Raw genomic sequence first — 568,187 nt, 5'->3', positions numbered from 1 at the left:
GAGCCACTCGAGTGCTTTCCTCGTGGGCGGGGACATTACTTGTCGGAGCATCGCGGGCCTTTAATAAAGCCTGGTTTCGTGTATTGGTGACTGGGCCTCAGTTCTCTGGCCTTGGAGCCCAGGGCAGAGGGATTCAGAGGAAGGATGTCTGTGTCTGCCTCCTCGTGCTGTGGCTACACTCGCCCTGTCTCTCTCTCTCTCTCTCTCTCTGTCTCTCTCTCGGCCAGGGCCGGATTGAGGGGTGCAGAAAGTAGGGAGGTGTCTTGCAATGTGTCTCTTAAGCTCAAAGCATCTGTTAATGGCGTTCTTAAAATGGCAGAAACACACATGTCACTGACAAAGGCTGGAGGGGACAGAAAGGAAGCATCTTTCAGCAGCGGGGTGGGGGCTGCCCTGGGGGCGTGGGCAGGGGAGGGGAGGGCTGGCTGCACCACTGAGGAAGGGGGCCACCCACCCCCAAGGCCCAGGCCCTCTGGGGAGCCTGCTGTGGGCAGAACGTGCACGTCCTGGCAGTTGGGGAGCAGAACACAGGCCCCTTCCTCCCCCTCCGCCTTTCCTTCCCTTTTCCATCTCTTCGTTTTCCTGGAAAGCCTGGGCTGCAGAGAAAAGGGCACGGCAGCATCTCAGGAGCACTGAGGCCTGCTCCGAGGCCCACAGAGAGTCTGGATCCCCGGGTCTGCGGCCGTAGGGTGGGAACCTCTAGTTCTGCCAGCTTTAAACCCACATCCGTGTGCCTGGGCTCATAGCACGCGGAAAGGCTGGAAGAGAGCGCCTGGTGGCTTCCTTGCTGGACCCCAGATCCTGTTCTCAGATGCACAGGACCTCCCTTTCCTCTCGTGAACAGCTTCCACGGCTGCTAGCGCATGTGTGGACTCGCATGCGCACACACACACACACACACACTCAGAGTCCAAGAGACTGAACTGGGCGTCCTCTCATTTGCTCCAAGCCACACCTTTCTTGCTTTTCTGGCTTCAGTCACTTGGTGAACTGCTGTGACCACCTCCAACGGCTACTGTCCAGGTCCTCCAGCTGGGGGACTGCCCTGGCCTGCCCAACCGGGGGCCCACCTTGGCGGAGGACAGGGCGGGCCTGGGCTGGTGAATCCATACCCACACCCCCCTCCAGAAACCCCCCGGGGAGCCGTGAGGCATCATCATGGCACGTGCTGAGCGTGACTGTCTCTTCTTCCCCCGCCGGCTCCCTCCCCTGCGCCAACCTGGCAGCCTCGGCCCAGGCCCGCCCTGCCCCGTCCGGGGACGCAGGTGCGGGGCGGGCGCCGGTCCTCCGTGCGCCCGACTGCCGCTCTGCCCTCCCGAAGTCGGCTTCGCGCTCCAGAGCGGCTGGAGCTGCCGAGGCCAGGACAGAGGCATGTGATCCTACAAGAGGTATTTTTAGCTTTCTCATTAACCGAGTGCTTTCAAATTAGCCTTCTATTAACCTCAAAGGAAAATGAAAGTGTGTTTTTTTTTTCCCCTTCCCAGAGAAAGTCTCCTGCAGAAGAGAAAGCTTTCCATGATTCACGTTTCCTGCGCCTCGAAGCCCTAATGAAGTTGGAGTCTCTAATATCTAACTTGATGGAATAATTGGTCCATGGGCTTTCCTGTAATGGAGAGGCAGAGGCTGGCAAGCAGGGAAGCGGTCTTTCCGTTCTCCTCAAACAGCCTTTTTTTCCGTCTCCCCTTTCCTCCACCAGGGATCCTCCCCACCACTGCCCCCCCCCCCCCCGCCCCCGCCCCTGTTACTCAGGAAAAATCCACGCGATCTGCTTTCCCTTCCGGTCTCGTCCGGGGTGTCCTTGCCTGCGTTGCCCTGCTGATCCCAGACTCACACTTAGCCGTGGCTTCTCTCTGAAGCACAGTCTGGTCCTCGAGCCTTGTGACCAGGGTCACAGAGGAGGCCCCTTGACTTTGGCGGTGTCCCTCAAAGTGTACTTATCGCTCTGCACCCAGAGTTCGAGGAGAGGGGAATAGATAGCCTTGCAATTTCCCAGCACGGTCAGGGAGCAAGGCCAATGAGGCTAATCCAATTTCCACTCTCTGCCCCAAAGGCAGGAGGAATCTGCCCAGGCCAGGGTTCCCCGCCAGCAGGTCGATGTCTCAGGACTGCGAAGGTGGCCCTGCTGAGGGTGGGGAGGGGACGTGGGGCCCAGCCACTTGGGGGATCCGAAGAGCCTGCTGCTGGGAGTGGGTATCAGCCAACAGACACGAGGAAGCTGCCCAACCGTGCATGCTCCCAGGTAACCAGAAGAAATGGCAGGGCTGCTTCCAAAGGGCTCAGGCCAGAGTCTGGATCATTCGTCCATCAGTCCAGCCTGTTGGTGACCCTAGGACTTGACACCTGACTGCCCCCTTCCTTTCCTGGCCCCTTTACCCGTCCCCGTAGGTCCTCACCTCTGACTGCCTCTCCACATCCCATCTCTGTCTCCTCCGTCTCTCCCTTCGTTCATGGGTCTGTGCCTTCTAGAACTATCCTGCTGGAGAAGGGCTCTGGGCTTCTCAACTGGAGGCGCCTCGGGGAGACGATCTGCTTCTCAGTGGCGTTTTGCTCCATATGTGAGCAGCCGCCAGCCAACGGGACCAGAGTGGCCGACCAAGAACTTTCTGTGTTGAGTGTGGGGCGCTGCTTGGTGCTGCAGAAGCCCACGTCACAAGGAGAGACTCCTCCCTGGGGACATCTGCTCAGCCTCCCTTGCAAAGAGTCCGCCCTCCCCCCAAGTGGCTCACCTACGCTGTTCTAGATGCGGCCGGGTGACTGGACGCCTGAGAAAAGACAGTAGACCCTGGTTTAAGTGACCGGAAAGAAGATCACAGAGACGCATCCTCACCGAGGACCACCATATCTGCAGCTCCCGCCTGGCACATCCCACGGCCTCCTAGCTGTCCCCATCTGCAGGGCCCTGGCCCTTCAAAATTGAAATGTCAGAAAGCAAACTCACTGCTCCGCTGTCAGACTGCTTCCTTCTTATTTCCTACCGGGTTAATGGGATCACCATCGGCCCCGTCACCCAAGCCAGAAACGTACGAGTCATTGTCAACTCCTCTACACCTGCCAGTCACCGAGTCCCATCAGCTCCCCTCTGCTGGGCCCTTCTGCCCTACACCCCAGCAGAGTGCAGCCACTCGGGGCTCAGGGCATCGCCGTGGTCCCTCGGCTGGTCCTCCTGACACGAACCTCATCTCTGAGTCTGTTTCCCTCTCTGCAGCCAGAGGGCTTGCTTGAAAATGTGCTGCCTTAAATACAAATCAAAGCCACACTGAGATACCACCTCACACCGGTCAGAGCGGCTAAAATGAACGAATCAGGAGACTATAGATGCTGGCGAGGATGTGGAGAAACGGGAACCCTCTTGCGCTGTTGGTGGGAATGCAAAGTGGTGCAGCCGCTCCGGAAAACAGTGTGGAGGCTCCTCAGAAAATGAAAAATAGACCTACCCTATGACCCAGCAATAGCACTGCTAGGAATTTACCCAAGGGATACAGGAGTGCTGATGCATAGGGGCACTTGTACCCCAATGTTTATAGCAGCGCTTTCAACCATAGCCACATTATGGAAAGAGCCTAAATGTCCATCAACTGATGAATGGATAAAGAAATTGTGGTTTATATACACAATGGAGTACTACGTGGCAATGAGAAAGAATGCAATCTTGCCATTTGCAGCAACGTGGATGGAGCTGGAAGGTATTATGATGAGTGAAATAAATCAGTCAGAGAAAGACAGATATCATATGTTCTCACTCATATGTGGAACTTGAGAAACTTAACAGAAAACCATGGGGGAGGGGGAGGGAGAAAATAGTTACACACAGAGAAGGAGGGAGGCACAGCATAAGAGACTCTTAAATACAGAGAACAAACTGAGGGTTGATGGGGAGCAGGGGAGAGGGGAAAATGGGTGATGGGCATTGAGGAGGGCACCTGTCGGGATGAGCGCCGGGTGTCGTATGGAAACCAATTTGACGATAAATTATCTTAAAAAATAAAAATAAATAAATAAAATGTGCCCCCTTGCTAACCCCTGTCAGTAGTGGCTCCTGGTGACCTTCCACTAAAGCCCATGTTCCCTGGACGACTCGCCACATTCCCGGGAGTGGAACCTGCCCGTTGATTCAGCACCATCCCGAGCCACCCTCCCCCTGCAAACCCACCCCCGGCCAGGCCCAACCAGCTGCATTTCCCTGAACGTTCCTAGGCCACTTGTCACCTTTGGGCTGTCCACACAGTGTTGCCTCTGACTGGAACGCCCTTTCCTCCTTGGCTAGCCAGCGAACTCCTATTCACTCCACAAACCCCCTTCAAACACACCCTCTTCTGGGAAGCTCTGACAGCTGGGCATTTCTTCACAAGGTCTGACTGCCACCGGATCTGCCCCCGATTTCGCTGTTGGCTACACTAAGGCTCTGCGGATACGTAGGCTAGGGAACAGCGCTGCCTGGGGCTTTTCCACCCGGAGGGCCAGTGATGACAGTCGTTAGTTTCAGTCAAGGTTCTGTCATCCTCCCCAGCTTTGCAGACACAGCCAGACAGGCTCGTGTCTTCCTTGGCCCGCGTTATTCTCACCCTCCTTTTACCCTCCTGCCTTCTTTCTCCTCGTGGCATCTTCTTAGGGGGATGAAGCCCTGTGTATGACGCTGCTCTCGGAGTCTGAGTTTGCCTTTCTAAACTCCAGCCTCCCGTGGTCCCTTCCCCCACTGCTGTTTCCTATTCCTCCTCCTCCTCCTCTCCCTCCTCCACTCCCTCCTCTCCCTCCTCCTCTCCCTCCTCTCCCTCCTCCCCTTCCTCCTACCTCTTTCTCCTCCCCTCCTTCCCTTCTTCCTCCCCATCCTTCTCCTGCCCTTCCTCCCTTTCCTCCACCTTCCTCCCTCTCTCTCCTCCTCCCCTTCCTCCTCCCCTTCCTTCCCCTCTTCTCCTCCCATCCTCTTCCCCTCCATCCTCTCCCTCCTCCCCTCTCTCCTCCCCTTCCTCCTTCCTCTTTCTCCTCCCCTCCTCCCCTTCTTCCTCCCCATCCTTCCCCTGCCCATCCTCCCTTTTCTCTGCCTTCCTCCCTCTCTCTCCTCCTCCCCTCTCTCCTCCCATCCTCCTCCCCCCTCCTCCCCCCTCTTCCCCTCCATCCTCTCCCTCCTCCCCCCTCCTCTCCCTCCTTCCCTCCATCCCCTCCCTCCTCCCCTTCCTTCCCATCTTCCTTCTCCTCCCATCTTCCTCCCCCCTTCCCTCCATCGTCTCCCTCCTCCCCTTTCTCCTCCTCTTCTTCCTCTCCCTCCTCCCCTTCTTCCTCCCCATCCTCCCTTTCCTCCACCTTCCTCCCTCTCTCCTCCTCCCCACCCTCCCCCCCTTCCTTCCCATCTTCCTCCTCCTCCCATCCTCCTTCCTTTCCTCCTCTCCATCCTTCTCCTCCCCATCCTCTCCTCCTTCCTCCCTTTCTCTCCCCTTCCTCTCCTTCACTTTGGTGACAGTGACATTTCCCTTGCGTCCTCCTGGCCTGCAGACCCCTGTGCCCCCAGCCGCAGCCCTCCAGCCCTCATTAACACTTCCACCAGAGCTGGGGGAGGGAAGGAAGAGAGTGGAAACCCTGTTATACTCTTTAGCAATTCAGGCCAGAGGTTTGGAGGGGAGGCTAGGCCCACTGGGTATCAGAGCTGCGTGGATTTTCCATTTCCCGTCTGCCTGTTGGACCCCTGCCCTTGCCTCACTCCTTCACCAGCTATCTGTGTTAGTCCGCTGGGGCAGGCCGCAGCACGGGTGAGGCTCATTTGGAAAAAGCTTCAGACGTAAAAATCTAGTCTTAAAGTCAGGTAGGGGGTAATTAGTCACATCTCAAAAGAAGTCTTATGTTTCAAAAGGCTCTGCAGCAGGGAGCCTGTAATTAGCTGGCTTCCCTGGAGTATTGACATCAGAGAGGGACAGTTCGGCCAAGTTGCACTCCTGTGTGTGCCTGGCCCCCAACCAGCCTATTTTCCTTCCTTTGAGTTAAAGACTTTTCCTCCCTCCCTGTCTTCCTTCTTTCCTTCCTTCCTTCCTTCCTAATTAATTTATTATCATGCTTCTTTACTGAGGTAGGCAAGGAGCATGGGTTGATGGTCCTTTCACAGATGTAGAAAACCCAGGTCACAACTGCACAGCCTGAGCACAGAGAAGACAGGACCTAAGGAGAAGCCAAACTGGTCGTTCTGTCCAACAGGTGCAAACCCTTTCTTCCTTAGTAAGAGAGTCCCTGTTATATCGAGGGAGGTCATGAAACCAGCTAAAAACCCTGTAGAGAGAGGGAGACACAGAATCTGAAACAGGCTCCAGGCTCTGAGCGGTCAGCACAGAGCCCAACGCGGGGCTCGAACTCATGAACTGCGAGATTATGACCTGGGCCGAAGTTGGACGCTCAACCGACTGAGCCATCCAGTCGCCCTGTGAGCGATTATGTTTAGTGGGACTTGTAGGCAGATGGCTCAAGGGAACCTGGCTTAGCTGGAGGACCTTCCTCCTGCCTAGAAGCTCCAGCAGCCATGTGGGGCTAAAAGGGAGCCTTTAAATGGAAGCTCTGCAAGGGGCTGGCGAAAACAGAGGGCATCTGAGTTCCAGTCACCGTGGAGTTGCCTTACCAGCCCCAGATCACTTACCTCTGCCTTGCTTTTAGGTAAGGGAAGAAAGAAACTGCCATCTTGGTTAAGCCACCGTTAGCTTGGATTTTGTGTTACGTGCGGTTGAGCCTAATCCTGGCTAATATATTAATTTTCATGACTCAGCTTCAGGACTACATCACCCCCACAGCCCGGAGGTAGATGAGAGAGCATTGGTTTGCCCACTGTCTGTGTTTACACCCAAATTATAACTTTCCCTAAATCTCTTGTCTTTCACCCACTGCCCCACATTTTCCTTGTGGACTCATGGGTGTGGGTAATCTGCATAACATCAAGGGAGGACTCTTTGAAAAGGGGGACCCAAGTCTTTTCTGGGACAATCAGCTGTAAGCATCTTGCTGGGAAGTGCCTTGAGGAGGGAAGGACCTCTACCCTTTTGAGGTCGACTCTCCCCCTGTGGCCACGCCCACTCCACCAGGTTCCACCCCCTTCCCCCTCTTTACTCCCTGACTTTTCCAGGTACTGCTCTTTGCTTAGCAGACGAATACCCAGACTGGACCGAGCCACCTGGCTCTCTCACTGGGTGTGCAGGACTGGGCTCAGGCTCTGTGCCTTTTAGCCTGTGCAGATCCCATTTCCTGCTCCCTCCCTTCCCCGCAACATGGTTTCAGTATACCCCTTAGCATTTCTGAACATCTTTGCCCACCATGAAAGAAATGAGTTGGATTGATCTCTGAGACTCCTCCTAGTTATCAATTGCCAAGATGGAATGAGGTCGGACCCAGAACGCCTACGTGCTACCTGGTAGCTTTTAGCTGGGACTTTGACCTGCCTGCTACCCGACCCCCCACCCCCAGGGACCCCCCATCGGTTCAGCAGCTGCGGGGAGGCAGGTAGGTCAGTGGTCTCTCCCTAACCTGAAAAGTGTCTCGTTGACTGACGGCCAGGTGACCCCTTTCTTGGGAGCCTGAAAGGAAGAGGCAGAAGGTGCTTAGCCAGCTGGCCACATTTCTGAAGCTATCAAGGCAGGAAGACCATGGAAGAGTGGGTTTTTACACTTAAGACATCTTCCAGAGCCCTTTTGCTGGCAAATGGTGTTAACAGGCCTCTGAGGGGCCCTGGAAAGGAGGGCTTAAATGCCAAACTTGTTAGAAAGAGCCACATTAGCAGAGATGGTGGTGACGTTGTGGCTTTGAGCACAGGGTTGGGCTGTGCACTTCCTGATTTCCTGGCCTTCCTGGATGGATTTCTCAGCATGTTCCAGCATCGATGTTTGTGGGCTTGTCTTGCCGTCTGGGCCCCGATGATGTAGCTTGTGGTTTTTAATCTACTGGTCCTTCTCAAACGATCCGGGAGCTCCCTCTCTTGTTCTGCCACCGGTTCCCTTCAGCACGTGATAATTTTTGCCGCTCACAGGTGGGTGGGTTATAGCCCTTCCGCTCCTGGGGCAGCGAAACACTGGCTGGGAAATTGTCCTTGTGTTCCCATCATGGGGCATTAACATAACATAAGCAGTGACCAAGTCCCGGGCCCCGGATGTCACTCAGTGGCCTGATTGGTAGGAAATGTCTGATCTTAGTTCAAAGTTGCAGGGGAGCATGTCGGGCCCGAGCCCAGGTTCTACCCTGACCCTCAGATCATGTCCTCGCCCATCTCCTTAGGATGCCACCTGCTATTTCTTTCCTATGATTGATACTTTCCCTAGTCCCCAAAAATTCCTACTGTCTCCCTTGGAATTTGACTGTCTCTCTTGGAAATGCCTTTTTGTTGTGTCTCAGAGCTCTTCAGAGTAAAGGATTTTATTTTTTTCCTTTATGAAATCGCACAGCTGGAAGGGACCCTGAAGGTAATCTGCTGCAACCACCCTCCTTTCGCAAGGGGGAAAGCTGAGGCTCAGAGAAGGATGAGCTGGCCCAAATTTGCACAGCTTGTTCATAGAAGAGCTGGAGCTGGATGCTTAGGTCTCAACCCCCAGGGCTCCGGCTCCAGGCCTGCCTGGAGGGACCAGGAGGGGTGGGGGGGGGGGACTACCTTCTTCACCAATACTTCTGGGGCTCTAATCAGATCATATTGTTTCAAATCACTAGCACTGTCCGGCTCTACATTCTCTGCCCTTCCATCTAAGAACTTTCTTTTCCATGCCTGACCTTTAAGGTTTCATCCTGTTGAGACGTTTTTCCATGGGGTCTTGGGCTAGGATTGGGTACTTGCCAGCTGCGGGCCCCGGGCACTTGTGATTATGTCATGTGATGGGCAGACCAGCTGGAGAGGCTCTGAGTGAACCCACCACTTAGCTGGATGGCTCTTGGGAAGGACAGGGACAGAGGAGAGACTGGTCTGGGAACTGGGTTGGGTCAGGACCATCTGCATGCAGAAGCTGTTTTCCCAGGCTGCTCCCTATGGTTCCTGACACCTCTGGGCTGGGGCAGAGGGACTCCAGCAGAAACAAAATGAGTGGTTCATATAGGACTCCGAGTGGCATTGGGAATGTAGTGTGCTAGTCCTGTGCTCATAGGAATAATGTGTGGACCCAAGGGATGTCGTGGTGGGGGGTGGGTGGGGATGGCAAAAAGATGTCTGTTTCTAAGCACAGGGCGCAAGGCAGGACCCCAGCACCACTGTGACATTCCTTGGCAACACCATCGTCTGGATGGGCATCTAATGCTATTAATTAGGGTCTTGGTTGCCACCGTGGGCATGAATGCTGGGGGTGATGCTCACAACTTTCCAAAGTCAAATGCAAGGACCCAGAAGATGACGCAATCACCTCCAAGCTGAGAGACAAAAAACCACCACCCCGAAGCGGATAGCCCAGGCTCACCCTCAAATCCAGCTCTCTCTCTCTCTTTTTTTTTTTTAAAGAGAAAGGAGAGTAATTAGTCTTTCTTGAGTTCTTTCAACACAATGACAAAAAAAAAAAAAAAAAAAAGAAATTCTAGAAAAGAAATCTCCGGTTGTAGAGTGGCAAAGAACAGCCGCATTGTTTGTCCCTTTCAATACACTACAACTAATAATAACAACAAAGAATACGACTGACTTAGAAATTCTTTGTGGTCCTTTAATATCACGGCAAAATGAGCCTGGGAAAACTGACGGGGAGGTTGCAGGCACCCGTGTGTGGGGAAGCACGCCTGCACACCTATTGTATACGCCCAAGAGCCCCGTGGTGTCTTGGCAATAGCAAAGACAAAACGCACACGCACTTGAAACCAGCTTGATGGAAATTGCCAGAGGCATGGAGAACAATGGCTCGCTACCTGGGCGCCCAGACCGTGCCTTGTCGCTGCTTCTGAAGTGGAAATACCATACTAATGAAGCCACGACTCGAAATGTCTTCTCCGTCTGCGAGGTCGGAGCAGATACTCGTCAGTGGCATACCTGTGAACCTGGGGTTCAGAGGCCACCTGTCTGGGAGCCCGGGCCTGCCGCGGATGGAGACTTGGAGTTGGGATATGGAGATACTTGTTCCGTAGACTGACGGATGGGCTGTGGCCGGAGGGCCGCAAGGTGTACGCACAGATGGAGGGTGAGGGGAGGTGAGGGCTCAGGAAAGAAGAAAGCTCTCAGGGATACAGGAAAATCAGACAAGTGGGGATGGGGACAGCAATACAGAATGGTCGCAAACCTGAAGGAGATGATAAGGCAGGACACTGGGACACTGGGAGGGTGAGGACAAAGAAGCTGAATGGAGGCCAGCTAACGGAGGCCTGGGATGGGGTGGGTGGGTGGGGGTGGGGGGAGCTCTCTCTTAGGGGTGTCTCCAGGCTGGGAAGAGTCTGCCGCAGAGGCCACTGGGGCCAGATTAGGAAGGAACAATCCCTCTCTTCTGGAACTATGGGGCCGCTTGTGTCCAAGGAGGATAATGAGGTGTGTTTGCGGCGATGGTGGCAGAGACAGGAAGTTCGGTTGGTAGGCATCCGTGTGACACACGCAGTAGGCGCTCAATAAAGGCCCGTAGAAATTTATGAATACATTGCGGTCTACGCAAAAGTACCAGTTTTGTGCTAGTAGCTGTCACGTAACAGCAGCTATTCCAGAGAGTTACGACGGTGATAAAATCAACCGGGGCTGCCGGGGCTCTGAGGTTTGGGGTGTACGTGGCGAGGAGGAAATGCACCCGACCAGAGAGAACCTCAGTGGCGAAGGAGCCGAACGTCAAGATGAACAGCAGGAAAGGAAATAGGTGAGGAAGAAGCAGTTCCTTAAAAGAAGCATCCTTTAGGGCTGGAAAACATGGCAGGCTGGCTTCCTGGAAAATAGCTCTCCAGGCAAACGCAAAACAGAGGCGTTCTGGCACGCAGGTCACTTCTTGCCCTGCCGTGTTGTGGCCTTGGACCAGCAAGGTGGACCGGAGGGAGGCTTTTGTGCCACCTTGATGCCTTGCAAGTGTGGCTAACATTCATTGAGCTCTTAATATGCACCAGCTGAGGGCCAAATGTGTGTATCCCTCCAGAAGGCATACGCTGAAACTCTCACCCCCAGTGTGATGGTACTTGGAGGTGGGGCCTTTGAGAGGCAATTAAGTTTAGATGAGGTCATGAGGGTGGCGTGTCATAACGGGATTAGTGTTCTGACAACCAAGGGAAGAGACCAGAACCTCCTCTTTCTGCCAGGGAAGGAGAGAGCGAGAAGGAGGCCATCTACAAGCTGGGAAGACAGCTCTCGCCGGAACTTGACTTTGCTAGCACCCTGACCTTGGACTCCCAGACTCCAGAACTGTGAGAAGTACACGTCTGACATTTGAGCCCCAGGTCTGTGAGTGACCTGAGCTGACATGCGCTAAGTGCTTTATACGAAGTAGTTCTAATCCTTATGTGTGTAGGATATAGGTACCATTAATAATAGCCATTTTACAGATGAGACAACAGAGGCACAGAGAGTCCATGAGCTAAGCTGTGTGGAGCCAAGAACTGAACACAGGGAGACTGGGCCCTTCCCCAGAGCTGCCTCTTCAAGTGGGTGCATGGGTGCTGTGGCTCCATTCCGTAGATACAAAGGCCATTGGAACTTAGCCCATGATGCTGCGGTCACCTCCATGTCTGATGCTGGAAGGCGTGATGCAAGAGTGTGTGAGCTGTGGGGACATAATCACGGGGGTTCAGACTCCAGGTCTGCGTCTTATGACCTGTGCCACCTCAATGTCCTCACCTGTGTAATTCCTGTGATGCAGGTTAGAGAAAATGTATACACGGAGCGTTTTGTGTGCTGTGTGATGCATGGTGAGTTTTCTATGAAAAGCCTCGGCTCAGTCAATACTGGTTCAAGTTCTAAGCAATGCCACCTGATAGAATCAACCCGTTCCTGTAGCCTGAGCACCTGCTTTTACTTGCCTTGGTTTCAGATGCTTGGAATACCCTTGGAGCTAATACTTGGTATGCCTCTTAACAACCCCTGTGGTAGATTTCTCCCTGCTCGCCTGACACAACCCCGTGATTAACCTCAAATGGACATTAAGCTTTTGATTCTTAAGTCACTGGCTGAACCAACTGGGTGTCTGCCTTCCAGGTGGAGGAAGACCCACCAGCGGTGGCTGGGAGGAAGAGAAGCGTCATGTAGGCAGGGCATGTCCAAGCAGCTTGGTTTCTGGGGTGTAAATGGCAAAGTGGGATCTGGAGAGGGAAACAGGGCCCTTGCAACCCACCTTAAGGAGCTTGAATGTGATCCTGCAGGTGATGGAGACTGTTGAGGGTGTTGTATAGGAAGGCAACCAGGTCACATTATGGAGGTCATTTTAGTAACGATGGAGCATGGAATGGGGGACAGCAAGACTGGAGGCCACAGGTTGTTCGGAAGCTATAGTCAGGGCCCTATGATGTCTGGCCCTTTTCTACGTCCAGGGCTCATCTTCTGCCTCTCTGCCTCCAGCTCCCTCTGGTCCTGTCTCACTTTCCCCTTGCCATTCATCAAACTCTTTAAGGGACTCTGGCCCACAGACATCTGCCCTTGCTGCCACCTCTATGTGACACTTCCCCTCAGGTGGCTGCACGGCCTTCAGGTCTCCGCTCAGACGCCATCTTACTCGGAAAGGCTTTCCCAAGCACTCCGCAAGAAATGAAACCCTGACCTCATCATTCTGTATCCTCTGGCCTAACTTCCTTATTTTCTTCCTTAGCATTTATTGCTACATGACATATTTATTCATTCATTCATCATTTGTGTCATCCCCGCTGAAATGTAAGCCACCCGAGGCTTTTCTCTCCTGTCTTCCCAGAGCTAGACACTCAAATATGCATTGAATGAATGAATGCATGAATCGGGGTGATAACGTTCCACGGAGCTGGCAACAGCCTGACCCACAATGAGCAGAAAGGTAGTTCAGGACATGATTCCACTCTGCACACTTACGCTCGGTAAACATTTGATTTTTAGTTCCAAGCACTGAACACTAGTCCCTTTAAAGGGGGAGGGTAGCCCATCATCAGAAATAACCACCCCCCCCCCAGGAGTTTTTTGGCAGGTAGTTTGTAGAGACAGCCCTGCACAGATAGTCGTGGAGCAACTTGACTCTTGTGATCACAGACCAAGGGTTCTTTGTCAGTTTGTGCTTTGTTCCTTCCTGCGATGACATTGTTCTTGAGTAGTGAGTAATTGGAGCCTCAGGGCCACCTTGCGTTGTGTGGATAAGCACAGCTCTGACACACAAGGTGAAGTGCCAGTGTAAGAAACAGAACATTGCAATGTGCTAGCACAGACCAAGAAGTCAATAACTCCTTGACATTCTGGGAAGCAAATGCTCACTGGTAGACACAACACCATGGAAGACCTTTTCTCTGTGGGCACTAAAGTGGTTTAACAATGGTTGCTTTTAATGGAAAATATGCTTGAAAGGAACGAATAGCCCCAGGAAAGCTAGAAGCTTCTGTCCAATTTTGGGGGCAACGCAAGGCAGGTTTTCAGGAATTTCATCTAAAGAATGGTAAATACCAGCAGCCTTGACACGACAGTCAAAGGTGTGACATTGGAAATGATGATGTCATAGTTTTCCTGTCTCCTGTAAACACTAGATGATTCAAAGGGACTTATTCCTTAGATGATCCCATAAATTGGAGGACTTCACTGAAATATCCCACACCAGGAATCCTAGAAAGCAGAGTTCCCATGAAATTGTAGGGAATTGAAGAAGCCCTCAGAGATGCCATGCTTAGGGTCTCCAGGTAACTTACAAGCATTTAGAGAATGATTACTCATGATTAGCTGCGGGTAAATTTGGGGAAGCTCTCATTTCTGGTACGACCTTTTCCTCAACTGGAATCTCAAGTGGCTGATTGCAGATACCTCAAGTGCACTATAAATAGATCTAAAGGAGGGGGGGTGGGAAACAGAATTCTTGAAAGTCTTCTCTTATCAGCATTATGGTAGGTACTTTTCATGCTTTAGGGTTTAACTTTCATAGCAGCCCTACAAGATAGATAACATTATCCCAGTTTTACAGATGAGAAACTGTGGCTTAGAGAGGTTAACAAAATTTCCCAAGGCCATACAGAAAAAAAAAAAAGCCCAGGTTTTGAGCTCATGCTTTCCCAACTATGCAGTATGACTTCTCAACACCCACATGTACATCTGCTGTCAATTTATTACTGGACTGTTCAGCTTCTGTAGGAGTATAACCTATAGGTATATGTAGGTGGCTAGAGAGGAATTTTTTTTTAAGTGGATGATAATAATAATGCTGATTAGGTGTTCAAGCACTATCATTTCTTTTATTAGAGGAAAAAAAATAAATTTTCTTTTTAGTTTCCAAAAGGATTGAAGGAAAGATTGGGTCCTGATGGGATTGTGCTGGTTTCCTCTTAGTGCACATTCTTTGGAGAACACTGAGAACTCTAACACTGAGGTATTGATCACTTTAGACTCTGATGGCCAATAGTATGAGACTAGCCTTCCAGTTTCCTCCATGCAACAAAGAATGGAAACTTCTCCTGAGGCCATACACCCCAACGTTAATAGTCTTTAGCAGCACAAACTGGGTGAATGTTATGTTGTCAATAAAAAATGCATCATGGCAGCTTCTGGATTAAGGCAATAGGGTAGTAACTTGGTCACAGTAACCCTTCCATAAACAATAGTTATGAAACCTATACAAAATATAAAAAAGCACAGAAGAGCCTTCAGAGGGGACTCTACCCTTGAAAGATTAACTGCATGAGTGATTTTTATGCGTTTGAGGCTTTTTGCCTGGAACTCCCAAATCTGTACATAAATTATAGTGTCAGGAAGCCACAGATGTACTGGTCTGAGGTGCCAGAGGAGAGAGTTCAGGGCTGGACGAAAGCCCCACACTTAAGGGGGGAGTCCTCGAAGGAAGGGTATCACAGAGAAAGTGAGCCCCTAAATCTATATTTAAGATCTCCCCACATTCTTGGTCCATCTAAGATATATATATATATATATATATATATATATATATGTATGTATATATATATATATATACACACACACATATATATATACATACATATATATATGTATATATATATTCAGGGAATACTCAGTGGGGCCCAGAGAACAAAGAATAGCAGCTGGAACTTGAAGGAACCGAGTGGCAATTTCAGTTGCTACTGTGATCAACTTTGGAGACTGAGTCTAGTCAACTTAATTGCTTGCTAGAATAAAATGACAGAGAACAAAATGGACCCCAAAGATGACAATGCATCATTCAAAGTGTCCGGCGTCCAATCAGAAAATCACTAGACAGGCAAAGAAAGAAGAAAATGTTACTCATACTCACACACATTAAAAAAAAACAATAATCAATAGAAACTGACCACAAGATGATCCAGACATGCAGTTAGTACAAAGCACCTGTTATTAATATGTTCAAGGACTTAAAGGACAATATATACATTATGAAAGACAGACAATCTCTACACAGATATAATTAACCTGCACTTAACATTGAAAACCTTCGTAGCTGGTGTGAGGGAGACCAGAGACAGGAGGGTTATTGTGTAGGAAGACATTCACTATCACTAACGGAATCACTGCTATCTATTGGCTCAATGAAATCTTTTTCTTTTCATGCAACTTTAACAAGGAACCTCTCCAATGACACTTGCTTTTGCCTCCTTTGGAGGATTTTGTGGAAATGTGACATTGCATTGCAGTAAACAGATTCATCGCTTGTACTCCTACAGCTTTATTCATGTGGTGCTTTTCTACAAAGCTTTGTACTGTTTCCCACATTTTACACATCTTCCTAATCTCATTTGAAGTGAGAGATTCCTCGCCTTTTTCTCCTCCTCCTCTGCAGATGAGATCTCCTCCATAACCTGTGGCTGTTGCTCGTGATGCAGATCCATCGGTTCATCAATGGTCAGCTCCTGGCCATGTTCCTCCACCAGCTCCTGAATGTCATCCTTGTTCACCCCCAGCCCCATGGTCTTCCCCAAGGACACAATTTCATCAACAACTGGTGGCTCCTGTTCATGAGTGAGCCCCTCTAAGTCATGTCCAAGAACACAATCAGGCCACAGTTTTCTCTAAGCAGAATTGAGGGTTCTCTTGGTGACCCCATCCCAGGCTTTATCAATGATGTTGGGGGAGTTCATGATGTGGAAATGATTTTTCCAAAACTCTCGGAGAATACGGTTTGTTCCTTTGGTCACCTTGAAGCATCGCTGAAATAGTGCTTTGGTATAAAGCTTTTTAAAGTTTGAAATGACCTTCTGATCCATAGGCTGGAGGATTGGAGTGGTGTTGGAAGGAAGGAACTTGCCCTTAATGAACTTGAATTCCTCCAGTAAGTCGTCCTCAAAGCCTGGAGGATGAGCTGGAGCATTATCCATAACCAGCAGGGCTTTGAGCTGCAGATTCTTTCCAAAAAGGTATTTCTTCACTGCAGGACCAAAGGCCTCGTTGATCCACTCAGCGAACAAGATACAAGTGACCCAATCCTTGCTGTTGGACCTTCACATGACATTCAACTGGCTCTTCTGCACCTTGCATTTCTTGAAGGCTCGTGGGTTCTCAGAATGATACATGAGCAGGGGCTTGACTTTGGAATCCCTGCTTGCATTAGCACAAAACAAGAGGGTGAGATGGCCTTTCATGGGCTTGTGACAGAGCACTGCATTCTCTTCTTCTGTAATGTAGGTCCTCTTTGGCATCTTTTCCAAAAAAGCCCATCTCATCACAGTTAAAAAACTTGCTCTGGCAGGTAACACTCAGAAACCATGAGCTTCTGGAACTCAGTAGCAAATGCCTCAGCTGCCTTAGCATTGGAACTCACAGCCTCTTCTTGTCTCACAATATTACGGATGCCACGTCTCTTAAAATCATCAAATCATCCACTGCTTGCCTTGAAGCCATCTTTGTTTTCTGTTGACGTACTCGGCAGTTCATTTACAAAGTTGGTGTACAGGGCCTTTGCCTTCTCGCAGATAAAGTTCTTGGTCATGGTATCACCTGCTAGTTGTTTCTTATTTATCCAAACCAGAAGCAACTTTTCTACATCTTCCAGAACATGTGGACATTACTTTGATTCCTTCTGCTGCATCTAGCCCCCTTCTTTCTTCTTTAATATTGTGCAAATGGTCGACATAGACTTCTTATAAAATCTTGCAATTTCAGCCACTCCAAACCTTGTTCATACTTCTTGATGATTGCCTTCTTAACTTTCACAATAATCATCTCTTTCTTCTTGCCTTCCTTTTCAACTTTTTTTCTGAAGGGGTCCATTGCATATGCTCACACAGATGTTGACTGCAGTACAGTATTAATAAACTCTTGTCATATACTGTATTTAGCTGGCAATAAGGCAGAGGAAAAGGGTCTCTATCTGCAGGCAGCTTGACGTAGAATGAAGCAAAGCATTCCTAAGCTCATTCTTGGATGGAGAAGCAAAGGACTGTCCATAGGTACTTCGAAGTGACAAAAAATCACTAGTGCCAGCTGTAGGTACCTTCCAATGTTCTGAAAAATCACTGATTTCTGCCAAACAGTCTGCGACCGAGCATGGGAGATGATCACCCACAATCCCGCAGCATGAGAGAAAGACAGAGAGAGAGAGAGAGAGAGAGAGAGAGAAGAACCATTGGCTCAGTTGTGATTCATGTGATGTTCGGTGTCACATACTACTCATATTGCAAGATATAGCTTGCTTATAAAGTTAAAATTTATTAGAAATATTTGCTCATTTTGTGGAACACTCACAGAACAAGCTACTTGCAATCCAAGGTTTTACTGTATATGGGTAAAATATAAGAGAATATATACACACACACACACACACACACACACATACACTCTCTTTTTTTAATGTTTATTTATTTTTTGAGAAAGAGAGAGACCGAGTGTGAGTGGGGGAGGGGCAGAGAGAGAGAGGGAGACACAGAATCTGAAGCAGGTTCCAGGCTCCGAGCTGTCAGCACAGAGCCCGATGCAGGGCTCGAACTCATAGGCTGTGAAATCAGGACCTGAGCCAAAGTCAGACGCTTAACTAACTGCTACCCAGGCGCCCCTCTATATACTCTCTTAATTAAAGAAATACATATATCTGTTGAAATCAAAACTTATACTACCACATTGTGGGTATAATTTTTAAATATAGGCAGAAAGAATACATATGGTGCATATATCACAAAGGATAGAGAGGCAGGAAACAGCACTATCCAGTCGCAAAGTTTCCGTCATTGATGTGACGTGGTAAAATATTCGCTCTAAGCACACTGTGATGAGTCAGAAAGTGTGTATTATAGAAGATACCATGGAAAAGCCAACACTGGAATCAAAACAGAATACTGAAATGTACTAACACAAAAGAAGGCAAGCAGGAAGGATAAGAAGAAGAAAGCAGATGAGATTGATAGAAAGCAAACAGTAAACAGGCAGATTAAATCCAATCATATTGGTAACTTTACTAAAGTGAAATAGACTAGGTACTCCTAAAAAGCACACATTGCTAGGCTGGACAAAAAGGTAAGACCCATGATGCATTTGCAAGAGATGGCTTAAAAACATTTTTTTAATGTTTATTTTTGAGAGAGAGACAGACAGAACGTGAGCAGGGGAGGGGCAGAGAGAGAGAGAGAGGGAGACACAGAATCAGAAGCAGCGTTCCGAGCTGTCAGCACAGAGCCCGGAGCGGGGCTCGAAGTCACGAACTGTGAGATCACGATCTGAGCAGAAGTCGCACACTTAGCCGACTGAGCCACCCAGGCACCCCTGCAAGAGATAGGTTTTAAATGTGAGGACATAACTAGGTGAGGAGGAAAACAGTGGGGAATGAGATACTGTGCAAACGTTAACATGAGGGAAAGCTGGAGTGACCATGTTCATATCCGACACATCAGGCTGTCCGATAAAGGAGTATCACTGGAGATAAGCGGGACAGTTCAAAATGTTAAAAGGGCCCAGACATAAGGAAGACACCACAACTTGAAATATGGATGAATCTAGAAAGAAGGGCTCCAAAATCACATTGCAAACGCTGTCAGAGCTTACGGGAGAACGAGATAAATCCACAATCACAGTTGGAGATTTTAGCACCCTGGCCTCACTGCTTGATAGAACAATTAATTAAAAATAAATCCGTAAGAAAATAAGATATTGGAAAGAATATCAATTACCTTGCCCTAATGATATTTATAGAGCTCTGGGCAGAACAACTGCAGAATACATTCTTTCCCAACGTACATAAAACAGTTGAAAGACATATGGGAGGCCATAAACCAACTCTCAATCATTTTGAAAGACTGGAATATTACAGAATATATTCTCTGGCACAATGGAATTAAATTAGAAGTTAAGCACAATAAAAAAAAAAAAAAGAAAAGAGCCAGCATATTTGGAAATTAAAACAACTCTTCTAAAGAACCCAAAGAACCTTTGGGTTACAACAACACAAAGAAAATTAGAAACGATTTCAAGCTGAAAGATGATGGAAATACAACGTTATCGAAAGTTGTGAAATGCAACTAAATCAACGTTTATAGAAAATGGTGTCGCTGTGAGTGGTTATATTATAAAGGGAGAAAATTTTAAAATAAATGTCCTGAGTTTCCACACGAGGCAGGTGGAAAAAGACAGGCAAACTAGACCCACAGTGAGTATGAGGGAGGCAGAAACCACAGAAGGAGAAAATAGGCAAAAAATAAACAAAGTCAAAAGGTGGTCCATTGAAAAGAAAAATTGTGAAGGCTCTAGGAAGACTTACAAAGAAAAAAAAGAAAGAAAAGAGAGTAAGAGACAAGTTGCCGGAATCAGGAACGAAAAAGGGGTGGTCACTATCGTGCGAACAGCCGTGTAAGGGCTAATACGGGCTACTGTAAGCACCTTTATTCTAACCTATTTGACCAATTAGATGAAATGGACCAATCCCTTGAAAAACACGATAGAATGCAAGCTGACACAAGGTGAGATAAGACATCTGAGTTTCCAAGAAATTGAATTTGTTATCAAAAACCTTCACACGAGGGAACGCCAGGCCCGGATGATTTCACTGACTAATTCTATCAAATACCAATCCCAACCGCATGTACTTGTTTTCTTTATGAAGAGGAGAAGCTGATAAATGTGTTGGTCATAATAGAGGGAGAACAAAATTGTTGCAAGTCATTTCATGAGGCCAGAATCGCCCTGCTACCAAAACTTGACAAAGATAGTTCAGGAAAAGAACAATACAGGCCAATGTTCCTCCTGAACGTGGATGCAAAAATCCTTCGCGAAATATTAGCCAATGGAACCGAGAAATAAATAAAAAGACTAATACATCATAACTAAGGGGGAGTTTATTCCAGGAATGGGAGACTGGTTTAACATTCAAAAATTAGTTCATGGTAATGCACCAAATTAGCAGAATATAGGAGAGTCAGAAAAGGCACTTGATACCAAAAAAGCATTTGAAACAGTTTAATGCCATTTATAACTTTTTTCTTTTTAAAAAAAATTTTTTTAACATTTATTTATTTTCAAGAGACAGACTGAGAGCAGGGGAGGGGCAGAGAGCGAGGGAGACACAGAATCTGAAGCAGGCTCTGGGCTCCGAGCTGTCAGCACAGAGCCCGCCGCGGGGCTCGAACCCACCAACAGTGAGATCATGACTTGAGCCGAAGTCGGATGCTCAACAGACTGAGCCACCCAGGAGCCTCAATGCCATTTATAATTTTAAGCTTAAGCATGTATATTTGAAAGTAGCCCAGATCTTGGCTACCTACCTACGTGAGGTAATGGATATTAAGCAGACTTATTGTAGTGATTGGTTCACAATATACACGTGTCAAATCATTGTATTGTACACATGAGACCCTACACAATGTTCTATGTCAGTTATAGCTCAGTAAAACTGGGGGGAAATCTAAAACTCTCAGCAAATAAGACTGGAAGGGAACTTCCTCCGTATGATGAAAGGCATGATGGAAAACTAGAGCTAACCTCATACTTAATAAGGGGGGAACCAAGGGTATCTGCTCTTACTACTTCTATTTCACAACGTACCGGAAATTATGGCCAAGGCAATAAGGCAAGAAAAAGAAACAAAAGGCGTCTGGTTCGAAAGGAAGAAGCAAACACTTTTTATTTGGAGATAACGTGCTTGTTTCTGTAGAAAATCCTAAGGATTAACCACAGAACTACAAGAACTACTAAGTGAGTTTGGCAGGATTGCAGTCTACCATGTCACTGTACAAAAATTAATTGTGATTTTATATATTAGCAAAAAAAAGGTAATTAGAAAATTACCTTGAAAATGTTCACTTACAATATCTTTAAATATGCAAACCACTTGGGAATTTTATTAGTCTGCGCGGGAGACCGTAACAAAATACCATAGACTGAGTGGCTTAAACAACACACATCGTTTGTCCTTGTTCTGGAGGCTGAAAGTCTGAGATCAGGCAGCCAGAAGGTTGGGTTCTGGTGGGAGCTCTCTTACTGCCTTGCAAATGGCCACTCTCTTGATGGGCCCTCACAAGGCCTTTCCTTGGTGCAAGTGGTTGGAGAGACAGAGGGAGAGAGATCTCTTTTTCTTCTAATAAGGCAAATCCTACCCTTTCGACTTCATTTAACCTTAAATACCCACTAAAAGCCCTATTTCCAGCTGTAATTACATTGGGGGGTTAGAGCGTCAGCACTGAAAGTTTAGGGGGACCTAATTCAGTCGATAGCAGAGCTAAACACCTAAAAATCTGCAAGACCCCTACACATAAAACTATAATATACCGCTAAGAGAAATGACAGAGTCTATACTCATCATCATAATTTCTGCAATGTGTTTTTGTCATTTCTGTAATAAATAAAAGGAAAGATATACCATATTCAAGGGTTGGATGAGTCAATACTGTCAAGACATAAATTCTCTGCAAATTAGAGTCTCAATCCAATCTCAATCAAAATTCCCCCAGACTTTTTTTTTTTTACAAATAGAAACTGATAACATGCTTCTCAAACTCATATGGAAAAACAAAGGACCAGAAACATCCAACCAATCTTGAAAAAGCTAGAAAATTTATACTTCCTAAATTCAAGACAAACTATAAAGTAATCAAAATAGTGCAGTATTACCATAATAACAGACTAATTGGTCAATGAAATAGAATAGTGAGGCCAGAAATAGACTCACACTTCCATGAGCAATTGATTTTTGACAAGGGCACCAAAATATTTCAGTGGGGAAAGGAAAATCTTTTGAATCAAGGCTGTTGGAACAACGTGATATCCAGATGGGGAAAAAAGGACCTCAACTCTTACCTCAAACAATATGCAGAAATTAATATAATGAATGTAGAACCCAAAAGCTAGCATGAAATAGCTTTTGGGGGGGGGGGATGAGAGTATTTTTGCCACCTAGGGTGGTAAAGATTTTTTAGATAGGACACGGAACATGATAACCATAAAAGAGAGAAATGAGAAAATTAGCCTTTCCCAAAACTCAGAGCTTCTCCTTGTCAAAAGATATCATTCATGAAACTGAAAGCAAGCCAGAAACTGGGGAGGAAATATTCACGAAACACGCATCTGACTAAGGACTTGTGTTTAGGGTTTACAATGAATGTCTACAACTCGGTGCTGAAAAGACAAACAACTCAATCCAAAATGATCAAAAGATATGGAACTACTTTATAAAGAAAGACTTATGAGTAGCCAATAAGCACATAGAAAAGGGCTCAACATTTTATTAGTCATCAGGTAAACGCAAATTTAAACCACAATGAAGTCTTTTACACACCCACGAACCGGTGACACGTGTAACAGCGTGGAAGAATCTCACCGAAGTGATGCAGGTAGAAAGAATCCAGGCACAAAAGAGTGCATCCCATGTGGTTTTATTTATATGGATCTCTGGTGAAAAAAATCAGGCCAGTGGTTGCCTGATGGGGTGGAGATATTGACTGGGAAGAGACACTACAGATCATTCTAGTCCTATATTGTAATGAGGGGTTGGTTTGCTGGGGTTCAGACCATGTTACCCTGAAATCTGGCACCTTGGCACATTCAACGCTTTACCCTTAAGGGATTTTGTAAATGGCAGAATCAAGAAGGTCGCTGTGACCTTCCCCACCCCTCCCTTCTTCCCTGAAATTCTTATCACCGGAGATCGGAATCTGGGGCCAAGCACGGCAAATTTGTTCGTGCAAACAAACCTTGCCAAACTAACCCTTCTTTTTTTATTCTTTTTCCTTTTTCCTTTTTTTTTTTTTTTTTTAACTAACCCTATTTTTCTAATTACTTCTTACCCACTTACTACCCCCGGTGCAAACCCTTTGGTCTTGTCCATTCTTCACTAATTTATTGGTTCTATTTTTTTGGTCTAAAACGTGTAAAAGCTTTCTGCTCCGGTCACTTCTTTGGATCTTCCTTTCCTTGTGAAGGCTCCTATGGACATGTAAAAATGGGATAAAACGTGTAGACTTTCCTCCTGTTAATCTGTCCCTGCCAGTTTAATTTTCAGACCCAGCCAGGGACTCTAAGAAGGTCAAGGAAAACTTTTTCCTCCCCTACAAGTTATATGAATGTATCCATTTGTCAAAAAACGTAGAGTGAAGCTTTGTGCATTTCAATGCATTTAAGTTTTATCTAAAAAAAAAAAAACCCTGCAAAAAAAAGAAATCAACAGGAGGGATGCCACGCGGAAGGAGGCATCGCTAAAAGAAACATGCAGGACGCTGATAATTGCCGGAGCCCCATGATGGGTCCACGGGGGCTCATTACCCCATTCTGTTCATTTGTATAGATTTGTCATCTTTTGTGATAAAAACCGGGAGTGGAAAAAAATGCATGGGGGGGGGTGGGGTATTGCATCTTTGGCTCCGGGCCCTCTGGAAATGATCAGAGAAGGCGCCTCCCGGAACGAAGGCACAATCCCGCCAGAGTCGGTGCTCCCTGCGCCCTCTTGGCCGTCTGTATACGCCCGCCAGGAATGTAATATCTGGAGGCATCTTGCCAAGAACTGTCTGAAAATGGCACACCCCTGAGCTTTGCTGTCATGCGCAGAGTCAGGACGCGTCCGGACAAGGGATGTGAGCCTCTGACAGATTTCAAGATCTTCCTGACAGTTTCTACTGATACTTCCTCAAGGTGACCTGGCTTCTGCAGACCTGGTCTCTCCCTCCGTCTCAGGGCTGAGACAGCCGGGCTGGGAGCTGGTCCCTTCTCATCTGTGGGCCCTGTTCTCAAGGGCTCCTGACAGATCGGAGCGGGTCACAGTAAAGCAGCCCCTTCTCTTGCTGCGACACAGGCTTGCACAGTTTTCTTCCCTGGGAGCTTCTCTTGCACTATTCATTACAGGTGTCAATTTCGGTTCTAGCAAGAGCCACTGTTGGAAAGTTTGTCTCATTTCCTTCCATGAGAGGGTGACCCCCACAGGAGCCTGCTCAGAGATTCTAGAACGCCTGCAGCCGCACAGCTCAGCAGTGGAAGCAGTGCCTTCCCCTGGGACCAGGCTGGTGAGGAATGTTCTGTGCATGCTCCCACCCAGCTGATCAAAGGGCAAGATCTCAGTGAGGCTGGGAGCCAGCCTACTGTTCCAAGGGTTTGTCCTCCCTCCCCACCTCTGCCCCTGCCCCCCTTCCCTGACCCACTGTCTGGGACTCCCTGCATACTTGGCTTTCTTGCCTGTCTTCTTAGCTTGCAAGGAGATGAAATTAAAGAATTCCAGCACATTCACTCTTCACCCCGCCCCCAGAGAAGATGCTTGTTTTTTGTTAACTTGAAAAAGAGAAAGAAAAAAAAAAACCACTTTAAAATATACATACAAATTAAGGATTGAAAGCTCACATTTCCTTCCCCCCACCTCCTCCCTGAAAATAATTTAGTGCTTCCTGTGTTGTTGTTGTTGTTGTTGTTGTTGTTGTTTTCTCCTTGTACACTGCTTGGATCATCGTGGGGGCAAATCAAGCGAGAAACCCCAGGAAATCGTTGGGAGACATGAAGTTCAGTAAGGCTCCCCTGTCCCCCACCAGCACCTCCGTGAATCACAGGGAGCACCCACCCCGAGGTGGGGGTCTGTGGTGCTGGAGAGGGCATTTATCGAGCTTACTGTTGTCACAGGATTCTTATCCACATCATCAGGGAAGATAGCAGGAGGAAGCTGGCAAGGGGTGAGAGGCCACCAGGCAGACTGTCCTTTATTGAGGCAAACTGCTCCTTTAATTCCTGTGACAGAGTAATACAGTCTCCCAGGCTGCGACCTTTTCTCGGGCCGTTATAGAAGTCAAATTTGCTTCCGTCAGGAGACATTGTTAGCAGGCTTCATCATAAACACCACACGTAAGGTGACCCCGCCAAGTGCCAAATGGGAAAGAACGGGCTAAACCCGCTGGTGTCCACGGCACACAAGCCAGAGGAACCCAAGCAGGTGGCGGGGTCTGCCGGGGTGCGGACCCGCGGCTCCCCAGAGCGCCCCGCCCTGAGAGGGACAGCCGAGGGGGACCTGGGCTACCCGGTGGGGTTGAATGACCAGGTGATGCACTAGGTGCTCACCTGTCTGGACAAGCTGCTGGGACCCCCTGATCGCCCTGCATGGCTGCAAGGTGCACCTCAGGCTCCTTTTGGCCACAGGTTTGGCAGAGCTCAGAGAATTCTTGAGCTGGGCAGTTATCTGGGACTTCAGGGTCTCCAGGAAAGAGGCCTGGTTGGACGGGTCTGAGGTCACAGAGCCAGCCAGTGACTGAATTGTCCTTGAACCTTCTGTCCCCTAATCCCGTCTCTGTGCTAAATCCAGTGCATCAAAGATGCTTGGGAGGGGGAGGGGGAGAAGAGGCAGCCACTTATTCTAGGGAGGCCGTTTTGGGAGTCCAAACCCTGAAGTTCCAGGCAAAACCTCAAGGAACCTTCTCTTCGCAGGAGAACATTCCCTGTGCTCCCAGAGGCAGCCTTGGGTGGGGCCGTCCCTGGAGGCCAAGGCCTGTAGGGGGCACTGTTGGTTCAGTTGCTGCTTCGATGCGAGGTGAGGGGGGGGGGGTGGCTGGTACCGGACAACGGAGGTGGGACAACCCAGAGTGGCCCAAGTCGGCGGCGGGACTGTTCCCACTACAGCTCCGCCCCTGGTCCCCCCCCACCCCGCCCCCCGACCCCCGGGGACCCCGTGCAGGGCAGTTTCTTCCCGGCCTTCATCGTCTTTATCACCGTCGACTATTACTAGGCACTGGCTTCCCGGCAGGCATGAGGCCAAGCATTTGACGTGGTTCCTGTCGTTCAGTCCTCATGGCAACCAGTGACGTCAGTGCTAACGGCCCCCTGTTTTACAGATCCGGAAACATAAGGGAAGGACATTGCGACCCTTCAGGGTCTGTCCAGACTCCCACCCTGGACGATTCTGTGCCGCCCTGCTGACTTGCTTTCGAGTGTGAGAAAGCGGGGCAAAGCCTGTGCCCCTCCCAAGGGCACATCCGGGTAACTAGGGCGTCGTAGCTCGCTGGGTCACTGTCTCGATAGACACATTTGGAGATTTCTGTCAATTTCTGGGAACTTGGAGATCTCTCTTCTGGAAAACGTCTGCACATGCCTTCTTCTCTTTGCTTCTAGAAACAGGAGTAAGAGGCCCCAGGGCGTGTCCGCCAAGGCCCAGTCTGCAGGGCGATGGCAATTCTGTGACAGTGGAGGGCCCCGAATGAGGTCCGTGGGGTGGGACCCCTTCAGCAGCGATATCATCTTCCCGGGAAGGGGGGCTCCCCAGGACGACAGTCCGACATTCCCCTCGGATCTGAAAAGGAACAGCGCTTGAACACTTTCCCATAAGGGGGAAGAAACTGTAGCTACAGGCTGTGTTCTTCGGGCTCTTAGAGAAGAGCTGTTACCTGCCCGACCCCAGAAGGACACCAGCCGGAAGCTATGATCCAACAAGTGCCATGGTGCCAGAGCTCCTGGGGGTGGGGGCGGGTGTCACGGCCCTGGGGCAGCTTCGCGATGGCATGAGGAACACAGCTGTCCCTGCTCAGGAGGACCGTGGCCTCATGGGAGGTGATGGTGATGGGATCACACATCCTCCCGCGCCCGTCAGAGCGAAATGGCTAAAACCATACAGGAAAAGTACTCCCGCTGAATTCATTACGTACCGAGAAAATGCCCCATAAAGAGGAGATCAGAGCGGAAAGGAAATATTCCAGAAAGTGTCTTAGGAACGAGTGTTAAGCCAGATTTTAAAGGTCACTTCTTTCCACCCACTTACCCGTCCTGACCGATGCCTCAGACCTGTGCTAACTGAGGTCCAGGGAAAGTGATGCAAACTGATTCGTTCATCTATGTATTCGTACCACAACCCAAAGGTGAGGGTTTGATGAGTGTTTGCAGTGACCCGGGTCGGGGGTGGGGGGGTTCCAGGACAGGGGGCTTGGTCCACAGAGCCTCTGAGGCAGGAGGGATGTGGATTGTGGGCGAACAATTAAGGACACTGGAGTTCTTTTCTCCACTTCTTCAAAACAGAATGATCCGGTGGTTTTAACGAGACCGATTTGAAGTTCTGGATTGCAAGACGGTGGGCACTCTGACATCTTACCCGGGCTGGCTCGGGGCTACTCATGTGAAAAATATTTGTGAAGGGGCGCCTGGGTGGCTCAGTCAGAGGAGCATCCAGCTTCGGCTCAGGTCACCATCTCCCGGTTCGTGGGTTCAAGCCCCGCGTCAGGCTCCGTGCGGATGGCTCGGAGCCTGGAGCCTGCTTTGGATTCTGTCTCCCTCTCTGCCCCTCCCCCCCCATCTCTCTCTCTCTCTCTCTCTCTCTCTCTCAAAAGTAAATAAACATCAAAAAAAAAAGATTCATGAAGAACCTCTGTGTGTCCTGCTTGCACTGTGCCAGGTGAGTCGAGAAGTGAGAGAGAGGCGAAGACGGACAGGGAGACAGTACATGTGCGTCCTCACCACTGTCACCGTGGGGCTCACGGGCTTTAGAGCCCGCCTGCCTGACCCGAGCGCTTCCTTTCCAGTGACGTGCCTGTGTGGCTGGGGACGTGCCGATGAGCCTCTGTCTCCCAGTGTGTGTGTGTGTGTGTGTGTGTGTGTGTGTGTGTGTGTACGTGCCCGTGTGAGCACATGTAGGCAGGAGGGGACTTTCTTGGGAATGGACGAATGGGGACAGGCCGGGCCTGTGGCCCATGTTTGAAAGGCCGTCAGGGAGCTGAGTTGTGGGGGGGCCTGGCTGGTCGGAAAGTCACGTCGGGAGCACCCGAGGTCAGCTGAAGAAGTGTGGCCGGGGACCCGCAGGAGGAGGGTGTTGGCAGTGCAGAACCAGGAACAGAGAGCCCACCTGTGTCCCCAGGGCGGGGGAGGGGCAGGGGCGTCACTGCAGTGGCAGCCCCGAGGTGGGTTCCTTTGTGGGGGAAGTCCAGGCGGCTCCGGGAGGCACTGGGAGACACCCCGGGGGGACGGCGGCCTGCCTGGGTCGCCTCCACAGACGTGAAGGGCTTGTGTCGGGGAGTGGCCGGGCCGCCCAGAGCCGAGCACCACGCAGGTGAGGACCGGGGCCGCGGGGCTGTTCACCCCGAGCCTGGGCACCTGTGGGGTCTTGAGCAGGCAGGGCGGGGCCAGCCCCTTGACGAGGGCCGGGAGGGAGGTGGCCGTGCCCGGGTCCCCAGCCCAGCTGCTCCTGGCCCAGCACTTTTCTTCCAGGCTCTTTGCTTCCGTACCCGCAGATTATTCATCCGGGAGAGGGGGACTTTTCACCGCGCTTTGTTTTCTTAGAGAGCAGCTGCTCTCAACCGCAGGGGGGGGGGGGGGGTTGTCACTCGGGCGTGGCCTTCTCTTTGCTGTTTTCCCAGCGGACCCCTCCGGCCCCCCACCTCGAAGCTATCTCGTGGGCTGATCCACACTGGTAATCCTGGGTTCTGGCTTCCAAGCCGTTGCCATGGGGACCTCGGGACTCGCATTCTGAGGATGGATTCGGTGGGGATGGGCGTGAGCAGAGGGGGGGAGGCGGAAGTCTCCGGGTCCCTGACGGGGGTGGGGGGTGACCAGGAGGAAGTGGAAGGGGGCGTAGTGGATTCCCGGGCTGCTCTGGTGAAGCAGCGCCAACTGGGGCCGGGGGGGCGGGGCGCCTAAAATAACTGAAGCTGATGGTCTCCCAAAGCTGGGCGTCGGCCGGGGGGGGGGGCTCCCCCTGGAGGCCTTGAGGGCGAGTCTGGTCCAGGCCTCTCTCCTGGCTTCTGGCGGCTGCTGGCAACCCTGCTGTCCCTTGGCTTGGAGACGCCGCCCTCCAGTCTCTGCCTCCGTCTTCGCAGGGCCTCCCCCACCTCCGTGTGTCTCTGCGGGTCGCTGTCTGCCCCTGTTCTGCCTTCTTGTGAGGACACCCTTCACGGGATCTGGGGCCACCCTTAATCCAGGCAGATCTCAGCTCCAGATCTTTGCCTAATGCAGAGTCCCCTTTTCCAAATAAGCCGCCTTCATGGGTTCCGGAGTGGGGGGGGCGTTAGGACTGGGACACGCCTTTCTGGAGGTCACCGTTCGACTCACTAGAGCGGGAAGCTCATACAGGAAGGCAGCTTTGCTGGGACCTGATGTGCCAGCGTCTGAACATTCGGGTTTGGTGGGTGGTTTTTTTGGAAGTTTGCCTCTTGGCACCAGGAGATCAACCTGTTCCTCTCCCTGCCCACCTACCTTCTCTCTCCCTCTGTCTCTTTCTGCCTCTCCCTCCCTCTCCCTCTCTCCCTCTCTGTCTGTCTCTCTCTGTCCCTGTCTCTGTCTCTCTTTCTGTCTCTCTCCCTCTCTGTCTCTGTCTTTTTCTCCCTCTGTCTCTCTCTCCCTCCCTTTGTTGCTCTGTCTCTGTCTCTATGTCTCTCCCTCTCTCTCCCTCTCTCTCTGTCTCTGTCTTTCCCTCCCTCTGTCTCTCTCTCCTTCCCTTTGTTGCTCTGTCTCTGTCTCTATGTCTCTCCCTCTCTCTCCCTCTCTCTCTGTCTCTGTCTTTCCCTCCCTCTGTCTCTCTCTCCTTCCCTTTGTTGCTCTGTCTCTGTCTCTCTCCCTCTCTCTGTGTCTCTGTCTTTTCCTCCCTCTGTCTCTCTCTCCCTCCCTCTCCCTCTCTCCTCTCTCTGTCTCTCTGTCTCTGTCTCTCTCTCTCTCGGCCACACAGTGACGTATTTAAGGGCACAAAGTGCAACCAGACTGGCTGAGTTAGCACCCTGGCTTCGCCACTCACTGCCCACGAGAGTCAAGCAAGTGACCGAACTTTGCCATGCCTCAGTTTCCCCAGGTGTAAAGCAGGGATGATAATGATTTCCTTCCTCCAGGGCTGTTGTGAGCGACCCGGAGCTTCACGTTCAGGAGGCCCTAGGGTCAGCGCTCAGCCGGCGGCAGATCACACACGTCGGTTGTGTTATTACCGCTGCTACTAAGGTCCTGACTTGCCTTGGCCTGAATCCTCTCACTGACAGAAGCATCCTCCTCTGCGCACTGCCCCCCACGGGGGAGGGGACTGTATTCAGCAGGCTTCCCTCTGGGGTGCCCCGCGTGGGGAGCGGGTGGGGTGAGCCTGACCCGCAGCCCCTGGGATCTGGGCCTCCCGCGGAGTTACAGGCAGCTTTCTGTGTTTATCAACCCCCAATGTTCTCAGAGAAAAACTTCCTTGCTCAGAGAAAAACTTCCTTGCTCGTCGGCAAAGGGGGAAAAACAAAGGACAAGCCGCTGAGGTTTCTTCTAAGTTAATTTTTTGACTCCAAAGTTAAAGAATTTTTTTTTTAATTTTATGTATTTATGTACTTATTTATTTTTAAATTTACATCCAAGATAGCATATAGTGCAGTAATGATTTCAGGAGTAGATTCCAGTGGCTCACCCCCTCCGTATAACACCTGGTGCTCATCCCAACAAGTGCCCTCCTTAATGCCCCTTGCCCATTTGGCCCACTCCCCCCACCCCCCACCCCCAACCTCTCCAGCAACCCTCAGTTTGTTCTCTGTATTTAAGAGTCCCTTATGTTTTGTCCTCCTCCTTATTTTTATATTATAGTTAAATTTTTTTTAACATTTATTTATTTTTGAGAGACAGAGCATGAGTGGGAGAGGGGCAGAGAGAGAGAGAGAGAGAGAGAGAGAGAGGGAGACACAGAATCCGAAGCAGGCTCCAGGCTCCGAGCTGTCAGCACAGAACCCGACGAAGGGCTCGAACTCACAAACAGCGAGATCATGACCTGAGCCGAAGTCGGATGCTTAACTGACTGAGCCACCCAGGCGCCCCTCGTTAAAAAATTCTTTTAAAGGACTTTTATTTGAAGCTTCTGGCCTTCCTTCATTTCTGCTGTCAAGCCTGTTTGCCCTTCGTTGATACCATAGAGACGACAGAGACTTGTTTGTTTGTGTGTTAGGGTCCTTACCTGGTGGAATAGAAAGTCGAAATCTTATGTCAGCCCCAGATTTTTGGAAATTTCCCTCATCGATGGAGTCTCAAAGCCCGGGAATCACCGCTTACAGAACATTTTCAGACACATAATCTTTCTCCAGCTTCCCATTTCACACATAACGGCACTGAGCTTCTGGGAGGTTTTGCACCTTGGCTGAGGCCACAAAGGAAAATGGTGGGATTAGGACCTCCCTGTGTCACTGGACCACGATGACTGAAATGGCACTTCTTTTTAAAAAAAGTTTTTAAGTGTGTATTTAGAGAGGGAGAGGAAGAGCACACAGAGGGTGGGACAGAGAGACAGGAGAGAGAGAGAATCCCCAACGCGGGGTTCGACCCCACAAACTGCGAGATCATGACCTGAGCCGAAATTGAGAGTCGGATGCTTAACCCACTGAGCCACCCAGGCGCCCCAGCCTGGCGCTTCTTGTTGGCTATCTAGCCTGTCCAACAAGTCTGGAACCTCGCTTCCTCCAGGAAACCCTCTCGGCTTACACCAACCTACCTTGTGTCCAGGGGCCTCTCGAACGTAGGGGTCCTGCCTGCGCTCAACTAGCTGACGAGCGTCACTCTGTGATGCAACCCAGTGTTCATGTTCTCTGGGTGACAAGCTCTCTCCCCCGGTAGGAACTGCCTGATTCTCCCTTGGGCCCCACCTGGCCAGCCCTCGCACCCTTTACTTTCAGGGCAGCAATCCGTCTAAAGTGGGCTTGTCTTATTCTCCTCCTGGGGGTTCAGTGGGTTCCCCTTCTCCCGGCACCCTCTGGACTGGTGGTGCCGTGGCTGGCTTCCCATCTTACAGATGAGAAGACGGAGCTCCTAGACTCTAGGTCCTAGCCCAGGGTTCGGTCACTCTTGTGTCTGGAGGTCTGGCGCGTTCTGTAAGGAGGGAGAGTTGGTGGAGAAGGAGGGTAAGGACTGTCGAGGGGGTGAAGCGGGTCACAACTTAGAACAGTGTGGCCAGAGAGTCTGTGGGTTTCCTCTTTCCAACCGAAGCACTCAGAAGATTCTAGAAGATGTATCATCCCCTACCTCCTCCCCCAGCCTGGGACCGTCAGTGATCCTTGCTCTGATGGAGAAGCCACCTATCACTGGCAGCCTGGGCTCGGAGCATCCTACCCAGAAGGCTAAGCCTCCAACCCCCCGGCGTCACCCAGTCCCTGCGGAGGGGGTGAAAGCTTGGGTGTCGGCAGTCAACACTTCCAGCAACTGGGGTGGGAGTGTCGGCCCCCGGGGAAAGGTGGGCGGCTCGCTGCAGCACCCAGCGCAGGGGAGGATGCACAGAAAGTCCTGGCGGAGTGCCCGGCCCGCGAAGGATGCTTAGCAAACGGTGACTGCTTGTATTCTGAACGGGGGTGGTCTCTTCTGCTTGTAATAGTTCCTTTCCTTGGCTTCCAGGACCCCACGGGCTCTGCCTTGCCTCCCGCCTCCCTGTCACCCAACATCCCTCCCCCCCCTTAAATGCAGGTGCGCCTCCGGGCTTAGTCCTTGGCCCACACATCTCTCCAGCCACACACGCTCTCATCCATCTCATGCCTTTAAATACCATTTATAAGCTGAAGACTCTTAAAATTTTATCTCCAGCTTGGACCTCACGTTGAACTCTAGACTCATATATCCAACTGCCTACTCGCTATCTCCGCTTCCACATCTAATAGGCTGTGGGGGGCTGTGAGAACGTTCCAGTCACCCCTCTGGTTGTGGGAGCACCGTGGCTGACATCCTCTGGGCCCCGCACCGTGGTACCCCCGGGGCCGCGCGTCCCATGGGCTCCTCCCAGCCGGGGCCTGAGCCTGGTGGGGAGGAAGAGAGAGGGTATGGTGCAGGCCTGTCCCTGTGGGATGTGGGCATCCCTGGTGGGACGTTTTGGCTCAAGGGCCCCCCCACCCTCACCTCGCCACTGGTCTGGTGAGAACATTCTCATAACCGTGCTGTGGCTGGAGGGCCTTCCTCCCCAGGCTTTCTTCCTTCCCTGTCGCCTTTCAAAAGTGCCAGGCCTGTGTCTCAGGCTGAGGGCCCTCCTTGTCCCTTATCCCTCACTGGCGTTTCTGCAAGCCTTGCGCTCGGCCAGTCCTGTCCTGGAGTCCGTCCCCGGGAGGACCAAAACTCACGGCGTAGCATCTGAAATTTCGCACGTTCCGAGCTGAATCAACCAGCTCCCCCTTCGCCGCCAAAAACCCACTTGTCCCCCGGTCTTCAAACTTCATCTCAATCAATGGCAATTCTATCTTTCCACTTTCTCGGGTCCAAAACCGCTGCCACCTTTGAGGCTCTTGTCTTTTCTCCCTTGTCCTGTCCAGCACCAGACCCCGCGGGCGCCCCGCTTCAGAGCCTGTCTGGCGGGACCGTGCCCTTGCTCTCTCCCCTGCACCGGCCCACCCAGACTGTCCCAGAGCCCTCCTTCCCCGGCCCCCTGCTTCTCTCCCTCCCCTCCTCCACCTACACACTCCCAGATTGTCTCATCTCCCTCCTGGGTCTTCACTCAGCCCGGCCCCAGCCACACACCCTGTTCTCCTGCCCGTGCAAACGGTGACACGTATTTTAATTTTTCAATTTGTTTCTTGATCTGATTACTGCCATTAGAGTGGAAGCTCCATGGAGGCAACATGGGGTCCTTTCCCCCTCTTTGCCAGGTCCCCACGGTGCTTGGAGCATAGCAGGTGCTCGGTAAATACTTGGCGAGGGAACGAAGCGTCAACTCACCAAAGCACCCGACCCATAACAGTATTTGGTAACTACTGGCTTTCTAAAATTTGGTTTGCTTTTATTTCGTAGAATTCAAGAAATTGTAGAGCAGAGGGGCAGCTGGGTGGCTCAGTGGGTTAAGCGTCCAACTTTGGCTCAGGTCGTGATCTCTTGGTTGGTGAGTTCGCGCCCCGCGTGGGGTTCTGAGCCGTCAGAGCCTGGAGCCTGTCGGATTCTGTGTCTCCCTCTCTCTCTCTGCCCCTCCCCCACTCGCGTTCTGTCTCTCTCAAAAATAAATAAACATTAAAAAAATACCAAAACAACCTATAATCCCACACGTTGCATACCTCCCTTTGACATTTTAAAAAAGATAAAAACAATATATGCGGATAGTTAGAAAACCCTATTTGGTGTCAAAAGGCATAGAATAAAAAGAGGCTTCCTCCTAGACCTCCCGCACCACTCCCGGCAACCCCACAAAGTTGTTGTTTCCTTGGGCTGAGAAGGGTCCGGTCCACCGGGGGCAAGCGTGTCCAGGGAAGGGGCCAGAGACCCTGGGAAGCAGTCGGAGCAGCTGGGAGCCAGGTTATGGGGGGTTGTTTGTTTAAACCTTGCCCCTCCCCCCCCCAGGACAGTTATAAACAGGATTCTATGACATTGACATTTTATAACCTTGTTGCTCTGTTCACAGCCCTTCAAGGGATCCTAGTTGGACTCGGGAGAAAACCCACACTGGCAACAGTGATCTCTAAGATCTGCAAAGTCTACCTCTCCAACCCCTCTCTCTTGGTCCCTCACTACACACCAGCCACACCGTGGACTTTCCTGCCTCAGGGCCTTGGCACATGCTATTCTCTTTGCCTGGAAAGTCTTCTTTCTCCCCATCCTGTGCCAGCTGCCATTAACCCTCCCGCCTCAGCTGACATCAGCCGTTCTCATGCTTAAGGAAGTGTCAGACTCACCTGGAGAGCTTCAGTAGTTAGGCCTTGTCCCCAGTGTTTCTGATTCAGCCGTTCTGGGGTGGCCCGAGAATTTGCTTTCAAACAAGTTCCTTGCCGCTGCTGTTGCTGCTGTGGGGACCCTACTTTGAGAACCACTGGATTAAATTACGCTTTTTTTTTTTAAGATGCTGACTCCCACAGATCCTCCTCCCCCACCTTTCTAAATTAAGTCTTTCTTGTAGCACCCTCTGGTTTCTCTTCATCCCACTTATCACAAATTTTTAATTATACATTTATGTGTGTTTAATGAAGGTCTTCTAATAGAGATTGCACTGGAGTGAGGATTTGGGTTTCACTCGTCCATTCTTTCTCATATTAAAACAACCACAAAGACCAGATATCGTACAAAGTTAGTCTCTCTGGCCTCCAGGAGGGAGGAAATGAATATTTATTGCACCGTAATAGAGACTTTCAGGATAATAGGGACCCACAGTGACCACCATTCATTGAGCACCTACTCTGTGCCAGCTGACGCACTGCGGAAGGATTTATGATTGGTTTTGTTAATTTCTACACCCCCCCCCCCATGATAATGCTTAATAAATAAATGAATTGCGGAGTGAAAATTTACAAGGGCCCAGAATGGAGCATTTTCTCCTTTCCTGGAGGGTAGGGAGATGTTCATCCTGGGACTGATTTTACAGTCTTTTCTCCGATCTGGGAGTCTCTGGGAGGGCTTAGGAGGCTGGAATCCCTTAGGATCTCAAACCTGGTCCCACTTCTCCAGAAAGAGTGACAAGGCCCCTGGGAGCTGAGCCTCTCCTGCGGAAGCAGCAGGTGAGACAGGGACGCCTTCCCTCCACTGCCTTTCATACAACAAAATAATAATAAGGAAAGGTGGGGGAAAGCCATAGGCTGGTTTATTTCCATTAAATGCAAAGCGGGAAATAACAAGATCAAAGCAAGGCCAAAAAGAAGGAGACAGAAAAATAAAAGGAGGGGGACCCAGAGGCAGGGAGGGAGGAGGTAGAGAGAGAAAATGCAGGAGGGAGTATCCACCCTGGAAATTGGCTCTCCCCTTCCTAGGTGTCCACGGGCTACCTGCCAAATCAATTGATTACATCTGTAGGCAGAGTTGCCTTTTTATTTCACACCAATTTCCACGGGCAGCGGAAGATAAAAATGGAAGAGACGGAGTGAATAGGAAAAGATGATTGAATGTTGGCGCGAGAGGAAGGTGCTGGGAAGGAGGTGACCGGACGCTCAGCTGCAAGAGATTGCCGGAGAGGGCGGTCTGAGCCATGGGGGTCTCCCCGTCCCCCATTCTGTTCTTTTCTTTCTCTTGTTCCATAGTTTTTGAAAACAACAGGTGTGCCCCAGGTCCCAAGGAGGCACTGCCCCGCTTCCTGGCTCCACGACCCCACGACCCCACGGCAGATTCTCTCCCTGACCCCCAAATGGAGGGACTACCTGAAATGGACCCAGTCTCTTCTGTTCCTGGAGCCCCAGTCTCCCCACTGAGGGTACAGTGATAATCACTCACTTGGCCGTGATGCTGGAGAGCCCTAGCCGGTGAGAAGTTTGAGATGCGCTTTGCAAAAGAAAGCCCTGTAAGCAGGCTTCGCGATCTGAGCAAATAAAGATCAAATACTGCCAGATGTAAAAGGAATGGCCCCTGATTAGAGGCTGGCCGGGGCTTCTGGGGGCTTGGCTCAGTGCTGTTCCCCTGGAAAGGTCCTTCACCCAGCTGGACATCTGAGCTGTGTCTTCAAAGGCCAGGTGGCCGGTGGTGGGGGGCCATGTCCCAGAAACCTTTTGTGTTGAGGCTACTCTCTGGGAGTGTTGGGGAGTGGAGCCCAGTCAGAAAACCCTCCAAATCCCAACACACTGTTCCCCACGGGACCATGGGTGAAGGGGGAGCCAGGAAACCACCCCTCCTGGCTTTCTTTTCTCCCATCCCAAATCCACTGGGTACACAGGTTTGTGTGCAACACGGCTCAGGAAGGGCAAAGCAGGGAGCCACCGCCACTCTCCTGTCCCCACTTACTTGCCCTGCCAGACCTGGCATATCAGCATGGCAGGCAGTGTCTTGGGATGCTGAGGACCGTGTGTCCTTGACAGAGAAGGTTGCATAAGGGAGGAGGCACTGAGAAGTGTGTTGTCCATCCAGGGGTCAGTAGTTTCTCTGGACCAGGGGCTCAGTGTCCCTGGGGGCCCTTTACAATCAAGACACAGAACGCCAGTGCTGAAAAGGTCCTTATCAATGGATCCGTCCAACATCCCTGGGTTGCAGATGAGAAAAAGAAGGCCTAGAAAGGGACATGTCACAAGGTGTGTGTGGAGACGGTTAGAGGCAGAGAGGAGGCTAGACTCTGAGTTTGCTGACTCCTGTTCTGGGGCTTTCCCTGTGCCTGTTTGGAAGGGGAGGAGCTATGCAAGGGCCATAACTTTCAAAGAGGCCAGTCTAGTGCGGAGGCCCATATTCACTGGCCACGGTGAGCTTGGCTTCTAGGACAAGAGGGGAAAATGACAATTACCTTTGCCTCATAAACTCAGAGTATAATGTGCCTGGGAGAAGAGCTGGGAGTTTTGTGAAACACAGATGAAGTTATGGCCCACGTTTCCTCCTTTTTATTTTTTTAATGTTTATTTATTTTGAGAGGTGGGGGGGTGGTGGTGGAGATTGGCAATGAGTGGGGGAGGGGCAGAGAGAGAGAGAGAGAGAGGGAGAAAGGGAGGGACAGAGAGTCCCAAGCAGGCTCCCCACTGTTTGCACAGAGCCCGACCCGGGGCTCAAACCCACGAATGGTGAGATCATGACCTGAGCCAAAACCAAGAGTCAGACGTTTAACCAACTGAGCCACCCAGACGCCCTCCGTGTTTCCTCCTCACGCCCTTCTGTGCCCGGTGCTCACGGATCTGCTGTAAGAGGCACACACATAGGTTGTCACTCACCGTGCTGGCCCGTCAGCTCCCTGCGGCCATAGCCCACCCACCCCGGGAGTGCGGAAGGCGGGGATGGGGTCTGCTTAACCCCGGCACAGTGCTTAATGTGAGCCCCCTACACAGGAGGTTCCCGGGAAGAGGGTCCCGTGGCAGGAAGCCAGGCAAGTGTGTCAGGGGCCATCTCACACCCATGTGATGACGCGTCTCCCAAACATCCTTGGATGTTCCATTTTCCCCTTGTGCTCTTTCAAAGCCCCTGGGACAATGTGTATCCCTGGGGTGGGGGAATGGATCAGGGGGTCATATCTTTTCATCTGATGTTTTGGGGCAGAGGCTAGTCCCCAGCAGAGAACCAGACACAGGGAAGGAAATCGGGGTAGCAGTTTTACACCCATGAATGGGCCAGTGTTACTGACTATGGTGGGGGGCCCCCCCCTCCCTCTTCAGCCCACCCTCTTTGGCCCCCCAAGTCAAGAGGAGGTGCTGGGAGTTAAATCCCTAAGCAGGGCTTTCAACCTTGAGCCCTCTTGTGTTTTGCCGCCTCTTGGAGGCCCCTAGACATGGATCCCCCGGTTGCCCACAGTGGTAACCTGCTCACTCATTAACACCCCCTTAATTAGCTTTCCTCCCTTCCCTCTTGCCTCTCCGCTCTCTCCTGTGCTTCCTGGAACCACCCCCCAAATCAACTACTTGCACTCCAATCCTTGCCCGTATGTCTGCTTTTAGAACTCAAGCAAAGACACCAAGATACCAGGCTTCTGAGCTCTGGCTGTCCTGGCCACATGACATTAGGCCATGCCCCATAACTTCTGAGAGCCTCTGTTTTCAAATTTGTAAGATGAGGGGTTAATGCTCTACGGTTCTTTGCGAGTCTGTTTCTTAATCATTAAAAAATTAAAGTCATTCAGGATGGCCACAGGGCAGGAACGTAGGCTTGTGAGCTCTATATCTGGATTGCAAGATTAAATATCAATACAGCATTGTACAGAAGCAGGTGTTCAACTGGGTGACACATTCTAACTAAAGCTGGGAATCAGAGAAAGGGAAGATGTAGTCAGGGGAAGCTTCCTGGGAGAAGGGGGTTTTGAGATGGGCCATAAGTGGGGTAATCTAGGTAGGTTGGGGCCCACAGCGGGGAAGCGGAACACAGAGAGAGGCCTCTAGAGCCTATGTTTGTGTCCCCGTAAAAATCCATATGTTGAAGCCCTCACCCCCACTATGATGAAGTATTTGGAGGTGGGCCTTTGAAGTATTCGGAGGTAGTTAGGTTTAGATGGTCATGAGGGTGCGGTCCCCATGATGGGATTGGTCCCCTTCTGAGAGGAGACAGCAAGAAGGCAAGTCAAGAGGAGAGCCCTCACCAGCACCTGAGTCTGCCGGCACCTTGATCTTGGACTTCCCAGCCTCCAGAGCAGTGACAGATGAATATCTGTGGTTTAAGCCCCCATTGGTGGTATTTTGTTACAGCAGCGTGAGCTGACTAATACACGTGTAATGGAGCTTTCTCAATCCTGGGCGAACAGCACTGGACCACGGGCTATTACACACATTGTTATCTGGTAGGTGTTGGGGTGGTACAGATATTTCTTCTTTATTTAGAATTTTTTTAATGTTTATTTATTTTTGAGAGAGAGAGAGAGAGAGAGAGAGAGAGAGAGCACGAGTGGGGGAGGAGCAGGGAGAGAGGGAGACACAGAATCCGAAGTAGGCTCCAGCCTCCAGCTGTCAGCGCAGAGCCCAATGCAGGGCTCGAACGCAAGAACTGGGAGATCATGACCTGAGCCCCAGTCGGACGCCCCACCGACTGAACCACCCAGCCGCCCCTGGTTGTTTCTTTTTTAATGATCAATTATCCATAAGTTTTTGGAAAGTCAGGCCTTTGGAACACATGGATAATTTAGCTAAAAAGACACTACTCATCCATTTCCTTTCCCATCTCATCGTGTCCTATCTTGTCCCTCCTGTGTATGAAGGGACATCTGCCATGTGAGGGGACCCTGGAGACCAGTCCCTTCAGCACAGCCAGCTGGCATAGGCTCTTGTCATAAGAACCTCAGAACGAGGAGCTCTTGGACCTAAAAACATGGATGGGCTAAGAGGCTCCGATGATGGAAACAATTCAGACAGTCCTGTTTCTAGAAGGAATAGAAGATGCAATTTTCGGTCTCTCTGGCCTGAGCCAGGACTGTTTAGGTAAACTGCTCTCCCTCGCTTTACGGGCTGGGGGGTCAGTCCTACCAGTTCAGTGGTGGCCACCTGGGACACATGACTCTTTTGCCAACCTTAAGTTGGGCTGTCTTCAGTGTGTTTTGATGGTGGCCTCCCAGCCACTTTGACAGGCAGTCAACAGAGCCACCAAGAAGGGCACAGGTCCCGTAGCCAAGCGGTCTGGTTAAAATCCGCATGCTGCCTTCCAGCTGTGTGACCTGGGAAGGCTTCTTAACAGCTCTGTGCCTCTGCTCCCCGACCTGAGCGACGGGGCTGAGAAGAGCAGCTGTCTCTTGGGGTTGCAGTGGTGACAGAGGGGCTGTGTGTGTGTGTGTGTGTGTGTGTGTGTGTGATGGGCTGAGGCTAGCACCTGATTCTTGGGGAGCGCAAACAGTTGTTAGCCCTTACTACGACCACCAGCCGTCTATTTTTTTAAATTTTTACTTAATTTATTGTTTTTATTTTTTTATTTTTTAATTTTTTTTCAATATATGAAGTTTATTGTCAAATTGGTTTCCCTTAATTTATTGTTTTAATTTACATCCAAGTTAGTTAGCATATAGTGCAGCACCGATTTCAGGAGTAGATTCCTTAATGCCCCTTATCCATTCAGCCCCTCCCCCCTTCCACACCCCGCCTAGCAACCTTCTGTTTGTTCTCCATATTTAATTTATTTTATTTTATTTTTCCAACGTTTATTTATTTTTGGGACAGAGAGAGACAGAGCATGAACAGGGGAGGGGCAGAGAGAGAGGGAGACACAGAATCGGAAACAGGCTCCAGGCTCTGAGCCATCAGCCCAGAGCCCGACGCGGGGCTCGAACTCACGGACCGCGAGATCGTGACCTGGCTGAAGTCGGACGCTTAACCGACTGCGCCACCCAGGCGCCCCTGTTCTCCATATTTAAGAGTCTCTTATGTTTTTGTCCCCTTCCCTGTTTTTATATTAGTTTTGCTTAAAAACATGGAAGCTTCACGAATTTGTGTGTCACCCTTGTGCAGGGGCCGCGCGAATCTTCTCCGTGTTGTTCCAATGTTAGTATATGTGCTGTCGAAGCGAGCACACCAGCCACCTCTTCTTATAGGAAAGGGGGGATCTGGCATTCAGGATGGGACGCCCCAGGGCGTGGGCTCTGGGGGAGCTTTCAGACTCGGAGTGAGGGGTCAAGGCCGACTGCCTGAGGACAGGTGCAGCCCACTCTGGCAGTGCACCTTCTAGAAGACATAGCAGAAAGAGCAGAAGTGAGATTGGTGGCTAAGTCTGAACCGCTGTCCTGACCGCCCGCCCCCCCCCCCCCCCCCCCCCCCCGCCGCCATCGGCCAGCTGTGGCCTCTCCCCGCTGGGCTGGGTCCCTGTCTTACACTCAGGTCTAGAGTAGGACCTGGCTGGGCAGGTGCTACATGATTTTGCAGCCCTAATGGGCCCAGGGAAGGTTTAGCGGTTGCCGTCCAGGCAGCCCTCCCCTCTCTCTCTCCTTCCCTCCTTCTCTGCGTGTGCTCCCACAGAGGAGGCCGAGCTGGGAGGTCTAATACTGCCTGGTTAATGGCTTATAGATCGTTGGCGCATCAGGGCCGATGGAAGTGCCTGTTAAGCTTGGCATTGAGGGCCTGAGTCAAATGGCCCGAGACAGATTTATGGCTATCTTCCAGGCCACGCTGGGAAAGTGCTCCCCGACAGGACTCCAGACTCCCACGCACCGGGAAAACCCAGGACAATGGAGGGAGCCTTCCAGGGAGGGCACCCCCCCCAGTGCTGCTGCGGAGGCCCACAGCCTCGCCTGGGGTGTCAGCACCCCTCAGGACTCAGGATGGAATTGCCTGAGGAGGAACTGAGGTCTCAGCAAAGGACAGATGTCCTCGTTCGCCTAGAAACAAGTCCAGGAAGACTGACTAATTAGCACTAATTTGGAAAAAGGCCAGCCTGATCTAGTAACGAATAATAAATTCTGAATTATGTTTTAAAACAGGGTTTTACCACTCTGAATAAGCTGCAAGAGACCCGCGTAGAAAGCACCCAGTGTGTGTGTGTGTGTGTGTGTGTGTGTGCGCATGAGAGAGAGAGAAGAGAGAGAGAGAGAGACCTTATTCTTGTCCTGAAGGAATTCACAATGTTTGCGAATGGGTGATATACAATTGTATTACTTGGTATTTAGTAAAATTAAATTACCAAAACAGTGGAGAGAAGGTTCTTGGGGACCTACTAGAACGAACAGATGAATGATGTGTAATAGCCCACCCTGTTTGTGTGCAAACTGGCACTTTTGCTGGGCTTGTGTGCAGCTTTCCTGTGGGTTAAACGCCTCCCGCACACTATGCTTCACACCTTCCTCCGCCATCGCATCTCCTAACCTGAGCGGCGAATTTCCAGCCTGCCACGGCTGCTCAGGTGGGCCACAGATCTGCTTGTCCATCAGGGGGACAGAGCACATATGGGACTCTTGGATGAATGCGTTTGGGGCCCTGGAGTGAAAACCCCGTCCTCGCCCTGGGAGGCTGGGCTTTCCCAACTTGGAGAAAATTGCTAAAGGCTCAGGGACAGGTTCGCTGTCTTATACGGTTTTCAGAGCTGGGGTCCTCCCTTCTCTTGGGCCCTTTAAGAACCTCCCGGCATTCACCTCCAAGGAGGAGGTTTGGCATTTCCATCTCCTTGGCTGGCAAATTGTAAATTTGGATATGAGCAGAAAATATAGTGACATCAAGGTTATGCGGTCCCGAGCTGACAAGATGGATAGCCCTCAGCAACCCGGCGTTTCTCTGTCTCCTTTTGGTTTCTTCTCTCTCCACTTCTCTTTCTTTTAACCTTTTTTTAAAAAAAAAACATTTTTAGAGACTTTAATAACTGTGGAAGGATGCTGTAAGGCGGGCAGGGAAATCGATCATTTTTATTCGGTTGTGCGCGATAAAATGTAAGTTTGGGCAATAAATCTTCTTACCTGGAGGGGAAAGGACAGCATGCCTGGCCGTTAACACAACTCCCATTTTGAAGATTTTAATGAATGAATGAAACCCAGGTCTGAGTAATTGGTAACAATGGCTCCCACCTCCCTGGTGGGGACTCTGGGTTCTAGACTCAAGCTCTGCCTGGGGATGGGGCTTCACTTTTTCCTCCAATTCAGGCACCTGCTGGCTCCCAGTGTCCCCTCCCTCTGCTGGTATTGACCATCCTATCATTTCTAATCAATGACTCATCAGATACATATAAAGCATCCTCTGTGTGCGAGACACCATGCTTGGTATCAAGGAAGGTACAAATGAGTATGTCAGAGTCCTGGGCAAATTGTCCCCAAGAAAGACCATCACTAGGATCTGGGCGGTGTCTGGGGTGGGGGAGGGGTGGTGAGTGATGGCTTGGCAGATGCTGGAGGGGGGGCATTTGGTGACTCAGAGAAGACTGCTGGGGATGAAGGGAATTAGAATCCTTGTGCTTTCTCGGAGGTCTTGGGTAGTTCCTTGGGGTCTGGTTTGAAGCCAAAATCTGGCCCTTAGTAATGGGAAGTTGTGGGGGCAGAGGGAAGTCTCTGGTTTTCCAGCCTAAGTCATCCTCTGCTCTCACCCTTTCCAGAGACGTTAAGAATTTTTGGTGGGCTCTTTCCCCCACCGACTTGCTAGATGCTTCTCCACAGTGCTGGTCACCGTCCCCTGGGAGCATGACGGTGGATGGAGGCAAGGGTCTTGGTATTGGCTATGGGACACAATTTCGGGGGCCAGACATGTTAAACACATTCTGTTGGTCTTTTCTTCCAGCATCCTAAACAGAAAGGCATGGATGCTGCCTCAGTCAGCTCCAGCTGCCGTAACAAGATACCAGGGGCTTAAACCACAGCTCCAGAGACCGGGAAAGTCTAACATCGAGATGCCGGTATATTCGGTTCCTGGTGAAGGCTTGCCCCCTGGCTTTCCGACACCTGCCTTCTTGCTGTGTCCTCACATGGCAGAGAGAGAGAAAGGTCTCTCATCTCTCCTCCTCTTCGCATAAGGACGCCCATCACGAGGACCCCACCCTCAGGACTATCTAAACCTAATTACCTCCCCAAGGCTCACCTCCAAATACCATCACACTGGAGGGTTAGGGCTTCAACATCTGAATGGGGGACGATGCACCCACATTAAGCCCACAAAGATGCTGTGGTGTTAGGCTCTAGTTTCTGCTTTCTTCGTGGGTAGATCAGCAGGTGGGAGTCTAGAAAGTGTGAGGTGTTGTGTATGGAAAGGACAGGGAGAGACCTCTGTTGCCAGGTGGGGAATGTCTACCCCCTGCTCCTGCCCCACCGAGCCCGAGGCCAGAGCTCAGAAGGGTTTAGGGAACGCTACCCCTGCACCCATAACCCAGGGCACCTAACTCAAGCCCTCAGCTCTCCATCAGCTACCCTCCTCTCTGGACCCTTCCTAGCAAGGGCACCTCCAGGCCTGTCTTTCTCCCTGTGGCTCACCAGTGCTCTGGACTTGACCAACAACAAGTGCCTTCAACATCCTGGGTGCACACGTGGCTCTGTAAACAAAGACAGGGCATCCAATTACTCTGGAAACAACCTGTTTCTGTCTGCGGATCAGACTAGCGCTGTTCGCCTTGGGCATCACTACTGATGGATGTGAACTTTCCCCTTCAAGCCCCGCCATGACTCATGATGTGTGAGTGGGGAAGCCTTTCTTCCCCCAGGACCTGTGTGCACATAATCCCACTTAACCCTCTACGTGGTTGGTCTCACGACTCCTGTTCTGAAGGTGAGGAAACTGGGGCTGGAAGAGGTGAGTATTTACCCACATCTCCCAACTTATAAGCGGAGGAGCCAGAATTTGAGGTCCGGTCATCTATTCCAAGAGCCTGAGCCCTTCCTAGTACATCAAGGTGGTTGCTGTGTGGGGAATCCGCTTTGGCTGGCCCCCCATCCTCCCCAATCCAGAACTGCACTCAGAGAGCAAACATGAGAGAATAGAAATGGCTGCTCTTGATTACATTTATGTGGGACTGAGGGCAGCATCCAGCTAGGCCTGAAGTTGGATTGGTGGGTCTGTCCGACATCTTGAAAAAAAAATGGCGGCTGATTAAACTCTTCAAATTGACTCTCGCTTTTAAAGATTCTGCATCATATACAAGTCAGGGGCATTAGGGCTGGAGTGTAACACATGGATATTTTGGTGGCTGGGAAATTTCCCGGTGGAAACAAAGTGAATACCCATTGCTAGAGATTCAGGTGAATAAATTATAGTACATTTACACACTATTGCAAAACTATTCACTGAAGCTACACCAGAGCATTTACAACTTCCCAGGGCCATTGCTGAGTAAGAAAAGTGAGACACAAGAAACTGAATACCATATAATTCAGTAAAACAAACAACTACAAAAGCCCACCTGTACCCTTATTATAAGTATATCTATGTGTGTGTGCATGAAAAATTATATACATATACGCATGTATGCACAGGTTAGTGTACATGATTTTAAAGAAAAATGTGGTGGGGCGCCTGGGTGGCTCAGTCGGTTAAGTGGCCGACTTCGGCTCAGGTCATGATCTCGCGGTCCATGAGTTCAAGCCCCGCGTTGGGCTCTGTGCTTACAGCTCAGAGCCTGGAGCTTGTTTCAGATTCTGTGTCTCCCTCTCTCTGACCCTCCCCCATTCATGCTCTGTCTCTCTCTGTCTCAAAAATAAATAAACATTAAAAAAAAAAGAAAAAAGAAAAATGTGGAAGGACCCCTCCTGGGATATTAGCACGGATCTCCCCATGGTTATGTAGATAAAGAAGAGAGAGATGGAAAGGAAAATGGAGCTAACAAGGCAAAGGAAAATAAGAGTACACACACACACACACACACACACATGCATATGACATTATTTATGGATTTACATTATTTATGCATTATTATGCATTCATATAAATAAGTGCAGGAAAACTTTTCAAAGTGTTTTTCCTAGAGCAACTGGGCTGTTACCCTCAGATCTGGGTGAATAAAGGAGAGAAGACAGGACCTAGGGGGACGCAGGGCACTGGGCTGAGGCTGTGAGACAGAGAAGGCCAGGTCACAGGCTCTCCGTGCCCTCCTCCAACCTAAAGGGAGGGCTTGTTTCCTTCTTGGCTTTGACTCCGGCAGAAGGAACTGTGTGATTTGGGGTCTTCCCGAGCTGCCGCCTCAGAGGCTCCACCTGGCTCAGGGCTGAGCTGAACAGAAGGAGGGGGAAATACACTCTTTTCACTCTTGCTAGCGCTGGGGAAACCATAACATTATCATTCAAACGGGCCCCATTTGGAGAGCCAAGGGAGAGCTATTAAGGATTATATCAACAGGTACAAACCAGGCTTGTCCCTGGCGAACCTGGAGACAAGACCACATGAGCCACAACACTTAAGTGGGGGAGGTGGCGGGGGGGGGGGTCTACATATTAAATTCCATCATCTTCTCCGAGCAATGTGTTCACATATCTAGTGTCCCTGGAGTCTGGGAAAATGGAAACTACTCTTAATTATGGTACCGCTCCGGGGAGAGGGGAGCTCTTGGCCTCAAGGTCATAAACACATGATGAGGCCAAGGGGGACTTATGGCTGCTACAGGCCCTGCTTGACCCCAAACGTCAAAGCCCTGGGCTGAGCCTGTCTGGGATATCTGCCCGTGGCCTCCATGTGATTGGTCTGGCCTTCAGAAGATGGAAATAATCACCAAGTTTTGCTGCTAGGGCAATTCGAACCTGATGTGTCCAGCCTCACGAGCTTGGAATATAAAATAAGTATATGCCGGGGCTCCTGGGTGGCTCAGTCGGTTAAGCTTCTGACTTCGGCTCAGGTCGTGATCTCTCACTGCTCGTGGGTTCAAGCCCCGTATCGGGCTCTGTGCTGACAGCTTGGAGCCTGGAGCCTGCTTCGGATTCTGTGTCTCCCTCTCTCTCTCCCTGTCCCCTGCTCACACTCTGTCTCTCTCTCTCTCAAAAATAAATAAACGTTAAGATTTTTTTTAAGTATATGCCTAATATCCAAGTTCAGTGACCAATGTTCCATCCAGTCATCTCAAGAAGGTTTTATTCCTCTCCCAGTGTCCTTACTTAATTCAGGGCACCCACATAGAAACTGCAGATTGGACCAGGGGAGGGAGAAATGGAAGGGAGGTGAGAAATTATATTTTCTGAAACCGTCTACTAATCTGAAACACCATGATTTAGGGCTACACGCTGCACTTTCCTTGGCTATGGGAGGAAGGCTATTTTAAATGGCATAGAGAATCAGACTAACACAAAAGGAAGCAGAGTACAGAGGTCGAATTGAGGGAAAGACCCTGATGATTCTGTTCAAACCCTTAGATCAAGCCATGCCTGAAGCCCACTCCTCAGTGCTGCAGACAGAATAATCACTCCCTAAATTGCTCATGTCCTCATCCTGAAAACCGGTGAATATGTTATCTTACATGGCAAAAGGGACATTACAGATATGATTAGGTTCGGGATCTTGAGATGGGAAAATCATCCTGGCTTCCCCGGGTGGGCTCGGTCTAATCACAAGGGGTCTTTATAAAAGGGAGGCAGGAGGGTCAGAGTCCGAGAAGGAGAGGTGATGACAGAAACAGAACTTAAACTGACGCCATTGCTGGAAAGGGGCCATGAGCCAAGGAATTCGGGCATGTTCTCTGGAAGTTAAAACAGGCAGGGAATGACTTCTTTCCCGGAGCTTCCAGAAGGAACGGAGCCTGGCTGGCATCTTGATTTGAACCACATAAACTCACTTTCAGACTTCTGAGCTACCTCCAGAACTGTGAGACAACACATTTGCGTTGTTTTAAGCCACTAAAACGAGGCAGTTTGTTACAGCAGCGATAGAAAACAAACATACCCAGCTTCCTGATCGCTGGGGCCACGTTAGCTTGTGTTAGAGTTGGTTTTCTGTCATTGGGAACCAAAGGATCTAGACTAGCCCACCAGCTGCAGGGAGACTGGCACCCCTGTCTAGGGTAGCCCCATCACGCACTTGCTTCCGGGTCCGGCACCAGAAACTGGAGCCGTGGAAGGCGCACGGGGCAGTGCCGTCTCACTGCCTCCTTCCACTAATGAAGAATCCCAGCAAGGCCCGGGTAGGTCGAATGACTTCCCTGGGGCCGCAGATGAGTTTTCTACCATTCACAGGCTCTGGATCTGGAGTCCACGGACGGGCTGCAGTGGTTGGCGTCCCTGGGAAATCCCAGACAAGGACGTGGGAGCACGAGAGCATGTGCATGGGGGTGGGGAGTGTGGGGGTATTTGTCCCTTGGGGCTCCCTGGGGGTCCAGAACCCTGTGTCCCTGGGACTGCCTTTGCAGAGGACGCTGTTGGGGGGTGGGCAGCTTTGACCTGTGCCTGTGCCCCTGGGCTCTACATCCATCGCCCCACACCTTCCCGATGTCCCTTCACCGCCTCACATTTCTCAGTGGAGGAGCCTGGGGCTGCTGGTGAGACCCATCTCCCGGGATGACGCCGGGCAGACACCATCCAGCCGCCCAGATCTGATTGTTTTGACGGCTTTGCCAAATTACAAAGCGAAGGCCCCATTTGGTGATGAGAAAAGCAATATTGTGGCAGGGACGTCTCATTTCTTTGAAAATCAGCGGTAAGTGAATTTGCATCCACTTAGTAGTAAATATGTCTGGCTGGCCCCCTCTCCAGCTATTGCGAGGGATTTAGATGCGCGCGGGTCTGCCTTATTATTTTATGATGGAGAGCAGGGGGAGACGGAGAAGGGCGGAGACAGCCGGGGAGGGAGAGAAAGATTAAGAGCCGTTTCTTGGGGAGGAAAAATTGAGGATGGGAAGTTTCCGCATGTTTTGCGAGGTTTCTTAGCTTGTGGCTGGGGCGCCAGGGAATCAAGGTGGGCAAATCATTTCGGGAAAGGGACTAGGCCTCTTTGGTCCCGTGCGTTATGATTTAGAAGGCTCCGAGGAACCCTTGCCATGCCATGCCCTCTAAAACCCTCTTTAAAATTCAGCAGGGAAGGACCAGAGAAAAGATATACAGGCCTTCGTAGAGAGCAGGGGAGCGGGAGACGTCTGCCAGGACGCCGCGGAGGAGAGGGTTCCATGCAAATCTGTTTAAATCCCAGGTTGGTAGCTGCTGGGAAGACGGACGCTTTATCCTTTTTAAGGATAAAGTGGACACTATCTTTTTCTGATTGGAGAGAAGCCAGTAACTGAATGTTTTATGATCTCTGCATAGGAACGCCCTGGTTGACTCTTCCCTTTTCACTTCTGCTGCCAGGATGGAGCCTGCGGGGGAAGAAAGGAGAGCGAGATCGCCTCCACAGCAGGATATGGAAGAGGGCCATCGGCATGTGATTCCCTAAGCGGGAGCCGCTGACTCTATCCGAAACGGAGCCGCCGGGGAGAATCGAGACCAAACGTCTTACCTCGGCCTTCAAGGCCCCCTTGATTTGATTCCCAGCTTCTCACTCAAATGAAAGCCCAGAAAATCCCAAGAGAGTCTTCTTTCTTCACCTCTGTTTCTTTATCAGTGGAAGTTCTTCGCTGCTTCTTCCCTCTAGGTTCACTGTCAGGCTCAGGTTTATTCTTTCCATACAACACCGGAACAGTCTGCTACATGGACAACGGTTCCATGTCTCACCGTGTGACACAAGAGACGCAAGTTGGCTTGCTCAGCAGGGACAGGACTCGGGGAGGCCAGGGAGGTGTCTTCCTAAAGTTTATACCTGAGTTGTCTCACTTGCCCCCGGTTCCCCAGCCCTGTCACCCAAGGTCGACCAAGGTCATACAACTAGAAAAGGACCATGCCGGGAATCAAACCCGGGGGGTCTGGCTCTTATCCACTCCGCCATACTGCCTCTCTAATAATCACACATAGTCATTACTTTTTAACTAATAATCACCAGATGCTTACAAGGCACCTAAATGTGTAAGGCACTGTGTTACTTTATTTGACGTTCATCCTCTCTGGTCGGCCTCACAACGTTATAAGCCAAGCGTTATTATTAACTCCATTTTGCAGATGAAAAAAATGAGGCACAGAATGGCTGAGTGACTTACCCACGGTCACACAGCCAATAAGTAGAAGTAAAGGCCATTAACTTCATGCCCATCCAACTCCAGACTTGCCTGCAAAGGGGTTCAGGACGCGCCTCCCCCAAATATGCCACTTTGGCGTAGTGATTATCTTGAGTCAAAGGCACTTGAGAAGCGGCAGATTCAGGAAGGGCTCTCTCACCTTCCTCCTTCTACCTAAAAGCAGGTCCTAACATTTCCCGTGAGAAAGGAGTCCTCCCTGCCTCAGGAAGCGAACACTCTCATTACCAGAAACCAGGGTCAGTGCTGATTATGGGCCAAAATAGCCTGGATTTTCCATTCGTTCTGTAGCTCTTAGTCACTGTCCCACAGTTTACTGCCTCTAGCCCAGACCCCTTTGCCTTTGTTTAAAATGATACACGCTTTTGGTCTAATGGCTTCTTCGGGTCTTCACTTTCCTTCTGGAAGCTTCCATGTCGACGCAAAAATAGGAAAGACTTTTGTAAGCTTGTGTCCTGCTGATCTCTCTTATGTCGATGGAATTCGTAGGCCAGCTGCAGAACCGAAGGGGACAGTGGAGAGTTTTCCTCCCTTACACGTTCTTAGCCCCTCGACAGCTTGGTTCCAGGTCCTCAGCCCCAAATTCACTGACTGCTGCTCTCCATTGAGCACGGTCCTGGGTGCTCAGGATCCTGGTCCCCGTCCTCAGAGAATTCGGAGTCCAGTGGGATGACAGATGTGGAAACGGACAACTACAAATGGGGTCTCTCAGCTCTGAGCTTTCTGGTGTCTCGCCTGTAGACAGCGTGGAGCAGGTGCCCGTCTGTTTCAGACACGACACATTGTTGCTCGGATCGGAGATGGTTGCCCAGCTCAGTTACTTGAAGGCATCGGGACCTGGGTGGGCAGACACGAGGCAGAATCTCCCCCCCGCCCCCCGCTTGAGTGACAGCAGCAAAGGCAAGGCGTTCTCAGCAGCCAGCCAGCCAGCTGCGCGGGCCCCCACGGCGCTCACCTGGTGGCTGCTCCAGGCTTGTTTACTGTCGCGTTTATTGAATCTTGACTAGTCTGGAAATAATTGCATTAATATTATTGACACTAATAGTACACCCGGATGTATTTATGTCTTGCTTCTCCCCGAGCAAGATTCGATTCATCATCGCTCTTGCACGAGTGGTCAGAGGCAAGCAGGAGTGCTAGGTGGAGGGGGAGTTCTCAGTGGCGTGGAGGTGAGAAAACACCTGCAGGAACCACACCTGTCCAGGAGACAGACGGCTTGGAGCCAGAGGCTCAGGGCCCCAGGCCAGACACCCAGAGGCTCACGAATTAAAACCGTCCTGCTCTGGGGGCACCTGGGTGGCTCAGTCGGTTAAGAGTCCCCCATTGGCTCAGGTCGTGATCTCACAGTTTGTGAGTTCAAGCCCCGCATCGGGCTCTATGCTGACAGCTCGGAGCCTAGAAACTGCTTTGGAATCTGTGTCTCCCCCTCTCTCTGCCCCTCCCCTGCTCGCACTCTGTCTCTCTCTTGAAAATAAATACACATTAGAAAAAAACCAGACTGCCCTGCTTTGGCTCCCACAGCTGGCTGGTGGGGCATTCCTTTGAATGTGGGAGAGGGAAAGTTTGATAGGATTTTTGGAGAAGGAAGGTGGGTGTCCCCAGAGCTCTTCTGAAACTGAGCTTCCCCACCGTCCACAGCCAACCACTCTGACCCTTGTGAACGCATCGATGGGGCTGCAGTGCCGGGCAGTTTCCTGTCTGCACTGATTCTGCGGGTTCTGTCCGCTCGTCCACTTGTGCGTAGCTGAGAATCTCAGCTGGAAAGAGGAAGCTCGTGCCTGAGGTCTCCTGTTTGTGTCCAATATTGTATGACTTGCAAATCAAGGTGTGTGTGTGTGTGTGTGTGTGTGTGTGTGTGTTGTTTCAGAGGTACGAGTAAACCTCGACTCTCAAAATCTAGACTTTTTATAATTCACTGGGTTTATTTTACTAGCCACTTGGGATTTTAACACAAAAAGGCTTCCTGCTACTTTTTTTAATTCAAAAGAGTACATAAAATGTATATATGCAGTTTAAGGAATAATAATAAAATAAAAGCGCCCATATATTCACCATTCAGCCGGAGAAATAGAGCCCTGCCAGGACCCCAGAAACCCCCTGAGTATTTATCCCCCATCACATGCCTCCCCCTCCCTGCCAGCCCTACCCTCACTTTCGTGGTAATCATTTCCTTACTGGCCTTTTTTTTCCCTCATTCTTTTTCTTTTCTCCAAAGTTTTACCCGGCACGTATGCACTCCCAAACAATATGTTATTTAGCTCTGCGTGATTTTGAACCTCATATAATGGGATCATGCTGCATATTTTCTTCTGCACCTGGCTTTTTCTGCTTAATATTGTTGTGTTCTCTCCTGTTGTGTGTGAGCAGTAATTTATTTATTTTCACTTTAAAAAAAAAAGTTTAAATTAAAAAAAAATTTTTTTAGTTTATTTTTAGAGAGAGATAGAGAGTGGGGGAAGGGCAGAGAGGGAGAGAGAGGAAGAGAGTCCCAAGCAGAATCCGAACCGGCAGAGCAGAGTCCGGTTCGGGACTCAAGCTCACAAACCGTGAGATCATGACCTGAGCTGAAACCAAGAGTCAGACGCTTAACCGACTGAGCCACCCAGGCGCCTCTAGTTATTTTCACTTCTAAGTAGGGTTCTGGTGTGTGGCTACACTGTAATACGCAGCAATTTATTTGCCCAAACTAATGTTGCTGGAATTTGGGGATTTGGGCTTCAGGAAAGTCGCTCTGAATATCCACTCAAGCTGTTTGCCACTCTGAGGGTGGTTCTCAGCACGACAGGATTGACATCTCCCGGGAACTTGTTAAAAATGCAGAATGTCATTTCTAGGGACCTTTCCTAGCCCTGCAGAATCAGCATCTGCATCGTAAGAAAATCGTATCCGCATTAAAGTTTGGGAGGCACTGCACTAGATGCGTAGTTTACAGCTAGGAGTGGAGTTGTCGAGGGCCAGGGCAAGCACCTACTCCACTTTATGAAGACCTGGCAAGCTGTTTTCCAACACGATCGTGCCGGTGCCTGTCTCCTGCAGTGGGGTGTGGTGAACATTCTGTTTTCCACATCGTCGTTGCTTTTGGTATTGACTTTTTTTTTTAAGTTTGTTTATTTTTGAGAGAGAGAGAGTGCAAGAGTGCGTGCATGCATGTGAGCGGGGGAGGGGCAGAGAGAGAGGGAGACAGAGAATCCCCAGCAGGCTCCACGATGTCAACGCGGAGCCCGACGTGGGGCTCGAACTCGCGAGTTGTGAGATCATGACCTGCGCCAAAACCAAGAGTCGGACGCTAAACTGACTGAGCCACCCCCGCGTCCCTGGTATTGACTTTTAATCTTTGCCAATCTGGTAGGTGCCAGATGGTGTCTTGGTGTGTTTTTCCTTTTCCTTTTCCTGATTTCCAACATATCCTAGATGATGCCATGGCTCTGGCTCCGAGGACCGCGCTTAGAGTAGCAACCAAGATTCTCGCCTTTTCATGTGTTTATGGACCCTCATGCTTTCTTTTGTAGCCAATGCCCGATGTTTCGGTCCATTATGCTGTGGGGTTGGTTGCCTTTTTCTAATCGATTCATAGGAGATATTCTGTTTAAGACTGTCACAGAGTGGTTCAGGTGTGAGAGCCATGCCAGGGTTGCACACACCGTTTCCTCTTCCCGGCAGATTTCCCAGCCTCCTCTGGGGTCAGATCGGGACCATGGGACTGAGTTCCAATTACAGGAATGATAGTCTTGTTAGTTTGCCAGGGCTGCCCCGACAAAATACCACACACCGGGGCTCTTGAACAACAGAAATTAATTTTCTCACTGTTCTGTTGGCTTGAAGTCCAAAATCATGATGATGGCAGGTTTAATTTCTTCTGAGGCCTCTCGCTTTGGTTTGCACATGGCTTCTCTTTAGTTGTGTCTTCGCAGGGTCCTTCCTGGTCTGTGTGAGTCTGTGTCCTAAACTCTTCTTCTTATAAGGACAAGGATATTGAATAAAGACACACCCTGTGACTTCATTTCACCTTAATTACCTCTTAAAAGGCTCTGTCTCCGGGGCACTTGGCTGGCTCAGTCTGTTGAGCATCCGACTTCGGCTCAGGTCATGATCTCACAGCTCGTGAGTGTGAGCCTCACGTTGGGCTCTGTGCTAACAACTCAGAGCCTGGAGCCTGCTTCGGATTCTGTGTCTCCCTCTCTCTCTGCCCCTAACCTATTCACATTCTGTCTCTATCTCTCTCAAAAATAATAAATAAAACATTAAAAAAAAAATAAAGGCTCTGTCTCCAAATACGGTCACAATATGAGGGACTGGGGTTAGGAGTTCACCATGTGAATTCTGGGGGACGACACTACTCAGCATGTGACAATGGTCTAAGTCTTAGAATCACCCTACATGGTTTTCCAGCCCTTTCTTCCCCTATTGTGGCAACTTGGGAAACCACTTGTTCTGGGTGGGTGTCGCCCCAAGAGGGAAGAAGCAGCCCAGCCCCCTGAGTGACTGCTTGGAATAGAGCTGTCTGTCCCTCGGCTAAGACACTGCAGTGAACCAAACCTTCCCTGTGCAAGACCACTGAGATCGGGGGATCTGTCACTGCAAACCCGTATCCTCTCTCCTGACGAACGCAGGTTTGGAGCGAGACTAGACTGAGTTTTCTTGCGGATATTGTCCTTGCCTAGTCTTGGAATTGAGGTGACGCTAGCCTTTTAAAACAATCTGGGCATGTTTCCTCTTTTTCTATTATCTGGAAGAGTGGTTCCTAAAACATTTGGTAGAAATTGCTGATAAATCATTTGGGCCTGGTTTTTCTTTTCTGGGAAGATTTTTAACTAATGATTCAATTTCTCTAAAGGTCATTAGACTCTCCACGGTTTTTCTGCTGGTTCTTTGGTGGGGTGTATTTCTTTTTAAAGAATGCATCCATTTTGTCTAAACTTTAAAATGTATCACAAAGTTTCCATAATAAACTCTTTTTTTTCCCCCGCTTGTTCAATCATTACAGCCTGTGCAGTTATGACCTCTATCTAATTCTTTTTTGTTTTTAATGTTTATTTATATTTGAGAGAGAGAGTGCAAGCAGGGGAGAGTCAGAGAGAGGGGGAGACAGAAGATTCGAAGCAGGCTCTGTGCAGACAGTGGAGAGCCCAACACGGGGCTTGAACTCGTGAGCTGTGAGATCGTAACTTGAGCCGAAGTTGGACATTCAACCCACTGAACCACCCAGGTATTCCCTTTCTGTTTCTTAATATTGTTTATTTTTTCATTCTCCCTCCCCACCATCTTCTTATTTTCTTCTGATTCAGCATGCAAGGGAATTGGCTTTTTAGAAAGCTTTTTTTTTTCCCCCAAAGAACCAACCTTTGGCTTTGATTATTCTTTCTGCTGCACTTTGGTGTGTGCCTTTTACTTTGCTCGTAACTTTAATATTTTATTCTTCTGCTTTCATTGGCTTTCTTCTGTTATTCTTTTGAATTCTTAATGTTTTTATTTATTTTTGAAGGAGAGAGAGACAGAGCATGAGCGGGGGAGGAGCAGAGAAAGAGGGAGACACAGAATCTGAAGCAGGCTCCAGGCTCTGAGCCATCAGCACGGAGCCCGATGCAGGTCTCAAACCCACAAACTATGAGATCATGACCTGAGCCGAAGCTGGACACTTAACCGTCTGAGCCACCCAGACACCTCCAGGTCTATGGACTTTTAGTGGATGTGTTTTTGTTATTAAATTTCGTACATGAATGCATTAGGTACAAGGAATACAGGATTCTTAGGATTTGTTGAGGCAGCTCTATGGTCTAGAACATATTTTTGTACTTATTCCATGAATGCTTTAAAATAAATGTGCTTCCTCCTACGTTGGGCGCATCATTCCATGTACCATCAGGAGAACTTTCTTATTTGCACTGTTCAAATTTTCTATTATTCTTGGTAATTTTTTGTCAGCATGATCAGTCACTGGGATGGATGTATGAAAAATCTCTTACCATGTGAATTTTTAAACTTCCTTTTGTGGTTTTTGTCATGTTTTGCTTTATATATCTTGAACTTTGTTTTGATGCATAACAGTTTAGAATCGTGTCTTCTTGACGAGTTGAAACTTTTATCATTATGTACGAAGTCTCTTTATTTTTAGCTATGTTTTTGCCCCTAAGTCTATTTTAACCCAATATGGAGATAGCTTCACTGGCATTCTTTTGTTTAGTATTTTCTTGGTCTATCATCTTCCTTTTTTTTTTTTTTTACTTTAACTTTTATGTTGACTTTCTATTTTCATGTTTTTTCTCCATCTCCTCTAAATCACACTTAGATTTTTATTTTATCTATCATCTATCTATCTATATCTATTTTCAGTTGAGAGAGAGAGAGAATGGGAGCAGTGGACAGGCAGACAGGGGCGGGACAGAGAGAGAGAGAGAGAGAGAGAGAAGAGAGAGAATCCCAAATAAGTTTCATGCTCAGCATGGAGCCTGACTTGGGGCTTGATTCCATGACCCTGGGATCATAACCTGAGCTTAAACTGAGATCGGGACACTCAGCCAACTGGGCTACCCAGTCACCCCATAGATTTTTAAAATTTAGTTTGATAATCTTGATCTTTTAACTGGAAAATCTAATTCATTCTCATTTATTATGATTGACATACTTGGATTGATTTCTACCTTTTCTTGCATGCTTTTTATTTGTCTGGATTTCTATTTGTTTCTCTCCCCCACCCCCTTTCTTTAGGATGACTTTTAAAATTTATATTAATAATAATAATAATAATAATCTATTATTATTATTTTTATTTTAGTTATAATAATTTATTATTATTAATAATAATTTATTTATAATAATAATAATAATTATATTATTATTATTATTATTAATTATTCCATTTTCCCATCTACTTGCCTGGGAATCATATGCTCTATGCCTATCTTATTTACTGATTTCTGTAGCTATTTTACATGCATACTTGGCTTAATAAAGTTTAGAATTAATTGATACATTTCCATACCTCTTGGCTATACTAACTCCTTTGATTTTCCATATAAAATTGAAAATAAGCTTGTCAGCTTCTATAAAGAAGTCTGTTGGGAATTTGATTATGGTTGTGGCAAATCTACAGATCAATTTGGGGAACTGTTGACATCTTGATGATATGACTACAGGATACTCTCCATTTGTGTAAGTCTTCTTTGATTTCTCTCATCTGTGCTTTGTAGTATTCAGCATATAAATCTTGCACCTGTATTTTATTGTTTCCATCAATATTATAAATGACACCTTAAAACTTAAGAGAAAATTCCATTCCCATTTGTTCATTACTAGTACCTAAAAATAGGATTGATTTTGATCTAACGGCTTATATCCTGTGTCCTTTCTGAACTAACTTATTAGAATTTGTTGAATTAGAATTAGAATTAGAATTATTTAGAATAGAATAGAATTGGAATTAGAATTCTAATTAGAATTAGAATTTGTTGTAGCTTTTATAGATTCCTGGGGTGTATATATGTAGTCAACCATGTCATCTGTGAATACAGACAGATTTATTTATTTTCCAATTAGTATGCCTTTTGTTTCATTTCTTGCTTATTTTACCCATAAGGACTTCTGACAGATGAGCAGTGAAAGTGGATGCCACCTGATGTTAAGTGGAAATCATTCAGCCTTTTAAAATTAGGTATGATATTAGCTGCAGGTTTTTCACAAATAAATCTTATCATGTTGAAGAAGTTTCTTTTTTCCCTCACTTGTTAAGAGCTTGGTTTTTAACATATTAGGACCCTATGTTACATTTAGCCAAATTATTTTTCTACATCTTTTGGGATGATCATATGATTTTTCTCCTTTAATCTGCTGCTACAGTGAATTACACTGATTCATTAATGTTGAACTAAGCTAGAATTCCTGTGATAAATCCCAACTTGGTTATGATATTATCATTTTTATATATTCCTATATTTATTTTGCTAATATTTTGTTAAGGATTTTTTTTCATCTTTGTTTATGAGGGATATTGGCCTATAATCTTTATTTTATTTTACTTTTTTTTCCCTTGTAATGTGTTTGGTTTTAGTAAAGCCTAATATTGGTCTCATCTAATGAGTTGAGAATGTCCACTTCTATTCTCTTTTCTGGAAATGTTTATGTAGAACTAGCATTATTCCTTCATTAAATATTTGAAGGACTTGTGACGGGGTGCATGTAGTCATCTGAACATGGAATTTTCCTTGTGGGAGGGTTTTTAACTCTGCAATTTTAACTATGAATTTAATTTCATTAATAGATATAGGACTATTGAGGTTATCTATTGCCTTTTGAGTGACCTTTGATACTTAGTATCTTTCAAGAAACGTGTCCATTTAATCTAAGTTACTGAATGTATTGTCATAAAGTTGTAATATTTCCTTATTATCTTTTTAGTAGCTGTAAGCTCTGTAGTGATGTCTCTTATTTATTTCCCACCATTGGTAATTTGTGCCTTCTTTTTTTCTTTATCAGTCTGACTAGAGGTTTCTCAATTTATTGATCTTTACTGAGAACCAACTTTTTATTTCACTAATTTTTATCTCTTGTTTTTCTTTTTCCATATTATTGATTTCTGCTTTTTATTGTGTCTTCCCTTCTGATTTCTTTGGGTTTATATTTTTTTGTAGCTTTTTAAAGTCAAAATTTAGATAATTGATCTGAGACTTTCTTCTTTTCTCATACATGCATATAGTGCTATTAATTTCCCATAAGGCACTGTTTTAGCTGCATTCTACAAATTTTAATATGTTGTGTTTTTGTTTTTATGTAGTTAAAAAATATTTTCTAACTTCTTTTGCAAATTTTCTTTGACCCATTAGAAGTGTGTTGTTTAATTTCAATTATTTGTTGATCATCCAAATATCTTTATTACTAATTTCTACTTTTAATCAGTTGTAGAGAATATACTTTGTATACTTTCAATTCTTTCTAATGTGTTTTGTTTCCCAGAATGTAATTTATCCCATGGAATGTTCGACATGTGCTTGAAAAGAACATGTCATGGGTTGTTGTTGGTTGGAGTTGTTGCTCTAGATATTGTTTACAGCATATTGGTTGATAATATTGTTCGTGTTTTCTATAACCTTACTAACTTTTTGTTTACTAGTTCTATCAATTATGGAGAGAAGAGTGTTAAAGTTCCAATTACATTTGTGGATGTATTAATTTCTTTTCAGCTATAACAGTTACTGTATGTATTGCATTTTGAAGCTCAGTTGTTAGGTGTTTACCCTTTAAGATATAAGTCTTCTTGATGAATTGATCCTTAACCATTGTGCAACATCTCTCTCTCTCTCTTTTTAAGAGTATAGGTGATATTTTATTTTATTTTATTTTATTTTATTTTATGTTTTGTTTTTTTTAGTTTTTATTTTATTTAATTAAAAATGTTTGTTTATGTATGTGTGTATGTATGTATGTATTTTTGAGAGAGAGAGAGAGAGATACCATGAGCAGGGGAAGGGCAGAGAGAGAAAGAGAGAGAGATAGCGACAGAAAGAATCCCAAGGAGGCTCTGTGCTGTCAGTGCAGAACCTGACATGGAACTCAATCCCATGAACATGAGATCATGACCTGAGCCGAAATCAAGAGTTGGATGTCCAACAAACTGAGCCACCCAGGCACCCCTAAATTTTTATTTTAATGTAACACCTCTTTGTCTTTGGTAATATTTCCTGCTCTGAACTCACTTTTGCTACTTTTAATAGAGCCACTCCAATTTCCTTTGATTAATGTTTGTATGGTTTCCGTGAGTATATTTTTTCCATCATTTTACTTTAAATCAAATCATAGCAATCATTAAATGTAAATAATTAAAATGAAAAGAATTAAAATGTATTTTAAAGAAAGAGATAAATTGAATTTTAAAAGAGCTAGACTCAATTATATGTCATCCATAAGAAATGCACTTTTAATAGAAAGACATAAATAGGTTAATTTAAGGAGTATCTACTATGTACCGGATGCTTGCCCGGGCTTTAGGAATACGGTGGAGATTCTACACAAACGAGATCCACACTGGAGCTAATGGGACTTACCTTCCTGTGACCTCTGACTTAGGTAATCACCTTTGTAAATGTACTAAAAATTTCCCTATGCTTAATATGTTCTGTGTTACCCTATGGGGACTGTACTGTCTTATGCTTGCTTGATAAACGAGGGGCACTGAAGTGTAAGAAGGTTAGAAAATTGTCTAGGGTCACACAATAATTGGAGGAGCCAAAATGCCAGGAAGTATGTTTTTAGTCATTATCAGGTATTTGTTGGTGGGAAACATTTTGTGGAGCGATCTAACTCATTTTGTCTTACAAACAGTATTTCATTGGCCTAGACTAGTGTCTTATGGGGCAGCTGGATTTGCTGCCATGCTTCTCAGAGGTGCTCATTAGCATTTGACAATCTGGGGACACCAACATTGATGCGTAACAATGGTGCGAGGAACCGAGAATAAACAGCCACTAGGTTTGGCTTCAGAGACGTGTGACTATAGTAGCAAATTCTGATCATTTGCCAAGACCTAAAAATCCACCCCCTCCCATAAACCTCTTATTTTAGAACAGCTTTAATTTTACAGAATCATTGCAATAATAGGGGCGCCTGGGTGACTCAGTCGGTTAAGAGTCCAACTTCGGCTCAGGTCATGATCTCACGGTTCATGAGTTCAAGCCCCGCATCAGGCTCTGTGCTGACAGCTCGAGGCCTGGAGCCTGTTTCAGATTCTGTGTCTCCCTCTCTCTCTGCCCCTCCCCTGCTCGTGCTCTCTCTCTGTCTCTCAAAAATAAATAAATGTTAAAAACATTTTTAAATAAAACAGAATTATTGCAGTAATACAACAGAGAGTTGTTGTATACCCCATGCTCAATTTCTCCATGACTAACATGACTATGGTATGTTTCTCATAATTAATAAGTTAATTTTAATACATTATTCCTGACTAAAGTCCGTATGTGACTCAGATTTCTGAGTGTTTCCTTAATGTCCTTTTTTTTTTTTTTTTTTTTTTTTGCCCTGTTCCAGGATACCATGTGACACTTGGTAGTCTTGTCTCCTTGGGCTCCTCTTGGTTGTAACTCGGACTTGTTTTTGGTGCCCTTGATAGTTTTGAGGGGCGCTGGTCAGTTATTCTGTAGAATGTTCCTCACTGGAATTTGATGTTTTTCTCATGATTCGAGTGGAGTAAGATGTTTTGGGCAGGAAGACCACAGAGGTAAAGTATCATCCTCATCATATCATATCAAGGGTATCTACAGGTAGTGTTGAGTTTCTCTAGTGTAAAGTCACTCTTTTCTTTCTCCCTTCCCATTCTGTCCCGTCCTCTTTGGGAGAAATTCACTATGTGCAGGTCATTTCAGGCATGGGGAGTTATTCTCTTCTCCTTTGGGGTGGCGTAGCTATATAGATTGCTTAGAATTCTATACTATGGGAGGTTTGTCCTTTCTCTCTACTTAGTTACACTCTGCAGGCAGACCAGCAACAAAGCAAAAACTGTCCCCTATCTCTCCTCGCCCTCTCCCATCTCCTGGTGACTCTTAGTTCTGACAGTCCATGTTTCTTGAGGATTCAGCTGGACCCAGAAAAGCACAGACTGATGAAGTCTCCCTGTTGCTGTCATTCCCGCAGGGGTCCCCTGTGATACCTTCAGTGAGTTTGGGGAGTCACATTTCTGGTCATCAAATCAATGGTAGACAGGTAGGGTGCTGATGAGCAGAGTAGGTGGGCTGGGGAACAAGCCAACACCTCAATGTTGAAGTGACAAAACAGACTTGAAAGGGTGGGCAAGTCGTGATGTGCGGTGTCAGCTACCTTCCCAGGATGGGGAGTCTGATTAACTGGAGGACCTTTTGTTCAGCTGAGCACCAAACAGAATGGGTTGAGGTAAGCAAATGCGAGAGCAGAGGCTGGAGCGGGGATGAATCCCTCATTCTGTAGGAAGTGAGAAAATGGAAATTCCCAGGGGGGGGTGAATATCTGGGATACCTGGAGAGCAGCGACAGTGGGGCCGGGTGCTGAACGGGGAGGAGGGGCTGAGAGATGGAATTTGGAGAATTGTGTAATGTGGATGCTTTAGTGGTGGTAGGGTCGTCAGTGTAACCCTTCATGTCCGCTCCCCAGGGAAGTCTGGATTGCTCACTGAAGTTGGGTGGGGTGTAGGGGGGACTTGAAGACATGCCACGTTCTGTGTTCAGTGAAGATGCGGAAACAAACAGCACATGCGGACCTGGCGGTCTCAGAGAATGGGCAATCGGCTGCTATTTGGGTTGTAGGAACGGTAACAATGCCTAAGCTGCAGAGTCTTACACAGTCCTATTCACTGTGACAATTACCCTCCTGTGATTCTAAGTCAATCCTTTGGGGAAAGCAGAAAGGTGATACACATAGGGAGACTGAGGCACAGGGAAGCTGCTGACTGCCCAAGGTCACTGTTGGCTGCACTGTAGGGAGAGCTTGACATGCTGACCACCTCCTCCCCCCACTCAGTGTCCCTTTCCTGTCTCTACATCACATCTATCCACCTTTCATTAGCCCCTCTGAAAGAGCCCGTTGTTTAATTGCACAAGGAACAGCAACATCAAAGTTGGAAAATTCCTTTGAGTCCAGGGCTCTAAAAAACATGTCCAACAAACCAATCCACTTAAAATGCAAATTCCACTGACACTAATAAGCAATATATATACACATGCATTTACACATGCAAATGAGCAGAATGGGGGGGGGCAGGACTTTCCTCCACGGCAGCGGCACATGATTATGTTCAAGACACCCCATCAAAGTGAAGCTGGGAGGCCATGTCCCCCACGTCCTCCCTAGGCTCGAGCCTTCCGAGATGCTCAGGGGCTGCGGGTGGCACACATGGTCCTTCGGAAGCCAGAGCGTTATCCAAGTTCAAGGCTCTATTAAGCTGTGTGAGGTGGGTGAAGTCACAATGCCTCTCTGAGCCTCCGTTGCTGTCCTGTTGGTTTCGATCTCCCTCAACCTTCAGGTCCGGGGGATCTCCCATGGGCATCACTGCAGCCCATGCCGACCTCACCCTCACCTGAACTCAGAGCCCATGCAAGCGTTCAGTCATCCTAGACTCGTGTCTAACACTGAACCCACACTTGCCAAAATGGACCCTCCCCAAAAGATCTCTATGTTCCCTTTGCGTTATGCCTTACCTTCAAAGTGTTGGGGTTCCCGGGGCGCCTGGGTGGCTCAGTCCATTAAACATCAACTCTCGGTTTCAGCCCAGGTCATGATCTCACAGTTTCAGGGTTTGAGCCCCATGTCAGGCTCTGCACTGACCCTGCTTGGAACTCTCTCTCTCTCTCTCTCTCTCTCTCTCTCCCCCACCCCCCGCCGCTTACGACCACTCAGTCTCTCTTAAAATAAGGAAAGAAACTTAAAAAATTATTTTAAAAGTGTTGGGGTTCCCAGGAGGCAGGTGGTACTTGGGGGTTTTCCCCGTGGTGCCTTCAGCCAGGCGTGGAGGTTAAAAAAAATAGCCTCCCATAGAAGGTGAGGGACCCTGATGACACTCAGGTGCGACAGGTTTTCAGCCAGCAGCAACAAGAGATGAGCTTTTCCACACACTTAAATTTTCAATAGCGATGTCCCCATTCTCCATCGAAACACTTTTTGGGCATGTGGAGTGGAAATAATTTCTTTCTGAATTATCTTACATATTCGGCCGCCTTCCTAAATGATGCTGGGCTCTAGGGGTCTTCATGACAAACATCACTTATTAGAGGTCTGTGTGACAATGTAGATGGATCCTTGTGGGGCCCACGGGAGCTCACAGCTCCCTCGCCCCTTACTCTCAATGCTTTTGTAACCCAAGCTTCCCTGGAGCTTTTGGGGACTGGGGAGGAAGCAAGGCACCCAAATCACACATTATCATTTCATTTGGAGGGAAAAGAGTGTGTGTATAAAAATTGCCAGGACTACATACACCAACATCTTGGAAATTATCTCTTGATGGTAATTCATGGACCTCTGGGTATATCAATAGTGTTCTACCACGTGCACTTAAAAAAACGTTGATTTATGTTTGAGAGAGAGAGAGAGAGAGAGAGCGCTTGAGTAGGGTAGGGGCAGAGAGAGAGAGAGGGAGACACAGAATCCAAAGCAGGTTCCAGGCTCAGATCTGTCAGTGCAGAGCCCCACGCGGGGCGTGAACCCACAAAACGTGAGATCACGACCTGAGCTCAAGTCGAACGCCCAGACGCCCCTCCCACATGCATTTTAATGTTTGCATAGTATTTCCTCATGTGGATGTTCCAAAGGGCTGAACTACTACTCTATTAGCTGCTTTCCAGTTATTTCTCTGCTATAAGTAACGCTCCGATAAACCTCCTTGCACACACATCCCTGTGCACACTTAATCAGGGAAATTTCTGGAAGTAGAACGGCTGGCTGGGAGGGCACGCTCCTGTAAGTTGTTTATACCTGGTTTCCGGTTGCCCTCCAGCACTACTGCCCGGACTTCCCCTCCCCCAGGCTCCAGTTTCTGTAAACTAAGCTGGCAGGTGTCTGGCCCCAAGCTCCGGGCTCCCAGGCTGGTGGGAGAGGCGCTGCACCCCCAGCCGCTGCGGCTCTGTTTCTCGGCTCCCCTTCCCGTGGGCTCAGTTGTGCACACGCAACCGACTCCCAATAAATACTTGCGGCTTATTGAATGAGAGCTCCGTCTCCCCAGCCCCGGGCCACCCCCTGGCATTGCCGGTGCGAGCCTGTCCTCCCCCTCCGGCACAGGCAGGTAATAGATGGCCACGAGCCCGCCCCAGCCTCCCTCTCCGGAGGGTGATGAGGGGCAGGACAAATGCGAAGTGAGTGGCAATATTTCCTGAGAGCAGGTGCGGCGGAATCTATCACTGGGCACCGGAGTCCCCGCAGACCAGGGGAGGTGTGTCTGTGGGAGAGCACCTGGGGCGGGACCAGGGGTCAGGGCCAGGAGCCGGGGGCGGGGGCACCCGGGCGTGGGGGGCAGACTCCGGTGGGTCCCTCTCTCTGAGCAGGAAGTAGCCTTGCAGGCCCCTGGAGTGAAATAAAAAATAGAAGTTTCTGCACAGTCGGTTCCTGGTGGCTCAACACCCTCACTAGACAGGGGTGGGGGGATGCGGGAGACAGAAAGAGGAGAGAGGAAGTGGGGGGGGCAGACAGAGGTTGTCTGATAAATGCCTAGGACACTCCAAATTCACTGCTGGACACTCAAACCTTTTGGGGGTTCTCACAGGTATGTTAACACCTCCCTCCTCTCTACCTTCTCCCCAAACCTTTCCACCCTCAGGCTCGCCCTGGGGCCCCAGATGAGGTAGGAAGCCTGGCTAATGACCAATGGCTAATCTCCAACTAATCACAGCTGGAGATGCCCCCTCCTTCCCCCCCCCCCCCCACTTTATTTTGTGGTTACTGTTCCAGCAACAGAAAGACTGGACTTCTTTATCCCCAGGCTGAGCCCGCTGCGGACAAGCCTGTAATCACCAGTGACCTGCTCAGACCTTGCACTCCCCGCAGCCAGGTTCCAAGGTCATTCGGACCAGGTGCCTCCACTCATCTCTGACTGCTGAAGGTCCTGAGCTGGTCTCTGTGGAAGATCGATTGTGTTAATGGCTCTCCGAGGGGCGTGTATCCAGACCCTTTGGTAGTGACCTTCCACACTCCCCAAGAATCTCAATTCAGACAGGTGGCTTGCTTGGCCAATGAGACAGAAGCAACCTTGACTCAAGCCGAGCTTGGAGAAGTGCGTGCGCGTTGCCACCAGGCACCTGCATTTCCATAATGAGAACACACCCGGGCTAGTTTTTCCAGAAGGGATGTGAGAGTTACGTGAAAGAGAGCCACGCTGTTCATAGCCCAGGTCCTTCTGGAACAGCCCGCCACCGGTCAACCCAGATCACAGCTGCATGAACAAGCTTATCCAAGATCAGCCGAAACCAGCCCAGTTGTCCTTGCAGACTCTTAAGAAATAACAAATGGTCATCATGTGAGCCACTAAGATTCGGGAATGCTCGGTCCCCCGCAGTAGCTGACTGATAAAGCTCCTTTACCCGCACATCAAAGCCATTCCAGAGATCAGCCTGAAGGAAGTCAGGCTGGGCTCTAGAAGATGGAGAACCTTGGGAGGCTCATGCTGTATCTCCAATGCCCAAGTTCACAGGGAGGGGGGCGCTGGAGTTGCTTAACGATGAGCCAAGAAATCAAACGTGGACGCTGAGAGTTACTAGGATCCTCTTAGACTCCATTTCGGTTGGTTTTCATCAAATCTCAGAAGTAACACATGCGCATTAGAAAGGTAACAAACAAAAGTATATGAAGTTAAATGTCCCACTCTACAGTACCACCTGCTCTCTTCTCTCCCCTGTCTGTCGTCACCCTGATTTCATCCCCTGAAGGGAACCATTGCTAACAATTTGATGTGTATCCTTCCAGATAGTTTTCGATGCACACACACACACACACACACACACAAATATAGACAGAGTTCCTTGACAAAAAGGGAGTAACAGTAAAATATTGTTCTGTGACCCCATTATTTTACTTAACGGACCACCAACAAGTCTAGCTCATTGTTTTTAAAAGATGTATAGTATTTCACGGCACGGACGTTCTGTAATTTGCCACATCCCTGTAGACATCTAGATGGGTTCAAATTTTCTTACTGTAACTGAAACATATATATAATATCCTCATGCCTATATGGTGCTACTTCTATGGGATATATACCTAAAAGTGGAGCTGCCCGGTCAAATTTTTTTTTTTTACATCTATTTATTTTTGAGAGACAGAGTGAGACAGAGCGTGAGTTGGAGGAGGGGCAGAGAGAGAGAAGGAGACACAGGCTCCAGGCTCTGAACTATGAGCACAGGAGCCCGATGCGGGGCTCAGACTCGTGAACCGTGAGATCATGGCCTGAGCCGAAGTCGGACACTTAACCAACTGAGCCACCCAGGCTGCTTGGCCAAGTTTTAATACATATGTCAACTGCCTTTCAAAAAGAGTGGATGGTATAAGAACGTCTGTCCTTCCACACCCTCACTGACTGGCTAATATCAATCTCATAAGCTCTTTGCCAGTCTGACGGGGAAAAAAAAACCAATACCTAGTTTTAAATTATTTTTATTATGGGTGAGATTGAAATAGTTTTAAATATGTATTAGCACTTTGCATGCCAGTTTTGGTGAACTGTTTCTGTGATTTGACTATTTTCTCTGTCAGCTCATGATTGTTTTCTTATTGGATATGGCAGGTCTTTATATATTATGGCTATGAACTTTTTATTGTATACATCCCCAATTTTTCTAAATTCATCATGTTGCTGCCTCTTAGACAACCCCATTAAACAATCCCTGAACTGTGGGTCTTAGTTCATTCTCCAGGTATTTGGTCTCTATTAAAATATTATGGTAGGAGGGGCACCTGGGTGGCTCAGTCGGGTAAGGGAACCAATCTTGATTTCGGCTCAGGTCGTGATCTCACGGTTTGTGAGTTTGAGCCCCGCATGGGGCTCCATGCTGACAGCACAGAACCTGCTTGGGATTCTTTCTCTCCCTCTCTCTCTGCCCCTCCCCTGTTAGTGCACATTCTCTCTTTCTCTCAAAATAAATCAATAAAACTTAACAAAGATTTAAATATTGTGGTAGGAATATCTAGAGAAAGAGAGTATGAGAACCTCCTCTTCCAGCTTATTCACACCTGATGGCACCACTAGGGGATTTAAATCCTTCTTGGGGATTGGCTTTGGTGATGTTAGGGGTTATTATGCTTTTTTAAAAAAAAACTTTTTTAATGTTTTATTTATTTTTGACAGAGAGAAGGAGAGAGAGAGAGAGAGAGAGAGAGAGCCCAATGCGGGGCTCAAACTCAGGAACCGCGAGATCATGACCTGAGCCAAGGTCGGACACTCAACCGACTGAGCCATCCAGGTGCCCCAGGGGTTATTATGCTTTTGATATCTTATCCCATGACCTCCCAACCCATGTTGAAGTTCACCTGCAGCTGTGGTGGGCAGTTCCTGCATATGCTGCTGGCCTCCTACCTCAAAGGCCACGGCAGCTCTCTGCTTTTCTGCCTGCCATCTTTCCCTGGTCCCTCGGGATCTTGTACAATCTGTGGCACTCAGGCACAGCGCAGTCTGGAAGTGTCCAGGGATCGCATGCCCTGGGGGTAAGCTTCAACCACTGGGGGACAAGAGTCAGGACAAATGCTTCAGCTTCTCCATCACTTGGGGGGACAGTCCCAGGGGTGTTCTCCACAGTTCCGCAGCAGGCTTCCAGCGGGGCGGAGAGAAGGTTGCTATACTAGCGTTCTCCAGAGAAACAGAACCAGTGGAACAAGAGAGAGATTTATTATAAGGAACTGGCTCACACGATCATGGAGGCAGGCAAGTTCCAAGATCTGCAGTTGGCAGGCCAACGGTGTGGTTCCAGTCTGAAAGCTAGCAGGCTTGAGACTCGGGAAGAGCCAACGTTTCAGAAGGAGGCAGGAAAAGACCAATGTCTCGGCTCAAGGCAGTCAGGAAGCACAAGGTCCTCTGACTCAGCTTTCTTGTGTCGAGGCCACCAGTGGATCGGATGAGGCCCACCTACGTCAAGGAGGACCATCGGCTTGGCCCAGTCTACACTTCGGATGCTAGTCTTGTCCAAGAACACCCCCGGAATAGTGTCTGACACAATGTCTGGCCCCCGTGTCACGAAAGTAACCATCACACTCGCCCCCTGTGGCATCTCTTTATCGATTTCTCTCTCCTCCTTGTCTTGTCTCCTTCACACACTGTTTCTTGCTCCACCCTCTGCTCCCAAGCCGCCTGCTCCCAAGTCCTTGTCTCAGGGTCTTCTTGAGGAGGCCCACCCATCGGACAAGAGAGGAAAGCAAAGCCATGAGCAGGCTTCACGTGACTTGGTGGTACTTTTGCACACCTCTGACAAGAGGCCGACTCTTCTCAAGTCCCGGGGTTAGAGCTGGAGCGGGAGCAGCCTTTTTGCCTCCAGATGAGCCACCCTTGAGCTGGGGACACAAGCCCGTGGATAAGAGACGAAAATCAAGCGTGCTGTGGCCCCACTTTCTGTTATCCTGCAGCCGGCCGGGAAAGAGAGCAGGGGGCCCCCTGCCACATGGCTCAGGGCTGCAATTTCTCAAACCCCCCACAGGCCTCAGGCCTGCTGCCCTCGGAGCTGGGGAGGGATTGTGGGTGGTGAGGACTGGGGGGAGCCCCCCCTCAGGTAGGGAAGAAAACTGCCTTCTACCCTCTCAGCCGCCAAGACTGGGTCCAATTTTTTGTTTATTTGAGAGAGACAGAGACAAAGAGAGAGAGAGAGAGAGCACGCAGTACTTGAGTGGGGGAAGGGACAGAGAGAGAGAAAGAGAGAGAGAATCCCAAGCAGGTTCTGCACTGGCAGCACAGAGCCAGGCGTGGGGCCCGATCCCATGAACCGCGAGATCATGACCTGAGCCCAAATCAAGAACCTGAGGCTCAACTGACTGAGCCACTCAGGTGCCCCTTATATGTCTTTTTAAACAAAGGCTGATAAATGATGGGGATGTGACAATACCCAGGGGCCTGGGCTAAGGTACGGGACCTCGTGGGACAGTGACTAGGAAGTATCTGAGAGAAACGGATGGGAATGGGTTTTTTTTAGGTCTGTTTGGGCAGGTGGGCTCTGTCTCCTGGTCTCCGGTGATAAGAGTGCTCTTTTCCTGGTGCAGGGAGGGCTCCTTTCTCATGGGAAATGGTAGGATCTGCTTTTAGGTAGGAGGGAGGTCAGAGAACCCTTCCTGAATCTGCTGTTTCTTAACTGCCCTTGGCTCGAAATAATCACTACGCCAAAGTGGCATATTTTGAGATGCCATGTCCTAAACCCCATCACAGGCATTGTGCTGACAGAAGAGACCCCAGAAAGCCAGATCCTTTCTTGGCACCAGCAGGGGCCCCAGAGAGAGGCAGTCCTTTCCTAAGAGGACCAACCGGGTAGCCCTGGCCCTAAATGAGTAGCCAGAATGGCAGAGGCTAGCATCACTGACACATCCTCGGCCCAGGGTTCTTCAGGTGAAAATTACCCCCCGCCCCCATCCATCCCAAGCAGATGCTACAAGCCTTTCGCACATTACACTGCTAGGAGGGCGCTGGTCCCGGAAGCCAGACTTGTCCGTTATCATCCTGTGGCATCCAGGGCTGGACCACCAGCCCTAGGGGCCTGAACCGCCTCCTGTGTGGCCTGGGGACAGCAATGTCTCCTTTCCAAATGGCATCTGTTTAGGAAGCCCTGGCCCCAGCAGGGGTTTCTTGCAGGAACTTTGTTCCGAGACCTGAGCCGTGGGTCACAGTCATGTAGGGTATCCAGCTCCTGGGCAACATTGCCCACGACTCCCCAGGGGTGGTGGGATCTTTGTGGCCTAAGGTGCTTCTTCCCCGGGCCACCAGGCTGTAACCAGTCTGTGTTCTTTCCTCTCATTCGCCCTCCTTTCCACAAGGCTCCCTTCCAGGCCCACAACCCCATTGCCAGGCTGCTTAGGACACACCAACTTCCCTCCACTTTTTGATTCAAAGCAAGTCCACGTTTCTTGGTTGATCAGCCCATTGAGCTGTTTTCCCAAGACAGAAGAAGGAGTAAAAGACTCCTAATGTTGCCAGCGTTTAAAATAACTGCTCTGGTCAGTTCGCTATCCTCGCGAAGCACAGAGCGAGCCCTGGCCGCCGCAGGAGCGTTCAGTAAGGTGAGGGGGTTGGGTAGGGCAGGAATGGCCGAATGGGGGCGTGGGGTGCTGGCAAGTAAGGCCCTGACCCCAGCCATGGGAGACCTGGGGGACGGGGAACAGCCGGAGGAAATGCAGCATGGGGAGCGTGGGGTGCTCGACCGACAGACAAAGGGCTTCTGGGAGGTGGGCAGGAGTGGTGGGTGGATTGCTGGAGTCTAGCTCTTTCTTTTGTTTCCTGGGGGGAATCCAGCCAGCTTGAGAGAATCTCCTCTCATCCTAGCCAGGAAACAGACCTCTCTGAAGCCAAAGGCAGAACTTGGGGATGATTGCTCACCTGCCTGGAGCAAAGCAGGCAGCCCCTTTGGCATAAGGAGGAGGAGGAGGTGGCCTGGATGGCCTCGGGCAAGTCGGCTTCCTTCTCCTGTCCTCCTAGCTGGCCTGGAGCTCCCCGGCTGTGCACCCGGACTCTAGGCAGGCAGAAGAGGAAGCAGAGCTGGGAACCACCCTGGAGAGAAGCCAGCACCCAGCAGGGAAGAAGCTTCCATGCCTAACTGCAGGCCACAGGGCGGGGTCAGAAGGGAGGGACAGGCAGGGAGGGCGGAGCACACAGGGGCCCGGGAATCTACCTCCTCTTTAATGAGGAAGTAATTCAGTGAGCCGGGATTTCCCATTCGGCAGCTTTTATTAAATGCTGGAGCTGCTGGCACTGTGTTAGGGACCAGGGACCTGGAGGGAACCAGTGGGGAGGGCAGGGGGAACCGAGCGGGAGAGAGGCAAGGTGTTAAGCAGATTAAAGGGGGCGTGGGGGAGATGAGAAAAATAAAGAAAAGAGAAAAAAGCAAAACGGAGCAGCAGAGAAGGAAATCAAGCACAAAGAGGTCCAGATGAGGCGAAGGCGGGGGGCTGCATTTCCGCCTGGAGCCTCTATTGTGTTCCCCTCGGCCTAATCAGGAGCTAATACAATCCAGGCCTCGTGTGAAAGGCCGCCAGTCAGGCCTTCCCCAGCCCTATCACACAATAGCCTCACCGAAATAAATAATAACACCGGCAGCTTTGCAGACTCTCAGAGGAGGGGTCAAAGTCAGGTGCGTGGCTGTGCCCACTGAGGCACAGCTGGGGCTGCCAGAGGCCCAGGGGCACCTGCTCTGGGCTGAGGGGCAGGTAGGGGGTTGCTGTAATAGAACAAAACAAAACAAAACAAAACAAAACAAAAGCCACATTCATTGTGCAGTGTTAAATACTTTTGTCTGTGTCAATGCGCAGTGACCCTATTAAGGTATTCTTATCCCTATTTTCTGGATGAGGAAACTGAGTCTCAGAAATGTTAATTCAGGGGTTAGTAAACGATGCCTTGTGGGCCAAATCTGGCCCGCTTCCTGTGTGCGTATATAAAGTTTTATTAGAACACAGACACACCCGTTCATTTGCCTGTTGTCTAGGGCGGCTTTTGAGCTACATGGGCAAGTTGAGTAGTGGTGACAGAGACTGTGTGGCTAAAATGTTTATTCTCCAGCCCTTTGCAGAACGTGTTGGTGACCCCAAGGCTAAATGGCCTGTTCAAAGTTACAGAACCGGAAAGAGACCGAGCTGACATTTCAATCTAGCTTTGTTCCCGAAGCTCTGCAGCGAAGGGGGGGGCCTTAAAAGACCCCAAATTGAGAATAGGTGGTGTGGCATAGGGAGCCAGTTTGGTGGGGGAGGGAGGAAGGTAGAACCGGCCAGTCTGTTCCAGCTCGGCATTGGGACAGGGGCAGAGGACCCTGACAATTGGGGGTCTGCAGGGAAGTGTGGTTCTTTAAAACCCATTCGGCAACAACCACACCTGCCAGGACCAGCCTTTCTTGGCCTGAGAAAGACCAATCAAGATCTCAGCTTCTGCCGTACCCACCCCTGGAGCCTGGAGAGGGTCCAGCAAGCCCTGGGCCAGCCTGGCAAGGTGGCACTGACCCAGGCCCGCGGGCTTCCCTTTGTCCTTGTCTGTCCGCTTTTAGGCCAGTCGGGGTCCTCTGGACTGGATTTTGCCTGGCTGTGTAATTAATGCTCAGCTGAAGCAGGTGGTCGGTCGTGCGCGACCAAGGATAGACAGCGGAATGCCCAACGCCCGGCCTTGGATGACGGGCAGGCCTCTCGGTCTATGTCACTGCTCCGGCCGTTGGTGATCACATCACAGGAGCTCGAACCCCAAGAAAGGCAACGAGTCCATCTGGAAAACTGTGGGCAGAGACACCCTCAGTAGAGGGCACTTGCCTGAAACACACGGCCCGGAAAAAGGGAAGGGAGTGCAGGTGATCAGCCCAGAAAACATCCGAACGTGTCGGGATAGTCTGGTCGGCCTGTTCTGCACACGACTGCTGCCGATGGCAGCAGATGCTGTGACTAATTGTAAACTGTAATGCTCGTCACCATGTCCTTCATTCAGGAAACGCTGACGGAGCACCTGCCGTGTCCAGATGCTGTTTTAGGCTCACAGGCTCTGAAACTCATCTTTCAGAGAAGGAGACCAAAACCCCTCCCCAGTCCACTTAATTGGTGCAAGACCTGCTTTCAAGATGCAGAAATAGTACGAAGAACCAGGCAGGGAAGGGGCTAGAGTCGAGACCTCGAGTAAAGCAAGGTGGTGAGTCATGTGGAAACATAAGGAAAAGTGTCTCCGTCAGAGGGAACAGCCAATGCAGAGGCCCGAGATGGGAAAGAGCTTGGTGTGACTGAGGAACGGAGGAAGGTCTGTGTGCTGGGGCAGAGTCAGCCCTCTGGGGAGCAGCGGGGGGACAGGTATAGAGAGGGCAGCAGGTACAGGTCACGTGGGCATCAAGGCCACGGGGAGGACTTTGGCTGTCATTGAGTAGGGGGCGCGCGCTAGAGGAGGGAAAGGGATCTGTAGAGCGGAGGCCAGCCTGGAGGAGGTTTCCTCCGAGGAGGAGTGGAGAGATTAGGTAGTGGCCAGAGGGGGCAGGAACCTGGGAATGCTTTTCTTTTTAGAGATGGAGCTTTTAGGGCTTGTGTGCATGCCGGTGGAAGTGACCCAGGAGAGGGAGAGGGTGACAGTGCCGGACAGGGGGATGGGTATAACAGCAGGCCCTGCGTGGCAAGAAGAACAGGGGACACAGGGGACAAAACACAGGCTCCTACGACTTACCTACATGTCCTGTTTGCATCCCCACTGGGGAGGTGACCACACACCCAGGTTTTTCTGGAGTGATTCTTAGTTAGGCCTACTTCCTGGTATCATTAAAAATAAGTCTCCCGGGGTGCCTGGGCGGCTCAGTCGGTTAAGCATCCGACTTCGGCTCAGGTCACGATCTCGCGGTTTGTGAGTTCGAGCCCCGCGTCGGGCTCTGTGCTGACAGCTCGGAGCCTGGAGTCTGCTTCGGATTCTGTGTCTCCTTCTCTCTCTCTGCCCCTCCCCGACTTGTGCTCTGTCTCTGTATGTCTCTCAAAAAAAAAAAATAAATAAATGTAAAAATAACTCTCCCGTGGGTCCCAATTTGGACAGTAACTTAAGTGGTCATTCTACCTACGAGGGAGGTACTATTTTTACCCCCACTTCACAGATAAGGACACTGAGGCTGAAGGAGGTGAAGCCACAGGCCAAAGGTTGAATAGCCAGTGCATAAAACAGGGGCTGTGACTCCAAGCCCCTGAGGCCTGAACCCCAGTGGGTGAACGCTTGATTCTGAGCACAAGAGCAGATATTAAGAAGCTGAAGCCTCTCATATGTCCATTCACAAGAAATGATGAGGCTAATAGTGAGGCTTGGGGTGAGGGTATTAGAATCTCCCCTCAAATCATACCTGGCAGAAGGCCAGTCTGCCTTTCCAGGGCAAGAGCCATGGAACATGTGATTCGGTTACAAAGAAAGTGCTCCATGTTTCCCCCCAGGGGACAAGCCCCATGCCGAGTTCCGAGCACACCATTGTGTCTTTCTTCTAAATGGTGCTACCACACATTTACGTTCCTTACAATGCATTGTTTCATTTCCATGTTTTTGAACTTAATACGAATGCAATCGTAGCGAACATTTATGCAGGCTGACTATGTTCACACACAGCCCTGATGAGGTTGGCATCATAATTATGCCCATTTTCCAGCTGCAGGCACTGAGACACAGGAAGTGTAATGAACAGGACCGAGGTTCCACAGAGAGTAGGCGGCAGAGCCGGGATTCGAACCCGAGCAGGCTCCATGTCTGCCCTTGTTACTATGATATGGCGTGAGGTCATGCTGGAGATGTTTCTATGTCTGTCGGTGCCTGTGGCCGCCCTCCATTCATTGGCGTACCGCAGGGCGCAAGCCTGAGGGTTGGGACACGGGGTGAAGTGCGCGCCAATGGCTTTTTGAGGCAGGCGCTCTGGATGCCTGCCCACCACTGGTGATTCCCTCTCCCCACCTCCACCGGTCACCCCATTCTTACTGGCAGGGTCTCCTTTTCTGCAAGTGCTTCCTGCCCTCGCCCGAAGCCCCGGGTATGAATGGTGATGGATTAAATTTGAGTCCCTTCTCCAGTGCGCGGCCAGGGCATGCACACGAGGGGACGTGGGCTAGGCGGTTCCGGGAGAGGTTTTCCTCAGAAGGGGTCCTGCAGAGAAACCTGGCAACACCACTATGCCCAGCGATCCGGGCTCACGTGAGTCATGTGAAATCAGGTCCCCCTGATAAGATGTGATGGGAAGGTTGTCCCACGTTCGTGATCTTCTTTCCCCCCAAGAACCCGCAACTCCAGTCCAACCGTGAGAAAAACACCAGACACGAGAACTGCAGTACGTTCTACAAAATATCTGACCAGCGCTGCTCACGACCATCGGGGTGTCAGAATCAAGGAAAGATGGGGAAGCTGTCACAGACCCGAGGAGACGGAGGACACCTGATGACTGAGTGCAATGAGGTATCCCACCCGGGGCCCTGGACCAGAAAAATTTGGGAGACCCGAATAAAATCCACAGTTTGCTGCATAATAGGGGGGACTGGGTAGGGATTATAAGGGAACTATCTGCTCTATCCTGCCACTTTTCAGCAAATCTAAATTTATGCTAAACTGAAATTTTTATTTTATTTTATTTTATTTTTAGAGAGGGAGAGAAAAAAACACCTGAGCAGGGGAGAGGGGCAGAGAGAGAGAGAGAAAGAGAGAATTTTTCTTTTTAGAAAGAGATAGTGGGAGGGGCAGAGAGAGAGAGAGAGAGAGAGAATCCGAAGCAGACCCATCACTGTCAGCACACAGCCCAACGCAGGGCTCAAACTCATGAACTGCAAAATCATGACCTGAGCTGAAGCCAAGAGTTGGTGCTTAGCCAACTGAGCCACCCAGGAGCTCCAGAGAGAGAGAGAGGGAGAGAGAGAGAGAATCTTAAGCAGGCTCCACACTCAGCTTGATCCTACTACCCTGGGATCATGACCTGAGCCAAAATCAAGAGTCAGACGCTCAACAGACTGGGCCACCCAGGTGCCCCCAAAAAATTAAAAAAAAAAGCAGTGGTGAAAAAGAAACTGTGCCCAGAAAGAGGCACCTCCTCGTTGCAAGACCGTCTCTTGCGCGATAGGGCAACAGGCCATCTTGACACCAGGAAGCGTGACATCAGTCACCCGCTAAGAACAACAGGACGGGAGAGAAGACAGCACTTGAGTGTCTGAGAGTATTGTGAAGCCTTTGAATTATCCAGCTTTGCAACCTCCCCTGCCCCCTACCTTTTGTTGATGTGAGATCATAAATCCTTCCTATTAAAGTACTTTGGAGGCTGAGTTCTTAGTTTTCTTTTTCTCTTCTATTCTTTTGTGGGTTTTTTTTTCTGTTACTTGCAGCTGAAAGCATCCTACCCCGGCCACTCCAAAGCCCTGACTTGTCCCCCCTGGACCAACGTGTTACTTGTCACCTGCCTGTGCCGCCCCCAACTTTGGTCACAGGTTGTGCAGCCCAGGGCCCAGGCACCCTCGTGCCTGTCAGTCCTGTGTGGGGCTCCAGCTTAATTAATTGTGTGTCAAGCCCAAGTGCCAGTGGGATCCCGGTGGGGCCTGGGAAATGATTGTGTTGGAGCGAAACAAAAGGGAGCTGCTTGCCTGTGACAGCTGATATTAAAATGACGACGACTCACATCGTACCCAGAGTCAGTGCCTTATATTCCTAATAAATAATGGGTTACTGCGGGTTAAGTGTCTGTTGCCGCATTCCAATTGTTGATATTTAATTAGCTCTAAAGTTAAAGTGTTCTTTTATGGCCACACTGCTAGGACTGCTTTATCCCTAATTGATTGAGATTAAAGTGTCTCCCAAAGATCCTGCGTCCCTTTGTCAGCCCGAGTGTGAGAGGATTTTAATGAAAACGTTTGACATTTCGAAGTGTGACATAAATATCTTTAAACTAAGCAAAAGATGCTGGTGTTGTTATATTTCACAATCACGGTGCTGATGGGTGAGGAAATATTATTTAATAGGGATGAGGTTTTATGAGGGGGATAGTGGCTAAGGGTGATTAGGGTTGGTTGGCAGGGATCAGCCTTCTGTTATTGGGGACACATTGGCTTGGGGTTGTTTTCCAGGTTTGGGACCTACGGAAGGTAGGCTCCAGGAGTAGAGCTTCCTCAGGGCCCAGCTGCTTGTCTGGAGAGCAAAGATGGGGGAAGGATTGTAGTAGGAAGAGGGCTGGCTTTGGGGCCCAATGGGGGTTCAAATCCAACTCTGTCACTTACAACTGGAATGACCTCTGAGTTAGTTGGTCCTCTGAATTTCATTTTCCTTCTTTTTTAAAGTTTATTTATTTTGAGAGGGAGAGAGAGAGAGAGCATGCATGCATGTGAATGGGGGAGGGAGAGGGGAAAGGGGGAGACAGAGGATCCCAAGCAGGTTCTGTGCTGTCAGTGCAGAGCCCGATGTGGGGCTCAAACCCATGAAGTGTGAGATCATGACCTGAGCTGAAATCAAGAGTCAGACACTCAACTGACTGAGCCACCCGGGCGCCCCTGAATTTAAATTTCCTAATGCTCCAATAGGGATAATGGCACCTACTTCTCAGTACCGTCATGAGAATATGTTGAGGTCATGTTGGCAAAAGAATGGAGCCCAGGCTGTAGCAGCTGCCCCCCAGATGGCAGCTATTATTAGCTCCTTATGTAAACTTCTGAATTCATGTTTGAAGATGACTTTACTAATCATCTATGAGTAAGGCAGAGTGAGGTTCTCACTAGTTAAGCCTGCTGCTCACCAACTCCAGACCTCTCTGCCTTTGTGACATTTTGGAAAGCTGTAAGGGACCCTCATCCTGGCTCAGCAGACAGTCTGAGCCACTTCTGCGCCACCTTCTACTGAAGCATCTTGAGCTTCCAGCTCTCCTCTCTGACTTCGATCCAGCCCAAATCTCAAACACAAATGCACGTGCCTTTTGATTGCAACTGACTGCCTTGCATTCATTACCTTGTGCTGGGTAACAAATTACCACACACTGTAGTGGTTTAGACAACACACACTTATTAGCTCACAGTCTGTGTATCAGGGACCTGGGCGTGGCCTAGTCAGGTCCTCTGTTTCAAGGTCTCTGACAAACTGAAATCAAGGTGTTGGCCAGGGCTGCAGTCTCATCTGCAGGCTCAACTGGGGAAAGAGCCATCTCCAAGCTTATGCGACTACAGATTGGGAATTGAAAACTTAACCTCAACCTCAACCTCAGTAGCACCACAGTATAAACAAGGAGATAACTAAGGGATAACTAAGCCCACAACATATTGCACTCTGCCTCCCCTCAACCTCTGACTTCAACCCTGTATCCTGATTTCAGCTCTCCCTTCAGACTGTCTAGTCCTGCAAGAATCTGAATGACCAAATCCATGTGGTGAGGATTTTTAAAACCAGGTGAGTGGTGAAGTCTGATTCTATTCCCTCAGAAGGACTCTTAAAGACTTAATTCCACTCCTAACTATGGCTGGGGCCATCTGTACAGTGGTGCCATGTCCCTTGGGAGTCCATTCCACCCAGAGTCGTCCCTGGAAATTTGGAAGTTTCTTCCTTAATAGAATCAAACCTGTCTCCTTGTTGCATTCACCAGTGAGTCTCTTTGCACCACTTTAAGTACCCTTGTGATAGTCTAAGAGCCATTTGTCCAATATTCTGCCCCTGGCCTATTCCACGCACAGTAGAGTGGCACTAACTGACTCCTTGTGGTCAGATGGAACCATGTGACCAATGAGTTGGGTCACTTCTGGGTTGAGTATTCAATGGTTAACCTGAGACTCGCTATGGCTTTCTTTTCCCTCTGCCATGTTGCTCAGCAAATTTCCTGGCAGTGGCTGTTCCATCAGCCTGGATTCCAGGACAAGGATAATGACAATGCAGGGGCAGATCCCCTAGGGAAATACAGCAGGAATTAGAAATAGACTTCGAATATTTGCATGACTAAGATTTTAGAGTTGCTTGTTATGGGAAACTCACCTATTCTGTCCCAAGTAGTGTACCCCCCCTTCTCAGTACCACCCTTTAGTTTTATGTCCCAGCCACTGAGGGAAGGGCAAGTGGGATAAACACTAGGGAAATTGGGATGTTTCCTTGCAAGTCTACAGATGTTTGCTCCACTGGCAGTTCGTCGGCTGCACATGCACAGCATGAAGGCTGTAGGAAGCCAGAGTAACAAGCTGTAAACCTGTATAATCCCATATCCTACTGGAGGTGGCATGAAACCTACTGAGATCCTCACCACCAAGAACATAACCTCCTGGAGACTGTACACACTGCAGATCTGACTCGGGCCCCACACAGGTATTGGGTCTGCTTCACGGCTACACATTGGCTCTCCTTCAGCATGCCTGGATTTTTAGGGAGAGAAATCCTGTACCTTTGCACATCATGCTGTTCTCTGCGCACGCTGGGCTCGGCACATTCGTTGAGTGGAAACCATCCTTGGCTCTGGTGCAAGGGGGCTGGTTGGAAGGAACATTTGTGTGCCCCTACTCTGGTTAGTCTTCCTCTCCATAGCTTTGTCTATGGACAAAGAGAGGCTGAGAGAGGATACTGGGCCGGAGAGAATACAAAAGGTATTATTTTCTGGAGCTTTGACGATCTGCTCAAATAAATCACTCAGCTCCTGAAGTTCAAACACACTTAGGAAAAATAGCAGATGCCTATTAAGTTTGACAATGAGCTTGGGGAATAGAAAGCTAATCAGAAGCATGGTTCTGACAGCAGTGATCTGGTCCTGCCTTCCTGAGGATATCCACTGATGCCCATTTGCCACAGCACACACACTCATGCGCACACACCGCCAGGTCTCACGTGGCAACGGGCATTCACAACCTCGTTCACTTCTTTACATCTCTGTGCCGTCACCTTGAGGGAATGAGAGAACAAAGACACGCAGGTTCATATCCCAGGGGAGAGGCCCAGGCGGGAACATTGGAGATACCAATCCTCAGAGGCGTCTGCATGGCCACAAGCAATTTAAAAAAGTAAATGGGGGTCAAACTCTATCAGGGGAAGCCAGTGACAGAATATCCACAGCCCAGGACATAAATTGTGCTCAGACTCTCGCTTCTAGAATTCTTTCTTCCCTCTTATCCTATCATGCAGGATTTCCATCTTCTCTCCAATCCAAACTCCTGCATCCATGCCTGGCCCGCAGACAACCTCGCCTGTTGCGTTCACTTTAGATGGCTTGGTTCCAAGGCGGAACAATCTTCCCAGTGCAACTTGGAAAAATCTCCAAGGTACAGGAGCCAATGTAGACGCGTTCAGGCCCTTACAGAAGAGGGAGGGAACCTTGTCTGGTCACCCCCCATTCACAGGTCCCTTCTGCCAACAATTCATCACTACCCACAAAGGCATCCGCGCTCTACAAACCGCATACCTCTGAGATTTGCCCAACTGCACCTAGGCCTGTGGTGATCACAACAGGATAAACCATTCTAACTCCAGAGCAAACTCATATGACTGAGTCTGCCCTAAACCAGCACAGAGATTACCCCTAAAAGAGTCTCTTCCTGGACTTGGGTGGCTGTGCTTCGGAGAGAATGAGGGGAGCCCTCCAGCCTGGAGAGACCATTCAGCCATGAGCACGGATGGTAGCTGGAGGGAAGGCTTTTGACTCTGTTGGTGTATTCCTGCCGAGGTCTGTTTTATGTTCTGACTGTCCATAATGGGATTTAATTGTAATGATTTGGTATTGAATTCCTCTTAACAATCAGGGAGAATGGGTCCTGACTGTTTGTAAATGTGTTTGCAAGTAGTAGAATGATTCACCGTGTGTGTGTGTGTGTGTGTGTGTGTGTGTGTGTGTGCAACTCTGCTCTTGGCGTGCCAAAAGCTAGAGTAACAGGATGCTGGGCCGAGGGGAGGAGGTGGGACCAGACCTTGGTCTTCTAGGCTGTGATGGGTGGGTGTGGGAGGCTGCCCCAAGGCCTTCCCTCTGGCGGCTTGTGGTAGGGCTGGGTTGTGTGGGTGACATGTGATCAATCATATGTGCTCATGTAGGTTCCAACTTGGGCCATGATGGTCTAGAATAACAAATATCATCAATATTTATGTGATATATTGGATAGTGATAAATATTGGAAATATATTACCACTGCTCTCAGCATTTTATGTATATGATGTAATCCTCACAGTTATCCCGTGAGCTAGAGAATACTCTTATGCCCCAATAAGAGAGCTAATGCTAAATCACTTCCTGAGATTACACAGGCACAAAATAGAAAGGCTGGGATTTAAATCTAGGCCATCTGGGGTGCCTGGGTGGTTCAGATGGTTAAGCGTCCAACTTCAGCTCAGGTCATGATCTCATGGTTCATGAGTTTGAGCCCCACATCAGGCTCTGTGCTGACAGCTCAGAGCCTGGAGCCTGCTTCCTCCTATTCTGTGTCTCCCTGTCTCTCTGCCCCTCCCTTGTTCACACACACACACACAACACACACACACACACTCTCTCTCTCTCTCTCTCAAAAATAAATAAACATTAAAAAAATTAAAAATATTTTAATCTAAGCCATCTGGCTCCAGAGTTCATGGCTAAATTACAATGCTGTATTGCTAACTATAAAGTTCAGTATGACCCTGGTATTGATCAGGGGTTAGTGATCTCTTACTGTGTAACAAATCACCCCAGAACATAGAAGTTTGAGAAAATATACACTTATGATCTCAGAGTGTCTGGGGTCAGGGATCTGTGTGTGCCTTAGTTGGACCCTCCGCTCTGGGGTCTCAATCCAGGTATTAGCTACGGATGAGATCCCGTGATGGATAAAGTCCCACCATAAATAAGGTCCCATGGATGAGTCTTGACTAGGAAAGGACTCATCTCCAACTTCACTTCTGTGGCTGTTGGCTAGCTTCCAATCCTTGATGGTTGTTGGACTGAGTGTTTTAGTTCTTAGGTGGCTGCTAGCTAGATGTTGCCCTCCAATTCTCGTTACCCAAAGAAATCTGGCAAGGGAGAAGGTCAACTAGCGAGGCAGAAGTCATAATCTTTTAAAACTAATTTCAGAAGTGACATCCCATCACCTTTGCCATATTGTGGTCAGAACAAGACACCAGGCCAGCCCATACTCAAGAAGAGGAGATACCAGGAAATGAAGGATCGTCTTAGACGGTCCTACAGTCAGCCCGCCATAGAGGAGCAGAGGTTAGTCAGGTCCACTGCCCACAACCCACGTCTCGGATTAGGTAAACATTCTGCAAAGCTTAGGAGGTACAGCTTTCTTGTCAATGTGTAGAGCAGTTTGCTTCTATTCCCGAAGCAGCTCCTGGAGAGGGCCACCTCCTGGTAAGTTTCTTCCCTGTCCCTTTCTGTAGGAATAAAAATGAGTAGACAGAATCCTATTTCTGAAAATGGTGCTAAATGCTGCTATGCAGTCATCAGTTTAAAACAATTTCCCACCAGCAATGTCTGTCCCTAACTTTTCATCTACCTCTCATTGTTGAGAGATTGATCCATTTGTTAATGCAGACATTTATTGAGCATTTACTATGTAATTGGCCCAGTGCATACTAGCAAAGGCCTAGAGACAAAACACACAGTCCCTGTCTTTAAAGAGCTCAAGTGCTAACATCCGGGCAGAACATCTTCAGATGCAGCACAGCTCGAGGAGGAGAAGGCTAAGCAGAAGCCTTTTCGATTATAACCAGATGACATGAGTTATAATAGAGGTTAGTGCAGGATGCCCTGGGAATCCAGACAAGAGTGAGCTCATCCAGGCTTAGAGGGGGCGGTGCTTATGGGACTTATTTTCCGGGGGAGGTGATGTTTGAGCTGGATAGGGAAGGGTGATGAGGAATTGAGGAGGTGGTGGGAGAAAAGGAAGGAATCCCCAGACCCAAAAACACAGCCTGTGCAAACGTCTGGAGTCTTGAGAGAGCTCAGCATTTGCTGAGAATTAGAAGTCATCTGGTAGGGTGTAAGCCCGTGTTATAGGGTGAGGATGCCACAGACGGCCGAGGGCATGTCTCAGGGACCGCTGTAAACAATTCCGCAGAGGTTGGGGGTCCTCAAGACTGCCCTCAAGTTCAACGATTTCCTAGAAGGATTTGCGGAACTCAACAAAATGGTCATACTCGTGGTCTGCTTTATTATGGCAAAAAGACACAGGTTAAAATCAGCACTGGGAAGAGGTATGTGGGTCAGGGCCAGGAGAGGCCAGGTGTGGGGTTTCCAGGTCTCCTCTCCCAGGGGAGTCCTATAGACAGCATTTCCTTCTCCCAGCCGTGATATGGGAGTATTGCCAATCAGTATGCTACCCAGAGCCTTGGTGTCCAGAGATTTTGTTGGAGCTCAGTCGTATGGCATTGGGTGGCTGCCTGAGTGGTTGACCTCAGTTCCCAGCCCCTCAGAAGTCAAGCTGATAACCATGTGGCTCAAGACTTCCCCAGCCAGGACCTCTGTAAGTCATATTGAAGCCTGGACTATCTGGCTGTCTCAAGACCCATTCTTATCAGGGAGGACATTTTAAGAGCTTGGAAGTGGACTCCAGGGGCGCCTGGGTGGCTCAGCTGGTTAAGCGACCAACTTCGGCTCAGGTCATGATCTCACAGTCTGTGGGTTCAAGCCCCGTGTCGGGGTCTGTGTTGACAGCTCAGAGCCTGGAGCCTACTTCAGATTCTGTGTCTCCCTCTCTCTTTGCCCCTCCACCCCCTTGAAAATCAATAAACGTTAAAAAAAAAAAAAAGAAGTAGACCCTCAGGAGCTGAGGGAAAAGGCCAATCCAAAGGCAAGGTTAATCTTTTACTACACAAATATAGACTAGGTTCCTGACCTCAAGAAGTATGCATCTTAGTGTAGATGACAGATACACACACACACACACACACACAGAGCTACCAACACCACCACCACCACCAGTAATTAACCAACAATATAGCTACAGGTGGTCATAAGCGCTGTGAGAGAAAGAGCCTGGGATATCTCAGGGTGCCGAGACGGATGAGCAGAGATGTCACGAATGGGGTGGAGAAGAGGTGAAGTCACTGAAGAGGTGACTTTTGAGTTAAGACCTAAAGAATGAGAATAAACGACCATGTACGGTGGGAGCAGGAGTCGAGGCGTTCCAGGAGCTAAAATGGCAGGCACAAAGGTGTAGAAGGCTTGGTGTGGTCAAGGGACAGAGAGGAAACTCATGCGCCTGGAAATATTCAGCCGGAGGGAGAGGGGCGTGTGACAGAGCTAGACGGGATCATGGTGCATGAACTTTGCAGGTCACTGTAAAGGGTTGGAAATTTATCCTAAGAGCAATGAATGTGAAGCCATGAGTCCAGGCAGCTGATTGCATTTGATTTCCAACTCCAGGGAAAGGGCGGAGAGCAGGAAACACACAGAGCATCTAAAAAGAAACTCATACAAAACCAGTTATCATGCAGGAATGCACCCTGGGGAGAGGGTCTCTTAGAAAACCAGCTCAGAACACGCTCTGGGGAGAAAGGAAAAGTGATAGATGAGAAGCAGAGAGACTCTCCCGAAGGCAAGAGAAAGAATCTAAGACCCTCATCTCTTGGCAGAACTGGAAAGCACTCTGGGTGTCTGGTGGCTGCTGTGTGGCCTGTGATGGCAGGTGGAGGGGCAGAATCTGCGTGACAATCCAGGGACGCTTTCCTGTCGTCAGGAATCCCAAGAGAAGCTCATTGCGCTCTGTGCAAAGTTGGAAGCCTGGCGTGGAAGTCAGCGTGTGCGTGCATGTGTGCGCGTGCGGGTATGGGCGGGAGGTGGGGGGGATCTCATTTCTTGAACCTATCTCTGTGCAGGTGTCTTGGCAAGACCTGCATGCGTGACCTCCCCAGGGAGGACAGAAGAGGAGGCAGAGAACCTTCTTCTGGGAACAAAGGTACCACCTGCTGGGTCTCCATGAATGCACCCAGGGAAGAAGGGACTGCAATGGCCTCAGCCTTTTCAGGGGACCCCCACACTCTCCAGGAAAGTAACAGAGGCAGCTTAGAGGGTGGTGATGACCCTCGTGCCTCACGGACGCTCCCACCAGCTCAGGGCATGTCCGCGTCTTATAGCCAAGATGTCCTGGAAGGCCAGACCCCCCTCTCTACTCCATCTTCACTGTTACCTGGTCTTGGAGGAAGACCATTCTGGTTCCTTCTTCCTTCAGGGGCCCAAGATAGATCTGTGGCTGGTCATGATGGGGGGAGACAAATAAAGCAGGGTAATGAGATCACGGCATTGGGAGGCCAGGACAGAACACTTCAGGCGTCTGCCTCAATGTCACTCCATCAGAGGGTCCTCTCCGACCCCCCTATACAAAATAGAGCAGCCCCCCGCTGCCCCTTCCCCATTCAGGCTTCCAGGCCGCGCCTCAGATTTCTGCCCGACTCTGTGTCACGGGAGGCTGACCAAGGAGACGGCATCACCCGGGCCCCCCTGCCCTCTGACTTCCTGTTGGGCTTGGCCAGTGGAAGTCTCTGGGAGGTGGGAGGTCCCTCCTTAGTGGATGGCAGGTTGGCTGAGGTCCTGCTGGCTTTCAAGCTCTGACTCTCTCCAGGTTTGGAACCTGCTCTTCCCTTGCTCCTTCCGGCCCGGGAGCGGAGCCAGCTGGCTTCCCACTCCGGCTGGTCCGGGTGACAGACCCTCCCTGATTGCTTCCTCTTGACCCTGCCCGCCTCTTCTCCCCTGTATGAAATCTTCCCTGTGATGCCAGTTGAAGACCCATCGCTTCCTGCCTCATTCCTGACTCATGCCTCCTCCCCCCCCCCCCATGATCTTTATCCTCCCCCCTCCTGCTTTACTCCGCTTTACTCCGCTTCGAAACCCTTACAGTGCCTTACGCTGCACTGTATATACGTATCGGTCTGTTTCTACGGTCTTTTTTCCTCACTACCACGCAGGCTGTGTGAGGGTGAGAGCTCTGCTTTGTTCGCTCCGAATCCCTGGTGCCCAGGACACAGCAGGCACCAGCTGGACGTCTGTCGAGTGACTCCCTGACGGTGAAACACCCACCTCCTTCTGTCATCCTTCTGACCCACTGGCCTCTGGGGCGCTTCTGTAGAGAGCTGAGGTTGGCTGTGGGGTGAGGTGCTCGGGAACCCAGGCCCCGGGGCGGGCGGGGGGTGGGGGGACGGTGGGAAACTCAGACGACACCGGAGGCAGGGAGGGTGGGAGCTCGTGGGGAGGAGGGGTGTGAGGCCTCTCTGTCCGGGCCACACTCACGCTGGGAAATAAAACGCTTTCACCTTTATTAGCACTGATAAGAATAATAGTCCATTCTCCAGGCTTTTAAATCTCACTCCATCATCATTTTCCAAGCAAAGCTGCTGAGCAGAGCGGGAACCACAGGCCTGAGGAGGTTAAATCATCCTCAGTGGCTGGGGCGCCCGCCAACACAAGACCCTAGGGAGAGCGGAAGTCTTCCCGGGTCACCTTAGAGACCACCCGCAGGGAGGGGAAGATTCTTGAAGGCAAGGGCTGGACCAGTGCTCTTCAGACACTGCGTCTCTGTCCCCAGCTTGACCCAGCCCCCCAAAATACTAAGAATTCCAGGGGTGAAGCCCACCGGTTGTAGGCCCAGACGGCCTGGGTTCAAATCCTGGCTCTGCCCTTATTAGCGGTGCAACCTGGGCAAGTTATTCGAGCTCTCTGGCCCTCTGTTTCCTCACTTATTATTGTTTTTTAAACATTTATTTTTTGAGAGAGAGGGAGCACGCGTGCAAGCAGGGGAGGGGCAGAGAGAGAGGGAAACACAGAATCCCAAGCAGGCTCCAGGCTCTGAGCTGTCGGCCTAGAGCCTGAAGCGAGGCTCAAACTCACGAACCGTGAGATGCTCAACTCACGAACCGGATGCTCAACCGACTGAGCCACCCGGGTGCCCCTGTTTCCTCACTTCTAAACTGGAAGAGATAGTAATGGGAGGTAATCATGAGACCATTGTGGTGTTTAAGTGAGTTAACACAGGGAAAGTACTCAGACCATCGTCAGGCACATGGTAAGTGCCCGCTCCTTTGGTGGCTATTATGATTATTAATCGGAAACTTACTCGATGTCAAGTGTAACCCAGGCAGGATGTCATCATCCCTGACGAGTAGATGAGGACACTGATGCTTGGTGAGTTTAATCACCTGTATCCAAGGTCACACGTGCCTTGTTGAGGGGAGAGCGGTGATTTAAGAGAAGAGGAGGGCTTCCTGGGGGCTGCACCTGGTACCTTTCCCGTGCTGCTCCCCAAGATGAGTCACAGGCTACAAATTCGGGCTGGGGCTCAGTCAAGCTGTCAGAATGCAGCTGAAGCCCTGGGGAGGCAGAGGACGAGTGGGGCTGGGGATCCACGAGGCAGGGGACCCTGCTTCTGGGAACCACACGTCCCTATGTCCTCTCCATCAGTAGGGAGCATCCCCACCTCCCTGAGATTTAAGTCCCCTTGGGAAGGTCTTGTCTCTTCCGGGATGACAAAATGGGGTAACTCGGGGGACAGAAGCAGATGCCAACAGGCTGGAGAAGGACGGGGGGGTGGTGGTGGTGAGGAAGGCGGCAGGGAGCACGCACCATGGAGGGCAGATACTCAGGGACACACATCCGCTCACCGCGGACAGCACTATTCATATTGACCTATCTTATTTTCAGAAGGGAATTGACCTTGGCTTTTAACAACTTATGTAGGACAGAGAGGTCTCCGGAAATCTTTTCACATGGTAGACAGCCTGGGGCCCCCGTGTTTGTGAGCGCGTAACTGCGAGGCTTCTACCCTCCCCCAAGCGCCAAGGTCAGTGGCAAAGCCTCCAGCCTCAGCGGGGACCTTCAGGCCCACGGTGGGGGCCGGAGGGCGGGATGACGGGGTCCGCTCTTGCTTTTGACAAACCGATCTGCCTCAGACCTTCTGGCTGGGGAGGGAACGGATGTCACCCAGGACAGGCGAGATTTGGAGATTTGGAGGCGGGTTAGGAAAACGGAGGCTTCTCCCAAGTGAGACAGCCAGGAGGGCACTGGGAAGGACAAGTCCCCAAGATAGGATTCCACCAGACAATTCTGCAAACCAGCCTGGACTCCTCTCTCCAGAAGAGTGGCCCTGGAGGAACCATCTGCCCCTTCCAGAAGAGCCAGTTGCTAAAAATGTCAAGACTATTTACTCACAGAGCAGGTGACAAGAATGCCTCTCTCCAGTAATTAAACAGGAGGGCGCACGATGTAGAGCTAAGGTCCCCGTGTCTCAGGGGCAGAGTGACCTGAGCAGTGCAGATGGGAGTCATCGTGGGGCCCTCGTGGGCCCCCTCCCCCCGGTGGCCACCATGGGGGGTGGGCTCGAGGCCTGGGGAGAGGAGAAGCCCCCGTGAGCCCCCGGGAGTGACGTGTGTGCTGTTGCGTCCTCTGCATAGAGAGGCAAGTGCCATGGCTCTTAATAAAGGAAGGGAGGTGAGAGTTATTACCCGTCGCGTGAACCCAAGATGAAATTTAGCAGCCCGAGGTGGGCCTTCACCGCTGATAAAGATCCGTCTCCCTGCCAGCTTCAAGTGCTGCTTTAAAAGCTAATGTATAATTTAAATGTGCAGTTTGGGAATGGGCTTCCACGGGACGGCAGCTGAGACTCCACGGTGCCTAGAAGGCCCTGGCGGAGGGTCTGGACGGCAGAGGGACTGGCGGAGAGTCTGGAGGGGTGCAGGCTCTCTGAGAGCAGGTGACCAACGTGGGGAGGGCGTCAGCTGCTTTTCTGCCAGACAGGGAGCCGGAGTGTTCGGGGCAGAGCTTCCCTGCGAAACCCCGAGCTTTCCAGGAGCAGTTGGGTGAGGTGACTTCCCTGGCCTCTGGGCAGGTCTGGCCATGGGACAGAATGCCAGGGGTGTCCCCTGGAAGGAGTGCTCCCCGGAGGAAGCGCTCCCCAGTGGGAGTGCTCCCCTGGAAGGAGGCTGCAGGTTAGCAGGGGGTGGACCTTGTGAAAAGAACTTCAGGCAGAGACGGGCCCTCCCCACACCTCTCATGGGCCGAATAAGGTCCTCCCTCCAAATTCATGTCCCCCTGGAACCTCGGAATGTGTCCTTAGTTTGGAAATAGGGTCTCCACAGGTTAACTAGTGAAGATGAGGTCGCGCTGGATTGGGGGGACCCGACATCCAACGACCGGTGTCCTTGTAAGGAGAGGAGAGAGTGCAGAAAGACACGGGGCGAGAAGGCCATGTGCGCGCAGGGGCCAAGGGTGGGGTGATGCGCCTCCAAGGCAAAGAAAGCCAGGGACTGCCAGCAGCCCCCACAAGCCGGAGAGGCACGGACCGCCGCCTCCGTCAGGGCCTCTAGAAGGAGCCAGCTGTGCCAATACCTTGATTTCAGCCTTCCGGCTTCCAGAACTGTGAGAGAATCAATCTCTGGTGTCTTAAGCCCCCCGGTTTGTGGTACTTGGTTGCAGCAGCCGTGGGAAGTTGACGGACCCCCACATGCTCAAGTCCTGGAGGACTGGCCTGTGACGGTCCGCTGTTATCCAAAATGCCCTAAGGGTGTTCTGGGCACCTGGGCCCAGCCCTGGACGTCTGTATGGCTTTTTGCCCCTTGCTGGATTCTTTCCCAACCTCCCATAGCTGCGTGGACCAGGCAGGACCCGTGTCCCAAATCCTATTTTGCAGATGGGGAAATAAAGGTGCAGGGGGCTAGGGCCCAGCTCTGGCTTTCTGTGCCGCCCTTGGCGACAGGTGGAATGAGGAATGGGTCGGGTGCGTCCCTCACTCTGCCTGGATCACGCTGGCCGGCCCCAAGAGCGGCGTGGAGGTCCCGGGGCTCTCCCCTCATCCTCACTGGCACCCGGCTAATGTCCCCGTCTCTCCTGCATGATAGGGACCGAGCTCCCCTTCCCCCTCCCTTACCGCCACCCTCAGCTGCCCAGATGGGAAGCCTCACTCACCTTTGCCTCCCAGACACCAGCTCACGGACCCAGGCCCGACCTGAGGACAGAGATCTGCTGGCGGCCTGTGGGAGGGCTCCTCGGTGGCGGCCGAGGGGCCCTTGGCTTGTCGCTGGCCGTGCAGGCAGCACGGGCACCCCGTAAGCACATCGATAATCATAAAAGGAGGTAAAGTTTATTGTCTGGGCCGTTCCGGGTGCTGGCAGAAAAAAACAATGTATGAATTGCAACGATGGAAGATTTACTGCACCTGTCAGCTCAGATAGAGGGGTTGGCTGGAATTATTGTAGCCCGGAAGAATTGTGTTTTAGGATCTGCCCCAGGTATTAATTTGTGGCGGGCTTATCCTGTCAGGAACATACAATGCTCATGGTGTCGAGAAGTAATACTCTAAAGGGCCTGAGCGCCAATTGGTTGGGAGCTGGGCGTCGGAGCCCTGGAGGCAGCTGATCCCCTTAGCAGGGTTTTCCAATAAGTTCCAGATGAAAAGCACAAGGCCGCTGAGTAATCATCTTTGGAGACTCTCAAACTAGATTTGTCCCCGTCTGTTGCGCGAGCTCGTGGATCATCTTCCTCCCTGATGCCCAGAGCAAGGCCTTCTCTGCTGCTCACTCATCGGGCCCGGGGCAGGCTGCAGGCTCCCAGCTGATGGCCCCGACTCCCGAGTCCCGTGTCCGCAGGGTCCCTCAAGACCCCAAGCCCCGCCGCCCTCTGTCCACGGGTTCAAAGGGAAGGGTGGAGACTTCAGGGAGGCCCCTGCTGCCTGCAGACTATTGAGGAAAGGGCGTTCTATGACCCCCGGCTGCCCACCCCCATCCCAGGCACCTCTTTTCTTGCAGCCTGGGGATCAACTCGGTCCTGCCCGAGAGCCGGTCACCCCGATCCTTCTACCCTTCTCTTTGGTCTCGGGGCGTCCCCGTGCAGTCTGAGTTTTGCCAAATGCCACATCCCCACACGGGAAACGGTTCAGAGGAGGAGATGGCTGGCGCTCTCCTCTTTCAGGCTTGTCTCTTACTGTGCCCTGAAGGCCTTCGCGGCCTTGTGAAATGCTTCACCCCCTTCCTCTGGTCCAGGCCCCTCCTGGAGCCGGAGCGGGGCAGCGTGGGGAGGAGGCGGATGAAGAGACGGGACCTTGGCAGGGGCCACCGGTGCCCACCTGCCCCCCAGCGAGGCCACAGCAGCAAGCGGGAGCCGGCTGGAGTGGGGACAGGCAACCCCAGGAAGGACCGCGCCGGACGGAAGGAGTTAACATCGTGCCGGCTATTGGGGTGACGGAGGGGCTGGCTCAGATGACATCTGGGGTGTCACAAACCATCGGAAGACCCAGGCGGCGCCAGGCCGTCGGCACTCCGGGCTGACGAGGAGGACGCCCAGGGAGAAGTTCTGTGGTGTGGTGCGGAGTCCGAGCCGAGTCCTGCCGGGCTGGGGACAGCTCCAATCCAGGGATGGCTGGACTTGCTCCTGTGCATCAGCAGTATCTCTGGAGGTCAGGCTCTTCCTCTTTCCCTTTGTTTCAGGGAGTTTCTCTCCTCCATCAGGGCAGGGTGCCAGGCGAGCCCTGCTGAGCACATGGCAGTGGGGCATCAGAGGGGAGAAGTAGGTCTTTCCCTCGAAGGGCTTGCCTGGGGCTCACCAGCTCCAGACCGGTGCTCCAAGGGCTTGGAAAGGTAGCCTGAGCAGCCCGGCCTGGGTTCTAGACCCGAAACGGCCCAGCATGGTGGAGGCTTTCTCCCTGCCTGAGGCCGGCATCCACCGGGGTCAGCGCGGGGAGAGCGGCTGGGGCTGGAACTCTGCCCTTGAGTCCTTCTTGGGATGCCCAGTGGACACTCGCCATCCAGAAGCTGCGGCTGGAATGCGACTGGATCAGCGTCCCCGGGCTGGAGGCACCATCCAGGATTCCTTGTGGAGGGGAGAGGAGGAAGGGTCAGTTGGCTTCTTGATGAAGCGAGGGCCACTTTTTATTTGAAGTTTATGTACTTATTTTTGAGAGCGAGAGAGCACCAGCAGGGGAGGAGCAGAGGGAGAGGGGGAGAGAGAGAATCCTAAGCAGGCTCCACACTCAGCACAGAGCCCGATGCAGGACTCGACCTCACGAACTGTGAGATCATGACCCGAGCCGATATCAAGAGTCGGATGCTTAACCAACTGAGCCACCCAGACGCGCCACGAGGGCCACTTTTGAATGGTGACGTCAGCCGTGGTGGAGGATGAGAAGTCTCACTGAGTCACTGGCGGCCTAAACTGCCATGAATGGCCAGCCCCTCACCCTCTCGGGGGCAGAGAAGCCTCCTGCTCCGCCAACAGGCCCGTGGCAGGCTCCACTTTTTAGGTGGCTTCCTGAAAGCCCCAATCCCTGGTGCTGCCCGGGGAGGGTTAGGGGGTGGGGTGCAGACAGGAAGGGGCAGAAAGAGCTGGAAGAGGGAGAGGAGAACAGACCGGTTCCACCCTTGCCCTTGACTGAGGTCAGAGGAGGTGGTTCTGGCCTGGGTATAAATCTGTCTTCTTTTGGTTTAGAGCAAAAAGTAAAGGGTACATGGGGTGCAGATGTCCTCATGGCCAAGAGCAATTTAAAAGTGAAAGAACAATTTTCTCACATTGATCAGACATATCACAGGTGTGTTTTTCTCCACCCCCCCAACCCCTCCTCCCCCACCTTTAGACTCAGGGAGAAGGAATGTGTTTCCAGGGCCCTGAACTGTGGCTTCAAGGCTGCACCCAAGGTGCCCTTGGTCTCTGGAGACCTCTGACCTCCAGGGAGTGGGGAAAGGGTGGGTAGGGGAGGCAAACATCTATCTCCAGAAATCCAGTGGGTGGGTTTTGTCAGTTGGGTCCGTGGGCTCCAGGCCCGGACTTGCTCACCTCCTCAGCAGGACCTCTGCTCGGTTTGGGGAGTGACGCCTGGTCACGACCTTGGCCCCATCACTGAGCCTAGGACCGGTTGAGTGACGGACCCACGCGTCCAGGAGAGGGAGTTCAAAATCTCAGCTTTATCCCCACAAAATCTGGATTGGCACGGGGGCGGGGAGGCTCACAGTGGGCTTCCACAGGCTCCCGGCCGAATTGCTAATACCCCCCAAATGGCAAGCCGCACTGGTCTGGAGGAGGAAACGGCTGCCCAGAGGCTCCTTGCAGAGGTGCACAGATCAGACGGCAAACTTCCCATGGATCAGAAGGAGCGAGTGAGGCTGAAGGGCCAGAGCTGGTCATTCCTAGTTGGATCATCTTCCCCAACAGCCTGACGGACACTGAGAAGGAGCAAGTGAGGGGGCAGGAGAGGTGGGAAGGGCTCACCTCCAATATTCTCGCGAGGGCATTGGCGAGCGGGTGGGAGGTCTGTTCAGGACACTGCCTTGCGTTGGGCTCACCACACTCTAAATGCCACCATGAACCACCCCCACCACTTTTCCAAATTGTCCCCTGGAGACATTGTCTCAGCCTGAACTGAGAGCCACTGAGTCACGGAGACCTACACAAGGGGAAGGCCCACCCCTTCCCATCAGTTTCAGGTGAGACCCTGGTTGGTAAGCCCCCACCCCACCCCCTTAGGGTAACTTGCCAGAGAAGAGGCGGGTCTGGCCCAGGGCGTGAGGCAGGAGAGAGTGGGTCTGAGAGGCTCAGATGACAGAGGGGAGGGAGGAGACTAAGGAGGTGGCCCTCGGGTGCAGGGTGAGGTGAACTGGGGACTTCGGAACCCAGAGTGAGGCATTAGCACAGGCTGCAGAAAGCACTAGGAGTCCGGAATGAAAGGTGAGGCTTGCTTAAGCTGCAGGTGAGACACGAAGGGTTCTTTCCACTCTATGCAAGAGCCACGTTTCCCCCTTGGCTTCCAAACACCCCAAAATGAGCCCTCGGTGGCATTCTCGGGGCTCCCTCGCTGCTTATTCCCCACTGCTGAGAAGGACCTTCCGCTCCTGTCAACCCCTGTGCTCTGCCCTGGAGGTAGGGCTGTGGCGCAGTGTCTCCCTGAATCCCCTGGGGCTGGCCGTCCTGGGGGGCCACTCAGTGTCCTGCACAGAGGAGAAATCCAGCGGTCTTCAGATGCAAGAATGAATGAAGGAGGAGATGACTTAGACCTCTCGTTGCCCCGCCTCCCTTCCTCCCTCCTCTCCAGTCCACCTCTGACTTCTACGGCTTCTGCAGAGGCAGGTCCCTTTCCATCCCAATCCCGGGTCTCTCTGGCTTGGTTTCTGCTGGAAACAGCTGCCTCAGTGGCCATCCCCCCGCCCATGAACCACCCTCCTGGCCTCCATCCACCCCCAGGAATGCTGATGGCTTCATATTTACTTCCTCTTGCCTTTCCTCTTGGCCCTGCCCCTCATCGAATCTGTTCTGGAACAAATTATCCAGCTTCCCCGTGACCCTCGTTTTCCGGTCTGAAATCCCCATCTCCTAAACAAGCTCCTCTTGGATCTCGACAACCCTCCCTCCCGCCTCTCGCCCAGCCCTTTGGCTACCTCGCCCTTTGGCTGCATGGCCCCTTCTTAGGGGGCTCGCCGCACACGTCCGTCCGTCTCATTAAAACCGTCCCCACCTCTCCGGGAAGTCCCCACCATCCTCCAGCACCACAATTAACTTGTTTCAGAGGCTCCCTATTTATACATAAATGCAAATGCGGGCCCTGCCTGGGGAGATCCTCTCATCTAGAATTATTTTGGTGGGGCGAGGGAGGTACTTTTGTCACAGTAGGGTCTGGAGAGGAGTTCAGTATCTCATAGGAGTTCGTATTCTCGCGTAGAATGAGATTGCGCAACTTGGTAAGGGGAAACAACGTGGGTGGGAGTGAGCTGCCCGTGGCTGGCTGTATTCAAGTATTGAGTGGCCTCTGAGAGGCCTTTGAGAGTTCATAGGGGTGCATAAAGAGTAATTAAAGGTCCGAAATCTTTGGGCAGAAGGGGAGAAGCCAATCCAAGTGCCCACTGCGGAAGGGGTTGGGGGGCTGGGGGCCACGAAGAGGGTTCGTACGGCTTCCGTGCGCTTTTTTTCAATCCCTCCCCCTCCCACGAGAAGACACAGGACAGCCCCCCACTCAGTGCGCGGCACACAGTGGTCTGTTTTTAAATAAATGAATTGGATTAGATTGCCCAGGCACTGTTTCTGCCCCCACTGCATTTTGCAGGGATGGCCCCACTAATAGCTTCCATTCCGTGGGCTCTTCTTCCATGCTGACCTTGACGCTCCCCGCCCAGAACCTGGGAGGACCTCTGCGGCTGCCTTGACCCACAGAGTAGATGGTAGTGACACCGAGTGACTAGACTATTAAAAAATGCCAAGGCCCTTCCCCCTTGATCTCCTGCAGACTCTTGCTCTCGGAATAGCTGCCATGTGGTTTGGAAACCCAAACCCGCCCGTGCAGAGAGACCCCCACGAAGGCGTGCTGGCGGACAGCCCGGCTCGCTAAAATCCCAGCCGGCAGCCGGTACCAACGACCAGACTTGCGAGCGAAGACGCCTCCAGATGATTCCAGCCTCACGCTTTTGTGTTGCCCTCCGCCCGCTGGTCCTCCCAGCTGAAACCCCAGACATCGGAGAACAGAGACAAGTTCCCGCTGTGGCCCGTCCAGGTTCTTGACTCACAGAAATCCTGAGACATAACAGAGCGGGGATCGTACTAAGCCACTAAGTTTTGAGGTGACTTCTATCCAGTAACAGACCATTGCAACGATCCACAGCCAATATGGAGCCCTTTGCTGGCCTCCCTTCTGTCTGGCTTACCCGTCACTGCCTCTGGCGAGAGTACAGCCTCCCCTGACTGTGAGTGGTTGCCAGGGTAACTGGGTCCCCTGCACAAGGTGTGGGAGTAGACTTTTCAAGGAAGTGCCTGTAGCTGCTTTTCTTCGAACACTTGTGTTTTCAAAGCTTGACCATCGCAAAAAAAATCTAAAGCTCTTCCTTCTGGTTCTTATTCTAGCACCAACTCTTACTATTTTAGACACATTTGTTGTAGACTGAACCCCACCCCACCCCCCGCCCCCGCCAAATTCAGTTTGAAACTCAACCCCCAAAGTGATGGCAGTCGGAGGTGGGACCGTTGGGATGTGATCAGGTCATGAGGGCAGAGCCTCCGTGCATGCGGCTAGTGCCCCTTGTTATAACAAGGACCTCAGAGAGCTCCTTCCCCCTTCTGCCAAGTGAGGACACAGCCAGAAGACGATGTCTATGAATCAGGAAGTGGTTCTTACCAGACACGGAGTCTGACAGAGCCTTGATCTTGGACTTCCCGTGTCCAGAACTGTGAGAAATCAATGGCTATTGTTTTGTCTTGTATTTTGTTAGAGCAGCTGGAGCTGACCAAGGCAGCATCCTTGGTCTTCCCCTCTGCATAAGAAGCAGGTTGGAAAAAGGGGAACTCTCAGGTCTCCCTTCACTCCAGGTTCTAGAAGTTGATTTGTTGACCCTACTTTTTGAGGAGGCTCTGAAGCTGACCGAGGGCTTCAGTGTTTGGTACAGGGACGGGGAGAGGCCAGCGATTCCAGGGAGCAAAGGAATTTCTCCCTCCTTCATCCAATTATTGAACATTAATGTGCCAGGTCCTGGATCTAAGTAATTAATAACCCTCTGAGCACATTGGCTTTCTTTATTATTTCCTTGTCTCTGCGGAGGGTCATTTGCAGATGATTAATCTAAATCATTATTTAGATTCTGTCTAATCATGTTTTCAGACCAGCATTGATAACCACAGCTGTCTGGTCTGTCTGAGAGGTGATCATCTTCCATGGAAGGGGCCTGCCTCGCTGATGTTCACCCTCCCAAGGGGAAGGGGGACTCCCCAGAGTCAGGACACTTGAGTTGATTATGGCCTCAGTTTCCCCATGTATAAAATTTCCCACAAGGGACCCCGAAGCCAGGTTGGTTAAAGGACATTGGTCTCATGCTTGCTTCCCAGTTGTGTGACTTGGGAAACTCCTGCCCTCTCTGAAATTCCAGCTCTTTGGAAAGTACTGTCCCTTCCTCCAGAAAAACTTCTGCCTTTGTATTTCCATGCTCCTCGATCCCAACCTGGCCAGCTCCGATACATCCCTCAGGCCTCAGCTTCCATTGCACTTCCTCCAAGAAGCCTGCCCTGAATCCCTCCCTGTCTGCTGCTCCCAAGGCTGGTAAAGCAGCCCACCCACGGGCTCATGTGCGGAAGGTACTGGGCCTGTCAGAGCCGCAGAACACACGTCTCCATCCCCGCTGGAGTAGAGATGCCCTCAAGAGCAGAGACCAAGTGCACTGTGCTTCTCGATCTGTTCCCAGCCCCGAGCACAGCTCCTGGCCCATAACAAGTGCTCAATCAATATTCACTGAACAAATGAGTAGAGAGAACGCCAACGCCCCTGTCTGCTTCTCGTGATCTGGTAGCATGACAGAGGAACAGGCTACTCCAAAGAACAGGATACCAGGTGAAGACTTATCGTTGCCAGCATCTAAAGGCAACTCGGATCTCACCCAGAGCTGCAAACTCTGAGCAACTTGGATGGAAGTGCCACTCCCTGGCAGGGCCAGCAGGGTTCAAGGGCGATATCAAGGCTCCTCACTGGTGTGGAAAGTCTTCCCCGGCAAGATGGGAGGGAGAATTCTCCGTCCCTCCCTCCCAGCTCTGCCTTTCCACTTCCTCAAGGTGAAGGGCGCCCAGGACCTGGGGGCCGGGGGAGGAAGGGGGCTGAGTTCTACAGGGGACACAACACTGGGTCCGGGGACAGGTCAGGGGTTCTGTCTCCCATCTGGGGCTGCGAGCCAAAAGATGGTTGTGAGTCGCTTTTTAGGGATAGGGGAGAAAAAAGTGATCTGTGGGTGGGGAAGGGAAGGCTGAGGGGAGAGGTGGACGTCCCAAGCACCGTCAACCCTGGGCTGGCTTCCAGCAGCTTCTAGAGCACCGGGGAGGCTGGGCAAAGCACTCGGAGTCATCTCGAAGAGACCTTGAAGTCCTTTTCCGCAAGAACCAAGCTGCCCTTCCCCGCCCCAGACGAGGCCGCAACTCTATAAACTCTTTCCAAGTAAAACCCCAGGGTATAATCGGGTGTGGAAGGCAGAATCCAGTGTGGGTATTACGCTGTGAAAACCCCTAACTGCCTGGCCTGGCAAATGAATTAGCTTGTTAAACAAAATACATACATCTGCATACATTTGCATACATGAATAAGATCAGCTCAGACCCTGCCCAGGCCCAACTTCTCCCAGGGGGAGGAGGAAGAGGAGGAGAAAAGAGGAGGATGGGGGGGGGGGCGGCTGGGAAAAAGAGGGAAAAAGGCTGTACCTTAAAGAGCCCATGCCTTTGCATGCTTTACTTATAGATTAAATACAAAAAGCGTCTCCCTGCTGCATTAAAAACTACCCATCAAGGCTGAGGACTCGAAGGAGCAGTAAAATCAATCTTGCTGCATAAAGACAACAGCAAGCAATTGGCATGACATTTTAAGTAAATGCTACAGCCATTTGTAAATGTTCATTTTCCGGGAGACCCCATCTATTATATGACAGCTATTTTCTTAGCATCCCAGTGTGAATTCAGTCGGTTTACAGATAAGCCCGTTGAGGAGAGTGGATATCAAGATGTAAAGTGCTATAATACGGACGATTTGTTACCGCCGCACCAAGTCGCTCTGTCATCACGTATCTGCCTCTTACAGGGGTTGGGATCCACTTGGCTATTTTTGCAGGTTGGCCTTAGGAAGCCAGGGGGTCTGAAGTTGGTGGAGAAGAAGCAGGTGAGGACAGAGGAGGCACAGTGGCCCTGAGGGAAATCACGGACGAAGATGGGAGGGGACTTGATACGGTCCTCGGGGCACAGACTTGCCCTCTCCGGATGCTTCTCCCCCAGAGAGGCCCAGGTGGGAGACACAGTTCCCCACTCTGAGCCCCGTAGTCCGCAAGGTCCCAGTTCCCAGAGGGGAGGGTCCGCCCAAGGCCAGGAACATTCACTACGGGGCCGACCGTCGCTGCTTCCCCGGGCACGTAGCAAAGATTGGCCCCTTAGACTGGGCTCCAGAGAGAACCCCCTTCCCTGGGGTTTCAGCCCCAGCTCCCCGCACCTCCAAGCAGAGGCGGCCCATCAGGGCTGGGGATATCCTAGCAGCTGCTCCGGAACTGCCCAGGTTGAAATATGGCCCGAGAGAAACTGAGGTTCCCCTGGCGTCATAACTCACTGCTTACTCTGACAAGCCAGACGCTTCCAGGGAGGAAATAAATGACCTCCTCGGTGAGCCTGGAGTTGCGCTGAAGAGGTGCCCAGGGGGGCGGATGACAGATCCCGCCAGGCTCCCCCCGCGGGCTGGTGGATGCGAAGGTCCCCTGGCCCTCAGGTGGTGAGGAAAGCAGTGCCTGGAAATCCAGGCCCAGTTTCGGAAAGGGCGGGGCCACGAGGCTGGTCGTTGAGGGCGCAAACCTCAGGGGACTAGTCCCCGGGCAAGTCCCCTCCCTGATGTCACAGGCTCTTGTGCTTCCGGCTGCTTCTCTCCAGCTACTCGTCTGCTCGTTCACTCCCCAAACACTTGGGGGCCGAGGCACTCCTGACCCTCCTTGGGCTTTACCGTGAGCGCAGGGCGGCCTGTTAAACTTTAAGGGCACAACCTGTATCCCCTGTGCCTCCTGATGTCTGGCAAACAGTGGGACGCAAAGAGCTGTTGAACCAGCGAATGAACAAAGAAGCAAATGAACGAATGCCTGCATGTATGTATTCCTCCGATATGGGTCCCCAGGTGGCTGGGGCCGCAGCAGGGCCTCCCCTTGGGGCAGGAAGATCCTGCCTCTCACTGTGGTGGGTTTGGACCCAACTATAGATACATCTCAAGGTTTTTTTAAATTTTAATTTAGTTTTTGAGAAGAGAGAGACAGAGTGTGAATGAAGGGAGGGGCAGAGAGAGAGGGAGACACAGAATCCAAAGCAGGCTCCAGGCTCGGAGCTGTCAGCATAGAGCTTGACTCGGGGCTCAAACTCACAAACCGGGAGATCATGACCTGAGCCAAAGTCAGATGCTCAACCGACTGACTGCCCAGGCACCCCCCCCCCCCCACTCCTTTGTTTTGGAAGTGAGGCCACTTGATGTAAAAAAGTCCTTCTAGCAATTAGCTCCTGTGACTCCAGCAGAGATAAGAGGCCAAGCAGGATCTGGAGGGAAGTTTGCACCCTTTAGGTTAGGGGGGGGGGGGGCGGCATCTGAAGGGGGCCGTGGCTGGCCCAAGGTCCGTCCTCAGTGATGGTGGCTGTCATTTTCATCCCTCAGGATCCAGACAAGGAAAACAGCCACCACGGAGTTGTGAGTCTCTCCAGAAATTCTCTTCTGGACTCCGATCGGGCTTCCGGATGCAGCTGGCTCAGAACTGCCCTTTCCCAGGCCCATTCACCCCAGCTCCCAGCGAGAGAAAAAGGTCCACCGGGCCTTGTCAGAGGAAACTCCCTGAGAGGTCCCACGTCCTGAAGGCAGGGGATGCCAGTCTTCTGAGCCACCTTGGCTGTGATGTTCTGAGCCCAGCCCTGGGGCTTCTGGGGCGCTCATTCTTCATGGAGGCTTCATTTTTGTGGGAGGGGGAGGGTGTCAGAGGCAGGTGACACGGAGCCGCAGTGGTCCCTGGCAGAAGGAGTGAGCCGTGTGGCGTCAGGCGGTTGCTCCGAGTCACGCACGTTTGTGTCCCTGGTGCGCTGTGTCTGAGCCGGGAAGCGTTTGGAGTTCATGGAGAAGCATCTAGGTGCAAAACTCAGTTCTTCTTCTAAGATAAATAGACGAGCAATTGCCAGCCGAGGCGCCACAGAGAGTACTTAGCTTAATCAAGGAGTGTCATCCCCAAGGTAATTTAGAGGCTCCTTTCATCACGTCGCTTTCACCCCCTCCGTGTCACCGCTGCTAATAGTTCGTGTTAAGGCAGAAAGTTGCCAAACAAACTTTGAGCCACGTCCTCATGTCCACCCAGCCAGGGGTTGACATCCAGGGAGGCCCAGGGACTGATGAATCGGAAAGGCCACCAGCTGCCGCCACACCAGTTAGCCTCAGCCAAACATCAGATGGAGCAGGGGTGGGGTGGGGTGGGGTGGGAGGAGGCCCTTTCTTCCCTGGGGCTGCAAGTCCTTACCAACTGTGAATTCCCTTTTTTACAACAAGCCTGGGAGGGGGAACTCAAGTGGCATCCCTCTCGCCCTTTCATACCTGGGCAAACTGAGGTAGGAGAGAGTAACAGTCATCCAACCTATGTTATGGACGACGATGGGTTTTGAAGAAGCTGCATTGGAGTCCCTTAGGGGCTGCGGGGCCTTCTGCAAATTTCCCGATCTCTCCGGCCCCTCTGTTCTCACTGCTAGAAAACGGGCCCGGTGACCCCTACCTCACTGGGCAGGAGAAGAGCAAATGAGCATCCTTGTGGCCGGGACAGAACAGACGTTTAAAAAATGGGAGCCAGTGGTGTTAGCAAGATGGCGGAGTAGGAAGCCCTCCTTCCCCGTGAGCACACCGATTCGGCAACGATTCACAAGTTCCCCCATTGTAAGAAGTGGGAGCCGGCTACAGAAAAAGTGGGGTGGCTTACATCAAGTCACGCCGTAGGTCAGAGTTGGGGGACGAGGTCCGAAAGCCCAGTCTCAGCTCTTACCGTTTCCATAGCAACAGATCTCAACCTGGTGACGAGTCCGCTTGATTTTGTGACATCCTGGAGTATATAAAATTATCTGAAGGCCATCACAAAATAATCAAATCGCACGCTCTCCTGTGCTCTCTCTTGGTGGGGATGTCACAAAGATTTGACAAGAATGACAAGATGTCAGTTTGGTTCCTAAGGAGTCACACATCCAGGTTTAGCCTGTTGAGATGATTTTTGCCTTAACTCTGACACGGGAGAAGTTCGAGTCTGATTCAATTGTTTGCGCCTTTCTCATTAACCCTCCGATGGCCGACTCCACTTGCCCCGGACCCTCTGTCTCCAAAAGCCACGGGTGTTCCCCCACCCCAGCTCCAGTCCATTGCTTCACCCTCAGAAGCTCTCTCCTGCCCCCCACCCCCCACCCCCCACCCCCCGTCCACCAGACCTGGACAGAGGCTTCTCAAACTTTGATGCTTGGAAGAATCACCTGGGAAGCTTGAGGAAGTGTGGGCTCGGATTCAGCAGGTCTTGGGGGAAGCTTAGGATTCTGCATCTCTAATGGGCTCTTGGAGGCTCTTGATGGATGGCTCTTTGAGTCCGACGCATTAGCACTGATTCTCCCACTCTGGAGGGCATCGGACTCACCTGGAAGATTTGTCTGAACGGGTCCCTGGACCCACCCCCACGGGGTCTGGTTCTGTTGGTCTAGGGTGGGGGGGGGGGCTCTGAGACTCTGCAGACCTATCGGGTTCCCAAGGTGATGCTGTTACTGATGGTCCAGGGAACCACACTTCGAGAAGCACTGCGCTCACGGCTGGATGTGGCCGGGCGACGCAGACAGTCCCCCCATCCCAGCTCCCAGGCCTTCCCGCGCGCTTCCCTCCGCTCTCCCTGCACGAGGCTTCCTCTGCGAGACCCCCTTCTGTCGCAAGGCGGAACCATCCCCTCACCCCTGCACGGAGTGCGTACACAGAGCTAGAAGGAGAGAGACTAATTTTGCAAAATCTGCACAAAAATTGGCTGAATTTATGTTTCCCCTGCAAGAGAAATGCTGTCGAGTGGAAATAAAATGCAGGATTCCTGGGCACTTCTATTACCTCTTCATGTCACCGGCAGTGACTGATGGCCAAAAGTAAGATTGCAAACGGAATCGCTTTCGCTTTGCCCAGAACAAACTCCAGCCGGAGCCGGAGCCTCCTGCAAATCTGTGCTTCTCCTAAGCGTCACCGACAGCCGCCGCCGGGAGAGGAGCCAACTTGGAGGAGAGAGCGTTCACCCGGCCCAGGCCCCGGGGGCCCGTCCTTCACCTCAAAGCAGGGGCCCCTGCAGGAGAAAGGGAATCCAGTTTGATTTAATACAGTTCATTTTTCTTCCTTGTTTTAATCACGGAGTAATAAGAAGAATAAACTTGCCTTTATATAGTGTCTTTTGTTGCCAGTGTATCACCAAGCACTTTACAGATTTAATAATAGAGTTTCAGAAATAAATAATGGGAAATAATAATAGGAAGGATAAATAACATATTTATGGAATTGTACTGTGGTTTATGGCGGTAAACAACTCCTCAGACAGCCAGCAGCCGGAAATTAAGAGGTTTGGAAAGGAGGAGGGGTAAAGAAAAGAGAGATGCTTTCAGGTATGATGTGAGCCGAGCCGGGGGTCCGGGGGCCCAGAGAGAAGGGAGGGGAGGGGGCTGCCAAGGGGGGGGGGTCCTGGGAGGGGGCTCTCTTGCCATGCAGGGCTGGGAGGGCTGGGAGGGCTGGGAGGGCTGGGAGGGCAGCATCATAAGGAGTATGTGCGTGGAGGAGGGTGGAGGGTAAGGTGTGTGATGCCAATTAGAGATCGGCCCCGTGCAGGGAGGGGGATGAAATAAGAGGAGACAGAGTTAGAAACTGTGCCAAAGTGGCCAGGCCTTTAGACCCCACCTGGCTCTGTCATGATGCAAGGATGTCCCCGAAGGCTTTGGCCTCAGGCTAGGCAGCTGGACACACTTCCGGCTCCAGACCTTCCTTGGGGGACCTGGCGGTACATTATCTCGTCCGCCACGGCCACAGCCTGGATCGAGGCCCTGGAAAAGAGGAGAAGGTGGTGTGGACATTTCTCTCACCACGTTGACTATCCCTCCCTGGGCTTCCAACTGGTGCCAGGCTGGAGGGACCAGCGGGTTAGAGGTATAAGGGCAGGCAGGGGACAGGAAGAAGGGACAGGCACCCGCTCCTGCTACCAGGCCCGGGAACAATGATCAGAATTTGCTTCCTGCTTTTGTCCCGCTTGTTGATGGTTCTAAGATTAGAGCGTTAATCCATGAAAATATCAGCAGGCTGAGTCTCCTGCCTGTTTTTTGCCTGGCAAGACTCTAGAAGCTTTGCATATATTGTCTTTTTTGTAGCTGGGGAAATGGCAGTGCGGAGGCTGCACAGCTTGGCCGGGGACAGTGGGCAAGGGGTGGCCAGGTCAGGGCCCCTTCCCGGCCCCACTGAAGTCCGTTCCTTCCGCAGACCACAGTTATCGTCAAAGCCAAGATGAAGCCACTGTCAAGTGCTCAGGGGCCATAAGTGTAGCGGTGGCCTCCCGGGACCTGTTTCTAGAGGTCGCAGACCTCCTTGAGATGCCAGTCTCAATCTGGATGAAGGGTCAGGCTCAGCAGCTGGTGCCTCCGGGGACCCAGGACGGGAGACAAAAGCTGCTGAGGACAGGTTGGTCCTGAGGCCCGGGCTGGCTCTCGGGTGCTGTGCTCCCCACGCAGGGGGGCTGCGTCAGCCGTGTGCCCTGCTTCGGCACCAGCCTCTGCCCGCCAGGTGGCCACCTGGCATTGTCCTGGCCCCTTGGAAGCTCCCACTGGGGTGCTTTATGTTCCCCTCAGAAAATTCTGGACTCACACAGGCTTATAAACAAGAGGTGCTCACCTGGCTGGCGCCTCACATGGGCTTTAAATTCATTAGTCCTCTTCATTGTCTCGTAGGAGGCCGATCGGTAACTCAGAGTGCCTGTCTGTCTCCGCAGAGCGTCTCCAGGGTCTGGAGGCTGAGCGGCTGTAACTCTGGGCCCGGCTTGGGGGGCAGGAGGGCAGGAGTTTGGTGCTGGGCGCCTCCCTTTCCAGGCCCCAGCCACCACCGATTCATCCGACGCGTGTTTCCTGAGCACCCACTGTGAGCCAGGCACCGTCCCGAGCCCTCTGGGTGTAGCCGCAAACCAGCTGGGCAGCACTGCCCTCTCTGGTAATCCTAGAACTGACTCTATATTTATAATCGTGCCAAGAGGGGCAAGGCTCTGGGTAGATGCCTGCTCCGTGGACATTTATAGAACCTCAGGGACCCCATCTGCCAAATGGAGGGCATCTCGTGTGCGGTGGCTCGGCAGCTGTCGGCCCTACCCAGGAGCACAGCAGGCTGTGCAGCCCAGTCCCCAACTCTTGCCTTCAAGCACTGCGATCTGACTGTTGTCATGGAGGCATTTGTCACCATGTCCTCCTGTCGGGGCGCTGGCAGGTTGTGCCGGGATCTCCCGCTGGGAGTATTGGAATCCAAAACTGATTTACATGTTACTGTGTTTGAGGAGCAGGGCCTCCTTCACGGCCTCCATCCTGGCCGGTGGGGGCTTCCTGCCGGGGACCAAGGCCAACCACCTTGGGACTCCCGGATGTCCGCTCCTGGGGCTTGGGGGGGCTCATCAGTTAGCCAGACCCCCTGCAGGACAGGGCCTGGGTACAAATCAAAGAGTCTTTAACCTGCAGAAGCCTAAGTGCAAATAGAAGAGAAAGCTGGGTTGATAGAGCAGCGGATGGCAAGTGTGTGCCCAGTCGCTGCTCTGTGCAGGGACCAGTGTCACAGAGCCAGAGGGAGCTGGCCAGGTCCCCATGCCCATCCCCGGGCCAGATGGGTCTCCATGTTGAGCCTACTTTCTGTTAACAAGCCCAGATGGCATCATCAACATGGGCTCCAGAGCCCCACAGATGTGGCTCCAACCCAACGTCACCGCCCGTGTGAGTTTGGGGCAAGGTCCTGAGCCTGTCTCTATTTCCTCATCTGTAGAATGGGGCTAATCAAAGCAATGGTGATTTTGGAAGATTTGCAAAGTTGAGGAGTAATCTTCGAGGCTCGAGGTGAACCCTAGGGGCACCGATCTTTCACCCACCTTCCCCTCTGAGCTTCCGGACCCAAATGGGGATCCGAGTGGCCGGCTTATTAGTGGAGGTCAAAGACTAAAGCAGAGCAGCGAACTCCGGCCCCCGGGCTAAATCCAGCCACGCTGCTGTTTTTGTAAATAAAGTTTTGTTGAAATGCCCCCATGCTCATTCGTTTACATACTACCTGTGGTTGCTTTTGCCTAGAGTTGGGTTATTGGAACAGAGATTCTTTGCGGGCACAGAGCCAAAGATATTTACTCTCTGCAGCTTAGCAAGAAGCATTTGCAGACCTCTGCTCCAAAACCCAGGGGTCCTGAAAACGCTGGGCTGAAGCATGCTCCAAGGGTCAAAGTTGGGATTTCCTACTCAGAGTCCAGAACTTTGTCCAGAGGAGACCTTGACTGGCCAAGCAGAGTCTCTGCCCACTTGGCAGAGTCGTTCGTGGGTGTGATGGACAGCTGGCACCAGGAGGTACAGAGTGGTGGCCCCCAGGCTGGCGTAGGGAAGCCGGCCCCTGCTCCCACCTCAAGCGTATTGACTGGGCTCAGACAGGAAGCCAAGCGAGGGTCTGCCCTTCTCATCGGGCTCTTGGTGGGCCGTGCCAGGGAAGAGAAGGACTCCGTGCCCTTATCAGGGACACGGCCCAGCTGATGTCAGGTTTCTTCCAATCAGATCTAGCCTCTCCTCCTTTGGGAGGAGCGAAGAGTCTTGCCCCAACAGACGGAAGTGCCCCGGAAGGTTCTCATCTTTAGAACAAGCAGGAAACTTAACAGTTGGCTAAGAAGGCCCCACGTGCCTGAGACAGTGCAAATGTTCGAGAATGGCAGTTTTTATTTCTATTAACTATCATAATTACAAACCCGAATGTCTACCTGCTGCTTCTCTTTACTGGTCCTAAGACAACCTTCTGCCAATTTAGAATAAAACTACTTTCTTTTCAACGGGACAATGTTTAAAAATCTCTGAAGCCCCTTGCCTCGAGTCACCAAGAGGTCAAGTGGCAGCTCGGTCCAGCTGGGTTCCAGCAGTGTCCACGGTGTGAAGTTACCTCCCCACAAATGATATGCTTCATTGTCTCAGAGCTGGACAGAGGACACTGTTGAAATGGATACATACCTCTAAAGAATATATAGGAATCCCAGGAGCCACAATCTTTCATTAGAGCAACATATTCACAGAACTTTCTGGATACTGTTGAAACTTACCACCCCCAGAAGAGAGGGAGTTCTCGGTGGGTCCTCCCCGAATTGGGTAAGGTGAGAAGCAAATTCAAGTAGGTATCGGAGGTTTCATTAGGCTGATGCCTCTTTCTGGCTGCGATGATACAGTTCCTCGCCCAACTTACAGGAGCCACTTACCTCCGTGTGAAATGGAAACATACCCCCGACCCATGGGATTACAGGGTGACCTCCGTAAACGTGGTCCCGGCCCCCTGGCCACGCGTGGCGGGGCCCAGGGCCCGTGTCTCGCTGTGCAGACCCACGCCTGTCCCCAGTGCGGTCCTTGTATTGCTCCATGTACACCTTTGATAAATGGCTGTACTTTTATATTCTAATTGGTAACAGAAACAACACCTCAGACGCCCAGGAGAAGCCCCAAGTCCCAGCTCAAACGGGAGATGAAAGGGTTTCCGATGAGAGGGAAAGACTCTTAGAGGGAAAGAAAGTGAGGGACGCAGGTGGGAGAATTCTCAGACCGGGGACAAGCTTGTTCTTGAAGGTGGGGGAGCGGGCTTCCCGGGCCCAGAAAGCGGACAAGAACAGCGGCATCGGTGGGGGGCAGGTGAAGGGCAGGGGGTGCAGGGGGTTGGAAGCAGGGACAATTCGCAAGTGGGAAGTCAGCACGCTTGTGTGTCCAAGGAGAAGACTGAGATGTGGCCAGACTCCGTTTCGGCCAGCCCCGCGGGTCTGCAAGTAAAACTTCCCGTAAGCCGGACCAAACTGGCCCAGACGTGCTCTGCACCTGCCAGCTCCTCTGGGTTCCTTAGCTCCTCTGACACCTCCCGTCGCTGGTCCCCAGCCCCCCACCCTTCCAGGAAAGCAGAGCTCATGCCAGGACCGAGAGCAGACAGAGCAGTATCTATCATTGTCGCAGTCCTACAGACGGCCGTAGAATGTGTCCCGGTCCCCAGGTCTTCATCCAAGTCAGTGCTGGCACCGCCTGTCCAACAGGCTTCCAGGCGGTCTGCAGGCATGAGAACCACTTTGGGGGCCGAAGGCCACAGGGAGCAGCAGCAGGTGGTCTTTGGAATCAGCCCAGGGTTCAAGTCTCACGTGTGCTTACTTACCGGCTCTGTGACCTTGAGCACGTTCCTTAACTCCTCTGAGACGCAGTTCCTTCATCTGTCACATGGGGATAATATAAGATCAGGGGACGGCTGAGAGAATCCAGTGACGTAAGCCAAGCATGTTTGGGAAATACCAAACACCCAATACATAAGAGGGTTTAAGTTATTGCTGAGACTAGATCGCTATGAAAGCCTTATTAGGAAGATCAGCCAGAAAGGAGGAGCGTGGTCTCCAGTTCCGCCACCCCACGCGCTGGGAGGTGACCCCGAAGACAGGGAGCCTGCTCCCCCTGTCGCCACGATATCAGGGAGGGACGGAGACCGGCAGCAGGCCCGAGGCAGACGGCACAGACCAGCCTCACCCTCCACTGGCCTGCTGGCCACCACGGGCCTGTCCCAGAAAGATGTCTGGTCCAGAGCGAAACCAGTGGCCAAGGGCGGGGAGGGGATGAGAGAGAGCCCCCCACTTACAAGGTGGATTTCTGGGACTATGTAAAAGGTCAGGCCCACAAGGAGGAAAGGAAATTCTCTTATGCGTTTCTCTGTTTACCACCTACCTACTATTTAAATTGTGCAGCTGCAGGTGCAGCCTGAGAGGTGAACCCCATTGTCGAAGGAGGTCCTGAGACCCCCAGAGGGAAGCATCCTGCCTGAGTCGATCCCCGGCTCTATTGTGACCCGCTTAGCGCCCCGTCGCTCGGAAGGCACGCGGGTGTGTGTGTGTTACGGGCAGACCTGGGTAGGTAGCGAATGTGCTAATCTGAGGACAGAAAAAGCCAGAGAGGGACCCACTTAGGGGCAGATCGGTCCAGTCTGAGGAAAGCACCTGCCAGCATCTGGCCTTCTAGAGCAGGGTTTCTCAAGGCGGGCTCTGCTGACGTGTGGGTGGGACCAGCCTGTGTCTGTGGCACGTTCCGAGGCATCCCTGGCCTCTGCCCACTGGATGCCCAGAGCGTCCTCCCTGAGTCGTGACAGTCAGACATTGCCAAATGTCACCCCGGCAGTCACCCCAGGTGAGAACCACTGAGCCTTGATACATCCTCTCCTGGGACCCAGTTACCTCTGGAGGAAACGAAGGAGGCATGGGCTCGAGGGTCTGTGAACTCAGCAGTGGGCAAGGGTCCAACAGACAGACGAGGTCGATGTGCTCCCTGCACGCTACCGGGCATCTCAGAAGCCTCCTGCGCTGAGTATTTAGGGCTTGGCTTCAGCTCTCGGGCTTCCTGGCCTCCTCTGGCTTTAGTTGGAGAGGCTCCACGTGGAGGAGGCCGAGGAACGGAGGGGGGAGGCTGGGAGGACGGGTCCAGCAGGCGGAGGCCCCCACCCCACTCCCGCCGTGCGTGTCTCCGGGGGGCCCTGAGTTTTCCTGGGAAAAAACATCTTTTGCAAGGGCCGGAGTTGGTGCTGGGGCTTCTGCCGGCGAAGCCAGGGGACGCGGAGGCTGAGTGGAAGAGAATGTTATCACAGAAACCTGATTTTTCTACACACTCTATCAGCTCCCCATCTGTTCCTTGATTAAATGTATTACTGTGTTCCCTCCCCACATGCCCGCTGCCAGGATGTCTCCGGAGCCCTGATTACATCTGTGGAGAGAGCCTCAAACCTCACAGATGAGCGGGCCTATCGATCAGCTTGGCAGCTGACGTTTGTTTTAAAATCTGGAGGGGGGTGAGGAGCAGGGGCAGAGCCTGCTGGAGTCGGGGGGCTTTCGGGGAGCCTGTTACCCCAAAGGGAAGGTCCTCTGTCGCCTTTCTCACCCCCACGGGCCGGGCCCACAGCTTAGGTTGACATCAAATATTGATTCCTAGCTCTGTGACCTTGGGCCAGCCATTGCCCCTTCACGGCCTCAGTGTCTTTCTCTGTGTCCTCGGGGATGTTGGAGCTGGTGGTTTTAGAGAGGCTTCCAGAAGCAACAGTCTGCGGCCCTGAGCCTCGAAGCCCGGGGTGTGGGCCGGCAGCCCCGCATCCCCGGGGCACAGGCAGGGAATGGCAGCTCTCAGGCCCGTCCCAGGCCCACTGACTCCAAATCTGCCTTTTAACAAGACCCCCGGGGGCCTCCCGAGCATGTTACATTGTAGGAAGTAAGCTTCCATGGCTCCATCCATCTGACTGCTTCTGAGACGAGCATGTAGCAGAAATCCCTCAGAGGGGACGATTCGCCATCTCCTCTGGCCTCAGAAAACTTTTATGGGGATTTTCTTCCTGCACCAAAACCTTAACCCTGACAAGGAACCAGCTCTGAAGTCCTAGCCCCAAGATGACAACATTCACTGGCTCAACCACCGAATGAAAGCTTGGGGATGAAAAGCCACTCAGGTCCTCCTTCCTGCCCTTGGGGAACGCACTGGCCTGGATGGAAAGACACCAGAGAGACAGCGGGCCCTGTGGGACGGTTGCCGGGGCCCTTGCTCCCTCACCGTGGGGTCTGGCCAAATCCCCGAGAGCAGTACCAGCCCCCGTGACCCTGCACTTGTTTCCTGGAGCTGCTGTAAGAAATTACCAGAAACGGGGAGGGGGAGGGAGCTGAACACAACAGGAAATGATATTCCCTGGTAGTTCTGGAGGCCAGGCTCTGAAATCCAGGTGTCACAGGGTCACGGTCCCTTGGGAAGCTCTGGGGATGGTCCTTCCTGGCCTCTTCCAGCCGCCGGGGGAATCCACCGCCGTGGATTCTTGGCTTGAGGTTTCATCACACCTATCGCCGCCTGGTCTCCACATCACCGTCTCTCCTTGTGGATGTCAGAGCACCTCCTTCTGTTTCTAAGGGCAGTTGCGACAGCATTTCGGGCTCGCCCAGATACTCTCGGATCTTCGAGCCTCAAGCTCCTTAATTTACTCACATCTGCAAAGACCCCTTTTCCAAATAAGCTCACATGGCAGGTCTGAATTTGACGTGGCTATCCTGCGGGGGGCTATGTTTCAGCCTACCACATGCCCTAATCTAGTCGTGGTCTCACTGGGGGATCCCGGGTGAGTTAGTTACTCAACGTGGCTGAGCCTGTTTCCTCCCCGTGAATTGGGACCAGAATCCCCCTAGGGCAGCTGCATGCCTGAGTGTGCCTCCCCCCCCTCCCCCGGCCGCCCCCCGGGGGGACCTGTTCCATGTGGCCAGGCCACCCCACCCCTAGAGTCTGTCAGTGGGTCTGGGGAGAGACTAAGAATTTGCATTCCTAACAAGTTCCCGGATGTTGCCGAGAACCACGGGGTTAAAAAAACTGCTGCGTCTCAGGTAGCCTAACAAAGTCGCATCCAAAATAGGTACCGAATAGATCAGTGTTGCTTGTGCGTGAACCGGCGACAACAGTGACACCCACCAGGGCCGCTTGGTAAATCGGAAGACAGTGCGGCAGAAGATCCCGTGTCCAGGAGAAGGTGGGCCCCTTGGGGGCAGGGCTGTGTCTGTCCATCTTGTCCACAGATTGCTGCCTGTGATTTAGCCTTCGTGGGCCACGAGCCAGGACGGTGCTGGGCTGGGCCTTGCCTCTGGCAGCCCTGGCTCATCAAGGGGCTTGCCACATAGCCTGGACGTGTAAACTGACAGTGACCAAACGTGCACGCGTGGACCGGACGTATAGGGAGGTAAGAAAGCATACAGAGGAGCGAGTGACGATGCCTTCTGAAGGAGGCTCCAAGGAAGCCGTGATGTCCTGCGGGGTTTGGGGAGGGAAGTAAATTTAGCGGCAGCTCTGGAATAAGTGGGCGAGTTGTTGGCAAGGCCACAGCATGTGGGGTTGTAGGAAACAGCAGTGTGGCTAGATCGTCATATCCAAGAGCTGGGGAGTACAGGAGATGGGCCGGGGACCTCAGCAGGTCCTCGAGGAGAAGAGCCACTTGGGAACAGGGATCTATATACTGTAGGCAACATGGGGAACATGCCAGGGCTTTCTTTGAGAGGGTGACTTGGTCAGCTTCGGGCCGAGGCAGGTCGCCCTGTGGCCATGTGGGGGGTGGGTGACGGGGGGGGGGGGCTGGACACGGGAAGATCACGTAGGCAGGTGGCAAAACAATTCAGGCCACGGAGGAGGAAAGGCTGGCTGGCTGGAGGCGTGAGCAAGCAGAGGGCAAGCCATCAGTGAGGCCATTTTCACCCTGCCTCAGAAGTGGGGGGACGCGGAGGCCCATGCCCGCACTGCCCCGGTGCCCTTGGGCAAATCACACTGGGAGCACCAGTTCTGCCTTCTCTGGGGAGCACGTCTGAACTCCCCCCACACCTCTCTCCTCCCGCACAAAAGGCGCCACCTCTGTAATGACACAGCAGCGGGTTCTGCTGAGTATCCCCCAAATGTTAAACTAGTTAATTTCTGTGGGGATTTCTCTTTAAGCCAGCATGACACAGGCTTTAAATCAATTTGAAATCCGTTGTCTACAGATCCACACAGAGAGGGTCCGTGGAGGACGGGCACCAATTATTCTCATCAGTCAATGGGGACAGGACAGGCTGTGCATGGGTTTCGGTTGTGGCGGGGAGACAGGTTTCCACGGTGGGGATGGAGTTAGAAGCTCGGGGCCACGCTGGGAAGGCACAGCGCCGAGCACGCGTGGATGTCGCCTCAGAGCGGGGTTGAGTGAGAGATGGAAAGTCATGTTAAAAGGATTAGGGAAGGTTTGGGGACACTGAGATCCACACCAAGTTCAGCAGGTGCAGGCTCTCGGGGTCACTTTCCCTAGGATTTCCTCCATTAAACACAAAATGTTGGTAACGGAGGGAAGAAAGGGCAGGGTCTGGGCTGGGGGGTGACGTTGGTGGCGGTGGTGGTGGAGGGAAGGTCAAAGGGACTCATTAGCAGCCATTTGCTGCCTGCTTTGGAGCTCAAGATCACCGAGAGTATTTATGAATAGAATCAATCTTGCCCGGCTACAAGGAGACAAAGCCAAGTTCACTGACTCCACCTCCCTGCCCACATGGCCCTCTTCTCCTTCCGAACATGGCTCTGTAACAGTGCCAACCTCGCCAGCCTCCCACCCCAGGGAGGTTTCAATTTCTCTGCCCTGGAAGTGAAGGACTTGAGTAAGTCGCTAGTGTGACGCTGACCCTGGCCAGACCACAGGTGACCTGGGGAGGAGGACAAAGGTTAAAGCTTCCAGGAGGGGCAGCAGACTTTGTCCACCCAGGGATAGCCCCACATGGTGGCCAGCGCTGCAAGGGAGAGCTCTGCTCCACCCACTCCTGTGCCCCAGGGAGGGTCAGTCCTCTCCTTCCCCCTGATAACCAGTCAGGTGATCCAGCGTGGGCCAATCCTAAGAGCTGGGGCCAGTCAGGTGATCGGGCTCAGCCAATCCTGACAGCTGGGGTCAGTCAGCTGATCGGGCTCGGCCAATCATACATTCTAGCTTGGTCTCTGGGGTGCCTAGCGAAGATACACAGGGACATTTGGAATGCGTTTGCAATGGGTTCTTGGAGCTGTGGCTGTGTCCTGAGACCCTGGTGGTGGAAGTGACCCAGCCAAACGGATCCCACTGCCCAGCCTCCAGGACCCCCTTGCTCCCTACTTTCCAAGTATTTTTGCGTTCTCCCATCGATGCTGTGCACCCCAATATCCTTCTAGAACGTTCCCATGGCATAGTTTTCTGTTCCCCACAACCAGAGCCCTGTTGGATCAGAAGGAGGTTCTTCAAAGTCTGTGAAAGGCAGAAAAAATAAGTTCACGTGGAGGGTGGGATGCAATGTCCTTTGCCTTCCCCGGAGGCTGGAATGGGGGAGCCGAGCTCCTCTCCTCCTCCTCCTCCTGCATTTTCTGCCACAGCGATTCCCTAGCAAGCTGACTTGGATCCTCCTTTCTCTCCCTAAAGAGAAGCTCTTTTATGCCCAGCTCCTGCTGTGGTCGTGACGCTCCAGCTACAGGCAGGGGGAAGCCACGGGCCCAGCCTGTGCCCCACAGCCAGCCAGAGGGGGCTCTGAGATTAACGGCGAAACATTCCGTCTCAATGCGGAGAGCAACAGCCTGGCCTTGGTGGTGGCAGTGGTGGTCTCCAGGAGGTGGGCGGGGACGAATCCTAACTCCTCGTGCCTACAGCCCCCCGTGTCTGCGGGATTATTATTATTCCAGGCACTTGACATGAATGAATTCACTGACTCCTCCACACAGGTCTACACAGCAGGTCGGTGTCGTTGTCCCCACTTCAGAGTTGGGAAGGCGTGCGGAGGTTACACAACCCGTACGAGGTCATGATCCAGGGGCACGTGGAGGGATTTGGACCTGGGCATCTGGCTCCGGGTTCATGAGCCTGCAGAAAGCGGAGGAGGAAGGGGAGGAGCGGGGGGAGGCCTCCGGAGCCACGTGGAGCAGCAGGTCCTGGAGTGGGGGTGGGGTAAGGGGTGTCTTCCCGGCCTCCACTGATCCTTCCAGACAGGCGTGGGCAACACCCGGTCCCCAGGGCGGCCTCCCTGCTGACCGGAGTCCAGCTTTCCTTGAGTGATCTGACAAGTGTAACTGAGGACTTCCCTGTTCCTAATTTGGCAGTGGCCGTGCGGTCGGTATTGTCATTCTCTGTTAGCGGGAGCAGTAACAGCCTATTCCTGCGAGGCCTGCTGAGGCCTGCGTTGTCTGCTCTGCTGACTCACCCGTGGCTCCGGACTTGGGGGCAGGGAGGGAGCCCCGGGGTCACGAAACCCAGGCGACTGGTCTTTGGAGGGCAGGGGCCCTGGGGTCGGCCCCCCTACCCTCCCTGGCCTACTCTAGGGTCACGTACACTCTCCCCAGGAGGGCATCCAGGTCTGTGCCTGGGACGGTTTGCGCCGAATTTCTGGGAGGAAGGGAAAACGGACCAGCACTGGGGAGACTGCAGTCAGAGCAGACAAACAAGCACCTGTCAGATGGAGGCTGCCTGCCCCCAGACGTCTAGAGAAAGTGGCCTGTGTTCCTTTCACCCCCAAGAGAGGTCACAGCCACATCCTTGTGGCCCCCGCCAGCTCTGGAATCCCACCCCGTGCATCTGACCTCCAAACCCAATACCCACCCACTGTCCTCCGCATGCCTCCCTGGGCCAAGGGAAACTTCTGATCCCCACCAGAGGGAGCAGAGCCACTCCCTTCCCCTCCTTCAACTTTTCCCAACCTTTGGGGTTTGGAGAGAAGTGGAGAAACTCCACAGTCCGCAACCTTCCGGTCTGGCCAAGACGACAACGTCCGTGTCCATCGGTCACTTTGTCCCCAGTAGGACTCGGTCCCCTCCCCGTCTTGCCTCTTTTGCTTATTCCCCATTCCCCTGACCTCGAAAGCTCGGCATTTTCTCGTGTTGATCAGGCAAGTTCTGCCCTCCCGGGTCCGTCTCTGCGTCTGTCTCCTGTGTTCACAAGGGCTCCGTGGCACCCGCTCTACTCCTTAGACAGCAGTTAAGATTAGACATGGGGGCAAAAAAAAAAAAAAAAAAAAAAAAAGGAATCTCTCCTTGGAACACAGGTTCATTTGAGCTCATTACAACCCCTCAAGGTGGCCACCGCTCACTGCGCTGCCCACGAAATTGGGGCCCAGAGCATCTCCGCAGCCCGCCCGGGGCTCCTCGCTGTAGAGTAGCAGGTACCAGATGCCCTCAGGCTGGACTTCAGAGAGTTCTCTGCAGGAGACAGAGGAGGGGGCGAGGCAGCCACCAGCCCTGCGCTGGAGGTGTGGGGTGGCGGTGAGCACTGGGCAAGGATCTCTGGGTGGCCTCTCACTTCCAGAGAGGAGGCACCTGCTGGCAGGATGATCAAACTATCGGCCCATGGCAGTGAGGAGGGTCAGAGGTCAGAAGAGAGGGGCTGAGTGAAGCAGTGAGTGAGCCCTGAGCCGGGAGGGGGCAGCGGCCGCCGGCAGGGAGGATGAACTGCAGGGGGGAGGCAGCGCCTGGGGGGCCAGGCTGAGCCGTGCCTGGAATCCAAAGTGCTTCTGGGTTGCCTGACCTCAGTGCTTTGGGTTTGGCTCAGCCACGTGGGGCTGGACACCACCTGTGGCCTCCCCGGTCCCCGGCCTGCCTGGGGCTCCAGTGATCTGTAAAACTCACAGACCGGTGCCCAGCCGCCGCGTCCTCGGCCACCCCGGCCCCCAGGGGCACTTCCCGCCTCCGTACACCCCGCCCTTCTGCAGACTCGCTCGCTGGGCCCCTCCTGGGTAATGTCAGGGAAGGCCTTCCAGATTCATCTTGCGTACTCCTCACTCTGGCCACTCCCTGCAAAGTGCCTGGCAAATGAAAACCCCACGGATCAATGGCAGAAAAATGACTGTCTCCGCTCACCCTCGCCAGGGAAGAGGCTTTCAACTCCCCCACCTGGGGGTGCGAGCGGGAGGGGTGGGGTGCTTTAATCTCTTAAAACTCTGTTTTCTCTTGGAGCGCGCGTCCTGTAGCTCGGGGCCGGCTCATTAGTATATCTGTCACCAGCCACTGACGCAGCCACGAAATGTCGATGCAGCCACTGAGACGTGAGGGCGGGTGGTGGGATGCGGCCCTGACCGTGGATGTGCCTCTGCGTTAAAGCAGGTGGTCAGGTGCCGCGTGGGGCGCCCGAGTTAGGAAGTTAGGGTTCATGGTTGTGCACCTCCTCGTCTGCAGCCTGTGAATATCCGGGAAGATTGTGTTTGCGCCACGGCTGGAGGTAAGGAGCTGCCGACGCCTCATCGAAGGCTTGGAGAAAAGAGTCCAGCTCGGAAACAGTTTGCTTCCTGGGCTCCTCGGAGCGGATTTGCCTCCCCCTTTCCCTTTGTTGGTGTAATTAAGGCAGTGGGGGAAAGAATCCAAGGAGAGAGCGGCTTGGGGATCACGGCAGCTAGGAAGGTAGGCCTTGAGTCCCCTGAGACTTGGGTTTGAATCCTGGAGTCACCAAAAGCTCTGTGACCTTGGGCAAAATGACTCTGCCCCAAGGGGTCTCGGTTTCCTGGCAATAAAGCTTCCTCCCTCCAAGGCCTGCGGAAGATCACCGGGTGGAATGTTGAATGCCTGGCCCCGGTGGCTCCCGTCAGTCAGTGTTCTAGATTCCGGCCACAGAGGCTGGTTTAAGCAGCGAAGAAATTTGGTAAGAGGGTACGGGGTAGGCTAAGCTCCGTGGCGAAGCTGCCGGAACCACGGTCAAAGTCACACTGCGGGACAGGTCTGGTGAGGACCCTCCACCTCCAGGGGGTACCAGGGGCCTTGGATTCAGGGTGCCACCGAGCCGCCACATAGCTGCTGTCCTCTGGGAACTGGATGGTGACTGAGGCTCCCCCCTCCTCCCCCTGTTCCCGGTTCTACATTCATCCTGCTGGTCTGTGCGGCCAGCTCCAGGTGCAAAGTCCCTGAAGGGTGCAGCTGGTTGCTGAGTCTGGTCGTGAGCAAGGGAGCCTGGCAAAGTCAGTCTCTGGCACGTTTGGATTACACACCGGGGACTTTTCTCCAAACATAGGGAGGGAATTGGGATCCTGGGTGACGCCTTTATGCTCTGCTGTTACTGGAACCGGGGCACCCCCAAGGCCGCCCTCACGCGGTGTTCGTGTCCAGTTCTGATCTGTCCATCCTGTGCCGGTGGCCGAGTCACCCCCAGGCAGACCTCCAGCTGCATGTCCCCACCGCGTCTCCCCGGCAGGCCTCTGCCAGTGGCATTCCGTCGACCGGGACAATGGTGATGTCCCCAAGGAAGAGATCTGGTGCTCCTGACACAAAGTGCACAACCCTGTTATATTCTACAGAGGAGTCTACAAAGAAACAGAATCCACAGAAGCCAACGACATGGGTATAAGACACACACACACACACACACATGCCCGCCCGCACGCGCTCGTGTGTATGTATAAGGAGACTTATTATACGGGATTAGCTCGCGCGATCATGGAGGCTGACGATTCCCAAGATCTGTAGTCGGCATGCCGGAGACTTGGTATAGTTCCAGCCTGAGTCCGAAAGCCTGAGAACCAGGGCTGCTGACAGAGGGAGTTCCGGCCCCCGAGAGCATGCTGGGGACCGGGAAGAGCCGGTGTTTTGGTCTAAAGGCAGGGATCACTGATGTCCCAGCTCAGGCAGGCATCAGGAGCCCCCTCGTATGTATTTAGCCTTTTTGTTCTCTTCAGATTCTCAACGGATTGGGCGAGGCCCACCCACATCAGGAAGGCCCGTCTGCTTTACTCGGTCCTGCCGAGTCAAATGTTAATCTCACCCAGAACAGCTTCCCAGACACCCAGAAAACCGTTTGGCCAAATGTCTGGGCACCCTCCCGTGGCCCAGTCCAGGCCACACAGAATCAAGGATCATATCCAACCAGTGAAAAGAGCCCCAGCTCTAAGCAGAGAGAAGCAAGGGGGCAGGAGACACCAGGTTCCGAGCCCACGTTCCTGAGTTTAGTGATCAGTTTCAAGGGCGCGCGACTAGCGGTTCTAAGCCCGCCCTGGACCCAGACGCCTGAGTTCCAACCCTGTCTCTGCCAGGAACTGAGGTGGGCTCTGTGTGCCTCTGTTTCCTTGTCCATGAGGGAGGGATAATAACACCACCTTCCACTTGGGGTTGCTTGGAGCCCCGAGTGGTTCATATATTTGAGATGGTCGGAACGCTGTTAGACAAACAGTAGGTGCTCTGTAAATGTCAGTTATCGGTACTCTCCCACGGGAGAGGCGATGTTGGGCTGTAGGGTCGAGGGGGCTTGATGAGGCGGGGAGGGCGGTGGCGAGGACATCACACAGAAATGTCACGGGGGCGGAGACCCGGCAGCCAGGCTCTACCTGCCACCCCCAGGCCCTGCCCCGCCGGGGTCTTGTTGGACACTCGAGGCTGCAAAGGTCTAAGGGTGGGGAGAATTCTGCCCCTTGGCTCAGGCCCAGCCCTGGCTGCTTCGGGAAACGGAATTTCCTGCTCAGCTCCCGCCTGTCTTCCCCGAGGTGTCTCCACCGGCCCCGGGGTCTGGCGCTGAGTCTCGTGCCAATGCTGGCACTTGGGAGTTGTCAATAGCACTTTCTTGAGCTGGCGTGGATCTGTTGGCCCCAGCACACTTGCCCGTCTTCCCGAACCGGCCCCTGGCTGTGGACTCTGACCCCCCTGCGGTCTTTCAGTTGCCGCGGAGATCTGCTTCCTTGCCAGTGTTGGCCCAGGATAATCTGCCCCCACTCTCTTCCTCCGCTTCTGAGAATGCTGTTCTGGCAGCTACTCAGAGATAAAACCCCTTAAACGGATTGCTGATCCCCATAGACTATGAGGCAGAACCGCATGAGGCACCGGCCCCGAGTCCCGGGCCGCTCTTGCCGAGAGCCTGGGGGAAGTGGAGGCAATCACAGGGCGTCTCCCCTCTTGGTAAATATCACAGGAGACCCTCGCACGTGGACCCAGAGGCAGGAGGAAGACGGACTGACTCCTGGGGCCTCCAGATTTCAAGTCCCTAAACCACTTTCCTTACTTTTGGGACAAGGGGCGCCGCATCTCTAAGAGGAAGCGACTGATGGCACTGGAGCCCCTGGGGTCACCCACGCTGCCCCTCTTTGTTCAGAGAATGCCCACTAACAGACAGACATCAGTGCCCACTCAGTGCGCTGGCCAAGCTGTGGGAGAGGGGGCCTTAAGTTTGGGTTTCCCCTCAGGCGCCGAGATGAGGATCCGGGTTCTGGTGGTTTCTTTGGGGGCTGACCCAGGAAGTAGGGGAGGGGCAGAGGGAGTGAACTGGGGAGGAAGGAGAACTAATAAAGGTGCGATCGTGAGTGGGCTAGCCCTGCAGGCACCCGAGGCTCGTCCTGTGCAGGGTGGGGCCCAGGAGCAGGTTGTCTCCCCACCGATCCGTGGCTCTTGGGCTGACTTCCTCCTGGAAGATGAGGGGTAAGCCCCCCGGGGCTGGCAGCCTGCTCCACGCCCGAGACCCCTTCTGGCTGAGCGAGGGTCCTGCCTGCAGGTCCCCCCCCCCCTCAAATCCACTAGGAGAAGCCCAGAGACCTCTCTTTACTTGCAAACAGGCAGCCGGGGGTCATTCAGGACTGCCCCAGGTGGGCCCGACCAGTCAATCCTGCATCAGAGCCCCCCCACTCCTGGTCTCTCCACCAGCCCCCCTCCTGGGGGTGTCCTTTCACAAGGCCAGGGACATTCTGTTTCCTAGGAGAGGCAGGGAGCCGGCAAGGGCCAGGCATCCAGCTTCCGCAGACCGAGGGGAGGGAGGGAATGGAACAGAGCCCTGAAAATACCCCTCAACTGTTTAAGGATTGGAGATCTGCACTAAATCTCAAGAAAAAGGAGTAATTACGCTGTCAGCAAAGGTGATATAGTTTTTAAGACTCCGTTCCACAGCCGTAATTTTTCCTCATCCTCCCCCTGTCTCCTGGGGGATTTAGGGGCCAATTACCTGTCAGTTTGCTGAGAGGTGCTGTTCCCAGACAGGAAGGCATCACCTGCCGAGGCTTCCGTAAACCCTACTTGACAGCATGGGTGCCTGGGTGCGGGGAGCCGACGGCCGGGAGGGTTGTGTTGTCTTCAGCCGGAGAGGAGTGTCCCGGGAGCTTCGGGGAGGAGTCGAGGAGCCCAGAGCACGGCTCCCCTCTGACCTGCCCGGAGTCAGGGAATGCCCGTCTGGACTCTCCCAGTGAGGCCAACCTGGCCAGAGACCTGGTGGGAGCTGGGGGGGGGGGGGGGGAAGCAGCAGCGGCTCTGGGGGGTAGGGGCCCTCCTGACAGAACCCAAGCCTTTGAGCCCAGTAAAGGGTTGCTGGGTTCCGTCAGGGACAGAGGGAGTGGGGTCAGCCCAAAGGGAGCACTGGCCCTGTGTGATGGTCAACAGTTACCTAACCTCTCTGTGCCTTAGGGAAAAACAGGTTGAGGATGGGACCCACCTCATTGGGTTATATGAGGTAGCCCTACCCCTATCTCATGCTTGGTTCCTGCCAGAGAGGTCATCAACCTCTCTCGAATACCTGGGTGGACGGGGAACTCGCTAACTGGAAAGGCAGCCCATTTCTGCTTTGGCTTCTTGACTGATCCCGACCGGGTCAGCGTCTTCTGTGGCTTTCACCCACGGGTGCCATTGCAACCCTCAAAGGTCACCTGTGTGTCCCTTGTTAAGCTGTAAGGCTCACCTGTCAACACTGCCAGCCCACGCCCCAACCCGACCAGGGGGTCACACTTGACCTCTCCTTCTTCAGTCGTCGTGCTTGAGAGCAAAGTTTCTGCTTTGCCAGGAATGTCCCGGACCCCTGGATGGGTGACCTATGCTAGGATGCCGTCCTCGGCTGTCAGTCCTGAACTTAAGAGATGTCTTTGAGGATCAGTGGAGTCAGCCTGTCTTTATCCCTGTTTCTACTTTCTCCTCGTTCTCGAAGCCATGAATTCCTTGGAGCTTCTCTCTAAAAGAGCACTGAGACACTTGGCCAATTAACTTGAGCTTCTTTTGGTCTTTGGGCTTCTCTCCGGGGTGTGTTCCCATTCCCGCCAGCAGAGGACGCTGTGTTCCCTGTCTTCACAGGTCCCCAAGAGAGGCTGGGGATTCAGGATGGTCCCGCCACCAGGACCATAGCTTCTCCTGCAGGGTCCCCTTGTTGCCCCAAGGAACATCCCACCTAAGGGAGAGTAAGCTCCAGGGATGTGCGGGGACACTGGCAAACCTCCGTCCACATCAGCACGGTGTGAAACCAGCATTTTTGTCACTACATCCTTTGTCCTTCCCCCAACCCAGGCGGGGCTCAGCTTCACCATCAAGACACAGTATAGCCTAGTGGTTAAGATCGGGGGGCCCTGGAGCCAGACCAGCGGGTTCAAATCCTGACTCCCCTGTTCCTAGGCTGCGTGACCACTGTGCTATGCCTCAGTTTCCCCTCCTGCACAACGGGGATGATACCTGGGTTGTTGTGAAAGTGAAACCAGTTAGTACCTGTAGAGAGCATTTAAGGCGTGCCTCACGAGGGTCAGCCCATAGGAAGACTGTTACAGTAATTTGTCTCCTGCCCCAGACTTGCAAGCTCCTCGGGGTGCAAAAGCCGTGTGGGTAATAATCACACCACCCTCCTTAGAGCATGGTCACGTGATTACTGCTGCTCCACTCTGCCCACCCCACCCCTGCACCCAAGCTGCTTGTCTGAGGATGCCTCCCACTCTCCCTGCGATCTCTCCCTTGCTGACGTTCGGGTGGCTTTTACTGAGGCTCGTGGATGGGCATTTGGAAGCCCAACCTACTCAGCTGACCTGCTTGCCCACCTGGCCTTGACCCGGAGGGTTCACCTCCTTCGGGAAGCCTTCCTAGGTCTGGGAGGAGAGAAACGGGCTTCACCCACAAAATCCCCTAGACTCTGTGCCGCATCCTGATGGGACTTGCTCACATTTGTCAGGCCATCCAGTTCTGAGTCCTTGTAACGTATTTGCCCGGGGTTTGAGCAACCAGCTGCAAATATCTTCCCTTCTCCCTGCTTCCGTTTCTGCGTAATCGCGTGGGTTTAAAGACGCAAAGTCGTGTCGGTCATTCTTGACTTCAAAATGGGCGGTCTGGGCATTCTATAGAGACAGCGCCCCACCAAGGCGGTGAACCTCAGTCTGCGTCGCCGTCCGTGGTGACCAGCAGGTTCCTTGCTGGAACACCCAGTGCAGTGTCAGAGCAGGGGCCCCTGGGGAGGTGGCTGTAGAATAACAAACAATGTCAGCGCCAGGAATTGGAAGGGATTCTTGAACCCGCCCACACGGCAGGTACCAGTCGGACGTACCAGCATCCAGTGGGCTGCTCTTGCCCTCGGCAGGCAGGTCTCAGGGAGCGTCTGGAGTTAGAGCGTCCTGGCCATCACCTGCCCAAGGCCCTGCCTTCATCAGAACCAGCCTCCCCGCCACAGAGCTGTGGTTACACATGCAGCAGTGGTGTAGACTTGGGGTCAGGCCAACCTGGGTGATAACCCAACCCGGCTGCCTGTGACCTCTATGACCCATATGACCGGCATCACGACCTCAGATTCTCCGTCGGTCGCGTGGAGACAAACAACATCGGCTCCAGACCTAAATGTGATAAGTCAGGCCAAACACTCAGAAATGCTCAGGAAATGTGTCGTTTCTATTTTTACTGGAAAGCAGGAGGAGAGGAGGGTCCCCCGCCATTTTCCCGCTTCTCGCATCTTTGGGTGTTTGGTCTTAGCCCTGCCGGGACACCCAGGGTTCTGGACGGGGAGGGAAGCAGGGCCCCCGGTACCTGAGAGCCAGCAGCGCTGCTGAGAACGACGGAAGCTGGGTGTGTTAACGCCGTGCACGATCCAGGCAGTTGGGAAAATAATTAAGTGCTAACTTGTCATTTTTTTTAATGAAGTTCTGGAGTTAGAGATTTATAATTGCTAATGAACCAGGCTAATAATTAGTTGCTTTATAATAAGGGTGATGATCACTCAGACGGAGGCAGAGAGAGCCAGGCTCTGGCCTAATTTTTCTCCTGTAATTATGTGACGTGCCCAACCGCCTGGAAGTCCTCTCCCCTTCCATCCTTCTCCTGCACAGTGCCAGGCTTCCCGGGCACTGTCTCCACTTCCCACCGCCCTCCAGCTCCTGGGCCCTGAGGGCCCAGCAGTTCTACCAGGCGGCCGTCCCCCACTGCCTGCCTCCCGCACCGTCCTTGACACCCCTGTGCACCCACCCATCCTCAGGAGCACGGTGCGCTGGAGGGCTGGTTCCCGCAGGGTGGAGGGCCGCGCCCGGCCGGCGGCCAAGCGAAGAGGGTGGCGATTGAGAAGACACTCGGGATTGGGCTCCTCCCACCGTCCACCTTGGAGAGAGGGTGGAAGTTCCTGTCGTCCCCCAAGGTGGCTCAGAGCCAGAGGGAGGCCGGCAATAGGCGGGTGCCTGTAGCAGGCTGCGAGGGGGCCTGACGATGCCATGAGGCCGACCACTCCAGGTGATGGAGCGGAGCAGTTAGCGGGAAAGAAAGCCAGCTCAGACAAGTCTCAGGCTGCAGGCATCTCCCCGGCTTCTCAGCGGCAGAGCAGAAAGGGCTCTGGGTGGGATGTCGTGAAGTAGGGTCGAGGGCCTCTGTCCCCCATTCCCCGGCCGAGTGAGCTGGGCAAGCAAGCCTCTTGATATCTTAGGACCCAGGCGTGCCTGGCTGTAAAGTGACAGAGCTGGCCTGGGAAGGCGGAGGTCTCCTCCAGCGCTGAGCCTCTAGGGCTTGAGGGCTCTGGGACCTTGAGGGCATGGCCGTAAGAGGAACGCAAGGGGACACGAGCATATGCCCCAGCAGCCCTTGGGACGGGGTGGGGCTCACAGGAAGAGAGGGTCAAGGTGGGAGCTGACAGACACAGATCCAGAGGGAGGGCCTCTCTCACTGTGTGCTTGTGGCCCTGGATTTATGAGAACAGACATTTATGCCGCTGGGGGATAGACCGGATCTCCGAGCAGCTGGTGTCTTTATCCTTAGGTCCTCGGCAATGATTTTGCATCAAGCAACCATAACCTGGAGAGTTCATTCATTCTTCCTCAATGGGAATGGTTGTCACTCCACCCGCGCCCACACCCCCTGGGGCCTCCCAAGGCTAAGGGTGCTCTCTCGGATGAGACCAGGAACTCACACAGCAGACGCCGTGCACGGAACACGAGAGATCCAGTCACCCGATGTGGACTTGCATCCTGGGGCCCTTGACAGAATTCAAAGGAGCGGCGGGGGGGGGGGGGGGGGTCTGTGAATTTGAGTGGGAATAATGCACCCTTATTTTCACTAACCTTAAATAACATTTATCGCTTCCTTTTTTATGAATATAGGTGAAAAACCACAGAATACCCACAGCCCTGGAGACGTCTGCACTAACAGAAAACACAGATATTTTCATATTGCATTACGGCTTGGCAGATATCTCAAAATATTGTTTATGTTCATCACTACTTTGAAATTATGGTAGTTATTAGCCCTGTAGCTAGATCTTGTTTTTTAATGTGTTAATAAAAGACCACATGAATTACCAAGTATTCGGTTTTGAAACTACAAATTGCTACAGATTTTTTTTTAATACTCTGATAGCCGTGTTTCAGTATAATTGCTTTCCTTTATGAATCTATCTATTCGGTCCTCCCTCCTCCTTCCCTCCATCCCACACTCAAGACCCACCCTTTCCGCCATCCGTTCCCAACACGGGGCGGGCTGGAGATTGGTCGTCGATAGAGACGGACGCTTCTTGCTGGAGGCTTGACGCAAACGAGGCCAGAACTTCGGGAAGGAGCAAAGGTGCTAGTGTGACCCGGGGACTAGGAAGGAGAAGACACCAGGGAGAAGGCTGGGGCCCTGAGACCACTGTCCCAGCTGGCTCCCTGCTGGCAGAGGTCTGAGTTGGGCACTGGGCGGACAGAATGCCGAATGAGAGCCCACCCTCCTGGTTCCCACCACATTCTGGATTCTGTACACGTTGGATTCCATCACTGGAACCAGAAGAAGGGAACAGATGGAGTTCTGGGTATGCTAGGCTGTGGGGTTCGGGGTAGGCAATGCTGTGCCCCCACCCCAATCCACAACCCTCGTTGGATTCCTGCAGTATGGTGGCCGGGACTGCAGAGAGAGTTCCAGTCGCAGGTCCAACTGGACAGTGAGATTTCTGGGTGCTGACTCTCCCGCCCGCTCCCTTCCAAGAGAAAGAGCATGTTCCAAGAACACACTTGTGTTCGTTCATTTGGCAAATATACTGCGAATCTACTCAGTGCATGACTCTTCACAGCCTTTGCTATCATGAGCTCAGCATAGAGCTGGGGAGACACCCATTAGGCAAATAGCATGTCCATAATTAATGACAGTTAATTAATAAATAATAACGGCAAATAATTGATGCTCAGGGCAGTGAGTGACTCAAATCGAGAAAGTCATGTCTTACGGCAAGCCCAGCTCTCAGTGGGCGCCCAGAGACTGCCACTGTTACATGTTACTTGCTTCTGGTTTTTCTGTTTTGCAGCAAACGTCAAATTCAAGATTAGCTTCCCTGGACCTACAGTGGTTACCACACACCCCGGATTTTTTTCCAGCACGGCTCTGATTTCGAGAATTCCTCTCCTTTGTGCCCAAATGCCACTGAAATGCCAATATCCCAGCAACGGTCACGTGTCCCAGATTACCATCTTTGACATACGGTTCACACACGGATGCCCTCAGGCTGTGGGTCCTGGTCTGGGGGTTGGAAAATGTACCGTTGGGGGTGTTCGATTGCTTCCTGCCCCTTCCCGGCTCAGCCCTCCCACCCGTCTCAGACCGTGCTACGGCAGGAAATGAAAAGTCATTTCGAAATTAGAGCAAGCAAAACAAAATGCGGAGGTAAAGCTGCGGGAGAAAGAGGTCATATAATACATTCTTGAGCCAAATGGGAAAGAGTGTTTCTTCCCTGCCATTTGTATAGATAATTGAGCATTTTCTGTTCCCTCACCCAGTACAGTCCGTCTTCAAAGACTCTTTGTGTGCATTGGAGGGACTAAGTTGTGAGCAGATGGAGTAATTGAGCAAATTACATGTGGATGTAAAACTCTTTCCACTTGGAAGCCGTGGGGCTCGGTAGGGGAGGCAGCCAGTAGCTCCAATGGGGTGGGCTTGGGCAGAGCTGTCACTGCTTTTGTGTTTCAAGTGAGAACAAAGATCTCGTTACCAATGGCAGGTGTAGAATAGACTTCCCATCCTCTAGGAAAACGTCTGACTCACGGTCATGGTCCATAACAACGACAGGCAACAGCTTCATTTATTGAACACATACTATGCGCCCGGCCCCTTGGAACGTATTCCTAGGTGGATTGCCTCGTTTAACCCTAACAGCCCCGTGAAGCGTGTACCGTGTGCTGAATGCGAATCTGAGAAAAGGAAGGCGGTTCAACGTCTCATTCGACATCGCACAGCAGGCGAGTCAGGGAGCTAAGATCCAAATCTGCAAGCCTGACCCTGGCCTCACTCTGAGCCCAGATTTCCAGCACTGGGGGTGCTATTAAGGGCAGAGGCACCCCCAGATTCGGTAAGATCTAGGCAGAGGGAAGGGACAAACTCTTAGGCAGACGTTTAGAAAGAGTGTAACGTAGCCTGGCAAAGGCTGACTGGATAGAGAAGGGAAAATTGACACTTGGGTGTATCTCACCCGTGCCTGGTATAGTTCTGGAAGCTTTACCTACACTTTTATTCAATTCTGAAAACGATCATATGAGGTAGGTATAATGATCCCCCTTTCACAGATGAGAAAAGCAAGGTGTACCATGACCTAAGATTAGAGTCTGTGTGGGAAGAACCGGCCTCCTGGCTTTAATGCCCGTAGTCTAGTCATTTCTTCCATTTGTCCAGCCAGCAGGGAAGGGGGAGGCAGGAGGCTGGTAAAGAACAAGTTGCAGAAGCATCACAAACTTAATTTAAGAATTGGCTCCGCGTTGCCTCCTCCAGGAAGCCCACAGAGATTGGTATTCGTCTGCTTTGGTTTAACACCATGCGAGAGCCTTGAGCCCAGCCGATCTGCTAACAAACACGTGTTGAAACTAGCAGAAAGTACACGCACACCGATTTTGCTGTTATCTTAAAAAGAGCAGGTGCTCTCTCTTGATCGGGGTCACCCCGCCCATCTCTTTGGCCCCAGTTCATTCCTGTCTCTCTTGCTTTCCTGCCTTCTCTCATTAAGAACTGGAAGGGAAATATGCTACTCTGATTCTCCAGCTGCCTCCACGCTGCTGTTGGGCTCCAGAGCACAGTATTTAAATCCTGTTAAATAACCTGTTTTCATGGGCAATCACAGCCAGGTTAGTAAATTCCCCACACGCGCACTCTTTAGACAGAACCGACATCCCAGGTCCGCAGAAAATTGGCCATTGTCCTTTAATGGTGGAATTGAACAGCGCGAATGGTTGAGCTTTTAAAAGAAAGTTGTTCCCATTCAGACAGAAAGTTCAGCCTACTGCTCGGGAGATTTCCAGTTCATGGCCCATTTCTCTCCAGGGATAAAGGAGAAAATAAGTAGCTGTGCAGGGCAAGCGATTAATTTCAGTAGCGTGGCTGGAGGCACCTGCTGATGGCTGGCTCTTGGGCTCCTAATCGGTGGCCCTGACCAGGTGGTGGGGGTGGGGTGGGGGTCCCGTCTCTGGGATTTCAAACCCCCAACGTCTTGGCTTCCTTGTGGCTTTGAGGTATAGAAGGAATATACCTCTTCTCATGCTCCTGAGGATGGGGCGGCCGTCAGCGGGAGAAGCTGGTGGGCATTTGCTGATTTTTTCCTAAATCTCGGTGGCTTTGACCCCGGCTTCTCACCATGTGAGTCCCTCCATGACTTTCTGAGGCACCACGGTGTGTATGGCTCCACGCTAAGGGGACCGTGGAAGGGTGTCAGGGGCGGCATGGCTTTGCACGTGCTGGGGACTTCAGCAGAATCTGTTGTGGCTTCTGAGATGGCTCAGGAGAGGTTCCAGATTGCCTGGTCGCTAGAGGGTGGTCCAGGTGTTACGTTGCTAGTTCTTGCTACGCCCAGAACCCCCCAGAAATGGCATCGTCTTCTCCCGTTTGCGCCAAGCCAATTACATCTCGTGAATCAACCTGTCATCTGTTAAGTGGTATAACGGTCCCAAATCTGGTGGCTTAAAACAACAACCACTCACTCAGTTTTGATTCCACAGGCTTCTAATTTGGTCTGGAATCAGCTGATCTGGGCCTTTCTCTTTGTGGACCAGGCTTCTCTGAGCTCAGTGGCCGATTAGGCCCGTGGCTGGCGGGTCTGGGATGGCTCAGCTGGAATGACTGGGGTCACTCTTTGTGTCGTGTCTCATCTTCCGTGGGCTAGTCAGGCTTCTATCATGTTACATTGTCTTTCTGGGCCAAAGCAAGACATGGGGCCAGTGCAGAGTCAAAGGGTGGGATAGTAGGTTATACAGCGCCCCTCCCAAATTCATGTTCACCTGGGACTTCAGAATGCGATCTCATTTGGAATTGGGTCTTTGCAGGTGGAATGAAATTAAGGTTCTCCAGATAAGATCATCCTGGATTTGGGAGGAGCCTTAAACCCACTGGCTGGTGTTCCTATAAGAAGAGGAGAGGACACGGGGACAGAAAGCCCCGTGAGGTCAGCGACAGAGATTGGAGTGAAGCCTTGGAATGCCCAGGATTAATGGCAGTCACCGGATGCCAGGAGAGAGGCAGGGAACGGCTTCTCCCCGAGAGCCCTCAAAGGGAGCATGGCCTTGCCGACACCCTGACGTTGGACTTCTTACCTCCAGAAATGTGAGAGAATAAATTCCATGGTGTAAGCCACCCGGGTGAGGGTCAATTGTCACAGCAACCCTGGGAAAATGATACGGGCGGGAGATAGACCCCATCTCGTGCTGCAAACTCACACTCCAAGTGCGAGGGGTAGGGGGATGGGAGAAGTGGAGCCGAGTTTGCAGTCTTGCACCTCGGCTTCCCAGGCTCTGCTGTGTTCCTGGCAGGTGCTCTCAAACCAAAGAGCAGCCACAGGATTGCCAGGCGCCAGACATCACTTCTCCAAGCGGGTGCTATTCGGCCCCGGGCTCCGGAGGGGGTGCGGCTCCGGGTGCCGACGCCCCTGTGGCTGCAGTTCCCCAGCTCCACACCGCCTCCCTCTTGGCAGGGGCAGGGGCAGGGGAAGGCAGACAGCCAGGAGATCAAGGCCGGCAACGTGCTAGGGACCGCACCGTGCCGCTGGCACGTCCTCCATGCCTCGGGTCCCGGTGGCCCGAGATGACCAGACCAGACCCCTCCCCAGACCCGCGTCGGGGCCCCGTGCGTGGGAAGGATGCCTTTGCATCGACTCAGACCTCGTTCTGGAAAGGGGGCTTGGCAGAGGCTTGTTCTCATCCCACCGACACCTCAGAGAGAAGCTTGCTCTCTTGGGAGTTCAGAATGTAGTTCCTGTGCAGTTATCCACATGTTTGCTGAATACCCATCTGGCGCCCGTGTGCCGTGTGGCGCAGCGGGCGCGGGGCGACCGGAGCCTGCCCTTGAGGGCTGGCACTGGGGCTGTCGCCATGGGCTGGGGTTCGGGCGTCATCACACACACCAGGGACTGGGGTGTCGGAGGTCAGCACCCAGGCATCGGCAGGCTGTTTGGGGGCCCCTGCGGGGGAAATGAGTAAGCAAACAAAAACTAACCCTCGCTACAGCAGGTGGAGGGGCCAAAAAGGAGTCAGAAAGGTGCTGTGGGAAAGGGCTCCTGGCGGGGGGGGGAGGGGGGGGTGAGTGGGAAGGGGGTGGTATTTGAGATGAGACGTGAAGAAAGGGGCATACTCTATTCAATAATGTCCCCCCAATTCCTGTTCTTCCCAGAACCTCAGAATATGAACTTATTTGGAAACAGGGTCATTGTCAATGTAATTAGTTAAGATGAGGTCATACCGGAGGAGGGTGGACCCTTAACCCAACACGATCGGTGTCCTTGTCAGAGAAGAGACCAGCCATGCCCAGAAGGAGGATGGCCGTGTGACTATGGAGGCAGAGATGGGAACAGTGATGCCACAGCCAAGAATTTCCAGTAAGTACCAGAAGCTTGAAGAAGCAAGGAAGGGGTGTTTAGAGAGAGTGTGACCCTGCCCACACCTTGATTTCAGCCTTCTGGCCCCCAGAACTGTAGACAACCAATGTCTGCTGTTTTAAGGCACCCAGTTTGTAGGGTTTTGTCACCGCAGCGACAGGAACTCATACAACTTAGGAGCATCCGGGGCAGAGTGGAGACAGTACAAGGCCCTCACAAGACAGAGGCTGGGTCCTTCGAGAGGAGCAGGGAGGAGCCAGGGAGCAGGATGGCCCGGGGCCGTGCACAGTCTGCAGGCCACCGTCACCATTTGTGTTTAATCTTAAGAACAGTGGAGAGTCATCACAGGATTTTAAAAGAAGGAAGAAACAGGATTTGAAGTTTATTTTTAAAGATCACACCAGCTGCTCTGTGAAGAGTAGATTTGAAGGAGACTAGAGTGGAGGCAGGACAGCCACTCTGGGCCACAGTCTGGAGCTCCTCAGGTGGTCGGACACGGAGCCCCCACATGGCCCGCAGCCCCCCTCCCAGCCCACGCATCCCGGAGCCGCGAAAACGCGTGTCCACGCACACTCTCGCACACGAGCGTTCACACCAGCATTGTTCACAATCGCCGAAAGGTGGAAACGACTCAAACATCCATCAACTGATGAACGGACGAAAAATCCGTGGTCTATTCACCCGACGGAATATCACTTGGCTATAGAAAGGGATGGGGCACTGGCTCCCCACGAGCCAGGGAATGAACGAATCTCGGTAACACGGAGCCGAATGGAAGAAGCCGGTCTCAAAGGATCACGTGTTGTGTGATTCCATTTGTACGAAATGTCCAAAGAGGCGAATCCAGAAACAGACTGTGTATTAGGGGTTGTCTAGGGCTGGCGGGGAGGTGGCCTTGGGGCGTGACAGCTAAAGAGATGGACGTGGTGGGGGTGGGGGCAGGAAGATCAAAGCTGGAATTTGGGCATATTAAAATTTAAGTGACCCAAGTGGAAATGCCAAAAGACGATAGCATATATAGGGCCGGAGAAATGAAATTGTGGGGAGAAGTATTTAGGGCAATGAAATCGTCTAGAAAATACTCATTAAGGAGATAAAGAACCCAGGGGCCTCGGGATTCCAACCTTAGGAATGGGTGGGGGAGGCAGGGGAGGAGAAGACATAGGGGATTTTGAGGACGCGTCCACAGAAGCAAGACGTGTGGGGTCCCAGAAGCGAGAGAAGAGCGTCTCGAGAGGAAAGAAACACCAGGGGTTGGCGACTGTGTCCTTGGCAACATGCACCTTGTTGATGGCCTCGATTAGGTGCCTTCAGGGGTGGGACAGAAGCCAGATTAACGCAGGTTGAACACAGCAAAGGGACCGGGTACTTCCACACCCTGTTGACGGCAGCTTCCATCACAACGTCCATCAGCGGATGTGTGGGTAAACACAACGTGCTCCAGCCGCGCAACAGAATACTATTTGGCCATGAAAAGGAAAGAAGTTCAAATGTGCGTGACAACATGAATATATCTTGAAAGCATCATGTTGAAGAGGCCAGACACAGGGGCCACGAATTGCGTGACTCCACGTACATGAAGCATCTCGAATCGACAAGTTCATAGACAGAGCAAGTAACCTAGAGATTACCAGGGGCTGGAGGAGGGAAGACTGAAGCATCATGACCTCACCATTGCAAAATTCGTTCGGGAGGATGAAAAAGTTCCGGGAAAAGGCAATGGTGATTGCCTTTAGATGTACTTAAATGCCACCGAGTGGTAACTTAAATGTGATGAAAGTGACCAATCTCATGTCATGCATATTTTACCACAATAAAAATCAATGTTGAAGAAGTAAATGAGAGGTGACAACATGGAGGTGGTGAGGGTAGGCCAGGAACTTTGCGAAGTTATGCCAGGAAAGGAAGCAGAGACGCAGAGCAGAAACTTCGAGGAGGCTGGAACTTATTTGGAAACAGCATGTGCACGCACAGGGGGAAATGAGTCATTCTGAGAGGAGGAGGGACAGGGAAAGCGGAAGGTCCCTCGGAAGTCTGCACACAGGGCATCCTTAAATTCTGTGCTCTGGCATCTGTGTGCCTCGCCCGGTCCCTGCTTTCTGTCCTGCTGGGAACCTCCCTAGCTTCTCCCTCCCCGGGTCAGTGGGACATCTCTCCAGCCAGCTGTGATGAGCCTGCATTTGCCATCGGGGCTCTTGTTTTTGCTGTCGGGCCACCGATTCCAAGCTGGAAACTGCTAAGGACAAGGATTTCGTTTTCTGTCCTCCCGGTGTGCCGGCAGAGAGGCGCCTCTGGTCCATTAGGAAGGGACTTCCAACCCCCTAACCCCACGCCGCCCTTGTTTTAACACCTTCTTCCTTCCAGTGGCCACATGGTCAGGTCCCCTGTCCCCCACGCTCCACAGACTCCCTCCTGGGCTCTGATCCTTTGGACTTCCAGAAACAACTCCTTTTACAGTGCCGGCTTCAGAATGCTCGCTCAGGACCCCACTCAGCTGGGTCCACTCTCCCCCTCCCGGCACCCCACCCCTCCTCCACCGGCAGTCGGCTCTGCTCTGAGCCAGCGTTCTCAGGCTGGGCGCTGTGGACATTTGGGACTGGGTCACTGTTTGTTTGGGGGCGTTTAGCAGCCTCCCTGGCCTCTAACCCCCGACGCCAGTGGCACTCACCCCAGTTGTGCCCACCAAGCGCGTCTCCAGACCGTTGGCCTCTGGCCTCCAGGAACCGTCATCCAGACTGGAGACCTTGACCTCCACCTTCCGCCTGCCCCTTCCTCGGCAGGTGGAGATGACCCCGGCTTTCAGCCCCTGCAGCCTGGCATTCATTTCCCAGGCTCCCTTACTCTTTCTAACTGTTCTCTAATTGCCTCATTTGCATAAACCTGCTCTCCTCCCGGGCTGCTGAGTAGCTCCCTAGCCAGGCCTGATGCAGCCGCGTGGGTTTCCTTTCCCCCAAGCCCAGAAGCATGTGACGTAGGTCCCCTTCCCTCCTGGCCTTTCGCACAAGAGGGCCTGCCAGCGGGTGGTTGACTGGATCCGGGGGCCTCCGCACCCCGAAGGGTCCCAGCCGACACCAGTCCTTGCCTCGTGCTTTCCTGGGCAAGAGCCGGCCGGTGGTTCTCAACCCTGGATGCACCTTTTGGTCACTTTCAAGGAGCCCAGCCTCGGTGTGGGGGTGAGGCCCAGGCATGGGTGTTGATTATACTCCCCGCACAACGAGAAGCCCAGCTCCATAGTGGGCAAGGATCCCCTGGGGGACTTTTCTAGAATCAGGTTCCTGGCCCCCCCACCCCCCGAGATACTGCTTCTGGAAGTCGATGGTGGGGCCAGGAATCTTTAACCGACAGCGCGTAAGTGCATCCTGGTGTAGGTAGCTGGGGAAACAACATTCGGGGCACGGTGCTGGGGGCTCTGTGCCCTTCGCTATTGTGTGTCTCAGCTCCCCAGATCCTCGGCACGCTTCCTGGGGTGTGGGCCGAATCAGGGGCCCTGCGCGCCTCCGTGGGCTGGGTCCGAGATGTGCGTCAAGTGAAACCCTTACGAGGAAGGATTAGGAGACAGCAGGTGGGTGCCTTCTCCAGGGCATGGCGCCGGGGGCCACGCTCCAGGCTGCTCCCTTCCCTCTCCTGCCCCAAGAACCCTCGGGGCCACCGGTGATCCGGCCCTGAATTGCTCTGAAGAGGAGGAGGACAGGGTGTGCTGGGCCAGGAGGCCAGGGAGCTGGGGGCTGTGTCTGACTCCTCCCTGCCTTATACTTAAGGAAACCGAGTCCAAGAGAGATTAAGGTCATACAGCTAGTAAGCGGTAAGGGGAAACTCAAACCCAGGGTCCACGTTCTTCGCTTATGTGCCACGTGGACTCCCGATACAGATGCCTGAAAACAGCAGACAGCTGTTCGTAATGTCGGTTTTCCTTTATCGGTGGACCTGACCCGCAGGAGGGTGGCTCCGACCTGTGGTCATTAGCTGCGGGCCTTCCTCCAGCTCTTTCTCTCCTTCTCCCCGCCTCCCCACTCAGGGAATCTGCAGCCAAGCCGCCGTCCGCCCCAGGGCAGCTGGTGAGGGTGGCAGGGTCGTTGACCCTTTGTGGGTGCTAAGATCTCTCTCGTCCGTTTCATCTACGCTGTGTGCAGCGATGCAGGCCAGGGGCTGCTACCGCCCTCTCAGGCCCCTTGCTTCCCTGCAGCAACCCCCCCCAATCTTCCCCAAAGGCACCCCCCCCCCCCGCCCCCCCGCAGCAGAATGGATAGCCTGATTTTCAAATTCTTAAGACAAAGGAAGCAGAACAAAGGCAGGTCGCAAGTAATAAGTGGCAGGAGGCTGCTCTTTGGGGACTGGGGGAGAGCTGGGTGAGGACCATCTATGGCGACAGAGAAGGTGATTTCCAGGGTCTCCGTGGGGACGCCAGGCAGCTGCTCTTAAGTCCAAGCCGTGTTCGTGCCCAGTCCTTTCCTGGGTGGGGATTGAGGTGGGGGTCAGTCAGGGTGGCCTCGGCTGATGCAGGGGAGAAGGCACATGATTCGGCCCCAGGCCCGCCCCACCCCCCACCCCCCCAGCTTCAGCGAAGGATCCAGAAAGCTAAAAGTCTCTCTTTCTCTCTCTCTCTCCCTCTGTCTCTGTCTCCGCCCCCTCCCTCTGACACTGCTCCTCCTCTTAATTGTTTTGTGTTGGAAAACCCTTCCGGCCTCCCAAAAGGCAGTAAGCACACGGCCTCAGAGCCCCCCCAGGCCGTCCGCTCTGCCCCATTCCTTCATTGCCAGGCAGGCAAAGTGACATTTTTCTCCTGGAAGGGAGGGTGAGCCTGCCACTTTAGATTCTCAGCAGGTACCACCGTCTTCACGTTCTGGGCCTGAACTGCCTCGGACAAGCCGCGCTCGTCAGAGCAAAGGTAAGCCTGAGTTCCGGGAACAGGACTCGGGTGGGCACTCCGAGCCGTCTCCCGGCTTCGCGAGTGGGTCACCTTCGCGGTAGCGCCTGACACGCCACTTCCCCGCGCTTCGATGGGCCCTTGCTTGTGTGCGTTACCTCCCCTCCCCACACACAGGTTAGGTAGCGCAGGGTCAACGCCTGCCCGAGGCCTAGAACGCTGATGGGAAGGGGCTCCGCCCTCTGCCCCCCGTGGATCAGCATCTCTTACACTGGGGTTTCTCAGCCACAGCCCCGCTGACATCTGGGGCTGGATCGCGCTCTGTGCTGCGGGGGGCTGGCCGGTGCCCTGTGGGATGGCGGGATGTCGAGCAGCGTCCCGGGCCTCCACCCACCGGATGCCGGTAGCCCCTCTTCCTCCAGCTTGTGACAACTCAGAATATCTCCAGACGCTTGCAGATGTCCCCTGGGGGGAGGCAGAGCCGCCCCAGGTTTACAGGCTGGAGGTGTGGGTTTACAGGCTGGAGGTGTGGGACCCCTCTCCCGGGAGAGCTGCAGGGAGATGAGCTCTTCTTCCAGATTAACATAGAAAAAGTCCTCAATGGGCCTTGTCCTCGGTTCACTCTGACAGCACTGTAGTAGGAAATAGCTGAGGGAGAGGGCCGTATCTCCCCGACTAGGAGAAGACCCTCCCAACTTTCTGAAGACCCCAAGGAATGTTCCAGAAGGTTGGGGGAGCAGCGGTCAGGCAGTTCCCGGACGCCTGGGCTCCCTGATGGAGCTGAGACCAGCTCCTGTCCTCGCTCTCCTCGGCATCTGAGCATGGCTTCCTCCTCGGACTCCTGCATCAAGGCGGGTCAGAAATTCCACCCACCAGCTCTGTGACCCTGAGCCAGTTTTATGGCTTCTCTGGGTGTGTTTCCTCCTCTACAAAATAAAGCTAATAATACTTAGAGAGTTCCGAGATCAAAGAAAACGTGTGTAAAGCCCTTGGCACAGTGCTCAATGTCGGGCAGCTAATGTATTTTGTCTAACCAACTAGGAGCAAATCCTTCACCTTCTGGAATCTTCCTTCACCCTCACCTGGGCCACAGGAAAAACAGCCGACTCTCCCAAGGAGGCAGAGCCCGGGGAAATCGCGAGCCAGGAGCCAGGAGTTTCGGCAGGGACCGCCCTGAGGGGAAGAACGAAGACCTTTTCATGCTTTTGTGAGTAATTAAAAACAGTGTTTGGTCTCCGTAGTACAAGCCTTGAAAGAGCTGTCACAAAATTAGCTTCAAAGGTGGCGGCGTTCCCCAGATGTTTGCTCCTGACTCTTGCTTCGGAGTATCTAACTCCCCACCAAAGAGCTGCTGTGGCTGCGGGCAAGGCCGGGCCCACTCTCTCCTTGAAAGGGATCAAATCCTCTCTCGGAAATGTGATTTTCATTGTGATAGTTCTTACTCCTCTTGAAACTCATTTGAGGCTGTGAGTCCGCTCAACCCGCCTCACTCTCTTAATCCTGTGACGATTAAAGTGACGGAAGAAATCATGCTTCTGACTACGGGTAGAGGAGCTGGGGATTTGAATTTGGACAGGCGTTGGATCATGCAACCGAGGGTCCTGGAAATGATGTGTTAAGGACTCCAGCTCTCCTTTAAAGTTCTCTTATGGGCCCACATTTCCAGATACTGCTGGGAATCTTAAAAAAGCATAGTTCTGTCTTCAAGGGGCATACAATCTACAACTTTTAAGCAATGGATGTGGCCCAGCTCTCTAGCTGCATAGAGAGCAAGGAAAGAATCTTCCAGAGAGGCAGGTTGGATGGAAGAAGCTTTGTTCCTATGCATTTTATTTAAAAAAAATTTTTTTTAATGTTTATTTATTTTTTGAGAGAGACAGAGCATGAGCAGGGGAGGGGCAGAGAGAGAGGGAGACACAGAATCCGAAGCAGGCTCCAGGCTCTGAGCTGTCAGCACAGAACCCGATGTGGGGCTCGGACCCACGACCCGTGAGATCATGACCTGAGCCAAAGTCGGGGACGGTTAACCGACTGAGCCACCCAGGTACCCCTGTTCCTACGCATTTTAAAGCCAGAGTCTTGCTTGAAATGTCCTTCCCCACACCCATCCACGCCCTTATTTGCAAGAACCATTCTACTTTATTCTTCAAAACCCCAGGATGTGCCACCTCTTCCGGGAAGCCCCCCAGGAATACCCCCAAAGCATGAGTGGTTCTCTCTGCTCTGTACTGCACTTACTTATCAGCACTGCTTAAGTCTGTCTCCTTTTTCATTTCAGAGCTCCTCAAAGACAGGGATTTTTTTTTTCTTGCTTGTATCTCTGACCTTTATCTGGCGATTGATTTTGGCTATAGAACCACCGAGAGATGGGGACCTGGCCTTGTGGCTTCCGGAGGTCCCTGTGTCCTCTTGGAGTTTCAGAACTGCCCTTTGTCCACAAGATGAATCCTTTGGCCATTTAGTGAGGAAAGTGAACGGATCATTTCCTGACCTTAATATGCAAACTGAGATTTTTCTCAGCGGTTAATGATCAAAGGGCTGCCCGGCCTCCCTAGGCACAGGACCGGGAGGGCTCTGTAGCTCCCAGGCTTCATAAATGGCTTTAAACGTTGAGATAGCCCAGGCCTTCATAATTAAATTTTACCCATTAATCTAAGCGGGATCTCTCTGAAGCCCTTCCTCTGAGCCCTGCAGGGCTAATTCAGCGAAGCCTCCGGTCGAGGCGCAGCCTCTTGGAGAATGGAAATTGAATGGCCGTCGCCACCTGCAGGTGGGACCCTGAAAGTGGCCGTGTGCTAAGATGCCCTGCTGACCTTGAGGGGCGTTGTGTCGTGCCAGTGGGCCGTCCCCCCTCGAGGCCTTCACTGGACCAGCCCCCATATTGCCGGGACCACCTGCAGCCCTGCCGGGAGACTAAGTTGACCGCCATGATGGTTCAGGCTGGCTTGACCGCTCACCACACCCTGGCATCGGAAGGAACAGGAGAGGCTCCATGAGTTCTGTCACTCCTCACCGGTTGGCAGGTGTTGATTACTTTGAGCCTGTTGAGGAGAGCGGTGGAGGGTACTCAACTGTGATTAAAGCAACTCTGCCTCTGCTTATATTGTTGAAGTCCATAATTCTCGAACTTTCCTTGGTTCCACCCTCATCCGACAACTCCTTCCTGGCAACTTAGGAGAGGGAAAGCCTCAGTCCCCAGGATGGGAGATACTGAAATGGCCTTTGGATTGTTCTTTAAGGAGACCTGGTGGGGTTATGTCTTCCCTAAGAAGCTCTTGTTTTGTGAGCCGTGTTTGGAACAGGGTAGAAAAGAACTATTATTTGTTGAGCACCAAGCCAGACCCTCTCAGACTTCCACGTGGGAATGAGCCCCCTGGCGTCCTGTTAGAGGCAGACCCTGAATCAGTAGGGCTGGGGCAGGGCGAGGGCCTCCATTTGCAGTGAGTTCCCTGGTCCAGTGCTGTACCTAAGAAGCAAAGGCTATGAACGTAACCTCCTTCCCCCGGCAGCCTTATGTGGAGGACACGGAGAGTAGTGCTTCATACGCACCTGCTATGTGCCAGGCAGGGAGATCGAATGCGCCAGGGGCTCACTTGGAATTTTCAGTGGGCAAGCCGGGACCAAATGGTCATTCCACAGAAGAAAATTTAATGCTCTTGCCTTTTACCAAATGGGCAAACTGAGGACTACAGAGATCAAGGGGACGGAAGACCAAGGGAGGAGAGGATAATGGCTTGAGAAAGTCACAAGAGCCTTTCAGTAGTTCTGGGTTAGGAGGATGTCATTCTGGGTTATTCTTCCCACTTTTTGGAAATGGAGCAGTATGGTGGCCTCCCCTCCTGGACACAATGCTATGACGTCCACCGGCTTTGAGGCTGGTGGTAGTGAGGCACACACTCTTGCCCTCGTGGGGAACTTTGGACCTCACCCTTTAACCCAAAATTCAGTATGCGTAAGAATCGCTTCGGGGAGCTGGTTCACACCCGGATGCCCAGAATCTGCAGTGGGGCTGGACATCTGGATGTCAAGCAAAGCAGCCTGATTGTGATGCCCAGGCGACCCTGATGTAGGCGACACAGGGATCTCTTCTGGGGAACACTTGCCCCACACATTCAGATTAAGAGAGACGAGTATCTCATGCAGCCACGTGGACCAGAGAGACCTTAGAAACCCTGATCATCAGAAAGCAGAGCCTTTACTGAGTTTTTAATTATAAATGGCCTCACGCACTGAGATATGCTCTGTCCTCCAAAACACTTGGACATCAACTCACGTTCTGAGACAAAATGGAACAAAACGATTACAACCATTTGGGTAAAGAGGAAGTCAGTTTTCTTAAGCATCATACCGTGGGGCAGACTAGATGCCTGGTCTGTGAAATCTCATTTATTCTTCCATCAACCCAAATAGCCAGACATTATTATTATGTCCATTTAGAGCTGAGAAAATGCACCCAGCAAGGTTAATGAATCTGTTCAAAGTTGCGCGTGTATGTTGCTGCAGAGACCAAAATCCATGTAGCCCATGTTCTTTGCTGATACAGTATCACTGTGCAGACTCACTGGAAACACTTTGACCCATCTGTCCAGGCTGGTTAAACGTAGCCCCAGCAGGGGTGCCCAGGGCGGGCAGCGAGAGGCCACAGTGCTCCTGCACAGACGCATTCCTCCATCCACTCCCCCAAATATGGCTACTCGATCCCACGTAGCGCATTGGCACAGTGATGACGTACCCAATCCTCCCCAGGCCTCCCCGGGCCTCCTGTTGCCTGTGTCTGCTGTGAACTCCCACATGGAACCAAGAACTTGCCCAAACACTGTGCTTAAGACGCCTGACCAAACTTCAGCCCGCCTTCCACCTCGGATGGGCTATGTCCCCTCTGCTCCCGTCCTGAGCTTCTGGCCAAGAAGAAACAATCCTGCCAAGCCTTGTTCCTCCCTTCTCACTTCCCTGGAGCCACCTCTGTCCCCTCTCGGTAAAGCCGCCAGTCATCTCTGTTAGTTGGAGTTGGGCGCGTTTACAGTGGCAAAGTCGCCTGAATGAAGTCTGTCCTGCCTCCTTCAACAAGAGGCTGTGCTCTTTTCCTCTCTGGCCGGCTTCCTTTTGAACACAGAGATGAGGTCAGAGAAGGCTCTGGAAAGTGGATGTGGGTGTTGGACACCAGGCTAAGGAGTTTGGACCTCATCCTATGGGCAGTTAGGGAATAATTTTGCTTGTGAAGCCAAGCGGAACAAGTTAACATTCTCTTACTTGAGGGTTCTGAATATTAACAAGAGCCGGCAGGTCCCCTGAGTCTCCTCCGCGAGCGTTTCACACCCCGGTTTCCAACGATTCTTCAGATGACACGGTTCTGAGCCCCTCCCCGCGCTGGCTCTCCTCTCTCGATGCCCTCAGACTGGTGAAAGCCTCGTCTTCTTAAAATATTCTTCCCGAACGGTCCTTCTGTGTGGCGATGAATGTTAAAGCCCTGATAAGCTTGACCTTTATAAGGAAGCCAGTCTGCATCAGAAAACACACGTATTGACTCAACTGTGAAAACTGGGACGACGTAGAAGCGGTTGAAGAATTAATTGACCCGTAGCGGCTTTTGGGTATGTCTGCCCAATATCCCTCCCCTGCAACCTGGCCATGAACCCAGCTCCCGGGCCACGGGGCTCGAGCAATCTAGTCCGGACTCCTTCCCCACGACGAGGCCAGGCTGAGCCATGAGAGGCTGTTCCTGGGATTTTTCCATACTGAGACTGCTAACAGACGCCCTCTTTCCTCTTGGGTCTCTGCGAAAATGAGGTAATCTTAAAGCTGCCTGTGGCCATATTCCCCAGCAAGTGAGTAAAGCTTATGGGCAAGACAAGAAAAAGAAGTCAAGAGGCAAGTGGGATCCCAGATAGAGGGACGGGTAAGAGTCTGGACTTGCAACATAAGAGTTCTTTTTAACCTGAGCTACAACTGGCTGTTCTGATTCCCAGTGATTTGGGGCAGAGGGGGTGATGAGGGCGTGGTAACAAAGTGGATTATGTCACCCTCCTTTAGACCAGAAAAAGATGGTCACCCGGAATTCTGCACGGGGCAGGAAGGACATGGGGGTTTTCTGCTGTTGGTTAATAGCCACTGTTGTCCCGGGATGGGCTGGCTTTTTCCTTCATTGAGATGGACCAGTTTATCAGTGTCAAAGGCCAGGGGATGCTAAAAAAAAACTCAAGGTGGTAGACACAAGATTGCACCCTCCCAAGGGAGCTAAGGGGTCTGCATGAATTAAGACACACTCTACATAATCATGAGTTGCATCTGTGTCCCTCGCCCCTGACTGTACATGAGTCACTAGGAAGCTTGAAAAGAAAAGAAAAAAACAGGCAGATTTCATTGGTTTGGGGGTGGGACCCAAACACCGAGTATTTTAAAAGCTCCCCAGATGATTCTCTAATATAGTCAAGGTCAAGATTAGGCCAGCAGTTCTGAGACTTCAGCAAATATCAGGTTCACCTGGAGAGCTTGTTAAAACAAACTTTGGGGCTCCACCCCTGAGTGTCTGATTCGCCAGGTTCGAGGAAGGGCCCGAGGATTTGCCTTTCTAATAAGTTCCAGGGTGAACTCTTGTTCTGAGAACGAGTGGTTTTAACTCTGATTGATACATTAAGCCTTAGCGAAGAAAATACACAGGCGTCTTTATTTCTTTAAATATTTAGTTGACTAACACATTGCATCGACATGCCATAATTCATAATTCTATATGATCTCTTTTCATGATTATTTTAACCAAGTGCTATAGTTTCTACTTTTTAAGGAAGGATAATCAGCAGGTGCATGGGACTAATTTGCATGTCAGCCCTTACGGGGAGCCCGGCTCCTTGGCCCACTGAGCCTAAGTGATTTGGGATGGAGGGGGAAACCCGCTTTCTTGAGGGGTGGCCTGCCTGTACTGCAGACAAAACGCCGGACAGAAAACATTTCCGGGCCTTGAGCTTCCGAATCTATCCCTAGGGCTTAAACCACGAACCTTCCTAACAACAAACGTTGTGCTCAGCTGCGCAGAGCATCTGTGCTCCCTAAGTGACAAGAACACCCCATTGTGAGTCCTGGTGGGTGGCAGGTGACCAACATTTCCGTTCTCCGCCCTGGGAGTGGGGCCAGCACACACACCTGGGGTCTAGCACGTCAAGGCTCCCAGCCAGAACTTGAGTATTGAGGGAGACATCCAGGGTGGTGGGGGAGGTGAGCAAAATCCTCGCAGCACAAAGGCTTAAAGACTCGTGGGGCTGGGGCGGTAAGTGGTGGCTCTTTGGCCGCAGTGCCCTGGCCATCACTCCTTTCACTCCTGTTTGTGTTTCCAGCCCGTGTCTCCACCTTTCTCATCACTTCTATGAGCCTCCCGCTTTCTTTCTTTTTTTCTTTAATTTTTTTAATGTTTATTTATTTTAGAGAGAGAGAGAGTGCAAGTGGGGGAGGGGCAGAGAAAGAGAGAGAGAGAGAGAGAGAGAGACAGAATCGAAGCGGGCTCCAGGCTCTGAGCTGTCAGCACAGAGCCCGATGCGGGGCTTGAACCCACGAACTGTGAGATCATGATCAAGAGTCCGAAATCAAGAGTTGGACACTTAACTGACTGAGCCACCCAGGCACCCCGAGCCTCCTGCTTTCTTTCCAAAGCAATCTCTTTCTGCAGAAATTGGGGTTGTCTTCTGTGGCTTGTGGCTGAGAACCCATCCATTTTGAGCACCAAAAAGGTTCCTAGTGGGTGAATACTATGATATCAGCATCAGAGTTTTCAGACTGGCCATGGCCTGGGGCGAACAGAGGCACTGGTCAAGGACCACCCCAGGGACGTTGTGATTTGCTGTTGCAGAGGAAAGTCTGAGGTGGGGAAGTTTAAGAGGCTAATGGAAGTAATTTGGACAAGAACAAGGGACCCGTGTTGGCCATACAGGGCCTACAGAGGGCCTACAGAGGTAGCACGTAGAAAGTATATAGAAGATGCTACCTAAGAAGCTTCTGGGCGGCCAGGCCTTCCCCACAGTGACGATTGCACCAGATGGAACATTCTATTGTTGGAGTAGTAGCAGCAGCAGCAGCAGCGATGTTTTAATTAAATCATTCCTGCCTTTTCTCTTTCTCCCTAGGCTGGTGAGAGGATTAACTTTTCTCCCTGTTTTTAATGTTGGTTAAATATCGACAGGGCCTCGCAGGAGAGCTACGAGCAAAACTCCACCACCATATTTCATACAGTCTGAGACACCTCCGATTGTAAGGTGCGTCATTATTTTATGGACCAAGAAAGGAAAAAAAAAAAACTGGCAAATAACTTGTTATGTCAGTTGTAAAATGTGTCCAATTCCAGGAATATTAAAATACGAAGAGGCTGTGTCTTAGCATCAACAAAATACGATAATAATAATAATAATAAAATAGTAATCTCAGCTCTTATTTATTAAGCACGATGCCAAGCTCCTGCCAAGCCTTCATTTCTTCACTGACCCCCTCAGGAGCTCCATGTGGCAGGTGCCATTATGATCCAGAAGATGCGAGGCTTAAACATTTGAGCAAATTGGTCCCCCAGCTAGTGAGGAATGGGTGTTGAATCTTGGACTCTCTGGCTTCTTAGGGGTGAACTGAAGGAAAAGTCGGAGCCCAGAAAGAAAGAATCGTGTCTCATTTTATATTGCTGGAAACATAGATGCTCAATAAATAATTGAAGGGGCTGGCTGGTCCAAACAGGTGAAAAGACATTCAATTGATACTGATAGTGAAGCAAGCCTGATTCACCTCTCCCATTCACCCTTTCTGGAAATCTAAGCACAATAATGCATGAGCACACTCCTGTTGTGAAAAATTAAAGCACTGAGGTGAAGGCTAACGTTTACCTTACCTGAAAGACCACTTACCTTAACCGCAGTCCCTACCTCTATCCAGAGGTCAACAATACGGCCATTTTGGTTGTATCCTTCTGGATGTTTCTATGCCTTTATACACCTACGTGGAAATGTGTTTATTTGCACAAGTTTGGAAAGCACATGGTATCATACGATGGGGCCGCCCTGTTCACTTTTTAAAGATTAACTGTATCGAGATACAATTTACAGAAAACAAAATGATCAGTTTTGCCCAATACGTACCACCATAAAGACACAGAAGCGCACGGAGTGTCTTCATGCCTAGTCACAGTCAACCCCACCCTCACCCCCAGACCCAGGCAACCTCTCACCTGCTTTCTGTCACAGTGGGTAGTTCTGCCTTTTCTGGGATTTCATATAAATGGAGTCATACGGCACGTACTGTTTGGTGTCTCTCCCTCAGCATAGTGCCTCGTGGTTCGTGTATTTATTGCACGTACCAAATATTTTGTTGCTGAGCAGAGTTCCATTACATAAATATGCCCCAATGTATTTACTCATTCTATTGGTGGATAAAACTTTTATGAACATTAGCACACAGGTCTTTGTATGGATGTACATTTTCTCTTCTCTGGGGGTAAACAGATGTGTAGAAGTAGAATTGCTGGGTCCTGTGTGAAATGTATGTTTAGCTTTAAAAGAAACTGCCAGATTGTCTCCCAAAATTGTTGGACCATTTTACTGTCCCGCCAGCAACGCAGGAGAGTTCCAGTTGCTCCACATCCTCACCAACAGTTTGCAAGGTCAGTCTTTTTAACTTTAGTTGTGCTAATAGGTATGTATGGATGGTGGTGTCTCATTGTGGTTTGTTTTTTATTTTATTTTATTTTGTATTTGAGAGAGAGAGAGAGAGCATGAGTGGGGCAGAGGGGCAAAAGGAGAGAGAGAGAGAATCTGAAGCAGGCTCCATGCTCCGTGCAGAGCCTGACGCGGGGCTCGATAACATGACCCTGGGATCGTGACCTGAGCCAAAATCAAGAGTTGAAATTTCAACCAACTGAGCCACCCGGGTGTCCCTCATTGTGGTTCTGGTGTCCATTTCCCTGATGACCAATAATATTCAGCATCTTTTCATGTGATGCTTTTGGGGGAGGGGAAGGTCTGTTTAAATCTTTCCCCTTTTTTCTTTTGAATTGTCTTATTATTGAGTCATAAGAGTTCTTTCTCTATTCTGACTACAAGTCTTTCGCCAGATATATGTGTTGTAATTATTTTCTCCCAGTCTATTGCTTACCTTTTCATTTTCTTAGTGTTGTCTTCAAACAGAATTTTAAAACTTTTGTGAAGTGTAATGTATCAAAACTTTTTATGCCTTTTGTGTCCTAATCTTTTCGTACCCTAAGACTACCAAAGTTCTGTCTATGTTTTATTCTGGAAGTTTCATAGTTTTACATTTTGCATTCAGGTCTGTGACCCATTTTGAGTTACAACGGAGATAAAAAGATGACAAGATTCTGTCTTTGTATTCAAGGAATTCATGATTTAATGTGGGGGACACATAAGCCAACCAACAATTATTCTGTGGTGTGGAGAGTGCTAGAGAGTGGTGTATGTGCGCATATTATCATCTTCTTTAATCACACACAGGTAAGTGATTGCACATAAAAAGTTAATACTACAAGGTGTGATCTCATCTTGGTGCCAATTAAGTGGTGTACGGTGTGAGGTAGGGGTCCAGGTTCGCTTATTTGCTATGGAGCTGCCACCATTCACTTTGCAACTTTACCTACCTGATTTCTAAAACTGCCATCAGGCAGGGCTCCAGCACCCTCCGTCTTGACAAACTGGGTGACCAGTTTTCAGTCCTCACTGCTGGGCTTCTGTGACATTCCACCCTGTGCACTACTACTTTCTTGGACATCTCTGTCTTCACTTCCAGGGCTCCATAATCCTCTGTCTTTCCTCCCACCTTCCTCCGTGGCTGGCACGTATGCCCCACCAGAGTGCAACTCCGTGCCTGCCTCTACTCCACCCTCTCTCTCTTGCCCCTCTCATTCCCTCCTCAGGTGTCTCCTCGGATCTCACGGTCTTACATACCATCCATATTCCAAGGACACCCACGTTATTCTCTTGCCAACCTGTACGTTGTTCCCAAACTCCCAGCACTGTCTACCCAAATCTGCCTCCAGCAGGCATCTCAAAGTCAGCATGTCCAAAGAAGAACCCCTGACTCCCCCCCCTTCTCATATTTGCTCCTCCTTGACCTCCTGCACCTGGGTAAATGGGACATATCTCCTGGTTATTCAGGTCCCTTTGGGCTGGGCACCCTGGCTGCGGAACGTTAGTCAGGTGAGTTAACTCTGGGTATGTGCAAATCCAACGCAAGGGGGGTGGGGTCTCCATGACTTTGCCCCCTCCCATTCTTCATCCAGGTACAACAGTTATGATGTCCTGTGTGGGGAGAAGAAAGAGGCTTCCAGACCTCAAGCCTTCATTGTTGTTCGGGGGTATCTTGAACCCCCTAGATATGGGCCAGCACATTCATTCTGCTGGTCTGCGTTCCCCATGGCACAGGCAACCTGGATGCTCTTGGATGGGGTTGGAGAGGAGTCAGTATTCCAAGTATAGACTTTCCAGTTCAATGCAGAAAAGAAAGCCACCTTTTCTCTCTCACTTCTCAGCTCCCATCCCCTCCGCTGCCTTTTGAATCCCTACCCATCCATCAGAGGCCGCCTCTGTAGTGAACCCACCATTGACCACTGTGACGCGGTGAGCTTGCCCACCTCAGAATGCTTCTAGCCTTTGCCATCTGCACCGCTCAGTTGGCACTGGGCAGATCGCACCTTGTAGAATTAGCTTTTTATGTGCAATCACTTAAATTTATGTGATTAAATTAAAGGAGGTGATGTACGTGTGCACACCTCTCTCCAGCGCTTTCCACACACTATCCTAATTGTCAGTTGGCTTGTGCATCTTCCTGTGCTGAGCTGGGAGCTCCTTGCACACAGATGCCCTCTGCCATCCCTGTGTCCGGTTCCCCGCACCCAGTAGGTGCTCAACATTTGAATGCATGGGCGTCTGAAAGCATTCTGCGGACTGCAAAACACCAAACAGCCTTGGAGCATGGTGCTGACGTGTCGATGGTGCTGTTTACAGGTTCTCTCCCCAGCGAGGACCGTGTTTTCTTCCTTCACAAGCTCATCACACAGCTGCGTTCCCACGTGCCTGGTGGGCAGTGCCCCTGATTCCTGCCTACGAGTTTTAAGGAGACTTAAATCCACATGTAGCGGGTGAATCTCTTAGAGTGTGTAGCCGGAAGTCTAAGCCGGATTCTGAACATGAGTATCTTGCCCGGCTCCGCCACTTACCAGCTGGGTAGCCTGGGGAGGTCCCCCAGGTGCTGGAAGACTGTTTTCCTCATTTGCAACCTGAAAGGCTGGGTAGCTTGATCCCGAGTTGCCCCGGACCAGCACCCCACTCAACGCAGGAGCTGTGTTGCCAGCGGGGGACCAGGGAGCACTTGGGTGTCAGAGAGATGTTCTCAGACACGACCACCTCATCCACAAGACGCCTGGGAAGAGGGAGGGCAGGACCGGGGGATCAGTCATCAACAACAGCATGGCTGTGACAGGGATGAAGCTCTGAGCAGAACCAATCTGCCTTTAAAATTCCAGGCCAGCGGCGTGTGCCTTGGATAAAGTTCAGGTAATTGTGTTTCAGCCTGCCTCCTCCCCCTCTCCCGCCTCTCCCCTGCGTGCGCTGACAGAGTTATAATAATTGGGTGCCGCTGCTTAAACTCATCAGCTCCAGCTTCCTGAAAGGAACATTGCAATTAGCAGTCCTCACCCTGTAATAAAGCCTTTAATATCCACTTTCATGGTTCATATTACAGCCATTCAGGCCTGTCCCCCTGCACACAGCCTGTCAGGCGGTGGGGCTGGGTGCCCACGAGGGAGCTGCCCCGCTGAATGGCTCGGCAAACAATTGCTCCAAAAGCCCAGCGATCGGGCCAGGCAGCTGGGGAATGGCCCCGGGAACTGCAGAGGGATATTTGTGTCCTCCGGGAGTCTGGGAGGCCGATGAGGGTAGGGTTGGGGGGGCGGGAGGATGATCAGCCTCCCACCAGCCCTGGGAGCTTCTCAGGGATGAACTTGTCCCACGGCCATGTGTCATTCCACTGCTGGAGATTTTAAAAGAGAAACAAAAAGGTGGAGGTGGTATCGGGCCCGAATGGAAGATTCTGGATCCGGTGTCTGAACCTGTGCGCACGGGCTGGGGCAAGTCATGGAAGTCAGTCGGGGAGAGGGCGAGGCTGTCTCTGAATGGTGGTCACAGGGGCATGTATGTGCCGGGGCGGGAAACAGCCTCGGCTGGAGAAATGACCACTGTCCCCGGCAGTGGCCATCGCAGAAGGCACCCCACCTACCCGGGAAGAACATCCCTTCCACGGCGTGACAGGATCGTGCTCAGTCTCCCGCTTACCCAGGGGTTAATTTACATTTCACGAACACTAACTATGTGCCAAACACAAAGATAAGTAAAATATAAACAAAGCATCTGACTTTGGCTCGGGTCATGATCTCCTGGTTCATGGGTTCAAGCCCCACGTCAGGCTCTGTGCTGACAGCTCAGAGCCTGGAGCCTGTTTCAGATTCTGTCTCCCCCTCTCTCTGCCCCTCCCCTGCTTGCATTCTGTCGCTCTCAAAAATAAATAAGCGTTAAAAAAAAGTTAAAAAAAAAAAAGAGGAAGAGTCTGTGTCCCCTTCTCTTGAGACTGGGCAGGCCCTTGTGACAGCCTCAAGGAGAAGGTAGCAGAAGCGATGCTGTGTGACTTCCAAGGCGAGGTTATGAAAGACCAGCGAAGCTTCTGCTGCCTTCTCCCTTGGGATGCTTGCTCCCTGGCATGGCTGCCATGTTGGGAGGAAGCCCAGGCCACATGCAGAGGCCGACAGTCCCTCGCTAAGGTCCCAGCACCAACCCTCAGACGTGTGAGACAGCTCCCAAGGTGACCCCAGCCCCAGCCATCACCTGCCTGCAGCCGCGTGAGAGACCAGGACTGAGAACCAGCCATCTGAGTCCGGTCAAGCTCAGAACGGTGAGATGTAGTGATAAAATGTTTGCTGTTGTTTTCAGTGACTGAGCTGGGGGTGATTCATTACATAACAAAAATAACAGGAATAGTGCTTCTTAAGGTACGACGGACGCTAACCAGATGGTGGATGAATGATGTCCCAGGCAAAAGAAAGAGCCTTGCAAGGCACAGAAGCCGGAGCTGAATGGTCACGACTGGAGACCCACAGGAGCTGGTGCCTGCTGGGGAGGGGGCTGGCGGGAGGGAGAGGCATGCAAGACGGGACCATACAGCGGTGGGACTTTTTCCCGGACGTCACAGGGAGTTATTGGGGTTTCAAGGAGGAGAAAGACGTAATCATCGGAGGCAGATGAGGCTTATTCGTTTGGCAAATATCTGTTGCCACCCACCCACGTGCCACCTCTGGGACAGCCCCGTAGGGAGAGTGAGCTGGTAGGAGATCCATTCAAGAAAGGAAGGCAGAGGCAGTGAGGAGAGGAAAGAGAGCCCTGGGGATATTTAAAGTATAGGATCGGTTTTATGGCCAGGCGAACATGAGAGATAAAGGAGAAGAGGGATTCTGGAAAGCCCCTTGGGTTTCTGAGTTGCGGGAGCAGGGCGATGCCAGTCCCTGGAACACAGAATAGGGGAAGGCGGTTGAGGGAGGAAGATAAAGGGTTGCATTTGAGACACTGTGATTTTTAAGTAGATAAAGATACCCCACAGGCATCTGGATTTACAAATTCCGGGGTTCAGAAAGAAGGATTGGACTTTAAATACAGACAGAAGATTTGTCTGTACCATCCGGCCACAGCAGAGCCACGAGATGGGAAGAGAGGAGGGTCACAGGCAAAATCCTGGAGAGAGCCAGTGCCTGGGGGTGGAGAGAGGAAGAGGAGCAGGAGGAAGAGGCCAGGAGAAGCAGCAGGAGAGGTGGGGCGGCTGGGGGGGCCGCCAGAAGCCTGGGATGGAGAGTGTGCAGGAGGCAGGGTCAGGGATGCCCCTCCGTGCACATGGCCACACGGAGGCTTCTGGATTCCACTGTGTGTGTGATGGTGGGAGGGGCGGGGAGCCGGGGGGAGGAGAGAAGACAGGCATTCCTCTCCTGGGCCGGAGTCCTTTGGGGATCCACCTGTTGGGGCGGGCATTCTTGTTCACGGAGGGAAAGACCTGGCTGCGATGACAAGGCACGCCTCTGGTCTAAAGCAACTGGTGGGGGGGATGTGGGGCCGCCGGGACATCGGCGACCAGCTCTCCCAGCTGCCCAGCCCCGGCACCATTTTACAGGCCAGAATATTGAGATCCACAGAGGCAAAGTGCCTTCCGGTCTTTGGTCCAAAAGGGCCCTGGGTCCCAGACTCCCGGGGCCAGTGTTTTCATCCAACTTCCCCACAAAAGTCCCGAGAGCCCTGGCAAGGCTGAAATTTCTCCCCGCCTGGCTATTCTCGGGCTTGGGGTCATTGCTGTAGGGCCGGCACCTGTCCCCCACTCAGCCATCCTTCTTCTCCGCGCGGGTTGGCCTCTCCTGCTCCAGCTTCTGCGGTGGCCCCCTCCTCCCCGCCTCGCCGGGCCACCAGGAGCCCTGTGTGTGCAGTCCGTACCCTTGAACTGTCACCAGCTCACAGACGTACCTACCAGAAGGGGTACCTCAGGCCGGCGGGCGACAGAAGCAGGAGGATGGAGGAGGTTGGCTCGGCCTGGGGAGGCAGGAGAGAGAGCACATCAGGTACGTAGAGCTGCAGAGCTCTCCCGGGGCGCCCCCTGCGCCCGCCCCCCCCTCCCCTGCCAGTCCGCCCCCTACCTTCCTTCCCCAGCCCCACGGAACCAAAGCGCATTAAGGGAAGCCAGGCAGGTGCTTAGCGTCTCTAATGTGTTCCATTACAAATGCTCCACAATAAGGTAATTATGTGAGAAAATAATAAACGTGTCAGTCTTTCTGGAAATATTTTTACTTCTAGCGAGGGGGAAAGAGCACTATTGTTTTTCAAGTGCGTCTCTGCTCCTGCACATATTAATTAACTGCGTTCTGGCTCCACCAACTCACGGCATTTGTATTATTCATAAACGTCTTGGGGCTGCAGTAACTTATGTACTCCCCTCCTCGGCTTGGAATCATTTTTTAATTTCAAGTTCCTTTTTGACTAATTGCACTTGCGGTTTGCGCCTCCTGTACAGAGCACCACTCCCCTGGCTGTTTCCCCACACTCCCTCCCTGTTCTTCTCCCTCTGTTGAATCCCAGGGTCTCGGGCTGAGGAGATCCTTGCCGGGTGCAAAAAAGAGGCAGATTTGTGTCCCAGGTTGTCTCCGGGTTGGGGGCAGCGTCTGGGAAATTCTGGTAAACTGCGTTTACTCTCCCCTGGCGCTGGTCTCGCACCTTCCTCCTCCTTTCCGTCCTCCCCCTCTCCCTTCTAACGCCTCACCCCCTTGCAGGGAAGTTTGCAGAAATATTCCACACCTCTCATTAGTTCTTTAACTTGTACTTCCCCCTTGCACTTCCTCCCCCCCCCCCCAAATGAATAGATTTTATGAGTTGAGCAGTTTCAGAGTTACAGAAAAATTGAGGGAAAAGCACAGAGATTTTTCCCTACTCCGCCTCACCCCACCCCTCTCTCCCCTATGATGAGCACCTGGCCTTAGTGCAACACGTTAGCTGCAGTTGATGAGCCAAAGGACATAACTATCTCTTAAAGTCCGTAGTTTTCATTGAGGCTCTTTCTTGGAGCTGTGCATGCTATGGTTTTGGACACATGCCTAATGTCATGCATCTACCATTAACAGCGTCATATAGAATAGCTGTGCTGCCCTAAAGAGTCCCCTGTGCTGTACCTGCTCCTGAACCCCTGGGGACCATGGGTTCCCCTCGTACTTCCTCCATAGTTTTGCCTTTTCCAGAAGTCATATGGTAGGAATCCTACAGTCTGTAGCCTTTTGAGTCTTCGTTCTTGAGTTGGTTCTGGGTACAGTCTGCCCCCTTCCCGGGCTGCGGACTCCTGAGGGGGCAGGAACCAGACCATCTTCATAGCATCTCCCTGGCTCTCCCCGGAAATATGTAGGCACACGGTGGGATGTTGTGGATGGATGTGCAACCACCCTGAGCTGGATGGTTGGGCCAGATGGCCTTCAAGATCTGGCGTCCTAAAGATCAGCCAGGCGTCCGGAGACGGCTGCACCCCCTAGATGCTCATCAAGTCCACTTGGAACAGGGAGTACAGAGTCCAAGAGAGTGGTCACAGCTCAGGACGACTTCCAAGCGTTCTTCTGATTTTGATTAGTCTCAAGGGATAGGCAGTGGTGTTGAATAGGTTGTGACATAGTTAATTTATAGGGGAGTCAGTGGATTGGTGATTGTAGCTGAGTTTTCTTGATCTAATAAGGACACGTGGATCTCTGGCTCTATGTTAACACACCCCTGCTGCCCCACCCTCTCTCTTCCTCTCCCTGAATATTGCCTGTTGACAATATCCTTGAAAGGTGTTTTATTTTCCTTTTTTCTTTCTTTTCTTTTCCTTTTCCTTTTTTTCTTTCTTTTCTTTTCCTTTTTTCTTTCTTTTCTCTTCTCTTCTCTTCCCCTTCCCCCTCCTTCCTTCCTCCTTTCTCTTTCTTTCTTTCTTTCTTTCTTCTTTCTTTCTTCTTTCTTTCTTTCTTTCTTTCTTTCTTTCTTTCCTTTCTTTCTTTCCTAGAGAGAGAGAGTATGCACTGATTCAGGGGAGAGAGGCAGAGAGAGAGAGAGAGAGAGAGAGAGAGAGAGAGAATCTTAGGCAGTCTCCACGCTCAGTGCATAGCCTTTTGTGGGGCTCAACCCCATGACCTTAGGATCATGACCTGAACCAAAATCAAGGGTCGGATGCTCAACCAACTGAGCCACCCAGGGGCCCCATAGAAGGGGTAGTATTTTTGGTCAAGCCAGATGTCTCCTCCCTGATCCCATCAGGCAAGAAGAAAATTGCTCTGGAAGAAGATATTCCCCCACATTTTGTTTTTAGCTAAGACTCTAGAGAACCTAAGGGCCCAGAAGAAGCATGGGTATCTATCTGGGTCCATTCTTTTCCCGCCATGATGACAAATCCTTCAGAGTTTAAACATCTCTGGAGCCCAGGTGTGATGGTATTCTTATCTGTTCATTTCAGGACCTCCTTGTCGAGAAATGCTTCCTTGATACAGATTGAAATCTGTCTATATCAGACAAAAAAACTAAAGTATCCATTTGCTGCTCTGCTTGCTTTGGGGTAGAAACAAGGCTGAGTTGTTGACAGGTGCTGAGAGGGCTGTAATCCAGGAATTCAACCAAATAGGTGGAGCTAAGATACCCAGATAGTGCAAATGCAGAGACACCAGCTAAGACAAGTCTCCGTGCAACAGGTCCCGAGTCCTCTGTCTGGGCTCAGACAGTCCTGGAAAGCAGGGTTGGCAAGCTCTGGCCACAGGCACACACGGCTCTGTATTTCCCCTGACAAACCCTCGGCCCCTCCTGAGTCAACAACGTTGGCTGCAAAGGTGCTGGTTCGAAGCCTGGAAGGGGAATCTGCCTCGACGGACTTAAGATAGTTATTCAAAATACATGGTGCTTTCTGGGCTTTGGAAGTCTTTACATTCTGGGCAACTTCTCCAAGCCTCCCGCTCTCCCACTACCATTTTTGTTTTCACGTAGGGAATACAGTTCTGGACAATGGCTGAGCCTTTGGGTCACATGTATCTTGACCAGTGTCGTGAGTCCCCGCGTCAAAGGACACGTGGTGGGCAAATAAGGTCCTTCTGCCTGTGGGCACACATTGGCACTACCCTTCGTCTCGGGTTGGAGTGTCTGGATGAGGTTCCCTCCCACCCACGGAGACCGGAGTATGAGTGGCAAGAATCCACCAGGGACAACTTCTGGCTGAGCAGCCGCTGCAGCTGGGAGGGAAGAGGGCCACCCCCAGGCCCGGTGTGTATAGCGCCAGCTGCCTTCCCGCATCAGGGCCCCAGCTGGTGCCCGCCTCTCTGGGCCCCTGGCCAGTCCCAGCCTGGAGCCCTCCAGCTCCGCCTGGCTGGCTCCTCTGTGGCCATTTCTGGGAGGAGGTGGGGGATTGGGACGAGCGCCCCCATAGCCATCCCCAGGGCCCCCACACCACCCCGTTCACTGACAAGGGGAGGCGTGAAGTGTCCTTGCCTCATTGGCTCCCAGTTATGACCCAAGGGCTCCTCCTCACTCAGTCTGGGTGCCAAGGTTAGAACATCATTTGATCTGCTGCTCATTCACCTCTGCACAGCTGCCTGCCAAGCCTCCCGCGTGGGAGGAGAGCCTCTGCGAGCAGGGGCAGGTGCACAGGGACCACGGACTGGAGTCAGGAGTCGCCCTGTGGTAGGCAGGGCCACTGGGGGATCCGGGGGTTTGCCATTGTGCTGCAGAGGACAGCCCCTCAGCTGCCAAGCCACAGATCCCAGGACTCGGGTCAGACTCAGCTGCTTGCAGCTTTTGTGGATTTCAGGCCTTGTGGATTCCTCCAGCCTCCAGGCTTCTTGGAAAGTGGGCATCGCCGGCCAGCCTCGTAAGAATGCTATGAAGATAACGGGAAATCCTGTTTGTAAAGTCTCTAGCTGAGATCTTGGACAACAGCAGCCGCTCAGATAGTGTCCGTGCCTTTCGGCTCCCTCCTTCTGAGGCTGAATGAGCACGTTTTGTCTTATCGGCCTGTTCTGTCCTTCCCTCCTTCCTGCCTTTCCCTTTCCTGGCCCTGAGTCACCCTCTTATCATACAGTGTTTGCCTTTCTCGTGCATTTCCCTGAGCAGAAGAGCTTTGCAGCTCTGTTGTCCTTTCCCGTAAATGTTTATCGGATGGTCACTCAGCAGCAGGCCCCGTACTGGGCATGAGAAGGCTACGCGTGCTTTCCCGCCCACGTAGAAATCACAGTCTGGTGAGGAGGGCTGGTGTTAAACCAGTCATTTCAAGAAAGAACAAGAGTTAGCATCACGCGTCATGAGACTGTAAGTCTGGTCGGTGCGATCGGGAAAGGCTTCCCCGAGGAGGCGGATGTAAGAGAAGTCCCAAGCTGCAGGCGCCCCCTCTACCCCGCACATGTTGTCCTTCAGCCACAGGCACCTGTTTTATCATCCCCGTCACATCCACCACCTCTACTCGTTGACTTAGGTATTCATACTCACTTCCTCTTCCAAAGGGTTCCTGGCACTTACACGTAACTCCATGAAGTAGAAAAATAAAACATTGAGACCGAGGAAAACAGAGAAACCTAAGGTCGGGGGCAGAGAGACCCTACGTCACGAAAACGGAACCACAGATTTAATTCTGCACATCTGAGTAGTTGATGCAAAAAGACAGATCAGTTGCAAGATGCTCGTTGTCCTTCATATCACCATTTTCAAGAAAATCAAGCTTTTATGGGACGGATCTTCATATGGTGGATGTTGAGTAAGAGGCACGGCCAGCTCTATCATTTCTAGAACAAACTCAGTAGCAGAGGTTGTGTGGATTTTTTTTTTAATGTTTAGTTAGTTTTGAGAGAGAGAGACGTGAGCAGGGGAGGAGCGGGGGGTGGGGGGGAGACACAGAACCCGAAGCAGGCTCCAGGCTCTGAGCTGTCAGCACGGAGCCCAACACGGGGCTCGAACCCACAAACCGCAAGATCGTGACCTGAGCCTATCAACCGACTGAGTCATCCAGGCGCCCCTGTGTGGGTGGTTTTTAAATGGTCTCCGAATGTAGGGCAAGGGGCCGTTCAGAGGCCAGACAAGCCAACACCTGGAAATAATCTGATCTCATCCAGGGCTAGAGAGTTCTCCATCCACTGACAGCAGAATCCCCTGTAATGCAGCTGAGGGGCCTCTCCCCTGAGGATTCTGGCCAGCAGGTAGCGGTGGGATTGCAGGAGCTGTAAACTTCAGAATCTCCCCAGCAGTGTCTGATTCACAGCCAACGTTGATTAACACTGATTGCTACCAGGGATTCTCAAACTGTTCCTTGAAGCCCCAGAATTCTGCGAGAAGCCCTGGGGTCTTTTCAGTGACCTCTGGGATCCCCACCCTGGCTCTTAGAAGATCCAGCACTTGGGACCAGGACAAACCGTATGTGCCTGGACCCATTGCCTGGTCCAGGACTCCCCAAGGAAGGAGACGCACAAGGAAGAAAGACAATGGCTGGGGAGGAGGAAGCAAAGTGATGATGTTCTTTGTTAATGTCCTTCAGTCCCAGTGCAGAGGAATGGAGTAGACCAGATGACCCAGGAGGAACCTCTCTTTTTCTTAAGCTAATTAATTAGACCACAGGTCCATCAGGGTGGAGCCGACGCTGCCTTTTTTTTTCTCTGGGGCTGGAACGTCAGCTCTTCCTACTGTCGAGGGAGGAGAGGTGGGGTCTACACACACTCAGCAGCGCCAGGGACCAGAGGGGACACAGCAAGAGGGAGAGTATGAGCCTGACATCCATGCTGTGGGAGAGGAGGAGCAAAGAGGCAGGAAAGTCCCAGCGCTCCTAATTGCACCACAGAGAAGGGATGTCAGGTGAATCATGCCTAGAATCACATTCTTTAAATATAAGGACTTGAGAATCCCAAGGAGGCTCAACACAGAACCTGACATGGGGCTCACAAAGTGTGAGATCATGACCTGAGCTGAGATCAAGAGTTGGGTACTTAACTGACTGAGCCACCTGGGTCTCTCTCTCTCTCTCTCTCTCTCTCTCTCTTCTCTCTGCCCCTCCTCAACTTGTGGGTGCATGCAATAGATAAATAAATAGATAGATAGGTAGACAGACAGATAGATAAAATGACTTGACCCAGGAGAGGAAGATGATCACAGAGGGGTTTTAAATTCCTTATCATGGGGACAACAGCCACCTCGACAGGGCAGGTCTGCTTTCACTGGCCTTATATCCGAGGTTGCTGGAGAGTTCCTTAATATTCATTTGAAAAGTGGTTTTCAGGGTTAACACAATAACTAAAACACAAAACAAAAACAAAACCCCCAAAACGCTGAAGCCAGTGATCGACACAATGAACTGTACATTGTTCAAAATGAGTCTTCGTGAATATTGTTTTCCCCAGCCCAACTTTTGTTAAAAGTTGATCAGCAGACAGTTTGGGCATCTGTATTCTAATAGGGCAGGACTCGGGTGTGTGGATTTTCTCTGTGGCTGAATAAGGGTGATTCAGATGCTTTTTACAATCAACCATAAAACAAAACAAGACCCTGTACTAATGTTTCGAAACAATCAATCAACTATATGTGAGGCCTGGTATTTATGATGTTGAAGTGTGTTGGTCAAATGAATATGTTGAAGTCCTAACCCTGGTACCTTATGAATATGATCTTATTGGAAATAGGGTCTTGGTGGATACAATTAACTTAAAATCAGGTCATCTTGGATTAGTGTGGGATGTAATCCAACGGCTAGTATTCTTGTAAGAAGGACATTTGGACACAGACTCATAGAGAGGAGGCCATGTGAAGATGGGGGCAGAGAATGGAGTGATGTGGCCTCAGGCAAGGAGCACCTGGGGCCACCAGAAGCTGGAAGAGGCAGGGGAAGTTTCACCCCTAGGAGCTTCAGAGGGAGCATTTACCTGCCGTCACTTTTATCTTGGACTTCTGGCCTCCAGAAGTGTGAGATAATACATTTCTGTTGTTTTAAGCCATCTATTTTATGGCACTTTGCTATGGCAGCACTCAGACACTAACTACTACAGTCTCCTTTCGTGAAAAGTAAAGCCTTCGGTCAAAAATGTCACCTGAATGGACAATATCCCACAGAAATATCTACAGAGGCAGGTACTCCCTAGGCAAGGTCAGGAGTTTTCCTAAGAAGCCCTCAGTGCTCTAGTCACTGGGGCTACTCATAACTATTTAGACTCTCGCTCCTTCCAGGAACTCAGTGGGATTGTATATCCCACCCATGTGGTCTTGTCGCGTGACTTGTGTTGGGCAGTGAAATGTAACGATGTTTGTCATTTTAGAGCATGTGCCTTGTCATGTTCTCTTTTCCCTCTGCACAGTGGATGTTCCGGCAGCCTGGGTCCTGGATTGGGGCAGTAACTATGAGGGGCTGTGGCCCAGCTTGGCTCCATGTGTGTATAAACTGAGGGAGACATAAACCCTGGTGGTTTGAAGTGGCTGAGGTTTCCAGGATTGTTGGCTATAGCAGCATAACTTATCCTGTCCTGGCTCGATAATCTGACTCCACCCTGGCAGGTGAACATTCAAGATCCCAAGGTTTAACATGATGATATGGGTATGCCTGTTTTCCAAAGCAGGAGTTACCAGGTGCTCACTATGGTCTTAGATAAATCTCCAATGGAGATCGTGGTGCATCTGATTTCAAGGGTGGAGCTGCTTATAAATCCCACAAGCAGTTATAACACACATCCTACGTAACAAAAGGAATTAACTTGTAATACGGAACTGGTGGGATATAAACCCAATGTGTTGGGCAGGTAGTGGGCACATCTGTCCAAAACAAGCTGCTTTGTTTTGGAGTAGTTATTCCTAAGCCAGCGAGGCTGAGAGCAGTTCATTAACAGAAGCTACAATTGGTTGCCCCCCACTTCTGACCTGTGACAATAAGGTGATACCATAAGAAAAAGGAAGCTACTGACCTTTTTTTTAAAATTTTCGATAACAAGAAGGGCATGCCTCCAGCTAATCCAGAAGGAGTTTCAAATCATGAAGTGTCCTTCCAGAAGGAAGAGACCAGAGCACAATCTTGTTTCACATTACTCAGAACTATCACCAGATCTGCTGGGTGTCTGACACATAGAGTATTACCAAGCCACCTGCATTAAGCTCATGACTGTTGGCCAATAACCAACTCCTTCCACGAAGTCAGAAGTCATGGCAGGTCAATAAGGCTGCAAACAATCTCAGGTGTTTCTTATCAGATCTCTCCTCAAGATAAAAAATGGTGTCAAAGTGATGAAGAGTAGAGACACCTGTTGATTTCCCGTCCACCTCTCTGGGACAATTACTGGATTGAGAAACCTAGATTTATAGTGTATCCAGCAACCTATTAAATCTGCAGTTTTAGGGAGAGCAGGAAATAGACTCTTTTTTAAATGGTAGAGGCAGAGTTCTTATATTCACTCACACACTGGCAATAATGAAGATAAGCAGGTTGGCACAAAGTCCCTTGCCAAATTCAATCTAAGGTAACAAAGTTCCCTACTCTGCCCTGTTATGTCTTCATTACAGCTCCAACTGGAAACACATTTAAATTAGATAATTTGGGGTTTACTTGCAAAGGGACTATTTTCCAAGGTAAAGACAGAGTGAATGGGAGCCAGTAACTCAGGGCTGGAAGCCGTGGAGACACTTCCACCCAAAGTTGAGAGCACTAAGGAAGGAATAGTCCATAAACCAGAAGGGAAATCTCGTGAAAGAGGATGTCCCAAGAGGAGCAACGTCCTTTTGCGATGGGACCCAACCACCCTGAGGTGACCCTGCAGGGTGGCGGCCAGAGGAATGAAGACCTGATCTCACTCTCCTCCCTCCCTTTGATCTGTGGCCAGGGCTCCTTTGGTTAAACTCAGCTGGAAGCCACAGAGCTTGGGAGCCCATGGGTGTGGGGTCAACCAACCAGGGCCAGAACAGGATGCAGAAGGTAGGGGGTGGATTTGGAGCACAAACAGAAGACCTCATATGCTGTTCCTGTTAACTTGTCCATTGTGGCTCCCTCCTCACATCCCCTTTCCATTCTACAGAGTGGTGTGTGTGTGTGTGTGTGTGTGTGTGTGTGTGTGTTTATGCACGCACGCATGTGCATTCATATATATACACGTGTGTGTATGTGTGTGTGGCTTTGTTTTGGCAAACCTGACTCTGGAATGGCAAGATCCATACAATATCCAGATGTGGAATTGACAACAATAGATTTACTTAGTCATTGATCCACTGATAGTAAATGAGAACAGAGGCCACATCTTGAGGCACCCCAAACAGTATGTTGAATGATCCCCAAGCATCAGAATTTCACACCATGTCAAAAAACCCTCACTTTGTTGAGGGCTTTTCAAGATCCTCATCAGTCAGGTCTAACGATTGGTACTCAGTAGATCTTTCTTGGTCAGACTTGGCTATACACTGCAGGATAGAGAGGGGCCATGGACTATCTCAGCCAGGAAAAATTTGGGGAGGTGTTCCTCTGCCTCCAGGTCAGTACCATAAGACATCACAAGCTCCCAAAGATCAGATCTAAGCTTCCAGAAACCCAGGCAATGTTGGTATTCACCCAATGCTTCTTGCTAAAATCCTGGGCAATTAGTCCCTTTTTAGAAGCTCTGCTGAAGCTTAAAAAAGCCACTGTCCCCCACCCCCAGAGGGCAGACCCTTTTCAGGAGCCACCAACATTTGGACAGGAGCTGGAGTCTCTGTACTCCTCCCTGGCCGGGTTCACCATTCAGGGTTTGTCTCAGGGTTATGGTGGTGGCCCATGTGTGATCCTCAGTGAGCCAAGCTTGGAAGTGAATAGTGTGGCTCAGTCTGGGGGGTTTTCATCAACATATATAGGGAAAACAGAGGAAATAAGGTGGAGAGGGCAGGCTGATGGCTGGGAGGGAGAGAAAGAGGGAGGAAGACAGAATGCAAGCACGTATGGGTGAAAAAGAGAGAGAGAAATCTCACAGATTTTAAATATAGGAGTATAAATATTTGAAAATCTGGGGTGCTGTACATGTGTGGAAAATGCAGATTGGGTTTGAAGTCAGATACCAGGAAGCAAAAACGTTCATTCTCTTGAAATGTTGTGAAGGGAAGACTGTGTCTATTAAAGAATCACATACATGCACACGTGCACACTCAGTTATATAAGCATAAAAACAATGACGCATAGACACAGAAACATGCACATCGACACCAAAACATGTAGACACAGAAATACATTCAAATATGTACAAGTATCTGCCTTTTGCTCAAAGGCACACATCCACCCATTCATTTGCAAATATTTATTGAATGCCTCCCATGCGCCAGGGACAACGCTGGCTTGTGAGGATATGGTGGTGAACAGGACCGTGTGTCTTCTCATAATGGAGCCCATAGCCTACTGACGCAGAGGACGCATCCCCCTCCCCTCCCCATGCACAGAACGGGAGCAAGGGGTCTGCCATGGAGGTGTGCTGGGCATTCCAGGCTGCACTATGCTCACATGTACCCTCGGGTGTCTGAAAGAAGGGGAAGGGTTTGCACATTCGTCCCTGTGTCACAATACCATGGTACCCTCAATCCCTGATCCATGGAGATAATGAATAAATGAGCTAAAGAATGAGAAAATGAATAATTGAGTGAATGAATATCCTGACAACTAGCAGCAGGTAGACAGGGCCTTGGGCTGCCCGGAACTCCAAATTCCTTTCCTTTTTTTGGAGAAGAGTCTCACTCAGCTTCAAAAGGATCAACTAAGGAAGGTGATGGGCGTTTCTGCTCAGCCAAGCTACCTGCCAGCCTTTGAACCTTGAGGGCTGTGATAGGCGGTGGAGCGAGGGGCCAGTCCGACTGCAGTTTGAAAGCCAGACTCTCTGATGAGCTTTGCGAACCCGAGGCCCCTCAGTCTGCAGCCCCCAAAGGGATGCAGCTTATTTCTTCTTCTGACCTGGAGTGACCCCCACCCCCCTCCCCCCCATGATCTGGGGTTCCAAACTCTTCGCAAAGCCTGGTGGGATTTCTCCAGCTTTAGAGGTAAAAGATGTAGGTCTGTTACCAGTTGGCTCCTGGTAGAATTCATTTAATAAACTCCTTACTGTCCCTCATTACTCTGAAAAGCGGAGCCCTGATTATTGTCAGCAAGAATGGAGCCCAGGGATGGAGGAGTATGCTCTATTGAGACCGTATTCCCATCCTGCTCACTGTGTGTGTGTGTGTGTGTGTGTGTGTGCGTGTGTGTGTGTGTGTGTATCTGCACGGGCAGGAGTATTTAAAATAGGGTCAGGCTGTAGCAGATGCTGTGGGTGCCCACCCATATCCTCACACTCAATCATTTCATGTCCTCTGCTCAGCCTCCTACTGCCATTATCTGCATTTCTTTGCCTGAGGGCTTTTTCCAGAACTGCAGAAGGCTCGTTGCCCACATGAGCATAGCACACCAGAAGAGATGAGGAATTCAGACCCTCTGCGAGCAGCCCTTAACCAAGGACTTCTGGGAGTTGGTGTTTAAACACCCTGTGACCATGTCCCCCTAGGTGGGATAACTCTGACGTGGGTGTTTTCCAGTGTCTCCTAGAGTTTACCGGTGAGAGTAAGAGCCAGCCTTCCATGGGGTAGCTGGTTTGACAGCACAGCATTGGTGGTCACCTTCCCTTCCTTGTACCCCTTTCCCCACGCCCTCCCCACCCACCCCCAGTGGTGTTTGTACTTCCTAACTAAACTCCAAGCGCTTGAATTCTTCAGGGGAACCCAAATCAACACGTATGCATACCAAACTCCTTGCAAAGTCGGGCTGACCCTAGATCAATGTTGCCAAGCCTTTCTTGGGCAAGGTCAACTTCCATAAGGAGCCAGCCCTCACTGGAAGGACTAATCTTCTCAAAGGAGATAAATTGCCCCTAAGAGGAGATAGGAGGGCTGTTCTCTGCTCATGAAATCTGAGGCTCAAGCCCAGGCCGCAAGACGTTTTCGGGGGTCCCCATCCCTTTTACTGTCAACCCAGACCCAAAACCTACTTCCTGGAACCAGCAATAATGGAGTAACAAAGCCTCCTGGGGCTCCTGGTGGTTCTCTCAGTGTTCTTCTTAGCGGTCTCTGGGCAGAAGGAGGAAAGAATAACCAACCCCAGGGAATGCCAGAGAGAAGGCACAGGTTTTTTTGGGGGGTGGAGGGCACAGCTCTCAACTTCTCAATAACCAAAAGAGGCAACCAATTTACAAATGCGTATAAACATACTCCAGTATTTCATACAGATGGAAGAAAGGACTTGGCTTCTTTAGAGACACGCTTTGCTAGAAGGCAGCTGGTTAGGGCTGGTGTGGGGTGGAGAAGGGGATTAGAGGATTACTAAAGTACACGGGGTGTCTTTTGAAGGTGATGAAGGAGTTCTGAAATTAACTGCGGTGAAGGTTGCCCACACCTGAGAATATACTAAAACCAGTGTATATGGCTGAATTGTATGCTGTGTGAATTATATCTCCATAAATCTGTTCAAAAAACAAAAAAACAGAAGTTGGGTGTAGAAGAAAAGATTCCCTTTGAGGCTGGACAGACATGGCTCCAGATTCCAACTCTGCTACTTACTAGGTCCGCGTACAAGGCATTTAACCTCCTTGACGCATCAGCTTCTCCAAGTGAAAATACTTCATGTTTAGTGTTTTTTGAGTAGATTTAAGATACTTTATAAAGCACTTTAAAAGTTCCTGGCATATACATAGTAGTTAGGGTTTATATATATATATATATATATATATATATATATATAATTTTAATAATAATAGTTAACAGCTGAAGACGATACAGAACCAGCTACTGGAAATCATCACTGCATATTAAATGCTCGTTCTTTAGAAGAGAAGGTAATTAGTAATGAGAGGAAGCAAACCTCAGAGAGAAAGTAGGGGCACGCAGACCATTAGTGTCAACACCAGAGGAAGGATCACTTGTCTCCAGTTTGGAAAATAAGTAGGTAAGAGGGGCTTCTGATAAGAGCTGGATGAGTGGGTTTGGGGTACCAGCAGGGCCCGCGTTTGCTTATCAAAGCCTGGAGGCTGTTTTGGTAGGATCAAGTGAAATGTTCTGGAGAGAAAAGAGGATATAGCTTAGCAGAGCTTAAAATCGAATGGAATTTGGAGCCAGCAGAATACAATATTGTGCCCAAGTTTTGCACTTAACTCTTGATGCAGATTGAATTTGTTTATTTGTCTTCCAGAGAAAGGAAGGGGAGCTAATTTGTGTAATTGTTTCATGTCTAGAGGAAAAGCAATCATTGATCCAGAGTATGGGTTTCGTTTTGCTTTAATATCACCTCCTGCTTATCTATCCCCTAAGTGTATGGATGTCAAAGGGAAACAGGTTTTGATGAAGGTGCTAAATCCACCACAAGGTGACAAGTTAGCCTGGCCTGTCTCATGGGTCGGAGACAAAAGACAGTTTATCACAGGGCTAGTGGGAGCCAGTGCATTCTGGTTTTTGCAACAACTCTCTAAGCTACAGTTACCATAAGGCACTGCAAAGAGGGCCAGCTCATACCTGTGCACACGAGAAGGGTGTGTTACAAGACGGGAACCCTGAGCTTAGGGACCTGAATCTTTTATAATGGACAGTAAGCATGCCTACCCTTCATCCCCAAGGAGGACATTACATCTTCCAAAGCTGTCCACCGTGCAAACATCTTTATAAAGATCAGAGCAAAGGCAGTCGGCATCTTGGCTCACAAGATATACAGAAATGTGAGAGACCCGTGGAAAATCGTCTCCCCACACATAACAGCGCTGTGATCTCGAGTCTCAGTTTCTTCATCTGTAAAACGGGGATGATACGTATCTGGCACATGGTGGGAGAGAAAAAATGAAATATCAGTATAGTCTTTCAAGCCCAGTTCCTGCCACACTACAGACACTCAAGAAATGTTAGTTACTTTCTCCTGCTGCCTCCCCCTTCAGCTAAAGGACAGTTTAGTGAAGACTTTATTCTGTGCAAATTCCACCACATTGTACCAACTTTCATTAGAATCCATTAAGACAATACCCATATGAGGGGTGCCTGAGGACTCAGTTGGTTAAGCCTCCGACTCCGGCTCAGGTCATGATCTCGTGGCTCATGAGTTTGAGCCCCTCATCGGGCTCTGTGCTGACAGTTCGGAGCCTGGAGGCCGCTTGGGATTCTGTGTCTCCCTCTCTCTCTGTTCCTCCTCCGCTCATACTCTCTCTCTCTCTCTCTCAGAAATAAAGATTAAAACCATTTTAAAAAAGATAATATCCATATGAAAACTTGTCATCGTTATTTTGTTCCAAGATGGCAGCCTATCTAGCCAATAGAATCTGTGTCTTGATTCCATTAGCGAAGTAGCAAACTTGATCAATTTCAGCCCAAAGATTCACCATGAAACAACTCAAAAGTCCTAAATCCTCCAGTTCAGTGGTTCTCACACTCTGTTGCATGTTTAAGTCACCTGGAGGGCTTTAAAAAATGCCACTGCCTCCAATAGCAATGAAATCATACTCTCTCGGGGCAGAACTCAGGCACCGGCAGTGAAAAAAAATTCTCCAGGTGTTCCAATATGCAGCCAGGGGTAGAGCCGTTGCTCTGGCTCTCACTCAAGCAACTAGAAGAGTTTGCACGTGCTGCTTTGCAATTCTTAAGCTGTTTCACTGGAGTGTAATTGGTCTAACTCTGAAAAGGTCACCAGGCATTTGCCGGTATTTTGCTGAGCCCAGCAGGGAGCAGTGACCAGGGCAGGGGGAGTGGACACACAGAAGAACCTGAAAGTGGGGGCTGGGGGAGGGTCCATTCTCAGAGGATAGGGGAGCACCCTATCTTGTGAACTTTAGAATTCCACTGCATCCTGAGAATAGGGCTCCGTATGCCCTGGGCACTCAATAAACGCTTGCAAATGGTCTCCGTCTTCTCGGCTCCGCCCGCCAAGCATCGAACATTCTGCACGCACACTTCAGCTGGAAGGTAGCTCTTGTCCTTGCCTTGCTCCCTGGCCGACTAGATTATAGGATTAACTCTTCACCCCCTGGCTGGGCCACGGGGAATTCTCTCTCCTCTCTTTCTTTAGGTATAAACAATCGATGATAAAGATTTTCCCACTTTCTTCTCCCACCTTTCTTTGGAGTTGTTTTTAGATGGTGACTTTTGGATTTTGGCAGATCCTAAAAGAGAAATGAAAGCAAGGCCCAGCATCCGGGATGAGCCGGGGCTCCCCTGTGGCCTGCTCGGTGGTCACGTGACAGTGGCTCTCTGATGCTCTATCCCGGTGGAAGCAAAGGTGCGTGCCAGGTGCACAGAGCCCCCAAAGTCCGAATTTTGCATTTGCTTTGAGCTAGTGTTCAGTCCCCCTCCCCACCCCGCTCATAAACATGTAAAATACTCAGGTAATCCAGACACCCGAAGGCCAAGTGAGCCTAACTTGTCTATATAATTCAGGCTGCCCAGTAAGTTACCTAAAACTCAGGTGAACATGGGCCTTTTGAACCCGGCCTCGGGAAAGCCTGCGGGAGGGAGCCCTTGTTTCCAGAAGGAGGCTGCATTTTCCTCTTGGTGCCTGGCTGGAACGAAAGGGACCAGAGCATTAGGGAAGCTGGGGGATCTCCCTCCCCAGGTATTGAAGCAGGAGCCATGGTCCCCGGGGAGGAGGGCTCTGAAAGCCCCCTGGCACCAGGGGTTTCCTGAAAAACCAGGCTGCGGGGAGGGAGCCCTGGAGTCTGATGTTGCTGGTCATGGGCACACAGTTGACGAGGGCGAGCTTCCCTTTATGCCACACCGCCAGGAGGTGGGGGCAGGCTGCAGAAAATAGCCAACTGGGGAAACTGAGTCCCTCCATGACTCATGAGGCTTTTAAATCACAGCTGCTTGGGCAGGGGTATGGGGCCTGAGCAGGAGTTTGGGGAAGGGGCCGTCTTTCTCTAGCTGAGCTCAAGAGATGTTAAAACGGGCAAGGTTCGGAACGGCTGCAGCCTTCCACCTGCCCCTCCTCTGTTTCCAGGCCCCTCTTCCATTATGTGGGGATGATGGCGCAGAAACTGGAGCTTTGTTCTTTCCCTCTTCCTGGGCACCTGCTGCTCCAGTCCTACCCACCTGGAGGCTCGCAGGCCTCCATAGTGACATCACAGGCCCGTCGCCGCGGCAACGGGCAATGAGCTCAGGCAGTAGGGGCTTGATGGCTTCAGGCAGGGAAGGAGGCTAGTGGAGACCAAGGAGTCAGGGTTTGGAGCTCCACTCAAGAGGGATTGGAATTGATGCGGGGGGGGGGGGGGGGCGGGGGGGGGGTAAGACTAGAATGTGGCCACAAGCTTCCCAAAACAGGAGCAGCTTTCAGAAGGTACGGATGCCACCGAAAAGCTAAGTTGATTGTCCCTCCCTGCAGGAGCCGCCCCCTGCCTGGTGCCCCGCTGCAGAGCCTGATTGCTCATTCGGAGCGGTTTCTACTTGTAATTTGTTGGCTCAAAGGTCGGAATGGACTTCTTAGGAAGACAGATTTCCTCGTGGCCATTCCTTAGGGACCGAGCTCTCAAAACCCAATTTGGGCCTGAGGTTCCCGCGGGGGTGGGCGTGGCTCACAAAAGAAACAGACAAGTTGCAGGGGTGCTGGGCTGTGTGTCCAGAGGGTCAGGTGGGGAAAAAGAGGGACAGGGAGGCCGACGGAGCCCCGGGAGGCAAGAAGACAGGGCACTTTATAAATCACCGGCTCCCTTTTAAAAATGGAGTCTAACCTCCCTCAGCTTTGCTTTTGAATTTATTAGCAGCTTCATTTCCCCGGGTAATAATTCATTATCTCGTTCCCAGCCCGAGAAGCGGTGCCGGCCCAGAAGTGACATTCCCTTCCACACCTTTAAGCGATACTCTTTTAGCTGTGTCATCTTCAGATCACTCTGGGCCTCGACCCCAGGCCCCCGCTGCGTCTACACAGGCCCCAGCCCGCCTCCTTTGCTGGTGCTTTTTCCACCAGGGCTCTCTCTGGGGCCCAAGCCCCTCTCCATCGGGAAGCCAGCCGGCTGCCGGCAGCGGTGGTGAGATAGAGCCTTGCTGTTGGAACCGGAATTGAGATAACTGCTATTGACGGGGGGGGGGGGGGGGGGGGGGGAGGGAACCGAAGGGAGGGTTGGAGGGGGCCACACGTGTCAGCTTAGCCAGAGGATCTGAAAAAGCTATTCCAATCGCGTCTCCGAGTGGGAAACTGGCAGATGCCCTTCTGTGGAATGAAAGTTTTGCTCTTCCTCTCCGTCTCCTCTGCCAAGGAAGAAAGCTCGACTAACAAGGGATGTGATGATGCTTTTTCATCAGGCAAAAGTCCTTTTTCCTCAAATCCCTTCTCTCCTCACGTCGCAGAAAAGACCCCGTCCTCACGGCGAATATGTCAGGCTGGAAACGAGGATGGGGCTGTGTGTTAGAACCACCTGATGTCCAAGGCTGGACCAGATAAACTCGAAGCCATGGGAGCGGGACCAGACAGCAGGATGGTTGGTGAAAGTGCTCAGCTGATCCCAGCCTGGGCCGGGTCTGAGCATCACTGCCCTACAGCCTTATTGCCTAAGCTCCGCCCGGGACCTCAGCATCGCTGGGAATTTGTTAAAAATGCTGGACCCTAGGGGCGCCTGGGTGGCTCAGTCGGTGAAGCGTCCGACTTCGGCTCAGGTCATGATCTCACGGGCCGTGAGTTCGAGCCCCGCGTTGCTCTGTGCTGACAGCTCAGAGCCTGGAGCCTGCTTCGGATTCTGTGTATCCCTCTCTCTGACCCTCTCCCGTTCATGCTCTGTCTCTCTCTGTCTCAAAAATAAATAAACATTAAAAACTGCTGGACCCAAGCCCCACGCCTGGCCTGATGAAGCAGAATCTGCGTTTTCAGCAAATCCCCAGGGAACAGATGAGTATCTTGCCCCAAGGGCATTGAAATCCCTTAGACTTAGAGCCTCGCCGTCCCTCCTCCTGCTCTATCAGCCCTTCTGTGCTGTGCTGGGGGGGAGGGGGCGGGGGACGGGTCACAAGTCCCAAGGGTAGGAGAGAAGACAGCCCTTTTCTCCAATGTCAGCCGTCACACCGTCGCACCTCCACCTGGCCGAGAAAAGGGGCTGGAGGAAAGCAAGAACCTCAGGCCTCTGCACGCAGAACATGTGCAAATCAGCATCCGGGAGCCCTGCTGGATCAGGGCTGGGGACAGTCTCGCAATCCTGCAGGGAAGATTGAGAATGGGTGGTAAGGTTGGGGTCTGCCAGTGCTCCACGCACTGCCCCCCCCCCCCTCCCAGGCCTGGCTCCTGCAGCCTCTCGGGGCTGAGAGGCCGGCAAAGTGGCAGCCGGTGGGGGCCCACCGGGCAGGCATCTGCGTTCTGAAGGTCAAAATTGCAGCACAGCGTCAAGGCCCTAATGGCTGAGCATTTCCTTCACATCGGCACACTCTCCTATTAGTGGATGATGCCTGTTTTCTGGGCGCTGGAAGGAAGGGCAGGCTTGGCCGAGAGTGTCTGCCTCGATCAGCTCAGCTGGGGGTCTCAGGACATGGGGCAGTGGGGGGGGGGGGGGCACTCCTGAGCTCCAGTGAGCTGGCAAGGCCTGAGATCTGGGTCCCTCCCGGGTCCCTCGAGAGCCAGCAGGGAAGATCTGTGACTGAGGGTCTGTCCTGCCTCTACTCTCCACGGGTGAGTCCCCTCTGGACCTCTCAGTTGGGGGGCATTCCTACCGTCTCCACAGTAAACATCACACCCCCAAGACCGTTATCTGTCTGTGAGCTACCCCTTCCCGGGCAGTAGCTTCCTCCCCTCTGGGTTCTTCCTGGTCCGGTTTCTATCCCCAAATGGACAAAGCAGGGCACTGAAACTGACACCCAGAGGTCAGAGTTCAAGATCCCAGTTCAGTCACTTACGAGTCACGTGACCTTGGGCAGGTCACGGGCCTTGTCTGAGCATCGGTGACTGCGTCTTCAAAAAAATGGGAGGCGTGAGGCCAGCTTTGCTGAGCGGCAATGAATACAGAACGAACTAAGGGAGCGCTCCTCATGCCGTGGCGGGCACACCGTCGCTGCTCAAATGCACATCCGCTTATCAATGTGTGCAGAGTCTGAGCTGTTAGCCTAGGCCGGGGGTCCGCGATGGGTCCCCTGACCATCCGTATCGCCAGGCCCTGCCCGGGACCCACAGAAGCAGACATGCCGGATGGGGTCAGCAACCGGGGTTCAGCAAACGCTGCTGATTCTGCTGCCGGCTCAAGCGTGAGGCCCCCGGTGTGACCAGAAAATGCTGCGGCTAATAAGCCATGAGTCACTGTGTGCTACCTTCAAAGTCATGTTGATTTGGAAGGGAAAGGGTGCGTATTAGAATTCTCCAGAGAAATCGAATCAATAAGAGAGAGAGGTAGATGGGGGGGGGGGGATGGTGAAGAGAGAGAGAGATGATAGATGGATGGATAGATAGATAACTGACTGATAGATGATAGATAGATAGATACAGAGAGATAAATAGATGATAGATAGATAGATAGATAGATAGATAGATAGATAGTACATGGAGATAAATAGACTTATTATAAGCAGTTGGCTCACATGATCGTGGAGGCTGGTGATGGGACTTCCCATGATGTGCCGTCGGGAAGCTGGAGCCCAGCAAGGCCTAGACCAGAGAGCTGCTGGTGTGGATCCCAGTCCGAGTGGAAGCCCTTCAAGCCAGGAACACTGAGGGCGGGAGAAGACTGATGTCCCGGCTCCACAGTCAGGCGGAGACTGCATTCAACCTGCCTCTGCCTTTCTGGGCTACCCGGTCCCTCAACGGGTTAGGTGAGGCCCACCCACGCCGGGGAGGGCCATCTGCCCCACTCGGTCCCCCAATTCAAACGTGAATCTCGTCCCCAACCGCCCTCGCAGACACACCCAGAAATAAGGTCCCCTGGGCCAGTCAAGCTGACACATAAAATTAACCCCAAACCATATATAGTAAGAATAGCTTGCACGTCCATGGCTTGTGCTATACGTGAGGCTCTCTGAATCCTCACTACCACGCCGAGTATTGGGCACTGACAGTATTCTCCCTGCATAGAAGAGGGACATGAGACTCACAGAGGCAAGTGGGTGGGCTCTGAACCCAAGCACTCTGGCTCCAGAGGCTTTGGCCCATGCTTCCTGGTGACACATAGAGGATGTTGGTGGGGGAGAGCCGAGGGAGGGGCCTGGGAGCAGGGGTGATGATGCTGGAGGAGGAGGGAGCAAGCTGTGTCTCATAACAGAGCTAGATCAAGGACCGGTGTCCGGCTTTCAGTTCCCAGCCCAGAGCCTCTTTCCTCGCACTGACCGCTGTCTTATTCTGGCCCCCCAGATGTGGAAGCCACACGTGGGCAGATGTGCTCAGGGCCTGCTTGGCCGTGCAGTGGCTTCCAGCCATCGCAGCAGGCAGGACCCTTGGAATCCGAGAGGTCAAGGGTCGGAGCGCGGAGTAGGGAAGTGTGAGCACAGACCGAGGAGAGGGCAGACAAGGCGTCCTAGGGAAGCCTGTTTTGGGGAATTATCCAAGTGCCTAAGTTCTGTATTATACTCCCATGGCTTCTCGTACTTTGATCATAGCCTTTATCACAAGTGCAAATCAAAGGTATATTGTGTTGTGATTTGCTCATACTCTATGCGGCCCGCTAGACCATAAGGTCCATGGGCACAAGGGCCGTTATCTGTCCTGACACGTGGAATCCCAAACGCAGCACGGTGCTTGGAGCACAGCAGACAGCCATTGCTGGGTGAACGAGTGAGTGACCACGAGCATGCTTGCCCCCTTACCCCGTGATTATTGACTTCCACATCTGTTGTCCTTCTAGACCGAAACCCCCATGAGCAAACGGTCTCACTCAGCTCTGTGCACATGGTCCCCAGAACAATGTGCACACAGTGCCTGGAACAATGGCCGGCTTTCTCTGCACTTTTGGAGTCACACCCAGTCAGATTCTAAAGTCCAGTGGGTCCCGCCATTGATAATATCATCATCCTTGCACAGGGAAGGAGAGAATGCTGAACCAGGAGTCTCTAAAACACTGGACTGGATTGTCTCAAGGTTCCTTTGTCCTGACGCATTTGCAGATTCCAACTCCCTGAGGGTAGGACCCAGCGTCTCGCTTTCTGAGTCCCGGGACTGAGCAGGGGACAGGGTTCAGGCCTCCTGAAGCAGCTTAACGCAGTGCGGGGGCCGAGGCTTCCAGGTAATAGCTGCTGTGAAAGGGCTCTACTTAACCCTCTTTTTTTGCAAAACTAAGATTGTGAGTCAACCTTCAATTAACCTCTTCTCCCAGATTCCATGCGATGCAAAAGGTTTTATTCTAAAGGCAGGGAGGCTATTTTAAGATTACGTTTATTATCGTATTGATACAAACCAGAATAGGTCAGCTCTCTTCCTGCGGCCCAGAAACACATCATCATAGTGGCCAACTGGATGTAAAATGCCATGCTGCAGGGGAGATCTGTCCCTGGACGTGCTCGTCCCCAGCCTCCCGGCCCCTCCCTTCCTCGTCCACCAGGAGGCATCAGTATTTTGCTTAGAGGTCCTATTAAAACGATGAACCACCCCCCTTCTCTCTTCTCTTCCAGGGCTCCCGACATTTCCGATCTAACCCACAAACTGTCTTTGGTAGGCAAAATGGTGCTTTCGCACACAAAGGGACAGACAGCAAGGCCTAGGGAAGTCTATTTTGGGAAACTATTAAGCTCATATACCAACCTTATTTTTATCCCAAATTTATTTTTTCATGAGCTGATAGATCAGTTGGCTCTGTTCAGGGCACCTGCCAGGAAAAGGAAGTCGGCGGAGGATGCATAAGACCCAAGTGAGATGATACGGATGGCCCAGGGCAGGTCACAGTGCTAAGGGCTTCTGCTCCTCCGAGGACACGTCATGGAGATATTGATTTGCTTTGGTCTGTGCCCTCTTTATATTAATGAAGTAGCAACTTTGATATGCTCTGAAATGTTCTAGATATACATTCATCGACTGGGGACTGTGAGAGCCACCATTTCTCATTCAAGTAGTGAAGGTATTAATGGACGATGAGGAGAGTGAGGAGGGGAATTGTTGGGGGGGGTGGATAAATAATTTATGATACATCCACGAAGGAATATTACACAGCCATTTAAAACCTATATATGCAAAGAATATTTAATGACCTGGAAAATGCTCACAATACAATATTCAGTAAGAAAAAATAGGACTTGGAATTGCATATTGAGTATAAGCCACATAATATATGTTGAGACAGGAAAGAAATATACATCGTGTTTCCTTATACACATATATGGATTGTCCACATTCCTGCCAATGTGCCTTTATCCCATCTAGTTTCTTTTTTAATTTTTTAACATTCATTTTTGAGAAAGAGAGAGAGAGAGAGCACAAGCAGAGGAGGGGCAGAGAGAGACACACACACAGAATCGGAAGCAGGCTCCAGGCTCTGAGCTGTCTGCACAGAGCCCGATGCGGGGTTCGAACTCACGAACCGTGAGATCATGACCTGAGCCGAAGGCGGACGCTTCACCGACTGAGCCACCCAGGCGCCCCCATCCTGTCTGGTTTTCAATGTTTCCTTATTTCAAAACATTTTGAAAGTACAAAATAAACCATCCTCCATGTAGAAATAAATTCTAATTATGCAAAAAACTAAATTCAAATTATATAGAAATGAAAGTTGTTCCCTGCCATAGCCATTCTTAATCCCTTGGTATAGAGTCTCCAGAGCTGTATGTATAATGTATATGTAGACCATCTTCACACCCGTGCTTATATGCATACACATGGTGTACCTGTACAGATATGTGCATAGATAATGCATGTATTATATATAAACCTATACAGATATGTGTGTGTATGCATGTGAATTTTAGCACTTAAAGGAAAGTAATGAGATAAAATTATACATATACATGTTATTATTCAGATTCTTTGTGGGGACACCAGGCTGCTTTTCATATTAAAAATGCTTTTCTTGGGTGCCTGGGTGGCTCAGTCGGTTGAGCGTCCGACTTCGGCTCAGGTCATGATCTCACGGTCCGTGAGTTCGAGCCCCGCCTCAGGCTCTGTGCTGACGGCGCGGAGCCTGGAGCCTGCTTCGGGGTCTCTGTTTCCCTCTCTCTCTGCCCCTCCCCCACTCATGCTCTGTCTCTCTCTCTCTCTCTCTCTCTCTCCCTGTGTCAAAAATAAATAAACATTAAAAAAATTTAAAAATAAAATAAAAAATAAAAATGCTTTTCTTTCTTCCCGAACACACAGGCAATTCACGTTCAGTGTAGAGCGCCGAACCTGCCTTTTCTCCTCGGCTCTCAGCTCTGGGCGCCGCAGTGCTGCACGCACCTGAACCATCCACTCCAGGGCTATTTTTTCTGGTTGAGGAAGCAAGGTACACACAGGCCAGAGAATGAGTGACCCTGGAAACCCTCGACCAACCCCACCCTCCGTGGGGATGGCTGGGGCATGTTCTAGTCCATTGCTCCTGAACCTTCGGGGGGAGATAGAACCTGGGCACCCAGGCAAGTAGCCGGAAGCCTGGGCCTTTGTATTTTTCTACCAAGTCCCCCAGGGGAGTCCCTGTTATGGACTGACTTGTGTCCCCCCCCCCCCCCCAAATGCATACATTGAAGCCCTAATCCCCACTGTGACTGCTTTTGGAGATATGGGCCTTTAGGTAGATAATTAAGGTCAAAGGAGATCATATTTTCTCTTCTCAGAGGGAGGCCCAGAGTGAGAGGTGAGTGTGATACAGGAAGCAGAGGTCGGAGGCCTGAAGGGGCCATGAGCAGGAACACCACAAGGCCCCCGGAAGCTGGAAGAAGCAGGGAGTGGATTCTTCCCTGGAGGCTCCGATAGGCACGCCCTCCTGTGGACACCTTGATTTTAGCCCCATTTCGGACGCCCGATCTCCAAAGCGATGAAAGGTCTGGGTCGTGTTTCAGCCATTGAGGTGGTGGTGTGTAGAGGGGATTCAAACGCCTTATCTCAGGGCCAGCTTTTGGGGGAGCCCATCCCAAGCCCCGGAATTCCGGCTACTTACTTGCCTTTTGTTCCCTTTGGTGTCTCCACCATGCCTGGCCTCCCCCAGTGGGAGCTTTTCTACAGATTTTACTTATATAATCAGAAAAACATGCTTCTTCTTTAAAAAAGGAAGCAGAACGGTGATGCCGTGGGGCGAAGGATACCAGCTGAAAACCTACTCCTGCCAGGCCCTGTATGTCGCTGAGAAGAGCCAAGACTTCTGCCCTCTTAGAGCTGACGTTCCAGCAATTCCGGTTGGGGGAGGCATTGAGTAAAATACCTCAGAGAGGGCGCCTGGGTGGCTCGGTCACTAAGCGCCCGACTCTTGATTTCGGCTCAGGTCATGATCTCACAGTTCGTAAGATCGAGCCCCGCGTTGGGCTCTGCACGGACAGCAAGGAATGTGCTCGGAATTCCCTCTCTCCCTCTCTCTCTGTCCCTCCCCTGCTTGCGCACGCATGCTTTCTCTCTCTTTCTCAAAATACGCAAGTAAACTTAACAAAAAGAACCCACCTGAGAAATAAGTAAATCCTGTAGCACGTCAGAGGTGATACATGCAAAGAACAGAGGCAAAAATGCAGCAAAGGAGGGAGATCGGGAGGGTGCGGGTGGGGCCAAGGGGCCAACCCCATGTGCTCAGGGTCTGCCTCATTTGTTTACAGTTTAATAATCTCTCTTTAAAGTTTATTTATTTTGAGAGAGAGAGTGCACACAAGCAGGGGAGAGGCAGAGAGAGAGGGAGACAGAGAATCCCAAGCAGGCTCCGCGCTCAGCACGGAGTTGACTCAGGCATCCACCTCACAGATGGTGAGATCATGACCTGAGCCCAAACCAAGAGTCAGACGCTTAACCGACTGAGCCAGCCCGACGCCCCGAACTCAATAATCTCTTATTTCACACGTGCTCCTTGTCAGGCTCTAAGTACATTACAAATATTAAGTCATTTAATCCTTAATGTAACCCTACGAGCAAATGCCCATATTGTCCCCATTATGCAGATGAGACAACCGGCGTGCAGAGAGGCAAAGTACCATTTACAGCATCAGACGGCCAGCAAGTGGCAGAAAAGGGACTTGAGCCCGGGCAGCCCAGCTCCAGTCTGTGTTCTCACCCCCTGCGTGATGCTGCCTGATGTTCAAGGACCAACTTTAAGGCAGTAAGGAGTCAGCCACGCAAGTCTTTGTGGGAAAAGGAAAAGGCGTGGCCAACACAAAGGCCCTGTGGCAGAAGTCAACCTGGGTTTTTCGGCCACATTGGCAAGGCAGCCAGTGTGGCTGGCAGGGATGAGCAGGGGGTGGGGGTCACTCAGGCCACACGCCCAGGGCCTAGAGGCCCTTTCTCCCTCCGTGGAAAGGGGGGGGGGCTCCGTGGGGTTTTGAGCTCTGGGAGGCTTTCTCTGGCTGGTAAGAGTGGGCCACCAGGGGCAGGGGCGGGACAGGAAGACCGGCCGGGGATGGTGGTGGCCCAGCCAGAGTGGCAGCCGTGGGGACACAGAGGGAGAGCGGTGGGGCCCTGGAAAACGTGAAGCAGGGCCGACAGGATTATCTGAGGCGTGGGATGCGAAACGTGGGGGGAGAGGGAAGCATCCGCGGTGGCTCAGAGCCGCGGCCCGAGGAGCTCACCGGAAGAAAGGCCTTGCACTCTGCCAAGATGCCGGGGGTGGGGGGGTGTTTTTTCTTTCCCACAAGTGTGGCAGTTCCCCGTGAGGATGAAGCCTGAGCATAACAAGTCAGGATAATAATAACTGTCTGCTATGGAGGTGTCACAGCCAAGGGGGGAGGGCTCTCAGAGGAGCGGGTGGTGGAAATAAGCTTGGCGCTTTCCACATCCAGCTCAGCGGCAGGCCCCCGAGCACATCCAGGGGGGGCATCAGAGAACCCAGAAGGCTCAAGGCCAACACTCAAGTTGGCGTCATGAAAGTCAGCGTCAGGAGTTGGAAGGAATCGCCTCCTTAACTGCGCCCCGGGCGGGAGGTGAGCCAGCGGCCGCCGTAGGACCCCAACCTCGACCCAGCCTCCACGCGTGGGCCACATCTGGCCTCTGTCCATGAAGCATCCGTGTGACCGAATGCAAATTGTTCCCACCGTCAAGCCTCTCAGCTGCTACTGTCGTGAGATGGGGCGGGAACCGTCACAGATTTTTAATTGGTTACCCGGGAACCATCGGGGCATCCTGTTTCTTTGCAAGGGGGCGGGAACGAGGAGCCATCTCCCAAGCAGAAGAGCCTCTTTGCGCCAAAGACACTTAAAGCCCCCCTCCCATCCCCACCAAGCTCCGAGGATTCAGACGGTGGCAGCGAAAACACAGCCAGGGAAGCCAGGCCAAAATAGGACAAAAATAGGACGCTCAGGGTAGAGAGACAGAGAGCTGTAGGGTCTCACTGTCACTGCCAACGTTTCCAGAACATACGGCGGGGAGGCAGAGCCTGTCCAGGAAATTAATCCCCGAAGGAGAGGAGTACCCACGGATTAGACGCTCCTTGAGCGCGTAACAGCGAACAAGGACCTAGCGACGGCGGCCTCTGAGCAGGAGCGGGGGCCCAGTTCAGACTGTGGGCAATCGAGTAACACGGGGGCTCAGAGGAAGGCTCGCCCGGCCCGCCCCGCGTAGCCCCCCTCCCTGGCTGCGGGTACCCAAATGAGTCTAGAAAGGAAACTTTCCGTGCGCACTGTGAAATCCACGATTGCCACCGTCTGAATTTGTCTCCCCCCAAATTCTTACGTTGAACTCTAACCCCCAAGGTGACAGTATTAAGGTGGGGGGGGGGCCTTTGGAGGTGATTAGGTCATGAGGGGGGAGCCTCATGAATGCCATAGCGTCCTTATAAAAGCCCTCGGAGACCTCCCCCCTTCTACTGCCTGAGCACGCAAGGAGCGGCCTGGGACTCAGGAAAGGGTGCTCACCCAACCGTGCTCCAGATTTCCAGGCTCCAGAACCGTGAGGGACACGTGTCTGTCGTTCCTGAGCCGCCGGGTCTGTGGCACTTTGTTACGGCAGCCTGAACGGACGAAAGACAGCAGTCCTCAGCCATTGCTTTTGTCAGTGCATGGAACCCCGGGGTCAAAGGGCCCCGCTACCAATGATACCCATTCCTTCCAGTGGGTCCCTCGATGGGTATTTGCTTAACGCCTCCCCGCGTCCCAAATGCAGCACACGAAGCGCACGCTGGTGAGATGTGAGGTGTGGCGCTTTCCTCGACGGGGCTTACACCTCCGGCAGCCTCAAGGGACCACTGTTACAATTCGAGTCGAGGTGCCCGCGTCCGGAGGGCCAGCCCTGGGTGAGCAACCACCTCTGACAGAGGAACCTCAGTGTTCCTCTGAGAACACTGACGTGTTGTCCGGGGCCATCCCTGCCTGGCTTCCTCCTGGAGCAGGAATTCTCTTCTTCCCCTGCAGTAGGGGCTGGGTGGAGGCCGGAGAAGTAGTTTCCCAGCTCTCGGCTGGATCCGGCTCCTAATCTCTGGCTCTTCCCTGTTCCTGCCTGTGAGGACAGTGTGTGTTTGGGAGGAAGCGGGGGGCATCTCGAAAGCTTTTTGTTTATCAGTGAATCTGTGAACAAATGTCTATATGTGATTTGCTTTGTGCCGGGTTTGTGCTATGCACTGGCATGTAATAGGCCCTCAATAAATATTTGTGGGCCTTCAGGGATATAAACCTTACGAGCCTACCTGGGCAGAAAGCCAGCTCCCATCTCAGTATTTCCAGACATCTTCCCTGGAAGCCATATGCCAGGAGAGAGGGCAGTGGCCATGGGCTTGGGTGCCTAGGGCAGGGAGGGATGGGGGGACCTGGGTTCTCTGCATGATGTCGCCACGCACCGGGCATTTGCGGGGACTGCTGTGGCAATGATGTCCCGCCCTGTTAGCTTCCCGTTCCTCGGGGGGAAAGCGCTCCAGCCAAGGGCCTTGGTAAATACAACCCCCTAACCTCACCCTTCACTCCCGAGCCCGGTTCCTTCTCTCCAATACTCAGGCCAGTCTGCTAAGGTGAACTTGATCTGCATTTCTGACCCGCCCGTCACACGCGCCCCAAGTCTCCTGCATTAGAACTGATGGATCGCATTCTCCCAGACAGGTGCCCACATCTGGGCAGACCTGTATACTCGCAGTCACGCGCGGTTATAAATATCTATAGAGTGCAATACCAAATAATTGTGGGGCATATTTCACCCTGCCTGTTGAACACATTGCAAGAAAGGAATTGATCCCTGCTGTTTCATTTATTAGATGGTGTAATACCACAAAAATCGTTTCCACAATATCCCAAACTAAATCATTTATTCTTGACAAAAATCCAATAAAGAGCTCAATCCTTCTCCATAGGCAGATAAAGCACAGATTAATGGGGCTGCCTAGATCAAAAAATGCTGGGAAAATGAAAGGCAGATAGAGAGAAGGCCCCTTCCTCCTCCTCACTTCCCCAAGGCTGCCTGGGCTCAGGGTTTTATTACAAAAAGCCGCCTAAGTATTACAGGCTAATCCGTAAATCCCAGCCTAGTAAAATATGTGACGGATTTGTAAATTGTGCCCTTTACAAATCTGATTGAACTTTTTTTTTTTCTTTGTTGGGAGTTTTGCCTTTCTCCTCCTTCCCTTCTCCTCACCCCTCACCTCTCCCGGCCCCCGGCAGCGCACGCCCTGCCTCGGTGCGGCGTGGGACCCTGGCTCTGCCTGTCCACGCGCCCGGCTCCCTCCGGGACCCCGCTCTGACCTGACTCAGGGAGGGTGGAGGTTGTTGGGGTACAAGAGGCTGAGAAAACCATCAGCCTCTTCTTGTCTCCCGTCTACAGGGAAATCAGATTCAGGTGGGGTCAAGGCCAGGGTCAGGCGTGGCAGTTATCAGGGGCTTGGGGCACCCTCGCCGCCGAGCGTGGACAGGGCGAGGGACCGCAGGAGCGCGGCTATGCAACGTCTCCGGTGGAGAAAGAGGGGGATCAAACTGGCGAACCTCAGAGCCGCAGCCGAGCGGGCTGGATCTTATCGTGTCCGTGGACTTGGAAACCCCCGTAGCAGGTGGGCCTCCAAGGTGTGCCCATCCCATACCCTCCTCTTTCTGCACCACATCTAGGGGGACCCACATCTCAGCTTGCCTGGGACTGAGCGGGCTCGCAGACACCGGGATCTCAGTGCAAAAACCAAACGAGTCCCCGGCCAACCGGGAAGAGCTATCTGATCTGCTTCCTCTGGCCTGTCTGCGCCGGGAGAAGCGCTGTATCTATAGCTCAGGCCGGCTTTTCAGTTTCTGTGCCTTAAACCAAGGGAAGTCCCTTGCAGGCCGGGGGTCCGGGATCCGTCACTTGCTCCCTGTGGACATTGGCAAACACACAGCCTTTCTCAGCCTCAGTTTCCCCGTATGAAAAACCGGGGTAGAAATACCTACTCCACGAACGGCCGTGCGCGTGAAAAGAGACAGGAGGAGTGCTGAACAGGTGCCTGGCACAGAGTAAGCACCCGGCCACCTCGCCGTCAGCGTTGTCGTCCCCACCCTCGCTTGAATACATGTCCTTAAGGAAGGTCGTGAGAAGAGTAAGAGAGTGGGGAAAGGTCCTCCTGGGAGCCAGAGAAATGGCACCCTTCCCTCACCCGCAACGTGAGCCTGGCTGAGCCCAGATGTGTCTTGAAAGGAGACGTTAATGCAGGCAGCTGGGAAGCAGATTGTGGGCTGGGGACCAGGGCTCAGCCTGGCACGGTGCCTTGCCTGGTTTCTGGTCCTGTGGGGCCACACCCCAGCACCCCCGGGGAAAGTGACGGTTTCTGCTCCCTAAAGATTTCCAGAGGCAGAGGAAAGAGGGGGATGAGCCGGTCCAGCCTGGAAACAGGGCTGGACAGAAAGAAGGAGAGGGGGTGGGCTCCCGGCGGGGGTGGGGGCGATGGTCTAGAATGGCTCTGTGCAGGCTCACAGAACAGTGTGAGGAAACAGGAACAGAACCAGAGCCCTGCCCCCCACCCCGCTGCATCCCTGCTCATTTCCATCCCTGTCCCTGGATGCAGCTGTTCCTCCAATTGCGGACTGATGGCTGATGGGAAGTTCTCTCTGCTGCTCTACGGCCATCCTTTCAAAGCAGAAGGGTGCCCTTGGAGCGAGAGATAGAAGGCCGCCCCCAGCCGCTGGCCCCTGCCCATCTGGTGCCTTTACCAGGTGGCCTGAGCATAATGACTTCAAGGACACTGTATCCCGTCTGAGTCCTAGAATGGACTCCTGCAGTTCCCAGGATGCACAAGAAAACAGAGATGGGTGGGGGGGGGCAGGCAGGGTTAGGCACTCAGAGCAGATGACAACCTCCTGGCCGGCCCCACGAGAACCACGGCAGATCCAGGCTCTTTGGGGAACAGAAAGTAAGGGCAGGGGCCGCCAGGAGGCAGGTGATGCAGGCAGCTGGAGAGCACATTGTGGATAAGACATTTGCTTTCCAAGAACATTTAGAAAAAGTGGGGTTCCCATCTGCTGGCTTTCCAGAAGCCAGAGGGTGGACCACGTGACCGCAGTCTGCTCCCACAGAGCCGAGAGGCCCCCCTTCTCTGTCCCTGGGAAAAGCCAGCCTGCGCCTCCCCACCTTCCTCATTAACCTTCATCCCTCCGGCTCCCGCTGAGGGCTAATCCTGTTTCCTGAATTCCAAGTATTTAGCCTGGCAACCCAGAGAGCCACTCAGCCTCACCTTTCCCAGGCCCCAGCTCAGCTGGCAGGGCTCAGAGGACGGCCTCCCGCAGCCACCGTGAGGGGTGGTGTCCCCAAGGAGCCCTGTCCCCTGCCCTTTTGGTGCTTGGCATCAGGATTCAACGGTTCAGGTTATCCCAGTGACGGGGGTGGGGGTGGGGGGTGGTGTGGCCACAGGGAAGGAAATGATGAGGGCTGTTCCCTGGAGCGTGTGTGTGTGTGTGTGTGTGTGTGTGTGTGGTGAGGAGGGGGAAGTGGTGCCCACTGCCCTTGTGGAATTGGAGGTGAACGAATCAATGGAGACATTCTGTTTTGTGGGCTCGAGTTTAGGGGTGTTTGCAAATGACTATGTGGAGATACTTTCTTTTCTGGCATTGAGGGGGGGGGTTGTGTGAAAAGGGGATGTGACATGATGCCTATCCCCCCGCCCCCCACCACTCAGAGAGCCCAAGTTGGAATTGGGTGGGCAGGTCTCAGTAGACGGCACGGCCTGGGGTCTGGGTTGGGAGCCCCCTCGGTCACTACCTGGCTCCCTCATCCCCCCCTCCACACGCTACTCCATCATGGCCCATGACCACCAGCTCCACCGGAGTGACACGATCTGGTTCCCTCACGGGAGATTTTAAAGGGAAGGAGGGCAGGGGCACCTGGGTGTCTCGGTCAGTTAAGCATCCAACTCTTGGTTTCAGCTCAGGTCATGATCTCACGGTTTTGTGAGTTCGAGCCTCGAGTCGGGCTCTGCGCTGACAGTGCAGAGCCTGCTTGGGATTCTCTCTCTCTCTCTCTCTCTCTCTCTCTCTCTCTCTTTCTCTCCCTCTCTCTGTGCCCCTCCCCCACTCACGCCGTCTCTGTCTCTTTCAAAATAAATAAACAAACTTTAAAGGGAAGGAGGGCAGGTCGCAAATTCAAGAGACTCCAGATGCAAGGTCCCCATGCCGCCAGCATACCAAAGCTTGTCTGCACGGGGCTTGGCAACTCCGGGCTCCGCGACCCCCCGGCCTCCTCCCGCGAGGAGGTCAAAAGCCCAGAGATGCAGGCACTCAGGCCCAGGACTGCGCCTGGAGCCAACCCAGCGGAGTGAGTGCCAACATCACAGTAACCCCTTATTTATTGGGCTTCTCCAGCCCCACAATCGCCGGCTCTGTTCAATATTTTATTCTTCTTGCACCTCCTCGGGCAGCAGGGCTGCAGGCATTTTTGATAAATGGATTGAAAGGTTTGTCTAGTTCTGCTGAAGCTTCTATAAGTGCCTCTGTATCTTCCACTGAAATTATATTTCCCAACTTCCTACAGTGATTTCTCTCCCCCAGTGACTCCTGTCTCCCTGTCTGCTGGCTGCTCGCTCTCATGCAGTCTCTTTTCTTCTCCCTCTCTCGTGCACGCGTGCATGCACACACACACACACACACGGTGTGCAAACACACATCCAGGCCCTCACACGTTTATCCGCACACACGATCACTCAGGGCACCGCATACGAGGAAGAGAAGGTGAGTCTTCCCTTGATAGTGAAGCACATACGACAGCCCGCGGGCCCACACCCTCACGTGCACAAACACAGATCTTGCAAAACCCCCGGGGTATCCTTTCGAGGCCCCTCTGGTCCCTGGGTTCTGAAGAGTGACCCTGAGGGAGGCTGCAAGGACCAGGCTCGCCCAGAGTGAGGGGAGAGATGGACGGGCGGACCCTGAGGAGAAGCGAGGTGGCCCGGTGATCTGTGCCCCAGCCGTCGGCTCCGAGGGGCCCTCCCACCGCGTCGGCCTTCTTCCTTCCTCATCGGCCTGCCCGGTGCCGGCGGGCAGCTGGAGGCTTTGTCCCAACCACATCTGAAACAGCTCAGGAGCTGCTGAGTCTGGCCGCCAGCCTGTTCCATAAATAGCCTGATGGGCCTGGCTCCTCGCCCTCCTGGTGATGTCATTGGCCATCGGCCCAACCGGTGAGGTCACAGGCTTCCCTTCCCTTGGCGTTGCCTCTCGGGTGGAGCACGAGACCCTCCTCACGGAGCCTGTCTGCGCCCCATCCTGTTCCAGCCCAGCCCGGCGGTTGGTGAGGATCTCCACCATCTGGGGACGGCTGCGGGCTGGTGCCAGACGGCAGCCTCCCTTCCTTGTCGCCAGTTACCAAACAGCCTCCCAACTTTCCGTCTCCCTTCCCACGGGCGTCTCCCCTCGTCGTGATGTACTTTCCAGGTGACAACAGACTCGTCAGCTACGAGGGCCGTGGGGAACGGCTGGCACCTCGATGGAGCCCGCTCCCAACGCCGGCTGCCCCACCGACTGGCTGTGTGACTTCGGACAAGCCGCGTGACTTCTCTGTGCCTCTGCTTCCTCGTCTTTAAAATGGAGATAATGAAAGGACCTACCTCGAGGGTTGTCTGAGGCTTCCACGGGCTCCTGCACGTAAAACACAGCGCCTGGCGCGTTAGTACGAAGCGAATCGGTTGATTCCATGGTCCCGTTCCCATGTGCGTGGGTGACACGGCGTTGGGGGTGTGTTGGGGAAGGGGCTCCGGCTCTGTGTATCTTCGAATACGTGATGGGCAGTCACACAAGCCCTCTCCTCTCCGGGCTCCCACTTCCAGCTGCCTCTCCCCCAGCTGGAGCCCTCCTTGTGTCCTTACTCTGTGCCAGTGACACCTCAGCTCATCGCGGAACCATTGCCTTGGTACTGGAGGTGAGAAGGACAGGGGTGTTAGGGGCACTTGGGGACCAGCTTCTGCAGGGAGCCCTCCCCCTCCCCCTGCCCGCAGTGGCCTCCGGCAACAGCAAGCTGGCTCCCTCCCTGGTCAGCAACTAAAGCCATCTGCACAGACCAACACATAAGACACAACGTGACCAGCCAAGAAGCCCTTGGCCATGGTCTCCAATGGATGTGTTTGGAGAAACAGACCGCGGAGGCCGGGGGAAGGGGGACTCTCTCCGGATCAGACAGTGAAGTGTCACTGCGTGGGCTTCTGTTCCAGCGCTGTCCCGTGTGGTAGCCAGAAGCCACATGTGGCTGTTGGACACTTGACTCTGGGCCGGAGATGTGCCGTAAGTGTAAATTACGCACCAGGCTTCGATCGCTCGGTAGAAAGGCGAGAATGCAAAATAGCTCATGAATAATTCCTTTATAGTTATTATATGTTGAAATGATAATATTTTGCATTTGGGGCTTGAGTAACATGTGCTATTGAAAGCAACCTCACTTTTTTTTTTCTTTAACTTTCTCAATGTGGCTACTGGAAAATTTGGGACTACTGATGCCTTTATCTAAAATATACCCCACATTCTGGGGCGCCTGGGTAGCGCAGTCGGTTAAGCGTCCGACTTCAGCCAGGTCACGATCTCGCGGTCCGTGAGTTCGAGCCCCGCGTCGGGCTCTGGGCTGATGGCTCGGAGCCTGGAGCCTGTTTCCGATTCTGTGTCTCCCTCTCTCTCTGCCCCTCCCCCGTTCATGCTTTGTCTCTCTCTGTACCAAAAATAAATAAACGTTGAAAAAAAAATTTTTTTTTAATAAAAAAATAAAATAAAATATACCCCACATTCAGTGTTCCCAGGGGACAGGGCGGCTCAGCAAAATAGTCTTGACTGGCTTTCTCCCCATATGCAGCCTCTGCCTGCCCACGACCCAGCACCCTGATCTCAGCCTTATATATTCAAGGGGGGGGGCTCCTAAAGTTGGCCAAGTCACCCCCAGGACACTAAGCCTCCCGCACCAGGCGGCCCTTCCTAGACTTGCTGTCACACGCCCACGATTTTCCCACCCGGGGGCCCCAGCCGAGAAGTTTTGCCCCTCTTCTCCACCCGTGTGGGTCTTACTCATCCTTTAAAAAATCTAAGTCAAGGGGCGCCTGGGTGGCTCAGTCGGTTGAGCGGCCGACTTCGGCTCGGGTCATGATCTCGCGGTCCGTGAGTTCGAGGCCTGCATCGGGCTCTGTGCTGACAGCTCGGAGCCTGGAGCCTGCTTCGGATTCTGTGTCTCCCTTTCTTTCTGACCCTCCCCCGTTCATGCTCTGTCTCTCTCTGTCTCAAAAATAAATATTAAAAAAAAATTTTTTTTTAAATTTTTTTTTTTCAACGTTTATTTATTTTTGGGACAGAGAGAGACAGAGCATGAACGGGGGAGGGGCAGAGAGAGAGGGAGACACAGAATCGGAAACAGGCTCCAGGCTCCGAGCCATCAGCCCAGAGCCCGACGCGGGGCTCGAACTCACGGACCGCGAGATCGTGACCTGGCTGAAGTCGGACGCTTAACCGACTGCGCTACCCAGGCGCCCCCAAAAAAAAAAAAAAAAAAAATTTTTTTTTAAATCTAAGTCAAAAGTCACCTCCTCCATGAAGCCTTCCCAGACCAGATTCAATGAATGAATCACTCCGGGCCATCCTAGCACTTTTCCCAAAACTCAGACTATTTATCAGGACGTGCCCTGACAGAAAGCACTACGTGCCAGGCCACGTCTATTAATATGAAGCCTCAGGACAATCTTAGGAAACAGCTGCTCTGATTACACCTAATTTCTATACAAGGAAACTGAGGCAGAGAGAGATTACCATGTTGCCCAGGACGGCAGAGTTTACAGCAGAGGGAATGGGGTCTGGTTCCCCGGCCCTGCTCCTTCTGTGGTGCCGATGGCCCCCGTCACGGCCCCAGCTATGTCAGGACCACAGCTGATATGGCTCCTGGTTCCCCCAAAAGACAAAGAGAACCCCAGTTTATCCATCGCTATAATCCCCAGGACATCAGGCTGGGCCCCGACACACAGTAGGTGCTCAATAAATGCGTCCTGAAAGAGATCAGCACCGAGTTACTTGGCCTTTAGAGCCTTCTTGCGAGTGTGCTTCGAAATGGGTCTCTAGCGTCCATGTCCTCCGTGCTCTGAGCCCCCCCCCCCACCCCTCCCTCCGCCGTCCTCCACCCCGGCCTCCTCACCCAGCCGCCTCTTCCCTGCCTCCCCAGGCTCCTCACTGGGCCTGTTTAAAACTCAACTCCTGTCGTGCGACCTCTGTCAGTCGGGAATTAATTCCCCGGGTTCCCACTGCATAAAAACTAAACTCTCTTTTTATGGTCTCTACATGCTTTGGCCTTTCCTTTTATTCAGGGCCCTCTGCACTTCTGGAGAATAAATAAATACGGTGTAACTTTTATCAGCCTTGATCATCCGCGGCCCTCGGGGCCGGCTGGAACCCCAGCGAGGCAGAGGCCTCAGGAGGCTCATGCGTACCCCAGCCTCGCGCTCTCTGTCCTGGGCTCCCTGGGCCTTCACCAGCCAGGCAGGGCGCCCCCTGTGGTCCTCGGCTGTCCCTCCAGCCACAGGCTCCCCTGAGAAGCAGCCGTGGGTCCCGTCCTGCATCCCCCTACCCAAACTTTCCAGCCAACCTCTCAACTGTGGCTCAGAGAGTAGACACCAGAAGGGATGCCGAGGGCGTTTCCGTGGTGGGGCAGGCCCCAGCCAGCAGAGGCTGGGTCCGCGGCCACCACGAGGACACAAGAGTCTCCCCCTCCCCGAGGCAGCCCCTGCACCACCCCCATCTCGCTTGCACCTGCTCCTGCCCCCAGGAGGACCTAGCCTCGATGCCGCCACCTGCCAGCTTGGGGCAGGGTCTGTAGTCCCTAATGACGTCTCCACCTGGAAAACAGGGAAGGCTCTGACTTCTTGGCTTCCGTGGAAAGATGGGTGAGGGTCCAATCAAATACCCCATTGGAAGGGGGGATGGCAACAGTCCATAAACCCCGTTTTGCAAAGAAACGTCCCTGCCAACCGCCGTCTGAATCCGGCTCTCCGTTCTCCACGAGGGCCCCGATCTCCTGGTATGAGTTAGTCACTAGGTGTGTGTTTGGCTCCGGGGACGTTGGCTTTGGGGACCAGGTACGTCACTTTCAAGCACGCCTTCGAGGGCCGCTCCACCCCCCAAGCCGGGCTCGGCAGAGAAACTCACCACTGGGCTGTTTCTCTATCTGGGGCTTGCCAAACACTACCCCTCCGTCCCCCTCCTCCGCACCCTCCCTGGAAAAGTTCCTGGAGATGGGAGCAGCTAGATCCGAGATAATTGCTTAATTAGGGGAAAATTACCCAAATTTCAGCAGCCCCCGCAAGCGGCCCCCGTGCCACTCTGTGAAAGCCTCTGAAACCCAGCTTCCCCAGAAAGGAGACCGCGGCCCCTCAACACCCACCCCTCCTTCTCCAGGGACGTCACCGACGCAGTCTGGAGCCCTCTGTGCACATATTCACACTTCCACATGCCCATCCATCACCCCGGCACCTTCTCAGCTGGGCTCTGCTGGATGCTGACGGCCTTGTGGTTTTGCCAAAGGCCAGGCGCCAACAGACTTTTCTGTATAGGGGCAGGTAGCGCATATCGTAGGCATCACCATGTGGTCACATGGCCTATGTTGCCCCACCCGCGTCATGCCTTGGAGTGTCGAGCGGGCCCGGACAACACGTAAATGTACTGGCATGGCGATGTTCTAGCATCCCTTCGTGGAAGCAGGTGGCGGGGCCGATCTGGCCCGTGGGCCAGTTTACTGACCTCCCGTGTAAGGCTGACTGCTGGGGACTTGGCTGGGGCAGCTGGCTTAGGTGGTTCTTGGTATAAGAGGGTGAGGAGCACTGACGGCAGCCCAGGGAGCTCTGGGCAATGCTGCACACAGCTGCTAGGCTGGCATCGTTGCAAATATGGGCTTTGGTGCTGGACGGTGGGGGGGGATTGGAGGAGGGAAGCAGTCCCGGTCTCGAGTCCTTGCTCCGTGATCTTGGGCCAGGCACTGAACTCTCTGAGTTTCCATTTTCTCATCTCCAAATTGATCATATTAATCATTCCTTCCTCTCAGGGTCATGGTGACAATAAATGGGGCCGCGCGCGTGAAGCTGTGTTTGGCCGTAAGCGCTCAGCAGGTGTCGGCGTCCAGGAGTGGTAATAAAGTTTTGGTCTTAGTGTTTTGGCCTTCGGGAGAGTCCCTGCAGGAAGGCTTTAGGATTTCTGTCCCTTCTTCCCCTTAGACTTGTCATTGTCTTATCTTCCCTTCTGATTGTGCTTCTGGGAGTCCACTGAGCCCTTCTGAAGTTTCAAGGAGAAGCGAGTGGAAAGCCACGGGATGGGCTCCACAGGTCTGCAGCGTCTCTGGCCTCCCAGCCACCGCAGGGAGAGGCATGAGCTGGCCTGGTGAGCTGACTGCCACTCCCTAAAAGCCGCCCTGGCCTTACTGTCCCTCACAGCCTGCCGACCCCTGCGGTAGATGCTGTCCTACCAGGGAAAGACTGCCCCCCCACAGGCTGCCCACAGGGGGCAAGGGAGAGCAAGCACTTGACCTGCTCCTTATGATGCCCACTTCCTCCTGCACTCAGTTAATTCCCTCCCCTTTCCCTAGGCTGCCTCCCGCCCTCCAAGTCTCCTCTAGACAAGGACACCCAGCCAGAGACACTCCCCATTGGCCCTGCGACCCAAATAGCCTTCTCTACAGTCGTGCGCTGGAGAGAAATCTCGTTCTGAAAGGAGCAGTGAGTGAGATGTCATTGGGCTTTAGAGCCCAGATGTCCCCGCTAATGTTGGTGCCAGGAGAGACAACGCATGCTGTGTAAGGGCTGGCTGGGGCAGATGTGGCCACCCGGGGCCGCGGGGAGGGGACGAAACCCTAATGGCGGCAAAGAGCAGGAGGGTCCCGGGGTCAGTTTGAAAGCAAGAACAATTCAGGACCTGGGATCCTGGGGGGTGGGGAGGGGTGGGGACAAATGCCCAGGAATGATGGGTGCACAGGATGGAGACTTTGCAGGTGACCCCAGAGAAGCCACTGCACTGCTCTGCACTTGGGATGTTTCTGGGAGAACGGTTTTAACCGGGAGCACCAGAGCTGGGACTGAGACGGGCAGAGTCCCTGGCACAGAGCAGTGTGCGTGCATATTACTGGCCAACATACACACCGACACCTGTCGGCCGGGGAGTCCACCCGGTGTGAGCTGAAGGACGTGTAAACTGTAAGTGGGTGTGGGGCGCCTGGGGGGCTCAGTCGGTTAAGTCTCCGCCTCTTGATTTCAGCTCAGGTCATGATTACTTGGTATGTGAAATCGAGCCCCCACGTTGGGCTCTATGTTGACGGCACAGAGCCTGCTTGGGATTCTCTCTCTCCCTCTCGCTCTGCCACGTTCTCTGTCTCTCAAATTAGATAAATGAATGAACGAATGAATGACCTGAACTGTAAGTGGTGCACAGTTCAGACACCAGCTTCCCTTCCATCACGGTAAAATATCTTGTCCACATTAAATGAACTGCTGAGGGGGTCAGATGCAAGGAGGTAGTGAAGGGGGAGGGAAGAAGAGTCAGATCCAGGGTCATGGCCTCGGCCACAGTGGGAGGAAGCACCAGGGGAGTGATGAAGACGTCTGTTTGGGTCTTCATAGCTGATAACTCATGGCCACGTCTTCGTGAGCTCTGCTCGCTCACCTCCTACCCCCTGCAGCCCCCTTGCCTCCCCCTGGGCTGCTCCAGAGTAGGGGAAAGCCTGTTGCCCTGCCCTGAGCGGATTCTCCTCCTTTCCCAGAGGTTGCCTCCCTCCTGCGGGTGGTCAGGCGAGCGCCCGGGCTTGGGGGCCTTGGGGCTTTGCAGCCGGGTCCCAGCAGGGCCGTGTCACCGGGACTCTGGTCCTGGGTCAAGGCTGTCGATTTTGACGCTCTGAGGCCCCAGGCTGCAAATCAGATGCCAGCAACAGGGCGCCCTAACTGGGTTGGCACATCACCACACCCAGTGAATCGATTTTCTCCACCTGTGGTGTTTCTAGGCCTGATCGGCTTGACTCGCTGTCCTCACGTGCTCCTGACCTTGGAATTCAGGCCCGTCTGCAGCTGCAGCCATCTCCCAGAACTGAGGCCTTAACTAAAGGCAGGGGAGCCCCAACATCTGGCCTCTGGCCTCGTTCCTGGGAATCTAAGCCTTGCCTCTTATCCCATCCCCGGTTTCCCTGCCCGGAACTTCTTTGCCTCTGTCGGTCCCTGCTGCTTCGGCAAATCCCAAGTCATTTATGGCTTCTGCCCCTGCTCCCCACAGCTAGGCCCTGTGCCTCTCCTCCCTGCCCACATGAGGAGTCCCCCTGTCCCGTCCCCTCATCACTTTTCATTGTATTATCATTTTTTTAAATGTTTTTATTTATTTTTGAGAGAGAGAGCAGGGGAAGAGCAGAGAGAGAGAGAGGGAGACACAGAATCTGAAGCAGGCTCCAGGCTCCGAACTGTCAGCACAGAGCCCGATGCAGGGCTTGAACCCACACACCGCGAGATCATGACCTGAGCTGAAGACAGACACTCAACCCAGTGAGCCACCCAGGCCCCCCTATTATCCTTTCTTTCCAGCTGGTCTCCTTGCTTCCAGCCCCTCCTCTCTCTGACCCAGCAGTTCTCAAAGGGTGGTTCTGGGACGAGCAGGATCAGAAGCACCCGGGAGTCCTTAGGCCTGCAAATTCTCCAGACCTGCTGAATGAGAGACCTGGGGGGAAGAGGGGGGCGGAGAGGGCAGCATTTCAACAAGCCCCCAGGCGATCCTGAGGCACTCAAGGCCGGGAACTGCTGTGTCCAGCACATCCTCCCTGTACCTTCCAGAACATTCTTTCTAAAACCCAGGCCAAGACCTCGCATTCTCCCGCTCAGCAACAGCGGATGGCTCTCTCGTGCCTTCAGAATTAATTTTCAATTAACTTCTTAAGCACAGTGTTCCAGGCCCTTCACCATCTGGCCCCAACCCCCGTCTCCAGACATCCCTCCATCCCCGCTCTGGGCCCAGCCCTATGGCACCAGCTCCCCCCTTTGACAACTGAAGGCCCAGTCCAGATGCTGTCCCCTGTCCTTGGGAAGCACTGTCTACCCTCCTCGTCCTCCCGGGACATTTGGTCCCACCCGCGGTGCTCTGAGTGCCTGTACGTGCCTCTCTCCCGGCCATTGCTCTAACATAGCATGAATACCTGGGGACACATTGATCTTCCCCATCCGTGCACGGCGAGCTTCTGGAAGCAAGGATAAGGGTCTTCCTAAGCTGAGCTCTGGGCTGGTTCAGAACACTTGCCAATCCATACCTGCAGATGCCAGGGTTGAATCTAACTCTTGCTGGGGTCTACCAGAGCCCCGCCCTCACCCCCGCCCCCCGTCATCCTGCCATCCCACCCACCTGACCGCCTTGATCTAGCACCACCCTTCTGGACACTTAGGGCCTCCTAGGGTCTCTCTGATCCCTCCTGTACTCCTCTGGGTCCAACTGGGCCAAATCACTTCCAGCCGGGTCACTCTGCAACCTGACTGTACATAGGGAGTGAGGGAGGGTCCCTTCCTGGGGCACCAGGGGGCTGGTGCGAATCTTTCCCCGCCACAGGGGTGGGGTGGGGGCTACAGCATTTCCTCGAGCACTTTCCAATGATGCAGTCGATCCTGACAAATGAGAGCCATGGATACGCCAACCAGCAGCTCACCCTCCTGTTACCTAAAACAGTGGGGTAGGGTTTGGGGTGGTATCTTATTTATTTCGTGTGTGTGTGTGTGTGTGTGTGTGTGTGTGTGTTTCTCCACTAGATTTACCATCCTAATTACGTCTGTTTACAGCAATATTAAAATGTGTTTGCATCCCCTACATGCACGGCAACTGATAGAATGGCCGGGCAGTCCAGAGGCTGGGATAGGGGGGTGCCTGAAATACCTAAAAATTAAGCCTCGGCCTCAATCTGCAACATGGACGATCCCCAGGTAGGTAAGCAAGACTTGTGGTCATTTTTTCAGTGGGGCCTTCGCAATCTACCTTCTAGGGGATATTTTCACCCGGTCGAGGAGCACCTGGGAAATTACAGGGGTGCCTGGTTCTCTTTAGGACCCGGCCCACGTGCCTCTGAGCCCCGAAGCCCGTCCCGAGAGTGCCACACTCGGGGCAGTCCCACCCACCAAGGCCTCCTGGGTCCTTCAAACTCCCGATGTCCCCGACTCTCAGTGGCGAAGGGAGCGTGTGGTCCTCTGTGTGACCTCCTGCGGTCTGCCGATGAGACTTCAGGTGTGGTCAAGCCCACCCACCACACCCAGGACGACACCCGGGAAGAGAGCGAAGCTGGGTCCCTTCTTGTAGCCGCTCCGGGACCTCAGCCTCTGTGATGATGTGACACAGGCCAGCACGGTCTTCTCTCCCGGAACGTGGCACTCGGGTCGCCTAGCAACCTCAACATGCGGCCAGCCCGGCCAATCACCTGTGGCTGCCGACACCCACCTGCTTCCCCCGGGGTGGCGGGGGGGTGGTGCAGAAGGCAGCCTGGAGACTAAGAGCCACCCCTGCTGGCTGCCCGCCGGCCACCTCTCCAGGCCACCCACCCTTTGGAAGGTCCCCAAGGAGGCGGGCAGAGTGACCAGTGTTTCTCACCTCACCCTCTGCTCCTTACCCAAGGCCCGTTCTGCGGCTTAATCTGTGACATTTAACATAAATAGTTTTCTATTCCCAGCTGACCTTTAATGGCTTTTATCATCAGCTGTGGTTCCTGGCAGCGATACAGGAGCAGCTGTCTCTTGCCTCAGTCTATTCCAACAGGACACCCGAGGAGGTCCCACGGTTCTCGCCACGTGAAGCCAGGGTGGCCCCTGGAGATGTCTGCCCAGACCCGGGCCTGCCACTCTCCGCCCGGAAATATCATTACGTGTTTCAATTAGAATTAGTGGGGAAGTCAGTTATTAAGTGGTTCGTTATTATGGTAATGGAGACACTCCACACGAGCTGGTGCAGGCTGTGCCGGCCTTGCTCTGACGGCCGCTTCGGAAGCCCTGATGCTCGGTTGCAGGTGGAGCCGGGAAGAGATGGGAGGCAGGAGGCCCGAACGGGTGGGTGTCGCAGCCCCCCGCCCTGCCTTCCGCACCCCTACTCCCCACCCCCAGGCACGGTCCCCAGGAGGTGGCGCGTACAAACCCTCCGGCTGAAATCACAAGTCCTATCCCCCAGCTGTTGTCAAGGCCGGTGCCCACCGCCACCAGACCCCTCCCGGTAGCTGTCTTCCACGGAAAGGATTTTACAGGACTCCTCCTGAAGAGGCTAGGGTTTGGGCAAAGGTCCTGCTGATTCTGAGGGTGCCGAGGAGGGTGCCCAAAGACCACTAGGGTGGAGGATGGTGGAGCCCAGCTCTGGTCCATCCTGCCAGGTGAACTTGGGCACATCACATGACCTCTGAGAGCCGCCGCCCTCCCTGTATGTTGGAAGTTTGGGTCCGGAGTTTCTGATGTGCCCGCAGGACGCGGCATTCCCTGATCGGGTGTGGAATAAACCGATGATCGTCGGTTGTGGAATAAACTTTGTCCCCACAAATTCGTGTTGTCGCCCTACCTCCCAACATGATGGTATTTGGAGATGGGACCTTCGAGATGTAACTAGGTGAGATGAGGTCATGAGGCTCCAGCCCCACGACGGGATTCGTGCCCTTCTGAGAAGAGATACCAGATCTCTCTCTGCGCCCCTCTTCCCCATGGCTGCACAAAGGAGAGGTCACGTGTGCACGCAGCGAGGGGGTGGCTGCCTGCAGACCAAGAGGAGAGGCCTCAGAATAAAACCCACCAGGCGGCACCCTGATCTGGGACTTCCAGCTCCCAGAACTGTGGGAAATTAACGCGTGTGGTCCAAGCCCCGTCCATGGTACCTTGTTACCTGAGCCTGAGCTGACAAAGGCAGGGTCCCTCCGGGGGAGAAATTCTCCACGTCAGGCGGGCATGCACCAGAGTCCCAAGGGGGGCCCGGCCCTCCCCCTCCCACCGATGTCTGTCGGTCTTCTCTTCTGTCCGGTCCCGCTTTCAGACATTGCTTCCCAGCCGTATCTTCCTCCCCCTGCCCCAGGCCACAGCGGCTGCAGCCAATGGGCCGAGCTCAGAGTGTTCCTTACGGCCCTTACCAGCCCGTGACCGTGACTGGAGACCAGCCCTGGGGCCACCAAGCCTCGGTTTCCTTATCTGCTAACATCCGTGAGGACTGATAAGCCAATGCAAGAGAAGCACTCCACACAGACTCGCAAGGCGTGAACGCTCAAGATCGGGTCATAACTGTTGCTGTTATTATTTTGAAGATCATCTCAGCGGGGTGGGGAGAGAAAAAGCCCACAGTGGCTCCCTTTTCCTTGAGATCTGATGGGTATTTGAACAGGAAGGAAAACAGGAGACCTGAGGGACCAGAACAAAGCGAAGAAGGCAGGAGAAAAAACTGGGAATGGAAGCAAAGGCTGAGAGGGAGAGATGGGGGAGACAGAGAGACAGGGAGACAGGGAGACAGAGGCAGAGAGCAGGGAGACAGGGAGAGAGATAGGGAGACAGATACAGAGAGACAGGGAGATAGGGAGAGAGACAGGGAGACAGAAGCAGAGAGCAGGGAGACAGGGAGACAGAGACAGAGAGACTGGGAGACAGGGAGAGAGACAGAGAGACAGGGAGAAAGAGACAGAGACAGGGAGAGAGGCAGAGAGACAGGGAGACAGAGACAGAGAGCAGGGAGGCAGGCAGAGAGATGGGGAGACAGAGACAGAGAGACAGGGAAACAGGGACAGAGAGACAGGGAGACAGGCAGAGAGATGGGGAGACAAAGACAGAGAGACAGGGAGACAGGGAGAGAGACAGGGAGACAGAGACAGAGAGCAGGGAGACAGGGAGAGAGACAGACAGAGACAGACAGAGAGACAGGGAGACAGAGGCAGAGAGCAGGGAGACAGGGAGACAGAGACAGAGAGACAGGGAGACAGGGAGAGAGACAGGGAGAGAGACAGAAAGACAGGGAGAAAGAGAAAGAGAGACAGGGAGAGAGGCAGAGACAGAGCAGGGAGACAGGGAGAGAGACAGAGAGAGACACAGACAGAGAGACAGGGAGACAGGGACAGACAGACAGGGAGACAGGGACAAAGAGACAGGGAGACAGGGAGAGAGACAGGAAGGCAAAGACAGAGAGCCAGGGAGACAGACAGAGAGACAGAGAGTCAAGGAGACGGAGCCAGGGGGCAGAAGGCAGCAGAGGAAGCCTCCTGACCAGGAAGGGCCGTGGGGCGGGGTGGGAGGCGGGTGGGGGGAGAGCTGCTCTGTCGTCCGCCGCCCAGCTGCGCCAGCAGAAAGGCACAGGAGCCAGAGGAGCCGGACAAGGCGCGAGACACGGGCGACCCGCCCCAGCGAGGGAGGGAGAAAGCGGGCTTCCCCACCGCTACCTTGTACCGTGATCGTCCTCACCCAGTGGTTCTGGATCTCGGGGGAGGGACCGTGCGGTTTGATTCCTTTAATCTCTGGATGCGGCCTGTCGCCCAGGAGCGGGTGATTGGAAGACACCGCTCCTTCCCAGCAGCCCGGCCGCTCGCGCCTCTCAAGGTGGGAGCCTGGGCTGCGCAGGCACCAGGACGGCCTGGGCTCCCGACTGGCTTATTGGCTTCTCTTAGAGTCGGTCCTGCTTTTCCAGGGGCGCAGCGACTGCCCGGTTCTCTGTGGGGACCAAGGAGGGACCAAGGACCCCGCCAGATGCCGTCTGTCCGGCAGCGTGGCAGGGGCCAGCATCGGCGGCCTGAGCCCCGGCTGGAGAACCGTCCACCTGCCGGTGGCCTCAGGGCAGGCCGTCCCTCCCCAGAGTCCCTGTGAGGAGGTCATCCCTGAGCACAGAGACCCGGCCACTCACGGGCGTGAACCCCCATGCCAGGCCCCTGCCACGCCCGGGAACCTACCCCTTCCCAGAGCACCAGGAGCCGTGCTCTGTTTCTGCCTCCTGTTTTCCAAGCTGGGCCCGACAGCAGCGTGCAGCAGGGAGGGCCAGGGGTTTGGAAAGGGGACAGGAGATTTGAGAATGGGCTTGGAGGCGAAAGTCTGCAGAGAGGCACGGGTTGTTGGTTTTGACCGTAAATGATGCGGAAATCAGTGGCCGTCGTCTGCCGAGCAGCCCACGACGCCGGGGGTGTGGATTCAGGCAGCCCTGCTACCCAGAACCCGCTGCCCCGTCCTCCCCCACCCCCACCCCCACCCCCACCCCCGGGGGCCGGACTCTCCTTCCCTGGGCGGGAGTCTTCCCCTCCACCCAGGCATGGCTGGAGGGCCCTTGGATGACAGTGGCACATTTTCCCCTCCTCCCGGGCCAGCGCCGCGCAGCCCCTGCTGAGATAAAAGCCGGAGAGGAGCCGAGGTCTAATCACCCTGCCGCTGGAGTAGCAGGGCTCTTAGTAGGAGTGTGGGGTCAATCAGAGCAGGGAGAGGGCACGGCCGGGAGAGGAGGCCCCGGCCGGGGACCCCCTGACCATACCTGGAGTTCCTCATCACTCGTGGGCCCAGGCGGCAAGGGCATGACTGTGAGGACAGGACCCCATGCCAAGGGGCTGAGGATCCAGGGTGAGGAGGGTTGGCTAGTATAGTGAGCACAGGGTCCAGAGTCCAAGAGCTGGTTCGGCTCCGAGCTGTGCAAGCTTGGGCCCGCCTCCAACTCCTCTGTGCCTGACTTTCTCCCCTGCACAGCGAGCACTGGAATCGCACAGAGGGTCTTAGGGAAAACTAGACAAGAGCTTGGCATGCAGGGCGAGCCCCACAATGTAAACCGCAGGGCTCCTTCAGTATCTTCCCATCGATCCTTGAAGCCCAGGCAGGACGAGAGCCTGGGCAGTTTTATTTTATTTTATTTTTATTTTTGAGACAGGGAGAGACAGAGCATGAACGGGGGAGGGTCAGAGAGAGAGGGAGACACAGAATCCGAAACAGGCTCCGGGCTCCGAGCTGTCAGCACGGGGCCCGACGCGGGACTCGAACTCACGGACAGCGAGATCGTGACCTGAGCCGAAGTCGGCCGCTCAACCGACTGAGCCACCCAGGCGCCCCGAGAGCCCAGGCAGTTTTAAGAGCCTAAGTGGTTTGATTAAAAGGCGCCTTCCATGGGGCGCCTGGGGGGCTCAGTGGGTCAGGCGTCCGACTTCGGCTCAGATCATGATCTTGAGGTCCGTGAGTTCGAGCCCCGCGTCGGGCTACGTTCTGACAGCTCGGAGCCTGGAGCCTGCTTCGGATCCTGTGTGTGTGTGTGTGTGTCTCTCTCTCTGTCCCTCCCCTGCTCATGCTCCGTCTCCCCCTCTCTCTCAAAAAGAAATAACCATTAAAAACATTTATAAAAAAAATAAATAAAAAGGCGCCTTCCACGTCTTGCAGCCCAACCTGTCCCCGGAGTGCCCATCCCAGCCACCCCTGGTCCCATCTGGTCCCATTTCATTGTTCAACAGCGTTCCTGGAAAGGCTTAGCTACCTAAGCCTCAGCAAGTGCAGCTAACTCGCCTCTCCTTCGATTGCCAGGTAGCAGCTCTGGGCATTTTGAAAACTGGCCACGAGCCTCTCTGGATCCCGTTACTCAAGGTGTGGTCTGTGGACCTGTAACATCACCATCGCCTGGGAGCTTGTTAGAGACGCAGACTGCCAAGCATCCCGCCTGCCCCCCCCCACCCCGTCCAGACCCGCCGAGTCGGAACGTGCGTTGGAGGCAGATGCCAGGTAACCACGCACCTGGCGCATGAGAAGCACCGCCCTGCGTCATCTAGGAGACGTGCTTCCCGCCACTGTGTCAGATCTCAGCGACACGTCCCCAGGAAATGCAAGCTACCTGCATGTAGATTTTTTTTGTATTTTTTTTAACGTTTATTTATTTTTAAGAGACAGAGCGTGAGCAGGGGAGGGGCAGAGAGAGAGAGGGAAACAGAGAATCCGAAGCAGCTTCAGGCTCTGAGCCGTCAGCCCAGAGCCCTATGTGGGGCTCGAACTCACAAACCACGAGATCATGACCTGAGCGGAAGTCGGACACTTAACCTGTGGAGCCACCCAGGTGCCCCTAGATTATTATTAATCATAGTTACAGTATCGACATCTGCAAAAAAAAAAAAACTGTTTTTTTTTTTGAATAGGGAAATTAAAGCTCAATCAAGGTTATTCCTGTTGTGATGTCACCCGCACCTACCTGTGTTCTGATTTGCTTTCCCGGGGGAGAGAATCACACTTGTGACCTGCACGCATTCCCAAGATGCCCACAGAAATGTGTCCTGCAGGTCGATCGGTTCACCAGGTGTCCTTCGGGGGAGAAGGGGGGTAAACCGTGGATCTAGCCCAGCTTCCCTGTGCAAAGCAGGATTCCTGTCCAGTAGATTCCCAACAGGTGGTGGATCCCATGGTGTGCCCGAGGCAGCCATGTCATCCCTGGACGGCCCTCATCCTTGGAAAGTTGTTCGTATCCATCTGAACTATGACCTCTATACATCCCACCATGGACCCTCATTCGGTCCCTGACATCACACAAAACTAACCACACTCCTCTTTCATGTGACGTCTGTATTTGTCTCCTGTGACCACCCTACCAAATTGCCACCAACGGGGAGAGTCCAACAGAAGTGTCTTCTCTCACAGTTGGGGAGGACAGAAGTCCACGGTCAAGGTGTTGGTAGGGTTTCACGCTCTCCAAGGCTCTAGGGGAGAATCCTTCTGTCTCAGCCAGCTGGGGTTGCTATAATAGAACACCACGGACTGGTGGGCTGGAACAACGAACATATATTCCCATGGTTCTGGAGGCTGCAAGTCTAAGATCAAGGCATGGGGAGATCCGGTGTCTGGCAAGGGCTGGCTTCTTGGATTGCAGAAGGCTGTCCCATTGCCATTGTCCTTGAACATCGGAGAGGTAGCGAGGAAGCAAGTGCTGATGTCCCTTCCCATCAGCACATGAACCCCATTCCCGAAGGTGCTACCCTTATGACCTAACCACCCCAAAGGCCCATCTTCTAATACCATTGCCCTGAAGGTTAGAATTTCAACATAGGAATTTGGGGGAACACAGACATTCAGTCTATGACACCTTCCCGCCTCTTCCAGCTTCTGGAGACTCCAAGTGTTCCTTGGCCTCTGGCCACATCACTCTAGTCTCTGCCCCATCTCCACGTGGCCTCCTTCCCTGTGAGTCTGAGTGTCAGATCTCTCTCTCTGACTTTCTCTTATGATACCGGCCAATGGCTTTAGGGCCCACCTTGAATCGAGGACGGTCTCATTTCGAAATCCTTAGCTTAGTTACATTTTCAAAGACCGTTTGTCCAAATAAGGTCACGTTCACGGATTCTGGTAGTTAGGACGCGGACAAATCTTCTGGGGGCCACCGTGCGACCCCCTAAATGTCCACACAGACATTTACATGAGCTGTCCACGTGTCTCCTCTTCCCCAGGCAAGACCAGACCCCACCATCCGTTCCCAGGCCATCAGTGTGACCTGCCTGAGGCCTGGCCGGCCCCCATCGGACATGGGCAGAGACCCGTTTTCTCCTCTCCTGGGTAGAGGAGTTGAACACTTTTAGCTTTTTAGGGTAGGGTGATATGTGGCAGGCTGTGGGTGCCATGTGGGCAGAGTACTTGAAGAAGGAAGCTCCCCGAAGCAGGGCCCAGACTAGCGTGAGGCAAGCAAGGCATCCGGGCGGATACGTGAGGTGGCCTCACTGTCAGGAGCCTAGAATTACAGGGTCAGCCCGCTGGGCACCTCCTTCTCTTCACCCCAGTCCCGGCCCTGCCCCCCAGGAGGCCAGCCTGGGTCATCTCTGTGAGTGAGGAAGGGAGACTCCCCACACACCTGCCCCAATGCGCCCCCCCTCAGACCCACAGCTTCCCCACCAGGCCCCAAGGGGTCACAGCGCCGTCCCTGCCCAGCACAGAGCGGGAGGGGTTCTGGGGAGAGGAACGGCACAAAGGCGAAGGTGGCAAAGGTTTCCTTTCTCCGAGGACCTCAGGCTGCACCTTACCCATGCTGCCGCGGAGTTCTCACGGGGCCTCTGGAGCCGGGAGGCGTGCAGGTGCCCAGATCGTGCGGGTGTTCCCAGGCGGAGCACGCAAGCCTCTGTGTCCCTTCGAGGCGCCTCCAGTCACAAGCTGAGGAGGCTGATGGGGGTCTCACACAGTGCAGTGTGGCTCAGCCAGGGGGTCTCAGCCAGGGGGCTCCTGCCGCCACATCTGCCGGGAGGGTCTCTGGCAGTTTCCTACCCTCCACCCCCCTCCCCCTCGATGGCCCTCCTGGCCTCTGCTGAGAACTGTCACGTGTATAGCTCCTCTGCAGTTTGCAAAGCACTTTTTCTGAGGCCTTTAATTGGACCTTCACGATGACCTCGACATTCATTCATTAGCCTTGTTTAGCGATGATGAGCCTGAGGCTCAGGGGTGAGTAAGCTGCCCCAGACTCCACGGCCCAGAACTGGGGGTCAGGCCTGGAATCCCGGGCTGTGCCTCCCCTCTGCCAAGCACTGTGGACTAAACATCTGACGGGAGTTCCCCGGGGCCAGCCGCAGCTCGGGCGTTTTGCCCCGGCACCTACAGAGTCGCCTCTTTCGACCGAGAGGAAGAGTCGGTGAAAATCGGGCCTCCCTGCCCGCCAGGAAGGGGATTTGTCTAGTTCATGGAACTTGCCAAGAAGCCCGGGGAGACAAACAGCAGGTGTCTGGGCCAGGATGGGCCGGGACAAAGCAAGTCTGCTGGCTTCCGTGTGCGGCTAAGTCCTCGCCTTCTCCCGCCCGGGAGCAGCTATTCCTTTGCTCCCCCCACAGTCACCTCCACCCAGGAGAATGCCGCCTCCCTGATTTCTCAGCTGTCCCTGAGATGGGGCTGGGGAGGAAGGTGAAGGTGGTGTTGCCTGTGCTCTTGGTCTGGTCCACGAGGCAGCTGAAATCTTTCCAGTGCTTTCTCCCAACCCAGTGCCGCCCAGCCTGTGGTACTTTGTTACGCAGCACTAGCAGACTAATACAGCTATTACCACCATGGGTTCCGGGAAATACTTGCTCTACTGGATGTCAATAGGGGTTGTAAGAACAGGGTTCTGCAGTCACACAAGTTTGGGAATCACTGGATTGAACAAAGCTATGTGGATTTTCTTCTTCTTCTTCTTCTTCTTCTTGCCAGGCTCCTCACAGCTATGATCATGCTAACAGGTGCTTTAAATATCTGAGAGGTGGATAGCCTCCGTGGTATTTCCCAGACTTCAAGGAACACGGAACCCTTTTATCGCAAAGCAGCCATGAGATTTGTGTCGTGTGGAGCATATGTTCTGAAAACTTCCGGTTCCGAGAATCATTCTGCAGCAAGGGCTCGCCTTCCTCCTCGTCCTGCCTCTTTCCCCACCGGCCGGGGAAGAGCAAGGAGCCTGGACCAGTGGGGGTGGCGTGGGCAGGGTGGGGAGCTCTGGCCCGGAGCCCTCTGTCTGTATTTCCGCCTTATCAGACAAGCAGCCGGCCAGCCAGAGCTCTGTATTTTATGGCCCTATCATGTGTGAGATCTTGCCCATTAGGGAGAAGCTGTCAACGCAAAACATACATTTCAAGACGCACATTCTACTCCGGGATTATGAATAACCCCTCCAATCATTAGAACTGGAGTATTTTTTAAAAATCCAATTTGTTTCCCACCTCGAAACCCATTTACTTTGCTTCCTGCCCTCTGTTAGGGAGGAGGTGGGGGGCGATCTGGAGGCTGCGACCTTCTAGAATCCTGGCTCCAGAAATCTGGCACCCCCCAGAAACAGGGCCAGCCCCTCATCGGAAACCCGAATTTTCCTTGGAATTACCTACCATCCATTTTCTGTAGTGAGACTGTGTGCTTCTACAGGAAGGTGGAGAGAGCTGGAGAGAGCCCCATGGGGGGGGGGGTGGTCACTGTCCCCCGAAGAAGGATGGGCATGACCTAGAGGGGCTCGAGCGGGACTGCCGGGAGACATTGCCTTCCCCCAGCAGGGAATTGGGGAAGGTGCTGATTTCGATTTGCCAAGACGTAAGGCAAGGGATACCTCCACGATGAAAAGGAAACAAAAATACTAAGTAGGCAAAAGGGCATGGAAAATTCTCCATTTGTGTCTGTCTCCTCACCAGTCGCTGGAGCTGGCGCCCTCCCTGCCCGCCCCTACCCTGCAGCCTCGTCACTGCAGTAAAAACTGACACGAGAGATTCATCGGGACGTGTGCCCTCGCTCAGCTCCCCGCAGCCCTCCGCAGGGACAGAAGCTGTTCGTCTTCTTTGCAGCCTCCAGAACACTGGTGAGGGGGCAGCTGGCCCGGCTCCACGATCAGAAGAGGCCGGGGGGCCCCTGCCCAAGGTCAAGGCCGGCACTCTCCAAAGTCGCGGTCTGTCCACGGTCTCGGGCCAGGCCAGAGTGGACGGTGTCCTCCCGGCAGGTCAGACAAGGGTCCTGGAGGCTGGGGCTGCAGAGGCTCGACCTGCTCATCGGTCACCACGCCTTCTTTCCTGCCCGACAGGCCCTGCCCTGTGAGCCCAACACCCTCCCTGTCCCAGAGAAGGTCAATGCCCTGGAGGGAGAGGGACGCAGAAGCAGCTGGGGTACAGCCACCCCACCCCCACCCCGGGAGCTGTAATGGAGCGAGGATGGGAATGACCAGGAGCCCAGAGGAGGTGGTGGCTGATGGCTGGACACAGAAGACAGGGGGCCACAGACCTGCACTTGCTGAGACGGTAAGGAGTCCCTTGGGCAGGTGGGGTGTTCTCTTTCCCTGTCCACTTCCTGCTTTCTTGGCCTTATTTGTGTATAGTGACTCACTGTTTTCTTTCCATCCCCCTAAAAGGCCTAAAATCTCCATCCTCCTCATAAAATAAACTCCGGGAAACCAAGGCCTTTCGCTCATCAGTGTGTCCCCAGTGCCTCCTCGCACGGTGCCTGGCACGCAGTAGGCCCTCAAAAATATGTGTCAAATGGCTGGGAATTAGGGCAGAGGGAAATTAAGGCACATGGGAGGGCCAGGGTGGAAATGACTTTGGCAGAGTGTGACCTGTCCCTGCCCTGCCCCCCCCTCCGGTCTCACAGGAAACGTCCTCCAGACGTCCCAGCTGGACAGGTGCCAACCAGTCAGCCTTACAGAGAGGTCAGTGACCCTGACGCGTGCTCCTCCGCAGCTCCCAGTGGGGACAGGATGGCAGCTGGCCGTCCCCTGCCTTGCGTCCTCCTCGGGCGCCTACGTGGCCCGGCCCGGCATCCCTGGAGCCTCACCTCTCCTGCTTCTGCCCCTACTGAGCCTCTGTCCCTTTTAGCTCTCATTTGTACGTGGGCCTCCGCCCAAGCAAAAGATTCAGCGGGAATCCGGCCGCGTTCCCAGACGTTTAATTGGAGCTGGGCTCTTCATTACCTGCACACCTGTTCCCCAACACCATATGGTCGGAGGTAAATAGACTGTAATTGTTTATCCAGAGTCAATCCTGCCGTGAGTGAGGGCGTGCGGGGCCGCCGTCCCCCCCGTGTCCCGCCCCGTCCCTCTCCGGGCCGCTGAAGGACAGAGCCCCGCACGAGGCGAAACAGTTTTGCCACGGCCCCCGCTGACTCCCACACCCGGGGCCCACCTTGGAACAGCATCTCTGCCGACTCCGGGGCAAGGTCCCGCCAGGCTACGTTGGCGGTCAGGGGCTTGGAAGCCCTGGCCCCTGCCCCTGCCAACGTGGTTGAGCGGGCAGGCACCTCCCAAGACCTGGGCCCGTTTATCTCTTTCCTGGGAAGGCTGAAGGATGTCTGAGCAGGGCTGGGCTTCGAGGCTGGAAAGCCTGGGCCCGGATCTCCGCCTGCCGCTCTCGAACTCAGTGGCCTTGGGCAAGTTTCTTCACGTCTTGAACCTCGGCTGCCTGCGTCTACCGGAAAGGTGTGGACTTCGATGCCACGGGGCCATGGATGACAGAAGGAGCTAATGTTGACGGAGTGCGTGCTGAGGGGTCCGGCCCGCTGCCAGGAGCTTTAGATCCAGGGTCTCGTTTAATCCTCACGGCAGTTCTGGTAGATGGGGACTTGGACGATTCACACTTCGCAGATGAGCGCATCGAGGCGCAGGCGGCTGAAGCCGCTTGCCCGGCACTACCCAGCCAGAAACCAGGGGAGCTCTGTGCACTCAGGAGCCCGTGCTCTTGGCCGGGGTGCTGGAGATGATGCGTGAAGGGGGCCTGGCGCAGGGCCAGGGGCACGGAAGGAAATCGATAAACGCCCAGCCCCTCCTCCCTGCCCTTCCTTTCTGAGCAGACCTCTCCCCCTGGCCCTCTCAGGCTACTGCACCCGCAGCATCCGGACCTCCAGGCCGCCAACGTGCCCTCCCCCAAAGGAAAGTATAAATAGGGCAATCCCCACCCCCTCCCCAGTGTCTGGCCAGCCAGTCGGCCAGGGAGAGGTGGTCCTTTCCCCAAGGTACGATGTCTTCTTGGTTGCCCCCCACGGTGGCTCGAAAAAGGAAGGCGGCTAGTCATGCCCTTGACAGAGGCGGGCTCCCGCCCTTGGAAGGAGTCAAAGGAGTTGATCTGAAGAAAGAACAAGGGCCTCTGAGCATGTTCGAAAAGACGACCCCATGGGGGAAGCAGAGTGCTCAGCACCTGGGAGGGGAGCCTGGGGCCTCACTTCAAGGCACACAGGGAAAGGACTCCTCCCCGTGTCTTCCCCACCCGCCCCCAGAGGCTCCGGGAGGATGGATGGATTCCCCAACCCCAAGAGAAGGAATGACGTGTCTTCTTAATCTGTCCTGAATTGGTCTTCAATATGATGAAGGGCTTCCAGACCTTTCAGCCCAGATGGATCCTTGCTGCTTGCCACAGAGACACTGGCTCCCGCCTCAAGCCTGCTTCGTCGGGCAGGCAGCCTCGTGGTGAGCTCAGACGCGGCTGGGGCCCTGGCCGGTCAGCAGCAGCTGCCCCCAGGCTCAGGCCTCGGACTGGGCCCCGGGGAGCCTCGGAGAAAGCATCCTCTGAGATGCTGTCATCCTTCTGGAGAGATAGATGTCAAGTTTCCCACCATGCGCTTATCAGGCCTTAAAGACGAGCTCCCCAAGTCAAAGCCAACAGCCACCAGGAAGCCCGGAAGCCAGGGGAGCCGGAGAGAAGGCCGAGAAGGGATGCTGGAGGCACCGAGAGTAATTAGGGAAGTCTTCCTGTAGGAGGCGCCCCCAGGGGGAAGGACCTCTCTGATTCCCATAGGCTTCCTGGTTGCTCCGTGGAAGTTAGGCGCTGAGGCAGGAGCAAGAATTCTCTAAAGAAGAAAAAAAATATATATGTAAGGAAAAAAAAAGAAAAAGAAAAAAAGAAAAGCGCTTTTTCTAGCAAGTTTTTCATCTGCCCAGGGGGGATGCCCTTTGAAGAAAAGCCTGGAGCCCTGAGCAGCAGCAGCTGACTCCCACATCTCCAGGAAGAGGAAGGAGTTTTAAAAGATATTTAAGCTTCTGCATAAATTGGCCCCTCAGGGGGTGCCGCGCACTTCTGCCTTGGCCTGGTGACTACAGGGATATTTTCAATCCCAGGCATCGGGCGGGAGGCTGCTGCGTTAGCCGGGGAGGGGCGCCTCCTGACCTCGGCTTGGAAAGGGTGCAGAGGGTGTCAGAAGCAGGGGCTCCCTCACCCCTGGGAATAGGAGCCTCAGAGGAAATCCTTGTAACTCGAAACATTCCAAACGGCAAGAGGGGTGTGAGGGTGGGGGTGGGGCCACGCATGAAAGGGAAGAGAAATAAATACACCCTGGACCCTCGTTCTGTGGCAGGCCCAGGACTAGGCACTTTATGGACACTAGCTCATCAATCCTCAGAAACAGTCCTGCAAGGTGGAATCCCTGCTCCCATTTCCCGGGTGAGGAAATGAAGGGTCAGAGAGATTCAGTCACTTGCCCCAGTTAGTTACATGACCAGAGGTGCCAAGACTGACATTTGAACCCAAGCCCTATTCTGTGCCTTTCCTTGAATGTTCCACCTTAAGGGGGGGTGGGGGGGGGGAATCAGGAGAAGGGAGCAGGTGGACAGAGTCTCTGGGCTTCTGCACACTGCCTGGCGTGATACCGGGCCCCCATCGATCCAAGGAGATGCAGGGACAGTGAGGGCTGGCAGGGGAGGAGAGGAGGAGAAGGGGACCTTCCCAGAGCTCAGCCTCTGACCACAGCCTGTGTTACCAGACCCCACAGCCACTGGACGAGTACATGTGACTCTCCAGCTGGGACTTCTCTCAGTCCAGGCCAGGGTCAAGCTCAAAGGGCTAGAGAGCTGCTGCCCTTGGGAGCTGCTCAGCCCGTATCAACGGGGGTCGGAAGACAAAAGCTCTAGCTTGCTTGCCCCTCGGATGGAGTAACTCTGGGGTGCTCCCCACCACCTCCCCACGTTCCCAGGTGGAGTGGAGCTCCAGTTGCCTATGGCAGTGACCTGCTCACATGGCATAGCATCCCTTATGGGCTCCCTTCCTCTCCTGGTCTCACTTTCTCACTTCCCCACCTATCACTGGGGCTTCCTGGAATCACTTCCCAAATATGCTCCACACCCCTTCTGGGGTCAGTTTCCAGTGAAGCCTCGCTCAGACACCCCCCCACCCCTGGTCCGCTATTCCCACTAGCCCACACCCTCTCGGAGCCTCCCGTCCACCCGACTCCCATTTATCAGGAGAGAGACGGTCGGTTTTCTCCTTGAGGAGTCATAACTAATAACCAGATCACAAGGGACCAAAGACACAGGCATCAAATATTACACAGCCAGAGCGAGATCCGTATCTCTCTATCTGTAGCACCGCGCTTTATCCTTACGGCCGGGCCGCCTGGCCCTCTCGTTGATGAAGTGCGTTATAAGTGCTAAGTAATAATAATACCGTAAAATGCCTCAGTGCTCAAGAACGGGCTTTGGGCTCCAGATAAAATGCCAGACAGATAGATTAGCAGGCAGAGGAAATGCTCTGGGAGCCGTCTCTCCCCACAGCTCCCTGGGCCTAATAGATAGGTCCAATCAGACCACTTCAATTACTACTCGGGGACTAATGGCGAGAGCCTGATTAAATCCCCTGCTCCAACACCAGTGTGACAGTGCGTGCGCTGTGCAGAGCTGGTGACAGCCCGCTCTGGAGGGGCTGGGACAGGGCGACTGAGATCAGGGAGGAAGCTCTTCCGTGGGATGAGCATCATCGAGGGGCGTGCAACCGGCCTTCTGGACTGATCTGGGGATAATAATCCTTGCAGTTCCCGCTCCGGTCCTTACTGAGGCGGGCCCGAAGCGTGAGCAGGACCGGCATCCTTTGCTGCCCTGCCTGGCCCCCTCCTTTCCTTGGGGATCTGGGGAGAAAGGCAGGAAACCCTTTCAGCCCAGGTAGAAACTTTCCAGCAGAGGAGATCTGATTTCCTGTCCCCTCTTTTTTTTTTTTTTTTTTAATTTTTTTTTTAACGTTTATTTATTTTTGGGACAGAGAGAGACAGAGCATGAACGGGGGAGGGGCAGAGAGAGAGGGAGACACAGAATCGGAAACAGGCTCCAGGCTCTGAGCCATCAGCCCAGAGCCTGACGCGGGGCTCGAACTCACGGACCGCGAGATCGTGACCTGGCTGAAGTCGGACGCCCAACCGACTGCGCCACCCAGGCGCCCCTCCTGTCCCCTCTAATGGTGAAGAAATCAAGGGACCCGGACAGGGTCAGAGAGAAGCAGAAGGACAGGTGATGATTTGGGTGCAGGAGGGACAGTTTGGGTGCAGGAGGTGGCTTGGCCTCAATGGACAGCCATTAGAGCCAACCCACGGTGGAGGGGCGCCCCGGGTCAGGAGGCCCTAGCTCGGAGGTGAGGCCAGAGCAGAGGAAGGTCGGCCAGCAAGGGCAGAGCAGGGCCTGCGAGGGGTGTGGCCTCAAGAGGCCAGGACGTGGGCAGGGACCATTAGAAATGGACAGGGAGGAGAGGTTTTGACACTCCGGGAGGCTGCCCTCCGTGGGGGAGAGAGGGACGGGTGGGAGCACCCCAGGGGCCCTGGGGACAAGTGCACACTCCAGTCCCATATCCAGTAGCCACCTGCTTCCTCTGTCTCCTCTCCAGCAGGAAACGTCAGAATTACTGCTGCTGCACATGTTTGAGAAACACGTGGGAATGTACCTCTGCCCCCAGTGTAACCTTCCTGCGTGTTCTGCTGAGCTGGAGAATCTTTTTCCATATGGGGCCATTGATCCCCCCTGAAAAATATGGCTCAAGGTTCCTATCAGAAAAAGAAGGAGGAGGAGAAGTAGAGGGGGAGGAGGAGGGGAGGGGAGAAAGGGAGGGGAGGGGCGGGAAGGAAGAGGGGAAGAGAGGAGAGAAGGAGAGGACTGGAGGGGAGGAGGAGAGGAGAAGAGGGGGTAGGGGAGAGGAGGAGGAGGAGGGGAAGGGAGGGCAGAAGGGGGGAGAGGAGGTGGAGCAAAGGGGAGGAGGGGGGAGGGCAGAGGGAGGGGAGGGAAGGGGAGAAGGAAAGGAGGAGGGGAGAGGAGGAGGAGGGGAGGGGGAGGGCAGAAGGGGGAGAGGAGGTGGAGCAAAGGGGAGGAGGGGGGAGGACAGAGGGAAGGGAGGGAAGGGGAGAAGGAAAGGAGGAGGGGAGAGGAGGAGGAGGAGGGGGAGGGCAGAGGGAGGGGAGGGAAGGGGAGAAGGAAAGGAGGAGGAGGGGAGGGGAGGAGGGGAAAAGCAGAGGGGAGGAGGGAGGAGGGGTAGAAGAGAAGGAAGCCACCAAAACAATTTACCCCAAAATTTATATTTGATGGAGACAGTAAGAAAATGTTGGATTCTTTCATAGTCCTTGAGAGAACAGAACAGTGTGAATGTGGCTGCTTTGAATGAAAAGCAGAAAATGTAACATTGTATCAGGTGCCACACCACTAGTATTCAGACGTGCACACCTGGGTTTGCGGACCCTGAGGACCGGGCCCTGTGCGCGGAGCTAAGGAAGTGTGCCCGTGGACACCGCCAGGAAGCCTCCAGGCCCAGACGCGGTGAAGCCGAGGAAGTTGCCCCCAGCTCACAAGCATCCCCACGTGTGCAACCAGAGCCCGTACGTTTGAGGCACTGTGGGCCAGGGATGAACTGGGGGAAACAGAGGCACCAGAGGGGGGGCCTGGGCCTGATCCTGTGAGGAGCAAGGGGTTGACCACATGAGCCATGGGAGGGGAGAGGCCCCAGGCCGGGACAGGACGCCAAGGGCAGAATGAGGCGGATGACAGCCGTGGGCACAAGAGGAGGGCAGGGCCTGGGGCTGCCATCTAGGCAAGAGACCGGCGACAAGGGACGGACGGCTGGGGACACAGAAGAATGTGAAGGAAAGGCTCCCGTGTCCCCCTTATTCCAGGGGTGGGCTGAAGGGAGAGGGCCGGCGCCCACGGGTGGGCAGAGTGGACCTGTCTGGCAGGGGGCATGCCCGGTGCCAGGTCTGGGCCGGGCCCCACAGGATGGTTTTCCAGCCCGAGCCATCCTGCCAAACTCCAAACTCCTCCCTGAGCCTCCTCCTTGGTAACGGGACTAGTGGGACCTGTTCTTGTCGGTTTGAACAGGCCCCGCCCCCTCTGCTGCCTTCACTTCCTGCTCCGTCCCAGCAGGGGGCCAGTGGATTGGATGCTGGTGTATATGTGCGAACCTGTCTGCTCCGGCTATGATAACAAAGCACCACAGGGGCAGCTTAAACCGCAGAAATCCGTTTTCTTACGGTTCTGGGGGCCAGACATTCAAGGTCCGGGCGTGGGCCGGGTTGGTGTCTCCTGAGGCCTCCCTCCTTGGCTTGCAGACGGCCGCCATCTCCCTGTGTCCTCAGGTGGTTATCACTCTGTGTCCTAATCTCCTCCTCTTCTTTTTTTAAAATGTTTTGTTTATTTATTTTAAGAGAGAGAGAGAGAAGGGGAGAGAGAATCCCAAGCAGGCTCTGAGCTGTCAGCGCAGAGCCTGATTCAGGGCTCTATCTCACAACCTGTGAGGTCATGAAGTGAGTTGAACTCAAGAGTAGGATGCTTCCCTGACTGAACCCCCCAGGCGCCCCCCAATCCCCTCTTCTGATTAGAACAACAGTCATATTGGATTCGGGCCCGCCCTGATGACCTCATGTCCTTAATCACCTCTTCAAAGACCCATCTCCAAAGACAGCCACATTCTGAGGTCCTGGGGTTAAGACTTCAAGCCACGCCCCCTTCACCGACCCAGATGAGGGAGGGAGACCCAGAGGTGAGTCCCAGGTATCCCCAGTGCTCATGCCGAGAGGATGTCTTCTCTCCTTAAGGGATTAGCCAGGGTCAGAGCAAGGAGCCAAGAGCAGGTCAGGTCAGACGTAGTCAGACTCAGGTCAGTCAGCCCTGACCCTGCACTGCCCTTGCCCTTGGGAGCAATGCACTGTTGGGGCAACCGGAAGCAAGGTTCTTCAAAAGAAGAAGAGTAGACCCAGGGCTGGTGAGGGTCACTCCCCTCCTCCGGAAGGGTCCCAGGGCACTAACGGTTGGGTGAGGGCTCTCGGGGGCCCATCTACGTCCAGGGTAACCACCAGGATGACAAGAAGGCAGTGGGCAGACTGCCTGGGTTTACTGTGCGATCTTGGCCATGGGTCTTACCTGTGCCTTGGTTTTCTCATCTGGGGTGGCGGCAGGCATGACACTGAGGGTTTGAGCCAAGTTTCCCTGAATTTCTGAGGGGCAGGGAGTTGCATATCCCTCACTGGGCATATCCAGCGAGTCTGGATGCAGCAGCTGGAGGCCAAACACGTGAGCTGGTAACAGAGCCGGCTTCCCATCCACACGTCCCGGGGAAGTGGGGGGGGGGGGAACCTAACATCTCAATAAAACCAAATAGACTCCAGCACTGAGGTCCCGGCCCCTTGGGCGACAGCGTGGCCCACGTAATTTCCCCCGAATCGCAAATGGAAAAGACAATTGGATGTCAGAGATGGTTTGGGTCTCCGCTCAGACCGGCGACTTTTATGGAAAGCCAGTGCGAGAGGCTTCAGGCTCAGGGAAAATTTCCCCAGTGGCAGCGCTCGGCTCCCACCATGCCTCTCGCCTCCCCAGCCTGCCGCGCTATTGAATCCGGCGTGATTGTCTTCGGGGCCCATAATGGAATTTTATCAGGGATCCCTGTAACTGGAGAGCTTATGTGCAGCCTTCCGCCGGAGGCTCCAGATAAAAAATGCAGAGTACGTGCTGTGGTGTCAGAAACCGTGGCTGGTCACCATCCATCATGCTGTCAAGGCATCACTCCGGACAGCCCTGCTTCCAGCAGAATCAGGTTGGGGATTTTCCTCCCAAGAATAACAAACAGCAGCGAAGTCAGGTTAAGGAGCCTCTGCCCCCAACCCCCACCGTCCCTTCATTACAGGTGAATGGATTTGGGGGTTTCTCCGTGCTATCTCACCGGCTCCCCCCTCCACCTCCGCTTTCTTGAGCCTAAAGTGGCAAGAGTCACCAATCCTCATCTGGTTCTAGAAGCCTCTAAATATCACCATGGGTTTATGTCTTAGCCAGTAGGATATAAAGATCGAGAAAATGGAAATTCTTTGCATGTAGAGAACACTTATAAAATTCATCCATATACCTTATCCCATTGATCTTTACGGCCACCCTATTAGGGAGGAATTGTTAAACCTGGTTGGCAGATGAGCCAAATGAGGCTCAGAGAAGTTCCGGGGCTTCTCCAAGGTCACACAGGGGGTCAGAGAAGTTGGGGCTTAAAGTGCTTGTGGCTTCCTATCCTCGCGCACGCTCTCTACTCTTTACGCGGCAATTCTTACCTCCCCCCCCCCCAACTCTCCTTCCCCATCCCTCTCTCTGAGCCTCTGCTGCTGTCTGTCCTGCCAAACCTAGCCCCCAGGCATGGAGTGAGGGCTTGGCCATCTCAGCACGGCCCTAGTCGTCTGCAGGAGGGCACTGGTCTTCACCTTTCCACCCCCGCCTTCTCTACATCATATCCTGCTGGGGGAAGGGGCAGGAGCTTTGGGGGGGGGGGGCAGGGATCCAGTTACTTCCTTCCATCTGATAGATCCAGGAGCCATGGTGGGCACGGTTCCCTCCTTTGCGAATGTGCAGGGAGACGAAGGGGCTGGGACCTGGCCCCCTGGCCCCTCCCCAGCACGGCACAGCGTCCCCTCTGACCAAGACACTCGATGCCCAAAGGAACTACAAGCAGTCCATTTGAAGACAGCACTAGCTGCCCCAACGGGAGTCCTTCCGATGGAACGTTGGGGTGCACCGAGGTTACAGTCTCGCTTACTCCAGTACTCACGAGACACTGTCTCCAAACCCAGGTGGTCCCCGGGACCCCAGAATGAGCGAGGAGAGGAGGGAAAAAGGAGCAGATCTGTACACGTCGTCTCTGAGCGTGGGGTGTAGGAGAGAGACAGTACCAGACGCAGGCGTCCATCCACGGGCCTTTCATTGAGACGCACCCCTATAGCCTGCAGGGGCCAAAGGGGCTGCAGGAGGCAGAGTCATAGCCCCCAAAAGAGGCCCATGTCCCTGAACCAGTGAACATTACCTTATATGGTAAAGAAGGGACTTCACGGATGTGACTGAGGTAAGGTTGTTGAGATGAGGCGATTATCCTGGATTATCTGAGCGGGGCCCCGAGTGCAATCGCGGGAGTCCATGTCAAGGGGCAGAGGGAGATTTGACCACAGACGGAAGAGGAGAATGGGTGTGGCCACAGGGACCGAGACTGGAATTGGGGAGGCCACCAGGCTAGGAACGTGGGAGCTATAGCGGCCGGAGGAGGGCAAGCGACAGACTCTCCCCTGGAGCCAGAGGGAGTATGGTCCCCTCCACACCTTGACTTTGGCTCATTGACACTGGTTTTGGACTTCCGGCCTCCAGAACGGTGACAGACCACGTTTCTATTGTTCTAAGCCACTCAGTTTGTCACGATTGGTTACAGTGGCCACAGGAAACCAATACCAGAGACATGAACAGTGCTGCTGGTGACCGCTCGTGCTGGGGGGTCCGTCTACGGGGAGTAGACCCAGGTTTGCAGAAGCAAGGCCCCCGAAGAGCAAAGGTCTGTGCGTGCGGAAGGTGCACCTGTGCGGCTGCCAGGTGATGACAGTTCTTCCATTTCTACCCAGATCGAATATGAGTCTCCCTACGTCTCCTTCCCACCCTCCTCCACCTCCCAAAATGGCACCTGCCTTTGCCCTGCTTTTTCTCTGACATGTATGTGCGAGGCTCTCAACTTTCGCCCTCTCCCCACTGAGTCAGTATCATCTGTGTCTGTGGTCTGTCAGAGGGGACCTCGTCCTGGAATGGGGGCCCCAGCTCTGCACCTGCCAGGCTGACCTGGGTGACAGGTGTCCATCACAGAGCCACAGCCATCCCTGCTTCATGGGGACAAGTCTGTGACCCGCACATCTGCTCTGTGCAAAAGACCCCACTTTGACTCAGGACCCGCCCCAGGGTCTTGTGGACGCTTCCCCTCCCTGCCCGCCCACCCCCTCACAGGCTCTCAAAAGCTAAGAGGCACTTCTCGAAGGCCTTGCCCCTGCTGATGGAGGTGGTGCCCACATTGGGGGTGCAGCAGGGAGAGGAGGCAGAGCTGGGCAGCTGACCAGGTATGCGGGTGGGGGGTGGGAATAAGAGGGTGAGGACAGGAGAGCATCATGGGGATGTTTCCAGGGAAATGGAGGGCAAGGAAAACGAGAGGCAGATACCCAGGGCCACCGGGAGAGAGTTAAAACAGAGACAGAGGCCAACCAGGAGTAAGGATAAGGAGCCTGCACGGTGACACCCACCTGAACGAGAAAGGGGGATCTGTAGAGGAAGCAGGTGGGCAGATAGGAACTGGGCAGCCTTTGGAGGTGCTTGGCACCGGGTAGCAATGGTGGAGCCCAACAGAAACAGTACAGAGAAGCCATTCATTCATTTGCTCGTTCATTCATCCACTCAGTAAAACACTCATCGAGTTCCGACTCTGCGAGAGGCGTTAGGCTGGGCTCCAAAGATAGAGAATGGTAGGAAATAGTCCACGGCCAAGACCACGGAGCCTGGCAAACTAGTACATATATGACACTACAGGTGCCATGCTGGGAGGCTGGCCAGGTCCAGCAGGTGTGAGTACGGGAGTCCAGTCTCCTGCTGGCGGGGCAGGGGGTGGGTGATGAGGTGTCCTCATTGTGGTAACCTTCAACCCAGGCCTTGAAATGTAGGTAGATGTTTCTGTGCAAGAGAGGGGAGGGGGTACTGTCTGAGCAGAGATTTAGGACGCAAATTTGGCATCACCCCGGATAGGACAAAATGAGTTCTTGGGGTGGGGTGGGGGACAAGAAACCGTTCTATGTCTAAAGGCAACCAGACACACACAGACCATAAACAGATGTATAGGATACCCGAGGTATGAACATTTCACAGGGCAGGTGGAGGCAGGGTGATGAGGAAAAGAAAACTGGGAAATCCTGGCCCACACTCCGAGAGTCTGGGCTAGGACAGCAAGTTAGAGGGTGGCCATAGATGGTCCTATTGAGTGACGGCAGTGGGGCAGGGGGTGGGGGTGGGGTAGCCAGCGATTGGAGTAGAAGAGGAGGACCCAAGAGAATCTGCACAATCCCCAGGCTTCTTGTGACTGGGTTGCTGGAAGGGTCGGGATGTAATTTACCAAAATGGACATTTTTGAGGCAAGAGGTGAGGGGTGTACTAGGTTGAGTACTGTCCCCCCAAATTCATGTCCACCTGTGACTTTACTTGGAAATAGGGTCTTTGCAAGGCCATGAGTGAAGATGAGGCCACACCGGATCCAGTGACTGGTGTCCCTCTGAGGAGATGAGAGGACACACAGGGACACACAGAGGGGAGGAGGCCAAGTGGACACAGAGGCAGAGACTGAGGCTTATGAGGCTACAAGCTTGGGAACGCAAAGAATTCCAGAAGCCACTGGGATCGGAGAGAAGCAAGGCAAGATTCATCCTGAGAGCCTTCAGAGGGAGCGTGGCCCTGTGACACGCTGCCGTTGAACTTCTGGTCTCCAGAACTGTGCGAGAATAAATCTTTGATGTTTTAAGCTACTCAACATGTGGTGCTTGGTTATGGCAGCCCGAGAAAATGAATACAGTGGGCTCAGTTTGGGCCACGTGCGGTTGGAAGTGCCTGTGGGGACCTGAAGTTTGGGGAAGTGATGAGGGGCGGACACACCGATGCCACCCAGCATGTGGGTGGCAGTGCAGAGAAGGGACGTGGCTGAGATTATTCAGGGTGAGAGAGGACAGAAAGAAAAGTAGAGGGCAAGGGACAGAACCCAAAGGAACTACCATTTAGGGACAAGCGTATAAATATGCCTTCCCAAAGGAGATGTCAATTAATGAATGAGAACAGAAACTAGAGCAACAGACCAGGACCTCTGGAAGGCAAGAATAAAATCCAACCAATACACCCTGCACGCCTCGAATGGCCCTGTTCAGCACTGGGCTCCCTGGACAATGCCAGGGGCATCGTTGTGACACCTGCCCCTAAGGAGATCACAAGGGGACACAAAGCCAAAATAGGAAGAAGTGAAATTTAAACTACCCCCAAAGAGTTAACTCTCAGTGCAAGGCCACCAGAAGGGGAAAAAAACAAAAAACAATGTCTCAAGGCAGCACAGTGCATGATTAATTAACAGATGAATTGCACAGGCTAAAATTGTATAAAAGTTCAGAGGACAGAGAAAGTGCTTAGGGCTTCAATTGTCAGGGATGGATTTGCTGAGAGGTAAGATAGGACCTGGGTTTTGAAGAAGGACGGGTAGGATTTGCGCAGGAAAAGATGCAGGGAGTGCTGATAAGGACCTGCCGGGGCAGGCAGAGGGATGGAAAATGACCGGGGCTCAAGGTGTACTTGGGGGTGCGTGAGGGGCAGGCAGCCGCCCCCGGGGCCGGAGTGGGTGCTCGGCGGCAGACCCTAGAAGCTCTGGCAGAAAGCAGAACACGAGGGCCCGTCAGCCACCGCTTCTGGACTTATCCTTGCCCCTGGATTGGAACGAACAGAAGATTCTTAAAACGGGGAGGTGATATGTCCAAAGCGGTGTGGCTGGAGTCCGTCTGCGGGCAGGGTGGATGAGAGCAGGGGGAGAGGGAAGGAGCGGTGGGCGGGGCTTGTCAGAAGCCCAGGGCAGTGATCTCTGGGAAGGGAGGTGATACACACAGTATGCGAAGGGGGTCCTGGCTGCAGGAAAGCCAAAGAGGGAAAGAGATTTCTGGGAAAGAAAAGAATTGAGGGGGTGGGGGGCGGGGGGAGGGCCAGCTGGGCTTCTGCTGCTGCGGAGCTGAGACCCTGGGCTGAGAGTCCCAGCCACCCACACCCACCCACCTAGGGCCACTTTGCTTTCCTTCTGCTTCATTCTGTTTTCCCCTTTTAAACATTTCTGCCCCGGTTTAAGCAAGCAGGGCTGGAGCCCCGGGGCTTTGCTCAGCAGCAGGCACGGAGGACAGGATGGGCAGGGGGCCCGATACTCAGTCTCCCCACCCCCGGAAGAAGGCCGGGACCCAGGACAGGGTGACCCCCTCTCCTCACAGCCCGCGGGCCATGAGCTTCTGGCTCCTTATCGCCCAGCGGCACCTTCTGCAAAGAATGTACTGAAGCAGGGACGGGAAGAAGAAATTCATTCTGGTTTCCTCTCTATCTTGCCCACAGCCCTATTTCCCGGTCTCTCCTCCGGCGTGTTTTCATATTTCTGGCTGCGTGAACAGAATGTGGAGCGGGAGAGCTTGTTGGCCTCGGAAGCAAAGACTTAAGAGGGTCGTGGCCCGCCGGGGGCCCCGTGGATCCACGGGGCTGCCCCCGCCCGAGTGTCCGGTGCTCACCTGGCCATCCCTCGTGTGCACCCCAGGCCTCACCTCTGCACCGTCGTTCTCTTGTGTTTCCCACCCTGCCACCAGCCCAGCCCCAATCACGCGACTGCTGGGCTGCGGGACCCGCTCCCCTTCTGCGTCCACAACTTCCTTTTCTCGTGGGCATATTCGTTATCTACTGCTGCATTAAAAAATACCCCCAAACTTAATGGCTAAACACGGCACATTTATTGTCCCAAAGTTTCTCTGGGGCAGGAATCTGGGCGTGGCTTCACTGGGTCCTCTGGGGCAGGGTCTCACCAGGCTGCAGCCAAGATGCTGGCCAGGGCTGGGTCTCATCGGGAGGGTCCTCTTCCCAGTTCACTCCGTGGTCGTTGGCAGGATTCGATTCCCAGGGGATGTTGGGGTGCGAGCTTTCTCAGCTGTCCTCCGGGGTGACATTTGCTGTGTCAAATGTCTTTGCTGTGTCGTCTGCATCTGGTTGGGCCGCTGGGGAGGAGGAAGCATCTTTCAGGGTCGCTTCTGCCCAGATTCCACAGGCCAGAACTCAGTCACCTGGGCCCACCTGTCTGGGAGTGGGTTTGTGGGGACACCCAGAAGTGGGGGTCTAGGTGGAAGAGGAAGGGAAGATTGGCGCACGATTCTGTGGCCTCTGCTCCAGGCAGAGGCCACAGAACAGAGTGTGATGGTTAATTTTATGTGTCAGCTTGACTGGCCCGGGGGACCTTATTTCTGGGTGTGTCTGTGAGGGCCGTTGGGGACGTGATTAGCATTTGAACTGGGGGGCCCAGTGGGGCAGATGGCCCTCCCCCGGCGTGGGTGGGCCTCACCTAACCCGTTGAGGGACCGGGTAGCCCAGAAAGGCAGAGGCAGGTTGAATGCAGTCTCCGCCTGACTGTGGAGCCGGGACATCAGTCTTCTCCCGCCCTCAGCGTTCCTGGCTTGAAGGGCTTCCACTCGGACTGGGATCCACACCAGCAGCTCTCTGGTCTAGGCCTTGCTGGGCTCCAGCTTCCCGACGGCACATCATGGGAAGTCCCATCGTCAGCCTCCACGATCGTGTGAGCCAATTCCTTACAAGAAATCTCAACGTATGTAATGAGATACATACCCTATATAATGTAGATATAGATTGTAGATACTATCTAATATAGATTATATAATACAGATTGTATGTATGGAATATACACACAGGGGAGGCCCCGGCCCTACTCCACACTGCTGAGTCCCCACCCATCTGTCACTTGCCCGTTGGCCACAGACACCCACCCTGCCCCACCGCCCACATAGGGACGCTACCATTCAGCGTGTGTTGGGGCTGGTTGGATTGTCACACGTGGCCACACAAGTAACCACCAGACTCACGCTGCCCAGTAGAACATTCTTCGGCGTTGGAATTGTACTAGAATCGGCACTGCCCAACTCGGGAGCCGCTAGCCACGGGTGGCTCCTGAACACTGACGTGTCCCTGGTGTCACTCAGGAACATAGGGTTTCATTTCGTCTCCGCCGGTTTACATCTAACCGCCGGTTTACATCTACACCTCCTGTGACTAGTGGCGGCCGCACGGGATGTCACAGCACTAGGAGGCGGGGCTAGAGCGTAGCCCCCTGACCCGCATCTGAGATTCATTCTCTTAGTTTTGGGAACCTCAGTGGAGGCTCCGCGTGGCCAGGGAGGGGGTGGGGGGGGGGGACACTGCAATGTCCCCAGACTGAAGATAAGGAAAGCACCACTTCTCAAACATCAGCGGGGAGGCCCCCCGGGGTCTCTGACTCACACTCCTGGCTGCAGGAAGGAGGGATCCCGGAAGAGTTCTAGAAACTTCTATGGAAAGGGTGGGCTCGATTTCACAAACTGTGAGATCATGACCTGAGCCAATATCAAGAGTCGGAGGGGCGCCTGGGTGGCGCAGTCGGTTAAGCGTCCGACTTCAGCCAGGTCACGATCTCGCGGTCTGTGAGTTCGAGCCCCGCGTCAGGCTCTGGGCTGTTGGCTCAGAGCCTGGAGCCTGTTTCCGATTCTGTGTCTCCCTCTCTCTGCCCCTCCCCCGTTCATGCTCTGTCTCTCTCTGTCCCAAAAATAAAAATAAAAAACGTTGAAAAAAAAAATTAAAAAAAAAAGAGTCGGATGCTTAATTGACTGAGCCACCCACGTGCCCCAACGTAAGCCACTTTGGAGTGGTTCTTCTGTCACCTCTAGCCTTTTTCTCTCTCCCTGCTCTCTGCCAGCCACCCTCCTAACCCCACACAGGGTCCCCATCCCACATCTGCTGACTTGGGCTCTGTGGAGGGAGGCTGGGCCTGCTCCGCTCTGGCCTAAGTGCCCAGGCTTGCCCCAGTCCAGTGGGCCCTGGAGAGGGTGGGGGCAGGGAGCTGCCCCCTGCCCACCTGCTGTTCATAGCAACAGCCGGGCTCGGCCACCCTCTGCCAGAGAGCCGACTTTGCACTTCTGCACGGAGAGATAGCAAGGCCCACGTCCCTCCGCACGGGATGGGGGTGCACGCACACCACCCGCCCGTCCAGCTGAGCCCACACTGGGTGCCCTGGCCCTGGGGCCTTAATGAAGGCAAAGCTGTCATATTGACCCAGCGCTGGGACATCTACCGAAATCCCTCGGCCTGCACGTCAGTAGCCTGCTGTCTTCTCGGCTCGTGTTGTCAGGAGCACGAGTAAACGTGCCGTGCGGTCATGTGTCCCAAGCCCGTCCTGTTCCCTGAGGCGCGGAAAATGAGTGACAACCCCGGGTGATGAAAGGCACGTGGGCCCCACCCTCACAGCACCTATGTGTGTGTTTTCAGAGCAGAGCACCCATTTCTCTGGAGCTTGTCCTGCTTAGCCTTTCTCTGCCCAGGGGTGACAGATTCCGGGGCCCCCAAAGGCAGGCAACAGGCCTTCCGGTCCTAGTTTGTCACTCACTAGCTCTTGGACCTTATTAATTAACCTCTCTGGTCCTTAGCGTTCTCATCCGCGGGATGGGGCCGTAGTAACACCTACACAGTAGGGTTGAGCACAAGACAGACCACGGTGATGGATGAAAGCACCGGGCCACCGTAGCGTGAAGAAGACGAAGGTGTCATCCCTGCGATTGTCGGGTGTCACCGTGCTCCTTGTCACTGGGCTGGGCTCCACATCGCCTGCCCCCTCAACACGTACAGGCCTTTTGCCACGCCCGTGCGCCCACCAAGTTCATATTCTCACCCATTCCCGGTCTTCCCGAGGCAGAGTCACCTGAGACTGGGAACTCCTGGCCGGGTTCTCCTCCCTGGCTGGCACGCAGGAGCTCTGCCCTCACTCTGGCATCAGCAGGCGGGCAGAGCACACACGTCTATGAAGCCAAGCGGGCTTAGGAAGGGAAATCTCATTGAAAATTGGAATCCTGATGCATTTCAAATAGGGGTGACTTTTGCATTCTTGGCTGTTCGGGCAGAACTGCACAGCCGCCTCCTCGGTGGCGTGGGTGAGCACAAGCGGGGCCACTGCTCCACGCAGGGTGCCGTGTTTGAGTCTGGCACGGAGTCACGGTCCGGGATCTCAGGAGAGGCAGTTTTCAGGTCGTCGTGTGACCAGCAGCTCCTGCGGGGGCTGCCCGGGGTCAGTCCGACCCTTCCAGCACCCGAGCCCCCTGAAAGGCTTTCTGTGCGATCGATTTCACGCTCCTGGTTCCCAGGCTCCAGCTTCGCTTGGCTCTGAGAGCCTTCGGCCTGGTTCTTCCAACAGAGGTGCTCAGAACAGGGCTCGAAGGTCAGCCAGTCCTGGTGGCGTTTGGCCCTTTGTCCTGTGCCCTGCATGGCCAGCAGTGGCATTTGGGCCTCCTCCAGCCGTGTCATCTGGCAGCGTCACCTGCCCCCTCCCTCCAGGGAAGGAAAGCCCCCAGGAAGCCCCTTCACCTCTGGGAACTGCAGCTGGGCTCAGAGATCTCAGAATCCCTTCCAGGGGTGACAGTCGGAAATTTGTCGGTTCCCCCACAGCAGCGGAAGTTCCGAAGCGGGCCTCACCGGGGAGAGGCAGCGGGGGTGGGCTCTCCCCCGGGCCGGCCCGGAACTGGGGGCTTCGCCTGCCGGACAGCCAGCTCCATCAACTCTCCAGATTCCCTCTCTCGGGACTTGCGAGCAGAATCTTGGTTTGAGAGAAGGAAGGGAGCTTCAAGTGGCAATTAAACGGCTCTTGCGGAGGCTTGTGCTGAGAGCCTGGCGGAGACTTAATGAATCGCTCCGGCCCCCGGGAGCCTTGTCAGCTCAGGGGCACCATCGATCCGTGCGCTCACACCTGGAAGTGAAGCGGCAGGAGAAACCAGAAGGACTCAGGGCTGCGGAAGGGACCGACCTCAGGCTGAAGGACGACCAGCTTCCTGCTACTGCCCCATAGCACACCCACCCGTCACGCACACACACATCCTGGCACACGCTAATACGTGTCCCCGTACAAAAGTGTAGGGACTGTGGGCGTGAGATCACATCCTCATTTGCCTGGGATTCCTCCCGTTTATACCTATATCTCGTGTCATTATTAATAGTGCTCCCTCCTAGATTGTATAAGTTACATGGTCACCTGCCTAAGGGAAGCTTAGGTGAGAGAGAGAGAGAGAGAGAGAGAGAGAGAGACAGGCAGGAGCAGAGGTTAGAGAGCTCAGTCTGATCGACTTTGCTCTCCATCCGACATTTGGATCCAGGACAGTGACGCCTGGGGCTCTTCGGAAGAGACGAGTAAAGATCGCCATATCCTCCGAACTCAAACTAAGATGGCCCTTGTGTCAACTCCAGGGACACGAATCACGTAACACTCTGATTTAAAGCCTCACCATGTTGGGGGTGCCTGGGTGGCTCAGTCGGTTAAGTGTCTGACTTCGGCTCAGGTCATGATTTCATGGCTCGTGAGTTCGAGCCCCGTGTGGGGCTCTGTGCTGACCACTCAGAGCCTGGAGCCTCCTTCAGATTCTGCGTCTCCCTCCCTTTCTGCCCCTGCCCAGCTCACGCTCTGTCTCTCTCTGTCCTTAAAAAATAAACAAACATTGGGGCTCCCAGGTGGCTCAGTCGGTTGAGCGTCCGACTTCAGCTCAGGTCACGATCTCACAGCTCGTGAGTACGAGCCCCGTGTCGGGCTCTGCACTGACGGCTCGGAGCCTGCAGCCTGCTTCGAGTTCTGTGTCTCCCTCTCTCTCTGCCCCTCCCCTGCTCATACTCTGCCTCTCTCTGTCTCTCAAAAATAAATACATGTTAAAAAAATATTTTTAAATAAATAAACATTAAAAAAAAGTTAAGCCTCACCGTGTGGCAAAACCCCTTCACTTTTAGGCAAGGTGCATGATCGCCTCTGCTGTCATAATCATTAAATATTTTTTTAGAGGCGCCTGGGTGGCTCAGTCGGTTAGGCGTCTGACTTCGGCTCAGGTCACGATCTCGCGGTCCGTGAGTTCGAGCCCCGCGTCGGGCTCTGGGCTGATGGCTCAGAGCCTGGAGCCTGTTTCCGATTCTGTGTCTCCCTCTCTCTCTGCCCCTTCCCCGTTCATGCTCTGTCTCTCTCTGTCCCAAAAAAAATAAACGTTGAAAAAAAAATATTTTTTTTAAAAATTTAAAAAAATAATCATTAAATATTTTTGTCAAAGTATCTGCATACTTGTTACGGGTTTATCTGTTGTCCGTGGATCCATTGTCAACTGTAAATTCCCAGGCCAAACGTGGAAAATCAGTTTCACCTTGAGCGTCAGGCCTGGGTCTCCGTGTTAGCCTCTCCCTGGGTCATAGTGGTAAGAAGGATTCTGAGGCTCTCTCCCAGGTGAACATTGGAATACCACGAGCTATGTCTGCTTGGGGCCACGGGAGTTGGAGCCGTGACATCCTGCCTGCTCTCTGCACTTTTGTCCCAGACGGTATCAGGAGCCTCAGGGTCTCTTTCTGCACTGATCCTTGGCCTGGTGCTCTGCTCAAGGGAGTGCCCGCGGACGAGTCTGGGGATCCTCGGCAGTGCCTACAGAGGAACGCCTCTACCTGTTCTCGCTCTCACTACGGTATAGCCTTACCGCAAAGGGGACAGAGGTGGCTGCCTTTCCTTGAGAAGAAAACCGAACAAGTCTGGCTCCAAAGGACGGCTTCAGATGCCTCCTCAGATTAGCATCAGCTCTTGGAGAAATCTTCTGCCTGAGTCCAGTGTCAGGCACGGCTGTGACCCATCAACATGCTGCCCACTCCTCTCCCATCTTCCTGCACCCCCGCCCTCCCCCCCGCCAGACCTCAGCCTACATCTTCTCGGGCAGGACAGCAGGGAACCTGGCGTGGGGCTCTCTCTCTCCTGCTCTCAGAACGTTAAACCCAGCCTGCCTATGGAAAGAATTGCCCGCTTAGACAAAGAGGCAGCACCACCAATGGTTTCTTGGCTCTACGAAGCCAAGACAAAGGCTGCTACTTCTGAGGCAGGTGTTTCTCTGAGGCCCGCTCAGTCCCTTGGGTCCCAACCACCCACCCAGGACAGGATGTTGTGTGTTAGTGGGTATCTAAGAAGTATTTGCAGACAGGCCCATCTGTTCAAATGAGAACCAGACACCCCTCCATGCCCAGTGGGGTTGCAAAGCCTAAGGTATCGGAAGCTCAGTCGGAATGATTCGTTATTTGTCCTTTCAACCAAAAGCAAAGGAGAACTCGGTGCGTTGCCTCTACTGTGAACCCTCTCTCGAATCCTGCCGCCCTTTCAGTAGATCATGAACGAGATGCTCCTTCATGGTGGCCACTCCCAACAAACCCCAGAAAGGATGCGTGAGACAGGCTATCGCGATGGAAATACACGATGAACATTTGCAAAGCGGGTTCACAGAGGAACGCGAGAACAGAGCGAGCTTTGGGGGGGGGCGTGGGTGAGGGACGAGTGGGGCTCAGTTCCCCCATTTGTAAAATGAGAAGGTTGAGCTCCACGGTGCTTTGGCGGGCCCGGGGCCAATGCTGAGCTTATCCAGGAAACGATCACAATGGCTGTCTTTTGAGGCTAAGAGCTCGGGTCACCAGCAGCTCCATATCCCCCGTGTCATGTATGGGGCCGATGTTAAGCCACACGTCTCTCTTCTTTCTCTCATCCAGTGACTCATGGTGTCGGAATGCGTTATCTCTGCCCGGCCCAAGTCTCTGATTCTGAGATCAAATGGCTCAGAATTCCAGCCAGGAAGCATGGTCTGCTTTGGGGGGCGTGGAGAAGCCAGATGAGCTATTTCCCTCCCAGAATGTGGGGCTGCACCTTTTAAAGGGGCTGGTTTAGGAGCCTTTTCTGGACTTTGGTCACAGCCTGAGCTGGTCCAGAGAACTTTCAATTGGGGTCATCTCCACTCCACGGTGTCTCTTGTCTGTTGTGAGGCCCCAGAACACACACAGGTTCTTGGTTTCTGTTTGAACTGCCGGGAGGACAACCCAGAGACTCACAGCCGCTGACATGTGCCATCACCGGACTCAGTTTGGGTTTATCCAAAAGCAGGTCCTGATGGTGGATCCGGTGCGCCTTAGGTGACACAGGACTTCCAGCGGGGAGGAGGGAGGTGATGCGGGGAAGGGGAGGCAGCCGGCCCCTACCTGGGAGCTGGTGCTTCACCTTGTGGGGATGTCCGGGACCTGTGGGTGGAGATCCCCACATGACCGCAGCCGAGAAACAAGGTTACTGGGGCATTTACATGCCTCCCCCCCCCCCCAGTCACGGTTGAGGGGTGCTCCAGAAGAGGGGGTGAAAGCCCCCCTTCTGGCCAAGCAAACTTTGCAAAGAGATGGAGCTAAGGGCAGGTAGAAAGTGACAGGAGACCCTCAAAGTCGTGAGGCCAAGGGGTACAGTGGGGATCTGCGGCCTCACCTCGCCTTCCCTCCTTGTGGGCCTGTCCCATCTAAGCTGGGGATGGAAGATTTGCACAAGCCTTTCTGCTCAGTGCCTGTGGCCTCCGCACGCTGTGCTGTGCCCTTCTTTCCGCTGCCTCCTGGACCACAGAAGACAATAACATGCTTCTAGAAGCATCGTGGAAGTCCTTAAATTCATGACCCAAATGCAAGTGCCCCCAGGGCTGGAGACAATTAGGAGTAAGTACAGAAGGGCCGCTATGTCCTTTTCTTCCTGGCAGCAGATGTTCCTGTCATGTGGTCTGAACAAGTGCAGATGTGTTTGCGAAGGACGCAGAGCAGGGCCTCCCAGGAACCTGGATGAAAGAGCAGAGACCCAGCAGCTGGCCTGCAAAAGAGGCTGGTGTGAGCCGCACCCAGGCCAGAGGCCCTACACGTGCTGGGAGGGCTGGGGGTGTCTTTGGAGAAGGCGTCTGGGCCCCACGGTAGTGCCGGACGGCCTGGCATCTGGGCCCAGGACAGGGAGGTCGCCCCGGGCTCCGAGCCAAAGCGCGAGACACTGCGGTTCGTACTGGTGGGGGGCCCAGGCATCTTCTGGCTCACTGCTGCATCTGCCACGCAGAGCACAGCGCAAATGGCACCTCAAAGAAGGCAGACGGGTGCCGGGTTGATAAAGAAGACAGCGTGGCATATCCCGGCGCTGGATAAGGGACGGCGATGTGGGGCTGGTGTATGGGGAACCCCGAGACGGAGGTGTGGGTTTGAAGCGATATTTCCCCAGATGCTTGCCCCCAACTGTCTCCACTCTGCAACCTGACACTCCTCCTCCACACCTCCCCCCTCCCCTCCCTCCCTGAACGCTCCACCTGCGGAATGCGTCTAGAGTCCAGTCACTTCCTCTCTTGTCACCATGGTCCCCGCTGCCGTCGCCTCTGCCTGTGTATAAAGCAAACGCCCCCGTCTCGTCCCCTCTCGCCCCCCTCTCTGTTTGAAGTTACTCCTGGAACTTCTCTGCACGGGACAGGTGCACAGATGTGGGACTCTCGGCTACCGTCTCTTTCTCTCTCTTCCCAGCAGAGTGGAAGCTCCCTGCGTCCTCAGACTGGATCTCATTTGGCCTCTTAGGCTTCCCGGTGCCTTAAACAGTGCCAGGCACAGGGCCAAGACATGTGGTTGAATTAAATCCAGCCAAAGACGCCACACCCCGTAGGTGTCACTGCTATGGGCTCATCCTGTCCCCTTGCTCAAGGATCCCAAAGCGATTCCTGATCGTTTCCCCACCGCTGGAGGGAGAGGAGGTGATCTTAGCCTGTAAAGCTGGAAGATGGGAGGAAACATGCGGGGAGAGACCCTGTCTTTTCGCATAGGATCCAGTGTGGCACGGGTGTTCGGGGCACATCTGTTGGACCGAGCGGCCAGCTGCCTTCCTCAGAGCTCAGGATGACTTCTCCCTCTTCCCTGTTCACTCAGTCCTGGAGCTTGTCTCCGTTAATGCCTGTGACGTGGTCTCGAAGTGTGGCTCCTAGGGCAGCCATGGGGCTTTTGTCTCTGCATCCCTACACCTGCTTGGGCTCTCTGGGTCTATGTGGCTGACCCATGGCAGCTGCTCAGGATGGCCAGATGACAGATGAATGAGTGAATGAATGAGTGAGTGAGGGAGAGAATGAATGAATGAATGAATGAGTGAATGAGTGAATGAATGAGTGAACGAGGGAATGAATGAGTGAGTGAGTGAGAGAATGAATGAGTGAATGAGGGAATGAGACAATGAGTGAACGAGGGAATGAATGAGTGGAGCAAATGAATGAGTGAACGAGGGAATGAATGAATGAATGAGTAAATGAGCAAATGAATGAGTGAGTGAACAAGGGAATGAATGGGTGAGTGAATGAGGGAATGAATGAGTGAATGGAGAGATGAATGAGTGAGTGAGAGAATGAATGAGTGAAGGAGAGAATGAATGAATGAATGAATGAGTAAATGAGCAAATGAATGAGTGAATGAGGGAATGAATGAGTGAGTGAATGAGGGAATGAATGAGTGAATGGAGCGAATGAATGAGTGAACGAGGGAATGAATGAGTGAATGAGACAATGAATGAGTGAATGAGACGATGAATGAGTGAAGGAGAGAATGAATGGGTGAGTGAAGCAGAGAAAAGGCAGGACGTAGACACTGGAAGAAGTTAGCCGCAGCCTCCTAGAACCATCTGAGCGCATTTTACCACGGAAGTCTGGATGGTCTGGATGACCCAGGGGGCAGACACATGGCCGCCCAGGTGCCAGGAGAGACAGAGACCAGAGAGGCACCTGGATCCCTGCCAAAGCCACAGCAGGGCACACGCATAACTGCAGGCAGCAGCTCAGAGCCACGAGCAGCCTGGGACGCCGGCAGGTGACAGGCATGCCCGAACCATCCGAAAGGCTTCCTGAGCCCCCGCAGGTCCAGGGCCGGCAGAGCCCTAACTCCCCTCAATTGCGATCGGTGTTTATGGGCCCATAATCAAATGGAAACTGAAAGTTTCTCATGAGAATCATCTGTCAGAATTGTGTGGTGTCCAGGCCCGGGCTGGGAGACTGGGTTATAAATACCAAGCTCCGCTCCAGCTCGGCTCTGTCTCTGGGGACTCATGGGTCATTTTTCAACCCAGTACTAATCCAAGGAACGCAATCTTTCATCAAACACTGTGTCTAACAGGCTGGGTATTTGAGACCCTGATTGTCCCCAGTGGATTAAGGAAGCGAGAGCGATCCCGGGAGATGAATCGGTGAGCCAGACGTCCCTCTCCTGTGGCCCAGCAGCCCGCACGGCCACCTGCGTCCTGGACCCCGAGCGGGCAGCTGCCACGCTCTGGGACACCTCCCGGCACCCACCAAAGCATCCGTCAGACGACCATCTCTCTTGAAAAATGGTTTTCTTTGTTACAGAAGGTGCTCAATGCAGTAAACGTGGAGAACCAAAAAGCACGCGGAAAAGAAAAATTGCCCATAAATCCATCACCTGGAGAAAAACTCATAACGCTTTGGTACACGGATTTTTCGAGGCTACCTCCTCTCCCCCCACCCGCGTTTTTTCTTTATTAAAATATCTAATATTGCACATGCCGTTTTCCAGCTTGCTTCCCTGCCAGCCCACTAACGGTTACATTGTGACCATTTGGCCCCATCACTGTCTTTCCACAGCATGATTTTTAACAGGCACATTGATTTCCTTGGTCCGTCCCTTTTAGTGGACATTGGTTTGCTTCCAGTGCTCTACTAGCATAAAGATGCCACGAAGAACATAGTGTATGTAGATCTTTGTGCAACTCGGATTATTTCCTTAAGATAAATTCGTAGGAGTGAAATTCCACGGGCTCCAAAAATATGGACATTTTATAAGTCTTGGGGCACTTTCTACACTAGCTCTCATTATGTTCCACCTCTTTAGGAATAGCCAAATGTGTTTGGAGTAACTTTAGCCAATGATCACCCTAGAGTAATAGCAGAGTAAGGAAAGTGACTTACTGTCCGTCACAGGCAGGACGGAATGATGCATCTCTCTGCTTACACTGGCTGTTTCCAGAATCATGGTTTCTCTCCTTTGGCTACAGCAGATCTGAAGACACAGTTATGGTTGAGAGGAGCGATTCTTCTTAGAAAATTAACTCCGAGCCTCCAAACTCCTTCTAACTTTGTGGGATCTTTATTTTTTTTTATTTTGGAGGGAGAGAGAGAGAGAGAGAGAGAGAGAGAGTGGGGGGTGGGGGTGGGGAGGGGCAGAGACAGAAGGAGACCCAGACTCCGAAGCAGGCTCCAGGCTCCGCGCTGTCAGCACAGAGCCCGACGCGGGGCTCGCACTCACGAGCCGCAAGATCATGACCTGAACCGAAGTCAGACGCTTAACCGACTGAGCCACCCAGGCGCCCGGCTTTGCTGGATTTTTAGACTTTATTAAAAGGTAACGTCAGTCCTGCTCTTTGTTCTCCAAGAATGTGGCGGTGCTTCATTGTATGATCTGGGGAGGGGGCTGGTCTGATCAAGTGTGAAGGGGAGAGGACTCGGCTTCGCTGGGGAAGCCCCATGGAAAAGGGCCTGGAAGCCCCCGGGACCGTAGAGAACACAGAAGCCTCTTTCCTATTGCCGAGCCATATGGGGCAAGCCGTGTGCACAGGCAGGTGATTGAAAGCTTGGGGTCCGCGTGGGTGGCCCGTTTAAATGCACCTACCAGGTCAGGGCTGGAGGGAAATTCAGCCACTTCCCTCTGTCCTTTGCTATTTACTATCCATTCATCCAAGAGGTTTCCCTTGAGAGCGACACATCAGGGCACCAGGGGCAGGAACGACCTTCTGGAAAATTGTAAACGGGGACAGAATGGTCTTTGAGGTCCTCCAGCCTCCCTAGCGGTATCTTCCCCTCCTCCTCCCCCCACGTCCCTCTAGCCTCCGGGCAAGCCACCCGGTGCTGCCCTTTACAGACCGCTTGAGAGGCAAAACGAACGCAGGCTTTCCGGCCAGAAAGACCTGAACCCAGAACTCCAGCTCTTGCTTTACGGTGCAGCCTCAGAGAAGTTACTAAACCTCTCTGATCTCCCGCGTCCTCATGTGTACGACAGCAATGCCTGCCTCACTTCCTGCTGCTGTCGCGGGGTGAAACCAGGTGCCTAATGCAGGAGGCTCCAAGACATTGCTTGGCATGTAATAGATGCTCAGTGAACATCAGTTACTATTTTTTCCACCCTCCACTCCCAGGAAGGCTCTGCGCCCTGCGCTGTGGTCTCGGCTCCCGCCTGCCCTGCTCTAATCGCTTTGGAAACGATTACATCAGCTACATGATGCTAAACGCTGATGATCCTTTCAGGAATTCATCTTAAGCAAACAATCATGGATTTGCTACAAAAGTGTTCTTGACAACATTATTTATAATACCTGAGAACCAGATCCGATCTAAATATCAAGATGCAGAGGACTACATAAAATAGGACACATCCACAAAATAAACACGATTCCACATAAATTTCAGTCTCCGGAGCAAAAAACCGTGGTAGCCCCATTTTCAATATCCATTTGCACGTCCTTAATTATTTAGCGTATCGCTGAGCATTTTTTGTTTGTTTGTTTATTGGTTTTTCATATTGCCTTTCGCATGCTCTGCTTACTCATGCCTTATTACCTCTTTCGGTTTGGTTATTCTGTGTATTTTTTTCTTACGGGTTGTCTGAGCTCTGTGTACATTCATAAATTGGCTTCTTGTCTTTTGATTTGTGTTCTAAATATTTTTCCCTGGTTGCCCTTTGTGTTTTGACCTCAGTTTGTCCCGTGTCTTTATTTTCCCCATGCTAAAGTTTCGATTTTTCTGTACTAATCAGTCTTCTCCGATCCGGCTCCTGGATTTGGCACCCGACTTCGAAAGCCCGTTTCCACCTCCAAGGTCATAAACGTATTTACTCACATTTCATCGGTAACTTTTATTACATCATTTTCCCCCCCTCTAACATCAAAGACTTTGATCCATCTGGAATGTATTTTGGTGGAAGCAGTTAGGTGGGGATCCAGCTTTATTTTTTCTTTCCCCAAAAGGTAGCCAATTATCCCAATACCAATTGTTGGCTAATCCCCCTTTCAGACAAATTCTTTAAATAAATCCTTTTTCAAGGGGGTCATAGACTCCTCTGAGAAGCTGAGGAGAGCTATAGACCTTCTCCCCAGGAACAAGAAAATGTACATATAATACACACTAAATTTCACAAACGGTTTCAGTGCAGCCCAGGAACTTTCCAAAGCACATTCACTGGCTCCTGAGGAGTCCGTAACCTCTGGCTAGGACCCCTTACGTTCGTTGGAAGTCACAGTGGCCCCATGGTGAGACTCCAGGCTCCCACAAAGCTCAGCGTGAGAGCGTTTTGTGGTGGAGAACGTCTGGAAGAAAAGCTTCCAGAACTCCTCCAGGCAGAAGTCTCCTTGGCCTGTCCTCAGGGCTGTGGGACAACGCTGGGGACACCACCGTCCCATGTCCTTGGAATTCAAACATTTTACTTTCCATTCTCCTGGCTCAGAGCATCCAACACATCCTGTAAACTTGGGCAGCCGGGTGGTCTTCTTTTTCTGGAGAGCAAGGGGCTCTTGTCGAGCAACTTTCTCCTGAACCCAAGCATAGGTACAGGCGCGTTGCATCACGTGACTCAGTTTCCCTTGAAACTCATGCACTCCCCCTTACTTCTCCCCTTCTGCTGAAGGCCAGCACTTGCCTTCAACTTTCTGGTCCCCTGAAGACTAAAGGTTGGCTCCGAATTGTCCTTGGTGCACCTGCTTGACCTCCGACTCCGTGGCCGCCCTGACCGGGCCAACGAGCCTGTCCTAATGGCCTCTCCTCTCTGTGACCCCCAAGGCGCCGCTCCAGCCCCCCAGCTCAAAGGAGTCTCAAAATTCACATCTGGGAGCTTGTCATGAATGCAGATTCTCCAGCCCCGCCCAGACCCTCTGAGTCAGAAATTTGGGGGCAGGGGCTCTGCGACACGGGTCTTGACAAGCCCCTCAGGGAGGACGAGCTCCGTCACCTGTAGGGTCCGGCCCCAAATGGAAACACAGGGGCCCCGAGTTCAAAAATGACGAAGAAGCGCGTGGTGGCCACAGCGGAGCATTAAGCCCTTCTGAGAGCGGGGTCTTGCTGGGGTCCCTGTGTGACGGCTCCAGGCAGAGGCCCACGAAGCCGGCCCCTCCCCCGGCTGACACGAACACACACTCGGGGTTGAGGACCACGGTCCCGGCCAGGACCCGTGCTTGCCCTTCTGAGCGGTTTCTCGCCCGGCTCCAGGGGGTCCGTCCCCATCGTGGGGACCCCAGCCCCCTCCGGAAGCCTGTTCTCCAGCCCTCTCTCCTGGTGCCGGCCTGTCACACACGTGCTGACACCCTGATCAGCACTGCCACCAGCTACGAGGGGCGTGGTCCAGCCTCTGCTGGGTTCAAGAAAACCTCAGGTCCAAGGCACCCCCTGGGATCGAGACATGTCCTCCTCTCTCACACGCACACACGCACACGCACACGTTTAAGGGGGATCCAGCCCGACCAGAGTGACAGCCAAGCTCTCAGCTGCCTGCCACGCAGCAGCCCCTCGGCTCGTCCTGAGAGATGGGACCAGGCCCCTGATGCTGTGGTCTGACCCTGTCCTGGCCGCCCACTGCCCGGAAGCTTCGTCCTCCGGTACCCAGACATGCCGCCCGTTCCCGGCCCAGAGGCCTCTGCTAACCCCCGACAGCCCACGTCCAGGCCTGAGCCCAGGCCCCTTCCAGCCCCTGCTTCCGTCCCTTCCTTTTCCTCTTGTTTGGCGAACCTCAGGACGGAGACCTGAGCCTCTTGGACGGGGTCTGACTGAAGGGAGAAGAAAGTGTCCCGAGGAGGGAGCTCTGGCCAGGAGGCCCTCGAGCTCAGAAACCCATCCCATTTCAACACACGTTAATGTAGCATCTACCCAGCTCCGGCGTGGGCCCTGGGGGCAACATCGGTAACACCCAGCCCTGACTCTTCAGCAGCCCGCAGCCTGGTTCCTGCGGACGGGAACAAGGTCACGGCCACACACTGGGACTGGCTCAACCCGGCTCACACCGGCTCACGCCATCTCTCAGCGGCCCGAGCCAGCTTGCGGGAACCAATCACCAAACTTGGAGGTGTTGATACCGTGAAATTGCCATTACCGGAATATTTACTATTAGAATATTTACGCTGTGGAAACTGACAAGTGCCACCAGTCAACCTTCCTTCTGTCTGGTGAAAGGCTGGTGGGAGGACCAGTGGGGCTGTGTGATGGTGGGCATCCTTTCTGAGCCCCATCTTCAGGGCCTTAAATGGAATCATAAGCACACCGATGTCCCCGGGCTGTAGCGAGGATACGACGAGAGCGACCACGGTAAGCGCCAACAATTCACAGTCGACACCAACACCCTGCCCTCAGCCTCGTAACACAGTGTCGCAGGCGCACAAACAAGGAAGGGTTTGGGGCAGCCCCAAAGGACAGCGTGGCTGCACAGAGCAGGTGGGCCGGGAAAGGAGAGGCTTCCCTCAGAGGGCGCCGTGCACACAAAGGCCAGGGGATATGCCCGGGCTTGCAGACAGGTCCGAAGCGACCAGCCCATGGGGTGGGCAGGGTGGGGGTGGCTGGAGGCAGGATGCCTCAGGTCCCGTCCTGTTGGCCTCCAGGATGACTGGACTCTCTCTCCAGAGATGGCCGGGAATGTCCCCAGGAGATCACCAGCAGATGGAGAGCTGGGACACGTCCCTGCTGAATTGCTGTGCTCTAAGTCTTTTTTTTTATTATTATTACTATTAAAGAGATGTGTTTAATGTTTATTTGTTTTTGAGAAAAAGAGTGCGAGCAGGGGAGGGGCAGAGAGAGCCAGAGACAGAACCTGAAGCCGCTCCGCTCTCAACACAGAGCCCGAAGGGGGGGACTCGAACTCACAAGCTGTGAGATCATAACCTGAGCTGAAGCCAAGACTCTTAACTGACAGAGCCACCCAGGCGTCCCAGCTCTGCACTGTCTTAAAAGTAGACGCAACCTCAACCACTCCCCAAGGTTCTCCAACACATTTCCTATTATCCCGAGGCTTCCGACGCTGGCCCTCACCGCCCCACCCCCTGCAGGCTCTTCTGAGGTGAGAGTGGCCAATGTTCACCGTCTCGCTCACACCCTCCCTGAGCACATCCACGTACCTTCCTCTCGGGGCCGGGACGCAGCACTGCCACTCGGGGAGTGATTGAAGACCCCAGTCGTGAAGGACATCCTGTCATCAGCACCCCCTCCCCGCCACGACCCTCTGCCCCTGGCGGGACGTCCCCCAAGAGCGAGCCAGTGCCGTTTCCAGGGGCCAGAAAGGGCCTCCTCTCCTTCCATGCGCCCCTAAACTGCTTGGGTCTCACCTTCATAGAGACTCTCCTCTGAATTGCAGCTAGCAAGGAGGGCTGAGGGGGGCTCTGTGCCAACAATGTCCTCATCTTAGAAGCCAACCAACTGCCCTTTGCCGGGCAGCGGTCAAGGTCTGCAAATGGAGCTCGGCCATCGTCACGGCCGTTAAAAACCACACTTAAATAATACCATGTGATCATCTTGACGGCCACTTAACTCAGGCTGGGGAACTGAGGCCAGCCTGGTCTGCGTCCTCCACCTTCGACTTTCCAAGGAGTGCCCAGACCGAGATGGGTTGAAACCAGGTTCTGTTCCTGGGCCAGAGGGAAGGATCTGGGTGGGGGCTTGTGAATAAGCACCAGCCATGTGGACAACCCCCACTCCCGTGCCCGTGGCAGGCATCACTAATGGAACCCTGATCTCTTTCTCCGCGAACAGGCAAGGCCTCGTGTCCTTTCCGACACAGCACCTCTCTGGGTTACTTCCTGGTTTATTTGTGCCAGAATTCAGAATGGCACTAACTTGCTCTCCCGGGTCAAGGTTAACCTTTTGGGCTCTGAACACAGGTGTGGAAAAATGGTTTTCAGACCACTAAACCGGGCATCAAACGCAGAGGAGTATATGGCCACGTGTGCGGAACCCTGTGAACTGGTGGACTGATAACCACGTGACATGGTGCTGACTCTTACCCCGATTTATGTGAGATTCGGTATTGATAAGGTGTCAAAAGACTGAAAAGATTTGGCGAGAGACTGAATAGTTGAAGCAATTACAGGTCCTGGCATGTTCTACCACAAACTGGAAAAGGACCTTCTTTGACCTCCTTCCCCAGGAGAACGACAGTCGAGGGCACAGAACCCAAGACTGCACAGAGCAGAGGGCAGGGACTGTAGCTTGGAGGGAAGAGCGCAGAGTCTGAAGCGTTCTGACCCAAGTCCTTCTGGGAATACCGTGGGACCCTGGGCAAAACGCTCAGTACCGCTGGGCCTCAGTTTCCTCATCTGCAAAATGGAGACCATCACATCTACTTTGCGTGGCTACTGTGGTCCTGAATCGCTGCTTCTAGGACCTGGCTGGGATGGGGAAGTGACCCTGAGCTGAAGCAGAGAAGACAGGCACCTCCTAGCTCCCCTAAGGAATCCCAGTGTGCACGTGCCAGGCCGATTGGAGCACCTGCCTTCCGTGAAGTGAGGGAGCAAAGCCCTGAACAGCCCCCCAGGGACAGGATGGGTCTGCCCAGAAAGGGTCCCATCCATCTGCTAACCCCCTGTCCTTGCAAATCTCCTTCCTTCACCCCTTCAGTGCCCTCCTCCGACTTCCAAGAGCAACAAAATCTCAGGCCGGATCAGATCAGCGTACCTGGGCGAAAGCTATCCAGATATAAAAGGATGATGGTGTGGTACATGGGTGCTTCGTGTCTGGCCGGCGAGGGGAGGGAGAATGTACCAGAACCACAGCAGCTGTGGCAAAGGGCAGCCTAGCAGGAACTGTGGACTTCCTCAGATGTGGACAACCCTGTCAACTGCATGGAAGGAGCCGGGCAAACAAACACCCTACATGCCTCTCGACTCTACATGCCCCTGATTCCCAATGTGCCTCCCACCGGCCAATCCCAACTGGAGACAGAAGGCAAAGTTGTGCCTTGACGGCCTCTGGGACAGCCAGCCCCTGGAGCACAGAGCAAGGTGGAGAGGGGAGAAGAGATCTAGAACGGCGGGCAGAGAATATCCAGCACAGCCAGGAACCAGGGAAATGCCGAAGCAGGGTGAGCAGGCCTGGGGGTGGGTAGGAGGTGAGGGTCCCAGAGAGTCACAGGTGCCTGCAAAATGGAGAGAGAAACCTGTTCCAGGGGAGCAAAGGGAGCCTGGAGACCACCATTCACACCGGCTCCACGAGGCTCACATCCCAGCGTCCCTTACAGCTGGCATGAGCACATACACCACCTGTGGCCAGTGGGACCTTTGGGGAAACCTTGTGGGGCTTCTGGAAAATGTTTTACTTCCTTATACAATGAGATGCAGGAGTAAAAACTAATGCTTGATTTGGCTGTGTGAAGTCAAGATGTTTGGAGCTATGGCAGCCTTTTTGCAACCATGAGGGGGGCAAGCATCACACGGAGAGGGCAAGGCGTGAAGACAGAAACCAGGTTTCTGATAACGTCACCGAATCATTACACAACCCTGAAACCGCTTTGCCCCCGGGCTTTCTGTTAGGTAAAAAAAAACAAATACCCTTGGCTTTTTGGTCCCTGGCGGCTGGGTCTTCGGAGATGTCGTTGCAAGTTTCTTGAGCAGATGCGTTAAAGAGGCGGGACTGGCTTGGGCAAACAGACGATGTTTGTCTGCAGCTGTGGGTGTTCACCACTGTGTCCTGAGGACCCAGCAGAACGCCTGACACCTCGTAGGGGTTTGCTGCGTATTTGCTGAGTGAATCCGTGATGGTGGGGCGGCCCCCTGACGTGTGAGTGTCGCCAAGTGTCCCCTCACCCTTTTCCGTCTGCCTCTCCCAACGGCTCAGACAAATTGCCTGTCACCGTGGGAGGAGAGGGCCAGGGACTGCCAGAGCGCCTCCGGGGGCGGGCACAGGAAGGCCATGCAGCTACACAGATACAGATGACTCATAAAGACGTAGTTGTACCCCCTTCAAATGGCGATGTGCCCGTAATAAAGGATTTAATAACCCGCTGTGCCTGCGCAGAGAGAAAGCATTTGGCTTTGTCATGTTCATTTAGTTTTTAATGACACACGGTTGTGCCAATATTGATTTTAGCTTATAGGGACTCAAAAAATTTACTGTCTAGATGGATCCAAAACATTCCATCTTGCGCCTTCTGAAGACACGTTGCCCCTGGCCCCGGCCTGGGAGGGGCCCCGTGGACGCGGGGCCGGGAGAGCGGGCTGAGGATTGATCACCTTTTCATTGGCATCACCCTCCCTCTCTGCTCTCTGCCAGCCTCACCTCTTGCCCTCATCAGATGGGAGTCAGGCTGCTGCCGTGGGAGGCGATGTGTTTTTCATCTTGGAAAGCAGAGCAGGACCGTGTCAAGGAAACGGGAGTTAATTTTCCAGGCACACTCTCGCGGCGCGTTATGTGTGTGTGTGTGTGTGTGTGTGTGTGTGCCCGTGCACACCTGTGCCAGCTCAAGCCCAGGGCATGCATCCGAAATAGGGACGGAGCCCTGCTGGTTATTCAGAGAGTCGCTGCAAATGTCGTGGGGACCCACGGGGGCTTGGTCACCTCTCTTCAAACATTACTTACAATTTTGTTTTTGTTTTTATTTTTAACTGGGGACCGAATAAAAATAGCAAAAGGGATTACGCAGAGAGCTGAACCTACTTTGTGTTTTCCGAACAGTCAATTTAAGCATAAACACATACAGTAGACCCTTGGTATTTGAGGGTTTGACATTTGTAATCTCAACCGTATGTGGCTTCAGGGGTCCGAGAACAGCACTGAGGAATGGGGCAGAATAAGGAGTCAACACCGATTCAGCACATCCTTGGGCGCCAGGCACGGGGCATACTTACCTCGTTTAATCTCTCCATCACCCGTCTAGGGCAAGTGGGGAGGTAGGGAGGTAGGGCTTTTTTTTTTAACTCTAATTTTAAGGAAATTGCTGCTTGCAATTTGATGGGGCCAAAGTCACAGAGAGTAAAGGACACCCAACTTGGGTGCTCTGCTGTTTCTTGCACTTTTTTTTTTAATTTTTTTTCAACGTTTTTATTTATTTTTGGGACAGAGAGAGACAGAGCATGAACGGGGGAGGGGCAGAGAGAGAGGGAGACACAGAATCGGAAACAGGCTCCAGGCTCTGAGCTGTCAGCCCAGAGCCCGACGCGGGGCTCGAACTCACGGACCGCGAGATCGTGACCTGGCTGAAGTCGGACGCTCAACCGACTGCGCCACCCAGGCGCCCCGCACTTTTTTTTTTAAGTGTATTGATTTATTTTGAGAGATACAGAGAGCACAAGTGAGGGAGAGAGAGAATCCCAAGCAGGCTCCACGCTGTCAGCGCACAGCCCGATGCAGGGCTCGAACCCACGAACTGGGAGATCACGACCTGAGCCGAGATCAAGAGTCCGACGTTTAACCAACCCGGCCACCCAGGCGTCCCCTTTCCACGCACTTTCAATGGCACCGAGTTCCAGTCTTTACCAAGTGCTGCAAGTCAGTGTCCAGAGTGTGTCCCTGTGGGCCACAGGTCCACATCCAGGCCACGGCCACGCACGACGCATTTGTTTTTCTGCTTCGGCTTGAAATGGCCCGACTCTCCCCAGGGAGCCGCGGGATATTTGCTCGGTGGCTGCCTTTCCTAACCCTTGTGTTGCCATAAAAGTAAGGCAGGCACTAGGGAGAAAAGAGATAGCTCTGTATATAGCACATTATGATAATGAATCGCATTAAATATAATTTCGTGTCGATGGCCTATTTAATCTATTTATGTAAGTTTTCGCGAGTGCTTTATTCATGACGGGAGAGTCGTTGAGAATTGAATCTGAGACTCACGGAATTTGAGAGGACCTATAAATCATCCGTGTAAGTCCCGTCCCCAGAGAGGTGAAGTGACCCCCCCAAGGTCATGCAATTAAATTTGAAGTTGTGGCCTTTTCTAGGAAAGGTGAGCATCAGACCTCCCAGCGGGAACGCAGCCCCACGAGAACGTCGGTCCTATGGGATAATTGGTTTTTGCACGCGTCATTTCAACTTCGCGCACCATTTCTAGGAGAACGCTCACCATGGTCGTTAACCACCCACCCGCCACCCACAGCTGCCGCTTCCAGGCCCCGCCGTGGCTGGCTTCCGTCACTCTGCTCCGGAGCGCCTAGATCCATAGCACAGCAAGCAAGGTGACCCTGTAGCGTCTGGGCCCTGTGTTCCTCTCTGGCCTCCCCTTGCTCCCCACCTTGCAGCTTTGCTGGCCTTTTTCGGGGTCACCTTCCTGCCACAGGGCCTTTGCACATGCCAGAACACTCCTCCCCTTACTCCCTGCGCAAGTCCTCACGGCCTGCAGAGCTCAGTCAATCACCTCTCCTCGGGGCAGCCTCCCTGACCTCTCTGGACCAGTGCACTCTCATACTTTTTCGATGTAGCCGCCCTCAAGCGCAATTTTATGCTAATTTGTAAGCGACTTTAATATCCGTCTCTCCTACCAGGCTGTCAATCCCACGAAAGCACGTGCCAGTCGCCTGTTGCCATAGAACAAATTACCCTCGAATTTACCGGTTTTAAGCAACCATGGCACTTTGCTCATGATTTTGGGGGTGAGGAGTTTGGAGCCGGCTCCACCAGGCGGCTCTCACTTGGATCTCTCAGGCAGCCGCGGTCAGACTTCAGCCGGGGCTGTGGTCATCCGAAGGCTCACGTGGCCGGGCATCCGAGGTGGGGCTCTCACATTCCGCACCCCCTGCAGGTGAGCGCTGCTGGTTGGATGCTCAGCTGGGATGTCAGCTGGAGCACCCACGTGTGGCCTCCCCCTCATGGTGGTCTTGGGGTTCTCGAACTCCTCACAGCCCCCAATGCGGGCCGCGTGACTTTTCCTGATCCGGCCTTGGAAGTCACTCGCTGCCCCATGCTCGTAGTCACAAAGGAGACACCGAGGCCCCTCAGTTTCAAGGAGATGGGTGGACCCCACCTCCTTGTGGGGGAGAGGCGAGACCACACTGCACAAGGACACAGGGGACGGGAGGGGTTTCTTGTAGCCGTCCCCGGCAAATGCAACCTGTCACCCAGCAAGCACAGTGCATTTCCCCCGCTCCCGTCGAATCCTTAGTACCCAGCACAAGCCTTCAAAAATTATTTGACAAATAAGTGGATAGATGGGCGGATGAATAAACATATGCGGTTCTATAGGGTCTGAATGTCTGTGTCTTTCCCAAATTCACATGTTGAAACTTAACGCCCAGGGTGATGGTGTTAGGAGGTGGGGTCTTGGGGAGGTGATGGGGCTGTGAGGGCAGAACCCTCCTGAACGGGATTAGCGCCCTTATAAAGGGGGCTCCGGAGAGATCCTTTGTCTGTCCCGCCACGTAAGACACAATGAGAAGTCTGCAACCCAGGCAGCGGTCCTGGGCTGACCGGGCTGGCATCTGATCGTGGACTTCCGGGCTCCAGAGCTGTGAGAAGTAAGTTCCTGTGGTTTATAAGTCACCCAGTCTGTGGCATTTTGTTCTGGCGGCCCCAGCCAGACGGACTCCTTGCAGAAGAAAAGGCAGGCGGGCGGGCAGGGAGACTCAGGGAGCAGACACGAGAAGGAGGTGACAGGATGCGTGAGGGCGGTGGAAATATCTGCGGCCTAGAGAAAGACTCACGGTCTTCAGCGGTTGACTTCCCATGTTCCGGCTCAAGAGGCGGCTCTTCCGCAGCCCCCGCCCGACACACTCGGAGACCATTGTCGACGTGTGGGTACGAACTCAGAAAGGTAAACTCGCTTCCGTATCGTTCAGAGAAAGATAAAATTCGGGGACCAAATCTGCTGTAAACACACACACACACACACACAACAACAAAACACCAAACAGCCTCCTAGGGCATCTCTAGGCCCAGAAGAAACATAATTTAATTATCTAAGCATCCTGATTTGGCACCTGTCACAGCCAAGAGGCGACTTGTCTTATGCTGAGACACACAGCCGGGGGCGGGGGGAGGGGGAGGGGGCTGGAGCAGAGATGATGCGTATGTCCCTGAGGTTCAACGATGGGGCTTGTTCGAGTTGCTCGCCTTGGTGGGCGGCTTGTTAATAAAACTTCAGTCAACTTGGTACATCGCCCAGCCTGGTTCTCGCGACAGAGCGGATCCCAGATTGAGGTTCGGTGCCTGAAAGATCATGAGCCTCTCCCAGGGCCTGGGTCACCGTCCCCAGGGCTCCCACAGGTTCCTGGGTGCTGGTGGCCGTGGGGGCCGCCGGGGACAGGCTCTGACCAGCACACGGCCCCGTCTCGGACCCGGCCTGCACCCTGAGCTTCGCCGAGCGCTTCCCTGGCATGAAGCCTTGGCGCCTCTCCCGCGGGCAGGACGACAGGAGCCCGCGGAGCCGGCCCGAACACAGGTCAGGCGCCCCGTCGCTCATGCCCGGGGTTGGCCCACACACAGCACCTCCCACCACTGTCAGCAGACCCCGGGCTCCCGAGCGAATGATCCCTCCCGTCGCACAAAGTGACAGTTGACAGAAAATTATATTGATGGTCCCTTATTGAGTATAATTACCGAACAGGAACCATCCCGGAGCCATTAACCGGAGTGGATGGAACTCAGCTGTGATTCCGCAGGACCCAGGATTGTGCCCAGTCAATAGGGGAGTATGAGTGTTTGCAAAGCCTCCCCGTCTGGCAAATCTAAACAGCACGTTCTCCTTTCTGGTGTATGTCGTACCTACTTTAATAAAGAGCATCCTATCAATAGCTCTCACCTGCTTATTACTATTAGGTGCTGAAACTACTTGTCGTAGCCTTACGAGGTATCTAATACCAGAGCCATCACTTATTGATGAAGGTATCGATGGAGATCCTAAGGTTCAGAGAGCCCCCACGACAGAGCACAGCTGGTGGGCGTCGGGAAGGAGACGGCCCCCAGGGCTGTGATCTGGAAGCTGGGGCTCTGGAGCTCCTCCCTCCCTGTTTGCGTGGTGGCCCCCTCTGGGGAGGGCTCGCCCTCCTGCCGGGGACCGGGCTGGCCACCCCGCCGTGGAGAGCTTCGCCGAGCGAAGTGTGAGTGGACCAGGGGCAGGGATCCACGTGCAAACCCAGGCCACAATCCACTGGGGCTGGGGGCCTCCAAATTCTGCTCCTGCTTTTCTGGATATGGTCCTGGACCTTCACACGGATGGGAGGGGCCTCCAGCCCGAGCGCTCAGAACCTGCTGGTACCCGCTAACGCTGGGGCACGGGGTCTGCCCGGTGCTGGGGTAGCTATTCCCGGGCTTTCAGAGTCTCCGTGCCCTGCATCCTAGTAACCATCCTGCGGGGTAGGGACTGTCATTGTCCCATTTTACAGATGAGCAAACTGAGGCACAAGGGAGGCGAGGAACTTACCCAGGGCCACACGGCGTTGAGTGGCGCTCTCACTTAACTGGAGCCCCGCCCCCCCACCCGGGCACCAACCCGCCGTCTCACACGGGGCTTGGCAAATACAAGTTTCACCCGGCGTCTGCTCGGGCCACCACGACAAAGGACTGCAGGCTGGCCGGCTAAACCGCAGGAATGTATTTTCTCAAACGTCTGGAGGCTGGAAGTCCAAGATCAAGGTGCCGGTGGGGGTGGTTTCCGGAGGCCCCTGTGCTTGGCTGGAGGGTGCCACCACGTTTGCTGTGTCTTTCCTCTGTGCACACGTGTCCCTGGTGTCTCTGTGTGCCCAGATCTCCTCCTCTTAGGAGGACACCAGTCAGATTGGATTAGGGCCACCCTAACGGCCTCATTCTAACTCAGTCACCTCTGTAAAAGCCTCTGCCTCCAAATACGTCCCATTCTGAGGTCCTGGGAGTTAGGGCCACAACACACGAGTTTTGAGGGGTCACAATGCAGTCCACAGCACCTGAGAACTGGGGAGTGGCTGGGACTGGGGACAGAAACACGAGAGGACAAAGCCAAAAATGCACGGGGTTGCTTTCGTCTCTCCGGAAGCCGGAGTGGATTTTCTTTTTCCTTATTATAAAGAAGGGAGGTGGGGGAAAGAGCCGGCAAGGGTGCTGCTCCTTGTGCGACTGACTTCTGCGGGCCGCGGTCTCAGGAGGAACACGCAAGGCAGGGAAGGAAGAGGGATGGGAGGGAGGGGAAGTCGGGCAAAGACAGCGCAGGGTCTCGCCCCAGCCCCAGCCCACTGGGAGGAGCTCTAGAATGTGACTCACACCCCAGATGTCTTCCCTCCGCAGGCACGAGGGGCTGGGGACACTGCACCCCCCGCATCAGTGGATCCCCGGCTGTGGGCCACCCTGGAGGGCACCTAGGGGGGAACAACCCTGCGCAGAGGGTCACGGGTGAGCCTTCGCATCAGACACCTGCAGCAGCAGCCAGACGCGCTGCCTGACTCCGGAGACCCAGGTGGGGCCTCACCAGCGTCCAGTGCAGGAAGGAAGGCACTGTGCTGTGTCCTCGGGCTGCAGCACCCGGTCTCATGGGGGCGAGGGGGGAAACGCTGTGACGTACCCCCCTACTGGAACCTGTGGGCTCAGCAAGGAGGCAGCTGGAGAATGGCCGCGGGGAGTATCTGCCCTCTGGGGGGCCAGCCTGCGCCACCAGCCAGGCTTCCCCTTCTGCAGGGCTCTCCCCCGGCCCAGATTCGCTTCGGGGGCCGCACATAATCACAGACTTAGACCCAGACGTCACCCTCGCTCTGCACAGACGGCCCATCCCAGGGGTCGTGCAGGCACTGGTTGGTGGCCCCAGAGGCGGGGAGAAACTAGAGGGCGAGGTGAGCGGGCGTGCCGTGGACGTTGCTTTAGGAGCATTTCTTTTCACACAGGGACAGGGCAGCTGCGGCGTGTGGGGGCTTTGCGTCTGCCAGCCCCGAGGACCCCGAGGGCGCCAGGGACCAGGCCCACGCAGGCTCCACGAAAGCGCGGCCCCGAAGTCCAGGGCTGCGGCGAGCGGTGCCCTCCACGTCTCTACCTCCGGAAATAGACCAGGGGAACGACCTGGGCAAGCCGTCCTCACCCGCCTGCAGCCCTGACCGTCTCTGCGGCCCCACCACAACCATCGGCACTAGTCTTTGCTGTGATTCATTTGCTCAGTGCACGGCTGGCACCGTACGAGACACGGCAAAGACAAAGTCCCTCCCCCCGGGGCTGACAGTCCAGCCGGACAAGCGGCTTCAGCCGCAAACGCTCGCTGAGACACAGGCAGAAGCTCTGCCGGGCGGAGACGGACCCCTCGTGGGAAGAGAGAGGAACCCGGCCCGCTCCTCTGGCCCAGGGCTCGGAAATGCCACCCTCAGGGTTTCCTCCGCCTTGCTTCCCAAACACCCAGCCCTCTCGCCTCAGTTTCTCAGGGGGTTCCCCTGAATCCTGAGCAGTAGTGAGGGGCCAGATTTTCCACCCACCCCGCCAAGGACTGATGGGGAAGCGGGGTCACAGGAGATGAAAGAATGTAATAACCGGCCGTAAGCCCTCAAGGGCAGTGCCGGGCAGGGGGACGGATTTCCACCGAGGACAGAAGAAGAGACATCATCTACCGGCGAGGGGAGTCAGGCCGGGCCAAAGGGGGACTCCCAGTGGGCCTGGAATCACACAGACGAGACAGCAGATCATACCAACCACCGCTCACCAGCAGAGCAAGGATTGCCTCTAAGTCTTTTTCTCCCCAAGGTGCAACGGGGGTAAAATACAGAGCGGTCACTAGGCCCGGAAACAGAGGTGAATACACACTATTCAGACGGATTGTTGACATTGCGATGATTGGTCAACTCTGTTTCCAGACATGACGGCCAGCGTGTATTACCCACTCCCCAGGCTTGAGGGAAAGACGACACCAGCGAGTAACTGGTGTCACATGTCCCTAAGCGTCACTCTTCTGAGTCCTTTACTCGCATTAGCTCGTTCGATTCTCACCAAGAAGACGAGGGGACAGGGGTTATTTCGTCCTAAGGGAAAGACAGGACATCAAGGCATAAAGGTGTTGAGTCGCCAGGGGCGTCTGGGTGGCTCAGTCCTTTAAGCATCTGACTCTTGAGTTTGGCTCAGGTCACCATCTCACGGTTTGTGACATCAAGCCCCGTGTCAGGCTCTCCTTGGGATTCTCTCTCTCTCTCCCTCTCTCTCTCTGATCCTCTCCAGCTTGCATGCATGCTCTCTCCCTCTCTCTCCCTGTCTCAAAATAAATAAACAAACATTAAAAAAAGATATTGGGCGACTCAACCAAGGTGACACAGCTTGGAAGTGGAGAAAGGAGAATTTGAAGAATTTGAGCGGAAGCAGTGAGGTTTCAGGAGCAAACCCTCTTCTTGACCATCGTGTTGAAAATGAATTCAGCCGCCTCGAAAAAGGGGCAACCAGGGCCTCACACACTGTGACCAGCTAGTGCTGGTCGTCATGGACCCCAGGTCGGAGGGGTTTGGGATTTGGAGATCAGGGGACCTCCTGGCACTCGGGGGCCCATCTGAAACCACCAGGTCCCCGATCTCGTATAGCTGCCCTGAGAGCAGTTGTCTCTGACGGAACACCCGAGCCGCCTTTCAGTCCCATGTGTGTGCGTGCCCACGCGTGTCCACGTGCGTGTGCGTATAGTTTGCGATCTATTGTTCTTCCCCCCGCGATGGAGAGTCAGGTGAAACTTGAACCAACCAGAGCGCGCATGGCCATCCCCCCACTTAGGCTTCCCGACTGTTTCTGAGATGTCATCGGTCCCCAGCCGCGGCAAAGAGACAGACACGTTGTCACGAGACCAAGAGTCACGCTGTACTCACGGCCCTTCGTATCCCCTGGTTTCACAAAGTACAAAAATAGGAGGCGAGCTCGAGACAGCTCAGATGCCTGGCTCAGACAATCGCAGCCAAGGCAGAGTAGGGGAGGGAGGAGAGGAGGAACACAAGGAAAGGCAGAAAGGAAGGAAAATCAGCCACTTAAGGTCAAAGCAGTGGGAAAAACATGAAAACGCTGACAAGGGAGCGGAAGCAAGACGCCTTCGAGGTTGGAGATGTGACAACAGGACTGCTATTGCCTCTGGACTGGTGTCACCAACCACCGTGGTCTCTCCAAGGATGGGATGCGGGACGGAGGGCTTGGTGGGGGAGTCCGCCAGGGCTCAGGAGCTCGGACGGGGATGCCGGGGGGGCCTCCTGAGGAGGGGTGGGTTGGTGGCCCCAGGGCCTCCTCCATTCTTGAAGGCTGATGGCGTAGGGCTTTGATGGATGGAATTGATGGGATGGCATGCAAATGTATGCAAATGAGGCCTCTGAGAACCCGTGGTGCTTGTCTTTATTTGTTTATTTAGTTGAGACAGAAGAAAAATATATGCTCATTGTAAACGAATCGGAAAAGACAGATCTGCACAAAGAAAGAAATCAAGATCCCTCGTTAGCCCACCACCCAGAAAAGAAACAAAAAGCGTTGCTAACATTTGGGTAGATACTCTTCTAGACAATTTTCTGCCCATACATATATAGTTGAGGGTTTTTTTTCCCCCAAACCAAAATAGGTTCTTACTTTACATACTGTTTTGCAACCTGCCTTTTTTTTGCATTGAAAATACATCATAAATGTGCTCGTCGCACTATAATTTATTTAACAAACTCCCTATTGTTAGAAATACAGATCGTGTTCAGCTTTCTCAGCCAAGGTTAAAAGACCCTGTGATTCAATTGTAGGAGGCAGACTGAGCCTTACAAGATTCGGGGAACAGTGCCCTTTAGAAAATCGTGTGTGTGGCAGGGATTGGGGTACCCAGAAGAAGTTCAGATTATACAGTTACGGAAAGGGAATGGTTTTTAATCTCTCAGGGGCTCGGGGAGAAAAGTGCTGCCCAGGGCTCAGGCCTGAAAACCAGAAGCGAGTCTTGGAGCCCTTCCTGCCACCTTTGCAAACAGGTCTCTTGGAGGAGGCCCACCCGGCTGCAGGCGTGCTTAGACACCTCCCCAGGGACGAGGAGAAAGGCGCACATCCCCAGAACTCGCCCGTCTCCTCTTAACATCAACAACTTGGCAGACAGAGCCCTATGCCAGCTCTCATAAGGAAGGACACACAGATGCAGAGGCCACCCCGGCCTGACGGGAAGACAGACCTGGAAGGAAGAACACGGTGTGAGAAAACAATGTTCCGCGCAAGCCGTGGGTCTCGGTGGAAAAGGAGCAAGTGAAGAGGTTCGCTCGGTGAGCTTTAGTTGTATGCCTACTTCATGTCTGGCTCTGTGCTAGGCCCCTCTGCCTATCTCATTTAATCCTAGGAACGCGGCTATGAGGGCGCTGCCTTTCTGCGGATGCGGATACAGACGGGGACACTGAGGATCAGAGAGAGGATCACACGGGTCACGCGGAGGCAGAGCTCCAGCGTGGGCCACCTCCTCCGAGATCCCAGAGAGGCCCCATCAGGGGCGACGTGTGGTCTGCAAAGTGCGGGATGCGGCAGGAGAGAGGCTCCCGGGGGAAGGTGACTTTGGAGAGCTGCTTTGTCCCAAAGGAAGGGGCACAGAAGGGCAGAGAAAGGGACGGGTGTCAGGAGAGGGAGGGCGATAGGGTGCAAAGGGAAGAAGCAAACCCGGAGGGAGGGAAGGCGCGCTCTGAGGATGCTGCAAAGAACATGCATTCTTGAGCTTGGCATGTGCAAAGGGTGATGCTGTCCCGGGAGCCCCAGAGGGCAGGTCAGGGCGAGATCCGAAGAGGTAAGAGAGAGGCAGCTGTGGCGCCTGCCCTCCACTGGGGGACTCGGGAATCAGCCCTTAGAGCCAAGGGAAAGAGCGTGCGGTCTTCTGGAACCTGGCTCCTTGCTGCCCCCTCCCCCTAATTACAGCTCAAGGCCCCAAGTGAAAGCCGCTTTGGGCAAGATTTATTAGGCTTCTCCTTTGAACTTGAGCTTAATTTGTTTTGCTCCATATTTGCAGGTGGCTCTGACCCAGCATTAATGGCCTATTTGGAGTCCGTGATCCTCCCGTGTCCTCTCTGAGGCTGGAGGGGGCACCCGGGCTTTTTATTTGCCCGTATAGCTTGCTTTTTAATTACGCCGAGTGGGCAGAGCAGGGGCTCTGGGCAGAGCAGAGGGCCGCAGCCAATATTTATCATTATTGTTAGTATTTTCACTAACAATCCTGGCAAATGGGAAACCGTAATCCAGAGGATCTGGGGTTGTTAATTGAAAAATAATGCCGAGAGGAAAAAAAAAACAACAACAACGTGGAATGAGCCACGGGAGGAAAGGGAAATGTAAGCGCCCCTCTTCCCGTGGCGGGGCTGGGACGAGCTGGGGGCCTTCTGTCCCAGCAGAGAGGGCTGATCCGTGCCCTGGGGAGCCGAGAGAACATCACAGAACGTCTTCCTACGTTCTGGGAAACGGGAAATGGGTCTGGGAGTATTTATGAGCTACGGGGGACTCCTTCGGGGGGGGTGAGGGATGAGGAGGCGAGGTCGGGCAGAGCTCAGAACAGGCACAGAGACTGCCTCTGACCTCTCCTCCTGGATGACCCACCCGCACGCGCCAGACTGGGGAAGGCTAAAGAGAAGAAAAGATAACAGACACCGTCAGTGGCTCAGCGGCTCTCCGTCACGCTCACCGCAGTGGGAGAGTAAACTGGTGGCCCTTTTCTGGGAAAGCGGCTTGAAAATAGGAATCCAAACCTCTTGTACGTGCGCACGCCTTTGACCCAGCAATTCTCTACTGGCGTCCTAGTGAGAGGAGAGATAAGGACTAAGGTAGATGTGTCAGCAGGGACTTGGGGACAAAAGTCCCTCGTCCTCCCCACTTATACAGAAAGGTCTGGAGCTGTGCTGTCCAATAGGCTGGCCACTAGCCACCGGGGGCTGTTGACATTTAAATCGTCCAGCCACACTCTGTCCCTCGGACGGGCTCATCACATCTCAGCCGCTCAGGAGTCACATGTGACGAATGGCCGTAATACTGGACAATGCAGGCGTAGTTGTCTCCGTCACCCCAGAAAGTTTTCTTGGACGGCACTGGTCAGCAGGTCTGTCTCCAATCCTGGCCTCCACTCTGCAAGGCGGAAGGATACTGGTTACAAAGGAAATGTTATCGGGCATTAACATAATGCAAGCTCTACAGTACCCCCCAGGTCGCCCCGAGAATGGGGTCCAAAATCTTCTCACGGGGTCCTCTCTGACCTCACACTGGGTCGGTCTCTACCTTGTCAGAGTTCAGCAACCCTGACGTCCCATGGGCCCAGACGATGCAAACCCTTTTACCACCCCAGGGCCTTTGCACCGGCCATGCCCTAAACCTATGACCCTCCCTCACTTCTCAGTCCTGGCAGGGAGAGGTGGGTGCACATCTGGAACACGGGCCCAGAAGCAAATATAGGTAACCAGACCCTGGCAAGGAGGGATGTTGTGAGTCTACCCACCGCTTGGTAGATTGGGGCCTTCTTGGGTGTGGGGGAGGGTCATCTTGGCCTTTATTCAACAAGGGGAAGGTTCAGGTGCCGAAACAACTTTTGCTGGTTTGAGGACAGTGAGCGTATTAAGAGAGAAGAGCCCAGAACTATGGCCCACGTCCCCTCCTCCACGCTCATCCCCCCCCCCCCCCCCCCAACGCATGTTCCTCTGCCTTCTCTGCCTTGTGACGAATAACGTAAGTCGACAATCTTGGGTTTCAGTCATTGTATCCATGTGTCCACAGTCTTCATCCTGGGGAGAGTACCAATGAGGGCTGGCTACAGTTTTTAACAGCCTGTCTGGGCTCCGGGCCCCCGGGCCTTAGAACCACTCTGTCACTAACCATTCCTGGGACGGTGTCCCCCGGGAAAGGTATGCTCCTCAGGGACGGGGCCCTGTCATGTTCCTCTGCACATCCCCAGGCCAGGCTGAGGGCGTGGCACGTAGCTGGCGCTCAATAAACGCTTACTGTAAATGGCAGGCCTTGAAATTCAGCTTTCCCGATCAGGCTGTTACATCCAGCCTCACCAGCCTGGAGACGATGGCCCTGGGAAAAGCAATGAGAAGTTTACAGCTGGGATACTCAACCGAGTGGAGGTGTTTCTAACGATCTTAACGGGCGTTGTTATTTTAAATTAACCAATTAATCTGATTTTGATGTGCCCCAACAACGCAGGCCCGTCATCATCATTATCATTATTTTATAGCGCTGACGACTCGAGCCTTACGAGAGAAAAGCGGGGCTCTGTTCACCTGGCAGGTTACCCTCATGGCCCATTTGTGTACACACTTCCAGGCTGCATTAAAGACGCCCGGGATTGACACTAATGTATGTTAATAGTTATCGGACTCCCCTGTAACTAATGCTACCGTTCAAATTCCAAAGTCTGGAACGTCATCAAAGCGTCACTCTCGAGAGGGTAAAAGGAAGACAGTGACGTGTGCAGGGCAGTGGAAGGAGGTCTCTCTCCTGCCTATTTCCTCTTCCCTCCCCCTGCTCATGATGAGGGCAAGCCCCCCGCCCCCCGATGCCAGGGCTGTTGACATCTTTGCAGGTTGATCTCCATGTTCCCAGTCCTCTTGGAAACTCATCACAGCAAGGCCAGACACACTGCCCAAGTCCCAGCTCCACTCTGGCCTCCAGTCCTCTCTTCAGCCTGTCCCCCTTCCCTCAAACCCCCTTTCCAGCCAGTCTCTCCCTGGTGGCAGCCCTGAGTCGGGCACTGACATAAGAGCCACCTTGCCTTGGGGGCAGCACTGTCTGCTGGAGCAGACACGCCTATAAATAAAGATGGACGGCCATGAGACAAGTGCCCATCGTGTGGACGCGAGGTGTCGAGGCGCCCAGAGGAAGGGGCTCTGCAGGTCTTGGTGGAGGGAGGGGAGCCCCTGATCAGTCAGGGAGGGCTTCTCAGAGGAGGTGATGTTTCTGCTGAGTCTTGAGGAATGAGCTGTCATCCAAGTCACGTGTCTACACCCACCTGTGTCCCTGGGCTTCACCATTCTGTCTGCGCACATTTATCCCTCCTCCTCTCTGCGTACGTGAGGTCTCAGCCAGCTCAGTCCCACTGCCCCACAGGGACCCGGGACACTGAGCCACACGGAGATGACACACGGTCATCTCCACCGCCTCCCCCGCCCCGCCCCCACCAATATCTCAATCGCAAACCAGCTGCTGCAGACTCACGGGCTGCCCTCTTTGGGGATTTGATCTTTCTGGAAAGCTGCAACGCCCTTTGCAAGGTTCCCTCTGTCTGGGCCGTTCTTCCCCCAGATGGCTCACCTCTGCACCTCCCTCCGGTCTCCACGGCAAGTGACTCTACACCAGGGCCTTCTCTGGCCACCCTACAAACGATCCCCACCCCACCGTGCACTCTCCGTCCCCCTTCCTTAATGAAAAATATACATACATCTTTCCTGACGTACTTTTCTCCCTAGATCTTCTTATCATGGAATATACTATGGATTTCATCTGCTTATTGTTTGTTTCCCTTTGCTGGTTCCAAAGCCTGTGCATTCAGCAACTGGTTGATTGACTGACTGTAAGCGACGCTAGCAGTCTATATTAAATCAGTCTTCCGAGATGTTAATGTGCACGAGAACCACGTGGAGGGCCTGTTAAGATACAGATTCCGATCAGTAGGTCCAGAGCGAGCCAGAGACCCTGCATTTCTAACAAGCTCCCAGGAGATGCTTATGATGCGGGTGCATAGACCACCCCACCCCACCCCCCAGAACAGCAGGGGATAGTGCAGGATGCTGGTCTGTCTGTGAATGGAGGACGCTGGGGATCCCTGGAGTCGCATAAGGAGTGCATAGCAAGGCAGCAGGCTACGAATCCGTGGAGGGTGCCAACCATGGCCTGAAATCAGAATCAATTACGCGTCTTTCAGATATATGTTTCAGTATTCCTCACGCTATCAAGGATGAATAAAATACGTTCATTGAAAAGCATTACCGAACCCATAGTAACATTTCATTGTGCATTTTCTCAGCCGATGGATGCTAAACATATGGGGGATGGTGGAAAGGAGATCTAAGGGATCTTTGAACGTTACAAAATAAAAAAGTTTGAAGACCTATCTGGATCATTCGCCGGCCTTGGGTCCTGCCCGCCCTCTTCAGAAGCTGGTTGGCAGGAAGCTGGTGTTACAAAGACAATCACCCTGAGGGGACTGGCGAGAGACACGTAGGCACGCGGGCACGGGGGCAGAGCGTGGAGAGGCCGAAGGAACAGGGCAAAGGATGCTGTCACCCCCATACGCTCTCTGGTTGGCATGGCAACAGTTATGACTCACGTAAATGCTGACCCATATTTAATCAACAAAAAGAAAAAAGGAGAGTGGACGACGAGGGTGAGGGACAGACGGGCTGGCACGGTGGGGACTGGAGGGCCTCCCTGACTCTCTTCAGAGAGCGGGGCAGGGCTTCCTTCAGAAGAGTAAGGCCAGGCAGTGCACTGGGCATGGGCAGCGGCTCAGTAAACACATCTCTGCAGTAACAAAAGCAGCCACGGTGGTGACAGTGCCACCTTATTCAGCCCAGACAAAGACACCGAGGTGAGTGGCAGCGGTATCCCCATTTTAAAGATGAGAAAACCGAGGCAGGGAAAGTTAAATGACTCCTCCAAGTCAACACGGCACCTAAGCAGCGGCAGTAATCTGTGCATCAGTCGCCCTTGCACGGTGACTTGAATCTAGGTTGGACTTGGGACATACTTTGACTGAGACGGGTTAGGAGGAGGAGGAAGAGAACGGCGTGGCCAAGCCAGGGTCCCGGCAGAGCCTGGAGCTCAGGCGACCCATCAGTGACGACAAGGCCAGGAGAGCAGCCCAGCAGAGCCCGGTCCGGTTTGCAAAACCCATGAGCTAATAACATGGCTAATCCTTGAAGTCACTGACTTTGGGGGTCATTTGCTTCACTGTAGATAACTAACCCGATTAGGCTTCTCTGAGTGATCGGTAGGATGCGCCTTACCCGGACCCCACCAGACTCACCACCGGCCACCTCCCTCATCCGTCCTGCTTGTGGTGCATGTGGACCCTCGGCCACAATCTTTCGTGGCCCCATCGTATTGCAGTACACATTCCACCAAACAGGACTTTGCCTCCGCATGGTGAATCGCATGCCCTGCACCCCTCGTCCTAGTCCAGCCCCCCATTTCTCACCTGGATCATTGGAGAAGCGTCGAGCCGGCCTCACCGCACCCTGTCCTGCTCTCTGCAATCCGTTCTCCGGGCACTTCTGACCACGTTACCCTTTCTGTTTCTTCTTACCTGACTTAGGAGGCTCGGCACAACCCAGTCCTGCTCAGCCCCATCTGCTGTCCCCTCCCCTTGTCTCCCAAACACATCGGCTCCTCTCTCTTTCCCACCTCCAGGGTATCCTTGAATGAGTTTCCTTCTTTTTAAAAAATGTTTAATGTTTATTTATTTTTGAGAGACACAGAATGTGAGTGGAGGAGGGGCAGAGACAGAGAGAGGGAGACACAGAATCCGAAGCAGGCTCCAGGCTCTGGGCTGTGTCAGCACAGAGCCCGATATGGGGTTCGAACCCGTGAGCTGTGAGATCATGATCTGAGCCGAAGTCAGATGCTTCGCCGACTGAGCCACCCAGGTGCCCCGAATGAGTTTCCTTCCTCCTGGAATGCTGCTCTCCCCCTCTCCAAGGCCAATTTCTGCTCATTATTTAGGATTTAGGGCTTGGGGGTGGGGTGGGCAAGGGAGATTTTACACATGGTAAAATGCATAGAGCTTAAATGTATATAGCTTGGTGGATTTTGACGAATCTATACACCCGCGTGACCACCACCCGGATGAAGATACGTAGAGCATTTCCATCAACCATTACACAAATTAGGATGCACAAAACATTTCCATCATGGCAGAAAGTTCCCACATGCCCCTTTCTGGTTGTTTCCTCGTGCAGTGATATTGTATTGTGGTTCCATCGGAATGTCCCTGTTGACTAACGACCTTGAGTATCTTCTCATTTGCTTTTATGGCCCATTCAAACATGCCTTGACGTGAAGGGCCATTTACCCACTTTTAGTCTATTGATGTGTACGTATCCGTTGTCATATTGTTCTCAGAAAAGCCCTGAGGGCATCCTTCCCCTCGCCACCTGCCCCCCACGCGCGCACACACACACACACACACACACGCGCGCGCGTGCTCAGAGTTATGTTTTAAGCTTTCACAGGACCTCATTCTGGCCTTGAGGACGTGGCTATGCTTTGCACAAATGACACGTACCATTACGTAGTTACATGTTGGTCTTCCCTGCAGAGTCAGGTCCACAAGGGTCTGGACAGAAGGGTCTCCACATCTGCCCTGGTTACTGTTGAATCTCCAGTTCAGAACACAGTCCTCAGGCACCAAGGAGGCCCTCAATAATCTTTTTCACTCAGTCCAGTTTTATTGAGTGTCTCCTATGTGCCAAGCAATATTGCACTGGAGTACTGCAGTGAACAACACAGGTCACCGCACGGGGCTGCCATTCTGGGATGGGGACAGGGGTAGGAGAGAGCCAGTTAACAATGAAGCCCGTAGATATAGGGTGTGCCAAGTGGTAGTGAATGTTTTGAAGTAAATAATAAAATGGCAGGAGACTAGAGAGTGACATTGCATAAGATGATTGGCGGGGAATTTCTCTGATAAGGTACCATTTGAGCAGGTAATGAAAATGAGGAAGGGAGCTGAGGGGGCATCTGGGGCAGAGCACGGCTTAATGGACGCACAGCAAGGTTTATATGGGAGGAGGGGAGCGAGGGGTAGGGAGTAAGGTAGAGATACGAGGTAGGGGGATGCCACATAGGGCTCTGTGTTTTAAACCTTTTTCACCATAATCTGCTGGGGGGAAAATTCTCCACATATGCGTGTACATGCGCACACGCACACACACACACACACACACATGCACAAGCATACGCTCAAGCAGAAGGTTTCAGGAATCGATTCTTCTCTTTACTATACATAGTATGCTCTCTGGTATGTTTCTCTTCTTTTCTCTTCTGTTCCATTTTGTTCTATTTCATATAATCAAAATGCTGATCATGACCCACCGGATTGATTTTATGACCTCTTAATAGATTCCTATGTACATGGAGAAGATTATGGATGAAAAGCTGCTGGAAGATTTTGAACAGAAACGTGATGTGACCTATGGTTAATTTCTTTCATTCGAATTTTGTATTTTAACATTATTATGGAAAATCGGAAACAGACACCAAGGCAGAGCGCGTGGAACCTTTCATTCAGCTTCAACAATTATCGCCATCTTACTGTCTCACTTTCCATAATCTCTATCCACTCTTTTGCTGAGCGGAGCTCAGACATGGGTGCCCTTAGATACACGCATACGTCTTTCTAGCAAATAACAATCCCATTTTCAGACCCAGCAATTATTTAATCCTTTTTCTTACCCAGGTCATGATCCATTCTTGATTGTCCCCAAAATGGGCTTTTACAGCTGGTGAGTGTGAATCAGGTTCCCAGCGAGGTCCATGTACTGAGTTTGGTTGGGATTTTTCCTAAGTTCCTCTATTTCCCGTCCCCTCTCTGATCGTGATGCTTAGGCTACAGAAAGTGAAATGAACAACTCGATGGCGTTTGACAATCATACACACTCATGCGGCCACCACCCTCATCAAAACTGAGAACATTTTGTCACCTCGGAAATTTCCTTGATGTTCCTTACTGGTCAACCCATACTGCCCTCACCCAAAGGCAACTGTTTTTCTGATTCCTATCAGCATAGATTTGCTTCGCCTGCTCTCGAAGGATCGTATAAATGGAATCACACAGTGTGTTGTCTGGCCTTATTTGCTCACTTGTCTGTGAGATTTATCCCCGTCATTCTGTGTATCAGTATGTAGTTCATTTCTTTTATTAACGAGTTGTATCTCATCGCATGGATGTTACTATATAATTTGATTATCTACTCTCCTGTTGATAGACGTTTGAACTGTTTCTAGTTGCTGGCTACTAAAAATAGGCTGCTTTGAGCATTCTTATTTATGTTTTTATGCTTCCTGAGTAAAACTTTGCTGTTGTTTTTAAGACTGTCTTGGCTCTTCTGAATCCTATTTTCATGTAAATTTTAGAAGCAGTTTATCAATTTCTATCAAGAAACCTGTTGGGAATTTGACTGGAGTTGTACTCAATGCATAGATCAAGGTGGGGAGAATGGCCATCTTAAAAATGTTGACTCTTCTAATCCGTAAGCCGGGTATAGCTTTCCACGTAAGTAGGTCTTTTTAAATGTCTCTAAGAAATGGGTTGGGTTTTCAGTGTAGAGGTCTTATACATCCTTTGTTAAATTTATTCCTAGGTATTTGATTTTTTTCCCCTCTCTGCTATTTTAACACTTGTTTTTCTTTTTTCTTTTTTTTTTAAATCTTGTTTTTCAAATGTTATTCTCTGTTATCACTGGTACATAGAAGAGAATTGAATTTTGTATATCCACCTTATATCCTGCGACCTTGCTAAAGTCAGTTGCTGATTCTAAGAATTTTCTAAGTGGGCAATCCTATCATCTGTAAATAACAATTTTCTGTTTTCTTTCCAATTTTTATAGCTTTTATTTATTTTCTTGCCTTATTATACTGGCCAGGCTTCTAGTACAAGGCTGAATAGAAGTGATAAGAATAGACATCTTTGCCTTCATTCCAGTCAATCTTAGGGGTCACCATTAACTATGATTTAACTTTTAGGTACAGGTGGTTATCACTATAAATATATAACCTATATAGATAGGTCGTAAATCATAGGAGCCCATTATTAAGTTGAAAATGTTTGTTGTGCATTCTATTTTTAGTACAGTGACATATTTTTATTATGAATAAGGGTTATGTTTTGTCAAATGCTTTTCTGCATCTATTAAGATGATGAAGTAGGCTTTTTCCTTCTGTATTCTGTTATATGATTAATTACACTAATTGATGTTTAAATGTGAAGTCAGTCTTGCATTCTTGGAATAAACTATTTGGTCATCAATATATTATTCTTTTTAAGTATTGCTGAATTGAATTTGATAGCATTTTCTTTAATTAAAAAAATCTTGCGGGGGGGCGCCTGGGTGGCTCAGTTGGTTAAGCGACTGGCTGCAGCTCAGGTCATGGTCTCGCAGCTTGTGAGTTCGAGCCCCACGTCGGGCTCTGTGCTGACGGCTCGAAGCCTGGAGCCTGCTTCAGATTCTGTGTCTCCCCCTCTCTCTACCCCGCCCCTGCTCACGCTCTGTGTCTCTCCATCTGTCAATAATAAACGTTAAAAAAAATTAAAGGGGCGCCTAAGTGGCTCAGTCGGTTGGGCGTCCAGCTTTGGCTCAGGTAATGATCTCCCAGTTTGTGAGTTCAAACCCCACATCGGGCTCTGTGCTGACAGCTTAGAGCCTGGAGCCTGCTTCGGATTCTGTGTCTCCTTCTCTGCCCCTTCCCCACTTGTGCTCTATCTCTATCAAAAATAAATAAATGTAAAAAAAAATTTTTTTGATAGAAAGTGCGAACAAGGGAGGGGCAGAGAGAGAGAGAGAGAGAGAGGAAGAGAGAGACTCCCAAGCAGGCTCCTCCATGCTCAGCATGGGCCCGACAGAGGGCTTGATCTCACAACTGAGAGATCATGATCCAGGTCAAAATCGAGTTGGAAGCCTAAGTGACTGAGCCACCCAGGCACCCCGAATTTGGTACCATTTTCTAGGGATCTTTGCACTTAAATTCATGAAGGGTAGTGATATTTAATTTTTTTTTCTTGAAAAAAGCCTTTTCAGAATTTGGTGTCAGGGATACACCAATCTCCGGGAGTGAGTTGTGAAGTGTTCTCTCATCAAGTAGGGTTCGTATTATTTCTGCCTTAAAAGTTTAAGAGAATTCACCAACAAAATCCTCTTTTGAGAAACTTGTTTTCTTTGAGGAAGAGCTTATTTTTCAAATTAAATTTCTACCGCTGATATAGAGCTATTCAGATTTTCCACGCCTTCTTGTAACAGATTGTGTTTTTCAAGGAATTTCCCCATTTCGCTGAAGTCGTCGAATTTGTTGGTATACAACTTTTATATCATTACCTTATCATCTTTTTAATGCCCATAGGACCCGTAGTGATGATGTCTCTTTAATTCCTGGTACTGAAATTTGTCTCTTCTACCTTATTTTTAATGTGACAGGATTGCTGGGGGTTGTCAGGTTGATTAATCTTTCAAAAGACTGACTTCTTTTTTGTTGGTTATTCTTAGTGGCTTCACCTGCTGTTTTTCCATTTTATACATTATGGATTTCTGCTTTTTTAACATTTCCACCCTTGTAGTTTGAGGTTTACTTTGCTTTTTTCCTAGATTGTTGAAGTGTATTTTAAATCTTTCTTCTTTTCTATTACGAACATTTAAAGCTATAAATTTTCCTGAATATACTGCATTAGCTTCCTTCCCGACTTTTGATCTGTTGTGTTTTACATTCAATTTTAAATAATTTCTAACTACTTTTGTGATTCTTCTCTTTGACCAGTGGATTATTTAGAGGTATACTGCTTAAATTCCAAGTATTGGCAGATTTTCTTGAATCCTGTTATTGAGCGTACTCTGATTATGTAATGTTTACAGAACATACTCTGTGAGATTTCATTTGTTTAGTCTTTTAGGCATTTTTTTAAAAATCAAGCGCATGGCCAATCTTGGTGAATATTCATGTATGTTTGAAAAGCACATGCAGGGGCGCCTGGGTGGCGCAGTCGGTTAAGCGTCCGACTTCAGCCAGGTCACGATCTCGCGGTCCGTGAGTTCGAGCCCCGCGTCAGGCTCTGGGCTGATGGCTCAGAGCCTGGAGCCTGTTTCCGATTCTGTGTCTCCCTCTCTCTCTGCCCCTCCCCCATTCATGCTCTGTCTCTCTCTGTCCCAAAAATAAATAAACGTTGAAAAAAAAAACATTTAGAAAAGCACATGCATTCTACAATTGTTGAGTGTAGCCATGATGTGTAAATATCAACTATATATTGATTGTGAGTATAGTATTATTCAAATCCTATATGACTACTACTCATGTTTTGTCTATTTATTGTGTTAACTAATCAAGGAGCATTAACATCATTGGCTATGACTGTATATTTGCCTCTTCCCTCCTTAGTTCTGTTGATTTTTGCTTTATGTGTTTTTAAGTTCTGTTATTAGTTACATACAAATGTAAGGCTGTTGGGTGTTCTTGACAAATTCATATTTTTATCACTATGATAAAATATGAATGCAATAAAATACTGCCAAAACTCCTCATTTTTAAATCTAATTTGTCTGATAATCTCTAGCCACACCAGTTTTCTGATGCTTGGTGTTTGCACTGGGATGGCTTTTACTCTTCTCAACTTGTCCATGACCTTAAGTTGTTTGTCTTATAAACAGCACATAGTCATACCTTGCTTTTATCCATTTTGACTATGCTTGTCATGAAACTTAAGAGTTGGGTCTGTTTGTGGTTTTAAAAATTATTGTACGATTGAGGGGCACCTGGGTGGCTCGGTTGATTGGGCATCCAACTCTTGGTTTTGGCTCAGGCCACAATCTCACAGTTTGTGAGTTAGAGCCCGGAGTTGGGCTCTATGCTGACAGTATGGAGCCTGCATGGGAATCTCTCTCTCTCTCCCTCTCAATCTGCCCCTCCCCTGCTCTTGCCACCTCTTTCTCTCTCCCTCTCAAAATAAATAAATACACTTTAAAAAAAATGAACAAAATATTATATAGCTGAATTTAAGTCTACTTTCAATATTTGTTTCTATTTGTCCTGTTACTTGTTCTTCTATTCTCCATTCCTGTCTTACTTTTGTAGAATCTTTTTCAACACTTCATTTGATCTCTTCTATTGTTTTTGTAAAGTAATCCCTCTTTGGGGCCCCTGAGTGGCTCAGTCAATTAAGCATCTGACTTCGGCTCAGGTCATGATCTCACGGTCCATGAGTTCGAGCCCCACACCGGGCTCTGTGCTGACAGCTCAGAACCCAGAGTTGCTTCAGATTCTGTGGCTCGCTCTCTGCCCCTCCCCCACTCACACTCTGTCTCTCTCTCTCTCTCAAAAATACATAATCATGAAAAAATTAAAAAATAAATAAATAAAGCAAGCCCTCTTTGCGTTAGTTTTTAGTGGCTCCTCTAGATTATGATATTTACCTTCAACTTAACATAGTTTACCTTGAAATCACTTTGTGCTGCTTTACAAACAATATAAAAATCTCACTACCTGCTATAATGCACTCTTGCCGTTTATACATTGTACTTTGATGTAAGGTGTAAAACCACAATACGTTTTCATAATTTTTACTTTAATCCATAGTCTCCTACAGAAACCTTAAGATTATTTTTCACAAAATATGAAAATAATCTGTAATTATCCTCAGGTTTACACATTTTGTACTCTTCACTTCTTCCCACAGATAGAGGCTTCCATGCAGAATGCTTTCCTTCAGTCTGAAAAACTTCTTTCAGCACCTCTTGTGGTGCAGGCCTGCTGGAGAAAAGCTGTTCAGTTTTGTCATCTGAAAGTGTTTCTGGTTCATTTGTATTCTTGAAGAACACTTTCAGTGGGCACAAAATTCTAGATTGATGATTTTATGTTTTTATTTTTAACACTTTAAATACATCATTCCATTGTCTGCTGTCTGCCATTTCTTTTATGAGAGGGCACACATTATCCTAATGGTTATTATTCTTAATGTGTTATGTATTTTTTAGTTGGTGGCTTTTAAAAGTTTCTCTGTATCTTTGGGTTTTGTTGTTAACTGTGATATGACTAGGTATGGGTGGGTTTTTTTTTTAATATTTATGCTGATTGGAGAGTGTTAAACTTTTTGGACATGTGGACATCCTTGACCAATTCTAGAATATTCTTTACTACATCTGTCTAAATATTTCTTCAGTTGCATTTTACTCCCTTTCTTCTGGGACTTTAATTCCATACACATTACTACTGTCCCTATAGGCTCAGATGATCTGTTCAATTTGTTGTAGTTTTCTCTTTCTGCCTAATCAGATGATTTCTATTGACTTGTCTTCAAGTTCACTGATTATTTCTTTCGTAACATTCAGTCTGATATTAAGCCCATTTAGTAAATTCTTTATTTCTGACTCAGGAATTTTCAGTTTTAGAATAACCATTTGGTTCTTTTTTATACTTCGATGTTGAAATTTGCCATCTGTTCACATATGTCACTCACCTCTCACATTGGATCCATTAAAATATTTTAAATTGTTATTTTAAAATTCTTGTTTGCTCATTGCGACATCTGGAATATCTTTGGTTTTGCTTCAGCAACTTTTTTTTCCCATTTTGATTATAGGTGACATTTTTCTGCTTTGTCAAGTGTTTTGTAATTTTTTATTATATTTCAGACATTGTATATAAAAGAACAGTAGAGACTAAAGTACATAATAATTACTCAGTAAAGTGGAAAGCTGAGTCAGCTTAACTTGTGGTTGAGTCAAGTTGAGTCTGGGCTTCGTTGCATCTTTAGTTACCACCGATCCACTATTGACTTCAGATGTTTAGAGGGTTGAATAGACTTTTCCCTGAAGCTTGGGATCTGAATACTGGCAAGTCTTCTGAACCACAGGCAATCTCTCTGTTTCAGAGCCCAGATGCTTTGGGTTCACTTGGGAATTCTTTTGCTATTCACCTCCACACCTGGCTTTCTTCCTTCAATGATCTCTCTCCACCTTGCTTCCCTACTCATATACTTTGTCTGGATGCTGTCTTGCACTTGGTGAAGGCTTGGTGCACATTGATGTCATCTCTCAGCTCTCCTGACCTGCCTTCAGCCACCTCCATACTCCTGGGAAAGAACTGGAAGGTGTGACTGGGCTCCACGGGATACAGATCTGCCATGTTAGTTGCTACATGCCTATTAAAAGTTATCAAAGTTTGGCCTGATTCTTTATACCACTGTCTGTTGTGGGTTTAGCCTTCCTCCTCCACAGTCATGGGTCTCTTCTATCCTAGGAAGGACTTGTAAATTTCTGGAATTTGTGTCCTCAGCTCTCTGCTGGGTTTTAAAAGATGTGATTATGTCTTTCCTCCAGCTTGTTCTCATTTTTAGGATAAAAAAGTAGAGGGAGGGGGTCTCTTAAAACTTTCTACATCCTAACTAATGTAGAAACACCTTGCTAATCAGAAGCAGATGTCTTAAGAAATCATTCTTGAATGAATGAATGTTCCTCCTTCCTGGGCAGCTCCTAGGCCCCTTGTCTGTCTGGAAATGCTCCCTCGGACTTCCTCCTTGAAGTCTTTGCCAACTTCCCCAGTAGCCTTGGGCACTTCTTATTCTAGTCTCCTCTGTTCTTTGATCCTGCCTACATTAATGCTATTTTTCTTACTATATCATAATTGTTTGCATGTCTGTCTTCTCTGCTGAAGTTTGAGTTCCTTGAGGGCAAGAATCCTGTGGTTAATAAATTACACACACACACACATACACACACACACACACACACACAAAGATACACTAATTAGTAAACCAACATGTGCTTATTGTAACAACTAACACATGAATTTGTATCTTTTGTGTCCAGGTCTAGGTCCTAGTGCCCTGTCTGACCCATGGTAAGCACAAAATACATACTTGTGGATTCATGGACAAATAAATAAATAAATATAAATACACTCCCTGATTTCTGTTCTGAAGCTACATCAACGTAAGATATGGTTACCACCTGCTCACATGTGATCTTTTACTTTCTGCTTGGCTGGGGAAGGGAGTGGGGGGGGGGCAAGTATTGATTGGCATGTGCAAATGTGTAATTCAGTCTGAATATTCTGAGTTTGTGGTGTTTGCTTTAAAGATTAAATTTTTGGCAGCACAAACCAGTGTCCAGAGATGGCAATAGGCGAAGGATTTTGGCACGTGCCCAACACCACCGGCCCGTGGACAGCAAAATCCACTCTGAAAAGGAAACCGGTCTTTGAAGGTGGGATGCTGTACCAGGAATGGTCTTCAGCAAGGCAGGCATTTCCTATTTCTATTCTTAGAACTTCAGATCCAGGGAAGGATAAGAGCACCAAGGGCGTCTATTCCAACCCTTGAACCAAATCCCCCTATGTCTCCTGCACCCCCAGAATTCCGCCTTTGGACACAACTGCTCAGTTATGCATGGGATTTGGACTCAAACAACCTGAGTTCCAATCTCTCAGCTCTTAAACTCTCTGGGCCTCTGTTTCTTCATCTGTAGATTGGGGGTGTCGATGCCTGCCGCTTTTGAGTGCTTAGGGAAAGCCTGTTGGCGAAGTACCTGCACTGAGTTTCTTCTTTTCCCTGGCTTCCTCTGCCCACCTCAGTCTAAGCATCAATCTGTTGCCACCAGAGCAAGTCCTGCCAGGGTAAGTTACCACTCTGTCTAGAGGGTCACCTTCATGCCCTCCTTTCTCTGTCATTACCAAGGCCACCTCGTAGTCCAAGGCCACTCTGGGCAGGACATGACCTGAGGAGAAAGACACTGGGAAATTTCCATCATCAGGCTGTTGGGAATTTTCAGGTGACAAGGCAGAAAGAAGGGAAGAGAAAGGAAGTGGGTAAGGATGATGAGCCACAACATGCACACAAGAGGGAGTAGAATCAGGGCTGCTCAGTTGAGGGCACGGATGGTACCTACCCCTACGCTGGGTCCAGAGACCTCTTCACAGGCTCAGCCCTGCTCCCCATGGAGCCTCTGAGCCAGGCCAAACACACTAAGGTGGACAAAGAACTGGGCCACTAGCTAAGAGCATAGCCAGTAGAGACAGAGAAACATATGATTTGACAGTAGGAGAGTCCAGCCACATGTTCATTTTTTTGTCTTCCTGGGAATAAGAATGGAGTAGCGAGTGTCTAGAAATGAGAGTTGGGAGTTCCTTGCGGAGTCCTGATCCCTCCTGACCCAACCTAGCAAGAATGAGCATAACAAAATGAGAGGAACTAGGGTTTATGGAACACCTACTGGGTAGGAGCCAGGCAGTCACCATGCACGGACAGAATCTCTGATCTGCACAAAAAAGGCAGGTAGTATTCCCATTGTATGGATGAAGAAGCTGAAACCTGTCAGTAACAAAACCCAGATTTACTTCTAGGAGTGTCAGATGCCAAAGCAGGGGCTGTTTCCACGATACCAGCCTGCCTACTCTCCAGTTGTGTAAGCCCGCGTGGGTGAATTGGTTTTGTACGTGCAGGACAGGATGAGCTTAGTCACTAGCAGCTGTTTGAGTCACACCAGGCATCTCTTTCCAAAGTGTTTTAGATCTTATGGCACTGAGTGTGTCACTGTGTGTGTGTGTGTGTGTGTGTGTGTGTGTGAGAGAGAGAGAGAGAGAGAGAAGATAAAACACACATGGGTGTTTCTCTCCTTTCATAATAATGGATAGCAATTCTGAGAAAGTTCCCTTTGTAGGATTCAGGCTATGTTGGGGAGTTTGTTTTCCCAACTCCCTGCAGAAAAGTTAATCAATTTTAGAGCCAACCCCTTCTGTGCCAAGATGACAACTGGGAGAAAAGGGATTGGTTTTTTAGCTGCTGGGTTTGCTGGGCAGCCCCCCCTCCCACTTCCATGGGGCCACTTATTGACATTGAAATATCTCAACAATAAGCAGCTATTGATGGCCCCCGAGGTCAATACCAAGATTCATTGACCCAGGCTGCAAATATGGGAGGCGGCAAGTCCAAGGTCACTATTTACCTGAAGGGATGAAAAATAAATCTTGATAAGAACCCCAAATAGAAATCAATATGCGTGCTGTGGTGTGCATTGCATAACTTCTCTCCAGCAGGAGGGCAATTTTAGGAGGTTTCAGGGGCCCCTCTGCCATCAGAAGCTGAATTCAGGGCTGAAGAGGAAGGAGGAAGAGAAAATGATCCTTCTGTGGACGCCCTGGCCAAGGAGAACGGGCAACGGACACCACTGGGGATCAGCCCAGTCTCCATAGAGAATCTCAGCTTCTGTGACCCCAACCACTCAGGCCACGTCCTTAAGAAAGAGCAGAGTAGAATTTCCAAACCATATGATCTGTGATGGGCGTGACAAGGTGGTCATCTCCCCAAAGCATGTTTCATTGGACAGTGCCCAGAGAAGCACCGACCAGAATGATTAGCATGACCTTCACCTTTTGGGAAAACTTCTGCTTCTACCCTGGTGGGGAAGCAGAGGCCAAGAGCTAAGCAGTTGCCAGACCCAGGGTAAAGCGGGGATTGAGGTGACCAGTTGTCCAGAATGCATCTTCCTTTGTAAGCATTCCAAAGCTTTTAGGTCACTGTGCTGTGACATTTCCTCTCCTTTCAGGGCTATTGTTATTATAATTATTTGTTTAGGCTTAATTAACTTTTTTCCCAATTATGAAAGAAATTCATGTTCTTTGTAGAAAACGTCAAGCCTGTTTCCGATGATCCTTTTAATCTCACCCATAGCGCTCAGGCTCTCCGATGCAATGAGGAAAGTACAGGTTTTGAATTTAGATAGATCTGAGTTCGAGCATCAATTCTGTACCATTTAGTAGGCGTGTGGTCTCCGGCAAAGAAAGGAATGATTTTCTGCTGCCATTTCCTGATATATAAACCTCTTTTGTGAAGTCGATATGAAGATTAAATCAGTATTTATGTAACATAGTCAACAAAATACTAAATATATGATAGAGTAACATCTGACAAGTTTGATCACAAAATAAACACACACACAATATCCAACTTTAGAAACAGAAATGGGAACATAACGACTGAAGTGGAATAATTTTTAAAAATTGTAAGAGAAGAGTAGACACCTGTACACCTTTATTCCAAGTTTGAAAATTGACATGAAATCGATGACTCCTTTAAGAAAGGTAGACGATTGGGGTACCTGGGTGGCTCAGTCGGTTGTGCCCGACTTTTGATTTCAGCTCAGGTCATGATCTCATGGTTTCATGAGTTCGAGCCCCTCATAGGGCTCTGTGCTGTTAGCTTGTCATGTGCTTGAAATTCTCCTTCTCTGTCCCTCCCTCGCTCACACTCTGTCTCTCTCAAAATAAATAAACTTTAAAAAATAAAAAAAGGTATATGATCAAAATTGGTTAAAGAAGAGGCAGCAAATCAACATCTGTATGAGTCAGGAGCTGGATAGGATATAGAAATCCTGCTAGGTCTTTCTCAATGAGGAATTTAACACAAGGAATTGGTAGCATAGGTGATGGAAGAGCTGGGAAACCTTACAGGGTTGCCCAGCAACAGGCAGAAGCTGGCAGCACAAAGGGAAAGGGTAGCTGTAGCAGGGGCCAGTCTGGTAGGAGCTGGATCTGCTGAGCGAGGAGTGAGGGTGCTGAGGACAGTGCCTGACGCCACCAAGGGGCTGCTGCTGCTATCAGAAATGTTACCCAAAGCAAGGTGGGGGAGGGAACCCCCTTGTTTCTCCCCACTTTCCTTCTTCCATTTTTCAACCACTGCCTCCCATTGGCCAACCTACTGGGAAGCCAGAGGGCAACGGAGCCTGGTAATGCAGCTCCCTGAGATACAGAACAAAGCAGGGGAAGGGTGGGTGATGGAAGCCGATATCGCTCCTACCATTACATGACTGTCCCAAGGTCATAGTCCCAAGGAACTGATGGGAGAGCTCTAGGAAACCTTCAAGGAACGGTTGACTCCTGTGATGGTGAAATTATTCAGGAGCAGAGAAAGAACTGCAGATGTCTCTACTGAATTCTCTGAAATGGCAGGACACAGAGACCAAACCCAGAGTAGCACAGAAATCAAGAAATGCCTACCAGCTCATTTTGTTATTAAAAATCCAAGGCAAAAAAAAAAATAATCTAATTCATCAGTACATTAAAATACATATTATACTTAAGTTTAATTTGTTTCAGGAATGAAAGGATGGTTTGATATTAGAAAATATATTAATGTCATTAAAAAAATTTTTTTTAACATTTATTCATTTTCTGAGAGACAGAGAGAGACAGAGCATGAGCAGGAAAGGGGCAGAGAGAGGGAGACACAGAATCCGAAGCAGGCTCCAGGCTCTGAGCTGTCAGCACAGAGCCCCACGCGGGGCCTGAACTCACGAACTGCGAGATCACGATCTGAGCTGAAGTCGGACGCTCAACCGACTGAGCCACCCAGGCGTGCCTATATTAATGTCAGTTTTATGTGAATAAATGTAAAAATCATTCTGGTTATTTCAGTGGGTATTAAAGAGAGATTTGATAACATCCAACAATTTTCCTCATTAAAAAAGAAAAGCGTTGGCCCTCACAACAAGGTTTTTATTTTTGCAGGATTCAAGGCTGTGGTGGGCGGCGGCGGGGCGGGGGAGGTGGTGGTCATTTCCCTGCCCCTCCCCCCATTCTCAAGAGGAAACATCAATCAACCTTGTATCTGGGGTCATCTGGGGCTCACATGGCCACCGGGAGGGAAAGTTTGGGCTTATCTGCCGGTTTATCAGGCAGACCTCTCCTATTACCATCGAGTCTTTTACCGACATTAAACCGTCTCAGTAATAAAAGATTTATGGGACAGAAAAAACGTTTTTCAACCTAGTAAAGTTTCCTTCACGCTACAGCAAAACAACCACAAATATCGCGCTCGATACTTACATACAAAAACCATTCCCACTAAACACACTTTCATGGGAAGTTTAAATGCTATCGTTCCTACCATTTAACACCGCCGGGGAGGTACAGGCTGGCACAATGAGGAAATTAAACAAAATCATGTTTACATATTGGTCCAGGAGAGACCCAGCTGTCACTATTTGCACACAATATGATTACCAGCCCAGAGAATGCCGGGGAATCAACCGAAAAGCTATTAGAACAAATAAAATTAAGTTGAATTTAAACTCGACATACAAAATCCAATAGCTTTTCTCTTCACCAGCAATAACCAACCAGCAAATAACACGGATGCCATACTGAATCACGATGGAAACTATAAAATACCCAGACAAACCTAATAAAGAAATTATGAAGAATATGGCAACACTTCACCGAAGGACATGTTCTTTGGAAGATTCAGCCTTGAAAATACATTAATTCTCTTTATACCATTATATAAATGTAATGTTATTGCAATTAAAATCCAGACAAGAGATCTTTTAACTTGACGAGTTGGTTCTAAAATACGTATGGAAAAAGCAATGCCCGAAAATAGCTGAGAAATTTTTAGAAAAGAAGCAGAGTGAGTAGGGTCCTGCCCTATTAGGTGGAAAAACATATACCACGGGCATTTGTTAAGATAACTGAGTAATAATGCAAGAATAGACAAGCAGACCAAACGCACAGAATAGAGGCCCAAAACAGATACACTTATACACAAACAGATACGTTACACAAGGTGATTTAGTTTAAGGTTTTGGCGACATCGCCTCAGGAAAAGGCCAGTATAGGCCATCAGTGATGTCCGTGCCCTTCAGGACAAGGAAGTTGGGCCCTGAATCATACCTTACACAAAATAAACTCAAAATAATTTAAAGATCTAAACATAAACAAAATCTACCCTTTCAAAAAAGTGTTAGATTAAGGCCGTTATTTAAAAAACAAAAAAACAAAAAAACAAAACAGAGGCACCTGGGTGGCTCAGTTGGTTGGGCGTCCAACTTCGGCTCAGGTCATGATCTCCGGGTTCATGGGTTCGAGCTCCGTGTCACGCTTTCTGCTGACAGCTCAGAGCCTGGGGCCTGCTTCACATTCTGTGTCTCCCTTTCTCTCTGCCCCTCCCCTGTTCACACTCTGTTCTCAGTCTCTCTCAAAAATAAACATAAAAAATTTAAAACAAAAATAAAACAAAACAAAAACTGTTCTCATGGTAGAGAAAGTTTTCCTAAGGAAAAAACATAGAACCGACTAGTCATAAAGGGAAAAAAAGATGTAGCCTAAAAAATGCTTAAAAACAAAAAAACCCAGGGACGCCTGGGGAGTTCAGTCAGTCAAGCGTCCGACTCTTGATTTCAGCTCAGGTCATGATCTCATGGTTTGTGGGATCGAGCCCTGAGTGGGGCAAGGAGCCTGCTTGGGATTCCCTCTCCCCTTCTCTCTCTCTCTCTCTCTCTCTCTCTCTCTCCCCCTCTCAAAATAAATACATAAACACTAAAAAAATAAAATAGGAGGAAAGATGCAAGTAACTCAGAACAAGAAAATGACTAATAAGAATTTTTCGTAACTATTCACTATTAACTGGGAATCAGAAAAATGCAAATAAAGAGAAGCTATTTTTTTTATTTGCAGTTTCATTAAATGAAAAAGGTAGAGTGCTGGGCATGCCCACTCACCTTCTGGAAGTCCTAAGTTAGGGCAACTCCACTCCCTTTTTCCTTGGGTTCCCCCCCCCCAGCTCCTAGGAAGGGGTTGCTGTTTCCCACAGGGACCGCAGTACCGTGACCTCAGCCCCAGGCACACATTAATAGCTGTGTTATCTCGCTGTCCCCTTCTGCTCCTTTTAACCCCCCAAACACCTCTGAAACCAATTCCTTCGGTTAAATACCTTCAACTCGAAATCTTTAATGTTGCTCTGCCTTCTCATGGGGGAGTAATTCAATAAATTATGGTATATGGGTACTATGCAATGCTATACATCCATTTCAAAAAAAAAAAAAAAAAGAGACATAGAGGTATTGTCCTGGAAAAATTCCTGAGACATACCATCAAATGAGACAAGTCACAGAAAAATATGTATAGAATGGGTTTATACCTTATAGTGCCCTAAAAAAATTACCAGATTACCTTAAAGTGCCTACACACACATCCATGCACACACATGCACGACAAGGCGGCAAAATGGAGACATCACCCAACGGCCATCAGCAAGGCTCCCTAGAAAGGCAGGGTGAATGTAAATAATGGGAGAGATTCACTTTTTTTATGTATATTTTCCTGCTAGTTAAACCCTGAGATATACTTTCTCTCTCCCTCTTTTTTTGCAATGTTTATAAATAATCTTTGAGAGAGAGAAAGAGAGAGAGAGAGGGGACCATGCATGCTCGCTCGCGGTGCGCGTGCCTGTGCACACTCGCGCGCACGTGAGTGGGGGAGGGGCAGAGAGAGAGGGACAGAGAATCCCAAGCAGACTCTTCACTGTCAGCACAGAGCCTAAAACGGGGCTTGAACCCACCAGTTGGGAGGTCATGACCTGAGCTCAAGTCCAACCTCCGACTGATCCCACGAGGTCCTCTGGAGCATGAATGACACCACGGGGCTGGCCCTTCTTGAGGCAAGGGAGTCAGGCTTTTGTGCCCCGATATCAGCGTTGTTGGGTGAAGGCTTCCTCTGCGGGGGGGAGTGTTTATGACCCGCCCGACAAGGATCTCCAGACAAGGCAATTCCTGATAGCCGAGGTCTTAAGGTCCTTCTCAAGGTCAATTTTCTGGACCAGGATGCAGCCTTGACCTGTAGCATTCAGTGCCCAACTGGGGAATCCGTGCACCTTCCTGGTGAAAAGGATTCGGGGCAGGACACGAGCAGTCTCTGCTGCTTCTCACACTGAGTTCACTCTATCTAGGTCGGCTTCTCCAGAATTCCGCTCGGTCACAATTTCTGGGGAAACTATAAAGAAGAAGGTTAGCGGGACACGTTCTTGCTATTGCAAGCAGTCCCAAAGCCACAACGAACGCGCACCATCCCCCTCCTCGGGCACCCACCCTCCCTTACCCACCCTCCCTTACCCACCGCAGCCCGTTTCGCTGGCTCGCCCCCGGGGGGCTTGGAGCCCTTGGATGCCATGCTTATTAGGCCACGATTGGGTTTGCCCGCTTTCAATTAAAAATATGCACGAGAGTCCCAAGAGCCGCCCCTGCTGGTCACCTAGGTGTCCGTCTGCTCCCTCCTGCCTCCGTTACGCAACAGCTCCCTTCGTGATGACGAGGAGGAAAACCCCGTCCTTTCCTTGCTGCCCTGGTGGGAGGAAGAGCCCCAGAGTTTTACATGTCGAGAGTTCCCTGTGCCCCCCGCGGCCATCCCCCACCCTGTGGGAGCCGTACTCTAGGCTCACGGTTGTAAGGATGCGGGGCCTGGGAAGTCACCCAAACGAGTCTCTGGGAGCCACGGTGACTATAATAACACCTGCTTGCACCCACGGCTTCTGAGCCCGTGTGTTCTGCCTACCAGAGAGGTGACACGTGATGATCCACAGTGTGAGGTCCATGTTACATCCCGCAGGATGTCGTCTCAAATGTGCACTTGGATCTGCGCTGCCTTTTTTTTTATATATAATATTTTAATGTTTGTTTATTTTTGAGAGAGAGAGAGAGAGAGAGACGCACAGAGCGTGAGTGGGAGGGGCAGAGAGAGAGAGAGAGAGAGAGACACAAGAATGTGAAGCAGGCTCGGAGCTGTCAGCACAGAGCCCAACCCGGGGCTCGAACCCATGAACCGTGAGATCGTGACCTAGGCCGGAGTCAGACGCTTAACCAACTGATTGGCCAGGTGCCCCCTCAGCTGCCTTTTAAGGGACCCTCCCCCTGCTCTATCAGTCTTCTAGCTTCAGGATGGTACTGCGTGTGGAAGGAGGTCCCGAGCGCAGCATTATTTTTTCTTTACTTCGGAAGGAATTTCCTAGCATGTCCCAGGTCACTAGGCTCCTAAGATCTTCACTGACCTTGCAGACTCCTGAACTTTTGCCGCGTTATTTCCTACCCTCTAGGGAACGGGGGTGCTACCGAGGTGTCTAAAGCACCTGCCCCTTCTTGCTTGTGCGGTCCAATTGACAGGACGCCAACCCCACAGTGACCAGGGTAATGTTGGCAGACCACCCAGACCCCCAGATCCCCTGGAGGTACAGCAGGAGACCCCGCATAGCCCTGGGCCAAGACTGTCCGTGCTTACTGTGGTCTGTCTCCTAGGAATGCGAACGATTCCAAATCCTCTTTCTAGAGGGGTATTAAAGAATGCAGTTGCCAGATCAGTAGCTGTGTATCATAGACCAGAAGCTGGGCGGTTTGATCTCTTAAGGACACTGCATTAAACACAGCGGCCACACTTGGGGCCTGCTTCGGTTTCTGGAAGTCCCCCGTCACCTGCCCTGGTCCATCAGGTTTTGCGGGGCTCAGACAACACGAATGGGATGGGAACTACCACCCTGCACCCGGCAAGTCTCTGAGGCACTGATCTCTGCCATCCTTCTCAGTGTGCAACAGATTTTTTGATTCGCCACCTGGGTTGAGTGAGGGTGGGGTGGTCAGTTTCAAAGACTTCAAAGACTTCCACTTGGCCTTGTCCACCATCATAGCTGTTTCCCACCACGATGGCACGCATTCCGCAGGCCGAGGAATGAGGTGAGGATTCTGCCAGCTGCTAGGTATGTTAGTTTTGAATATGGGTTCGTGAAAATGACCGCCGGCTGGGTCCATGAACCTGGTGGAGTCACTGTGAGATGACCCTGGGCCAGAATTGCACTTATAGCCTTCGCCCCCATATGCCTCTAACAGGGAAGCCAGGGAAGTCCTTTGGGTCACTTGGTATCACTGTCCCCTTGTTTCCAGCCCTAGAAAGACCTGAATACTCCCCTTTCCTGGTATACAGTTGCCTGAGCTAATGGACTACCTTCTAACAAGGGGGACTGGGTCACTTCTGCAGGTGCCTGGGGGCTCGGGGGTCTTCGACCGCTCCATGAGTATCACAGTCCTGGATCTCAGACCCTGTCCCGTCCTGTTCAGGGCCCTGACTTTGGCATAGGAGACTTGCTGAGGCTGAGAATCCAAACTTTTCTGCACCTCCTAAGAGTAGATACCGAGACTGGGTCTCAGCATGGCCCACCTTTCAGCTACAGGAGATAAGGACCTCACTGACAAAGAGGTCCCATGACCTTCACATGTGGCTCTGAATTGGTGATTAGCCAATTGGTGATTGGCTCTGAACTTGGTTAGTTATTTTCTCTCTCTCTGATGCACCGACGGCTCTCAGAAACAGCCTGTCAATTGCACAACCCTTGTAATTACTCTCTGCTGTACTGTTCTAATACCAGAAATACCACAGAAGCTGGCCCATCCCCTTCTAACCGTAAGCTGTCGCAGAAATTATACCACATGCTAGGAACTGTTAATCCCCGCCCCCACTACTGCCCATGTTGGGGTCTTCGTGACCAGGAGGTCATCCAGCTCCAGATCCCATCCTTAGATTCGCTTCTCCTGGCACCATCTGTCTTAGGTCAGGTCCCCTAGAGCAGTGGTTCTCAAAGTGTCGTCCCTGGACGAGCAGCAGTGGCATCGCCTGGGAATTCATTAGAGAACAAGTTCTTGGGCCCCACCCCCGATCAACTGAAACGGAAACTCCGGAGGTGGAGCCCAGCAGTCTGCACTCGGAGGCTGAGACACATCGCACCAGGAGCAGAGCCCGCGACAGGATTCTTGTGCAAGTGATTTCTGGAAGGAAGGCTCTCAGGAGGAAGGAAGTGAGAAGAGCAAAATTAGGCAGAGGAAGAAGCGAGGCCCAGTTGGGATCCCAGCCTGATCCCACAGGAAGCCCTAGAACCCAAACAGTACCATAGGATTGGGGACAATGAGGCCCGGCTTCGCTCACCTGTATGGCTAGCCATTGGCCAAGGGAACCCGCCTCCCACCCCAGAGGGATTGAAGAAAATTTCCAGGCATCTCCAAGTGAGGCCGCGCCAGATGGCTGTGGGCAATTCTCTGAAGAAGGGACAGCTGTGAACTGTTAGCAGCCAACGCTTACAGCTCTTGAGGCATGAAGACAAGGCTCCGTGAAGGGCATGTGGTTGGGGCACCACCAGCACCCACTGCGAGGAGCCCGGAGCTTGTTAAATTTCTCCATAGAAGCACCCAAACAGTGAGGCGGTGTGGGGCAATAGAAACCGCACGAGGCAAACCCGGGCGAAAAAAATCCGACAAGGGAGAGTGGATCCGAGCACCCAACCATAGCTATGTGCTCCTGCATCTGTCCTCACGCTCCTTGATAATACGGGGCCAATCCCCCTTTCCCACGCCTGTGAATGTCGCGTCGAACAAAATACGTGCAAATGCGTTGCAAACGTTAAATCGTGGAGGAATGGTGTCTATCTTATGCTCTCCGTTGAGTAGAAAAGATATCCACGGTTTGCCTTTGGTGGTAAGGATTTATTAGCAAGACGGAATTGTCGGGCTATGGGGTTGAGCGTTTTCATCCTCGGTAGATGTCGCCAAATTGCCCTAAAACGATGATATCAACGTCCATTCCCATCTGCAGCCGTACGTGAGAATTCCCATTTTCTTCCAGCCTGGCCAGTTCTCTCTCATTTCTTTGAGCCAGCCCCATGGAGCTGAAGGGCGCGTACATAGGGATACACAGGTTCAAGTGCATCCTTTCCAGCATTTTTGTCAGAGATAAAATTGGAGACAAGCCAAGTGCACCTCATTAACGGAATGAATAAATCAATGGTGATGTATTCATATGGTGGATTGCTATCTAACAGTTACAATGGAGGAACTAATGTATATAATATGCATGCAGACGCACATATATATGACAACGTTGAATGGAAAGCTTAAGTTGGACAACATTATGTAGCATATTATGCCATTTACATGCATTTTTAAAAACACATAAAACGATACCATGTATTGTTTATGGAGGCACATATTTGTAATAAAAATATTAAAAATATGCAGTGAGTGACCAAAGTCATTGTAGTAGTTACTTAGGGGGAAGGAAAGGGGTGGGCCTAAGGAGGGAAACACAGGAGACGATGAACTTTCCTCTAAATTTGTATTCCTTAATAAAAGATATATGATTACTAAAAATAATGTGAAAAGGTATTCACGTTTATGTATCTGGCATAGCGGACACGAGGTTCCTGATTCCTTGGCACTTTATTCTTCGTTTTAATTATTGTTTTAGTTGCCGAAGGCAGATGTCTTCAGAAGGGGACCGAAGGTGTGGTGGCCACCTCATTTCATTGTGCTGGGCGTTGCTGTACACACGAGTGGACAAAACAGCCATGAACTTGGCCCTCATGAAACGTAAGACCTCGTGGGGACGCCAGACCAAAAGTTGTGGTCAGGGCAAAAATGCAAAATTACAGGGTGCAGTGATAAAGTAAATTAGGGAGGTTAAATTTAAGTTGGAGCCCTGGAAAGGGTATTTCTGAAAGGCTGCTTTTCAATTGAGGCCTGAGGGTTAGCAGGAAGGGGACTGAGGGCACTGGGGGAGCTTCGAGGGAGGGGTAAGGGGTGGGGGGAATGCGAGGAGACTTGAGGCCAGAACCATTGGCAGGTCAGGTTCAGGCTGGAACTCGCAGGCCATGGTGAGGATGCTTTTGTTTTTTTGTTTTTTGTTTCGTTCTTTTGTTTTTAATTTTATGAGTAATGGACTTCCTCTACAAGTTTATTTTGTAAACTTAGAGTAATAAAGCATCCTCACCATTTGTTTTTTAACTTTTTCATTATAAAATTTTTCAAAGGCATGCAAAGGTAGAACAGGACAGTGAAACTCTGTGTACCCAGTTTCATCGTGACCAAGCTCACTTTCCTGGTCCTCCTGGTATTATTTTGGAGAGAACCCCGCACCTCACATCACTTGGTATAGAAATATTGCAATATGTAACCTCTAAAAGAGAAGCACTCTCTTTGGGGAAAAAAAAATAACCAAAATACAATATTATCCCTAAAAGCTAAATAATCATTTCTGAATAGCATCGAATGTTTGAAGGCTTTGAAGCAGGAGAATCATTATGTGACTTACTTTTAATAAACCATCCTGGCTTCCCTGTGTGTGCAGGGTGGACTCGAGGGCTGGCAGTGGAGGCAGGGAGTTAGGGGGCCATGGTAGAGATCCAGGCTGGACTTGGAGGCCAGACCAGGACAGTAGCAGAGGAAGGAATGGAGAAGAGTGCAGACGTCGGGTCTATTTGGGAGGTGGGTACACAAACTCGGTGGGGGATGGAATGTGGAGGATGAGAGAGGGAGATGCCAAGGGTTGCCCTCAGGATCTGACCAGAGCATGAGGGGGAGTGGAGGTGCCATTCACTGAGATGTGAATGCTGGGTAAGCAGTGGGTGGAGCCTGCCATCTCCTGCCCCTCCTCCATTATACCCCTGCTGGCTTGCAGCACATCCTGGGAGCAGCAGGCCTGGTATAAACGCTGTGCAGGCTGAGGCTTCAGACAAGGGAAGCAAAGAAGCCCTTCAGCTTTCCAGAAGGATGCGAACTGGTCTGTGGACAGCCAGGGGCTTCATTCTCACTCGAGGAGTGAGTTTTGTCCTCTCAAGTCCCCAGGATGCCTCCCCACCCTGGCCCTAAGCAGTCATCTCTGAAATATTTTCATGTCATGAGTATGAAAGGAGAGGGGTGGGTTTTTCAGACATGAAGGCAGTGACACTGCCAAGATGCCCCCAAACCGGCATAAATACTAGAGAAAACATAGAAGACATGGAAGACCATACTGGGATGCTGCAAGCCCATGCAACACCTTTGAGTGAATTCGAAGCAAATGTCTCCTTTGGCAGATGTAGCCCCCAGGCACATGATTTTGAAGGTGGACAGTTTCCCTGTGAAAATGAAGAAAAGGTGTTCCTCTGGGGGGGGGGGGTTGCAGCCCCTTGCCCAGCTGCCCTTGGGGAGTGGAAGCAACCAAAGCGATTGTTCACAGAGGCACTAGACTTCGTCCTTGCCTATAGTGGATTTTAATCTGGTTGGCGAGATGAAGAACATGTTGCAGTAATTTTATTATTTTAAACTTTGTCTTGGATTTATGTATATGTGCACTGGAAGGAGGGTCTTGGTCAGGAAGTGGGTGGATTCAGTAGATTGACATGGAACAGAAGTTAGGAAAGACTTACAGAAGTGGCCAGATTTGAACTGAGCATTTAGGGAAGAACAGGAGAGGGAAATCATCCCAGGTGAGGGTATTCCCACCGTTTCTTCAGTAGGATAAGGCGACACGAAGGTGTCATGAAAGTCAAGAGAATAGAACAATCCAGAAAGGCCATGGCGGTCAGCCACAGCCAGTGCCACTGAAAGGCCTAGAGAAGATCTTTCAGAAAAGTTTTTAAGGGCAGTGAGTCAAAAGCCAGACTTCAAGGGGTTAAGGAAAAGAGGTATATAAAGAAACAGAAGTAGAACCTGTTTTTCATGAATTCAAGGAATTTGGCAGAAACAACCAATTGAGAAATGAGATGATAGCTGAAAGAGGCAAAAGGGTCAAGTGAAGCTTTTTCAAGTTGGGAATACCTGCTTCTATTTAAAGGTGTTACGAAAAAAGTTAGTGAAAAAATAAAAGACTGAACATACGCTACAGGAACAAATACACAAAGGGGGGAGATCCCTTGGGACTTAGAAAGTTTCTCATCTCAGGAAGGACACCTGATTTGTAAGCCCAGAGAAATGAGAGGATGGCTCTGGGGACCAATGTGATAAGTGGCAGTTCTTCAGGAGTGCAACCCTAATTATTTAAATCAAATACAAAGCGAGAGTGAATTAAAGCAGCACATCTCCAAATGTAATGTGCACCCATGTCATCCAAGGATCTTGGTAAAATACAAATTCTGATTCAGTAGGTCTGGGGTAAGGCCTAGGGATCTACATTTCCAGCAAGTTCCCAGCTGATGCCCATGCTGCTGGTCTTCAGGTACAATATCCAACCCCTAGGAGTCTTAGAAAGTGGGAACAGAGAATGCAGGAAAAAAAAAGAAATTATCAAAAACTTAATCAAAGGAAAATTCCTTGAGGAGAATGAACATCTCCAGAAAGAATGGGCTCACTGAGTACAATGAATGGAAAAAGGCCAACAGAGACACATCCCAGTGAAATTTCAGAACAAGGGCAAAGAGAAGCTCTCACTAGAAATAGCTAACAGGTTGTCTGCAGAGCCATGAGAATAAAACTGGCATCATATGTTTCATCAGAAACGCGGGGACTCAAGGATCTACAATGTGCTCAGGGAAGGCTATACTGAACCTAGAATTTTATATACCCAGCCAAACTATCACTCCAATGAGCTGCTACTCTGCAGCACAACTTACTCAACAAGAACCTTACAGATTGTGTTTCTCCTATGTTCTTTCCCATGAGTCTACCGGCAGAATGGCAATCTGAAATTCACCAAAAGTAATGAAGTCCAGGTATACATATCTCATTTTCTGACTTTATCTAGAGGAAAGTCAAGAGTAGAATGAAAAAGAAAAAAAAAAAAACGAGGGACAGCCATTTAAGAAGGAGGGGGTAGGTCGTGTCTTCTGTGAGAGGCAAGGGGAGGCTGATGGCAGAGACTGGAAGTGTTGAACTAGAAGTTGAGGCAAGCTGGTGGGTGCTTGGTAGTGAAGAGCCCCGCCTGCTCCTGCACTGAGAAGCAAGAGTGGGAAGGACAGGTGATCTTGTTCTTTGGGATCAACTTGAGGGGAAATTCAGAGTTCAGTTAAGAAAGGGACGCAAACTCAAGCGGCAAAGAAATTGCTTTAGGGTAAAGGAAATGCATTCCCATTAGGGAAGGGAGTTCTACAGAATGCACTAAAAAACCAAGTTGTAGAGAGATTGATTTGCCCGGGACGAGGGGGGTGGTACAATGATATGTGGAATGAGACAGCAAGAACAGCATAGCCTTGGGGAAGGCAGTGAGGGTCACTCAGGGTGAAGGAAACAGGGGATTCCAGGGAACGCTTGAACTTTTTAAGTTTGTGAGAATCATGGGGACCTCTCCCTGAATAGTGTACAAGATAAAGGTAAAAGAAAAGGAAAAGAAATACAGCCTCAATGTCCCCAACAACATTTCCTGGTTGTGTTGGTGGGGAGTGGTTGCTAGGAGGGCTTAACTGGTCAAGGGCAGACCCAGTCAGGGAAAACTTCAGCCAAGGCCTTCTGTGTGCCGGGGTCTAGTGGGGGAGAGGGAGATGCTTGATGGGGCCAAGAGCCCAACCAGCAAAGACAGGTAAGGGGAGGAGGCAGTGTGGATCAAAGCTGAGGAAGGAGCAAGTTCAGAGAGGTCTGTTAAGGCAGACAGCACGGACCTCGAGTCTGCAGGGCATAGAGAGTGGTATCATCAACCCATGATGGTGTTTCTGTACCCATGACAAAGAATGTTTGTTGCCCGGCTCACTCCTTATATTGCATAAATTCCTGCTGGCTGTGATTTTTGGCCAGAGAGAAGTCAGGTGATGGGAAGCTAGGATCATCTCACATCTCTGGACTGCTGCCTTCATATAGCTTTGGGCAAACATAGAAGGGCAGGCCGATACTCATACCTGCAAGTTCATGGTCTGAACAGACCTGAACAGGGTGCACGATGTCAGCATCCCCAAGTCTAAGACATGCATGGGACTCCTTGCCTTCATTTTCTTCTAGAGCAAGAGTTAGCAAACTCTTTCTGGAAAGAGTCAGATAGCGAATATTTAAAATCTCTCCGATGCCACATCCCAGCTCTCTGCCACTCTCGCATTTTCCCTTCTGAAAAAAAAAATGCCTCTATCCTATCCCAAGCACGGGTAGACTTTGGTCTTAGAATGTAAATTGAATCACATTTTATTTGCAGGCTTTTCAGAAGTCTGTACTGTAAACTTTTATAGAGTCCTTTCAGAAACCAAGTAAGCGGGACTAACTGCACCATAGCTCACCTTAGAATATTAATTGCACAGGGGCTCCTGAGTAGCTCAGTAGGTTAAGCACTGGGCTCTTGATTATGGGTCAGGTCACGATCTCACGGTTTGTGGGTTCAAGCCCCGCGTTGGGCTCTGTACTGATAGTACGCAGCCTATTTGGGGTTCTCTCTCTCCCTCTCTCTCTGTCCTTCCTCTGCTTGCATGCTCGCGCTCTCTCTCTCTCTCGCTCTCTCTTTCTGACAATAAATAAACTTTAAAAAAGAATATTAAAAGGGGCACCTGGGTGGCTCCGTCGGTTAAGCGGCCGACTTCGGCTCAGGTCACGATCTCGCGGTCCGTGGGTTCGTGCCCCGCGTCGAGCTCTGTGCTGACAGCTCGGAGCCTGGAGCCTGTTTCAGATTCTGTGTCTCCCCCTCTCTGACCCTCCCCTGTTCATGCTCTGTCTCTCGGTCTCAAAAATAAATAAACATTAAAAAATGAATAAATAAATAAATAAATAAATAAATAAATAAATAAATAAATAAAAAAGAATATTAATTGCATAGAGAAGTACCCTCATGCTCAAAACTCATGCTACCTTCCAACTTACTTAGTTCTTGCAAAACCTTACTTCTTAGAAGTCAAATGAATCTATGTGTTTGTATCTGTTACAGATACTAGTCAAGGATTGGGTTAATCTTTGGGAGGTAGTGAATGTTTGCTGTAAATATAAACATCAGAAAATACACATTTAAGGTGTAAATGGCTTAATTTGCAAGGTCAGGGGAAGTAAAGACACAGTAATGAAATTGAAAGGCTGTCCACGCTTCATACACATTTTCCTGTTGTTTTGATCTCAATGAACATAGATCACCACTCGATCTCGTTTTGATAATCTTATATGCACAGAGCAAAACAAGCAAAGATCCCTGCCTTCAAGGTGCTTCCATTTGAGTGGGGAAAGATGGGTAATAAATAAACTAACACATACAATCAGTACTTCATCAGACAGGGTAAGTGTTAAAGAGAAACACATAGGACGCCAGGGAGAGAGAGAGAGAGAGAGAGAGAGAGAGTGTATGGATGTGCGTACATGGGTGTACATGTGGTTTGTGAATGGAGGAAGGGCATTGCCGGCCAGGGGATCAGCAGGGCTGTGTGGGGCATCGCTGTGAAACAACCAGCTGAGTGTGGCTGATGTGGACGGTGCCCAAAGGTATGAGCCCTTTTAATTGTGAGATCTTGCCTTCCATGGCTCTGAAAGGCAGATCCACCCTTTCCTCTTAAACTGAGCAGGTGAAGTAAACCCTGCCCAAGTTAAGAGTTCACCACTCTATGATTTTGAATGGCCCTAAATGATTCTAAATCTTTGTCCAATGTAGAGGTCGATGTCCTGCTCCCCCCCAGAGGGGGGCTTCTCCATGGTGTTTTTATTGTAGGCACAATAAAGACATGAGTTTCATTTCTGAAACTACCACAGAGTATGACTTTTGCCCCCAGCCAACTTCCTCCTTCCTGGACCGGCCGGCAGTGTGTATTTACAGCGCCCTCTCCTGGCTGGCATTAGCACCACGCTGCTCCACCAGATTTGGCCGCAGCTCAGGGTGACTGAAACTGGCCCAGTTATAAAACATGCCTGTGTTTCCTTGTGTGTTCCCTTTCTTCCCCAGCCTAGGCTACATTTAGCAACTTTATTGTTTAAAAATGCTGTCTCCTGTGGTCTGTTAACCTCTATTCTCTCCAGCTTGCATCTGGCTGCCTACCAGCAAGCCGCTGCGTGTTTCTGCGCCAGGATCGGTGGGTTTATGCCCCCATCCCTCTGTGCCCCCTTCCTCCTTTCCTGGAGAACTGGCGGGCGCAAGCAGGAAGGAACATGGCATTTGGAACCCCAGATCCCAGGGAGGTCAGGAGCTGAATGCAGGGTGGCTCTGACCTTGGTCCAGAGGAGCTGAAGTTGCAGACTGCCCCCCAGCCCAGCCCTGGGCGTGTCTTGTGTTCTTAGGCTCTTCCTCCCAGAGGAATAAAAGTAAATTATCACGGGAAATTGAGGATGGCGGGGGGAGCCTGGACTGGGGGCTACTGCTGGCTGAATCGTGTCTGAATTCACACGCTGAAGCCCTCTTCACCTGCCCCTCCAAGTGTGACAGTATTGGAGATGGGGTCCCTGGGAGTAACTGGGTTTAGATGAGGCCATAAGGGTGGTGCCTTTATGATGGGAGTAGGGTCCTCATAAGAAGGGAAGAGATAGCTCGGGTCTCTCTCTCTCTCTTTCTCTCTCACCATCTACCAGCCATCAAAGAGAGGCTTCACTGAGAGCCAAATAGGCCAGCACCTTGATCTTGGACTTCCCGGCCTCCAGAACCGCGAGGAATAAATTTCCGTTGTGCGAGCCCCCAGGACGCAGGGTTTTGGTATGGCAGCCCGAGCCGACTCAGAGGGGGACCCAGGGCCTCTCTCTTTTCCAATGGAGATTAATAAACCACTTCTATCCATTCAACTCCTTCCCTCTCTCCATCTTCAAAACAGAACAAAATGAAAAAAGAATGCCATTAATTATTTACCGGAAGCCGTGTTTCGAGGCAATTAGTAGCCTGCGTTCCCTTCAGGTACCACAGGGCCAGCACTGCTGAAAGTCCCCGCTCAGGGTGGGGGCAGGGGGGGGAGGTTGCTCCTGCCTAGGCCCTTCCTCAGCAACTCTGAGACTGGCCTGGCATGAGGTTCTGGGAAGGGTGAGGACCAGAGGGAGGCACGGGCATGGGACCTATTTGTGCCCTGAAACCCCATAATTTAAAGACCACTTCCCCACCAGACTCTCCTCTGGGCACTCGTTTTTTTTTTTTTTTTTAAGTTTCTTTACTTATTTTGAGAGAGAGAGAGAGAGAGAGCAGGGGAGGGGCAGAGAGACAGAATCCCAAGCAGGCTCCATGCTATCGGTACAGAGCCGGACATGGGGCTCGAACTCACGAACTGTGAAAGCATGACCTGAGCCAAAATCAAGAGTCAGATGCTCAACCAACGGACTGAGCCACCCAGGCACGCCTCCTCTGACCGCTCTTTCATTTTCTTCCAGGCAGAGCTGTGTCTGATGCTTTTCCCCTGTTCTTGGTGCCCACCCTTCCTGCAAAATAACCACAAGGATGGGCTTCTGGGCTGAGGGTGGCACCCAGTAAGCTTGGGAAGCGGGGAACAGAAGAGGAGGGGGGAGGGGGGAGGTGTGGGGAGAGGGCGGACACGGTGCCTCTCCCCTCCCCGGCATCACCGCTGCCTCCCTGGTCCCGGCTGGTGGAGGATGGGCCCCACCCTGCACTTGAACACGCTGTTCTAGTTGCCGTTACATTTGAGATGGAAAATAGGAAAAAAATATACAATAATCGTGTTGAAAAGCTGACTCTGTCCCTGCCCGCCCTTTGGTTTCTGTGCACAAGATGGGACACCGGGGGATGGTGGGGGTGAGGAGGGTCTTGGCCTTCTGTGATGTCAAAGGGCCAAAGAGCTGTGATGTCAGACACCATCTGACTGTCCTGGGTTTTGTCTCTTTGCTCTTGGCCAGCATGTGGTGCCACACCCTCCCACCAAGAGCTCCCTGGCAAAGGTCTGCCGTAATGTCCTCTCATTGGCTCTACGTGCGACAGGAGAGTCTAAGAAAGTGGTCCTGCTTGGGGTTCGGTGAAGGTTTTCTAAAGAGAGGTGACATTTGGGGCGCCTGGGTGGCTCAGTCGGTTGAGCGTCTGACTTCAGCCCAGGTCATGATCTCGTGGTCCGTGAGTTCAAGCCTCGCGTCAGGCTCTGTGCTGACAGCTCGGAGCCCGGAGCCTGTTTCAGATTCTGTGTCTCCCTCTCTCTGACCCTCCCCTGTTCATGCTCTGTCTCTCTCTGTCTCAAAAATAAATTTAAAAAAACATTAAAAAAAAAAAGGATAATCACTAAAAAAAAAAAAAAGAGAGAGAGGTGACGTTTTAACACACACCATCCACTTGAAAAGGGAGCCGGCAGAGCAACCCAGGCCTTCCCTTCTGTTTTGGAGTGAATTGTGTGACTTTTGCTGCCGTGCCCCCCCCACCCCCCGATTCACAGAGTGAAATGTATGCAGAGAGGCTTTTAACGATACAGAGCCTTCTACAGAGTGCTGGCCTTGGTGGTGGAGGGAGACGGGATATAAATGCAGTTTATATGTTATAAAGTGTCCCGAGTTTTCCAGGGGGAGCCGAGCACACAGACTCAGGTTGGAAGGGGCAGGACTGCAACCAGGGAAGCAGAGTGGGGCCTGGGAAAGCCGAGCAGCCCCTCGTGATGTGGCACCCACTGTAACTGCATGGTTTGCGACCTCTAATTACACCACTGGTGGCAAGAATGAGGTCATGGTGTCTTCAAGTGGCTTTCCCGGTAACGAGCCCTTCTCAAAGGGCAGCCTCCCTGCTTAGCCTCCTCCTGGGCCAGCAAAACTCCAGTAAGAAGCAAAATCAGATAGTTCCCTTCCTGTGTGTGTGTGTGGCTGAGGCCAGACGGAGCCCCTGAGTCCCCTCCCCATCCCCAGATGGCTGCAGACAGAGATTTGCTGGAGCAGCCGCCGAGAGGGTACCCATGCCCCCCATGCCCTCTACTCTCTACCATGCCTGAGACTTGCAACCCCAGAGGAAAACTCCCCCACCTCAGCCCCTGGGTGGTGCACTGCCCTGGCCTTTGGCGGTTGACTCCCAGGAGAAAAGTGCATGGTTATGCAACTGTGTCTCTTCTCACAGAGAGCAATGCTGTTTCAGAGCCCCAGGAACATCCAGTGCAGGCCGACTCTTGGCTGCTGGAAGGCTGGGGCTGGACAGGAAGAGGGCAAAGCCACCAAGGTTTCTGACAATTGTGGCAGTGTGAGCTCCCACCCTCTGAGAACTGAGATAAGCCTTCCTGCTGCCTCTTTGCTGGCTGAGGAGGAGTTCCCAGCAAATCCAGCTCTCAGGCCCCCTCTGTGAGCGAGGAGTGTAACAGCACCCTGGGCTGTGCTCCACGGTCTGGGAAGGGCCTGAGCCCAAGGTTGAGGAGGTAAGAGTGTGGATGCGTGAGGCCACAGCCGGGCATCCCCAAGAAGCCGGAAGTGGCGTGGCCACCAAGGGAAAGGAGGGCTGGCCGTACTTAGGCCCCTGTCCCCGAAGCCCTCTTGTTTACCAGTCAGCCAGCCAGAAGGGCTTTGGCCTGGGGTGCGGCACAAGTCGCCCAGAGAAAAGAGTCACAAAGTGCTTGAATTAGGGGATCGGAAGGGTTGTAAAGAAGGCAGGCCAGCTTCTCGGCCATTTTCAGAAAATGCCCACGGTTCTTTTCCCACGGAGGTGAAATGAGAATCTAAAAGCAATGAAATGTTCACGGTGGGTGTGGCCGCTCCCCAGCAATCAGAAGGGGGTGCCCTCTGCGGTGGTGCAGGGCCCTAAGAAAGGACAGGCATCAGTGAGGCACTAGGCTAGAAGAGACCACTAGGGAGAGAGGAGAAAAGTGGCCTGGTAAAAAGTGGGGGGTGCCAAGGGCTATTTGGTCCCCAGCAGGAACCCGAAGGCTCAGCAGCTCCATGCCAAGGAGCACAATCTTTCACTGGGGGCCCATGAAAATGTTTTAATTTCGTTTAAAATCAGACAAAATCAATGAACTTTTAGATTGAAGAAAATGTTTTAATATGTAATATTATTATGTGTGTCTTTATGTGAAAGCAGTCTCGCCCCCCCCCCCCCCCCCCCCCCCCCCGCCATGGAGAAAGGAGTCCAGGGAGGGAGGCAAAACCGTCTAGGGCCAGGAAAGTTTAACCCCGTCTTGCAAACCCTAACTGGCTTCTTCCATGCGGGTGCTGGGCCGGCTCACTCCTCTGGGCCACTCCTCTTCTCTGTGGCTCCCTCACCAATTTTCGGTTCTACCCCTTAGCCTGCAGAGCTCGAAAGCAAGAAAAAGAAAAGAAGGAACAAAGAATGCATAAGCCTTGGCACCAACTTCACTTTCTCAGCCATCTGTAAGTCCCGGGCCTCCCTTTTGTCTTGCTCCGGGCCCTGAGCGTTTCCAGACTCTTCGAAAGCCTGACCTGGGAGGGGAAACTGGAATCAACCCGTTGACCGACCCCCTCTTTCCAACACACCCTCCACCCCTGTCACGGGAAGGGTGGTGGGGGTTCCGGGCTGTGGGCGAGACTGGGAATCCGACGAAGCCTCCGAGAGAGGGGTGCGGGGCCGGGGCCGGAAGGACAGGCCGGCCGAGGGGTGGGGAGGGGCTCGGTGCGCACCTCTCCCCCGCCAGGCGCGGGGTTGGCCTCGCTGCCCTCCGGCGGGTCCCGCGGCCGCGCTGACGGACCGCGAGTCTGCGGGGCTCGCTCCCGGGCCTGGCTCGGGGCCGTCGCCGCCGCCGCCGCCGCCACTCCCCTCCCCGCGCGCAGGCTGTCTCCAGTCGCGGCCACGGGGTAGCGCTCGGCCCCCCTCTCCGCGTCTCCGCCTCCGCCTCCGCCGCGCTCGTCCCCGGCTCACGCGGCCCCCGCAGCTCCCGCTCGGCGCAGGCAGGAGAGGCTCTCCGGACGCCGAGCCCGGGAAGCGGAGGGCGGCGGGCTCGGCGAGCGGCGGCGGCTGCGGAGGCGGGCGGCGAGCGGCGGCGGCGCGGCCGAGGCGCCGGGGCGGGCGCGGCGGCCGCTGCTCCTCGGGCCCGGGCGGGCCGGCGAGCGCCGGGCGTCCGAGGAGGCGCCGCGCCCCCGGAGCCGGGGCTGCCCGCCGGGCTCTCCGTGCGTCTCGCCGAGAGCCCCGGCCAGCGCGCGGCGGAGGGCAGCGCCGCGGGGCTCCGTCCCCGGCCGGCAGGAGGCTCCGCGCCCGGGCGCCGGCGACAGCCCGGGCCGCCGAGCCCAGCAGCCGTCTCCGCCGCCCCGCAGCCGGCGCGGACATGGGCGCGCGGGGCTGCGCGCCGGGCCGCGGGACCCGCAAAGTTTGCTAGCCCGCTGGGCGCGGAGCCGAGGGCGCGCCCGGGCCCGGCGCCGCCGGGAGGGACCGAGCGTCCGCGGATTGGGCGCCAGGGCGGTGGAGCCGAGAGGGGCGGCTCGGCCCCGCCAGATGCCGCCTGCAAAGTTAGAGAGAAGAAAACTTCAGCTCCGGGGAGGTTCGGACCGCTATGCTAACCGCGCCCCCCGAAACCGGAGCCCCTGAAAGACGCCCCGCGCCCGCGTCTCCCGCCGCGCTCGCCTCCCGCCCGGCCCCGGGGGCCCGGCGCCTGGAACGGCCGTGACTGCGTCCGCCCGGAGAACCCAACCAGGGGGCGGGGAGGGGGCGGGGGGCGGGCAACGTGGCCACGGGAGGAAGTTTCCTGAAGTTGCCGGTTCATTCCGGAGCCCGGCCCGCGACCCGGCGGCATCGCGGAGGCCGCCCCGCCTGGGAGAAGTCGGAGTTGGGGTGCTAGAGGAGGGAGCAGCCCCGAATCCGAGAGCGGGCTTTTCCCCTTTCTCTTTGCTCGCCCCTCGCCTTCCGGGCGCGCCTCCGGGATCGGACTTGGACAGCAGGCGAGAAGGAAGGGGTCGCCAGCGCTGCCCCTCCCGGGCATCTACCAGCCCCGGGCCGGGGCCGCGTGGACAGTCTCCCCGGACGAAGCCGCGGGGTCCCAGGCCCCCACCCAGGATTATAAAACAGTGCGGAGGACCCCCCACCCGAGGCTGGTCATCATGTGGGGGCTGCTGGTCTGGACTCTGCTGGCCCTTCACCGGATCCGCGCGACCGGAGCCCAAGGTACGGAGGGCCACCCCCACGTGGGGTTGGGGAGGGTGCTGGAGGAGGGGGAGGGTGGCGGGGACTCGCTGGCCTCTCGGGGGCCTCCTGGACACCGGGCTTAGTCTGGGCAGAGCCCTCTCCAGGGAGTTTCAGGATCCCCTCCTCGAGTTTTGGGGGCTCTCTTTCGGGGGTGGGGCCGTCTTTCTGAGACTTGTGGCTTCCAGAGGAGGGAAGATGGGGGGCCCGTGTTGGGAGGCGTCGTCCGGGGTGAGGTGAGGGGTAGCGACCCCCACCCACCTCGGGTGCCCTCGGGCCGGCGTGGGAGGGGCGCGCGGTTCGGTGCCGACCGCGGCACCCGCCTCTCCCGAGCTCCTCAGGCCGGGCTCCGGGTCCCCGCTCGTCGTCCGCGGGAAGGGCCCCGCGGGGCACGCGCTGGCCGCCCCGCGGCGAGGGAGCCGGGCGGGAGGGCGGCGGGCGGGAGCCCGAGTCGGGCGCCGGGAGCCGGGTTGGTGGCCCCGGGAGGGCAGTTGCTGGGCCTGGCCACATACGGGAGCCCGCGCCCGGCTGGGGCCGCCGCTGGGGCCGGGGGTGCTCGGCGGGGCGGGCCTGGAGACGATGTCGCGCGTGCGGCCCGGACCCAGCGGGGGGTGGTGCCCGGGGAGGGTCTGGGGCGTCTCCCCTCCCGCCCCAAGACACACGCAGCCTCCTGCCTGTCCCTCCCGCTCCACCGGCCACTCCTGTCTCTGACCTGTAGCTGCCTGGATGGAGCAGCCTCGCGGTGGAGAAGAGCTGCTTTGGGGGTGGGAGCGTTAGGAGGGATGAGGAGGCGTGATCCGGACTGCCCCCCTCCAGAGGGCAGATGCCCAGACATCCCCCCCTCCGCCCCCCAGCCCTTGGGTAGGTCCCAGCGGGGGAGGGCGGCCGCACCGGTGCTTCCTTGCCTTTGGGGTTCGCAGATCCAGACAGTGGTGCCAGCGGTGTCCGAGCGGCGCCTGCTGGGGGCGGAAGGAGACGAAGCCTGGGCTGAGCTTCAGGACTCGCGGGGCCTGGCTTCCCTCTTCCAGGCTCGGGAGGGTGCCTGGACCCACCCGGGGGCGCCGGCATATGGAGGCTGCTTCTCAGAAGGGCCCCACCCCAGCCCTGGGGTCGTCTAGCGGCGAGGGTGAAGGGAGCCCACTGCGCCCAGCGTCAGGCAGTTCAGGGAGCCCGGATCAAAGAGATGAGAATAATCAGCTCTCACTCACAGGGTTGAGGGGAGGATTTTACAAGGTAATTTACGTTAAAGCACTTAGAAATTTTGTAAGGGGCCCTGTAAATGTAAGGTAATAAAAGTTATTATTAGTTTTACGATCATCATAAAATCTTCCAGCAGGCAGGGACCTTAGAGGTCGGCTTACTGTAGCAACCATTTAACAGAGAGGAAAACTGAGGTCCAGGGGGCGTTAAATGAGTTGCTGCTGGGTGTTCTGGGGGCAGAGTCAGGGACCAGGTGTGTTCTGGGCCCTTCTCTCCCTGGAACCAGGACCATCGGCAGCTGGAGTGGGTTTGCTAGGGCAGGGCCTTTCTTTTAAGGGTTCCAGGAGGACCTCGAGGCTGGCAGAATCGGGACAGGGTGTAGCTTCCCCGGGGGCACCTTACAGATTTGCTCTGAAAGCCCGGAGACTGGGAGGGCTCTGGGGGTGTCAGCCCCCGTCTGGAGGCATCTGACTTCATTGCTGTCCGGACTCCCACAGTGGCATGATTTCTGTGTGGCAGGTGGGCTCCCGAGTTCCCGCCCATCCAGGCCCAGGCCCATCAGGAGTCCCCAGGGCACCTGAGGGCCCTTCCTTCTGGGTCATCAAGCCTCTTTATGTCCCAGCCAACACTGTCCCATCCACCTGAGGCCAAGATCCCCTGGTCCAGTGGAAGTTAAGGCCGGGCCACCTCCTGTCTCTGTCCTCCTGCTAAGGGGCTTGCCCTGTCAGAATCGCTGAAGGTCTCTGATTGATTCCCCCTCTCTCTGGTTCTCTTGTTTGCTGCCTTTTTGAGTGAGGCTGCCTGGGTCCCCTGCTGCTCCCTTTGTGTTCTCTGGCTCTGAGAGAGTGTTTTCCAGAGTCCATGGGTACTCCCCATTTGTCTCCTGGCGGGAGACAAACTGTGCAAAGGATTGTGGGAACTTGGTCTCGGCCTGACTTGGGGGCAGTGCTGTGTTGTGTGTAGGGGCCTGGGGGGCGGGGGGGCGGGCAGGGGCAGGCCACGGGGCTGCGGGGTCCTTTCCTGTCTGCTTTGGGATTAGAGAGTGGCGTTTCTCCTTAGCTTCTCTTTTGAGTTTGAGGCCATGCCCTTCACCCTTTGGGGTACTTGAAGCCACGCCACTGTCCATGGCTTCTGAGCCCCTTCAGCCCTGTTCTCCAGTCATGACAGAATGAGGGATCAGGCCATGTACCTCTCTGGGACAGATCTCACGCTGGCCGCTGCTGGATTTTATCTAGACTTACGTTGGTGTTTTTCGGCTGCTGGACCTGGGCCACATCACCCACTTATACTGAAAGCCATTCGACCATTTCCCCCAAACCTCAATGTCAAGCCAGTTCGTATGCTTTTCCTCAACTAAGTGCGGTGATGTTGTAGAAAGAGGGATTCGAGGTATTTGGGGGAGCTCTCAGCAGGTGCCTGGCACTTAGGAGGTGCTCGATAAAGGGTAATTGTTGTAAGGATGATGATGGTTTTTACATTACCTGCCAGAGGACCATGAGGAGTAGCCCCGGCCACCCACCAAAAACACCACGAATGCCTCTCCTTCCTCTAAGATGCTTCTTGTACTTCCGGCTTCTGTGGCCCCATCGTCGGCTGTGAGTGGCCCTGCGGCCGTGTTGGGCTCCACTCCCACGTACTCTGACTCCAGATGCCCGGGGGAGCCTGGACGTGTGCATTGTCGCCAGCTTCTCGAGAGATTTTGCGGGTGCCACGAAAATTATTGTTGGCGCACATCCTGAGGAGGCCGAGGGGCCGGAAGGAGGGCAGTAGCAGCCCAGCCAGCCTGTCCAGAAGGTTCTTAGGAGAGCACGGCGCCTGGGGGAGGGACAAAAGGGGCTGTGAGCTGAGGGAAGCAGGCAGCACAGACCCCTGTATGAGTGTTGGCAGGCCCAGCCTCGGAGGCTCTTGAAGGCTCCAAGGGGAGAAAGTTTAGTGCTAGGAGCTAATCACAATAAAAGGCAAACAGCACGCAAGGGAGCGGGATGAAAGTTTAATTACATGGTGTGGCTAAGCTGTAATTATTAATTACTGACAGCAAAAAATAACTTATTGATCAGGGCCTCTTGCTAATTACCACAAGGCCGAGTGTCTTGCTTGCCTGGGGCTCAGCTGGTGCGTGTCAAAGCCCCACACAGGAGTGGGCCAGGGGGCGTCCCCGCTTCCCTTCGTGCTCTTCTCCCAGGGCCAGAGAGGCGGCTCTCTGCCCTGCATCCCTGTCTTCCTTGCCCCGTGCGCCCCTTAGCTTCAGCTGGGGAGTCTGGAACATTCTGGTTGTGGCCAGATGGGTGACACAGTTTGGTGTTTCTACTGGCTGCAGGGTTTCGCCCCTGCGTGGGAAGAGCAGCTCGGGACCCCTACCCAGAGGCTGAATCATGCTGGCAGCCCGACACCTGCCTCAGAAACCCTTCCTTTCGTGCGCGTGTTCGGCAAATAGTTATCGACCGCTCTCTCCCTTATGTCCTCTACTGGAAGGCCAGAGTAGGGGCCAGGAACCTGGTTCCATCAGGGAAGGGCGGCTGGGAAAGAGGCCAAATGCTTTACAGCAGTTCTCTGTTTAAACAGTGCCTGAACGGCCGACTTTACAATGATGTGTTAAACTGCATATTGGTATGCATTTGACTTTGTACCACAGGACACAGTTGGGCTGTAAGTTAAGCGGTAAGGGAGAATGAACTTGTTGTCTGTCCTGAGGACTAGAATGAAAGGACGTTGGACTTGAAAGAAACGAAAAGCCATCCAGCGTTGTTCTTTGCCGATAAGCCTGGGACAAGTGGCCATCTGGTGTCTGCTTGTATACCCCTGGTGATGGGGGACTCACTATCTTACGAAACAAGCAGGTTGTAAGACAGTGTCCCCGTGGCTGGTTATCCTGGGATTTGGCTGTGGTTGAAGAAGTCGTCTGATTGGCTGGAACACCTCCTCCCCGATCCTTCTGACTCCTCGCGCCTCGGGGAGTCAGGAGACTGAGCTGGAATTGATGTTGGGTGTTACAGTGCTGCCTGCGGCTTTTCCACCCTGGCTCCCCCTGGAGCACACTGCCACAGACGGACCTCAAGCTGCCTAAAGCGGTGGGAATTAGTCATCATAATTCAGGGCTTTGGGATGCCAATAGCAACAAATGGGCCAGGAGTGACTGCCGGCAGCAGCCTCACTGCCTGTAATGGAAAAGAAAACAAACCGGATGTTGAGACATCCTGGTTGCTCCTCGTGGCCGCCCCCTCTGCTGTGCACACGCTGGGCAGAGGGCAGGGCCAGGGAGCAGTGTCAGTGTCCAGCAAGGGGCCACCCAGGGCTGCCCAGGGTCCTGATGTGGGGGGTGGGGGTGGGTTGCACAGCTGGTCTCATCGGTCTCCCCAGCCAGTGTCTGGTCCAGAAAGCCCTTCCCTGAGCCCAGGGAGCCCTGCGGAGGCCCCTCTCCAGGTTTGGGCACCGACATGGTGCAGGGCTCCCGGCCTCTACCTCCACCACTGAATGACCCAGAGCTGAGACTCATCTGTAAATGTTAAAGATCCCTATGGCTGCCTCGTGGGGGGGGGGGGGGGGGAGGGTTTGTTTGTTTTTTTGTTTTTGGATGTTAAATGAGATGATCCTAATCACCGTAAACTGCTCCGAGTAACTGATAAGTGCTTATAACGCACTGGCCACAAGGCTGGGAGGATGTCACAGCCCACACCTCCTGCCTCCTGCCTCCTCTCCAACATGTCCACCCACTCTGCCCACCGCACTGACCACCTCCCTGTTCCTGGAACTGCCTGGTCTGTCTCTGGACTCCCACCTGGCATCTGAAGGTCCTGCTGTCCCTGCGGTCATGCCCAGTCCTCCCAGATGTCTGCAAGGCTGACTCCTTGTTTCCTTCAAGACTTTCCCCTAGTGTCCCTCATCTGTCCCTAAGCCCCTGAAAACATGTCACCTCCAAGAATGAACTTCTTCCCCTGCTTTACCTTCTCCGTGGCACTCAGCTTCACCTGGCATATATTGACTTGTCTATTTATTTATTGTTGGCCTCTCGTGGGGGTGGAGGCTGTATTTTATCCACTGCTGTATCCCTGGTCACTTCGGGCTGTGCCTACCATGGAGAATGAGGTCGAGGAATATGAATGAGCGAATGAAGAATGAATGAATGAATGAATGAACCCTTAGCTAAGGAATCTTTTGTCATCGGCCTGTCCCTCCTTCTCCAGCTTCCTCTCTGACCAGGCACCCACTCTGATGGGCTCCTCGGTACATCACATAAGCCACCTGCCGTGAAGCCCTCGTTACGCTGAGCCAATCACCCCAAGGATGGGAGCCCTGTCCTCCAGAGATTCCGGCCCAGGCTTACGCAGAACGGGGTAGTGTTGCTGTTGAGCCCAGAACCCCTGCTCAGACTCTCTCACCTTCACTCCCAGCTCTTCCTGCCTCTGGCCCTACAGCTGCTTCTGGCAGTCCGGCCTCTGGATTGCGTGACCCTTGGGTTCTTCTTGAGTGCCTACTAGCTGAACTGCACCTGTATGAAATTGGGAGGACACCTAGGGGGTTTGGGGAGTAAGGCCCATCCGTGCTTGGAGGACCCCTTTGAAATACATAAGAGAGAGAGGAAGTCGTGGCATCCGCAATTAAATGCTATAGCCCAGCTCGCTTCCCCTTGCAGCCCATTGGCCGGAACTGATCACGTGGTCGCGCCCAGTGGCAAGGCGGTGGGAAGCGCAGGCTTCCTTCCTCGTGCTGGGAAAAGAGAGGCGCGCTGGTGATGTCCAGCGTTCCTCCATAACCGCAGAGAGGACTCTGTGGTCTACAGAAGTGCACTGCATACAGAATTACTTTACTCCTGCCGGGGCCATCCGGAAAGCATCCCCAAGTTAGCCCCAGTCTGGTGCGATTACTTCCCAGGTTTGGGTTTTTTTCCCTTTAGCTGTTGAGAAGGGTCCTGCATGGCGGCGGGCCTTGCCTTGGAATTGGGGCGACCTGGGTGCAGGCTCCATCGCTTTGCGCTACCCCCGGGCCACTTTGGATTCGGTCGCTTACATCCCATCCCCGTTTTTCTCGTACATCAGTCGTGCCAGGGGAGGAGCCTGGCCGGGAGCGCAGGACCTGAGGCGAGCGGAGCCCTCCATGGAGCCTGGCCTGTGGCAGGGGCTCAGCCGGCTCACACAGCCAGCTGTGCCTCTGCGTTGGCCCTTCCACCTGGTCTCGAGATGGGATCTCAGGTGGCACGGAGTTCTCGGATTTCCCCCTGGGTATCTCTACCCGCATCTTCTTTTTCGGCTTGTGTTTCTCCCCCAGTTTTGAACGATCTGGTCTTTTCTCCCCGTGCTAGGATCACCAGGGAGGAGGCACAGTCATATTTGGTGTGCAGTTCTAGGTATTAGACAGCGTTAGGGGAAGTGTCACCGTTACCTCTGCCCTCCCTTGACTCCATCATGCGGGTAAACTGAGGCTCACAGAGATTAACTCCCCAATATTGTGTAGCTAGGAAGTCAGGATTTGAACCTAGGGCTCTGTGACCCCAGTGCCTGTCATCTTCCCATTCCCCCAGGCTGCCCTTGCCTCCGTGGCATCCTTCACTGGTACTTTCCCTGAGAGACACGACCATTTGCCGATGAGATGCCCATTCAGTTGTGTTGGCAGAAGACCAGGGCTGGCCCAGGGGACGCGGTAGAGTTTGAGAAAATAGCCCTGGGAGGGACACCTGGGTGGCTCAGTCGGTTAGGTGTCTGACTCTTGATTTTAGCTCAGGTCATGATCTCACGGTTCCTGAGTTCGAGCCCCGTATCAGGCTCCGTGCTGTCAGCACGGATTCTCTCTCTCCCTCTCTCACTGCCCCTCCCCTGCCCCCTCTCTCTGTCTCTCAAAAATAAATAAGTAAACTAAAACAAAAATAGCCTTTGGAACTCCTCCTCCTCCTCCTGATCCCCCCTGGCTCTTGCTCTATCCTAGCTGCGTCCTCACTGGGCCTCAGGTTGGCAGGATATGAGAGATCAGGATGCGAACCCCCCTGTGCCTCTCTGTCTTTCCCCTGTCCCCTCCCAGGGGACCCAGAGATGTTTGGTGAGTCTCCTTAAGGTCACTTGGGGCACTCACGACTGGGCTCCAGTGACCAAGCCGCACAAGAGTCTTTTAAACTGAATGGGGCAGGGAAGAGGCAATTAAAGTTTGATGCCCTGCAGGAAGCTATTAGTGACCTAGAGCAGTGATGAAATTTTGATGATATGATAATCCTAAGGGGAGGAAACGTTATTAGCCATCATGTGGCCCATTGAGGGAATTCAGCTTCTGGGGTAGCCATGAGGGACTCTCAAGGGCCTGCTGGAGCCAGGACCCTGGAACCCCAGGCCCTGCTGCCAAGGGACACCTGGTCTTGGAAAGGTGCAGGTGACGGAGGCACTTGTGTGGCTCAGAATCTGAGGGATGGTCAGAGGTATGGCTGGGCACCTGGACGCTTGAGTTGTCGCCACATGGTGGGAGTCAGTTATGGATCTGCTACAGATGCCCCATTTCTTGCTCTGGGCCGTGAGAGCCAATCCAGAATGTGCCGTCCGAGCGTCCCAGTGGGACAGCACAGGCCTCTGAGGAGCTTGAAATGTGGATGACTCCCTGGGTTCAAATCCTACTTGTCATTTACTGTCTGGGTAACCCTGGATGAATCAGTTGCAGAGCCCATCTGTGCCTCGGTTTCTTCATCGGCAAAGCAGGGATAACAGGAGTCCTTACCCCCCTCCGTGGGGTCATGACACGGTTTAATAAGATCTGCTGAGTTCTCAGACAGCAGTCAGTGTATAGTGAATGCTGTATAAGTGCTTGTCATTGTCATTTTTGTCACCATTTTGGTGTTGGGGAAGCAGGGTCAGCTGTGGGCCTGCAATTGGACATGGGTCATGTTCTGAAATGCCTCTGCTGCCTTTATCCCTCACAGACCAGCCAGTGGCATCTAAACGTATGCTATTACGGGCTTATTCATTCGGTTAAGACATTCTCTGGCTCCAACTTAAAATGCAGATACACCGCAGAGAACCCACATGTTAAGGGGTTATTAGCTGTTCAGGCCTTAAGGTGAATGTGTTTATTGGATCCTTTCATAAAACCTCAAATTTCTGTGTGTGGCTTTCACAGCCAAACTCATTTTTTTTCTTCATCCCAACCTTCGAAGGAGTTTGGGCAGAAAGTGTTCACATTATTAACATCGATTGCAGTGAACTTCGGACACTTGCTAAGGTCACTCGATGTGTAAGAAAGTGACGGTGAACGACGATGAACACGGGTCACCTGCCTCCCAGGCCGTCGCTTTTGGTCTGGTCAGGAGCAGCTCACCGTACTGCTTGGCTTGACCACAAACTTTGCCCCAGCTTGGCTGGGTGAAAAGGGTGGGGCACGGGGTGCGGCCGGGGGTGGCCTGTCCTCTCTGTAAGGGAAGTCAGACCCCTCCCTTGAGACCGCATCTGCTCTCCCACGGGGTCTTGGTGATAAGATCTAAACACTGAGGCCTGTCAGGTCAGACCCTACCTACAGGCCTTCACTCCAGGGGCTTTGCTACTGCTTTTGGTCTCAGTGTCGAGCCCCCCACGGTCTGGCCCTCCGTGTGGCTGCAACCTCCCCTCCCCTTCCCTGCCACGGCCCTCCACGTGCTCAGCTGCCCCACCCCCCGGAACCCCTCAGCCCCCTCCCCTCTCCCTCACCCTGCGCCCCTCGTTCTCCCCCAAGGTGCGCCAGCTAGAACACATCCCCCCAGATGCCTCTGTGCTCTCAGGATGCCGACGGTCTAGATGTCTCATTTGGCACTTTGGCCTTGTTGATTCTGAATTATCTTTTAATGTGCGTGTGACTGATTTCTTTAATTATAAACTCCTTGAATTTAGATAATAACCTTCATCAGCAAGGGTAGAGGCATTAGACATAAATTGTCGTTCCCAATTAATGAACTTAACCCTTTGAAGAAGGGCGCTGCGGGTAATGGTACCATCAGGGTGAGGGTAACAGACGTGATGCCGTGTGGGCCTCGGATCCCGAGTCCCTTTGGGCCTCCGTGTCCTCACTGGGGAACGGAGGGCCATAAACACTGCGTTTCCGAGCTGTAGGGTGATGGACTTCTGTGGTGGAGGAGGATAGACACAGGCCCCAGGCCCCGGGGGAGCTGGCCGTGAGCCTGAGGCTGCCCGCTAGCCCCGTGACCTTTTCCTCCTTTATAGGTTCTGTTTTCAATATACGAACATTTGCATTCTTTTCCATAGCCTATCTGAATTCTATTTTAACACACAAAGGGTATTTTAAAGCCAACGGATGCTGCTAAAGGAGGTGTGGTATGTCTGCCCGTGGCTTCCTGGACCCCCTGGGATAGATGTCAAAACTTGGTTTTGAAGAATTTGAATCCAGTGATCTCTTGGGTCACATCGTCTGTAGGATTCCAAGATGCTTGACATATTTCAGCCATTTATAGTTAAAAGTTTCTGTAATGTTTTGTAGACGTATAGTTCCCCCTGAGGAAGCAGGGCCCCAAACATAATCAAGCCCGGGCCAGCATAACCGTCCACCGTGGCGGTGGTGGAACCTTCAAGGGCATGGGCGGTGGGAATGTGAGGCTGTCAGCCCCTCGCTAGGTGATCCTGACGCTTGGGTGCTCAGAGTTTTCTGGGTCCTCCCTCACCTTCCGGCTGTCTGCTCCATACCATTCAGGATTCAGGGGTCTGGCTCCCGGCCTCTCCCTGGGCTGTCCCCCGAGCCCCCTTTTCATTGCAAGCCACCCAGCCCAGCGGCGACGCTGTTGGGGCAGGGCACTGAGTGAGGGCACGGAGGGTCACCTTAGTGAGAGGCGTTGGCCTCTGTGGTAAGTTATGTCCACTGCACAGGGGTCTTTCCCGTGGAGATGCTGGTGCCTTCCAGAAGAGCTGAGGTTCCTGGACGCCATCCCCTGGCAAAGCAGGGTCTTACTGGAGTTGGTGTCCTGCCGTGGCCCAGCCAGCACTCACTAAGTGTTCCCAGTCCGATTCAGTCCCTTCCTCGAGATTTCTCTTGAAGCTGAAAGCATCCGTGCACTCCCAGGCTCCATCGGGCGGCCAGCTGTCTCCATCACTGTTTATATCTCTCGCTGCCCTGGCCCAAGGACTTGGCACCTAGAATGGGGGACGTGTTGCTGCCCTGAGACCGTGCCCAGCACTCCGGCCTTCTTGCTCAGTCAACCTTGAAGCCTTCTCCCCATGGACAGCATGCTTATTGGCCTCACACAGCTTTGGCTGGCTCAGCCCAGCGGCCCTTGACCTTCCCATTGGGACCCCTTTTCCCTGCCCCGGCAGAGCAAATGCAGGCAGGCGGTGGGTCGGGGGCAGGCCATCGTGAGGCCTGAAGCTGCCAGGGAGGGTCGAGAGGACTTCCTCGTTAGCTCTGGCCCAAGCTCATTATGGGGCTGTGCATCACTGGGTGAAAAATGGTTGTCGTCGGGGCGGTAATAAATAGGCTGCTGTCAGTGTTGATGTGATTGCATTAATGAACAGAAATCAGCCAGGGCGAGGGGAGATGCTTCTGGCTGTGGCTCCGGGTGGCTGGAGAGCTGTGTCCACTGCTTGCTGTCCCTTGCCCCAGGAGGACAGCAGCCAGGGCCCGGGTGGGAAGAAGAGAGGTGTTGGCATTTAACCCCTTTCTCCTAAGGCCTTGATGGATGAAGAACCTAGAAGGTGCTAGAGACCTCCAGGAAAAAGGAACATTGTTCGGCCCCAGGGAGTGAGCTGGGTGTGACGGGGGGGCCCCCAGCCTCAGCCCGGGCCTTGGGCAGAGAGAGGGAAGCAGGGCCAGCCGAGTGGACCACTGTGCTTTTGATGGCTCAGCCTTCCGCAGAGCCCGGGGTGAGCACACCCGCAGGAAGGCGTGGGGAGAAACACAAGACCCATTGTCCGCGCCCCTTGCCTGCCACCTCGCCTGGAATGTTAGGACTTATTGTCTGTCCAGGAACTTGGAATGTCCAGCCCCAGGGTGCAGGGAGCAGGCCCCCAACTCCAGCTACTCTTGTACCTCTGCCAGGGAAGAGCTCAGGGCCCCAATCCTCTGAGCCCAGGCTCGGTGTCAGAGCTGAAGCAAAGACGTGCCTCTGAGACGCGGGCACGCAGATGGGGGAAGGCAGCGGCCGCATTTAGGGCCAGGCCTCGGGGCACCCCAGGATCGAGGGAAGGCCAAAGGAGTGAGGGGCACCCTCAGATCTGGGGCCCCAGGAGCACATTCTTGGAGCTCTGGTGTAGCCTGCCTTGTGATGGAGGTGAGAGGGTGGGCCGGAGCAGCGGGGCTCACATCGGAGGCTGCATTCAGTTCCCGTGCAGGGCTTGCCCGAATGCACATTCCCAGGCTCCACCCCCAGAGCTTCTGGGGTGGGGGCCAGGGGCTGGCATTTCTGACCAGCTGCCAGGTGATGCCGCTGGTCCAGGGGCCGCACTTGGAGGAGGTCCAGCCTAGAGGTTGGAGAAGTCCGGTTGCCATGGTGGTGGCTGTGCTGAGTCCCTCCCGTGGAGGCGGAGGACCTCCCTGAGCCCGCTGCAGGCCTTGTGTGCGAGAGGGGCAGACCACCACTCCTTCCCTTCTTCCTTCCTCACCACCAGAAGCTCTCGCTCTCAATGCCCGTCCGTAAAGAAAGCAAAAAGCCAGCCCAGAGGCCTCCTCCCTGGGGGAGGAAGGGCGGGCCGTGAAGTCATCACTGGCTGAAGCAGCTTTTGCTAGAAGCTCAAAGTAACCCGGTGCGTGGATGGATGACAAAAGCCTCGAACCTCTGTTGGCTCATCAAGCATTTTCTAAGCACCTATGGTGCCCCAGGCACAGTGCCTGGGATCCAGCAAAGGCCAAGTCAGGTCCCTGCTCTCAAACTGTTCACGGGCAAAAGAGGGCATGAAGCACGTGGCCGCGAATATAGGACAAGTGTGCCAGGCGCTAAGTACAGGTGGAATCGGGTGATTGGGCGTCTGGCGGGGAGACCTGAGAATGCTGCCCCAGAGGAGGTGATCTTGAAGCCTAGGTCTTGTGGGGTAGGAGGAGCCCCCATCTTCCTTGGGAAATCCTGGAGGCTTTGTTTTTGCTTTGCCGTAATAAGTTGTACCTATTTAAAGAGTATAACTTGGGGCACCTGGGTGGCTTAGTTGGTTAAGCCACCGACTCTTGATCTCATGCTCATGAGACCGAGCCTCGAGTTGGGCTCCATGCTGGGTGTGGAGCCTGCTTAAGATTCTCTCTCTTCCAGGAGTGGGTGGCTCAGTTGGTTAAGCATCCGACTTCAGCTCAGGACGTGATCTTGCGGTTCACAAGTTCCAGCCCCGCATCAGGCTCTGTGCTGACAACTCAGAGCCTGGAGCCTGCTTCGGATTCTGTGTGTGTTTCTCTCTGCCCCTCCCTCACTTGCTCTCTCTCTCTCTCAAAATAAACATTGAAAAAAAAAAGATTCTCTCCGTCTCCTTCTGCCCCTCCCCAGTGTGCTCTCTCTCTCTTAAAAAAGGAAAAAGAGTATAAATTAATCATTTTGACACATGTGTAACCTGTAAAATCACCACAAAAATCAAGATAATGGGCATATGTATCACCACCCAAAGTTTCCTTGTGCCCTTAGTAATCCCTCTCTGCCTAGTAGAGATCATTCTTTCCCCCAAATGTATATCTCATTGTGGCAGTCTTTTTTTTTTTTTTTTTTTTTTTTTTTTGCTTGTTTTAAACTTTCCATTCAGCACTGAATTACCTCCACACCTTTGTTGAAAATCAGTAGTCCGTCTCCGTGCAGATCTATTTCTGGACACCGTATCCTGGTTCATTTCTCTATTTGTCTTTATACGAGTAGCACACACTCTGGCGCTTGCTGTCGCTTTTCGATGAATCTAGCTTGAAACAAAGTAATGTTAGTTCTCTGACTTTGTTCCGTTTCAAAATTGTTTTGGGTCTTCTAGATCCTTTACGTTTCCATATGAATTTTAGAACCAGCCTGTCTGTCTTTAGAATCGGTTTACGTTTCCACTGGGGCGCCTGGGTGGCTCATTTGGTTAGCGTCTGACTTTGGATCAGGTCGTGATCTCACAGTTCATGGGTTCGAGCCCCACTTCAGGCTCTGCACTGACAAGAGCAGAGCCTGCTTGGGATTCTTCTTTCTCCTGCTCTCTCCCCGACTTGTGCTTTCTCTTTCTCTCTCAAAATAAACAAAATAAAATTAAAAAAGAATTAGTTTACATTTCCATATGCATTTTAGAATCGGATTTTCCCCCCGAAAACCCGCTGGGGTTTCTGACCAAAACTGCATTGATAAAATAGGTCAGCGTGAAGGACCCACGTCGAATCTTCTGGCCCACGAACGTGGGATTCCACTCTGTTCTTTAGCTCTTCGGTTTCTCCGGGTACCGTTTTATGGATTTTGGAGTACAGGCGTTGCACATTTACCCTTAAATATTTCATATTTTTGATGCAATTGTAAATGCTTTTTATGTCGACTAGGAGCTGTTTGTCTCCAGGATATAGAAATGCGGTTGATTTTGACGTGTTGATCTGGGACTCCGTGACATGGTTCGACTGAATGATTAGTTCTAGTAACTTCTTTGTAGGCTCCATTGGATTTTCTACATAGGTGATCGGGTTTTCTCCGAATGCAGATGGTTTAACTTCTTTTCCAATCTGGATTTCTTTCCTTTCTCGTTCTTGACCCCTTGCACTGACTAGAGCCTCCGAGGAGCCTTCATTTTTATCCTTTCAGTTGTTAAGCGGCTCCCAGGCAGCAAATGCACACCTTGGTGGTGGCTGACACTGAGGTCAGGCTGTGTTGGCCTCATTCTCGAAAGGCCTCCTCACACGTGTCCCCAGCCCAGACGGTGCTTATGTTCAGGGCACACACATCTTTGGCATCAGACGTCCTGTAGAAACTATGTGAGCTTCGGGAGGGGAGCAGCAGTCCAAAGCACAGTGACTGTGCCTCCTGTCCACGTGGGGGATGGTCACATGCATTTGGGGCTTGTGGCCTTCCTGCCCCATATGCTTCCTCGGGCCCTGGGTCCTGGAGCTCCCTAAGGGGCAGTAGGTGAGCTACAACCATAGGGCAACTCAGAGAACCACTAAGGTCAGATTATAAAGGGCTCCTCATTATATAGAGGAGGACGTGGGACCAGGAGAGCCCAGTGAGGTGTCCCAAGCCGCAGAGCTTGGGAGCTCGGGGCTTCCTGCCCCCTTTGCGGGCTCCATCTACGTGTGGTGGCCCTTTGGTTTTCACCGGTGCTGCAAGCCAGCCTCTGGCAGGGCTGTGATTCTCTGAACCTTCTTTCCAGTTCCATCGGAGCTACGGGATGGTCATATCAGCTAAATTGGGAGCTGCGAGGGCTGTGCTCCCAGGAGCCAGGGAAGCTGTGAGCTGGGGCGCTGGAGGTCTGGGGGCAGATGTCCCCAGGGCAGCCACGGCCTTTGCTGGGGGAGGGAGGGTGGATCAAGAGTCAGCCACTGGACTGTGGATTTGGAAGAGGGGCCACCTGCTTACCTTTCTTCCGCCCGCCCCAGAGTCTCTGGAGTGTGGGGGGTTTCACTAGCCCTTTGCCGGATGGGGACTCAGGGACGAGGCACAGATGGCCGCAGCCAGACCCCTCACTCTCCTTTCTTCACAGCGGCAGCGGGTTGCCGGTTTAGGGACAAGCTCCCTGGCACACCCCTGGGTCCCCCTCTGCTTCCCCAGCTTCTAGCCCGAGACAGTTGAGGTCACGCATGGGGTCGGGGGAGCCTGCGGCTCAACTCTGGACAATCAGCTTCTGGAGTCACCAGACTCAGGGAATAGTGCGAGCTCCTGGTGAGCCAGATGCCCTTCCAAATGCTTTACACAGATTGTCTGGTCCTCTCAACAGCCTTTGAGGAAGCCTACCTTCCCCCTCGTGTGGATTAGGAAATAGACCCAGAGAACTCGAGCAGCTTGCCCAGAGTTGAATAGCTTGTAAGGGGTGGCCTCAGGAACAGGCCCGGGCAGACCCAGAGCCCAGGTTCTCACCCACCCGGCCGTGCTGGGAGGCCGAGGTCCCGTCTGCGAAGGCCTTCTCTGTTTTCTCCTGCTTGCCCTCTAACTGCTGATGAATAGAACAGCCTGGCCCCATTTCCACAGCTGGCCCATAATTTGGCCTAGTTTGGCCACTTACGGGCTAAATGAACTTGGCCAGATGACTTTGCTTTTCTGAGCCTCGGTTTCCTCTTCCATTAAAGTGTGGATTTAAGACGGATAAAACTCCCTCACACTCATGGGGTGATTGGGAGGCTTGTCTGAGATAATACGTGGCCACAGCCCTAACACAGAGCCCAGTACGTGGAATATCACTGTGAGTCACAGGGGCTCCTGCCGGATCCCTGTCCCCCGCACCCCACACCGTGCTCCTGGCCCATCTACCAGAGACTGCCAGCCTGTGACAGCTCTGCCTGTGACCTTGTGTTCGTCTCCCCCGCAGCAGCAACCCCCCCCCGCCCGCCCCCCCCCCCCCCCCCCCGCCCCCAGGGACCTCAGGTGCATGCCCTGTCCGGCATCCGCAGTTCTCCATGACTTTTCCACACGGAACAGGACGTCAAGAGCGTCCTAGGACTCCGCCCACATGGAAGGTGTCGATGAAAGTGATCCGGTCCCATATGTACGCTCATTGTCATCATTGTCCCGTATTTGATTGACCTTCAGACATCAATTACAAGACACATCATTATTTTATGTGTCATTAAGAAAGAAAAGATACTGCCATTTAATCTGCAGTAGGATGCATTCCGACTCCAGAGATATAAAAATGCATTTGGAATCCAGAGACTGGGTCAGAGCCACCGTTTACACAGCGCTAAGCCCTTGCCAGGCTCCGTTCGGAGGGTCCCGCGTTTATGGTCACACGTGTTTCCCCCACACGGATCTGGGTTCGACCATCCTCTCGACCACAGAACGGGCCGGTGGAGTTGATTCAGAAAATGCCCAATGTCACAGAGATTTCTTGGAGATCCCTGGCCTCCAGCCAGCACCGACTCTTGTCGGTTGGGCCCAGGAAGGGCAAGACAGAGAAAGATTGAGGGTTAAGGGGCCACCCCAGTAGACTGGACACTGCCCTTCCATCCCCCGCCCTGGGACCCACCGTAGAGCAGTGACCCCTGGGTGTGCCCCCGACACTCCCCAGCACTGTCCCCTCCCCCAGCACTGTCTTCCTGGAATGTGCTGGGCCTAAGGAAGCCTCTCTCCCCGTCCTGCCCCAGGCTCCACATTCCTGCCTCAGCTCTGCCTCATGCCAGCACCTGTCTCCTGGGGGACAGTGGCCCCAGAGGAATGAATGTCTGGCTTTGGCTCCTCACCAGGCCTCCCCTCTGAGCTGGGACTTCCGGGCCAGGCCAGGGCTTCTGAATCAACTCTGCTTGGCTCTTCTCTTCTTTGGCCAAGCCCAAAAGCCAAGCAAAGGGCTCGGCTCTAATTACATGGAGACCCTGCGACAGCCTGGCACGGCTGAGCACCGTGCATCCGCCCAGCCCTCAGGCTTTGGGCGCTGTTGGCGGTGGTTTCCTTGGAGAGGCCAAGGCCCTGAAGACAGCTGGCCTCTCTCCTCCTGTCCCCAAGCCCCGGCCAACCCGTTAGTCTGTCACCACAGGCAGGGAGGACATGGAAGCTATCCTAGGCCCCCCTCAGGCACCGTTCTGGGGTGTTAACTTACTCCGCCCGCAGAAGGCCCTGCCTTTCTGGAGACTTCCTTGCGTGAGTGTTCCAGGCCCTCGGGCTCTGGCCTGCCCTCCCCCAGGCAGCCCTCTCTAGCCCAGGGCCGCATAGTTGCCACACCCGAGGGGCGTCTCAGAAATAGGGCCCAGCCCGGGTGCCATCTCTAACCCAGTGGCAGGACCAGTAATGCAATTTGTGGAGCCCTGTGCAAAATGAAAGTGCGGGCCACTTGTTAATAAATGAAGACTTCCAAGATGGTGACAGCAGGACATCCAGCGGGGTCAGGGGAGGGTGTGACCCTCTAAGCATGGGTCACTCACCGGGAAGCCGGCCCTGCCCACCGGTGAGACCCTTCAGGGACTCCCCTCCCCCCCCCCCCCCCCCCCGCCGTCTTCTGGGTCTGTTTTCCTGTCTGTAACAGCAGAGTCCAGCCACCTAGGGTCCTTTTTCCCTCCTGTGGGCTTCCCTGGGCCCCCAGTACCTCTCCTTGGGCCGGAGATGCTGGGGCTGTCTTGTCTCAGGCCCTGGTGGTGAGAGATAGGGTGAGGCAGAATGGTGAGCAAGCACAGAGACTCCTCTGTGAAGTTGGCCAGCTCTGTCTGGGAGATTGTCTCCATCGTCATGGGCACGCAGGAGAATGGAGGGGAGGGGTCTGGAACTCAGCCCCGTATCTCTGGGGCCTGCTTGTCCGGTCCTGCCTGGTATGCACTGTTTGTCTGTCTCCTGATCCCAGGGAAGCCACGTACAAAATGCCACAGTCTCCAGAGGCTGGAGCACACATGGGTTAGAATCCTGGCCCTGCTTGCCGGCTGGCTATAGGACCTCAGTGAGCCATCAAAGCATTGCCAGCCTCAGTTACCCCATCTGGACAATGGGGCAGCCATACATACTGTTCAGAAGCTATCCATCCTCTCAGGCCCACGTTCCACCTTCCCTGTTGACTCTTTGACGGACATCAGGCAGATCCTTCTGCCACTCTGGATAGACTCTCCTCCGGTGGTCGCCAGTGGCCTGGAGCACCTGGCACGTAGTAGGTGCTCAGTAAATACTGGTGACTCTTAACAGCATTACCACCACCACCACCACTGTTAGGGTTGTGTCTTCCCCAGAGGAAGCCAGGTTCATTCAGGGCTTTCGGAAGCACCTGTGCTTGGCGTGGCTGAGAGGGGACCTTCCGCCGCTCGGAATTTGTTAGAAATGGAGACTCACAGGCCTTGTCCCAGAGCTGACGGATCAGAATCCCTCCTAAGGAGGTGGGAGGTGCTCCTAAAATATGTGCTGTTGGTTCTCTCAGCTTTCGTGGTGCAGGTATGGAGAAGCCGCTGGTCACTTTCGAATCCCAGTGGCCTGTGCTCAGAGGGCAGATGTCCTCTGAGACCCAGCCCCAGCCCCTCGTGGCAGACAGGACTGGGAAGCATCTGGGGCCTGAGCTGGCCTGTGTGCTATCTCTAATGCAGGAAGGAGAGCCTGGAATCACCCCCTTAAGTAAACAAAACTGAAAATCCTCTGGGGGATGAGTGCAGGAGCCCTCCTTTGAGAGCTCATCTCTTATTTACGGGCAATTCCTCCACGGCATGGATTCATTAAACATCACAGAAAAGCAGAGAGCGGCCCCGCCTGACCCACAGGCATGTGGAAGCTGAGAGCACCAGGGTCTGGGAGGAGGTCGGGGGCAGCAGAGTTGACCCTGCGAAGCCCTTTCCACTCATCCCTGCTTTTACAGAGCAGAGAGGGAATGGAACCGGGTGAGGGTGTTGTCTTATGTCCCCGGTCCCTCCTCCCTCTCAAGCTCTGTGGCGAGGCCCTCTCCCTCCTTCCTGCTCTGTCCTGCTTTAGACATCAGGCAGAGGGCTGGGGTTCCCTATTCCTCTAGGCAACTAATTGATAGGGCCTCCAGCAGTTTCCCGAGAGAGAGAGAGAGAGAGAGAGAGAGAGAGAGAGAGAGCGCGCGCACATGGTGAACTCAGGTTGTAGATAAGAGGTAGGACCTTCGGGCCAGACTGCCTCCTTGGCTGTAGGCAAGCAACCTAGCCTCTCTGAGCCTCAGTTTCCCGATCTGTAAATTGGGGGTGGCAGTACTTGCTTCTCGAGGTTATTGTGAGGAAGAAACAAGGTTTTTTTTAAATTTTTTTTATATATTATTTATTTTTGAGAGAGAGAGAGAGAGAGACAGACAGAGCACAAGTGGGGGAGGGGCAGAGAGAGGGAGACACAGAATCCAAAGCAGGCTCCAGGCTCCGAGCTGTCAGCACAGAACCCAATGCAGGGCTCGAAACCATGAACCGTGAGATCATGACCTGAGCCAAAGTCAGTTGCTTAACCAACTGAGCCACCCAGGCGCCCTTCTTAAAATTTTTTTTAATGTTTATTTATTTTTGAGACAGAGACAGAGTGTGAGCAAGGGATGGGCAGAGAGAGAGGGAGACACAGAATCTGAATCAGGCTCCAGGCTCTGAGCTGTCAACACAGAGCCCGATGCAGGGCTCGAACCCACGAACTGTGAGATCATGACCTGAGCCAAAGTCGGATGCTTAACTGACTGAGCCACCCAGGCGCCCCAATAAGTTATTTTTTGTAAAGCTCTCAGGAGAGCTCCTGGCATATAGTTGACAATACGTAAGTGTTTGTTTAATAAATCAAAATGATATAGGAAGCAATAATCAAGCGGAAAAGAGATGCCTTCCCCTCTCGGGGAGTCCAGGAAGGCGTTTACAGAAGATGGGGCATTTGAACTGGGATGCATGCTAGGGGCACCTGGGTGGCTCAGTCGGTTAAACATCCAGCTCGTGATTTCGGCTCAGGTCATGTTCTCACGGTTCCTGAGTTTGAGCGAGCCCCGCGTGGGGCTCTGCACTGACCGCGTGGAGCCTGCTTGGGATTCTCCCTCTTTCTCTGCCCCTACCCACTTGTCCACTCTTGCTCTCTCTGTCTCTGTCTCTCTCTCTCTCTCAAAATAAATAAAAACTTAAAAACTTAAAAAAAATGCATGCTACTTGGGAGGTGGAGCCATAAGCTCAGGAGGAGAATTCCAGGCAAAGGGCACTTGGAGCGCAAAGGCATAGAGGTGGCACCATTAGTCAAGTGCAGGGCCCGGGAGGTGGAGGGGCGGCCCCTGCTACCTCTCCCAGGGATGACAAGGAAGAAGCAGATAGATGGTCAGGGCCCTTGAATTTCAAGCTGAGGACTTTGGAGTGCAGGGCCCCAAAAGCTGAGAGCCAGAACCAACGCCAGCCTAAGCACAGTGGTGCCCGTGTTCTTGGGCCACCCTAGATCTAAGAGCTCCCCTGAAGAAGCTGGTCCTCCTGGGGCCCTTGTGCCATGGGGGGAGGGGGCGAGGCCCGCGAAGAAAGGATCACCTCTCCCTACTCTGTCCAGGCGTCCTTTGCAAGTCACTTCCCCCTACCAGGTGATGAAGTGGCAAGATTTCAGCCTGTGCACCTGTCACAGGGCTCCCTGCCTCCCTCCACTCGAGGAAAGAAGAGGAGAAAGACCCAGAACTATTGCTTCTCTCCCTGAGCTAAGAAGACTTGTCCCAGCCAGAGAAACAGCCCCAGTTTCTATAACCCAGAGGTCAGACAGGTCAAGAGGGAACCACAAGAATAGACCCTTCTGCATCTGGCTGGAGGAATCAGCCTAAATAGGCACATGGAGACGATGGGGGCGTGAGGGAGCGTCCTGGGTCCCCTTTCCAATGTATTGCTGACTTTTTGGCACCCCAGAGATAAAAAGCTTTTTTTTCCCTGTAGTTGAGTTGGCTTCTCTGTCCCACAGAGAGAAAAGTACTTACTGGCCGCAGCTGAGTAGAAATGAGAGTGGGAAAAACCCTCTGAAGTTTGGAAACTTGGAACACAGCAGCCCTGCTCAGTACAGGATGTGGGTAGTGGGAGGCTGACTCCAGAGGACATGTGGCTTGGTCCTCCAGGGCCATGCCAAGTCCTTCTCCTGGTTCCATTGCTGGGAGACACCAATGGGCGTAGCGGAGAAGGGGACGTGAAATCTTCTGTCTCCTGTATCTTTGGTTTTCAGAAGTTTGACTACGATGTGGTTTTATTTTCTTTGTATTTCTCCTGCTTAGGGTTCACTGAACCCTCTTGAATCTGTACACTTATGTCTTTCACCAAATTTGGGGAGATGTCAGCCACTATTTCTTCAAATACTTTTGTTCAGCCCTATTCTGTCTTTCCTTCTGGGACTTCAGTAAGATGTGGACCGTGTGAGATGTGTTGATATCACCCCACACGTCCTTGAGGCTCTGTTCAGTTTTTCCCATCTTTTTTCTCTCTGTTCTTCAGGTTGACTAATTCCTATAGGTATATTTTTAAGGTCTATTTCCTCTATTGTCTCCATTCTGCTGTTAAGCCCATCCACTTTTAATTTGCATAGATTTTATTCTTTGGTTCTAAGATTTCCATATGGCTTTACATACTATAAACAATACTACATTATTTTCCAGCTCTCTGAAGATTTACAGTCTTTTCTTTCATTGGGAGCATATTATCATGCATCTCACTGAGAATAGTTCCGGGAGCTGCATTATAACCAGTGCCAGCTAATTGCAACATCTGGTCATTTCAGGGCCGGTCTCTGTTGTTGATTATCTGTTATCTTGAGAAGAGGTCATGCTTTTCTGATTCTTTGTGTGTATAGTCATTTTGGAATGTATCGTAGGCATTGTCATTGTTGAGTTATGGAGAACCTGGATTCTGTTATATTTCTTCAGTGAATGTTGATTGATTTTTGCCTTAGGGGGAATGAACTTAGTTGATTCAAACAACAGTCTCTGTCTGTCTGTCTGTCTCTCTCTCTCTGTGTGTCTCTCGGCAGTAGCTCAAATATCCATTCAGCTCTTTTATCTTCAGTCTTCAGCTGGCTGACTTGCAGTCTGCTCTGGGCATGCGTGGCCCAAGAGATTCCCAGTCTGCTCTGGGCATGCGTGGCCCTAAATCTCCGCCAGAGATCTAGGCAGAGTCTATACATGGAATCTGAGGGTTCTTCCTTTGGCTCTCTCCTTTCCAGGGTTCACCCCTCACTTTCCATTGGCTGCGGTTGCCCTTATTCTCTATTCTTCAAGCCAAAAAGACTCTGAACCTTCTATTGGAGGTATTTTTTCTTTTTAATTGCAGTGGAGTTGACGCGACGTAAACTTAACCATTTTAAAGCAAACAATTTAGTGGCGTTTTTAGTACATTCACAATGTTGTGCACTACCACCTCTAAGTTTCAAAAGATTTTCATCAGCCCCAAGGGAGACCCTGTACCCGTTGAGAGATTGCTCTTCATTTCCCCCCCGCCCCCAGCCCCTGGCAATCATCAGTTGGCAATCCGCATCTATAAGTCTACCTGTTCTGGGTATTTTGTACACACGGAGTCCTACGATATTGATCTTTTGTGTCTGGCTTCTTCCACTGGGCAGAATGTTTTTGAGGTTCATGCACATCGTAGCATGTGCTAAGACTTCATTTCTTTTGATGTCTGAGTAACAGTCCGCTGCATGGATACACATGGGTTTATCCACTCATTTGTTAATTGACATTTGAGCTATTTCCACCTTTTAACAATTGTGAACAGGGCTGCTGTGACCGTGTGGGTACCTGGATCTGTTTGGGTATCTGTTCTCAACTCCTTTCTTTTTTTTTTTTTTTTTAATTTTTTTTTTCAACGTTTATTTATTTTTGGGACAGAGAGAGACAGAGCATGAACGGGGGAGGGGCAGAGAGAGAGGGAGACACAGAATCGGAAACAGGCTCCAGGCTCTGAGCCATCAGCCCAGAGCCCGACGCGGGGCTCGAACTCGCGGACCGCAAGATCGTGACCTGGCTGAAGTCGGATGCTTAACCGACTGCGCCACCCAGGCGCCCCAGTTCTCAACTCCTTTCGATATACACCTGGGTATATATCGCCTGGGGTGGAATTGCCAGTTCCTACGGTAATTCTGTGTTTAAATTTTTAAGAAACCGACACACTATTTTCCAGTCAGTGAGCCATTTTATATTCTCGGCAACAGTGGACAGGGGTTCCGATTTCTTCACCTCCTTACCAACAGTTATAGTCTGTTTAATTATTTGTTTCATGTGTTTAATTAATTAGTTTAATTATGGCTATCTTTGTGAAGCAGCACCTTTTTGTGGTTTTGTTTTGCATTCTCCTGATGACTGATGATATTGACCATCATTTTATGTGTTTGTTAGCCAGTGGGTTGTGTCTTCTCAGGAGGCATTACTCTTCAAGTCCTTTGTGTCTTTTTTTTTTTTAATTTTTTTTTTTTAACGTTTATTTATTTTTGAGACAGAGAGAGACAGAGCATGAACGGGGGAGGGTCAGAGAGAGAGGGAGACACAGAATCTGAAACAGGCTCCAGGCTCTGAGCTGTCAGCACAGAGCCCGACGCGGGACTCGAACTCATGGAGAGCAAGATCATGACCTGAGCCGAAGTCGGCTGCGTAACCGACTGAGCCACCCAGGCGCCCCCCTTTGTGTCTTTTTTAATCATATTGTTGAGTTGTAAGAGCTCTTTATATATTCTGCATACCAGCCCCTAGTCTGATTTGCAAATATGTTCTCCCTTTCTGTTCGATTACCTTTCTGTTTTCTTGAAAATATCCTTGGATGCACAAGTTTTTCCATTTTGATAAAGTTCCACCTAGCTAGTTTTTCCTTTTGTTGTCATATCTAAGAATCCACTGCTAAATCTGAGGTCATGAAGATGGAACCCTCTGTTTTTCCCTGAGAGTTTTATGGTTTGGCTCTTACATTTAGGTCTTCTATTTTAGGCTGTTTTAAAAATTTTTTTTTAATGTTTATTTATTTTTGAGAGACAGAGAGTGACAGAGCGTGAGTGGGGGAGGGGCAGAGAGAGAGGGAGACACAGAATCTGAAACAGGCTCCAGGCTCTGATCTTTCAGCACTGAGCCCGACGCGGGGCTCAAACCCACAGACTGCGAGATCATGACCTGAGCCAAAGTCAGATGCTTAACCGACGGAGCCACCCAGGCGCCCCTGTTTTAGGCTCTTATATTTAAATTTTGTGTTCATTTTGGTAGGTGGTGTGGTGTAGGAGTTCAACTTCATTCTTTTGCTTGTGAATATTCAGTTGTCTTGGTACCATTTGTCAAAGAGACGTTTTTCCCCATTGAGCGTTCTTGGCTATCTTGTCAGTTGGCCGTAGATGTATGGGTTTAATTCTTGCCTCTCGGTTCACTTCCATAGTTCTCCGTGCCTGTCCTAAGGGCAGCACCACACTGTTTGGATTACTGTAGCTTTGTTCTGAGGGTGGCTTTAGCTCCCTGGGCAGTGCTGACTTCGGCCTGTCATCGTCAGCTTAAAAGCCATAAAAAAAACCAGGAAACTCACACTGTGCCGTATGCTTCTTGCTTATATCACGTCCTCTCCAGAATCTGCCTGCTTGTGGCTCACTCTCCAGGGCCCGCCTTCATGTAGTTGGGGGTTTTTTGTATGCTTTCCAGGGTTTATAGTTGTTAGCTGTGGGATGGTTGCTCTGGCCGTGGTTTACTCAGCTGTGCTGCAGGCAGAATCTCCACTCACCTGTCCCTTTTTCCTCCCATTGGTTTCCTTGGCTTTTGGTGACGATGGCAGAGGTGACACAGAATGGGGAAGGCACCGGCTCGGGAGAAGATTTCTCGCCTGGCCCGTGTCCCCTGCAACATGAGTGTAGAGGTGAGGGGGGCTGCTTTCCTGAATCACACACCTACGGCCCCGTTCCTGGGCGCAAAGTGGGTTGTCGGTTCAGGAGCGAAATAACCCTTTGCATTCAGAGGACGAAAGCGAAGTCTCTCCCTTTTCTCAGCCCTGCGCTGTGCACACAGTGGGCTTTCGTAGCCCCTCGCTGGAAGATTAAGTGTCTGTGATTCTAACAAGGGCAAAGGAGCAATGCTTCCGTGATTCCTGGTTGACTGCAGCCCCCAGGGTCGGCTCCCTGCTGCCCCCCAGGAGGGTCTTTGCTCTGACGCATCGAGCTCTCCCTTTCCACAGGGAGAGCAAAGTTGGCATGAGTAGCCGTTTCTACCCCAAGCCAGAAGCAAACCTTTAAATGTGGCCGGGCAAAGGTAGGGGGGCTAATTATGAGGGGCATACCTAAGTGTCTGAAATGCGTACATTTGCAGGCTAATGAATAGGTCTCCTTAGCAAATTACCATTTTCCCTATTTGCAGGTGAGGAAACCTGCTTATTGAATCAAGACCTCCCCGCTCTGCCTTGGATTAAGCTAACCGCCGCTCTGTCCCTTAGCTGGCTCCCCTCCCTGACCCCCCACATTCCACGGGCCTCCCTGGCTTCTTGGTGGGCTGGGCTCCGTCTAGTGGTTAACTCATCAGAGAGCAGTTTGCCCTGGTTAGGACTTTGTTCTGTTTTATCTTAGGCATTTTGATCTGGATGATTTCTCCAAACAGGGTTGTTGGTTAGCCTGTTTGATTTCTTTGATGCAGTCCTGCCCAGAGGCAGGGGGACGGAGGAGATGACCTCCAGAGGTCTTTTCAGGCTCCCTCTCCTTTACTCCTGGAAACGCATCAAGAATTCTTTAGTTAATGGGCATAAAGTGCTTTGAAAACACAAACTGTTAAGTGGCATCGAGGACGGGCTCACTAATTATTTATGATTTCAGAAGAGTCGGTTAATTCACCAGGAGAAGGAGTTACATTGCCAGGGACGGTAAATCATTCAGGAGAACGGCACGAATAGCAGAGGCGACCCCCACCAAGCTCCATACCCTCCAGAGACTGGGCAAGCTGGCTATGGGGAGCCCTCTGCAGCCGTGTAGATGAGGTCTCCAGATGGCATCCCCCGGGACCTTCCTCCCGGCTTTGCCTGAACTTCGAAATCAGAGCCAGGAGCCAGAAGGGACCCCAGGGGTCTCGGGGGTTCACCCACTTGCCTCAGAGCAAGACTGAGTTCAGACGATCCTCGTCCCCCGAAAACTCCCCAGAGAGGGAGTGTGGCCAGAGGCATCCAGAGAAAAGCGCCTCCAGCAGCATCCAGGGCTAGAATCAGAAAGGCGACTGGGTACCTCCTGTGTCCCTGAAATTCACCTCTGAGCCTTCTGCAGCCCTCCACCTCCTTCTCTGGCTGCGTGGCCAGCTGTCTTGCCCATCCCCACCCCCGAGGCTGCTCAGGCTACTGGCATTTGTACCTGTCAGTGGGTGCCCGGTGCCGGTGGGTCTGCGTAAAACCCCCTTTCTCTCCTCTCTGCCCTCCCTACCTGCCCCCTCCATTCTCAGCTGTCCCCACTTGAGAAGGGGCCCCGCTGACCCTGAGCCCTGGAATCTGAGCTCTTCCCTGGGCGCCCCATCCCGTCCCTCGGGAGTCCTGGGAGGACACTGCCCTGCCGGCACCCCACCGTCTCTTAGGCACTGGCTTGAGGAAGAAAGGGGCTCCGTATCCTTGCGACTCAGATTTTTCGGCAAAAAGTAGCTGTACTTCAAGGCTAGTTAGTTTCTTATCTTCCTTCTTTTATGCCATCGTGGAACGTTAATTTTTCCCAGCACACAACACCCACGACTAAGACTCCATTACTCTAGAAACAGAATCTACTGCTGCGTGGTAACTCAGCCTAGAGAACAAAACAAACAAACCAGAACAAAGACAAATACACGCTCAGCGCTAGAAATGACAGGTCGTGGCCCTGGAGACGACTGGTCAGCCTGCCCAAATGAAATGAAGTCACGAAGGCCAACCTCGTGGCTCTCTCCTTCCTGAGCCTGCGTGTGCGTGCACCCCCCCCCCACCTGCCCTGAGCTGGCCCAAGAGAGCCGAGTGCCCAGGGGACCAGGGGACCCTGGAGGCTGCCCAGCCCAGGAGAGCAGGGGCCACACGCGGAAGGGAAACTGTGCTAAGAAGCCCCAGGGCATCGGAGTGTGGGTTTTGCAATGTTCTGGGGGTCACTTTGCAGGGGAATAGCCAAGTGGCTTGCCTTTCTGGTCCTTTCCCAGCGTTCCGGGAGAGAGGCGGTGCTGTTTCCACAGGCTGGACTGTGCCCCTGCTCTGGGCAGATCTGCAGGCTGGGATGCGGAGGGAAGAAGTGTGTGTGTACAGATGTGGGTGTGCATAGGTGCCCAGTGTAATGTGGGTGTGCATGTCTGTGTGTGCATTTTTGTGTATGCGTACGTGTGCCCTTGTATGTGTGTGTGCATGAATGTGCATGCACATGTGTGTTTGTGTGTGTATGTGCGTTGCTTATTTCACATGACCGTGGCTTAGAAACGTGGCTTCTGAAGGGTGGCCTGACCACCTTGCCCACTACCCCAGCTCTCCCCCAGGGATACCCTCAGGCATCCCTGAGCTGCGGTGCTGGGGGCTTTATTCCAGACCAACCCCCACAGCCACTGATGGAGCCCTGGGGTCATGGGCGGTGGCCAGAGCGGCATTGAGAGGGGAACAGAGCCTTGGGGGAAGTGTGTGTTTTCCCTCATTTCGGCGAGTAGCACAGACACACTGGATCTGCCTCGCCCCCTAACATCCTCAGCGTTATACAAAGGACCGAGTTCTACAAAGAATCCCGTAAAGACTTTGCCCCGCGGAGCATATGGTCTGCGTGGACTCCGGCTTATGGTGAGGAGGGCATCCGGGCAGCGGGCACCAGCAGGACGCTAGGGGGCCTGGCTCTAGGCTCAGCTCCGCGAGAGACTAACTCAAGGGCCTTGGACAAGTTCCTTTCCTTCCGGGGCCTCAGATTTGTGCTTTACAACCGAGAGCATTACACCAGCAATTTTTAAGGCTTTCTTCTTGCCGTATCTTTCAAAGGCTCTGAATAGAATCCCACGCCATTGGGTCAACAGTTTTCATGTTTATCAAGTATGTACCCCAGTGTGTGCCAGGCACAGTTCCAGGAGCTGGAGGGACAGAAATGAGAACAAGAGTCATAGCAGTGACAGAGGTGGCCAGTGCCTCGCTCGCTCATGGCAGGCAGGACTCAACCGCCGAGGGGCGGCCTCCGTGAACCGTCTTTCCAAGGTGCTACCGACGACATGTCTTGTGGTCCCTGAGTTGGTCTGGCCTCAACTCACAGTCTCGTCTTGAGGGCCGGGGACCAGGGACATCCCAGATAAATCCCACAGGGTATTTCACTCAAGTGCTTAGAAAGATGCACAAGAGGGTCCTTCAGGAAAATAGGTGGGACCCGTGGTGCATCCTGGGGAAGGAAAGCACTCTTTGGAGACACGATACCTGTGCCGGGTTGTATAGGAACCAGGCCATCGGGGGAAGGCGGACGGGCATGCCCCGGAGGCTAGAGAGGCCGCGGCTCCCTGGCTTGGGAAGCTACAAACCTACAAGTGGCTGAATTGTTAAAGCACAGGGCGGAGGGGAGGGAGGGAAGGGTGGTGAGAAGCAGAGGCCGGCATGGAGGCCTTTCTGGGAGCACTGGGCTTTCTTTTCTGCATCTTGTGTGCCAAGGGGGTGGGGGCAGTGGTTTGTCTTTTGTTTTTGTTTAAGAAGGCTGGGTCTCTGTGCTGCACTAGGGAGAGTAAATTTAGTTAAGAAGTACAGGTCCCGGGCACCCCGGTTAAGCTTCAGGCTCTTGATTTCGGCTCAGGTCATGATCTCATGGTTTCGTGAGTTCGAGCCCACATCAGGCTCTCTGCTGATCTTGCAAAGCCTGCTTGGGATTCTTTACTCCCCACTCCCTGCCCCCTCCCCGCCCCCTGCTGCCTCAGCCCCTTCCCTACTCTCTCTCAAAATAAACACTAAAAAAAAAAAAAAGTACAGGTCCTTTTACTTCTTGGAGATCCCTCCCCCCTACTCTCACTTTCTGAAGGTAGCTGAAACCTAGTTAATTCCTTTCCTGGGAAATCTAAACCCTCTCCACCCCCCCCCCCAGCTCCTGCCTTTCCCCCCCATGATCCCCCCTCCTGCTAGTCTCAGGGGGCTTGGCTGATGCATCCCAGCCCTGTCCTGCCGTGGGCCCAAAATAGAAGGAAAGGTGGGGCAGCTGGCGGGAGGGGGGTGGGGTGGGGGGGTTGGGGGGGTGGGGGGGGCGAGGCCCAAGATGCCATTGGATGGGGGTTGGCCGGCCAACAAAAGGGTCCAGGACAGCATGATGTATGAAGGAGGCACATGCCAGTGGGGGAGGGGCCGGCGGGTGGGGGTGGGGCCACACAATGGCTCCGATTTCAGAAACCTGCCCCCCACATGCCTGCAAACAGCTGACAGCCGTGGAAAGCGGATGAAATGGGATTAGAACATCCTTTCCAAAGAGAGCACGGACTGCAGAGCGTGACAATACGGTCCCTGTCCCTCTGGCTTCGCCACTAATTCCGCCAGCCTGGAACCATCTCCCTCCAGGGGCCTGGGGCCAGGGCCAGGGGGAGGTGAGCAGGAGACTGGCTGGCGTCTCCAGGGAGACAGGCTGGGAGGGTGGGTTCCTCCAGAGGTCAGCTCGGGCGCCTCCCTGTCCCCCCCCCCCCCCCCCCCCCCCCCGCCCAGCCACAGGATTATGAAGATCTTTTTCAGGGAAAACTGGTCTTGCTGTCTTTAGCCCAGCCCTCACTTAACTCGGCGGGAGGGTCCCCTGGGTATCTAAAGTCTCTTCTACCCCCGTGTGAGCCCCACTCAGGACTGAGTGGGGCTGGGGGGTGGCCCCCTAGAGGCAGAGCCCGGGAGCCAGGATGGTACCATCAGCCCACTGGCACCCCCTGCTCCCCGGCACGAGCTTGAGCGGGAGGAAGGACTCCCTGCGCCTCAGTGTTTCCATCTGCAGAATGGTCTTCCTCTAGAAGAACACTTCCTAGCCCGCAGGGTCAGTGGAAGACCAAGAGAACACATAGCACAGAGCCTGGCGTATGGTGATTCTCATCATTCGTCTGGCTCGTCCTCTGGGCCCCCCGCCTCGTGCTCGCCTCCGCACCCCTGCTCCAGGAATCAGGCTGGAGAGCGGGGCCTGAGCCCCGCGATGGGTTGTGGGGTCCCGCCCGGGCCAGCTCGCAGCCGCCTGCTGCCGCGTCCGGGCGAGTGGACACTTGTGTTTATCTTCCCCGCTTGAAGGAGCCTGCAGCAGGGGTGAAAGGCATTGATGTTTATTTTGATAACGACTTCTCAATGCGTTTGCAAACTAATAAAATCAACTCATTAGGCTGCATGTTTAATTCACAACTGTACTGTGGGGAGACTTCCCTGGTGGCTGATGGGTAACACGGGCTCCCTCCTGAGATTGGGGAAAGCGTCTGCGGTATTTAAGCTCTCCGTGACCGGCAGCACGTGTCGGGGTCCCGCTCCCCCCATTTCCCCTGAGAGGGCCAGTGGGGACCTGGTCTTGTAGACCCCGCTCCTGCCCGGGGATGCCTTCACCTGCACCCAGGGGTCTGGGGCTGCTCCCTCGCTGTGGCCCTAGCTGGGCGGGAGCAGGGGCGAGGCTGGTGGGACTGCCCCAGAGCAGGCAAGGACTCGGGCCCAGCAAGAGAGGTGTGGCATGGTGGATCCCACAAAGCTAAAGTGGGGACAGAAGACCCCCTTTCTGAGCTCTGGCAGCGTGCAGACCGTTGCTGTGGTCTTTCCAGCCCTCCACCTCGGGGGATGCCACAGACGGCCCCGTGAGGGATGGTGTAGGGACCGTCGCTTTACAGATGGGGAAACTGAGGCTCAGAGAGCTTCAGCGATTCACGCAAGCTCTCATAACTGCTTAGCACACAACAGGGCCAGATCTCGGACTCAGGCCTCAGTAGCGCCATGTTTGTTTCACTGACCACGTGAGCAGTGGCCATGGAGGGACTGGTATTGGGTCCTTCGAGGGCACCTGTCCCAGGGGCCCTGGTGGCCAGCAGGGAGGGGTGCAGGAGCTGGCACCAGCCCTTTCTGTGCTGCGTCCTGGCTGCCTGGAGCTTTGTCCAGTGCCCGTGCTGGTCAGAGCAGGCCCCGACCGTGCCAGAGAGAGGACTCTGACTTCATCACAGCCCTCTGGGGAGTATCGGGTGCCAGCGTGGACTGGGCCTTCTGAAGGTGGCCGTCCTGCCCAGAGGGAGGTTTGGGGGCAGCCGGGGTCCTGCCCCAATGCCAGGAAGGGCAGGGATAGAGAGCCCAGAAGCCTGAACCCAGGTGAGGGGGTCTTTGCCCTTTAAAGTATCAGAGGGGAGAGAGAGCGAGCGAGAGAGAGAGAGGTGATCTGCATCCCCCTCCATGGGCACTGATTCCAAGAGGAAGGGGCTGAGACAAAGCTTATCCCCATTCCTACCCACCTGCCTCAGAGCTGTGACCTTGGGCCACACGAGAGCCAGTCTGAGCCAGTACGACCACCACGTCTGGCGGAGCACGATGACTTGGATTTCTAGTAAAAGGTAATTTCCCTCTGTGCAGAAGATACGGAATTGAGACTCATAGCTGATTTCACCTCTTTGGAGAGTTTTCCCACGATTCTGACGGATCCTCGTGTTCATGCTGAAAAGGTGGGGGGCACGTCTCCCCTCCATGCCCTAACAGTCCTCCCCAGCCTCTAATACACGCACGCACGCGCACGCACACACACACACACACACACACACACACACACTGGCCAGCACACACCAGTTGCACGCACACACACACATTTGTGCATAAACACATACATACACACACACGCCCACTTTCCTCCCAGCTGCTCTGGGGAAAATTAGCAATGCCATCAGCTCTCCTGGCTGTCAGCGTCCTAATTGCACCGAAACAGTCTGTGAGTCATGGAGACCCAGAGAGTGACCCAGATACTGGGAATCACACTGTCCCTGGGATTTGCAGCCGCTCGGGATGTGTGAGGGCACAAAATTCGGGCTGATGGAAGAAGAGCCAATTGATTATTTTCTCCCTTTCTGCAGTGGCTGGGAAGGAACAAGCAGCTTCTGGGCTTGGAGTGGGGGACAGGGTGCATTTCGGGGTGTCCTGGTTCCAGGATGGGCCTCTCTTTTTCTCTCCAGGGGACATGAACTCCTTTGAAGAGCTGATAGACCTATATGTGTGGGGGCACCTGGGTGGCCCAGTTGGTTAAGCACCGAACTCTTGATTTCGGCTCAGGTCATGATCTCATAGTTCCTGGGTTCAAGCCCCGCATCAGGCTCTGTGCTGATGGTGCCCGAGCATACAGCATTTAGGTTATAGTTTCAGGGGGCGTCAACCCCCTGGCTGGCAGTGGATCCAAAGCATCCTAAGCTTTCAGTGCCCCCAGAGACCAGTGTCACCGCCCCAGGACCTGGAGGAGGGACATGGGGTGTCTTCCCACATCTCAGGGCTGAGGAGGCGCCCAACGATATGAGGGCACCCCCCTCTCTTTATGCCTCTGACAGGTGTTTCCAGTCACAGCAGCCCCAGCCCTGCTGGTGGCTCCCAGCAGCTGCCCGTTGATGGCTGGAATGGGGCACATGCCCTGCCAGTAGGGGCTGCGTCTCCTGTGCTCTCAGGGGCTCTCGAGTTCCAGGAGCACGTCCACGGCTTTGGCCCCTTTGGGATGTGGAGAGCCTCTGACACAGAGAGATGAGAGGGCTTGTTACCTCTCTCTCTAAGGTCGTCCCGGTTAGCAGAGAAACAGGATTTCTCCCACCTTGGAAAACAAAACTCTCGAGCTCACTCCCCCGGAGCTCAGGCCTCAGCTGTCTCCTGTGTCCTTGCCCGCAGGGTGATCTCCTCTGGTCTGTGTGCCTGAGATGCCCACATGTATCCCTGCAGACTCCGGACTCCTCTGTCCAGCCCTGCACCCACTTGCCTGACCGGTAGTCACCCCAAACTCATACCCAGGACCGAAGTCCTGGTCTCCATCCACCTCCCCCAAATGCCCTCCCCCAGCAGTCTTCCCAAGCTAAGTTGAGGGCAAGGCCAAGGTCCAGCTGTCTACAGCTGAAGCTTCAGGCCATCCTTGACTCTGCTGTTTGTCTTAAACCCACAGCTAACCCAATAGAATAATCTAATTAATGAAACAGATCTTATTAATATACATAGAATCCAGCTGCTTCTCACCACCTTCTCTGCTGCTGCACCGGTCCCAGCATCCATCATCTATTGCCCTGGGCCGCTGTCCTCGCCTCCGGGACTAGATGGTGGGCACCATGATCCTTTCAAAATACAAGTGATCCCTCGGGGCGCCTGGGTGGCTCAGTCGGTTGAGCGTCCCACTTCAGCTCAGGTCCTAATCTCATAGTTTGTGAGTTCGAGCCCTGCGTCGGGCTCTGTGCTGATGGCTCAGAGTCTGGAGCCTGCTTCAGATTCTGTGTCTCCTTGTCTTTGCCCCTCCCCCACTTGTTCTGTGTCTCTCTCTGTCTCTCAAAAATAAATAAATGTAAAAAAAAAATTTGTTTAAGTGATCCCTCTTGGGGAATTTTAAAAGTAACTTCCAGTGGAGAAGCCTGGCAACCCGCACCCCTCCCCACCGTGGCCGGGCAATCAAGGCCAACATCATCAGGGATAAGTCATATTGAAAACACATGGTCTTTTTTTCTTAAGTTTATTTATTTATTTTGAGAGAGAGAGAGGGGGGGGGGGGGGGGAAGAGAGAGAGAGAGAAAAAATGCCAACCAGATTCCATGCTGTCAGAGCAGAGCCTGATGCAGGCTTAAACTCATGACCTCATGAGATCATGACCTGAGCCGAAATCAAGAGTCAGGTGCCTAACCAGCTGAGCCACCCACACACCCCAATGATGCATACTCTTTTTTAAACATTTTCTTTTTAATGTTTTTATTTATTTTTGAAGGCGAGAGAGATAGAGCGTGAGCAGGAGAGGGGCAGAGAGAAAGGGAGACACAGAATCTGAAGCAGGCTCCAGGCTCCTAGCTGTCAGCACAGAGCCCGATGTGGGGCTCAAACCCTGAAACCATGAGATCATGACCTGAACCAAAGTTGGACACTTAACCAACTGAGCCACCCAGGTGCCATACCTGCCCCCCAGCCCAATAGTGCATACTCTTGATATGATGTGTTGATGATGATACTTTATCTCTGTGGTCTTCTTCCAAAACCCATAACCACAGTCTAGCCATGAGAAAAACATCACAAAAACCCACATTTAGTGAACATTCTACACAATGCCTGATGAGTGCTGCTAGACTCTATCAAGGTCATCAGAAAAGGAATGTCTGAAACTGTCAGGGTCTAGAGGAGCCTGAGGAGACAGGACAACTAAATCCTGGGTAGGATCCTGGAACAGAAAAGGGACTCTGTGGGGAAAAAAAACCCACTGAAATCTACGTAGGCCGAGTGAAGTTCATAGTAATGTATCAGGTCGGTTCCCTAGTTGTAACACATTGTGCCATTGTATGTGAGACTTCAGCAAAAGCGGCAACTGTGTGATTGGGATGGGGACTCTTTGTTCTGTCTTTGCAACTGCTCTGTAATCTAAAACTGTCCTGAAGTGAAACCTTTTTTTTTTTTTTTAAGTTTGCATCTTTATTTTGAGAGAGAGAGAGTGAGAGAGCGCCCCAGAGGGGCAGAGGGAGAGGGAGAGAGAGAATCTCAAGCAGGCTCTGCACTCTCAGGGCAGAGCCTGATACATGGCTTGAACTCATGAACCGTGAGATCATGACCTGAGCCGAAACCAAGAGTCGGACGTTTAGCCCACTGAGCCACCCAGCCGCTCCTAAAGTAAAATCTTATTAAAAAACAAAAACATTAGGGGCGCCTGGGTGGCTCAGTGGGTTAAACATCTGACTTCGGCTCAGGTCATGATCTCGCGGTTCGTGAGTTCGAGCCCGGCCTTGGGCTCTGTGTTGACAGCTCGGAGCCTGGAGCCTGCTTCGGATCCTGTGTCTCCCTCTTTCTCTGCCCCCTACCCACTCACTCTCTGTCTCTGTCTCAAAAATAAATAAATAAATGTTAAAAAAAAAAAAAAAAAAAGGCAAACACACAAAAAACCACAACAGAAGCCAGAGCCTCTGTCTTCAAAAGCCAGAAGTGTAAACACCCTGGGGGAAAGCCATCGTCCTTACTGTGGCTTGTGAGCCATGCAGTCTCACCCTCCATTGCTTCTTGGGCCCCTCAGCTTTAGACGGGTGGCCTCTGTTCTGTGTGCCACACGCACCGTGCAGCCCCCACTGGACCCTCTGGAGAACCTTCGGGCCAGCTGTTCCGGCTTCTTTGAATGCTCCTTTCCCTGGAAGCTATTTGGTTCTATCCTTCGTGTCTGCTCAGCTGTCCCCTTCCCAGTGGGGCCTAGCCCGACTGTAATCCACACCCAACACCTGCTGTCACACCCCCAGACCCCTCACCCTGCCTGACATCTTTCTTGTTTCACATCACAGACACCTTCCAACATATTACATCACTTACACGTTTATTGTGTTTATTGTTTACTCTCGTCCCTGTCCCCTGAGTGTCAGCCCCTCAAGGGCAGGGATCTTTCCTCAGTGCTCACCTGTGAATCCCAAATGTCCAGAATGGTTCCTGGCACATGGTAGGTGCTGGACATACGAGTATCTATTGAACAAATGAATGAATGTCTCCCCCTGTTTTCAGGCCAGGCCATAGTTAAGATAGTTAACAGTTGGTTAGTAAGTTAGTTAACAGCCACTCAGAATGGGCGCCTGTGACATTGGGATTTATAATAAGAAATATGTATATTCGGTCTTCGTCTCCATGTCTGGCAGAGTTCAGACCCTTGGAATTTCCTAAGTGATGACAGCAACACGGAAGTCTTCTGATGTGTTGAGGAGGTGACTTTTGGACCTCACCTAAGGGTGGGGCTGGTGCCCGGGGGGCTGGGGTGGGGGGAGATGGCCTCGTGATTGGAGGGTTGGGATTTTCAGTCCCATCCCTGACCTCCAGGGGCTGGGGGTGGAATGGGTCACCAATAGGCCAATAATTTAGCCAATCATCCTGGGTAATGAAGCCTCTATAAAAACCCAACAGGACAAAGGATGAGGTTCTGGGAGCATCCAGGTTGGTGAACACTTGGATATTTGGGGAGAGCAGGCGCCTGGAGAGGTCAGAAGCCCCACACCGTACTGATCCAGTCACTAAAATGTTCCCCTGGGGGCGCCTGGGTGGCGCAGTCGGTTAAGCGTCCGACTTCAGCCAGGTCATGATCTCGCGGTCTGTGAGTTCGAGCCCCGCGTCAGGCTCTGGGCTGATGGCTCAGAGCCTGGAGCCTGTTTCCGATTCTGTGTCTCCCTCTCTCTCTGCCCCTCCCCCGTTCATGCTCTGTCTCTCTCTGTCCCAAAAATAAAATAAAAAACGTTGAATAAAATGTTCCCCTGAATTCTCTAAGGTGCTCTGGCAAATTAATGGAACCCAAGGAGGGGGGTCGTTGGAACCACCGTTTATAGCCGGCCGGTCAGAAGCCCAGGGGACAACCCAGACTCATGACTGGCGTCTGGAGGAGGGGCAGGGGGACAGTCTGAAGGGGAGCCCCTTAAGCTGTGGGGTCTGACGCTGTCTCCAGGTAGATCGTGTCAGAATTGAGTTGAACTGCAGGACCCCCAGCTGGTGTCAGAGAAAAACCCCATCCTGACATTGGGCCCCAGAGTCCTTAACACCTCCTGCCCTGTGCTCACCCGCAGCACTGCCTTCCTGCTTGGGCCGGTTCCTGTCAAGACTGTCCTGGTGGGGAGGATAAGTCTTTTCGTCCTTCCCAGGAGATCTGGAGGATTCTACTAAGCACCCTTGCCCACTCCTTGTCCACACCTCTTATTTGGCACTTGAATCAATAGTTGCTCTTAGGGACGTATCTTATCTCCCAGAGAAAGTGGGCCAAGAGGCTGCTCTCAGAAAGGGTACGGAGCGAGGAGGGGACCGTGTTCCTGGTCTGGCCCCTGTGCTGTAGTGCGGAGCCTTGAGTCCTAGAGACCCTCTAAAACAGTCATTGAGCCAGCCTTGTGCTTCCCATCACGGGAGCCCGGAGGGTCATTCTGAACTCCATCTTGTCTGCTTGCCACCCTGTTGGACTTGGCTTTGGCCTTGGCCTTGGGACCCTTCCCCTTAAGTTGGTCCAAGCCCGTCGCCAGCTCCTTCTTAGACTCTCAGTCCCGGTGCTTCCATGATGAAGAGTACGTTTTCTTTACCGGTAGAATCTATTCCCTCTTCCTTTGATTTCCCCTTTCTCTCCCTATTTATTCCCTGGACTGAAAATCTGGATTCTCCAGGGGGAGAAGATAGTGGCTTTCCAAAAGCAAATGGGCTCTGGAATGAGCCAAGGCGGGGTTAGAAACCGAATTTGGCCATTAGCTCACCACATCACGTGGGTCAATGGACGGTACCCCCGCTGCCCCTTGTTTGCGGAACAGAAACAGCCCTCCCTGGAAGGGGGTGTGCGGAAGGGGGCCGCCTGGCATGTGAAAGCCCTTATATTCCTCACCGCGCCCCCCCAGACCCCCCTCAGTTCTCTGCTCCCCGGCCCCTCACCCGCCAGCAGCTCCCCCTGCCCAACCTCAGAAAAGGGGCCCAGCGGGCCACCCGTCGCCCCCACCCCTTGCCACATCCCCAGCCACATCTCACTTCCCCAGGGGGGCTGCCTCCTCCGTCGGCTTCCTGGGCTCCTGCTGCTGCCTGTGAGAGCCCCAGTCTTTCATCGCCAGTGTGTCCGTGGTAGTCGAGGCGTGAAGCAAAATAATAATAAGAAACAAGCATGACGTGCCACCCCCCCCCCAAGCGTCCCACAAATAAATAGGATGTTTGCAAAGGAGAATCAACACAGCCCCGTCTCTGCTAATTAGACCTCATCAGCACTTCACCGGGGCCACCTCATTTTGATTGTGCCGTGTGAGTGGATTTTTCTTTTTGCTTGTTTTCCTGAAAACACAGGAAGGAAAAAAAAAAACAAAAACTTCCTTTCGCCACAATTTTCTGTGGTCTTGCCGGGCTGGCAGGGAAGGGGGGCGTCCGCTTTCTTAGGCTTGGTGAATCCTGGGGGTCGGAGTCTGGAGGGAGAGAGAAGGGACTGTGGTCTGGAAGTCACTCAACAAGCATTTTGAGTACCTGTCATTTGGCAAGCGCACCGTGCCTGGCCGGGGACGTGCACGTGAAAGTAACCTGTCGGCACACGTGCTCCGTGTTCGTGAGGAGCCCAGACACCCAAAGAGAAATGGGTTCGGACACCCGCGGTTGGTGTGCAGGGGTGCGTGGGGGCATTACTGGAACTTGGCCGGGGGGGGGGGTGTCACAGGAAACCCACCCAGGAGTAGGTAGCTGGGAGGCCTGCCTGGGGGAGGCAATGCTGGATGGCTACGGGAAAGGAGAGAAGGGAAGTCTGGGACAGGGTCACTCTCAGGACCTTCGTCACCTCCTCCACCCCTTGGCTCGTGGCCCCACCTGCTAAGTCTCTCCCATCTTGGCAGTTTCTCCTGACTGCTTCAACCCCTTCTCTATGTCTTTCCTCCACACCAAGCCATCAGGTCCTGGCCATCGTGCTGGGGCCTCTGTGCCCGTCAGCTAGCTGCGCTGGCCTTCAGAGCCAGACCCAGCGGGGCTAGAAACCAGAGGTTGGGAATCCCAAAGCAGCTGCTGCACCTCCAGCCCAGTGCCCGCTGGGTTCTTGGGATGCAGTGAATCGTGTGTTATTGGGACGCTGTGTGCCCGGGACCAGTGACTCCCCCACAGCAAGCCAGGCCCATTTCCAATGCCCTGTGTTTGCTTCGTCTTCCTGGGGAGGCCGAGAAGGATGTGGCGAAGGTGGAGAGGGCCTGGCTCCCGACGGGGCCAGGAGCTCATCTCATTGACTTTTCCACCCTTCCCGGAACGCGGGCTGTCAGCCACGCAGGCCGGTTCACTGGACAGGCTGAATGGGGCTCTGTTCCTGAGGAGCAGCCGAGGGCAGCTCGAGAGAGAGTGTGTGTGAGCACGGTGTTTCCACGGACCCCCACCTGGAAACCGCTCCCTGCCTCGCCCTGGAAATAAACACCGCCGTGGCCAGGGCGGCTGACGTGTCGGTGCCCGCGGCCAGGAGCCGGCCAGGGCGGGCACTCCCTACTTGTGGCAGCCTTGGGGGAACCTGCTGCCCATCTGGCCCCGGGTTCTGAGACTGCCATTCTGAGACTGCCAGGTGACATCATTGGAAGGTTCTGAGCCTCCCTCCTGGTCCCCATCCTCCTCTCTTTCCCACCTCTTTCCCAGGGCTCCTGTTGAAAGGAGGCTCCCTGTGGCCACCCCAGGAGGTGGCCCAGGTGAGGGATGTCGTCGGAGGATCTTGGGTTAGAATCCTGGCTCTGCCACTCACAAGCTGTGTGACCTCTGGCGACTTCCTTGACTTCTCTAAGCCTTGATTTCCTCTTCTTTAAAGTATGTTAATAATGCTTCTCTAAGAGGATAGTTGTTTTTTTTTTTTTTAATTTTTTAATGCTTATTTGTCTTTGAGACAGAGAGAGACAGAGCATGAATGGCGGAGGGGCAGAGAGAGAGGGAGACAGAGAATCCAAAGCAGGCTCCAGGCTCGGAGCTGTCAGCACAGAGCCTGACCCGGGGCTCGAACCCACAGACCGCTAGATCACGACCTGAGCTGAAGTCGGACACTTAACCGACAGAGCCACCCAGGCGCCCCTCTAATAGGGTAGTTTTAAAGAGTGAAAGTGATGAGATATCGGCTGAAAAGTAGATAGCACTGAAGCATGAAACATAAGTGGTTTTTACAAAAGTTCAGAGCTGGGAGGTGGGAGGGACAACAGGGGCCCAAGCTCCAGGGTACTCTGGGAAGGTCATCCGGCCTGGTGTGGCTTCACAGACATCCCAGCATGCTGACCACCTGGGGCCCAGCAGAGGCCACATTTCAGAGGAGAAAGGAGTCATTCCGCTGTCTTGTCAGAAGGATAGTCTCTTGGTGAATTTTTAGAATCTTCAGGGGGATGTGTGAACCGTGTGAACCCCTCCCTTCCAGAGCTGGAATTCTCTCTCCAGCAGAGGGTGGCCCAGCCTCTGCCTGGACAGTCCCTCAGACAGGAAGCTTCTCCTTTGCAAGGCAGGTCCCTAGATCACCGGGCAGCTATGGTCCCCCCTCTTCCGTCAACCCCTCACTCTACACAAATGGGGAGGCCTCTGAGTTTCGCACCCACTGGGAGCTGCACGGGGTGGTCTCGGCGGGCGTGACTTGTCCCCCCAGGGACATGGGACGATGTCCACAGACATGTTTGGTTGTCCTAGGTTGGCAGGGCATGAGTACTCCTGGCATCCAGTGGGTGGAGGTCAGGGATCCTGCTGAATGTGCTAGAGCGCACAGGACGGCCCCCACCACAGAGGGTGATCGGCCCCGGCAGCCAGGAGTGCCTCCCATCAACATCCCTCGTCAAGGGCCACATCCGAACACAGAACAGCTTGTGGGGCCTCCTAGCAAGAGACGGGGATGGGGGCGAAGTCGTCCAGCTGCATTTGCCTCATCCAGAAGGAGGATCTTGCCGAGGAACGCCATTAAAAAGGTCCTAGCCTTTTTGCCTCCTCTCCCGTGTTCACTTACTAGCTCCTCCCAGGCGACAGGCACCCTGTAAAGTGCTAGAGAATCAGATATGCTTGTTGGGAGTCCAGGAACTTTGGTGGAGCCCTGTTGCAGCGGGGGATCCAGTGGAGGAAAACGGTCTCCACTCTTCCCGTGCTCGGCCCTCTCGCCCTGGCCGCCTTCCTGACCGCGTGGCCGGAACGTGGGGCCTGTGTTCCTTGTTCCTTCTCAGGCTCCACGACGCGCAGAGGGATTCTTGGGGAAGGGGCGGGGGCGGGCTTTAAACACCAGGCTCAGTGCTGTTACTGCCTCGTTCTTGTGACCTCGGGGTGAACCACTCCAACTTCTGGGCCTCAGTTTCCCAAACCCGCCTATATTAGTCAGGCTTCTGCAGCCAAACAGAACCAATAGGATATACAGAGATGTAGATTTACTGATTGGTTCATGTGATTATGGAGGCCGAGAAGTCCCGCCGTCTGCTGTCTACAAGCTGCAGGCCTAGAAAAGCCAGCGGTGTGCGTCCGTCCAAAGCTAAGACCAGGGGAGCCAGTGGTTCAACTCCTCGTTCAAGTCCAAAGGTCTAAGAACCAAGAGTGATGATGTCCAAAGAACAGAAGATGGCTCTCCCAGCTCAATGGAGGACAAATTCACCCTTCTGCCTTTTTGTTTTGCTGGGGCCCTCAATCCAATTGGATGATGCCCCCCACCCCTCACATCTGTAAGGGCCAACTGCTTTCCTCCATTCAACAATTCAAATACTGATATCTTCCAGAAATGCCCTCACGGAGACATCCGGAAATAATACTTCTTCCCCAGCTTTCCGAGCATCCCTTAGCCCGGTCAAGTTGACACATGAAAGTAACCATCACGCTGCCCGACCCACTTCTGTCGACCTGTATGGGTTTCCTGTGGCTGCCACAATAGACTACCACAAACTGGGTGCCTGAAAACACAGGTCAGGAGGCCAGAGGTCCCGAGCCAGGGTGTAGACGGGGTTGATTCCTTCTGGAGGCCCCGAGGGAGAATCCATCCCATGCCTCTCTTCTGGCTTCAGGAGGCTGCCGACAGCCTGCTTCTTGGCTTGGAGACGCGTGGCTTCGGTCTCTGCCTCTGTGGCCGTATGGCCTTCTTCCCTGCCTCGCTGTGTCTAGATTTCCCTCTTAGAAGGACGCCGCCATAGGCCCAACCTCATCCAGTATGACCTCCTCCCAACTTGATTACAAATGCAACAACCCTATTTCCAGAGAAGGTCACATTCTGAGGTTCCAGGTGGACAAGAATTCTGGAGGACACTAACCCAGGACAACACCTCGAGGGGTCGACGTGGTTAAGCTCAGCTCGTTATTAAAGGCGCAGGGTCTGAAGGCCTGGAGGCCTCTGTCTCTGGCGGGTTAACCGTGCGTGGACCCTGCCTCCTGTCCTGTCCCCGCCATGGCCCCAGCCCGGCTTGGGCAGAGATTGGAACACTCAGGAGTGAGTAACCGTGGATTAGTGGGTCTGAGCTGCTCCAAGCACAGACGAAGGATACCCTGGTGGGCGGGGGAAAGGAGGTGGGACAGGCCAGGTGCTGGGGGAGGGGGCCTGTGTGTTTTCACGACAGACAATAAATGCCTCTGGATGGGCTGTGGTTTGCACAGGGACTCCATGCCGGATCAGGTTGTCCGCATTGATCGGATGGCCGCAAAGCCCTGTCATGGGGCAAGAGACGAGTTGGCAGGAGCTGCTTTATGGCGTGTCCCCAAACCGTCCCCAGGCATCCTTGGAGTCACTTGGACAGCTAGGGGGCCGAGTGGTCAGAGCGGGTGGGGCTCTGCCCTGGAGAGACCCTTTGTGGGACCCTGGGCCAGAGGCCACGCTGCCTCCCCTCCTCTCCCCACCCCCAGGCGGGCAGCAGCCTATTGGGAAGACAGCCCATTTTTAATGAACAAATTACTGTCCTTGTTAACAGCACGTAAAGGGCTTTGGGGGATCAAGGGAGCCAGAGCTTGGGAAACAGCCACTAATTTAATAAAGAAGATGAGTTTCAGATGTGGCCTCTGGCCCAGCAGGCAGCTCCATCCTTGGACTTCTGGACGGGTTGGAGGACAAGGCGGGAGCATGAATGGCAAGGGAAGGGAGGGGGGGTCAGGCTCTGTGGGACCAGCGTCGCTCCTTCTGCGGCCCGAGGACCCACTTCCGAAGAAACTCGGGGATCCCCCGTGTGCTCGTGGTTCTTCATTTAGCAACTGCTCTTTGAGAAAATCCATGACAAAGGGCCGCTATGAATTCAGCATCACTTTTAAATGGATTTTTTTTACCTTATTAATCACGACAGCAGCCACACGCTTTTGATGAATGGCCGTAGGTGTGTGAGGCGTGTTGATTCTGCCGGCAGACAGGGTTTGGGGCCCACATTTGCTGGAGGACCCCCTGTAGCTTGGGGGCCCCTGGCCCCCATGTTGGGGACCCCCTGGCTTAGCTCTCTGGATCCTGCAGCAGGCTGGGTTCCTCAGGTCAGTGGAGGGTGTCGTCATTTTTACCCTGGGGCCCGTGAGGCAGAGGGTGGCTCAGCGTGGAGGAACAATTTTGAGCTGTGCTTGAAATTCGAGGAAAAGAAAGTAGATTAATGTGTCTTCCTTCCTCCGTCCCTCCCTCCGTCCCTCCTCCGTCCCTCCCTCTCTCCACAAACACACGTTACGTATGGCTGGGGACACATCCCTGAGCCAGGCCCACCGTGCAAGACACCCCCAAGCAAAAGGCCCACTCTTGGCCTCCCAGAAGCCCCTAGAACTTCCATTGGAAAAACGGGAAAAGGGTAAATGCCTCCAAAAAAGAGGGGTCTACGTTTCCCATTTGCTCCGTACCCAGAAAAGTCTGTTCTCAGCTGTCTTATCTATCGGGGATCTTGTAAGATGTCACTTGAAGCAAGGGTCCGCCACTTAAAAAAATAAGCGGAGGCCACCGATGCTGAACCCGTTTTCTTCACTGTACGAGATGGAGATGGGAAGCCGCCCGGGTCTTGCGGCTCAGAGTCGGTGGCAGGCTTAGGCCAGGACCCGGCACCGCTCACCGCCCCCGTCCGGGCCCCTCCAGCCTCCCCGGGGTGGGTGGCACCCATGTAGGCTTTGGGGCTGTCCTTGGAGGGGTCGACTGCTCCCGGTAGGACCATCTGAGTCCCGATAAAAGCAGAGGCCAGCGATGCACGTTAGATACCCAGAGCTTCACGTTCCGCTTACAGCTTCTTCTCCGGGAGGGTCATTTACTGACAATTACGGGTTTAAAGTGGGTCCAGTTTAGCAAGTGCTTTCTATAAAGAGCAGAGCAGTGTCCCCAGGGAGTGAGCACCAGGCAGGGGGATGGGGGCGGGGGAAGCAGGCACTATCTGTGTTATGGATTTTATCGAGTCATAAACAAGGCTGGAGAACAAACAATTAAAACTGGCTGACGCATGGGGCTGCCTCGCCAGCTGGCTGTCACGGAGGCCTGTGCGGCCAGAGCTGCCCCGCATGGCCCTACACAGCTGCCACCGAGTGCTCTGTCGTCGCCGGCTGAACGGCCTGACCCCGGAGGGCAGGGGGTTAGGTTCTAGGACTCGCCCCCTCTCTTCCCCCAACCCAGGTGAGCCGCCTCGGAGCCCCGGAGGACCCTTTCACTCTGCATGTGCTTAGATGGCTCCCCAGCATTGACAGGGTTGGGAGTGACCGCACCCTTTGAGCCTCTGGAAGGAGAACACTTAGCCTCGTAGGGATATGGTCAAAGTTAAAGTCATTAGCTTTACAAAGCACAGCCAGACACTCCTATGAAAACGTACCTATAAGGATTATGTCCGGGGGAGATCGGAAGGGGGCCGACACTGGGCGAGAGGCCAGTGACGCCCACGGTTCCGTGAATCCTGTTGCCTCCCATGTGCCGTGTCGCATCCGGTTACGTACCTCGTCCCAGAGAGTCCTGTAAGCAAAGTCTTCTGGTCCCCCGGTTTACGAAACCGAGACCATAGAGGTTAAATATTTTGCCCACAGTCTGACCATTGCAAATGGCGGGGTTGAGATTTGATCACGGGTCTCCTGTGTCCTGAGTCCAGAAATCTTACCGTCACAGGCATTCATCTCTGACGGCGGTCAGCTTTCTCTCCCGTGTCAGCAGTGGGAGTGGCCGGAGGCTCACGCCCAGAAGCAGGGGGGTGACCACGTAGCTTAAGAACCAGGGGGGGTCTCCACCCTACAGGCCCCCGGTGACGTGGGGAGAGTAAGTGCTCAAGGACAGGGTGAAATGAGGAGAGGCCGTTGGTAGGAATGGGCACAGGGGCCAAGCAGGTGAGTTGAGACCAGGTGTGCTGGGCACAGTGTGGGTTGGGAGACCCACCCGGCGACCCCCACTGCCCACCGGGTCTCCAGGAAGAAAGTGGTCAGGGTCATGCCCGTGCCTCCCTGGGCCAGGAGTGGAGGGAGACAAGCGGCCAGCCTCCCATGATCAGGTCAGCCCCTCTCACCCCAAACCCACAGCTCTGCCTCCTTTGCCGAGATGCCATGGGGCTGTGATGAGACGCAGTCTTCCGAGGCGCTGGACGGAGGATTAGGACTGAAGAGGCCCCAGATCAGTGGTGGCAGGAGGGTCTGAGGCTGACACCGGCCTGTCCCTGTGCTTCATCTCCCTGTGGGCAGCAGAATCTGCTGTGGCCTCACTGAGTGCTAGGGAATACTGGGAAGGGAGCTGATCCTGGGCCCCCAGACATTGCACTGCAAAAACCAGGTACGTGGACAGTCAGAGCCCTCCCTCAAAGGCCAGGACGCAGGACAGGGAGGAAAGGGAAGTGCGTAAATACAAAGCTGCACGCACGTGTAGACAAACGCAGCGCGTCAAGGTAGGTGGTTTCGTACGGGTGACCCCACTTCGTAGTCCTGCCCACCCGTTTCACAGATAAGGATACTGAGGCTCACAGGGGTTGACCTGCCTAGGGTCCCCAGACCAGGTGTGGAACTCCGCTGGGCTTTCATGCCATGCCATGCAACCTCCCGGTCACCCAGCTTGGTGGAGCCAGAGGGGGGATGGAACCGGGTTGCTGAACCCCGTTCTGATCCCTGATTATCTCTGTGCTGACATGGCTTCTCTTGCGGAGGCCCTCCTTGCCTGGACACCCACCCCGTGAGGCCCTGCTCTGGTCCTCCTGGGGTTCCAGGTTGTCCAGTGGTTCTGCTCCAGAGGACCCGTCTTGGCAAACCTCTCGCTGCCTCTGGCCAATCTGTCTCACCTTTGCATCTGTGTCCAGAACAAGCCAGGCCAGGCGAGTTGGGACAGGCGGGGACTGGAAGGAGGCCTCTCTGGAACGGGAAGCCGGAAGGGCCCCTGACTCAGTGGGCTCCCTGCATCCCCCCAAAGGCCGGGACCTATGACTTCTGCAATAGCTGATCCCAAGGGCTTCCTGCACCTGGGCTGTGTCCCTCACGCCCTCAGGCTGCTTGGCCGCTGGTCCTGAGCAGCAGGGAGCCAGACAGGATGGGGCCTGTCCTCCAGCTCCTGCATGCACGCATCCTGGGGCAGACCGGCCCTTGCCACGGCCTTTGGGAGAGCCGGGTGGGAGGACATCGGGCTTTCACCGACGCTGCACCCAGCTTCCTGCCGGTCCCTGGGGTTATGGTGAGCAGCTGGGGCCATCTGGGGCTGGTCCCTTGACTCCACACCTCATTAAGAAGCAGCTTGTGGCGCTGGCCGTTTTGCTGACCCTCCTGGGCTACCCTGGCAATGTCCTTGTAGCGGGCAGCGGCCCAGGACCCAGTCACATGCAGAGCTGAGAGCGACACGTGTGGCTGCTGATGCGGACAGGGTGTCTGGGCAGCACAGGGGGCCACGCTGGCACCAGGGAGGCCTCTCTCTTCCAGCCTGGCCTGCTCCCTACGCTCCCGAGAGCCTCGTGTGGGCCCCCACGCTGTGCCCCGGTGTCTGTGGGGCCCACCCTCGGTCAGGAGCCTAGGGCGAAAGAATCACGCAGCCAATAGTGTTAACCCACAGCCCCGGGTCCTTGACACCTGCCTCTCACAAGAGCGTGGTTACCTTTCTGTCTTTTCCCACGCACAGCGTCCCCCTCCTGTATGCCCACCACCTAACTGCACCCACGCACACCTTCCCCTGCCCCCGGACCTGCTTTTCTCTGTGTGCGCCTCACGGGCCTTTCTCCCCTGAACCACCTTTTCCGCTCCCATCTTCCTCACCCGCACCCGTTCGCGTGCGTATTCCTCGCAAAGGCCAATTGAACGTCTGCTCGATTCCAGGCACTGTGCTAGGAGCTGAGGATGTGGTTGTAAGCAAAAGAGAAACGGGCAAATACCCCTGTTCTCGTGGCCATTACACTCTGGCCGGGGAAATTACCAGCAGAATAGCTAGGTAAATTTATACACGCTAGATGCTGCTAAGTGCTGGGGACGGGAATAGAGCAGGCAGGGGGTGTAGGCCTGTCGGCGTGTGCCTCTGTGTGTGTGCATGCATGTGTGTTTGCGTGTATATCCACACGTGTGTGTCTGCGTGGGTGTATCTGCATGGGTGTGCATGGCTGCTTTGTATCTGATCTAGGACAGCCGGAGGACATGTGACTCCAGTGCCTCACAGGGAAGGCAGCGCTCCAGCCTAATGTGTGTGGGGATCAGCTTGGGTGGTCAAGTGCCTTGACCTCTTTCCTGAAGCCCACAGATCTGCACCAACACTGCTCCCGCCCTGCCCAACATGCAGCCTGAGAGGCTGACAAGTGTGGACAGCTCACAGCTAGCCCCAGAAGTTGGGGGGGGGGGGGGCGGGGTTGCGGACGTTGGCAAAGATGAAGTTTGGGGGGTCCGTTTTTGACATGCCAATAATATTGGGCAGACCTGGATTGGAACCCCAAACATATTTATTAGCCATGGGCCAGGGGGACATCCTCTTTATTAACCTCTACGCCTCTGTATTTTCTCTGTTAAATGGAGGTGCTGAAATTGACCTTGTAAATTTTCTGTGAGGTTAAAGAGTAAAATGCAAAGTGTCCAACGCAGAGCTGGCCACGTGGTCCATGCCCCAAGAAGATAGGACACTGAGGCAGGGCTGTGGCGGGTAAGTGAGGGGACGGGGCCAAGTTAGGAGGAGGCTGAGGACCCAGGGCCCACAAGCGCCTGCCCCCCACCCCAACACCGGGCACTGTGTCACCCTGCCCTGCCCCAGGAGGGAAGGGGTTGGAAGCCAGCCCTTGTCACATGCCCGGGCCCCTCTGCTTATTGAATAGGCACTCGCAGCCAGTGTCCCTTGGAAGCTGCCTGCATAATCCAGTTAACGCCTCCTGTGATCCGATTATTTCATGTAAGAAACCCCAAATCTGATCAGAAGGCACCGTGTGAGGGGTACGAGTTGTGGGGGGGCACTGCAGAGAAGAGGTTCAAATTTGGGTGTCATCTGCAACTCCCCTGGGGCCTGTGGTCCCTCCATGCTGGGTGTCCACCCTGAGGAGCCACGCAGGTGCCACCGCTGTCCTCCCCCAGGCCCCCAGAAAGCACATGTTGTCCCGGTCACCCTTAGTCCCTGAACACAAGCCCATGGCCTCAAAGGGCAGCCTTCCACCCCCAGCTTGGCCCTCCAGAGTCATCCCCTTCCGTGCAGCCTGCCGGCTCAGGCAGGAGGAGAGTCCCGACGATGGAAGAAGGGGATGATGGGGCACCTGGGTGGCTCAGTTGGTTGAGCATCCAACTCTTGGTTTTGGCTCAGGTCATAATCTCACAGTTCATGGGTTTGAGCCCTGCGTCGGGCTCTGTGCTGACATGCAGAGCCTCCTTGGAGTTCTCCCTCTCCCTCTCCCTCTCTGCCCCTCCCCCGCTCGCACTGTCTCTAGCTCCCTCAAAATAAATACACTTAAAAAGGGGGGAGGGTAGGGGGGCCTGGGTGGCTCAGTCGGCTAAGCGTCCGACTTCAGCTCAGGTCACGATCTCGCAGTTTGTGGGTTCGAGCCCCGCGTCGGGCTCTGTGCTGACAGCTCAGAGCCTGGAGCCTGTTTCAGATTCTGTGTCTCCCTCTCTCTCTGACCCTCCCCCGTTCATGCTCTATCTCTCTCTGTCTCAAAAATAAATAAACGTTAGAAAAGGGGGGGGGGATAGGAATGAAGTGGGTCCTGAGGTTCCTTTCCCTGCCTTCCCTAGAGTTTTGGCATCAGAGTTGCCCAGAAACGTGACGATCATGGGTGTTTGGGTTTGAAGAACATAGATGTTGGGGCCCCTGCCCTGCATGGACCCTTGGGAGCAGCTATGAATCTAGGGCTGGTGGAGGGACCCACAGAGCCCCCTCCTCTGCTTCCAGAGTCAGCTATGTGGGCCCAGCAGGAGGACAAGAATGGAAAGCCCATTCAGGGAAGGCCTGGCCGAGGGGGAGACATGATCAGGGCAGTGGCTTTGCTGCAGCTGGGCTGGGGGTGGGGGGCTGCCTCCATGGGTAGAATGAGCAGGTTAGAGCAGATGAGCTCTCCCCACTCCACCCTGCGTGACCCTGTGAATCCGCAGATCTGCGGACGGCCCCGAGTGCTGCGAGCCCAGAGCTCCTGGGGTGAGCTGAGGATCTTAGCCCCCCACAATATGCTTGGGAGAAAGCCACGTGCATAGGACATGAATCTGCGCCCCTTGGATTCCGTGCCTCCCCCCGAGCTCGTGGTGGCACGCATACTTGAGGTGAACCCTCCGTGGACGTTTGTGACGGCCTTCGTTCCAAAGCAGGGGACAGGCTGGAAGGCCCCGAGGGAAGGCCTGTCCATCCAGTCGTCCCTTCTCACCCGTGCGTCCTTGGCCAGCTCCCTCGGTCCAGGCCCTGGCCGCCTCGCCCTGCCCTCCCTCCTGCCGCCCTGAGCTCGGCTCCTCGGGACGGCTCCCTGCGCCCTGTTAGACTCCAGACAGCCACATTTCTGGAAGCAAGCTAACCAGGCGGGGAGCTGGCGGGGACAGATGGCTGGAGGCGCTGGCGGGGGCATAGGAGGAGGTCAGCACATCCTCGGTGCGGCCGGCCTGCCTCAAAAATAAAAAAAGCCTCAAAGCCTTTCCCTCCGATGCTCCCTCTTTGGCTGGGTTCCGAGTCCATTTTGATCATTTTTATTTTTATTATCCCGATAAAATCTGCTCTTACACATTCTAATCATACAGGTTATAATCCTGACGGCAGGTCCAGGGCATCAGCGTGTCGCCAGCCTCTGACTCTCTCCCGCTTGATGGGAGCAGAGTGGCCGCGGTCATTCCAGGGGGAAGACGGTGCCAGGCTCATCGAGGCTTGGCTGCGGACTACAGGATGTGCTCCTTGTTTTTGGCTCTGGATTTGCCTTTCTCTTTCTGTGTTCAGGGGGCCATCGGTAGGACAAGGGGCCATTCCACGAACACGTTCTTCGTGACGGGTCTAGGCGGGCGCCCAGAACCATCGGCTGGAGTTGAAAGGGGCCAGTGCCCTCCGCTCACTTACGGGGAACCAAAGCTGGGACATCCCGTGTCCTTAGAGTGGCTGGTGTCCTGTTGGCACTCTTTGATCCCTTGCCCTCTTGCCCCCGGGGTATTATCCCCATTTCGCAGATGAGCCGTCTCGGCCCCGTGGAGAGCCCGAGGAGGCCCCCGGTGTCCGGGCATCCGGCAGGCTTCAATCCAGGCCACCTTTTAGTGTTTGTGCACCTGCTGTCTCCAGGCGGATAGGGTACCAGGGAAGGCACCGGATGCCCAGGTAAATTTAAGTCTCAGATAAATGTGGACTCGTTTCTGGGGTCTAAGTCTGTCCCAAACATTGCATGCGTCGGCTGCATTTCCTGCAGGTTTGGACTGCAGGCCCCGACTCCAACCGTCTAGGGGCCGAGAGGAAATTCACATTCAGCCGGGCATCCTGCGTGTTGCCAAATCTGGCGGCCCCAGCAGGGGGCCCAGGGAGAGTGTGCCAGTGAGCTAGGGAGCAGACGCAGTGCTGGGGGACGGGCATCCCCAGGCACCATGCCCCAACCATCGATAGTCACCCGCGGACTCCCCTGACCTCGGCAGACCCCTGCCCTGCCCTCGGGATGTGACCCCAGAGCAGGAGCAAAAAGCAAAAAGTACCAGCTGCCACTGGGCAAGGAAGCTGTAGGCAAGGTGGTCATGCCAACGAAAGGGCCCTCCAGCCCCTGAGATTTATTTGGTTTTCCCCAAGTTTGGACAGGTGAAGATCTCAAGTCGCAGACCGAGGTCCGAGGGGGCGTAGCAGCCACCCACGCTGTGCCATGGATGGTCTGGGTTTCTGCACACGTTCTCTGCAATGGCAAGGCCATTTTCGGGCCCTTGACGTTGGAGAATCAGCTCCGATGGGGGAAGCGAATGCCTGGGAAGGGGGAATCGCTTGCCAGGCCCCGCCAGGCCCCACGCGATCCTGGTACCCACCACATTAGCTCGTGTCTGGGTTACGGCAGCAAGCTCCTAACTTAGTCCCCTCATCCAGCCTCTCCTCGCCACCCGTCCTGCAGACAGCGGTCCCATCATCTTGTTGGATGTCCTCTTTCTTCACACCTTCTCAGAGGACCCCACTGGCTCCCTGTTTCTTATTGAGCCAAGACTTCTGTGGCGTCAGCTTTCGAGTCTATAACCTGCTGCATCCTTTCTGTCCACTTGGCTTCCCCCGCCCCCGCCCTCGGGCCATTTGAGAGAGGCCACATTCTGGAGAAGGATGAGCACATTTGTGGATGTTCCCGCCAGCAGCTGCCTGCCTTCTCTTTAAGACTGTCCCCTTTGCAGTCCCCTTTTAGATCACCTGATTAGGGCCAGGACAAAGACATAATTAGGTGCTAATGGCACTTAGCACCTTTGTGACGCCTGCTAATCTTCAGTGGCCCTTGGGACTGCTCGTAATAAACTAGCCTCTCTGCCCCGCTGGCTGGGGACGGGGCTGTGTTGTCCAGCTTGCCCGATCTCACACCCCAAGTGGGGTTTCAGCCTCCAGTGACCAGACCAGAATCATCGGTGCCTAGGGGCCGGCCGGCACTGACGTGGGAGCAGCATTGTGAATGGGGTGAGCATTGAGTGCTTTCTCGTGACTTCCCTTTTCATCCCACCCCCACCCCCCCACCCCACACCAGGGCTGTGTGACAGGTGGCAATGTCCCCACTTTGCAGCTTAGGAAACTGAGGGTTGAGGAGTAAGTGACTTGCTCAAGATTCACTCATCTTGGTGGAGCAGGACTCAGCCACATCTGGCTCCAGAGTCACGCGGCTTTGCCCTGTGCTCTTCTGTTTTACTGGCCTCCCTCTCCAGCTTGCAAACCTGACCCACATCTCGAGGCCTAGCTCTTTCAGGGGCCTCCCCCACCCCGATCTTATTCCTCTTAATGCACTGAGCACCTACAATCGCACCTTGAAAGCGTGTGTGCGTGCGTGTGTGCGTGCGTGTGTGCGTGTGCCCTATAGCGTGTGCTGATCTCCCCCAGCTGGAGCGTGAATTTCTTGCGGTGTGGAACTGCACCGTCACACCGTAGAGAAACTGCCTTAGGGAGAAGCATGCAGTAGGCACTCAATAATGACTCCTAGACAGACTAAGTGAGCAAGAGGTTGCAAAGCCTGCAGTTTCCCTTTTTTGCTTAAACAGACGGTATAACGACATCCCAGCACCTCCAGGTGAAGGGAGTGTGCCTGGCGTCATGGTGAGGAGGCTGCCCTCGGTTCCCGTCTGCTACCCGGCCGCTCACAACTGAGACCCGTGCTTTGGGCTCCCCGTCTGCAAAATGGGTCCCCAGGGAAGGCCCCCTCTGCAGGGGCTATTGTGGGAACCTCCTGGATTCCTGTGGGCACGGCACCTACCGGCGTGCAGAGACGTGCTCCGTGCACGCTCCCTGTTATCACCCAGAGCTCTCGGGTTGGGAAGTGTGCCGTGGCATCCTATTACCCTGGCCCTGGGAACTCTAAGGGACCCTGCGACATCCCCTCACCCTTCTCAGATGGTCAGCTTAGCCTGGATGAGTCTACAGCAGGGTTTCTCAGACTCTGCACTTTGGCAGTTCGGGCCGGTGGCTCGGTGTTCTGGCGGGGGGCTCTCCTGGGCCCTGTAGGATGGTTAGCAGCATCTCTGGCCTCTAACACTAGATGCCCATTGTGACAACCAAAACTGTCCCCAGAAATTGCCACACGCCTCCTGGGGGGCATTTCTGGTCATCACCTAGAGCATCGGCTCTCCCCTCTTGAGTGTGTGTGTCAAAGATCCTTGGAGGGTGTGCACAGACTCCCCCCCCCCCCCCCGCAGAGCGTCTGATTCCTCAGACGGGTCTGAGGCAGGGCCCCGCATCTGCATTTCTACCTGGTTCCCAGGTGCTGCTGCTTGAGCTGTTCCGGGGACCCCACCTGGAGCACCACTGGGTGAGCATTCTCTCTCTCTCTGCACGGTCAGGCTCTCGAGACGGCGAGGTTGGTAGGTAAGGTGCTTGGAAAGGGGTAGGACAGGAGGGGCACTTCTTAGATGCCTCCCTACGGGTGTGAAGGATTACGAACAAACCTGAAGATCGTACGGACAAAAAATTAAAACGACAGACTCAAAAGCGGTGTGAAGGCTTTGAAAGAGTGGTTGCACACTTAGGAAAGGAGAAGCTGATGGCAGGGAGGTTCCGAGAGCGCGATCTAGAGACGTCCGGCAGAGGGTTTGATGGGCAGGGGGAGGGCCGTGCGTACGGAAGCCCTCCCCAGGCTCATTTCCCGAAGGGCCACTGGAGCCTGGGGGGACAGCGGCGGCCAGCTCCGAATTGGAAAAGCGACTCGGAGTCCTGTGTCATCTACCAATGAGCCCGTGCCAGGATGACACATGCAGTCCCGAGGCTTCCTGTGGCCAAATGGAAATTGCTGGAGATTCTCGGCTCCTTTAGTTGAGTGGAGTACTGGGCAACCTCGGGAGAGGGGGTGCCAGCGGGGTTCCCTGGGGTGGTTGCAGCTCATAGTAACTCAGTGCTCCAAGTAGGTTGGCCCACCCCGCGGGCATTGGCAGTACCCGGCCCCACCTCTGTCCTGGGGGCCTGTGGACACACACTAGGGAAGGCCAGGAGTAGGGAGCAGGTCTAGCCGAGCCTGCTCAAGGGACCTAGCCCGGTGACCCCAGAGAGTCACTCACTGAGGGCGTAGAATTTGAGTCAGGATCTGGGTCCAGCCTTCTCCATTTGTAGCTGGAAGAGTGAGCTTGCATGAGATCCCTAAGTTAAGAGACCTCTGTCCTGCGCCGTGTCCATAGTCAGGCACTGGACTGGGCCCTTTACACGTGGCATTTTATCCCAAATCGCATCAGAGCTGCAGGAGCCACGATCTTCCCCCTTTGGACAGATGAAGACACAGAAGGTCAGAGTGGCAGCTAGAACATGGCAGGGCAAGAGCTCCATCCACATCCGGCTGTAAAGAACGTATCAGACCCAGTTTTTCCATCTCTGAAAGGTCTGTTCCCGCCTAAAGCTGTCGGGAGAATCAGATGGGGACAACCTATGAAAGGCGTTCCAGTGCCAGAGATTATAATCAAGACAATTAAACTTCTGAACCTTCCGGCTTCAAGAGCCAGGCATGCTTTGCCTCCAAACATCGGGGGGTGGGGGTGGGGGCAGCTCAGTAAACCCGTTTGGCCGGTGCCAAGGGTCTGGTGCTGGGACTCCAGGTGGGTGGCCCCCCAGACGGGTACCCACCCACCCCACCAAGTGTGCGAAAGCATCAGAAATTAAATTTCACGGTCGGGTGCACAGACATACCAAGTCGAGCTCCATGTGTTTATGGCTCGGGGAGGAGATAAGATTTGATTAAGAAGACCACTATTAATTTATGGCAAGTACACTCGAGCTAAGGGAGAGTCTGCTTTTAATTAATAGCCAGAAGGAATTTACGCTCTTGGTCTCAGCGAGGGGGAGAGGGGTGGAGAGAGGGAGGCCGTTGAGCGAAGTAAGTGATGTAGGTGAATTGATCCAACCGCACACACGCCTTCCTTTTGAAGACCTATAGATAAATAAAGGGCATTGGGAAGACGGGCAGCTTTCCGGTTCAGGAGACTGGCAGGTGGGCTGGGAGAGCCAGCCAGCTGGAGAGGGAGAAGAAGGAGGAGAAGGAGAAGCCGTGCCCCAGCTTTTCGGGTGCTTTCTGTGTGCCAGGCGTTAGGCTAAAACCCTTTGTGTGGCTCACCTTACAACAGCCCCATCAGCAGGTAGAAAATGTCTTTTAGAAGAATAATCCAAGCATGCAACAAGAAATGCAAACATTCCAAGAGTATCCCGTGACTGGTGAATCCTCTCCCCTGACTCCCGCCATTGACCTGAACTTCCCGCTAGAGATCCAACCGCCCATTTCTTCTACTTTTCCAGTGCTATCCTGCATACGCCCGAGCCCAAATGGATGCATGTGGGCGTATGTGTGGCGAATGTGAATGGTGGTTCCAGTCTATGCTTATTTTAGAGGCGAGGAAATAGGGACTCAGAGGGGTCTAGGAACTACCCCAGGGTCACACAGCGACGAAGGGGAGGAGCCCCGTTTCCAAACCGCAGTGCCCTGGTTCCTGAGCCCTTTTTTGCACCACTGCCCTCTACGGGCTCACGCTGAGAGCTGCGTTCTCCGTGTGGCAGAGGGGCGCCCCCTACAGAGTACGGGAGGGAGTCAGTCCCGGCAGAGGGCGGGAGATGGTGAGGACAGGGACCCCCGCAGAGATTCAGCCATTCAGCCGGCACATCCTTGTCTGATTGATGGGAGACTTGGGATTTTTGCCCAGAATGTGTCCTGATCAGTGTCTTGGCATCCTACTCACGCTTCTCCCATCCCGGGCTTCTAACGGTCATACATTTTGAGATCCAAAAGGAACCCAGGAGTTCAGTGCTATGCAGAATATGGTCCACAGACCAGCGGCATCAGCGTCATGCTACTCTTGACCAACTGAATCAGAGCTTTTGGGGGCGGGTCCAGGAATCTTTATTTTAATACCCCCCGCCCCCCCCAGGCAATTCCTCTTCACGTTAGTTTGAGAAGTTCCGCGTCACCCAATTTACAGATGGCGCAGTTGAGACCCTGAGGTGTCCGAGGGCACACAGCTTGTTTCTAGTGGTTGGGGTGGGGGGAGGTGCGATAGGCTAGCCTTGGATGGACTCCTGATTCCCAGTCCCATGCCCGCTACGCTGAAGCAGCCTAGACCCTCGCATCAGACCCTGGCACCCAAGGCAGGAAGTGCATGGCCTTGGGGAAAGAGTATGTTTTCCCAGATTTAGGTTCAGATCCTGGCTCTGCCTCTAGCTGTGTGGCCTTGGGCACATTACCTAACCTCTCTGGACTTCAGTTTTTCACGTCTTCAACAGGAATAGCACCGCCTTCCTTGCTAAGTGGCTGAGTAGCCTCAGCGAACTGGTGCCCGTCAGTGTGCTGGGCACAGAGACAGCGAGAAGCCCGTGTTGAGTCCCTGCTCCCTGACTTCTCCATGCCTGAGAGCAGGGCCAGACCCCTGAACAGAGGGTGGAGTTGTCGGCCGTGCTGCTCGCAATTTGGCCGTGCTATGCTTACTCTGTCCCCTTCGCCCCTGCCCCTTTATCTTCCCTCGGAGACTGGTTTCTAATCAGCAGTGAGCACAGATGAGTAGCCACCAGCATCCGTCACCTGTAACAAATCAACAGGCTCTGTGGTCTTTGAACCCTCCTTTTATAAATCACCCTCTCCTCCGCTGCTGTGGACACCCAAAGGTCAAATGGGGTGGCAGGAGGGGCAGCGAGGTCCCTCAGGCAAGCGGGAGTCACAGAGGGCGAAGCACCCCCAGGTGGTCAGGGCCGGGGGACCCCGTGGGACAGGGAGTGGGATCCTCAAACTGCACACTTGAAGAAACCAAGGCTTTGGGGGGCGGGGGCCTGTTCTGTCCAAATGCATTCCGCAAGTTGGTGGCAGAGCCAGAGGAAAGCCCCGGCCCCCGGAGCCTGGGTCTGGAGCTCAGCATCCTCAGGCCAGCGCCTGGCACACAGAGGATGCCCTGTGAGGACTTGTTGGCAGGAGACTCATGCATGTCGGAGAGCAGGACAGCACGGGGCGGCGGGGGGCACACCCCACTCTTGAGGTGTTGCCCTCTTTTGGGACAAGGGAGGGCAGGTCCCGCAGCTGGACGTTCAGGTCTGCAAAGTGGTGCTCTTTTACTCCTGAGGACACCAGCTTCTTTGGGAAAGATGACGCCGAGTATGGCTACCCAGGGGGCTTCCTACCTCCCGAGCTCCGGTCAGCTCCGCCTGACCCCCGCTCCCACCCGGCCCCCGATGTGCGGCCTGCCAGGCACCCCAACCACCCTGTCCTGGAGCTGGGAGCGGTCCGAGGGGCTGGGTGCCCGTGCCCACCTGCCAGCTCTCCAGGTTGGCCTGTGTGCGGGATACAGCTAGGGAGGAGGGGTTTGTGTGCTTGGGGTGCAGCCGGAGGCACCCCCTCCCCCACCAGCCCAGAGGTGGGGGTCCCACATGGACTGTGAACGGGCAGCCTCCACACCCGCCCGGGGACTCACTTGTTTGCAGGCAGGTTCCAGGGTCGGGGACCGTCCCCACGGCCAGGACACCACGCAGGGTGGTGCATCTAACTTTTCCTCCAGACTTTGAGGTCCGGGATGGAGAGGGGACCATGACCTGCTGGGCAAGGACGGTTGTTCAGACCCCTCCCTCCTCCGCTTTGGGGAGCTGAGCATCTTAGAACGGGGGTGGGACGCAGTATGGAGATGTAGGGACTGTTCCAGAAGAAAGGGGAACTCCATCCCCATGTCAGAGCCCAGGGCGCCGGCAGCCCAAGTGCCCGCTTGAGTACGGGAAGACGGTCACTGCTGTTGCACGGCCTGAGGTCTGCCTGCATCAGGGCTGGTCCCGGGACACTCGCTGGCTCTTCCGGCGAATACTTATTAAGTAGCTACTGCTTGCTAAGAATGCGGCACTCTCTGCTCTCAGGGAGCATACGGTCCAGGGGGAGACACAGACAGTAGCTTAAACTTACTTAATTGCTATAGTGATTGGTTCCATAAGGCATGTTATAGGATTCTATAAAAAAATATATATTTAAAAGGGGATCTACGACCTGGAATGTGGGGTTCAGGAAAGCTTCCCAAAGCGGGTGGCATTTAAGCCGATCCCTGAATGATGTGTAGGAGTTAGTAGGCCAAGAGGTGCTGTGGGATGAGCATCCTGGAAGAGGAGACAGCATGTGTAAAGGTCCTGGGGCAGGTGGGAGGGACCTTGCTGTGTTTGAGGGACTGAAAGGAAGCTGATGTGGAAAAGAATGTCGCTGCCCCAGGGAGCCCAGAAATCGAGTAGGCTGATGAGACACACACCTCCACCCTGGCACCCCTCCCCTCCCCCCCCCCCCCCCGCCCCACCACACTTCTATACACAAAGATGAGAGTGCAGTGCTGTAGAGGGAATGGAATCTCCTAGAAGCTTCCTGGGTGAATGGGAGGCACCCAGGGGACAGGCAACTCTCTCTGGTCTGGAAGGGCCAGCTGGTAGGAGAAGAGGGTGAATGCCCAGTCAAGAGCGTACGCAGAACCTGTCCCTACACTGAGGCCACCCAGGCAGGGTCACAGGTATGGGCAGGCAAGCAGGGCCCAGCCCCTGGCAGGGGCAGTGAAGGCCCTTTCTCTCCCCTTGGTTGTCAGGCTCTCTTTCTCCAAATAGGAGGCTGGCGGGGCTTCTGCATTATTAATACTGACACATAGTAAACATTTTGATAATTGTCGCAGCCACAGGCTCTGAGATACAGCACCAGCTGTTGCCAGCATGAGAAAAAAAAAAAGGCAGAATGCCCGCGCCTGCGTGGCACATGCCTCCAGACGCTGGTGCCCGTGCGCCCCACTCTCCACCTTTTCTTCACGCCCCCACCGCCGGAGATGAGGCACATCCCGGGGTTCAGCCTGATGTGGGGTGCTGGGTAGTGCAGAGGAGGGGCTCCCCCCACCCAACCCAAGGGAGCCCCAAGTTAGGGCTCCTGCGCTGAGCCCTCCTCCCAGCAGGGGCCATGCAGTGCCCCAGATAGCCCCATGTCCTCACCCCAGGCCTGACCCAATCCCGCTGCACTAAAGAGGTGACTGAGTCAGGCCAGGGACGGGCTGGAAAGGTGGTTTTCCCCATGGGAGACCACGAGGGGCACCTTCCTTGAGGCCCCCGGCAAGGCCTGGCATTTTGGGAGTGGTGCAGGTGGCTGCCTCTCCGGGGCTCTGACTGATGACTGGATGAGACCCTGGAGGGAGCGAGGTCCAGCCTGGTGAGCGGGGCCACGGTCCCTGTCTCTGCCTGTTCGCCTCTTCCATCAGCCGCTAGAGGAACACGCAGAAGGCATGCTACCTGAGCTGGGGTTTGGGGGTGCTTCGGACTGGAAGCCAGGGGTCTCCACCACCCAGAGCTAAGGTGGTGTGAGGGTGCAAGAGTGGCTATAAAGGGTGCCCCCCCGGCCCCCCGACTCCGGGAGGCTCAAGAAACCAGCGAGGGAGATCTTACGTTCCCAGCAGCGTGGGGGGACATGACTGGCTGTCTGAGTCTTTCCAGGTTCGGCGTGGGACCGCCTATGTCTGGCAAGTCCCAGTGCAAAATGAAAATGGGGGTCCTTGCTTGGAAAGCAGGCACAGAAGCGCTGTTCACGTGACTAAAACACCGCGATTTCTCTTTCCTCCACATACCTCCTCTGCTCTGCCTGGGCCGTTGCTCCGCACTTCCCTTCCAAAGCGCAAGTCCGAAACGTGACATCATTGAGCATTTCAAGACAGTGACTCTAGCAGAGCGCTGAAGCGCGTGTGGCCCTTCTGTGCGGGGCCCTGTGGGACTCCAGGGCCCGGCCCCGCAGAGGTGGCCCTGGTTCTGTGTGAGCCGCCGCGTTGCACATGAGTGAGTGCAACTGTGATCAGGAAGGCTGTTCATTCGGGGGAGGGGACGGCCCGAGACGCCCTGCTCGGGGTGGGCACAGGATGCGGAGGGACAAGGCTGCCCGGGGGTGGGTGTGGCAGACTTCAGCACAGAGGACAAGACCGCGCTGTACGAGGGGCAGTGCGAGAAAATGGGGCTTTGTGGTCTGGCCAAGAGGAATGTGTAAGGCAGATCGGTGGCCACCGAGAGGGAGAAGAACGGGGTGAGGCTGGAATGTAACAAGAAGAGCCCAGCCGTGGCCAGTGGTCGGGGAGGGTTGCCCTGTCACTGTGCTTGGGCGGCTGTCCCCGTGCCACGTGGGGCGGCTTAACTACACACATCGATTGTCCCGCACTTTGGGAGGCCAGAAGTCTGAGACCGAGGTGTCAGCAGGATCAGCTTCTTCCGAGGCCTCTTTCCTTGGCTTGTAGGTACCGTCCGCCCCCCGCCCCGCCCCCCGTGTCTTCACGTGGTCTTCCCCCTGTGCGTGTCTGTGTCCTACTCTCCTCTTCTTATGAAGACGCCTGTCTTACTGGGGTAGAGCCCACCCGTACGGCCTCATTTTCCCTTAATTTCCTCTGCAAAGACCCTGTCTCCAAATGCAACCGTGTTCTGAGGTCCCTGGGGGTTAGGACCTCAACATCCGAATTCTGGTTGGGGGACGGGGGGGGGGGGGGGGGACACATTTCAGCCCAGAACAGCTTCCCAGAAGAAATGCAGGTTGAGGTCACATCCAAACGATGACCTAACCAGGTATTCAGTCTCAAGAGGGGAGGGGGAGATGCTCCAGACAGGGGGTGTCATCGGAGTAGCTCTGGTGAACCCTGGGCGCAGTTGCTGGAGAAGATTCCAGCAGTGACTCCTGGTGAGGTTGCAGACGGCGGCAGGGGCCCCACCCCCACAGAACCAAGGTCTCTATTCTGGGAACCCAGTAGGACTTGATCTTGAAAAACTCATTGTGATGTTTGCCTGTGTTGAGGACAATGGACAGTGTTTTTCCTCTGGATTCTCCAGGAGCCCCCACCCCCTGAGGGAGCCCGACCGAAGAGGAATCCCAGACGGGGATGTGGCCAGGAGGTGGGACAGAGGGGAGAGCTCGATGTGAGACGCGGTAACGTGGCGGCGGGGGAGGGTGCTTATAGCCCCCAAGCAGAGGTGATTAGTGGAGACACGGCCCAGACCGGCTGTGATTACCCAGGGGCCCGGTGCAATATGGGAAGGGGGCCTGGCTTGGCTGTGCCTGGAGACGGACTCACATTAATGGCTGGCACGCAGCCTTCCCCGTCCAACCCGGGCCAGCTAGCTCAGCTCCACCCAGTGTTGGCCCAACCCCAATCCCCGTGGGCCCCTTGACCTGGTGTCCCACTGTCCCCAGGGCTGTTAGACCTTCGGCTGCCTCTGTTGGGAACCCCCACCCAGGCGGGGCCACAGAACCTTGCCTCCTGGTTCCCCGGATAATAAGGCCCAACCCTGGGATGCATTTGCTCTGTGCCCTTAGGTCCTCAATCTGCACGACCACCCTCCGAGGTACCTGCTACCATGCAGTTTCCCGTGGCTGTTATAGCAAATGGCCTCGAGCGTGGTGGCTTAAAGCAACACAGATTTATAATCTTACGGTTTTGGAAGTCAGAAGCCTAGAACAGGCCTCTCTGGGCTGAAATCAAGAACGCAGTAGGGCTCGAGGCTTGAGGGGAAAATCCATTTCCTTGCCTTTTCTGCTCCCGGAGGCTGCCTGTGTTCCCCCCCTTGGGGGACGCAGCACTGGCCAGTCCGGTCACCTTCATGGTGACACTAACCATCTGCTGCCCCCCTCTTCCACGGTAGAGGACCCTTATAATTACGCCGCGCCCATCCGATAAGCCAAGATAACCTCCCTACTTTAAAGTCAGCTGATTAGCAACCTTAGTTCCGTCTTTGTCCGTCCGGACACATTCACAGGTTCTAGCTGGGGATTAAGACGTGGACGTGTTCGGGTCTGTTACTCGCTGACCCCATGGGTTGCCAACCTTCTTTTATGAATGAGGAAGTTGAGACATAAGATCCAGGAGTTACTTGGTGTCACCCAGCTGGTAGGGGAGGAGCCAGGGTTCACCCCCAGGCAGGTTGGTTGCCCAGTTGTGCACTGACCCTGGGCCCTGCCTCTCCCAGGGAGGGCCGAGTACAGAGCTGGGTAACCGGCTTCTTGATAGTCGCATAGAGTGGGCACCACCACCCAGGCTTCATGCCAACCGCAGGGCCCTCTCTTCTCCGCTAAATGCCGGCTTCTTGAGGGCAGGGGCTGTGTGACTTTTTCCTTTGTATCCCTGGCAGGCAGCCCAGTGCCTGGGGTGTGGCAGGTGCTTGGTACAGATTTGTTAAGTGAAACACGAATGCATGGGCCCAACCCTGGGACTTTGGTGCCGACAGGTGACATTCAAGACTCTTTTGAATAAACCCAACTGAAGAATTTACAGGTGTCTGAAAAGCCCTAACCCACAGCTAGCGGTACTTGTGGACATTGTTCCTTCGCGCCCCTTGGTGTATCTCCAGGCCTTGGATCCCAGCTCCAAGGAGACACTCCGGAGGCACATTCCAAGGCTCCATCCCCAGGCTGTCCTGTCCCCTAAGCTGGCCCCTGCTGTAGGGGACATGCTCCCCAGAGGGAGAGAGCGGAGGGCATGGGGTGGTCTCGCCTCCTTGTGCATCGTCCCCAGGATGCTCTGCGGAGGCGAAGGAGCTGGGAGTGCAGGTCAGGCTGGAGGGGCCTGCAGAATCGAGACCGGGGCCCCGCTGCACTCCGAAGCCCAGAACTGCATAGAAAGCGGGGACGCTAACAGGGTGGCGTCCAGGGAGACCCCGGGGGCACTGCCAGTGGCAGAGCGAGGTAATGAAGGCCGAAGGGTTTATGGCATTGGCTGTAAGAATCGACCAGGCAGAGCCCCACCAGGGGTGGGGGCCCTGCAGGTGCTGGTGGCCCTATCAGGAGAAAAGGAGAGGGGAAGAAGGGGACCCGTCCCAGGGAGCTCACAGCCCCATGCTGGCTGGCACCCCCATGGCACGTGAGAGCCGAGAGCCGAGAGGGGCTTTGGTGAGCACATCCGTTTTCTTCCTTTAACCCAGAGGAACTGGGGCCCGGAGGGGTAGCCAGTGGCTCAGACTCATGGTCCCCCAAACTGGGACCTGGGTCTCCTGACTTCAGCGCAGGGATCTCCTGTGAACAGACCACACTGTTTCCAGAAGCACGGTTCTGACACCCTTGCAGCACCGTGGACCCTTCCCGGGTCATTCAGACCCATCCCAGGGAAGCCAGGTCTCTGCACAGAGACTGCCACCTGGAAGGCGTCAACCAGGGTGGACCTCAGCAGCCCCCAAGCCCTGAGCCTCTGTCCCTCGGGAGCCATTCCTGCCCGGGGTCTCCTGGGCGGATCCAGCCCTCTCTGGCCTGGCCCAGCCGGCAGAGACGGAGCCCAAACGGCGACATCACGGAAGGTCAGCCTGCCTCCCGTCTTCCCAGGGAAGCCTCGTGCTCTCTGATGCTACATTTCGCACAACTGCTGCCCCGCACACCTTCGGAGGCCCCTTTGCTTTGGGACCCGGCTGCCGTTCGGTGCTGTTTACTAAGGGCCCGTGGCCCTGCTGTGGTCCTGGGAGCAAACTTCCTCATCCGCCCAGGCCCGCGGTGGGCACACACTGCAGGCTTGGGGTTGATCTCTCCACCACGCATCTCCTCTCCCAGAGTCCGCGGCCCCTCGGGGCAGAGCCCGTCTCCCCGTGACAGCCGCGTCCCCTGGGCCGGGCCGCACGCTTCTCCCGTCCCGACACCCTGGCAGCTGCCAGAGAGCGCACGTTCCGAGTCCCACACCGGGCTGAGCTCCTTGAGCACAGAGATTGTCTCTTCATCCTTAATTCCATAATTACAAAGGCAACACTCATCTAGCACTCACCGAGTGCCAGACACAATCCTAAATGCTTGACACACGTTAACTCGTCTAATCCTTAGCACAAAACCCCGTGAGATGAATATGATGGCTGTCCTGCTCCCCGGAGACGGTAGCGTGGCATGGATGCTCAAGGGCTCGGCCCCAGGTCATAAGACCGGCAGAAGGCAGGGCGTCGCCCCAGACGGACACGCTCCAGCCTGTGTCGCCCCGCGGCCCTCCGTGCTCTTGCAAGGGTCCAGGAAGTACTGGATGAATGAACGAGTGAATGAATGAATGCAGTACCTGGTTGGGAGTGGCTTCTCCTGTGAACCCTGGGCTGGCCAGGGCAGGTGCAGAGTCCAGGGGGAGGGGAGACCCGTACGGCTGCCGCGGTTGCCCGTGTGGCCCGGGACAAGTCAGAACTCGGCCACCGCCATGGTCTTTGTAGCATCCGTGAGAGGGAGGGACCGTGAGCCCCTGCTGCATGCTGGAGCCTGCAGCCTGGAGAGCTTTAGTGGCCTGCCCGGGTCGTCTGGGGTAAGTGGCAGAGCCAGGACCTACAGTCCACCAGGTTCCCAGCCGAGGTAGAGCCCAGCCTCCTAACCCACCATTGAAACCCTGAGCAGAGAGGACCGGCGGGCTCCTGGTCTGTTAGTATTGCCTCCTGTCCAGATGCCTCTCAGGGTGTGCTGTGGGGTTCCCACTGGACAGCTGTCCTCCAGACTCGGGACTTACCCTCTGGGCTACCCTCTTTCCTTGGGTCATTCCCGGAAGCATCTGGTCTTCTGGCTCGCGCTGTGCTCGTGGAGTGTCCAGAGACACGGAGGGAGTCGGAGGAGGCACCGCGTGTTCATTAGGAGGGCGAGGCACTTAGCACATCTCTTGGTTCTCAAGGGGAGGTAGGAGTGCTGTGTTCATGGGGACGCGGGTCTCCTGGCTGACAGCTGGGGCTGGTGGGGAGGGGCTGGCCCAGAGGGACAGCTTCCCCCCAATCTCCCACAGCACACAGGCCTACACACAGGTGACTGCCCCGAGCTGGGTAAAGGGAGAGAAGGGAAAACCGCGGTTCGTAATCATGACAGCTCCAAGGGGTCGAAGGTACAAACGGGAGAGGTAAAGGAAGGAAGCAGAGAAGGATCGGCAGATAGGTGTGTGTGTGTGTGTGTGTGTGTGTGTGTGTGTGTGTGTGCACGTTCGTATACATCTGTGTGCACATGTGCCACATGTGTGTGATCTGAGCTATTGGATGCGCCCCTCCAGACAAATGTGGCCAAGGGGGACTGATTGATGAATCAGCTAATGGAGTCGAAAAAAATCACTCCTGCATTCCATAAGTATTTATTGAGCACCTTCTGTGTACAGGGCATCGTTTTAGTCATTGAGGATACGGGAGTGAATGTAACTTTTTCCCCAGGAAAGGGCAGAGAATACAGAAGTACGTAGAAGGAAGGGGTAGTGTCCCGAAGGGACGAGGCCCATGAGGACACTGCAGCCAGTGGGGGTGGGGAGCGGTAGTCGGTTGCCATGGCGGCGGGGAGGGTCTGGGAGGGCCTCTGACGTCTGCAAGTGACCCAGAAGAAAGAAGAACACGGAGGAGCTGAGGGCACTGAGCGCACGCCCTGAGGGAGGGCTGGGCTTGGCACGTGCCGGGACAGAGGGGCCAGTGCGTCCTGTGTGAACGAGGGACGGGAGGTGGGTCCAGTCCTCGTGGGGCCTTGTGGGTCACTCACTGTGTGGACTCTGGATCTTCTTCTGCGTGGGAGCGGCTGGAAGCTTTAAGCGGGGCTGTGGGGTGATCCAGTTTATGCATTCAATTGATCCCTGTACGTGCCACATGGGACAAAGTGCAGGGGGGCGGAGGGGAGCAGGCACACCAGTGAGGAGGCTGGGGTCCAGGCCAGGGGTGGCGGCGGTCTGGGCCAGGGTGCTGCTAGCGGGGTGGTGAGAAATGGTCGGATCCTAGGCGCATGCGGGGAGAAGGGCTGGCAGGATGCTGAGCTGTTGGCTTGGATGTGAGGGAAAGATCGGAGTCGAAGACGGCTCCGAGGTTTGGGATCCTAGCAGCTGGGTGAGTGGTGGAGGTGACCCAGAGTGTCCGGTGGGGCACGGGGGAACTTGACCAGTCTGCTGGCCCTTGGGTACCTGCCAGGTACCAGTGCCGTCTTCCTGGTGAAGGAGGGACACAGGAATGTGGTGGTTGGGCCTCCAGCCCCTGGTGCCTCAGGTTCTCCTCTGTCACCTTCCTTAGCTGCATCACGGTCTTGTCCTAAGGAGAGATGCCACTTCCTGCGCCCACCTCCCATCGTCCAGCTAATCCCTGCTGGGTCAGGGCATGTTCCCTGGAGAGTTTTTCTCAGGCCCTGGGAAGGTGTCTAGTGGGTGGGTGGCTGGGAGGAAGCCGGAGGACAGAGAGGGACCGTCCCGTGGCCACGTCCTCAGCCCGGAGAGAATGGTGCTGCCTCCTGGCTGCAGGGCCATATGATAGCTGCCCATTCACTCATCCAGCATACCTGTATTGGACGTCTAGGCAGGTACGGATGCTAAAGAACCTGGGCTTGTAATCCAGAGAGAAGGGAACCACAAGGGCCCGTCACAGGGGGGCGTGTTGGACATTTCAGTTGGCTGGGCAGCTTCCTGGGGGAAAATGTCTCAGCTCAAAGGTGAGCGACAGATGGGAGCTAATCAGATCTTGCGGGGAGTGGGGTGGGGGGCGGGAGGTGCAGATAAGAGGAGACGTGGGCCATGAGGATTGGAGAATGGGAAAGGTCAATGACAGTAAGACGTAGATACCCCTTCTCCAGAAGGCCTCAAAGCAATCTAGACATCGTCTGCTTGGGTCGTTCATTCATTCACCCATCAGATCTCTGCTAAGCACTCACTGTGTGCCCACACGAGGCTCACACTGAAGATAAGGTGACAAAGTGGACACGGTACCCATCCCTGTGCAGCTCACAGTAGGCAGATAGAACTCTAATTGGAGAATGTGGCGTGTGCTGAGAAGGAACAGAACTGGGTGTGAGAGAGGGAGGGAGGGGTGGAGGGGGGAAGGGGCTCCTGCAGGGGCTTCCCCCAGGGCCTGGAGGCGGATGGGAGTTGGCCACGGGAGAGGCCTCCGGTGCTTCCCCCCCCCCCCCCTCCGTCCCCTAACTGGGATGAAGTATCTACCCTTTGCTCTGTCTTATCTGTTGGGACCCTATATAGAATTGTATTAGGATCAGGTCTAAGTTTGAAAGCGCTGATTTGGAAGAGACAGAACATCTGGACCAAGCATCACCCCAGGTCTCACCTGCTTGAAATTTAGGCCCCAGAAATGTACGTCCCGCCAAAGAAGGAAGGGGGTCTGTCTGGGGACAGCCACTGTTTCCAGGATGTTGGGCACACCCCAGGGGATCTGTCCAGCTGGCTGTCCTCTTGGTTGGATGTCACGCCAGCCTGGGGTGCGGAAATCCTGGCTCACGTTGTCACAGGAGCAGCCGGGGTTCCGCCCCAGGGAGTAGAGAGCCACCGCAGTGAGGACCCTGGTCGGAGAGGGCAGGGCAGCTGGCCGGGCCCCAGCCAGGCTCCCCTTTCCTGGAAGGCAGGCCGGGTGGGAAGCCGCGTTTCCAGTAAGAAGGTGCAGCCCACACTCGCTCGGCGCACACACACCCCCTCACTCCAAGAGGAGCGTTTCTGAGCTCCTCGGTGGCCCTAATGAGTGCTGTGGAGAGCTGTTTACAGCTAAGTGAGCTGTAATGGCTTTCTGCGGTCATTAGACACAGGCTGTTGGGAGCGCCTGAGGGACCACGCGGGCTGGGCTCCTGCAGCTCCCCCTGGACCCGGATCGATAAGCCGGGAAGGGGCCCGGGTGAGCCGTCTAGCTCCCTGAGCATGCGCGGCCACTGGGGACCATGCTGGGGCTTACAGTAGCCACCCCTGACGCCAGGCCACGAGCTGCCACAGAGTGGGGAGCTGCTGGGGGCAGGAACCCAAAGGGGGCACGGAGCACGTGGGCCCTGCCACACCGCTGGTGGCCTGGTCCTGGCCAGGGGGCCGTTTAGAATTGAATTTGACTCAGTACAGCAAGGGTTTTGAGAGACGTGGGACAGGAGAATAGGGCTGCTCCCGAGGGCTGTGCATTAGAGACAGACCAGGCTTTGATCTCAGCTGTGCTGTGGGAAGGCAGTGTTACCTCTCTGAGCCTCACTGGTTGTTTTTTTGTTTTGTTTGTTTTGGGTTTTTTTTTTTTTTTTTGGCTAATCTGGTGTCAAATGACAAAACTGAGCCAGACGGCAGTAGGACCCTGCCTCACTCCTACTTCCGTGTGTTCAGAGACTACTTGTGCTGGGCTTTGGGGAAACAGAGCAAGGAGCTAGCTCACAGTTGATGGGTCATATGGATTCTGGGCTGGGCCCCAGGGGTGGTGGGAGCAGTGTCCTAGGTCTGGGTTGGGTTTAGGGAGCAGGGTGTGAGCAATGTCAGGGCAGAGCGGTGGAGGTGGCCAGGCTCCCCCCATGGAGCAGTTGGCCCCTGTCAGCCTGGCCCAGTGCAGGCGGGACTGTGGGACAGTCCTGAGGGGTTCTGAGAGAGTGATGGGGGCTCTCTGACTCTCTGCCTTCCCTCAGCCAAAGCCTGGAAGGGACCTGAGATCTCACTGCCCATTCATCACCCAGAGTAAGCCTCCTGTGCCTGCTGCTGCCACTTCCCGTAACTCAGGCTGCGATCAGAGTCTCCTCGGACCCTTTTATCACCCCCGTATCTTCAGGAGCTGAGAGCTGGAGACGGCTGTGCGCCTCCTAGAAATCTGGGACAAAGACCAGGAATGGGGGGTTACAGACTCACCGGTCTGGGTTAGAGCTTTGTCCCAAAGGCCTCTCCCAAGAGCTCTAACTGCCCACCTATCAGTGTGAGCAGGTCTGACCCAGTTCTCTCTCTTTGGTATTTTCTAGACGGCAGCAGAGTGTATGGTTCCCAACCCGTGCTGAACCTTAGAATCATCTGGAAGGGCTTTAAATTTTTCCAGTGCTTGGACCCAACCCCAGTTTGATCCTCCTCTATTTCTGGGGTAGGAATTATTTTCAAGCCACCACCCCCCCCCCACCACCATCGCACACACACATGAATCCAATGTGGAACCATAGTTAATACACAGTAATATAAACAAATGAAAACGGACTTTGGATCGGGCTTCCAACCCTGACTTCGCTTACTGTGTGATGGGCTCCATTTATATGCATATTTCACCGTTAGTCCCTGAAGTTCTGGGCTGTTTTGTTCTGTTCTTTTCATCTTTTTTTCTGTCTGTGCTTCAGATTAGGTATTTTCTATTGATCTGTCCTTACAGTCGTTGGCTGTCTCTTCTTTACTCTTCGGTGCACTGTCAGTCCTATCCCGTGAATTTTTAATCTCACAAACTGTTTTTCAGTTCTAGAATCCTCGTGTGGTTCTTTTTAATGGTTTTTACCTCTCTCCAACGTTTCCCATTCGTTCACTCATTACAAGCATGTTTTCATTTATGTCCTTCAGGACAGTTTTAACAGTCATTTTAAAACCATCTGTGTTGATTTCTTTTCTCTTGTGCAGAGGTCACATTTTCCTGTTTCTTCAGGTGTCGAGGAGTTTGGGGTTATGTCCTAGACATTGTGGATGATACGTTGTAGCGACTCTGGATTTCGTTATGTTACCCTGAAGTGCATTGATTTAAAACAAACAAAGCAGTTCACTGGGCTGGACTCAAACTCCAAACTCTGTCTCCCCTGCGATGGCCTGTAGCAGACATCTCTGTGCAATTCTTTTAGACTTTTTGAGGGGAGGAGGAGAGAAGCCCTTGCATGCAGATTTCAAAGGTCTGCCTAAGATTTGGGTCGAGTTTTTGTACAGAATTTGAGCCTCTTCCCTCTGGCCCTTGTCTTGCTGGCTTTCAGGCGCCTTGGTCACCCCCGTACTCAGTACTGTAGTTCTTTAAGCCAGTAAGGCTGTGGGTTTTCTCTCTGGAGTCTAGGTGCCCCACTTAGCAGAGGCTGGCGCCTGACCTCAAATAAAACCCCATAGATATGGGAAACTCACCTGAGTGCTTTTCCTGTCTTCTGAGTATTGAGTCCCTTCTAGTGCGGCCTGCTCCTCTCCAGTGCCTCAGGCAGTTGTTTCTGTAGTTATTATCTGCAGGAGGAAGACTGGTCTGAGAGCAGCCACGCCACCCTTCCTAGAAGCCCAGGCCTAGATGTTCAGCTTCTCAAGGCCCTGGGAATGGGCAGGGAGGACAGTGGGCATCCCTCTGGGTCACACCTGCATCCCGTGGGATAAATTAAAACAGTTGTTGGGACACCTGGGTGGCTCAGTCCATCAAGCGTCCCACTCGTGGTTTCGGCTCAGGCCATGATCTCATGGTTTATGGGATTGAACCTCACATCAGGCTCTCTGCTGACAGCACGGAGCCTGCTTGGAATTCTCTCTCTCCCTCTCTCTGCTCCTTCCCCACTTGCACATGTGCACTCATGCTCACTCTTTCTCTTTCTCTCTCTCAAAAATAAGTAAATAAACTTAAAAACAAAATCGGTTGTTCCCAATGACCATCTAGCCCAGAGGCTCAGACCCAGGAGAGAACGCAGACTTCTACCTGAAGTGGAAAGTGATTCAGATGGGTTCCACACTCTAAGCCATCAAGGTCCAGTAGAACTTCCTTCCTTTGGTGATGGATGTGTTCTGTATTCTCCCGGGCCCAACATGGTAGCCACTAAGCACATGTGGCCGGTGCAGTTGAGAAACGGAATTTCTTATGCTATTTCTTTTCTTTTTTTTTTTTTTATGTGAAGTTGAAATTTAAACAGCTGCACGTGGTGGGTAGCTGCTATATTGGACCGTACAGATCCAAGCAACTCTAAGAAATCCAAGTCTGGATTTATAGAAAAGTATGAAGCAGGGTAACTGCAAGAAGTTTACAAAAAGATAAGCTGTAAGACTGAAAAAGAAAGAAAACTCACCAGTGCATTTGAAATAGGATTTTATTGGTCACGATCTCGCAGTCTGTGAGTTCAAGGCCCGCGTTGGGCTCTGGGCTGATGGCTCAGCACTTGGAGCCTGCTTCGGATTCTGTGTCTCCCTCTCTCTCTGCCCCTCCCCTGTTTGTGCTCTGTCTCTCTCTGTCTCAAAAATAAATAAAACATCAAAAAAAAAAAAAAAAGAAAAAGGATTTTATTTAGGGAGCCTGCCCAGGCCTCCCTGCCAGCAGTGACCTGAGGCCCAGGACCGGGGCATGGCCTCTGTCCCCACTCTCCCTCCCCCCTTCCCGGGTGGTAAGAACTCTGAGGTCTGGGTCAGACCACCTGAGTTGATATTCTGCTTCGTCGCGGCTCCACGGCCTTGGGTATTTCTGTGTGCCTCAGTTTTCACATCTGTAAAATGGGGAACGTAAGTGAAGCCACCTCCTTGTTTTAGGATGAGCAGGCCTGTGTCAAAGCGTATAGAATATGTACACATCATTCACAACAGCCCTTGCACGTGGTAACCTGTTCAGTACATGGCGGTGATATTTTTCCAGTCCCCGAGGCTCTCCCCTTGTCTCCCCAGCCCGTGTCCAGCACCCTGGATAGACCCTCCTCCCTGCCTGCCTGCTTCTCCCCTGCTGCTTCCGTTTTCTCCTTTGAGAGGCTTCGGGCCTCACGCAGCATCAGATTCTATGTAGCTGCTGTTCTCCCATATTTTCACCTGCTCCGATCCTTGGAGGGGCGTGGGCGGAACAAGTGAACTGATCAGATGTGAAAACAGAACAGAGCCAGCGCAGGAGGGGGGTGGGGCAAGTTAGAGCCCTCGCCCCCAGTACAAACTGAGAGGGGTGCCCAGAAGTTCGGCAATCAAGATAAATAACGTTTCAGTGCAATGTTTTCCAACACCCCAGTTAATGCAACAATTCCACAGTGGACAAAACACCAAAATGGTCAATAAGGAGAAGCTCTGACCCTGCAGTTGGCACGGCTGACCGTACTCGCCTTCCCCACTCCCGGCCCTGCTGGAGCCTGACTTGACTTACCTATTGTGATACTTTGTTCGTCATGGAATTTCTTACCTTAAAGTTGTGTTTGGGGAAACGCTGCATTAAAATCTTATTTATCTCAGTGACTGCAGTGTTCGGCACCCCTCCCTTCCATGTTGCACCCCTCCCTCACTTTTGTCACCCTGATCCTGGCCTTGGAAGAGAGAGCCCTTGCGAACAGAGACTCAGTCCAGGAGCAGCCAGCCAAGGGGTCTCGACAATCCACAGGTGGCCCTCTGGCTCCCATCTCTCAGGCCAGCTGTTCCTGGGCCAGCCCTGGGCTGACTTCTCCCCTCCCTATGCCATCCTCTGTCTTGGCCTCTCTTCTCCACCTCCTACTTCCCCCTCGGGCTCTTCATCATTTATACGGAGGCCAGACTGAGGACTGACCACAGGCAGGGTGGCTCGTGTGGGTGGAAGGAGCCAGAAGGAGGGGCCCCGCCCTGCCCACCCTGACCTTGCCTCCCTCACACGCCCACACAGCTCTCTTTCCAGACCCAAAATAGTTCCCCAGCCCTTCTCTCGGCCCACATCTCTGGTGGCCGAGGCTGTGGGAGTCTGGGACAGAGCGCTCGCCAGATCCCCAAAAGCCTGGGCACAGCGAGCAGGAGCAAGGTGGCGTCTCCACTCTTCTGTGCCCTACCTGCCCCACTGTCCTCGTCCCATGCACTCTGCTTCCTGACCCCCGAGGGTGTCCTAGCTCTTGCTGGCAAGTGGGAGCTTCGGCCCAGAGACGGTCCCCTGGCAGAGGAGCCCGGGTGCTCCCGAATCCGAGCCAGGGAAGGAGTGGGAGCTGGCCCTGTAGGCACAAGGCAGTGCAGGTGCACGCAAGAGGAATAATATTGCGTTATGTTGTATTATATCATATTAAATTATATTATTTTCCATTTTTCAATTCCTTGCTCTGTGCCAGAGCAAGCACAGTAACCCTGTAGGCGGGGCGTACGCCATGCCCCTCCCCCATGCCACCCCATGCCCCTCCCCATGCCCCTCCCCCTCGGCGCGCCGGAAGTTCTTCCGTGTTTGCACAGCCAGCGACATCTCCGGGACACTCCGCGTTCCAGCAGCTGAAGGGTGAACGCTTAGCATAGCCACCCCGGCGGGGCGCCCAGCCTGCTCCACCCTGTAGGCCCCGCATCATTCCAGTTGAGTGGCGCCCCGTGTTCCAGGTTGTTAACTGCTTTAGCTTTAGCGGCACCCGTGTGTGGTTTATCCTCATGACTCTGGGCCGTAGCACTGGCAGCGACTGAGTCCTTCCGATGAGGACACCGAGGTTCTCGGCGTCTCGGCGACCCGCTTGTGGGTAGGGTTCGAACCCCGCTCTGTGTGGAGCCCGTGTTTGTGTTCCGTATTATGTTGCCTTTCAAGGCAGAGCCAAGGCAAGACTCTGGGGCGTAGACCCACCTCCCCTGCATGACAACCTGGGGATGCCCCCCCCCCCCACCCCGTCCTACACACTGACAAAAGACCAAGAGGAAATGCTGGTCAAGGGGCCATGGTGGTTAGCGGTGCCCAACCTTTGGGGGCATCAGGCCCACGACCCAAGGGTTTGAGTTGTCTTGCCCTCTCCCGTGTGCTCTCCAGGCAAAGTTTTAGTGGCATCCTGACTCATGCACAGACATCTGGGGCACCGGTCTCTATTAGGGCAGGGAGGTGTGCATGGAAAGAAAGAGTGATGGGCTGACCTTACCTAATTGTCCCTCCGTGTCTACTTACCTGGCCATGGGGAGGCCTTGGGCAAGCAGCCAGGCTAAAGGGTGGTTTATAGAATAGAAGGGATGGGGAAGGGGGGACACACGGATGACAGGGCACCTGCCTCCCCCCACCTTCCTGCATTCCCGCTCGGGGCTCTGGGCTCTGGGCTCTCAGTTGAATGCCTTCCCACCCACCCCTTCCCCTCCTCCCGTGTCAGCAGAAAGTTCTCAGGCTCAAGAGCCCCTACACAAAGAATTATAACACACATTAGGACATAATATATTCTATGATATTGCATTATGTTATATTATATTGTATTAAATTATATTATTTTCCATTTTTCAACTCCTTGCTCTGTGCCAGTGTGCCAACTGTTTTTACATACATCATCCCATTTAGCCCTCAGAGACACGCCGATGCATGTATTACTCTCATCCCTCCTCCACCTGTGAGAAAACTCAAGGCTCAGGGAGGTCCTCAGTGTGTGCACCCCAGTGGCATTCTGTCTTCTTGTTGGAGTCCCTTTGTCCCCATCACCCTTGGCCTCTGCCCCTCTCTGCCCCTCCGCGTCGCTCCAGTGGGTCAGATACAGATTAAACAACCAGGCGCGCCCCTCAAGTCCCCCTTGGACTGGGAGAAATACTTTCTGGCCTGGGCTTTGTGTGCGGAGCCCGGATGCCGGCAGGAGATTCCCACCGAACCGCAGGCCGAAGAATCATTTGATTTTCTCTTTCTTCCCCCAGAGAAGAGGAGGGAAGGGCTCTCACTTAACTTCTCCCACGTGTTTTCTTATCTCACTTTGTTTCCTGGCTGACTTTTCGTCCTTTGAAATGAGACCCGATCCCGGGAGCCGGGCCATAGGCTGGAAGAGGCAGAAGCAGGCAGACCTGGTCTCATCCCTTAGGACCAGTGACTCGCGGCTTCTGGAGTCAGGACCAGGAACCCCCATCGTGGGGAGGGCGAAGACCCCAGCCAGCAGCCTCCCCTCCGGGGTCTTGGTGGAAATGACACATAATTCCACGGCAGGCCACCCCGGTCCTGGTAGCTTGGCGGCTGATGAAGCACGTGGCTACAGGAGAGCACTTCCCCTCTTTGGGCCTTGGCTTCTTCATCTGTGTAATGGGCTGATGGTTCCCAAGCTGTGAGCTTCCCAGGAGATACAGTTGGTGTGAAAGTGCGTGGACATCTAAAGTGCCGTGTACAGGGGCGCCTGGGTGGCTCAGTCAGTTCAGCTTCCGACTTCGGCTCAGGTCATGATCTCGCGGTTCGTGGGTTCGAGCCCCGCGTCGGGCTCTGTGCTGATGGCTCAGAGCCTGGAGCCTGCTTCGGATTCTGTGTCTCCCTCTTTCTCCGCCCTTCCCCTGTTCGTGCTCTGTCTCTCTCTATCGGCCTCAAAAATAAATAAACATGCAGAGCTCATCGCATGCACATGTTCTTGGATCACCGGCTCCCCTGACACCTGCCTGGTGAGGCCAGGGGCTGAAGGTCTTTGCTCACCATTCACGGGCAGGACTTCCGGTTTTCTCCCTTCGTGGCCAATGTGCATCTTTCCAGCTTTGATGGAAGGTGTTTGGCTCCCACACTAGGAGCCCCTACGGCTGCCAGCCCCCTAGTGTGGAGGATGGGGCCGGAGGCAGGTGGATGGGGCACCCGGCAGAGGGGGCCTGAGAGAGACCCCGTGTGCTGTTCCAGGGAGCCCTGGACGTGTTGGTGTGAGAGGGGAGGGGAGAAGCCACATCAACTCCCTCTGCTGTTTCTTCTGTTTAGACTCACAAAATGCAAGGAACTGCTCTTAATGAGAAAAGTGATGAGAATGACAGGACTTTGAAGCTTTGGGCTCTTAAGAGCCAAGCTATTCTCCATCCTCTGTTGAAGGAGGAGCTTCTAGTGAAAAAGGAGAGGAGGAGGAGGAGGAGGAAGAGGAAGGAAGGCAGCAGGGGAGGAAAGGGAGAGAAAGAAAAAGGGAAAGAACGTTCTAGGTCCATCAGCTCCCAGAATGCATTTGCTCTAAGCCTTGGCAGGGTCAGGCCTTCCGCAGCCAGGCCAGCTAGTATTCGTTGAGGGTGTACTTTGTGTTGTGTGCTTTTATGGGCTTCGGTCACTTAACCCTTGCCGCTTATGAGCAATGTCTTACCAATACTCCCATTTTACAGATAAGGAAACTGAGGTTGGAAAATCAGCCAGGCGTCTCAAAGGCAGTAGGAGACGGCAGAGCTCAGATCTGAACCCAGGCAGTCAGTCTGGCTCCAGAGCTGGTTCGGGCAGCCCCCCGGCTCTGCTTCTCCACAGGCAGGCTGAGTTAGCACCCCCAACCAAATTCCTTCCGAAACGGGGGACAGAAATGGAACGACCACGGGAAAACAACCACGGCACAAGAATGAGCAAATCTTTTTCAGAAAAACGTGCGTTTCAAAGGAACGTCCTGTGCGGGTCAAACGCGAACGCCCCTACCAGAAATGACTCACGGTGGGTAAACACCCAGCCACAGAAGCCCTCTCGTCCAGCCAGCGCCCCGAGACCACGTCATCTGTCCCAGGCCGTGCCCAGCCACTCCTGGCACTTCTCGCGATTCTGGCCGAGGGAGCTCTTCTGCCTCTTTCCTGTCTGGGTGAGGTGAGCTCTGTCTCATCCAAGAACATCGTCTTCCTTTTATTTAAAAAAAAAACAACAACACTCGCGTGGCCTCTTGAAATTCTTCGTCCTATTTAACTAAAGGTCTTTGCTGTTTTGCTCTGTTGACCTGTTTGTGTGGAAAGAACCTGCCGCCTCCCATCCTGCTGATCCACCCCAGTGACTCTGCCTCCATCCCGAGTGTCTGGTGTCATGAAGAGGGAGAGAGGAATGGTCCCCGAATGTGTCATTTCCTGGCGGTGACCGCCACCGGGTGCCATCGCCCCGCCACCTGTCTGCCCCACGCCCAGGCCCCCCGGCGCAGTGGCCCCTGTGCCCTGGAGCCCCCGAAGCCCGGGACACCCTCTGCACCCTCACGGCCTCCCTCCCTGCGGGGCCTGCCCGCTGCTTTCCATCAGCGAGCGGGCTGATCCCCTTCCCCCCCCTGCCCTTGGCCTCCTTCCCGGGACCCCCTTCCCGAGGTGCGCGAGGCTCCAGCCCTCCCCAGGTGTTTGGAGTCTGCAGCATTTCAGTGTTTGCTTTTTATGAAAGGGAAGCAATTCTGTCTGCAGAATATTAAGTGGCTCGGGCGGCTTTGGGAAGCGGAGCCACTAATCCTCCGACATCTGCTGCTTATGTGATCTTGGCGCCCGGCAGCCCCTCTCCCCTCCCCGCCCCCCACACGGGCCCCTCCTCATCCCCCCTAGTCGAGCCCCAGAGCTTGGAGGCGGAAGGAAACAGGGAGATTCGGGCTAGCACAGCCATGCCCACCTGATGGCAGGGGCTGGAATAGCGACCTCCGAGTGCCCTCTGAGGCCCAGGGCCTGGCCTGACCAATGACCTTGGGCAAGCCCCTTCCTCTGGTGGCTTTAGCACCCTCAGAAGACAGAGGAGGGGACGGGCTGCGTGGAGCCCAAGGTCTGATGTACCCACAGTTCAGGTCCTGCCCCCTTCGAGGCCTGGTGAACACTGGGATCCTCCATGCAGCCCTCCCTGGCTCCCCTCTCCAGACTGTGTCTCCGCTGTCCCTTGTACTCTCTCTGTCCCCACAGCGTCACCTGCTGCGTGCAGATCTTCTTGGGGGCAAGACCGCGTGCCCGCAGCCCACAGCTCAGGGCTGGCACTCAGCTGGATAATAAATGCTCTTGGGTTAACTCGGGGGTGTGCAGGGGAGCAGCACTGTCAGAGTGAGAAACCAAAAAAGGCTCCTCCATTCCTTTTTCCTGCCAGCCCGGTTCCCCAGCTCGTCTGGGGGCCGAGCCCCTGGCCGAGTCCAGAGCACAGGGAGGGGCTCCTGATGACGGGAGAGACACAGGCCCAGCAGGAGAAAGCTCACAGCCCCAGTCCTGTTAATAAAACCCACACCCGACTGACTTAGTAACGCATGCAGAGCAACCCAGCAAGAAGTGGGGGTCTATACCCCACACACAGGATGCTGAGAGACCCCACAGAGTTACAGGGAAAAGAGTGGCTGTAATCAGAGCAGGCTGCCTGGACAAGGCGGGCTTCCAGCCAGCATTGGATGTATAGAGCTCCCATTTGCAGAGAAGGAAGATGAATTTCCAAGAAAGGGAAGAGATATGTACAAAAGTGTGTGTAATCATTTGCTAGAGATGCTGTGATGTCAACAGAAGTTTATTTTCTTCCTGTTCTGCAGACTGAGAATCCAACATCAGGGTGACAGCGGGGTTGGCTTCTTCTGGGGGCCAGTAGGGAAGGATCTATCCCAGGCCCCTCTCTTTGGCTTGTAGATGGCCGTCTTCTCCCCGCGTCTTCACACGCTCTTCCCTCCATGTGTGTCTGTGTTATAGGACATTGATCATATTGGATTAGGGCCCACGTCAATGACCTCATTCAATCTTGATCAGTGCTTTAGAGACCCTGTCTCCTGGGGCGCCTAGGTGGTTCAGTCCGTTGAGCGTCCAACTCTTTGTTTTGGCTCAGGTCATGATCTCACAGTTCGTGAGTTCGGGCTCCACGTTGGGCTCTGTGCTGACAGTGCAGATTCTCTTTCTCTCTCTCTCAAAATAAATTAACTTAAAAAAATAAATAAATAAAGGCCCTGTCTCCAAATACAGTCACAACCAGAGATGCAGGAGGTTAGAGCTTTAGCATATGAATGGGGTGGGGGGACCTAACTTAGCCCTTTCAGCAGGGAAGTTGTCATGTTCTGCTGTTACGTAGAGTATTGATTAACTGCTCCTACATTCCTGGCATTGTGCAAAGCGCTGGACTCCCAAGGTCAAGGACAACTTGGTCCCATCCTCAGGAGCCCAGAGTCATGGGGAGAGCCCCCCCGGAAGGAGCAGAAGACCTGGGGGTGGGGGCGTCGGCAAGACCAGCCTGATAAGAGACATAGGCTGGTGTGTGAATGTTCAGGGCCCTTTTGAAGTTCCCGCAGCAGGAGGCCTGGAGTCCAAGGCTGTGGGGGGGGGGGGGGGGGGGGGGGCGACAAGCAATGGGGCTGCTCCAGGGGTAAGCATGGGTGGTCTCAGCCCCACGCGAAGGGCATAAAACCTCTCCCCCACGTGAGTTCAGGGCCCCGGCACTCCTAGTAACCCAGCCCCTGTCCTCCCATCCCCGCCCCACACACAGGAGAACATGCCCCCGGTGAGGAGTCTGGGTTCCAGGAGGACGTGTTGGAGCCACCAAATGTCTCCCCTCAAAGAGGGCCACGGAGGCTAGACCACACCTGGGGTAGGAGCAGGGAGCCATCCTGAGAAGCCACCACTCCTGCGTCCCATCTCTTCGTCCCTGTATTGGGAACTTCCCAAAGGGCTCAAGAAAACTGAGGCTTCGGGCCAGAGCTGGCTGTGCCGCTGCACCTGCACCCCTCAGGAAGGGGGGTGATTTGTGTCCCTGGGTCAAGGCCTGTGCGGTCAGGAGGCGGAGGGCTGGAGCCCTTCACCTTGGGCAAGCAGGGGGCACAGGCCCAAGGAAGGAGGTCGCAGGTGTGATGGGTGGTGTGCCCAGTGCATTGGCTCCCGGGTGAGCCTGACGCTGTCCCCTCTGTCATCTGTTGTCCATCCTCCTGCCGTCCTGTCTTTTTAGGGGGCAGCTCCCTGTGGGAGAAACCCCACAAGATGGAGGGGGTGCACCCAACACAGGCTTGGGGATGATCCCCGCCAGGCTGCTCACTAGCTCAGTGACCTTGGACAAGGCTCGTTTGACCTCTTGGGGCCTCAATTTCCTCATCTTTGTCAGGAGAACAAGAATATCCACTTGCCAGGGTGGCCATGGGGAGTCCAGAGGTAATGTCTGCATAAAGCCCTTGACACGGGAAATTGTGCACCAATGTCAATTTCCCTACCGGAGGCGGGTTCCCGCGGCTGGTCCCCAGTGGCTTGTCTCTCCCCTCTTGGCTCTATTGGGGTTCAGAATGACCAGACACCGCAGAGGGGGTTCCATGCTCGGCATCATCTCCGCGTGCCCAGAGCCAGGTACCCTCTGCCCCTTCACTCCCAGCCTCCATCCACCCTGGTCTGCATCTGTCCAGCCCCAGGAGCAACAAGATGGCCAGGGACCATCAGCCGTGGCTGGGGAGCTGGCATTGGGACAGCCGCTCCGGGCTGGCATTGGGACGCTCCAGGAACCCAGGATGCAGACGGCCCCGAGCGTCTCCCATAGAGCTGCTTACTCCCCAGGCAGTCTGCCCTGTGTGAGTGCCGGCCTGAGGCTCACGGGGAGGGCTCTTGAGCTGAGAGCTTGCCCCGGGGAGAACTTGGAGAAAAGTGGAAAGAAGCCAGAGCGAGAAGCGCTGGCGAGCTGACACTGAGAGCAGCCGACCGCGAGGCCAGCCGGCGGCACCGGACGGATGCTGCCAGCGGCCGCATCCTCCGAAGCTCTGGGCTCAGGGCAGTCTGTCTGGGTTCAAATCCCGTTCCCCGCCTCCTAGGGGTGAGATCGTTGGTGGGGGGGGGGGGGGGGGGGGGACTTGCTTCATCTGTCTGAGCCACAGCCTTTCCTGTGGAAAGTGGGTGGAACCAACATTGCCCACTCTGTTGGGTGCTGGGGGGCTGGTCCAGGGAACGCAGGAGAGGCACCAGTAAGCGCTGGTCGTCATAGCAGTCCGGATGGTGGGAGGGCATGGACGGAAGCCCAGGGGCCCTTAAGTGAAGCCTGTTCTCAGTCTGGTGGCAACAGGCTGGCGTCCGCATGTGGTCTCTGCCCACCTTTAATGTCTCCTCCAGGTGGCCCTGGGCTTTGGCTGCATTACAGTGTAGCAGGATGATTTTTTTTTTTTTGGAGGATCTAAGCTTCTGCTTCCCTCCATTGGTTCAGAAGGAGCTGCATTTGTAACCTCCCCTTCCCAGTGGCCATGGGGAACTCGGCCAAGTGGGAGCTGGATGCTGGCAGGAAGGTTTGGAGGAGTCTGGCAAAGTGAATTGGAGTGCACTCTGGAAGGTTCTCCGGGGGGCGGGGCGCAGGTTGGTGCCCTGGCAGAGAGCTCTCGGTCATCCCCCCCGGGGCGTGTGGACGGCCACCTCCCCGAGTCCCTTGCCCCCTCCTATGTTCACTCATGACACAGATGTCCTGAGTCCTCTCCAAGCTGCCTTAACATGAGGGAATTCTATCTCAAATATGTTGCACAAATGAATAATAAAAACAAAGGAAAATTACCCTCTTTATTGAAACTCATTTTATGAATAAAACAATTATTCTGGTAATTGAAAAAATGTGTCGTTAAATTAAATGCAGTGGTTCCTATTAAAATTTTAGTGCGTTTTTGCTGCTGCCGGCTAGAGGCTGGTAATTATAGTCGAGAGTTTCGCTTTCTCTTTATTGTTTTTTAATCTCTCTGTGCTGCGGCTCTCCGACGATATTTTATGTCAAAGAGATTTAGAGCCGCGCTCCCGACGGGCGGGAGAGGCTGGCCGAGGGGAGGGGGCGCGCGGGGGGGGTGGGGGGGGACTCCCGTGGCATCTGCCTCTGACACCAGATTGGCAGGCGCTCTGGCGGTCCAGCGGTGTGGGTTGGTCTCTTCAGCCATCTGTCGGCTTGGTGGCGGCCAATCACAGTCCTCCAAGTCGAGTGCCCTCCCCCCAACTCTCCTCTGCGATCCCCGTCCTTACTTGGAAGGGGTTGGGGGGAGAAGGGACGCCTGCAGGGGGCTCTGGGGATGCCCGGGGCCTCAGCTCCTGCCTGGAAACCCGTGTTTGGCAAAAGCAGCAGGGAGGGCACAGCTCCTGGAGTTCTTCCTGCCCTCGTGGGGGGCGAGTGAGGAAGGTTGTGGGGTTTGGCGCGGAAGCGGCGTGAGGGCAGGGACCGTGCCTGCCTTGCTCAACGCGGCGTCCAGAGCTTCCAGAATTGCTGGTGCACTGGAGGGTATTTTAGTTCTCGCTGAGGAAAGGTGGGAGGGAGGGAGAAAGGGAAGGCTCCGGTAGGGTTAGGTAGGGAGTAGCAAGAACGGAGAACGGCCTGGATGATCTGTGGCTCTCCTTTCCAGCCCCACCCCACCCCCACACCAGCGATGGTAGGAAGGGAGGAAACCCAAGGCCGCCTGGCAGGAGCTGCAAGGCTCCTCGGCCGACTCCGACAGTTGGTACCTGCCCTTGATGTGTTATATGTCTCCCTGGCTCAGGCTGCATTTCTGTTCTTTGTCTGGGAGATTAAGCTCCTGGTGGGCAAGGTCTCTGGCTGTGCAACCTGCCACCGGGAGCCTGATGAATCGGGCTGGGGGTGGAAGCTCCTGGGCATTTATCACCAAGGCGCCAGGAGCTGGGAAGGAGCCAGATGCCATTGTCCAGGGTTGTCAGACGAGCCCTGGGGACTGGTCAGGAAGGAGAGCAGGAGAGCGTCTCCCAGGCCCCAGCTTGCACGCTCTGGGGCTTAAGGCGACCATGTTGGCTGTGTCATTCCTGATCTGCTGCCCCCGAAATCCTTTCCTTGTCCTTCCTCTTGTTCTGTCCTCTGTCACAGGTGGCTGTCTTCCCGGTTGCCCAGGCTGCCGGCTCAGCTGGCTCAGGCTGGGTTTGACCAGTGGGAGGCTTGGGCAAGAGAGAGCAGGTGGGAGGAAGAGAAGCTGGGGTGTCCTCCGTTTTTCTCCCCTCCACCGGCATTCCTCAAAGCAGCTGTGTTTCAGTCACGCTGCCAGCTCCTGGCGGACAGGGTGCCCTGTGCTAACCGCCCATGGTGATCCGCTGTGTGCTCAAATCACCGCCCCCACCCTTTCTCCTGAACCCTTCAGCCCAGGATGGTAGTTTTCCTGGGTTGCTAATCACTGGACCTGTTTGTCTCCTTGGCTGTCCCGTCACCTGTAGCCAGCTCCCTGTTGCACGTTGCTTCTCTGCTAATCCACAAGTTGTTTCTGCTCTCCTGGTTGCACTCTGGCTACCCATCCACCTGCCCCACAAACATCCCAGGAAGAGGGACGGATGGCGGAGGCACCGCAGGGGTGAGGGTGGGAGAGGCTCCCTTCGGTCCCTCCCGCCTCTCCCACTGCCCAGGAGAGTTTGCCGTGTCCAGCTGGTCTCTGCACGGTGCCTCTCTGTCTCTCCAGACAAGCAGCCGCTCACGTCCGGCCCATTGTGCTGATCATTTTACACTGGTCCATCCACACGGGACGGTACCTTATTTTGCAGTTATTGAGCTGTTTTCCCAGCTGGCCAAAGGGTCGCAGGTTAGGACCCTTTCCTGGGAATGCAGCATCCAGCAGAGCAAATTACAGAAACATTAACCCCAGAACAGAGTGACTGGGAGGCCAGGGACAGCCGTGGCCGCCGGCCCCTTCAGCCTGCTACCCCCCCCCCCCACCTCCCCCACCGTCCCCTACGATGTCAGATTCAGCTCGTGTCCTCTTAGCCACATCTCCCACCAGGCATATTTTTCAGCCGGGCTGGCTCACCTCGATATAGAAATAACCGGGGCACTAGATCAGAACAGAGCTCGGGGCAGGGCGTGGAGGAAAGGAGCCGTAGCGAGAGGCACTGGATGGATAGTGCGGTGAAATGGCAGCCGACCTGGAAGCCGGGAAACGCAGGGCGCAGTCCCGCCGCGATGCAGCGCGGGACAGCAAGAGGGTGGATGTTAGTGAGCACCTGCCTGTCAGGTACTCTCACTTGTTATCCTCTGGAATTCTCTACAGGCTGCAAAGTAGGAATCACCAGCCCCACTTGGTAAGACTGAGGGAACGGAGGCTCAGAGACATTCAGTAGCTCACCCAAGGTCACACAGAGAGGGCCACTTACCGCCCACCCTGGTCCTGCCTTCCTTGTCTAATTCTTCTTAGCATCTCCCACAAGACTTCTAAGTAGCCTGCACTGGACCCTCGCTCGGCCGAGTCCTAGGATTCTGCGTGCATAGAATCTAAGACAAACAGCCTAGCCCTAGAGGGGCACAGGTGCATGCTTGAACATGTCATTCGTTCATTCATTCATTCATTGGCTTGTTGGTTTGCCCAATATTCACTGAGTAGCTGCTATTTGCCCAGCACTGTCAGAGCACTGGGGGTATAGAGCCATGAGTTAGACACTTGTTTTCATCCTCAGAGAACTTACAGTCGAGCAAGGAAAACACCCAGGGAGGCACACGCCCCATGAGTCACGATGATACAGCGTGCTGAGGGTTATGAGGCGTGAGGCTTGGGGAGCCGTCCCCGAAAGCCCGCCAGTTGGCCCCTGGCGAAGGTTGGGATCCTTCAGGGCTCAAGCCTCAGTCAGACTCTCCTCGCCTCGCCCCGCTCCCTGGGTGGCTCATCTCTAGCCATCACTACACTCTTCAACTCTAAACCCTGCCTAGCCCAGCTTGCCCTCCCGAGCCCTGAGCTGTCTTCTCGGCTGCCTTCTGCCACTTGAAGGCAGAGGGGAGGGAACACGCTGGGCTGTGCTGGTGAGTGTCAGCAGCCCGCTGTGGACCCATCGAACATCTGCCAGTGTCTGCCGTGTAAGGGGCCCCATCGTGGCGATTTCAGGCCACCTCCCTGCCGTGACTGAGCACAGAGCTGGGAAGAGGGATACAGAGTGAGTTTTCGAGAAGCGGTGCAAGCTGGCCTCAGCACACGCCTAGCAAGAGCACGAGCACATGAACTTGCCACCTCTGTCCCGGAGCAGGCACTTTTTCCGGGGGTTCCCAAGCTCAATGGCGTCGGCAGCTGAGGTTCAAGCCAGAAGCCCAGGAGATATTCTCCCCTCCTCCTTTTCTAGCCCCTTCCAATCAGTCCCCAGACGCGGTCCGTTCTACCTTCTTCACCTTCCAGATGTCTGGAATCCCTGTGCCTGTGTCTGTCTGTCCTCTCTGGCCCTCAGCCACTCCCTCGCTCTGGTCACCGCCTCTCTACCTGGTCAATGCCCACCTGGCCTCCCCTGTCCAGTCTCCACGTTGCAGCCAGAATGATCTTTCTGGTACAAGAATCTGGTCTGTTACCTGCGAAAACTTTTATTGCCTTCCCATTACCTTGCTGATCTCCTGGACCTCCCTTCTCCCCACTGTCCCCTAATCCCTGCCTGCCGTTCTCCCCCACCACACACCCTGGCAACTGGGACCTGCCATACTCCTTCTGGCCTCTGGGACTTTGCTTGTGTGTCCCCTCCCGCTAGAGCAGGCTCCCATCTGCTTGGCTGACCCTCATCTGTTCTTTGGGGCTTGACTTAGATACCCTCTCTTCCAGGAAGCCTTCCCTGATGCCTCCAGGCTGATTTAGCCCCTTTTGCAACCCCCCCATAGCACTTCATTGTGCTTTATCCAGATCCTGGTTATGTCCACCCTCTTCCCATGGTCCGTGAACAAATCAAGGGCAGGGACTAATTCTTTGTTCACAGTGCCCTGCGCATGCCAGGCTCTCAGAGAATGGTTTTTGGGCAAACGGACAAAGGATCACAATACTTAAGTAAAAATTAATCAATCGAGTACAAGCTAAAGGGCAAAGAGCACCTAGAGAGTCCCGAGTGATGATGTCACAGAAGCTTTCTCGAACAGTGAGCGGCCCCACGTGGCTGGCCACCTGCTCCGCAGCAATCACGGAAGGCTGCCTGGTAGAGGGGGCCAGCTCTTCTCTTCCCATCCTTCCTCCTTTGCCCCCTCCCTTCTCCCCACTCCACGTCTCCTGTCAGCCTAAGAGCTTCCTTACCAAGGAAGACTGCTTGCTGGCTTTTTCCTCTGGCAGGGAAACCACCCCTTATCGGCCAGCAGCAGGGCCAGGGCCGGGCTGCTGGCACCCGGTGTCTCAGCGAACAGTGAGACGGCCGATGGCGTCACTGTGACCGGATTCCTTGACGTGCCTCTTTAGGAGACAACCGGGCTTGTCACTGACACCCAGAGCGCTGAAAGGGGGCAAGCTGAGAGCAGCAGCTGCTGGCGTGCATGGCACATTTCGGGGCATCTGGCCGGTAACCGGGGCCAAGAGGAGGCTGTTGGGCGAGCAGTGGGGAAACCACCTTCCAGACGCCCCTCCTTTTTTGGGACAGCAGCAGAGTCAAGTGCCCCCGGGGGTCAGAGGCTTCAGTCACACGAAGGCTAAGTATTTGCTGGGGGAGAGGGAGGCCTGGTTTCTCTCTGCGATGCTTCCCCTGGACAGAGCCAGGCTGTGGGCCGTGTCCACCCCAGCCGTGTCCTCCCCCGGGGAGCAGACACCATGAGCCAGCCTGGGCTGCAGCGGGTTGATGGGAGGGCGGTCGGCAGAGAAAGGCCAGCACTCCTGGCCCCTGTGCCTCATGGACCTTGGGCACCAGTTTCCATATTCCAAAATAGGATGGGGATTACTTGCCCAGCCTAGCGGGTGCAATCGCCCTGGGCCAAGGAAGCTGCAGAGAAGCCGGATGTGATGCCGCGCTGGCAGGAGGCTCCCCTTGGGGGAGGGGTGGGCAATGGGAAGAGGGGACGGGCACACCCAGGCCAAGCAGCAGGGCCTTCTGCCTCCCGGCGGGAGCATCACTGGAACCTTCCAAGCTTTAGGGTAGCAGAAAGGGCACAGGCCCCAGGCTTAAACTTCACCACTGCCATTTCCTAGCTCTGAGACGCTGGGCACATGGCTTAGCCGCTCTCAGCCTCGGTTTCCTCAATCTGTAGAATGGGCCCATAATACCTCAGCTTACCTGATTGAGGTCAAAAATGCAAACGGCAAACAGCCCAGCCCATGGCATGTTGAACTGCTCAAAACACATTTGTCCTTTCCTTTTCTCTCCCTTCTGACCCAGAGCCTGGAGGAGACCGGTGAGCCTCTGGGGACATCTTTATGACATCTGCCCTTCCGTGGTGGTACAGGCAGGCCCGGCCTGGAGGGAAATGGGATGCAGGGACTCTCTGAGCCCCATTCCGCCCCCCTCGGCATTCTCTGGGGGCTCCCCTGACAGCAGACCTGCCCCCCTCTGAGCCCATGTCTTACTAGCTGCACAGATAGGCTTGTGATCCCCTGGGTTTAATGGTCGGGGGAGCTTCAGAGCCTTTTATCCAACCGAGCCCAGAGTCTGCCGCCCGTCCAGGCCCTCACAGAGTGGACACTGAGGGGCTGGCCGCCTCACTCAGGAGCCACCTCCAAAAGAGGACACTTGGCTGAAGCCAGACTCAGTCCCCCAAGGTAGGCGGGGAGCACCAGCACGGCGGGCAGACTCTCCGGGAAAGGTATGCAGAGGGGTAAGGAGATGAGCCCCTGGGCCCCGGGGAGGTGGCCAAGTGCAAGCTTCAAGACCCAGGAACTGGGTTTGCATCTCAGCTCTGCTCTGATGAGCTGTGTGACCAGAGATGATGCCCTGCACCTCTCTGAGCAGTCCTGTTCTCTGGCGTGTGACACCTTGACTCGTTGGGCATTTGAAAACAATCCATAGCGGGGCGCCTGGGTGGCTCAGTCACTTAAGTGTCCGACTCTTGATTTCGGCTCAGGTCAGGACCTCACTGTTCATGAGTTCAAGCCCCGTGTTGAGCTCTGGGCTGAGAGCGCAAAGCCTACTTGGGATTCTCTCTCTCCTCTTTCTCTGGCCCTCCCCCGCTGGAGAGCACTCTGCTCTCTCTCTTTCTCAAAATAGATAAATAAACTTAAGGGAAGGAGGGAGAGAGGGAGGGAGGAGGAAGGAAGGAAGGAAGGAAGGAAGGAAGGAAGAAGAAAATAGTCCATAGCTTCTGAAATGTGAATTCCACTCCAAATCACAGATTCTAGAATATCGGAACTCAAGGGCAAGGCCCCTCCCCAGACCCACAAGGGCCCTGAGGTTCAGAGGCTGGACGCAGGTCTCCCCACCGGCTCTGTTGTGCTCCCCTCTGGTCACCCGGGGGCAGATGGAGGAAATGTGGCCCGAGTAGTGACCTGGGAGGCAGCAGGCCCTTCCCCGGCCCAGAGATGAACATCTGGCCCTGTCTTCCCCCTCTGCTTGGGGAGCCGACCCCGCCGCGCCTCCCTACATCTTTAAGCACATCTCATGCCATGGAAGAAGCAGCTGGCCCAGGTGTCATTTCAGAGTAAAAGTGCCCATTAAACACCACTGGCTTCAGGCCCGTCGAGTCCCGGGAGCGATGTTCTCAGACATGTCAGCCTAATGAATTAATTGATTCTTTCCTCCTCTGCCTGCCCCGAGAGGGAGGGCAGGACCGGGCTGGGCGCCTCAGCCTGCCCCCGCCCGAGTCCGGGGAGGGGAGAGTGAGAACCCAGGCTTCCCCCCCATCCCTCCCTCTCCATTCCCTTAGGACTCCCCCCAGCCCCCGACCCTTGCCTCAAACCCTTTTTTGGCCACTTTTCCCCAGCCTCTCTCCAGTTGGCATCTTTTTTCAATCAAGACTTTATTTTTGAGTAGTCTTGGGCTCACTTGAAAATTGAGCATAAAGTACAGAGATTTCCCCTGTACCCCGTGCCCCCCGCCCATGCACAGCCTCCCTCACTGTCATCCCACGTCAGAGAGTGCATTGATTCCAATCGATGAACCTCCGTGGACACGTCATTATCACCCAGAGGCCGTGGTTTACATTAAAGTTCACAGTCACTCTTGCACATTCCGTGGGTTTGGACAAATGGATAATTGCACTTGTCCACCATTACAATGTCGTACGGGGTAGTTTCCCCTCCAAATCCTCCGTGCTCCTCCTCTTCATCCCTCTCTCTCCCTCCCCGCCGGGCAACCATTGATCTTTTTACTGTCTCCATAGTTCTGCCTTTTCCAGAATGTCATACAGATAGAATCATACAGTCTGTAGCCTTTTCAGACCGGCTTCTTTCCCTGCGCGATAATACAGTTAAGGTTCCTCCGTGGCTTTTCATGGTTTAATAGCTCATTTCTGAAAAAAATTTTTTAACATCTATTTATTTTTGAGAGACAGAGAGAGACAGAGCGTGAGTGGGGGAGGGGCGGAGAGAGAGGGAGACACAGAATCCGGAGCAGGCTCCAGGCTCCGAGCCGTCAGCCCAGAGCCTGACGCGGGGCTCGAACCCACGGACTGCAAGACCGTGACCTGAGCCGAAGTCGGACGCTTAACCGACTGCGCCACCCAGGCGCCCAATTAATAGCTCATTTCTTAAAATTTTTTTTTTCAACGTTTATTTATTTTTGGGACAGAGAGAGACAGAGCATGAACGGGGGAGGGGCAGAGAGAGAGGGAGACACAGAATCTGAAACAGGCTCCAGGCTCTGAGCCGTCAGCCCAGAGCCCGACGCGGGGCTCGAACCCACAGACCGCGAGATCATGACCTGGCTGAAGTCGGACGCTGAACCGACTGCGCCACCCAGGCGCCCCGATAGCTCATTTCTTAAATGAGAAATGAATAATAGGGGCGCCTGGGTGGCGCAGTCGGTTAAGCGTCCGACTTCAGCCAGGTCACTGAACTCGCAGTCCGTGAGTTCGAGCCCCGCGTCGGGCTCCGGGCTGACGGCTCAGAGCCTGGAGCCTGTTTCCGATTCTGTGTCTCCCTCTCTCTCTGCCCCTCCCCTGTTCATGCTCTGTCTCTCTCTGTCCCAAAAATAAATAAACGTTGAAAAAAAAAAAAAAGAAATGAATAATAGTCCATTGTCTGGATGGACCACCGTTTATTTATCCATTCACCTACCAGAGAGCACCTTGGTCGCTTCCACATTTTGGCGATGATGAATAAAGCTGCTCTCAACATCACGTGCAGGTTTTTGTCGGACCTAAGTTTTCAACTCCTCCAGCTAAACACCCAGGAGCCCTTTTGCTGGATCACATGCTAAGAGTATGTTTCGTTGAGTAAGAAACTGCCAAACTGGCTTCCAGGGTGGCTGTGCCATTTTGCTTTCCCACCAGCGACGATGACATCCCCACCGGCATTTGGTGCTGCCCCGGTTCCGAGTCTTGGGCGTTCTCATGGGCGTGTACCGGTACCTCCCTGTTGCTTGCCTTCGCGGTTCCCTGAAGACGTAGGACGTGGAGCATCTTTTCGTGTGCTCGTCTGCCCTCCGTCTGTCTTCTTCGGTGAGGTGTCTGTTGAGGTCTTTGGCCCGTTTTTTAACTGGGTTGTTAGTTTTCCTGCGGTTGAGTTTTAAGAGTTGTTTGTGTAATTTGGATCACGGTCTTTCGGCAGATGTGTCTTTTGCAGACGCTTTCTCCCAGTCTGTGGCTGCTCTGTCCCCTTGAGAGTTGTCATCTTTTGAGGAGAGTCCGGGTCTGTGGAGGGGGCCAAGCCTTGCCTAAGTCCTGGGTCACACAGACCTCCACGCACGGCAGCCTGTCTCTTCCAGAACCACCGCCTCCCAGCTTGGCTGACCCAGCCCCATCCTGACAGGCAGAAGAGTGCCACCCCCAGCCCCTCTCAGGGACCCTCTCCCCGCCCCCCCAGGGCGGTCCCCTCCGCCCACCCCGGTTGACCAGGTGAGAATCCCTTTGGGGCTTCTCCCTGATGTGGTTTTACGAAAGCTCCAGCTTCGGGGCACCTGGGTGGCTCAGTCAAGCAACCGACTTCAGCTCAGGTCACCATCTCACTGTTTGTGAGTTCGAGCCCTGGGTCAGGCTCTTTGCTCTCGGCACAGAGCCCACTTTGAATTCTCTGTCCCCCTCTCTCTCTGCCCCTCCCCTGCTTGCACTCACACACTCTTCTCTCTCTCAAAAATAAATAGAAATTAAAAAAAATAATAAAAATGTAAAAAATTTAAAAAGAAAGCTCCAGCTCTAGGGAAGGGGTGGGGGCAGCCTGGAGGCTGCAGGAGGGGAGGAGTGAGGTCCTAGAGGAATGGGGCCAGAAGCAGTCCAGACAGCCAGGCTGATGTCCCCGGGGCAGCCTTGCAGAGAGCCAAGGGACACCCCGTGAGAGCAGCTGGTAGTCACATTTTCCCGCTCAGTGGGGCTTGCGTTAATTGGCATTCATTGGCATTAATCAGGGTGGGGGAGCAGCGGGAAGTGGCAGTGCTGTCCCTTAACCACCTCCCAGGGGGACATTCATCAGCCTTCTGGGGCTTGAGACGGGGTGTCAGCGTGTGGGTGGGGGGAAGTCTCTGCTCCTGCTTTTGTCCCTCTTGAGCTCAACGTCCTAGTGCCTTCTAGTCCCTTCCCTGGCCCTTGTTCCTCCCCCTCCCCATATTCCCAGTAGCCCCCCACGTGCACTGATGCAATACATTAATTGAGGAGAAAGTCTCGCCGAGAGAGTGTCGTAGTCAGCCCTCAGGGGTGCCCTCCCGGGGCTGGGGTGACCTACCCCCAGTGCGGTTGGGTGGGCAGCTGGGGAAGAAAGGGCGAGAGGTTGGAGGAGTCCAGTAGGGGTACGCTCCCTGCATCTCCCTCCCCAAAGTCAGGGGTGTCTCGGGAAGGGAATGGGGGAGTTGGAGACCCTTCTCTGCAGGAGGACAGGGAGGGAGACTGGGGGAGCTGAATCAGTGGCCGGGATCTGGGACTCACTACTGCCTGCTAGAGACCCGCTCCCCAGTGTCCTGGGCAACCGTGGGCCTGGCGTGGGGACCTGGGCGCTGACTCTGGCTGTTGCCCTAGTCTCCTCAAAGGTCTCCTGTGAGCCGTCCCCCCCCCCGCCACCCTGCCCCCTCCGTGAGTCTCTGTTTTCTACCTGTGATGTGAAGTGGTTGAGTCAGATGATATCTGAGGTGTTTCTTGGAACGATGTTTGGTCTGATGTGACGTGATTCTGGGACTGCTAGGTGTCTCCATCCATGGGTGCATACCTCGCCCATTCACCCCTCTATCCGCCCGTCTGTCCATCCATCTATTATCCACTCTACTGTCCATCCGCATATACGTCCATCCGTCAGTTCATCCATGCGTGCATACATCCTCCATCCACCCCTCTATCTGTCCGTCCGTCCATCCATGCATGCATCCGTCCATCCCTTATCCACTCTTCTGGCCATCCACATATCCATCCTTCCATCCATCTGTTCATCTGTCTGCCCATCCATTCGCTTGTCCATCCGTGCACCCACACACCTGTCCATCCGTCCGTCCATCCCTCTATCCATCCTCCCCTCCTCCCTCCCTCCATCCCCGCATCCTTCCATCCATCCGTCCAGTAGATAAGAACCTGTTCCATGCCAGATCCTGTCGCAGTCTCCGGTGATGACACAGCAATCTGTGAAGAGAGGGAGCTGTGTGAACACACAGGACGGGTCCCAACCACCCGCTTTGAGGAAAGTCACTGAAGCTTCGACCTGAAGGGTGCGGGTGCCAGGCAAGCCTCAGGGTTTGTTGTGAGAATGTAAATGAGTTCATGAATGGCAAAGGGGGTGGAGCCCCTCTCCACAAATGCAGGTGACCGTCATCACAGGACGGACCTTTAGCATCATCTCGTCTCCGGGTGTCCTGACCTCCAGCCGCCTCAAAGTACCTCCCGTCCCCTGAACGACCACGCGCGTGTCTCTCTCTTGCTCACCTCTCTGTGCCTCCTTAAGACCATGCTGAAGCGTGACTTCCTCCACGGAGCTTTCCTTGCGTCCCCCAGGAGGTTCTCCCTACCTGCAGTTTGAAAGCGTCGTGTGTCGCTCCAAGCACCTGCCTCCTCCGCACGGCAGGCAGGTGGGCCATGTCAGCCACGTGGGTGGCCTCAGCCAGGAGGCACCCACTGCCGAAGGGCAGTGCCCAGGGTCCAGAGGCTGCCTCCCTCCCCCTGATGCCCCGGGGTTCCTGGAGGATGGGCCTCGCCCTTGTACCCCGCCCCCCTGCTGGAAGCTGGCCAGGCTGGAATCTGGAAGGGGACAGAGGCCACGCAGAGGGCAGGGGAGCAGGCCCGGTGTGGCCTCTCGCGCCCTCCTGAATCAGTGGCTCTTTCTGGGGTCAGATGCACAGCCTCCTCTGTGCGTCCCGGTCCGGGTCATCTTCTATAGTAGTGACTCCTGCATGGGCTGGGGGACAGGTTTGGGGAACCTGCTACTTACCTGTGCAGGACGGTTCTCTGTGCAGCGGGAGCAGAGAGGGCGAATCTCGCTGGCGGGTGCTGAGCCCTGGTCCTGCTTCTCCATTCAAGGATAAGGGGCAGGGGGAGGGGGGAGCGGACGGTGCAGGGAATCTGTCCTCGGAGTGTGAATCTTTTCCCGGGTGGTGGGTGTCTGCTGACACCCCCCCCCCGCCCCCACCGCTAGCATCCTTCTCTGGGGACGCAGGAAGGACCCCCCATACTGCACCTGAGAGGGAAGGTGAGAGCTGGCTCAGGCCAGGCGCCGTCACGACCCTTGATCCCCAGCTCGCTTCTCCTTCCATCTCCTCCCTCCTCAGCCCATCTGGAGTCCCGAGTCCTGGACAGGAGGCCAGGGAAGTGCAGGATCGGCCTCCTCCCCAGTGCCCTCGGGGAACCACTGAAATCTATTTCCCAAATCGCAGAAGCAATGAAATCTGCTGGGAAGGATCGCCGGGGCCCCTCCTCGTCTGCACATGAGGCAGCTGCGCCCTAAAGGGGACCTGCCTGTCCTGCCCTGGGATGCGTGACCCGACTCCCCTCCCGGAGCTCACGCCAGCCCCGCTGCACCTGCAGACCGTGGACCCCAGGGCTGTGCACTCCGGAGGCACAGAGTGAATGCGGTCGCTAATGAGTGTCATGACTTGTGGGCATCTGTGGGAGTGTAGTCACCTCCGGGCACCTCCTGCGGTCATAGGCAATTTCCCTCAAAGCTAATGAGGCTTGAGCTTCGGGGCCCCTCACCTGCCCGCCCTTTGGAGGCTTTTATACATAATTTTGTTTGATATTTTGTGTCTTAAAGAGAATCACCAAATCGTGGCTCTGCAAGCTTCAGGCCCCTTGTAGACCCAGGGGTGGAAGCCTAGTATCCAGAGGCCCTGGCCCAGCATTGCCAGAGGCCCAGAGCCCGAGGCCACTCCCGCCTGAGGGCTCAGCCTCCCCCGCTGCTGGGAACCCAAACATAAACCCTCCCTGCTGTATGGCACTTGACAGTTTGCAGCAGGAGCTTCACGGTCTCACAACACCCTGTAAAAGAGATGCTCTTGGGGCGCCCGGGTGGCTCCGTCGGTTAAGCGTCCGACTTTGGCTCGGGTCATGATCTCGCAGTTTGTGAGTTCGAGCCCCGCGCCGGGCTCTGTGCGGACAGCTCGGAGCCTGGAGCCTGCTTCGGATTCTGTCTCCGTCTCTCTCTCTGTCTGTCTCTCTCTGTCTCTCTCTGTCTCTCTCTCTCTCTGTGTGTCTCAAAAATAAATAAATATTAAAAAAGAGAGAGAGAGATGTTCTTGTCACCGTTTATTCACAGAAGAAGCCAAAGGTCACAGGTTAGGGGCTGTCCTAAGGGCACACAGGAGAGAACGGGCCAGGTCTTGCCCCCCCCCCCCCAGATCTCAGACTCCAAGCCCCACTCAGTCTCCAACAAACCTTGAGCCCCGTTGGCTAGGAGCTTACACTGGTGTCTAAACGCATCCCAAGTTTTCCGTGGGTGGATTCGTTAGTGACAGGCTGCTTTGAATTCAACGTCCGCTCCCTGCTGACCACTGAGCGCGGGGCCACCGTGCACCCCCTTCCCTCTGCCGCTGTGCATTCTGGGCAAACCCATTTTCGTATCAAATCGAACAAAAGCAGCCTCAATCAGGAGGGTAGGTCCACCGGGAGAAACGCAGAGCCAGCAGGGAGAGACAGGGAGGGCCGGGCCAGTGAAGACTGGCCCCTCCTCCTGTGCGAAATGGGGGTGGGGGGGCATCGCCCAACGACACAGGTGAGGACGCCACAAAGCCGTGGGGGTGAAGCAGCCAGCAGGGTGTCCCAGCTGCCAAGTGCACGGTCAGGGTTCACTTGGGTCCTTCCGGAGTCACCTGCCACGTAGGGGACCGTCTACACCTCTGCGTCCACTCAGCCATCAGGGAGAGCTCGTGTCTGGTGCCGTTTGCTCTTCGGGAAGGACGTAGAGCTCTTGGCAGGTCCTGTGGCCTGTCCCCCCAGATCCCCTTCCCTGGTACCCCAGGCTCTCCAGCCCAGCTGCCCGTCCCCCGCCAGGGCTGCCCTCACGACTGCTGTGAGGGTGCCCGCACCACCTTGGCCAAGAGCACGGAGGGGATGCCGAGAAAGGGCATCCCCCCCGACGAGGGCCGGGCAGCAGGCAGGGCCCCAGGACGGGCACCCGGCAGCTGCCATCGGCGACTTGCTCAGCCGACAACACCAGCACTGCTGTGTATCGGGGGGGTGGGGGGTGGCGGGGTGGGGAGGCTGGGGCATGAACTGGCAACCAGAGCTTGGCTTCTCCACCAGGGGCAGGGGAAGGGGCTCTAAGGGATCAAGACGCTGGACTCTTGCCTTACCTCCTCGTCCCCTGCCTCCCAGACCGGCTTGACTTGAGCGGTGGGTAGAAGTCTTAGGGAGCAGAGAGGCACAGGGAAGGACCCTGACCATCCACTACCAGTGATGAATATCTTCAAGCTTAACCTTGCCAGCTAGCCTTCGTCTCCTCATTTATAAATTGTTTAATGTTTATTTATCTTTGAGAGAGAGAGAGAAAAAAAACATGCTCGTGTGAGTGGGAGAGGGGCAGAGAGAGAGGGAGACACAGAATCCGAAGCAGGCTTCAGGCTCTGAGCTGTCAGCCCAGAGCCCGACGCGGGGCTCGAACTCACGGACCGTGAGATCATGACCTGAGCCGAAGTCAGATGCTTAACCGACAGAGCCACCCAGGCGCCCCATCATGTCCTCATGTATAAAAAGGGTGCTATGCTGAATGTCATGCCTAGTGCCATATTCTGTTGGGGACATCAGAGAAGTGATCAAAGATAAAGCCCCACGGACACTACCGTGATATCAGCATCACAGCAGGAGGGACTGGAGTTAGACACAAAGAAGTGTGTTCGTTTGGTGTGTGGTGTGCGTGCGTGCGCGTGTGCACGTGTAAAATGTTCCTTCCTACTGGTCGTTAAGGATTAAAACAAGCCAGGCCACCGTCGTTGACAGGCCTTCTGCAAATACCTGAGGTCGTGGAAACTATCAGATTGTCAACAACAAGTCTGAGAAACGGGCACGGTCTGTAAGAGGCTAAGGAGACGTGACGGCCAAATGAATGTGGCGTCCTGGGACAGAAAAAGGACACGGGGGAAACACTGAACAGGAAGCTGAATAGATTATGTAGATCACATCGTTTACTTAGTGAGAAGGTACCAGCACTGGTCCCTTAGTTGTGACAGACGTGCCATAGTCATGTAAGATGGAGACACCGGGGGGGGGGGGGGGGGGGGGAGGGGGGAGCCTGGGTGTGGGGGAGGTAGGAACCCTCTGAACCCCCTTCACAACTGTTCTGTAAGTCCGGATCTATCCCAAAATAAGAGGTTCACTCAGCGCCCCACCTCCTCATGCTCCCTTCTCCCAGGACGGAGCTGACGGGTTTCTCTATTTCCCATCTCAGTTTTTATGTAACTTTAACCTGTGTTTGACACAGACACAGTACCGTTGCCCCAAACCTTGCATCTACGTCTGATTGGTTCCTGACTGTGTAGCAAGGCCACTGGGAGCGGAGGAGGCAGGGCGGCTTGGTGGCTAGGGGTGGGGACCCCGCTGCGTCCCATCGTGGCAGGTGCTTACCACGGGTCTTGCCGAGCAAGCGACCTAACCTGTGAGTGCCAGTCTCATCTGGGCCTCGGTTTTGTGTGGGAAGCAGGGGCCCAGCCTGGTGTAGATGTGTGTCAGATGGAGGTTGTGGGCCTCCCTTTATGCACGTTGTCCGCTTGTGTGCCCAGGGCCGTGTCTGTGTAATCCCCGAGGCCTGCCCCCCCGACGGGGTCCCGAAGGGCTTGGTCAGAGTTCTCCGGTGGCCACAGGCAGCCCAGCCCCATGCCGGAGAGGCAGCCGAGAAACGCCTTCCCTTGCTGTAAGTCAGCAAGCTGGGTATGTCAGTGGGCACCTGTCTGCTGCCCTGAGCTCCTCCTTCCAGCCTCCTTTCCTTCAGTGGAATGATTCACCCGTCCGTCCGTCCATCCATCAGTCCGTCCATCCATCCACTGCTCAGTCCTTTGTTCGCTGGGCACCTTCTCTGTGCCAGATTCTGCCCTGGACCCCAGGAAGCAGCCCTGAACATGCAGGTGAATCCTGACCCTCACGGAGAATGTCTGGGGCAGAGAGGACCATAAACCGGGGACCCCCGAGCAGCACCATAGACTCAAGCAGTCGTAACTGCTAAGAGGGGACAGACCAAGCGATGTGAATGAACAGTGCCGGAGCACAGAGCAGGTGCCTGGAGGAGGTGACGTTGGAACCAAGCCAGCAGAAGGCCCAGGTGGAGGGAAAACCATATGCAAAGATGGGGGTAAGCCTGGCCTGTCGGAAGGCTGGGAGCGGTACGCGGAGGCTGGCTGGACCCGGGCCACGTAGGGCCTTCCAGACCACGGAAAGAGGTTCTGGTTTTATTTCAAAGGCAGTGGGGAGCCGTGGAAATGCGGGTTTTTTGGAAAAAAATTCTTATGGTAAAACTATACATAAAGCTTATCATTTTTAACCTTTTTTTTTCTTTTTTTTAAATGTTTATTTTTGAGAGAGAGAGAGAGAGCATGAGCAGGGGAGGGGCAGAGAGAGATGGAGACACAGAATCTAAAGCAGGCTCCAGGCTGTGAGCTGTCATCACAGAGCCTGACACGGGGCTTGAACTCACAAACCATGAGCTTGTGCCCTGAGCTGAGGTTGGACGCTTAACTGACTGAGCCACCCGGGGACCCCCCGACCTTTTTTTTTTTTTTTTTTTTCAATTGAGGTAGAATTGCCGTGTAATTGTATCTTCGTTTCGGGAGTGCGGCAGAGTGATTTGACGATTAGACGCTTCACGGAAGCTCACCACCATAAGCAGAGTTGCCATTTTTAACCGTTTTTAAGTGGACACGTCAGTGGCGTTAATACACTCACACCCTGTGCCACCATTGCCTCCATCAACCCCAGAGCCTTTTCTGTCTCCCCAAACTGACGCTCTGTCCCCATAAACACTGGCTCCCCATACCTTCCCCCCTCCCGGGCCCTGGTACCTACCGATCTTCCTTCTGTCTCCGTGGGTCCGTCTAGCTGCCTTTTGGGAGTGGGCTCCCACAGTTCTTGTCCTTTGTGGACTGGCTTATCTCCCTTAGCATCACGTCGTCCTCAGGGTTCATCCGCATCGTAGCCGGTGTCAGAATTTCCCTCCTTTTCGGGGCTGAATAATATTCCCTGGTAGGGCTAGGCCACATTTCAATGATCCACTTACCCGTCGATGAACATTTGCGTGGCTCGTACCCCTCAGCTACCGTGAAGAAGGCTGCTGTAGATATATGGGCGAGCACGTTCCTCCCGGAGACGCTGCAGCCTCTGGTCCTGGGGCCCCGCACGCAGAGGTGGGAATGGGGGAATAGGGATGGTGGTGAGCAGGGGCGTGGCCTGAGTTGTTTGCCAGCTTGCTGCTAGCTTTGGAGTTTATTAGAGGAATCAAGTCGGGGACAGAATATGCTCTGGGGACCTGATGCGTTTCCTGGGGCTGCCTTATCAAAGTACCATAAGCTGCGTGGCTTAAAACAACAGAAATTTCCCGGGGCTCCTGGGTGGCTCCGTCGGTTAAGCATCTGGCTTCAGCTCAGGTCATGATCCGTGTGGTTCGTGACTTCGAGCCCCGCGTCGGGCCCTTTGCTGACAGCTCTGAGCCTGGAGCCTGCTTCGGATTCTGTGTTTCCCTCTCTGTCTGCCCCTCCCCCTCTCGTGCTCGCGCTGTCTCTCTCTCTCTCTCTCTCTCTCTCTCTCTCTCTCTCTCTCTCAAATAAACATTAAAAAAAAATTTTTTTTTAAACCAAAACAGAGATGTCTTGTCTCGAAGTCCCAAGGCCAGAAGTCTGAATTCAGGGTGTCGGCAGGACTGTGGTCCCCTGAAACCCTGGTAGAATCCTTTCTTGTCTCTTCTCAGAGTCGGGGCAACCCTTGGCGTTCCTTGGTTCGAGGCTGCAACACCACCCCCCACTGCCCCCCCCCCCAGACTCTGCCTGTTTTCACGTGGCCTCCACCCTGTGTGCCTGGGGCCAGATTTCCCTCTTCTTATAAGGGCACCAGTCATACTGGATGTGGGCCTGCCTCAGTGACCTCATTTTAATTTTGTTACATCTGCAAAGGCCCCCTTTGCAAATAAGGTCACAGTCATAGGTACCAGAAGTGGGCCTTTATTATATCTGTGTCTGGGACACAATTCAACCCATAACAGGATTCTTGCTCCCACCCATGCAAAAGGCTTTGTAACCCTGGTGTTGTGACACTTTTTTTTTTTACCCATGGGGCCCTGGGCCTGAGGCCCAGCCATGCTGTCTGTGTCCCCAAGGCTAGGGCCCACCGCTCCCAACTTCTGTCTCCTCCCTTCCCCTGTGCAGGTCCCCAGCACCCTGTCCCTGACGGCCGTGCTCAGCAGAGCGGGGTTGATCTACAGCAGGCCTGGTGTTTAATCTCCCTTCCTTCCCACTGACCCTGCCCGGCCCTCCGGGGCTGCCTCCCTTAGACTTCACTTCCCTTTGATGACAAACAAGTGATTTCTCACTCTCCCATTTATGGTTGTCTTTCCTCCGTAAGGGGCCTGCTCAGCCTGTCCAGTGAGTGATGGCCAGACAAATTTCAAGCGACAAGGAAATGTCCCCAAGGCTTCTCCTCAGTTCCTTGGGAGATTTGGAGGGGAAAGGGTAGAGGTGGCTTCTTCTCCTCTTCCGGGCTGCGGCTGCAGAGGAACTGAGGCAGGGAAGCCGGGGTGGTGCTCAGGACAGTGAGGGCCACCCCATCTGTCCTCTCTCTGGCCTCCTTCTGAGGTCACATGCCCTTTGCTTCATGGGGGGGATCACTTTGCTCTGGATAGCATGTCCGGGACCGGGAGACCACGGTGGCTACTGATGGACAGAAACCAAGTTTCCTGTAGGTTAGGGCAGCCATGGGGTGGCAACAGTAGGGTGGGGAGTCTGGAAGCCCAGCGTCTGGGCCCACTGTACTTCTCCTGGAAAGCATCCAGGAAATGGGGCAACATGACCAACCCCCCCCAGTCATTTACATTTGAGAAGAGGCCATTTGTGGGGTGTAGTGGGTAGGAACAACCCTTCCTGCCCAGCCCCTCCCCCTTGTTGTTTCCCAAGGAATCATTGAACTTCCCAGGCGCCTCCCCTCACTGAGCACCCAGTGGGGCGGAGCGCAGGCCTGGGTGTTTCTGAGCGTGACCTTGTTGGACACTGTTCCTTGGGAGGCCAGAAAGTGGTTTGCTTCACTCCTCATTGTTTTGTGTGTCTCCTGTGCACATGGACTTCTTTATGTATTTATTGAAAAAGCTATCCTTGTACATTTTGAGTTTCTTTCAATGTTTATTTTTGATAGAGAGAGACAGACAGAGTATGAGTGGGAGACGGGCAGAGAGAGAGGGAGACACAGAATCCGGAGCAGGCTCCAGGCTCCAAGCTGTCAGCACAGAGCCCGACGTGGGGCTCCAACTCACGAACCATGAGATCATGACCTGAGCGGAAACCAGGAGTCGGACGCTTCACCTCCCGAGCTCCCCGGGTGCCCCAGCTATCCTTGCACATTGTAAAACCAGAATCCTGGTTTGAGTCCCTATGGCCCCAGCATAATGTGATCATCACCTGGCAGAAGGCCCTCAGTGATCCCTTCAAAAGGGGGCAGAGAGATGAAGGGGACAATGTGGGGAGTGTCAGCAAAGCAGAGACGCGGGGAGCCTGGGACAGGGGTTACCGACTCAGGAGCCAGACAGGCTGGGATTATTAGCTGAGTGACTTTGGGAAGGTCCTTAACCTGTCTGTGCCTCAGTTTCTCTAAGTATAAAGTGGGCACAATCATGGCACCTACTTGAGACCAGTCTGTCCAGCTTCTGAGTGTGAGCTGCGACCCCAGCACTCACTGACCCCCTCCTGCGGGGCCCAATGCAGTGAAAGGCAGCGTCCCTGGATGTCATGAATCTTCACCAGCCCTATGCCCCCAGTGCAAGGTGCCTGCCCACAAGCCAGGCATCTCCAGGGTGGGAACAAGCCACGCCCCCTGCAGGGTTAGGTGGGGCCACGCCCACCCAGCAGCAGGTCCTTATGCCAGGCAGGGAGGGGTCAGCAGTGCCGAAGGCCGGGCCCACTTCTTGGGTCCTTTCTCTTCGGCCAGTGGCAGGTTTGCGAATGGAGATGCTGGGTTTCTCTCTGCCGGGGTAATTTTCATCGGATTTAGGTGCCTCCTGGCAAGACCGTAAAGAAGAGCAAAGGGAATTTAAAGCGGGGAAGCAGAGTCACTGCACCAGGGAGAGATGCCATAGGGTTGGCACATTGAGAAAGGGCGCTACCCCTGCTTTGGGGACATTTTCCCAACCGCGGTGGGTTTCTCGATCTTTCTTCGCCCCCAGGTGAACACATGCCCACCTGCATAGGCCCCAGTCTGCTGTGGGAACAAACCCTTCTCCCCCTTTCTCTCCCAGCCTCTACCCTCCAGGCCACGTGGCCAACCTCTCTGCCTTCCACCCCCCCCCCCCTCCCGCCTGCTCTCCATTATCAGATCTGGAGCCGATAAAAGGAGCCCTTATGAGTCGGGTCAATAGATCCAACTTTGGGAGATAAAAGCATGGGGGTTGGGGAACAAAGTGGAGAACGCAAGGCAGAGGAGGCAGGAGTTGGGGCCGGAGGAGGGGAGCCATCGAGTTCTGAAGGCCCCAAAGCGAAATCATGGACAGACTGAAAATCTGCTTTGATGGCCTCTCCGTTTATCTCCCTCGTTAACAGGCGGGTCCATTTGGCAGGGGTGAGGGGAGCGGGGCAGGAGGCTGGCCGCGTTTCAGTTTGATTTCTCGGGGCTTACGATCCATCGTCTCTGCATAAAAAGGGATTAATATCTGGGGCTGAGTATTAACTGAATGTTCAGACACGCGTGCACGCGCACACACACACATATGCACGCACACACACGCACACACACCGCTATCCCAGGCTGCCAAGTCAGGCGGGCACCGTTCCAAGATCCGTCCCTCGTCCCCAAAGCCTCAGGGTAGGCTAGTGCTCCTGCACCCCCGTTTTCACTCCTGCCCCCACTCCAGCTGCCCTCCAAGCTCCGACAAGAGGCCTCCCTGTCCCCATTTTGTAAATAAAGTGCAGGGCGCTCCTGATCCCTTTGGGAGGGATTAAAGTGTCAGGAAGGGGGAGGTAGGCTCCAGGGAGAGGAGGGGGCTGGGCTGCAGTTACCTGCAGGCTGTTCATAACCTTCCAACATCAAAGAGGCCCCAGCAGCCCCTTGTCACCTGCCCCCAATGAGGACAGGGGAAGTTGGAAGCTAGCTTTGTGTCCCTGCGTTCCCCACATGTTTGCTCATGGAAGGGACCCCACTGTGGGCTTTGAGTGGGAGGAAGCGGAGAGAAAGGGATGGGCGATTCGGTGAGCCCTCATTATTTGGAGGGGGGTGTCTCTCTGTGGTCCACCTGGGCCGTTCTCTCTGGCCTGAACAGATACCAGCATGTCTGGCCCTGTCGCAGAGAGAGGTGGGGTGCCCAGGTGGCGTAGCCCGCCCCCCCCCCCAGGGGGCTTGGTTATCGTGGATGGGGGCAGGTGAGAGGCGGGACCTAAACACCCAGGGCTTCTGATTGTCCCTTAACTAGATCAGGGGAGCTTAGGGGTGCAAGGCAAACAAGGAATCAAGTCACGGCCTTTCCTGGGCTTGGAGAAGGGCCTCAGAAGTCCGGCAGCCCCCGAGCCCTCCGCAGCCCAGCACTGCTTACCTCCCCTGGGTAGCGATTGCCTGCTTGATTCTCTGGCTCTCCCCCTAGGGCAGTGGTTCCCAAAGTGCGCTCCCTGGACCCGTGGCAACGGGGTCTCCTGGGCACTGGTTAGAAATCCAGATTCTCCCTGCTGAATCGGATACTCTGCCGATGGAGCTCAGCATGTCTTTTCCTACCTAACAAGCCCCCCAGGGGATTCAGATGCTGCCCTGGTCCATCAAATCTGTAGGGCCAGGATGGGGGCCCATTTGCTAGGGAAGCAGAGCCCCTGGAACATGGGAAGAGGTTAGAAGATGTGTACAGCCTGTGTGAACAAAGGAAAGGTGTCAGGACCAGTGTGGAGAGAAGGGGAGGAACTAGAAAGATACGGTGTGTCTGGTGCGGATGTGGTCCTTACGCGGGCGTATATCAGCCCGAGCTGCCCTTCCCTCCTCCCGCCGCCCATGCCCCACAGAGGCGAGTCCGCTGGTGGACAGGGGCCACCAATGGGCAAAGCAACTTGGTGTTCCAGGGACTTGCCTGGCCTGACCCAGATTCCGAACAGCCCTCTGCCAGTCACACCCACCGACAGAGAGATTCCTGCTCCAGAGTCAACTTCGGTGACACACAGGTGTCCCAGGGCTTCTGCGCATCCTGTGCCTCTCTTCCCAGTCACTGTTCAGTGGTGAGCCACCGAGAGCTCGCCATCGGCCACGCTGGGGGTGTTCACACCACGGAAATTTGGCAAACACGGCCAACAGGGTTTTCTTATTTTTCCTGGAAAGAGGGCTAACGGTTCAGCGGCCCTCGACTGAGCGCGAGGGAAGACAGGGGAGGGAGGGAACGGTCTGTGTTCCCCCCGGAGGCGAACAGGAGAACGCCCACCTGCCGTTCACTGAAAAGAGGTGCCATGCTGAAAAGAGGAAACCGTCATCTTTGTCCTCGGAGCAGCCCCGTGAGCCAGACGTGCCCATTTCACACATGGGTTGTGAACAAGCTCAGAGAAGTGATGGCGCGTGTCTTAAGCCACACGAAGGAAGTGGCAGAGGGATGGTTTAGCCTCAGGCTTTTGGGTCCCCCGGAAACCTGCCCTCAGGGACGGGTGAGCCGTGCCTAAACACAAGTGAAGGCAAGCTCAAGTTTTTGTCACACACTGGTGAGGTCTTTGAGGCGAGGCGACCTTGGGTGCCCTGGCCGGGGCTGCGAGGGTCGACAGTGTCTTTGGGAGTGTCACCAGCAGCTGGCCCCTCGGTCCCTCGGTCCCCAGCCTAGTTGGGAGAAGGGAACTTGGGGGAATAGCAGCCGCTTTCTCTGAGATGAGAGGAAGGGAGGTCAGGGCCCAGGCTCTCGGGTCCTGGCTGTCATGCAAATGGATGGTTTCAGTTGAGGCCACCGAGATTTCTCTCAGATGCAGTCACACCTCCTCACCCCGAGCCAGGGAGCCAGTGCTGAGACTCCTTCCCCTGGCATCCACCCCCCCTCCACTCCCCTGCTGTCCTGCCTGTCCTATCTCTTTCTCCCAGTGCCTGCCTTTCTGCCCCTGGCCTTGTGACTTAATCTTCCAACTTGCTCCTTCCTGTATGCCTTTTCTCCCTGCACCCCACTCTGCCCCTGCACCCCTCACCCAGTACCCCCAAGGCCTTACAGAGATCCTGTCTTTGGCCTACCCCCCCAGGAAATCCCTCCCAGCCCCCACCCCATCCGGTGCCAACCCCACTGCACACCTGGCCCCATCAATGCTCTGGTCCTCATTCATTCGCTAGCTCTGTGACAATTTACCGGGACTTTACCCTGAGCTGGCACAACACGGGGGTACTGAGTCGAAAAGCAGATAGCCCCAGGCCCTCTGGGGCTTGGCAGGGGGTGGGAGTGAGCGGGAGGAGGAAGAGGAGCAGGCGGAGAAGGAGGAGGGGGGCGGCGGGGAGCGGGGAGCGGAAGAAGCAGAGGCAGGAGGAGAGAAATGGCACCTTGGCTCCTGGCTCCGAGTGGAGGTGCAGATGTTGGCCCGGTCGCTGTGCTCCTCCGGCTGCCGTGTTGTGTTTGGAAAGTGATGAATTTCAGCACCAGCTAATTAGTCTCTAATTAGCAAGTGGAGTGTAAACAATCACAACAGATGGGGGAGAAAAGGCATTAGCAATAATGACCCTTCTTCTGGGGTGCCGCTCAGAGAGGCACTACCCTGAAGGTGCTGGAGGGCAGGCGGGGGGCGGGGCCGGGCGGTCCCTGCTGGTGACAGGCGCCCCGGGGGTCTGAGGGGTCTGCAGAGAAGGTGCTGGCTGCTGGCCGCTGCGGTGGGCAGGTCTATGGCACCGATGCCTCTGTAGCAGCGTGAGCCCCCGTGGCACCCCGAGAAGTGAGTTTGGAAATGGACGGAGGCTCCTGTGGACGTGTTGATGTTCGAGAGTGTTGATTCAGAGCCGGGCGTGGCCCTTAGAGGCTCGTGTCCAGGGACTTGGGGTTTCCTAGACCTTTTACACTCTTGCTGGGGACACAAACCTGTGTCGTTGGCCACTGCCCAGTGACCAGACAGACTGCCAGATGTGCTCGCCTGCTCTAGGGATGTCATCCGTCTGGGCTCGGCAAACTGCCCCTGAAGCCAGGCCAAGCCGCCGTGCCAATGAGCGCAAGTTGGCCCCGGGGGCCCGAAGCGTGCCCTGGCCGTGCACCTGCCTGCGTCTGAGGATGCAGGGCTGGGGAAACTGAGGCTCTGGGCTGGGGCGCGGTGGCTGGCACAGCCCCGTGAGCACTGCCAGCTGCAAGGGACGCTGACGGAGGACTTCTCTGTGCCTTGTTTGGCCGAGCGTAGCTCTGCCTGCATCCGGTTGGGCCCCAGGGTTACCCCGAGGGCTGGAGGGAGCCGTGGGCTCGGAGAGAGGTGAGAACCAGGTGGGACATCCAGGGAGATGGCAAGAAGGACTCAGACAGGACCTGAGAGGGGAGAAGGGGCCCTTCAATGTGTGTTCTCCTCTTTATTAAGTGCCTTTATCAACTGCCTGTGTGGGCAAGCTGCGGTGGAGAGTTAACTGGTCTCCCCCTGCCCCTTGGGGAGCCCGGGGCTGAAGACAGACCATCTGACCCTCCCCTCTCCCCTTCCACCCGCCCACCGGGGCTGCAGCAATGGTGAGAAACAGTTCTCCTCCTTCTCTGAAATGTGACAGAGCCCAGCCTCAGGCTCCATCTCTGATGGGACAAGAGAGAGCCCCCTGCCCTCTCTTTCCCTGCAAAAGCCGTCCTCTCTGTGGCTGCCGCTAGGGGCCTAAGTAACAGGCTTGCTGCCTCCCAGCCTGGCAGTCAGTGTTGGTAAGAAGGGCACTTTCACTGGCAACGTTCTCACAGCCCAGGCAACTTGTTGGCTGAACTGCTCGCATCCGTCCTGGCTCCTGGAGGAAGCAGCTTGTCTCTGAAGGACGGCCTCCTGCCCCCGGAGCCGGATTCTTGGGGCTGCGAGACAGCCATGGCCTCTCTTTGTGGCCTGGGCCTCACGCCTGGAGATGTCATTGGTTGTCACTCAGGCCGGGGCACAGTGTGGTGATGTTCATTCAGCCAACAAGTGTCGAGGGCCTGCAAGACGGTGGGCACGTGATCAGGCCCTGGAGTATGGCCACGGGCAGATGTGGGCCCCATGCACGTCTAGACGGGGGGGGGGGGGGGGGGGGGAGGGTTCTCAACCTCGGCACCACTGACATTTGAGCTGGGTCCTTCTCTGGGCGGGGGGGTGGGGTCCCTCGCGTGCAGTGTGGAACCTATGCAGCATCCCCCGACCTTGACCCGCTGGATACCAACAGGACACCCCCGCCAGTTGTGACAGCCAAAAATATCCGCAGACATTGCCAGGTGTCCCCTGGGGGGTGGGACCTTGGTAGTGAACCACCGGTCTGGAGAGAGACACAAATGCATAAAGAGATCATCATAATGCCACACAGTGCAGGTAACAGTATGGAGCTAGAGACGTGCACCTGGCCCGCTGTGGGGCTGGGACAGCAGTGCCCAGGGGAGGTGGGCGGGGAGGAGTCCATCAGTGGCTTGAAGGAGCAAAGACCCAGGGGTAAGGCTGTGTGTTGTGGTAGGAAACCATAAGTCGTTGAGTTCTTTCATTTAACCAGTATTTCCAGAACACCCACCATGTGTCTGGCATGACCAAAAGGGCCTGGTATTCCTTGTAAAGGAGTAGTTTATCCTACATGTGGTGGGAACCATTGAAGGAAGCACACGAAGCAGGAAGCACATGGTTAGAAGTCCCTTTAATTAAGTAGATCAAGCTAATGACTGATGACCAGGAGGCCGGTAAGGGCTCGGCAGACGAAACCTAGATCAGAGATGAAAGGAGATGGCACAGGGTGGCTTGCAATCTAAGGAGTGTCTGGGTGAGTGATGCGATGGGGCACAGGGAAGAGAGGAAAGCAAAGATGGCCGCCATTGCTTCTGGCTTGGGCGCCTGGATGCACAACGCTACTACCTGTACTAGAGCATTCGAATGCCACACGCTTGTAGACACCCGAGTTCAGCTTTGGATGTTTGAAACATTTGAGCCTGGAGGTCATCCAAATAGAGCTGATTCATCTGGGCGGGGGATCAGAGTTAAAGGTCTGAACGGCACCAGCATCCAAGCAATGGCTGCCGCCGGAAGAGAAAACTGGGTGTTTGCACCAAGGGAAAAGGAGGGAATGACAAAGATCAGAGCAGAGACCTGGGAACTCCCAACACTGCAGAGCCCGAGGAAGAAGAAGAGCAACGCAGGGAGGCAGGGAAGCAAGAGGACAACTAGAAGGCCGTTAGATGCCCAGGTTTGCAGAGTTTCAGGGAAGGAGTGGCCGGCATGGCCAGATGCGGCAGGCAGGTCCAGTGAGGCTCCAGGGGTGGTGGGGAGGGCGAATCTGATGCCCCTGACCGGAGAAGACGGATGGGGCTACATTTTCCCACAGGTTGTCAGCCAACAGCTTTACTGGAGTCACAAGGGGTATCGCCATTTCCACTGGCACTTGACCAAGATGGTTCTGTTCTGAAAACTAACATGGCGCCATGACGTTTGCGAAGACTCTGACAGAGAAGAGGTTCAAGGAAGCTGGGCGAAAACAGGGCTGGGACACAGAGTGAAAGGCGGGCAGATGGTGGTGCCATTTTTGCACCACTGTCCCCATCCTTCCAACAGTATAGGCCCCGCCCCTGCCCCACCCCACAGCCCCTCCCCCAGTTTAACGGGTTATGGGTTTTCCCCTGGGTGCTGGAGACGAGAGTATGGACACCAGAGAGGAAACGAGAAGCTGGAGCAGGGCATAAGGAGACTTATTTCCACCTTCTCTTCAAGTGTTGGTCCAAGCGAGGATGTGACACCATGGAAGGGTGGTTCTGTCCACCTCTACATACCAGGCAGACAGCAATGGGTCCAGTATTGAGGAAGCAACTCTCCTACCCCCTTATTTCCAACTGTATGAGTTTCTTACGGCTGCCATGAAAAATTACCACACGTTTGCTGGCTTGAAACAACAGAAATGTATTGCCTCAGAGTTCTGGAGCCAGAGTCCAAAAGCAAAGTTGGTTCCTTCTGGAGGTTCTGAGGGATGACCTGTTCCATGCCTCTCCTGGCTTCTGGAGGTTGTCGGTGATCTTTAATGTTCCTCGGCTCATAGGCCTGTTACTCTGACCCCTGCCTCTGTCTTCACGTGGCCTTCTTTCTTGTGTGCCTCTCTGTGTCTTCACGTGGTCTTACGAGGACACTGGCCATTAGATTTAGGGCCCACCGTAATCCAGTATGGCCTCATCTTAACTTATTATATCTGCAAAGACCCTGTTTCTGAAGGGAGGTCACATTCTGAGGTTCTAGGCGGACGTGAATTTGGTGGGGGACAAGCCTTCCCAAGGCCAGCTTCCTACCCTGTCTGACTTCACCTAGATGTTGGCACCTCCATTTTCAGGCAAGAAAATTGAGGCATGGAGGGGATGGAGTGGATATTCTAGAGTCTTCCAGCTCAGAGATGTGGAGGCCGACCCAAGTGAAACCTGTAGGCGTCCCAGCCCCGTCTCCCATCTGCCACGCCTCAGCGGCTTCCGTCCTCCCCACTCCTTGCGCCCTAGAGCTAAACCGCTTCCTGTCTCCAGAATCATCTCTCTGGACAGGGCAATGTTTGCTCTCCATCACTGAAAGGAGAGTTAAGTCCCCAAAAGGAGATAGTTACAGAAGGCTCAAGGGGACGAAATTGGGTAAGAGGACTCAAGAAAGAGGAGGGAAATAGTGAGCAAGGCCCAGGAGAGCCACCCGAGGGAGCTGCAGAGGTTGGGGAGAGTTACAGGGACCCCCCAGGAAGGCACAGGTGCAGGGGGCCGGGCTGCTCCAGTGGCTCCCTCCACCTGTGCCTGGGTGCAGAGGGGACCGGAGGCACTGATTGGTCCATGAGTTATCTGGGCCTGGGCATGGCCAGAGGGGCTCTCCTCTCACCCAGAAATAAAAGCTTCGACCTTGAGGGGGATGAATGTGTGCGTGGGTGAGCCACGGAGAGATTGATCTGCCTCTCCCGTGGTGCGTGACGGCTCTGCAGGGTCCAAGAGTCAGCAGAGGGTGGGAGAGGGATGAGGCTGGGAGGGCTCAGCCAGAGAGGGACGAGGAGCAGAAACGCAGTGGCAGGGGGCAGTGAGTCCCCTGCCGGCCCCGGGGACTCTTCCCAGGAGCAGTGGGCGTGCTGACATATGTGCCCCCAGCCAGGGGGCTGCTGGGGACGTGGTCGCCGCAGCCCTGCCCTCCGTGAGGGCTGATGCTGGGGCGCACCCTCCCGACTCTTAAGCTGTCTTGGGGGAACACAGTTCAGGCAGCCGTCCCTGTTTACTTGGGACTTAAGAAGCCGGTAGGTCTCCTTGGAACGAGAGCCTGGGCCGTGGACTTGGCCAGACATGGGTGTGAATCCCTCCTCCGCTGCTCACTCCTGTGTGATCTTGGGCAGATCCCAGCCTCACTGCACTGCTCCTTCCCCATCTGTGAGAGAGGCAATAATGACCTTGAAGGGTGACTGCGTCGATTTGGTGAGATGTGCGTCCAGAGCTCCTGGGACCACCTGGCGTGACGCAAGCACCTAGTTCTTCCTCTGTGCCGTGCGTGCGTGACTGTGAAGCGGCCGGGGTCCCCAGAGCCGGCGAGGCTGGAGGCGGGCTCCACAGAGGCCACGCAGCTCCCTCCCCATTGCTCCCCCTTCTCACCCCGGGCTCTACTCCCCTTTTCCAGCCCTGGGTTCTAGTCCTGGACGTCCAGCAGGCCACCACATGCCCAAAACAGGAGTTAGGGTCTTTCCACCAAACTGGCTTCTACTCCAGCATTCGGGTCTCGGGAAGCGGCACCGTCACCGCTGACCCTTGCCTTCCCAGGTCCCCCTGCTTCCCTCTACGTGTGCTGCCGGCCCCAGGGACCAAGCTAAACCCCCTCTTCTGTCCTCCACATCCCCTCTGTCTGGGCAGGAAGAATTTCGCCTGAAAGAAAGCCAGGTCCGCCGAGTAGGCATTTCCCCCCGGAGATCATCTCTCCCTGGACTCATAACCAGCAGCCCCCAGCTGGACTCTGGCGTCCTCTCTCACCTCCTTCCTCCCACGCCCCCTGCACCGCCAGAGGCACAGAGAGAACTACAGTCCTGTCCCTGTCGCTCCAGTGGCTTCCCGCTGCCCTCGGGAGAAAGTCTGGATCCGTGGCTCAGTCACACGGCCGGTGCCGAGCCCGCATATTCCCCTCTCGCTCTGTCTCCCTCTCCTCTCCTCCTCTCCTCTCGGGCTGCAGACGCAAGGGCCCCCTTCCGGTTCTGACGTGAACGGGCCAGGCTGCCTGTCCCTTTACACTGTGGCACACCTGCTGTCGCTCTTGCCTGACTTCAGTCTTGGCTGGCATGTCACTTTTGGGGAGGTCCCTCCTTTGTGTTCTGTGTACCCACCCACCCCCACACCTTGCTTTCGAGAATCTTTGCTCTTGCAGTCTCTGGGTTAACACCTGCATTTCTTGCTGGAGTCTAAGCTTCGTAAGCATGGTCTTGCTCCCCCTTTGCGTCCCAGCGCATCCCACGGTGGCGGGTGCGGAGCTGACGGTCCAGTGCCTCCGGATTAATCAACAAGCAAATGACTCACGTGATGCCTCCTTCCTCCCTGGAGCTCCCTGACTGCCCACCCAGTCCTCGGGGCGGCCCCCCCACCCCACCCTGTGCCTCCTGCCCGTCGCGCCTGGTTCTCGCGTCTGCAGGTGCCACGCTCCCTAACGCCTCACATCATTAGTCATCGCTGCCCTTGTGAATCCTATCTCTCCTGCCAGCCTGCGGCGCCTTGAAGGGCCTGCCCATAGTCGGTGTTCACTGAGCGGGAGAGGTCCGCAAGAGGAGTCATGACCTTGAGCCTGTGCTGAGAAGGTGGGGATCCTTCCTCCATCCCCACCAAGGGTTATGCAGCACCATCGCTCTCCTCCGGGAAACTGGGAACAAATGGGCGAGAGTTGGGAGAGCAGCCGGGGCCACTCTGGCGCCCGAGGGAGCCCCCAGGGCGCGCGCGCACACACACACACACACACACACACACACGTGCACACACACGCGGAATCTCCAGCATCGCTCCACCGCCCTCGGTGACAACTAACTCCTTGGCACGGTATAGAAGCCCTTCATGCTCGGGGACCCGACCCCCCACCGTTCATTCATTCAAGAGCCAGCAATTGTCTCGTTTTCTTCTGGCCGCCGTTCTGTGAGGCAGGTGCTGTTATCCCACGTCACTGTCCTCAAGTGAGGAAACCAGCTCACAGGGACTAAATGATCTGCCCAAGGTCGTGCAGCTCCTCAGTGGAGAAGCCAGAGCTTAAATCCAGGGTCATCCCACACAGGCCTGCTCCGTGGCCGCTGTGCCAGCCAGCCCCGTCTCCCGCCTCACTGCCCGCACCGCCCACACCCTCTCTCGCCACCGTCCCCGTGTCCGCATCGAGGCACACAAAGTTCCCGGAAGCCGTCGTTCTTCTGTCGTTTCCTGGCTGTGGCACAAATGCACGCCCCCGCCTGGCACGTGGCCTGCTCTCCCTTCAGAGTGCTGCTGGGAGCCCCTGGTCCGAGGGTCCTTCATGGCCCCAGCAGCTGCACCGAAGGCCTGATGTGTCACGGGCCTCACTCCGTTGCATCTGGTGGCCCATCCACCCCCCACGTGCGTCAGGGCAACTGGAGGGCAGAGGCTTTCTTCTCGCTCACCGTGACGTCTCCTGGCACGTAGTAGGTGTTCGCACGGCATCTGTTGAGGGAGCGAATGGAGCTTGAGCGAGCCCATGGGCGCACGAGCGAAACGCACACGTCGCATTTTGACTGAGGCCGAGAGCACTTGCGTGAGCTGGGCGCCAGAGGCAGCAAAAGGCTCTAGGGAGGTGGTGGGGGCGGTGGGGCCAGGGAAAGTTGGCAGGGGGGGCAGCGAGTGCTGAGGTGCAGAGGAAGGGGCTGAGGGGAGACAGGGAGAGACGGTGGAGGGTCAGGAGGCCCGGCCACCCCACACGCTGCCTCCTGTCCCCTCCTCCCCCTGCTCCCCGCTCTGAAAGCACCTTTCCCGCTCTTTCCCTCGCTCCGTCTTGCCTTCTCATTCATCCTTTTGACGATCTTGCATGGGGCTATTTTGGACCACATGTTTTATCCCTTGTCACCAGCCAAGCGGCCCTATTATATTAATTTATTGTCCTTTCCGGTAACTTGAAGCCTTCCTGTAAACCCCTCCTTTCCCTTGCTGGGTTTGCCCATTGCCAAACCACAGCTCCCAGCTCGCCCTCCTGCTCCCCGAGGCCGGGCATGGCTGGGCAGTGGGCAGTGGGACCCTCCTGGCCTCCGCCCTTCAAGGGCAGCTTCTGGGGACCACCGCCTCCTCCTATCAGTTCCCGCCTGGGATCATCCTCTCTTGGGTCTCACCCTACTGGTGACAAGACCCTCGCCCCTCCTGATTTCTGGCCTCAGATGCCATCTCTCACTGACTCATGAGCTCCCTGGGGAGACATGGGCAAAGATGAGGCTGGTCATGACCTACAGGGAAACTGAAGCCTGGAGAACTAGCCAGGCTCACCCAGGGTCACACAGGTCCCAGGGAAAGTGAGTCTCTTGATAGCCCCTGCCATGTGCTGGGTGTCGTGGTTTGTCCCCTGCTGGAGACCTGGCCCTGCCCTTTTCCCTGTGACCCTAGGCCAGCCCACACCCACGGGAACTCTGTGCTCACCATGGCAGATGAGACTCTTGTCCCTGCCTCGAGATTTGTGCGTGACAGCGGAGGGCCGAAAGACGGCTCCGTCGCCGTTCCAAACCTACTTTGCGTGTTCCAGCGGAAGGCACGTGAACTTTGGAGATGGACGGCCCTGAACGCAAATCCCAGGGCCCACACTGGCCGTCGCTATAGCCAAAGCTAAAACACTTCGCGTCTTGCTGTCCCCGTTTTTCTATCTGTGCAATGGGCGTCATACCTACCTGGGCTTGGGGGCCACACGCAGAGAGCGCAGAGACACTGGCCCTCATAACCACAGACAGAGGCTGGCCCCGGGGGTGTGGGGCCCTGGCTGGGGGTCCCTTCTCCAGCCAAGCCGGAAGGGAGAGGACGGTAAGTGTGTGACTCCCAGATCACCCTCTCTGGATGAGAGGGAAAAGTAGCGGGTCCACAAGGAACATCTTGTCCGCTTTCTGAACCCGTGAAAGCGAAACATGCCATCTGCCGCCGTGTGCCAATCACCAGGGAGAGGGCAAGGGCTTCGGTTCTGGGAAGGAGAGGAGACCAGACTCACGTGCGTGAGTGGGCGGTGGAGGGGGTCAGCTGCTCTCCTTCCCAGAAAGGCTTGGCTTCCGGTGAGCAAATTGGAAATAGCCACGCGGGGCCATCAATCACGACGGCACCTCCTGCCAACATGCCAATCCTGGCACGCGGGGCATCGTCTGTCATCATTAGCTGAGCTCGGCCCTGCGACAGAGTGGCTGGCACGACGTTGCTGTGGGGCCAGGGAGGGCACGCTGAGGCCTGCGTGGAAGTGACCAGAGAGAAGGGGACGTGACAGGTCCGGGGCAGGGCAGGTTAGGAGTCAGAACAGAGCCTCTGGAAACAAGATGATTCTTTAATCCATTGCTTCATTTAAAAAAAAAAAAAATTAATGTTTATTTTTGAGAGAAACAGACAGAGTGCAGGTGGGGAGGGGCAGAGAGAGAGGGAGACGCAGAATCCAGAGCAGAGCCCGATGCGGGGCTCGACCCCACGAGCCGTGAGATCATGACCTGAGCCAGAGTAGGTGTGCCTTTATTCCTTCGTTTAGCATCGAGCGTCCAGTCCGTGCACAAAGCCAGGTGAGGGACTGAAGGCACCGTGGGGGCCCTCATGAGATGTGTCCTCGAACAGCTTCCAGGCCAGCGGAGTGCTCAGTCATGTGGCAGGTGCCACAGCAGTTACTGGTATGACCACGGATGCAGCTCAGTGAGCACAAAGCGGGGGGCTTGCTTCTGCCGCGGGAAGGGACATCTGTGAAGCCTTCAGAGAGGATGTGCTTTGCTCCAGGCTGGCTTTTTTGAGGGGTGGGCGTTGGTGGGGGGGCATGTGAGTTGCCCCGGGGCGGTCCATGCACAGTGCCACCAGCTAGGGCGGCTTAACAACAGAAACGTCTTGTCTCTGGGGCACCTGGGTGACTCTGTCAGTTAAGTGTCTGACTTGGGCTCAGGTCATGAGTTCGAGCCCCACGTCGGGCTCTGTGCTGACAACTCAGAGCCTGGAGCCTGCTTCGGATTCTGTGTCTCCTCCTCTCTCTGTCCCTCCCCTGTTTGTGCTCTCTCTCTCTCTCTCTCTCAAAAATAAATTAAAAGTAAAAATTTTTTTTTAAATTTTTAAGAAAAAAAAAGAAACGTCTTATCTCACCCTTCTGGAGGCCCAGTCTAGAGTCAGGGTCCGGATGCTCTGCGTGAAGGCTGCTAGGGAGAGCCCTTCCTTCCCTCTTCCACTTTCTGGTGTCCCCCACAATCCTCACTCCCGTGGCTGAGCTGCATCCTGCCCTTTGTCCTCACGTGGCGTCTTCTCCGTGTCTCTCTCTGTGTCAGATCAGGACCCACGCGTACGTAGTGATTTCATCTTTACTTGATCACGTCTGCAGACACCTTATTTCACAACAGGGACACCAGCCCCCACGCGGCAGGGGATACAGCAAGGGTCCATGGGGAACATTTGAAGGCACCCCGGCCTCCCTCCGTCCAGAGCGGCAGCTCGGGTTCCCTTGGGGGAAAAGAGGCTCTCCTAGCATCAGCCGGTCCGCCCCAGGAAAGCCCAGGTGTGTCAGCTACACGGGAATAGCACAGAGGACATCTGTTAAGCCCTCGGGCCCATTTTATAGAAGGGGAAAATGAGGCCGAGAGCTATCAAGTGAGACAGAGTGACCTGGGGTCAGAAAAGCTGGGATCAAGTCCTCCCTTAAACTCCTCTGCCTCAGTTCCCCCATTGGCCAACCAGAGGGGTTAGACTAGGTGAGTTCCACAAATGCTTCTTACTTGAGATACTTGGAGCTTGTGGGAGGCCACGGCAGCCAGGGTTTTGCCCGGTGGCCAGACCTCGTACCTAGAAGGCGTGGGGCCCAGTGTCAGGAACACAAACCCCGTGTCTGTGTGAACCGTGGCGCCATGGATGTGCTCTTGCTTAAACCTGGCCCGTCTTGTTGGTGTGAGTCCTGCCTCCGTCTCTCTCGCTTGCTTCCCAGCATGTTCTGCCAGGCCCAGGCTCCTCTGGAGAGGCCTGGGAGCCCCATTCGCTGTGGGGGACACGGTGACAATCAGGGGAAGCCAGGGGTGCTGCTGGCCAGTGAGGAAACCGCCTGACCTCCCAGGTGGACACCTGGCAGAGGACTAACATCGGGGCACCAATACCATCACGTCCCCTGCAGCCTTTGGTTTGGCCACCATAAGGCACAAAAGATGAGCTGTAGGTTTCCAGAGCAGGCTCCCTCTGCTTCCCCAAACAGCACTGCCGGGTGCTGCCCGGAAAAAGCCACCTGGCACCAGGGCACGTGAGCCTAGCAGCCAGGCCAGGGCAAGGCAGGCAGGGGCAGGGGGTGGGGGATGAGGGGGTCGGACAGCCGGTCATTGAACCTCATGCCCCTTGAGCTGTGCCCGCCTCCTTCCTTTCCCATCCTCAGAGTTCACGCCCTGGGCCGCCCTCTGATGGCCCTGATCTATGGGATTAGCAAGGAAAGGAGATGCTAGCGTCCACCTACATCTGAACCCAGGCCACCTCCCGGTCACCGACCTTAACAGTGGCTCTGTTCGGCCTGCCTGCGTGGGATGCTTAGTAGCCCACCCCCAGGGTGAGAAGAACTGTGTGGCGGGAAGAACAGGATGGGCAACGCTAAAACAGAGGCCGCATGTGGCCAGCACTCAGCCAGACCTTGAGTTCCTGGTTGTTAGACTCTGTCGCAGTAGATCCTAAAGAAACCCGGGCAGGGCAGGTGTGGTGGGACCCCTCCTGTCTGTCGTGCAAAGGAGTAAAGGACAGCTCAGAAAACCGCGGTGCTGCCTCGGTGCCCAGCAGTTTGTAAGTGCAGAGATGGGGCCCACCCTCCATCATCCACCTGCCAAGCCAGATCTTCCGGCCCTCACTCCAGGTGGCCTGTCAGCTTGGGCAGTGGCTGCAGAAGGGTCTTCACGTGCGGCTAGCACAGGCTTCTAGCCCTGTGCTCCCGAGACTGCTTCCAAGCCCAGCCCTGCCCTCCATATCCCAGAGAGGACCCCGCAGCTGACCGGGGACGTGCCCCTGAGCATCACAGCAGATTAGAGGAGGAGGGAGCGAGGGGAGGAGCCAGGTGACTTCCGGGGACAGGAAGGAGCACGTGGTTCTTCAATAGTCTCCCTCCTAATCAGCAGCTGGGGCCGGGGAGACGGAAGGCAGAGTGGGAGTCCTGGAGGGGGGATAAGCCGAAGGGCGGGGGGCCAAGGAAAGACCTTTCGTACCAGATTGCCTTTGGCTCGTTTTTAATTGGGATCAGACCGACTCACGTACCATAAAATCAACCTCTTAAAAGTGAACAGTCCGATTGCATTGAGAACTTTCGCAGTGGTTACGGTCACCGCCTCTGCTTAATTCCAAAATACCTGCATCGCCCCAAAAGGAGACCCCGCGCTCATTCAGGCTCCCAACCGCCCGCTAGCCACCAGTCTCTGCCCCGTCTGTGGATTTCCCTGTTCCGGGTTGTGTCCTATACGTGGAATCACACAACGTGCGACCACATTTTACTGTTCTGATGGGAGCTCTTGGCCCCAAAGCCCCTCCTCCGGGGAAATCTCCAGGCCCTGCTCGGAGGAAGCTGCCTCGGTGGGCCTCCCCCAGGTGGCTCCCAAGGCGGCTAATGTGGAGCCTCCAGGGGAGCAGCTGCCCCTCATCTGAGGGGCCTGTGTTATCACTCACCCCGTGCAGTTTGGAGGAAAGAAACCACTTCTCTCGGAGACAAGGGCACACTGCAGACCCGAGCAGATCCAGATCCCTTTCTAAGAGGATCCTGGGGGGCTCAGTTGGCTGAACGTCCGACTGCTGCTCAGGTCATGATCTCGCAGTCTGTGAGTTCGAGCCCCGCATCGGGCTCTGTGCTGACGGCTCGGAGCCTGGAGCCTGTTCCAGATTCTGTGTCTCCCTCTTTCTCTCTGCCCCTCCCCTGCTTGCGCTCTGTGTCTCTTTCTCTCTCATAAATAAACATTTAAAACATGACTGGGTTTTAAGAAAAGAGATAAATGAATAAAACAAGGCGGAACGACTGTGGTACCCACACTAGGGACAGCAAGGGGCTTGGTGTCTGCCAGGCCCCCGGGGGCTTTCTGCTAACGAGTGCCAGGAAAGGGGGCAAGGAGGACTTCGGGGCAGGAGCGGAACTCAGTGTCCGGGGGTGGACGGGGGCCTGTCTCCCTCCAGATTGGGCATGGGCCCAGAGAGGGGTGTGTGTGTGTGTGTGTGTGTGTGTGTGTTGGGGGGGTGGGTGACAGCAGGAAAGGAGGGTGGCACGGGGGCCCGCTGGAGGGACCCGGGTGGGGCAGGCGCGTGCAGGCCTCTGTGCATAACACAGCTTGTTGGTCGCTTGGCGTCTGTATCTGCCGAGCAGCCCAGAGAGCCGCGTGGTGTTATTATTTATGATGGAGCTCAGAGGTACCTGCCAGGGACTGGAACGGGCTGGGCGCCACGCAGCGTGGACAGCAAATTGAACTCCAATTTTCTGCTCCACGGTCTCCGTTACACGCCGCAAAGCGCCGGGACACGGGGGTCACCAGCCTGATGAGTGTGTGTGCTTCTTCGGCGGGCGGGCTCCATGCCTCGGCCCCTGCGTGGAGGCAGCAGACTCGCCGCTCTGGTTTTCCCTCCGCGCCCCCCGCACCCGCCACGGGGGCCCGGCGTCGGACTCCTCTCCTGTGGCCCGAACACCACGTCGACCTGAGCGGCCATCAGAGGCCTCGCGGGTTCGAAACCCGGCCCTGACTCCGGGGTGACCTCGCTCCGCTCACCTCTGGGCTTTGCTGAGGGAAATAAAGGGATGGTAATGATGTCTCCCCCAAAGTGGTCGGGGGCTAAGTGAGAAAACACGGGGGGCTGGTGGGGATGAGGTCTTCACCCAACATCCTTCTTTCCCTTCTCCCTGGGCTGAGCGGCCCACGCTGATGTCAGGGAATGGAATGGAATGGAAGGGAATGGAAGGGAATGGAATGGAAGGGAATGGAAGGGAATGGAAGGGAATGGAAGGGAAGGGAAGGGAAGGGAATGGAAGGGAATGGAATGGAAGGGAATGGAAGGGAATGGAAGGGAATGGAATGGAAGGGAAGGGAATGGAAGGGAAGGGAAGGGAAGGGAATGGAAGGGAATGGAAGGGAATGGAATGGAAGGGAAGGGAAGGGAATGGAAGGGAAGGGAAGGGAATGGAAGGGAATGGAATGGAAGGGAAGGGAATGGAATGGAAGGGAAGGGAAGGGAATGGAAGGGAATGGAATGGAAGGGAAGGGAATGGAAGGGAATGGAATGGAATGGAAGGGAAGGGAATGGAAGGGAATGGAAGAGAATGGAAGGGAATGGAAGGGAAGGGAAGGGAATGGAATGGAAGGGAATGGAAGGGAATGGAAGGGAATGGAATGGAATGGAAGGGAAGGGAAGGGAATGGAAGGGAATGGAAGGGAAGGGAAGGGAGGGGAGGGGAGGGGAGGGGAAGGGAAGGGAAGAAGGGAGGGAAGAAGGGAGGGGAGGGGAGGGAAGAAGGGAGGGGAGGGGAGGGGAGGGAAGGGAAGGGAAGGGAAGGGAAGGGAAGGGCCACTGAAATTGGGTGGGATGCCAAGGCCCAGGGGGAGCCCCCATCATGCTGCCGTGCGCCTGAGCTCTCTGGTGCGTATTAGGACGTCGATGCCAGTGCTAAGTCAGACCCCCCTCTTCTGTCTTCCGTCCCCTCTGTCCTCGCTTCCTCAGACACAGTGGACAGTCTCCTTTAGGTGATGGCCTTTCTCAGAGTGGGAAACAGGAGGCAAGGGAGAGCATGGTACCCAGAGCTTGGGACCACTTGTCCACTGCCCTGGCACAGGCCTCGGTTCCCTGTGTCTGGTGGTGCCATCGTGGGGCGCTGGGGACCCGCAGGCTGTAGGTTCTTGAAAATATCCGTACCTTGGCTTCTCGGGGCCGGTGGGATGTTTCTCCGTCTCTAGAGCTTAGAGACGGGCTGATGGTGGTACCCACGTGCTGGAGAGAGCTCACCTGAGGGATCTGTAAGACGGTCCCCTGGGGAAGTGCCAGATGCCGGTGGAACGACTCTCCGTGGGGCCGCGTAGGCCTGTCCGGGCAGCTGACCCCCACAGCTGAGCTTTGCCGAGTCCCTTCATGGCCAGGGGTCTCAGGTCCCAGCTGAAAGGCCGGAGAATTGTGCCAAGCAGGTGCCCCGCCCTGGGGTCACGGAGCGGGGGAGACAAACATCATCCACACAGCATAATGGAGCTTCGTGGGAGAAATTCCAGGAGTTAGTGAAAATTTTATTACCGCCGCTTTTATAGCTCAAATGAATCTGAATACAGGAAAATGATAATAGCACCGTTAGGCAAAAGCATTCTAATCCACGGTGTCATTTTAATCTCCTAACCCTCCAGCCGAAATATAAGGGAAGTCTCCCTTCCCCTCTGTTATTTGCAAGATAAACCCATTGGAAATGAGAACCCCCCTTCTTTCCGCCCAGGGCTGGGGCTGCTTAGGCGTTCCTCACCTGCACAGTTCCAGCGGGAGGCCTTGGCTGTGACAGGGCTCAGAGCAAACGTAAGGATGGGCCATTTGTGCCCGGCGCTGGTCTCAGCCCTTATCCTTCTCACGAGGCCTAGGAGGAGGCCGCCGCCCACAGCCCAGTTCCCAGGTGAGGAAACGGAGACTCAAAGGGGCTCTGGAGCTGCCCCCGGGGTCACGCAGCTAGCGAGTGGCTAAGCCAGGTTTGAATCCGAGTAAGCCTGCCCCGGGCCCAGCGAGGTCGTAACTCATACCACTACTCAGATCTTGCAACACCGGAGCTGGAAGGGAAGGTCCAGGTCCCCCGGCAGAGTCTGCCGACACGAGGGAGATGATCTGGCCGTGTTCAACGGCAAGTTTATGTGTCCACTTTTGCATTCACGGATCTGGGCCCTCCTGCACACCGGACTCACTGCCAGGCTCTGGGGCTGGAGAGGCGAGGGGTCCCCTGTCCCTGTCTTCCAGTGGAAGAGCAGCATGGGTGCCACCACACATGGGGCTGTGATGTGCATCCTCTATGCTATAAGGGAGGCAAAGAACCTCAGAAGTCAGAAGGATGTGGAGGAGGACAGCAGGAAAAGAGTTACAGAGGACAGGCCATTTGAGCTTAGAGGGGACACAGGGCAGAAACTAACACAGATTTAACACCTACATTTTTCTGGCAAAGAAGGAAAGAAAGGGCTCTCTGGGGAAAGGGAATGGAATAAGCAAAGGCCCTGGGGCATGGCAGACATGCGGACATGTCTGAAGAAGGTCGTGGTCTAGACCAGCAGGACTTGGGGCTCCAGACTCACTTCCTAGTTAGTGCTCTTTGTTCTCTGGCAGGCTGACTTATGTGCAATGACAGACCCAAGTCTCTGTGAGGCATTGCGTCTGTCTCCTAGGGCTGCCGTAACAAAGTACCGTAAACTGAGTGACTCAAACAGAAATGGATTTTCTCACAGTTCTGGGGGCCAGAAGTCTGAAACCAAGGTGTCGGCAGGGCCCCGCTCCCTCTGAAGGCTGGAGGCAAGAATCCTTCCTGCATCTTCCAGCTCGTGGGGGCTCCTGGCAATCCGTGGCTTCCCTGGGCGTGTCAACGCACCGCCTCCACCGTCACATGGCCATCCTCTCCCTGCATTTCTGTTCCCATGTCTCTCGCATAAAGACACCAGTCACACAGGGCCCACCCGACTCCCGTTTGACCTCCTCTTAACTAATTACAGCTACAACACCCTGTTTCCAAATAGGGTCTCGTTCTGAGGTTCGAGTTAGGCCATGAATTTGGCAGGGGAGAGGGCAGTGCATCATTCAACCCAGTTCAGTCGTCAGTTATTCTTCTGGAAGTGACAAGATCGGCATCCCTTGGCTTCATCACCATTCATTCGCCATTCGTGTGTTCATTCACTTATTTCCTGAGCATTTTCTTTACCCCGGGCTCTGTGCCCCGTGCTGGGGCTGTAGAAAAGCAGGAGGCATCTGCCCAGCCCTTGTGGCCTCTGCATGGTTCATTCTTCTTTTCTGTGTGACTTTCTGGATGAAGGTACAGCGGCTCAAGCTGGTTGGTGGTGGGCTTGGGGCATACGCCCTTCCTTCCGCTTCCCCACGCGGGGCCCCTCCACCCCAATCACGGTTCCCCAGGGCCGTGCTGGGGCTCACTTGCACTGGCTGCCCCGGTGGCTGGGCCCCCCTAATCAGATTAAATGTGTATTCAAACAAATTGATGATCCGTTCCATTAGATGCTTTTTGAACATGCTTTTCTGAGCGAGAAATCCATTCGGCAGCAGCTGTGGAGGCCGAGGCATAATTGATTGTCCCACCCTCCCAGGCCCCGGCATCAGAAGGTGCCTGGCTCCTGAAGGTCACTGGCGAGGATTAGATTAAGGAGGGCGAGAGCCTTCTTTCCTGGCTAATGAAGCACTTGGCATGCAGGCAGCTCTGGGGCTGAGCTGGGCCAGGCATCTGCCAGGAGACAGTGGAGGGGCATAAATTAGCATCTCATTTGTGGGAGGCAGAAGGGAAGCCAGAAGGGAGGGCCTGCGGGGCTGGGCCACTACTGCCCTGGCTGGATGGGGTGGGAGCAGGCATGCCCTGCTCGGCCCCGGGGGCGGGAGGAGAGAAGGGAGCATCCCTGGGTCCCCTGGTCTTTATCAGGCATTATTCAGAAAGTGCCCGCAAACACCTGCCACGGCATGTGCTCCCCGGACGTTTCTGGAAGGCAGGGGCTCCAGGGTCATGCATGGCAGCCTCTTCCTGTGCCCTTGGCATGGTATTCCCAAACCTTCCCTTTCCAGGCAGCTCCAGGCTTAGCACCTCCCCACCTGGATTTGGGAGGGAGAGGGACGTGCAGGAGTTCCTGACATTGTGCAGAGTGTCCCGCAGCCCCCGCGTTTCCGAGGCATCCCGAGGCAAGGCTCAGTTCTTGAGCCAGCTTGCAGTGGCCGTGAGGAAACTGCATGTGGAAGGCTCCGATGTGGGACATCTCCGAGAGGCAGGAAATGGGTGGGGTGATCCTCTCCCCCCCCCCCCCCCCCCGCCCCCGTGTGATCACCTGCAAAGGTCTGTTCTGCAGAACGAGCAGCCTGGGAGTGCCAAGCACCAGTGCTCCAAATGTGGCGTGCGTTAGCTCACTTTGACCTTCCCAGCAGCCTCTGGGGCAGGCGTTAGAAGCTGTTTCACTGATAAGACAAGGAAGGCTCCAAAGTTACTCTGCTCAAGGTCAGACTTCAGTTAGCATAGGAATTGGGATGGAAACCCGGATTCTCTTCCCCACCCTGGGACCTTCAAGCCAGACCCCTGGAAAAGGTGGGCACCTGGAGCCTTGAGCGGTGAGTGGGTGGGGGCTTCTCTCCCTGCACCCCCCTAGTCCACCCCCCTGCAGCCTCCACCCCGAGGTGGCCAGTCTCCGACGCATTCCCAGCCAGCCCGCCTCTCATCCCTGGATCTCGCTCTGGGGCTGTGACATTTGGGAATGTCCCTGCCATACAACCAGCATGACCCCTGCTTGTGGCTTCAAACCAGGCACCGTCCCTCACTTATACCGTGAGGCCACAGGTCAGAGTATGAAGAGCAGGCCAGCTGAGCATCAGATATGGAAAGATCCAGAGCTCTGGAATCGGCCAGACCTGACTTCACGTCTGGGAGAAAGCGTCAGATGACCAAACCTTCCCCAGCGTCTGTTTCCTCATCTGTAAAAGGGGGTGATGACAGCTTCCAACGTCCTTGGAAGTTCTCATGCCTCTTAACTGAGATGTTGGGCCTAAAGCGCTCCACGTATGGAAAGTTCCATGAGAAGCACGAAGGAAAGGCAGCAGACACAAGTGTGGGGAGAAGTGAGGCTCGGTGACAGGGGGCTCCCTGAATCCCTGCTTCCCATGGCCCAGGGCCCGGCCAGCTCCAGGGAGCACAGGGCTTTCCAGCCGGGACAGGCTAGCAGGCCACGGGGCTCAACCCAGGACAAAGGTGTAGAGACCAGGGGAGGGTGAGGTGAGAAGTTTGTAAGAATCCCAACCCCCTCCCTGTTCCCAGGCATTCCAGAGATGCCCCACGACCGAGCAGCCGTACTTACTGTGTGCCCAGGGACAAGCTGCAAGGGACAGGCTTTGGCACGTTTCAGAGCTGGGATGGGCTAGAATTTGCCCCTGGAAGCGGGCTCTGGAGGGCAATAGACATCTTGTGGCCAATCGGGTGGTGGGTGGAGGTCTTCACCCCGGCTAGCAAGATTCTGGCTCCAGGAAAGTGGGGTTCCCAGGCCTGGGCTGGCTGGGAAGTCAAATCCTTGGAGCCGTGGAGGGACTCCAGAGAAAGAGGACGTTATTTCGCTGGGGGCAGGAGGGAGGGGAGAGGTTGGAGTTGATAAGCTTCTTAGAAGCCTGGAGCCTGGCGCAGAAGGATGACAATGCGGGTATTTAGCAGGGCAGTCGGGGACCCCTGAACCGTTACGGGAAAGGAGACGGAAGCCCAAGACTGAGGCCTCTTGTCCGCCTCGGAAGGCGGCTCTTCCTTCAAGGGTCTCAGACTCCGGCGGTCAGGGGCCCCCAGCCGTGCCACACCCCGTGTCCCATGCACATAAAGGGCCTTCCCTTTCCTCTGTCCCCGGCAGGACAGGCCCGTGACCGCTCACCCGGCACTCTCCCATAGGTGCATGCAGATGCGAGCGTGTGTCTGAGGCTAAGGAAGTAATCCATTCTTGGGCAGTACAACACAAGTTACCAAAAGCTACAGAGTGACGAACGAGTCCCGTCCCACCCCGTTCTTCTTCCTAAAGCCTGACGGGAGCCAGTTTCTTCCGTAACCCCCTAGACAAAAAGCCTGTGGCTAGACAAGCAAATACATTTTTATGCTTCGAGGAAATAGAACGTGCCCAAATGGCAGCAGATTACGTGTCCGTTCTGCACCTTGCTTGTTTTCACTTACCGGTAGTTCCCCAAAATCGTTCCAGAGCCTGATGCTGCGGAGAATTCTCTAGCATAGAAGTGCAATCATTTCCTGTAACCAGTGCCCTCTTGACGGACATGCAGGTCATTTTGGAGCTTTCACTGTTACGAAACATAATGCTGCCGGGGGCGCCCGGGTGGCTCAGTCAGTTTGAGCACCGGACGTCGGCTCGGGTCATGATCTCGCAGTTTGTGGGTTCGAGCCCCGCGTCAGGCTCTGGGCTGACAGCTCAGAGCCTGGAGCCTGCTTCAGATTCTGTGTCTCCCTCTCTCTCTGCCCTTCCCTGGCTCACTATCTCTCTCTCTCTCCCCCCCCCCTCAAAAATAAACATTTAATAAAAACCATAATGCTGCTAAGAAATGCTGTCACTTTACCCATGCACAGGTGTGTCTGTGAAGGAGCAGTCCCGGGAAGAGCTGGGGATTGGGGGGTGGGGGGTGGCAGGGAGGGGGAAGGCATGCAGTTTTAGTTTCGATGGAACCTCCAGACTACTCTCTGTAGATATGGTCCCGAGCTACAACCCCACATAGCTGTGTGCGCGCTCGCCTGGGTCCCTGCGGGCTGGCCAGCACGGAGCCCTATCGTGCTTTCGGATCGGGGCCCAAGGGATAGGAAAAAGCGGTATCTTACTGAGTTTTATTTGCCTTTCTCTTATCAGGCGGTTCAGCATCTTTGTCTGTGTTTCAGAGTTATTTGTAATTCTTTTCTGTGAACTGTTCAGATCCTTTGTCCAGTTGGTTAGTTCATCTTTTTCTCCCTGATTTATGGGAATATTTTTTATACCGGGAAAATGAGCTCTTTGTCCATGATAGAAGTTGCAAATATTTTCCCCGAGTTTGTCATTTGTTGCCTTTTTGTTTATGGGTATTTTTTTTTCCGTGCAGAATTTTTATATAGCCGAAGTTATCAATCTGTTCTATGACTTCCTGGACTTTGTCTAATACTGCATCACCTCCTGAAGATTATATATTTTTAAACCTCTGTGACTTTCGTCTACTCCCTTTAGAATTTCATTTTTCTCGCTTAAAACACTGATGGATCCATCTAGCATTTATTTTGAGGAAACGTGAGGAAGAGATTCAACTTTATTCCCCACCCCCCTACACCCCCCGCCCCAAATGTCTCCCTAGCTGTTCCAAAGCCATTTGGTGAATAATTGATCTTTTCCCCACCGACTTGAAATTCCACTTTCATCATATATTAAATGATCCCATATGTACTGAGGTCTATTTCTAGATTCCGAGTCTGTCATTTCATCAGATTATTGGTGCAAGAACACACTGTTTTAATTATTGCAACTTTATAATACAGTTCGGTATCTGGGCTTGTCTTTTTCACCTATTACACTTTTACAGAATTTCTTAGGTATTCTTTTGTCATTTAAAAAAAATTTTTTTAACGTTTTTTTTAAATTTATTTTTGAGACAGAGAGAGACAAAGCATGAACGGGGGAGGGTCAGAGAGAGGGAGACACAGAATCTGAAACAGGCTCCAGGCTCTGAGCTGTCAGCACAGAGCCCGACACGGGGCTCGAACTCACGGACCGCGAGATCATGACCCGAGCCGAAGTCGGCCGGCCACTTAACCGACTGAGCCACCCAGGCGCCCCTCTTTTGTCATTTTTTTAAGTGTGAACTTTAGATTCGCTTTGTGTAGTTAAAAAAAACTGTAGTGTGTATGTGTGTGTGTGTGTGTGCGCGTGTGTTTTCCAAGTGAGGAAAAGTTTAAGGGAATGACACCCGTATAATATTGATTCTTTCAGTATTCAAGAATTCAAATTTCTTTCTCCTCCTTTCTCAGCTCCTTCCCACTGAGAAGGTGGCTAACAGGGCTGTTGTGCACAGTTGCACAAGTAGTAAACTGCACAATCCAAGCTCTTAGACTGTGAAAGGTGCTGCCGGTACCTGCCAACAGGGCATGAGCTCTTCCCTCCTGTAGTCTGCCCATCTGCCCACACGCTTAATAGTAAAGCATGTGCCTAAAGCGTGTGCCAGGCACTGTTTCTAACCTCTTTATGTTTTTTAATTCATTTGATACAACAAACGTATCCCCCAGTTTACAGCTAGGAGATTGAAATGCAAAAAGGTTATAAGTAAGCTCCCCAGGGTCAACGACTGGTGCATTCACGGCACAGACATCTCTCTCTGCACGTAAACGCACGTATACATGTGCCCAGACACACACTTGAACACACAAACACGTAGATACACACGTAAGAGCACACACCTACATACACACACAGATACACACGGAGACTCAAGGACCCATAGACAATGCACACGGGTGCACGTGCACACCCGGCTGGCCCCCCCCCCCCCGCTCCCCACCCCAGCATCCTTTCCCTGTCGGTGCCTCCCCCCTACTGCCGCACTGCCAGTCGCCCCGCCATCCCCTGCTTTGGGAAGACGGCAGGCCTATCAAGGGAAACCAGCTGGCCGCACTCCTGACATTGCTCAGTGCTGGGTAGGGCCTCCCCCCTGCCAAATCCTTGTATCGGATGGCAGAGGGAGGGCGGACCACACCGCAGGGGCTGGGGGAGAGGAGCCTCAGTTCCTTCCAAGCTTCCCGGGGAGGATAACTAGGGCTGGGGGATGCAGGGATGCTCGGGGCTCGGTGGTACCCAGCAGGTTCTCAGGAAAGGGCAGCCCCGCCCTCCTCTTCCCAGAGTCATTATCTCGGGCAGGGCAGCCGCTGGAATCAGCCCATCCCAGCTCCTGTTGCTGGGCTCCAGGCAGGCGCCCCGGAGAGCCCGAGCACTGAACTGGAACAGGCGGACGTGATAACAGGTTGCCCAGTGAACTGGGTTACGGAGGTGAGGGGGTCTGAGTGCAGAGCGCGTGTGCACACGTGTGCACGAGCGAGTGTGCAAGCGCCCGCCCCGCCCGCCCCCTCTGATGTTCTGGCTCTGAATCAGCCCCCATCGGAGGGATTGAATCACTAGGAGTGTTATTGTTTTAAAACAAACGAGTGATGACAGGAACTAACAGAGGGTTTTTAAAAACGCAATTCAAAGGGCTCTCAAACGCTGCTGGGGAATAGGAATGTGCCTTTGAAGTGCGAATGTGCCCATTTGTCAAACAGAGGCAGAGCCGCTGCCTCAGCAGAGTGGGCTGCGGGCAAATGGGTGCCTGCTCGCCTCTCTCCCCTCTGCTGCCACCAGCGGTGGGCAGGGGACCAGGGGACCAGGGGTGGGTGCCACTCCCCCAGCACACTCCCCCAAAAGAGGACCTCCTGAAGGGCTTTGGAAGGCGGTAAGCTGCAGGATGGTTGTCGGGAGTGATGCAGAGATGGGGGGGAGGGGCTCAGCACCTGCCTGCCCTGGCTCTCCCTCCACACACATCCAGGCTTGCCCTCCAGCGGCCCCCACAAAGAGAGCTGGTAGCAGGAATGAGGTTCAAGGAAGTCCCCCCCCCCCCAGTAATCACAAGCTATGCACTCATGAGATTCAGACCTGGGGTGTGGGGTGGGGGCATGATGCCAGTTGACCCGGCCCCAGACGTATATCGCTGGTGCTCTGAGTGGTCGGTCTGCACTTGAACCCAGGGTGAGGCCTTGACGTGAATGTGAACCCGCCTGCAGACCACAGACACCTAATTCTGGCCAAATCTGAGGGTAAGAGGACAGAAGGGTCAAACAACCTGGCGGTGGAGAGGGCCCGCCGGATGGACTCTGCCCATGATGCTTTTGACGGGCTCTCCCAGCCTTAGGGGCAGGACTCGGGACGTCCCTGCCACCTGCCACTCGTATCAACCCACCCCTCCCCCGGTTTCCTTGTGACATTTATATTCCCTTTGACCAAAGGGCAGTAAGTGCCCCCAGAATCACAGGGTGTCCAGTGGATGGGGATCTCGAGGGGAGAGCGACAGAAAGCACCAGAACAGGGCGGTGGCAGCAGAGGCCGTGAGCCTGGCGCGGTCTGGGAGGAGGGAGGCCGAGAACTGGTTGGTAGGGGTGGAGGACTCCCTCTGAAGATCAAGCTCCGAAGTCAGACCGACCCAAGTTCAAGTCCTTCCCGGCCACGTGACCTTGAGCAAGTTAGCTGGCTGCACCTGCTCTGTCTGCCCAGGGCGTTAAGGCACCACGTGAGCAACCACCTGAAGGTGAGCACTGCTAACTTGTGGCTTTGTGTCTCTGTTTACCACAGATGATGTGGCCCCCTATTTCAAGACGGAGCCCGTGCGAACGCAGGTGCACTTGGAGGGGAACCGCCTGGTGCTCACGTGCATGGCCGAGGGCAGCTGGCCGCTGGAATTTAAGTGGCTCCACAACAGCAGGGAGCTGACCAAGTTCTCGCTGGAGTACAGGCAAGCCTCCCCTCCCCTCCCTCCTGGCTGCCAGAGCCCCTGCTGTGCCCTGAAGGGGAACTAGGGTGGGGGGCCCGCGTGGCCATTTGGGGGACAGGGGTTCCCACACCAGTGCTACTGGGAGGCTGGGGTGGCGGAAGTCAGGGTGGAGGGGGGAAGACAGCCCTGCCCCGGGAGTATGAGGACCCTGCCTTGCTGAGCCCAATGGAGGATGTCTAGGTAGGGGGCCAGACGGAGTGGCTCATGCAACAAGGATTGAGGTCGGGGAGCTTACTCCCAGCAGCTGGGCTGTGGTCATGACTGTGACCAGCCCCTGCTCCCCAGCCCCCAGGAGAACTCTGCTATCTCCGGGGAGCACTGGGGGGGCTTGGATCCGACACACAGGTGGGGCATGTAGCAACCCGGGATCAGTAAGGGAAGGACATCTTGTATTTGGGGGCACGGAAGTGGCCTGCCCGAGGCTTTTGGGCTTATCCCTACTCCATGTTTGTGCCCGTGCCCTGAGCTCTGGACTGGCCCTTCCCTCCCCAGGACACTGCCAAATGGGGAGAACGGAGAGGAGGGAGGGGCACAGGGTCTTAGTGAAGGGGGATTGTTGCCAGAAGCATGAGCAACGGGCGGCTGGGACCCCCAAGCCCGGCCTGGCCTCCGGTCTTTCCTCCTGGCAATCCCTCCCTCCTCCCTCCGGCATCTCCACCTGCTTTCACCGCCTCCCCACCCCTGCGGCTGGTGATTAATCCCCAGGCCTGATGTGCATAATCGGTTTTGTTGGGGAAACAAGATTGTCTTGCCCTGGGGATGTTGATACAGATCTGCCGCCAGGGACCAGAATGCAAATAACAGGACGGTACTTAATTACTGGCGGATCTGTCCTTTCCAGAGAACCGGCCTTTTCTTTGCTGAGCAGGGAGGCCAGAGTTCAGGGCGACAACCCCCCACCCTGCCCCCTCCGCATCCCTTCTGCCCCAACCCTGGACTGGATCGGCTGGTGGACGTGGCCACTTTGTCAGAGGAGGGAGCTGGAGGGTCCAGGACAGGAGGACCACATTCCCCTCCGGATGGTGAGAGGCCAAGGAAGCAGGGGGCCTTCCAGTGCTGGCCGCTCTGGGCGTTGGGTCTCCAGGGAGCCCACAAGGGAGACCAGGGGTGTCCCCCCGAGCAGCCTCTGTGGCGGTTTGCACCCGGGGACCCAGAGCGCTCCTGGCTGCTACCTGGCATCCCTGGGGCAGTTTTGACACCACAGGTGTAAGTGGCCTCCCAGCCTGCCCCTGACTTCTTCTGGAAGGAGGAGGAGGGTTGGGACTGCTAGGCTGCCAGTGTGGACGGTACACAGGGACAGCTGCTAAGGATCAGCTTAAGGATCAGACTTGCCCATGGATGCAACGGGCTTCCTCTGAAAACAGCTCTTTGTCTTGGAGGCGTCCAGGTAGTGGTCGGGGCCCCAGCTATTGATGATGGTAACGATCATCGGAATCACTGGCAATGAAAAGGAATTAACTACCTGGCAGGCGTTATGTGCGCCCTGTGTGATTATCTCATTCAATCCTGCCAGCCATCCTTTGAGAACGTTCAGTTATTTTTCCCATTCGACAGATGGGCAGACTGGGGCTCAGAGACATTAAACACTTCCCCCAAGGTCAGATGGTTGAGCTGGGCTTCAAATAGAAGTCGTCCGGCTCCAGGGCTGGAAATTCTTTACGTCCAGCCTCTCGCTGAGGAAGGACTGTGACCGTGGCTTCCTTAATATGCATCCCAAGCAGCCTCTACTAAGTGTGCTTTGCAGGTTCTAGAAAACAAAGCAGAGAGGGGAATGCAAATACCGTTGAGCCTCGAACAGCATGGGCTGAGCCACACGGGTCCACTAACATGCGGGTGTTTTTGATAAATACAGCGCACGCAGCACTGTAAATGTATTTTCTCTTTCGTACCGTGTTCGTAATAACATTTTCTTTTCTCTGGCTTACTTTCCTGGAAGACTACAGTATGTGATACATATAGTGTACAAAATAACGTGAGAATTGACGGTTAATGCTATCGGGAAGGCTTCCGGTCAACGTAGGTCTTAGTAGTTCAGTTGGAGGGGCGTGGGGAGTCAGAAGTCACGTGTGGATTTTTGACTGCACGGGGGTCGGCTCCGGCTCTTACGTTGTCTGTGGGTGAGCTGTGTTCTGTTACAGAGTTTCGTTGGGTGGAAATTTCAGGGGGACGCAAACACGCGTCCGGGGGGGGAACTCATCCGCTTGCCTCCTCACCCAGGAAGGCTGGCCGTGACGGCACGGCAGCCACCGGGTGCCCAAGTACAAGTCGGTCGGGATTTTGTTCTAATCAAATATGTTGCTGTGCCCATAAGAAAGGTCTCTTCTCCGGGCGCCGGGGTGGCTCAGTCGGTTGAGCGTCCGACTCTTGATTTGGGCTCACGGTTTGTGAGTTCGAGCGAGCCCTGCCTCAGACTCTGCGCTGACAGCATGGAGCCTGCTTGGGATTCTGTCTCCCTCTCTCTCTGCCCCTCCCTCCCCTCTCAAAATAAATAAATAAACTTAAAAAAAAAAAGGAAAGCGGAAGAATTAGTTGTAGACATCATGTCACTTCACCCCTAAGTAGAATTTCCCGAGAATAAGGCATTGCCCTATAGAACCACAGTGCAATTTTCACACTCAGAAAATTTCACAGCGAGGGACGCCTGGGTGGCTTGGTCAGTTGAGCGTCCGACTCTTGATTTGGGCTCAGGTCATGATCCCAGGGTCAAGGGATCGAGCCCCACATCAGGCTCTGTGCTGAGCATGGTTGAGATTCTCTTTCTCTCTCCCTCTACCCCTCTACCCCCCGCCTCACAAGAAAATTTTTAAATAAAAAAAAAAAAAGAATGGAAAATTTCACATTGATACGTCTGTCCCAATTATGTCCTTTGTGGCCGTTTTTATTATTGTTTGATACAAGATCTCATCAAGGACCACACATGAAATGTGGTTGTCATGACTCTTTAGACTCCTGAAATCTAGAACTATCCCTCATTGTTTCTTGCTACCTTTCACGGCATTGACATTTCTAAGAGCTCAGCCAGTTTTGCAGAATGTCCCCTAGGGTAGATCTGTCCAGTTACATCCTCCTGATTAGATTCAGGTTAAACCTTCTTGGCAAGAAAATTACCCAGATGTGAGTCCTTCATGCTTCATACCTGAAGACACTTCCTGTCACTTTGCCCCATTATTGGTGAGGTTACGTTTGATCAGCTGGTCAAGGTGATGTGCACCAGATTTCTCCACTGTCAAGGTCTGGAGGTATTGTTTTCCCTTTGTTTTTTTTTTTGTTTGTTTTGTGTGTGTGTGTGTGTGTGTGTGTGTGTGTGTGTGTGTGTTAATGTTTATCTTTATTTTTGAGACAGAGAGAGACAGCATGAGCAGGGGAGAGGCAGAGAGAGAGGGAGACACAGAATCAGAAGCGGGCTCCAGGCTCTGAGCTGTCAGCACAGAGCCTGACGCGGGGCTCGAACTCGCCAACTGCAAGATCAAGACCCAAGCCGAAGTCGGACGCTCAACCGACTGAGCCACCCAGGCGCCCCTTCCCTTTGAGGGATAACTCGAAACTGTGACTCTTCTCTTCCCCAGAAATCTCTCGCTCGGTGGTTGAGTATCCACTGAGGAGTCTAACCTGAATCAGTTATTACCTTTGTGGTTGTGATAAGCAGATTTTCTACTTCTATCTTTCCTTTTACTTTTATTTGTCATTTTGGTGGGGGGAGTAATCATTTTTTTTAAATTTACATCCAAATTAGCTGGCATATAGTGCAACAATGATTTCAGGAGTAGACTCCTCAGTGCCCCTTACCCATGTAGCCCCTCCCCCTCCCACAACCCCTCCCGTAACCCTCAGTTTGTTCTCCATATTTATGAGTGTCTTCTGTTTTGTCCCCCTCCCTGTTTTTATATTATTTTTGTTTCCCTTCCCTTATGTTCATTTGTTTTGTCTCTTAAAGTCCTCATATGAATGAAGTCATACGATTTTTGCCTTTCTCTGACTAATTTCACTTAGCGTAATACCCCCCAGTTCCATCCGCATAGTTACAGATGGCAAGATTTCATTCTTTTTGATCGCCGAGTAATACTCCATTGTGTGTGTGTGTGTGTGTGTGTGTGTGTGTGTGTGTGTGTGTATACCACATCTTTATCCATTCATCCCTCGATGGACATTTGGGCTCTTTCCATACTTTGGCTATTGTTGATGGTGCTGCTATAAACATTGGGGTGCATGTGTCCGTTCGAAACAGCATACCTGTATCCCTTGGATAAATGCCTAGTAGTGCAATTGCTGGGTCGTAGGGTAGTTCTATTTTTAGTTTTTTGAGGAACCTCCATACTGTTTTCCAGAGTGGCTGCACCAGCTTGCGTGCCCAATTTGTCATTCTTTTATAAAAAGGATCTTCCCTTTCTCACCTTCCTTTAAAATAATTTAGCATCAGTATGAACTGATGGATTATTTTTCTTATTCAGTGTGTTTCAATCTATCCCTGTCATTCTTCACTTTGATGCTCCATAGTAACCCATAATCGGCCCGTGGAGCTTCCTCAAGCTGGATCCTGGGTCTTTTTGACATGTCGCTATTGGATTTCTAGCACTTTCTTGCTTTTTGGCTCAATAAAATGTACCGGATTCACCTTTGAAATAAATGCATACTGAAAATTGCAACCCAGAGGAGTTTGGCCGGCTTATCCCCTGCTTCTCCGATCACCGCTTGCCGCTGAGAACTTCCTAGTCTCTTGCGAACCCCAGGGCTTGAGTTGGGTGATAATATCCAATTTTCAGGCAGAAAGATGGCTGAATTTACTCAGCAAGTTGAGAGAAAATAAGATTGGAAGTGCCGCCATAAATTCCGCTATGTTTCCTACTCCGTCTCCAAAGGAACAACGTTGCATTCACATCCACTCTCCACCGGCCTTCATTCTCAGTGGGATCTGAAACAGAATGGCCGTGGCGTGTGTGCACGCGTGTGACACCCACACGAAGGAAAGCCTGCCGCATCCTTCTGAGGACGAATGACTGTGGGGGACAGAATGGAAATAGCATGGACCTCAGAGTTGGGCCCCCCTGAATACAGTCACCTTCCTACCACTTCCTGGCTCTGGGCCTTGGGCGCAATTAGCCACGCGGCCTCTCGGAATCGGGAGCAGTAATGCCCACTCTAGAAAGTTCCAGTAAGAATTCAGTGGGATTCTACGGGACAAGCCCAGTCCCTGCTGCAACAGGCATGAAATAAACAGCACCTGCTAGGATTATACAAAGTGTTTGTCTCGGTAGAATAGCAGGACAGACCAGCCGGACCTCGGGACCTCGTGTGCAAGCGAGCACACCTCCTCCTAGGTGGTCACGGGGGCTCTGTGCACCTGTCCGATGACACCGTTATGGTCCAGGACCCTCTTTAGAGCTCTTCTTGTGGTCCAGTGCTGTGAGAGCCCGTTGTTGGTGACATATGTTACCGGTTTTGAAACCAGCCTTGAATTCCCAGTTTGAGAGTTCGGGGTACCACTGTGGGTATAAAGCATTATCAGACTCGAAGGAAATGAGATCTCTTGTCCCATGTGGGTGGGATACTGCCTGGGAAGACCGTCCCAAAGGGTTGGGCACTGTCCCCACTGCCACCCCTCCACCAGTGGGACAGGTGCACGGCCTCTCACCGTGGCTCTTGGTGTGTGTTGGGGGTGGGTGGGAGGAGGTTGAACACAATACTTACTTGGAAGTATACGCTCTAGTGTGTTTGTTAGCCTCTGTACATGCGCACACGTGTGGGGGGGTGGGTAGGTAGTTGGGTGGGTGGGTGTGACTCCTTCAGGCTCTTGTATCATGTTTAACCATCGTGAGTCTATGTCTGGGTGAAGCACATTGGCCTGTTAGCCTAACTTCCTGACTGGGTGGGATGGTAGCTCATGAAAGGTCAGGCCCTCTTGTGCTGCCCCTGGAGTCTCTTCCATCAGATCACTCTCCCCCATTCCCTCCCCTCGGCACCCCTCCTCTGCCCTCCCTTCCCCGCCTTCCACCCTCCAGGGCCCTCTCCCCAAGTCGAATCAATTCTGCTTCACTTTGCATCATCCACTGAACCAGCCAGAACTGTGTGGCTGGGGACAACCCACACACACACACACACACACACACACACACACACGCACGCACACACACACACAGATTCCCACGCATGGTTAACTGAACATACATCATCTCACAGCAGCACAAGGTGAGTGTTAGTACCGTCATTTTGCAAAATGACGAGACTGGAGCTCGGAGAAGTTCTGGAACTTGCCTGGGGTCATGAAGAGAGCAAGTGGCAGATCCAGGAAGGCTGTGTGACCCGTGTGGGTTCTTGTCCCACCTGTGTAGACGCACACGGGGTCCTGATGGGGCTCCTTCTGCCACGGTCCTGTCACCGTACCCCATTCCTCTGCCCTGAGAGGGCAAGAAGCCAGGGGCCCCGCAGACCCTGCGATGGGCAGGCGTGAGGAGGTAAGACAAGTGGAGGCCGAGTCCGGACTCCGAGGCCCCGGCTGGCTCCTGGCTGGCGTGGAGAAGAGCAGGTGTGTGGAGGGGAAGCTCGGAAGAGCCAGGCAGGACACTGGCCAGCCCCAGGCTGCGTCTCCAGCCCCACGGCCAGGCTGATGTCCCTTGTGGGGGAGCTGTGGTGTCAGGGCACTGCCCGCGGGCTCCGCGGCAGAGAGCAGAAAGCCCCGTGGCTGAGGCAGAGACCCACGCATGCTGCAGCCCTCGCTACGGGCACAAAGCAGGGGACACATGCGGGGCAGCCGCAGCCTTTGAAATTCTTCAGAGGAGAGGATGAAGAGAAACTCTCCGGGCCAGCTGCTTTGTCTCTGGCTTGTCCTCTGGCCTCCCCTTAGAAGTGAGAGCAGGCGGCCGAGGCCAAGGATGCAGAGGCCAGCGGGCTCCTGGCGGGTGCTGGAGCATATACCACGTGGGTGCCCAGAACTGAGCCAACCTCTAACTAACAGCGGTTCTGAGAGATTAACGCTATTATTATCTCCACCTCCTAGCTGGGAGTCCCAGCTCAGAAAGATTCAGCAACTTACCCGAGGTCACACAGCCAGACCTGGGAAGTCAGGTTTTACCCAGGGTCTTTTGGACCCCGAGCCTGCATCCCTCCCCCTGCTCTGAGCTGTCTTGCCATGTTTGTCCCCCCCACAACAGTGGCGGCACTGCGGGGCCCAACTTTCCGGGGATGGCCCCCGCCAGCCTCCTAAACCAGCACAGGGGAACTAGTCACAGCTAACACAAGGAGCTTACGTGGGCCCAGCCCCGTCTCAAGGACTTCACGTATGTTAACTCTTGATGACGAACGCTTCAAGTGATCATCTACCCCATGCCAGGCCATGTGCCAGCCCCTTTCCTGTAGGCACCTGTTCTCAATCCCCGTGCATCAGCAGCTCCTACAGGAGAGTCGTCTTGGTAGGGAGGGACGTGGGGCTTCAAGACTGAAGTCTCTGAACCAAGATGAGAGCCAGATCCTCTCCCTCCAGGTTTGATGGAGGAACATCGGGGGACGCTACTTTGCTCAGTCGCAAGGCACGGATCTAGGACTCTCTGCCCACCTGGCACACAGCTGGTCAAGGAGGACAGTCAGGGAAGGCAGTGCCAGCCCCGCCCTTCCCACCGCCCTTGGGAAAGGTTTGTTCTAGCCGAGGAGCAGGACTCGTGGCTCGTGTGCGCCCAGACTGAGGAGGGACAGCAGGTGTAAAGGCCTGGAGAAGTTGGGGGCAACTTGTGGACGATGTCGAACTTGCACCCAGAGGGGAAGAGGCATTGGCGGGGACGGGAAGTGAACGGGTGGAGCTCCCCTGGAGTGTAGACATTGGGTGCTAAACAAGACAGGGGAGCCCTCACCCCCATAGAGGGTGCAGCGTGGGATGGAAACAGCACTCAGTAACTCTTCACGTAATGCCGGGCTCCAGTTTCGACAAGCGCCATCAAGGTGAAGGACGGGTCGGAGAAGGTGTCACTGGGGACGCTGAGAATGAGCAGGGTTAGGCAGAGCTGGGAGAGGCGGAAGTGGGGCTTTGGAGACAGCCGTGTGCCATGCGCGCAGACAGAGGAGCTGAAAGAAAGCCGGCACGGACAGGAGGTCAGGATGCTGGGGAAGCGGCCAGGGTCAGTCAAGTCGGGGCTCGCTGGCGCTCCCGGGGAGCTCTTCCCTCAGGCCAAAAGCTGTGTGGGGCCCTTGACTCGTTTTTCACAGAGAAGGGCCATGATCAGGTGTCCATTTCTAAACCCTGTAGCCAGGCACCGGGGCGGAGAGTGGACTGGAGGAGGACAGGCGAACGCCGGGGTGGACAGGGGTGACGGGAGGCGGGCGGCCGGGCCATCTTGGAGACAGTGGGGAGCGGAGGAGCGGAGGGGTCTGACACATATCCAGGAGGCAGAACTGAGCAGACGTGACGAGGGGCTGGACGTGCGGGTGAGGGAGGAAGGCAGGTGGAGAGGCAGGGACTTGGTGGAGGAAACCCTGGAAAAGCAGGGAGTCTCCGTGCTCCCCTTGGGTGCGTGGAGAAACACCGGGTAGCAGCATCCAGCAGGCGAGGAAGATACGCGCGCCTGGGGTGGGGAAGGAAAGCCCAAGCTGAAGATCTTGACTTAGGGATCACTGACATCAGCGTGACAGCGGACCCCGTGGGAACGGGCAGGGCGAGAGAGCAGCCGTAGCGCGGAGGAAAGAGCCCCAGGGCCCCCGAAAGCAAATAAACAAAAGAGGTGGGAACCTGCCCAACGGAACGAAAGCAAGAGGCCAAGACGGAGATCAGGGTGTCACAGAACGGGGAGGGGGTTTTGAGAAGGACCGAGTGGCAGGCTGTGTGTCGACGGCTGTGGGACACTAACAACGGTCAGCTAGGTGTAGGGACATAGGGGAGCTTAGGGACAGTGAGGGGGGCTGGATGAGGAGCCAGTGAAGGGGAAGATGTGAACGTGGCGGGGGGGCGAGACTGGGCCAGCGATGCTGCCCTGCGATCAGGGAGACACGGCCGGCACAGGATGGTGGAGGAAGGATCACGACTGCCAGGAGGGACATTCTGGGCTGCGTCCTGCAGGAGGCGGGCGGTCTTTGGAGGATTTGGGTCAAGGGCGCCTCAGGCCCCTGTGTGCCCTTGTCCTGCCCCTCTTCCCAGTCTCCTCCCTCACCCACGTCCTTGGCTAATGGGAGGAATGAGTCCTTTCCTGATGGTGCCTACTGTTCAGGACCACCTGCCTTTACCTCTCCCCAGTGACCTGCACTGTCCTCACTCACTTTTGCTGCCTGATCTTCCAAGGCTCAGTGCGAGCATCCCCCCCAGTAGGAGTCCTTGTCTTGACTGTGACTCAGTGTATGCCTTTGGGCAAATGACTTAAGCCCTGCCTCAGCTGCCCGGTCTGTTAAATGGGAATAATAACACCAGTTATTACAGGCTGCCTCCCGGAGGGTCATGAGTGTCATGTAAGGTTAAGTGTATGGAAGGGTGGCTGCTCATCGATGGCTGTGTAAGTGGAAATGGCGGCCTTCCAGGCCACCAAGCACACACCACCCACCCATGTCCACACCGCGGGGCAGGCTATCCCCGCCTCCTGCTGTCTGGCCACACTCTCCTTCCAGTGCTTGTAGGAGGCTCCGGACTCCTCTTCCTCAACAAAGCCAGACCCTCCCCTCCCCCCCCCCCCCAACCCCATTGCCAGCCTCTTTGGAGATAAACTCTGATTTGGCCATGAGTTTGGACATCCTGTCTGAAAATTGAAGGCTGCCGGTGAGGAAGCTGAAGTGCAGGAATTAGTTATGATGGGCATAAATTGAATTTTAATAGAGATGTACGTGGCCTGGAGCCAGTGTACTCAGGCAGAGGGAAGGTAGTAATTAAAAGTTAACGAGTTTAGAAATGTCGTAATCCTCGGGGAGGGATGGGGGAGGTGGGCTGGGAGGAGAAAGAGGCCCCCAGCCAAGCGTGCTGTCCTTCCCCTGACCCAGAGGCCCCCCTCCCTCTCCGGCAGAGCCCGGGAAGGGAGGAGGGGTGCAGGGAGCCTAGCCAGCCCCGCGCCTGCACACACAGGGCCGGCTTTCAACGATGGGGGAGGGAGCAGGGTGAGAGGGACCCCCCCAGACGATACCCTGTGCCGCCCACGAGGAAGACCATGAGCAGAGCAGGGTTTCTCAGCCCCGGCACTATTAACATTGGCGGCAGATCGCGTTTTGTCGTGGGGACTGCCGCGTGGACGGCAGGGGGGGTTAGCGGCACCCCTGGTCTCCACGCACTACATCCCAGTAGCCCCCTCCCTGAAATGTGACAGCCAGAAATGTCTCCAGCACCACCAAGTGTGCCTCAGAGGGCCACATCCACCCCGTTGAGAACCAGTGGTCGAGAGCAAGGTGCCGCCCCCCCTGCCCAGACTCTCCCAGCTGGAGCCACCAGAGCTTCCCGGGTGCGAGCAGGCATCCAGTCCCACACGCTAGAGTCAGCGGGTGGCTTGGCATTGGGGGACATGAGGGTGGAACTGGCCGGCCACCCTCCAGCCCCTTGTGTGTGGGGGCCTCTCCTCCCCCCACCCGGTTGAAATCGATGGGACTTCCTGTTGCAATAGAACTGCTTTCCTTCCACGCTCCATTTGTTCCCCGGGCATGGGATGCACGGGCAGGTAGGACAGATCCATTGCACAGATGAGAATATGGAGGCTCGGAGAGACCCAAGTTCATTTACCCAGTGGGCAGAAGGGTAAATAAGGTGTAAATAAGGAGTCCTAGTCGGCTCTAGGTGAGGAGCTTGGGCTGGAAGGCAAGTTGGCATCTCAGTTACCTGGAGCGGCCATGACCCCTGTCCCCACAGGGGCCCAGGAGCGCTGGGGTGGGGGCCTCCCCCTGCTTTGGGACAGCTTCTTCCTGGCCACGGGGGATTGCTGGTGAGTGACAGGAGAAGCCGGGAGAGAAGCGACAGGGAGGGAGCCCCGCAGGGTCAGGGCAGGTGGTGGGCAGCGAGGGGCACAGCTGGCTTCCCTGTGCCTCAGGTTGACGCGGCAATAATTATGTCAATTAAGATGAATAAGTTCGAAATGTAAGGGGGAAAAGGGAAACAAGAAGCAAAAGTCTCAGAAACATTGGCTGTCTCGGTTTCCATAGCAACCTGTCTCCTCACATCCTCACTAATGGGTCCTGGCTTGGGGAGGAAGTGGGCCCCCCACTCCCGCCAGGGCCAGAGACTCGTGGTGGGTGTCACTTCGCTGGACCCCAGCTGAGGCCTCGGGGAGGTGGGGGCACAAGCCCGGAGCCGTGACACCGTCATGCGGCCACACAACGATGGCCCAGTTGGCATCTAGGCTGAGCCCTCCATCCTGCAGCTGGGAGAGGAAAGTGACTTTCCTCAGGGACCAGACCGGGTGGGAGGGTCAGAGCTGCCATTCAAACCCAGGCTCCCTGCACCAGCATCCGGGGCTGCTGGTGTCTGACCGGGCTACCCAGTTGTGCAGGGTTCTGGTCTGGTAGAGAGCCAAGACTCCAGGATCCAGGTTGATCTGGTGACGTTTTCCTCATCAGGCTGAACCCCTCAGGAGGTGGGAGGGATGCCCTGTGCTGGGGGAGGCGGTTCTGGCCTCCCCTCTCTCTGCCCTTGGATGTCTTCTGAGTTCTCCCAGTGTCCCCACGGCTTCAGAGCACCACCCTGAGGAGTCATGGCCCCGAGAGCCCTTACTGGGGGGGGTGGGGGCAGGGAGGACATTCCAGGCATCATGGGTTCCCCCGAAGCTGGGGCAGGCAGAGAGAAGCTGCTGTCTTTCTTCTGCTGACATGGTAGGTAGGCACAGCTCTGGGTGTCCCGCCACAGCCCATGCATGGGCCACCCGCAGGACCCATCACACGGGCGCCCATGGTGTGTGCTCACTCACCAGCGTCCCGGTGGGTCACGCCCACAGGCGGCCCGAGGAACCCACAAAGCAGTAACTACACTTCCCATTTTATAGATGCAGAAACTGACACCCAAGGGGTAAAGTTAACGCATCCAGGGTTATGCTGCAAATTAGGGATGAGGCCAGGGATGTGCACCGGCTGCCAGCTTCACTGCCGGAACATTCTAGAACACATAGGTGTGCGCACACAAGCCACGCCCTCTCTTCCCCACCCTCCCCTCCTCCCACTTGGCAGTGACTGACAGATTCTCCAGAGCCCATCCCAGCAGCCCTGGGACAGGTGGCCTGGGGACCCAGACCCCCCACAGTACGGGACGGAACACGCTGGAGAAGTGCTCACTACCGCTTTAATGAAAGCCCCCCCCCCCGAAGAAAGCTCTTCTCTGATGAGCTGAGGCTATTTATTTCTGCCACAAGGAAACTTAACATGCAAATTAGGAAGGGCTTGATCATTCATCACCTGAAATTGACACATTTGAATCTGGCCTGAATCCCTGGGAACCGGCGCGGAGATGGGCGTAGGGTGGACATGTGCGGCCCAAGGTCCTTAGGGAGGCGGGGAGGGGTGGCGTCCATCAGAGGCACATATGTTTTTTATCTGGGATAGTCCAATGTGTGGAAATGAGATGTTCATTCCTTCTCCCCACGCGTCTGGACTGGAGACCCCAGCGTGCCCTAAGAACGCCCTTTCCCCAGATCTTCCTGTGGGCCTCTCCCTCATTGGCTTTCAGCCAGGACACAGAAACTAATTAGATCTTGACTCAGTTATGCGCTCAGGCAGGCAAATGGTCTAGACAGATGCCTGGGGAGTTGGTAATGACCCCTGCTTCCTGGGGGCTGACTCCCCTCTCCCCACCCATACCCCTCAGAGCCCCTTTCTGGCCCATGCGTGGGATTTCTCTGTGTGGGAGGGTTCAAGTGGTCTCTGCCCTGTGTCTTTGTCCCCATCAAGAGAAGTCGCTGCAGTGGCCCACTTTTCTGCCCTCTGGCTCATAGGGTACCGAGGTGTCTGTGACTTTGAATTTCCCACTCTGGCCAAGGGAGAAACCTGCTCCCAGCCGGCTGCCCAAGTCTCCTGCCCCACAGAGCCTCCTGGGAGTGGTAGGAGGGGTGGGGGTTGGGAACAGGAGTTTCAGCTCCAACTGGCGTCTCTGGGGGCTCAGTGTCAGTGGGGGGGGGGGGGGGATCATCCAGGGCTTAGGGAAGGGAGAGGCCATTCTTCCTGCAGAATGGGGAAGGGTGACCAAAAGACATCATCTCACCAAAGACCTTGAGCAGACCGTGGAGGTCTGCACCTGCTCCTTTACCCTTGACCCCTAGGGAACCATACAGAGCTGGGGAGCCTCTGCCCACAGGAGCATGCCCAGCCTGCTCCCGGCCCCAGCCTCCAGTCAGTTACCTATTGCTGCCCAGAAAAACGCCCCAAAACTTCCTGGCTAAACAACCACGATTTATCATTTCTCTGCTGGCCATCTGCTGGGCTGGCCTGGGCTGGCCTGGGCTGGCCTGGGCTGGGCTGGACAGCTGTGGTACAGGCCTTTCTTCCTGTGGCTTACCATCCTTCATGGCCTAGTGGTCTTGGGGGCCTAGTGGTCTGAGAGGTGAATATAGAAGCTGCAAGGCTCTTGAGGCCTGGGCTTTGGAATGTGCCACCAGATTCTATTGGTGAAAGCAAGTCACAAGGGCAGCCTGGGATTGGAGCCATCGCAAAATATTAGGGCCGTGCTCTCGAGTCTCCCAACCTCCACTCAGATCCGGCCGGTGCCTGGCAGTCGGCACAGATTACCTGTTCCAGATGGCAACTCACAGGCGGGTGCTCAGGGCCTCATTAACACAGTTCTGGCCTGGTTCCCCCACTAAGTTTCCCTGAAGTCACCTCCGAGGGTGACTTTGGAAAACCCAAAGGGAACGGGCGGAGATGGCCGTGAGTCATGCTGGACAAAGGCCAGAAAAGTCGGGGCCGGTGGGATTGTTTGCAGAGCTAGCTGCCGGGGGTCTGAGCAGGTGTTCACAAGGATGGGGAGGAGAGGCGGCTCAGGGCCCCAGGGCTCAGGGCATCTACCACCACAGCTCCTAACATGAGACGCCATGGAGCCCCGACCTTGCCACTGCTTCCCCGACTGGCTTGCTGGTCAAGGACTTGACGGGGAAGAGTGGGCTTCGGGCGCCGGGTTTGGGGGCCGTTAGAGAGGGCCGAGGGCAGTGCTCCCTCCTCGCGGGACCGATGGCTAGGTGAAAACTAATAACATTAATAACCCCAGTGGCAGCTAACTCTTAGCGAGCTGTGGCACACCTCACGTACAGCCCTGTCCTAAGTCCTTTCCGGGTCCCATCTCATGACACCCTCACAATGTGCCCGCAGGGAGGGACTACAGCGTGATGGTTAAGAGCACAAAATCTAGGGGCAGCCTCCTGGGGCTCTGCCACCTGCTGTGTGATCTTGGGCAGATTACTTAACCTCTCTGTGCCTTGGTTTCCTCAGCCTTTTTTTCATCTGCCAGATTTGGATAAAATGGATTCTGACCTCACAGAGTAGTTAATAAGGAATGAGTGCGTTACCATAATACAAAGCGCTGGTTTATATTATCGTTATTAATTAGTATTATCATTATCTCTGTTTTATAGATGAGGACGTGGAAGCACAGAGAGGTCAGACAACTGGCCCAGGGTCACACATACACTGACCGTCAAAAACCCTCCTCCTCCACCAGTGCCCACCAGCGCTTACAGCCTTTGCCCCCAAAGCCCCCAGCGCAGCGTTCGACCCCACTGGTTGTTTGGGTGCAGGTTTCTGATCTTGGCGGGAGGGCAGCCACGACTCTCACAGGGGGAGACGTAACCCAGAGCCAGGAGCTGGGGGAGGGCACAGGACTCAGACGCTTTCCCTGCCCAGGTGCCTGAGCCTTGGGACTCGGAGAGGAGACATGCAGTGATACCTGAAGCCTTGCCTCAGGTGGAACATCAGCCGTGACCTTGAAGCAGGTCCACCCGAGGAACCCAGTGGGCATCTCATCACGTGCCCCCCTCCCCGCCCTGCCGCACTACCCAGCAGCAGGCACTCAGGATGGCCGGGGAGGCCTCCTCCCAGCTTCCCTCCACCTGACCCGCCCAGGCAAGCTGCAGGGACCCCCGGGGAGACTGTGGTTCATCCTCCAGCCTTATCAACATTCATTAATCCCACAAACATCTGGCCTGGGGAAATCAGGAGCCTGGTGAAGGCCAGGGAGCAGGGCTCAGCTGGGCAGAGCCTGGCAGGGTTCACACCACCGCCCGCACTCAGTGCCCATCTAGAGCTCCCCCCTCCAAATTAGTGCTTCTAACACACGTGCGCCCCACCCCCTCGGTGTGAATTAGCCCTTATCCCTTGTGGTGGTTAAAGGGGCCCTCACAAAGTCCCTCCTGCTCAAAGACGAGCAAGTCCCTATTCCCTTCTGTTCTCTGAGACTCAGAGATGCCCAGGGGCCAATGTTTAGCTCCCAAGGGCAGCGCACTGTCTTGGCGGGTAGCAATGGGTACAGAATGGACTCGGAGTAGAACTGGGGAGCCATGCATTTCTAAGCAGGGTATGACGGTGGCAGAAACATCTTCGTCTAAACACAAGTGGCTGACGGGAGCACAGCAGCACAGACTGACGGTCTTACTGTTCTTACCGCCGTGCCCGCTGCTCACACTAACCCAGTGCCTGGCACGTAGTGGGCACTCCAGGCCGGGTTGAACGGTTCACGGTAACAGCAAACACATCAAACACATCCGGACGCGTTTCTTGAGTGGCTCCCAAGCGTCAGACGCCATGTGAAGCGCTTGGCTGTCAGTTCTGCTCACGTGTAAAAACCGCCCCGCCGTGCAAAATCACGCAGTAAAAACCACAGGCTAATGGGGGAAATGGGGGTGAGGGAACGACCTTCAAAAACTTCATTAGGGACACACGAAACAAAAGAGAGCAGCCTACTGAAGGCGCTCGCACGGTCTCCCGCGCATCTGGCACTCGACCTCGGGAAAGGCCCGCAGCCGGCCTGTGAAGCTTGCTGGTCCGGAGTTTTTGTGAGGTGCGGGAGGGGGCGGGGTCTGAGACGGAAAGGAAAGCTGTCAGACCAGACAGGGGCAGGTGAGCAGAGGGGGCTTTGGGGGGCGGGGCGGGGCTGTGGTTCTGTGCCTTTACCCGGTGTTTCTTATGGATGAGTCACGCGTGGGCAAATGCTAAACTGCAGTGAGGTTCGGATGTTTCCCCGATGTGTCCCTGCAGCGTGGAGGAAGAAGGCTTCTGGGGGGCCCTCCGTCCAGCCTGGCCGGCAGGTCTAATTAGGAGGCCGCTTCTCTGCCATTAAAATAGACGGCCTCGCTCTGTGCACCTGAGAGGCTGGGGAGTCCCAGACAGAGCGAAGAGGCTGCTTGGCCCAGCCCTCTACGATTTGGCCACAGAGCACAAGCAGTCTGGCTCCTTGAGGCCAGATTTCCATGCAGCCCCTTACTAGGTGTAAAAAAAAAAAAAAAAAAAAAAAAAAAAGGCCCCTAAGGAATTTCTGCCAGATGTCAGAAGCCCAGGACAAAGGAGCCTCCTTTTCTGCGGAGGAGAAGAAGTAGCCATGGGGGGAGATTCCAGAGCATCACTGTAAGCAGAAGACCGGCCACACTTCTTGCCTTGTTCTGTTGTTCCTTTTTCTTTTTTTTTTTTCCAGTAGCCACACTGGCACCCCTCAAGCCTCAGGATTCCTTCCTTCCCAGTCACCTTTTAAAAATCCACACTGAATTATCTGCAAGTCTGAACTTGAACGCAGATTTTGCCTTCTCTGTTCCTTTCTCTCTGTCCCCGGTAATAATAGTGTCCCGCCCCAGTCTTTGCAACAACGATCCCACATCTTGTTACTCCTGGCTCTTAGAGGATTCTCTCAGCGGGGCTCCTGGGGCAGGACAGGTCCGGGCGGCTCCCGGGGAGGCATTTCGCTCTGGGATGTGCCCACTACCCAGCCAGGGCACCGGGTCAGGGGCAGGTGTGGGGCGGGGACATGTCTGGATTCAGGTGGGCCTGACTTTGAATGTCGCTTTGCTGCCCTCTAGCTGGGTGACCTCGGGTGACTTGCTCAACCTTTCTGAGCCCAGGTCCCTGGCTATGAAACGGGACAGGAGTCACTTCTCCCTGCAGTAAACGCAGAGGTGAGCCAGATAACGTACGTCCAGTGTTTGCTGGGAACTGGATGCTCTTATCATTGTTGGGGGCGGGGGGGTGGTCCCTGCTTAATCTCCCCACGGTGACAGTGTGGCCACTTCAGACCTCCCTCCCCCCGCACCTGTCTTCTTGCTCCATGTCTGTGAGAACCACCCTGCTGATGCCAGCCTTTAATGAAGTGCTTTTCCTTATTCCTCGAGAGCAGTTAATTGGCCCAGAAGGTCCCAGGGCGGACAGCACCATCCCCGGCCAACTCAAGCCAGGGCTGTCACAGTGTTACAGCCTCCAGCTCAATAATGCCACCAGCCGTCTCATTGACCACAGTTCCTGAGATCAATCCGAGCATCGAACATCGTGGCTTCTCCTGGTAGAGCAGGGAGGTTCGGGACCACACACGGGGCTCACAGGTAGCAGGAACGCCAGGACAGGGACGGGAGGCTCTGCAGAGGGTCCTCTGCTTTCTAAACGAACCATCCGTGCTTGTAGGGACACCTGGGTGGTTCCGTCGGTTGAGTATCCGGCTTTGGCTCAGGTCACGATCTCAGGGTTCATGGGTTCGAGCCCTGCGTCAGGCTCTCGGCTGACGGCTCGGAGCCTACAGCCCGCTTCGGATTCTGTCTCAGGCTCTCTCTGCCCCTCCCCTGCTTGTGCTCTGTCTCTCTGTCTCTGAAATAAATATTAAAAAAATTTAAAAAACAAAACAAGAAAGTGGTTGCACAAGCCCACACGCTGTGCCTTATGCGAGCAGCCGGCCCTGCTGGAGGCGGGAGGGGAGAGACTCTTTTCCTCGCCTTTTCCGGCTTCTGGAGGCTGCCTGCATCCCTTGGCTGTCGGCCTTGCACCCCTCCAGCTTCTGCTGTCCTTCTCACATCGCCCTCTCAGAAGGACCCTTGGGATCACGTCGGGCCCAGCGAGTAATCCGAGATAAATGTCCGTGGCTCGTGGTCCTTCACTAAATCACAGCTGCCGAGTCCCTGTTGCGTATGAGCTTGCCAGAGGTACTGTCACAAAGTGACACAAGCCAGGGGGCTTGAAACAACAGACCTTGATTCTCTCTCAGTTCTGGACACCGAAAGTCTGAAATCAAGGTGTCTGCGGGGCCCGTCTCCCTGAAGGTTCCCAGGGAAATGCATTTCATGGCTCTCTTCTAGCTCGTGGTGTGGTTGGCGCCCCTTGGCTTGTGACGCCACTGCTCTAGTTCCCCCTCCAGTGTCACATGGCCTTCTCCATGTCTGTTTCTCTTCTTGGAAGGTCATCGTCTGTATTGTATTAAGGTCCACCCTAATGACCTCATCTTAACTTGATTCCTCGTCTGCTGAGACCCTCTTTCCAAATCAGGTCACATTCATAGGTATTGGGGGTTAGGATGTCAACACATCTTTTTGGGGGGACCCAATTCAACCATCATATCCTAGAAGGTGACATACTCGTGGGCTTTGGGAATTTAGATGTGGACATCTTGGGACAGCATACAAGATGTGGCCTCAGGGAGACACGTGCAAGTACATAGGACATTACATTAAGTTGTGACAAATGCACCAGATTTGGGACAACCCAGAGAGTATTCGAGAAGGCTTCCTGGAAGGGACATCCTGTTACCGAAAAACCGAGTTTGGCTGCCTGTTGCTCAAAAAGCCAATATCCAAGAGACCAGTTTTTAATTAATTTTTTTGTCTATTCATTTTTTGAGAGAGAGAGAGAGAGAGAGAGAGAAAGAGTGGAGTGGGGGGAGGGGCAGAGAGAGAGGGAGACACAGAATCCGAAGCAGGCTCCAGGCTCCAAGCTGTCAGCACAGAGCCCGATACGGGGCTTGAACTCATGAACCATGAGATCATGACCTGAGCCCACGTTGGACGCCCAACCAATTGAGTCACCCAAGTGCCTGCCAAGAGACCAGTTTTGACTAGAAAGGAATATGAGCTTATTCAGGAGGCCAGCAAGTTGGATTCTTGTCCAAAGTCCAACTCTGAGCTCTCTGCCTGGCCCCAGAGATTTTTAAAGGGTTTTAATCAGCTAAGGGAGTACAGCGGTCTGTGACATTTCTTGATTACGTGCAGACTCGATGATGCCAGCTACAGAGTTATTCGGTGCTCAGAGGTTGTACAAGAAGTTCTAGATCTTTGATGCCTGGGCTGTGGGAGGGGGACTGTGCAAGAGAGCCTGGTGATGTGCACAAGTGCTCTGTTCTTTCTGCAAAGGAGGTCAGGGTCTCCAGATGCACAGAGGGAGGTCAGTAAAGTCATCGGTGTGCCCTTAAAAAAGAAAAACATTTTGCTAAAAGATTGCTGCACTAATCAGAAAGTCAAGGCGGCTTCATCAGACTGGCTGGCCTCTGTGGCCTGAAAAAGTTCTGATCCTTCGCTCCCCAAGGCCAATGGTCTGCAAATCTCAAAAGAAAGTAAATTAGCTGTGTTACAGATGAAGGACCTTAGGTCAGCAGGCAAGGAGTGTGTTACCTTGAAGTGGGTTAACCCTTAAGACCGGCTGTTACAATCCTGGCTGGAAGCAGAGAGGAACCCTGTGGGCTGAGGGGCTGCACGTGAAGAGGCGAGGGGCGGCTCGTTTTCATCAGAAACTTCCAGAAGTTTGGGAGAGCTGGAGAGCGGGACCAGAGGGGATCTTTCCACTTCCCGGAGGCAGGGGTCTTCCTGAGCCCCCGTGCCCAGCCCGGTCCCTGCAGGCTGCGGGTGCTGCAGACGCCTGCAGATGTAAGTCCTGGCTGCCCCCTGACTGCCACCCAGCGCTCCCGGGGTTCCAGCCACCCCCGTGTGCCCGCGGGGGGGGATGCACTGAGGCAGGAAGGGATGAGTGGCCCAGCATCCATCTCCCCCACATTCTGTAGTCAGAGTCAGGGGGCCTCTTCTGTCTATTGTGACAGCCTCCACTCTGCAGTCCTCCGGGTGGCGGGGGGCACCCACCGTAACCAAGTCCTCCACTATTGGAACATCCACATGACCGTCTCACGCCTTCCAAGGACCCTGGGGGGGGGGGGGGGACGATGCTCACCTGGCCTGGGCCTCGAGGTCACCTCTCCTGCTCCTGCTCCTGTTCCGGAGGACCCTCAGTCCTCACTCAAATCTCCCCCTGCGGCTGCTGCCTCCCTTCAAAGGGCGAGCCCTCCCCCGGCCTGAGCACACGGCTCCCTTCCTTCCCCAGAGTGCCATTAGCAGAAGCCAGTTGGGCGCGACACTCTTACCGAGGATGTGGGAGGGGAATTACAGCACAGGACAGAAACCGCTTAAAATAGAGCAGAAATCACTGTTCCTGAATTTGCCCTGACAGCCCTCGCCACGGGGTGTATCTTCCTGGCATCATCCTCCCGGGGCCAGTCGTCCTCAGGATCCTCTGCTTCCTGTGCGGGGGTAACTCTTGCCTCTGCGTGTGTGTGTGTGTGTGTGTGTGTGTGTCTCCCTGTCTCTCCCTGTGTCCCTGTCTCTGTTTCTCTCCCCACCTCCCCACCCCACCATCTCATTCTCTTTCTCTCTCTCTCTCTCTCTCTCTCTTCCTCTCTTTCTCTCTCCCCTCCCTACTTGCCCGTGAATTCCAGATCCTTCAGGCTGTTGCCAGAGGGAAAACGCGACATGCCCAGTGAGTACATCATACAGAACAGTTGAGCTGTGTTCCTGGTACCTCTCATACCTGAGCCCCTTCCATAACCAAAAGCCAAAAGGCCCACTGAAGAGTTTTCCTGAGCAGTCCCGCCCCCTGCCCCTCGGTCTCCCCCGATACCGGACTGGCCAGTCGGTAGTCAGCACCTGCTTTCTCTGTAAGGGTGCCGCAGACCACATTCTCGGTCCCCTCCGTCAACCGTCTCTCTGTGTGTAAGGGGCGGACTGTAGATAGTCACAACTGCCTTCTTCAAAGCACACCCCAGAAATGAGAGACCCCAAACTATTGGGTAAGCGTCCAGGTGAGGCTCAGCCTCTCTCTATCCTAGACTGTCCCTATGTACTAGGTACTGGCTCGCTGTGTGACCTGGGGCAGGTTACTTCATTACTCTGGGCTCGGTTTTCTCATCCATTAACCGAGCTTCCTATTAGCACGAGCGTCCCACGGCATCACGAGCATTAGCTGCGTTGATATATGTTAAATACGTGACACTTTTTATCCTGTCGCTAATTGTGTTAATTATAAAATGGTACATCGCTCTTATCTATTTCCTGGTACATGTACTTTTCCCTTTAAATCATTCTGCACAGGGTTTTGCTTTCTTTCCTGAGGAATCTGTGCAAAAGCAAACCCACGATGTCGGGCCCACGGGTAGCCCGCTGCAGTGGCCAGCGCTTGGAGCCTCAGCTGTCTCCCGCTGCAGGCAGGGGTGGGGGCGTGTGCCTGCACACACACTCTACACACACGGGCACGCACACCTGGACCCGCTGCCTCTCCCGTCGCCCAGAAGCCCCTGGGAAGAGGGAAGGACGCCTGGGTCCCCAGGGCTCAGCCGCACTCCACTATCCCCACAGCCTGTCCCCTCGGCCATCTGTGGTGACTCCTGCGGTCCCCGCTGACCGCCCTGTGGATGCAGAGGCCTAGCGGGCAAGTCACGGAGAGCCCACACCTTTCGCGGGGGAGCCCAGGGATGGGGCACAGCCGGGGGGTCTGTTTGCCCCAAACCTCAGTGCTGCTGTTCCCTCCCCTTCCAGCCTCGCCACACACGGTGTCTTTGGAGAAGAAAGCCCTAGGGCCAAGGGATCAGTGACCAGGAATCTAGAAGACGCGGTTTGGTGGCAGAGAGCGTGCGTGTCTGCAACCTGACATCCGGGTGTCCTGAGCGCATCTGAATGAGGCAGCCCCAGGCACCTGGCTGGCTCAGTCAGTAGAGCATGTGACTCTTGATGTCGGGGTCGTGAGTTCAAGCCCCAAGTCCGGCGAAGAGCTTACTGAATGAGGCAGCCCGGAGTGCCCGTGGCCTCAGCGTGACAGGGAGAGTGGCCTGTACCCGAGCAGGGTGGATTTGCCCCCGGTGACCTCGGATGGGAGTGGCTGGACGTGGGTTCACCCTGGGAGTGTTGCCCACGTGCGTGAGTGTGTGGCCGTGGGCGTGAGCGGGTATGCACGCAACAGTGCATGAGTATGCATCCATGTGGGAGTGTGTGCACCTGTGTGTGCATTGAGTGCACGTGTGGGTATGCATGTGTACCCGTGTAGGCACTGTGTGCCTTGCGTGAGCGTGCACAGGCGTGCATGGGAGCGTGCAGGGTGCATATGTGCCTAGATGCAAACGGGTGTGTGCGTGAGTGTTCCTGTGCCGGGTGTGCACGCACACGTGTGTGTGAGTTTGTGCGGAGGCTGCGTGAGTGTGCTTGTGTGCACACAACTTTGTACGTGTATACGTGAGCGTGCATGCATGTGGGTGTGCCCATGTGTGCCTGGGTGAGTGTGCGCTGTGCGTGTGCTTGCACACGTGTGCGTATGTACACACACCCCCTTCGTCCCTGTGAGCATCGCCGCGTGCCTCTCAAGGCGTCAGATTTATTAACGAGGACAATAGAAGGAGAGCGTGCCTATTATTTCTCGTGTCCGCATCAGCTGCTGACAGCTTCGTGGAATTGAAATATCTTATTTAATGCGAGCAAGAATCATTTTAAATATCAACTGTGACACTCAAGGACTCGAACCAGAAAGGGCATCGTGTGTTTCCCTGGGTGCCGGAGAAGATGCCACATTTGTTAGGTGGTTATTTTCTCCCTGCCCGTCTCGTGTCTCTGAAAATCCATCTATCTGTCCCGGCTCCTCCCCGCATGCCCGTGTGCCCTCCACCCCGAGCTCATCTCTTCCTGTGGGAGGACTGGACTGAGCCGGCGGGTCCCGCGGGCCAAGTCAGGACACTCGGAGGGCCAAGAAGAACCATGTGGCTTCGTACTGCATCGTCCTTTCTTTCCACCCCAGCCCTGCCCCAAGGCCCTCTCTCCCCCACCTGCTCCCTTTGACCATCCGACTGGGACAAAGCAAAGCTTCCTCGCCACTTGCCGCTCGGCCACTGTCAGGAAGCCTGAGGAAGCTCTGAGTGCGGTTACTACGGAAAGATCTCGTCACATGCACAAAGCAAGGAGCTAAACAGCCTCCTGGAGGCCGAGTCTCCTGCTGGAAAGGGGAAGGATCGTGGGTTGGCATTTGCTTATAATTGCATGACGACGTTCCGGACAGGTGCCCGAGAAATTAGTGGCTATGGTTGTGCATGTGCGGAGCTGGGAGCCATGGGCGGCTGGGGAACACAGAGGAGAGAGACATTTCCGGTGTGCCTTTTCTTTTATTCGTTGAATTCTGAATCCTGGGCACGTATGTCCTATAATAAATCAATAAATAAGTGGTCCTTCGAGGGCCTCGAGGTGGCTGATTCCAGGTCTTCTCCGGCCCCTGGAGCCACGCACCTGCCACTCTTTGTCATGATGGGAGGGAGAATGAAGTTTGGCAGGTCAGCCAAGAAGGGATGCCACTTACCTACTCCCTGCTGTTCATCCCCAGAGGAACGAGGCTCAGGTCCCCGAACCCAGAGGACACAAACAGAGGTGACCGGGAGGCTGGGAGGTCAGGCTGGTGGCAAGAACCTCACTGGGGTCAGGAGGCTGAGAGGAACGGCGTTTGGAAGGGGAGCTGTCATTCTCTCACTGTCCTCGGTGTCCCGAGGAGGCAGAAAAGGAGGTCACATCCTGTACTGGCAGCCGAGGGACTGAGGTGTAGCCCCTCTACCAGTAAAGAGGATTAGGTGACCAAGGGGGCATGACAGATCCTTCATGGGCAGCTGGGGACAGTTGGGGTTCACACGTCCATGGGCGAAGCCAAAGAATTTGCCGGACAAGGGAATCTGTGCTCTCCTGATGCTTGGTGGGGAGCCCCCTGGTGGGGGGTTTCTGCAACACCCTCCTTGTCTCCCTCCCGGAACCTCTCCACCTCACCCCGTACCTTCCACTCCCCACCAGTGACTCATACACCTGCTCCCTCATTTGACCAGCATTAGTACAGCACCTGCCATATGCCTGGCAATTATGTCCGGGGCCTCTTATAAGGAGCCCGTCAAAGTCGGCCATCATTGTCCCCATTTTACAGATGGGAAAACTGAGGCTCGCAAGGTTCCAGAACTTGCTCAGCACACGTTCTTAAGAAGGAGCAGAGAGGTGGGGCTCTTGGGCGGCTCGGTCGGTTAAGCGTCTCTTTTTTTTTTTTTCCAATTTTTTAATGTTTATTTATTTTTGAGAGACAGAAAGCGCAAGCAGGGTAGGGGCAGAGAGAGAGAGAGGGAGACACAGAATCCAAAGCAGGCTCCAGGCCGTCAGCCGTCGGTACGGAGCCTGACGCGGGGCTCAAACCCACGAGAGCGGTGAGATCGTGACCTGAGCCGAAGTCGCACGCTTAACACCTGGGTGCCCCGCGTCTGACTCTTGATTTTGACTCAGGTCATGATCTCACCAGTTGGTGAGTTTGAGCCCCTGAGTTGGGCTGTGCCCTCACGGTGCAGAACCTGCTTGGGATTCTCTCTGTGTCCCTCCCCTGCTCTCCTTCTCTCAAAATAAATAAACTTAAAAAAGAAAGAGCAGAGGGGCAAGTCAGACCTACATTTCCCTGAGTCAGAAGCTCTGGTGCTTTCTTCAACGCCATGCTTCCCTTGAGAGGAGATCAGATGTGGGCCGTCCTAGACAGGGCATTCCGCCCATCCCCCTGTTCCTGGACAGGGCTGGGCTCATCCACTTCCTGCCAGGCCAGCGGCAGCAGGTGGGTGGGATAGACGGAGCTGTGGGCGTCGTGTCTCCCGAGGGCCCAGGAGGGAGCATTTCGGGGGCAGCGGGCACTGCCACTGTCATTGTCAAGGCTACGTACCATCCAGCACGCTGGATTCGCGTGCTGAGGTGCTGGCCAGCCTCGTCCACCCTCCTGGGAGCCTGGAAGGCAGGGGGGCCGGGAGCTGGAACTGGGGTGGAGTGGAGCGGGTTTCCCTGATAGGAAAGGCAGTGGGCGGAACTGTTACTTTAAATAATGTTGCCAACCAGCCAGAAATAGGTCCCCCGGGCGGGAGGAGAAGGAAGCTGCAGGATGGAGAGGAGGCACAATGCGCCCCACTCCGCAGGGGCCAGGGAGCGTGGCCTCAACTACAGAGGGACCAAGAGGGAGGTCGAGGGCCAGTGCTCCTCTTCTGGCCTCGGGGGAGGGGCAGGCCTGTGGCCAGTTGACCTTCCCTGGGCCCTGGGGGCTCCCGGCGGACGCAAATGGACACAGAGCCTTCTGCAGAAATCCACTTCCATTAAAGTTTAAATTTCACTACGCATCACTGACATCAGCAAACAAACCCACATCCAGTGAGTCCCTGGTGTCTTTTTTATAATGTATCCTTAAATTATATGCTCAAAGTGCGTTTTTACATTTTATTTTTAAGATAAAAGCAATATATGCGTACGATAAAGAAAATTCCGGTGGCGTCGAAAGACATAAAATGGGGAAGTAGAAGTTTCCCTCTCTCCCCCTCCCCAGCACTGCTCTCAAAAGGGAGAGAACACATATCCGTCTCCAAAGCTTATGTCCACGTACCATGTGTATGCACATATATACAGTGTATGTACTCGTGATCCCATGTATCCAAATATATGCAAATTTCATTTACCCACATGGTATTGTACCATTTACACTGTTCTTTTTTGGGTTTTTTTTGGTCCACAAACTAAAATTATTTTTATTGGGTCAATGTGCCTGATCCTAAACATTAAACTGAGGGTTTGGTAGCCTGTGCCCGTGAACAACAGCTTACCAAGAGTGGCAACCATCCAATACTACCCTTGTCCCTAGCACTCAGCCGTGACACTGATTGACTTCTTCCTTCCTCGTGTTGTGAGTTCCATAAACATCTCCCCCTCTGCAGGTTCGACGTCCTTTCCACGCTCTGTGCGAGTCGGACACCATTCTGTCTCTTGCTTATGATCTCTGTTCTTGCTTATTCCCCGGCTGCAGCATCGTTAACTCGTTAACTGATCCATTCATTGTTGATGGACGTTTAGGGTGCTTCTGATTGCGTGGTTATCTCTGCCATTATAAGCAATGCCACTGTGAACATCCTCATACCTGTTTTTTGCCACATTTTTGCAGTAGATCTAAAGGGCCAGCTCTCGGTGCTTTGCCTGTTCTCATCTTGATGGATTTTGCCCTAAAGGCTGGGCCACTCTACACTTGCACCGGCCAATCTGAGGGTACACCTCCCCGCCCCCCACTCTTGACAGCCTTGCACGTGATCAAGCATGAGAGTCTCTGGCCGTCTGCTATGTGAATGTTGTCTTGTTTTGATTGGACTTTCATTGTGACAGAGGTTGAGCATCTTTTTGTTAGCTTCCTGGCCATTTCTGTTCATTTTCCTCTCCCTGGAGCCTTTTAAATAATATCTGATTCCATTTTCAAAGATAGAGAGCTTTTCCAGCCAATCTCGCCTTCCATCTTTCTTCTCAGGTCACCCCATCGTTTTCGAGACCCAAACGGTTTGCCCAAAGCTGCCTCCCCTCCCCGCAGCAGAGGCGAGCAAGAGTGTGATGGGCTTGAGGACGGGGTGGAAGAAGAACGGGGAATTTGCCAGAGCCTGGGCGCCTGATATCTCCCCATCACCTCTCCGTGCACAGTAGCGAGGGACAGATAAGAACGGCAGCCGGTGGCAGAGATAAGAGGCTTGGACAGCCAGAAGGTTCTGAATCATGCTGCAGAGCCACAGCCAGAGCCAGAGCGAGCTCGGCACCTACCCGTCCGTGAGTCTGGGGCTCGTGCAGTCCCCGGATGGAAGGGGGGGCCCCTTGGAATATGGTGCCCATGTTGAACTGGCTTACAGCTGAGCTTAGAGTCGGGCAGGCTCTGTGGGACCCTGGCCCTGCCTCTTAGCACCTGTGAGACTGCCTGTCAGTGATGAAACACTTCTGAACCTCAGTTTCCCCACCTGTAAAATGGGGGTGCCGGTAAAAGTACCCCCTCCGTAGGATTAAGTGAACGACACTCGAATGTAGACCCACAGCTCGGTGCCTCTGTCCACATACGACAAGGAGTGTGAAGCTAGCGGGCTTTGCGTAAGATTTAAGTTTAAAATTTGTTAAAATTGCTTTTATGCTGAGATTACATTTCTTCTCGATGACCTCAAAATGTCCCTTTCAGAGAAAATGCTGACCAGTTCTATTTATTTTTCTCCCCCAACCTGGCACTTTTTAATATTATCTTTTTTTTTTTTCTTGCTTGCTTTTTTTGGGTTTCTGGTTGGTTGATTGTTTGTCTGTTTGCTTTTTGGTTGGTTGGTTTTAATGATCTTACTTGGCAAAGTAAAAACTTGACAGTTTTATATCAAGCCCCATTTTTTTAAGTGTTACTGGTCCGTGCCAGCATTGGCATATCCCGAGGACAAGGGACAATGAGCTTGTCCACCGAGTCTGGGTAAACCTTAGGACACGCAAGGATGGAGATGTTCTAGGCACAAGCCCCTTGATCCTCTGAGGTTCCCACTGGGCCATTCGTTGCCCAGGGACAGGAAAGGTCATCACAGAGGGGGTGTCAGGAGAACTAGCCCCACCTACCCCAGAGAGCACCACCTGCCCATGTCTTGCCTGCCAGAAGTTCCTGTCCCGACCTGGCCTTGCATCCGCCCCGCCTCTCAGCCAGATCGGCACGTACCTGTTCTCCAGCCACCTCTCCCCCAACACCAGACCCTGCTGCTCTTTGAACCAGTCATGTGCTCCCAGAGCGGCTCCTCAGGTTCATGCATCCTGGCCTCAGGGCCCACTCATACAGAAATCCAGTCTGTCCTGCTCAGAAGGCTCTGCCTTTTCCCTCCACAAAGCTGCAGTGGGGCTAACTTTAAGAATGGAACGACGCAAAGCATCTGGGGAAGCGTGTAAACTTCCCTGCCTCTGTCACCCCCATCCATGTCCACTAAGATTTAGGTACAGTCCTGGGCCTGGCCAAAAGAGAACGCCCCCACCTATCTCAGTCACGCGAGTCACAGGCAAGGGAGGACGGCAACCTCCCGCATCCCTGACGTCTCCCGGTGGGAGGCCTGGTCACAGCCAGGGTCAAGGGCTTAGGCGTAGCACCTCCTGTCCTTGGGAAAATGCAGACTCCTTCCTAGGCACCTGAGCAAAAGTCTGGTTGCCTTTGGGAGGGACTTTGCTGTTGACGAGGCCCTTTCTGACTCCAAGACCTGGCCAGAGGATCCAGAACTTCCCCTGGTACTCTTCATTCAGGAAGAGGCTGACCTGGCGACTTCGCCCTCGATCCCATCTGACGGGCACATCCCTGCACCTGCCTGACTCGCTCATTGGCTGTCTCATCTCCCCCCAGGTACATGATCACCAGCCTGGACCGCACCCACGCGGGCTTCTACCGCTGCATCGTGCGTAACCGGATGGGCGCCCTGCTGCAGCGGCAAACCGAGGTCCAGGTGGCCTGTAAGTACAGCCGGCGACTTGGGGCAGGGTGGGGCGCGAAGCGGGAAAGGGCCCGCAGGGTCCTCACCCGCCACCACGCTCTGGGCAGAGCCAGATCCCGGCCGCAGCCTCCCACGCTCACTGGGTCCTCGTGGTGGCCCTTCCTGCGTATCCGTGAGCCCTCGCTCTACGGTTGACGGAGCTGGCGGGAGCTGGCGAGTCCACACCGCTAAGCGACACACGTCTGCCGGCTCTGAGTTCAACTCCGTTTACGTGGGACCAGCTGCTGCTTTTTTAAAACGGGCCCTACCACCTGGTTCCTGGGCCTCCTCTGGGCTTGGCTGGGCCTCACACGGGGGGGTCTTCATGATGGACCCCCTCTCCGGCTACTTACAGTCTTTTTGGCAGACTTCCTGGCGCCCCCCCCCCCACCATGACCTTAACCTTTCCCTCCTCCAATTCGCTCAGCCCTGGAGCAGTCACAGCAAGCGGGTCCCATGATCCTCAGGGAGATGCCTCATGGTGGCACCATGACTCTAAGAGGGAGAGGGCAGATGACAAGTCAGGGTTCTTGGAGGAGCCAGGTGAGCAGACGGCAAAGTGGTCGGTCCCTCCAAGTCCCCCCCCCCCCGCCCCCAGTCACTGGAAGGACTTTTTCAAATGGAAGAAGAGAAGGCAGCTTCAAAAGACCCCAAGGGCATCTCAGGGACCAGGGCCCCGGAAGCACCAACCAACACCCTCCCCCTGAGACTCAGTGTCACCTTCCCAGTCCTGCCCACCCATCCTAAAATAGCTGCTGTATGCCAGAAATGAGCCTCATTATGGGCTGTTTTCTTTCTGGGTTCTTCCAGGGGCAGAGGTCCAAGGTTGCACAGTGGGACATAGGAATATGGAAAGCTTTAGTCAGCCTTGAAATTTAAAAAAAAAAAAAAAAAAAAAAAAAAAAGGCCACCTTCTCATCCAGAGCCTACAGGGGCTCGCCTCTGAATTAGCACAGGAGAGAGCTGGCTACTTGAACAGAAGTAGGGGAGAGAAATCTAAAAGGAAAACCTCAAGCGAGGCAAAGAGTGTTGATAATAATTATGGAAAACAACCGTAATCAAAAGTGGAGGACGGATTGTCTCCATAAATCAGCGCTAAAGGCAACTCAGCTCACTCAGAGGAGTGGAAAAGCCCTGAATTAAAATGATGGATCAGGGCACTGTCAGCGGCTGGAAGGCTCCCGGGGAGCTTGATTTAGCCAGTGCTTGGATCCCGCAGGGCAGGGGCAGGGCCGTGAGCCAGCCTCTAGACAGATGCGCGTGCACGTGTGGGCCCGTGTGCCTACAAGTGCATGTGCCTGAGTGCGGGCTCATGCATGAGGGTGCACATGTGTGTGTCTGCACTGGTCTGCGTCTTTGCCCCCCGCCCCGCCGCCGCGTGTGGGCGAGAACGTGTGTGCAAGCGTGTGCACATGCATGTATCCATATGTGTGTGTGTGTGTGTGTGTGTGTGTGTGTGTGTGCATGGCATACACTGTTCCGGCCAGAGGCAGAGCAGTGAGCTGGCACCTGCACCCTCCAGTCAGCCCAGCCTCCGCCCCTCCACTGCCTCTCATGGGGGGATCCCTGTCTTCTCAAAGCCAAGTGTCACCCTGGGCTTCAGGAGCCCCCACAGTTGCCCCCCCAGGCTACGCAGAGCTGCTCCCTGGCTGTGCCTGGGTGGCTACAGATGGTCCCTGGCAGAGAGCAAGGGGTACCTGGAAGGGGCTGAAGCACCGGACGGAGTGGGGAGGCCGGGTCCACCCTCTTCCTGACCACCAGCTGCGGCTCCCGGGGCCAGCCCTGAGAGCCCGCCCCTCAAACTGCACCCAACCGCTCTGTTTCATAGCATCGTAAAGTAGAAACCACTGTCTGCAGCCCTCTGGGACCTAAAGCCAGGGCGGTCGGGCGAGCCCTGGGAGCTCCACGTGGCAGCTGAGAAAACCACCCCTCCTCACAAGTTAAGGAAGGCTTCACCCAACCGTGGTGGCCACGGCGGGACGGAGAAGAGAAACCCACGTCTCGTCCCCTCCCTTGCTGGACACGCTTGTCTCTTGGGGAGCTGGGGCCGGGGAGAGGGGGTCTCACTCTTGCTCTTTAGTTCTGGAAGTTGAAGAATCTGCTGTCCAACCTGTCCCCTCCTCAAGACACCTTCCAGGACCCGGGTGCGGGGGAAGGTGAGACCTGGCGAAACCATCCCCACCCACAACCTCGCTCTGTCCCGCCTGTCGCTGTGCTGGGCCGCGCCCCCTTTTCTCTCCGTCCTTATCCCACAGCCTGCAGGGTAGTGCCCCCACCCCCACTGCATGGATGAGAAAAGCAAGGCTGGCGGGGGCAGGGGGGGGCATGAGGGGACCGCCTGGGTCACACAGTGAGGAAGTACCAGAAAAGGACTTGAACCCGCAGCTGCCTGATTCTGAAACACTCCCCTCACCACACGGCCACCTGAGGTCGGGAGGAGAAAAATCAAAATGGGTTGGGGGGGGGGCGGGAAGAGCAGGGGGTGATCGCCTGCTAAGCTCAAGGTTCAAATGGAATCACATGGATGCCCCGGAGTGTCACGTCCCGTGTCCAGACAGCCCCGCAAATAGGTGCTGTGTCCACCCGGGATGGACGCCGTCTCACACGGGGTCGGGGGTCACACGCTCTTGGCTGTCAGCAGCGGCCAGCGTGAAATTGCTTGTAAATAAATCCCGGGTTCTTCTGTGCCTAAAACACGGCCATGCCGTGGGGACGGGGATCAGCAGGCGTGGCTTCCAGCCCCAGCCTCCGCCCTGAGTGGCTTAGGGCTCTGGGCACCTGGTGTAGGTGCACAGGGGGGCGCACAGGGGCAGATAGAGGAGGACGTGTGGCCTCCGTCCCCCTGGAAAGGTGAGCACGTGCCCCAAGACCCCTTAGAACAATCACAGACACAGGGTCAAGCTCATGTCCCGAAGGAGATGCTAAGGGAGGTACAGCGGGGCCTCCGGAAGGATCCCTCCTCCGGTGTGGCTGTGCATGCGTCTTTCCTCCGTGGGTTCCCAGGACAAGTCTGAGAGGCAGGGGGGCAGGAAGGCGTGTTACGAGCCCCATCTCGAGATGAGGCAACTGAGGCTCAGAGGAGGTAGGAGACAGCCCAGGGGCCCACAGCCGGCCTTTCTACCTCCCACCTTTCCTTGCCTCGCCTACCGCCACACTGTAGGGTAGAGCCACGAACCCCCAGTTCAAATCCAGGCTCACTTCTCCCTGGCTGTGTGACCTTGGGCAAGTTACCTCACTTCTCTGTGCCTTTGCTTCCTCTTCCCTGGGTGTGAAAATGGAAGCTAATATTAGTGCCTACCTTGTCCGGCTGTCACACAGCGCCCCGCCCACAGGGTCGAGAAGGCTTTCTCCTGTCCATACGGCCAACCAGGGAGGGTGTCCGGGAATAAGCATTTGCAGACTTTTCTCACTCTGGCCACCTCCACAGGCATACTCCTAGCCACCGCATCTGCTCCCCGAGCTGGGGCCAGGGCAAGGCAAGTGAGGTTTGGAGGCCGCACAATTCAAGGCGGTGCTCCCTCCCCGGTACTCACTGTGCACCTGCAGGATGCTGAGAGTGGTGCCTCCTTACATATTCCACCTGGCTCACCCAGTCCATCTAAGGATGGGTGGGGAATGGCTGCTTTTCCAGATGCCTCTGTCTCCCCTTGCGAAGGTTTCTGCCTCCCAGGGCGGAGGGCTTTGACCCGTCGGGTGATGCTGCCTTTGGAGGCTCCTTCCAGGGCTGGGCCCAGCGGGACCCCCCTCTGGCCCCCACCCACCCACCCCCTTCCCAAAGAGGGACTGTGAACCGGGTTCTAACGAGAAATGAATAAGGCAGCTGTGCTAACAACTAATGATAATGGCCAAGTCGTTACCAAAAGATTCTTTACGTGTTTTTAATTACAGCAATTAAGAGGAAGTCAATAAAACATCCACCCCCTCCCCAGCTCCCTTTCTGCCGGCACCCCCCCCCCACCACCACCCCCATTAGTCTCTTCTTTGTTTTTTTTTTTTTTAAGTTGCCATAAATTTCTGGCTTGCGGCAAGCTGGCTGAATGGCTGAGGGGGATAGGAGAGCCTTCCTGGGTCAAGAAGCCTTCCTGGCCGTCCACGTCCACGTCCTGAGGCCACCTCTGTGTTCTCCTCACCTGGGCCACATCCGTGGCTCCTCCCCCGGCCCTCGTCCCTGGTCGGACGGAAGCCGCAGCCCCAGCAACAAGCCCACCCCCAGGCCACAGGGCGAAGGGCCTTAGCCCGTCTGGAAGCCAGGCCTGCAGCCACCTGTGTAAGACGGGACGTGAGGGAATCAAGCCTGTCCTTGGGGTTGATCAAGCCCCAAATGACACCAGTGGGCCTGTTTTTCCTAATTCTTAACGTGAGTTTGAGCACGGAATATGGAATATTTAGGGGCCGTGCTACAGTTCGAGATAACTACAGCACCCGTCTTGCTGACCGTTTAATTCGCTCGTGCGACAATTATTGCTTTACGCCCAGTGCATGCTGAGCTCTATTCTAGGCAGTGAGGACGCAGGGGACAAAACTGGGACACATGTTCCTGCCCTCAGGAAAGTAGTAGGGTGCCATAAAAGTCAAAAGGTGAATATACGATAGAATAGAGGATGTAGAAAGCCCATGAAGAAAAATAAGGTGTTCTAGGGAAAAGTGAAGTCAAGGAAGAGTGATGGACGCTGAGGCAGGGGACTTGTTTGCTTTAGGGGCTGAGAGCGGCCATCTGGGGAGGTGGCATTGAGCAGAGTCTCAAAGGAAGCAAGGGGGGGAGTCACACAGAGGGTTAAGGTGTTTGCAGGCCAGGGAGCAGCAAGTGCAAAGGCCCTGGGGTAGGTTTGGGTGTCAGAGGCCAGGGTAGCTGAAGCAGAGTGAGGTAAGGAGAGGGTGGAAGGCGATGTAGCCGAGGAGGTGGGGCATCGGGGACAGATGGTGGCCTCCAAGAAGTGAGTGGCACTTGTGATGTTACTCGCGGTGCCACAGAAGCATGCGTGGCTGGGGGGAAGAGGTACGATGCGGCCTGATTGGAGGGAGGAGCATTGTTTTCATAATAAACAGACAAAACCACAATGAAATACCATCTCGTGTCCACCCGATCAGCCACACCAAGGTGGCCAGCGAGACCAAGAGTGGCCAGAAACTCCCATCCGGGCCAGCAGGGGTGGGAGGCGGGAAATTGGTGCAGATCCATGTAACGTTGTTCGTAGCCGGGCAGCAAAGCGCTGAAAACAGAGTCAGCCAGCAGTTGCACTGTGCTCCCTCCACACATGGACGTCCATGCGGCCGTGGCGATGACTCAACTGAGTGCTAGCGCATAGACAGAGCTCCAAAAAAAAAAAAAAAAAATGCACACACACACACACACACACACACACACACACATCACAGTAGACGACCTATAAAAATAATCCCAGGTATAAAGGGACTGAAACCAAACTACCCTAACCGAACGTTGTTCAGGGAATCATCTCCGTCTGGTGATGCTTGGGGGGAAGGCAATGCAGGGTTAACACAACATTCGGGGTGCAGTTACCTCTGGAGAGGGAGGGGGCGTGACTGGGGGGGGACACCGTGGGGGTGTGGCGAGGTTTGTTAGTGTTCTGTTCCCTAAGCGGGGTTGGGGGATATGTGAGTGTTTGTTCTGTTCTTCTTTAAAGTATCCATATAATTGGGGCGCCTGGGTGGCTGAGTCGGTTGAGCGTCCAACTTCGGCTCAGGTCACGATCTCGCGGTCCGTGAGTTCGAGCCCCGCATCGGGCTCTGTGCGGACAGGTCAGAGCCTGGAGCCTGCTTCGGATTCTGTGTGTGTGTCTCTCTCTCTCTCTGCCCCTCTCCCACTCACACGCTGTCTCTCTCTCAAAAATTAACATTAAAAATTTAAAAAAAAAAAGTATCCATATAATCATAATCGCTCTTCTGTACATGTGACATATTTTGTGATTTAAAAAAAAGTGTTTTAGAAATAAGAAAAAGCAATGACTGTATTCTGGAGTGGAGGGCATACTTCACAAGACCTTTTAAGCGGTAACAAAGACATCAGGAATTTTTAGGCCACTTCCAGCTGTGCCCCAGGCTTACACTTCTTTGCTCGCAGGGGAATTGGTTGGGAAAGGTGGATCAGCGCCACGGACGTAACATGGGCTGTTAACGAGCGTGTACCTCGGAGGGGAAGTGCCGAAAACCCTTACCTGTTTCTGCCTTGGTGTGCATGCTCTTTCCCAGGGGTTCCTGGGTCCCCAGGCTCTGCCAGCACGGGGCCTCCTTCCTTCCAGCCTTTCTGTGGCACGGGGCCGGCTGAGTGGATGCCCCCTTGGCCCTTTGCTGCTGCTGTTTCGTATGCGCATGGCTGTGCCCTGGGGCCGGTGACCAGAGCTGGAAGCCTGTGGAGTGGAGAGAGTGGGAGGGTGCGGGGGGCCTGAGAGCCACGGGAGGCAGGGAGCTTGTGGGATGGAAACGTGGAGAAGAGCATCAGCTGCAGAATTTGGACCCAAACCAGCTGTGCCCTTCCTTCCAACCCTCTCGCAGTGCATTCACGCACGCCTGAATGCGCGTGTCCGGCCATCCACCCTCCCGCCCTCCTTCCGTCCATCCGACCGTTCCTCCCTTTCTCCGTCCGTCCCCTCCTCCCTCCATCCGTCCACCTCTTCCTCCCTCCCTCCATCCATTCATCCATCCCACAGTAGGGGCTCAGCCAGAGCCATTGCATGATGGCATTAGGTGAGTTTAGAGAGAACATACAGTGTGCAGAGCACAGGTACCTCGTAGGGACTTGCTGATGAACACCGCTGCCTCGTGAAGCCCACAGTATAGCAGGGAGAGAGAAAGAATGTGCACGAAGCATGTCAACGGAGGGGACGAGTCATGGAAGAAGCAGGGAGGAAATGCAGAAGGGGGGCCAGGTTTGAATGCTGGCCCTGCCCTGCCCTGACTGCTTGACATGGGATAAGCCACTCTGTCTCCATGAGCTTTAATTTCCTCACTGACGAAATGGAGCTAATAAAACTGGAGAGAGGAGAAAGAAACACTATTACCATGAAATTGCTTTAAATTGTTCAAATATATCTTCGGAGTTCCGTGCAAAGTTTTTTAAATAGATAAAATTATTGTGAGAACGGAAATCGATGTGATTTATTGATGCAATTTTTTTATAGACAGAGCCAAGTAATGGAAATTAATAAACAACTTAAAATGTGTATTTATTAGAGTCGAGCTGACCGTGGCTCAGTACGCGAAGGTGAAGTCCACTTAGGAAGGACACTGACACAGGGCCAGCATTCAGCGGTCTTTGCTCTTTAGTTGTGTTTGGTGGCTTAGGGTAATCTTTGTTGAAGAGGTAGATATTTAAACTAAACTGTGAAAAATGTGGACGATTCTAATATTTTAATTCTGTAAATATGAGGTATAATTTTTAGCACTTTAATATACTCTCCCAGTTGCTGTGGCTGTGTAACGCATTGCCCTCAATCATAACAGTGTCCAGCAATCATCTAGTATACTCACCGAGTGCGTGAGCCTTGGATCCAGACGGGACATGGTGGGGATGGCTTGTCTCTGCTCTGTATGAGTGAGGTCTCCGCTGGGAGACTTATTTAAAGGCTGGGACCTTGTCTGTCCACTGTTGGTGCTGACTATCATCTGGGGGCTTCATTTCCTCCATCCATGGGCCCTTCTCATGTCCAAGTGGGCCAGATTGAGCTTTCTTCCAACATGGCGGCTGGATCCCAAGTAGGAGTGTCCGGACAGAGAGGGAGATCTAGATGGAAGCTGCATCCTTTTGATGACCTGGCCTTGGACGTCGTACGTCATTATTTCCAGCACATTCGTGAGAAGGGTATGTTGAATGGGAGATAAATATTGATGCAGCCATCTTTGGAAGGATACACCCAAGGGGTGCCTGGGTGACTCAGTCACTTAAGCTTTTGACTCTTGATTTTGGCTCAGGTCATGATCTCACGGTTCATGAGATCGAGCCCCACATTGGGCTCCGTGCTGACAGCACAGAGCCTGCTTGGGATTCTCTCTCTCCCTCTCTCTCTCTTCCCCTCCCCTGATGACACACACATGCTCGCTCGCTCGCTCTCAAAAAAAATACGCTTTAAAAAATAAAAAGAAAGAACCGTCCTGACACATACATGTGGTATCTCATGTAATCCTGACTATAACCTATGAGGAAGGTACTCTTCATCGCTCCATTTTTCAAAAGAGGAAATTAAAGCTCAGCGAGGTCAAAATTTTGCCCCAAATCATGCCTAATAAATAACAGAAGTAGAATTTGAACTCAAATCTCAGTGACTCCAAAGCCATTACCAGTGCATTTACCGCCTGCCAAATTTAGAACAAGGATGCCGACAGCACCTTCTATTTGCCGAGATAACTTAATTGGCTGGATCTCTCTGAGATGCTGTTGAATCATGGCGCCTTGGTGAATCACGGGTTGTTCCGGTGGCTTTCTAGGCAGGGGCCCCGCACAAGGACAGGCCTGAGACGAGAAGCAGGGTGTGAATAATCCAGTGTGGCAGGACAGCAGTGACGTGGTTACCATGGAAGGGTTGGTTGGGGTCAGATTAGGAGGGACCTCGAAACCGAGCGAGGGAATTTAGACTTTCCTGGGGGGTCGTGAGGAGATGCCGAAGGTTCTGAGCAAGTCAGTGATAGGGCCAGAAAAAGCAAATAGGAAGAGTGTGGGAGATGGTTGGGTGTGGGGAGCCTCCGGGGAGCACGTGGGGTGGGGGGCTCAGCGCAGCTGGAGTAACGGGGTGGGCTTGGTGGTGGGCCTGCGGGAATTGGGGAAAACACTTGGATGGACATTCCTGAGGAAGAGTCGTAGGACTCTGTGGGGACAGGGAGGTGAATGAAGCACCATGAAAGCCTCCAGGGATCTGGAAACCCAGGTGGTCTGGGCAGGTGCAGGTGGGATGCTATTCACAGAACTGAGATAACAGGAAGGTAAGATGTGCCAACATTTTCGGTGGGAAATCGAGTGTTGGGTGCTGGGGCTCGGGGAAGAGCCAGAGCAGATGTGAGAGTCTTTGCGGTGAGACTGTGGGCAAAGCCATGAGCTTCGGCGAGGCCTCCAAGGGGGCAGTGTGGCCGAGAAGAGAACCGAACCCAGGACTTTGGGAAAGGAGAGCACAGGCCTGTGGTTCTCAAACTTTGAGGTACAGCGGTGTCCTCAGGAGAGCGAACCAAGAGCTCGGAGATACAGGTGCATTGAAGCAGGGCCTCTCCGTTCCCCATGGAGGAGCGGAGGAGGGGAAGAGATCGGTGGGCTGCCCGAGTTCCCAGGGGGTGCTGAGACCCACCAAAGTGTAAGAGCGTCTGGCTTGAGCCCAGACTGGTAGTTCTCAACCTTGGCTCACGTTGGAGCTACGGGAACAGCTTTAGAAATATCCACATCCAGGGGCACCTGGGTGGCTCAGTCGGTTGAGCATCTGACTTCGGCTCAGGTCATGATCTCACTGCTCATGGGTTCAAGCCCCGCATCAGGCTCTGTGCTGACATCTCAGAGCCTGGAGCCTGCTTCAAATTCTGTTTCCATCTCTCTGCCCCTTTCCTGCTCATTCTCTCTCTCTCTCTCTCAAATATAAAATAAAACATCTAACAAAATGTTTAGAAATATCCACGTCCCACCACCCCCAAAGGTTCTGACCTCGGGGAACATTCGAAGCCCCTCAGGGCTTTCTGAGGTTTAGCCAGGCTGCCAGACTCCCAGTTGAAGGAGAGGGAGAAGAGGCAGGGGTATTCGAGGGCTTGAGAAATAACAGTCAAAGCCGCACGAGACCAGGTGGCATGGGATGTGGCCCCCTTGGTCAGGGAGGGGACAGTGGGCAGTGGGGACATGCGGGGTAAGTTTTCGGTGACCTGAGCCTGATTGCACATGGGAGTTCCGATGGCCAGCTCACACCGAGCAAGTTCTTGAACTTGCATCAGCACTTTTTTTTCCCTAAACTCTGTAGGTGATTCTAACTAGCACGTGGCCAAGTTGAGGACAGTGACGCTTCTCACACTTGAATATGGACACACTTCACCGGGAGCCCGGTTACGATTCAGGCTCTGATTCAGTGGGTCTGGGGTGGGACCCGAGACCCTGCATTTCTAACACCACGCGGGTGGTGCCCATGCTGCTGGCCCACAGGCCACACTTTGAGTAGCGAGGATGTCCGTCAGTGTTCAAAAGTCATGACTTTCCGCACAAACACCCCTTCCCTCACCCCACTGTAACCCTCAGCTGCTGGAATCAAACCCCACCCCGACTTCAGCAGGCAGGTGGGCGACCAGAAGTCTCCTGCCTGCATGTTCCCTTCCCCTCCTGGCTGACATATCGGAGCTGGGATAAGTGTTCCCCTCCGTATCTGCCAGCGGGGTAGGCATGTTTTTAAAAGAGCAATATGGTGTTTCCATTCGCACATCCATGCAGCTTCGTACACTTCCCACCCGAGGCAGAGGAGGGAAATCATCTCCATACTCGATTATGAGCATCCAAGACCCCACCCTCTCCAGCATCCCCAACCTTCCCTCCCCCAAGAGCGTAGGCAACCAGCCCCAGGATGCGCCCTTCACCCCACCCTGGAACCCCGGGGCAGCTCTGCCTGACTCCGGTCTCTGAGGTCTGAGTTCAAATCCTGGCTCGGCCCCTTCCTAGCCACGTGCCCTCGGACAAGTTAAGGAACCTCTCTGAGCCTGTTTTGGGCGGTTTCCTCCTCTGCAAAATCTGTGAAATAATGACCAACCTCTCGTGGTGGCTGGATGCATCGGTCGATTCGTGGATATGTGGATGTAAACCCCCAAAGCACAAAGCAGGGCGTGTCATAATGATGGGGTTAGAGGGTGGGGTGACGGGGTCATGGGGGTGGTCTGAGCACGGGGCGGGGGTGGGGGGGAGGGGGCTCCTTCCCCTCTGGCACCTGCTGCCACCGCTCCCGGCCTGGGAGCCGGACAAGCGGACCCTCACACGTGCTCTTTCGTCCCGCAGACATGGGGAGCTTTGAGGAAGGCGAGAAGTACCAGAGTGTCTCCCACGGAGAAGCAGCCGTCATCCGCGCCCCACGCATCGCCAGCTTCCCGCGGCCACAGGTGACCTGGTTCCGGGACGGCCGCAAGATCCCGCCCAGCAGCCGCATGTGAGGCCCTGCTCCGGGGAGGGGGGTGCAGGGGGCTCACCCTGGGAGAAGGGCTTGGGGACCTCCCGGATGATGACGAGAGAAGGGCGGCTTATGAGGAGGGGCTCTCTGGGAGCACTTGTGTGGAGCCTTGGGGGCACGACGGCTCAGTCGCCTTCCCAGGGGTTGGCCTCCCTCTCAGCTGGAGATCCCTCCTGCCTCCCAAAGCCCTTAAACCCCCGACAGGCACCCTCCCCATCCGTGGGAGGGCGCGGGCACATCCCTGGCAGGGTGGCCTCCGGGGTGTTTCCCATGTGGGGTGTGGGTGCGGCTGTGTGTGTTTTAGCTGCAGGGAGGAGGGGAGGCCCGGCAGGGAGGGACACACATGGCCCTTTCAGCACGAACAAGGACCCCTCTGTGTGGCCCGAGGCGTGGGTTGTGGGCCTGTGGGCAGGAGCCGTGGAGCCAGCACCTCCACAGACGGCGAGGGCCAAAGCATTTCCTCCGGGGACACTCCCGGCCCTCCCGATCCCTCCTCAGGGTCTGGAGCCAGCCCAGGCTTTCTTTCCCCGTTTGGACTCCAGCTGTCCCCTACACCCAGCAAAGAAAGACCACCTTTGTCCCGGTCTCCTCGGGCCACAGGTCAATGATGGGTGGAGCCCCTCCTGGTCTCGGGAGCCCAGACGGACGGTCCTTGTCTTTGGGGAACATAAAGCCAAGTGAGCGAAGCGTAACGGGAGTAACATGGGAACATCCTGGCAGTAACAGCGGCTGTCATTTATCGGGTGCCTGCTGTGTCCTCGCACCTGGGCTCATAACCACACTGCCCGCGTGGCCCTGTCCTTTAGCATCGGGGCGCACCTCCAAGCAGGAGACACCCTATCTCCGTCCCCGTCTGATCCCCAGAGTGCGCGCTCAAAAGACATCCGCCGCGTGAACGACCATCACAACAGCCGTATGAGGTGGCTGGCTTTGTCCCCGTTTTATGGACGGTAAAGTCCCCCCAAAAGTGTAACGACCCGGCCACATCTCACACAGCTGGTTCCCGGCTTGCCGACCCCAGAATCAAGGTCCTTAATTCTGTCTTAAGTGGAAATTAGGTGACAGCAGGGACGGAGACCAGGAGAGAAGGATAGTGATTGCGCTTGTAGAGAATTGGCCCTGGTAGGGTGGTTCTCAACGTGGCTACCTGTTGAAATGGGCTTGGACGATTTAAAATACGTTGGATCGTGAGGAGCCTGGGTGGCTGAGTCAGTGAAGCGTCTGACTTCGGCTCAGGTCATGATCTCACAGCTCCTGAGCTCAAGCCCCGAGTCAGGCTCTGTGCTGACAGCTCAGCGCCTGGAGCCTGCTTCCGATTCTGTGTCTCCCTCTCTCTCTGCCCCTCCCCCACTCGTGCTCGCTCTCTCTCTCTCAAAAATAAACATCAAATTTTTTTTAATTTAAAAAAACTTTTTAAAAATATGTTTGATCTTTAGATCCTAACCCCCTACACATTCTCATTTTGCTGAAATGGGGGCACACTCTGGCCACTGGGGGTCTCTTAAAATTCCCCAGTGACTCTGCCATGGAGCCACAATTGAGAACCACTCTCCTAGGTTAGATCCATTAGCTACAGATATAATACTGCTGCGTAACAAAAGGTCCCAGGGACCCGAAGCAGTAAGCGTTCACTTGTCATGTGAATCTGCCGATGGGGACCTTGGCTGGACTCTCTCACTTGCCTGGGGTCGCCTGGCTCTTGATGAATTAAAACAACCAGGCCACTCTGCTCCGTATGTACCGTCCCCCAGTCGGCTAGCCCCGGCTTCTTCTGGCAATGACAGAGGACCAGGGAGGAAGTGGGAACGGAGACCTACTTACCAAGCCTCTGCTAACATCCTGATGGTAGAAGAGGGTCACGTGGTAAAAGTCAACCTCAAGAAGAGGGGGGATTAACTCTGCGTCTTGAGTGGGGAGACCCATGAAGTCACACGCCAAAGGGTGTGGATACGGGGCAGGTGAAACTTTGGAGTTGACCCCGGGGTTAACACAGGGACGGCCTGACTCATGCTGCGAGGGGGCTCATGCTTCCTCAGGCCTAAGGGCCAGTGAGGCCAGCAGATCAGGGGTTACCATTGACACAGATGCTGGGCTGCGTCTCAGCAAGGGGATGCTTTGCCACACGGGTGCAGAGACGGGTGAATGAGTCCTCCCTTCTCTGAGGTTCTCACACAGTTCCGGGCGTATCAGTGATGGCATCCTGCAGGCCAGTCCGTTGGCAGAGGCTGCCTGGAAGACGGTGTTGAGAAGGATACTGGGGCCCCATCCAGACTCCGTGGCAAGGGCAGTGCCGTGACGGTTCGATGGCGTGTGCCGTGGCTGCGGGGAGGGCTCGTAGGCACCCCTCTACCGTGTTTGCCGTGGCGGATGAAAGCCTCACTCCCATCACCCCTTGCCTAACACCTTGCCACCCCCTTTTCTCACTCCTGCCCTCTGTCCGCACCCCCTTTTCGTTCCCAGCAGCCTCTGGCACCAGGACAGAATGATCCTGGCTTACACACACGTGCCCGCCCTCGTGGTCGCACCCACCACCTTCCCACCCCCACCAGCACTCCAGCCAAACGCAGGAGAGAACACTGGAGATTTTATCTCCGCAATTACAGCAGATTAATATTCATAGCTGAGAGGAAAGGTCCCTGGAAGCAAATTCTCTGGCGTCTGTTTGCCAGAGATACGCATCTGATGGGCGTGATCAGCCAGAGGGGCGTGCAGGGGTGCTGGAGGCGGGTGCTATCTCCAGAAGGCTGCTCTCCCTGCCGGGACAGAGACGGCGATTAGCCACACTTCGCCTGTGCCCTGGTGCCCGTTGCTGAAAAGGAGACAAGATTCCCAACAAAGACACATGCTGGGGGCTTTGGTCAGGTTCTGGGATGATTTCTTTTATTCTTAATGAAATTATCAATTGGGCCCCCGTGGACCTGAGGGAAAAAAGGGCTGGCTTAATAGGGGTAGTGGATGGGAGGTGGGGTTGGGAGCTGGGCCAATCAGGGAAGAGGGAACCAGAGTAAATTGGAACCAGAGGAGTGTGGCTGAAGAATGCAGCCCAGCCCCTGCCCGAGAGTTGAACCCTGACCTCCGGGTTCTTCGGGAGTGGGCGTATCTGGGATGCAGCAGGCCAGAAGTCCTTTTGAGTACCAGAGACAGCTCTGTGGAACCATCTATCAAGGGGGTGGTCATCCCGCAGAAGGCTTGAAGTCCACGGACCTCAGCCACCTGCTGAGGGTGGAGGGAGGGCAGGCCAAAGTCATCAGTGCTTCCCAGCCCGTCTGCCCACCACGTTCCGGTCCATATTCAGAGCGCCGCCCCTGGCCCGGGGGGGCCCAGCGCAGAGTGCTTTCCTTGCCTCGAGTGCTGGTCAAGGCGATGCCAGCTGCACTTACAGACACACACACCCCCCCCCCCCAAATCCCAGGGACTTAGCACCAGGGAAGTGGATTTCACACTCATCTAAAGTCCTGGCACAGGCAAGAGATGGGAGGGTCGCTTCTTCACTGTCATTTGGGGCCTCTGCCATCCTCAACACTGGGCTTCAGAGCTGCCCTGCTCTGACAGAGGGGAGAACCTAGGACTCGCACGGGGGGAGGGGGGGTTCTTAGGGTCCGAGCCTGGAGGTGGCGCACACACCTTGCGCCGTATAGCCGCCAGCCCAGCCCCACTGTCCCACCGCCTTCCCCTCAATGGCAGGGGCGCCTGAAACAGGTAAATGAACTGCCACCTCACCCAGGCCAGCGCATCTCAGCGACGGCACAACCCACACTTGGGGTCCAGTAAGTCCCTGTTGTGCCCCTGGGTAAGAACCACTGAGGATCCATCATAATATAGACAAAAGAGAGCAAAAGGAGAGATCGGTGGGTGGGGTGGGTCTTCATCGCCCAGGAGAGAGCACATTGGAGGTGGAGACCCTCTGCGGAGGCAAGGGGGGGTTCGGGGCAGTAGATGCACTGGGGAGTGGGACCCAGGGGCACCCGGCGCTCCCAACCCACCGGGGGCTCTGTTCCACCTGAGTCTCCAGTGCCGTGGTGATGGAGAGGGTGGGGGGCTTCAGTGACGTGGTCCAGGGGCACCACTGCTCACCAGATTAGCCCTGACGTTGGACCGTGTGGCAGGCGAGGGCTGCCCGAGACGGAGGGTGACAGCCTCGGGCCAGATGGGGACAGAACCAAAGCAGTGACAGGAATCAGAATCGCTCAACCTCAGGGCTGGGAGGGAGCTTCACAAACATTTCTTCCCCCACCCCCTTCACAGATGTGGAGACTGAGGCCCAGCAGGGAGGAGGTTGTGTGCTCCTTAGAGGCTGGGACCAAACTCATTCTGCCCTTGACAAAGCCCAGTCTTCCTCCCGCACCCCTGCCCGCCCCGCAGACTACACCAAAGGACAAGGACCCACTGGCTTTGTTGTACCTCCCATGAGCTCATTAGCTAGAGGGTTGTTTTCCTCCAGGGGAAAAGAAAAATGGGGCAGGACGACTTTTCTCTCCTATTTCCCCAGAGCTCTGCTGACGACGTGACTCAGGCCATGAACCCCCAAAACCAGGAGAGAGGAAACCAGCACAGCCCGGCTGGAGAGGCATTAGCGGGGATGTTTATTTGAGAGCCTGTTTTAAAACTCTGTAACATTCACCTAATGGGAAAATTTGAAAAGAATTCAACTGGGTCTGTCCTTGTTAAACTAACATTAAGGATGTTTAACAGCTGTCTCGGGCACATCACATTAAAATCCAAGATAGACTTGACAAACTAATGGTTTTGTTTGTCATCAAGAGAATGGGTGAGAGGGGGAAGCGGGCAGAGCGGGCGTGGGCAACGCTCCCGGTGCTGTCTCACCCACGTCGGATGGGGCCCCCAGTTTCCTGCCTGGACGGACCCCTTTCCCTGCCTGCAGACCAGGGGCTGAGGGGCTGAATGATGGGAGCCCCGCAGAGAAAGCCTGCACCCCACTGCCCGGCTGGCCTCCTTTTCCCTTCTCAGCCAGCCCAGCCAATCTCACCCTTGGTGACCAGCTTCAGGGAGGTAGAAACTGACACCCTGGGAGGGAGCTGGAAGGAGAGGTGAACCCCCATCATCTGTGTTATAGGCAAACCTGTCTGTGGCTTTGGAATCCATCTGAACAAATGTAGGACTAGGTGAAGGCATTGATTCTGGAATGATCCTGCTCATTTCTAAATTCATTATCATCGCCATTCATTCATCCATTCATTCATTCCAGTGAATGGATTTCTTTGGTGCAGAGATGGACGGACACACACACACACACACACACACACACACAGCATCAAAGCTATGACATGGGAAAGGACAGAACACATGGGGGGCTCAGACGTCCTGGGCCAGGTGTGGGGGGGGGGCAGGAAGCTTCACGTGGACCGTCTCGGACCTCCGTGCATGTGCTGGACTTGGGTCTGACCCCGCCCCACGCTGGCAGTACATTCAGATTCTCTACAAACGAAATGTGCTAAAGTTTAGGCGGGAAGTGGTCCCGGGAGTTGGGCTGGAGCAGGGGCTCCGGGAGCCACCAGCTTCTTGTCTTCGCTCCCATCCTCCGATGCTCAGAGCCCCTGGGCCCCTGTCAGACAAATCTTTTTCCTCTGCTCAGAGCCATCACCCTGGAGAACACCCTCGTCATCCTGTCCACGGTGGCTCCCGACGCAGGCCGCTACTACGTGCAGGCTGTTAATGACAAGAACGGGGATAACAAGACCAGCCAGCCCATCACTCTTGCCGTGGAGAGTAAGTAAGCGGCCGGGCCTGGGACGGATGGAGGAGCGCGTCATTAAATCTTGGGAACGGGGCTCCAGAGGGTCGTTGGGAAGATGGAATGGTGGCGGAGCGGAGAGGCTGGAGGAGGGCCGGGGAGGGGCCTCTGAGGAATAGGAGGAGGAGACCCAGCTGAGGGAGCCAGGAGGCAGCTGAGTTCTGGATCCCGTTCCCATGGCAAGACGGAAATCCTGCATCTGGGGAGGGGACACTTAGCTGGCTGTCAGCAGGGCCGGAGGCCCAGGGAGGGCATGGAGAGAGTGTGCACGTGTGGGTTATAGCCACCTCTGGGATTCAGGTGCTGACAGGGAGAGCGTGCAGGGCACCGGGCACTCGTTTCTAGAGAAATAGACTAGCAGCCTCTACTCAGCGGGTACACACAGAGTGCTGCTGCTACTCAGAGCGGGCCGTCTTCTCTCGGAACATAGGCTCTCTGCCCAGGCTCCTGCCTAAAAATGCCTCTCTGCCAGAAACCACCCAGCACCCTGGAATGGATAGGCAAAGCTCTCCCCAGTAGCAGAGAATAGACGGTAGCAGATGAAAAGGGTCAGCTCCTTAGATCTCCTTTGCCAAGAGGTATTTGTCCAGCTGAGACTGAAGGCAGGTGTCTGATCCCTGCTGGAAATGCTGGGGACCCCTCCCTGGCCTAATTCTCGAAAGCCAGCCAGGCCCCTTCCCTCTGTGCTCCACCCCTGGAATAGGGAAGGAGGGTGGGGTGGCTCAGGCAGCCAGTCCAGGCCCGGAAGCACAGAGTACGTGGGTCCAGAGCGTGTCGCAGCCGCCCAGCAACCACACAAGCTGCGGGAGCCAGATGTTCACGTCTCTCCACATCTGCACCACTCCTGCTCCAAAAGCAAGTCTCATTTATCACCCGCGGTCGCATGGGGACGCAGCCACCAGCAGCAAAAATGAGGGTGCTGGTCTGCGTATGGAGCCTTCCCGTGTCCTTCCCCTGATCCCGGCCTCTGTCTGCCAGTGTCTATACAGCCCAGAACGTTCCTCGGCCATACCATGTGCCTTCCTGGGCTTTCTGAGCACCAGCAGAATCCCTTCCTGTATCCACAGAATTCTCTCCTTCCCAAGTTCCAGTCTGCCTAGAAAGAGACCTGAACGCAGAGAGGAGAGTTCCATTCCAGATACTGACCTCTCAGGGTCACAGATGTAACCTCTGACGTTGACCTGGGTCAAGGTCTCAGTCTGGTCCCTGTAGCCTTGGGGCCCAGCCATGACCTGGCTCTGCTGTTTCTACAGAGAAAGGAATTTAATCATCAGAGGGAGATGTTTTCCCCCATATATTCTCTAGTGGTCAGAATACCTGGAGTCCAATAGAATTCAGTCTTTGTGGAAGAGGCAGTGTTCACGGTCCGCGTCAAGGCCGGGCCGTCTTCCTGAGTGACTCAGGTTACCCTGACACCAAAGGTTAGAGCCCCCCACTCGGTGCTCCTCCCCAGAACCCAACCTCCTCCCCCGACTTAAGCCAGCTATCCTGGGGCCCACTGTGAACATCGTTCCCTCTCTTCTCTATCTCAGCTCTGCCCCCCGCAACCCTCCATCTGGCCCAAGGGAGGAGCGTAGGACCCTTCCGGACCCCCGTTATCTGCCCAAGCCTCCCCCGGTTGTCTGTTTCCCCCACCCCATCGCCACTCGCCTCCTGCTCTCACGCGGCGATTTGTACTGGATTAAGAACAGAATCAGCTGGTTTTCAGCTAATTTCTCCTCCCACGAGTGATTGAGCTTCAAAACCCTGTTCATGTCACTGACACAAATCCCCCAGCCTGCCTGCCTGCCAGCCAATTTACTAGGAGCAATTGCCACTTTACCCACCACCAGCTCTGTCTGCCCTCACTTATCTCATGGAGCCTCGCCTCTCCCTCTGTTCCTCCCTCCTCGTCCCTCCATCCTTCCTCAGCCCAGGGCAGTGCTGCTTCTTAGTGGCCCCGGGGCGCACAGGGAGCTGGGGGGGGGGGGGGGCGCTCATGCTCTTCAGAAATGGAAAAGTTAAGAGCAAAGCCAGTGGCCCGGGAGTTGGGAGTTGACCCCTGCCCAGGAGCAACCCTGGTGACCTCACACAGAGTGTCACAGCTCTTGAAAAATGCAAACCTGGGGGCACCTAGGTGGCTCAGTCGGTGAAGTGTCCGACTCCTGATTTTAGCTCAGGTCATGATCTCATGGTTCGTGGGGTGGAGCCCCACGTCGGGCTCTGCACTGACAGCATGGAGCCTGCTTGGGGATCCTCTCTCTCTCTCTCTCTCTCTCTCTCTCTCTCTCTCTCTCTGCCCCTCCCCTGTTTGCTCTCTCTGTCTCAAAATAAATGTATAACCATTAAAAAAACAAAAAAGAAATAGGGGGAGTTAATTTTATTAATGTATTTTATGTGACCCAACATATCCAAAATATTACCATTTTAACACACAATCAATACGGAAAATATTAACGAGGCCCTCTGCACCGGGTTTCTTCGTCCTCATACTGAGCCTTCAAAACCTCTGCGTATTTTACACTTGGAGCTCATCCCAATTTGGTTGCTCAGTTTTCATCCGAAATACGTGATCTGTGTTTAGACTTCATCAAATTTACAGCTGGAAAGGTGGTGTCGGATACCCGTGTTGTTCTACACGTACTTAAAAGTGTTCTAATAACTGATCTGGGGATCCGTTTTTAATTAAATGTAAATTAGATAAAATTAAATCCCATCAAATCAAAGGGGCGCCAGTCACTTTTCAAGAGCTCGCAGCCACCTGTGGTTCTTAGCCCCCATGTTGGATACCTGCCCGGGAGAAGGGAGCGGCTTACCTCCCTGCCCCCCCCCACCCCCACGCACTTGACCCGTGGCCCAGGTGAGTCATGTGGTCCTCGAACTTCCGTTTTCCTCACCTGTAACGTGATGCCTGTGGCAACGTGTAATTGGAGGATTAACTGAGGCGCCTCGGGGAGAAGGCATCACAGTGATGTCCCTCACTGTGACTATTATCAAAATCATCCAGGGCCCCTGGGTGGCTCAGTGGGTCAAATGTCCACCTTCAGCTCAGGTCCTGATTTCACGGTTTGTGAGTTTCAGCCCCACGTCAGGCTCTGTGCTGACAGCTTGGAGCCTGGAACCTGCTGCGGATTCTGTGTCTCCCTCTCTCTCTCTCTCTGCCCCTCCCCTGCTTGCACTCTGTCTCTCCCTCTCTCTCAAAAGTAAATAAAATTTAGAAGAAAAAACAAATCAGCCAGGGGCAGCAGGACCCAGCCCCAACCCCGGGTTCAATCCGCATCAGGCACTCACGCGGAAGACACCCCTCCTCCTTGCTCTGGTTTGCATGTGATTTTCCCGGCTTGACCTTTGGGCTCCGTTCACCCCACTGTCCAGAGTATGGTTCCAATGAGGCAGATGTCCTGCATTCCGTCCCCAGCCACAGCCAGCCGTCCTCCTCACCCTAGGTGGTCATCTGAAGACCTGCTTAGCCAGGAGCTGACAGGACAGGCCCCCCAGCCGTGAGCACCTGTCAGTAGGATGTGTCCTGCCTGGGGCAAGTCCGTGCCACGCAGGGCCATCTTGACATCCCCGGTCCACCCCAAGCTGTCCACTGCTTTCACATCACCCCAAGAACCTCCCTCTCCAAACAGGAGGCTGGTGAGGTCGGAGGGGAGCCAGGAAACAGGGGGGAGCGGGGAGGGGCAGAGGGCATTGGCTTGTCCATTTCAGGATCCAGAGACAGGGAGAGAGCCATGTGAGCACCGCGTGGGAGGCAGGTGCCAGAGAAGAGGTCACCAGAGCCAAATGTCCGGAGCAGTCGAAGAGAATCAGTGGAGAAAAGGGGATTTGCAACCAGGGGGTCGCCGGTGACAGGGGAAGGGGAGTGCATGCAGGGGGTTTGGGGGAGAGGGGACAGGGATGCCGGTGGCAGCCAGGACCTGGTGGTGCTCAGAGGTATGTTCAGACAACTTCTGGCAGAGCTGATGGCAGCCAAGAGGGAGAGTTGTTTCCTTCTGTGCCCGAGTGAGGACTGAGCCAGAGAGATGATTTGGGGAGTGGCTAACGGCCTGGGTTTACAGCCTCGGAGACCCGGTCCCCGTTCCTGGTTTTGTCCCTTGTTAGCAACTGCCATTGGGAAGTAAACTGCCTCACTGCTTTGGCCTCCTCCGTTTGTCTCTGCTTTCTCATCTGTAAATTGTGGGATGACGATAATGACCCACCTCCGGTGGCCGTTGTGATGAGCGTCGGTTAGCAGAGTGCCAGGACGGTGCCTGGGATGGTGCCTGGCACGGCACGTGGCCTCTTGCCCTCAGTCGCTGTGACTTTCACCTCCTGGGAACCTCTGGGTCCATCACGTGGTTTGGTTGGGGTGGAAGACGGGAGACCAGGAATCTCTTCCTGAGGACAGGCAGGTAAATCCCAAGAAGGACGGCCTATCATTTATTAAGGACCTACTATGTGCCAAGTACTCTGCGCTCCCCCCAGACCAGCCTCGCCACCCCCACCGAGGCGCTTCTTCCCAGCGTCCATCCCATGCACTTGAATCCGATAAATGTCTAAGCATCGATCTGAGATCCTTCCAGACCATGCCCTGCATGAGGACAGACCCCTGCCTGTCTCGCTCAGTGGGGAGTCCCTGGTGCCTGGCACAGTCCGGCGTGGACTGAGCCCTCACCCAGAAAAGAGCTGTTGAGTGAGGGGCCGAACTCACGTAACCCTGAGACACAGTCATTTTTATCTGCATTGTGTCACTGAGAAAATCAAGATCTGGCTGAGGACCCTCCCCACGCCAGGATGCCTGGGGCAGAACAAGGTTTCAGACCAAGTCTTCCTGACGCCCCAGGACCTCGGTGTGACCTCCAGGGTCCCTGGATAGGTGTCAGTCTCCCCTCCACCCCTCCCAAAGCCGACGAGTTGGCCCTGAGGCCCTGGGGTGGCCCTCATATTTTTAAACTCCGAGGGCTCTGTTTCCCTGGCTCCGCGGTGGGGCACCCCTCTTGGGCTCTAACTGTCTCCTCGTCTTGCCCCATTAATCTGCGCCGTGGTACCTGTGCGCCCCAGCATGTAATAAACAACTTAGAGCACACTTTTATGGATTCAGCTATATCAGCAGCTTTCAATCCGATCGCTCTTTATGGCACCTACATGAGGCTTTTATATTGTTGCAATTATTTTCCTTTATATGCTTCCTTTCTTCCCCCTTCATTTTACTTTATTTTTTACATTTTATTCCCTTTCCCAGCAAAGCCTGGAGTCCAGGCAGGAAAACCTGCCCAGGGCTGATCAGGGTGGCCGAGGGCCAACCAGGGTGGCCCAGAGCGACACCGGGGCGGTGACCTGTTCTCCCCGTCCTGTCACTGTCCCCCCCGCCCAGGGCTGGGGGTGTCATTATAGTCTGCTACCTCCAGAGTCTCCTGGAAAGGAGCCAACTGGATGGATTTTTCGTGAGAGAGAAAGCCCTCCGTGTTTGAACTTTCAGGAGCCCTGGCACAGGTGCACAGACAGTACTTGAGTTTCTGTCAGCATTGGGCCAGTGCTGGCCCACAGAGATAAGAGCCTAAAGAACTTAAAAAATAGAAAAGGCAAAGCTGTTAGACGAGTTTGAGGTATCGTTTCGTTTGGTGTTTGTAGAGCCCACTCGTGACACGTTCTCTTTCATTTCAATCATCGTCCCCGAAGTTGTGCACGGATAGCTCTGGACCCGTTCATGCCTTCCCCTGTCAAGTACACGTGAGGCCCCTACTATGCGTCAGACATCGCTCTTGTCCTAGAGAAGTAAGCATGAGCAAGACTGTGTTAGCTCGGGCTGCTGTAACCCGTTACCAGACCTGCGGCTTCAGCACAGGCAGTTTGGGAAGTCCAAGATCAAGGTACCAGCACGGCTGGGTTTTGCTGAGGCCTCTCTTCCGGCCTTGCTCACAGCCGCCTTCTCGCCGTGTCCTCACGTGGCCAAGACAGAGCTCTGACGTCTCTTTCACTCCCGATCAGGGTGCCAGCCCTGTTGCACTAAGGCCCCACCCTTATGGCCTCCTGGAACCCCGTCTACTGGAGACCCCCGTCTCCAAATACAGTCGCATGGGGGTTAGGGCTTCAACGTACGATCTGGAGGGGACAGAATTCAGTCCAAAGCAACGATCCATGAGATTCCCACCTCACAGAATGTATTCGCTTCCTCGGGATGTGATAACAAAGTACCGTAAACTGGGGAGGGGGCGGTTATAACACCAGAAATGTCCCCTCACAGGTTTTAGAGGCCAGAAGTGTCGGCAGGCCTGTGCCCTCCCTGAAGGCTGGAGGGGAGGATCCTTTCCTGCCTCTCAGCTTCTGGTGGTAGTCCTCTGCACTCCTCGCCTCGGAGACACCTCGCTGCAGGCTCTGCCTCGAGGTCACCTGGCCTTCTCTTCTGTGTGTCTGTGTGTCTGTGTCTAAATTTCACTCCTCTTCTAAGGACAAGTCCTATTGGGCGTAAGGCCCACCCTGACACAGAAGGACCTCATCTTAACTTGATTACGTCTGCAAAGACTCTGTTTCCCAATAAGGTCACGTTCACAGCTGCCGCGGACTTGAATGTGGGGGGATTACTATCCAGCCCAGTAGAGGGGGTTTGCGTTCAGGTAGAAGACGTGACAAGTGGCGATGTAAGCCAACAAGATAAATGTGGGTGGAGGGAAAGATTTTGAAGGCAAAAACAGGACAAGGGGAGAAGGGGGAAGGTCTTGGCGGTCTCCAGTGGGCGCTCCCTGGACCCTGAAGAGAGGAGGGGGAGGGGTAAGAGGGTCCCTGGAGGCATGTCTGCAGGTTCGGCCGTGGCACTGCCCCGTGGTCACCCGCTCTGCTACATAAGGACAAAAGTCTTCCGTGGCATGAGCCTCTAATGGGGGCCGGGCAGAGATAGGATTTCCGACCTGTGTTTCCGGCTAACACCTGGCCTCTCTCCAGATGTCGGGGGACCTGCAGACCCCATCGCCCCAACCATCATCATTCCTCCCAAGAACACCAGCGTGGTGGCCGGGACCTCGGAGGTGACCATGGAGTGCGTGGCCAACGCCAGGTGGGTAGCGAATTCCCCCTACTCCCCTTCGCCCTTAACCGCAGCCGGCGCACCTGACCTGTGGGCTCCAAGGGGACCAGTTCAGGAAGGCCCGGAAGTGTTACATGAGGACCCCATGAAAGGAGATGGGGCCTTTGTCCTGGAGGAGGGGCGACGTGTGGACGTGCTGGCTACTTCCAGAGGGTTGTTGGGTATGAGCCGGGCAGGCTCGTTGTCCGTGGCCCAAAAGGAGAGACCGAGGCCCGAATGGAAGTTATGGGGCAGCCCCAAATACCGAGGCCCCACCTGTGGCCCTGAGAGCGGCCTGGAAGGGACAGGTGACCTCCCTGCCACGCAGGCACGTGTGACAGGCATGCTGGGCTAAGAGACGGCTCGCATGATGGATTTGGCAGACCCAGTGTTGGGCACAATCGCAGCCCCCCTCTAGCCGTGCACGGCCCTCATGACTGCGCCTCATCACGTGTGGCCGCAGTGCTGTGCCTTCCCACGCGATTTCCTTTCCTCCAACAACCGCCCGACAGAGCTGTCGCTACCCCGCAGGCCAGAGAGGGCAAGCGACCTGCCTGAGACCACCCAGCTGGCCAACAGCAAGGTTGCCATACCACAGGCCACCCCCTCGGGGCCCGGGGGAGCATGTGGGTAGAGCGCTGGACCCAGCCTGACCCGACACCTCTTAAGTGCTCCAGAAAGATGCTCCGAGGTGATGGGTGGGGAGTCAGACCAGCGACCCCGAGGTCACATCCAGTTGAAGATTCCCGGAGAGCCGCGTTCCTAAGCATAGGCTCCCGGGGACCCAGGTTTTCCGCAAGTGCGGAAAAGGCTGCGGGATGCAGAGGAACTCGCTGAGGACACGGAGAGCGCCTATAAGAGCCTGCCTAACGTCACTGGAGCCAGCGTTGCCCAGACCCGCTCCATCACAGGACCCTTTTCTGCGGGACCCCGCTGCGCACCCCGTGGGGTTGGCACAGACCCCTCCAGGATCCGCCAGGCGCTAAACGGGAGAGCAGGCCACACCCAATCTCAGGGGGCTTTGGGGGGCCAGGGTCGGTGAGGAGGGTGCCCGATTCGCCCTCTGTCTAACTCAGGAGGTGGGTATGTCCGTCTGCCTGCCTTTCTCCCTCCAAACCTTGGGCGATTCTCTCTCATTCCTCTTTGTCACGTTGCCCGGCGTTCTGGCCGCTCCTGCCCGCCGGCTTCTGTTTGGACGGGGCGCAGCACAAGGGGGGCAGAGGAGCAAGACGCACGGCGTGGGGTGCAGGGTGCTGCTCCTGCACTCGGGAGCCCCGTGTCCCCGGCGGGCGCCGGGCTGAGCTAATCCACCTGCATTACAGCGTCCCCATGACCGCAACCCCGGGGGGCACAGGCGCCCCCATTTCACAGACAAGGAAACCGAGGTCCAGAGCGCTGACGGGCTTGCACCTCTAGGAAGTGGCAGGGGCTGGGGCCCCGGGCTGGCACTCCCGCGCACCCCTGCCCTGGCCCTCAGGTTTCTGGAAGCCCCTGTGGCTGAGAACCTGCCTCCCTCACCGCCTCCAGGCCCCTGATCAAGCTGCACATCATCTGGAAGAAAGATGGGGTGCCGCTGTCGGGGGGCATCAGCGACTACAACCGCCGGCTTACCATCCCGGGCCCCACGGGCAGTGACGCCGGCTACTACGAGTGCGAGGCCGCCCTGCGCAGCAGCAGCATCCCCTCTGTCGTCCGTGGAGCCTACTTGTCTGTGCTGGGTGAGCTGGGGCAGGGCTGCTGGGGCTCCCCGCCCAGGGCTAGGGGCATGGCTGGGCGTGCCGAGCAGTGGCTGTATCCTACGGGCAGTATGGCTGGGTGACCGGAGCAGGGGCTGTATCAAAAGGAGCATGGCTCTGAGCCCCTCCTCTGGTCCCTCCTCCTGCAGAACCTCCCCAGTTTGTCAAGGAGCCAGACAGACACATCACAGCAGAGATGGAGAAAGTGATGGACATTCCCTGTCGGGCCAAAGGTAACACAGCGGCATGGTCAGCGGGGAACAAGGACCCCCGCGCCCAGACCCTCAGCCTTTCCTGTCCCTGTCGCAAACTTTTCTAAATTCCACTTCCTTCTCCAGGTATCGTCACTGAGCAGAGAGTTAGTCTGGCTGTGAGCAGACGCCCCAGGAAACAAACAGGCCAAATTACCATAATCTCAGGACTGGAAATCAACCCACGTTACCCTAACTTGAGGGTTACAAATGAATCCAAATTACCGTAATTTCAGGATAGGTGACAGACCGAAATTGCCCGTAATTTCAGAGTTGGAGACAATGTCAGAACTGTTAGAACGTGTGGGTGCGTTTCGCCTGAGATGGGTCTCATGAGCTCCGCCTGGTTTCTGGTCCATTTTGCTCCATTTTCTCCCCTACTCTTTTCTACTTAACCCCCCTAGTCAGAGCTCCTGGAGAATTTCCACTCTTCCCATCCCCAGCCTCCCTCTTTCTGGCCCGGCTGAGCTACAAGGCAGCCCCAAAACCGGGGTGGCATCCGGGGTGATCGGATGGTAGGAGAGGGCATCCACCATGGCACGCGGTGTCATTTTGAACAAAGAGGCAGAACGTAGCTCAGGCAAGGAGAGTCGCAGCAGAGGGAGGGAGGAAGGACTCCCCTTCTGAGCCCACGTGAGGGGAAGGCCAAGATCCATTCGTGCACCCAACAGACATTTTTGGAGGGTTTTCCACGTGCCAATACTGCTCTTGGGCTGGGGAGATACAGAATGAACCCAACAGCCAGCCAAATCCTTGCTCTTATGAAACTTACCTTTCTTCGAAGGAAGGCAGACCAACCCATGAGCAAATAAAGATACTTTATTTCATTTCATCGAAAATGTCATGGGTTGTGAGATGCCCCATTATTTTATGTGCCACTAAGAAAGAAAAAAGACTACCAATGAAATGATGATGTGCTTTCGATAGGAAGACGCCTTTGTCTCGGAGATGTTACCACGTGAAAGAATGTGTATGCCCCGTGGAAAGGATGAAATACAGCGTCGTAGAATGTCAGGGTTGAAAAAGAGCTGGAAAGGAGAAGCAAGCAGGTGTAGGGGGCTTGGGGCCACGAGTGCTCCTTCGGATGGAGGGTGGGAGCTCACCTGGGGAAGTCACATGTGAGCCGGGACCCAGAGGGAGAGAGGGGAGGCTGGGGACACGTGCGAGAAGACCATGCCAGGCCCAGGGGCGTGTGGCTTGGGCAAGGCTGAGAGACGGGGAGCCCCTGTTCACCTCCCTGTGCAGACCAGGTAGGAGAGGGCTCCCGAGAAGCACCAGCCTCCTCTGTGTGCTGCTCGACACGGGACTCTGCAGTCATGTGGGTTTGGGAAACGAACCCCCGTTGGAGGTTCCCAAAATACATAAAAGTCTCTGCTAAATTAAATTGCAGTTAGGGCACCTGGGTGGCTCGGTCGGGTAAGCGTCCAGCTTCAGCTCAGGTCACGATCTCACAGTTCATGGGTTTGAGCCCCACGTCCGGCTCTATGCTGATGGCTCAGAGCCCGGAGCCTGCTTCGGATTCTCTGTCTCCCTCTCTCTCTGCCCCTCCCCTGCTCACGCTCTGTCTGTCTCTCTCTCAAAAATAAATAAGCCATAAAAAAAATTTAATTCCAGTTAAAAATTAATTTATGGGGCGTCTGGGTGGCTCAGTAGGTTGAGCGTCCCAGCTCTTAATTTCAGCTCAGGTCATGATTCCAGAGTCATGGGATCGAGCCCCTCATCGGGCTCCACGCTGTGCATGGAGCCTGCTTAAGATTCTGTCTCTCCCTCTTCCTCTGCTCCTCCCCTGCTCTTGCTCTCTTTCTTAAAAAAAAAAATTTTTGATTCATTTGTCCCATCCACCATTTCCAAGCGAGACTAACCCAGCTAAATTTTCTTAGAACCCCTGCTCTTATAAGAACTTGAGAAATGCCACCCCGAGAACATCCTTCACCTCCTCCAAGACCATTAGCGGCCCCTCTAAGAAGGCTCTAGGGAGCAGGACACACAGGGACACCCTCCCCATGCAGCCTTCCAGGCACCCCTCAGAGGCAGGAGGGAGGGAGCCCGGAGGTGGGCTGACTGTGGGCCCGCGTGTCCCCCTAGGTGTGCCACCGCCCTCCATCATCTGGTACAAGGACGCGGCCGTGGTGGAGGTGGGGAGGCTGAACCGGTTCCGGCAGCGCGGCGACGGGGGCCTGCAGATCAGCGGGCTGGTGCCCGACGACACCGGCATGTTCCAGTGCTTTGCCCGCAACGCGGCCGGCGAGGTGCAGACCTCTACCTACCTGGCTGTCACCAGTAAGTTGGGCCTCTGCTGTCCTGCCCCGGCGTCCCTCCCGCTCCCAGGATGCAGCCTTCCTCCAAGCCAGCAGCCTCTCGAGAAGAGATGCTGCATTTTGCAGAGCTAGGATTCCAGAAAACTCAGCAGCGGGGGTGGCCCTAGCCGGTTGCGCCCACTGCTCTCCCAGCCCGGGTCTGGCGCTCCAGGACCCTGAGCCGCGGAGGGGTTCGCGGGCTCTTGGGAGAGAAGCGTCTGTGAGGCCACGTCTTGCTCTGGCCTCGCAGCTGCCCCTGGCCTCGTGGACAGGGCTGAAGCCACCCCGTCCCCACTGAGAAGACTCGCTCACTTCTCCAGAGAGACCCAGGGCTTTCATCTCAGTCCCTCCTTCAAACCTTTTGCCCTCTTGGAGTCTCTTGGCGGGGAGCATAGCTCTCCCGCCCTCTTCACGGAGCTGCGTTCGCAGCCAATGCCACAAGAGTGGCCACACCGTCGATGGCAGAGCTCTGTGCACGTGCAAAGTGCCGCTGGGTTCCTTGTCTCAGCAGCAAGAGGATGTGTGGTCTTGGGCCTCCCGGCGTCCCTCGGGGGAGGCCCTCAGTCCCACAGAGGTCCCCCCGAACAGGGCGGCCGTGGGGCAGAGGGCCAGCTGGGTTTGCCCCAAAACGGCACTGGGGACAGAAGGGCTGCCGTCTCGCTTCTTGCTTCCGAGGAGCGCGGGCGAAGCCGGCGCTGGTCCGTATCCAAGCTCTGCTCCCATGCACGTCTGCCCCTGAGGGCCGGGCCAGGGAAGGCCAGCGCAAAGCAAGAACGCTGTGCTTCATCTTGAAGAACCACAGCTCGACCGGGCTGCGGACTCTCCAGGGCCAGGCCTCGTGCAGAGTGGGCAATGTTCTTCTATTGGCCATAACTGTTTTTTCTGTCAGGAACCCAGAGCCTCGATGTCCTGTTCAGTGAAGGAGGCATCATGGCGGGTGTGAGCCGCCCTCGGGGGTCCTCCCTTTTCCCCCAGATGGAGGCCGGAGAATCAAGGCAGAAGGGCTGGTGTAGCCTGGGTCCGGCCACAGGGCAGGTGGTGCAGGGAGCCCCGGAGGGCCTTCCGGGCTTTTCTCCGGTGCTGGGGTCCCATCGGGACACCTGCGTCCTTCTTGGTGGCAGGGGCAGGATGAGCACCTGGCCCTCTAGCGGTGGGGTCTCCTCTGGGGTGTAGCTGAGAGGCTCCACTGTCTCCTTTTGCAGGCATCGCCCCCAACATCACCAGGGGCCCCTTGGACAGCACAGTGATCGATGGCATGTCAGTCGTGCTGGCTTGCGAGACTTCGGGAGCGCCCCGGCCGGCCATCACTTGGCAGAAAGGTAGATGGGACTGATCTCCTTTGGAGGGTGTGGCCGTGTGACAGCCTAGGGCAGTCCTCAGAGCTCAGTTCTGGAGACAGCCGGGTCGGGTTCCCTATGTACAGTTGTGAAGGTCGTGCACTGCACACCCCCAGGGGCGGGGCGTCTTTCACACCACAGTATGCACCACGTGCCGCCCCGCTGGGCTCAAGGCCCGGCTCTGCAGCTCCAGAGACCTGTGACCTTGGGTGAATCATTTAATCACTCCGAGCCTCAGGGTCCCCGTCTGTAAACTGAGGACAATGGGACCATATACCTTGGGTCAGCGTGAGGACGAAACAAGAGCCAACACTGTGCCTCGGCAGTGGGGAAGCCCAGTGAATGGCCGCTGTTTGACGGTCCGTATTACGGTGGTGGCCGTCCGTGCAAGTGGGAGACCATCCCTGCCCCCACGGCAGCGCGGAGGGCTCCCGACACCCCAGCTAGCAAAGCTCAAGCGGTCCCGCCCTCAGTGGCTCCTCCGCGGCTCTGGTTCCAAATCTCGCCTTCCCAGCTCTCCCCGTGTGCACACACGTGTGCGTGCACCTGCAGTCACTCCCTCGCACCTCCCAAGTCTGTGTGGAGGAAGCTTCTCCCTAGGACTCACCTGCCCCCCTCCCCCGGGCCTCCCCACGCCGCCCCCGCGGCTCAATTTCTCCACCTCCTTATATACAAGAAAACCTGCCCCTTCGTTCAGCTTGTCACCTGCCGCCCCGCGAAGACCCAGGCTTCGGTTTGGCCCGCCGCTGTCTTCCTGGGGCCCAGGCCGAGACTGACACATGGTAGCTGCTCAATAAATATTTGTGGGGTGAGTGGAGGCACAGCCAGGCGCGGGTATGGACACAAATAAACACGCTCACCCGACACGCTCACTGGTTCAGCATTCCTGCCCGTGGGTGCAAAGGGAGACACCCACAGGCTTGCACATGAAGATACCCCTCTGCACGGACAGGTGGGATTGTCTTTAAAATAGATACAGTTTCGGGCTCATCTCCCTCCCTCACCCCCAGGCACCAGGCCTCCCCAGGTCCCACCGCAGAGGGAGGCCTGGCCCACCCTGTCCCTGTCTACCCCTCCCCCCCCCCCCCCCTGCTCCTTGCTGCTCCCCCCCACCCATCACTTCCCTCCGCTTCCCTGAAGGTGACTCTCCAGAAGCATCCTGCCGCAGGATGCCCGTCACCACCTTGTCAGAGCTGTCTGCCCCCTCCCCACCCCCCCCCCCCCAGACCGGGTGCCAGCTGTCTCCGAGAGCTGTGCCTGGCTGCTCCAGGAGACCGTCCCTGGCCTCCTCCGGCGAAGGGCAGACGGCGCGGAGGGTGGAGAGAGAGACGCCAGGAGATCCGGGCTCTGTGACCGAGCGCCCTCGTGCCTGTCACCACGTCAGAAACCCCCCTGGGCCTCCACCCCCACCCCAGCCCTGCCCCCACCTCCGCGGCCCTCCCAGTCTTTCTAAAGCTGGGGGCCTTCCCGAGACCACCTGCCCGGAGCCGCCGGGGAGAGGGCTCGTGCCGTGTCAGAGTGCCGGGGCCTGCGTGGACGCGCACAGCCGGCCGCACCCCGAGCCCACCCCGTGTCGCCCTCAGGGGAGCGCATCCTGGCCAGCGGCTCCGTCCAGCTGCCTCGATTCACGCTGCTGGAGTCGGGCAGCCTGCTCGTCAGCCCCACGCGCATCTCCGACGCCGGGACCTACACCTGCTTGGCCACCAACTCTCGGGGGGTCGACGAAGCCTCGGCCGACCTGGTCGTGTGGGGTGAGTGTGCACAGTGCCTTCACACGTCCGTGCGTGAGTGTGTGCCGAGCGCAGTGTCCCCCTGCCGGCACCTGCACACCCGCACGTCGGTCCCGCCAGGGGCGCTTCTTCCGAGAGAAGGGCTCGGACGAATGAATGACTGCAGAGGGAAGGCCGGGCTTCTGCCGATGGTTCCACGAGAGCGAGGGCTCTCGCCGCGCGTGGCCGAGTGAGAACAGAGAGGCGGTGGGCAGCTGTCTTCAACATTAGGGCGGCAGTCAGCACCCCCGTTGCGTAAAGGGCCAGAGAGTAACTATTTTAGGCTGCGTGGGCTGGACGGCCTCTGTCCCGACTCCTCGACTGACTTTCCTGTTTCAGCAAGGAAGCAGCCAGAGGGCACGGCTGTGTTCCGATGCTAGTGGCCTTGGTAGCCAAAGAGGCTACCGGCCGGACTCGGCCCCCGACCGTAGTGTTCTGGGCCCTGCTTTAAGGAAGCGAATCAAGCCCCTTGGGCGGTCAGATTGCACCACTGGGGGTCCACGCCCAAGACAGACATGCCTGCGGGCCACCTGGGGAGGCTGAACACCCGTGGGCTCGAATGCCGTGCAGCAGGGGATGCTGTTTTTACGCTGGCTAGACCACCGCTGTGCTGGGACCATGGGACATTGGCCGTGGTAGACCTGTCCACGCACGGGGCCTGCCTCCGCCTACCCGTCGAACTCAGCCACTCGGGCTCGGTTTACCCGAAAGCACCCTTCCCACACACCTGCGTCTCACCTGTTACTCCGGCTCTACACCCCCTTCTCACCACCCTGTCTCCCTGCCCTCTTTCAGCCCGGACCCGCATCACCAAGCCTCCCCAGGACCAGAGTGTCATCAAGGGCACCCAGGCCTCCATGGTGTGCGGAGTGACCCATGACCCCCGAGTGACCGTCAGGTACTCCCTCTGCTGTGACCCCATGGAGGCAAAAGGGGAGGGCAGCTTGTGGCCAATATCACTGCCAAAGCAGCGGGCAGCGAGGCTGGAAGGGGCCAGCCACTGACGCCACTCGGGAGTCCTGGCCCCCATGGCTCTGGAGGCAGCTGCATCCTGGGGTGCCATCTGGTGGCCATTGGGCATATGACAGTCTAACCGCCACACCAAATGCCCCCCCCCCCCCCCCACCGCCGGAAGCCAAGGTTGCCCGTAAGGGTTCCTAGACTTTTTTTTTTTTTTTTAATTTTTTTTTTCAATATATGAAGTTTATTGTCAAATTGGTTTCCATACAACACCCAGTGCTCATCCCAAAAGGTGCCCTCCTCAATACCCATCACCCACCCTCCCCGCCCTCCCACAGGGTTCCTAGACTTTTAGACACACATCCGTCCTCGGCCAATCCACTGCGGGCCTCCAGTTTGAGAAACACCTCCTTGAACATTAAACATTGATATTTAGGGCAGTCGTCACGTGCTGCCGGCACAAACGCAAGCAGTGAGCCTTGAAATCACAGAGATGTAGTTAATATGTTGTCAACACATGATTCAGAATATGCTTATTCCTGGGATTATTCAATTTTTGTAAAAAATAAATATATCAACCATAAATGTTCTCCAAGAGAACCCACATGTTCCTCCCCATAGAATACCGCTGTGAGTCTCAGTTCTATACATAAGTAGCTATAATTTTAGCACCCATTAATTGAAAAATTTTATAATAAAAAAAACTATGGTTAATTCAGTAACACTTTAAAATAAGTTGGCGTTTTATTTATTAAAACGTCATCTATTATTTGGAAAATACTTGCATATTTTATTCATTCTCTAGACGATTCTTTTTTTTTAAGTTTATTTATTTTTGAGAGAGAGAGAGAGCACAAGCGGGGAAGAGGCAAAGAGAGAGAGGGAGGCACAGAATCTGAAGCGGGGTCCAGGCTCCGAGCTGTCAGCACAGAGCCCGATGCAGGGCTTGAACTCATGAACCGTGAGATCATGACCTGAGCCGAAGTCGGACACTTAACCGGCTGAGCCACCCAGGCGCCCCCATTCTCCAGACAGTCCTTCATTGACAAAGGGATTCGTGGATCTCTTGCAATATAGCCGCAGGCCCACCTTCCAAGGACCTCCAGGGACCCACAGATGGAAAACTGTGTTCTGATGCACTGGAGGGGTCCTCGCCTCAGGATGGAATTCTCCATGTAGCGCAGTTTTTTCTAGATGGGAAGAGAGAGAACAGAACTGGTCCCTCAGCATTTGCAGCCTGTGCCCAAAGTCTCCCCACATCTCCCACCCCTTCCTTGGACTTGAAAACCCTGTCCCAGCTTCAGGGAACACACCATGGGGCTCCCTGACCAGACAGGCTAGGAAGGACCCGAGCAACCAAATCAAATAAAGTGGCGGAACGGTTTCCAGAACAGTCTCAGGAGAGAACACTTCCGTTTGGTATCCGAGGCCAGATCTAGACCCACTCGGAGAAGTCCAGTCGGGCAACAATGACTGCCAATCCGTCTTTCTGTTGGCCTTTTTTCTTACTGCATGGAAGGAAAATGTAGAAAATGCAGATAAGCCCCAAAAACTGGGGAGGGAGAGAGAGAGAGAAAAAAAAAAAAAAGAAGGAAAAAAGTAAGTTTACCTGTTTCTCTCAGAGATAGTAATATTTGGGTGTCGTTTGTAAAAAACTGGAAACACGATTCCTTAGTCTGTGTCCAGGTTTTTACAAATGACACCCAAATATTACTATTTGGTAAGAACCTTAAGAACCTATTGTGACCCTCCTTCCCTGTCGATGAATATTTTCATATAAACTCCATTACATGATTCTTCACATGTCCATTGTGTGGCTGTAATGGAATTTATGTTACCAATTCCCTAATGCTGGATATTTGGATTGTTTTCCAATTTTTTGCTAATATTAAGAAACATAACGATCCACATCCTTTTAATTATTTTTGCACGGCTTTGATTTCCTGAGGACTAATTTTTTTTTAATTTGTTTAATGTTTACTTATTTTTGAGAGAGAGAGAGACAGAGTGTGAGTGGGGGAGGGGCAGAGGGAGAGGGAGACACAGAATTGGAAGCAGGCTCCGGGCTCCGAGCTGTCAGCACAGACCCTGACGCAGGGCTTGAACTCATGAACTGCAACATCATGACCTGAGCCAAAGTCACATGCTTAACTGACTGAGCCACCCATGCACCCGCTAGTACAGGATTATTTTTATTTATTTATTTTTTTACATATACTTTTTTTAAAGTTTTTTTTAATTTTTAATTATTTTTGAGAAAGAGAGAGACAGAGACAGAGACAGAGTGCAAGCAGGGGAGGGGCAGAGAGAGAAGGAGACGCAGAATCGGAAGCAGGCTCCAGGCTCTGAGCTGTCAGCACAGAACCCGACGCGGGGCTCGAACTCATGGACCGTGAGATCATGACCTGAGCTGAAGTTGGACGTTTAACCGACTGAGCCACCCAGGTGCCCCTTATCTAATATCATTTAAAATCACTCGTCAAAATTGTTTAATAGCCAGCTATATAATAACAGATAATTTTGGAAAATTTATACCCTGAGTTAAATGAACCCACTGGTTGTTTTTTTTCCTTCCTTTCTCCCTTCCTTCCTTTCTTCCTTTCTTTCTTCCTTCCTTCTTTCCTTCCTTCCTTTCCTCTTTCTTTCTTTCTTTCTTCTTTACTCCTTCCTTCCTTCCCTCCTTTCCTCCTTCTTTCTTCCTTCCTTTCTTTCTCCCTTCCTTCCTCCCTTCCTTCCTTCCTTTCTTCCTTCCTTTCTCCCTTCCTTCCATCCTTTCTTCCTTTCTTTCTTTCTTCCTTCCTTCCTTTCTCCCTTCCTTCCTTTCTTTTATTCTTTCTTAACTTTCTATTGTGGAAATTTTCCAAGATAGGCCAGAGTAGAGAGACCAGTGTCATTAAGTCTCATATACCCATCTCTCAGCCTCAGTGATTGTCAGCACTTTGCTCACCTGATTTTGCCTATCCCCCTCCCCCACTATACACACACACACACACACACACACACACTTTTTTTACTGCAATATTTTTTTAATGTTTGTTTATTGTTTTTGAGAGAGAAAGAGTGCGTGCACATGCTCGTGAGTAGGGGAGGGGCAGAGCAGGGAGACCGAGGATCCAAAGCAGACTCTGCACTGCCCGCAGCGAGCCTAACGCGGGCCTCGAACTCACGAACTGTGACATCACGACCTGAGCTGAAGTCGTATGCTTAGCCAACTGACCCACCCAGTCGCCCCTAACTGCGATATTTTAAAAGCAAATATTAACCGTGTAATTTCACCTTTACATATGTCAGTGTGCATTTCTTACCTAAAAGGACTTTTCTTTAAACATAACAACAACCGTGTCCCTGGTCACACCTAACACAATGAGCAATCAGTCCCTTGATGTCTGCTGATACAATGGCCCTGATTATCTCAGAGGTGCCTTTTTAAAAGTTGGTTGGTTGATGGGGCGCCTGGGTGGCTCAGTCGGTTAAGCGTCTGACTTCGGCCCAGGTCACGATCTCCCGGTTCGTGGGTTCAAGCCCCACATCGGGCTCTGTGCTGACAGCTCGGAGCCCGGACCCTCCTTCGCATTCTGTGTCTCCCTCTCCCCCTGCTCCTCCCCCACTCACACTCTGTCACTCTCTCTCTCAAAAATAAACATTACCTAAATAAATAAATAAAAGTTGGTTGGTTGAACTCAGCGTCCACACAAGGTCTACACATTGCTTTTGGTTGGTGTGCCTCCTTTCTACATAGCCCCCTCCCCCTCCTTTTTATTCTTGTTTTCATTGTTGCTTTGTTTACGTGCAGTTAATTAGTTGGAGAGACCAGGTTCTACAGGACAGAGGCCCAGCTAACTTGTTCTGTAAAGGGCCAGAGAGTACATGTTTTACGCTTTGAGGGCTATATAGCTTTTGTCACAGCTCTTCGAGTCTGCTTTTGCAGTGCAAAAGCAGTCACAGGCAGTGTGCAAACAAGCGGGCGTGTCTGTGTTCCAATAAAACTTTATTTACACAAACAGGCGGTGGGCCATTGTTGGCGGATACCCACTGTAGAAGACCCCACCTTCTGGGTTTGGTTAGCTGCTTTTTCGTGGTGTGGTACACTGTACTTCGATCCCTGGTATTTCTAATTAGATTCAAGGAACTGGCTGATCAGATTCGGGTTCAGTTGTTGGGGCATAAACACTCCACGGCTGGTAATCTATGCTTCCCAAAACGCCACCTCCCAGGGCAAAAGATGTCTGCTTGCCATGAGCTGTTTTTTTTTCTTAATTTTTTTAAGGTATTTTTGAGAGAGAGAGAGAGAGAGAGAGAGAGAGCATGAGCCAGGGAGGGGCAGAGAGGGGGGCAGGTACAGAGGCTCTGAAGCCGGCTCTGTGCTAACAGCAGAGAGCCCGATGCGGGGCTCGAACTCACAAGCTGTGAGATCATGACCTGAGCTGAAATCAGACTCTTAACCTCCTGAGCCACTCAGGAGCCCCTGCCATAAGCTGTTTCTTATGCAGGAATTCTACTCATGCCATCAGTGCTGGCACAGATGATTCTTTTCTAGCTATGGAGATGAATTGAAGGCGATTCCTTCTGACAATTTGTAAATATGTATAAAAAGCCTTAAAATTTAACTCAGCAGTTTCACTGCTGAAAACGTATCCTCGAGGAAATGATTTAGCACGTAGGAAAATACGTTACTGCAAGGATGTTCATCGCAGCATTAACTATAATATCGACAAACAAAGAGCTAAGCCGGTCACCCAACATTATGGGAACGATCGCAGAGCAATCATGTGGGAAGCACCGTGCAGCTGATAAAAACCATGGTGTGGAAGCATCCCATTTAAAAGAGTTTATGACCTTTTGTGGGGCGGGAAAGCAGCTTTAAAGTCAGGATGGATGGATAGATAGCTAGATCTTGTTTGCGTACATGTGCTACAAGAGTCAAAGTGCATAATGATGACTAACTTCTATTTTTTTTTTTTTTTAAATTTTTTTTTTTTTCAACGTTTATTTTTATTTTTGGGACAGAGAGAGACAGAGCATGAACGGGGAAGGGGCAGAGAGAGAGGGAGACACAGAATCGGAAACAGGCTCCAGGCTCTGAGCCATCAGCCCAGAGCCCGACGCGGGGCTCGAACTCACGGACCGCGAGATCGTGACCTGGCTGAAGTCGGACGCTTAACCGACTGCGCCACCCAGGCGCCCCGACTAACTTCTATTGATCCCTTGCCACGCTCCGGGCACTTCTTGGAGCATCTTGTATTAACTCACACAATCCTTAGAGCAACCTTATAAAGCGGGTGGTATTATTTTCCTCGTATGACAGATGAGGACACTGAGGCACAGGGAGGGTAAATAAACACACCCAGGATCACAAACGCTGGTAAGTGGCCAAGGCAACACTTGACCAGGGAATCTGAATCCAGAACATAGAAACACTGTGGTACCATGCCCATTGGGGCAGGAGGGAAAAGTCTGGAAGGTATATGCTCAGCTGTGAATCATGGTTACCCATTATGGGAAAGCTTCTCGGTTTTCCTGTTTTTTTTTTTTCCTATTTGTATTTGCAATTCCCTGATTTTTTTTTTAAACCTAGCTTTTTTTTTTTTAAGGTTTTATTTATTTTTGAGACAGAGAGAGACAGAGCATGAACGGGGGAGGGGCAGAGAGAGAGGGAGACACAGAATCGGAAACAGGCTCCAGGCTCCGAGCCATCAGCCCAGAGCCGATGCGGGGCTCGAACTCACGGACCGCGAGATCGTGACCTGAGCTGAAGTCGGACGCTTAGCCGACTGAGCCACCCAGGCGCCCCTTAAACCTAGCTTTAAAATATTACAGGCTCATTCTCCCTAGCAAACTTGCATTCTCTAACACAGAGAGTTCTCTCGCATCCTTGTGGCTCAGGCCACCCTGTCCCCAGCTGAGCGAGTGACGGGTCATGTACAGAGCGGCTCAGTCCCCATCCTGTTCCCAACACCCTGGCCAACCTTGCTGGGGGACAACAGCAGGACGTGCTCCCCGGAGCTGGCACCCCACGTTATGTTGACAGTAATAGTTGTATTTCCTCAAGAATCATTCCAGAGGGGATATTTCTTATTGTCAGGCCCGGGCGTGTGTGTAATTTCTCAAGTCCCCCTTTGTACTGACTGACCGAAGCTAAAGTGATTTTTTGGACACTGAAGTCAATTTGTCACAGTGATGCATTGATCTAATGATTCCCCTCATAAAACTAATTCCAAAATGCAGTCTGTGCGGAAACGTTAATTCTTTTTCCAGCTGTAATCTTTTAACCTCTTCGGAAGATTACCTTTTGCCGGCTCTTTTGTGCTGGCTGCTTGGCAGTCGCTTCTGGCCAAAAGCAACACGGCTCTGACCTAGACCTGAGATAGAGGTGTGACGGCTTCGTGTGCTAACCCTCCCGGACGGAGCACCTGCCACGGGGACGGTGGGCTGGGGGCTGATCGGGCGCCCACCGTGCTCCGGCCCCAGACCAGCCCCGGGGCGTGGGGGGGTGGTTGGGGGGGGGACTCTGCCGCCTTTGGAACTCTCCTCCAGATCCGCCCTGGGCTGATCCCCAGAAGTGCCCCCTAGTTCCCTCTCTTTACTGACTGGTTCTTCTTACTCTCAGGTACGTCTGGGAGAAGGATGGGGCCACCCTGGGCATGGAGAGCAACCCCCGCATCCGTCTCGACAAAAACGGCTCCCTGCACATCTCACAGACGTGGTCGGGGGACATCGGCACCTACACCTGCCGGGTGCTCTCAGCCGGGGGCAATGACTCTCGAAGTGCCCACCTGCGCGTCAGGTAAGGGGGCAGCCTGCCCGGGCCCCCTCCCCAACCGCAGCTCAGTGAGGCCTTCTGTCAAGAGCAGAGGAGTCTGGGGACAGGTAGGACAGGTAGGCCCGTAAGCCAGGGAGCAGAGCCTCCAGGTGGCCGGCCCGAAGGCCGAGCTTGGCGGCTGAGGCATCTCGAAGTTCAGTCTGAGCCCTGGTGCCCGTGTGTCACCTGACTCCAGGCCTCACAGCCGGCCCCGCCACACCTCTCTCCCCCAGGCAGCTGCCCCACGCCCCCGAGCGCCCTGTGGCGACCCTCAGCACAGCGGAGAGGCGGGCCATCAACCTGACGTGGGCCAAGCCCTTCGACGGCAACAGCCCCCTGCTTCGCTACGTCCTGGAGATGTCGGAGAACAGTAAGGCTTCCCGCCGCAGCCAGCCGGAGGCACGGGCTCGGGGAGGCGGCCCGGGGCCGGGATCCAGCTCCCCCACGTCCCAGTTCTCTGCCTTTGAGCAGACCTTCTGGAGGCCTCCGCGTCCCTGCAGAACGAGCGATGGCATCCGCCTCCTCGGGCTGCTGTGGCCGTTGAATGAGATCATGTCTGTGAGGTGCGGGACTCAGGACCTGCCTCTCTAGAGCCTCCAAGGCCGTGGCGACTCTTTTTCTTCTTTAGCCTCCAGACTGGGACCTGCAGAATTAACAGGCCTTGTTTCAGGGGCATTTTCAATACAGTTTGCCTGGAGCTCATCGATTCGAGGGAGGAGAAAAAAGATAGAAAAGACACCTGCCATCTCTGTTCCCATGAGTCCTTGCTCCCTCCCCAGGACCCTCCAACCCCCTGGGACACGTGGGCTAAAGGGACCCAGGAAAATGACGTGACCAGCCTCTGCCGGGTTGAGTTGGGGGAGGCGCGCCTCTGCTGGCCCAAACGGGGCTGGGGGTAAGGAACACGGCCCCCGGGATGTCCACCTCTGCCTCCACCCTCCGTCCTTGTAGATGCCCCCTGGACCGTGCTCCTGGCCAGCGTGGACCCCGAGGCTACCTCCGTGATGGTCAAGGGCTTGGTGCCCGCGCGCTCCTACCAGTTCCGTCTTTGTGCCGTCAACGACGTGGGGAAGGGACAGTTCAGCAAGGACACGGAGAGGTGAGGGGAGCAGGTGCTCTCGCCCGGTGGGTCTCGGTGACCCCATTGGCCGGCGGGGCTGAGGGGGGCTGCCTATGGCCGAGACCAGTATGGCCACGCGGGGCCCGCTGTGTGCAGATCCTGGGGGCTTTGGTGTCCACCTCTGTCGAAAGGGGTAGCATCACTCACACCTGCCTCACAGGGATGCCGCCAAGGTGAAAGGTCACCCGGGGGAGGTGCCGTGAGCAGTGCCCGGGGCAGGATCAGCACCGATTTAATGGTCCCTCTCACTGGGAGCCGAGCGAGTTCAAAGACTCCCCTCGCTCTGCTCTGCCTCCCCCGTTGGCCGCCGTCACTGTTACGTGCACGTGACAGATGTCCGTATCCAGTGCCTTGCAAGACGCCAGGTCTGGTTAAGCTTTCGGTGAGGCTGTTTTAAAGATGATGAAAATTGAGGAAAAACAGAGGGTCGTCCATTTTCGAGCATCACCCGGTAATACCCGCTTCCGTAGGAGCCGACTGATTCTGGCCACTTAAGTCCTGTAACCAGGTGGTCACCTCTGGGGAGAAAGAAGCCATGCAACAAGAGGGCAGAGTGACGGTGACACGAATCCCATGCACCAAAGCATTCCTTTTCTTATGTTTCTCTTCACTTTTTCCAGATGTATTGAGATTCTAATTGACATGTGACACGGTGTGAGTTGAAGGCACAGTGTTTTGATTCGATAGATTGTATGTTCCCATGTGATTAGCTGACACGTCCATTTCTTTTTCGTGGTGAGGACACTTTCGACCTCCTCTCTGAGCAACTTTTAAGTAGACGATACGGGACTTTCAGCTATCATCCCCAGGCTATACTTCAGATCCCCAGGATTTGTTAAGCTTATAACTAGAAGGCTGTAGCCTTGACCACTATCTTCCCATGTCCCTCCCTCACTAGCTCTCGGTAACTACCACCCTCCTCTCTGTTTCTCTTAAATTCAGCTTTTGTAGACCCCGCGTACGAGATCGCACAGGGTTTGTTGGTGCAAATGGTCCGTCTTTCTCATAGCTGAATAATATTCCATCGTATTCATCTACCACATCTGCTTGATGGACCCATCCAGTGACAGATACGTAGGGTGTTTCCACGTGCAGACAGATCTTCGAGATCCTGTGTTCATCTCCTGTGGATGGATGTTTTAAAAATTTGTTTTTAATGTCTGTTCTATTTTTGAGACAGACAGAGTGCAAGTGGGGGAGGGGCAGAGAGAGCCAGAGTCCCAGAATCCAAAGCAGGCTCCAGGCTCCGAGCTGTCAGCACAGAGCCCGACGCGGGGCTCGAACTCATGGACCGCGAGATCATGACCTGAGCTGAAGTTGGACGTTCAGCCGACTGAGCCACCCAGGCGTCCCATCCTGTGGATGGATTTTTTAATCTTTTGTGGGGCCGCCATTTTGTTTTCCACACTAGCAGCACCCACAGTGCACAAGGGTTCCCTTCTCTCCACATCCCTGACAATGCCTGTTCTGTCTTTTCTTTTTGATTTTCCATGAGAGCTGATCTACGAGGTATGGGGTGACACCTCACTGGTTTTCATTCACATTTCCTTTTCACCCACCTGTTGGTCATCTGTGTGTCTTCGTGGGGAAAATGCCTGTTCAGATCTGCCTATTTCTAGATCGGGTTGGGGTTTTTTTGTTGTTGGTTTTTTGGGTTACTTACTTATTTATTTATTTATTGCTATTGGGTTGTATGAGTTCTTTATATATTCTGAATATTAGCCCCTTATCAGATATATGGTTTGCAGATTTAGCGTTTCATTTTGTTGGTTGTTTCTTTTGTCGTGCAGGAGCTTGTTCGTTTCCTGTGGTCCCACTTACTTATCTTTGCTTTTATTGCCTGTGCTTTGAGTGTCGTCTCCTGGAACCCACTGCCCAGACCAACATCAAAGAGCTTGTCCCTATGTTTTCTTCCAGGAGTTTGACAAGTTAGGGTCCTACGATTAAGTCTTTAATTTTCTTTTTCGTTGTTCTCCTTTAGATTTCCAGCTGGTTCGATTTTTTAAGTTTATTTATTTATTTGGAGAGAGAGCGCGTGCACGTCGGGGAGGGGCAGAGGGAGAAAGAGAGCAAGAATCCCAAGCAGGCTCCACGATGTCAGCGCAGAGGCTGACGTTCGGGGCTCCGACTCATGAACCGTGAGATCATGACCGGAGCCCAAACCAAGAGTGGGACGCTCAACCAACCAAGCCACCCGGGCACCCCGTTTTTGAGTTAATTTTTGTGACTGGTGTAAGCTAGGGGTCCGGTTTCATTCCTCTGCATGTGGGCTGTCCAGTTTTCCCAACACCGTGTATTAAAGAGACTTTCCTTTCCCCACTGAGAAGAATTAATATCGTTAAAATGTCCATGTTACCCAGAATGTCCATGTGTAAATTCAGTGCAACCTCTATCAAAATTCCGATGGCGTCTTTCACAGAATTAGGAAAAAGAAAAAAACAGTCCTAAAGTGTGTTTGGAGCCACAAAAGACCTTGAGTAGCCAGAGCGGTCCTGTGAAAGAACAAAGCTTGGAGGCATCACATTTCCTGATTTCACACGATACTAGAAAGCTGTAGTAATCAAAAAGCATGATATTGGCATAAAAATAGACACTTAGACCCATGGAACAGAGTAGAGAGCCCAGAAATAAACCTTTACGTATACGGTCAGCTGACAGTTTACAAGGGAGCCAAGAACGTACTTGGCTCTTTAAAGGATTCTCTTAGGTGTGTGTATGCAGACCTCTGGCTTAAAACAATCATTCGGTTTTGCCACAGTTCCAGTGAGCTTAAGTCTTTCTGGTTCTCACTGGGGGGGATGCCACAGGGGTGGTGACACCGTCACAGGAGAGAGAGGTGGCAGCTAACAGGAGGGCACTTACAGGAGAATGTATTCACTCGCTGCTGATTGAATGCCTACTATGTGCCAGGCTGTGTGTGGTCCATCAGTGGTTCGGGGAACAATGTGGACACGGCCCCAGCCCTTCAGAACTACAAAATCCCAACAGTAGAAAGCCTCAAAGTGCTGGGACATCTACCCTACACTTTCTCCACGTCTTCAGGCTTCATTTCAAACCCTGATTCATCTTCCTGATGAATCCTCATGCTAACAGCCCTGAGTCACAAAGAAAAAGGTGAAATCGCCCTCGCTGCGGGCTTTACAAAGACGTGGGAGTGTGCAGTACGCGTTGCAAAGCTCTCCGTCAGAAAGCAAAAACATAAAAATAAGCTGAAAGGGAGAGACATCCATCAAAAATAATTAACTTTTGCTTTTAATGGATGCGTGTCAGTTTTGCGGCACCCCGGTGGAACGCCGTGTCCCCTGGCAGCTCCAGAGGAGGCAATGCAGTGGCACTCGCTTCCGGAAGCGGGCGATGGGCTCGCGCACGCGCCTCGCCAGCCCCGCCCGGCCTGCCCATCCCCAGCCCTGGGCCCAGCTGGTCGGAAAAGGAAACCTAGTTACAGCTTGCAACCGGGAAGTGAAAAACATCCCTGCTTCTGACATTCCTGATCACTTATGACATCATCGTCTCCAACAGCAGCTTCTTTGGCATGTGAGAAGCTGAGGCCGAGGTCCCTTTCCTGCACAGAAAATACACACATCTGGGGCTTTATGGTGGTTTTTTTTTTTAATTTTTTTAACATTTATTTATTTTTGAGAGACAGAGAGAGGCAGAGCATGAGCAGGAGAGGAGGAGGGAGAGAGAGAGATACAGAATCTGAAGCAGGCTCCAGGCTCTGAGCTGTTTGTTAGCACAGAGCCCGAAGCGGGGCTTGAACTCACGAACTGTGAGACCATGACCTGAGCCGAAGTCGGACGCTCAACCGGCTGAGCCACCCAGGTGCCCCTATAGCGTTTTAAAAATATTCATATATATACGTGGTGTCATTTGAACCTCAACCAGTCTTATAAAGCAGACAGGTGGAGCTTTATTATACTCTTTTAAAAGATAAACAAGCTCAGAGAGGTTAAGTGACTTGCCCAAAAGCGCACAGCAGTTGTGCAGAGTCATCCAGGAACAAAGCAGCCTCCTCATTTCCCATTAAACTCCTGTGTTTGCCATCAAGACTAAGAGTAGAAAAGCCCACCCACTCTTTTTTTATGTTTATTTATTCTTGAGAGAGAGAGAGAGAGAGAGAGAGAGAGAGAGAGAGAGAGACAGCTTAAGCGGGGGAGGGTCAGAGAGAGGAGACAGAACTGGAAGCAAGATCCAGGCTCTAAGCTGCACAGAGCCCAACGTGGGGCTCAAATTCACGAACCGTGAGATCATGACCTGAGCCAAAGTCGGACGCTTAACCGACAGAGCCACCCAGGCACCCCTGCACCCACTCTTTTTTTAATGTTTATTTATTGATTTTGAGGGGTGGGGAGAGAGAGCGCAGGCATGGGCATTCGAGCAGGGGAGGGGGCAGAGAGAGGGAGGGAGAAAGAGAATCCCAAGCAGGCTTCGCACAGTCGTCGCAGAGCCTGACGTGGGGCTCCAGCTCACGAACCGTGAGATCATGACCTGAGCCAAAATAGAGGCAGACACCTTAACCAACTAAGCCACCCAAGCAACCCATCCCACCCACTCTTGACGTTTTTATATCCAGGGTCTCCCTTCCCGAGGAACCCCCCACGGCCCCTCCACAGAACGTCATCGCCAGCGGCCGGACCAACCAGTCCATCATGATCCAGTGGCAGCCGCCTCCAGAGAGCCACCAGAATGGCCTCCTCAAGGGCTACATCATTAGGTAGGCGTCCAATCCCGGGAAAGGTAGGGCAGCCCAGACTCAAGGGGAGGGTCGGACGTGGACTGGGAAACAGCAAGGTCACGGCGGGTCTTTCCCCATCTAACGAGGGCCCGGCAACAAGAACTGCCTTCACTGTGTTATGAAAGACTTGGGTTAGACATATAGAAGAACTTCCAGAAGGCAGAGCCTTGGAAACCAATGGGAATGCTTGAGGGAAGGGGTACAGTGTCGTGTCCTCAAGGCTGTATGGGTGGGCAAGTCTGCCACACGTCACGGCTCCACAGGCCCAGGGAGACAGGTAAAATATTCAAGGAGCCAACCACCAGGAAACCAAAAACATTCCAACTGAAACCAACTACTGGGTCAAGAGCTGGTCAAAAAGCAGACCTCCTTTCTTTGGTCCTTACTGCCAATTGAAGCCCAGTTATATAGACTTTTCTGTCTCCCCTTGACCAAGGGCACGTCCCTGACAACCTCAGACTGAGTTATTAAGTGCTATTAGTTCGGTTTTGTGAATTAAAATTAGCATAAGTGGAAGTTACGGAACATTCACCAATGTTCTGAATTCTGGCTGGCTGCAAAAGGCATGTGCCTTTTCCTATAGGCTTACGCTCTCTGGAAGAAGTTATTGTTGGGTTTGCTCCCTTATCTGTTCATTTTGTTGTGAGCTTTTGGTGACCCCAAATCAGCAGTGGTTCTCAGGGCGGTCCTGAGGCCGGCAGCAGCATCGATTCGAATGCAACTTCTCACGTCCCACACCTGACCTACCGAATGGGAAACTCTGGGGTGGGCCCAGCAAACCTGTGTTTTAACAAGCCTTCCAGGGGGTTCTGATGCGGGGTAAGCCTCTGAGAACCACCGCTATGGGGTGTCGTAACACATCAAAATAATTTGAGGCCTCTGATTTTCCAAAAATGGGTAGAGGCTATCCAGCCTCCAAAATTTCGCCTGAACAGACCCCACTTCTTTATTACCGTGTGTTCTTCTTCAAGTGGAAGGTCGAAATTAGCAAAGTAGGTAGCCTCAGACGTTTTCCCTTTACCTAAGGGAATGACCGTCAAAAGGGGAGCCACTGTTTTGGAGGATATAAGAAAATGAGCCCAACCTTTGGTTGGATTTGGCCCTCCATCAATGAGCCCTCCAAGGTGAGGCCAGTGTGATCTCCCCAGAACTCTTATTGTCCGTGGTCATGTAGCCATCTCCCCAGTGCCCTCCCCCATCAGAAAGAACAGACATATCCACTAGGCCTGTGCTATCCAGGGAGATGGCCATTGGTCACCTGTGGTTTTGACTATAAAGGAAATAAATGTACAGGTTCAAGTGCCCAACAGCCGTATATGCTCATGGCTGCCATATTGGACAGCGTGGGTATGGAACGCTCACTCTGTCACACCCGGTTTCCTGGGCACGCGCCAAGCAGGCTGACTCCAAGCCACCGCATCCTGCCTTCCGCCCCTCAGGTACTGCCTGGCCGGGCTGCCTGTCGGGTACCAGTTCAAGAACATCACCGATGCCGATGTCAACAACCTGCTGTTGGAGGACCTCATCATCTGGACCAACTACGAGATCGAGGTGGCCGCCTACAACAGTGCCGGGCTGGGTGTCTACAGCAGCAAAGTCACCGAGTGGACACTGCAGGGAGGTGGGTGGGGACTGTGACCACGGAGGACTGGTGCTTCTCTCTCTCCCAGGCTCGCACCTGTCGGTCCGGTACCTGTCCCGTCCTGCCTCAGCCGTGTCACCTGCTGTATCCAGTCCCGAGCTATTGCCCGCTGCCCCTGGCTACCCCGCAGGGTGGGAGGGTCCTGAGGGAAAGAGGAGTTGGGGGGAGCATGAGCACAGCAGAAGCTTCCGGGTTACAGGGACCTTCTATGCAGTCCACCACAGGATCACGAGACTGCTCACGCGGAGTATCGTACATAAAAACCTCCCCGAGTATTTTCACAGCCCTCGCTTCTGTTTCTTGGTAGCCTGTGAAATGGGTCAGGCGAGTTTTATTAAACCCACACTAATCTAGAGAAAGAGGATGTCTTAAGTCCACAGAGCAAGCGGGGAGAAGGGGTGGGGCGAAGCAGAGTCTGCAGACCGCATCCCTGGGTTTGCTCTACTTAACCGGGCAAGACTGACCGTGCTCTCCTGCACCGCCCCCCCCCCCCCCGCCGCCGCCCGCACCTCTGCTCTCCTCCAGTCCCCACCGTCCCTCCTGGCAACGTGCACGCAGAAGCCACCAACTCCACGACCATCCGCTTCACCTGGAATGCCCCCAGCCCCCAGTTCATCAACGGCATCAACCAGGGCTACAAGGTATGTGAGGCCTCTCCTGGCCCCAAGAGGAGGCCCGGGGATTCTCCGAGGGAGGCCACGGGCTGAGGAGGAGGGGAAAGGGGGAGGGATCCCCCCCCCCCGTCCTTTTAAAATCATTGGTTCGAGCCAAACAAAGGATGCGTGGTCAAGGCCAAGGGCTCACGGGCTCTCTCTAAGGCCACTTCCAGGCTTGGGGGGGGGGTGGGTCTGAACACCTCTAAGGCCACTTCCAGGTCTGGACACTGCCCAGTCTGTGACCCAGTGCCTGGGAGTTTTCTCGGTGAGACTAGGGTATAAACGAAACCAGATAGGTTTCGGGCTCAGAAACACCTGGGCATAGCCATGGCCTCAGAAAAATCCAGAATCGACTTCTTCCCGCCAAGCTGTGGCTCTCACAGGCATCCTGCTGGGACACACGTCCTTGGCATAATGTACCTGACCCCACAGAGAGTATGGTTAAGGGCACAGGACTAGGACCCTGACAGATGTGGTTAAGATCCTGGCTCTGGCTGTGCCCCTTGCTGGCTCCCTGGACAAGTCCTGTAAGCTGTCTGAGCTTCCCTCCTTCGATGAATGTTTACTGAGCCTCCTATCCACACTGTTCTAGCTGCTGGAAACCCAAAATAAACTCCCATTTCCTCATTTGTGAGCGAGGATGATAATGACATCCGTCCCTTGGGGTGGAGTGAGGATTAAATGAGATAATACTTGTAATTCGTTGAGCACAGTGACAAACACATTCACGAGCGCTCAGAAAATGATAGTGGCCGTGATGGAAATGTATTCGTCTGATCAGGCTGCCCTAACCAAGTGCCGCAAAAATGGATTTCCTTCCAGTTCCAGAAGCTGCACGTTTTAGATCAAGGTGTCGACGGGGCTGAGTCCCTCCGAGGCCTCAGTCCGTGGCGTGCAGGTGCCACCTTCTCCCTGTGTCCACACGTGGTCTTTCCTCTGTGTGTCCAGATTTCCTCTTCCTAGAAGGACGCCGGCCTTGCTGGACTACAGACCACCTTAATGGTCTCATTTGAACTTTCTTGCCTCTTTAAAGATGTTCTGTCCAAATACAGTCACATCCTGAGGTCTTGGGGGTTAGGACATCCACGTGTGAATTGGGGGGGGGGGAGGGGAGACACGGTTCAGCCCGTGGCAACTAATAACAGCAGCTGTTGTAGTTGCTATCATTGTAACTGTGCTAAAAATCAGGACTTTTTGGGGCTCCTGGGTGGCTCGGTAGGTTAAGCATCCGACTTTGGCTCAGGTCATGATCTTGCGGTTTGTGGGTTCGAGCCCCGCGTCGGGCTCCCCGCTGACAGCTCAGAGCCTGGAGCCTGCCTCAGATTCTCTGTCTCCCTCTCTCTCTGCCCCTCCCCCATTCACACTCTGCCTCTCTCTCTCTCAAAAATAATGAAACATTTAAAATTCTTCATAATAAATAAATAAGCATTAAAAAAATTTTTTTTTAAAATTTGGGATCTCAACGATCCCTTCCTGGAACCCAGACCTTGATCCCACACCTGGGTCTCTGCTCTCACCCCATGCCAACCCCCACTAAGAAAACTGGATTGCACAGTATGCGGTCCACACCATGGTTTACGGCTGTGCCCCCCCAGCCCCCCCCCCCCACAGCAGGTGGGAGGATGGGGTGGGCTCCCTCCAGATGCGGGAGGGGAGGCAGCGCATGTCAGGGGTGGGCCACCAGGGGGCAGGCCGTGAAGGGGAGACACTGCAGGCTCCCAGCCCAGAGACCTGGTGACCTCCTGGTGACCGCAGACACTTCCAGAAGGCTCCCGCACTCCCTCTGTTGCACGTTTGCGCGAGTGGAACAGCCAAGACGATCCCTAGGACTGGCAGCCTGGGCTGTTACTACTGCAAGCTGGGGATGGCTGGGCAGAAAGGGGACCGAGATTAAACCGCAAAGAGACATTTCTGTTGGGGTTGCAAACAAAGGAGGGATGGTCCAGAGCCTGGGGCTCCCCCTGCCACAGCCCTCTTGCTCCCAGGAAGGCAGGGCGCCAGGGCCGAGCAGGGCCGTCCTGGGGCAGGGAGCTGCAGCTGAACGTTCGCAGCGCGGGCTGCCTGGCTGGCTGGAAAAGCCTCCTAATTGGGACTCTGGGGGGAGGCAGCGGAGGGAAAAGGGGAGGCTCGCACTGTGCCGACGAGCTGAGCTGGGAACAATTAGCTTCTTGCTGCCAATTCTGAGTTTTCTTACACAAATTGGGGGCGGGGAGGATAGGGCTGGGCTGCTTCTTTTTTTGAAAGGTTTTTTAAATGATTTATTTATTTTTTTGTTTTGAGAGAGAGAGAGAGCATAAGCAGAGAGAGGGGCAGGGGGAGGGGACAGAGGATCTGAAGTGGGCTCTGTGCTGACGGGCTGTCAGCAGCAAACCCGACGTGGGGCTCGAACTCATGACCTGCGAGATCATGACCTGAGCCTAAGTCAGATGTTCGACCGACTGAGACACCCCTGGTGCTCCTGGGCTGCAGATTTCTAAGGCAGGTGCAAGTGGCCGGGAGAGTTCAGGCAATTCAGGCCCAGACAGAGTAGGAAGAGGCCACAGAGGCTCAGATTCAAACTCCGGAGCCTATGCCTTTTCTTGCATTAAAAAGAAAATGTGTCATATGCGTTCATGGTAAAATGGTAACTATAACTTGATTTTTTTTTTTCTGAGTACAGATGGATATAAGCAGGCATTTTGTTTCTTCTTTGGCCTTCGGTATCACAGGGAGGAAAACAGCAGTGCCTGTCCCTTCCCTTGTGTACCTCCAACGAGAATGGACGCCCCCCACCCTCGCCTTTTAATTGTTAAAAATTTTCCAACATCTACAATAGAGGGAAAACCGTAATGACTTTAGTAGAAGACCACAGTGTATCCTGACGTCAGCAATTACCGGCTCGTGATCAAACGTGCTCCTTCTATTCCCCAACCCTCTGCCTCTCCCCTGGAATATTTTTAAGCAGATCCCAGGCCACTGTATCCTTTCCTCCCTAAATATTTCTGCAGAGAAGTAGCATAAAGCCTCTGTTCAAAAGACAACCACAGTAACCACACTGTCATCATTGTGCCTAAAAATATCAAGCCCCCTTGCTATCGTCAGATATTCGGTCAGCGTTCACATTTCCCTGATCACCACATCATTTCTTTTACTAGTTGGTTTATTTGCTTCAGGGTCCAAATGAGGTCCACACGACCGCAATTGGTCCGGTTTTTTTAGGTCTCAGCTGATCTATAGATTCTGTCTCTCCTTTCTCTCTCTCTTTCTCTTGTAATTTATTTAGTAAAGAAACTTAATCATTTGCCCTATCGAATTTTCCACAGCCTGGATTTTGCTGATTGCCTCTCTGTGGGGTCATTTAACACATTCCTCTGAACACTATATTTGCAGTAAATTGGAACTTAGAACTAGAGGCTTGATCAGATTCAAGGTTTGATGATTTGTTTTGTTTTGTTTTTTCCAAATATCACCTCCTAGATGGTGTTGTGCATTTACATCAGAAGGCATAAAGTCTGGCTGTCTCTCTTGCTATTGGGTGGTGACCATCGATCACCCTGTGTGATCTATTATTATTTCGGTAGGGTTGCGAAGTGGGGACAGTCAAATATCATAATTTCTCCTTGATTTATTAGCTGAAACCCTTTCCAGTAGAAAGAAGTTTCCCCTTACCAACTTTTTGGTTACCCGAAGGTTCAGTTCATCTAGGGAAAGCGTGGTAAAAGTTTAGTCCTCTCCCATCACTTAACCAGTTTTCAGGAAAATGAATGTGATTCCTTAGCATTTTCTAAAGTGACAGATGAGTCACTTTAGAAAGGGGGGGGGGGGCATGGGATGGGAGGGGGGGCATCTTTTTGTCTCGTTTTTGGTATATTACTATGTACTTAAGGATTTTTAACACATCTGGTATGTTTCAACCCACTGCCATTATTATTTGTGATGATGCCACATTGACCCATCGTTGGCCTCTTTGGTTGGGGAGTTCTTTTGACAGGGCCCCGACAGTCCGATAGCTTCCTTGCAGTCTGACAGGATGGTCCAAGCTGTCCCCAATTCCTGCACTGTCCCTGGGATCAGCCACATCTTCAGAGAACCTTGTCCTTTCCAGGAGGAAATGGTAGTTAGATACCAAAATCTGGGCGTCAGAGGTGCTCCTTGTTCTAGCACTGGATGCCATTTTCAGGCTCCGTTAACGGACAGCTTGGAAATAATGCTTCTTCTCCGCCGCCCCCCCCCCCCCGCCTCCTCCTCCCTCCCTCTCCTTCTTCTTCTTCTTCTTCCTCTTCTTCCTACCCCCCCTGTTCCTCCTTCTCCTGATGAAACACATACTGATACTTCCAACTCAATTTCAGGGCTATAAGATCTTTAGTGATCTTATTGGCCTTTGTCTCTCTTTGCTCCACACTGAAAATCCAGTACCTACAACACCAGCATAAGTACCTGTCTACTTTACCCCAGAAACACCCACAACACTTTCAGAACAGTAATACCACCGCAGTGACTACCGAAATAGTGTCCAAAATAGTGTCCGATTATTTGCAGTGCTTTCCCTTCCTAGGGTATATCCCGCTCGGGATGTACTTCACATGGCTGTGCTACAAAACCTCTGGAAATAGTTTCTCTCTGTGTAATTTCGCTACAGCTCAATACATCATTAGCTTCGTTTGTTTCATTTCGGTTTTGATTTTTAGGGGTTGATTTTTTAATTTAATTTCGTTCTGTAACTATGGAACATATTTACATGGTTCCGGCGTTAAATCTACAAAGTAAATTCAGAGAAAGCCAGCCTGAATTCTGGTCCTTTCCTTCCCCATAGGTTTGATTTCTTTTTGCTTGCTTGTTTCGGTTTTTCTTTTCATTTCTCTCTTTTTTTTTTTTTTTTAAGTTTATTTGTTTATTTTGAGAGAGAGTGAGTGGGGGATAGGCAGAGAGACAGGGAGACAGAGAATCCCAAGCAGGCTCTGCTCAGCGCAGAGCCTGACATGGGGCTCGATCCCACGACTGTGAGATCATGACCTGAGCTGATGCCAAGAGTCGGATGCTTAACTGACTGAGCCACCCAGGAGCCCCTAGTTTCTTTAACATAAACAAATGCATACATATATAAATGTGTATCCTCTCCTTCCTAGATAAATGGCAGCGTTCTCTACACACTTCTTTCCATCCCGCTTCTTTATTTACGGTATATCCTAGGGATCACTTCACAGGAGTAGGGAGATTCCTGGTTCCCTTTTTGACATCTGTATTGGACTCCATCAAGTGGCTTTCCCATAGTTTTGTCAACCAGCTCCTCAGGGATGACATTTGGATTGTTTCCGGTCTTTTACTATAATAAACATTTCTGCAGTGAAATAGCTCTGTGCCTATATATCTTTTCATATTTTTCACGTTTAACTTTGGAATAGATTCATAGAAAGGAGGTTGCTGGATCAAAGGATAAGTGTACATGTAATTTTGCCCCTCTTGCCAAATCCTTCCATTATCTTTTTTAATTTTTGAATTTAATTTCTTAAACAGGAAGTATATTTACGTGATTCAAAAGTAAAAAGATAGATGTGTAGCAGAAATCCTGCATTCAGTTCCAGCTCTTCATACGCCTGCTTCTGTCCCACCCCCGAAACTCTCCCCACTCCTGGCAAATGCTGTTGTTAATTTCCTACGAATCCTTCCAGAACGTTCTGTGCGAACCCATGCACATGCAGAGAGAGAGAGAGAGAGAGAGAGAGAGAGAGAGAAGGAAAGACAAAAGGAGAGGGAAAGAAAATCTCTCTACTTTTTTGCTAGCTCCAGTAAGCTAGCAGGCCATGTAATAGCATCCTGCTCTCGGAGCCCCGTAGCACACGGACTCACTTCATCCCTCCTCCTGGCAGCCGGCAAGGCAGCTATCACTGCTCCCTGTAATAGCCTGAGGCTCGGAGAGGTTGCGTGACTTTCCCAGGATCACACAGTAAGTGACAGCGCTGGGTTCTGCTTTTCTTCCTCCCTGCTTTGGATGCACATTCTGCTCCCCACACGTAAACACACGCTCCGACACCAGCACCCTTCAATGACAGGGCTTCCACTCTCCGAGGGGGCGCTGCCTGTCCCAGGAACCTAGATCGGGTGCTTTTCCCCCAGCACGCAGGCTCCAGTACCCCCCACCCATGCTGAGGACAGCCCGGTCTGTTGGACTCTGAGCCCAACGGCCTGATAGAGTAAATCAACACCGACCCTGGCTAACGAGAGCAGACACGCAGACACCCCGACGCTCACCTAACAGCTGTGTGGACCTTTGAGAGACAGGCCTCCATCCTGGGTCTAGGGGTGGGAGGCCCACAAATCTGAAGCCAGCCCCTGGCCGGTCCATGTGCACCGACCAGGCCCAACCTTCGTGGCCCTCAGTTCCCTTTCTGCAACAGCACAGGGCTGTGATTCCCATCCAGTCCTTGCTGCGATGATGCAATGGGACTGGTGGGGGATGGGCTCACCCCAAGGCCAGATGCAGAGTAGGAACTCCTAGCAGAGCTCCACCCGGGGCTGCCCAGAGCCCACCTCCTTTCAGGGAATAGGAGGTGCAGAAGGCAGCTGTTGTCCTGCTGGCCTGAGGGAGAAGGCTCCTGACCCCCAGCCTCCTCCTCTTCAGACCCAGCTAAACGACTGGCGGCTCGCATCGCAGAGTAAATATTCCGAAGCAGCCTTGGTCCTGCCGCCATCTTGGGCTTCGGGCCTGGAACCATAAGATGGTGAAATCGCTCAGAAAACCACCCAGCCGTCACCCTGGGCGCTTCTGGGTCATTTTTGAAGACGGTTCCCAGTGATACTGTTTTAAGGCACCTATAAAGAGATTCTTTGTCCTTTCTTCCGGAAATAACGGTCGTGACTATAATTGGCCTGAACCCAATAAAATAATATTTACCCAGATTTTGCACTTGCTGTGGAACACACCACACAATTAATTCTAATGGCGTAATTAATTCAAATTTACATTAATTAAATTAAATTAAAACATTAAACTTGTTTCTTAATCTACTCCAAAGAAGTTCGGCAATTTAATTGCTATGAAACAAGATAACCGCAATAAGGAAGATATTTAACATACTTATTAAATGCCACTTAGTATTTCTGATTAGTATTTTTAGGGTCTAATTAGTGTCTAATTAACTTGCTATAGGCTATCTTTTCACAATACCAATTAAATTTCAAAACATCCTTTATAAACACGCGGCCACAGAAAGAAGATGAAGCATTGTTATAGGGGCGAGTTAATCAGGAGACATCAGTGTGGTATTGTTTTATATCTATAAATACCGGTGCTTATTAAAACTCATCAAGTATTGCTTTTCACCATTAATTGCTAGTTAATCAACTTCAAATACACGAGGAACTCTCTGAGACCAGCTGTCATTGCTGGAGACAGATGAAGGGCCCAGAAACCAGGCGTGTGAGGGGACAGTTCAAGAGGCAAGAAGAGAAGGAAAGGGAGGCAGGAGGCACGTCCATTCCAGGCGGGGTGTGCAGAGGGAGGGCAGACAGGAAGCCAGGCTGAACCTCCAGACGGGGTTTTCTCGCTGAAGCTCCACCTCCAGGTCGTGGAGTCCCTCCAGTCCCTCCAACTGAGGCACCTCCAGTCCCTCCGACTGAAATCCCAACTTGGAACTAGAGGAAAGGGGTAGCTGAGGAGGCAGTTCTGGGTGGCGGGGGGACCCCAAGGGAGACCCTGCCCGGCCCAGAGGGAGAAAGCCATAGGAGCCTCGGTATTGGAATCAGAGCCCTTGAGCTCCCCACTGGCTGTGTGCTATAGTGGGAGTCACTGAGCCTCTCTGAGCTCATCCGTAACACACAGGGCGGGCTCCACGCTCAGAGGGACCCCCCTTCACCTTGCATTTCTTAAAACTTGTTCAACGAGGGGACCCTCCCTTTTCACTTTGCGCTGAACCTGCAAGTTCTGTAGCTGATCTGGTAAAGACCTCCCTCGTGAGAGACCGCTCGTGGAGAGCAAGTTCGCTCAGTGAACGAACAGTGCCCCAAAGCAAACTCCCAGAGGGACAGATGCTCGTGGCCTGTGGGTGGCTGCATGGCCACCCCTTCCCGGGAGGAGGGACCCTAGGGAGCTGGGCTCCTAGACTCTCTCTGTCCATTGGCCCAGACTGTGGGAGAGTGCTCGGCCTCTTCTGGAACGTTCATGCTGCCCTGCCTGAATTGCCGGCCTCTCCCCAGCTGATTGCCTGGGAGCCTGAGCAGGAAGAAGAGGTTACCATGGTGACTGCCCGACCCAACTTTCAAGACAGCATCCACGTGGGCTTCGTGTCTGGCCTGAAGAAGTTCACCGAGTACTTCACCTCTGTGCTGTGTTTCACCACTCCCGGAGATGGGCCTCGGAGCACCCCGCAGCTGGTGCGCACCCATGAGGACGGTAGGCACCGCCCAACCCCTGCGGTCCCTGGCCCCTACCACTCCCCTACCCAAGAGCCAGGCTGAGCGCTCCAGGCACAGGGGGATCCCGCCCTTGTTTCCCATCCTGGGGTGCCCCTGGAGCACCACTGGCCGTCTTGAAGACAGTGGCCTCTCTCTGGATCTGATTGGCATTGGGTGGGGTGGGGGTCCTTTTGGGGTACAGTGCCTGGACCTGTGGGACACCTGAGCTTCAGTGAAATCCTAGACACCTCGCTGAAGGTCAGCTGGCAAGAGCCAGGAGAGAAGAATGGCATCCTCACAGGTAGGCATCTCGGTGTTACTGAACCAGGGGGTGACACAGGGCCATCTAATCCATCCCCCCGTCTTTGACCAGTGCTCGTCCAAAACCTCCCAGCAGACCACTCTTTCTTAGAAAGTATTCAGAGGAGGCTCTCAGCCCATCGGCGCCCGGGTCAACCCAGCTCACCTGCCACAGGCCTCAAGCGGCCGCCATGATAACTCACCCCCTCCCACGGTCCCCACCCAATAGAGGCATTCCACCGATGTTACACCTGGGGCCCCAAGCACGATGTCCCCAGCTCCCTCGGCCCCATTGCTATCAACGCATGTCTAACTGCCACACTAGTGAAGAAGGGAGAAGCAGAGGAAGAGGGCCAAAGCCAGCTTTGGGTCACAGCCAAGCTCATGCCACCACTCGGGGCTCTCCCCAGGGTACCGGATCTCCTGGGAGGAGTATAACCGAACCAACACCCGAGTGACCCACTATCTACCCAACGTGACCCTGGAGTACCGCGTCACAGGCCTCACTGCGCTCACCACCTACACCATCGAGGTGGCCGCCATGACCGCCAAGGGCCAGGGCCAAGTGTCTGCATCAACCATCTCTTCCGGGGTGCCTCCAGGTGGGTCCCCCCTCTCAGGGGCTCCTGGCCTCTTGGGGTTCTCCTAACCAAGAGGCTTCCCTTTTTCTCAGGAAAAACTGGCTTACTTCCCACAGAGCTCTCCCTGTCTTGGGTCCACAGCCCCTTGGCTTTCCCCCCAGAGCGGGCTTCTCATGGCTCCAGATCTCTGGATGGAGGCTCTGTGGGCTCACTGCCTCCTTCCACAGCTCTCAGGAAGGATAGTCCCCCAGAAGACCCCATCCCTGTCTCATCCGCCCCCCCCACACCAGGGGGGCGGTGTGGAATCAAGCCATGGTATCTCTGATTCAGGGGAAGAAGTCTCACTGTCCCCCAGAAAGTCCAAATGGGATTCCAACCAGTGGAAGTGTTGGTTGGGAAAGGGGTAGAATCAGGTGGGAATAATTTTTAAGGTTTTTTTTTTAATTTATTTATTTTTGAGAGAGAGAGGGAGGGGCAGAGAGAGAGGGGGACACAGAATCGGAAGCAGGCTCCAGGTCCCAAGCTGTCAGCACAGAGCCCGACATGGGGCTCAAACTCACAAACCATGAGATCATGACCTGAGCCGAAGTCGGCCGCTGAACCGACTGAGCCCCCCAGGCACCCCTAGGTGGGAATAATCTTAAACAGCTTGTAAAGAACAAGCTGAGATCTGCTCTCAGCCCTGCCCCTGCCAAGCTGTCTGCGACCTTGAGCAAGTCAAGTGGCCCCTCTGTGCCTCAGTTTCCCCATCTGTATCTATGGGAGATGGACTGGAGAACCGCGTGGTCCTGGCTGGATCTGTAAGTTATGCTTATGACACCTGGTCAGAGTCCCTCAACCTGCCCCAAGAAATGGTTGGGGTAAACGAGCTGACTCGGTCAACCCCAACTGACAATAACCATAATCCTGAGAAGCAGTTATGCCTGGAGCTAAGTGCTGTATATACATCAATTCATTCAGTCCTCACAACGCCCCTGAGGCGGATGATATTATCATCATCATCGCCATTTGACTGAGGAGGATACTGTGGCACAGAAAGGTTAGGTGACTTCCCCAAAGACACCCAGCGTGGAAGCAATGAAGTTGGATTCCGGAATCCGTACTCTTTCTGTTCGTCCTGAATCCCAAGGCTTCTGGTCAGAAAATAGGGGCTGCCTCCTGTGCCCACCCCTCCTTCTTGTCTTCTTCAGCCTCAGTTGGGTTTGGGAGGGCTGAAATGGGTTGTATGTGGACGGAGAGGAGGATTCTTTCTGGAAGCCTTCGCATGCCCAGCTCCTGTTTCCTAGCCCGGTCAGCCTCCCCGTGGCCCCGTGGCCCTGAGAGACCCTCCCAGCCCCCAACGCTGTGTCAGGCCCCTGGTCTGGACACAGAGCCTGCAATGCAGGAAGAAGGCTGTTGGAGAGCTGCAGCCTCAGCCCTGCTCTTCCTAGGAGGTTTCTAGAGAAAGGGTGGCACACGGCCCCTCCCCTGCCCTCCCACCCCCGCCCCTTCCTCCCGTTCCGTGTGGAAGGACCTTCTCCTCACCTGATCTCCTTGCCTTCCCTGTTTTCCAGAACTCCCAGGGGCCCCCACCAACCTGGGCATTTCCAACATCGGCCCCCGCTCCGTGACCTTGCAGTTCAGGCCAGGCTATGATGGCAAAACCTCCATCTCCCGCTGGCTGGTAGAGGCCCAGGTAAAACCTGCCGTGGGGGAACCTGCAGCCCGGGCAGCCGGCTCCCTGGCCTTGGGCCCGCCCGTGCTCTTGAGTGCCACTCATACGCGTATTTACATCCAGATGCATCTCCATATGCCACTGTCAGACGGCCCAACACACCAGAAGTGCCCACAGTCCCCCATACCACCCCATTTCCCCTGACCGCCATACACACACATAACCGTAAGTGGTTGAGCCTCCGCTCTGGCTGCCCCCGGGCCGCATTTATAAGCTCCAGCACCTGTGCTGCACCCCCAGAAAATTCTGATTCTCAGTTAGCTGGGGTTTTAGGGTGCACAGCAGAATCACCTGGCGAGCTCGTTAAACACACAGATTCCTGGGTAACAGCCCAAGGGATTCTGATGGGCTGGGTCCAGGGCCAGGCTGTTGGCGTGGGGGGTTTCTAGTAAGCATTTCACCGTATTCTGATGCAAGACGGCTTGGGGGGTTTCACCTGAAGTCATGTTTAAGGGCCTGGAAAGATGGTGACCCCACTTGGCGCCCCTCCAGACCTTCTGCAGGCAGGGCTTGACCTCTTAGAAAGCGGGGCACCGAACATCCCAGCCCCACAGGCTGGGCAGGTCTAAGAGTATCTTCCTTTTCCAGGTAGGCGTGGTTGGGGAGGGAGAGGAGTGGCTGCTGGTTCACCAGCTCACCAACGAGCCCGACGCCCGCTCCATGGAGGTGCCCGAGCTCAACCCCTTCACCTACTACAGGTACCAGGGCAGGACGCGGCGTTGGGGGAGGGGAGCAGGGGTGGAAACTGCCCAGACCGGGACGGGCTTTGGCCCTGAGGTCCTGCTCTCGTCGTCTGGCTCACTCCCCACCCCCCCACCGCAGCTTCCGAATGCGCCAGGTGAACATCGTGGGCACTAGCCCACCCAGCCAGCCTTCTAGAAAGATCCAGACCCTCCAGGCACCCCCTGACATGGCGCCTGCCAACGTGACCCTGCGCACGGCCAGTGAGACCAGCCTGTGGCTCCGCTGGATGGTGAGGCTCCCCCAAGGGCAGTGGGGATGAGATGACTCCTTGGTCCTTGTCATCCTGCAAAAGTCATTGCCCCTAGGTCACATCAAAGGTGGGGCGGGGGGTGTCCACCAGAATACCCAGAGCCCCCTTCTCTTTTCTTTGCACCTAGTATCTGGTAAGGTGCCCAATCATCAGTCTTAGCCAAATGAACAAATCCCCTATGTGAGAAGGAGCTAGAAAACGCTGCGTCACCAGGTGACAAGCATTTTACCTGTTTCCTTCCGTTTAATCCTCCCAGTAATCCTGTGAAAGACACATTACTATTGACATTCACAGCTAAGAAAACCGAGGCTCAGAGAGGTTAGGAACTCGCCGGGGCCACACAGCTCCCAAGTGGTGGGTCTGAGGATCAAATGTAAGTTGTCCCGTCTGCACTGAGTTCGAGAGTGAAGGGTTGCTTCTGAGGTCGAGGGGCAGGTGAGGGAGACCATCCCCACAGGTCAGGGTTACCTGTGAAGGGTCATTACCCCAGGTGACCCTACGCAAGGTAATAATCCGAACATGCTGAGGTCTTCCTCTCCTGCCGGGCACTGTTCTGAGTGCTTTACTCAAAGTCAAACCCAGAACCCTCTCCACGGGCTTGTGACAGCAGAGTGATCCTGGCCCCTACTTTACAGATGAGGAAACTGAGGCAGAGAGAAGTCAAATAACTGACCCAAGTACCCTCCCACACACACGTCCTCCCACATCCTGTAGTTAAGAGCAGGGCTCAGATTCCCAACCCGGGGAGCCTGGCCCCCAGAATCCACAGCCCTCACCACTGAACACACGGCCGTCCCATCTTCCGGAGATCGGGAGAGGACATTTCTCCTGATGCCTTTCCTCCAGGACAGCATTTTTCCGACCGCTGCCCCCACAGAGCAGCAAACCAGGAGGTTCTAGGACCATACAAGAATTCTGAGACCAGGAAACGTGGGGAACAGCACCCACACGGCCCGGCTCCTCTCCTTAGGGAGCACTGGGAAGAACCTGCCTGACCCCGCATCACCTGCCAGCCTGGCCACATAACTCTGTCTTATTTCCACGTGAGATCTCTTACCACTTACGCAAAACACAGCTTTGCAAACCCCCATGCTGTGGGATTTACTAGAAAGCCGTTACTCCCTTTCGCTTAGGTGGACGCCGGATAAAAGGAACTCATGGCACCATCAGTCCTGGACCAACATTAGTTATTAATTATGATTCCCCTCCCAGGGAGCCGGCGCCGAACAGAGCGATCTTTCCATCCAGTTCAGTGGCCCCGCGTGCCACGGGCAGGCCCCCCCCCAAGCACGCGCAGCCCCTATTACTGTTTGCCCACCCCCTCCCTTCCTGGGCCCCCCTCCAGCCCGGCTCCCTGCCTCCCTCCTGCAGCTCTTCTTAAGGTTTCCAAACACTAAAAGACTATAGAGTCTGATGCCCAGGGGGTCTGGAGGAGGAATGAAAAGGCAATTGCTGTACCGTGCGGGGCCCCAGGCACCTCCAGACCCTCTTAATGGTGCACGGCCCGTTACCTTTCCCTGGCAGGTAAGGAAGCGTGAGCTCTAGGCCCATCGATTGCTGTCTTAATGGTCTCTGGTCGGCTTCCCTAAGTGTCTGTAGGGGCAGGGCCTGGCAAGAGGCAGTGAGAATGTAGGGAGTGAGGCAGACGCTGAGGAACGGGAGGAAGTGGGTCAGAATGTGGGCAGCCTGTGGACCGTGGGCTCTTCGGAGCCCCTGGGGAAGCAGAATGGCAGGGAGGTGAGGGCCTGAGGGCACCCGCGCCCCAGCTCTGCCACCTCCAGAGAGAATCTGAAGGCCGAGTCCGCAGACCACAGTGCACCCCTGCCAACCTGCACACACCTCCCCAGCTTCTCAACACCGCCCAAGTTCCTCCAAATGACCTTGAGCCAGCAGCCACAGCCCCACAGCCTAGGAAAGGAATCCGTCTTTTCTCTTGGCTGAAACTGAAACCAGAAGGAGGAGGCTGAAAATGCAGCAGGAGAAACTGAAGTTTGCCGATGGAAGGACTTGACAGAAACTGGTGTCCCATCCACGCTCGAGATGCTGTCCCCCCACGCTGGCTTCTCCAAGGGCGGGCATGAGCTGAGACCAGGCATGTTATAGGCAATTAAAGAAGTGCATGTTGGCAGCCTAAGCGAGGGAGTTAAGTGATAAAGACAGCCAAGGCCAGAGGTGCTGTGCTCATCAGCGTGTTGGACAGGCAGCCTGTGTGGGTCTGCTCTCCATCCGACTCCCTTGGCCGGGTAGCAAGTTTCCCATGCGCACAAGAATGGCTGCTGGTGCATCCTTAGAGCTTGGAGCAGAGAGACAGGGAGATGGGGGGAGCCGCCAGAAACACAGACTCACGCAATCCAAGCCGCACCCAGCGAGAGCGCCTCCCATGGGCACCGACAGGTTGGACGGTGGGCACGTTAATCCCGTAGGGCTCCCCAAAAGAGGGTGAACAAGCCAGAGAGTGCCACCCCGGGTGGACCCGGCCTCAGCAGCTCTGCCGCCCTGCCTTCCCGCAGCCTCTCCCAGAGATGGAATACAACGGGAACCCCGAGTCGGTAGGCTACAAGATCAAGTACAGCCGGGCAGACGGCCACGGCAAGACGCTGAGCCACGTGGTCCAGGACCGCGTGGAGCGCGAGTACACCATCGAAGACCTGGAGGAGTGGACAGAGTACCGCGTGCAGGTCCAGGCCTTCAACGCCATCGGGAGCGGGCCCTGGAGCCAGACGGTGATGGGCAGGACCCGGGAGTCAGGTACCAGCCACACCCCTGTTCCCAGCAGCCTGCAGCGGAGATACCCCCACCTTTGTCTCTCGGCCCTCCGGGCCTTCCAAGGGCACAAAGGCTGAGCTGTTGTTCAGAATAGGCCCAGGCTCACTTTCCTGTTTGTGCTCCGTGTCCTGGCAGAACACTCTCTGTTGTTGCCGTGTCCCCCAGCATCTTCTCACTGCCCCCAAAATCAGGGGGATCCCACCTCTGTGGGTGAGCCAGGCAGTCTGCACCTGCAAAGTGCCCATCTCTCCGCCCTCATCTTCAACCCTGACACCCGGTAGTGCCTGCAAGAACCTGAGATGGGGAGGTCAGATTAGCTCACAGAACATTCCAGAAACAGACAAGGGGTCACCCACAGATTATGAACCCCCAGCCTTCAGGCAACCCTCATTCATCCACATGTGGTTCGCCCCTTGGGGCGGGGGGGGGGGCGATTGTTGACACCTTTTAAAGGACATCCCTCCCCATCCGGTCCCTCCTCACGCTTCACTGCTGCACAGGCTGGAAGTGGGGTCACATCCTCACGCTGGCCTGAGCTAACGTTGGGGAGACTAATGGGAAACCAGAAGCAACATCCGTGATGTTCCAGAACCAACAGGGATCACTGCAGGATAATTGGCTACTCGGGCGCTGCCTGCCACACTTCCTTCCCGTGTAGGGCCGACTGTGTCGTGAGCTCCTGTCTGGTCCCTTTCTCTCCCTCAGTCCCATCCTCTGGTCCCACCAATGTGTCTGCACTGGCCACCACCTCCAGCAGCATGCTGGTGCGCTGGAATGAGATCCCCGAGGCCGACCGCAATGGGCTCGTGCTAGGTTACAAGGTGAGTCCTGGATCCCAGGACGCCCCGTCCAGGGTGCCCTGTCCTCATGACCCCTGGGGCCCAGGTCTCCGCCTTCTGCAGTGGATACACGGGGGATCCCGGAGGCTGTGCTCCGGTCGGCATGGCAACCAAGGACTCCTCCCTCAGGACTGGGAGGCTTCCAGGGAGGCCCAGGTCCTTGGGGAAGCTCCCTCCCTCCCTCCCCCAGAGTCCCCGAGAGGCCACGCTGGCTGCCCCAGGCGCACTCAGCCCCTTGGGCCCAGTTCCCATTATCTTCTATAACTGCTCCCAAAGCTGCAGACTTCAGTTCAGCCCTGGCCCACAAGTTGGGAGACGTGGCTTGACGTTCCCACTCTGCCACTGCTGGCTATGTGACCCGGAGCCCAGTCACGCCCCTCTCTGGGCCTGTTTTCCAACCTGAATGTTCTCTAAAGACTCTTCCACCTCCATGGCCGAGTGCATCTCTGTGTCCTCCGCTCTCCCAGAACCCAAGCTTCACCGTATCCCATGACCCTCCCGGGCCGAGCCATTCCAAGGAACCCAAGGCCCCCAGCCCTACGCCCACCTGCCTCGCTCCTGGGGATGAGGCCTGGGGAAGGTGCTGGTGGGCAGGACCCAGGCGCAAGGCCCTCAGCCCCTGCCCTGTGCTCTGGCAGGTGATGTATAAGGAGAAGGACTCGGACTCCCAGCCCCGCTTCTGGCTGGTGGAAGGGAACTCGTCTCGCAGCGCCCAGCTCACAGGGCTGGGCAAATACGTGCTGTACGAGGTCCAGGTGCTGGCCTTCACACGCATCGGGGACGGCAGCCCCAGCCACCCTCCCATCCTGGAGCGGACGCTGGATGACGGTGAGTCTCAATCCCTGCAAGCCCGGAGAGGCTGGGGGCTCCCCTTCCTCCTGCCTGCCCAGCCCCGCCCCTCGGGGAGTCACACGTGGCCCCAAAGGGAACCATGGCTTCTCCTGTGGGAGGCGGGTCACTGAGGGCCACCAACCTCACCGCGAGGGGGTGCTAATTCCAGACCGTGCATCCCTGAGGAAGAAGTGATGCGAGGACAGTTTGGATCTGATTCAGTCTCTTGAGCAGAATAGAGACTTTGCCCCCGTTTTGATTAGTGTTTGGCCTGGGGCGGGTTCACTTTGAGTACAGATCTGTGCGAGGGATAGGCTTGATTTCCTGGGCACAAGCCTCCTGGTCCTGTTTGCAAAAGACCGATGCCACCGTGGCTCCAGGCATTGGTCCCTACAATAGAACTTTCCGTCAAAGGCTGACCTACGGGTCCTTCACTCCCTCCCCTCTCCCCCACACAGACTCTCACCACCCACCGCAAATATTGCCGGGATCCAGACAAGAGTCCAAAAGGAAGCCCCAACACCATATGTCCACACAGTCCAAAGTTATAAATCAACCTAATGGTCTGTTAAATTCAGTGTGTCTTATCCTCATGGCTTGACCTGGAAGGCCAAGTTCAAGTTTAGAAATCTGAGACTTTCTGGAATTCTCTGTGGGAATGAGGCAGCGCGAGAAGAGTTGCCTGTCCGCGACCATCCTCCCCCTGCCCTGCCCCCTTCCCGTTCTCTCCCCTGCCACGTGGCATTCAGTCTCCATCCACGAGCCCCACACAGCTGCCCCCTGGCCACCTCTCAGTCCAGAGGTGCAAGTCTGGAGGGCGGACCTGGGGAACAGGCCTGTGTGGACCCTGGAAAAGGAGGGCTCAGGCTCAGGCTCAGGGTGGGCCCCACGGCCGCCTCCCCGTGGGTGGACGGAAGTCAGAGTGGCATCTTCTGAAGCACAGACCCAGGACCAGGCCCCCTGACCCTGTTTTGAGGGCAATCCTGTGTGTCCGTATATGTGCACACGTACCCAGACACAGCTAAAAAGGAAGCCGGAGCCTGGTCCCTTCCAGTTCTGCCAAATAAGGCCTGTTTTCAGGGTAGAAACCTCACTGGTAGCATCTTTGTGTCCCTTCACGGAACTCCGAGCCACATACTCCACAAAAGCTCATTGGGCTGAGTGTCCTCTTCCCCCGCGGCCCCGCCCACCTGTTCCACTGGAGCTGGACGGCTACACCGTCACCTGCTTCTCCTTTGTGCCCTGCAGTCCCTGGACCGCCCATGGGCATCCTGTTCCCAGAGGTGAGGACCACATCCGTGCGGCTGATCTGGCAGCCCCCCGCTGCCCCCAATGGCATCATTCTTGGTAAGCCCATACCCTCTCCCGTGTCCCGGCTACAGGTCGAAGGAGGAGGCAGAAGGTGTAAAGGGGGCCAAAGAAAGAGTGGCCCAGGAAGTGTCCACGTCTCCTCAAGAAGGATTTTGAGTTTTATTTCTCCCATTAGAAATATTTTGGGGCGCCTGGGTGGCTCAGTCGGTTAAGCATCCAACTTTGGCTCTGGTCATGATCTCACAGTCCGTGAGTTCGAGCCCCACGTTGGGCTCTGTGCTGACAGCTCAGAGCCTGGAGCCTGCTTCAGATTCTGTGTCTCCCCCTCTCTCTCTCTGCTCCCCCCCATTCGTACTGCATCTCTCTCTGTCTCTCAAAAATAAACGTTAAGGGGTGCCTGGGTGGCTCAGTTGGTTAAGCGTCTGACTAACCCTAAGTTCAGGTCATGATCTCATGGTTCGTGGGTTTGAGCCCCACGTCGGGCTCTGTGCTGACAGCTCAGAGCCTGGAGTGTGCTTCAGATTCTATGTTTCCCTCTCTCTCTGACTGTCTCCTGTTCACACTCTGTCTCTCTGTCTCTGTCTCTCTCTTTCTCTTTCAAACATAGATAAAAACATTTAAAAATTTTTAATAAATAAACATTAAAAATTTTTGAAAAAAAAAAGAAATATCATTTGGCGGGCATGGTCAAGGTTCAGGTTCCTTAAATACCATTCATTAGCTTTATGCCCCCAAATGCCCCCAAATACCCCACGACGCCAGCCATCTGGTAAACCTCAGCTGCTATTTGTAAGTGTGGCCAGGTGAGGGAGCACTGGCCAGCTCAGCACAGCCATTTCCGACCTAAGGCCCAGAGGAGGGAGACTACAGATCTATAGCACTATTTCGCAGTCAAGATTCCTCCCCTAACACACACGCGCAGCCCCTCGGCGGGGGAAGACTCACAGGGTTGAAGTCAGCAGCTGCGTGAACTCGAGCAAGCCGGATCCCTCCACAGCCTCATCCCCTGCACCTGTAGAATGATGGATTGCACCACCCGGGCCGCTTCCGGGGCTCTCAGGCCTGGCGTCCCGCGGTGCCTGTCCCAGAGGAATGCTGCGTCTCAGAAGGCAGCGTGGAGACCAGGAAGGGCACGTGCCCGGAAAGCCATGAGCCTGAACTCCCCTCAGTCACTTCCTAGCAGGTGGTCTGGCCCTCTCCAAGCATCAGTTTCCTCACCTGAAGCTGTTATGGGGGTCAGACTCTCCGTATAGAGTGTCCCCCACAGTCACACTCCCCAAGTGGGAGCTGAGGACACAAGAGTGACCGAGAGGGCTTCACGCAGACGAACCACAGCCAAGGTAGCCCAGGTTGCAGACATCGTGGTGGCAAGGAAGGAACAATCGCGTCTCGGGGCACTGGGGGACGGCTGCCCTGCTTCCCAACACAGCCCATGTCCTTTCTTCCTGCAGCTTACCAGGTGACACACCGGCTCAACGCCACCACGGCCAACACGGCCACAGTGGAGGTGCTCGCGCCCAGCGCCCGCCAGTACACGGCCACCGGCCTCAAGCCAGAGTCCGTCTACCTGTTCCGCATCACTGCCCAGACCCGCAAGGGCTGGGGGGAGGCCGCCGAGGCCTTGGTGGTGACCACTGAGAAGAGAGGTGACTGCCCACTGGGGCTGGGGCGGCCTGGGGGCAGCCAAGGGGGAGTCCCAGCCAACCCAGGCGTTCCCATCCTGTCCTAGCGGGCAGCTGGGGATCAGCTAGTTAAGAGCCACATTGCCCTCACCTGGAGTGGAAAGTGGGCTCAAATCTCTGATGTCCGGGTCAGCGAGGGCTCTAGGGGACTTCTAGAAGCTGAGCTGGGAGTTCCCCTTCCAAGGCTCATGCTCTGCCTCAGCAGAGGGAGGGTTGGTGAGACCAGCTTCCTTCCCCTCTCCCCTCCCCGCAACAAAGATGGTGTCCAGTTGGGGGGAGGAGGGGCTCATCGGCCTGCGGCCCTGAGCTGGTGCCTCGCCTGAGGTCGGATTTCCCTGAAGCAGGCTGGGACCCAGATTCCTGTGAAAGTGGTTCATTAGACCGTGTCCCCAGGAAAAACCAGTAGGACAGTGGGTCTCAACAGGGGACTGCTTTGCCCCCCTGGGAACGTTGGCAATGTCTGGAGACACTGTCACACCTAACAGGGAGCTGTGACTGGCATCTACAGTCCATGGGACGGCTCCAGGCCCCAGAACCATCGGCCTCAAATGCCAGAGTGCTGAGGCTGAGGACTGCTGCAGGAGGGCCTGGGCAGTGAGAAGAAAGCCGAGCTGGGGCAGGGCCGACAGCAGAGCCCCACCCAGGCAGCTCGGTCCCATCAACCGGGGCCAGCGCAGGCCCCATCTCAGCTCTGGGCGGGCGGGGAGCACAGGAGCTGGGTGTTCGTACCTCCTCGCTTACCAGGCTGCCCTCAGGGGATGTGAATTCCCAGGCACCCAGGCCTCTCGCGGCCTGAGGACAGGTCATGGGCCAGGAGACAGGGTGCCGGCTGTTGGGACCTGTGTGCATATGGAGAGGGGTAGAGCAGTGGCCATCAGGCCTGAGCCCAGAGCACCTCCTTCCCTTCCCTGGGAGAGCTCACCCCCCCTACCCCCTCCTGCTGACTCACCTGCTCCTACCCTCCTCCGCCGACTCCCAGATCGCCCACAGCCCCCCAGTAAGCCGGTGGTACAGCAGGAGGACGTGAAGGCCCGCAGCGTGCTGCTGTCCTGGGAGCCGGGAAGCGACGGGCTGTCCCCTGTGCGCTATTACACTGTCCAGACCCGCGAGCTGCCCAGTGGCAGGTGGGCGTTGCACTCAGCCTCCGTGAGCCACAACGCCTCTGCTTTCGTGGTGGACAGGTGAGGCCCGGGTCGTCCAGCGTCTCTGCTCCAGCCCTTCCCACCCAGACAGCACCGGGGTGGTTCCTGGGGGGTGGGGGGGCAGGGGGGGAGGGGGTCCCGAGCACGCCTGGAGCCTGCCCACCCCCAGATGTCTCCCACAGCCTGCACCTCCCAGGATCCCGCCTCCAGCTCCGTCCTAACCTCCCTCCCTGCTCTCTGGAGCCCTGTTAGGGCTGCCTCTTAATTATCTATTTCTGGAGCCTGGAAGCCCCCTTAGCCAGGCGCTTGCCAGCCTTCATTAGCGACTCCTACCCGCCAGACCGCATTTCCCTCTCTGTCTGTAATAGGGGAGTGGAGCTTGCTCCGAACTTCCGGCTTCAGTTTAATTCCCAGCGGGTCGTATTTTTTATATTCCGGTTGACGTGACCAAGAGTTTTGAGCAAGACTTTCCTCCTCACTCCCCGCCCCCAGTAAATCAAAAAGGAAGACGTTTGCCTGGAAGAGGAACGGGGCTTATTGAGATGAAGCGCTGATTAACTCTTGAGACCCCTGACCCTTCCTAAATTTACTAAATTCTAGAAAGAGATGGCATTTCTCACGGGAGGAGTTTGCTGGGAGGGAGAGTTATCAGTGCTCTCGTGGCGGCTTGACGCCTATGAGGTAGGCGATGTGAGGACAGAGCCCCCCAGGGACCTATGACTTAGAAGCGGGGCTGCCGGTAAGACCACACCCAGGCTGGGATCGGAACCCCTGGGCCCTTCTCTTGGAGCCTCAACGTTCCCGTCTGTGTAACGGATCAGCACCCTCTGGCCCCCTTTCCCCATGCAGGGATGGTGGGGTGAGGCATTAGGGGATACCTCTGTTCACTGAACCTGATTGCCCCCATAGACTCAAGCCCTTCACATCCTACAAGTTCCGAGTGAAGGCGACCAATGACATTGGGGACAGCGAGTTCAGCGAGGAGTCGGAGCCGCTGACCACTCTGCAGGCCGGTCAGTGCCCCCCACTCGGATCTCTTTCTCTTGGCACACTGGCCCTTCCTGGGCACTGGTGTTCCCTTCCGAGGGGAGGGGCCTCCAAGATGGGAGGCCCTTTGTGTGGCTCCCTGGACAGAGTCCCAGGGAGGTTTGAGCCAGAGGGACCTTTGCCACGGGCTCAGGCACCCATGCCAACAGGCATCCTAACGTTTTCCTTCTCGGATGTCCCCAAGCTCATGGCCGACCCCGGAAACCCAGTGAAGGAGGGGGTTTGGGGGAGGCCTCAGTGACAGCCATGTAAGGAGCCTGTGGCTCCAGGGACAAAGAGGAGGGGCCTCTGGGCTCTTGGGTTGAGACTGGGGTCAGGGCTCCAGCCCTTCTCCCTCCACACGCGCAGAAGAATCTGGTCCCTGTGGCCTCCCGGGGGACCTAAACCTCCAGCCCCCAGAGCTCACTTGTCTGTCTCTCTCCCCAGCCCCCGATGAGGCTCCCACCATTGTCTCGGTGACACCCCACACCACCACCTCCGTGCTGATCCGATGGCAGGTATGGCCCAGCAGGCAGGGAGGGGCCAAAAGGGCAACGGTCCCCAGCAGGGCCGGGACACCATACACAGGTGCACAGATGTGCCGCTCATCCCACCTCTCCAGATAATCGTCTCGGGTGGATGCTCCTTCAATCCCCTTCTGCAGATGAGGACCCAGTTCTCAGGGAAGCGACACCAATGGCCCCCGGTCACACAGCTAGTCAGTGGCAGGGTCAGGTTTAGTGCCCTTAGGTCTGCCAGCCGTGGGATAGAAAAGTGCATGGGGCGTCAGGGCCCCCAGAGTCTCCGTGAAATGCGGTCACTGTCCGTGAAGGGGTTCCCGATCGAGAAGCTAAACACAGGTGTGCATGCCCAGCCTGAACTCGGACAGGACCACTCTCCTGTCGCAGTGAACAGGAACCCATTGTCCAGGTACATAGAACCCTCTTCCTCCACTCCTCCCCCAGTTTCCCGCTCTCTGGCGGGCACTGTTGTCCTGCCATGGCCGGAGGAAGACCACAGGATACAGCTTAGAGACCAGGCTGGCCGTATGTGCCCGCAGGACCCCCCGTATGCTCCAGAGTCCAGGCTCTAGACTCGGCAGCTTACCCACAGAGGCCCCAAAGCAGCAAACCCCCGTCTCTGCTTTGGGGGATCAGACGGGGCAGGCCCCAACTTCTGTCCACCTGCAGTCCCCGCCATGGAAAGCCCCTTGAAGAAACAAGAAGGGGCCCCAACCGCTCCCCAGCCCGAGGCCTCCCTGGAAGAGGACGCTCCCTTAAGTGAAAAATGACCTTGTGCAGCTGGAAGCCAGGACAAGGCCGGCAGAGATCCGGGCCTTCCTGGTGGAGGGGGCAGGGAGGTGCCAGCAGCAGCCAGGGAGGCAATTAAGGAGCTAATAAAAAGCTGAACCATTTCAGCAGGCTTTTAAAAAGAGGTATCATAAAAAGTAGCTTCCACCTTCTCCTGGAGCCTGTTCTCCAGCTCAGCTGTGGATGGGAGCGGAAAGCAAAGGAGGAAAATGATAAAAGGAGGAGCAGGGGCGCACGCGGGAGCTCTTACGCTTATTCACGTACAAGAACAGGGAGACGACTCCCAGGAAACGCTGGTCAGGTGGCACGTGGCGGGGCCACCCGGCTAGGCAGGCTGGTGCTATGTGAGGGTGACCCTAGGCAAGGAACAGCCTGTGAAAGAACCCAATGATGCTGTGTGACCTTGGACGAGTTCCTTACCCTCTCTGAGCCTCGCCTTCCTGCTCCGAGAATGGGAATGGCTTGGCGACTCCAGTCCTTCCCTGCCTGTGTCACAGGGAGTATCGCAGAGATGAAACCACCTCGTTGCTTTGTAAATTAAAAATGCTCGGTGTCCTTGTGATCCTTTCCCTGGTGGAGACTCCGTCTCTGCTCTGTGGTCACAAGGGGCAGGATGGGGAGGGAGGGAGGAGCAGAGTGGAGTTCCTTGCCCCCACCGCCCCCCCCCCCATTCCGCACCCTCTTCCTTGCAGCCACCAGCAGAGGACAAGATCAACGGCATCCTGCTGGGCTTCCGGATCCGGTACCGAGAGCTGCTCTACGAGGGGCTGAGGGGCTTCACACTTCGGGGCATCAACAACCCAGGGGCCAAGTGGGCGGAACTTACCTGTGAGTGGCATCCACAGGGGTCAGGGGACACACGGGCGGGCACACTCCCCTCCCTGCCCTGAAGCTCGCAGCTTCCTGGACTCAACTGTGACCCAAACCCTGCCGCCCTCTCCTGTGTGTGCCTCTCCTCCCACCCCACCCTCGTCCCTTTCCTCACGGGGGATTTATTAAGCACCTTCTGCATGCCCTCAGACCCTGGGGGCACACATCAGTGAACAAGATAGAGGTCCCTGCCCTCTCCGAGTTTGCAGAGCCGGTGCTCAAGAAATAGACTCGGCAATAAATGTCTTAGATGGTCGGCAAGACAGCCTGGGAGCACGTATTCCAGGGGAACCAGCGCTCACCCCAAGAAGCAGCAGTGTGGCCCCCTCTGTTTCCTCGGGGAGGTCGCTCTTCTGTCCTGGGGTCCTCAGCATCCAGCCTGCCTCTGGCGGCGGGAAAGGAAAGGGCCAGGAGCCTGGTGTGAATCCCAGGGAGACTCACAAGCCTGGGAACTCTTGCCCTTTGGGTTAGGAAGGTGACTTTGGTGGCAGGAGGGCGATGGCTGGCCATGGAGGACCAGAAGCAGGGGTGCCGGTTAAAGGCTAATGTAATCAGAGGGAAGGCAGGAGTCTGCGGCCGAGGCGGCCGGCTCGGGATGGCATTGAGGGCAAGGATGGGAGATAATGTGCCATGGGCAGCTCTGTGACCGGCTCACGGCGGGGCAGGGGAGCGGGCAGGAGAGAGACGAGTCTGGGGGGGTGGGGGGTGGGGGGGGGGCGGGATTGGGTCCCCAGGCAGGTGGGTGAGGAATGGAGCATGTAAGGTGTTCTCCCATTATTCTCTTAAACCTTTTGTGCCTTGTCTTCTAGCGAGTGTTAGCAGACAACAAAATGAGCGAACGTGTAGCAAAGGAATATTATTAGAAAAACTCGGAAGTAGCTGATCCAATGGCTGGCGCTGTTTTCTTAACGTTTTTGCGGACATGTGCTTGTGGTTGTGATTTTTATATGCCTGTGGATGATACAGTCATATTTCCTGGTCGTAAAATGGTTTCTGGTTCATAGGAGGAAACTAGCAACACCGCTCTCTCACGGTGGTTCTGCAGTCCCGCCTTAGACAAGGGAGCGAGTTGGGTCGGAGGGTCCCCCAGAGCTGCCCCGAGGGGTACTGGGCTCCAAGGGGCTCGCGGTGTCCCGTGTCCCCTGGCCTCGTGCACACCCTCTCTCACACCTGTCTGGGGCCCCTAACCCACCGCCAGGAACCCAGAGACCCCTGGTCTCTGTGCACGTGCGCTGCCTGGCCCCCTCCCCATCCCGCCCCTCTAATCGGGCTCTCTGTGGAGCGGGCTGTGTGTACTAACCTCCTCTGTCTGCTGTCTCCCTCTGGCCCCCTCCGCCTCCCACCCCGTAGCCATGTACTCCATGCGGAACCTGAGCCGGCCCAGCCTCACACAGTACGAGCTGGACAGTAAGTCTCCCTGCATGGCGGCTCCAGAACGGGGCCCACGCCTCCCACAGGGACGGGGAGCGGGGCCTCTGGGGAGGACACCTGACCACCGGCTGAATGGTGTGCCCGCCTCAGGCTCCTTGAAGAATAGGAGCCCCCCGAGCACGTGTGACTTTCCGGAAACACACAAAAGCTAGAGGGTTACCAGGGAGGCGTCCTCCATCGGGTGCAGAAGAACAGAGGGAACGGCTCTGGTCTTGTGTGCCATGGGGGGACCAGCGGGGTGACAGGAGGTCCATGGGGGGAGCTCTCGGTCTGCTGCTTGGATGGTGGGTCACTACCACCCGCCTCGGCCCGTGGGCGGCACTTCCCTGCACAGCTCTGTGTTTCAGGCTGACCCCCACCTCCAGACCGAGCAGAACCCCCACTTTCCCCCCGGGGACCTGGGAACGTTCCTTACTCTCCTTCTCAAAATTTTTTAATGTGCTCGTTTCAGCAGCACGTATAGTAAAAATTTTTTTAGCGTTTATTTATTTTTAAGAGAGAGAGAGAGAGGGCAGAGGCACATGAGCGAGGAAGGGGCGGGGGGGGGGGGGGGGGGGGGGGCAGAGAATCCGAAGCAGGCTCCAGGCTCTGAGCCGTCAGCACAGAGTCTGACGCAAGGCTTAAACTCAACGAATGGTGAGCCGAAGTCGGACGTTCAACCCACCGAGCTAACCCCTCTCGCTCTCCTTCTGAAGTGCACGGTTCCCCCATCAAAGGCCCAGAGCTTGGGCAGGGGAGCCCCGTCCTCCATGTGAAGCAAAGCGTGAGACTATGTTGTCCTTACCCTTCCTTCATCAGCCAATGGCTTCATGGCCAGTTAACTTAGGGTGACCCCCCCACACCCACATTCCAGGCAAGAGGCAGAACTCCCCCCACCACCACCACCGACCCGAAGCAGGGGGCCCAGGGACAGCAGTGGGAGAACCTTGTGGCCTCACCCCCAGCAGGGGTGGCACATCCCAGCCTGGGTGTCGGGGCCCACTCTCCCGCAGCTGCCCCTGTCTCCCAGCTTCCGTCCAGGCATCTCCCCCCAGGACCCCCAAACTTAGCAAAAACACAGTGTTTCTTAGCCCAGAATTCACATCCGATAGATAAGCCCCTTCCCTGAGGGCTGAGCCCCTTGTGTGAAGAGCTGTTTGATGGGGACTGGGCAGCTGGGAACTTCAAGCATCTGCCGTGGGGGGGAAGGGGTGACCCGTGACCCAGTGTGCCCAGGACAGACAGGCAGGAAAGGGGGTGGCCCAGTGTGTCAGGGAGAACAGTTTGGTTCACACCAGTTGTCCCTGCATGAACATTAATAGTGTCTCTTTCAGTCTCTAAAGTATCTGGTGTGTGCACCGTTGGCCGAGAAGCCAACCATAGACCTGTGTCCCGACTCCCAGGGGGGGAGGCACGGCGTCCCCCGGCCACCCCACCCCTTGCCTTTTCTTTCCCGAACCCTCAGGCAGGAACTAGAATCACAGGTACATCTTCACAGCCTCCAGCCTCCAGGCTGTCCCCCACAGGGATGGTGACTTCTCCATGTTTCTCCCCTCCCCCACCCTGCAGACCTGAACAAACACCGGCGATATGAGATACGGATGAGTGTGTACAATGCCGTGGGTGAGGGGCCCTCGAGCCCCCCCCAGGAAGTCTTTGTCGGGGAAGCAGGTGAGCCCCACCTGCCCTTCCAGCCCCAGGAGTCCAGCTAGAGGAGATACGGGATTCTGGGGCCCCAGAACACCCCGACTCACCTCCTCCTCTCTGAAGCCCACTTGTGCCACTCACTCACGACCTCTCACGCCCTCCAGTGCCCACGGCAGCGCCCCGCAACGTGGCTGTCCACGGTGCCACAGCCACGCAGCTGGACGTGACATGGGAGCCACCGCCACTGGAGAGCCAGAATGGAGACATCCAGGGTTACAAGGTACGGGCTCCAGAGGGGCAAAGGGCCAGCTCGGGGGTGGGAGTGACCCATGGGTCGTAGGGGGGAGAGGTCACCAAGTATACACCTGCTCTCTCGGCCGTTCGCACCTGACCCACTGAAATGGTGTGCGGCCGATGCTGAATTACAGGCATGCTCTCCAGCATCCTCGGGGCGGGCCCAGCTCAGATTCAGGACGTTTCGGGCCCTGCTTCGGTTTGCATCCTCTCCCGGCAACACCCCCCGCCCCAGTCCACCAACTCCCAATGCCGGCATAAGACCCCCTCAAAGTGGGTCTTTGGCCAACCCGAATTACGGTATTGATTTGGCCAATTAGTAGAGGACCGACGGGCTAAGACACAGAAATCGCTGCTTAAAATTATCTCTAGATCTCCGTGGAGGTCATGTGTTACAACAGAATTCAATTCGTCTCCAGTATTCAGCGGAGCCCTTTAGAACTCCTTTATCCTCCTGAACGCCCGGTGAAGCTGGCAGATTATAAATGTTTGAGCCCATTGTACAGATGAGGAAACCGAGACCCGGGTTAGATGGTCCGGCAAGATCACACAAAAAGCAGGTAGCAGACAGTCAGGCTGCCGGAGAGCCTGTGAGGGGTGGAGAGGGAGGGGGCGCTGAACACAACCGCCCGAGGAGGTGGTGGACAAAATAATAATAACGTGTCTTCTCGGTTGGGGTCCTTGGCCTCGTCGGAGGCCTGCGTCCTGTGCCAGCATCCTGCGCCTCTCTGCTTCCAGCGGGTGGTTTGTCAGTCCAGAGAGAAGCCCAGCGCAGTGGTGGGGTGGGCAGGTGTGAGACCCCCAAGGGGCCTCGTGGGTTACTTGGCAGAAACTGAGTTCCCACAAAGGGAAGGGGCTCACCCGGGTCACTAGCTTGTTCATGTAGGTGGCCCCGGTTTAAGACAGCAGCCCGTGTAGGAGTCTCTTTCCATGTGCGGGGGAGGAGGCGGGAAGGAGGAGGAAAGGCGTCTTGCTAATGAAGCTCTCAAGACGGATGACAGGCCTCCAGCCTGCGAGGAGGGCCAGCTGGGAAAGCTAAATATTGCCGCCCAGGCGTATGCCTCCCACGGGAAGTGGGAGGAGCCGGGGCGGGGCCTGCTGCATTTAGTAGCCCCCAGACTGCCGAGGCGTGGAAGTCTCCAGTTAATGTGCAGACGCAGGAAATGTGAGGATGCACAGACAGACATCATTTTCACACGGCAGATGTCTGCGTGCTCCGGAAAACATTGCCGCTGTGGACATTAACTGGGGACACTGAGTAACTGCATCCCAGACGCGTATTAACATCCACATGAATTAACACCGATGTTAAGGATGTATTGACATCACCAGCCAGTGAGCACAGCTCAGATGAACTTCGTTGGGTCAGACTAAACCCGGGCAAGTGCGTCCATTCGGCTATGGTCTTGCAGTGACGCGTGTTTATTGAGCTGTTATTTTGTGCCCGGTGGGGGTCTCAGTCTGGGAGTGAAGCGGTGATAGGAGAGGCCACCCGAGCTTAAATTTTAGGGGAAGAAGGCCAACGGTGCACATAACAAGTAACACCTGCCGATGGTGGTAAATGAAGCAGGTGGAGGGGGTAGAGAACGCAAGCCAGGGGGAGGTTTGGAATTTTAAGTAGGGTCATTGGGAAAGGATTTAAGAAGCTGCCACTTGAGCCAAAATGAAGAACAGGGTGAGAATCACCCTGTTCTTCCAGGGGAAAAACATTCCAGAAAGAGGGAAAGAAGAGCAAAGGTCCTGGGGTCCATGGGTGCTTGGCATTTACAAAGAGTCCCGTGTGTCCCGGAGCGCGTGAAGGGCGGCGTGATGGGAGATAGGTCCCAGCAGTGAGCTGGGCGGCATCACCCAGAGCCCTCAAGGGCTCTGGCTGTCGCTCGGAATGAGAAGACAGAGGTGGAGGGTTTGGGGCAAACGACGGACATGACTGACTTGGGTTTTTTAAAGGCTGTGGTGGGTGCTGTGCTGGGAGGAATCTGAGATGGGGAAAGCAGGAAACCGCCAAGAGAAGGCTGAGTAATCTCAGTGAGGCACGGCGGTGGTGTAGCCCAGGTGGGAGCAGCAGCGAGAGGCGTTTGCTCTCCGGGCTCCATTCGAACGTGGAACTGGTGGAATTTGCTGAACTGAATGGGGAGTGAGGAGAGGAGAAGCGACAAGAATTTATAAGCAATTGGTTGATGGAGCTCCAGTCACAGAGCAGGCAAAGGGGGTGGAGGGAGGAAGAGGCTGGAGTCAGGTCCAGACATCTACTGGGCATCCAAGGGGAGGCGCCAAATGGAGCTGGACATACGCGTCTGGAGTCTAGGAGAGTCTAAGCTGGAGATGTGGAGTCCTCAGTATATGGAGGATACTGAAAGCCCCGAGATTACGTGTAGGTAGAAAACACAAGAAGACTGAAAACGGAGATCTGGGACCAAAAAAAAAAAAAAAGTGACTGAAATCTCGGAACCGACATAAAGAACACGCTTCCTGAAGGAGGAATCTCATGTGCCAAATGCTCCTGAGAGCTCAAGCAAGTGAAATCTAGAAAGGGAATGTGCAGGGATTGTCAGGCTACAGCCCGTGGGCTCCCTCTGGCCCCCCACTTGTTTTTGTCAATAAAGTTTTACTGGAACACGGCCACACTCATTTGCTTATACATCACCCTTGGCTGCTTTTGAGTTACAACCGAGATGTGTGGCCTGCAAAACCTAAAGATATTTATTACCTGGCCTTTGACAGAACGCTTGCCGGACCCTGGATGATTGCATTAACCGACAAGAGTTGGGGGCAGGGGATGCCTGCCTGGAGGGCTTCCAGAGAGAGTGAGCGGAGGCAGCGACTACAGATAGAGATCCCTTATAAGGAGTTTGGCTTTAAAGGGAAAATGGAGCAGGAACTAGAAACAGTCAACAGATGGGGGTGGGGGGTGGGGAGGAGATGGAAGAAATGACAACTTGTGTGAGTGCTAATTGTGGTCCCGGAAAGAGGGGAAACGTGATTCCAGGAAGAGCAGAAGCTGTGGTAGGGTGCAGTCCTAGAGGAGGCGAGAGGGGCTGGGATTTCATGCTGGAACGTAAGGTATTCTGGAAAGGAGGGGGCAGGGCCGCCATGGGGGCCGAGGCAGACAGAGGGTATGGACCCAGGGGCTGGAAGAGGTACAGGTGGTACCAGGAGCTTGCACAAATCTCGCCCGATGGCTTCCCGGTGAAGGGGCCTCGGCTAGGAGTGAGGAGGGGCGGGGAGATGGGGGAGGGATGAATGAAACCTGGATTTGGAGATGGGAGATGCGTGGCGAGTGGACCAGGGCCGGTGGCCAGCCCGCCCGGGGCGAGGCTGTGCTCCTGAACTGAAAGGGTGAATTCCCTCCGGAGGCGGCCTGGCTGCGGCGTGTGGCCGTGAACCTGATTTGCCAGAGGCATGCCGTTGGCCCGTTGGATGTGGTGAAACCACAAGGGCAGGGCACTGAAATCGCAGATACAAGGGGGGCGATTGTGAGAATTCACTCCTACACCCGCTCCTGCCTGCAGGAGGTGTTTATTCGTTAGCAGGTATCTATGGAGCCAGCGTGCCCACAGGTACGATTCTAGGTGCTTGGGACACAAGGGAGCCCAATCCACCAAGACGTCAGCCCTCTGCGGAGTGTGCGTTCTAGCAGGCACCCGGCTACCTGTTGGCGTGCGCTACGACTCGGCCGTGTGCCCCTCGGGGGCCCGGGGTCAGCGCTCAGCCCTTGGTGCCATCCATGGAAGTGCCAGCCGGTGGTTGGCTGGCAAAGGTCCGCTGGATTCGGTGTGCACGCACCAGAGAAACCCACTGAGGGTGCCTCGCATCTGTATGTGTGGTGGCCCTGGGTCCTGGACCCCGGTCCTCCCCACCCACCCAAGAACAAGACTCCAGCACCGGCCCCTCTCTGCCGCACCCTCCTTTTCTCTCCATGGGCAGGGCTATAAGGCATTCTGAAACCCGTTTCTTCCTCAGAGTGCCTTTTCCCGACCTCACGTATCCCTCCAGCTGTCAGCCATTTCTCTGGTTGGTCCCTTCATAGGAGAAATCCTCAAAAAGAATCTTCTAGACCCTGCCACCTCCAGTCACTGTCCTCCCGGGGTCTCTTGAGCCCGCCCTAAGTTGGCTCTCACCCCTCACCCCCACTGTCCCACGCGAGTTCTCACGCCCAACCCCACTGCCCCACATGGGTTCTCACCCTCCACCCCCACCACCCCACTAAAGCCCTTGCTGTCTAGGTCCCGACAATCCCTGTGTTCACGGGAAGTCAGATGCAGGCCTCACCCTACCTGGCTTCGCACCTGCATTTGACACGGCAATTCTCCTCTGAGAAATGCTTTCTTCTCTCCACTTCCCTCCCTGGCTGTTCCAGCTTCTCCCGGCCCCAACCCCTGCCCATCGAGGCCCCGAGATCACCCTGTGACTGTCTCTGCATCCAATGTCTCCGTGTGCACTCAGCAGGTACCATGTATGTGCTGATAACACCCGGATCTCTGCCGTCTGCTGTGGCTTTTCCCCCGCAGCCCAGATTCAGCAAGCTCTGTGTGCACTGTTGTATCCCTGTCGTCGGGACTGGGCGGGGTGAACAAAATAAGTGGGTGAAGGACCACGGCAACTCTCTCTCTGATGTCTACTCATGTCAGAGGAATCTTTTTTTCTTAAGTGGGCCAGGTTAGATACAAGCAAGGATTTCAGGGTAGCAAGATGTCCTGAGTGCCAGGTGGGGGACCCTGGTGTTAGCTTCTTCCGTCAGGCACGTTGAGAAATAAAGTCAGTCGCGTGCAGAAACCCGCTTGGGCAGCAGGTGGCGCCAAATACTCGCTGACTGTCCGGGGGTGGGGGGGCTTGCAGCTTCCCCCCCCATCCCCCCTCTCCCCCCCCCCCCCCCCCCCCGCCAGGCTCAGTTCAGAATGCAGAGCTTCACTGCCCCTGAGTGCTAGCCCCGGCTGAACAGGAAGTCATTGGAAGCAACGTGGAGCACAGCAGTAGACAGAAGCCTTCAGCGGGGCCGGGCGTGTGTCTGCTCTTCCCTCCTTATCACCTCTGCTCGTCCTCACATTGGTCCTGGGAAGTGGGGTGTCTTTAGCCCCCCTGTCCAGCCGACAAAACTCCGGCTCAGGGGAGTCACCTGGTGAAGTCACACTGTGCTCGAGTCGTGCACTGGGGTTCGGCCCCAGGCCAGCCCGCCTCTGCAGTGGGTGCAAACTGTCCCGCTCAGGTGAATCTCCAGGGGCCTTGTCAACCTGCAGGTGCCTGGCAGCAGGTCCAAGGGTGGGCCCGACCCTCTGCATCTCTAACCGGCTCCCAGGTGGTGCCGGCCCGCTGGTCCTTAACACAGTACGGCTGGGGTGGAGTCTGCCTACCCTGCACTTAACCTCCCGTCTCAGGTTCCTGGGGAGCAGCATTGGCTTATTCCTCCAGTAACTATATTCTGAGGGCTGATGTGCCGTGCCAAGCCTGCAGGCCCTGCGGTGAACAGATACGTGGAGTCTGTGCTCTCCTGGGGTTTCGTCTAGCAGAGACTGAAGTATTAGCTGTGAAAAGGAAGGTTCTGGAAGGGCCTCTAAAACAGCTCTTAAGTGCTTCTGTACTGACTGGGTGACTCACACCCGCTGTCCGGGGCGTGTGGATGGTGTGGACGAAAGGGGCAGGAGGAGAGGCGAATGTGTCCACCTCACTCCCACGACTGGCTGTGCCCACAGATTTATTTCTGGGAAGCTCAAGCCCAACGGCGCAACGTCACCGAGCGGGTGAAGACGCTTTTCCTGGCCGAGAACGGCGTAAAGCTCAAGAATCTGACCGGCTACACCGCCTACATGGTCAGCGTGGCGGCCTTCAATGCTGCGGGAGATGGGCCTCGGAGTACCCCCACCCGGGGCCAGACCCAGCAAGCAGGTAGGGGAGAGGGGCCAGAGGGGAGGGGCGCGGGGGGGAGAGCCCACCTGGAGACGGCCTCCAGCGTGTGAGAGCACAGTCCAAGAAGAGAGGCCTGGGGGAGAGTGCTCAGAAGAGAGAGGCTGTCCCCAAAGAGCCTTGGAGGGAGCCCCCCGATGTCCCCTGCCCTCCCCACATCTTGCAGCCTGCTAGCCCATCTCTGCCTCATGCCATGTTCTTATATGGCCCCGGCTTCGTTCGTGCTACACGTATTTCTTGGGCATTTTCTGCGGCCCCGCACTATGCTAGGTGCTTCCCGACAGTGAAGGACACCGACGAGATCCTCACCCTAGGGAGTAAGACAGATCATAAACACGTATCTAGATGATTGGCCTCGGGTGGCACTGAGCACGAGCGGCAGAAGGACGGGGACAGAGGCAGACAGGTGGCCTTGAACCGGTCTGCCTGCAGAGGCCTCTGAGGGCTGACGTCAGGGCTGAGAGTTGGTGGAGAAGGGACCAGCGTGGGAAGCTCTGGCGGAGGGGTTCCGGGCATAGGAAACAACAGGTGCAAAGGCCCAGGAGGCTGGAGGGATTAGAGGAACTGAATGCCAGGTGGCATGAGAGAAAATGGCCCGTACAGGATGGTGGGGGCAGGGGGGACGCTTAGAAGGAAGCCTGGGACAGATTCTAAGTGCGCTGGGGGGGGGGGGGGGGGGGTCATTGGTGGGTTTAAGCCGTTGGGCAATAGGATCTGGTTTATGTTTTTAAAAGATCATCCTGACTGCTGTGCAGAAGACAGAGTGATGGAGGGGAGGGGAGGGCGTCAGGGAGGCCAGTTGGGAGGCTGGACGGTGGGACAGGGCTGAGAAGACGGGGATGGTGAGAACCCTGCTGCCTGCACGTGCAGTGCTGGGCCTATATACAGTGTCCAAAGGCAGGTCTCGGGTCCAGAAGCCCCAGGGCGGGCAGGGCTGGTGCTACCCCCCTTTCACAGTGAGGAGGGGTGGCCTGGGAAGTGATGCTTCTTGCCCAGGAACCCCTGGCTGGTCTGTGGGGAAGCAGAGGCTCAAGACCAGGCCAGGTGGGCTGTCCTGGGCTGTCTTCATTGCTTGGCAGCCTCCTTTGCCTGTCCTTAACCTCTCTCCTTGTGGATTTGAATACAAGCCTTTTGTCCTGCCCGCTCCGCAACCCCGGCCCGCCCGCCTTGAAGCATCTTTCCCAACCTGCTGCTTCCTGTGCTATAAATCACTTCTCTCTTTTTTTTTTAATGTTTATTTTATTTTTGACAGAGAGAGACAGAGCATGAGCAGAGGAGAGGCAGAGAGAGAGGGAGACACAGAATCCGAAGCAGGCTCCAGGCTCTGAGCCGTCAGCACAGAGCCCGACACGGGGCTCCCACTCACGAACTCATGACCTGAGCCGAAGTCGGATGCTCAACTGACCGAGCCACCCAGGCGCCCCAATCACCTCTCTCTTAAAGAGGGAGCCAGGGGTGCCTGGGTGGCTCAGTGGGTTGAGCATTCCACTTCGGCTCAGGTCATGATCTCGTAGCTCGTGAGTGGGAGCCCCGTGTCGGGCTCTGTGCTGATGGCTCAGAGCCTGGAGCCTGCTTCGGACTCTGTGTCTCCCTCTCTCTCTCCGCCCCTCCCCTGCTCACGCTCTGTCTCTCTCTCTCTTAAAAGTAAGTGAACATTTTTAAAAAATTAAGAAAGAGAGCGCCAGACCGTGGAGTCAGTTCTTAAGTATTATCTTCTTTGAGGACAAGCTGTGGTTCCAAAGAAACCCTTTTCCTCCACTGGCTCCCAAGGGTCTGGTGTGTGCATGTGCCTGCTTGTCCAGACCACTCTCTGTCAGTGTCATGGGCCGGATGTGAGCCCCTGAGAGCCTGGAAGCTTCCGTCAGCAGGACAAAGTGTTCTGACCCATGTCCCTCTTGCCTAGGGGAGGCAGGAAAGGCCCCCTGAGCTGGCCTTCCTCCTTCAAAGACTGCTGGCTGGGGCTGCCTCCCGGAGCTGTTGGAGCTGGAGCGGAAGCAGGGTCCAGATTAGCTTAGGCTCGGTGGGGGGCGGCACCGGACGATAATAGCCTGGTCATCCCGCCTGGAGCCAGCTCTGTGCTTCCTTCCCTTCCTCTGTCCTCCCCATCAGAGTCCCCCACAGGCCCCCCCCACTCCGTGTTTTCAGGGTCTTTCCAGGCTTCTCAGGCCAAGAAGGCATCTCTTCCGGATGGTTGACTTTCTGCTTCTGACAGTGTGGTCTCTCGGTGACAAGCCCTGGGGCTCCAGGGACGGGAGAAAGGCCACGCGTGGCTGCAGTGCTGGCATCTTCTTGTTCAGTGCCCACCTCATGCTCTGAGGCCCAGAAGGCCCCTGCCTTCTCCACCAGGAAAGGGGAAGCACAAGCCCTAGGAAGCCAGGACATCGCCTGGCCCCACAGCGACCCTGGAGGTGCAGCACAGCCGTGTCCTGAGCTCCCAGCCAGGGTCCGGGGCCACTTAGCAGGAAGAAATGGAGTTCTCCAACTTTACGGAAAAGAAAGTACTTTTTCTTCCCAGTTCTCGGACTCTGGTATTGGAAAGCGAGTGCTAGCAACGTCAGTAGGGGAGAGGAGGGGGTACTGATGACCTCTGATGACCCCCCCCCGCCCTCTCTCTCTTCCCGGGGTCCAGACCCAATCACCCCTGCTAGTTCCTCAGAGCCTAGCAGGGTTTTGAACGTCTGTGGGAGGAGGAAGCAAACCACTTGCTGTCTGTCTGCAGCCCCCAGTGCTCCCAGCTCGGTCAAGTTCAGCGAGCTGACCACAACCTCAGTGAACGTGTCCTGGGAGGCCCCACAGTTCCCCAACGGCATCCTGGAGGGCTACCGGCTGGTGTATGAGCCCTGCACCCCGGTGGATGGTGAGTGGGGACCCTCCCAGCGTGGCTCCCTCAACCTTCCCTTTGCAAGGGCTTGGGGTTACTGCACAGAGTTGGGTGTGGTGAGCATCTCCTCAGCTTATAAAGGCAGAAACTGGGACCAGACAAGGGAAAGGGCATTTCCCGCGCAGCAAGTCGGGGGCAAAGCCGGGCAGCAACCTAGGAGTCCCGAGTCCCAGGAGAGAATTTGCGTCTCCTTCCCCGTCCGTGGACGGAAGTGGGGAGGAAAGGGAGGGCCCCTTGTGAGAGATACAGGGTCCCACGGTGGCCAGGCAGCTGTCAGGCCTGGGAAGATGAGGGAGGCCCTGACGGTCCCTCTTGTGCCTGCTCCCCCCAAAAATTTAGGAGGTCAACCTTACTCCGGATAGGTCTTTGCCCCCCATGGGGTCAGCAACCTGTTTGAGAATCTGGTAAAAGCCTTGGGGCCTCTCCCCGGAAAGCACGAGTTTGGGGGGGTCGCTGCACCCCTGTTCCCTTGTGAACCTCAGATCAAGAACCGTGCTGTGCAAGTGTCTTCCCCTCACCCTGACCCCTGTTCACCTAGCTGTCCTTAGAGCCCCACCCCTTCCTCCAGGCCCTGGTGAGGACCCTGCCCCCTTCCCAGGCTCCCAGTCCGGGCCGTGCTAACCCTGACTGTGGACAAGAGACACTTGCCAGCTTTCTACCCCCACGCTGACGTGAGTGAGCCCGGATATCACCGCCATCTACTTAGAGAGGCAGGAAGGAGGTTGCCCCTGGTTGCCTGGGTCCGTTCCAGAGCCCAGCGAGGACTCGGGGGTGTGGCTGGCCTACCAGGTGGTGGCCTGGTGGCCGGAGGTGACCGCCTCTGGGGTCACCTCGCTCTCACCTTTCCCTGGCTACAGAGCGGGGCCAGAACAAGGGGTGGAGCCCTGGGAGGGCCGCAGTGGCCGGCAGTTCTGGGTCAGCCAAGGGAACAATGACCCTCAGTCTTCCCGGCACTGCCTGCCCGCCAGCAGCTAGTTCCTTCTGCAGAGCCGCCCTGTGTGCTGGGACACGGAGCAGGGCTGGGCCCCAGAAGGAGATGCGGTCAGGTGCAGGACCCGGGAAAGGGGCCATCTCTCCCTCGGACAGGAAGGAGAGGACAGAGGTCATGGGGACAAGATGCAGGCGGACGGGACAGGCTCTCACCACAGTGGCCTCTGCCTGGCCCCCCCGGGGGGGCTCAGTGTGAGCACTGGCCTTCCGGTTCCTTAGTCTGGCATCGTCTGGCCATGTGGCCAAACCGGGACTGGGTTGAGGTGTGTCCCCTCCAACTCTGGACTCAGGTGGTGTCTTTCCAGAAGCACTTTCTGCAAGGTGATCCTTGGGATTAAAGTTCTGGGCAGGTCGACGTGGGGGAGTAAACAGAGCGTAGGATCCATCTGGAATACGTTTCAGTTAAACAGGATGGGGCGGGGGGGGTCGTTTCCCAGCAGATGCCAAAGGACCCTGTGCCTGGTCAGTGGACAGATTGCACACAGCTCTTCTCCCCTGAGGCCACCGCCTGCCCCCCTGCTGTCCCCACATGCTGTGCTTCCCTCCCAGGTGTCAGTAAGATTGTGACCGTGGACGTGAAGGGGAACAGCCCTCTGTGGCTGAAGGTGAAGGACCTGGCAGAGGGGATGACCTACAGGTTCCGCATCAGAGCCAAGACCTTCACCTACGGGCCGGAGATCGAAGCCAACGTCACCACGGGCCCCGGAGAAGGTAGGGGAGCACGGGGCGGACGAGGGGAGTGCTGCCCCCCACATAGCATTCGGCCCCCCAAGTCAGAAGGGGTTGTCCGGAGCCGGGCTAGATCCCAGGAGATGCAGAGACGAGGGAGATGGGGTCTAGTGGGGACAGCAGACACGTGACAGAGCCATGATCCTAGAGCGTATGGGGGCGGGGCCTAGCGGAGAAGAAGGGGGTGGTGAGGGAGACATTTAAGGGAGGGGATTGAGAAAGACTTCGTGGGGCAATTCGGACAGACGCAAGGAAATACCAACCAGTGTTTGTCATATTCTCAAGGCAGCTATGGCAGAGGAGAAGGGAAGGGGCTGGGTGTCCAGGTGTGAGGGACGGTGGGCCTGAGCCGTGGACACATATGTCAGAGGCCCCCAGGGTGCCTGCAGTAAGTCACATTCCTGGGCCCGGGAAATCAGAACCTCTGAGCATTCACCCCAGGAACCTGCACAGGAACCAGAGCTGAGGGTGGCTCTTTGCCCAGCGCTGTGAGGGGCACTGTGCCTGGAGGGGGGGTTCCAGGCCATGGGCACAGGGGCCTGTCCTTCCTAGACAGAGGTGACAGAGGCTGGCGTGGTTAGGGGAAGAAAGGAGCAAGGCAGTTGTAGGCCAGGCTGAGCCTGTGCCTGGGAGGGGAGGGGTGGGGTGGGGAGGGGAGAGCAGAGGGGCGGGGAGGAGCAGGAAGGGAAGAGTGGCTCCTTTTAAGTTTGTGACACCTCCTGAGGTTCCTTGGGCTGGGGGAATTTTTCAGGGCACCTGCTGCGGTTGAGTCTGGTTCTCCAAGATTCTTGTCCCCCATGCGAGATGTCCCCTCCTGAACACAAAAGCCACTGCCCAGCCTCTGCTCCTTCCTTCCCTGAGAAAGTGCACAGCCCCATCTCAAACTTTCCCTGAAATCCCCCCTCCTTTTGCTCCTCCCCCTTCCCCCCTCTCCCCGCCCCCCCCCTCCCTGCCCAGCTCAGCCTGGGAACCTCTGGGAGGCAAGCTGGGCCTGGAGGTGGATTCCTGCCCTCGCCTCTCACCTGGCAGGCAGGCGTGCCCTCTCGTGCTGGGTTGGCCTGGCCCCTCTTCATTTTCTCTTTGTGGGCACTTGTGGTTCCCCGCCTCTTGTTCTGCAGAGAAGCCGGCTGGCTCCTGCCCGCCTTTGGAACAAGGCCTGCGGGTGGCCGGAAGCCGCCCCCTCTGCCCTTCACCTGCCCCCCGCCCCTCTTGTGCCGTCTCTTCACCTGAGCCAACTTCCCTGGGAAACAAAAGCAGGAAGAGAGCTGGCAGGGACAAAGGGAGGCGGAGCAGCGGGGACAGGAGAGGGCTGAAGGACACACTGTTCTAACCTAAGGCTCCCAGGCAGGGGTGGGGAGGGGGAGGCAGGAAGTTTGGAGGATGTGGTGGGGGTCCCTCTGAAGCCGAGCTGAGCTGTACCCGGCGAGTGTGGGCGAGGAAGGGTCCGCAGGGACAGGACATGCCTCCAGGCATCCTTTTCCCTCCAGGCCAGGCAGTGGCTGGAAGTGCTGGAAGCTTCTAGTACAAGAGGTTAAGGACAGTTCTCCTTCTCTCAGCCTTGAGTTCTGTCCTGTGCAGAATGAGAACTCGGGGTCCTGAGAGCCCCACCCCACCTTTCACAGCCCCCCTTGGGCTGTGTCCCACACCCCCTGACCCCTCAGCCGCCTTTGCCCTGTGCTGTGGACAGGATGCACATCGCGGGGGAAGAAGGAAGGGAGGGACGGAGGGAGGGAGGGAGGGAGGGAGGAAGGAAGGAAGGAAGGAAGGAAGGAAGGAAGGAAGGAAGGAAGGAGGTGAGGCCCTCTGAGGTCAAGGGCTGGGCCATGGGCTGCGCCCCTGGCCTGCTGTCCAGATCCCTTGGGTCTGGAGGATCTTCAGTCCGGAGCTGGACTCCAGGCTTCTTCTCTGTGGGTATCCGCAGGAAACACTCGGCCAAGCAGTCACCCACCCACTCACTAACCAACTTGCTCCCCCTGCCCCACAAGTGCGTAGGAAGCACCAACTGTGTCCCCAGCTCTGGGGAGACAAGGCTCCGGGTCTCCTGAGGAACAGACATGGAGGGGACAGCACACAAGGTCAGGGCTCCAGGGACAGTGAGAGCCCAGGGGACTGGCCTGAACGGCAGGGCACCCTCAGAGAGGACAGGCTCGGGACCCTCGATAGGTAGGATTGGCTCACTATTCTTACTTCAGAAGTAAAGTCTCTCCTGCTTCGACTCCTGGGGACAGTTCCCCGGGTGGCCGTCGTGACAGGCTGCCATCCTGATGTACCTGCCACCCCAGGACAGCCAGCAACAGAGCCCACTTCTTCCTCCTCCAGCGGTCCCAGCCTCTGCTGTGGCCTGGCCTGGGTGCAAATGCTCCGGGGCGGGGGGGATTTCAGGCAGGAAGTAGGGAGGACATTGCCATGATAGGCAAGGAGACGAGACGTCGGGAAGCCCTTCAGCCCCCAAAACCCAACCCTCATTTGCCAAAGGCCTGCTACGTCATCACAGTCGCCTCTGCTGTCCCCCCAGGACACATCCCTTCAAGCCTTACAGTCCAAAAGGGCCTTACAGATGAGGAAACTGAGGCACCAGAGGGCTATGTGAATTGACCCACGTCCCCCATGTAATGAGCTCTGGGGCTGGAACAAGGAGCCCGGTTCTCCTGACTCTGCTCCAGGGATCTTTCTGGCATTACCCGATATACCTCTCCTGCCCTAGAAATCGGAACGTGGGGGTGTGGGTGGCCCAGAGAACGTAGTTGCGTCGGGCAGGCCCGGCCTGCCTCCTTGGGCACTGGCAGGGTTTCTAGAGACTCCGCCCGGCTTGGTTTCGCTGCCCAGCCCCGCCTCCTAGAGCACAGGGAGGAGGGGCTGGGTGCCACGCCTCCTCCTGCTCACCCTATGCTGTTTGCAGGTGCCCCGGGGCCACCTGGAGTGCCCATCATCGTGCGGTACAGCTCCGCCATCGCCATCCACTGGTCCAGCGGAGACCCCGGCAAAGGGCCCATCACCCGCTACGTCATAGAGGCCAGACCATCAGGTACACCCTGCCTCCCTCCGGAGCAGATCCCAGGCCTCGCTTTCTCCTCCTCCCAGAACCCCTCCCCCTGGCGCACGTGCGTCTTCCTGAGAAGACACTTAGGCCGCTCCAGGTGAAGCTAGAGGTGGCCTGGGGCGAGTGGGAAACGGAGACTTGCGCGCTTAAGTCAGGGGCCCCCTGGAGGCCCCCTGGGGCCCCCTAGAGAACAGCACTTAGGGCCGGGTAAGGACTGACTCAAGAAGCCAGAGGAGCAAAGCATCTGGTCTCCTCCCCCGCCTCGGTTAAACGCCGAGTCTTACGTGAGACCCTGCTGACCAGTGGCCCGTACGGAGGCCGGCTGTCCCCCGGGGGCCCTGGCTGCCTCCTTAAGGTCTGTCTCTGCCATCCTGAGTATCTCAGCAACTGCTGTAACCGTACCGACCCCTCCTGTCAAGCTTGAAACCGAATCACAAGAACTTCCAGAGCCATCAGGAGACCAGCGACTAAGAAGTCGCTCCAGGGGTCCGTTCTCAGCACTCTTGTTTTACAGTCACCGAGACACCTGCTTTTCCCGGCTCCCGTTACCCACCGGAGCCCTCGGCCGCCGCCAGCTCAGTCCGTTGCTAGGTTTCCGCTAATCGCAGGTGCCGGTGCCAGCGAAGAGCTGGAGGCTTGTTCGGGGCCCGCGGATTAGCCGGTTGAAGTTAAGAAAGGAAAACACGACTGTGCGGCTCCAGCATGAATAGCAAATAATCATCGTCACGGGGGGCAGTCAGGCATATCGGGGCTAATACTTCTAATGGGAGCATCGCAACATCCCAGTGACAAACTTAATCCCGCGGGTAGCTGAGCGCTAATCATCTCAGTAGCAAATAGTTAATGCCAGCACGTCCTCGTTGCCCTAATCTTATGCTAATAATTGCAGTGGCAGAGAGCTATCACATCTAAGCAACTCAGATCCATCGTGTAGCTGGAAGATGTGTGCGAGGTTGGCTGTCTCCCCACCCCAGATGGTCCCTCCCCTGCCCTCCAGTGCCGGCTGCTGAGTTGGCCAGGAATCCGCCGTGTGCTTCTCCCGACCAGGCCCGTGCCTATGTTTTCCATCCAAGTTAGCCAGCCGGCATGCCAGGCTATGGAATGTTGGCTCCAGACTTCCGCCCTGCTCATTTTCCAACGTTCCCTGGGTGGTCCAGCGTGGGACCCGGTGTTTCGGGGTTGGGGGCTGTGCCTTGGTGCACACAGGTGGGATCAAGGCGGGAGCCCTGAAGGGTCGGGACTGGGAGCCAAACCCAGGAGCTCTGACAGAGGTCGAAGGCTGCGAGGAAAGAGTGCGGGTGGAGGGCAAGGGGAAAACCCTGCCTCCCCCTGTGGCTGCCGGAGAGCATCCCCCACCTCCGCACCCCTACCTCCCCACACGTCCTCCTGATCTCCAGGGTGGAATTGCGCCGCATGGCTGGACAGAATCAGCCGACCGTGCCTGCTTTCTGCAAACCCAGAACAGCCAGGCACCGCAAAGCAGGGAGGGACGCACTCAAGGTGTCTGGCCCGTAGGACCCGCCGTGCGCATCAGCCGACTCCCAGGGCTGGAGGCCCCGTTGCCCGGCCCCACCGTTTGTTTCTGTGCAGAGTGGAACAAGGTGGGTCACACAGCGGGTGGGAGGCCCCCAGCCTCTGCGGGGCAGTAGGGTCCCGGACGAGCCCACCCAGCCAGCACTGAATCAGCTGCAGGTCTCTAACGGCAGCATCCGGGATACCCGGAGGGTGTTCAGTGCCCAGAGGAGTCCGACAGCCCTAGGCCGAAACACCGGCTCTGCCACTTAGGGCAGCCTGACCTCGGGAAGATGGGTTCCGCTCTCTCCCAGCCTCGGTTGCTTCATCTGTAACCTGGGGACGATGGTTCTTCCTTCTCCCCGCCATTGCCATGGGTCTGAAAAGTAATGCCCTTAGAACCACGATGCTTGACGGATGAGGAATGAATGTCGCTGCTGTATTGGTATCACCATCGTCATGATCATCACTGTGACTGGTATTGAAGGTGAACGAGAGAATTCAAGGTCATGGGAGGAGAGGGGACTTGCACCCTGATCCTCGGATCTCGAGGCATGCGGTACTGAAATCGGGGCCCCTGACGCTATGAAAAGGTCGGGGAAGAAGGTTTGTGCTCAGTTATCCAGCCAGCTCTTAGAGGATGCGGGTGCTGGGCACTGGGCTGCAGAGACAAATCAGGTGTGGTCCTTGCCCTGGAGGGACTGCTTAGCCTTAGCAGGAGAGAGCCACCGTGTGTGTGTGAGGCAGACGCCCAGAACAAATAAGGAAGATGGAAAATGAGGCCACGCTCAGGACCCCAAGCCTCTGTGAGGACAGCAGAACGCAGACGGGGCCTCACGGCTGCCTCTGAGTTGGAGGGATCTGGACGGGTAGGACCGGAAGGCAGCTTTGGAAAGTGCCAGCACATCCTTGGTCCACAGTTCAGCGGCGACGATGGGGGTGACGGTACCTCCACTAGAGTTCCTGACGTGGATGGATCTGTAACACGTTTGGTGAAGGAAAGAGACTCCGTCAGCCCCTGCAAGGGCCAAGCTGGAAATAGGGGGTAGCCTATGGACCCGACGGGCGACTCTTCCCAGAGGAGCCCAGAACCGGCGAGGAGGAACAGCGCCTCACTGAGGGGTCAGGCCGGAGCTGGGAGGCTCGTGCGAGCAGGAGGCAGGTGGGAGCTCGTCCAGGGCTGCCAGGCCACAGAATGGAGGACCTAGGAGCTCAACCCGCCACAGACCCCTGGACCCTGTGAAAAGGGTGGTCGGACAGTCTGGTCACCAAGTCAGCCCTGTCCCGGCACAGGCAGGACTCGCCGACTCTCCGGGCGCCGTTCCAGCCACGTCGGCCCTGCGTGGAGCCTCTGGCCGGGGCCCCTTCCCAGCCTGCCCGTCAGTGTGTCTACACTTCTCCTGGGCGAGCAGCACGCTCACTGCTCCTTTTGAATGCGGTGGAAACGAATTAGGTCCCAAGGGGGCAAGACCCAGAGAGCCACGGACAAAGGGGCAGGTCCGAAAAGAAAGTCAGGAGCTCAGAGGATGGGGTGGTTGGGAACAACATGGGTAGAGAACAGGTGGAGAGCCCCTCGAAGCTTCTCTGGGCTCTCTCTCAGATCTCTTCTCCTCGGCCTCCTAGGATGGGTCCCATCCGTCGCCGCAACTTGACCAAAGCCTCACGGGCGAGCCCCACCCCTCCTCCAGCTCTTTTAAGAAGTCTCTTCTTTTTGTCTGACGCCACTACTGTGTATATTTTGAATAGGAAGTGGGGGGCGGGGCGGTGGGAGTCAGAAAAATAGAGGCCCGGTTAAGGAAAGGAGGGTACACCCATGTGATAAAAGCTTAGGCAGCCACTTAAAATCACGTTGACCAGCACTTTTTAGTGACACGGAAAACGGGTAAGTTGCATTATTCTACACAAGGGCTAAGATGCTGAGTCTCTTCCTGTGGCTGGGGGTATTGGGTTGCTTGTGACAATATTTTCTGCGTACCACACATTTTTTTAATGTTTTACAGATATTTTAATAAAGGGAACAAAGGGTCAGAGACTCCAAAAAGGCATCTTTGTCAAAACATCTGCTGGGATTGTGTTGAGGGGACAGACCAGACAGGTTCTGCTCTCGAGGGAACAGGTAGGATGGGAGGGGCTCTCCCTCATAGGGCGCCTCCCTCCCGATGTTCTTGCAGACGAGGGGCTATGGGACATCCTCATCAAAGACATCCCCAAGGAGGTGACCTCCTACACGTTCAGCATGGACATCCTGAAGCCGGGCGTGAGCTATGACTTCCGGGTCATCGCCGTCAACGACTACGGCTTCGGCACCCCCAGCAGCCCCTCCCAGTCTGTGCCAGGTACTGCCTGTGGGGCAGGGTGAGGGCACCCCATGGAACAGCCTTGTGGCAGAGACTGGTGCTGGGCAAAGAAGACAGAGGCAGGCAGCATAACACCAGCAGCATTGGGGTGGGAGCTAAAAGGCATTGTCTTCTCAATTCTCCAAGGCAGGGAGCCTGGGCCAGGGCCTGAGTTAGTTTTGAGATCCACAGGAAGCTGGGGCGGTGCGTCTTTGGGGTTCCTTTACAAAGATTCCAGAAGCCCTGGGCAGGAGGCTCAGTGGGGCTTGTGGACAAATCAGTGGACCCAAGATGAGAGCTTCCGTGAGCTCATCACCCAGGAGATTCACCCAGGCCATCAACTGTGTGTTTCCATGGAAGCCGCCCCCAAAAACAGAGTCAGCAGCCTGGGGAGCAGTGCCCAGAGCTGGGGGGATAGGACTCCTATCCCTCCCCCTTTTCCTCTCATCTTCCCATCCAACATGTCTCAGAGGACTCACAGAGGACTCTGATGCCAAAACCCATGACCCCGAATCCAGTCACTAACCAAGTTTTAATATCAGGGCCCCTTCTCTCAAGGCAGAAATATAGCTCAAAATTTGCATCCACTGGGTGAGTCTCAGAAACCCGGCTGCCTCCCTCCTCCCACATACATTCTCCCTTGTCGGGTTGATAGAACCAGATCATGGGAAATAGTAGAGTGAGCCCCTCATCAGGCAGCCCCCGGATCAGAAGTGGCCGGGTGCAAAAAAGCATGGTAGTGAGAGGGGCACCTGGGTGGCTCAGTCGGTTAAGCGTCCCACTTCAGCTCAGGGCATGATCTCGTGGCTTGTGAGTTAGAGCCCTGCATCAGCTCAGAGCCTGGAGCCTGCTTCGAATTCTGTGTCTCCCTCTCTCTCTCTCTGCCCCTCCCCTACTCATGCCCGCATTCTCTCTCTCTCTCTCTCTCTCTCTCTCTCTCTCAAAAATAAATAAACATAAAAAAAAAAAGAAAAAGGCATGATACTGGGGGCTTTGAAAGAAGCAGAGCCCTGGCTGGAGGAAGCATTCTAAAGACCCACTCACGTCCACCTTCCTGGTTCTTCCCCACTTTCTGCCACCAGAGAAAGATTGAGCCTTGCCCCCAGGGAGAAGCTCTCACAGGCCTACCACAGGCCAGACAGCTACTTTTCCAATACAAAGCTGGGTCTGCCTGCCAGGGTAGCCCTTGGGCCGTGGGTGGCAAGAGCGGGGACGGAGGAAAGGAAAAGAAAAAAGGAAAACCAGCAAGTGTATGGCCATTTCTCCCTCCTGTGTCCTCAGCAGGCATCACTAATCAATCCCAGCACTCTCTCCCAGTGAGTCCAGAAGCAACTACATGGCTGCTTCCCCTCCTGTGTCCTCAGCAGGCATCACTAATCAATCCCAGCACTCTCTCCCAGTGAGTCCAGAAACAAGCACATGACCGCTTTCCCCTCCTGTGTCCTCAGCAGACATCACTAATCAATCCCAGCACTCTCTCCCAGTGAGTCCAGAAGTAACTACATGGCTGCTTCCCCTCCTGTGTCCTCAGCAGACATCACTAATCAATACCAACAGGAGCACTCTCTCCCAGTGAGTCCAGAAGCACCTCAGAACTAAAAGCATCCTTTGACCAACAACAGAAGAGAGCGGGCACCTGAGCTAAAACTGTCCCTGTCGACCGTGTCTTAGGGTCTCCCCCATGGAGACGGCATGCACCCGGCCTACTGAGAGCCAGGTGGTGGGGTCCCGGCTGGAGCGGGAGGTTTGCAGGCAGGAGGGGGCTGAGCACCCTGGACTTAACCCCCCCATCCGTGTCCCAGCTCAGAAAGCCAACCCGTTCTACGAGGAGTGGTGGTTCCTGGTGGTCATTGCCCTCGTCGGCCTCATCTTCATCCTGCTGCTGGTATTCGTGCTCATCATCCGGGGCCAGAGCAAGAAGTATGCCAAGAAGACCGACTCTGGTGAGCTGGCACCAAGCCCCGCCGGCTGGACGGAACTCCCGTGGGCCTGCCTCCCCTTGTGGCAAGGTTGAGGGGGCTGGGCGTTCTCTCTCTCCTAGGGATGCACCTGCTCTGATGGGCGGGGCGGCCCGGGGCCCCTGCACGCAGTCTCCGTGGTGTGGTTTAGTCTTCCCTCTAACAAGAGAGCCAGGCGGGAGAGAGGAGGCCACCGGTCTAAAGGGACAGCCCGAGTGACTGGATGCTGTCTCCCCCGCCCCCACTGCCCACCCAGGGAACAATGCCAAGTCTGGTGCCCTGGGCCATGGAGAGATGATGAGCTTGGACGAAAGCAGTTTCCCCGCCCTGGAACTCAACAACCGGAGGCTCTCCGTCAAGAACTCCTTCTGCCGGAAGAACGGCCTGTACACCAGGTAAGGGGATCTCTGCGTCGGGAGTCGGGGGGTGGCCAGAGGATGGAGGTTTGGGGGCCCGCAGTGCCTGGGGTGTGGAGGACTCTTGGGGAGGGCACAGGGCACACAGGGCCCGCTGGGCCTCCATGTCCCGGAAATGGCATTCACGCTCAGGGACCGGGAATGGTCAGCCGGGCCCGGGAGGCACACCCGGGATCTGGGGGCCAGAGCCTAGTATGAGAGCGCAGTGGGGGAAACGCCACAAGGAGGTGGCGACAAAGGGCTTCTGCCAATGCCAGCGAAATGCAAAGGGCTTATACAACTTCGCAAGCCAGCCCCCTGCTGTTTGGAGCCAGCTGCTCCTGGCGGCGGGTCCAGAAGCCCTGAGAGCTACTTTGCCCCAACAGTGAGGGGGACGCGGCACAGGTAGGTCTAGGCAGACATACCTGAGCAGGGGGTACCGGGAGGCCCCTCGGTATTGCTCACGCCTTGCCCATCTCCTCCCAATTCTGGGAAGAAAGGGCACTCAGAGTGTGGACACCCTCTCCCCTGGTCCTTGCTCCTGCATCTTCTAGAACAATTTTCTCCTACTTACCCCACAAGTCCATGCTCCCAGCATCGCCCTCAAAGGGCGGCATCTGAGAACAGCCAACCAGGAAAGGTCCAGGCTGGCGGTGCGCCCGTTCCTGTTTCCTCCTGAATTCTCTCCAACCCTGGGTCCCCCTCCCTCCACCCCACTCCCCGTGGCAGGCTGGGCTGTGCACCTCCAAGGGCAAGGGCAGCTGCCGGGGCCCACCGGACCCTCACCTGATGTGATCTGGCCGTTTTATGCCCCCGGGAGCTCAGGAGAGATTGAGGGGCTGCGGCCCAGGAGCGCCTGTCTCTGGCCTCGGCCCTCTTAACATTCCCAGCTCGTCGGAGGTGCACGCCGGCCAGGCGCGCAGCTCACAAAGCTTCCCTCTGTCTGGTCCTGGAGGAAAGAGGCCATGTGTGTGTTCCTCGGGAGGACAGAGGGAGGGGCACGCAGGCCGGCGGGCCCGGCTCTCATCCCCCGCCAGATCTAGCTTTGCAAAGAAAGAGCCATTTGAGGCCGAGGTGGTGGGCCCGGCCTGTCCACCGCAGCCCCGCCAGGCTGGCTCCGGGGCTCTGCCACATGGAACAAGGGGGCGTTTCACAGACGGCCTGGCCTCGCCTGCTTCTCACGCCCCCAGAGTACACACACCGCGGCCCCTGCGTGCCCCCTACACTGCTGTGTGTACACAGAAGTCCTGTTTGCATCAAACCAGCCTCGGGCTCTGGGAGTCTGACCCAGCCCTGGTGACACTGTCGGCCCCCCCAACCTGCCTCCGCTCACCCTACTTGTGGCCAAGATCGTGTTAGCCCGGCACCCCGTTTCCTCCCCCCTCCCAACGTCACATGTTTGCCCATCTCGTCTACATGAGACTGCAGCCAATGCTGTTACTGTTTTATTTGTAAGTAGTTAAGGAGGCAGCTCCGTTGTTTGGAATAAAATCAGTGCAGATTTAGCACGAGAGGTTGGAGGTGGCAGGGAGGTTGCTTGTGACTTGTTCCCAGGCCGCGGGATTGTTCTCAGAAGAGCATTTCTGCAGCAAGGGCACTGCCGGCCCCTGGGGGGGAGCAGCTGGCGTTCAGAGCCACAGTTCCAGAACACCTGGGCAGATCTTGGGGTGAGACCACCCCCACTCCAAGGCCCTGAGGAAGCACAAACAGGGCAGAGTCATGAACGGCCCCAGCCACCTGCTCGGCGCCCGGCCCACCGCCCTCACCCCCAGCTCAGGGGGCTCAGGAAAGCACGGCCCTTGCCTCCAGCCTCTGGGCGCCCATGGCGGGCGGGCTGCTTGGTGCCTCGTGCTGCGTGTTCGAACAGGTGAGGTAGAGCCAGGCCTCTAACTCAGCGGGCAGCGCACTTTCTCGAAGGCTGATTGTCAAAGGTGGAGCAGGACTTGGCGCCCGGAATTCATTTCTGGTCTCTGAGCAGATCTGGAGGGAAAAGGCCGTGGTTTCCCTTTTTCTCCTGACCCTTGGCGTTAACCCTCTGAAGCTCCCTTGGTGAGTTCAAGAGTGACGCGGGGAGCTGGTCTGCACAGGCACGCCGGCCTCACCTGGGATTCCGACTCGGGGGTCTCAGGGGGCTCTGCCGAGTGATCCCAGTGCCCCGAGGCCTTGAAACCACAAGTGGAGGATCGAGTGGGGTGCTGCCCCTCCCCATTTCCCTGAAGCTGGTTCAGGAGGTTGGTCCCAACTGAGCCTCTCCCACCCCTGGAGGGGCCCCCAGCCCAAGGCTCCGCTGTCCGAGGAGCAGACACAGAGAGCAACAGCGCAGGACAGACCCATCGAGGGCTCCTGCCCTTCCTGGCCCTGCCATGGCCTCTCCAGCCACAGCGGCAGCTCTGGGAAAGGCTGGCTCTCAGTGTCCCTTCTGCTCCCTCTTAGATCTCCTCCCCGGCCCAGCCCGGGCAGCCTCCACTACTCCGACGAGGACGTGACCAAGTACAACGACCTCATCCCGGCAGAGAGCAGCAGCCTGACCGAGAAGCCCTCAGAAATCTCCGACTCTCAGGTGAGGGGCAGGGGGGCCAGGCGCCCCGGAGAGGGGAGTGGAGCGGCCCCTTCTGAGAGTGCGGCCCGTCACATGGGCCTCCTTTCCTCCTTTCCTTTCTGGAGCCGCAAAGACAGAGGAGGGGTCGTATGTGAACCAGCCGTCACCTCCCAAGCTCTGCTCAGAGTTTGCTCCAGGGCTGACGGGGCCCTATAACCTTGACTAGATGTGAGACCCCACCCCCACCCCCCGCCCCGCCAAGAACACAGTCCTCTAGAGTTTCCAGCATCTCCCCACATGCTCTGGCCTGCAGAGGATCTCGTGGAAGCAAGGGGAAGGAGCCCTGCATTGCCAGAGCCTGGAGAATGGCTGAATGTAGCTAGTTAGGGTCAGAATGAGCTCTAGAAACTGAGGGCCAGAAGCTCTGGAGCCCCGAGGCTGGGAAGCAGTACAGATTAGTGAGGCCTTAGGCTTTGGAGATTCAGACCTGAGTTTCCATCCTGACTCTGCTGCCCGCCAGCCCGGGCATCCTGGGTTTGGTAGGTAACCTCTTTGGGCCTCAGTTTCTCCATCTGTTCTACAGGCAGGGATGCTAACGGGCACTGTCATGGGGCTGTGGGACTGCTGAGGTTAAGGCACAGAGAAGCTTAGCACAGCGCACACGGCAACTGTTCGATAAATGTCAGCTTTTATGTGAAGAAGGACATGGTGCCTCTGGGAGAGACACAGAGCTTGAGAGAGGCTGCCATTAGGTGGGCCACATGGGGACACTGTCCCAGACTATGGGGACAGGGGGGTTGAGTGCATTCCAATGAAGTTATGTCATGGCCTCCCACCCAGCCCTCTTGGCCTCGGCCAAGCCTGGTGGTTGCCCAGGGAGGGGCCAAGAAAGGCCACTGTGTCCCACACCCTAGACCTTTATGCCCAGTCCTGGGAGAGGCCAAGGAAGAAGAGATGCCAGCAGGGAACAAGGCTGTCGGCCGGGTAGGTGGTGCCAGCATGCCCGGGTTCCGGTTGTGGGCCCAGTAGACCAAGGGCCTCTGGCTCACTGCTGTTTTGTTCAGCTCCAGGGTTACTGATGGGCTTGGCAGAGCAAACAAGGCTGGAGCTAACACCCCAGCTCTGAGCTGGCAGGGACAGAGACCCCAACTTAGCCTGGCTGACACAGGAACTCACACAATTCAGGTTATGGCATCTTGTTACAAGTGTTTCGCTCTCTGCGGCCATATGCATCCTGGGACTTGTGAGGCCATGCTTCACTCAAGCATGATTCCTCTTTCTTTCTCCCCAAAATGGCAATGGGCATTTAGGCTCTAGGCACTCAAGGTAAATTTCAAAAAAATACAGCCCGTGAGGCTGTAACAGAAGGCCGCTTAAGCCACACTCCTGTCTCTGGAGAGCAAAGGCAGTGGCCAGCAGGGGGGACTCTCCTTCCTGCTTTGATCAGCCTCCTTCGTCCTTCTATAGAGGGCATCATTCATGCACACTCATTGGCTGGGCACTGACCTTTCAGGGAGGGAGCCCTCTGAGTGCAAAAGACATTGCCCAGATGTCTTCAGATGGCCCGGGGCCATCTCCTCAAGAGTCGGGAGGAGCCTCCCCCAGGATGCGGAGCTGGTCCCTAAGACCAGCCACCCACCCCCACCTCGAAGGAGTTGCTGAGAGAAGAAACCTCATCCGAAGACCACCCTGCTTCCGTCACGCCCACTCAAGGCGGGCAGAGTCCCTAGACTCCCCCACTTTGCCACTGGTGTCTTTTGTTCGACACAAGCCCACCGCTTGAATGCACTTTCCATAGCCGTCTGGAACCAGTCACCTTCAGGGAGCACGTGCCCTGGAGAGAGGAGGCCTCCCAGTTCCAGAAGCCAGTTGTCACGGCAGAACGCCCACGTTCCCTTTCGGGGGCAGCAGTGGACCACAGCCTGGGCCTAGAGCTCTGCCTGTGGTCTTTAGGGTGGTTTGGGGTTTGATCTGGAGCTCAGCAGGGCTGAGTTGAGTTTACTTATTCTGAAAGCAAAGTTCCATGAGGTCAGGGACTTGTGACCGTCCTGAGGTCTATTACCTCCCCGGTGTCCTTCCTGGCACATGGTGCATGGGCACTCTGCACACTGGTGTCAGGCATGAAAGGGTCATTGGAGAAGCTGGCCAAGCTAGTCCAGACCTAGTAGGATAGCAAGAGAGAAACGCAAAGGCTCACAGTTGTAAAGCTGTTCCTTTTAGACCAAGGCCAGAAGCACACATTCAGAGCGATCCTTCAGAGTGACACTGATGGCCATGGCCACACCGCCTGGGGCTGCACCCATCATCCCATGTGCCTCACCACTTTGTAATCACAGCGAGCCTCCGAGCGGCCTTTGTGTCATCTTTTTTGTCCAGATGGGGAAACTGAGGCTCACAGAGCTCCGCTGAGTTGGCTCAGGCCCCACAGCCAGAAGGTGCAAACCCAGGATCCCAGCGCCCGAGTCACAGAGGCAGACCTTGCACACGGGCCTTCTGACGCAGAGCCCAGCTTGGCCCCCTGGCCCTACCCTGTCCCAAAGCTGGTGATGTCACCCTTGTGGCAGACCCTCCTGGAAGGGCCTTCAGAACCAGCTGATGAGACACTCTTGAGAACAAATAACTGTGGCTTTTCTTTAAACACAAACAACAACTCAAGCCTGTCTTCAAAGGTTCAGAGGTGCCAGGATCAGGAGGCCCCCGGGACTATTCAGCCATCAGTCGCTCACGTCCCCCAGGCCCAGGGCGCCAGGACCGTTAAGTGTGCCAGTGTCAAAATGTTGAATTGTTTCCATACCTGTTGGGAAAGAGCCACCACCCTGAGCCCCTACGTGTCACCGAGAGAACCCCAAGCAGACTGTGACTCTGCCCCTACAGGCTCAGCAAACAGAGGACAGGGCCCTGCTTCACCCAGAGGCCTTGCCTGGTTGCCTCCGGGGTCACATCAAATTTTGTGTCTTAACAGCTAAGGAGGCCTGATGTCCGCCCCCGCCCAGGGCGTAGAGGGCAACCCCGGGGGGGGGGGGGGGGGTGGGGGGCAGGGGGCACACGCTGACTTCTCCTCAACACTCAGTTCTTGAGCCTGTACTCCAGGGACAGAGAGGTGATGGAGACATGACCCTGCCTCCAAGGAGCTGCTCGTGGGCCGGAGGGGACAGACATGGACACAGAGCGGCTGGTCTCCCTCCGATGCCCTTGCTGAAAACATAAATAGGCAGATCTGATTACTACCCGCTCGCCTCTGTGACATGTGGCTCAAGTACGAGCCGGTGTCTGCTGTGTAGACAACCACCGCGACTTGCAATCTGGGGCTTCAGGCGGGTGCTCCCCAGTCCGCCCGCATGGGATGGCTTCTGGAGGGGCATTCTTGAGGGTCAGCAGGCACATGGGCCCCCCCGGCCCCGTTTCAACTGCTCCAGAGAACGAGGGCCTGACTTTTTGAAGTATACCCTTCCCCCTGCATCCTCTGAGAGTGACTTCTCCATATGCTGCCTGGTTTCTATTCCAAGTCAGACCACCCAAAAGTGACAACCCAAAATTGGCAGAAATCTGCCCGGCCCTCTCCCTGTGATAGGGTAATAAACAAAAGTCCGCTTTGCTTATAAACAAACGCGCATGACAAGATGTTACGAAGTGGTTTAACGGGGCTGTGGGAAGACTGGGGCTGGGAGGGCTGTCCCCAGAGGGGTGTTGATGAAGGGGCTTCCAGGCTGGGGGTGGGAGGTGGGGGTGCAGGAAACAAAGGCTGAGGTTTGAAAACCCATAGCTTGTTTGATATAACTTCTGAAAACAAAGCATGGCTGCATTCCAACGTCATTTTCAAAATAAGAGCCCAAGTATGGGAGAAAAATTATATAGCACACAAGTAAATCTCAATGGAAAAGCAGTTCTCGGCCCAGGGCACGCCTGTTCTAATAAATACTCAGTCTTTGTGATTTCCTGGGCAGCCCCAGGAAACCCATTGCAGTGAAATTAAGCCTATGTGGAAAAGTAAGAAAACAGGACAAATTAGGTTTTCTGTAACACTTTTGAGCACCCAGTCATTAATGGTGAATGTTTACAGAGCCCTTCCCGGCGGCCAAGAATGACTCTAGGGATTGTTCCAGAATGGCACACTTAACCTTCACAGCCCCCTGCAAAGCCTGGCGGGGTTATCTATTGCATGAGTCAGGGAGCCACCAATGACGAAGCCAGGCCCACCTGAGACCCTCTACGCACCTATTGTGCGCCACGCTGGGGTCGGGCCCTGTGTGGCCATCTTGCTGGTTTGTCCTCCTTGGGACCCGTTCATTCCTTCCTTGCTGCATTTATTCAACAGCGAATTCTTCTGCACCCACTAAGCAGTACCGGGCACCGTTTCCATGTGGCAGCTATGGTGGTGAGCAGGACCGACTCTCAGGGACGTTGCATTAACTGCGTTATGATCCATTAGGGAAGACCACGTGCATCGAATACTCACGTGTTTTCACGTATTAAAATTTTACGGCGCCACGCCATAATTTTCAGGAGGAAAATGGGAAACAAAAGGCTTCCTGTCTCCTGGGGTGCTGCCCTCTGAGGTATCTTGGGGGAAGGTCCCATCCTCCTGGAGGTTCCCAGAGGGCTGCCTGGAGGAGGTGGCATTTCAGCTGGGCCTCAGAGTGCGAACGGGACTGGGTCATGCAGAGAAGGGAGGAGCCGTGCAGGTTTGCAGGTGTGCATTTGGCTGAGTGGTTCTGACAACCCCTCCCTCTGAGTGTCTCCGGTCTTTTATCAGTGTTCGCCTCTTGGGTTGGGCCGTGAGTCTACGAGATTCACTGGGGCCCATCTCCGGCTTCTCCTTAGCCTGACCCATACAGGCCCAGGAAGCCCAAGCTTGTGCCAAACTAGAAACACACTATGGCCAGGGCAGAGGGAGCCCGGAGGAAAGAGGCAACGCTACACGTGGGGCCCCTGCTTTGTGCCAAGTCCTGCACTGTGCACGTTCTCATTGCAAATCCAGTTGCCCCACCAGGCAAGTTGCAGGATTCCCAGTTAACAGCTGGGGACACTGAGGCTCAGAGGGGTCAAGTAGCTTGCCCTTAATCACAGAGCTTAGAAGTGGGGGCAATCCCCACTGCCTCAGGCCCCGCTGAGCTGACATTTTTAAAAAGACATTCCTGGGAGGGGTGCCTGGGTGGCTCAGTCTGTTGAGAATCTGACTCTTGATTTTGGCTCAGGTCATGATCTCACGGTTCGTGGGCTCAAGCCCCACATCGGGCTCTGTGCTGATAGGGCAGAGCCTGCTTGGGATTCTCTCTCTCTCTCTCTCTCTCTCTCTGCCTTCCACCACTTACATTCTTTCTCTCTCTCTCAAATAAATAAACATGAAAGAAAGAAAGAGAGAGAGAGAGAGAGAAAGAAAGGAAGAAAGAAAGAAAGAAAGAAAGAAAGAAAGAAAGAAAGAAAGAAAAAGACAGAAAGAAAGAACAAGGACATTCCTGGGAGATTTCTAGCTGTTTTAGTACAAGAAACCCAGATGCCTGACAAAATTGCGCCTCGTGGGGGCTTCTAGAGAGGGAGACACTCAGCACATTCCCCCACCTCTGATGCGCAGGAGAGGCCCCCTGGTTCCAGGGGAAGGGCGTCCAAGGGACTGATGTAGAGCTGGCCTCAGCCTAGACGGGTGCAGGGAGCCCCTGGGCCACGGCGACTCCAGCTTCCAGCCTCCAAAGGAGCCGCACAGGGGACCTCCTGTCACCTGGGGCAGCACAGTCCCACCAGACTTCAGGAGATTCAGCAAGATGAGGGGACCCTGCCTGGCCCCTACGTCCCTGCGCTGTGCTGGCAACAGCGGGAGACCAAAAAGCTCTCCTCTGCCCCCCTCTCTTTTGTTGCCGGCTCTTCCCCGGGGCGTCCCTCCCGCCGACCCCCTCCCCGCGCCCCTCCGCTCCCCTCCGCAGGCCCGGTAATTGCTGATTGAGTGGCTTTGAGGAGCTGTTAAGAGGCCCGGAGCTGGAGCAGTCGCCTGATTGCCTGGCGGCCTGGCGGGACTGCCCGTGAAAGGTCCCCTTTGTGCTGGGTCGGTTACTGGGAAGCTGCATTCAATTACGCGCGAGAGTTGAAAGCCCGAATGGGCGCCCTGGGTCCCCCCACCCTCGCTTGCTTTCTTCCCTTCTCACCCCACCCCCCTGCAGAAAAGAAACAGATGTTCCAGGAGAGGGAAGCGGGAGAGCAGCGCAAATGCAAAGGCCGCCTCCCTGGCTGCGGAGAGCTGGGGGCGGGGCGGGCGCGCCTCCAGCCCCCTGCACCTCCCCCACCCCCACCCCCGCTGCTGCCGCTCTGGCTTCCGTCGCTTTTCCACCCCCGTCCGAATGCGGGATGCCGACCTTAGTCATTAGCACGAATGGGCTCTGGGGTCTGGGCCCACAGGAGGACCAGAGAGGCCCATCCCCCCTAGTGATGCTTTACTTTGGGGGACAGGAGCTGAACATTCTTCTTCCTTGCCAGCCACCTGAGCATTGAGTCGGCCTCCACTACCCCTGCTCCTTCTGATCCCTCCTTGGGGGCTTCCAGGCCTTGGCACCCAGACCCACCTCGCTGTCTCCCCAGTAACACCTTTGACAACGTTCCATCATTTCACCCTGTGAGCTGCAGGCATCTACCCATTTTACAGACAAGGATACCGAGGCTGAGAGAGGCCAAGTGATGCGTCCCAGACTTAACCTAGCTAGCTAGCGAGGGACACAGTCAGTGATGGAGACTGGCTTCTGGGGCCGGCCAAAGTTCTAGAACCTCTACCAATGACACTACCAGCTCTTTAAGCCAGTTGGTGGGGACCCTCCCGGAGAGACCTGTCCCACAGAGAGAAGTGTGGGGTGCCCCCTTCCACCACCCAACACTTACAGACCCTCGCTGCTCCTGCACCAGAGCCCCCCCCCCAGCCCCCTGCCTCGTGGCATCCACCATGGCTTGCTCAGACTTCTCCCGCCTCTGGGCGGCCTCCCTGCGGCCCCAGGCATCGGGTGCCCAGCCCTCATCCTCCTCCCCACTCTTGGCATATGGAGCCCCTGTCTGTACTGCCCTTTTGTTCCCTCCTGGGCTGGCAGCTGGGCAGTAGGCAAAGAAAGGGGCTTGTATTGTGCTGCACTGCATCATGGGGACACCGAGGGACTTTCCATTGTCTCTACTGCCAAGAGGACTGAGGTCCTGGGAGCCTGTGCAGGGTGGTGGTAAGGAGAGCATCTCTACGGGGGGATGAGGTGGAGGAGGGGAGGCAGCAAATGACGTAAATTTGCAGATGGACTAGGGTGTATGTCATCCCCACGGGGAGGTTAGAGGGGCTCTCATTCCCATCTTGTGACCTCCAGGCAGGAGCGGGGTGGAGCATGGGTGGGCTTTGGAAAATCAGGCAGACCTGAGTCCCCGAGCACAACCCTCATCTCTTGGGGCAAACCCTCATCCTCTCTGCCTTGGTGTTCTCGGCACTTCCAGAGCAATAGCAGTGACGAGGCTGAGGTGTGAGAGTTCAGTACAGTCTCCTGACGGAGCACCTGCTCCCGCGGCTGGCACCGCTATAGTTCTGTACATTCTAGCTCTTTCTCATGAAGGGGCTGGATGCCATACAGGACTTGGGGTTCCGGAGAGCAAGTGCACGTTGCCCCTCCCCATAGCTCAGACCCCTTGGGGCAAGGTCAACAACTCTCCGTTTGCTCTGCCTGTAATGCAGGACACAGCTAGTCATCCCAGACTCATTGGTATTGGGTTCACTGGGTCTACTTGGTACAGCTTTACCCAAAGTATGTTGATAAAATTTACCGCTTCCATGTATTAGCTGGGCAGGGACGCGGCGACCTGAGCGAGGCCTTCTGAGCCTCACTAAAATCAGAGCGCATCTCTTCCAGAGAGTTCTAAGCGTGTTCCCATCTGTCCTCTTCTTAGTTCTCAAAACATTGCTGGGAGCCTGGGGTGGGGGAGGGGCACATGATATTTTTAGCTCCACGATTCAGATCCGAACCAGGGAACGCTGTTTTACTTCGCAACCCGGCCTGACTCTTGGCTGATTCCCCCTCAGGCAGCTGGAGCTATGGTGAGGACACCAAAGTTATCGACAGTTTTAAGAAAAACTGAATATGTTGTATTTATCGGGGAAAGCTACAGGGTAATCATCGTGTGAAATTCAGAGCTTTTGTTGATATTTTTCTCATGCTCGTTTTATAAATGGATGTTGCTTTTATTCTGGATCACAACGTGGGTGAGCACCAGCGTCCTTTCAGTGCCCGGAGCCTCTCCAAGTCTGGCCCTGGCTTTGTCCCCAGTCACACAGTAAGTCAGAGGTAGACCGAGATCGGAACTCAGTACATCCTACATGAATAGCTGTCCTAAAATGTAGGCTTTGTTCCTATTCAGGTATGGCAAGGCCAGGAGATCAGGAGATGATTGTCCCGGGGGGAAAAAATTATTATTCACAGTTCCCAAGAAGAGGGCACCCATCACACCATGCAGGGCCATTCAGGAAAGCACTAGGGTCCCCCGGAGGCAGAGAAAGCAGGAGGGACGCATGGGCAGGAGCCTTTATTGTGGAAGCAGGCTTAGGTTAGTATGAATCAATTCAGTGGGCTCTGGATGAGAGCCCACTCTGGATGATTCAGTATGAATCAATACAGGAGCTGTCCCTAGTTGCCTGGTACCTGGCCCCTGGGGTGATCAGGAGCAGTGGTTGGTGATGAAAGGGCATTCGCTAGCTCCAAAAATTGACCAGCCCCAGGAGCCATAGCCCCTCCAGAATCAGCAAGGCCCCAGATGTCAAAGCATCAGAAATACAGAAAATGAAAAGGCATGATGAATTCAACCCTAAAACATGATATGCTAAGCAAAAGAAGGGGGCCACACAACAGGCGCGTTTTATAGGCTCCCACCCGTAGGAAATGTCCGGAGTAGGTAGACCCACAGAGATAGAAAGTGGTTACCAGGAGTGGGGGCGGGGGAAGGAAGGGGGAACAGGGGTTCCCTGTTGCCAGTGGGTACAGGGCAATGAAGATGTTTTGGAGCCGCGCGGAGTAATGCCCAACACTGTGAGTGTATGAAAAGCCACTGAATCTTACACTTTAAGACGGTTAACTTCATGTGCTATAAAGTTCCCTTCAACAAAAAAGAATTAGAACTCAGGTCTTCGATCCACATCGGGTCCCTTCAGGGCTGTGTGTGTCAACGCCACGATCTGCTCCCAAGGCAAGGAAGGTGGGCACATCCGGGCATTATGCCCCCTGGGCAGTGAGGGGGAGAGAGGTGGCCACAGTCCAGGCCTTGGGAGATTCAAACCGGGGCGCCTGGCGCCTTGCAGCCCTGGGCACACGGACCCGTCCCCGCGGGGCCCCTGACTCCCCGATTCTCTGTCCTCCCAGGGAAGCGACAGTGAGTACGAGGCCGACCCGACCCACCAGAAGGCCCACTCTTTCGTCAACCACTACATCAGCGACCCCACCTACTACAACTCGTGGCGGAGGCAGCAGAAGGGGATCTCGCGGGCCCAGGCGTACAGCTACACGGAGAGCGACTCGGGCGAGCCGGACCACACCACCATCGCCAACAGCAGCAGCGCCCAGCAGGGCGGCCTCTTCCGGCCCAAGGCCAGTCGGACCCCAACGCCCCAAAACCCCCCGAACCCCCCGAGTCAGCAGAGCACCCTCTACCGCCCCCCCAGCAGCCTCACCCCCGGCCCCCGGGCTCCTATAGCAGGATTTTCATCGTTTGTTTGACGTCGGAAGGGGGAAAAGAAAGAAAGAGCAAAGCAAAACAAAACAAAACAGCACCAAACTCCCCATCCGCCCCTCCCCCGCACTGCCTGCCAGAAAACAAAAACACCGAGAAACCAAGTCAACTTTTCACCTCCTGAGTTTATTTTTCCAGAGATTCCAGGGCCAGCAAAGACGGTGTTGAGAAGGAGGAGAAGAAAACCACCGGAGGGGGACGTGTGTGTGTGTGTGTGTGTGTGTGTGGCCCACAGTTGGTCAGCTCCAGATTATAGGGTTCCCTGGGCCTTTACGGACTTCGCAGAGTCGGGCTGCAGGGGCCCAGCCTGGGCTGAGGTGGGACAGAGGGAGGGAGAGAAAGCTAAGGCCCGGAGAGCTGTAAGGCAGTGTGCTCAGGGGGCGAGAAGCTTCTGGAAGTCCTGACAGCTGCCTCTTCTGCCAGTGCGGGGGGGCGGGCCCTGGGCCCACTGCTAGATGATGATGTGCAAGGCTGGGCGCCCCTGAGGGCAAAGCTCACCTTCTCTCCCCCCCCCACACACACACACACCCCTCCCAGCCCTCCCCCTGCATCGCTGACAGGCCTCTGGGGGTTCAATCCGTCCCCCTGGCCTGCTCCTCACACTCCCCTCCCTTGTTCAACTTCTCCACCAAGCGTTTGGTTTATTTAGAAAAAGGAAAACAACTGAGGGGTGAGAGTCTGCCTAGCTAGTTCCTTGTTTCTTACATACGCTTTTTATTGTGACTCCAAGGAAGAGGGCCCCAGGGTGGGGAGAGGCCCCCACACCACCACTGAACCCGGCCGTTGCTTGACTTGAATTCACTTTCCTGAGCACAGACCAGGAGAGCTGAACCCAGGGAACAGAGTACAGGGCACTGACCGGGCATCGCTGGGATAATTGGGCATAACGCAGGAAGTCAAGAATGTAAGAAGGAAGCTTAACTTCCCTCTTCCTTCCAATTTAGGTACCACCAGCACCCTCCTTAAAGCAAGAGGGAAAGGAAGGCGCTTAGATAAGGAAGTTCAGCATGCTGGGGAGCTAGGCAGGGGTGAGGGATGGCCATCTAGGCAGACACACCCCTGTCCCTGGACACGCCCCTTCCTCCTGAGACGGGCACATACACACAAGTCCCCCATGCACTTGCAAGGAGAAGGGTCTAAGGATCCTCTCCCAAGAGAAATCCCTTTGGGTCCTAGCCAGTCGGGACACTCACTTCCAGATGTGTGTCCCTGTCGCTCTCAACCCAGAGTGATCCCCGTCTAAAGCACCCCCAGTCCCAAGCACAGGGGCACAGAAGCCCAGAGGAGTGGGCCAGGCCCCCGGTCTAGAGGCCAGAGCTCCCAGAATCTACCCTGTCTGCCCAGCACCTGGTTTACAAAGAGTCAAAGACCCAACCCCAGGGTATGTGTTCCAGGCCGGCCTCAGCCTAGCCAGGGCTCGGAGCAAGGAGGGGCCCCATCCAAACTTCACACAGCTCCCAAGATGCACAGCCAGGCCGGCCAGGAGGAGCAGGTCAGATGGGACCAAGGACAAGAATAGCTGACAGGAAGCAAAGCTTTTACACACACACAATCTGCTCTAAGGAATGTTCTTTTAAAAAGCCACTTCTAGTGGCCTGAATCTTCCTTTCAGCCCCAGGATGAAGGGATTGAGGGAGGAACCGTTCTGTCGAATTCCCCGAGTGCCCCCCAGCTGGCCCAGCCGCGTGGTTTTGGGTGGGCAGCAGCCTCTGGGAGAGGAGGTGGTCCAGCAGGAAGACACCGGGTGCGGCGTGGGGCCCCTTAGTGGGCCGAATGCAGGCCCCATCTTGGGGGTGAGGAAAACAGAGGAGGTCTGAAAGGGGGATTTGGGAAGCAAGCCAAGGAAAGCGAGGCTCTGCACCTGGCCCCATGGGCCCCCCACTCAGGTGAGGGGGATGGGAGCAGGGCCAGGGGCCTGAGGAGAGGACATACCTCCCAGACCCTCGGGAGCGCTGGCAGGTGTCTCCGCAGACGGGGCCCAGAGGCCGGCTTCTCCACCGGGGTGTCTTGGGAGGGAAGCACCCCCATGAGGACACAGGCCTGAGGTCTGCCCTGTACACATCTGGTGTCTCCATGGCAACACATCCGCAGCCACCCGCCTGTGATCTCCCCTCGCTGCCTCCTTTTCATCTCATCTTTTTTTAACAACCTCATCCCTTTCCTTATCTGCTGTGCGTTTAGCCATTTGCGGAAGTTCCCAGTTTGCAGTAGGGAATTCATGTAGCCCAGCCCAGTGAGGAATCTGGGAGTGGGGGGGGAGGGGGGAGGAGCAGGACGCGTGAAGCCGTGTGTGTGCGTGTGTGCGCGAGGCCAGATTTCCTTTGCCTTTCACAGACTGCCTAGTGCACCGAGATGTGCGCCCTCCCCCTCCCCACGCTCTCACTCACCCCCACGCCGACACACCCACGCACACTTAGCACAGGGCCGTGCATGCCTGGGCTCACGCACATGCACACACAGATATGCACGGATGTGTGTTCGCAAACAGGCTTGCGATTCCTTCTGGTGGCTCGTCGGTCCTTTGTGAGGCACAGGGAGCCGGGGTCACTCCCGCTCAAACGTGGGAGTCTAAGAGGGCACTGGCGAGGACGCTGTGTGAGCCGGAAGGCAGGCTGTGCCCAACGTGAAAATCCAGCCCTGAGTTCATATCCACCCACCCAAAATGTTGCCCCACTGCCCCATCCACATCTGGAAGCCCAGGTCTCCACGACAGAACTCTAGATTTCTCAGAGGACACCTCTGCCCTCATTTACATATCTGCCGGGGCAGTGGAGGCTCCTGACCCCTGACCAGACACCCGGTCACATTAGGATGTGCCGGGCACTGCCCATAGGTAACAGGGAACCTCCCCGACCTCTGGGCTCCTGGGCCGACGATGCCAGGGCCCCTGTCTCTGTGACCACCTGAAGCAGGTTGACACAAGGACACCTCTGTGTCCTCTGGCTCTGCCTCGTCATGCCCTCGGGAAATCTGGTGTTGCACCCAGCAGCCCACGCTGGGCGCACCAGCACTGCCCTTCCCCCTCGTGGCCACGCCCCCTTCGTGCACACCAGCTCCTCGCCCAGACTGCCAAGATGAACCAAAAAGCTGCTCAGCTTCCAGAGCGCCTTTCTCCCAGGGCCCCAGGGGGTTTGCAAACCCAGGCCGCCCGTCCTGTCCCCTCACCTGACACTGCCCCAATTCAGAGGAAGCACGGACACTTCCAGCTGCCCCGCCCAGAGCACGCTGTCTCGAGGCCTTCTATCTCTGCCCACACCTCCCTGGGCAGAGCGTTCAAAGGTGCCAGAGCCTCCCAGAGCCCACTCTGGGCAGGGGCTTCCTTCCCCTCCCCGTGGTGCACGTGGTGTGAGGGGCTGGAGGACAGGAGCGGGGAGGGGGACCCGCCCCCAGCAGCAGCCACCTGATCTGAGTGCCTCTGTATGGTCCTGCCCAGTGGCAACCTTGGCCGCCACCCGGAGCACAGATGCCCTCCTGGGACCACCCCCCTTCTCTTTGTTTCCGTAAGAATAACCAAAAGCATTTAAACGTGTTACCTTTCTTTACACATACAGACTCCAAAAACAAAAATCAACACAAATCTTTATTTTTTTGATTTAAAAGATATAATGAAGAACTGTGGGGAGAATATTCATCGTGGCAGGTGTCTATCTGTAAGAAAAAATATATATCTATATGTCATATAGCTTGTTAGCAGGTTTATTTTTTAAATGAAAGGTAAAAAAAGAAATTGATTTGAAATATATACCACGAGATGTCCCATGGCCTGTCAAACTTGTCGGTATTTTATAAATAAACTTTTTTTTTTTGGAGTTCTGAAGCAACATTTATTCTTCTCCTTCTGGGAAAGTAACTGGGGACCCCTACCTTCATATCATGCTCAAATGAAAGTGTGGGATTTTGTTTCTTTTACACCTTTAGGATAACAGCTACTCGGATGATACCAGATTAGAGGCCAAATGATAACGATTGATAATGCTGGCAATGACAATAGCTAACATTTGTGTGGCGTTTACGCCCTGCGAGACACTGCTGTCTTTCCACTGATGAACTCAGGGAATGCTCATGACAACACCTTCAGCAGAGAAGCAGGATCAGGGAGAATTTAAGGGGCTTGCTTGCCCTTGAGAATTGGAAATGCCGGAGTTTGTACTAACGCAGTCTGGCTCTAGAGACACGTGCTGCCTCTGTGTTATTTTAAGGCAAATTCCTTACCCGTGTTCATTTATTTTTATTTATGTATTTTTTACTGTCTATTTAGAGCGAGAGTGTGTGTGTGAGACAGGGGAGGGACGGAGAGAGAGGGAGGCAGAGGATCCGAAGTGGGCTCCATACTGACAGGCAGAGAGCCCCATGCAGGGCTCCAACTCACGAACCTCAAGATCATGACGATCGTGACCTGAGTGGAAGTCAGACGCTTAACCACCGGAGCCACCCAGGTGCCCGCCCCCCACGCCCACCCCGTGTTCATTTTAATTCCTACCCAGCCACACCCCAGACGCTAAGGTTGGTGTAGTAAGAGCCACTGTGGTGCTTAGTGTAACTAACCTAGTCGATGCACCCAGGTCTTAAGTGAGGGCTTGAATCGTTGAATTTATGCGTGTGGTGCTATTGACATGATACCACATTTCTGTCACATACATTGAGTCAAACAGGAGAAAGAGAACGAAGGAAAAATGATTTTAATTGTGTAATGCCACCAGATGAATACACTTACTTAAATAGTCTACGTTGCTGTATAACGTACATCAGACATTCGTGCAAGAGGCTGCTCAGCACAATTAAAGCAGGGAACTTAAAATCTACAAAAATATACTCTTAGACACTTCATTTTTACTTAAAACACAAATGCAAATTCATTCACCAATCTGTTAATGTTGGGCCATAGCGTTTTGCTTTTTCTCAGCATGCTCTCCGTGTATACAGCTCCCTGTTGTCTTTCTCCCATGAATCACAGCCATCGTGCATGGGCAGCGAATTCTAGTCTGTTTCTTTAAAATAAAGCAAAAGGGGGCACCTGGGTGGCTCAGTCAATGAAGCGTCCAACCCTTGATTTCAGCTTGGGTCAAGATCTCGCGGTTGGTGAGTTTGAGCCCCGCACGGGGCTCTGCACTGACAGTGCAGAGCCTGCCTGAGATTCTCATTCTCTCTCTCTCTCTCTCTCTCTCTCTGCTGTAACACACCCTTTTATTTTTGCCACTTTTCTTTTATCAAAGCATTCGGTGCAATTTTCAAAGAAATCACTGTTCTTTTGCACTCTTAGCCATTGCATCATATTTAATTAAATTGTGGAATTACGGGGCGCCTGGATGGCTCAGCTGGTTAAGCGTCCGACTTTGGCTCAGGTCATGATCTTACGGTTGGTGAGTTTGAGCCCCACATCGGGCTTGTGCTGACAGCTCAGAGCCTGGAGCCGCCTTCGGATTCTGTGTCTCCCTCTCTTTCTGCCCCTCCCCCACTCACACCCTGTCTCTCTCTGTCTCTCAAAAATTAACAAATGAAAAAAAAATGTAATTAAAAAAAATTTTTTAAATAAATTATGGAATGACTATAAAAAGCACAACTGGCACAAACAAGTCTGGGAAAATGACAATTGATTCGTTATAAACATACAACTTGATTCGGTAGCAGCAGAAACATATGGGCATCACAGAGAGCAGCCCCTTATTAGCCTTCAGAACCCTGGGGACTGTGGGCACCTTCATGTTTTGCAGAGAAAATATATGGAATCCATTAACATGGCTGGTTGGTTAAGTGGAAGTCAAGTGAGAGAGCTTCTGTGTATAGGACAGCACAAACCATGCACGCTGAACTTTATGACCAATTTTCAGGGTGATTAAGGGATTTTCAAAGGTAATTTGGACGACATATAATCTTTATCTTAATAAATGTGGACCCCAGCCCCCACATTAGATACAACTCCACTAATGAGGATGTTTGGGTAGAGGGTGATAATATGGAAGGCATTCTACAAACTGGAGTCCGATTTGAAAGGAAGGGCTTTCAACCACAAAAGGCATATCCTTCCTGGTGGCATGTTTATTCTAGACCCAGGAGATGTCTCATTGAAATCTTTAATTCCAAAATTCTTCCTCATTCATTTTTTTTATGATTTTTTTCCTTTTTTTTTTTAACGTTTATTTTTGAGAGAGATAGAGTGTGAGTGGGGAAGGGGCAGAGAGAGAGAGGGAGACAGAGTATCTGAAGCAGGCTCCAGGCTCCGAGCTGTGAGCTGTCAGCACAGACATGGGGCTTGAACCCATGAGCCGGGAGATCATGACCTGACCCAAAGTCGGCCACTTAACCAACTGAGTCACCCAGGTGCCCCATTCCTCATTAATTTCTAATCCCAGACTAGCTTCTCCCCAACTGTAGCTGGTGAGTGGGGAATTTGGCTGTCTCCAGCCCCATTATCAAAAACAATGCCTCCCCCGCCCCAACCCCCGCTCAAAAAATGAGAGAGGCAAATCTGGTAAGAAGAAAGGAAGGAGGAGAGGGGAAGGTGTTTTCCAAAGCCAAGGAGACACGGTGTGAGGCCACATACTGGCTTAGATTATACATAGTTCTCCTTTCTCCTGAGAAAAGATCATCTCACCTGGAAAACGTCAGAACTCAGTGGAGTTTCTTTTCTTGAAGCTCCCAGAGTGACTAAATGGGAAAAGCACTTGGGTTGGGGAGGTTAGCTAAAGAGAGCACGGCGTTGGCAGACCTGGGTTCCCAGAAACTTCAGCTTAAACTTGAACTTGAGCTCAACCTTCATCAGCTTCCACGACCTCATCCGTGGAAGGGGTGCAACTTCTGCCTCTTCTGCCTCCTCGAATGAAGTGTAGGGAAACGACCCTTCGGACAGAGGTGCTCTCCGGAGATGTCCCTCGCCCCCAGCCAGCCCCCTATCCCAGCTTCTCTCTCCAGAACTCTCAGAGCCACAAGTTTTTCGACTTCCTGACCTGACTGAGGGCGAACTTTGGCAATGGGGCTTGGCTGCAGTCAACAGGTGCAGAATGCAGCTGATCTCTTTCTAGTTTCTAGCATCCTAGTTTCTGGAAGGGAGGGGGCACTGAAGCAGCAGGCTCCCGAGGCTATGGGCTGTGAAGGATGTTCTGTTAAGGTGCGGTGCAGGAAGTTAAGGGGGAGATGAGACTCGGGTGGCCTGAGGAATCTGCTCTGGGTCGACTCCAGCACACCCAAGACGGGCTGCCCCCACCACTACCTCGTGGTTCCCAGCACCTACTGCACCCACCCTTCTCGAATGCTGGCCCTGATGGGCTCAAGGAAATCCAGGAGACCCTGTCACTTCCCACTAAGGGACTGTTGGGGCTCAGAAGCCAAAAGTGACACAGGGATGGAAACAGAAATAGCTAGTGTTTGGCTCCCTTCCCTCCCAACATTGACCATCCAAGCCAACCAGGCCCTTTGGGTTGGGGTTTTATTGCCACTCAGGCAGAGCTTCAGCCGGGGCAGGGTGACCCCAGATGACACTGGGGTCAAAGCCCAAAGAACACCAGCCGTTGCCCTGGAGGGATGCAGTGACACCCCCAGCTTGATCCCTCTGGAATCTGCTGCCCCGGAGCTGGGCTGCGTGGATATGGGCCCAGTCTAGTGCCAACCCGACTCTGCACTGAACAGGGAGGTTCTTCCTCTTGACCTTCATGACACATGGGGCTGCAGGGCTCTGGGGGTGGGCTGGCTGCACCTCCCCTCTGCTCCAACTGCCCTCAGCAGCATGGCTTTGAGGGGTGGGAGCAGCTCCTATGGGGCCCAGATGCAGTGACTGATGAACAGGCTCCTGATTGACACCTATTGTCCCTGATGTGATTATTAGCAATGCTCCCTCTCATTTTGTTTCTTTTTTTAAATGTTTCTTTATTTTGACAGAGAGAGAGAGAGAGAGAGAGAACAAGAATCCCAAGCAGGCTCCTCACTGTCAGTGCACAGCCCCACGTGGGGCTCTGCCCCATGAACGGTGAGATTGTGACCTGAGCCAAAATCAAGAGTCACTTAACCGACTTCCCTCTCACTTTGTTTCCTAATCATCTGGTCCCCGCACTCCTACTGATGAGTCATAACCTGACAGCCAGGCAGGGCCCAGCTTTCAGTCCCTCCTACACTTGGGGCCTTAGACCGCCGTGCTGAAGGTCTGGGAGAATGGAAGGGACCATCTCCTGGACACGAGCTGTGATTGGGGACTAGGGGGTTGGCATGGAAGAACCACTGAGTCCGGTTCCGTGACCACAGATTCAGAGGGAAGCTCTTCCCGCTTATTGCTGTCTCAGACTCGGTGTCCTGACACTTGAGGGTCTGTGCTGTCCTCAGTCCGGTCCTCCCTACCATGGGCTCTGGGACACACGCATTAATGTCTGCAGGACGCTTCTCTGCCTGGACTGTTCTGATGGAGCAGTTGCCTGAAAGAACAAGAAACACATACCCCTCATATAGGGCCTTCCTTATACAAGGGAAGATCCTATACAAAGGATCTTCCCCTATACAGAGATCCTACCCCATCTCAACTCTTACTCCCCCAGACTGACCGATAGCTCGTGACACTGGGTAGAAACTTGGGGGAAATCCGTGCTGGTTCTAGGCTGTCTTCAGGAATCTTGCTGGTCAGCATAGTTGATGTAGCAGAAAACCCAGGCCTTGGACATGGGAACAGAGGAAACTGGGTTCAAGTTAGGGTCGCCGGATAAAGCACAAACCAAAATTTGCACGGGATATGTTTATCCCACACCACATAATTTGTTGTGATCTGAACTTCAAAGTGAACTGGGCATCCTCTATTTTTATTTGCTGCCGCAAATCCTAACTCCACACCAGACGTGGGTGCTCCTCCAAAACTTCTGGAACCTGGGTGTCCTTTTTGAGAACGTGGGGGATGCCGAAAGCGGCTCTGTACGCCTCCCCCCACCCCCACCGAAAGGTGTGTGGGTGTCAGAAGGGAGATTACATGAAGACTGAGTTTGTAAACCGTAACACCACTCGACACATGCAAGAGATTAGTCCTTAGGTGGGATCCGCTAAGAGCTTCTGGGTTCAGGCACAGTTTGGGCTCAATCTGTCCCGATTTCCAATCCCTTGATAAAAACGTGCTCTACCTGCCTCAGGACTCATCCTAGCTGGAAATCGCATCAGTAGAAAACTTCTGAATCGTAGAGATTTGGTGGGGGTGGAGGGGTCATCCCGGGCCCTTCAGAGCTTGTCATTCACCCTGGAAAACACTCAGATTAGGACCCGTTGAGCAAAATGTCGTAGGGTTGTGGTAAAGTGCTGAAGAGCTACAAGGAACACCGCAGGACCCAAAGCGAAGAGCAGCCATGACCACCTCAGGCCTGAATGGGCAAGAGGAGAGGAGGAAGTTACTGGAACCCGCAGAGAAGGCTGGATGGAGGGGGAGATGTCACACAGGGCCAGTCGGGAGTCAGAGAAGCACCATCTCCCACACTGGGCCTGGCTCGCCTTCCGTCCTCGGGTCCCCTGTCTGGGCTCCTGATGGCCCAAATTCAGCGGGAAGTCAGAGGGCACCGGGGTGCAGCCCATGAGGGCCAACCTCCCCCGGGGGCCCAGAGCGAGGGGGACAGGAAGGTCACGTGGGTGCCGGCAGGCCCACAGCAGTGCTTACGTGTGTGTCTTCTGATGTTGACGTCCCCATAGAGTTCCACTCTTACTCCCTTCTGGATGTTGATAGAGTGGAATTAGGCCCCGAGAGGCTCGCTGGGAGCCTCCACCAGAATAGGTGGGATTTTCTGGTGTATTCGAGAATTTGAAAGGTCTTTGACTTTCTGTTGCCTGCAATCTCCTGTGCCATCTAGAGCCGCAGGACAATGACAGCAGCTGACCTTTGTTGTCGACCACATACCACACCCAGCGCTGTGCGGAAGGCCTTTGCTGCACCTAGTTAATCCTCAGGGCGGCCCCGTGATCAGGAATTTCACCTCCTCCCATTTACCAGAGAAGGACACATAGACACAGAGAGGTGAGGGGACCTGCCGGGTAAGTGCCAGAGCCAGAAGTGGACCCCAGGCCTGCCTGGCCTCACTGCAACCCCCCCCCTTCCCTTTTAACCACCAAGCAACCTGCTGGAGTTCAGATAATGCTGGGTGTTTGGGGAGGCCTCCACATTCTGGGCAGGCACAGGCCAGGCGGGAAACGTTGTTTCCGGATAACGATGGTCACAGGGGTGGACAAAGGTTTTCCCTAAAGGGCCAGATGGTAAATATTTCGGGCTTTTCGGGGTACATGGAGCCTGTTCTAGTAAGGAAGTGGCCCAAGATGATACATGAATGAATGTGAGGCTGTGTTCCAATCAAGTTTTCTTTATGGACACTGAAATTTGAATTTTATAAATTTTTTAAATTTTTGAGGGAGAGAGACAGTGAGACAGAGTGCGAGTTGGGGGAGGATAATAGAGAGAGGGAGACACAGAATCCAAAGCGGGATCGAGGCTCTGAGCTGTCAACACAGAGCCCAACGTGGGGCTTGAATGCACGAACTGTGAGATCATGACCTGAGACGAAGACGGATGGCCAATCGACTGAGCCACCCAGGCGCCCCTGAAATTCAAATTTTATATAATTTTCACATGTAATGCGATATCATTCTGGTTTTTAGTCTTTCTGAATCATTTAAATATGTAAAAATCCGGGGCGCCTGAGTGGCTCAGTCTAACTTCATGAGTTCGAGCCCCGTGTCGGGTTCTGTGCTGACAGCTCAGAGCCTGGAGCCTGCTTTAGATTCTATGTCTCCCTCTCTCTCTGCCCCTCCCCCTCCCTCTCAAAAATAAATAAACACACCTGGAACCTCAGAATGTAACCTTATTTGGAAGTAGGGTCTTTGCAGATATAATTAGTTACGATGAGGTCATACTGGAATAGGGCAGGCCCTAAACCCAATGACTGATGTCCTTTAAGAAGAGGAGAGGACACGGGGAGACACAGAGAGAGAAGACCATGTGAACACAGACCAGAGTTCAGAGTGGTGCATCTGTTAGCCAAGGGACACCACAGACTACAGGGGCCACCAGAAGCTGAAAGAGGGAAGGAACGAGCCTCCCCTAGAGCCTTCAGAGGGAGTGTGGTCCTGCGACACGTTGATTTTGGACGTCCAGCCACCAGAACGGGAGAGAATAAAATTTTGTTGGTCTCTGCCACCCAGTGTGCTGCAGTCTGTTATGACAGCCCTGGGGAACGAATAATAAGCCCTCCTGGGAGCTCCAGTGTGTGTGTGTGTGTGTGTGTGTGTGTGTGTGTTTTAATTTTTTTAAGGTTTATTTATTATTGAGAGACAGAGAGAGAGACAGAGCATGAGCATGGGAGGGGCAGAGACAGGAGGAGTTGCAGAATCCAAAGCAGGCTCCAGGCTCTGAGCTGTCAGCACACAGCCCGACGCAGGGCTCGAACTCACCAACTGCAAGATCATGACCTGAGTTGAGTTTGGACGCTCCACCGACTGAACGGCCCAGGCGCCCTCCAGTGTGTGTGTTTTATGTTGGAGGGTTTAGATTGAGTAGCCTCGCCAGGCTGACAGTGTCCCAGGACCAGGCACCTCCTGGACCTCGGGCCTCCCTTCTGCTGCCGCCCCCAGCTGCCTTAGCTTTCTGCAGAAAAGTGCCAGCCAGCCCCGAATTAAATTGGCAACTCTGGGATGCTTGTTTTCCTGTTTCTCCCCAACCTCCCCACTTCTTAAATTGTTTCCACCTCTCAGTAAGAGCCAAATAACAGTCATTCCCTGAGGTCAGGAAAAACCCTCACCCGCCACCAACCTGCAAGATATTAATCACAGATGCCGATGACCAGTACTCCGGGGGCCTCTTACCCTCTGGCCATTGCTGGGTAAGGGCAGAGGGAGCGGCAGGACCTGCCTGCTTTCTGGGGCCTGGCACGGTGCCTGGTATGTAGGGAGACCGCACACCCTCACAAGGCAGGGCGCCACTGTCCCCAACTTCTGCTGGGACACAGCAGTACATCCCTAGATGGAAGAAATCCACACGCAGTCAGGGACATGGACACATATGAAAGACAGCTCACGCTTAGCCCAACACTTTCGCAGGCGCTTTGCATAAATTAACAAATTCTTACAAAGGCAGGAGCTGAAACACAGAGAGGCCAGGTAACCTGCCCAAAGTGACAGGGCCGGGGCCCCCAGTGGTATCCCCAATGCCTAGGACTGCACCAGCCAAAACACCATGTGCTCCAGCATGAAGAGAGCTCCTCGGGGTGAAGGGAGCTGCCCACAGTCCTGCATGAGACCCGGAACTGGAGCCTGTTCCCCGACTCCCAGGCCTGGACGACTTCCATTCCACTGGCTCTTCCTCAGAGAAAATGATTGCTCTGGTTCAAGGCTCCTGGGATGACACTGAAATACAGCTGGCAAACTGGTCATTGTTTACTCTAGTGGCATGTATTGTAAAGGGATTTGGTCAATAGCAGGGAAGATCCGGAAGGCTCTAGAAAAAGGATGGAAATGGTAGGAAGTCAGAGAAGCCACCTCAGAAGTAGCCCCGGTTGTCATTTCTTGGAAGGAAACCGGTGGGGGAGGGGCCGACCCGCAGGGGCGGGGCCGACGGAAAGTGACCACATCTGTTTGCAGTTTTCCAGCTCGCCTCTCTCCACCTCTCCTCGCCCAGCCCTCTGTAATCAGCCAGCTGTCTGTGCTTGTTCGGCCTCATCCTCCTGCCTAGACCCGTCCTGCAGACACCGGGCCCCGAATCACAGGCGGGCTCCTTTCTGTGGCCTCTTGTCAGCTCTTGGGGTGAGGAGTGAGTGGAGTTGTTTCCCTCATGACGCCATGACTTCACCTGGGGGGGGGGGGAGTTGCTGGGGTCCTGCCCCAGGGAGCTTCCTCTGCACTGCCCGGACCTGGGGGAGGGGGAGGGAACACCCTCGGCGGCCCCGGGAGCGGGTAGCAAGGACAAACAGGAGAGGAGCAGGCTGAGTGTGAAGGGACACACAACTATGCACAGTGACAAGATGACAACTGACACTCGACCTCTGAGGAGAGAGACTCAGGAAGTGGGTCAGCTCAGAGTCTGCTGCCTCCCAAAAGGGGCAGCTCTCCCTGACTGCTACGACTGGACTGGAAAGGCGTGAGGTGGGGAGAGAGACCAGTACTCCAGGCTTTTTGGATTCTTCAAGAACCAGAAATCCCAATTTTATGTGAATCCCCTTAAGCTTAAATACTATATATATAGTAAGCATTGTTGTGGTGTTGTGGCCGGTCATATCTTCCCAAAATGATTGCAACAGAGCTCCCATCTCACGCACTCCCCTTATAATGTAACTTCGACATCCCTCCACCAACAGTGGAGCCAGTGTTCCCTCCCCTTAATCCTGGGTGGGAAGGAAATGTGATTATAGCAGAAAGGAGGCGACGTGACTTTCAAGATCATTGTTACAGGATGAACCGTGCCACCCCAAAAGATATCCCCAGGGCCTACCCTCCAGGACCTGTGGATATGACCTTTAAAAATAGAGTCTTCACAGATGATCAGGTTAAGATGACGTGGGTTCTAATCCAAGATGATCGGCATCCTTATAAAAGGGGGAAACGGACAGATGTGCATGGAAGGAACACGGCGTAGAGATGTAGGAAGAGGGCCAGGGAAAGACAGAGGATTAGGGTGATGGATCTACAAGCTGAGGGATGCCCGAGTCCACCAGAAGCTAAGAGAGAACATGGAACAGCTTCTCCCTTACAGCCTCAGAAGGAACCAGCCCTGCTGATGGCTTGATTTTGAACTTCTAGCCTCCAGAAGTATAAGAGAATGAATTTCTATTAAGTCATCACTCTGCAGTAGTTTGTTATGACAGCCCTCGGAGACCAATACAGTCATAAAAGATCATATGGTTTCTGTCTGGTTCTCTTGGGACACATGATCTTGGCACGTGGCCGCCATCTTGTGAGGAAGCCCAAACTATCCCACGTGGAGAAGCCATACATAGGTGCTCTCGCTGATAGCCAGCATTAACCACCAGGGTGAAGGTGATCCAGTCTGATGCCAGCCCCCAGCCACTGAGTCACACCGCCCATACCCCCTTCCTACCCTGCCTTCAGTTTTCCCAGCTTCGACCTCGTACATCATGAAACAGAAACTAGCCATTCCTTCTGTGCTGGTTCTAAATTCTCGAGACCCACAGAATCCAGAAGCATAATGAATGGCTGCTTACAAGGAGTCTGTTTTGCAGTAGAAGGAACTGGAACAGCTGTGCATGCCAAACAGAATATATCTTCAGGCTGCATCCAACCCACAGGCCACCAGGTTGCCTTTGGATAAGATCACAAGGCTGCCTGTGGGCTCTGCGAGGCCAACAAGCTGCCTAACCTGGAGCCATGCCTTCTCCACACCCTTGGGGAAAGGGGCAGTGACATGACATGAAAAGGGTAGGAAAGAATGGGGATGAGCTGGGCTGCTGGGACAGTACCTTTCAGGCAGGGATGGGGTATGTGTGCAAGAAGTCACCCTCCACTAGCAAAGATCCCACATCAAGATCCCAGGTTCCAAGAGACACTGCTTGTCAGAATGTGTACACAAGAGATCTCTGGGAAATGCCTGCAGCCCCACAGATGTATAGTCTTATAGGGCTTTCTGGAGATCCAACGAGTTAATATACACGAACCCCCCAGAAGGAGTGCCCGGAATCTTACAGAAACTGACCTGTCCTGAGGTCTACCTGTCGTTATGATGGCTGGTGTAATTTTTCAGTATCCTGAAGCCTCAAGCAGTAAAGCAGGTGGGGCGCTGGGAGGCTCGTCCCACTTCAAGTTCAGTAGGACCACCCTGATCTGCTTTGTATCTTGCCCGGTTTCACTTGAGGGGTAGAGAGGAGACTTCCTGCTTACAAAAAATAACATCGTTGAAAACCACCCAAGCAGCAAAACCAGCGCTGGCCCGGTTCTGGTAGTAGCAGGCTGTGTGACCTTGGAAAATCTCTCCACCTCTCTGGATTTTATTTCCCGCCCTGTACAGTGAGTGGCCTGGGTGACGGCCAACATCCTGTCATCCGCCCTAAAGCAGCCAAACCACGTGCTCAGGCAGAAAGGGAAAATACTCTCTTGTGCAAATCTCCACGCGATGAATTTATTTAATTACAAGGCCCGTATGCCTTCTCACACAGCTCTTTCTTTCACCCTCTGATGGCCTTGCCGGAGCAAAGTTTGTTTGGCCGGAGGAATCCCTGGATGTTGCTCAGCCAGGATGTCATTTGCTACCCAGAAACGCCGCTGGTCCAGGCCTGGGGCAGCCTGCTGCCTGAAGCCGAGTCCCCACTGCTGGCTTACCCTAGCAGGTCCACTGTCTTCAACCACAACTGGCTTGTGAAGGTGACAGAGGGCTTGGGGAGAGGAGAAAGCTGGCGTCCTGCATCATCAAGCCATCAAGCTGGGAAGTGTAAATTAGCCTTGACATCAGGCTGGGACGAATTATTGTTATGACTCGAAGGCTTTGCCGACCCGAGGAAGGACACGCACGTGCACACCCACATAGACACACGTGCACGCAGACATGACAACACTTACAGGAAACAATACTCTGGAGAAAACCAACGCTGTGGCCACAGCGAGGGGCTTTGATAATTACGGTGTGCCCTAAACACATTTTCTGGCACCTCTGCCTCATTCTCCCCACAAGGAGGAGAGAATCAGTGATTCCAGACCCTTTTCCACTCTTGCCAGCTCCTTGGCAGCCATTGGCCCAAGACACAATCACACTGGCTTGAATGTGGGGACAGATTCAAGAGGGCAAGACAGAGGTCCCTTAAAGCCTGTTTCTTCCAGAGGATCTTCCTTCCCTGTGTCCTGGGCCGGTGGGCGCGGGGGTCGGGGGGAGGGCGGCTAGGAGACTGTAGGGAAAGCCTGGAGTCAGACAGAAGTACACAAGCATCAGGTCAACCCAGGGACCTGGGATCTGGGGGGCTCAGTGCAGCGGGAGAGAAGGAAGTAGAGAGCTCCAATGAAAGGTACAGGCACAAGGACCTCCTGCTTTGAGGGAGCTGTCCCTTTAAGGGCTTCGAACATGTGGGGTGATGTGTCACATCACATTGGGTCAGTGAGGCCTTCGGCTCTCTCGTCATCTTTTCTTCAGCCCTGGGCCAGGCACTGAGCTCCAGGAAGGGATTTAATTGGGGTCTTTGGTGTGGATGTGGGCTGGTGGTGACAGAAAAGGCGGATACAGCTGGGGCCTCCCAAGAACTGTCTTGAGTCAGTCCTTGAGACGAGGAAGAACCTTCCGGGGGGGGAGGGGAAAGGAGCGTGCCTGCTTGGTGAAGATGGCACCCATTCTCCCTTCCCTTGCCTGCTGTGGCCGAGTACAGTTAGCGAGCGAGCTCACACTTCGGCTGGAATCTGCTTCCTGTCCTGCTGTCTTGTGGTTTTGTGGCTGGAACCGTGGGTTTCAGAGCTCGACTGCGTGGGGTCCTTTTCAGTCTAGGATCTGAACTCACTAGCAATGGAATCTCGGGCCGGTTACTTAGCCTTCTCTGATTTTAATCTCGAAAATGGAAGTACGGGCAACCACCTCTTGGACCGAGATCTAGAATTCTTAACTCAGAGTAAAGTGCTCAACAGGTGACAGCGACCTTGCCTTTTCTAAGGGCCTCTCTTAGGCCACCTTTGCCTCTGATTTGGGCTCTTGGGGAGCAGACAAGCCTTTTCTGAGCGCAGACGAAAGCTCTTTTCTCACCCCAGTTGCTTTTCTTTCCATCTTTTCAGGGGCCCAGGAGGGTTTCTGGTTATCAGGGGCTGCCCTCCAGCAGAGCTGGGTCTCTGCCCACCCCTCCCCAGAGAGGATGACAGAGAGCCCTGGGCGAACCCCTCCACCCCCACCCAAGCCTGAGAGACTCCTTTATCAGAAGTCTAGGACTGCCTCTTGCAGATAATGCTAATTCTTTTTTTTTTTTTTCTTTCTTTCTTTTTTTTTCTGTTAGCTCAATTCTGGGAAACACTAACAAGAATGGGCCCACTCTGTGCCCAAGGGGGGGGACGCTCAGGAACAGACTTGTTCCACAAAGTCTAACTCGAGCCCTTTATTTTGAGACCGGCCAGCGTCCACATCATGGGCCCTTGGGTGGCCCCAGCCTGACCGTGAACTCTGGCTTGAAGTTTCTACCAGCCTCATGCTAACTCCTTGAGGTGGGTAACCACGTGCCCTCCACTTACAGATGAGCAAACTGAGCCCAAGTGACTTCTTTCCGGTCATACAGTGACAGTGGGGATCTGAACCCAGATAGTCTGGCCTCAGGGATCTGCGTTCCCAATCCGGACCTGCAGGGCCTTACAGCACCAGGAGGAGGCCTCTGCGGACAGGCAAGGCTGGGCTTTCTTGCCCGTCCTGGGGGTCACTGGTGGTCGGAGCTCTGGACTTCAGAAATCTGGGGACCACACAAAACATTCTTTCCAGGGTCCCCGCTTCTGAGACTCGCTCTCTTTAGCTGAAGTCTATGCTAATTTTCTGAGGAACTCAGAACCCTGACTGTATCCTTCTTGCCCATCCTTTTCTCCCTCCCAGATAAACAAGATATTCAGTATCATCAACCCCCTTCATGGAAGTGTTCCAGCTCAGTGGTCAGGGGCAGTGTGTTAATAACACGATGATGCACAGTGACAGACAGGACCCCTAAGTGGGGTGGGGCGGGGGGGCCTGTGCTGTCTTTTTCCCTGGCAGAAGGATAGAGGAGGGGACCACGGTACCCAGAAGCCTAAAGTCTGATTTAGCAACAATAATAGAAACCAGGGTCCCTTACGTTGGACTTGACAGTTCACAAAGCAAGGTCACCTGTTTGTCTCCTGATTGTTACCGTGCCCTCCCTACAGATGGGACTCAAAGAGACTAAGTGACCCCTCCGAGGTCACACAACCCAGATGTTCTGACCCCACATCTGGGCTCATTTCCAGTAAATCCCATGGTCCCTCTGCTCTGTCTCCACCCCTTGACCCACCTCATCACCTTCTTCAGGTCCAGTTCAACCCTACTGTCGCCTCCTGCTTCTGGGCTCACCTAGCCTGGTGAGCAGTCCATCTCCCATGCCAAGGAAGGCCAGGGCGCCTCTGAGACACAGCGTCTCCCTCAGCCCCTGAGCCCTGGGAACTACTGTCCTGGGAGGACGCCTGACCCTGTGGATGGCCCAGCAAGGGCCCACTGAGGGGCTCACCGAACAGAGCTCGGTTTGAGGCTGGGGTTGCAAGCGGGGGAAGGGAGGGGTACAGGGCTCTGGACTCTCTTCATTCATTCATGGCCAATGTACTTCATGCCAACCCGCACGGGAGATCCACCACCAGTCGGACACCAGCCCGCCCCCAGGAGCCTGTGGGAATGAACTGCTGTTTAACTCTCTGGGATTCCTGGCTGCTCCAAAGCCCTGATGTGGGTTAAATCCCTCAGAAGGGGGTTCATGCACCTGGAGCCTGGGGCAAAAGAGCCCCCACCCCAAAGGCAGACTTTTCCCCACAGTGGTAGAGGGCCTGACCCTGACTGCAGGCTCTCTGCCAATAGCCTGGTATCCTGGGGATTTTCCCAGGCTGCACAGCAGAGGTTCCCCGGGGCCCTGTGAAAGGGCTCCAGGTGGTTCCCTAGAGCAGGGAACCAAGGCAAGAAAGAGCCCCTGCCTAGCAGGGTGGGCATGAATAGCCAGGGGTGGGCAGGGCCTGAGATCACCAAGGCTCCATCCCAAGCTGTACTGACATCAGGCCCTGGTGACACCCAGAGGTGCCCACCCAGACCATCTTGGCTAACCTCAGTGGGGGGAAAATGGTGAGGGGACTCAGGATAGAGCTGGGAAACCATCGATCATTCTGGAAAGTTAAATGACCGGCCCAGAGTCATACTTTATGGCAAAGCTGACTAGGTGACCTCTCTACAAGGAACTAGGATTAACCCACCTAATGTAACGAACCTTCAAGGCCAGGGCAAAATAATATGAACTAAGATGCCCAGAGCCCAGCGTCAACAAAGCAGGGAGGTGTGGGTTTGGGATGGGTAGGCACACTGGGGAGCAGGGGTAGGGCAGGCCCACGCAGCTTAAGGATCACATATGCCCAACCCCCAGGGCAGGCCCCAGCAGTTCCCACAGGCAGAAACATGCGCCCAGCGCCTAAAGGCTTATAGGTCAAGTTATAGCAAAGGTGCAGTTAAGACCTCAAATCCCTCTCCAAAGTCAGGGGCTTAGAGTTCGCCAGAAATGTCAAGGTAGATGTTCCAGCTTCAAGTTTCTCATTTTGCTAATTTCCTCTGGTTATCCATAGGCCGCCATAGTCTGAAAGGTTAGAGCAAAACTTAGTCTCAGTAGATACTTAGGAGGTAAAGGTCCCTAGAAATTCACAGGGAAAATTAACACTGTCTTTCAGTCAAGCCTCCCGACCAGGTAGGGTTCTAGCAAGGCAATTGAGATCACAGTCTAGAAGCACTCAGCTCCTTCCAGGGACCGCCTACATCCGCTGTGGGCATCCTGAAGGCAGGGTTGGGTTTTACATATCTTTGCCCCCAAGGCAAACCGCTGGATTGTTCAAAGTTCGAGGAAGGAGCCTCCCTTGCAGAGCACTGAATTTGGATAAGGAGGGGCAGAATTACAAAAGGGTGAGGACTTTGTCCTAGAGGTATGCTTAATTGACATGTAATCTAACTGGGAAGGCCAAACCCCCAGACACCTGTAAAAAGGAGAACAAATTACTAAACAGCTAGCCCTAAAAGACAAAATAATGTGTTAAAATTGCAGGGAAGAAGGGGGCAGGGTGCCGGGCCTCAGTGAACCAGGTTAAGTTTTCTCTGGACAGATAAGGTTAAGCTGTGGTTTATACCACCTTCGCCTGACTCGCTTTAATTTTTTTATCTTTACTTTTTTTTTTTAAAGATTTTTATTTGTAAGTAATCTCTTCACCCACCTTGGGTCTCAAACTTACAACCCCGAGATCAACAGTGGCAGGTTCCACCGAATGAGCCAGCCAGGCGCCCCTCGCCTGACTTCCTTTAAAACCCAGGGAGCTGCTAACAGCAAGGGAATTCTCAGTTTGTGCCCCGTCCCCTTTCCTGTGGAATATCTCACCACTGGCGTTTATTACTTTGGTAAGGATCATTTACAAACGGAAGCCGTTTCTCAAAGAAGGAGCCCAAGGCCTGCTTCTCTGGGACTCAGGAGT

General features: G+C 54.2%; 1 protein-coding gene, 1 long non-coding RNA gene and 1 other non-coding gene across 5 annotated transcripts; 1 reads left to right on the top strand and 2 right to left on the bottom strand.

The window, feature by feature from the left end:
* Nucleotides 1–41,067: 41,067 nt before the first annotated feature.
* LOC125152301 (U6 spliceosomal RNA) lies at nt 41,068–41,174 on the bottom strand. Its single transcript, XR_007147149.1, has one exon. It is a non-coding gene; the product is annotated as a U6 spliceosomal RNA (small nuclear RNA).
* Nucleotides 41,175–165,010: 123,836 nt separating this feature from the next.
* LOC125151891 (uncharacterized) lies at nt 165,011–166,794 on the bottom strand. The gene is made up of 3 exons (XR_007146975.1): nt 166,719–166,794; nt 166,198–166,302; nt 165,011–165,906 (listed from the first exon to the last, which is right to left on the bottom strand). It is a non-coding gene; the product is annotated as an uncharacterized LOC125151891 (long non-coding RNA).
* A 118,576-nt stretch (nt 166,795–285,370) lies between these two features.
* SDK2 (sidekick cell adhesion molecule 2) lies at nt 285,371–551,854 on the top strand. 3 transcript variants are annotated; one of them, XM_047833516.1, is made up of 45 exons: nt 285,371–286,212; nt 413,132–413,291; nt 441,651–441,757; nt 452,738–452,885; nt 458,500–458,633; nt 465,559–465,670; nt 467,207–467,397; nt 467,565–467,648; nt 469,752–469,946; nt 471,166–471,282; nt 472,884–473,051; nt 473,865–473,967; nt 480,637–480,813; nt 481,062–481,198; nt 481,780–481,927; nt 486,522–486,662; nt 488,123–488,304; nt 488,851–488,966; nt 497,154–497,349; nt 497,554–497,652; nt 498,062–498,253; nt 499,786–499,907; nt 500,535–500,644; nt 500,769–500,919; nt 503,451–503,688; nt 504,412–504,527; nt 505,184–505,373; nt 506,625–506,723; nt 508,139–508,333; nt 509,349–509,550; nt 510,421–510,524; nt 510,985–511,055; nt 512,540–512,675; nt 514,068–514,124; nt 515,697–515,798; nt 515,939–516,054; nt 521,756–521,948; nt 524,686–524,823; nt 526,387–526,548; nt 529,466–529,591; nt 533,290–533,454; nt 535,257–535,397; nt 535,669–535,807; nt 538,241–538,367; nt 547,706–551,854. In XM_047833516.1, the coding sequence occupies exons 1-45, from the start codon at nt 286,149–286,151 to the stop codon at nt 548,057–548,059; spliced, it is 6,525 nt and encodes a 2,174-aa protein (XP_047689472.1). In that variant the 5' UTR covers nt 285,371–286,148; the 3' UTR covers nt 548,060–551,854. The 3 variants fall into 3 exon arrangements, with proteins under 3 accessions (XP_047689472.1, XP_047689475.1, XP_047689474.1); XM_047833519.1 differs by having other exon boundaries at nt 535,262–535,397; nt 547,706–547,846; XM_047833518.1 differs by lacking the exon at nt 514,068–514,124.
* Nucleotides 551,855–568,187: the final 16,333 nt, after the last annotated feature.

The sequence above is a fragment of the Prionailurus viverrinus genome, chromosome E1, assembly GCF_022837055.1.
Source record: "Prionailurus viverrinus isolate Anna chromosome E1, UM_Priviv_1.0, whole genome shotgun sequence".
Lineage (NCBI taxonomy): Eukaryota > Metazoa > Chordata > Mammalia > Carnivora > Felidae > Prionailurus > Prionailurus viverrinus.
This window is presented reverse-complemented; position numbering and strand designations above follow the sequence as displayed.

Bases quoted from the DNA above. Each gene is read 5' to 3' on its own strand.
- SDK2 (XM_047833516.1), top strand. From the start codon at position 286,149: ATGTGGGGGCTGCTGGTCTGGACTCTGCTGGCCCTTCACCGGATCCGC. The intron at 465,671-467,206 runs GTGGGTAGCGAA...CACCGCCTCCAG, and splicing joins GAGTGCGTGGCCAACGCCAG to GCCCCTGATCAAGCTGCACA. The intron at 499,908-500,534 runs GTAAAACCTGCC...TTCCTTTTCCAG, and splicing joins GCTGGCTGGTAGAGGCCCAG to GTAGGCGTGGTTGGGGAGGG.